At 44.2% G+C, this 483926-nt stretch overlaps 2 protein-coding genes and 1 long non-coding RNA gene across 4 annotated transcripts; 1 reads left to right on the top strand and 2 right to left on the bottom strand.

The window, feature by feature from the left end:
• Positions 1 to 49266: 49266 nt before the first annotated feature.
• Positions 49267 to 473154, bottom strand: LOC146864082 (UDP-glycosyltransferase 3A1-like). Its single transcript, XM_085631023.1, has 7 exons — positions 473028 to 473154; positions 392766 to 392867; positions 266900 to 267026; positions 234854 to 235388; positions 165243 to 165474; positions 127052 to 127271; positions 49267 to 51607 (listed from the first exon to the last, which is right to left on the bottom strand). The coding sequence occupies exons 1-7, from the start codon at positions 473119 to 473121 to the stop codon at positions 51331 to 51333; spliced, it is 1587 nt and encodes a 528-aa protein (XP_085487149.1). The 5' UTR covers positions 473122 to 473154; the 3' UTR covers positions 49267 to 51330.
• LOC146864084 (uncharacterized) lies at positions 258542 to 277043 on the top strand. Its single transcript, XR_014970047.1, has 3 exons — positions 258542 to 258677; positions 270095 to 270150; positions 274377 to 277043. It is a non-coding gene; the product is annotated as an uncharacterized LOC146864084 (long non-coding RNA).
• LOC146864083 (uncharacterized) lies at positions 302318 to 304489 on the bottom strand. 2 transcript variants are annotated; one of them, XM_085631024.1, is made up of 2 exons: positions 303727 to 304489; positions 302318 to 303610 (listed from the first exon to the last, which is right to left on the bottom strand). In XM_085631024.1, exons 1-2 carry the CDS (start codon positions 304375 to 304377, stop codon positions 302960 to 302962), a joined length of 1302 nt encoding a protein of 433 aa, XP_085487150.1. In that variant the 5' UTR covers positions 304378 to 304489; the 3' UTR covers positions 302318 to 302959. The 2 variants fall into 2 exon arrangements, with proteins under 2 accessions (XP_085487150.1, XP_085487155.1); XM_085631029.1 differs by having other exon boundaries at positions 302318 to 302899.
• Positions 473155 to 483926: the final 10772 nt, after the last annotated feature.

Genomic DNA, 483926 nt, shown 5'->3' with positions numbered 1-483926 from the left:
CAGCAGAGAGATCTGTTCCCTCTCAAAGTCAGGCTGAAGTTCACTTAACTAAATATGAAACCCAAATTAAAAGTACAACCAACAGAACATCCATATCAGATTTCCACCACTGAGAGCCAATCAGGTAAACACATTAGAGGGAAGTCGAAATACTCCCTAAGTTCTCATCTGCACACAGTTAGGTGAACATCTGTTGGCGTTGACTGTTGCATCGTTCTAGTACACCGTGAGAAGGAGGCTTTCCCCTCACCATCATCCCGGTCCAAGACGTCAGCCACAGCTGTCTTGATGTCTGTCACATGCCAAATGTGGGAAGGACCTAGTCAATGTTGCATCAGCCACACCATGGAAACCTCCACCTTACTGTGTGTTTCAATATGGTTTCCCACTAGTTGTCCTGCCATACTCCAAAGAAACTGCACCAGGAGGAGACATTGCAAACACACAAATTGGAAAAGAGGTTTAATAACCAATCACCCCTAGGCTCTCTTTTTTAACATGTGCATTTTTTTTCAAAGAGATGCCTAGCCTTGATCCTTATCACCACCATATAGGTACAGGAAGATAAAGCACTGTTAAAAAATTGGCCCAACGACCTCTTCAGTAATAGCAATAGTCAAAACTGAAGAACAGCAAGTCACCAATAACATGACTGTCAATGAAGTATAAGTTAGATAATGTAGCTGAAAATTCAACTAGAGGGGGGAATGTGACTATTGATAAAATCGATGCCAATGTTTATAATGATACACTCATGTGTAAGAACAAAATCGCATCTTTATTATCAATTTCACCTGCCATGAACTCTCCATCAACCCCGACTCACAAATACATAGTCAGGCAGGCAGGCACTGAGATCTAGGCTTGAGGTTACTGATTGACAGGTCACAGGTGGGCTGGCACGTAGCAGGCAAACAAACACGTGAATAGGAAACTCAGGTCAATCCCTCAGATAAGCGCAGCGACACCACAATAGTCCAGGGAGATTGGCCACAAAAAAACACAGTTGGCCGGAAGGATGCGTGCATTCTCAAAAACAGCATAAAGTCAGATGATACTTGAAGCTAGGAACACACAGCCAATCAGGACACAGCACACACAGTGATCATGTACCCCTCATGCCGGACATCTGGACATGTTACCCATTGGCCCCCATTGTGTCCACGCATGGTCAAGGCCCACTTGCATGTGTTATCAGAGGCCTTATTTATGACTCCAAAAACAAGACCCACATTCCTTTACCAAAAAAGCATTGACAGAAGCACTTTACAATACCCCCAAAAATATATAAAAACGTATTCATATTGATTGAACTTTGAGAACGTCCTCAGACCCGCTTCTGTGCTCTCCAAAGTGTTTGATTAAACCAACTGTTCCAGTTTTGCCAAACGCCTCTTGTCTTTTGTTTTTCCAAGGTAATTCATATTCGAGCAACAGAGTACCCCCATGAGAAAGTTCCAGCCAGGGAAATCAAAGGCTTTCTCAATGGTAATCAATGTTGTTACGCTAGCACCTCCTGCACCTTCAGGATGCAGTGCTGCATACTGCGGTTGGGAATGAATCCACATTGCTCAGGATGGACAAGTGTAGTGAAGACCGTGAGGGGTCTATTTGCTAGTATTTTGGCATACAGTTCAATTTGAAATTGATCAGGGAGATGGAGTGATAGGAGAATCATTTTTCAGATGGGGCCCTTCCCTTATGAAGGGTTCCAAATGTGGTCAAGTCAAGGTAAAGCTTCCTTTATGGACTGCTCCTCAGACACTAAAAGCAGGGGCCCGGGATATGTTTATGAAGTTTCTGACAATACTCCATGGGGAAACCATCGAGGCCCAGAGACTTGCCTGGATTTATAGCCTTAAAAGCCTTCTGCAGCTCATCAAGCTCTATGGGGCGGTCAAGGCTGCGTTTGTCAGACCTGGAGAGAGTCGGCAGTGGTATATCTGCCATAAGGGGTTGATCAGCAAATTCCCTCTCAAGAGTGGGGGATTTTGGTGTACAGGGTCCTATCATATTCTACGAAAAAGTAGGCAATGGATGAAACCTGCATGGTGAGCTTGCCATCCGCCATGACCAGAGCTTCATTAGTCGCCAGCACATAAAGCAACTTGCCAGATTTATCGCCCCATTTGTAGACTCATTCATTCGAGGCCCCCCAGTATCTTTTAGCTTCATCCATGCAGAGGCGTCAAAGAGATGCTCTGTGAGTGGCCAGCTGATGGCCATCAGGATCTAAGCTTCCTACTCTTTTGAGGGGGAGGATCTAGTCCTTCAGTTCAATAATCACTTTTGTCTTCTCATATTCTCACCTCTGAGAAAGGATCTTGCATCCCCTCTCATGTAGGCCTTCCTGCTGTCCGTAGTATGCACCGATTCAAGGCATGATTATATATCCTGTGCCAGAAACCTTAAGCACTCCATGTCATCTAGATGCCAGGTGTTCGGTCACCAATCTGGGAGGTTCCCTTCCATTGGGGTTCCTAGGCTATACATTACTGGGGAGTAGTTAGAAATGCCCCTCAGAAGAATATGTGCCCCTGTGGTGAGGAGCAGAATGGTGGCAGGTAAAAAATAAAAAATAACAGGTCGATACATGATAGCCATCCACTGGAACCACATGTGTAGCCTGCATGAAACACACTGTTGTAGTCAAAGCGGGCCAGGCATAGACATTTTTTGTCCAACAGGTGCGTTTTCTGCAGCTGCAGAACAGCAGGTGTGTGTCTTAGTGAACCCAAGTACTGCCCTTCTTTTAATGCAGTAGTTCATCCCATGTCAGTACCTTAAAGTCGTGCATGATGCAGCCGGTGTCTGTCCGGGGGAGTGGACCTCGGATGCAGATCCTAGTCTCCCTCTTGTATGGTATAGACGTGTGTGGATTAACTGGACTGTGTTCGAAAGGAGATGCTTACATAGGGAAAACAAATTAGGCCAAAAGGACCAGAATCAATTCCCCTCGATCCGTCCCAACTCCCTCACCACACCAAACTTCCAGCATAGAAGCATCTGTCGCTCCAAGAAAAGAAGAAAACAAAGGGGAAATAGAGCAATGGAAAAAAGACCCTCTCTCTTTAACAGTCCCAAGAGTGAGAAGGCAGTACCAAAGGAAGGCCTGCTGCATCACGGCACCCAGAAAATGTCATGCACTTAAAGGATATTGTGTTGGTGGCTAACATAGACTTAAAGCTGGTGGCTCCTGGTGACAGAAAACTAGAGAAGGCAGCTCGGCCACCATGAGCTGCAGCCATCCAGGCCACGTACGTTTCAAATTTGTCCCGTAATAGGGTGCTTGGGATGTGACGCAATGTCTGACTGCACATGTTGTCCTTCCTCCGGTGGTGCGAGGGTCCTCCGGCATCTACGTCTGACCTTGAGAAATCTGATATTCTTCTGGTCAGGCCCCATTGCTTTTGAGATCTCTTGCACTTATTCCGCCTCAGGTTGTGCCTGTGTCGTATCAGTTTCTCGTCGCCTGTCCCTCCTCGTGATGGAACTGATTTCTCCTGAGAAGTCATTGCACCATGAGCAAATCCAAGGTGTTTTGAAAAAGAAGGATTTCAAGTCATGCAGAACCATGAGGTTGGCAGTCGTGGCCGCATGACTCGTGAGTGAGTGGGCGGGAGGTCGCGTGGAGAGGGTGGGTTAATTAAAAAAAAAAAAAAAACTTACCTTCGCCTCCAGTCCTGCGTCGCGTCTCCTCACTCTGCTCCTCACAGGAAGCAGCAGCCTCCCTCTTCTCCCCTAAGCCAATCACAACGCTGCAATGGGAGCGTTGTGATTGGCTGGGGTGCCGACCACACAGGCGTCTATGGGGAGGCCGTTTTCTCCATGCAGGTTGCATGCAGCCTACAGGGAGAAAACAGGAGAGTGCATATGACTGGTTTGGTTGGCCCTGGGGCCAAACAAACAGTCAGCGCACACAACATTGGGCAAGCCACGCCTGGAGCAGGACGTACCAGCTCAATCATGGGGTGGGGAGGGTCAACCAATGGCATAAGGCGCCACTAGCAACCTGTGGGTACCCTCATAATAAAACTGATGGACAATCCTGACAGCGCCACCCATGTAGTGAGCCACTGCTCCAGAAATCTCTCACGTTTTGTCCTCTCAACGCCCTCAGAGAAGCTTACAAATCGTAGATTGCTCCGTCAAGAGCAGATTTGGGTGTCCTCCAGCTGTTCCTACAGGACCCAGGATGTAGGCAGCAGAATTTTCACCTTAGTCTCAAGCCTGTGTACAGATTTTTCCAGATCTGAGATGCGTTCCTCCGCTACAGAGACTTGGTCCACCACATTGTAGAGGTCCTGATGGAGGAGGGTAACATCGAACCCCCCACTTCATTAATGTTAGTCCCTAATGCCACAAAGCCTTGATTGCCTGGCGTGAGAGACGGGGGCTTTGTCTCACACAATCTGTGTGGGCACGTGGTGTGTGTTCTCAAAGGCTCCTAAACAAGCAACCAGAGGCACTCCCCTGGTCTAGATATGGCCTTGTGGAGTTGCCTGTTTGAAGGCCATTGGGTCGGGCCCCTCTCTCATCAAGCCACTGCACCCCCTGAGTCAGCATGCCAGGTGCAATGATCTCTCCTTAGAACAGGCCTGCATTCGAGTTGTGCTCTGGGCCTCCACGTCTCGCGCTGCACTGTCCTGCAAGGCTGCACAGTCCACTCACCGGTCCACTACACATTGATCCCAAGCTTCGTTCCTGGATGCCGCTGCAGCAGCCCAGACAGTAATGCTTGGCTTTCACAGGCCCACGGCTTCTCTCCATGGTCCCATCACTGGTGTGTGCCCAGCCAGGTCCAGTCTTAGGTCTCAGTAGGTGTTGCCCTTGGGCCTCTGTCGGCACAGCCACCATCCAGGGTATGGCCTCTTGATCTACCAGTCACTGACACTGTGCAGGTCCAGTGCAGTCAAGGGAATCCACCACAGCCAGGCAGCTGTGCACAGTTCTGGTAGCCCAGGTCCAGCTGCAAGGGCCTTGCTATTTACCTTTCTTCTGCAGGCTCGCGCAGGTAGGTCTGGGCCTAAGGGTGATCACCCTCAAGGCGTCTGTTGGGCTGCCAGCACCTGTGACCAGCTTTTCCCTTGGCGGCAGTAGGTTCTAGGTCTGCTTTAGAGTCCCTCCAATCCACATACGTGGTTCTGGCCTCAGACAGGCCTCGCTCTGCCATAGGGCTCCGCCATGGCTACTTTCTCAGCCCCTACAGCAATCCCCAGTGCCAGCAGAACTTGCTGCCAGGTCCCAGGCATTAGCGCTTCCTCTGCGAGCCTGTCAGTGATGAACACAGGCCCACACGAGTGGAAGTCTAGGCCTCACCCTAGCCAACGCCATTTTGTGATCCAGCAGTCTTCTCAGTGGTAAAGGATGTCTCGGGCGGTTCTAATGGTTCGTTTGCCTCACCAGAAATGACTTCACAGGGTGTGCCGCCCTTTCAGCAGCCCTTCTTGGTGATTGTGGTACACAAAAGGAAGTCACAGTGGAAATAGTTTACAGTATGTCAAAGAGCACAAGAGTTAAAAGAATAATATGAAATTATGACAACACCTAATTGCAGATACAATGAATGACTGTGATTTAATCAATTAAACAGTTTTTGGTCAAAGGATCAACAATTCAATAGACATAACACATGTCAGTGTCAGCAATCTAGTTAACACAGGTGCAAATGAGGTGACAAGTGCAAACAAATTGGGAGTGATGTGAAAGGGTAGGGTAGTGCATATAGATACATCCAAATTACATTTTCGGGACCTATCCTGCCAGTTTACTGGCAAATCCAACAAATGAAATAACATAAACACAGAAAGCAGGTACAGAATCACTGTCAATCAGGTTTGTTAATGAAGGAAACACAAGAAAGTCGACGTTTCGACCCCTATTAAAACCAGCATAGTGAGTGTCTTGGTAGCGGGGTCTTCTTCAGGACCAAGGGTTAGACGGGGGTGAAGGGTTGTGCACCTAAGGACAATAATGAGGTGTGTCTGATCTTAGAGCGAATCTAGAAGGCAAGGAATCAAACAATAAATTACCAGCATCAGCAGGCGATTTCGAAGCTGGAGGATGAGATGTGTGTGCCAGTGAGGGTCCTGGGGAAGAGCAGACGGAAAAAAGAAGGGAACCAGCGTCAAAAATTCAAACTGGAGACTGAGGAGGACAAAAGTGACAAAACCCAAGGTGAAAACGTACTCACCAATGGGAATTGAGTCGTACACCATAGGAGGTAAGTAGCTATGGGCGTCTGATCAATCAATGTGGAAGGCAAAGGTTCAAATGTAACCTATGTTAGAAAAACAGTGAACGAGCAATGTATTTAAAAAGTTAAACAGAGAGCGGCCGTGACTGATAACTGCCACTAACTACGTGGTAATGGTTCAATATGCAATATATGGGGAGACCAGCGCGCACGTAGGGTGAGCTACACTAAAAATGAATAAGCCCACGGGGATGAGACGAGAAAGGGGGTCCTATTCGCTAATCTGCATTACAATGGAATGTCCGCGGTTTAACAACGTCAGACCAACAATGCATGGCAAAGTGCCGTTGAAGGAAAAATGCAAGGCCCGAATAAATGCGGAAGCGAGGGCTGGGGTGGGTTGAGTTTAGAAGGCCGGAGTTACTGAGGCATATTGCGAGGCCTTCGTTTACGCTGAAAAAGACAGCGACATCCTCGTGAAGTAAGCCAACTCATGCATTGAATTATGGAACGCCTGACCGGGCAAAATGCCATTAAGCGAAGATCAAGGCATGGTAACTGAAGATATAGATTAAAAGCGGGGGGGGGTTTGTTTTGGTTGAATATTAGCAATTCAAGGATTAACAGAAACGCTTGTAGGGGCATGTCTAACACGAGTTAACAAAATGAAAGTAAACAGGCAGAACGCGCGGCAGACGTGACATACCTCTGGGGAAGCGCCGATTCATCTGACAGCTAACCCTGGAGGGTGTCACGTGACCTGGTTAAATAGCTGGTGTGAGTCATGTACGCTGGAATGCAATCGAGCGTGACTCACCGATGCTCAGTGAGGACTTGTTTATCGATCCCCGAGTGGGGGCGGAGCCGCCAAACATTGACTTAGAGTGGTTGTTCGTGTAAATGAATATTGAATAGAGCACCTTAGAACTAATTTAGAAGCAATGATGATCACTTTGTTGTTAAAGGTGAAACCATGTAATATACTTAGAAACAATTATACAGTGTAATATTACCACAATAATAAACACTTATCACATGAATAATTACGTATATTACGAAACAACATAAATATATATGCAACAGTTACACTAACTGAAGGTTTGGACATGTATTGGGAAACTTCTGACTGCCCAGCAGCGTACATTCTAGTTGTGGGTAGTATGACATGTATGGTAATGTATTATGTGGGTCAAATGCACATCGGTAGAGGGAAAGTTGTGAGTGGAATTTATAAAAAGACATGCAAAAATGGTGTGCCTAGTTATGGAGTAGTGTGCAGATTAACAATGGGCAGTGGGTCATTCGGGCAATGTGTGGCAGCATATCAAAGGGGGCAGTTGCACACTGGATGAATATAACTGTGTCAAAACATGGGACCTAGGTGTTGTTCAATAAGGATAGTTGGGCATAGGTCACATCAAGTTCATTGAGGCCATTTTGTACAGACCTGAAACGGTCCATCCATTTGCATTCTCTGGTATTGAGAATGAACCTCAAGTCGCCACCCCTGATTCCCAGTGTGATGGCTTCAATATCCAGCCACTTGACAGATTCAGAGGGATGGTTCAGTGATTGAAAATGATCCATCATGGGGTCCCCCATGGTACCACATCTTATCCTGCTGCAATGTTGTAGTATCCGGCATTTAACCTTCTGTGTGGTCTGACCTATATAAATTTTGTTACTTGGGCAGACAATGGCGTAAATGACATTCTTAGTATTGCAGTTGGTAAGTGTTTTGAGGTCCACTGTGCAGTTACTGTGTTGGAATATCTTAGTTTCGATGGTGAGGCTGCAAGCTTTACAGTTGCCACACTTGACGTGGCCCCTTGGGGCCGGGAGTTGCCACATTGATTCAATGGTGGATTTGAGAGGTATCTCCGGAAAGGATTTGACCACATGGTCACGCACATTTTTCCCTTTCTTGAATGAGTGCATGGGAGGTTCTGGAAGCTGCAATTCTCCCATCACCAGATGCCAATGTTTATTGACAATGTGTCGAACTTCATTGCTGCGTGTATTGAATGTGGTAACACAAATCAATCTGTCCAAACACTCAGGGCGGTCATTAGGGGTGAGAAGAGTCTCCCTGTGATTATGCCATGCTCTCTTTCTGGCCCGCTTGACCAACCGTTTGGGGTAACCACGTTCAATCAATCTGCAAATGAGGTCATCTGATTCATTGAAGAAGTCCTCTTTCTGGGTACAGTTCCTCCTTATCCTGATGAACTTCCCGAAAGGGAGATTATCACGTAGGCCCCGGGGGTGATGGCTTCCATACCTGAGCAAGGTGTTCCTTTCCGTGGGTTTACGGTATAGGGTGGTGTACAGGCCATCACCCGTAGCCTTGATGGATATATCCAGAAAGTCAATGGTGGACTTATTATGGTGGATAGTGAATTGAATATCCAAAGATCTCTCATTGAGCCACTTAAAGAAATCATTGAGTTCAACGTCACTACCAGTCCAGATCATAAGGACGTCATCGATGTATCGTTTCCAATAGGTGACCTGCTCTTTGAAAGGGTTCAAGGTGTTATTGATGTAGGTCTGCTCAAAGTCCTCCATATACAGAATAGCCAGGTCTGGCGCGAAGCTGGCCCCCATCGCAACGCCCTTGGTCTGTAAGAAGTAGTCACTCTGGAAATAGAAGACATTTTGAGTCATTGCTATTTCCAGTAATTGGATGATAAATTCTGTTGGAACCTGTACAGATTGTATCCTTGTATTCAGATGTTTCAGTATCACCTGCAGTGCATGTTGTTGAGGGATGCTGGTATGCAGCGAGACGATGTCCATCGTGACGAGGATTTGGGTGGCTGGATTAAAGGGCATCCCATCAACCAGGTTAATGACTTGCATAGTATCACGTAGGTAGGATCCCGTTTTTTCAGCCGGCGGTTTAAGGAAAAAATCAACATATTTGCACAAGGGTCCTAGGATAGACCCACACCCTGAGGCGATCGGGTGACCAGGTGGTCGTTCCATGTTTTTGTGTACTTTGGGTAGAGTATAGATGGTAGGAAGGTGAGGCTGCTTTTGATTCAGGTAGCGAAATTCCAAATCCGATAGGAAACCCTGTTCAATGCCATTCTCCGTTATCCGTGAGATCATGGTACTGATCTTTTTAGTAGGGTTATGATTCAGTCTAGTATAGCTCACCCCATCATTCAGTTGGGAATAGAGTTCCTTCTTACCGTACATGTCATACTACCCACAACTAGAATGTACGCTGCTGGGCAGTCAGAAGTTTCCTAATACATGTCCAAACCTTCAGTTCGTGTAACTGTTGCATATATATTTATGTTGTTTCGAAATATACATAATTATTCATGTGATAAGTGTTTATTATTGTGGTAATATTGCACTGTATAATTGTTTCTAAGTATATTACATGGTTTCACCTTTAACAACAAAGTGATCATCATTGCTTATAAATTAGTTTTAAGGTGCTCCATTCAATATTCGTTTACACGAAGAACCACTCTAAGTCAATGTTTGGCGGCTCCGCCCCCACTTGGAGATCGATAAACCAGTCCTCACTGAGCATCGGTGAGTCACGCTCGATTGCATTCCAGAGTACATGACTCACACCAGCTATTTAACCAGGTCACGTGACACCCTCCAGGGTTAGCTGTCAGATGAATCGGCGCTTCCCCAGAGGTATGTCACGTCTGCCGCGCGTTCTGCCTGTATACTTTCATTTTGTTAACTCGTGACATGCCCCTACAAGCGTTTCTGATAATCCTTGAATTGCTAATATTCAACCAAAACAAACCCCCCCGCTTTTAATCTATATCTTCAGTTACTATGCCTTGATCTTCGCTTAATGGCATTTTGCCCGGTCAGGCGTTCCATAATTCGATGCATGAGTTGGCTTACTTCACGAGGATGTCGCTGTCTTTTTCAGCGTAACCCGAAGGACTCGCAATATGCCTCAGTAACTCCGGCCTTCTAAACTCAACCCACCCCCGCCCTCGCTTCCGCGTTTATTCGTGCCTTGCATTTTTCCTTCAACTGCACTTTGCCATGCATTGTTGGTCTGTCGTTGTTAAACCACGGACATTCCATTGTAATGCAGATTAGCGAATAGGACCCCCTTTCTCGTCTCATCCCCGTGGGCTTATTCATTTTTAGTGTAGCTCACCCTACGTGCGCGCTGCTCTCCCCATATGTTGCATATTGAACCATTACCACGTAGTTAGCGGCAGTTATCAGTCACGGCCGCTCTCTGTTTAACTTTTTAAATACATTGCGCGTTCACTGTTTTTCTAAACGTGCGCTTTTAATTATATGTTTTCAATCTCTCTGCCCTCCACTTGCTGACATAGGTTACATTTGAACCTTTGCCTTCCACATTGATTGATCAGACGCCAAGAGCTAGTTACCTCCTATGGTGTACAACTCAATTCCCATTGGTGAGTACGTTTTCACCTTGGGTTTTGTCACTTTTGTCCTCCTCAGTCTCCATTTTGAATTTTTGACGCTGGTTCCCCTCTTTTTTCCGTCTTCTCTTCCCCAGGAGCCTCACTGGCCCACACATCTAATCCTCCAGCTTCGAAATCGCCTGCTGATGCTGGTAATTTATTGTTTGATTCCTTGCCTACTAGATTCGCTCTAAGATCAGACACACCTCATTAATCCTCATTATTGTCCTTAGGTGCACAACCCTTCACCCCCGTCTATCCCTTGGTCCTGAAGAAGACCCCGCTACCAAGACACTCACTATGCTGGTTTTAATAGGGGTCAAAACGTCGACTTTCTTGTGTTTCCTTCATTAACAAACCTGATTGACAGTGATTCTGTAACTGCTTTCTGTGTTTATGTTATTTCATGTTTTGGGTTTGCCAGTAAACTGGAAGGATAGGTCCCGAAAATGTAATTTGGATGTATCTATATGCACTACCTTACCCTTGCACATCACTCCCAATTTTTTTGCACTTGTCACCTCATTTGCACCTGTGTTAACTAGATTGCTGACACTGACATGTGTTATGTCTATTGAATTGTTGATCCTTTGACCAAAAACTGTTTAATTGATTAAATCACAGTCATTCATCGTGTCTACAATTAGGTGTTGTCATAATTTCATATTATTCTTTCAACTCTTGTGCTCTTTGACATACTGTAAACTATTTCCACTGTGACTTCCTTTTGTGTACCACTATATACCCGAGTCCAGTGGTCTATCTGGTTACCCCATTGATACATAACTCTTCTCAGTGATTGTGGCTGTAAAGTATATGGGGCCAGCAACATACTGTTCAGGTGCCAAGCGCCCTGCCCTCAGACAGGGACATCCGCCATCTTGATCATGCAGGCCACCTCCTCGTTTTGGTCTTCTTTTCTTTGATAAGCTTTACTTTATTTTTCTAACTTGGTTTGAGATTTTTCTGGTGTTGTGTTTTCACTTTATTACTATTTGTGGGCTGCATACACATGACATAGAACCACCAAATTAAGCCTGATTGCTTTTGTGTCAAGCACAGGCTAATTTAATGACTTTTGTGGTCCACCCTTTCTCTATGCATCCCCTGCTGAACAGTTAAAACGGGACCTGCTCTGGACCCTGTTGCTTGCACTTTTATAGTTTCAGGTTGTACTCCTCCTGAAAACCTGGAATTTTAGCAACATTCTGTAAACATTTTACCTAGAGATCCATTGGGTAACCAGGACCAACCTGTCCAGCCAGTCCGATTGATCCTGGTCTCCAGTGGTTGTGGGCCTGAGTTCACTGTACCTTCTACCCTAAAAGCTGGAATCTGTTGATGGAAATTACTTGCTGACTTTGACCCACAACGGCATTGGTGCTGCAGTTGAAAGGGTTTGATTGACCCTGAAGACACCCCAGGAGTGAAAACGTGAACTTTTCCTGCTGGAGCTTTTCCCACCTAAGACCAATAGTTTCGTCTACCTCCATTCTGATGCCAAAATATGTTGTTTCAGCACCTGCCTTCTCAACGCCAGCCCACTGCCTGCTCCCTGAAGGCTGTCAAGGCCAGAAGATAACGCTTACAACGGTATGCACCTGGTCTTCGTATCCAGCCCGGTCGACCTGTAAACGTACCCTTGTTTTAGTCAAGTACAACCAGGCCACGGTGGTTGGTCCTTAGTGCCTTTTGAACCTTTTGTTTATTAAAAATCATAAAAATTCATAACCTACAGTTCTGCATATTGAAGTTTTGTCATTTTGTGTCATTCTATTTATTAAAAAGTACTCTATTTTCTAAATTGTTTGGGATTCTTGTGCTGTGCTTTGACTTTAATACTGTTTGAGCACTGCATAAGCACTTTACACATTGCCTCTAAGTTAAGACTATCTTCTCTGTGCCATAACTACCAGGGTGTTGAGCTCAGGTTGATTAAGTGACTAGCTGGTCACCCTGACAGACATTATGGTTATTATTTGAGGTGGGTACTCAACACATACCCCAATTCCTTACAAAACCAACATACTGATGATTTGAGATTTACTATATCTGGGAAACTTCATTGGCAGTGAAAAGTAGCCATAGAGTAGTACAAAGTAGAGCTTGCGCTAATCTGCATTGCTTTGTGTCAGGGGCATAACATGGTTGGTACATAGGCTTTCCATTCAACATTCATCATTTCTGAAGTAAAGTCCTGTCTACGAACATTTGTATGTTCAACACAATAAATTTCTTGGGTCTAATGCATTTTTTCTAAAAAAATGGCAGTCCAGGAAAAGAAAAGATGCAAGAAGGAAGATGAAGAGCAAAAGAAGTGTCTCTTCGATAAAGGTCTAATAGGGGAAGGAATCCCTTTTAGGACGAATGCCCTCACTCACCAAAGGTGACATGCTTCATCATTTGGGCTTTCTCCTCCCAGCGGGAAATCCTAGTCCCACTGAGGGCTACAACCTCCTCTCTAAGAGGAAGGAGCTCTGGGATGTTTTGATTTATAAGCCTCACAAAGGATGCTAAAATCCCAAATGTAAAGAATGGTGATGTGGGGGTGCAGCGCGAAAAATCAAAAGTGGAGAAAAAGTGAATCTAAAACTGCCTAGTGCAGATGAAAAGAAAACTTTATTGGCTCATCTGTCCTGACAGGTCTAAAACGCAGTGTTTCAGCAGTATAGAATTAAACTGCTAGAATGGAAGGGTCGACATGTTTCAGCCATTGAACCTCTGATAAGTAGGTATTGGCTTTCTTCAGGACCAATAACAACGCTGCTGCAATGAGTGAGAAATAATATAAAGCGTATACTTAGTAAAGAACAGTGATCAGCATCGGTATCACTGGAACTTGTCCGTGTAGTTGGACAAGTGAGCCCACCTCAACCTGGTCACAAACTCAGGAAGGGGAGCCCCGCTCTCTCCGTCGGTACTCCGTTGCGGAATGGATTTGTGACCGGAGGACACAAATCCATTCCGCAACGGAGTACCGACGGAGAGAGCGGGGCTCCCCTTCCTGAGTTTGTGACCAGGTTGAGGTGGGCTCACTTGTCCAACTACACGGGCAAGTTCCAGTGATACCGATGCTGATCACTGTTCTTTACTAAGTATACGCTTTATATTATTTCTCACTCATTGCAGCAGCGTTGTTATTGGTCCTGAAGAAAGCCAATACCTACTTATCAGAGGTTCAATGGCTGAAACATGTCGACCCTTCCATTCTAGCAGTTTAATTCTATACTGCTGAAACACTGCGTTTTAGACCTGTCAGGACAGATGAGCCAATAAAGTTTTCTTTTCATCTGCACTAGGCAGTTTTAGATTCACTTTTTCTCCACTTTTGATTTTTCGCGCTGCACCCCCACATCACCATTCTTTACATTTGGGATTTTAGCATCCTTTGTGAGGCTTATAAATCAAAACATCCCAGAGCTCCTTCCTCTTAGAGAGGAGGTTGTAGCCCTCAGTGGGACTAGGATTTCCCGCTGGGAGGAGAAAGCCCAAATGATGAAGCATGTCACCTTTGGTGAGTGAGGGCATTCGTCCTAAAAGGGATTCCTTCCCCTATTAGACCTTTATCGAAGAGACACTTCTTTTGCTCTTCATCTTCCTTCTTGCATCTTTTCTTTTCCTGGACTGCCATTTTTTTAGAAAAAATGCATTAGACCCAAGAAATTTATTGTGTTGAACATATACTGTGTTAGGGGTATTATTTCTTGCAGGTCTTTAAACATATGTACCCTTGGACCTTCTTTCAAAAAATTTGGTGTGTTTTAAATACGAACATTTGTAGACAGGGCCTTTTGCCAAAAAGTATTTTCTCTTTGATGTTGGTGTTAACTTAGAGAAATGTTTTTATGTCTCCAAGCATTTGCATCTTTGCAAGTGTGCTGCACTGTGCAGCACGCATACAAAGTGGGGAAAGTGCTAAACTATGTCTATGCATAGTATTTTGTACTGGAAGGGTGCTCTTCCAGTAAAAAACCTATGCTTGACATCTGGACGCACCCTCACACTATGGTCCGAGGGTGTAAATGTTGGAGCAAGAGAGCCTAAACAGTGCAGTGAAATGAGAGAGAGAAAAACGGTGCCATATCTGAATAGCCTCTTAGCTCCCCTCCTGTTCTCTTTATATCTCAGCGATCTTCCGGAATGTTTTACACAGGTCATCAATTTCCCCCAAAAAATATCACTATGCAAAATCCATATCATGATGTATGCCAATGACGTGGTTATCATAGATCTTACCCCATTCGGTCTACAAAGGAATTTACAAGTACTTACCAAATATACAGAAGAAAACTTTCTAGTGCCAAATATAACAAAACTGAAAATAGTTCAGTTCAGAGGAAGAAAACGATGCACAAAATACAACTGGACTCTAGGGGGAAAACAGCTAGAAGTGGCGAAGGAATACACCTACTTGGGCGTATATTTACACAAACTTTACAAAACTCGCCTCATCTGCAGTATTTGGCTCGTAAAGCAGATGTACACCTTGAGGCCCTCCAACGATTATATTTTTCCACTGGGCACAGGCATTTTTCTTCTCTTTTACAGGTTTTTAGTTCCAAGATTCCACCTATTCTATCGTACATTCTCGAATATATCCCAATAAGACAATGGCAACAAATACAACTTAACCCCTTCGGCGCTCATGACGGAACGGTTCCGTCATGAGCGTCGGTTGAGCTGTGCTCATGACGGAACCGTTCCGTCATGACCACGCCCGCGCAAGCAGCGCTCAGCACAGCGGGGGAATCCGCCCCGCATGGAAGGGGTTAAAGAAGGGAAAATACTTCGGAAACTGATTTAAGTGCACAAAGCAGTTCCTGCACAAGCTCTGTGCCCCACGCTTTCTTCAGTCAGCTCATATGCCAGAGGGATTACCAACATCATAAGATGGGCCTACAACCTTGTACACGCAGAACAAGCCACCTTAACATTTTTACTACAAACAGAGACTTTCGACCCAGGATCACCGAAGTACGTCTTTAATCAAAACTTAATTATTGCACTCAAATTATCGAACTGTACAACTGAACTGCTGAAATCTTGGACTCCTCCGCACTTAAGGCTCTTCCTAAAACATTTAACGCCGAGGATAAGTTATGGCCTTCATATTCAACATTGCTCAAATTGCACCATTATGAACCTTATGCAGAGACAATAGAATATAAACAATTACAACAGCATAGTTGTTTTACTTTAAGGCATGGAGTACGGAGACACATTATATTACTTCGGCTTGGGATTCTCTACTTCTTAGTGGATTCTTAACGAAAATGCCAGTTGTATATTTGACCTCTGTAATGGAGGTGTGCAAGACTTGAAGCATGTTTTGTTTGTTTGCCCTAATTCGATAGTGGTAGATGCCAGAAAGCGATATTTAAAATTAATTCAAACAAGATGTAATAGTACAACTGTACAGAGCTTGATTTTGCTTCTTAAGTCACCTCCTAATGAATTTGTGTGTTAAAATTTCTTTATGTTTTTAAAAACTTTTTAAAAATTGTACTAGAATAATCATTAATCAATTTTTAAAAACAAATACATTTTTATATTCTTTTTTAAAGAAATTTGTTGTTCTCAGTAGAGAACTCAATCAAATGTATAAACTTGAAACTTGAACTTGACATGGCCCAGTTCTACTCTGTTCCTTTTTTGTAATACAGCACAACAACCAAAATTGCATGAAAAATCTGCCCCTAAGTGCTAAAAAACTTCTTTGAGGACAAACTATGTAAAAGACCTTATACATCTGTACTAAGGGAGCGCCTACAGTCTTTGTTTCAAAACGAGAAGAATTCGGACCATGTACTGACTAGCAAGTAAGGAATCAGATCACGAAATGGAAAAAAACATTGATAACCTTGATTTCAGTCCTAGATCAACTAATGGGCGATTTTTTACTACGCTAGAATTGCTTAGTGGCTACAATTTGGTTCATATTAATCAGGGTGAACAATGGAAAACTGCCTTAAACACCCAATTCAGCCATTTAGAGGACTTGGTAATGCCCTGTGGCATTCCAATATTCCATTAGTGATATTTCCAGTGACCTCAGCACCTTTCTAGTCATCTACCTTGATGACATGCTGATATTCCCTACCACTTTTTATTTATTTATTTATATAGAAACTTATACAGCGCGCAGCTACCCCCAATGGGGGTGTCCCAGTGCTGCAAACAGCAAGCATTTGTAAATGTCTCAATGCAACTAAGGGTTGGTAAACAGCCAGGCTTTTAAATTGCGTCGTAATAAGCATTTCGATTCTGCCAAATGGAGGGACAGTGGCAGGTTGTTCCAGGCTTGAGCCGTGATAACTGTGAATGCTCTGCCCCCCATTCTGGAGCGGCGAAAACGGGGCATACGTAGGTGGAAAAGATTATTTGATCTGAGAGAGCGGGAGGACTGGGCATGCTTCAGTCTGGCTCTAAGGTAGGCCGGGCCCTGACCCTGCATTGCTCTATATGCCAGGACCAGGGACTTAAACTGAATGCCGCTAGACACAGGCAGCCAGTGTAATTTTTTTAAGTGAGGAGAAATTGAGTGGCGATATGGGATGTTACAGATCATTCTTGCTGCAGCATTCTGCACGATCTGCAGACGTGTTACCAGATATGCCGGAGCTCCGGTATCCAGGCTGTTTGCGTAATCCAGATGAGATGTTATAAGCGCGTGGATAATGGTTCGGCAAGCAACCACAGGAAGAAAAGGAAGAATTTTCTGGATCATGCGGAGTTTACCAGAACACGCAGATGTGACCTTATTTATTTGAGCCTTACAGGATAGCTCATTATCAAATAAGAATCCCAGATTCCTGGCAGAAGCCACCGGAGCAGGGGGGGAATTCAATTCAGGAGGCCACCAAAGTACGGGTGGGGTTGGGATTTTTTTTATTAAAAAACAACACCTCCGTTTTATCTGAGTTAAGCTTGAGAGTGTTGAGTGACATCCAGGTCGAGAAGTTGCTGAGACAGCGTCTGAAGTTCAGAAAACAGGCGTCAGAGTGATCTCTAAAGGAAAACACTAATTGTGTGTCATCAGCGTAAGAGATCACTCTGACCCCACAGGATTCTGCCACTGAAGCCAGTGGTGAGACATAGACATTGAAGAACAGTGGGCTCAGGGTAGAGCCCTGAGGGACACCACAGCTAAGAGGTTTCTTCTCCAAGGCAAAAGGTTGGAGGTAGACCTGTTGGGTACGATCACTTAAAAAAGATCTAATCCAAGCCAGAGGAGTGCCCTGAATCCCAAGACTATACAGTCACTCAATCAGTATAGCATGAGAGACCGTATCGAATGCCGCAGACAGGTTGAGGAGCACTAACATTGCTGCCTCGCCTGCGTCCACGCATTCGCAGATAGTCTCGGATACCTCCAGAAGTGCAGTCTCGGTACTATAGCCGGATCTAAAACTGGACAGTGAATCGTGGAGAAGTTGACCGGACTCAATGTAATTAGAGAGTTGTTCTTGCACAACTTTCTCCAGGATTTTGGCTGGTTTAGGTAAAATGGAAATGGGCCTGTAATTGCTAAACACCGATGGGTCGGAATCAGGTTTTTTAGGATGGGAATAAGCCAGGCCTGTTTCCAAGATACGGGGAAATAACGAGTCTGTAGGGAGGTATTCCAGAGCAGGTTAAGTGAAGAAGTGATAAGAGGTGCAAGAGTGCTGTATAGTTGTGCCGGACAGGGGTCTAGAGGGGAACCAGATTTGCATGTCAACATTTTTTGAGAAAAGGTATCAGTGGAGACAGCCTTAAAGGAAGTGAGAGCCTCCTCCTTGGTTACTCTTAAGTCAAGAAATGGGGAGTCCAAGGACCAATTGAACGTAGAAAAAATATCCAAGATTTTATCATGAAAAAAGTTGGATAAACTATCACAGATTACTTGGCTAGGGGAGATCGAACTAGATAGTGCAGCTGGTTTAGAAAACTCTTTCACTATTTTAAACAGCGTTTTAGAGGAGTTCTTCGCGGAGCAGACATTTTCAATATAATACTCTTTCATTGTGGCCCGTTTCAGTTTATGGAATTTCTTAATGGCAGCTCTGTAAGTAGCTTTTGCCTCAGAATCATAGGATTGCCTCCAGAGCCTCTCAAGTTTTTTGCAGTGGCTCTTCTCAGCACGCAAGGCAAAGGAGAAACAAGGAGCAGAGGGTTTTGATCTGGAAGAATTTATCTGTTGTAAAGGGGCGATCGCGTTTATAGCTGAGGAAAGCCAGCCATTACATTTTGAGACATCAGTGTCTAAATCCCCTTCTGACTGCCACAGTCCGTGAGAAAGCGCAGGGGCCAGCGATGCACAGGTCATTTTGCACCACTTCCTGCCAGAAGCCCTGGCCTTAACTGGAACTTTTGAAGAACATTACTAAGTAAGAGAGGTTTTTTTAAGACTCAAAGAACACTTGCATGCTAAAGCAGAGAAAAGCCTATATGCGGTACCAGATGTTACTTTACTATGAGTCCAGATTACTATTTAGGGCGTCCAATCAATCAATCAATCAATCAATCAGAAGTTTATAAAGCGCGCTACTCACCTGTGAGGGTCTCAAGGCGCTGGGGTGAGGGGGAGGGTGTAGCTCTGGATCCGTCAAAAAGCCAGGTCTTGAGGTTCTTCCTGAAGGTGTGCAGAGTGTGGGAGCATCTGATGTTGACTAGGAGCTCATTCCAGGTCCTTGCTGCGACATAGGAGAAGGCTCTTCCACCTGCTCTGGTTCTGCGGATGCGTGGGGTCTCTGCCAGGGCAAGGTCGGCGGAGAGGAGGTTCCCTTTTGGGTACGTGGAAGGAGACTCTTTCGTTGAGGTATTTGGGTCCGATGTTGTTGATGGATTTGTAGGCGTGGATGAGTAGCTTGAATGTCACTCTCTTCTCGATGGGGAGCCAGTGGAGGTCTTGTAGGTGCGGGGTCATGTGCTTGTGTCGTGGAGTCTGGCTGTGATGTTCTGGATGGTTTGGAGCTTGAGTAGCAGGGTTTTGTTGATTCAGGCGTAGAGGGCGTTACCGTAGTCCATTCTGCTGGTTACGAGAGCGTGGGTGACGGTCTTTCTGCATTCGTGGGGGATCCACTTGAAGGTCTTGTGGAGGATGCGGAGGGAGTTGAAGCAGGTCGAGGCGACAGTGTTGATCTGGAGCGTCATGGTCAGGGAGGAGTCTAGGATGATGCCGAGGTTCTGGGCGTGGTCCATCAGGGTGGGTGGGTTTCCGAGGGCAGGGGGCCACCAGGAGCTGTCCCACGCTGTAGGGGTGGGACCGAGGATGAGGACCTCGGTCTTCTCCGAATTCAGTTTTAGGCAGCTGTTGCTCATCCAGGCTGCAACATCTTTCATTCCTTCTTGAAAGCTGGATCTGGTGTCTTCGGGGTTCTGTATGAGAGAGAGGATGAGCTGGGTGTCGTCGGCGTAAGATACTATGCTGAGCCCGTGCTGTCTGCCGATGGCGGCGAGGGGGGCCATGTAAATGTTGAAGAGTGTGTTGTTGAGCGAGGATCCTTGGGGTACTCCGCAGTTGATCTCTTTGGGTTCGGAGAGGAAGGGTGGGAGTCTAATCCTTTGGGTTCTGCTGGTGAGGAAGGGTCGGATCCAGTCGAGGGCGGTTCCCCGTATGCTGGCGTCGTGGAGTCTGGCGGTGAGAGTGCGGTGGGAGACGGTGTCTAAGGCTGCGGAGAGGTCTAGTAGGATGAGGGCTGCAGTGTGGCCCTGGTCGAGTAGCATGCGGATGTCATCGGTGGCAGCGAGGAGGGTGGTCTCGGTGCTGTGATTGCTGCGGAATCCAGACTGGGAGGGGTCGAAGATGGTGTTCTCTTTGATGAAGGAAGTCAGTTGGGTGTTGATGAATCTCTCTGTGATTTTGGCTGCGAAGGGAAGGAGGGAGATGGGCCGGTAGTCTTTCAGGTACGTTGGGTCTACCAAGGGTCTCTTGAGGAGGGGCTTGACTTGTGACCGCTTCCAGTCATGGGGGAAGATACTGGATTCGAGGGAGGCATTGATGGTCCGGCCTAGTTTGGGAGCTATGGCGGTGGCGGCTCAGTGGTAGATGTGGGGTGCGCAGGGCTCCGTGGGGGCTCCTGAGTGGGTGCTCTTCATGGTCTTGGTGGTGTCTTCAGTAGTAGCAGGTTTCCAGGTGTTGATGGTCGGCCGGTTGTCGGTGGTGGGGAAGGGGGTGGTGTCCGGAGTCTGTTCGCTGAAGTTGTGGTAGAGGGCCTTGATTTTCAGGTGGAAGTGGGATTTGAGCTTGCTGCAGAGGTCCTGGGATGGGGGGTTTGGTGAACTGCTGTATGATGTTAAAGAGTTCTTTTGCGTTACTTGCGTTAGAGTGGATTTTGTTCTTGATAAAGGTCCTCTTGGTGGCTCTTGTGCACTGGTGGTATTCGTTCATGGCGTTCATGTAGTTGTTCAGGTCTTAGGTGGTTTTCTTGTTCCGCCAGAGTTTCTCGAGGTGCCTGCAGGAGGGTCTGGCTTCTTGGAGGTCGTAGTGAACCAGGCAGCCTTCAGGGGGCGTTGATTGACGGGGTGGCGGAGGGGTTTGAGCTTGTCAGTGCAGCTGGAGATCAATCGGTGTAGTTCTTTGGCTGCGGAGTTGGCGTCGGTCGTGGCGGAGGGGGGGGTCATGGAGGAGGGTGGTGTTGAAGTGATCCTCTGTGATCTTGCCCCAGTTCTTTCGGGGTGGGCGCGGGGCTGGTTTGAGTGCGATGGTTGTGTTGAAGGTGAAGTGTACGTAGTGGTGGTCTGCCCAGTGGGGCTGCGTGGTGTGGCTGAAGTGGATGTTTGTCTCTCCTGCGAAGATGGGGTCGAGGGTGTGTCTGGCTCTGTGGGTGGGGGTGGTGACGAGCTGCATCAGTCCGAGGTTGGCGACTAAAGTAACCGCAGCTAGGAAATGGACTACTCCCCACATTGTGAAAGAAATACAATAATTCTTGAGATTTGCTGTTACAGACATTTTATTACATCCTTCTCTGTGACAGCTATTCCAGAAGTAAGGGGTTCCCTTCTCATCAGGACTTCTCCAAGAACAAGCCTTCTTGGCCTTTAAAGATGCCTTAACATCTCCTGTTTGGCAACATCAGAATCGTAGCTGACATTGCCACTTCCTTTTTTGCTGTTGAAGCCATTCTATCACTGGGCTATGCAGGCTATTTTCCATCTTGTTGTATAGCACTCACACACCATGAACTCAGCAGAAAAGAATTAGGCAGTGTATGACTGGGAAGTGCTGACTAAAAGGAAGGCTTTTTCATGTGGCAACATAACTTCGATGGACCTGAGCATAAAATGACTGGAACGATCAGAAAAACTTTGGGTACCTAAATCCATGAAATATAGAATCCAAGGCACACTTGTTAGTCTCAATTAATTTCTTGTTTCCACTACCATATCACTTATTATCCTGTAACTTAGAAAAGTAAGGACTTTGCACTGTTGAGTGAAACAGTCACTTCTCCTCCAAAGCTCGCACAGATCTTAGGTATGTGCCATTATTCCGCGAATGAGCCAACCACTTTCTTGGACAAAGACAACTTCAAGGCCCAAAAAGTCACATATAATGGCATACAATGAATCCTTAATGATCACAAAATAATTCACAAATGTATAGGTTTGTTATGCCATGCTGGCAAGCTATACATTCCAGTAGGAGCTCTACAAAGACAACTTCTATTCTAGTGAGGTCATGCAGAAATATGGAAAACTTGTGATTTTTTTAAGGCAATAATCACTAAATGTATCATTTGTGCTCAAGCAATGGCCATAAATAGTACACTAATAGGATTGCTGCAAACACTATCCAGGCCAAAGATACCCTGGATCCACCTCTCTATGGTCTTTATTGTATTTTATCAAGTCTGATGAACACTTCCCCATTCTGGTGATGAACTGCCTAGCAAAGGCTGCACATTTTATTTCTCACACAAAACTCCTGACTCGTCCTGAACTGGTCCTAAACTTCTTTAAAAAAAAATTCTGGTTGCATGATCTTTCTGATGTTATCATAACAGACAGAGACGCACAGTCTCACTTCTGGAAGGAGCTTTTATGAAATATTGGTACCATCCACTTCAATCAGTTCTCATCAACATACTAATGGCCAAACAAGAAAGGGCAATCATTCCCTTAAAAAATACCTCAGATGGATTATCCAGAGAAACGGCTATGAATAGCAAAATGAATGTATATCAATTCCCTACACTGTGCTATGGCGTTCTCGTCTTTCTTTTGTATGTATGACCATCATCCTTGCATCAGGCCAGAAGAATTACCTCTGTCCACTGCACCAGCAGTACACACTGCTCTGCAGACACCACATCAGAGACAAAGAGATCCTCTCCAAAACCTGATGAAAGCTAAAGCTTACTACAAGAAGTATGCAGACAGACACAAACTGCTTAGTCCCCTGTATAAGGCAATGATAAGTTTGGTTTTCATCAAAAATCTGTCCATCTCTGGACCATGTACTAAGTTCACATGGTTTATGGGTCATTTTAACATGAATGAAGTCATGGAGTTTGCCATGTTCTTCAAGGCACTTCGCAAAAACACCAAGTGGCACATAATCCACGTTTAGGGTCTGTCAAACCTGAAAGGTTGGGCGGGATCTTTGGGGATATAGGGTGGGGTAATGTCAGGGTTAGCAAAGCTGACACACATTACAGTCCTACACACTTACCTGTCAGAATAGGTACACCACATACTAGGGAATCATCATAAGATAAATTAAGTACATGACAGCATCATTAATAGTTCTGGTATACACGGTTTTGGGGGTTGGGTCAACGAGTCAGTGCAGGACTAAGCCACAGTAAGAAGAAGAATTGCTGGGTACTAACCAATGAGAAGCAAGCATGAAATAGCCTTTGTGAAACTATAGGCAGCAGCATAAAACAGTACCTCTCTCAGTAGATTGTGCTCGGGATCAGTGGTTGGAGGGCTACTCTTAAACTCAGGAGTTTCCACTGTTTGCATCCCTCGTGGTTATTAATTTCAGCTTAGGGGCTTTCTGTACTGCCTTTGCCTTCTTGCAGCTCTTCAGTAATTCTCCTCTATGACCTCTTAGACAAACTATTTCACACTTGTTAACAGGTAACTGGGAGCCAATTCCTGGTAGCAGGGTGACTCGATACAGTACTCCCTCTACGAACACTCAGGGTTTGAAGGTTGAGAGATTTCTATTGCTAATCATTCATATGGTTATGATACCTTATACTGTTCACTTTGCAGTCTTTCAGAAATGTCATTCATCTTGACAAGCTGTGGATAGTATATAAATGAAAGACACAAATCCAAGCCTATGCACCACACCAAACTGTGATTTTTTTTTAATGCCTTCCACTTATTCCAAAGATTGCCACACACAGGCTTTTTTACTCATTAAGCTTAAAGGTGGTCTTGACAATGAAGGAGAGGGGTTGATATCAGAGTCCTGTGGCATACTCAACAAACTGTTCAGCCGACACTGTCCTCCTCTGGGGGCGTGGCTTCGGAGCCAACGATGGCGGACGTGTGAGATGAGAGCTCCGCGCCAGCCGTACAGTTTATCCTGCCTACTGTGGTATCTGCCTGTGCCCGGGGGCGCGGGGCGTGCTGCCGAGTGCCCGACCCGCTGGAGGCGAGCGGGACCCTGGTCTCGCCTTTTGAAGAAACGGGGGCGAGAAGCGAACGTCCTCCGTGGCAACGTGTATAGCGGCCGGGACTTAGGCAAAATGGCGGCCTGAGACCCTCCCGCAGCAACAAAGGAGGTGGAGAGCTGCGGCCAGAGTTGGGGGGGAAGACGACTGGTAGCCCGGGAGTTCTGGAGCAAGGAGCGACGCTGATGCCTTGTGCCCACGCTGAGGGCCGGCGCTGACAGGCTGGGAGAGTGCGCTGCCGCCCCGACCGTGTACCCTGGGTAATGTGCTGCAGCACGCACACTGAAAGTGAGGAGATGCTCTGAATGTGCTGGGGGTAAGGAGTTGCCGCCCCACACCCGGGGAGCGGAGAAGTGTGATGAGGACACCTGGGGAGACTGCGAGGCCAACAAGGGAAGCTGTGGCTGAGACCTCCCCCCCCGCAGGGCGGGAGAGCAGTGCAGGACACAGTGGTCAGCTGCTGCGTCCCTCGACCACACAGAACAAAGGCGGGCCCGGCTGGAGCGAGGAGGTCGACGCTCCCTCCCAGAAGCGGACTGCGACTTGTGGGATGGCATTGGCAGCCTGGGGCCCGGATTGTGACTGAGGTGTGGGGCGGACCTGTACCAGCTGGCCTGCTGCGGAATGTACAACGCCCGTGGACTGGGGTAGAGACAGTCTGGCTGCAGTGGGGGGGCTCCCCGCGCCGGTTGGTATCCCCGGCTGATGGAGAGCGGTGGTGCCGCTAGAGTGACCCCGGCGGAGTGAGTGTGGCAGAGGGGCCTAGCGCTTTGGAGAGACACACCAGAAGGGGGCTGAGGCACTGGAGTGCCCAATTGGTGTTAACTACACTGCATAGTGCAGCGGTGGCAACCTGACCCATACGTGGGGGCCTGGTGGGGCTGAGTAGATTGCTGGTGGCCCAGGAGGCCGGGAAGACCACAGTTCGGAGTTGGGCCTGTGCGCGCACCACTGGAAGTGGTGTGGAGTGCGCTCCGCCTGGAGAAGGCCTGGGGCTGAGCCGAGTAGCATGGTATAGCCTTGCCCTACCTGGGGGCACTTTGCATACAACTGTGCCTGCGCTCTGGAGCCAGGAGGGTGCAGCCGGACCCGTACCTGAAGCTGGAGTGTGTCCCCCTGCTGGGGGGAAACGGTGGAGGGCCCAGTGGTGTCATAGCTATTCAGGAAGCCCTTGAGCGGACCGGGGCCCCGGGCGGACTGCCCGGCAGCGGAAGACCCTCACCCTGGTTAGTGGATGGTTGGCCGCTTGAGTAGACGCACGGTGCTGAAGGTGGCTGAAAAGTGGCTCCGGGGGCCAAAGGAGTTGAAAGGCACCAGAGACCGGCCTGGGCCATGACTCGCTGATGGTGACAACTTGAGGTTGAGTGGGGTCACTGGCTGGTACTACGGGACACAGCCCTGGTGCAGGGACACACTGAGATGTGGTAGAGATGGTTGGCCCCCACTGAACCTGCCAATGGACTTAGACTAGGTAGGCGGATCTGGTTGTAGGGTCTAGGCTCAGGCACCGTGAGGATAGGACGGGGGAGTAATACACAAGCACAGTGGGCCAGAAGGACCTGGATTCCTGATGGTGAGGGGTGTGTCTGTTAGGTGAAGGGTGCAGTGAAAAATCACCCACAACGTAGAGACTTTGTGACACTGCACTGGAGTGGTGGGTAGCTGGCCCCCTGGTGGCTGCTCCCCGACCACTTAGGTAGATCCTCTGTTGGATATTCTACTCCACTGGCGATAGGAAAACCCAGATGGAAACAGATTGGGCCTCCCCCAAATCAAGAGGACTCAGCACCTGAACAGGTGCACAAGGAACAAGAGGGCGAGTCCTCGGACGTCCCTGTCCAGCAACATTCGGCTAAAATACTAGCAGCCATAGCTGACACCAAGGCGACATTACACCAGGAAATAAGCACGGTGGCAGTGGGCCATGGCCTGTTGAGGACGGAGCATGCAAAGCTGGCGGACAGGGTCAAGCAGACTGAATCCTCCCTGGCAGTTATTACACCCGCGCAACAATCCCTGAACAGTCAGATGGGGGAATTGTCCAATAGAGTCGCTGTTCTGGAGCACAGAGCTGAGGACGGTGAGGGGCAGAACAGTAGGAACAATATGAGAGTCCTGGGACTGCCGGAAGGAGTGGAAGGTAACGATATGATCCAGTACTTGGAGGGATGGCTCCGCGAGGTGGTGCAACCAGAGGGCTTGTCCCAATTTTACACTATAGAGAGAGCACACCAGGTTCCGGCCAGGCCACCGGCCCCAGGAGGCCCCCGCGCCCGGTGGTGGCCAGAATGCTCCATTTCAAAGACAGAGATGTGCTTTTACAGAAAGCGCACACGGAGGGACCATATGTGGTTGACAACAGCAAAGTGTTGCTGTTCCCTGATTATACACTGGAGGTTCAGAGGCGCCGTACCTCCTTCCTTGAGGTCAAGAGGGCTCTGCGTGAAGAAGGGATTCAATACTCGTTGATGTTCCCGGCCCGCCTGCGAATAGTGCTGGATGGGAAGACGCATTTTTGTGAAGATCCCAAGGCAGCCTGGGAGTGGTTGGAAGTCTATGAAATGGAAGGCCGGCCCGGGACACTATCGAAGGTGGCTCAGCCTGGTGTTTGGGAGTCCGGGAAGAGATTGCGGAGGCGTCAGCGTCGTGGGAGCTCGAAGAAGCTGAGTCCGTCACAGACTGAAAAAGAAATAGCGGAGGTGCTCCAGGCAGTGGCAGTCATGATACAGGGCCGGCGATCATCGTCGGACGGAGGTACGGAGTCGAAGAAAGGGACTGACGAATCTGGCTCAGATGCGTCCCGTAGTGGCAGTGTTAAACTACTGGATGTGACCCCAAACACGGCCAATGAACTTATCTTCCTGTGAGACGTTTTTTCAAGTTATCACTTGTTTTTCCTGCACCTTCTTCCTTCCTTGTGCTGGCGTCCCCCCTCCCGTCTGTCTTTTCTTATTGTGCCTCTCCTTTTGATTGGGGTCCTGAGGAAGGTGGGGGGTGATCGGGTGCGCTTCCGGGTGTGGGCTGGACTGACTATTCAAGGCTGACGCGTTCTGGGCGGATACTGGTGCTTCTGTTGGGTGCCTGAGGTGTGTGCCACGCTCCCCCCTAGGTCCTAGCTCTGCAGCTCTGGGCCTGCACTTGTTGATGATGTTTTGTCTTTGGTTTGGGCGGATAGCCATTGCTAGACCATCCTGGGGTCAGGGAGTTATCCTATTGGGGATGTTTGTTCTTGTTTATTGTTCTTTGCATGCGGAGGGGGCTGGGGGTGTGAGAACTGGAGTATTGACAATTGGGGGTACGGTGGGTGTGGGTGGGGGGGTTGTGCAACCATTTTAATCAATGCATAATCCACTTAAGTTCCTTACCTGGAACGTACGGGGAATGGGGTCTATGGCCAAACGCTATAAGATATATACGTATTTGAAGAGAAGGGATGTGCATGTAGCTCTCTTGCAAGAAACTCATCTGACTTGTGGAGAAGTGGATAAACTATGTAGGAGGTGGAGGGGTCGGATTTATGCCACCATTTACTCTGCTTTTGCTAGAGGAGTATTGATATGGGTGCAGCCAGGCGTTCCCTTTGAACACACCCGTACTGGAATGGATAGTGAAGGCAGGTATGTTTTGGTAACAGGGAGGCTGGCGGGGAGGGAGGTAGTGTTTGGGAGTGTGTACGCACCAAATGTAGACCAGCTGGCATTCCTCACCTCCCTCTCGGCCCAGTTGGTTGACTATGTGGGGGGACACACTGTCCTTGGTAGTGATTTCAACTGTGTTGCGGATACTGAGGCAGACAGGTCGCATCCGCCTCTGCTGGGGTCGCAGAAGCACCGAGTCGCAGCGGTGTATTTAAGCTGGATAAATCACTGGGCCTAGAGGATATATGGAGACTACAGCATGTGGCAGATAGGGAATACTCTTATTTATCCTCTGTGCACCAGGTTCATACCAGGTTGGATACATTTTTGTGCACACCAGGCTTTGGCACGACCGTTACACACACTGAGAATCTGGGTAGGACCCTTTCAGATCATAGTCTCCTATTGCTGACACACCGGCCACCTGGGAGATGGCCCCCGATCCTGCTGTGGAGATTGAACCCGCTTGCGTTGGAAGATGTGCCTTTCCGGGATTCCGTGAGGGTTCTTGTTGAGTCGTATTTCTTAGTCAATGCCGACTCAGCGTTCTCCGTATTGGTGGAATTGGAGGCATTTAAGGTGGTGGTGTGGGGTCATTGCCTAGGGCAATCAATCGGTGCACAGCGGGAAATAAAGCAAGAGTTATTAGACATGGAATCTCGGATCCGGCAACTGGACAATGTTCAGGGGCTGGAAGCTGACTCTCCAGAGCGTCTACAAGAGGCCCGCGCTAGCTACAGCGATGCATTGGAAAGGCTGAGGTGCCACAGTTACGTGGAATACCTGCACAGGGTGCAGAGGGAGGAGGGGAAGGCCGGTCGTATATTGGCATGTTTGATTAGGCTTGAGAGCAGGAGAACACCGATTACACAGGTTCAGACAGCCACCGGGGAGTTGATTCATGACCCCGATGTCATTAAAACTCTGTTTAGAACCTTCTACAAAAAGTTATATCCTAGCTCTCATTCGGACATCGGGGAATTCCTGGAAGAATTGCCGTTGCGGACTTTAGATGAGCAGGTGCAGGATGACCTGGGGGGTCCATTGACCCTGCATGAGGTCAGGGCCGCTATCGCGGCCATGGCAAAGGGGTAGACACCAGGTCCAGATGGACTTCCGGCAGAGATTTAAATGGCATACGTGGATCGATTGGCCGCCAGAAGGGTGACCTAATATGCAGAGTCTTTGCACCAGGGGGCCCTCCCTGAATTGACCAGGAGTGTGTTGGTAGTGCCCCTCCCCAAGTCTAAGGGGGCCAATGCTCCAGTAACAGAGTACCAACCACTTTCAATGCTCAACCTTGATTTCAAGGTTCTTAGTAAAATACTGGCGGTCAGATTGCTCCCACATATGCACACCATCATTCATGCAGATCAGAACGGCTCTATCCCCTCCCGCAACACTTCATATAATCTGCGCAGGCTGTATTATGATTTGCTCCATGAACAGGCGAGATCCATGCCCTTGGCGGCTGTCCTATCAGTCGATCTGGAGAAGGCATTTGAAACGGTTGACTGGGAGTACCTATTTGAGACCATGCTGCGACTGGGCATTGGGGAGGGGTGGGTGAAGTGGGTCCAACTGTTGTATGCCTCGCCAACCGCACGAGTTCGGACCGGGAAATCAGTATCCTCTCAGTATCACATCCAACGGTTTCAAGTTTCTTTATTTTCTGCATAGTTACTTAAAGCCATTGCAATATTACTGCTTAAAATAAAAATAAAATTTCCAGCAAAGTTTGGAAATGTTATTTTTATTTTAAGCAGTAATATTGCAATGGTTTTAAGTAACTATGCAGAAAATAAAGAAACTTGAAACATCCAACGGGGAACCCGGCAGGGATGCCCCCTTTCACCCTTATTGTTTGCACTGGCGATCGAACCCCTTGCGGAGTTGATGCGGCAAGGTGGAACGGGATTGGGTCTCAGATTGGATGGGCGAACACATATAATTTCATTGTATGCTGATGATCTGTTAGTATAACTGGAGACAGCAGTGTCTGGTACCTCAACTGCGCTTACACTTCTGGAGCGATTTCAGGCGTTGTCAGGCTTGAAGGTTAACAAGAAAAAGACCTACTTGGATTATGATCCGAAGTTATATGGGGATAAATCGATATTTGTGCGTCTTTCAGGAGCGTTTTAGATATAAAAAAATAATCTATTCTAGTGAGCTTTTGATGGGGGCATGAGTAATGCGTATATCCTGGTTCAGGATGTTTTAGCCTAGGCCACACGTCAACTAGACCATGTTCATGGAGAAGCTGTTGTAGAGCTTTATAGACTCTAGGTTTTTTACCAATATATTTATCACCTTCGGATCCTTTAATAATATTTTCCAATTGAATGTTAAAATCGCCAGTCAGAATCACTGGAGTTGCCCAATTAGCTAATTCCATATTAAGATATTGAATTACTTGCTCATCATTATGATTAGAGCCGTAGACAGAACATATTGTATAATTTGTGTTAGCCACAATGCATTCCATCATGGCCCATCGCCCATATTTATCTGCAACACTTTTAGTTATTTTTAAAAGACCCTTTTTAGAGAGTATAGCGACCCCGCGAGTGGTAGTCCCTGGGTGTAGTGCACACCTGCATCTCCAGACCAAGCTCTCTCAAAACTTTATGTTTGTTCCCAGGAATATGTGTCTCTTGGATATAAACTATATCAGGCGACATGCTCTTTATTTCGTACGCCACTCTTTGCCGCTTCCCCCTATCATTAAGACCCCGCACATTAAATGTGCACACTGTTAACCCTGCCATCGACCTGATTTGGATCAATATATAACCTTTCCTGCCCTTCTTGGTTGCCTCTCTCTCTTTCTATCTTTCCCTCATAAATCTTAAGACGGTTACTGACTTTTATTACCATTTTTACCCACACACACCCCCCCTCTGGCAGCCTCCCCCCTCCCCAACCCTGGAAGACCACCACCCTTCCCTTTCCTGCCTCCCCTGCCAGCGGAAAGCAATCCCCCCCCTTCCCCAACAGGTAGGCTAATAGACCCCATGGTCTACTATGATGGATAGCCTCGCTGCCTCCCCTACCCCCATGTCCCCCCGATGCATTCTACCTCTGTCTCCCCCGTAGGTAGCACAATTAGAAAAAAGATACCTTTTTTTGTTTTTTTTTAAACCCCATTACATGGACATACAAAAAAAAAAAGAGAAGGGGGAAAAGGCCCTTATTTACAATCGATTATCTTGAAGAGGTGGCGCAAACAATTTGTAGATTATTGTTTCTGAGTATATTCTTTCCCTATTGCTTAATCTCTTGCAAATACTCCTTCACCTTCAACTCAGAAGAAAATAATCTCGTTTTATCTTTATAGATAATTTTTAGCTTGGCAGAGGCTAGCAGAAATGCTTTGCCCCCTTCTCTTGAAAGGGGGCAATTAGTTGTCTAAATTTCCATCGTTTTTCCACTGTAGTGGGGCAAAAATCTGGGCGAACAAAAAATTGAACACCTACTGCTTTCCTCTGTCTATCTGGCCTAGCTAGGTCAAATACTGCCTGTCTGGCCAAATAGCTAGAAAGGCATATCAATATAGCTCTGGGTCTAGTATTGGCCTGATTGTGTTTTACTTGAAATGGGAATCTATGGGCCCGTTGTATCTCAGTTTCCCAGGACCATTGGGTTAACTCAGGAAATGCCTCGGTGAAAAGTTTGCCAACAAATTTACGGGGGTCTGCCCCCTCAACCCCTTCGGGTATGCCAAAAATTCTTAAATTATTCCGCCGCAGGCGGTTTTCCATGTCCTCAATCTTCCACCGTAAGTCATCCCTATGAGTTGTTAGTGCCTCAGTGGTCGTCCTCTGTGCCACCATTTCATCCTCTAAAGTGGAGATACGAGTCTCTGATTCTGTTATTCTTTCCCCGACAGAGCATGTTTTAGTCATCCGTCGGACAGAGTTCTGTAGCTTTCTGCAAGTACCTTGTGTTTTTAAACTTTCTGCCCGACTTTCTTCCCTGTGGGCCATCATCGTCTCATAAATAAGGGTTAGGGAGATCCCTCCCGATTGCTCAGCGGCCCCTCCTACAGATTGCTGGCTTGAATCTGCTTGATCTACTTGATTGCTAGCTAATATCTGTGGAGTTGTTCTCTTGCGTATAGTCCCGGTAATTTATATATTATCACTACCTCTCAGAATTTCCTCTTCCAGGCATATGCTGCTAGTATCGCTCCAGCATCTGTTTGATAGATTAAGGAGATCCTCGGATACCTGTAGGGATTCATCCCCAGAAGAGCTCGAGTGATCTGACAATGAAAAAAAGGGAACCTCTATATCTGGCTCTTGGATATTGATTGTCTCAGTCTCTAGCCTCCCATTAAAGTTTTCTTTCTGTTCCTGGGATGGTTCCTGGGATAGTACATGCTCACCGGCTGCCACCTCCACTCCAATTTTCGGCGGGCCCAATTTATTCGGATTTGCCAAGCCCTCATTTGTCTGTCTATTTATTAAACCATCAGAGAGACCCTCAGATCTTAGCACTGTGGCCCCATTCAGCATTGCGCTCACCTCCGTCTCCACGGATCTCTCCAAAGCCTCCCTGTCTTCAGCGTTGTTAATGTTCTGGTTTTGCTTCCCTCTTCGCTTTGGCGCCAAGAAAATTGCAGGAGTAGTCTTTTTTGCAGCCTCAGAGCTAGTTGTTTGAGCGTCTTTTGCAGTCGATCCACCTCGTTGTTTATTTGGATCGTTTTGGTTGGTTTGGTCATTTCCCATAGCTTGGAGGGTAGCGGTGTATTCCCCCCAGCAGCTCGGGTCTTCCCCGCTATAGCACTCTTCGGTGGCATCCCGTCCCGTGCCAGACCTAAGGTGTATACACGCAGCGCCAGGAACCGCAGTAGAGCACTCCGAGGATCACAAGGCCAGGACCGGGAATGCAGCAGTCGTGGTATGCCGGTTAGCGAGGAACGCCGCAAGGTAAGAAACACCCACAGCATACCAAATGGCGAAGTTGAAATATTTTCTTCCTCCTCGTCGAGCTCCTACCGATGTTCCACTAAGTAACCATATGTTCGTAAGCCCTTGTAACCCTTAATTACCGCATCAGGGGGAAAGACACGGAGAGTAGGCAGCCAGCGCTTACTCAGCCGAGTGACTGGCTGCCATCTTGCCTCCGGATCATAATCCAATTATACTGAAACTTACAATATCTGGTTTAATGCGACCTAGAAGCACATTCTCTTTTGGTAAAAAGCTACTGTTAAATGAAGAGTTTGTTGCTCACATTCGTAAATGGGTGATAGAATTTTTAGCTATAAATCAAGGTTCTACTAAATTAGGGATGGTCTGGGATGCGAGGAAAGTCGGACTCAGGGGAGAGATAATCGGTTTTGGTCTACGTATTCAGAAACAACTTAGACAACATCAGATGCAATTATATGAGAAGTTACGCTGTTTAGAACGCAGACTAATCGAAGCAGTGCGGGATAAGGTGGACATCGCACAGGCACAAACAGAGGTGGCCTGGGGTAAATCTAAGATTAATGAGGAATGGGCTAAAGATATTGCCCAAAAATACCATCTTTTCAGGAAAGATTGTTATGAGTTTGGGGAAACAACTGGCAGATGCCTAGCGAAAAAGATCAGATGCAAGGAGGTTAAAAATATTATAGAGACAATTGAGGATTCATCAGGGAACATAATAGAAACACCAGAGGGCATTCTAGAAGTATTTAGAACATTTTATGAGAAGTTGTATTCTGAGGAAGATCATAGTATAGATGATCAGGAGGAGCTATATAAGGACCCAAACAGGATAATCCTGGATGAAGAAGATAGGAGGGCACTAGAGGAGCCAATATCAATACAGGAGTTGGTAGATGCTGTGGGCTCATTGGCTATGGGAAAAGCTGCCGGCCCAGATAGACTCCCATTAGAAATATATAAGTTATTACTATCTGAAATAAAGGTAGATATGCTTGAGGTGTGTCGGGAGGCACAAAAAAGCACTGCTCCACTATCCTGGGATGAGGCAAGCATTATTGTATTTTAAAAAAAGGAAAAACCTCCTACACTCCCAGGATCATTTAGACCAATATCTTTAATAAATTGCGATTGTAAAATTTCCGCAAAAATTTTAGCAACACGTTTATCGCATGTTATTAAGACTCTGGTTTCAGTTCACCAGCACGGGTTCGTACCAGGTAGAGACACGGTCAATCATATAAGCAGAGTAACAACATTGCTAGACATTGCCAACACACGTAAGTTGCCATGCGGGGTGATATTATTGGACGCAGAAAAAGCTTTGACCGTGTCTCATAGGATATTTCTATGGGCCACACTTAGGCTGCATGGTGTAGGGGCAGTGTTTATTCAGGCCATTAAGACCATGTACAGATCCCCAAAGGCACGAATATGTACACTAGGGTTAGAATCAAAACCATTAATTATATCAAGAGGAACTCGCCAAGGATGCCCGTGCTCCCCTCTGTTATTTGCGATATATATCAACCCGTTCTTAAACCTATTAGACCATAGATTAAATGAACAGCTGTCAGGCCCTAGGTTGGAGCGGGTTGATATACTTGCTTAATGCAGATGATATTGCAATAATTACACCGGATCCTGCAATCACATTGGAGCAGACGGAACAATTGGCAGCAATATTTTGGAGAAGTGCAGGTTATAAATTGAACTTAACTAAGACACAGGTAATCTGTACTGAACAAACACAATTTAGGGATCAGAGAGTTCTAGAGGAGGCCATATATTTGGGAATACGCCTGAATGCTTGCCTAGATACGATGGTTAAACTCAATTGGGAACCTCTTCTTGATAAGATCAAAAGAGATTTGGATAGGATGGAAAATGTACACTTATCATTACTGGGAAGATGCAATGTCCTTAAAATGAATGTGCTTCCAAAGGTATTATACTTCTTTAGGGCAGTACCACTGGAAATTACAAGAACACAAATGCAGAGACTACAATCTATCTGCAATAGCTTTCTATGGGCACAGGGCAAACCCCGATGGGCACTAAAATTTATGACCCTACCACGGGATAGAGGGGGGTGGGCAGTACCCAATTTTCAATTTTATTACTGGGCTTGTTAATTACAGCACATTGGAATCCTATTGGTGGGAACTAGTGGTGAAACTCTAGGGGATGTACCTCATATATATCAGCTACTATTAGGTGCAAGGACAGAGAGAACATTCTTTAAGATTATAGAGCCAAGTTACTACAAGAAGACTCGTTTCAAAGTCCTCCAGGCAGCCTATAAGGCCTGGCGTCAAATAGGCAGCTAAATATGGGTAAAATAAACTATTATACACCCACGGATGTAGCGACACTACTTTCATCTATTTCCTTAGATGGCATTATGAATAAATGGAGAAGTAAAGGTATTACAACTTTGGGCCAGCTGGTAGACAGTAGTGGTGTTAAAACTTACGCTACATTGATGACTAACTATGATCTTCCTAAAGCGGATTTCTTTAAATATTTGCAGATCCGGGACTTCCTGTGCAGAAGGAGGGATATCTCATGTTTAGCTGAGAAAAATAATCTTTTTGAAATTGTGATGGCCCGGGGTAAAATTGGGGATATATATCAGGGACTTATCGACACACAAAAGGACGATTTTCAGGCACAGAACGATAAATGGAAATTGAGAGTGGTCGCAGAAGGGAATATTTTGCAAGAATCCATTTATCTAGCTGAAAAGCTTCTAATATCCTCAAATCTGAAAACCCAACAATACAAAACCATGTTTAATCTATATTATACACCGGCTAAAATGGCACGTTGGGGTGGAGTAAATGAGGACAAATGTACTCCATGTGGGGTGGAACAGGCGGACATAGTTCATATGTTTGCTACATGTTCAGAGTTGAAATTATTGATAAATAGGATACAGATATTTTTAACTGAAGTCACAGGAGAACATATTGAGATAACTCCATTAGTTATGATGCTGGGGGTCATGGAAAATAAAACATGTATATATAAAGATATTTTATACATATTGTAGTTGCAGTAGCAAGGTTATGTATAGCTTCACTGTGGCGTGAGAAAGAACCCCCTACATTTGAGATGTGGAGAGGCAGATTATTTGCTATCTGCAAACTTGAGACTAGTTTATATGCCATCAAAAGCCCACGTAAACGTAAACTTGGTGAGGAGATTTGGGGGGCTCTAACGGAATATCTCTCACCGACAACATAAGATTTCAGTTAAGCCCCGTTGGGTTGGTAGAGATTTTACCCTCTCTTTCTAATTCAAAAATACTTACCCTTTATAGTTTTATGGGAGACCTATTGGATAATCAGTATGTATAGATGTAGATGAAATTTACAAGTAAACAGTGTATAGGAGTTTGGGCCCCCCAGAGAGGATGTCAAACAGATAGATATATATTTGGGCTCTTGCATTAGCACTATATTTAGCAGTATTTTACTTTATGATGTGATATATGTACATTCCTTTTGTACTATTTGTTCCTTTTTGTTTTCTGTTGATTTTATATGATTTTACAATGCTCGTTTTTCTCCTCTGTCGATCTAATATGACTGTACAATGTCTCTATTTCCTGTCATGTTGAACAAGCCGTGTGCTTTCTTAGGATTTGCCTTATTTTCCTGTGTCGGTTTACTGACTTAATAAAAGAATAAAAAATTTAAAAAAAGAAAAAGACCTACTTGTTTCCTTTGGTAGGCCCGTTGCCGTGGCCAGCATGTCTCACAGCTGACATCAACTGGGTCCCCCATACATTAAAAAATCTTGGGATACATGTCTTTCACTCCCTGGAGGGTCTGAGGAGTGGGAACTTGGATAGGGCACTGCGGTCTCTCCAGACATGTGTGGACTTTTGGCGTACTTTGCAGCTACCTATCATGTCTTTTTGCTAAAGATGGTTATGCTGCCGAGATTGCTGTACTTTTTTGTAAATCTGCCAACCCTGATGCCCGAGGATGGTTCGGTCCTTTGAATGCTCTGGTGAGAAACTTGATCTGGGGGGATGACAGACGCCGGGTTTCCCTGCAGACGTTACAACGCCCGATGGAGCTAGGAGGCCTGGGGGTGCCAGACTTTGAACTGTATATGTTGGCTGCCCAGTTGCAGTGGCTGGAGCAGTGGATGGAAGGTGTGAATGCTGAGGGCACCTGGCTAATGGAACCCGACGGTGACCCGGCTTTACTGCTGGCTAAGTTATTGCAACCGACAATCAGTGCTCCATATAAATCAGTGCTGCAGCTTACAGCCATATGCACCTGGAAACGCTGCGTGCGGAGGCTGTGTGGAGCCCCATTGTATTCCCCTATGCTACCTTTGGTTGGGTTTCCGAATGGTGACCCGCTGGCGGTGTTCGCGGCGGAACAGCTGGTGGTGTGGACAGAGTCAGGCTTAGACTCAGTGGGTGATTGTTATCAAGGTGGCTCTCTAGTCCCGTTTACGGATTTGATGGATTTCTATGGCCTTGCTCCCAGCCAATTTTTGCAGTTTGAAGCCTTGGTTCACACCTTTGGTCAGTTATGGGGGGAGGAGGGGATGGGCCTGCGACCCATCCGGTACTACATGCGCTGAATACGTTGGGTATAGCAGGACACCAAGTGAAATGGCATCATGAAGCACTGGTTGCCGCAGCTACCGTCCCTATGATGGATCTCCGGGATAGATGGGAAAGAGCGATAGGTAGGGAATTTACGGATAGCGAATGGGGTAGGGTACTGAGATCTTACAAGGGGATTTCGAGGAACACAAGGCTTAAATATACACAATTCAACTATATACATATGATGTACATGACACCCCATAGATTAAATGTTATGTATGGAGGTGAGTTGCGGAAGTGCCCAAGGTGTGCTTGTGTGGATGTCGGTTTCATACACATGACGTGGAGTTGCGGCGTGGTACAAGTGTACTGGGAAGGAATTCTGGCTAGGATAAACGATGCATTGGGGAGGGATCTGGCGCTGTCTGTTGAGGTCTGTCTGTTGGGGCTCTTCCCACGTCCCCCTAAAGGGAAAGAGGGGAATCGATTTATAGACCTGGCTTTAGGCTTAGCGAAGAGGAGGATTGCACTGGAGTGGAAGTCCGCTATGGGACCTCAGGTGACTTGTTGGAACAGTTAGGTTATTAGTTGGGGGGGAGCAGAGGCCAGAGCCTTGAGTCGGGAGGAGGCTAGAGGCATCTGGAGACGGCCAATAGCAGATTTATGGAAAGAGGTATTGGTAAACTGGGAAAATCCGGAACGCACACAAAATACTAGTGAGGGGGCGGTGAGTGGCAGCGAGTGATTCATACTTGGCAACACAGGTAGGCCTGACAGACAGGGTCTCGGCAATACCCCGCCTCACCCCTCTGGGAGAGTAGATGGCCGACAATAAGGTTGGGATGCCCTGGGCGGTGGGTGTGGGACCAGGGCCCGTGGAATGGGGGCTCCTCTCCTCCTCTCTCTTTCCCCTTCCCTCCTCCCCCCCCCCCCAGGTACCACATACATGTTGCGGCATACATTGCATAACTATTGAGAACCTCAACGGCACCCTCAGAAGCAGATGCACCCATGTCCCCCCCTTGGCATGCAGTGTGTTCCTTTCCTGTTTTTTCTCCTTTGTTTTCCTTTTTTTTTCTTTAGGTTTATTTCTTTTGTTATTGGATTGTATGTTGAAGTTCAATGGATCAAGTGTATTATCGTTGAGGACATTGCCCAAACCCGGGTAGGGGGCCGGAGTTGCACACCGAGACCAGGCGAGGAAATAGCGTTAGACAGGGGTCATAGTATTCCCTTGTTGGGGAGGCGAGTTAGTGTGCGCGCCAGGATGAGCAATTACTGAGATCGAACATAAGATGGATGACAATACGTCCTACCCCGTGATTGTACTTGGAACGCATGTTAAACCTGTCTAGTATGATAAATGAGAACTACGTTGAAATTTTGTTGCTGCAAATACTGTGTAATGCAACTGTGAAAAACCATAAATGTTAATAAAAATATGTTTAAAAAAAAGACACTGTCCTCATCTTCTCCAACTACTGGTCCTCTTCTGCCACTTAGTCCTTCTCCTCCTCTTATGTTTGCTAATGGTTCTGTGCTGCGTCATGGCCTTGTCCTAGTCCTCCTTGTTGTGGTCTTGGTCCTCCATGCTCTAGTTATATTGCCAGTTCACACCTGGACCCTGCTCATTCTGATCTGAGCTCCCAGGTCCTCCTTCTTCTCTTGACCATCTCCTTACTCCTAGACCTTCTCTAGGGGTAGGTCCAGGTTCTCCTTGTCATTCTCCAGGTCAGCTTTCTGGTTCTCCCTCTGGTCCTCTTACTGCTCTTTCTCAAGGTACTCTTCCTCCAGGTCCTGGACTTACTACACAGCTTGCTGGTCCTCCTTCTCCTCCTGAACTAGTCCTTCAGGTCATATTCCTCCCGCCCCTTCTATATGTAATCCTCTGGGGTGTGGTCTTTCTTGTGCTCATGATATTCTCAGTCTTTGTCATTTTCCTGGCTCTTCTGTTCCTTTGTCTGCCGGGTCGTGGCCCCCCTTGTTTTGTTCCCTATTTTTCTGGGGGTTTTTTTCTGGTCCTCCTGGCCCTAGTCCTCTAAGTCATGGCCTTCTGGCCTTGGCCCGGGTCCATCCTGGTTCTAGTGAGCCTTCAGGTTCCCCTTGTCTTGGTCCTCCTCAAAGACCTATTCCATTTTAGGTTCTCCTGACCCTGCTCATATTCAGAGCCCTCCTTAGGTCTTCTTAGGATTGGTCCGGCTTCGCTTGATGCTCCTGGTTCTCTTAGTCCTAATCCTCCTGATGCCAGTCCTCCTTGTACCGGTCCCCATGGTTCTGATCCCCATGCTCCTGGCCTTCCTAGTCCCGTTCCTGTTCTCTCTAGACCTGTTTCAGCTGGTCTACTTTGTCCTGGTCCTTCTGGCCCTGGTCTTTATAATCCTGTGGGCCCTGGTCCTCCCCATTCTCTTACTCCTGGTTCTCCTGGTCTATTTGGTTCTCATTCTCATGCTTCTCTTTGATTGATTCTCCAGTTTCTCCAGTTTCTCCTAATCCTTATATTTATGGTCCTGGTCTTAAAAATCCTCTTTGTCCCAGCCCCACTGGTTCTCCCAGTCCTGGTCTTCTTGGTCCTATAGACCCTGGCTCTGCTGGTCATGATTTTCATGGTCACACTCATCCTGGAGCTATTGGTCCTCCTGGTCATGATCCAGTCGATGTGTTTGGCCTTCTTGGCCATGACCATGTTCCTGACCCTCATGATGTCCCTCACAGAGGTTGTTTTTCTGCCCTCCTTGCTTTTCTGGATCCTCTAGTTCTCCTAGTGCTACAACCCTTGGTCCAGCTTCTCCAGGCCATGTTCTTTTTCTTGTCCCTCCTTGTGCTGGTTCACTTGGTCCTCATTGCCCTGGTCCTCCTGGTCCCACTGGTCTGGAACTTCATGGTTGTGGTCTTCCTCCAGGTCTTTGTACTATTCTCTGGCCTTTTGATTCTACTCCCTCTTAGGCCTGATCCAATTCCTGTTCCTTTTGCTCATTTTGGCTGTCTTAGTTCAAATTCTCATGTTGTCAGTCCTTGGTGTTGGCTGTGTTAGTCCTGGTTCCATTGCTTCTCTTGGCCCTGTTCCCCCTAGCCTTGGAGTAGGAGGCTAGCTTAGTATATGGTGCACACTTATTTAAGTGAAGTACCCTGCACTAATCCAGAAAACCCTTATGGTGATTTTAGTTGTCTTAGACTACCTTAGAAATCTCTCTAAGTGGTAGCTGTGGAGAGCAGCCTTCAGGCTTAGTCCTGAAGGAGTGTTAAGCAGCTTTATTCACCAGTACTAATCATATAGTGTAGGTTAAACAAAAAAGAACCACACAGTGTGGTTATAAAAATAGTAATATTTATTATACACGCTAACACATTGGTATATCTCCTACCTGGAGATATATACACAATACACACAATACTTCAAAAGGAGAAAAGGTAAGTAGAAAAAATACACAGTGGTCATCAGGGGGAGAGCTAACCATATACTAATAAAGTGGAATGCGAATTAGGACCAAAGTCGAGACTGGACCCAGAAGACTTAGAAGAGCTGGTGACCCAAGGAACCATCCAAGGTAAGTACCCAGGAACCCACACAGAGGCCTTGTGCAGAGTGGAAACACAGCCACATACTCAAAGGGAGTTAAAAGGAGAACTGCAGTTGCAGTTTTGAAGAAGGACCCTTCCCAGAGGACCCTGAAGAAACCCCGTGGAAGATGGAAGGTTGGAGAGTCACTCCACCCGTGGATACCCCAGGAACCAAGATACCTACACCAGAAATGCCGGGTGCATAGGTGCGAAGTGAATTTGGAAACTGCTGTAGACCACAATAGAGGACTTTAGAGAAGATGCCGCTGGTGAAGAAGGTGAAAGAGTCCGGTGGAATCCAAGGGTGGATTCATGAACAGGAGTATCTGCAAGCAGAGAGGACAGAGTGTATGCCACTCGGAAGTGGCCAGGAGGTATGGAAGACCAATGACCACTGATGACGGAAGATGCAGGAGAGTTGACAGTGACCTTGTTGCTGCAGCTGTGAGGACCAGACGACACTGTGGAAGACCAGGAGGCATTCACGAGCTGCGCAATGTCAGAAGTCGAGAATCAGGGGGTCGGTGTCTGGCAGGATCGCCAAGGCTTCTTGGTGATCCTGCCAGACACCGACCCCCTGATTCTCGACTTCTGACATTGCGCAGCTCGTGAATGCCTCCTGGTCTTCCACAGTGTCGTCTGGTCCTCACAGCTGCAGCAACAAGGTCACTGTCAACTCTCCTGCATCTTCCGTCATCAGTGGTCATTGGTCTTCCATACCTCCTGGCCACTTCCGAGTGGCATACCTGGAAAACAAAGAAGGTGCAGTGTCAATACAGCAAGTTCCAAGGGACTCACCAAGTACAGGAGAGTCAGAGCTGGCCCTGAGCAAGCAGGGGGGCCACTGCAGCCAAAGAAGACCCTCAAAAGGACCACAGGCCGAACATACAGGAGTCGCAAGAGGACCTCGAACAGCTCACCAATGATGCAGGCCCACGGTGCAGAGGATGCAATGAGAACGAAGATCTTGGTAGCAGAGAGTCAAGAAGCCTTGGCAAAGGCAAGTCGACGCCGTGCACAAGGGTGCTGGTCCAGCGGTTCCGACGAGGGATACTGGCCTCAAACTCAATGAGAAGACAGTGAAGGCCTCGACGGAGTTGCAGAACCACCACCTGTGTTGCTGGGCCTTATGAAGTCTGGAGGACGTCAGGTGCAGCAGACCCTTCAGCTTAGCTGCAGTCCCTGCAGATGCAGGGGAGTGACTATTTCACTCCAAGGGAGATTCTTTCGGGTGTCTTTGATACCCACAGGCCTGGAGAAGAACCTGGACAGAGCACAGGCACAAACAACGCAGATGGCTGGCAGGACAACGAGACCAGGAGCAGCAGGAATCTTCCCAAAGCAAAGTTCAAAGTGCCCAGATGGTAGAAGTAGAAGTGGTTGCGGATCTGAATCTTGTCCCACGATGAATCTGAAGAGCCATCCACAGGTAAGCCCTTAAGTACCCAAAGAAAAGGGTAGGGACGATTTGGGGGTCCCTCCCAGAGGAGGGGCTGGACAATGGGGAGGATACTCCCATATCCTTTGTCCACTTACGCACCATTGCATTGGGCAACGGCTCCCCGAATTGGTTCCAGCTGGAGTATACAAGGAGGGCACCAAATGTGCCCTTAAAAGCAATCTGTTGGCACTTGGATGTGCCCCACCCCAGCTCAATACACCAAGGGCCAGATGTACCAATAATCCGTTTTGTGATTTTGTAACTGCGAATCCTTGCAATTCGCAATTAGGAAATCGAATCAGCCATTTGTGAAGACAAAAAATGCTTGATGCATCTGGCCCTAGGCCCTGTATGGGAGGTGGTCACACCTCCTTGTGACAGGAAACCTATTGTTCTACCTTCCCCTGCTCGAGCCTGGCTCAGCAGCAGGTGGACAGAATTGTGTATGTGGTTGGCAGCAGCACTAGCTTGCTGTTAGACCCTGACAGGCTGGTACCAGGAATACAGGGGGTGCTCCCTAGGGGAGCCCCCTAGTACATGGGATCCTAAATCCAACACTGGAATCGGTGTTGGGGAAGGATTCCAACATATTTGATAGCAAACATGACCGGTTTCATTTTGGTGCCGCCATTATATAGTTAGATATCTCATAATTGACTTGATGTCCACTATATGTATAAAATGGCTGACCACACTTACAAAGCCTGATGAATCGACTCTTGTGTTTGTAGGAGGTGTCCTGCTCATGCAGGGCACCCTCACACTTAGAACCAAGCACCCTGCCTTCAGGATCGAAAGGCCTACCTTAGGGGTGACATTGGTTTTAAGTGCAGTCACTTCAGATATAAGGAACTTATATCTGTGGTGAGGGGTGCTAGCACCAGCTCACACAGGCTGCAATGGCGGGCATCTAGTCACAGTTTGAGTGGTCTCCTATGGGTGGCATAATGCATGCTGCAGCCCATGGGAGAACCCTGGTGTACCTATGTCCTGGGTATCTTAGTACCATATACTAGGGACTTAGAAGGGTAAACCAGTAGCCAATTAGACAGGTACCAAAGTATTTACCATTGTCCAATTTAGGGAGAGAGCATGGTGGCTGGGGTCCTGATTAGCAGGATCCCAGTCAGACTAGTCAGAAAACAGAGTGACACCAGCAGAAAGTGGGAGTAACCATGAAAGCAGATACTACTTTCCTACACTTGGTCCACCAGATCCTCCTTGTCTTAGCCCTCTTTCTCCTAGTCTTGGCCCTGGTCTTTGTCATCCTGGTCAACCTTGTCCTTTTGGTAGTTCTATTCCTACTGGTGAGCCAGTGTATCTCCTGGTCCTCTACTCCCCCCCTTCCCGGACCACGCAAGTACTGGCCACTCAGGGGTTTGTTTTCCTATTTTTTCATTGGTTTACAAATTGTATTTGCTTGGGCTAGACAGAGGACAGAACAAGAGAGCAACGCAATGACCCTTTTGTTTCTTTGCCAGTGCTAAGGAGTGACAGGACCTGGAGTCAGAAAACTCAGGTGTTAAGACGCCTATTTCAGCGATGCATGTGTATTCTGCAAATTTCAGGATATAATAGTGGAAAGATGACTCTGGTAGTTAATGAACTTGCTGGGTATTTATCTTGCCTTCTCTGTTTAAAGCACTATAAAATAACACAGTGCTAATATACCTGTTTCAGAGCACAGTGTGCAACGTGTTGGCTACAGATTTCGTTTTTAGGTAATATAGTTGAGTGGATTAATGGTCTTGTGCAGAGATTCCTGTATCACTATGAGAACGTGCCTCACATACCTTATATGTTCTGTTCACTGACTGACTGCTTCTGGTGTATTCAGTTAAGCCTCTTTCCTGTGAAATATGTATGGAGTGACAGTGTGATCTTTGTGCTATGCTTGAGCAGCTAATGTTTGATAGTGTCTGTTATTTTGCACCTATTTTGAAGCATCCTTTAGCAGGCTGCTTTACTATGCATAGATGGTGTTGCTTACTGAGAACTGTCATTGTTCTGTTTATGGTCTCTGGTATTATGTATGAGGCACCTATTTAAAGGTGGGCCAAAGGATGATTGAGGTATGCATTGGTCAACTGGGTTGTTAGAATGCCAGTGTCTTTGTGCACCTGCTAACAGTGTTTGAAGGTATGTCAAGGGTTTTTGAGGATCTGGTGAGGTGTAATGACTTGATGGGGGTGTCTGACTGTGGATTGAGGGTTGGCTGAGGTATCTAATTTCCAAATGGGGGCATTTGAATGTTGGATAAGCTTTATGATCTTTGAGGTTTTAACGAAGACCTCTAAGACCTGTACCATAGACCGAATGCATAGGGATAGGCCAGAGGTGATTAAGAATTAGATAGGCATGTCTAGTGGCAGACAAAGGGGTTTCGAAGGCTTTCTGGTAGTACATGTTAATGGCCTGTAAGCCTAAGTACCATAAATAAAAGTTTACCTACTAGCTAGGCATTTTTAAAGTTACCTTTCCACATTAAATAACCCTCCCCTCACTCCTATAATCATCATTCCACACCATATTAATACACCTATAAGTGCTCCCACGTAATTTGTAGGTTGTAGCTCACCTCGTTCCACAGCAGAACGGGATGGACCCAATGATGAAGCATGTTACCAAAGGGCAACTCTGGTGGGTGAGGGTTATATAAGAAAACAAGTGTGTTTTATTCACATTGTGGAGGGTTATTTTGCAGCATACTGAGCATACTGAGTTGCTCCCTATATTTTGGTAACTAGTTGGTAGGAGGATCAGCCTCTGTTGTCCCTCTATCCCCCCCTCATTTTTGATAGTACAGTAATTAAACAGAACATGGTAATGAAATTTAACAAAGGTACATTTTAGCCCTCCTCTGTCATTCCAATGTGAGGCATGTGGTATATTGTAATAAAATGCTTAAGTAGCGCTCAACTTCCCATGTGAAAAGGTTGTTTAGACTATTACCTTAATGTGATTAATAATTCACAACCCTCTGTCAAATAGCGAAAAACAATATACAAAAGGGAGTGCTTTGGAAGTCCAATTTTTTACTGAAAGTTCACCTAATCACATATTAATCCAGATTATTCAAACATATGCAGTTTTCTCATAGAATCAATATAATGCAGGAGCCATGATATGATATTCCAAAAAAGATTTTCATTTATGGTATGTAAGGTCTTGCATGGATGAGACGCTGCGGCTTTCTGCTTAACCTGGCAGGTCCCACTGGGGATACAGATATTCAGCCTTCCCCCTTCTCTGGTTTACACTTATCCAGGAAGAATCAATAAGGAATTTTTAATCCCTGATGAAGTCCCTTGTCAGGTCGAAATGTGTTGGCTGGGCTGGAGAGTATGATGTCGAAAAGAATAAAGAAATTCATGTTTGGAATGTCATATTATGGCTCCAGCGTTATATTGGATCTATAAGAAGAATTCATATGTTTGAATAATCTGGATTAATATTTGATTAAGTGAACTTTCAGTAAAAACAATTGGACTTCCTAAGCACTCCCTTTTGTATATTGTTTTGCACTTTTGTTTGTGGTTTCGGAGCCGTAGGACCATTAGAAGGCTGGGTGCTATTGCATACATATTAACACTACAGAACGCCTGTGCGGTCAGTTAGAGCCAACACTGCTCTTTTGTTGAATTGCCTCTGTAAAGTAGGCATTATATTATACAATGTTTTGAACAATGTTACTGCTTACATAAATGTAGTTTACCAAGTTGTTTGAACTAGCTCATCCTGGGTATGATCACCAAGCTCCTGACCCACTCATGTGCACAACAGTACAAGGACATTATATAAAACGTGCCCTTCCACACCACACTTTGGCAATACTGGTTAAACCCCTACTATATGTATCCCCTTTGGCATAAATGATTAGGTATTCTAGTTCTTTTGCCCTGCCATATACCAGGGGCACAACCCGAGCCAAATTTCAGAGGGGCTAATACTTCCAGCAATAAGAGTAAAAAGTTGAGGAGGCTAATACTTCGAGCAATGTAGAGTCAAATTTCGAGGGGGCTAATAAGGCCAGCAATATGTCCTTGTATAATGTAACTGGTGCTCATGCAAAGAGCCTCAATACCTTCAGGTGGAGTTCGAGCAACTGCAAGAAAACAAAGCCTAAGGTTGCCTTTCAGGCAATGCAGTCTCACACTGTGGCAGCAAAAGTAATTTGCAACTTTAAGGAGTAGGCAGAGTGGACAGCAGGGGCTCTAGAACGCGTGAAAAACCCATAAAGCCTCGTTATCAAGTCCTTGGCCTTTTAAAGATTTGTGAAGTACTCAGGTGCGGCTGTGATGAGACGCCAGATCAGACAGCCGCAGCAGCTCACGAACTGTCTCTATGAGTGTCTGGGAAGCTGTCTCAGCCCGTGCTGACACACATAACGGGGCGGGTGGGGTGAGGGGGGAGAGGGGGCCGTGAAGCCCTTTGAACCCTATGGACGTTGCACGCCTGCCATATACCAATGGTGCTCAGCTATTCATCCTCCTAGATCAGGGTTTTCATAGCACCCTATCTAAGCTCAGTAACTTTTTATCCGCAACTTAGCAATGGATGCGTGGAATTTGTATACACCTCCTGTATGTACAAAGTAGGACAAACTAAATTGTCTCGCACTTTCCATACAAGAATGCTCAAATGATCTTGTGTGTGAATGATTTCTTTTTCCGTTCTTAAGAAAAGGCACCATTTAAAATTGGCTATTTCATTACGAAAAATAGGGCAGCCAACCACAGGGAGGCAGCATCGGTCTGCATACAAGAGCCGCTGGGCATCCGGTTTCGACACTTTGAAAAGCAGCTTGGTGCACTCGTTGAGTGTAGGTGAAAAAGTGCCTAATTAGAGCGGGTGCTTTGGGTGCTCAGCACCCACTTAATTGGTTTCCGGTGCTCGGCACCACAACTCATTGTCAACACCATACTTCGAACAGTCTACCACATGGTGGCGTTGCTCATCTAATTTAGGGATGAGCAGAACAATGGTAGTTTAGAAATACAATATACATTAAAATCGCTAATTCCTGCCTCCCAGACATTCCTGTAGATTTGGGGACCTGGAATAATCTGAGCGGTCACATTTACATGCGAGAGAGATGGTTAGTAGTTGTTTTGACAGCAATGACAAGGGCAATGGGTGGTGCAATCGTTAGAAAGAAAGAGTATGCAGTTCCTCAGAATAGAGGGAGAGTGAGAGTGTAGGGAAGAGACCGTGTAAAAGAGGAAAGGGAGTTCCTCTAGTCGGAACTAGGGTCCTCACACACCAAGCAAGCTAGGTGTCATGCTTCATCATATGGACCTGCTCCTCGTCGGGTCGGCGCTGCAATACCCGACGGGCACCCTTAAAGGGGCTCTTTAGCCGAGATCTTCTGTTCCTGGCCGTATGGTGTAGTGTGTGTGAGGGGTCTAGTGGTGTAGATGTGAATGCGTGTAGGTGATTAAAACAAGTTGGATAATCCAAAAATAGGACTTTATTAGGAGTGGCTATCCACTTGATTAAAAAGCAAAACAGAGTGGCAGCTAGCTGACGTGAGGGTTCAGCTTAGCTATGCTCTTCTGTGATGGTCAACATGTTTCATGCCTAGTGGTCCTAATGATCCATGGCAATTCTTCAGGACCTAATGAGCTGTCAACTATCTACACACTGTGGAAAGTATAATAGTTACCTGCCACATGTATTATGGAGAACGATCTCGCCATATGTCAGTGGGGACCTAATAGGGTGTATTTCCCTGCTTCTGTCCGTATTCGTTGCGCCACCGGGACACCAAGATTCTGGTGTCGTTTAGGATGCTGCCGGGATGGGCCGTTAATCTACCCAGGCGCCACTCGAACCGGGTTCCCCTCTGACATATGGCGAGATCGTTCTCCATAATACACACACTACACCATACGGCCAGGAACAGAAGGTCTCCGCTAAAGAGCCCCTTTAAGGGTGCCCGTCGGGTATTGCAGCGCCGACCCGACGAGGAGCAGGTCCATATGATGAAGCATGACACCTAGCTTGCTTGGTGTGTGAGGACCCTAGTTCCGACTAGAGGAACTCCCTTTCCTCTTTTACACGGTCTCTTCCCTACACTCTCACTCTCCCTCTATTCTGAGGAACTGCATACTCTTTCTTTCTAACGATTAACCGGGCCCGTATGCTGGACCTCCTCTTAAAAGCCCACTAGTCCCTCCTTTTGATAACATAATGGGTGGTGCAAGCCAGGCGTGCAACTAGAGCCAAATATGGGGGGGGGGGGGGGGGGGGGGGGGGGGAGGAGTGAAAAAGATTTTTTGGGTGGGGTAATTCTTCCAGCCATAGGCAGAGAGGCTCTAAGAAGGGGTGAAAACACAACAAAAGCATCATTAACAAGTAAATGGTCATTTAAAGTCCTGTGAAGTACTCGGGTGCGGCTGCATAGAGGGTCAGCAGCCCGCAAAGCTGTCTCAGCCGGGCTGACACACAAGAGGGGGGGCTGAAGCCCGGTGAGCCCAATGGGTGTTGCGCGCCTGGTGCAAGCTGCAGTTGCCTCCTGGTCAGAGCCCTGGCACGTAATATTTTACAAATTAAGCCACACCGTAATGATAGAGGTGTCTATTTTGTACTAAATACACCACTGCTAATTCGTATAAAACAGAGCTGGTTCCACAGCACAAACAGTAGCTTTTGATTGATGGACACATTTCCTATGAAATTTGAATTAGGACATTGCATTCGCAGGACACTGAAAATCCTGTTTTGAGCGAGCTGGTTGTTGTATGTTCCAAACAAAACAGGAAACGGGAAAGGATTTCTGTTGTCATTTCCTCGCGACTGCATGATCCCATTGTAGTTCGTGCCTCGTGGTTAACTTTACGCTGATAAGACTTGGTGAAAAAACACATGGAGGCCATTTTACAGTGGCAAACTTTAATAACCATTCGGAAACAAGAAAAAGACCGTTCATAAATTCCTCTCTCTTGCGAACATTTCAAAGGCAGGGCAATAAATGACCGTCTCGTGCAATGACATTACAATTGAGAGCGTCCTAAAACATGAATAGCTATTAAACAACCGGGTGAGGCGGGAATTCAGTGTTCTGTCTTAAATGCCTTGATTTGACAGGACGTGGTGTTACTGGTGTGTGACGGGAAGGCTATTCATGAGCCCGGACAACTGCGCTTTTCTGTATACAAAATACATACATTATGCTCGTGTTACAAGACGGCCAGTCATTGGGAATTACCGAAGACAATCAAGGGTGCTTCCAATTAAGGCCCTTCAGAAGAACGCGGGGTCTCCTGGTTCATTGAGCAGGGACGCAGGTCACTGGATTCACTGGAATGTATGTCTAAAAACTCCCACTAGACGCCAAGTGAGGGCTTTCCTACCCTACAGAGCAAGGCGTTGGGAGTTCTAATGACAGCAAATTATTTCTCTGTTATCAAATCGAACCTCAAACCGAACGAAAAGCTCCAAATTTGACCATCAACAATGCAGCGTAGTGAGTACAATCAGGGTATCAAACTCCTCAAGTTATCTAAAAAGAGGAAGCTATTGTGATTCTTGAAACACAGATCAATTCTTCCTTGCTGGCCTAGTTTCTGCATCTGGCACGCTTTCCCACCACTGCCAAGCAAAATGCATGCAGCTCCGGCTCAAAATAAGGGGCATATTTATCAATATGTCACACAGTGCAGCGCAGCAAGCCACCATGCTGCGCTGCGATACAGCGAAAGGGCAGGAATGCACCAGACCTAAAATATTACGGTGCATTCCTGCCTTTTCCCAGCACTGGTGCACAATGTGCTGCTTAGCACCAGCACAGGCACTCTTGCACCATGGACACCTTCCTACACAAAACAATCCCCTGGTGTTGTTTCCTCTTTCCATGTGTGCTGCATTTGCAGCACACATAGAAAGAGGAAAAAACTAGGAGAAATAAACTTGTTTTACCTCCCCTGGGAAGGAGTAGCATTTTGGTGCATTTGCAGGTCTACCAGGAAGACAAATCTGGGAATGCGTCAAAATCCATGGCTGTTGCGTGGGAACACCCACACATCACCCATGGAACACCTCCCTGGGTAAAATAATGGAGCCCAGTGATTTTTCGCTGCAGTATGTTACTTCAAAGTAATTAAGCCTCCCAGGGCCACACAAGGTGGCCTTGCGTGGCTTAATATATTGCACTTAAGAGTTGCTTTGCGTTTGCACCCCGTTGCGTGGTGCAAAAGCGACACAACCCTTTGATACATATGGCCCTAAATATATCAAAACTAAAGGACCGATTAAAAGAAAGATGAAGTAGGAGAATGCTTGGAAATCTACACAAACCACAGATGTCTTGGCGTCCTATCACTTCACGATGCATGTTCAGCAGACTGTATAATACACTAGTTCATATAGAGTCAAACATTTTATTGCATTTTTTTCTCCTTCGGCAATGCATTTTCCCCATGGAGTAAGCCTTTACTCTACACTTCCAGAAGTCTGAGGGTGTACCCTTTCCTTATCTACTCTGAACAGAGCAACTTAACTCCATCCATGGCCATTAGTAAATGTGTGAAGTATAGAGACAGGAGTCTATGTGGAAACTGTTTCAGAATACCCACAAATCTACGAGCACCTACATTTTGTGAGGCTGTCCCCTTCCATTCTCCTTTGAGTGACCATTATCTCACCCCTGTCTCTGGCAGAGGCTGTACAGGTGGACTGTCTGCACTTGTCTGATCTGGGAACGGAAATGCGTCATAACGTAGTGAACCATAATCAAGGACTTTTGCCCAGAGAATTGATTTTTGTGCAAGTACCACATGCGCAAAAATCTTTACAATTCCAGTCTGAAGAAGTCAAATTAACTGTTCAATTATCCTCTGTATATTTGTGTCTATTCCATACTATTCACATTTTACATTGATCTACTGTAAACTGAGAGCATAATTAAAAAAATAGGCTCACATTTAAAAACAGCAACATATCAGGGCTTTTTTAGTTTATCTTGTCGAAGCAACTTTGAAAGAACAGTTCTCAGCAGCTTAACACAAATGTAGATAACCACAGCAGCAGATGTAAATATGAAGGCCATAACATCCAACAAATACTGCTGGTACCACGGTTGTTGGGAGCTGTATGGGCGTAGGTGGGCGCCTCCCTTTGACGCAATGATATGTTCCATCCATCGAACTAACTTCTGGCCAGGTGGAAAGGGCTCAGATCGGTGGATTTTACTCTGGGCTGTTGCGGCTGACTTGTAACTGAAAGAAAAAATAAACAGTTAACACTCCACTATTTGAAATACTTGCTTTCAGTACATCTAAAAAAGTTACCCTATACTTATTTATTGTACCATCTAAAAATGGCAACTCATGTTTTCAGATTGCCACAGACAACAAAAAAATGAGCCTTGTAGAACTCTAAGAAAATTCGTCTAGAAAGCTCTTGTAGTCATTAGTAATGTCCCCACATGCTCAAAGCTAAATCTTAATCTATGTTCCTTGATATGTTTATAAAAACTGTGCTGTGGGGCATACTAGCATATAGTATAAGGCTGTAAGATAACTACTTCAAATATTATTTTTTATTGTAATTTAAGGAATAATAAATAGGTTTTGCGCACATCATTTCATCACAGATTTTTGAGATTTCACAGCATTTATGGAGCAGACTAGACTCATGGTCCAAACACTGAGAACCTCGCTTGCCACGTGGGTTCAACTTGAGAAGTCGTCTCCATTTCTGTCTGGTGTCTTTCCGAAAAGGACTCCTGCTTGCTGCAATAAAGCTCAAGATACTTATTTACTTACTTATGCCTACTACCCCTCCTGGTGTATAGGCCATTAACCAGGACTTTCCAGCCATTCCTGTCCTGGGCTTTTCTGATTCTGACTCCAGGGGTAACCCATCATCTTGCAATCAGCCTCAAGGCTTCGACAATAGGTGTTTCTTGGCCTTTCTCTTTTGCTTTTCCCTTGAGGGTTCCAGGTCAGGGCTTGGGGAGGGTGTGACCTAGCCATCAGTAGGTCGTTGTTGCTGATGGTGTTTGGCCAGCGAATTGTGAGGATTTTCCTCAGACAGGTGTTAATGAAGGTCAAGACTTTTTTGGTGGTGGTCACTGTTGTCCCCCAAGTTTCTGCATCATACAGAAGGATTAATTTTACGTTGGTGAAAAAAAAAGCCTGATCTTGGTTTGCAGTATTATGTCCTTGGACATCCAGATCTTCTTTAGCTGAATGAAGGCAGCCCTTGCTTTTCCTATTCTTGCCGTTATGTCGGCATCTGTGATGCTCTGCTTGTCCATGACACTGTCTAGGTAGGTGAAGGCCTCAACCACTTCCAGTGCACCTCATGCAAGAGTGACTGCAGTTGTACTGGCGGTGCTAGCCAGGATCTTGGGTTTTCCCCTGTGGATGTTGAGGGAAAGCTGTGCTGACGTGGCTGCCTTATTGTGGGTCTTCTCTTGCATCTGCATCTGCAGATGGGTATAGGAGAGTAGGGCCAGGTCATCTGCAAAGTTCAGGTTGTCGAGCTGTATCCAAGGTGCTGTTACCATTCAGTTACTGCTGTAGGCACTGACAATACAAAGGGATGGAGGCAGCACTCGGACCACTCTATGATTGGACCAGCAGTGCCTTTGGAAATCTATATGTCTGACAAACAAGGGTAAATGCACTATAGTTAGGGTATCCGGAAAAGGACATAAAAAGTCAGTAAATTTACATTTACTATAGGTTTTTACTATTTTACAGAGGTCTAGCTTCTTAATTAATAGTATGGATCAAACATACATAATGGAGTAAAGAGTTGCCAACTTGCCATGCATATTTAATGATCTCTCAGGTATTTCTTCCATTGTAATGTGTGAATCACATTGTGTCAGATGGACCTGTATTTACTACCTAATACTAATAATTAAGCATGCTTGAACCATTACGAACACCTTACTTTAGTTTGTGCAGCCTGGGATTCTATGGCCGTTCTGCTAAGTTGTACAGTTCAATATTTAACATTTTGGCTCATAGCGATGAAGTGTTAAGTTCAAGAACTTGTTTCTACATATAGATTCCTTGATTCTGCAGTGTTTCTTGCCAAGAGAGCCATTGTTAAGACATGATAAATGCCAGTGGACAATTCCATGAGAAGCTGGTGTAAAACAGTTGAGAAGTGGGTTAGGAGTGAGAGAATGGTGATGCACAGGGAAGAGAAACAAGGATCTCGTACATGAGCTAAAGTGGTGTCATTTGTTGGGAAGAAGAGTACTGCCTACGAGACTCGATGACCAGGTATTGGACCTCACCCTTTCTGTAAGGTTATCCCCAAACCTTTTGTCTTCCTCTGCCTATTTTTCTGACCATTTTGTTGTTGGTTTTAGAACTCTGGTAAGTAGTGCTAAAATTCATGTGATCTCCCCCTAAACAAGGTATGACTGGTTTACACCTGTTTGGCATATCTAATTTACTTATAAGTACCTTGTACAGTGGTATACCATATACCCGGGCCTGCAAATTAAATGTTACTAATGGACCTGTAGCACTGATTGTGCCACCCACAGAAGTAGCCTTTCAAACCAATCTCAGTCCTGCCACTGCAGAGCTTGTGTGCGCAGTTTACTACCATGTTGACTTGGCATTTAAAACTACTTTCCAAGCCTTAAAAACCAATTTTATTACACAGAGGTCACACCTAAGATAGTCCCTAGGTAGCCTTTTGGACAAGATGCGGTGTAAGTAAAAGGTAGGACATTTGCCTTATGTTTGGAATGTCCTGGTAGTGACAAACAGCCTATTTTGTGCTCACTATGCCACTGGAACCAAGCTATCCTGTCTGAAGAGGGGTGACACCCCGAAACCGGTCCTAGGATGCTTGTTTCCAGTCCAGGGAGGACCTGGCTTGGCAGTTCGGTCTGAACTGTTCCCATGAGGCACAGGGTCAAGACTGATTTGCATATGGCTGGGTTCAAACTGGAACGGCATGGTGAGCAACAAAAAGATGGATTTAGGCCCAGATCTCTGTACTGGGGTGAATGTATGACATTGTTCTGCATTCTGTTCATCAACTGTTGTTTTTGCATTTGTCACCCGAGTGGGAAGGGTATGCCCAGACGTGGGTCCCGTGCTCACCATGCCACTGGAATCAAGCTATCCTGGCTGAAGAGGGGTGAAGCCCCGAAACCGGTCCTAGAATGCTTGTTTCCAGTCCAGGGAGGACCTGGCTTTGCAGTTCGGTCTGGACTGTTCCCATGAGGCACAGGGTCAAGACTGATTTGCATATGGCTGGGTTCAAACTGGAACGGCATGGTGAGCAAAAAACGATGGATTTAGGCCCAGATCTCTGTACTGGGGTGAATGTATGACATTGTTCTGCATTCTGTCCATCAACTGTTGTTTTTGCAATGGACCTGTAGCACTGATTGTGCCACCCACAGAAGTATCCTTTCAAACCAATCTCAGTCCTGCCACTGCAGAGCCTGTGTGCGCAGTTTACTACCATGTTGACTTGGCATTTAAAACTATGCCAAGCATTAAAAAACCCATTTTATTACACAGAGGTCACACCTAAGATAGTCCCTAGGTAGCCTTATGGACAAGATGCGGTAGACATTTGCCTTATGTTTGGCATGTCCTGGTTGTGACAAACAGCCTATTTTGTTTTTTTCACTGCTGTGAGGCCTACATCTCTTATAGGCTAGCATTGGGAAGTTCATTATATATTTTAAGGGGTAATTCCTGATCAGAAAAGAGTGGTGTTGCCATGTTAGGTATGTTGGTGATAAATCATACTTACTGGAGTAGTTGGGTTTTATATTAGTCTTTTAGAAATGCCACTTTTAGAAAGTGGGCATTTCTCTGTGCTTATGACTGGTTGTGCTTTGCAGCCTGACTCTAATACACTCAACCAATGAGAGGGGTTCTTAAAACCAAAAGAGGTAGAGCACCAAAATAGACGGAAGTCAAAAAGAAAGTATCCCCTTTTGGCCGCAATCACGGCATACACTTACAACCATACAATTAACGCAGCCCACATCATCAGAACATAAATGTATCGAATCTCAAAATATATAACAAGGATTTATTTCATATAATAAAAAACATCAAATTTAAAACGTAATCATATTAAAAAACCTTTAAAAAAATCTTTGCATATTTTATAAATACACATATCACAAAAAAGACAAAATTAATCTACAATTTCAAAACAATGTACACACAAACAGGAGAAAACAGTAGTCAGGAGTAATTCATATCATTGTATAGAATCACCAGTAACTTCAGGATTATCTGTTACAGTTGAAACATTTCATAGACTTTTTCATGAACTGGCAGTTATCCAAGTAATCTAGTGTCTACACACAAAGAGCATTGACGCGTTTTGGCGGGTAACACACTGTTAAAACCACCTAGTTCAGGATTTGTTGATATCTCCAGGTTATCAATGATATAATCTATAATACACATACCCAAAAAGACAAAGGGATACAAGAAACAAAAATAAGACATAAAAAGTTTTTTTAACATAAAATAAGAATAGTTTTTTTCTTTATAAACCACATTTATATCCTGATGATACAGAACACCACAGACATACTTGTATGCAGCTGCATGTTTCGCAAAGACTTATTAGTCCAAGTAATATCATTATACCCACAGGCACACCAAATACTAATACCACATGCACACTCTTGCTTATCTCATGCTCAAAGACGATAACTCATAGAGTCAAATACCTTTCAGATATTCATACTGAAGCAGAAATTAGGAGTCCTCAATATTCTCTAAGGCTATTCAGGATTCGATTCTGGTCCAAAAATCCCAATACGCTGTATGGAATCTATGTACGCATCACTAGATATTCCCATCACTATCTTGATTGGAAAAAACAAGGCATAATTACCTGTATTAAAAAACGACACACTTTACCAATAATGATCGGAGCGATTGGAGGAATAAATATCTGTAGACAATGGAAACAGTAATCAACCACTCCACTTCCAATGACAGTATCCCCTTCCTGTATTCCCACTCTCTAATTATTGAGATCTGATACGTACCTATCTAGGGCACATTCTCAGTCTGTCAACTATAATTCCACAGCTGTTAGACAGATGATCACGATCCTCTCAGGTCGGTCCCTGATTCTTTATAATATTAAAATCACCCGGACGCCTATGGTCCTGTATAAAAATAACTACATATCAATTTCGTGGAAAGCCATCTCAGTTAGCTACAACCTATCAACTATGCCTCCAAAACGACGTGGTAGAGAGTCCTTCCCATCACGTTCTATAAAACCCGAAAGACTACCCTGAAGCTAGACAATCCATTTTGTAAATAACAGGTCTCTGTCTATCAAGGGCCATCCCAGGAATATTCACCCCTGAATAGAGTTTCTCCTACTTTATGTATGCAATTTTTAAAAGACCACAAATGCGAGAGAACTAGTACTCTAATTATCTCTAGCAGCACTCACATTAAATATACATGTTTAACTATATAAAATAAAATATATCAGGGTCCAACCCAAGCGCAGGATGGCAGCCACTCTCCCTAATACACAAGAGTGATCGAAATGCTCCCTCGTTTTACCGGCTACTAGCTATTACAGCATGTCAATCTGTCGCTCGTGTTTGAACACTCTGAGACAGTCCCCAAAACTAGGTTCAGAGCTCAACATTCAGCACTCGATCTTCGCAAGGGATCTTACCTTCCTTCTTTTCACCAAAATGCACGGGGACCGCACCTCCAGTTTTGAAAAACGTGTAGTTAGGAGCGCATTTAAATGCATCCACCTCCATCCCACGTGACCACCCGAAAACCAATCTCATGCTTTTTAATCTCTATCAAAGCATATGAGGAACAAATGCACATAATGAAAACGCCATGCATCCACCTCCGTCCCACGTGACCACCCAAAAACCAATCACATGCTTTTTAATCTCTATCAAAGCATACGAGGAACGAATGCACATAATGATACCGCCATCTTAGAATGGTTGCGAATAGTGGACTAACAATGATCATAGCCTATACAGCTATATTTCCTACCGAGAATATTTAGATTAAAAAATAAAATACTTGATTACACTCCATTTTATGAAGCCGGATAGAATCTTTAAGTCTGCTCTATTTCGTGACCTAAGACCCTATCTCCACATATAAAATTCATTTTAGGGTCTCAGCACTTTGTGCAAATAACCATATTGGGAAACTAACAAGAAATTCCAATATCTAGCCAACTACCGGTTCAGATTTCAGGGGCTCGATGTAGAAAGTATAATAATTTTTTTGTAAGTCCCCTATTTATGAGCCCTCGACCCATAAATAGCTGCATGCAAGTATGTCTGTGGTGTTCTGTATCATCAGGATATAAATGTGGTTTTGAAAGAAAAAAACTATTCTCGTTTTATGTTAAAAAAACTTTTTATGTCTTATTTTTGTTTCTTGTATCCCTTTGTCTTTTTGTGTATGTCTATTATAGATTATATCATTGATAACCAGGCGATATCAACAAATCCTGAAGAAGATGGTTTTAACAGTGTGTTACCCTTCAAACGTGTCGAAGCTCCTTGAGTGTAGACACTAGATTACTTGGATAACTGCCAGTTCATGAAAAAGTTTATGAAATGTTTCAACTGTGACAGAAAATCCTGAAGTTACTGGTGATTCTATACCATGATATGAATTATTCCTGTCTACTGTTTTCTCTCGTTTGTGTGTACATTGTTTTGAAATTGTAGATTAATTTTGTCTTTTTTGTGATATGTGTATTTATAAAATATGCAAAGATTTTTGTAAAAGTTTTTTAATATGATTAAGTTTTAAATTTGATGTTTTTTATTATATGAAATAAATTCTTGTTTTATATTTTGAGATTTTATATATTTATTTTCTGATGATGTGGGCTGCATTAATTGTATGGTTGTAAGTGTATGGCGTGATTGTGCCAAGAGGGGATACTTTCTTTTTGACTTATGACTCTAATACACGTCTGAGCTAGGTGACAGCTACGCTTGGTGCATACTTTCCAGACAACCACCACACAGGAAGTACTGTGTGTGACAGGGGATACATCTGCATTCATCTGCATACTGACAGTCTTCATGGGCTGGGAGAGGGAGAGGTGGTTCACACATTACATATCTATAGGTTATGTCCTGACCTCACACAAAGGGCTGATTTATCCCCCCACCCCCTATCATCTGGAGCCTAGGCTGGGCTGAAAGGGATTGTTGTGCACTCCTAAGGGTTCTTTTAAGTCACCTCCTACATCAAAGACAGTTTTGAGTATAAGTACTGGGCAACCGACCCCATGTTGTTGAAGCACGTTTGAATCTGGAACTGAACCTCTACCAGAAGCACTGCTAGCGCTGCTTAAGGAAGTCATCAGGACTGCTTTTTGCCTGTTGCCCTGCTGCCTGGTAACTGCTTTACTGCTTAAAGGACTCAGCTGGACAGCTTTGCTGCTTGATGCCCTACTGCCTGCTGCTCCCTGACCCTGGTTTAACCAGACACTGTGTGGGACTAGTAACAAGATGCTGCTGGCTCTACAACTGCACTTTGCCAGAGGACTGCTCTGCTGCCAGGAGGGACCGCCATTTGACTGACTGCTTTGCTGTGTTGGCCTGCTGTCTGCTGATGGCTGGGCCGCAGGAGGGACTACCACTTTGCACGCTGCCTTTATGTGCTGGCCTGCTGCTTGCCGCCATCTGCTGTGCCATACTATTGCTCTCCAAGGGCTTGTTGGCTTGCCCCCTGTTTCCCCAGATTCCTCAGGGCCAGAAACGACAGTGCCTTATCATCTCCCTGCCTGGATTATGGTGTGTGGCACTCGTGTTTGGCCTCAGCGCGTGTTGAGTGTTTAGAACAGTGGCACATGTCTAGTGCTTCGCTCTGTCCCTGAACTGTGCCCCTTTGGAGTAGGACCAGAGTGTCCATCTAGCAAGTCACATCTCACAGGGAGTGCAGAAAGGATCCCTAGCCTTTATCTTGGAATCAACGTGGCCCTCTTTGACCTACACCCTGCAACACGCCTTCCAAACCCTGGGCTGCTCAACGACTGTGCACCCGTGCTCTCTGTAAACCATTGCCAGCTGACCTCGAAAGTAATCCCCTTGTCAGTGCAGTGGCTTCCTCACCTCGCCCTCATGTTGCTGGAGCAACCAGAGAGGCGTCAGAAGCCAGCGCAGTGAGTAAAGGATCCAGTTGCCAGGTAATGCTGGTCCCACCTACTCCGTGGAAGGGGAAAGGCCGCCTCAGCGTACGGCAAGGATTGTGCCCACATCAAAGATTCCCCACAGTGTCCCGCAATCCTGATAGAGGGACCAAGTGGAGAAAGAAATGGTACGGATCGGCTACAGCTGCGCCGAGCACAGGGTGCTGCAATATGAATGTTCCTCACGGAGGGGACGAAGTCAGGTCTCCCTGCTATCGTCTATAGTGTGTGTCCCACCGTTGGGCCGTACCTTGGGGGCACTGGTCAGCTGTAGTCTGCAGGGGTGAGGCCTCAATGGAGGCACCTGCTTAGCTGATTTAGGGACTACACAGTGAATTACCGTATTACCAGAACTAGGCTGGCAGGTGCTTCAGTGCCTTGTGTGGGGATGCTTAATCAACATATAAAGTTTAACAGGAGTGTAGGTGCGCTGCACCCTATGTGTTTCTGGGGAGATTTTGATTATCAAAGTTTTTATGGCGATATTTGATAATTCAAGTGCGTTTCCCTAACTTGAACTGCATTACATGCTTTGGTGTTATGATGTATGTCGTTTTGATTCTTACATTGTCCAGGATAACGAATACTATCTTAGTATCTGCATAATTTGCACAGTATTTACGATTCATGTCATTTTGGTCTGCTTTGATGTACAATATACTATATATTTTTAATATAATCCGGTTTGTAGTCTCTTTACGTGGTGTATTCATTGTGTTTCTATGAGTGTGTTGGGCAAACACTTTACATATTGCTGCTGATGATAAACCCACCTGATCTGCGCCAAGCTACCAGAGGGTAAGTACAGGTTATCTTTGGTGTGTAACTTACTTGCCCTGACTGAAGTGGTGGGCTTCCTCTGGCTTAGGTGCACACACTAGTCAACCTAATAGACCATTTCTAACACCAGGCACAAGGGAATGAGATCAATATGACATAGCTCATGTTGCTGCCACGTTGGAACTCACAAACCCACAAGTACAAACATACCAACTCAGAACAGTGGAATTAACCCCTTTCCCCTAAGTGGTCACCTGTCCTACATCTGTCAGAGCTTACCCCGAGAATCATTTCCACCATCTGACAACCAACTAATCCACAATGGTTTCAGTGTTGGGTTATTTTATCCTGCAAGCAACCAGCTGCTTAGATTATCATTGATTTGTCGAACTACACAACAACATATAGTAGAAGCAATATATGCCATGGTTCTGTAGTTACAAAATCTGAGAAGATTATGCAAATTTATCAATGTTTAAATGCAATAAAAAATGTTTTTTTTACGTGGCACAGTGGAGGGCTTTCATGGCTGTGGCACCTAACAACCAGTAAAATTACTGTACTGCCTAGGGTCCTATATGTAGTCCAGTCATTCCCACTACTCCATCCTGGTGGTACTTCAGCTAAAATACAAAAAAGTCTCAATATCTTTGTCTGGGCAAGCAAGAAGCCATGGATAGCAAAGAAGTAGATGTACAAACCAGTGGAGGTAGAGGTACTTGGTCTACCAAATATCCTGAAATACAACCAAGAAGCTCAAATATGTTACATAGTAGAGTGGCACTGCAAAGAGAGCAATAACTCTGATGCTTCCTGGATCGGGCTGTCACTGGGGTGCAATTGTGGAGGACACCCAGGTTGGCCAGGAAGAATACAACATGTGAACTACATTTGGTGATAGTGGTGACCCTAGAAGCATGGCATGCAGCGATAATAAAGTCATGCCTTTCTATATGCACATTCTCATTTACTCCCTCTGTGGGCATTCTGGACTTTTTTCTCGATGTGGCAAAAACAGACCTGCCAGCTAATAGGAGATTTGTTCGATGTGGAGGCCCTCAACACGTTAGATCAAAGTAGACTAAAGAATACCAGAACAAGAGAGGCTTAGGTATCTTCAAACCTGGCATCAGGTGTCTCATGGAGTCCTTAAAAAAAGCACGCCTGCGAGAAAATGTTGCAAAATAAAAACAGGGACAAACACTATCAGAAATATACTAATACTTGTGAGGGAGAGATGGAGGGGGAGGGAGAGATGGTCTCTGCCTTGCCAGACTAGATTGCAGAGAGAACTAGGCCACACTCCTACACCACAGGAATGGTCCTCCATCTATCAGAGAGTGAGTGTTAGACCTGGCATCCTTAGGGTGGTCTTCCCTCAACGTTTTGCCTGCTTACCTCCACTTTTTTGCTGTATCTTTGTGTTGGCCTTAGGAGTCTGAACGCTTTACCACTGCTGGCCAGTGCAAAAGTGTATGTGTTTTTCCCCTAAACATTGGTGTATACCTGTTTGGCATTTTTAGTTTACCTGTAAGTCCCTTGATAAGCGGTATACCACATACCCAGGGCCTGGAATCTAAATGCTACAAGTGAACCTGCAGCACTGGTTGTGCCACTCACACAAGTAGCATTCAAACGTGTCTCAGGCCTGCAATTGCAGGGCCTGTGTGTGCAGTTTACTGCCACTTCAACTTGCCATTTAGAACCATGTGCCAAGCCTTAAACTCCCCTTTTATTACACACAGGTCACCTCTAAGGTAGGCCATAGGTAGCCCTATGGGCAGGGTGCTGTGTAACTTAAGGCAGGACCTGTACTTGTAAGTTTTACATGTTGTGGTAGTGACTACCAGCTAATTTCATTTTTTACTACTGTGAGACCTACTCCTATCATATGGCTTGCATTAGGGATTCCTTAAAACACTTTTAAAGCACTAATTCCTGAAAGGAGTAGCTTCATCATGTTTCATATCTTTAGAATGGTGGCGATACATCCTCTTTAATGGAAAAGCTGGATTTGACATTACCATTTTCGAAATGCCACTTTTAGAAAGTGGACATTTCTCTGCTCTTAACTTTGTTCTGTGTGCCTGCAGCCTGTCTCTAATACACGTCTGGGCTGGGTGACAGCTACAGTTTGTCCATCTCCTCTAGACAGCCCCAAATACTGGAAGGGCTGGGTGTGACAGAGGACTCACCTGCATTCATCTGCATTCTGAAAGCCTTCCTGGGTAGGAAGGGGGAGAGATGGTTCACACCTACATCTGAATAGGTTGTGTACTGTTCTCACAGAAAGGGCTGATTACCCCCCACAGATGACAGAGAAGGACTAGGTTGAAAGGGATCCTTGTACACTTTAGAGAGCTCCTTTGAAGTCGCCCCTACATCAAATGCACAAATGAGTACACTGCTAGACCTAGAAAGAACTCTGCTGGAGTAAATACAGCTATGCTGAAAGTATTGCCACTTTGCAGTGACTGACTGTTCTGAGGAACTGCTTGTCTGCTTTGCTGAGCTGCCCCACGGCCTACTGATCTGTGCCCTGCTGAGGACAAGGACTGGACTCTCCCACTTGGACCCAGAGTGACTCTAAGGGTTTGCTGGCTTGCTTCCTGTTTTCTGAAGTCCCAGGGACACCAAAAACTTCATGCAATCCTGCTGGTGCTGCTGGCCATCTGTGAGTCCTACCCATGCCTGAGGTGCCCCCTCCAGTCCTGGGCCTCAGAAGTTGGTTTCTGCAGCGGTTTTTTCTACATCGACGTTGATGCAGCGGTGACTTTGCGCCAACCGGAACAAACGCATCACCTTAATTGCCAAAGAAGAGGCTGCTTAACGACAGAGATTCTATAGCAGGCGCTGCTCGACACCTACAGGCAGCGCAGCTTGACATTGATGCAGCGCCTGCACCGCAAAAGGGTTTGACACTGAAGCTTCCATCAATAGCGTGGATAAGCACCAACGTTTGTCTCCATCCACAGACTGACGACAGCGCAGCGCCTTCCACGACTCCTTTAGTCTTCGACATCGACACTTTGCTCCGTCCTAGGTACTTTGTTAGTGGGACCTGTGTGAGTCCTGTCGCCGGCCTGCCCTCAATCGCGGTGAGCCTAAACTTTTGATTTACCCCTGTCTAACACGACCTAAACTAACCTTTCAGCGCTATTGACTTCTAAGCACTGCTTTCACTTTTAATCTTTAAAAATTCACATCTCGACTTCTAGTGGTTGGATTCATTTTAGTCTTGTTTTAACCAGTTAAAAATTCTCTATTGTTCTAAACAGATAAGCCTACCTATGCTACCAGAGGGCAAGCACAAGTTACCTTTAAGTGTGAATCTAGCTTACCCTGATTAGGATTGTGGTCACTACTTGGACAGGGTGCAAACTTCTGCCAACTAGAGACCCAATTTCTAACAGCGAGGATCTTCTTGATGAGTGCCTCCATCAAAGAAACATTTATCAAAATAGCACTCTATTGTTTCTACAACCCAGAGAGGCTTAATTCATGGGATAACATCAGATCAAAGGAATGCTGGCGGTGCTGCAATGGTACAGACACGCTCCTTAACTTTCTATGACACTGCCCGAAACTTACTGGGCAGAGGTTCTGGATGATATCAACTCCATTTCAGAAAGTAAGCTGTTGAAATTCCCCACGTGGATAGTCCCAGGGATACCAAATCGCCTCACCTACCCACCTAAGTCACATAGGAGGAAGATCATTTCAGTTTCCTTGACTGCGGCAAGGCAGAACATAGTGTCTACCTGTGGGAAGGCTCGAGTGACTGACCATAAATCTAGGATCTGGGATTCTCTGCTGATGGAAAAAATCACAAATATCCTGTTGGGCATTGCAGACGGTCCTTAGTGGAACTTTGCGTTGGCAGTCAGCATGGTCTGGTGTTGATGTAGTGCAAAATGAAGATCTTGCATTACCAGTGGTCGCTGGAGGTCGCTGTAGCATGAAGAGTTGGGTTCAATAGAGCTTTGAGTTGGCGATGACTGACCTGAAGACTAGGTATGAGGTTCCTATTGTTAGACCTGGTGCCAACTTTGAAGTGGAAGAAACTTCTAGAATGTTTTTGGAATTTCTTTCCTCCCTTCCCAGGCTCTAATATGTGCAGGGTGAAAAAAGACTCTTCTTTGTTAGTGTGCTGAGACAGCTCCTTTGAAATTTAAATGGTGCAGGAAACAGCTCCGCCCCTCACATATTGAAAGGGAGTAATCCCTGACAAAAATTATTGTCAGTGAATATACTTTCCGAGTGGGAGATACCCAGCCCTTTTGGAAACACAAGTAGTGGTCCAGTCATTATACCTCCTTCTGGGGAAAATAACCTGTCATGGTGTGTGATATTTTCTAGTCACACACTGGTTGTGTTTCTTAGAGGGTAGGAGGAATATCTTTGCTTCTGCGGGGACCTGTGAACAGGTTAGTGACACATATACTTCTTTCTGAGTTCGACAGTAAGCCAAGCCCACGAATTTACACATCCCCCTGAGCGAAGATGGACAGAAGAGATACACATGTGCCCATGGCAGCCAATAGCAATTTGTCTCCAGTCACGCAGACACACCCTATAGACGACCTAGCATCTGCTCTGTTAGAGCTGCAAATCGAAGTACGGTCACTCCGGACAGAAAATCAGCAACTAAAAAGCAACCTAACACACATAGCTTCACATAAAGGGGTTGATTCCAGAGTAACAGGAACTATACCCAAGACTGAAAAAGGACTATTTACAGCCACCGCATTTTACCTTACCGGTAACAGGTTCCCCTGCTTTCGCCTCAGGTGGGGACAGAGCACCACCTGTCAATCTTAGGGTATTGACTCCTAGTCCTGTTCCTTTAGTGGTTCCTGAAAGGTTTAATGCAGACAGCGCAAAATTTAGTGTCTTTATGAATCAATGCCATCTCTAATTCCTCTGCAAACCTGCCTCCTTTCCAGATGATGCTGGTAAAGTGGCCTTCATAATCTCCTACTTAATAGGCAATGCAGCCACCTGGGCAGTTACACTAGAAGAAAATGATGATCTCATTTTATACGATTTTGGTGCATTTAAAGAAAAGGTGCGTTGTTTATTTACCAGGCATACCTTCATGCAAGCCAGCGATAACGAGTTGTTAGGTCTGAAACAAGGGTCCAAAGATTTACTTACATACATTGCTGGCTGCAACAGATTAGTGGCCGAAACACAGTGGCCCGCGAGCAAGAGAACCTCTTTGTTTTATCGAGGCCTTAGAGACGATCTCAAAGACATACTATCTCAAATCATACGGCCCGATTCACAGAACTAACTTAAGACAACATCCTAAACTTACTACCAGTTTGGTATTCACAGAAGGCACTTACTCATTTCGGTATTCACAGAAGTTAGGAGTCCTAACTTTAGGACTCTTAAATGCCTTCTGTGAATACCGAAAGTCTTAAAATTAGGATTGTTCTCAGTTTAGGAGTAGTAAAGTTAGGTTTACATGCTTGTTTGGATTATAGAGCGCTAAACAAAGTCACATTCAAGAATAAATACCCTATGCATCTCATATCTGTTCTGCTAGACCAAGTGAAGCAGGCTAAAGTATTCACCAAACTAGACCTTAGAGGCCCTTCCCATCTGATCGGGGTTAGAAAAGGAGACAAATGGAAGAACGCCTTCCGATCCAAGTTTAGACTCTTTGAGTACTGTGTGATGCCTTTTGGACTCTGCAATGCCCCTTTTTTGTGAACTAAATACAGCGTAAACATTTAGACATCTTTGTTATCGTCTACATTGACGGCATCTTGATTTATTCTCAAAACTAAGAAGATCACGTTAATCATGTCAAAAAGTTCTTACAATATCTCAGAGACAATCATCTTTTTGCTAAATTGGAAAAGTGCATGTTTCCTACCGCTCAGGTAGATTTTTGGTTTTTTTTTCTTGTCTCCTGAGGGTATATACATGGATCCTAAGAAGATAGAAGCCAATGTGAATTGGCCCAGTCCTTGTTCAGTTCAAGATGCGCAATCCTTCATAGGATTTGCGAACTTCTATAGAAGATTCATTGATCACTTTTCTGACATTATGTCTCCCATCACTAAGTTGTTGCAAAAGGGTAAAACCTTTGATTAGTCTCCCCATGCCGAACAAGCTTTTGTAAAATTAAAAGACTGTTTCACATCAGCCGCCGTGATCAAGCATGCCGATAACATTCAACCATACTTTCTCAAAGCTGGCAATTCACAATATGCAGTAGGGGTAGTGTTATCACAAAGGGATGAAAAAACAGGGAGGTTACATCCCATAGCCTACTTCTCCAAAACACTTTTGCCAGCAGAGCAAAACGATACCATTGGTGAACGAGAACTATTGGCCATTAAATTAGCCTTCCAGGAATGGAGACATTATCTCCTAGGGTCACCTCATACCATCACGATTTATTCAGACCATAGAAGCCTTCAATTCTTTAAGACCGCTAAAGCTTTGACACCACATCAGATGAGGTGGGTCCTTTTCTTAAGTGAGTACGACTTTGTTATCACATATCGCCTTGGCTCTCGTCAAGGGAAGGCAGATGCTTTGTCAAGATTAGGAAAAGACCAGAAGGCCCACTTGGAACATCTGCTACACATCATACCCACACAATGAATTATAGGCCTTTGGGCTAAAGAAGGAGATGCATCCACTGTCTTTCTGCAAGAGTTATCAGAAGCCTGCTGTGTCTCAGGAACAAAAGAATGGTTATCTCATCTGAGTAACTGTAGGAGATCTGCTTTATCCTGAAAACAAACTATACACCCCCACACCAGAACTACGGCTTCAAGTGTTAAAGTGGTGTCATACTACACAGCCTTGACAGGACACCCGGGGCAACAAAAAACCTTACAATACTGCCAATGATGGTTTTGGTGGGAGAACATGTCTGAAGACATTCAAAAGTATGTTCAAACATGTACCACATGTGCTAGACAAAAGCCATCACATAGCGTTCCTGTGGGGTTATTGCAACCCCTCTCCATCCCACAAAGACCTTAGCATTCCATAAGCATGGACTTTATAACTGATCTCCCTGTTGCCCAAACCTGCACGACCATTTTAGTAGTGGTGGACATCCTCACTATAATGGCCCATTTTGTCCCTTTAAAAAAGATATCTACGGCAAAGGGGATAGTGGACATTTTCATAGAACAGGTGGTACGCCTACATGGTATCCCCTTCACTATATTATCAGATCGGGAACCTCAGTTCCTATCAAGATTTTGGCGAGGTGTATGCTCAGCATTGCATATTGATCATTGTTTGTCGTCAGCATACCATCCTCAAACAGATGGACAAACGGAAAGGGCCAACCAGACATTAGAGCAGTACTTACACTGTTTATTGAGCACTACTACTAGTGATTGGGTCCAAGCTCTCCTGTGGGAATCAACAGAGATCACTGTTAGCATGAGCTTAAGCCATTTTGATTGTGGCAGCCATTTTAGTTAGCCACGTGCTAACCATGTGCTTCTTCTCTCTTTACTGTTGCCTGCTTTTCTATTCTGCTTGAGTCATCAACTATAGTTAACTCCTTCAGCACTGAGCCAGAGCAATGTATGCTCAGAAAGGCCTGCAGCTGCTAGAATGCACCTGTCTTAGAGTGTAACTGACAGGCTATTTTAACTGGTGTAAGCAGTTTGGTTTCTCCTCCCACTCTGCTGGCTAAGTGATTCCTATCTGCCCATGTTAGTCAATAACTATTCTTGTATATGCCTGTACCTCCCCTTTGAATCTCAATGCTTACAGTGCAGAAAACGTTGTATATAAGGCCTGTGTTCTGTGACTTCAATGTACTACCTCATACAGTTCCTGAGGGCTCAATATTTATGTAGACCCACTCATGAGTGATGAATAAACTTGTTCTTTGATATTTAAGCTTCAGTGCCATGTTCTTCTTTGGTGGTTTAGGGACCCGTGGGCAGATTAGGGTGAACCCCTGCACCGTTGGGCCCCTAAAAAGGCTAATTTCCACAAATTGGCGCCCAACTTGCGGGGCTCATCGGAGACGCGGGCATCCGAGGGTGTGGTCTTGACGGAGGACAGGAATCTACTGAGGAGGTACCCGGCACGAGGAGACCCTTTGTCTTTGCAGACCAACGTGTTTTCCGGTTTTCCCGATCTGACCCTCCAGGTGATGGCCTGTCCCGACTGAGATCTCCCTTGTTGTAAATGATTTTTCAGTGACCATTAGGTCGACCCAGAGCTTGGCAGGTGGAGGTTGGAGACTTTGGTTTGGTAAGGTCACTACAGCGACACTCTTATTTTGGATTTACTTGGCCAAGATTCTGGTTTTGATTGTTTGATTTACTTGTTGCAATAAGTAAAGGCAGGTAATGAGGAGAATTTTCTCTTTTTGCAATATTTGTGATAGGTACTATATTTGGGATAAGTACTACTTTAACTATAATATTATATTTATTATAATATTTTTGGCATGCCTGCTTTTAGCACACTTCGAAGGATGTGTTGCTGTCTTGGAGTTCCCAATATGGATCTGGAAAGTAGTCAGCCGGCTCCCCTAGAGGGGACACCTGATAGGTTTGTTTATATTAAATATGGTATTTCTTCCATAATGTATAGTACACTGTGGAACAAATACACAAAAAAGGATCCAGATCTACGATGGCCAGTAAATGGGTCATTTGATGTTAAGAAGATTCAGTATGTTGAGCAGTGTTTGTTTAAGAGAAAGAGTCGGCAAGATATGCTTGATTGTGTACGAATGTGGGAGAAAGAGGTGAATGAGAGAGTGAGGAGTGAAGAAGCTATAGGAGAAAAAGAACAGCGCAAGACTATTTATGCAAAAGTGGAAATGAAAGAGAAAGAAGATAGGGAGCGTCATTTAGAGGTAACTGGCCAGTACCCTGTTAGGCGCCCCATTTATCCCATCCTTAATAGCCCTCAAGATGATTCTATTTTGTTAGATAAACCCCGCCCCCATATAAATTCCCTAGCGCCCCTGAGAAAGAAGGTTCTGATGAAGAGCATTTTTCCTCAGATGAATAAGATGATGATAAGCAAACTGGGCGAATGACTCGCTCTACTTTAACCACTGAGAATAAGGCCACTCTTAGATCCGCTGCCCGTAAGGCAGCATATGGGAATGCCTCCGCTCCAGAAGTTCTAGCAATAGTTCAGCAATGGTCAGATCTAGAGCAGGTATATTTTCTAGAAACGTTCACTTGTGAAGTAATAACCAGTTTTAGAAAACATTCTGATGATCTAGAGCCTGCTGATATAAATTCTGATTATAAACAGTTAAGTGATGGCACCTTCCCTCTTTACAAATTTCCGATCTAATTAGGCGAGTGGCTAAATTAAGAATTGCTGCCTTCCGTCTGCAAGAAGAGAAAAGGGCAGCTGCTAAAGCTACAGCTGAGCAAACAGTTCAGCTCCCAGTGCAACAATAAGGAGCTACAGGGACAGATACAGACATAAGTAATCTTGTAGTTACTGTAAAACCAATGCGTGAAGCTGCGCCTTTATATGTTCCCCCAAAGGGAACTGGGACAAGTGACAATAAAACTTCAATTAATGCGAAAGGTTATTTTATTTATAATTGGGTTTATACCCCTTGGAGTAGAGCAGGTGTTATGGCTCTTAAAGCTGCTTTGCCTGATTCGCGCAAAAACCCAGCTGCTTTTTATGAAGAAGTAGAAGGTGCTATTAGTTCTTGCACTATGACATTACCTGATATTGACAAGTTCTTTGGACTTATTTTACCCCCTGATTTGTGGAGATCAATTCAGAAGGTAGATGATAATGTAGCTTATGGTGATACTTGGGTGCATTTAGAGGAAACAGATGCCGCGAGAGAGCCTGCGCAGAAACCGCAACAGGTGATTTTAGATCTTCCTAAAGCTATTGTAACTAAGTTGAAAACTCTTATACCCCCTAAGAAAATAGATTGGACTACATTAGAGTCTTGTAAGCAGAAAGCAGATGAGTCCGTTTCTGATTTCTTTACACGATTCGAGGAGACATTCCATGACTTTAGTGGCCAGTCATTGACAGATGACACGGGTAAGCATCTTTTCGTCGACAAATTTGTCGCAAACATGTTGCCAGAAATAGCTAATCGCCTATAAGCCAGCAAGAGTTCATGGACTACGTCTTCACCCATCTCCCTTTTGACTATGGCTCAGTATTACGAGCGTCAGGAAGTAGAAGCAAAAGGCAAAGAGGATAAAAAGGTTAAAGACAAAAGTTATGTTGGCTCAGGTCTATGGTCCCTCATTTAGAGGTGGTGGTAGAGGCGGACGTGCGATATATCACCCTGGTGCACCCCCTTTCCCTCGAGCACCTTTGTCTTCTGATCAGTGTGCTTATTGTAAGGAGACTGGACATTGGCGTTTTGCGTGCCCTCTTTTGCACGGTCAGCAGTATCAGCGGGGTAGAGAAAACATGAGAGGCTGCCCCTGGAACTCAGGAAATAGGGGAGGCATGGATAATGGTACTAGATTTGAGGCAGTTGAGCACAATCAAAATTATTTTAATACTTTTGATAAGCGCAATCAATATCAAATGTCTGATTATCTGACTGATGGTCCTAAGGATTCTGATTATGCATAGGAATGCCTAGGATGGGGTATGGAACTGGTTGAGGTCCCAGTAGATCAGAGGGGTCCCTGTATCGATGCAAACATCTTGGGTTCTACTGATCAGTTTCTGGTAGATACTCGTAGTGCTCTGTCTAAACAATTGGTTCCTAGGGCTCCCCTGTCTGGCACAACGATAACATCGATAGGATTCGATGAGACACCTTCCCTTAGCCCACTGTCAGAACCACTTGCATTCAGTCTTGATAAATTCACTGCACCATGTCCATTTTTGCTTTCCTCTAACACACCGGACAACATTGTGGGTATCGATATGCTTAAACATTTTCGTGCTACAATGCGTTGTTTTCCAGAAGTTGTATGTGTTATTTTAAATGACAACTATCCACTGGTTGAGTGGTCTTGCCTTATTAAAGAAGATATTGCTCTGGCATCGCTACCTAGTACCTTGTGGGCTACATCAGATACTGATGTGGGACAAATGGTTATCCCGCCAGTCCATATTCAAGTGAAGGAAGGTGCCTCATTGTCTCGATTGCCCCAATATAAAATATCTTGGGAAGGTGAAGAAGCATTGATACACATTGTTCAGGATTTGATCAGAGTAGGGGTTGTGGAAGAAGTCCCCTACAATCCCTGTAAATAGCCCTATTCTTCCTATTTTGAAAAAGGACACTGATTCTAAAGTCTATAGATTTATCATTGACCTACGAGAGGTCAATAAGATAATAGTGCCCCAATACCCGGTAGTCTCTGACATCACGACACTTCTTACTATGATTCCTCCTACTGCGGCCACATTTAGCGTCATTGACATTTTTCTCGATACCTATTCATCCTGACAGCTGTTATTTGTTCGGCTTCACTTTGAATAATCGATCCTTCAGATTTTGTAGCGCTCCACAAGGGTATACAGAGAGTCCTAGCATCTATAGCCAGGCATTGAAGAGACAGCTTGATGCTTTTCCTGTACCAAAAGGGGTGGCTCTTATTCAATATGTCGATGACATCTTGTTGGCTGCTGATACCCCTGAACAGTGCGAAGAAGGAACACTGTTATTGCTCTCATTTCTTGCATCTCATCATCACAAGGTCTCTCTGAAGAAATTGCAATATTGTAGACAGCAGGTTACCTATTTAGGTCACCTCCTGTCTAAGAAGGGACGTGCACTCACACTAGACCGCATTCAAGCTATTTTAGACACGCCTGTGCCCTGTACTCAGAAGGATGTTCGTGCACTGATTGGCCTTACTTCTTTCTCTAGGCAGTGGATCCCTAACTTTTCCTACATTGTCAAGCCCTTGTTAGCCCTTTCGACTAAAGACACTCCGATGCCACTCCCATGGACTACTGAACGTCAGAATGCCTTCCAACAGTTACATCAAGCTCTTTGCTCTGCACCAGTATTAGGAACTCCAGACTACAGTAAGCCCTTTACACTCTATGTACATGAGAGGGATGATTGTGCCCTCTCAGTTTTAGGACAGACACATGGTGAGAAGCAGCGTCCTTGTTTATATTTCTCAGCTGTCCTTGATCCATTCACCCGTGCGTTGCCTGGGTGTTTTGGAGTGGTAGCGGCGACAGCTGTGTCCATACATCAGAGTGAGGGAATAGTCTTGTCACATAGATTGCTTGTGTTAGTTGACGCCCTGTTAAACCAGACGAAAACACAGCATTTGACTAGTGCTCGCTTGACAGGCTATGAATTGACACTTTTGGCCCCTCATATTACATTGAAAAGATGTTTGACTTTAAACCCCACTACACTATTGCCATTCCCAGCTACTCAGTCCCAGTCACAACAAGAGTTGCATGACTGTATATCCCTTACTGGGGAACAAACAAAGGGCTGTGTTGACTTACAAGATATTCCCCTTTCTAGTGTTGATGGGGATTTGTGGGTTGATGGGTCCTGCTTGAAATTGCCCGATGGCACAACATCAGCTGTGTACGCTATTACAACACTTCAGACAGTAGTTGAGACAGCCCGCATCTCACAGAAGTCAGCTCAGGCAGCTGAGTTGATAGCACTGACAAAGAGCATGTTAGCTTAGTACTGATTTGCTTGTTAACATCTACACCGCTAGCCGATATGCTTTTGGAGTGGCTCATGATTTTGGGCGACTTTGGAAGGAAAGAGGCTTCCTTACGTCACATGGGACACAAATAGTGCATGGGGAATTAGTACATAATCTCCTTACTGCCTTGACATATTCTAAGACAGTAGCGATTGTTAAGTGCAGCGCACACAAGAAAGTGACTGATAAAATAGGACAATGCCTTTGCAGATCACACAGCTCATGAGACTGCAATGCAGCGAAGTACTACACCTATGTATGTGGTTAAGTCACAGGCTGAACGTTGGCATGATGCCAGGCAAGAAGTGCTGGACATGTGGCGATCTGCCTCTGCTGATGAATTAGACCAATAGTCTAAGGAGGGAACATTGGATGATGAGGGCTGTTCGAGGAATAAAGAAATGATGAAGTGGAGATTGCCCACAGCCTATTCATACCCCATGATTCACATGGGCCGGCACATGTTGGAGCATCTTCAATAGCAAAGTTACTTACGCAAGTTTGTGATCATCCAGATATTGCCGGCACAGCTAAAAAGATAGTCCAGTCTTGTCTGATTTGTCTTCAGTATAATCCTGGAAAGGGAAGGAACACAAACTGCCACAGGAGGATTTGCAATACCAACTGCACCTTTTGAGGTACTGAAAATGGATTATATCCAGCTTTAACGCTGTAATAACCTGAAATATGTCCTAGTAGTGGTATGTGCCTTTAGTAAATGGATAGAGGCATATGCTACGAAAGATAATACAGCTCGTACTACAGCAAAGGTGCTCCTAAAGGAGTTTTTCCCCAGATTCGGCATCTGCCGAGTTTTGTGGAGTGACAACGGACCCCATTTCATTAGGAAAGTTGTTGAGTATGTCTTGAAAGGATTGGGAACCAAGCAGCAGTTCCATGCTGCTTTTCACCCACAATCAGCAGGGCTAGTTGAACGATACAATTGTACCCTTATGCTTAAATTGGCCAAAATACAGGCTTCCACATCTCTGAAATGGCCTGATGCACTGCCATTGGCATTACTATCCATTAGATCGGTACCACATTCACGATCGGGCCTCACACCGTATGAGGTGGTATTCGGGAGGCCAATGAACATTTGGGAGATTCCTAAGCCACGCCCTATACATGATGTACCTTATGTGTTGATGAGTGACTACTTGTCTCAGTTGACTGACAGCTTGCTTTCTATTCATCAACAGTTTCGAGAAGCTCTTCCTGACAGGTCGCAAGGTGATGGACATGATCTGCGGCCCGGTGACCAGGTGATGGTGAAAGTGATCCAGAGGTCGAGCAGACTGGAACCAAGGTGGTGGGGACCTGAGCAAGTTTCCTGGCCACCAGAACTGCAGTCCGAGTGATTAATTGGAAGAACTGGGTCCACTCCACTCACTGCAAGAGGGTGCCGTCTGCCTTGGTGGAACCTGCTGCACTGAAAGATCATTGTGACATCCTGGACACAGAGAGAGCCAAGCTGCATCACCTGCAGAACCTGAGGAAGTCTTCCCGGACCATACGATCCCTGGTGCATCTCGATATCAGCTGCGACCCCGGAAAAGAGAAACTTCATTGCTGAAAAAGACTGGTTGAGTCACCGTCCTGAGTTAGTTAAAGGCTGAGCTACAAAGGGGGGGATCCTTGTAGTGATACCCGTCTCAACCCTCAGTGAAGAAACCAACGGCTGCCCAGGACCTTAGGACTCCTTCTGTTTTGTCTTTCAACATCCAGAAGAATATGTCTGCAGAGAAGAGGTCAATTGCTATGAGAGTCTGTGACAGAAAGATCATGTTTATTGTTGGACTTACTTCCATTGTTATCATCATTGCTACGATAGCATGGGTTATAGAGGGAGTAACTCCTGCTCAAAATCTACTGACTGCTACTACTCCTATCCCCATTGAGCACCACTACTTCACCCTCCCTTACCATGAGCAGAAACATAGACAGTCTTATCTCAACAATACGTTCATTCAAATGTTACATCACACCCATAATGCTACGAACATTACCAACTGTTGGGTGTGGGGAATGATGCCAGCTCATCAGAAAAAGGGAGGAACGCCTTTTATTCCTCTGCCTTTTTTACATAACAGCTCCTGCAGAGCCTGGTTTGCGCTGATATGGGATACTCTTGTTGCTAAAATCACTGACTTTGGCATACGAAGACTGAACTTTTAGCTAAATAGAGCCTGTTACCCTGACGAGGAAGGAGATCCACAAGCAAAATGAACTGTGTGGGAAATGGAAGAGTATCGCAGAGAAAATTCCTCCACACATTATGTTTTCCCAAACACTCGAACTGCCAAGGGTAATGGACCTTTTGTTATAGCTGTTACTAGCGCTCGAGCAGACCTGTGTGTAAACAGTGTTGGTAGTATTCCTGTGGGGAAAAGTGATTGGACTTTAAATATTACTGGAGTAAATAACAGCAGTTTTACGTCATCACATAACACCTATTTTATGTGCGGAAATAAGGGATACTATAATTTAACCATTGACTGGTCCGGAACTTGTTTTGTGTCCTTTTTGCTACCACCTGCGTTTTCGGCACATGAATCCTATCATAAAGACTATAAACTGCTTAATGACATTTCTAAAAATAGATTTAAGAGGACAATAAATCATGATGAGGTGGATCAAACTGACACTGCATTGCAACAGTATGCTGACTTCAATTTGGGACAGTTCTTCTTTGTTGGTTCCGCCTTAAACAGCAGAAAGATCAGGCGCTTGACATGTGTTGTAGAGGCTGCAACCAATCAGACAGCTATGGCACTTGGGAACATCACAGAAGAACTCCAAATTGCGAAAATTGTGGCACTCCAGAACTGGATGGTGTTTGATGTTGTCCTCGCGGATCGTGGTGGAGCATACCGCATCATTGGGAGCAGTTGTTGTGTCTATATCCCTGACCATGCCCCTTCAGTTTTTGAAGCAATTTCTAAGCTGCATAAAATAGCCACTGAAATCCATCAGGAATCAGGAACTTGGACTTGGACTAGCTGGATTTGGACAATGATTACTACCTGGGGCTGGAAATAGTTAACAGTTCAATGTATATTTATTGCGATCCTCTTTATATGCTGTTTATTTATACAATGTGGCCCGATACTTTGTTCCCTTTGTGTTTCTACCTGTACTTCATGCACACCTGTCATGAGAAATGCCAAAAATTTAAATGCCCAATTAGTAATAGATCAGGAGATCAATAACCTGATGCGTAAAGATGTGCAAGATATCTTCCATGTCCCTTCTAAATTATAGGGATGTCTTCAGCTAATGCTAAAAAGGTCGTATGTGGGAATCGACAGAGATCGCTGTTAGCATGAGCTGAAGCCATTTTGATTGTGGCAGCCATTTTAGTTAGCCACGTGCTAACCATGTGCTTCTTCTCTCTTTACTAATGCCTGCTTTTCTATTCTGCTTGAGTCATCAACTATAGTTAACTCCTTCAGCACTGAGCCAGAGCAATGTATGCTCAGAAAGGCCTGTAGCTGCTAGAATGCACCTGTCTTAGAGTGTAACGGTCAGGCTATTTTAACTGATGTAAGCAGTTTGGTTTCTCCTCCCACTCTGCTGGGTAAGTGATTCCTGTCTGCCCATGTTAGTCAATAACTATTCTTGTATATGCCTGTACCTCCCCTTTGAGTCTCAATGCTTACAGTGCAGAAAAAGCTGTATAAAAGGCCTGTGTTCTGTGACTTCAATGTACTACCTCATACAGTTCCTGAAGGCTCTGTATTGATGTATTCCCATTCATGAGTGATGAATAAACATGTTCTTTGATATTTCAGCTTCAGTGCCAAGTTCTTCTTTGGTGGTTTAAGGACCCGTGGACAGATAAGGGTGAACCCCTGCACCAGTGGGCCCCTAAAAAGGCTCATTTCCACACTCCCTCTGGCAGAATTTGCGTATAATAACGCTACTTATTCTGCTACTAATGTATCCGTCTTCTTCTCTTTTGGGTATCATCCACAATGCATCCCTTTGAAGTTACCAAGAAGGTTGACTGAGATCCCCGCGGTAAAAGCACATCATGACAAACTGTTGAGGGTCTGGGATAGTGCAAAAAAAGAACTACAACACGCAAATGACAACATGAAGAAACAAGCTGATAAACACAGACCTCCAGCTCCTACATATGCTGTTGGAGACCAAGGGCATTATTAGGATGGCGGGCGGACATCCTGACGGAAAACGGGACCGCCCGCCATAAGTGCGGAGGTCCAGTGGGGGAGATTAGGATTCGCCCGCCAATTTTAAAATTGTGGTGGGCGGTGATTTCAGCAGCACCCGCCGCAATGGTAAAAATGCATGTTGTGCATTTGCATGCACAAAGTGGCAGGCACCGCACGGTGCCTGCCGCATTGTGCATACAAATGCAGGGGGGTACCATAGGTACCCCCCATGTGCACCCCCACAACCCCAACTTCCTGGGGGCCCGCAGCGGGCCCCCAAATGTGAATCTCAGATGCCTTTCCGCGCCACGGAAAGACTGCTCTCTGCCTGCATACAAATATTATTGGCGGTGTCTAGCAGACACCGCCACCATATTAATCCCTTTTCCGCCCAGTCGACTCGTCGACCGGGCGGAAAAGCGGCGGACGGTCTTCCCGTCTGCTGCGATACCCCCACCATACTAATATGGCAGGAGGAAATGGGTGGCGGGTGGGGAAGGATGTAGGGCAGATCGCCACCGCCATGCGGGCGGTGGCGATCCGCCCTACATCCTAATGGACCCCCAAGTCTGGTTAGCTACAAAGAATCTCAGATTACCAGGTACACGTAAATTGCAACCCCAATATGTGGGGCCTTACCGAATAACAAAGGTCATCAACCCTGTTGCAATAAAGTTACAGCTACCAGATGATATGCAAATCCATCCGTTTTTTCACTCCTCCTTGTTAAAAGTTTATAACCCTTTGCCCATCCCTGAATCCCCTCCTCCACCTGGGAACATATGAGGAGAGTTGGAATAGGAAGTCTAGCGTGTCCTGGACACCAGGAGATGCTACGGAAAGCTGCAATATCTAATTGACTGGTTGGGATACAGACCTGAGGAAAGATCATGGGACCCGCTGATCAAGTACATGCCCCCAGTCTGGTACGACGTTTCCATGGCCTGCACCCTACCAAGCCCCGTCTAGTGAATAGACCTTTGGGTGAAAGAACTGTTACACCTCGGGCTTCATGCCCATGTACTAAGGGTTAATGTTCAGGAATATAGTCTTTCTTTGCTGAGGTCTCCCGTCTGCGATGCGTAGACTTTGTCGACATACTGCCACAAGCAGTTGCAAATACGAATGAGTCGTTCTACTAACAGCCCATCAAGGTTCTGAACTGAATATTGAACCTAGCTGTCAAAGCTGCAATTTGTAGATTTGGAATTATTAGAACAAACTCAGATAAATAGGAGACTAACTGGCAAAATCAGGAACTGTGAAGGATATGTTTGTTCCTGATACGACCTTTATGAAGATGACTAGAATGCACACCTGAGACAACCTGTGGGTTTTATCTCAGACACCCCCCGTCATTTTAAGGGTTCTCTAATCCCTCTATTTGTGGTCCTGAGAAAGGTGGTTCTCCACCGAAACGCGCGTAGGCCAAGACCTTAATACTATCACCATAGAGGAGTGGTCCCAGGAGATACAGTATCATCAGAAACAACCATCATTGTGTTTGTTTTTTCTCCATTTGATTTTGTTGGACCTTACATAGCATTTGTATTTTTTGTTATTTTTTAAAAGTATGAGGATGACTGATGTATGTTTGGAGAAGTGAGTGTGATGAGAATATATTTGGGTTAATAGCGGTGGGTTTATGTATACTTATGAACATAATTTTGTTATTGTGGATTATCTGCAGAAATTGTCTACTATGTATAAAGCATTTGATGCCATTATTATAGATGATTTTTTTTAAAAAAATGAAAAAATAAAATGAGTTTAAAAATTATTTTGTAGCCAATGTATCTCTAATCAATAGACTTGTTGTTGGCAGGATATGAACCTGAATAGGTCTCTCCACAAATAATATAGGTTCTGATAGAGATTTCTATTGTTTCTCTTTTATAGTCAATCGACATTCAGCAGTGATTTGTTTGTTTTGTTACTCATTGTTGTTTGTGTTCTGTGTGAAAGCCTCCCTCACCAATATAAGCTCCCACACAGCTGCAGTCAGAGAGCATTTCTCGGTACCACTTGGGAAGTGGTATTTAAGCCTCTCTGCAATCCGGACTCCAGGCTTGGCTTTGTGAATTCCTGTCGACGTTCTGAACCATGCCTCGGATTTCCCTTCCTTGGATATTTCCGCATTTGAACATTGGCTATTCCCATGCGGTCTAGTTGTTTGCTACTGCTGCAGTTTTTCTGGTTTGCTGTTTTTCAGTCAAAGTTTGGAGACGGCTGGAGAAAATGTGGTTTTGCACCTTTACGCATTTCCCCTCGAGATTCTCCCCCTTTCTTGTTTTCCAAGGGTGGAAGAAACTAACCTGGAGTCGCACGGACTACCTACGCGGATTCTGAGTGCCTAAAGGTCAGTGCACTGACGAAGATTGTTGTGGTGGTTATTTTTGTTGTTTTGTTCATTAAAGGCAAGGAGAAGACACATTAATAATGTATAAAGCTCTCTTTTCAAAAGTACCTTCTTGAGACTGCTGAGTGACATTTAACGCATACAGTTCTGTGGATCGCGATTATTGCTTATTTTTGGTGAGTTACCTCTTGGATGCTTACGCAAAAGCAAGGGGGGAGGAGGCCTCCATCTTAGAGCAGTCTACTAATAAGTTCCTTTTTTTTTTTTGTTGTTTCTCTTTCTGTATTTTAGAGTTATCCCTGACAAGAATAATTGGCAGTGAATATACTTTCCGAGTGAGAGATACCCAGCCCTTTTGGAATCACAAAAAGTGGTCCAGTCATTATACTTCCTTCTGCCTGCTGGGGAATATAACGTGTCATGTACGTGATATTTTCTAGTCACACACAGGTTGTGTTTCTTAGATGGTAGGAGGAATATCTTCACTCCTGTGGGTACCTGTATGCAGGTTAGTGACACGTATACTTCTGGGTGCGACAGATGGCTCATCCTTCCAATACCTAGTCTCCCTTTGTCTCACTGTCTGGGAGGAATACAATAAGGCCAATTTCCATTCTAATCACTGTAGTGACCCAGAACACAGGCTGCAGGAACCAACTGGTTAGGACAATCAAATGCTAACTTTCTAAAAGTAGCATTTTCAGAATTGTGATTTGAAATCTGGCTATGCCATTAACGAGTATTTTAAATTACAATTCTTTAGAGACCAAACATGACATTTCTAGCTATTCGCAAACAAAAGTTAACACTTATTGAATGTAATGAGGTAATCCCAAGTTATCCTATTGGAGAGGTAGTCCTTGCAGTAGTAAAAAAAGAGTTTTTCACTACTAGGACATGTAAAATCTAAAAGCACATATCTAAATGTTTAAATACACTGCACCTGTGCTTTCTAGGACTTATTTACCAGGTGACTTATCTGTATTAAGCCTACCTTCCAGGTAACATATAGATTAAAAAGGCCTGCCTAAGGGATTATTTCACCAAGTTTAATTGGCAATTTAAAACTGAACACAGGTTAAAACAGCAGACCTGAGACATGTTTTGAAGGGCTACCTATAGGTAGTGCAATAAGTGCTGCAAGCCCAGTAGTAACACTTAATTTACAGGCCCTGGGTTCATGTAGCAACACTGTACTAGAGACTTATAAGTAAATTAAATGTGCCAATTGGGTGAAAGTCAATGTTACAATGTTTTAAGTAGTGAGCACAAGCACATCAGCACTGGTTAGCAGTGGTAAAGTACACAGAGTCTTAAAGCCAACAAAAATTTCAGCAAACAAGAGGTGATGAGGCAAAGGGTTTGGGGGAAGACAGCCCCTAAGGCAGACAGGTCTAACAATGAAACAGTGACCCATAAGTTAAAGGAAAAATAACTGTTGATGGACAGAATGCAGAACTATGTCATACATTCACCCCAGTACAGAGATCTGGGTAAATCCATCGTTTTTTTGCTCACCATGCCATTCCAGTTTGGACCCAGCCATATGCAAATCAGCCTTGACCCTGTGCCCCATGGGAACAGTCCAGCCCGAACTGCCAGGCCAGGTCCTCCCTGGACTAGAAACAAGCATCCTAGGACCGGTTTCGGGGTTTCACCCCTCTTCAGCCAGGATAGCTTGATTCCAGTGGCATGGAGAGCATGGGACTCACGTCTGAGCATACCCACCCCACTCGGGGTGACAAATGCAAAAAGAACTGTTGATGGACAGAATGCAGAACAATGTTATACATTCATCCCAGTACAGAGATCTGGGCCTAAATCCATCGTTTTTTTGCTCACCATGCCATTCCAGTTTGGACCCAGCCATATGCAAATCAGCCTTGACCCTGTGCCCCATGGGAACAGTCCAGCCCGAACTGCCAGGCCAGGTCCTCCCTGGACTAGAAACAAGCATCCTAGGACCGGTTTCGGGGTTTCACCCCTCTTCAGCCAGGATAGCTTGATTCCAGTGGCATGGAGAGCATGGGACTCACGTCTGAGCATATCCACCCACTCGGGGTGACAAATACAAAAAGAACTGTTGATGGACAGAATGCAGAACAACGTCATACATTCACCCCAGTACAGAGATCTGGGCCTAAATCCATCGTTTTTTTGCTCACCATGCCATTCCAGTTTGAACCCAGCCATATGCAAATCAGCCTTGACCCTGTGCCCCATGGGAACAGTCCAGCCCGAACTGCCAGGCCATGTCCTCCCTGGACTAGAAACAAGCATCCTAGGACCGGTTTCGGGGTTTCACCCCTCTTCAGCCAGGATAGCTTGATTCCAGTGGCATGGAGAGCACGGGACTCACGTCTGAGCATACCCGCCCCACTCGGGGTGACAAATGCAAAAAGAACTGTTGATGGACAGAATGCAGAACAATGTCATACATAAGTTAAAGGAGACAGAAGTATAAAATAAGATGCGGTCTTGCCACGGACAGCCTAGATCTCAGCTCCATTCTATTGAAGGCAGTGCTCTGGACCAACCCTCTAATCATTTGTCCTCCGATTAATCTTTTCTTTCCCACCTGAGAAGTGACTGGAGTTAGCATTAAATCAATCATTTTCAATGAACAGAGTAACCCATTTGACTACACAATAAGGACTAGCTATCAGTGACCATAGTTAAGAAGGTTTATTACAAGTTGGCAGTCAAGTTAAAGTACACAAAATGTTGCACCATGCTATAAAGGTACAGATTACAACTGTGAAACCCAACCTCCTAAAGACGTTTAGGCATATCAGTATGAGGGAAACAAGTAATTCACTCACAGCAATACAAAAGATCAATAACAAAATTTGGTGCTCAGACAAAAGTTTCTGGTTCTCTCTTCTGTATATGAGTAAAATCTAATATCCTCTAAGTTAAGGTCCAAATGAAGATGATGGTTCAATAGTCTAAAGATTCTCAAAATTCAAGGAAATGCAGAAAACCAGAAAAATATGTGAACATCTGATTTGAGACATTAAGAGAATGTGTCAACATCTAAGAAGTTCAGTCAAGACCCAGTCTCTACCCCTCCCCCAGGGGGCCGCACTCCCCTTGTTTGCCTTGAGCCCCTGAACTAGAAATGCCTCCCGACAAGACCACTGGTAAACCCTACCACTAGCTGCTCTTTTCGGACACTGTAACCCAATGTACCATGGCTTACCATGAGGAGCGCTGGCCGCAGGTCCAGCCGTGGCCCCCCTGCAGCCCATGGAGTGCATTCCGCAGGAGGTCAGGGCAGTAGGCCATAGTCTGGAAGGAGTGGACTCTAAAATCTCCGCCTTTGCTGCCGAAACCAAATGAATCCGCACACACATAGCAGGCTTCCAGGACAAGGTAGATGGGATGGAGCAGCAGCTTGTGGCTGTAGCGGATCGCCTTAACACCATTCCAGAAAGGGACCAGGAGCTCTTATACCTCAGGAACAAGATCATTGATCTGGAGGACAGAAAACCCAAAGACAACGTCTATTTCTTTGATTTTACTGAGTGGGCCAAGGGTGTGGATGTCAGGGGCTTCCTCAGGAACCTCCTCCCCATCCTCACCACCCTGACCTTCACCCCAACACTGAAGCTCCAATGGGCGCATCGCATGGGCCACCTGCGCCAGGACCAAATGGGTTGGCCTCCCCAATCATAGCCTGCTTGCTCCAGCACAAACAGCTGTGATAGCTTCTAACTGAGGCCCACTTGCAATCCACGAGGGGCAAGAAATCTTTATAGCTGCAGACTTCTCAAGGGAGCTCAACGACCGACGAAAGACGTTTCTTGCCCTCCTGACCCCATCTCTGTCAAATGGACATCAAGTATGGACTTTTAGAACCAGCCCAAATGTGATCACGAAAGACAGCAGATTCAAAGATTTTTTGGACCCGGAAGCTCTGCGCCTTTTCCTGGAAGGGTTGACCACTCATGCTATGGACACTGCCCCCTTGGATGCCCAGCCCAGCCCCCTGCCATGGTGCCTCCTGCTGCCTCCGGTGGCTGCTGGTGCAACAGCGGGAAACGAGACAGGGGTAGAGACCCAGAGAGGTCGGCCTCATCCAAGGATGACAGGGATCTGGCCCTCTAAGCAGTGGCTGCCATCATGCAGGATCAGGGCCTGAACACATCCTGGTCACCGCTGAAGCCCTCCCACCCCGATGGATCAGACGTTCTGCGGTCTTCATGGTTCGTTGCTCTCCTGCCTTGGACGATGAAGACAGAGGGCCATGACCTTCCAGCAGAAGATGGATGAGTCTGCTGTTGCATACCTGTACTTCTTCGTAGTACCGTTTACATTGCTCTGCTATCGGATGATTGTTCCTGAGCGGCTGAGCTATGTTCTGTTTTCTGTTGCTTTTCTTTGCTTGTTGTGCACCTGCATGCTCCTGTACCACTCGATGCCATGTTTATTTAAATGTATTTTGCTGTTTTCTGTTGTTTGGCCTATTAGCCTGCTGATGGCTGCTGCTTCCCTGGTGGAGGGGAGATCTCGAGCTGCCGCCTTGCAACTACATGTATCATCTACCCCAACCCTCCCTTAGGCACCTCTTGCCTTTAATTGCGATCTCAGCTCACATGCTTACATCCCCCCTACTAGCCCTCCTACTGACAGCAGCTCCAGATCCCCATGTTTTACTGATCCCGGGATGTGCCCTTGACCATTGATGGGACATTAGGGGATCCCCCGGCCTGCCACAAACCGTCTTCCCTCTGCGGCCCTGCTCCTGTCCTGGTTTTCTTCAACCTACTTTCTGACCTGCCTCTCGCTGTCGGGCCTCCACTGGCGCGCTGGCACTGCAAGCCTAGACCCGCGGTCTATAGTCCATGGGCTTTTTGAGGCCTGATCTCGGATACGTGCTGGTTCGTCTATTCTACCTTGCCTCCCATCCTCCTACCACCCCCTCCTCTTTTAGCACCACACCCTGTGACGTGTCCGAGGGTGTCTGCATACTACTGCTACTGCTTTATCTTTCTTCAAACTTCACCTCCTCTTTCCCTTTTTTCTCTTGCTTCTTCTACTCTCCCTCCCTCTTCCTGCCACCTCCCTCTCTGCCTGGTCCTTGCCTGCCCAGGCCATCCTTTGCCTCCCTGCCCTTTCTGTTAGGGTCATCATTGTCCTTGTCACTGCCAGTCCCACAAACTGTCCCAATGGCCTCAACAGCGTTCACAACCTCCCACTCCTCGCGCGCCATCTCGCGGAATGTCAATGGGCTAGCACTCTACATATTTAATGTAGAAGGTGCTGTCCTACTTGCAGTCAAAGCGGGTGGGCATGGCCCTTTTACAAGAGACACACATATCCAGACTAGAATCTGAAAAACTGTGCCGGAACTGGGTGGGAAGAGTGATCCAGAGCAGTTAACCAGTACCAGCAGAGACAGGCTCTGTCCTTTTCAGGAAATGTGGCACTGTGGTTCTCCTCCATAGGTTGCTCCTAGTCACTGTCATCAAGCCATGGTCTGACCGGGTGGCCGGTATGTTTTTGCCAAGCTGAAGCTCGATGAGCGAACGTTCTGCGTAGGCTCAGTGTACGCCCCTCCTGGCACTAAGCGTCTTTTTTTCCTCCATCGAAACCACTTCCTCAGACAGGGCCCTCCTGGGGTGACGTTCTTTCTGACTATGGCTCTGTGGACCACTGGCATCTCTCCTACCCAGCAGACAGGGAGTATGCCTTCTTAGCGCCTGTATATAGCACCAAATCTAGACTGGACTACTTTCTGGTCTCCCGCAGGGTGGTGACAATCACTCGGGAAACCTGGATCATTGAAGCTGCACTCTTCCACCATGCACCGGTCTTGCTTTACCTGCACCTAGGCCTCGCATCCCCTGTTTGCAAGCCATGCAGTCTGATCATCACACGCTATCGTACCCCCTAGGGCAAATCCCATCTGTGATCACATGTCTCCTGGAAGACAACCTGGGATTGGTCTGTTCCCACAGGGTCTTGTGGGCAGCCACAAAGGTGACTATTCAAGGCCACCTCATGTAGGACTCAGCTCTGGACAATGCACAGAGAATGGCTGTTCAGATGGAACTGGAGGGTGAGATTACAACCCCTTATGCTCCACGACACAACAAAGCCCTTATCTCTAATGCACCGTCGACTGGAAAAGGCCTGTATGGACATTAATGTACCATTTACATCCAAGGCTGAACATACATTGCAGAGGCTTAAAGGTTGCCACTATGAACAGGGCAAAAAAGTGGGCCGCATCTTGGCTTCTCAACTGCGCCAACAGAAGGCTGCACTGACCATCCACATAATCCACTCCGCAGGTGACAATGTTTTCACCCGCCCACAAGACATAGTCAATGAATTTGTGATTTTCTACGGAACACTATACACATCAGAGGTGATGGCTAGTGCCGACCGGCTGGAGGCCTTCTTTGAGGGTGTGCATCTACTTAGTCTTACTGAGGAGGACTGGACCTTACTCGATAGGGAAATTAATAAGCCCGAGATAGCACGGAGTTCTACAAATGGGCTAGTGGGGACGTTGTAGACTCCCTTTGTGCTGCCTTCCACGAGGCTGACCAGACAGGCTTCCTGGGCTCAATCTCTAACAGGGAGGTGATAGCGGTCACCCCCAAGCCAGAAAGGACCCCCTCCTGTGTGGCAGCTACAGGCCCATCTCCTTACATAATGGGGTCATAAAAATCTTAAATAACTAAAGTGTGATAGAGGGTCCAAGGGATATTTACAGACCAGCCACGGATTACTTCCCCAATAAATACTATCAAAACAGGACACCTAATCCGGGGGTCTAATAAAACAAAAACCTAACTGGGGAGAAGTCTCTGAACATGTATAACACCAAGAGTACTACAGAAAAAGAGCTTACAGAATAGAGAGACACGTTTTCTGAGAGGGATCGGTTGTGTAACTACTGTCCTTACACCGAGCAGGTAGCTAAGGTTGTGCCAACAACGCAATCCTCCTTCCCTATCAAGCCCCGTCATTACGACAGGTCTGAACTACAATCCTCGCAGGCGCGGTGCGTCCATTGGGGCGTGGGGGTGTAGCCCCCCCGCCCCCGCACATGCCCGCGCCCGCAGCTCCCTCCTCGTGAATGTGAGTCAGCATGACGTCGGACCGTGGGTGGTCTGGCGTCATGTTGACTGACATGCATTGTCAGACGCCAGGGAAAGGCAGCACAAGTGCGCATGAGTGGGCATGGAGCTTAATTTTTTAGCCCGTGCCCAGTCATGCGTACTTGTGTTTTTACTGCCTTGCGCATGCCCATTAGGAGCCCCTCGGTTTCCTAATGGGCAGGCGGCGGGCGAGGAGTAGGCTGTGCCCTCAGCCAATCCTGGCGCTGCAGCAGCGCCAGGATTGGCTGAGGGCCGGGTTGCCAGTCACTTGCGTCACGTGGTGTTCCAGACCGGTTTGAAGGGGCAAAGAGGCGCCAACGCGAACCAGGAGAAGAGGCGGTCAGGTAAGTGTCTTTTAATTTTAGTTTTAGGGTGGTTTGGCTGGGTTGGGGTTGGGAAGGTTTGGCTGGATTTGACTTTGATTTGTTTGGGTTGGTGTTGGGAAGGTTTTCCAGTGGTTTGGCAAAATTCGATCGAGATTTGGCTGATTTTGGGGTGTTTTTGTGGGTTTGCGGGGGGCGCGTGTTTCATCAAAGTCGTACCCCTTCCACTGGATGGATTTGTGTAATTCTTGGTGAGATTCTTCGTAATCGCTGGAACTACTGTCCCAGTGAGTTTCAAGAGGATCGAAGTAGGGGGAAGTGCGAAAAAAACGCTTTTGTTTTGAAGGCTCGAAATGCAATGTTATCCAATGGGCGTTTTTGAGGTGGTGGAGAAGTGGTTTTTAGGGTGTTCCAGTTGCTCGAGAGGAACGGGGCTGCTGTGAGTGGTAGGCAGGGGGAATTCATGGGTGTGCAGGAAGTTTGGGAGGAATCCATCAATGGGAAGGGTGTTTTTCGTCAAAGTCGAGGAAGGAAGGAGCTGCCATAGGAGCCCATGTTAAATGTGAGTGTTTACATGTTTTTGGGGTTGGATTGTAGGGTGAGCTCCACATCCGTGTACCTTGAAAATATATGTATCGTCAAGTAACGCAGATGTGGAGACAGAGGAGTTAAGAATAGCAAATCTGTCTGTATACCTTCACGATATTGTAATAGGTGTGGATATTTTGTTGTAGGACCATACTTAAAATGCGATATTCTGATAGCTTAACCTATTGTTCCTAGTGCAGGACTTATCTGTGCATTTGTTCTCACAACCATGGGTTGCACTGGGGCTGGGCCACCTGTTACGTCACTCTGTCCAGTTAATCCCAAAGAACAGTCTTACGTCACGTTTGAATTTATTTGTGCTGCTGTAAAGTGGCATTAGAATAGCAAAGGTAATTCTCTCACATTGTTTTGTGATGTGAATCGGAGCTAACTTGTACTATCCGTTCTGTGGCAGTTCGTGTTAACTATAAAGGGTAGTCTTCAGTTTGTGATCCCATCACCACTCGTTCGAGATCGGAGAGCGCTTTGCTGGAAAAAGTGACACCATTTTCACACTAGGAAATCAGATTGGATGAGTCTAGTAATGTACCCTGGAATCAGTGGTTGCTTGCGATCCATAGAGGCCATGTACCTCGGAAACACTGGTTGCTTGCGATCCGTAGAGGCCATGATTAATTCCTTGGTTAATCTGACCAATGGCCAACTATCCATTTAATTTCTTAAGAGCTCTAAGGTTTTCCGATGAAGCATACAGACGGTATGCACAGTGCCGATGTCAGCACTACATAATGTACGTGGGAGCTTACCAATCGGTGTTTAACCAAATGCTTGTGTTTTGTTTGCCTGCCAATAATTGTATATGTGAAGGATCCGTTATGAATGCCTGCCTAATTTATCTATTCCTCATGTTACTTCAGTGTTGTACGACGCATGTGGGTTCTATCTGCAGCCATAATGAACTCCTCGTGTAGTTTATGTGTAAATGTATTTTTGTGTCACCAGAGCGCATAAACATTCACTCTTGCCAAATGTTATTTGCGAAATGTTACACACAATTTACTATGGACAGTAACTACCATTTGGCTTGGGCTACATTATCGACCCATGCAGGCGAAATCGAGAGCCATAATGAACCCACCATTAGGTTTATGTGTAAATGCATTTTCCTTGTCAGCCGGAACGCAAAAATATTCATTCTTGTGGAATGTTGTTTGGAAATCTCACATGCGGGCGAAATCTACAGACAGAATGAACCCATCATGAGGCTTTTGTGTAAATGTATTTTTTTGTCACAGGAACGCAAAAGTATTCATTCTTACGTAATGTCATTTGGGAAGGTTACATGCAGTTTAATTTGCGTACTTCACAAGCACTCTGCTTAACCCTGGAATTTGTGTACTCCCTGTGGTGGCGCTTTAAAATTAAAATGCCAATTCTTGGGTTCTGCTTTACTGTGCCCGGTGGTTGTGAATGCCCTGCTGAAACTCCTTGTGATTTGGTGAGATTTTACAGAGCCCATCGTGTGCTGCAAGGTAGCTGAATGGGCTCCGCGCCTACTGCAGACACCTGTTTACTTTGCAACAGATATTTGCTACGGGCGCAGGGCACACATTTGCGAAGAGCTGGGCTGCTTTAATTTTCACAGATAGTAACTTAAATGGATACTGAATAAGTAGCTACCTGCGTCATTATACGAAATCTCTCTATTGTTGCCATAACCGCACTTTCACAATAGCTTTATTAGCCTTCTTGGTATCTCAAATATCCTCGACAATGCACCATATGCACACTATTTTTACCCCCAAAAATTGGGGAGGTTCTACCTCATGATGGTCGGGCTTGCTCGCTGAGCGAGCACACCAACAGCCACTCATCTCAAACCTTTACGCCCCACTAATTTCAAATGTCACCAGCCGCCCCTGAATCCTCGTCTGTTTGTACTGTTGAGATGCACTGTGATTCACGAAAGGATGGGTGTTTGCATTGGATACCTGATTTGTGATATATCTTTGAACACTTGCAGCGCATGGAACCTGAATTTCTTGAGCTTGGGACACCTTAAAATTCTGGACTCTCTGTCTCTATACTTGCTGTGTCTAAGCAATATTAGAACATTGGAATGTGGAGGGCTCCATTGAAGACAATGGAGTGCTCTGGGCTTCTAATGGCTGGTACAAGCCAGGAGCATCAACATTCCAATATTTGTTCACAGCTATTGCTGTGATCACAGGCCTCACGGAGCCCGAGGGAATTTCAACCCCCTCGGGCTCCATGAAGCTTTTGTTTTATAAATTAAAGCATTCTGCCCTCTAGGGGCGGAATGTTCTAGTAGCCTTAGAATCCTCAGTAGCGTGCTCTACTGGCCATTAGAGGCCCGCTCCCTTGTTATAAGCCCTCTCCTTTGGCTCGGGCCTTTAAAGCTGGAGCTGACCTTTTACTGCGGCAGGCTCGAAGGCTATATTATTTCCTTGAGATTGCAGAAATCCACCATTCTGACCCTGATTCCCATTTGCCATGTTACTAGAATTGAAACAACATTTCCGCTTCCAATGACAGACGTGGTAAGGATTCTACTTTGTATAAGTCGCCACATCAATCTCTCTACTCGGATCAATTGGAGCACCCCAACCTCTACCTTGCTGTTGAAACCTATTCCCCCTTGCCTCACCGGAGCTCCCTGTCGATACACTCCCTGCATTCCTACCAAACTGTTAATTCAGACCTTGCTGTACAGCTTTTCATCTGTGCCATCATCAACTTTTCATTAAATTTCATGTTTCATTTCCAATTCGCAGCTGTAATATTTAGTATATCTCAATATCTCATCAATGGACTTACTCTGCTCACAATCAAATTTTGCTGAATCATTGAACTAATCTCAGGTTTCAAACCATGCACAGACCCGTACACACAAAATGTCCCATGTCTTTAGTCTCAATCTAGTCTGTCCCACTATACTGCTTAAATGGCTGCAATAGTCTCGCATTATAAGTATGTGTTGTTTCTCTGGACTCTTGGGTCTGGAGTCCAATTGTCCACGGACTCGATAATTCTCGCTTCAGTGCCCACTCTAAGCACGAGTTCACACTATGCAGCTCTGGGCAACAAGCTTGCTTAATCTCCACAACAGCCCCCCCCGCGGCGGGATGCCTGGCTTTCACCTTGGGGATGCCCAGTACGGGTTATCTCTCAGGGAAAAACCAGGACGGGTTCCCAATACAAGCGCCGAGATGCCCAAGGGTAAGTCGAGCGCTATATAAGAACTCACATACATACATATAAGAACTCACATACATACAAACTGATCAACCGGTCTGTACCATTTTACAAGGTTCTCTCTCAATTCCGAAAAATAATTTGTGAATGATGCAAGGTCAGTCCTGCTCCAGGGTATGTGGATATTACCTCCGCCAGGCACTTCTCTCATTGGAAGCATATGTATATCCTCATCCATTTCCTCTGTTCCAGACAGAGGTAGTTCTAACTTTCTTTAGTTCCTTTTTCTTTGCCTATCTACCTTCCAACCTATCCAGCTCATTCCATTTTGAACATAAGCAATTAATTCTTTGATCTATAACTTCATTCATGACGGTCTCATGTTAGTGAAATCCCTGTAATTAAAGCTTAAATGGTAACTTCTCTGTAAGTTTTAGACTTCTGCAAATCAATTTAATAAATGTGAGCTGATTTAGACAACTTTCATGAGCTTGTCCAGCACGTCTAATAATGTCTTTACACTAACAATATCACAATTTAATTGGGACCTGTCAAGAGATCCCAGTATAATTTCTTCGAATTCTATTTTCAGTTTAGCCACATCTATTGTTCTTTCCATCTCGGAGACCTGAGTATTCCTTCCACTTGTTCTGGGATTTCTACTACTAGTCAATAGGTCTATACCTTTGAACCAACCATCAACCTCTCGGGCAGTAAAATCTGGTCATTCTACAGAAGTAATAATAATTATCTCTCCACGAAAGGAACCACAATTTGCATCCGGTGGTGAGGTTCAAAAGGGACATATTAGAACTTGGTGAACCTTTACACATTTCTGTCCTGGGGGTATTGTTACTAACTCTTCAAAACACATGTGTGATAGGCATAAAAAAGGGTGGCGAGCTTTGGGAAAACCTTCCAGTCGGGTCAAACCATGTCCGATTTAATGTAGGGTCTGCACTCACAGCACATGTGTAGGAACCAAAGGAGTTTGAGGAATTAGTCTCATTGTTGAGCCCACCGGATTGCTACCTGAGGTACTCATTCTAGTAGGGACAGCCAAAGTATGTGTAGTATTTCCTACCACTCCAGGTTCATACAAAGGAACTACAGGCCAATTGTAACAGAAACAGTTAGTGCATCTGAGGAATTTAGAGCAAATTAATTTGAAGGGGCTGCCATTCCTGGACTCTCTCCCATTGGATTAGAATTGACATTTACTGGTGCCGTAGGCATATCAAGCATTTCACCAGAATGTACATTACTCGCTGCTCCAGTTTGAGTCACATTGTATGGGGATGGATGGTATAAGAATAGTTTGGTTATAAAATCCTCCTCTGAATCACTATCACTGTTCTCAGCTGCATTCTTTGTATCATCTGGGGAGTTACAGTGTCCTTGTCTTCTGCACCTGGGCATATCGGGACTACAAGGCACATCACTGTCAGGGCCCCTGGAGGCGATCCCTTCAACGTGTCTCACCTGGCTGCACTGGAGCGCTATAAATCGCATTACAGAGTCCTGCGGTGAGGGGTTGCAGCGCCCCTGTGTTCTGCACCTGGGAATATCGGGGACTACAATGCCCATCACTCTCAGGGTCCCTGGAGGCGGTCCCTGCAACGTGTCTCACCTGGCCACACTGCAGTGCTATATAGCGCATCACAGAGGCCCGCAGTGCGGACGTGCCCAGGCAAAGCCCGGCTCAAGCATGGGCCCATCCACTCCTGTCAGCGATCGGAGGAGGCTGGGCTGGGCCATCCCCCTTCATTTTGCCTTGCGGTTGCTGTGATGGGAAAGAGAAAGTCAACTAGCTCCCAGGACATTAACTCAGACCTCTCAAAAAACCCTTGTAAGTGTTCATCTATTATTTCTTATCTTACCTCAGCAGTGGGGGCATTGACTGAGGAAATTCAACATGCTGAAAAGAGATTAGGTTGTGGTGCAAACAACTCTAGTCCGTTTGATTCATGTTCTGGTGTAAGGGTTGAGGAAGAGGGCCTTAAATCACCCCAGTGGGAGGATTGCAGTCATCTTGGGAAGCTTGACACCAAGGGAACCTGACAGATTCTTGCACAGTCATCATTAGATGCTCAAGTGAGTGGTGGCATCCATACAGCTGGTCGTACCGCTGGGGCCCAAAAGAAGGGAAAGAAGGCCTCGAAATCAAGGAGTGCCCTGGCTTCTACATCTATGCTGTCTAATAGGGACACAGGTTCAGCCGTTGGTGTAGTACCTGCAGTCCCTAGTTCTACTTTAGCTGACTTGAATGCCCCTGAACAGCAGTTAAAAACTCAACTTGAGTCTGTGCTCAAAGTCCTTTGTGATATTATCTTCAAATTCTTATCAGGTTCCATGGAGGGCTTGCATGCAAGATTGGGGGTCACTGAATCATCTGTGTCTAACTTGAAAACCCTGGTAGCAGGAGGTGGCAGTGTTCAATCTTCCTCAAGTGCGCAGTATGGATTGGGGGCTTGTAAGGATCCTTGCAGTTATTCAATGCTCCCTGCCCACTCTGGCTCTGGACCTGCTGATATTTGTCCCACGGAGAAGGGGAAAGCTGGAGGAGGGCTGGGAAAAGCACTCAGTGAGAATTGTAAATTACAAACCCAAATGGTGAAATAGGCAAGTGTTTAAGGGCCTGCACCTCATAACTCCCAGTGAATAGGGGAGGCGACCTCCCAAGCCCACAGGGATCATTAGCAACCTAGAAGTCAACTTCCTGTTAATAAGAAAGCTCTTGTTTGCAATTCGACCAAACTGCAGATTCCTCCTGATTCAACCCTATTATTTGTTATTCAGGGGGTTAGAACCTACTCCTGAATTGATGTGTAAGGCAAGGCATTGGTGTGACATCTTTATGGGGCTGGGGCAACAAGCATCTGTACATCTAATAATGGCTAGAAGAGTGTGTTGGGTGGGGGTAAGGGAAAAATACTTTGAGAGGGACTGTGTTTTAAATTTTAGGCACCAAGGGCTCATAAGGTGTTTATTACAACATACATCAAGTGGTAATAGGCCTGTCACTGGCCTCAGAGTTCTCCCCTTGGGATACTTTTACCACCCCAGGAGATCCCTCCCTATGGATAGGAGGTTTAGCTCAAATAGTGGTGTGGATGGGGTGAAAAGGGATCAGCCCATGCCGATTTGCCTCACCAATAGGTTTCAACCTCTGAGTGGTCTAGATGGTATCACATGACTGAATTCCAGCTGTGATGGGCTGACCCAGGTAGGGGAAAGTAGGGAGGATGTGGAGGTTTATAGCCAGTCGGAGAGTGAAAACAATCTTGGTGCTTTGGTTAAGGTTGCCAGTTGGAATATAGCGGGACTTAATAACAAAAGAGACGATGGGGCGGTGGTTAAATTCTTTTGGTGTTAATCACATCATAGCCCTGCAGGAAACCTGGGACATGAATAATTCATTTTGTACAGATGGATTTACATACTTTTTTGTTGTGGCTACACCTTCGATTCATGGGCGAGCTGTGGGGGCATTGCTCACCCTGGTCTCTTTGTATTTTCCATGTTCCTGTTGTTTTATAGGTTCCAGCTCTGATAATTTGTCAAACTAGACTTTAAGAAAGCTCCAAGTTTAGTAGTCATTAAGTTTTATAAATCATTTGTGCGGGCACATGCTTCTTGACTTATTTGCTGAAGGGTAGTACTCCCCATATTGGGTGGGTATTTTAGGCAATTTTAATGTGCGTAAATACCAGTGGGGATGTGTAACTAATGATGACCTACTTACTGAGTACTTCAAAACCACTCATTTTGAACACACGCCACAAGGGGAGCTATTAGAGGCCATCCTCTCTGAAGTTAATCTGCAGTTTCTCATTAATGAGCAGGCAGAGGATTCTATCCTATCCTTCACTATTGATTATATTTTAATTTCTGCTCACATGACCCATAGGGCCAAACAGTGAGCATAATACCCTTGAGCTCGAACTAGACTGGGACGTAGGGGAAGCTGTTAGGCCAAAGGTGGGTGGTGGGAATAGGGAGATATCAGTTATCTTCATAGTATATGCAAATCTGTCAAGGAATGGCTCAGCATGATGATGAGGTTCTGACCACCTTCCATAGGATTTAAAAGCATGTTGCAAAGGTCTTCAGTATGTCTGCGCACAAGAGGGTCATAGAAGGGGAGAGATGGTTTAACCAAACATGCTCAAAAGCCCACGAGGATCTCATGAGGGCTTTGAGCCATACCCCTAGGGAGAGAGATGAGATAGCAAAGAGGAGGAAAACATATAAACAAGCTCTGATTGCTAGAAAAAAAGATATAAAAAGAGAGCTTGGGATGACCTTTTGCAAATTTTGGGAGGTGGTCAATAGGCCTTTCTTTACGATGAATTAGACGATGGATTGTATCATCAACCCGGACATCTGGGTCTCGTACTTTCAGGGAATTTATGATAATGTTATGGCTGAGTCACAGATTTGGGATCATGTTGAATGGAGTGGGGATTACACTCTGGATGTAACTGAGAAGGAGATAGCTGTTGCCATTGTTTCAATGCCAAATGTAAAAGCTCCGGGCCCCGATGGGGTGCTCGCAGATTTATTTAAATCTGAACCACAAATATGTGCAAGAATTTTAACTCATGTCGGTAAACCTGTCTGCGGGAAAGGTATTTCACAGTCCTGGTCCAAGACTATAATTGTCCCTGTGTTCAAAAAGGGGCTCATATCAGAGCTGCAGCTGCAAACTTTGACTTCACTAAAAGGTTGGGGCTTAACCGGTGCAGGCACTCATTAAAGTATATCAAGGTACATCTATTCCAAATACCATCTATTGTGGTTATGTTTGGGGCTGCTTAGACATCAGTGATCTCCAGATAGTGGAAAATTATTTTTTAAGGAAATTGTGGGATGCCCCACAGTTAGTATCCGCATATTTAATACACACAGATTGGGGCTAGTGTACATAGGCGATCAATTGGCACTTTCAACTTTGCTTCGAGGTATCAAGGTGTGGTGTAACCCGGTGTTAGCCTTTACCCGTACACATCCTAAGGATCAAATACATCAAGGATGTTATGCGCAAATTGAGTTGCCCTGATTTATTTGAAACCCCACTTGGTATTACAAAGAGGGGTTTCATCTGGGCAAAGATGAAATTTATTTGCATGATGGACTCTAAAAGGGAGGCACAGGAATTCATTAAACCTACAGTGTGGTCTTTCATCATGTTAAAAACCTGTTCCCTGGTGGAGCCATACTTAATCACAGTCACGCTATCCCAATACCGATACCTGTTGACCAAATTTAGACTTAATCTGCTACATTGGTCTCTGGCGGTTCCACTAGGTAGACATAAGGTGGAAGAGAAAGGTTCTTGCTCATGTGATGATTTCTCTCCGCAAGACACTGTGCACGTTATCTTTTTCTGTGAGCATTACAGACCCTTGCAGCATCATTACATACTGCCTTTATTTAAGGATCAACCTCTTGATTAAGTGAGACCAGCTTTGGTGTACTATGAAATGCCGACCAGCCCGTTTATATGTTTTAATGTAGTAAGTTTCTTCATACGGGCTCTTCGGACCAAGAAGTGGTTGCCTGTCTGATATGATGATTTTTGGGCTTACACATGTCATGAATTTGATTCAGTTTTTAATGCAATTTTATCTGTTTTTAACGTGTGTGATATTGTATTTTTATGATCCTGTATTTATCATATGTTTGCTTTTATGACTTTTATTAGCCGAATAAACCTTATTGACTTAAGGCCGCACACAGAGAATCTGGCTACATCCCTACACCTCTGGCTCACGCCCTCTGATATGTGGAGTACCTCAGGGTTCGGCACTCAGCCCAACCCTTTTTAATGTCTATCTTGCCCCCCTCGCCACTTTGGTAAAGAAACACGGAGTTGATGTTATTTCATATGCTGATGACACGCAGCTCGTGTTTTCCTTCAAAGCTTGTTCAGAGGCCGTCTTCTCAAACTTTAGGCAGTGTCTCTTGGACATCGCAACTTGGATGTCAGCTAACTGCCTAAAGCTGAATACAGACAAAACAGAGGTGTTATTTTTCAACCAGCCCTCACCCCCACTATCTCATCTCTGGTGGCCTATAGAACTCAACCCTCCACCCCTTCCAGTCTCATCTGCAAGGAATCTAGGGTTCAAACTAGATACCTCCTTGTCATGTAAGACCCAAATAAGCCAAGTCTCCTCATCCTGCTTTTGGAAAATAAAGGTCCTCCGGAGATTCCTCTACTTTCTACCAATGGATTGTAGAAAAACAATAGTCCGTGCAGTAATCACATCACAACTTGATTATGCAAACAGCATGCACTTGGGGCTACCAGCATACCTACTCAGAAAACTGCAAATGGTGCAGAATGCGGCAGCCAAGCTCATTAGAAACATCTCACTAAGACATCGGATATCCCCCGACTTGCGCAGTCTCCATTGGCTGCCTGTCAAGAGAAGAACTGAATTTAAGGCACTAACTCTCGCTTACAGAGCAATCAATGATATTGGCCCACAATACTTAAAGAAGAGAGTTCGTAAATACCATCAGTCTAGGACCCTAAGATCTAATAATCATGAGTGCCTTATTATCCCCCGTTTCTCTAAATCTAGAACTGGAGGACGATCTTTTTCCGTCAAAACTGCAATCGTATGGAACTCCATGCCTGATCATATTAGAAAAACCAAATCTGAACTAATTTTCCGTAAGGCATTAAAGACTTGGCTTTTCAGTCTCCCGTAATAAACTAGGGACTGACAACTCTTACAAACTCTGACAAATGATAACTCAAAATCACCTTTCACCGTGTCCGCAAGCGCTGGGACACCCCCGTTGCGGGTAGCTGCGCGCTATATAAGATTAGAAATAATAATAAATAATAACTTGACGTGACTCTCTATCTTCTGCCTCTTTCTTCTTTTTCTTATCCTTTCGCTTACCTTTCCCTTCTTCATCACTAGCTAATGCAGGATATAATCTAGCTCCCTCGATCACACCAGTTCTCCAAGTTTTCTGCTCTGCATTCCATCTAGCAACCGCACAAGTGTGTATGACTTTCTTGATCCTTCTTTGAAATCTCTTTCTCTGCCTAAGATGAGCTGTATGATCCAAGGCATTTGGTCTAGAAGGTGGTTTCATGTCATACAGCGTCCTCCTTAAATGTTCAATGATTCTCAAATTAAATATGCCACAATGAGGAAATGTCAAAGGACCATTGTTTCTCAGTGAACTTATGCCACTGTTTGAGCCAAAAGAACGTATGAAGACCCACAGCTATTGCCTTAATATGACTGGGCGTAACCTCGGGTGGTGCCTCGTCCCCTTGCTAACATGTACAGTACCATCTCCCTTCATTAGACAATGCTTTAAAGAATTAGATTTTTGATTAAAATATTGCAAAATTCATGAATTACTTTTCGTTTAAACTAGGAAATGTTTTTTCAACCTCAAATCTTAGTTTGGCGATCACAACCAATACCAGCATGGCTCTATATGATGTATCCGACCAATACCAGTGCAGCTTTACAACAACTGACCAATACCTGTGCAGCACACTATGATGTCAACCTCACAACTTGCAGCAGCACACCCTCTTTTACAATTCTCCACATACGCTTCTCTCAACAATTTACACACAAAACAAATTCAAGCACTTTCAGCAACTAACTTTTTCTGATCCTCTAGTGAAATTAAAGATATTCCTACACACAAGAACCAGTTCGGAGCAACACTTTCTGACCTACTCTGACATTCACTTCACATAAAACCTCGACCAGTGGGATCTCACTTGGATTGATACAATTCCTCCCTGTGCACTGAGATTCACTATACCAACGATACCTCACAATCACAAAAAGATAAAATCCCTATCTCAATAATGCTGTCAACGATGCCTCCAGCACCACAACACAGCAGATGTCATAAGCCACCTATCTAGATCCCAGATGATTGCAGTAGGGCAGCGACGCCAGTTCACAAATCCTCCCAAGACTTGCCCTCGGTTTACAGGAGGAGACAGTATGGTTATTGGCCGACCAATGGTTAACCAATGGTGCATTCTGGACATTTTTGCGTATTCTAGATTTGTGTTGCTGAATTCTAGACCTGATCTCTTGATTTGTCTTGCCAATATAAAGCTTGTTACATGGGCACAATATCCCATACGCTACATACTTGGATTTGCAATTTGTAAATGTAGCGTGTTTCCAATGGATTCCTTTGTATGTGAAGAGCTCCCCTTCAATGGTAGACTCACAGCACACACAAGTCCCGCATTTATGATGTCCTTGTATAGGTGGTAGGTTAAGAAAACTTCTGATTGTCGCATTTTTGGGTTTTGGTAGGGCTGCTCGAACAATCTGATTGGCAATGCTTTTATCTTTTTTGAAAGCAAATAGAGGGACTTCTTTGAGTGTTGGGTCCAAGTTTTTCACCAAATGCCAATTTTGATTTATTGTTTTTTTGAGCCAGTTGGATGTAGGGCCAAAAGTTGACACACAGACAATTCTGTCTGTTTTGGTTTTGACCTTTCTCTCAAGTAATGAATCGCGTGGAGTCCACCATGCTCTCTTGATTGCCCTTTTGAGAAGCTTTTTGGGGTATCCTCGATCTAAGAGATTATTTTTAAGCAGCTCTGCATGGGAAAAATATTCATCCTTGAATGTGCAGTTACGTCTTATTCGCAAGAATTGCCCGTAGGGCAAATTCTCTTTAAGACTCCTTGGATGATTGCTGGAGAAGTGTAAAGCTTTGTTCCTGTCTGTCTTCTTTTTGAAAAGTGTTGTCGCTAGTGCCCCTTCTGTGACATAGACTTCAACGTCCAAGAATGACATTTTAGATCTCCGCGACTACCCTTCTGCTCGACAGAGATTTGAGAATACGCCCGAGCACGGGTCCACAAGCTTTCACGGACATACAAGTAAGACGATTTGACTGGCATTTTAATTGATTAGCCTGAGATTAGGGATGTGGATAGTTCTAAATAACGCCATTTGCAAGACTGTATTCCAATTTGTACGTTTTAGGTTTGTTCCGGATGTTTTTCCATTCCCGATTGGCACTGCATTGAGGTGCAGGTAAGCGTTTCAAATTATTGGTAGAACGCTGAGGCAAATAAGTGGGTAGGTCATTTGGTAAAACGTTTTTTTTGTTCTTTCAGTTAATACTGGTCCTGATGAGGATCCCACCAAGAAAAGGGATCTGAAACGCGTAGACCTCTGTTCAAGGCCAATCTATCAGCCACGAGTATAAACTGAGTCCATACTATCGCTAAAAAAACTACTAATAACATTGATGTTGATGGTCTTTATATCTGTATGTCAACTATCTATGTGAGTTTAAAATGTGTCTAAATATCATGAGTTGGGTGAATGGGTATGAGTGAATGATTGATTGTTTGTTCTGTATTTGGTCATTGTTTTCGAAATGTTTCAAATACACAAAAATAAATATGTGTTGTAAAAATATTTTGAACATCACTATGAGATGTGGTTTTAGGTTTGTGGTACAATTTGTGTAAAATGTTGATATGATTTCAAGTTATTTATGATTAAATCTGACAGAAAAAGTAGTCACCAGTGTTAGTGTTTCAGTCATTACACTTTGTGAGAAGCTGTTCGGATTAAAGTGCAGAATTGGCGGACTTTTTGTTTTTTGATACTATTAGGCTAGGCCTTGCTGCCAATCTAGCCAAGACCCGAGATTGTTGTTTACTATTGAACAAAGGCTGGCTGAACTGAAAGTGACAATGTGGAAATCTGAAATAATTTCTGTTAGCATGAGCTGAAGCCATCTTGGTTATGGCATCCATTTTGTTGGCTTTGTAATTCTCCCATCTTTTGCTGCTTGTCTTTTTCCCTGCCGGTGCTGTCTATTTTAGTTGACTTCCTGACTCAGCTGAAAGCAATATGCATACTAAAGAGTTTGTAGCTGCCAGAACACCTGGTCTCAGACTCAAATGTCAATCTCTTAGTGCTCAGTCAAAAAAAGAGGGGGGGACCAGGAGCTCGTTATGGTCCAATGTCCGTGCTCCACTCGTAACAGTTAAATCAATAAGGACATTGTTCCCTGTTGGCGGCGAAACTGAGAATATCGTTCACCTGCTCAACACAGGAGAAAAAGGTGGGAAGAGTGTGAAGATAGGGAGAGGGAACAAAAAGGGGGGGGGGGGGGGAAAAGGAAAGAAGAGGGGAGGGGGATAGGGGTAAGTTGAAAAGAGGCAAAGAGAATTTCCCCAGTCTCAAGGATCCACTCCTGAAGGGGAGGACTCTATGAAGCCTCTCGTGAGCCCTCACACACCCCGAAGGATGTCTTGCTTCATCATTGGGCTAGTTGTTGCTCCTCGTCGGGCCGGCGCTGCAATGCCCGACGGTCCCCCGAAGGGTCTCTCTATCGGAGGTCTTTTACGATATTCTCAGTTTCGCCGCCAACAGGGAACAATGTCCTTATTGATTTAACTAATCTCTTAGTGCTGCCATAAGCACTCCTGCTCCCCCTCCCACTTTGCTGACTAAGTGATTTCCCATCTGCCTATGTTTGTCGGTAACTATTCCTGTGTAGGCCTGTACCGTCTATTTGTAACTACATGCTTACTCTGCAGCAAACTCTGTATATAAGGCCTTTGTTCTGTGTGATTTCAATGTACTACCTCAGGCAGCACTTGAGATTGCTGTGTGGACGTAGTCCTACTCATGAGTGATCAATAAACTTGTTATTTAAATTCCAGCTTCAGTGCCAATCTCTATTTTGTTAGTCTAAGGACCCGTGGACAGAGAAGGGGGACCCCTGCACCGGTGTGCTCACTGAAAAGCACATTTCCACAGTTGGCGCCCGACACGAGGGTCCTCATCGGAGACGTGGCCGTCCAAAGGAGTGGTCTTGATGGAATAGTGGAATATTGCTGAGGAGACGTCCTGCATGAGGAGACCCTTGTCTTTGCAGCCAAAGTGTTTTTTTCAGTTTTCTTGATTTGACCCTCCAGGTGTTGACCGGTCCCTTGCAGTGACCATTAGGTCGACCAAGAGCTTGGCAGTTGGAGGGTCAAGCCTAGAGCAGCGCATGCGCTGCCTCCTCGACTTTTAGTAAGGGGGTTTTCAAAGTGCTACCAGAGGCTTTTGCTGACCTCAAGCTTGCGTGCATGTGCGCGTGAACGCACGCAGCCGCCATCTGTCTTTTCTCCGTCACGGGTAATTAAGTGCATCGCGATCGTGATCACTTTAACTTTCGGCACCCGTGCGGCCAATGCTTTTCGCACGCGCTTGCTTTATTAGGCCACCTACACCATAAAATTAAGTTCATATGACATTTATGTTTCTATTATTTATGAGCCACGAGGCAATTCATTGTATGACCTCCTGCCTTTCGTCTTATTTCCTCCTACTGTCTCACTTGTATAGAAGTAGAAAGAAATGCCTCTTATTTTTTGTATTTTAGAACTTTAGACACTTTTACTAGACAAGATAATCGGCTGAGCTAAATGTAGATGCCACTGTCCACTCTGAAATTTTAATGCAGTCGAGCGCGTCCTGGCACGTGTGACCATTTACAAATGGAAACATAAATAAGAAATACAAATCATAACTAATTGCCTCTGTACCCCGGGCTGCAAATGCTACAATGAGTGATGCTGCCTGGGAAGATTGTTCAAATGGGAGGCTTCATAATTGCTTGTGTCAGTTGGTTTTGCAGTAACTACTTAATATATGTCAATAAATTCATTAAATAATGGCTAGCTATGGACAACCTGTCCGAAGAATTTTGCAATTTGTTAATTTACATCTTTATTGAACCTGAAGATTCCCTATAGACAATGGGATGAAAGTGGCTAGCTTTGCTGAGTCAGGCTTTAGAAGACTCAATCACTAAACTGCGCGTGTTTGTGCTTTGTTCTTGCCGGTGCAGTTGCTGCGTAGGTGCAATGCAGCATTAAAAGTTCAACAAACCATTCTCACTAACAAGCAATGATCAGCCTAGTTTTGTGTTACTGCAACAACATCACATGTTTAATACTAAACGAAAGGAAACATCCCAGTGTTTCAACAGCTATCACAATATAGGCAAAACGTGTATTTACTGACAAACATGTCGCTGCCCAGGACAGTTCAGCAATAATAAAAGATGTCACACCCATACACTGACCCACAATGTATTTTCAGTGTTCACTAAAAGGGAGCCACCACATTGCTGCCTTGTCATTGTTTCCAGAATACATTAAAAGATACACGAGTGACAGTTTAAACAGGTCCAACCCCTGATTTTGTGGGGCCCAGGTCAAACAGTTGATGTATGTCCCACCTCTTGTTTTGATACAATGAGAACCTCGTTCTATGACAAAACGAGTTTTCTGCGGAAAGCGCTACACTTTACCAGATATTTCCTGTATTTGGTGGTACCTAAGGGTGCAGCTACCCTGCTGCTTTGTAATGACTGAACAGTCTAAGAGTGCTTGTTTCTACTAAAATATTTTATTGCAGGATGGTACTCTGATTAGCACGGAATCTGGGTTAAACACGCCTTGGCATAGCCAATAGGTCTCGCCTTTGGGACCTTATAAGTTTTGAGTTATGCAGCACAATATCCCTGGTGCAACAACAACAAGTGTTGCATGACTAAACACTTATACGGTCCCAAAGGTGAGACCTATTGGCTATGCCTATGCTTGTTATGAAAAAGTGGAAAGAACTATTAGCTCCGGTACTATGACTCTGCCAGATATTGACATATTTTTGGACTTATTTTGCCCCCTGATATGTGGAGAACAATTCAGAAAATAGATGATAATGTAGCCTATGGTGATACTTGGGTGCATTTAGAAGAAATAGATGCGGCTAGAGAGCCTGTGCAGAAACCACAACAGGAGATATTAGATCTTCCCAAAGCTATAGTAACTAAGTTGAAAACTCTTATACCCCCTAAGAAAATAGATTGGACTACGTTAGTGTCTTGTAAACAGAAAGCGGGTGAGTCAGTTTCTGATTTCTTTACACGATTTGAAGAGACATTCCATGACTTTCGTGGACAGTCATTGACAGATGACACGGGTAAGCACCTGTTCATTGACAAATTTGTCGCTAACATGTTGCCAGAAATAGCTAGTCGCCTAAAGGCCAGTGAGAGTTCATGGACTACTTCTTCCCCAGTCTCCCTTTTAACTATGGCCCAGTATTATGAGCGTAAGGAATTAGAAGCAAAAGGCAAAGAGGATAAGAAGGTAGAGGAGTTAAAAACAAAAGTTATATTGGCTCAAGTATATGGTCCACCATTCAGAGGTGGTGGTAGAGGTGGACGTGCAGTATATACCTCTGGTGTACCCCCTTTCTCTCGATCAACTTTGTCTTCTGATCAGTGTGCTTATTGTAAAGAGATTGGACATTGGCATTCTGAGTGCCCCCTTCTGCGAGGTCAGCAGTATCAACGGAGTAGAGGAAGCATGAGAGGACGCTCAAGGAATCCAGGAAATAGGGGAGGAATAGGAACTCGTCCCAGGTTTGAGGCAGTTGAACATGGGCCAAATTATTCTAATACTTTTGATAGACAAAATCAATATCAAATGTCAGATTATTTGGCTGATGGTCTTAGGGATTCTGAGTATGCATAAGAATGCCTTTGATGGGTAAGGCAACCAGTTGAGGTCCCAGTAGATCAGAAAGGTCCTTATGTTGATACAAATGTTTTGGGCTCTACTAATCGGTTTCTGGTTGATACAGGAGCTACTCGTAGTGCTCAGCCTAAAAAATTGGTTCCTAGGGCTCCCCTGTCTGTCGCAATGATAACATCGATAGGATTCGATGGAACACCTACATCTAGCCCACTGTAACAGCCACATGCATTTAGTTTTGATAAATTCACTGCAGCATGTCCATTTTTGCTTTCCCCTACCACGCTGGATAACATAGTGGGTTTTGATATGCCCAAATATTTTCATGCTACAATACGTTGTTCACCAGAAGGTATGCGTGTTATCTTAAATGATAACTATCCAATGGTTGAGAGGTCTTGTCTCATTAAAGAAGATATTGCTCTGGCATCTTTACCTAGTACTTTATGGGCTACATCAGATACCGAAGTGGGACAAATGGTTATTCCACCAGTGCATATTCAAGTGAAGGAAGGTGCTTCATTGCCTTGAAATAAAATATCTCAGGAAGGCGACGAAGCATTGAAGCACATTGCTCAGGATTTGATTATGGTGGGGCTTGTGGAAGAAGTCCCTTATAACATTTGTAATAGCCCTATCCTTCCTATTTTGAAAAGTGACACTGACACTAAAATTTACAGATTAATTATTGATTTACGAGAGGTTAATAAAATTGTGGTTATTTGTTCAGCTTCACTTTGAATAATAGATCATACAGATTCTGTAGAGCTCCACAAGGGTATACAGAGAGTCCTAGCATTTATAGTCAGGCAATTGAAAAGGCAGCTTGATTCTTTTCCTGTACCGAAAGGGGTGGCTCTTATTCAATATGTCAATGACATCTTGTTGGCTGCCGATACCCTTGAACAGTGTAAAGAAGGAACACTGTCACTATTATCATTCTTTGCCTCTCATCATCACAAAGTCTCTCGGAAGAAATTGCAATTTTGTAGACAGCAAGTTACCTATTTAGTAACCCTGGGCGTAGTTTGCGAAGTAGCGCCACGCGTAGCTACGCGAAGTGCACTTCGCACTACGCAAGCTACGCGTAGCTTCGCAAACTGCGTAGTGCACTGTGCAAGATGCTGTTCGCACTGATTGCACAGTGCCGGATGCTTGTCCGCACAGTGCAAGCATCACAAAATGCATCTTGCACAATGCAAGTGGTCGTTTTCTGCCGCTCGAGTAGGTTTCTACTTGAGCGGCAGCTTTCTCAACGCGGACTGGCAGTTTCTCATAGTGAGCGGTCGCGAGCATACGCGACCACTCGCAATGAGAAACCTGACCTCCCCACGTTGACAAGCTCGCCGGGAGGTTTATTTTCCATGCTCGCGATCGGCAACTTGATGTTGCTGATCGCGAACGAGGAAAAAGTCTCGCCGGGATGTCATTTTGCTTGCTCGCGGTCGCCAACTTGACGTTTAGGACCGCGAGCAAACAAAAAATGACTGCTGCACTACGCTACGCGTGTTTGCACTGTACTACGTGCAATTCGAGTGGTGCGAAGTAGCGCAAACTTCGCAAACTACGCGAGTGTAGCATAGTGCTTTGCTCAGGCTTACTATTAAGGTCACCTCCTGTCCAAGGAGGGAGGTGCACTCACACCAGATCGCATTCAGACCATTTTAGACACACCTGTGCCCTGTACTCAGAAGGATGTCTGTGCAATGATTGGCCTTACTTCTTTCTGTAGGCAGTGGATCCCTAGCTTTTCATACATTATTAAACCCTTGTTGGCCCTTTTGACTAAAGACACTCCGATGCCTCTCCCATGGACTACTTAATGCCAGAATGCCTTCAAACAGCTACGTCAAGATCTTTGTTCTGCACCAGTAGTAGGAACTCCAGACTACAGTAAGACTTTCACACTCTATGTACACGAGAGGGAAGGTTGTGCCCTCTTTGTTTTAACACAGACACACGGTGATAAACAACGTCCTTGTGCATATTTCTCAGCTGTTCTTGATCCAGTTGCTCGCGCGCTGCCTGGTTGTTTCCAAGCGGTAGCAGCAACGGCTGTGTCCATACGTCAGAGTGAGGGAATAGTCTTGTCACAGATTGTTTGTGTTAGTACCTCATTCAGTCGATGCCTTGCTAAATCAAACAAAGACAGCATCTGACTAGTGCTCGCTTGACAGGATATGAATTGACACTTTTGGCCCCTCACATCATGTTGAAAAGATCTTTGACTCTGAATCCTACTACATTATTGCCACATCCAGCTACCCAGTCTCAGCCACAAGAGCTACATGACTGTATATCCCTTACTGAAGAACACACAAAGGGTCATGTTGACAGCCTTCTAATGTTGATGGGGAATTGTGGGTTGATGGATCCTGCCTGAAATTGCCTGATGGCACTACATCTGCTACTTATGCAATTACAACACTTCAGAGAGTAGTTGAGACAGCTCGTATCCCACAGAAGTCAGCTCAAGCAGCTGAGTTGATAGCACTGACAAGAACATGTGAGCTTAGTACACAGTTGCTTGTTAACATTTACACTAATAGCCAATAAACCTTTGGCGTGGCTCATAACTTTGGGCAACTCTGGAAAGAAAGAGACTTTCTCACTTCACATGGGACACAAATAGTGCATGGGGAATTAGTACATAATCTCCTTACTGCCTTGATCAATCCTAAGAAAGTAGCAATTGTTAAATGTAGCACACACAAGAAAGTGACCGATAAAATAGGGGCAGGCAATGCCTTTGCGGATCACACAGCTCGAGAGACCGCACTGCAGCGAAGTACCACATCTATGTATGCAGTCAAATCACAGACTGAACGTTGACATGATGCCAGGCAAGAAGTGCTGGACTTGCAACAATGTGCATCTGTTGAAGAATTAGACCAATGGTCTAAGGAGGGAGCATTGGATGATGAGGGCTGTTGGAGGAATAACAAAATGACAAAATGGAAGTTACCCACAGCCTATTTACACCCTATGATTCACATGGCACATGGGCCGGCACATGTTGGAGCATCCTCAATAGCAAAGCAACTTATGCAAGTTTGGGATCATCCAGAGATTGTCGGTATGGCTAAGAAAATAGTCCAGTCCCGTCTGATCTGTCTCCAGCATAATTCTGGAAAAGGAGCACAAAAACCAACAGGAGGGTTTTCAATACCTACTGCACCTTTTGAGGTCCTGCAAATGGATTACATCCAGCTTGAGCGCTGTAAGAACCTGAAGTATGTCTTGGTAGTGGTTTGTGCCTTTAGTAAATGAGTGGAGGCATACGCTACGAAAGATAATACAGCTCTTACTACAGCAAAGGTACTCCTAAAGGAGTTCTTTCCCCGATTCGGTATTTGCCGAGTTTTGGGGAGTGACAACGGACCCCATTTTATTGGGCAAGTTGTTGATTACCTCATGAAAGGGTTGGGAATTAAGCAGAAGTTTCATGCTGCTTTTCATCCACGATCAGCAGGGCTAGTGGGATGTTACAACTCTACCCTAAAATAAAAATTGGCAAGATACAGGCTTCGACATCTTTGAAATGGCCTGATGCACTGCCTTTAGCATTGCTATCCATTAGATCAATGCCACATACACGATCTGGCCTCACACCATATGAGGTGGTTTTCGGAAGGCCAATGAATATTTGGGGGATTCCTAAGCCACGCTCTATACATGATGTACCCAATGCATTGATGAATTACTATTTGTCTCAGTTGACTGACAGTTTGTCTTCTATTTATCAACAGATTCGGGAGACTCTTACAGACAGGTCGCAAGGTGAGGGCCACTGCTTGCGCTCTGGTGACTTTGTGGTTGTAAAGTCATTCTAGAGGACCAGCTCCCTAGCACCGAGGTGGCGAGGACCGGGGTAGGTGCTGCTGGCTACCAGGACTGCAGTTCGAGTGACGAATCGGAAGAATTGGGTCCACGCGACACACTGTCGAAAAGTGCTGCAAGACCTGGTGAGCCCAGCTGCGTTGGCAGATCACCGCGATATCCTGGATACCGAGAAAGGACTAGCTACGACACCTGAAGGACCTGAGGAAGTCTTCCCAGACCACACGATCCCTGGTACATCTCGATATCAGCTGTGACCCAGGAAGAAAGACACTTTGTTGCTGAAAAAGACTGTTTGAGCCACTGTCCTGGGTAGTGAAAGCCTGAGTTACAAAGGGGGGTAACCTTTTAGTGACTACTCGTCTCAATCTCAGTGAAGAAACCAATGTCTGCCCAGGACCTTAGGGCACCATCTGTTTTGTCATCTGACAAGAGATGAACATGCCTAAGGAAAAGAGACAAACTGCTGCAAGAATCTGTGATTGACAGAGCATGATAATTACTGGAATCACTTTGACTGTTGTTATTGTTGCTATAATAACATGGATTGTAGAGGAAGTAGCTCCTGTCCGAAATCTACTGACTGCTACTACTCCTGTCCCCATTGAACACCACTACTTCACTCTTCCTTATCATGAGCAGAAACATAGAATGTCCTACCTCAATAACACTTTCATTCAGATGTTGCACCATACCCACAATGCTACGAACATTACCAACTGCTGGGTGTGTGGAATGATGCCAGCTCATCAGAAAAAGGGAGGAACGCCTTTTATTCCGTTGTCGTTTTCACTAGGGGTGGGCGGCAAATTCCGTTCCGCTCGTGGAACTTGCGAAATTTCGGCATTTTCACGTTCCGCGCGGAACGCGAAAATGTCAAAACATCCGCGATCCGCGGCGGAACGAAATTGTATTGCACATGCAGTCAAATATCCATTTTGCTTGAGGCGGACTGTTTTCATGGATGAGAAAACATACAGAGTTTTATGGTGCAAAACGTTCTGCAAGTCAGAGCAGTGCATCCATTGGTGCTGGGGAGAGAACTGAGGCCGCTAACCAGCATGTTTCACAAGAGAGTGATTGCTTGCAGACGTGAATAGTTCTGACGTCTGGTGTGGTAGGGGCCACCTGCCAGAGATCCCAGTGTTGTTGGACACCGTTCAAGAACCCTTGGCTAACGCAAGGATTACAGGCGCTTCCCGGGTGGGCAACATTTGTTTGTCTGAGATAAGTCTGCCCCTGACCTTGTCATTTCTGTCACAACATCTGTCAATAAGTAACAGCCACGGTTTACAAAGCTGAAAGCTATCCAGGGCCAAGGTGAAAAAGTTCATTTAGTGAAATGCAGAGCAATGAGTCACTGTTACTGGCATTCTCAAGTCATACGGGCCATGAAAAGTTTATTCCTGTTAGCTTGACAGGTATGAGAAAGAAGATTTCAGAACTCAGATCTAAGCACTGTTGGGCAGGTTATGCCAAGCTACCGTCACGCATTTCAACCATTGTAGCCGCCATTTCATGGTGACTGTATGAGTAAGGCAGAGAGCTGGGGTGAATGGTTCAAAGAGCCCGTGCACGAGCCGAGCCATTCGGGAACCATGTAGGTCAGGTGTCACGTGCCTCCTACATTTGACCTCGGTTGTTTTTATAAATGTTGTACCATTTTAGTCTATTAAACCCTGTACAAGAAAATATTTTGTTGAGTTCACACCCTGAAATGAATTATTTCAGGTAACTAGCTAGTGACTTGTTTTAGTGCCAAGATGCCCCACTACGGGCAACAGGTGAAGTTTACAAAAAAATAAACAAACATAAACAGGATCACACAATTCGATCAAGCAAAGAAGCCGTGATTGGTCACACTGCTCCTGGCCCTGAATTGTGCAATTCATAATTAAACCACTAGATGGGTATCTATTTACCATTTTAGTTAAAAGGTTAGCGCTTTGAATTTAATTCCTTGAGGAGCCAAACCAGTACACTCTAAAAATAATTTACCTTTATTATATATTAAATCACGTTGGCAAAAGTGGTCTTCCTGGATCAAAATACAAAGTTACGGGAAGGGCGGTTACGTCTAATGTCTAATGACATCACCAGCTTCTTCTGACATAACAAGAGCCGACTTTAGTAGCAGCTCAACATTTCATCACAGGCAATAATTACACGTTTAGCAAAACAAACGACGTGGGAGACAAAACACCATGACACCTCTCCTCATGGATACACGTGTAGGGTGGTGGCAGAGCTCCCACTGGGAAAGCTTTTTGCATTTGATTTACCCCCTACGGGCGGGGGCTGGGTGCACATGAACTCTACTGCTATTCACTCTCCCCTCTTTGCAGCAGATGAGGGGAAAGCAGCCTCCTGGTCACAGGACCTACACGGGGATTGCTGCAAGAGGCATGTGAACTCGCAAAGAAGCCCCGTCCCCGAATTCTCCACGAGTACGCGAAATTCCGTGTGGCAATTTCGCAAATTCCGCCCACCCTTAGTTTTCACATAATGGCTTCTGCAGAGCCTGGTTTGCACTATTGTGGGCTTCTCATATCATATTACTAACTTTGATGTAGGAAGACTTAATGCTCAGTTGAATAAAATCTGTTACCCTGATGAGGAAGGAGATCCACAAGCTAAAGGAACTGAATGGGAAATGGAGGAGTATCATCGAGGTAATTCCTCCACGCACTATGTCTTCCCCAACACTCGAATCATCAAGGCAAATGGGCCTCCTGTTATTGCTGTTACTAGAGCTCGAGCAGATCTTTGTGTAAGCAGTATTGGCAATATTCCTGTGGGAAAAAGTGACTGTACTTTAGTGTTAAATATTACTGGAATGAACAACAGCAGTTTTTTGTCCTCACACACAAATTGTGGAGGCTGTAACCAATTAGACAGCAATGGCGCTTGGAAATATCACAGAAGAAAAACAAATTACAAGAATTGTGGTGCTCCAATATAGGATGGTGCTCAATGTGATCCTAGCTCACCGTGGTGGAACATGTCGCATCATTGGGAGCAGTTGTTGTGTGTAGATCCCTGACCACGCCCCTTCAGTTTTTGAAGCAATCTCCAAGATGCACAAATTAGCTACTGAAATCCACCAGGATTCAGGGACTTGGACTTTGACTGGATGGCTATGGAACATGTTTACTGTATGGGGTTGGAAACTATTGTCAGCCCTATGTATAATTTGTGCTATTCTTTTTACCTGTTGCCTATGTATCCAATGTGGCCCGATGCTCTGTTCCCTTTGTATTTCTACCTGTACCTCATGTATGCCAGCTAAACAAAATGTCAAGAATGTAAATGCCCGCCTAGCAATAGACCAGTAAATTAATGAACTCATTAGAATAGATGTACATGATATCTTCCATGCTCCTTCCAAATCATAGAGATGTTTTCAGCCAATGCTAAAAGGGTCGTCTGTGGAAACCTGAAATAATTTCTGTTAGCATGAGCTGAAGCCATCTTGGTTATGGCATCCATTTTGTTGGCTTTGTAATTCTCCCATCTTCTGCTGCTCGTCTTTTTCCCTGCCGGTGCTGTCTATTTTAGTTGACTTCCTGACTCAGCTAAAAGCAATATGCATACTAAAGAGTTTGTAGCTGCCAGAACACCTGGTCTCCGACTCAATTTTCAATCTCTTAGTGCTGCCATAAGCACTCATGCTCCCCCTCCCACTTTGCTGACTAAGTGATTTCCCATCTGCCCATGTTTGTTGGTAACTATTCCTGTGTAGGCCTGTACCTTCTATTTGTAACTACATGCTTACTCTGCAAAAAACTCTGTATATAAGGCCTGTGTTCTGTGACTTCAATGTACCACCTCAGGCAGCACTTGAGAGTGCTGTGTGGACGTAGTCCCAATCATGAGTGATTAATAAACTTTTTATTTGAATTTCAGCTTCAGTGGCAATCTCTATTTTGTTGGTCTAAGGACACGTGGACAGAGAAGGGTGACCCCTGCACCGGTGTGCTCATTGAAAAGCATATTTCCACAACAACATCTGAAACGGCTATACTGGTACAGGCTCTAGTGGACCACGTGCACCTGCTGGAATATAGGGCGGGGGACATGGAGGGATGCTCCAGAATAAACAACATCCGTATAGTGGGCCTTCTGGAAGGTGTGGAGGGCTCGAACACGGTGGCACATACTGAGTCCTGGATCTGCGCTCTGCTCTTGGATGCGACACTCTCCGCTTTCTTTGTAGTTGAGTGAGCCCACTGAGTGCCGGCCGATCGCCCACCACTTGGAGCCTACCCCAGGCCTCTGTTACTCCAAATGCTCAACTACAGACACCACAATACTATTGTGCGCGAGGCATGTAAACAGCCAGAGATAAAATTTGAAAAAGCTGCCGTCATGCTTTTTCCCGTTTATACCGTTGCAGTTCAGCAGCAGAGGAACTCCTTTCTTTCTGCCAAGATGCGTCTCCATGCACTAGACATAGACAATACTTCCTCCTCTTCCCCGAGGACTTCGAGCAATAGCAGAGGGGACTACACATTTTTTCAACTCAGCTGAAGATGCCTGGGACTGGATGGAGTCTGCTGGTCCCACTGCGGAATGTCCTGCACCTGCTGATCCGGTGGGGCGGGGATGCCGCCGCCGAGGACAGGAGCATCATCCCCAGGGACTGGCTCTATGCCATAGTTAGAACAGGTGATCAAAGAGAGGTGTCAGGCCATACAGATGGGGTCCACCATGAGTGGCCACACCCAATGCTCAGACCCTGATGCCACCTCCCTGAAGTCCATTAGTGACCATGGCTCCTATGCCACATGGCCTCAGATGCAGAGTTAGTGGCACCACCAGAGGTGACTCCCCAAACAGCTGACGTCTTGATAAGATACACTACTTGTTGTCATGCATGTGCCTTGAACTGTTCCTCCTTCCTTCATTCCAGAAGTATTGTTTGTGCATGTACTAACCTCTTTAGCCCCCAGCTGTCATGGACCTGATCCCCCGGGCCCAATACTTGCCTTGCGGTGCTGGGGTCCATGCAGGGCTAAGCTTTGCTCATCCATGTGTATTTACCTTCATAACTGGCATATACGTACTTTGACACACGGGGCACCGGACCCCCTATCTCACCATCCCCCCTTACAACCTTGGTGGGCAGTCACTGCAGCCGATGGAGGCCACTAACCAGTTGATAGTTTGGGTGGACACCTGTTGGCCCTTTGCTCTAATAATATTTCCGGTTCGTATTTCCCCTTTTTCCCCATTTTACATGAACTGCCCAGGGAATACATTCCCCCTTGCCTCCCTTTCGTACCACCACTACTATATATCATACGGGCCTCCGTATAGCGAAACACAGTCACGGGCAGAACGCCAATTGAATAATCTCATGTCACGTACTAACATTATTACCTGGAATGTGAGGGGAATGCACACACCCTTGCATTGCTCAGTTGTATACTCCTACCTTAAATGCAGGTCCATTTATATGGCGCTATTACAGGAGAAACATTTGACATTGGTTGAATCCCGCAAGCTTCACCAATGCTGGAGGGGCAAGTATGTGCCACTGACCACTTTTCCTATGACAGATGGGTGCTGATTTGGGTGCACCCAGGGATTCTATTTGCAGCAGATGAGACAGAGACAGATGTAGAAGGTCAATATGCATTAATCTACAGCCGACTAGATGGCTGCTGCCATCTGCTGGGAATGATACATGTTCCCAACACTGACCAGGCTCTGTGCTTACACACACTGTCTAGCAAGTTTTCAAGGTGGAGTGGGAAGTCATGGCTCCTAGGGGGAGACTTTAACTCCGTACTGGACATGGCCTTGGACCGGTCTTTCCCTCCTCTATCCCATATGACACGAACCTCTAACGCCTAAGCACTAATCAACTGGTTGCTTCACTGGCAGGTGTAGATATCTGACACATCAGCAAACCCCAACACACACATATACTCCTTCTGTTCCTCACCACACACCCTAAATGTCTGTCTAGATCAAATAGTGGGATTGTTGTGCTACCTGGGGCGTGCGCACTCAGATGATAACCCCCAAATGTTACCACTGGCATGGGGCATTACCATGCCTACCATACCCACCTGGCATCTGCAGCCTGTAGCACTGGAAGACCCGCCCTTCTGTACCTCTCTGGGCACTGCCATAACAGACTACTTTGATCTCCACGCCAACACTGCTACAGACAAAGGGAATGAATGGGACGCTTAAGTAAATATTAGGGGGCACTGCCTTGGGCTCACATGGAACATGCGCAAACTGCTAGATGGGAACATCATTCATATTGAGAATAAACTCCTACATTTGGAGGTACGTTCAGTGACTGACCCAACATAAGCCTGTCGACTTGCAGAGGCATGGCAAGAACACACTGCTCTGCTGGAACGACTTAGATGCCTTAATTATACTGCAAGCTCCTCCTGCACGCACGCAGCCACGGACTGATCTAACCAGCTATTGGCATGGCTGGTATGCCAGGAACAACAACAGCACACTATTATTTCACTACAATCCTCTGCAGAAAACCTTCTGCATATCCAACACAAAATACATTCGGAACTGACGAAACACTACGCCTCCCTCTATAACTCAACTGCAGTCACTGTTCCGGACCGCTTTGAAGCCTTTTTTTACACACTCAGGATCCCCACCATTACCCCTGATCAGCTTATAGAGCCTGATGACCTATCAGACTCTATGAAATACGCAAAGCTATCAGGTCCCTAGCCACCGGCAAATCCCCGGGTCCGGACTGTTTGCCGGCTGAATACTATAAAGCCTACGCTCCTGTATTGGCTCCTCAACTACTTGCCCTGTATGAAGCCTCATTTTTGGCCTCGTCCCTCCACTATTCCCTGCAAGAAGTCCTAATCAATTCCTTACCAAAACCTGACACAAACCCGACTGCCCTTGGATCCTATAGACTGTTGTTTTTACTTAACACAAACTATAAAATATTGGCCAAAATTCTGGCAGCTCGCTTGGCGCGCCTAGTTCCCGCTCTGGTCCAACATGACCAGAACGGATTTTTACCAGCTCATAACACCTCGTCAATCTGCACCGGTTTATCCTCATCTGCACATATGCAGTGCAGCATTGGCCCCACTCAGGATGTCTGGTACTAGACCTCGAGAAGGCCTTTGATTCGCTCGAGTGGGGTTTCTCGTTTGACATTCTACCGCGATATGGCATTAGGGCAAGAATCATCCGGCTCATCTAGCTACTATATACCACCCCATCTGCTAGAGTCAAGACCGGCTCCTATATCTCTGACCCAATTCCAATAAATAGGGGCACCAGACAAGGCTGCCCGCTTTCCCCACTGCTCTTCTCCCTAGCAATTGAGCCACTTGCAATGGCCATTCGAGCGGTTGGACCAGATTGGGGTATTCCGATGGGGGACAGGATGCACATGATCTCCTTATATGCCGATGATCTTCTAGTGTTTCTCCGAGACATTAGGGTGGCACCTTGCATGCTAGCTAAAACCCTTGCTGACTTCGCCATGCTTTCAGGTCTACGGGTTAACTGGGCCAAGTCCTGCCTCTTCCTGTTTACCCTCTCACACCCTGATCCTACCTTTGTCCTCAATGACATCCATGTGGTGTGGTAGCCAGACACTTTTCGATATTTAGGGGTCAGATTATCTCATCAGCCAACAGATCCAACTGGATGGCAATCTGGTGAAAGCAATCACTGCCCTCAGATCCAAATGACGTTCTGGCACACACTCCCATTGTCTCTCATTAGCTGCATTGCCTTGCTCAAAATTGTGGCTTTGCCCCGCCTACTCTACTTCTTCACCTACCTGCCACTATAAATCCTCACCCCTCCTCTTTCGCTCATTCGAGAGAACAATGCGAGAATTTATTTAGAGTAAGTCTCCCTGTAGGGTGGCACTCGCTAAGATGTGCATGCCTACAGACAGACGGGGACTTGCTGTACCAAATATGGAGCAATCCTACCTCGCCTTGCAACTTCAACACTCTCACCGCTGTGGTCCCTGTCTGCGGTGCTCTGACCTTTTCATCCCTGTGCTCGTGGATGACCATCAGAACCTCTGCTGCTGGCGGTCGCCTATAAATGCTTTTGGCGCAGCCTATTTATTACACGTGCCACTATCCAATACGCTCCCGCATTCCCATTGCTAGGAACGATCAGGTGTGGCATCATCACCTCATCCACTGAACTTTCCACCTGGCTTGAGGCTGGCCTACAAACGCTGGGAGACCTCTATCAAAACAGTACATTGACTCCTTATTACACACTAGTAGAGAAGGACAGAATACCACCAGGCCAGTTTCTCCTACACACCTCACTGATCACAGCACTCGGGCCACATATGGAGATATGTCATGAGAACAACTGACACATCTAACTATTCAATACCTGCACGTTCTTGGGACGGAGAGGCATCTCACTAAATGGTTTGCAGACCTGTGGCTCCTCTTTTGGAAGTTTTTAGGCACAAGTGTTAACCGATCCTTACTTACGGGGCTTGTACTTGGGGCTTTCTAACAGCCTTGCTCTGCAGACAGAAGTAAATAGGGTATTGTGATGTATCTTAGGTTTACCTCCTGCTTACGCTATATATGTTGTTCATCAGGAGTTGGTGGTTGAATATGTTGAGAATTGTGTTAAACTGGCACCCTTGTTGTTATGGTGTAACATATGGGCTAATTCCCACACAGGTTGTAATAGGAAGGTGATCTCTGAATGTCAAGCTTGCGAGAGAGGTCTGGCTATACCTTGGTTGTACTATGTTAAGCAGGAATTGATCATCTTGGGGAGACCAGAACTCTTTCCTTCCCTCTCCGCTATAACCAAGGCTGATACCACCTGGGTAAAGAAAGCCTTTCTTTCCAGGAAAATGTGGGTTAAAGAGGCTGAGGAATTAGCCAAAAGATCAGTTAGGGAGTATGGGACTCTACTGACTACCCCCAAAATAGAGCCATACCGGTCTTGGGTGGATTCCACCTGGGGCAGAGTTCTATTAACTAGATTTAGACTTGGAATTATAAGGTGGCATTTGAGTTTTCCTTTGGGCCAGTTTGAACCCAATAAAGTGTAAATTTGTCCCTGAGACAAGTTCTCACCCCTGAGTTTGCTTCATCTTATTTTCGTTTGTAAATACTATTTGGTAGTCTCGAAGAAATTTTTAATACCCCTAATTCGAGCATGTAGTATCAGAAGATGTGCTGAGGCTTTACTTTATCTGCAAGGGCTAAATTCCCCTACATTGTGTGGCCCTATTTTTTCCTTCTTAAAGGGTGATATTGCCAGGAGAAAAAAGATGTTGTTTTAAGTGCTTAATCCTGCTTGTTTATTCAATGATTATGGGGCACAGTGTCCTTTGGCAGGTTTTCCTTTTAACCTGTTTGGTGGGGGGGGGGGGGGTTTGATTGTGTTGTTACTGGTTATATTTATTTTATAAGTTTTTATGAGAATTATTTTATTAAGGTGATCATGAGATGTGTTTTTAATAATTAATTTTATCTTTGTAATGTGCTTTTATGGCTGTGTTTCACTGCTGAAATAAAGTTTACCTAAGCTAAGCTAAAGGTTTGCAGATCATTGGGCCAGCACACGCCAATCTCACTCACATCCCTGCGACAACACTCAATTCAATTTTCAATTTCAAAAAAGTCTTTATTTCGATTATTCATCTTAAAAGACAGATATAAAAGAATAAAAAGGCACATCCAAATTTACAAAGAGAGAAGTAAAATAACTTTTAAAAACAGTACTAAATATTTCAATCGAAAACACTTTACATGTGTACATACGGCTGCTTAACTCATTACAATTCATCCCTAAAAATTACCTTAACTAATGATCATAACCCACCAACTTTTTCACGAATAGCCCAGGACCAGCTCAGAAACTTAGCAACCCCTGTTATTATAATGGCATTGCCCCCGCTTTTCAGTAGTCTTTTGGCGGTCATTGCCGAGTTCATGCCCAGATTTCTGCATAGGGGTTTAAGCCACACGCTTCTAGGTAAACGGTAAGCAGGGCAAACGTATAGTAGGTGGTCAATGGTTTCAACGGATTCAGGGCAAAATGGACACCTATCACCCTTACCGGTTGACCAGTTGCGAGTGAACTTCCTTAACGGGAGGGTTTCTACTCGAAACTGGTGGAACAACCTACGGTCTCTGGGTTTGGTGATAAGGTCCCAGTAACCTTCCAGCTGGGGGTTGTCTTTAAAATCCAGAAAAGCTCTTGACAATGAAGAGCCTCCTGTGCTAGCATGCCTCCTGCAATTAATTAAATCCCAGTAGGCTGCTCTGAATAAAACTTTTGATGGAAAAACAGCCGACTCTGGAGACACCCATAAATCCCTCATCCCCATCTCCGTAAGTAAGGCTTTGATTCTGGATAGCCATGAGATCTTATTTGAGCGATCCAGACCCCTTATTTCAGCTAAAGCTTTGGCAAAAGGGATTAATTCTGGTACTGTCCAGAGCCTTCTCCAGAAGGCCAGCATTCTAAACTGGGGGATATCCCCGATTGTATTACAGCCTAAATCAAGAAGGAGGGGGGTGCGGGGGGTCGAACTGGGGAGGCCCACCATACAGGAACTTGTTTTGGGCCTTTGTTAGGTCTATTAGATTACTGCAACCCCAGATCTCGGCGCCGTAGAGTATAGCCGGGATGATTTTCAAGGTGTATAATTTAACAACTGGGGCTATTGGCTTGGTCTGAGAGAGCCTGTGTTCTTTTATCAAGGCCCCTGCTAGCTGGGAATGTTTCAATGCAAGTAGCTTCACATGGGGTAACCAGCTCAGCCTTGCACCTAGGGTGATACCCAGGTAAGCAAATACGTTGGCCTGTTCCAAGAGCTTCCCGCTCATGAAAACTCTTCCAGAAACAGGCCTTGCCCCGTGGAGTACCATAAATTTAGTTTTTCCCACATTGACAACCAGCTCATGATCGCCACAAAACTACTCAAAACGGGACAGTGCCAACTGAAGGCCCTGCCTTGTTTTTGAGAGAATCAGGGTGTCATCGGCGAACATAAGCAAAGGTATCCTTTGGCCTGCCAACATGGGCGCGTCTGTTGGAAAATTATCAAAATACTGCACCACCCCATTGATGAAGAGAGAAAAGAGGGTTGGGGCCAGAACACACCCCTGGCGAACACCCTTCCCAACACTGAACTTCTCGGTGACTTCACCTGGTTTCCCCCACCGAACCTGGGCATAGTTGGAATTGTGGAGTTTAACCACAAAATCCACCAATTCCTTGGGTAACTCTAGTCCCAACAGGACGTACCCCAATTTGGCTCTAGGAACAAGGTCAAACGCAGATTTCAGATCTACGAATGCTGCGAATATCAGGCCCTTACCTAAAAGGACCTCCTTCCAGTAGAGCATAACAAATCTGAAAACTTGGTCTAGTGTCCCCAAATGAGCCCGGAAGCCTACTTGCAAGGAAGATAAGATGTTCTCTTTAGTCATCCAGCTTTGGATCCTGCCCAGAAGGACCCGAGCAGTAATTTTTTGGAGTGCGTCGATAAGGCTAATGGGCCTATAGTTGGCCGGAGCGGAATGATCCCCCTTCTTGTAGATCGGGATGATTTCCGCCCCGGACCAAGAAGTTGGAAATGGTGTGCCCCGCGCCAGTGAATTGATCAGTGTTGTGATGTAGGGAACCCACAAGTCACTATTCTGTTTAAAAAGATCTGGGGGGATACAATCAGGCCCTGGAGCCTTACCACTTGGAATGTTACTTAGGACCACCTCAACCTCATTGGCACTAACCGTCAGTGGAGAGTCGACACTTATAACCGGAGCAGTCGTTTCACACTCCGTACCCTGGTGATATTGGGCTTCGAAAAAGGCAACCCAATGAAGTTGGTCCACATTGTTGATAGGGGTAAGCAGCCTTTGCCCATTCCCCCATTTTATTAAGTCCCAGAACCGAGTCATATTCCTTCCTTTGCAAGCGGACAACAGATCCTTCCATCGTTCTTCGTCCCAGTCCCTTTTTGCATCTCTTTGGGTGGATTTGTAATGTGCCCTAGACTGTTGGATAGTAGAATGGTTCCTGGATTTGATAGCTTTCACAAGGGCTTTGTGGGAGGACCTACAGCTGTCGTTATACCATGAAATGGGTTCTGACTTACATTTCGCTCTTATCGGCTTAGAATTTAAAAAGAACCCTTTCAGACTACAAAAAAGCTCTTTGTGGATTATAGGCAATTTGACTTTGAGAATCTCCTGTGAACCACAGTCATTTATTTCCTCTAGAGAGCCTGAGACTAGTGCCCGGATTTCTAGCATGTTCTTATCATCAAGTGCCACCTTGTCCCAGCGGACCCTTCTCAAGTCGTTACCCAATATTACGTGGTTAGGGCAACTGACCAAATCTGTAGTTACTATAGGGCCAAAACTCAGACCATTTAGTGTGAGCACCAGGGGGTTATGGTCACTTTCGGTACGGGGATATACTTTCCTACTTTTATGGCGCCTGTTGTCGAAGGTTGCCTCCCCCATTGCGTCAGACTTCGTCCTGCCATTGACAGCCCTGAGACCCCATTCCAGACACAGCCCTTTAACCTGGAGAGCTGCCTCAGTCCATTTTTTAATGGGTTGGAGATCCAATTGTGGCACACCCCAGAGAACATCCACCTCCTTACTAAGCCTGCCATCGTCAAAGTCCAGCGGCTCAAAGCATGTGTTGAAATCATCGGATATAATCAAGTTGGTATTATGGACGCCCTCGACTAAAAGGGACTCAAGGGGTGCTATAACCGGAGAACACCTGCCCCCCTGTTGCCCTCTGACGTAAATGTTATACAGGAGTAGATCGAGTCCTCCTGAAGATCTTACTCTTATGGCTAAGATGTCGGGATTGACGAGAGGTATCTTATCCACAGTTATCCCCTCCTTTTGCCTGACCCAACATTATAGACCTCCTGCCGGCCTCCCCCTTAAGCCCTTATATGCCGGTTTCGAGAAATTTAAGTAACCGACATGGAATACGTTATCCACAGACCAGGTTTCTTGAAATGCCCAGATGTCTACACCGTTGATAAAGGATGCCCAATCAGCTGACCCAACTTTGGATTCCAGGCCCGCTATATTCCACGAGGAAATGAGCATGGATACATCCTGTGAGGAAGGCAGGGGCTCAGTGGCAGCTACTAGGATCGTAGAGCAGCAGTCCAGGATCGATGCGGCTGTGTTGGCAATGGTGGTAACAGAGGTCTGGACCAAAGGATCTGCTGGGCTAGGGTGGCTGGTGTTAGATAAAACCCCTCCAATCCCAAATACGTCTGTCAATGCTCTCCCCTTGGTTCCCACCCACTGTCAATCTATTTCTTCAAGTGGTGAAAGAACATTGAAGCGATTATTAAGCTGGATAGAAAAATCGGGCCTAAGATGGTTACGTCTTGCTATGTGGGCATCCCAGTGGCCCTGGGACGGATGCTGTTGATAAAAGAAACAAAGGGGGAGTATGGCAATAGAGGCCCCATTTACAGGTTTAAAACTAGCTGCCTCTAAAATATGCCGAACGAGGCCTGGGGACCTAAAGCTTAGGACTACACAATCTCCTTTTAAAAATTTGGCAGATTGCCCAACCCATTCGATCTGTCTGGCCATTTTAAATTCCTCAAATAGGTCATCCCCAAGATTTGTTATTTTATTCAAGTAATGTAGGGCCTTATTTTTGAGGGAAGACCAATGTTCTTGAATGCCCTGGGGGAGAGTGGGAACGTTCGCCAAGATGACTGTGTAAGGGGATGCTTCAGGGGGCAGATGAAGGAAGGGATGCCTCACTTGGCAACCAGGGTTGATGTTATTGTTCGACCTCAGGGGGCTCTTAAACGCTGATGACCTTTGGTTGGAGGTTGTTTCGACATTGCTGGGCCCACTTAGCTGGACGGTTCTTATGCTTCCAACAGAGTCAGCCCCAGCCTTGTGTATTTTTGCTTGAACCATGTTACCGCGCTGGTCCTTATGAATGTCCCCCACCAGAGCTAGAGTGCTACTGGTAGAGACAACCTTGGGGGAGAGAGCCTGGTCCTCATGCGATAGGCTTGCCAAAACGTCCTCAATCCTTGCTAGCCTGGTGTCGACAGAGTCCAATCTTTTGGTGAGCGGCTCAAAAAAGACAGCTAGTTGCTCCTTTAGGACAGAAGAAAAGTCGCTTCTACTCAAAAAGTGGTTAAAGTCGGTAGATACTTTGGAGGAGTTATCAATGGGTGGAGGGGGTACTGCGCTTGAGCTACCAAACACGAATACCCCTTTCGTAGCGGTAGATGGCATAAGGGGTTTTGGTTTTGTAGTGCTGCGCCCCTTCCTTACTTTTTTCTGTGGCATTTTGTTAATTTTCCCTACCACTTTCATCCCTCTGGTGGTAACGCCGGCGGGGGTGCACGAAGTACTTGGAGGGGGGAGCGGGTGGTGCTCAGGACTAAATGTGACTGAGCTAGGTGTCCTGGGCCGCAGGCAATCATTGGAAGCAGCCAGTTCAGAAGTTGACCGGGAGACATTTAAGAGTGTGCAAGGCTGTGACCCCCCCCCCCCCTAAAACCCTGGGGTCTAAAGAAAGTCTTCGTTCGGTGGCCTCTATCTCATGGATTAAAACAGATTCCGCTCTTTTTAGGAAAGTGTCCAGAGTACCGACCACCCTCCTGGCCGTTTTCCATTTGTTCATTGTGAGACTGCTTTAACAGAAGCACAGCCCTACGGCAAGGATGAGGACAGATATAAAAACTGAATTGGAATTACACAGACCTGCTCCAAGGGCGATAAATTGCACGAGAAAATAGGGTGGCCCAGCCCGGCCTCCTCCGGCCTCGGACGGCCGCGCCCTTGTCCCGGGCTTCTCCCAGCACGTCCCGCGCTCGACCTCACGGGGCGAGGGACCAGGAGTACCTTTAGGCACCTCCTGGCGGGCGTGGCGCTGACGTCGTGCCCCAGGGGACCCTGGATGGTGTGGTCCTCGGGCCGGTCCGTCGAAGTTGAGCGGGGGGGGGGGGTGGCGTAGCCAAGCCCGGCCGCAGGAACAGCAGAGCTACAGCGATCAGGTGGTGAGAGACTTGCAGGGCGAGTGCCCAGGGTAAAAGCCTATGCACTTTGTGCACTCTAGAGCAGGGCCCCTGCTGTACCTCTAAGCGTCCTGTTTGCTGCTTTTTACGAGAGGGTTGGAGTTTAACTTCACCGAGTCACCCAGACACTGCCTCGTGGTGGGCCTTTACTGGATTTTCCAGCTGCTCGCCTTAGGCGGACTACATTGAGTCCCTTAGTTCGGCCTCACCACCAGCCCAGCATAACTTGATATTGCCAGGCCCACTGCAGTCGGGTCTCAATTTAGGGCGTTTCTGGACACGTCGCTCCAAGTTCCAGGGTCGCAGCCCCTGATATTGTCACCTCTCCATGGGCTTGTACAATGTGCTTCAGTACCGACCCCAGTGCTCACTTCTGTGTTATCGCGTGCCTCACAGGGGGGGGGGGGGGCGTTCAAACTCTCCCCAGCACACCCAACAGCCGCAACTATCCTGACCGGGGGTGGGGAAGGGCCACAGCAGCGATCTCCCAGCAGTGGAAGCAGCCTCTAGCCCAAGCCCCAACACTCAGAAACTGACTTAAATCACCCATATATGGACAAGGAATAGGCAGCCAGAGTGGAAAGTTCAGTTCATGTCCCTAGGAATGCCCGTTTCCACCTTATCCAATACTACATTACTCAGAGGGCCTCCATAACCCCAGCCAAGATAAATACATACTCCAATCGTGCGGACAACCACTGCCCCAGATGTCACCTTCTGGATGGTGACCTCCTTCATATGCTATGGGCTTGCCCAACTCTCAGAACATATTGGCGGCGTGTCCAAACACAACTATCCACATGTACAGGACGCACAATCTGATACATATGGGAGGTATGTATCCTGGGCCTATTCAGGGACAGAGTAACACCCCAGTTTTTGTCCTCCCCACAACCCCCTCCCCCCCAATTTTCCATTATTCCCCACTCCCTTGGGTTCCCACTGTTGTCAATAGTACACCACCACTGTTATGCACACCAACTACGAATGCACAGGGCTCATATTGGATGCTGTCCGATGTGCAGGTCTCAATGTGTACGCCTTACGACCTGCATCCTCAGGGCACATGTGCATATTTCCTTACCTGCTTGTTATGATCCACGACACCCCTGGACTTAATATAACGAAACCATTTTGACATCCTAATATGTATGGATATTGGTATTACAAGCATTGTTTTCCTCTGCACATATGTGAACTGATATGTAAACTCTTCACAGTATATAAGTACCTGTCTGTTCTTCATTAAAAAGCAATAAACAGTCAAACATAAGAAAAAGAAAGCAACCTTTTAGCACAGCTTAGATAGCTATAATATCCTCTTGAGAAACATTAAAATAAAATGGGGAGAAGCAAATAATTGAAAGGTTAACCTTAAAGGAGAAAATCAAAAACTAAAGGACTGGCCAACCAGCACAGCTACTGAAGCACGCCTTATTTTCAGGTGGATGTGCACACACGATAAGAAAATGCAATCATTCACAGAGCAAAAGAGACAATGACTGATGCAGACTGAACCACTACCCTATGCAGTTCACTATCACGGATGGAAGTAAGAATGTAAATGAAACTCAGACAGACTAGTGGCAGAACAGAGTGGATGCAAAGGCCCTCTAAATATCGCTATGTATATATATATGGATGTATTTAGCATTAAATGATTTTTGCATTATGAGATCCTGGCAGACAACTAAGAAGAGATTCCAGCAAGAATAATTACAGTGCAAATCTTCTCCTACAGTTTGTCAGAGGCAGTAACCAACACCAAAATCATTCCCTACAAAGTTAATCTGATGTTTTGAATAACAGAATGCCTGTCTATAGGCTTTAATACAGAGAAGTAACAATCCACCCAATCCAAACAATAGCAAATGCTAGCTGCCTTTAACATATGCTTTTCACAATCAATATGTCAAGCCTAATGTGTTTATCATACCTTTTATAATAAACAGATCAGACATATAGTAACATAAATATTTTCCTAGTGAACCAATTAGACCTGCAGCTGCATCAATTGCTTATCACCATAACCAAATGAGGTCTTCTGTACTGAGCATAAGTTTTCCAACAAGGGAACCATTAAGCATATCATAAAATTAATAGTATGCAAAATTAGATATGGCAAAGCAAAATACTATCTGTCCTAAAAGTCAACAACAAAGATTCTGACAGTACAAATCTTCTATACCCATGCTTTGCCAGTATCAAAATGTGAGATTCCATGTAACAAAATATCTATCTGTAAGCTTTGGTACAGAGTAATCACAATCTACTCTTAAATGCCTATTTCCTTTATCACAACCTTTAATTCTAAACAATAAAGACTATAAACTCTATTATTGGCTTGTCTCCATAAGCAACTTGGACCTACTATGTTGGATCATAAACCAAGGCAACCATCGGTATACCCTAATAAAGATACAAATATGTACAAAGTACAGTTATCATAACAATGCAACATCCCTACTGTTAGAGTCTTAGAAGGATTATCATCGTGCACATCATCTGTCTCTGTGGTTTATTTTGGTGGGTCACCAGCACCAAAACCCTTGCTTACTACAGGAATCTGCAAGGTTCCATGAAACAAAATGCCTGCCTACTGGTTTTAGCACAGTCTAATAACAAACTATCCTTAAAAGCAGTTTGTCTCAACACATACTTTTCCCAGTAAGTGAGTAACACCTACTTGCTTTGTAATAACTTTTCATTATACATAGATGTCACCTAAGGATCTTGCTGGCTTGCTTTTTAACACTTGCATCTTCCGTCATCTCAATTCAAGAATCACTGAGATTGCCAAGGAAGATCTTTTACCCTTACGTTTTTTCTCTCCTAAATAGAACCCTTTTAAAGAGTCACTTGGCACCTTTTATGTGTATATATTAAAAGCAGGGTGGCACCTTGTTCCCTGGGAAGTGCCAACCACCTCTGGGCAATAAATATTGAAACTTGAGAGATCTTCAAAGCACCTAGTCATAGACACATCTAGGGAGCTTGTTATTTGCACACCAAGGTTTCAGACAGGAAACGCACAGGATGCCCATAAACAAAGTGTGTCCTTGTAGGCAATTAACTGCATTGTGTCATGTTTCAGATATGCAACAAATATGATGGACCCATCACGTTGACAGACCTTTCAGTGCAAATGATTATGAGCCAGGACTCAGCAGGAAGGGAGTTAAGAGATCTCAATATGTTGTATGCTTGTATGTAATTTACTCTGTGTTGATTTACAATCATCACAATGCTTTCACTATCTGTGTAATTTGTTTTCTATACTCTCCACTTGAATGATTTCTAATAAAACCACATAAAATGCTACTTCGCATTTGTTTGTGTGCTCTCACAAGAGAAAGGGTGAATTGAACTCATTTGAACACCTGTCTCTGTCAGTTAATGTTGTAAACCTTATATGAAATCCCTCTGTGTAAGTTCACAGGAGTTTTGTGATACACACCATGCCTGTTTTCTCCATTGTGAATGGTAAGTTGGTATATCTGTGTTTGTTCAGGGCCCAGGAAGATGAAAAAGGTGTGGTCAGGATAGACAATCCCCAAAAAGTAATTTCCAAGCTCACACCCACATTTATGCTCATCTACAAATTCATCTCAGCTAGGTAATATTCCTAGTAATCTGTGTCAAAATGATTGAAATAAAGGCAATATCTCCTGCATCCGTTCTAAATGAGCTATATATCGCTGGCTTGAGTAAAGATATGAATTTATTACTGATAAATTATATTATCTACTATTATTTGTTTTGGGTGGACAAACTGTTGAATGCATACTGAATTATCAAATAGCAATGTAAGTCTGAGCACTACAATTTGTAACACATTTGACATACCTTGGATCTTCTATGACCTGCTTCATTGACATCGCAAATCTCTTCATGGTAAGCTGCTCAGCAGGAATTGCAATGGCAATTTTTTTTTCCATGGCTCGAACCATATTGTCAAACTGATCTCCAAAGAGGGGAATCCCCAAGACAGGAACGCCGTGGTAAATGGATTCCATCAAACTGTTCATTCCACCATGGGTAACCATAAGCCGAACCTTAGGGTGCCCTATACGATCAATTCAAAGATGCCACATTTACTATTTTTATTTTTAATTATCCTGTGCAAGACAGCAGAAATAAATTCAAGTTCATTGTAGGATCAATCAGGGGTATAGTTGTTGTCATGATTTGTTTCACAAAGATAATATCAGATGGGACACTGCTAATCAGGAAACTGTTCAATGTTATCTTTCTGGTGCCAAAGTGAAATACCATGTTCCTCACAAGAGCTCTACTCGGGCTCCAGGGGTTTCACATTTTTATAAGGAAATACACTTGTGGACTTTGCAAGCGTAGAAAAATATGGAAAACATAATACCAGTTGATTGACTTTGGGCCGCATTTATTGAGAATCCTCCAGCAAGACATCTCTCCTGCTGGGGAGGTAATGGCTCTTTCAATAGGCACCCAACTCTAAGACAGTCCCTTTGTATAATAGACTATATGGTAAAGTGTTTAGAGGTAGGAACACCATGAAAATGGGATGGGAGAAACAAAAATGAGAATTAAAAATGCATTGGGAGTAGTTCTGCTCCACTCAATTACACGTGGAATGGTGTTTCCAAACACAATTGTCACGAGTACATCGGTGGCCAGGAATGAAGCTGGGTTGCAAAGCGCTACCTAACCCCTACATACCCAAATCTACCTCTTACAACTTGAGGAGTAATGAAAATGGGGCCCGATACCAATTAGTCTGGTTTCCATCTTCAGTAACATGTCTGTATTTTTCTGTGAAGTCGACGGGAAGACCCCATTTGAGCTCTGATGGGGTGAAACTCTGAATCGTAAGCTGGAGCTTTGAAAGTGGCTGACACTCACCACAGCAGCAGCAGCACTACATGGTGCTTACCTTGTGCGAGAAAGGGGGATACTGTCAGGTCTCTCAGGAGGAAAACATTTAACTCTATGCTTAGCACAGCGGAAAGACCTTGTAGCCCAGTTCTTGACAGTGTTGGTCTGCAAGAGGTAAGCACAACCCCTTCCAGTAGCCATGATGCAGCTGACACTTAAAGCGCCTACGCAGATAGTGCCTTCCAAAAGTAGCCCCAAGGGAGGAAAAAGTCTGAAGGCAAAAAACCTCCAACGATGTTAACATGGCTCCAGGATGACAAGGTGGCATAAAGAGAAATGCAGGAGACTTGAGAAGGCAGCTAAGAACATTACTGAAACCCCTGGACAAGGAAGACAGGGATCTAGGAGTAGGCAGGAGCACAGAGACACACAAACAGAAGAGAAGAAATGCTGTGATGCAAGGAGGAAGAGGAATCTTACCCCTTGATACCCCTAAAACAGGAAATTACCCCAATAAGAGGTGTGGCCATAACAGATTGAGAATATCCTAAAGAAAAACAATAGCAAAGTAGTCATCTTGGTTTGGGCTTCTCTTAATCCTAGGAATCCTTCCTAGAGGAATCTTGGAAGTTTGGGGAGAAGAAAGAAGATGCCAATAACATCCTCAATTCAGGCCCTAGGGAGAGGACCGCAGGCGACTGTACCTGCAAGCAAATATAGCATGTTACATCGCATGCTATTACATCGCGTTCCTTTACAACGCGATGTTAGAACAGGATACCTTTACAACGCAAGTCATTAGATCGACTGCCTCTAGGGGGCACGCTGGATTTAGGAAAATTATAATTTACTATCGACTTCCTCTAGGGGGCACGCTGGATTTAGGAATAGTATAATTTACTATTCCAACTCCAGCCTGCGCAACAGTAGGGAAGATGTTGGAATAGTAAATCATACTATTCCTTATGTTAGAGTGCCCCCTACAGCAAGTCGATCTAATGATTTGTGTTGTAAAGGCATCGCATTCTAACAACACGGTCGTTGTAACAGCCGCGTTGTAAAGGAATTGCAATGTAATGACTGTGTTGTAAACGCTGTCTCCCCCTGCAAGCCGGCCGCCTCAAGGTAGGGCTATTGGGAGTGCACAGTGGCCGGCTGGGGTCTGCACTGTCCTGCTGGCTGCCTTGCTACGTGTCCTGCTTTCCTGAGCAGGACGTGGAAGAAACTCTTGGGCGGTACAACAGATAAGGAAGCAAACCAGGAACAAGTCCATGCAGCAGAGCTGTGGGGTGGAGGACCCCCATCCACAGCAGCATGCCCTGCAACTCTCAGGGCATCAAGGAAAGATCATGGACAGCCCGACAGAGCAGGAAGGAGAGGGTGGAGTTAGCTTTTGAGAATGTGGTGGTGAATTTCTTCTCCCCTACTTTATTCTCTCAGTGTGCTTATGCGGGGAGCAGTATGCATTTTATTGTGCTTTTCTTTGTATGTGGATACATTGTTATTGCCAGGCACTCCATCCATTGAAACTGCAACTAAGCAGCATGAAACAAAGTACCAAAGGACATGGAAGAAGGAGGTGAGCTGCGACAAAGCGCTTGCAAGTCAATAAAATCACTTTTTAAACACTTTACAATGGTAAAGGACAATAGAACTGAAGGAAGAGTATATTAATTAACTATCTTATTAAAGAATTACACAGGCATGTTCTGAGACTGGTGGCACTGAGGAGGAGATACAACTAAATCTGATTTACTAAGTAACTGATTAAGCAGAATCTCCTTACCTAGCATTGGCAATGCAGGCTTATTTAGACATATACTATTAGAAATTTGGAAGTACAAGTGGGTAAAACTAGCTCAAACTCTGGTTGAAGTAAGAGACATAACTAAAAATATCAACAGTCGTTTGAGCATGTTGCTCCTGCTCCAGCTTTTGTGTTTCTACTTATGTCTTGTTTCTCAAATTTATATTGTGTATGCAAAATCAAAAAAAGAGATGATCTGTAAATTACTAGCTAAAGGCCTTAGGGCATATCATGTAGCTCTGAATGGAGCCAGAGTGGGAGGAGGACGTCAGGGGCCAACTGGAACACATTATTAATCTACCAGGAGGACACATTAAAAACATCCATTCAGTCTCCCCAAATAGCATGGATTTGACCTAGGAAGCCTTTGACATAAGAGACTGTACAGGAAGGCACATTATCTTGTTGAATACTGAGAAGAAAGGAATGAGTAACAGGTAAAAAAATCCTTTTCTGAGTAGACAAGATGCAGATATCTTGCAGAAATCTTTCAGAGTTTTCGTACATCATTCTTAATCAATGCAACTCACTACATAGGTTGCGGTAGCACCAGAGATTACTGCAAATTAGGGAGGGGAATTAAATAAAAAAGCAATTGCAAGTACAAGAGCAAAGGAGGGAAGATACCCTAAAGCTTATCTAGAAAGGCTGGTGTCTAAAGGGACATCACCTCTCAGATCCCCTTTAAGACAAGAAGATAATTCCCTTAGGCAATCAACAGCATACCTATAAAAAGAATTCACAGGGCCGACTATCCCTGATCAGTTTCAACATATGCTATGTATTCTGAAGGCTTAAGAGTAAATTGTGTTCAAGATATACCAGTTCTTTGTTCTAATAGATATATCAGACTTAATCCATCTCTCAATTATAAAGCGCAAGCCTTGGTTGGGTAAGTATACTCTACAAAGTCCAGGCCACTGTGAAGGCAGATTATTCCAACTGCCAACAGCAGTACTGTCTACACTAAGTCCAAGTTTAAAAGTCTCCTGATAGAAATTAAAGTCAGTAAAAAGATGAAAGTAGAACAATGTCCCAAAATGGAAGCACTGGCATAAATAGTGGATGCCTTAGATGTACAGCTGGGGGCATTCATGGAAAACCACAAGGCGTTCGTTATTAGAGTGTCCTGATTAGAAAAGCAAACAAAAGCAACAGCAGCCAGCTCTGACTTTCAGATCGATATCTTAACTTGCAAATGTGAGGACCTCAAGAATAGATCAGATGTTCCAACATAAGGATAATCTAGTTGCCGGAAGGTACTGAGGCTGGAGTGGTAGATACGACAACCGGTATTGCCGAACTATTGATGGAAAATATGGGTGAACAACTGGGTGGAGTAAAATTAGATAGACAAAGCAATTGCAAGAGCACAAGGAGTTCCTACAGATTAGCCTGAAATAGGCAGCAACCCCAATACCATGTTCGCCTACTTTCAGATCTGTGCAGTTAAACAACTGGTCCTCAGTATTGACGGAAAGAAAAGATGGTCCATATCCAAGCAAGGATTTTCTTATACAGTATTTCTCGATCCCGCTTGAGAGATAACAGACATCTCTCTCTAAGAATGAAAGGATAAAATCTTAAAAGTAATTGGCAAAGATTATATGTGTAAACCTGCTATGTGCTGTGTCAAGGGGGTGGGTGAGGAGGGAGAAACTTTGGGGCATATTTATGAGCCCCTTGCGTCGCCGGAGCGTCACTTTTTGTGACGCTTCAGCACAGCAAACTAAAAAATTATATCCATGGGGTCACGCAAAGCCACTTTGCGTGGCTTTGAATGGCACAAATAGCTGCTTAGCCTTACTCTGCGCTCAGGTGGCATTCCATGGACGTTGCGGTGGGTGTTTCTACACAACACCCATGGATTTTGGTGCTTCCTTAAATTTACAAGACCATGTAAAACTTGGGAAGTTCCTGAGGTGACGTTATACACAAATAGGGCCGCTCCCATCAGAATGACCTAAATGGTGCTCAGGAGTGTTATGTGTATGTGAGTGCAGACATCTCACAAAAAGTTTAGGACTGGCCTCACACACCACCTGGTGTCATGCTTCATCATCGGCCGTCCTCGCCCTCTTAAAAACTTGGTTTGATAGAGGACGGGCATACACCTGACGACAGGGATGCACTTCTAAGTGGGGGCCCAAATTGAGTGAGTGAAATTAAAAGCCATTACAGTTACCTCAATTAATTTTAATGAACTATGTGACTGTATGGTGTTTAAAAACAGGTGAGCGGTGAAATGGGGAAGGTTATTAACCCCTCGCCGTGTAGAGTTGGGTCAACATGTTTCTGCCTAGTGTCAACAGTGGTACATGGCATTCATCAGGACCTTAATGTATTTTATACAGGGCTCCACTCTTACCAACAATATGTTTAGAGAGCCAACGGTGGGGTGACCTTTGTCCCTCTCCACTAACTGGGGGTCTTTAGTACCCCCAGTCTTCACCCTATGTGCTTCATGGGAGGGGGAGTAAGGGGAAAGCCCCTGTAGTCAAACCTTCGTTTAGGTGCGCTTTCCCTGTCGTCAGGTGTAAAACATGTTTTTAGAGGGCGAGGACGGCCGATGATGAAGCATGACACCAGGTGGTGTGTGAGGCCAGTCCTAAACTTTTTATGAGATGTCTGCACTCACATACACATAACACTCCTGAGCACCATTTAGGTCATTCTGATGGGAGCGGCCCTATTTGTGTATAACAGTTTATGTTGGAGGCTGGCCGGCTCCTATCGCCCTATTTTGCCTCTAGTTCCCTTCATCAGCAGAATCTGGGGCTAGTGTGGTCACAAGCTCCTGAGGTGAGCCATAACGAGGATAAATTATTTTATTTATCATCGTTTATTCCTCATTCCATGTGTGCTACATTCTGCAGCACACACATAAAGAGGAAAACGCATCTAAGGATTGTTTTTGTGCTGGAAGGTGTACCTTCCTGCAAAAAAAAAAAACCCTACGACAACACAGGCATGGGGGCCTGTGCTGGTGCCAGCACTGGTACAAAGGACAGGAATGTACCTTATTAGATAAACAGGGTGCATTAATGCCCTTTCACTTCAAAGTAGGGCAGCGTCAAATCCCCATAAATGAGACCCTTTGTTTTCTGTATGGAGTTCTATGGATTCAATAGGATGGAGAGAGAAATGCCTTTCCACTGGCTAGACCAAGGGACAAGGGGAATAATGTAAGAGATAGCAATCAGCTTCCAGGTGGAGAAGGGAAAGCAAATTTATAATTTATAGGCAGGGGATCACACAGCCAAGATTCAAGACTTGTATATCCTGAAATTATTCAAATCAGGATAATTACCTTAAATATTAAGGGGAACAATTTTAGAGTGCAACAAAAGAGAATTAAACAAGAATAGGGTAACTTGAAGACCAACATCTCTTGCTCCCTGGAAGCAAGAATAGCAAAGATCAAACTTCTTTATAGGAGGCCAGGAGTGAGAGAATTCTGAGGTAGTGTCAGATCAGTGGGAAAACACCTCACAAAAGAGTTAAAGAGTTAGGAAACTTTGCACATGGAGAAAGTGGAGACTACACTCACCGAGGACAGAAACATCCTGGGTTAGGTCTAAAACACACTGCCCCTGACAGTACAGGGCTGGTATTTGAATTCCAGGTCAGATGAGGAAGTTCCCTATAAAGTTTCATGTGACCCATAGAGTACCGTCTGGCAGTATTGTTTGTTTCCACCCTCCCCCCCCCACTTTTCGTACCAGATCGCATCTGTATACGATCCTCCACCTTTGCTATTTTTGTGTCCTTGTCAGTTTTCTCCATTTACCTCTGCTTTCCCTTCCTTGATTGTTCTCATGTGTCCCTTTCAGATGACCTTTTGTTTTGAACTCACTTCTGTTTATTTAAGCACAACTTTGCTTCCCTGTGCTATAAATTGCCTCCCTCTTCAGTTCTCAGACAGTATCCCACGTTAACCTGGTGGCTAGTTTACAATCACATACTTACAGTTTTTTGTCTTTCTAATTTGACACATAAGTTGTGCTCTGTATCTCGCATCTCTGAGGCTATGTCATTCCTTAACTCAGAGACTATAGAGCACGTTGCTGGAACAAGTCTCTCTCTCTCTCTCATGTTTTTTGCTTACGCTTTTCTGGCGTTACATACAGGAAATATTTAGCCTGAAAATGGTATACAGTATCACATATATGTGCTCCCTATATAATCCTAATGAGGAGGAATCAATCATTAACAATGAGATTCAGAAGGTCCTCCTGTTACTACCTGGGTATTAATTATTCACAGGTGAGTCTAATTATATTCAGTGCCTAGTCAAGGACACTACCAATACCATGGGGTGCACATGCATGAATAAAGTTAGAAAGGCTATCTCATCATTAAGCTATAGCTTAAATCTGGTTGAACCATTGTGATAGTGTAATCTGGAAGCAAATAGTATATAAATTTTTCCATAGTACATCCTCCATATTCTTGACCAGATTACTTCCTGGTTAGTAATATGTTGTTTAAAGACATGACAGTTATGGACTTATTACGAGTTTGGCGGTCTTCCAATAGGATTGCCAATGTGGCGGTCCCAGGAAGACGCCAAGCTCATGTTGATCCCACCCACCGGATTACGAGTAGAATCCAGGGCAGTCGGGTGGTGCTGCGACGGTGTCACTGTAGCGGTTTGTTAGGCTCATAGGAGAACCTAAACAGCATACAGCTGCGTGACTGCACAGAATGCACAGTGTGGCATGTACCATGTTGTGCATGCCCCACAGTGCACACATGACCATGCACTTGTGGGGGGGGCACATCATGTGCCTCTTGCACCCAGCCCCATGGGCAGATTTGCCTGGGGGTCTTGTTGTGGACTCCCGCTTTGCCTTTCCACCGTATTTTTCACAGCAGGAATATTGATGGCTGTGCCAGGATCGGCACAGCCTCCATTTCTCCCCACTTTGCACACCGCTAGCGCCACAGGATTCAGGATCTTGGCAGTGCCAGTGGTGTTGTAGCGGGCTGGTTGCGGTCCGACCACCGCTCTCAACATATGCCGATTGGCCTGCCACTGTGTAAGCCCCTTAATGTTTACCCCAAAAAGGGTTTTGGGTTAGGATCCTTTATCACTAACATAAGAATAGCTTGCAAATAACGTGCTACACAATTATATCCAAATTCGTCCCAAAATCATGGTGCAGGAAAATGCCAATTTGCAGCAACAAAAGTTACATGTTTTGGAATTTATAACTATTTATTAACGAACCACCCATAGCAACATAGTTTGGGATACAATGATTGCAGCTATTTAGTGGTTCACCCAACAATATGTAGTTCATAGACAGTGTTTAAACAAAATATTTAGTTTAAAATATTGTGATACAGAAATACTGTCAAAGAATATTGTTGCTATAGAAATATGAAACAGAATATTGCTGCCAAAAATATAAATTTTTATCCGGTAAGACATATCGTTTTCATATATCGTTGTTTAAGCGGGTTTGTTAATATAGCTGTAAGAAATATAGTTTTTCAATTAAATTAATGTGTTTTAGTTAATAAATAAGTTTGAGGTGGTAATATTGTTAGTATAGTTGTTAATTATTTAAAAAAAAATATTGGGGCATATTCTCAAGGACTTATCGCCCCATTCCCAAGCTGGTTCAAACTGCCGATATCGCCATTTTTCGAAATTAGCTTCACCAAAAACCATCGCCACAGATGAGAGTGACAACTAACGCTAATGATATACAGAGTAGGCATTCCCGTGCAAAAATACACAAACACAACACTTTGCGATATTCTCAACGGCCAGCCAGATCTGCAATGCGATCCAAAAACAGGTGATAAGGCGAGTCAGCAGGACGACTAGCTGCAGTATGAAAGGGAGCCCAGCCCAGAGCCACATCTGAAGACCAACACATGTAATGGAGACACTGATCATGCAGCTCGGAGACCCAAGAGGGCCACAACACCCACTGCCACCAACCCCAGGACCACCCCCACCCCCAGGACCCCCTGACTACCACCGAGGCAGCACAGAACAAGACAGCAGAGCGTCTGAAAACGCACCAGCCTCAGAGACTTAACACCAGAGAATGCCATTGTCCACTACAGGCTCAAAAGGACAACCATCCTCCACATCCTGACCCACATTGCCCACAGGCTGACGGCACCAACAAAGCGGACAACCAACATCCCTCCACAGACAAAGCTGCTGGCTGTGCTGCACTTGTTAGCCTCTGATACCTTCCAACCAACAACTGCCAGAGTTGGAGGAGTCTCACAGCCAGCCCTATCAAACTTCCTCACACGTGTCTTGGATGCATGTCCACAAAAGCAATGGCAGGCCCCTGTATCCGCACCACACGCTAGTCCCAATTGGTAGTGTTCCTGCACAACCAACCCCAACACTAGCCATTGCCTGGCGCCTCTGTTCTCCAGATCCAAGACTGTAGTTTCTGAAATGGGTGTGCGCCAGGTCATGAAGTCCAGTAGTCAACAGTAGTGGAAAAACTGTTATTTATTACAAAAACATAAATTAACAACACAAAAACATCAGCCAACGCGTTCCATTCCCAAAGGGGAACTTCATCAGGGCAACATATGTATCCAATTAACTGCATATGGTCCGGGAACTCCCCAATGCAATTCCATATTCAGAAAGTCCGTATTCAGAAACCTCTTGGATAAATGGTGACAATGGTCAAGCGTCTGTATAGTCACAAACGTAATCTTGTACAGTGTATTGCACTTGGACAAACAGGAATGCTTACAGGTATGATCAATCCTGCACATAAAGACCGTAAACCAGGAGTTTGTGTGGTCGTAAACTCCGTAGGAAAGAAAAGGAAGGTTAGGACCACACGAACTTCTATTACGGTCTCAATAGGCAGGATTTATCATACCTGTAAGCATCACGGTTTGTATCAGCTTGATACCCCTGCACCTTCACTTCCCCCACACTGCGCATGAACTGCTGGAGACCAAGCAAGGGAACTACGCCATAGCAGGCTTATCGAACGTGTTGGGGACAATTGACTGCACACATGTACTACTTGTGCCCCCAGCGACACTGCACATAATCACCGCAACAGAAACCACACGCAGGCAAAAGTGGACCACTGGGGCATGTTCACCAATATTGTCGCAAACTTCCCAGGCAGTGTGCACGATTCCTGTGTCTTCCGCAAGCACCCCAGCCCTGGTCTCCAGACCGGTCTGCCGCCCAGCGATGACTGCCCGACCCTGCGCACCCAGGCCTCCATGCTCACCTGCCACCTCCGGCGTGTCTCCAAGAGGGCCCACCAAGTGCCGGTGCAACCTCCTCAGCCGATCGCTGGATTCCGCGCCACAGGCCCCGAGCGCACCCTGCTGCACCACGGAGTGATGTCTGTGCAGCCTGCTGACTTCGGCGTACACGCGGTCCAGCTGAGCTCACAATTCAAATCGGGTCATTATTGGCAGGACGTCTTATCGAGGCCTACGCATCATCGCAGGCTGCACACCCACTCAGCTCTGGTGCTACTAACTCTGTGCACCGCAAGTCACTGTCTCGTGGCGGTAGGCCCGTGCCGGCCAAAGTGACTCGGCTGCCACCAACTCTGTGCACCGCAAGTCATGGGCCCTTTATCATTGAGTCGCGTGGTGCGGACACCATCATGTCACCTCCGGCAGTGGGGAATGTGATGTGGTAGGGCCCTAGGCCTTCATGCATAAATAATGACCACACGGACACTCTCCGATAGATAGTGGAAATGGCCTTGAGCACGTGCGCCCGGCCCGTTTTATTGGCAGGGTCACATTACCTGTGACACTTGTGCTGGATGGGTGTGGTGGGTGTAAACCAGCCCTCAGGGAGTGGCTGTGGCATGCTGAGAACTAGACCTGTGATCACCAGATCACTACAGGGAAGACCTGGGACATGTAGCATTGTTGTCCCCCCGTAAGCGTAAGCAGAGTGGGCTGGCCTGGCGTATGCCAGTCCAGCGTAGGGGTGTGAACAATGACCCGGAGCTCTGGGCGTGGTTCCATTCTGGCCTGACAAGGAAGTAACAAATGCGTGTGTCTCTGTTGTAGTGTCGACGCCAGCCGGACCGCAATTGGTAATGTTGCACCCTGTGACTCAAGTCCCACAACATGAGCAACATGGACGTAAGGGGGAATCACTGACCCTACATTCATCCATACTTTCACAATTGAATGATCATAGACATGACACATCTGTGTGAATTTCAATGTTTAATGCACATTCAGGGGAGTGTTGTTGCTGGAGCAGTACAGAGCCATGTAAACCCCACTTTACATTGTTGGCCCGTGGCGGGCCAGCCAGAGTCCTTCAAGGAATGACAAGTATATCGGAAGAGGAAGAGTTCAGTCCGCAGTCTGATAGCTGTGTCATTGGTGACCAAACAGAATATGGCAGTCCATGTCGAGGTCCAAGGTGAGTGTCGCAGAATGCATCGGGGGACAGTGGGAGGTGATGATGCAGAGGGCAGAACCAATCAGAATCAGGCCACATGGCGGAGATGAATGCTACTGCTTCCTTCTTACCAGTACGGCAGGATCATCTGCATCTTCTTCCTCTGATGTTTCATTTGCCTCACATGTGGGTGGTGGTGTTCTGTCTCCAGCACTGTGTGGGACTGACACATCAGGGGGCGGAGATGTGGATATCGAAGCGGCAGCAGCATTCATCTGCGCCAGGCCTTGTGGCAGCAATGCCATGATGAGGGTCTGCGGGGCATGGTAGATCCCAGCTACATCACGCTGGTGTGCAGCCGTGGCAGCCATTCTTTCCTCCTGCACCCGCTCCATGTTCTCCATGGTCCTCCGCATGTGTCCTAACTCCCGGATGATACCGCTGGAGCCACTTTGACTAGACAGTTGTCCTTGTCTCTGAGTCAGGACTACAGCGTTGTTATCCATGGATCATTGGAGAGCATGGAGCGGACTGTGGGTGTCCGTTAGGGACTGTAAGTGGTTCCTGATGGGACTTAGACACCCACATATGGCATCTAGTTTGGCTGCCATGCGGTCAAACCCCACCTGATCAGCCATCTTCTCCTGGCACCCTAACACACATTGTTGGAAGGCCATGTGTTGTTCATGTGGGTCCTGGGAGACAGCCATGGTGGTTGGTGCTTCCTGCTGTGTGGTCTGTGCAGGGGGTGAGGTCTCTTCGATGCAGCTGGGCTGCCCTGCTCCTGGGGGTGGGGTGCTCAGGGTGTCCATGAGCTGTTGGAGGGCATCGGTGTCGAAGGTGAGGAGGTCCTCTTCGTCATCAGTGAAGAGTTGTTGGGTCTGCTCTGCAGGAGGTGTTGATTCTCCCTCTGCAATGTGAGGGGGAGATGCAGTTTAACATTGTGTTCACATGTATGTGGACGCATTGTACAAGTTTACATACAGACTGCATGACAATGTACATTGTGACTGTTTGGGAGGAGCTGCCTTTTTGATGCGGGACAGTGGACATTTCAACTACATCACGGATGTGCGTTTGTACTTGTACATCATCATCTCACATTTCCCTGCTATGCCAGATGTGATTGGCCAGTTTCTACACACAAGCGGCAGCAGTTGTGTCCTCTGTTCTGTTGTGAACGTGTTGCAGTTTGTACCACATTGTTGTCAATGTTGATGTGCGCTGCTTCTTATGTGTGTGTGCTGCATTGTGGTAGAGTTGCCCCTGCAGCTCTGATTCTGCTGGCCCATATCCCTTTCAGGCGGTGTGCCTTTCAATTCTGTGCTTATACAGTGCTGAGATGTTGCAGACTTGGGTAAACTGGGCTCTTGGTGGCAGTTGGGACTCGTGGGCGTGGTTTGTCCGCAGATGTGTTGTTCACGTCAGGGATTGATTGTGCACGTGGATGTGTCAGAGTGTGACCTGCTCCTTTACGGATGTGGTCCACACTCAGCCACCTCAGTGTTGTGGCGTGCTCCATGTCATGATAATGGGACTGCAGCCATGCTAATCGTCATGCAGTGTCACTTGCATTGTCAGTGTGGGTCAAGGACCCACAGCTTTGCTGGGTTCAGCACATGTGAATGGGTTTGTTGTGAGATGTGGGGAGGGCCCCCTCTGGGCACATAGTCGACGGGGGCCTACTTGCAGTTTCTCGGTGTGCTGCAGTGTGCCAAGGGGATCAGGGACATGCTCCAAAATCATTGTGGGTGTGCACTGTGCTATGCTTAATTGTGCATGTGTGTCATTGTGCCCATCTACCCCCGTCCCCCCAGTCCCTGGTCGAAAGTCGCCCTGTTGCTGTTGTGTCGGCTCCCCCAACTCCTGCCACCATCTCCACACTGATGACTGTGGACACCATTTCCTCCAGCTCATCCAGCTGGAGGCGCTGGACTCCCACCTCCAGTCTGCATTGCTGCCTTCTGGTTGTTGCTGGGTTTCTGCTTGGTTTTGCGCTTCACATCATTCCAGCGCCTCTTGACATCTTCCATTGTCCTCCTCAGCACTCCGATTGCATTCACCTTGTCCACAATGGACTGCCATATTCAATTTTTTGTCGCCAATGACACATTGGAGGTGACAAACAGTTGTTGATAGTATTTTATCACCTCCATTATCAGGAGCCTGTTTTCCTGCAGACTGAACCATGTCTTCCTCTTCTTCTTGTCCTTGCCCTTCCCTGACCCCGAGGTCCTGGCCTGGGCCTCCGGGGGGCTTGTGAGGTTCTGGTCGTCCTCTGTTCCTGCTCCGGCTACCTCCATTGTGCTTCGCAGTTGTGTTTTTGTTTGTGTTTTTTTTTCTGCTTTTATGGTGATTTTTCCCGCCTAATGCGTGTGAATTGCAAGCCTGGCACAGCTTATCGCTGTTTTGTCATCCCGGTTTTTTCACGTTCGGGTTTGGATATGTATCGCCGTCCCGTTAATGGTATTGCAGACATTTGACGCGGTAAGGGGACACTATCGCATGTTACTGCAGTGTTGAGACTGTGACGTTAACACAGAGTTATTTTCCCGTGATAGACGGCGATATAAAAGATTGCGTTAACAGATTTTTGTGATGATTATCGCACGTTCTTGAGAATATCCCCCATAGTCTGTCATTTTAAGTGTTTTCTTAACATATTTTTTGTGTAATTAGCAATTTAAGCTTGGGTTTGTAGGTGAATGGGTTGGGATGTTAATTAAATTATAATTACTTTAAATGTATTGGCAATTAATTGTTGTAATATATTATTTAATTGATTAATAATATGTTAATTGTGTGAATGTTAGTTCACTGTTATTATTTCATGTTATTAACTTTAATGTATATTTTAATTCTATTATTTCTAATAGTAATTTATATTTTAGTAGCAGGTTGTTGGCCTTGGAGAGGAGTAAGGTAGTAAAATAATTACATTATAATTAATTCACATTTAATAATGAGTATTGTTCTATTTTAAATTAATCATTTAATTGCTTACTAATTACTGTTTAATCATAGTTTACATGTTTTTTCTATTATTTCAATTTAATTGTAAATTTTAATATTAATATGGAGAGCACAGTGTTATATTTTAGTACCCGGTTGTTGGGTTTGTAGTGTTATACTTTCTATTATTTCAATTTAATTGTAAATTGTAATATTAATATGGAGAGCATAGTGTTATATTTTAGTACCCGGTTGTTGGGTTTGTAGTGTTATAGAGTGGGACGTTAATTAAATTAATATTATTTTACTTTAAATGGAAGTTATTTATGTACTGCACATTAATTATTACATTGATTAATTATGTTATTATTTAATTGTTAAATTATTTTTTAAATGTATTTTGTTAATTTAAATGTATACTTTAGTTTTTATTTTAGTATTTTTGTCTTAGATTTTTGTTATTTAATAAGTGTTAATATTTTCTATGTAGTTTAATTTATTATGTCTTATTCTGCATTAAAACATTTTTTAATAAATATTTGAACTATTATTGTTATATATAATTCTTTAAATGTTTTACACTTTCCTTACTGTTGGTTACACTGGAGTGGGAATAGTAAATCTAAACCCTCCACAGATCAACACCTTCCCTACAGTTGCTTACAGTAGAGTAGGAGTAGTAAATCTAACTGCTCTGAAGTCCAACGCTTTCCCTATTGTTGCTTAGACTGCGCTGCGAATAATCGATCTAACCCCTCCAAAGTCCAATACCTTCCCTATTGTTTCCTACACTGGAGGGGGAATAGTAAATCGAAACCCTCTAAACCTAGTCCAACACCTTTGCTACTGTTACTTAGACTACAGTGGGAATAGTAAATTTAACCTCTCCAAAGCCCAAATTGTTCCTTACTCTTGCTTAGACTGAAGTGGGAAAAGTAAATCTAACATCTCCAAAGTCCAACACTTTCCCTACTGTTGCTTTAACTGGAGAGGGAATAGTATATCGAATGCCTCCAAAATCCAATGTTTGTTATTTTTAGAGAAATTATTTTACTATATTTTTTAGTTAAATAAATAATATATATGTTTTTCTTTATTTGATTAATAATATTTATACAGAATGCGTAATTCGTAAAATATTATTAATGTATCTTAAATACATTGTTTTTTGTTTTTATATTTTGTGTACACTATAAGAAAATATTTTTTACCTATTTTTTTTGTTTATATATTTTTAATTTATTTTACTGTTAATTGTGAAAAATCAAATATGCTCACAAATGTTGCTTGAGTAAAATACTAATGAAAGGAATAAGATCAGTAACGAAGCTGAGATAGTGAATACATTTTGTAAATACTAAAAACAACTATATGCCTTTTCTATCATGATTAACATAAGTATTATGCTAAGTATTATAGCAGCATTATAGCAGCATTATTGATATGGTTTTACAACAGAGAAACGTACCAACGCTTTTGCCCCAACAGCAGAAGGAAACTACTGCACATATTCCACTAAAAGAACTTATAGATACAATCAAGAGCACCCATCAGCAAATGCCACTGTCACAGATGTTATAAAAGGCAAAATCTATATAGCAATAATTCTGGAGCTCACTCCATTTTTTCTTCAAATAATTGAAGAAATCCTTGGAGACCATTCTCCTTTTCATCTACATTAATTGAATTATTCAGACCTTTGTGATGCAGCAGATTATCAAATTTAAATCAGTATCTAAGCATTGCGGATTAAATAACTAACTTGATCACTCACTTGCAACATGGCTTCATCCCTGGATACTAATTGATTGGGCAGATTCCACACAACACCCCTTGTTCCTAATTGCCTTGAATGCCAAGAATGCATTTGACTGCTGAATGACTATTTCTGTGAGGGGGCTATGGATCAATCAATCAAACAGCATTTGTATAGTGCAGCACTGTCACCCCAAGGGGTATCTGGGCGGCGTGAGTGTCAGTGGAGGTTCCTGAGGTGAGGGTTGATGTGGGTCTGTTTAGAGGGGTCCTGGATGAGTCTAGCTGCAGCATTCTGTATGACCTGGAGTCTTCTGAGGAGCTTGGTTTAGATGCCGGCATAGAGAGGGTTGCCATAGTTGAGGAGGCTGGTGATGAGGGCCTGGGTGACGGTCTTTCGGGGGGTTGACTGGGATTCGCCTGAAGATTCTGCGGAGCAGGCAAAGGGTGTGGAAGTGGGAGGATGCGACGGCATTGACTTGTCGTTTCATCGTCAGTTCGCTAGCGAGAATGATGCCTAAGTTGCGCATGTGGTTTGTTGGTGTGGGTGTTGGATAGAATTCTGCTGGGCACCAGCTGTGGTCCCATATGGAGGCGTTCTTCCCAAAGATCAGCACTTTTGTCTTGTTAGAGTTGAGTTTGAGGCAGTTGTCTCTCATCTAGTTGGCTATGTTGGTCATAGCGTCGCAGAAGTTAGTTTTGGGGCTAGATGGGTCTTTGGTGATTGAGGGGATAAGTTTAGTGACATCTGCATACGAAATTATGTTTTGGCTGTGGGATCTGACGATATCAGTGAGGGGGTCATGTAGGTATTGAACAAAGTGGGGCTGAGAGATGATTCTTGTGGTACTCCGCATATAATGTCCTTGTGTTTGGATGTGAAGGGAGGCAGCCAGATGCTCTGTGTGCATCCTGTCAGGAAGGAGGTGCTCCACTAGAAGGCGTTCTTTTGTATGCCGATGTTGTAGAGTCTGTTAATAAGGGTGTGGTGGGATACAGTGTCGAATTCAGTAAAGAGGTTGAGGAGGATCAGGACCTAGGTTTCTCCTTGGTCGAGGAGGGTTCGGATGTCGTCTGCAGCGGTGAGAAGCTTGGTCTCAGTGCTGTGGTTGGCATGGAATCCTGATTGGGAGGCTTCCCGAAAGTGGATTTGTTCCAGGTATTTGGTGAGCTATTCATTGATGGCTTTCTCAAGTACTTTGGCAGGGTACGGGTGCAGGGAGATTGGTCATTACATTTTGAGTTCGCTAGGATCGGCGCAGGGTTTTATTAGGAGGAGTTTGGCCTCTGCTTATTTCTATCGGTCAGGAAGGCTGCTGTGGTGATGGAGGTGTTAATGATGCTGGTGAGGCTCATGCTGAGAGGGTTGGTTCTGAGGTTGAAAAGACGGTGGGGGCATGGTTTGATGGGTGCCCCGGAGTGGATGGACACCATGATGGCCAATGTGGTCTGTGTGATAAGCCAAGTGGTGATTGTTTGGCTGGTGCGCGCTGGTTGGTCGAGGCTGCTGAGGTAAAGAGCAGTGGGTTGGGGGTCGAAGTTGTTGTAGCAACTAGGCAATGAATACATTTTTATGTACCCCCGAAGCCCCCCTACCCCCCACCCCCTTGGCAAACTTCATTGCCTCCCAGTGTTTGGGAGATAACCAAGACACAGGAGAGTGAGTCAAATAGTCTAGAAAATGAAAGCGAAGCCGGGATTCGGATTCACATGCTCCGATCCCGATCGCGTTGGTTAGTCTGTAAACACTACTTTTATTAATGAGTTTCGCATCAGTAAAGCACCACGGTGTGCATGTGTGCCGACACTTCACCCATGAGGTACGTGCCAAGCAATTGTTGACACAATCCACACTTTGCGTCTTTTTCAATATATTTATTACGAAGTGCAGGACCTTTCCAAGGGATTTTGCACACTACATACATTCACTCCAAAAATAAAACATGTAGGTAAAAAACATTGCCATTTACAATATCAATAGCTCTAACTCACAAATACGAGACCTATTTGCATTGCAAATGCTTGTATATACTGGGAGTAGGTGTCAAAAGGGAAGGGGCTTCAAATATTCCTTAAACCTCCCCCTACCACCACTACTGATAATCACACTGTAGATGCTTTTACACTTTATTAGGGCCTGGCAGACCAGAATAGTATGTTTGACAATCGTGTACTTGATTGTATTTATGAAAAAGGGTTACAGAACTTAACTGCAATATTTAAATACGTTAGAGACATTTAAACATTGCAAATGTATTAGAGTAATTGAAACTGGCTCTTTGTTGCCATAGAGGGGAAAAGGGAGAGGACTCCTAAGACCAGAATCCCCAGCACTACCGTCACTGTGCTGCCGCACCCGGAGGCGCATAAATCAAAAGCCCGGGCCAAAGGCAGGCCCGTCCTGCACCCGTCAGCGACAGGAAGAGGCAGGGCAGGGCCACCACCCTTGACTCTTCGGCCCTAACACCAACCGTAAGTACTGCACTCTGTGCACCTCTGGAACAAATGGTGGTAGTGCTTTGCACCTTCAACCAAACAGATATTTTACCCCATAAACCATGGGAAAGAGGAAGGCATCAGACAAAAGCATGGGTCCTGGTAGCTTAAGGAAAATTCCATGTCATTAGCAGAAAATTGCACTTTAAATTAAATCAACAAGCTTATAGAGGAGATTGAGGGCCTGCTACCTATTAAGACAAAATCTAATGGGTAAAATCGTCAAGGAAAGGAAAAAGGTGCAACGGGGAACAGCTCCAAACCATCGAAAAGCATAGCCTCCTATTTTGAGAATCCATCTGGGCCCACCCTAGCCACAATTAATTCCCAATAGCCAGAGTCCATGTAACAGCAACCAGCAGACTCTGCAAGTAACAATGAAGAGCGCTTAATTATTAACGTAGATTCTTCCAACCAAGACACAGTATTGGGAAATTTGGAGAACACAGAAAATGACCCCTTTCAATTAATCAGGTGGAAGGATACAATAATGATACATGCACCTCTGAAGGCAGTGGGTCTGGATGATCAATTGAAAGCCCTAAGGGACGAAATTAAATCTCTAAAGGATAATGTGGAAAGGATGGCAACGCTGCTAGTTGATAAACTGGACACTTTAACTGCTCTGGCTAAAGGACCAACTAAACCATTGGGAGGCAGCGACACTATGCAAACTGCAGTCAATGTGCCTAATATTGGATAATCCACTTGTAGAGCAATGTAAAGATGTGACTATCTACCCCTGAAGCCACAATAGAGGTCAAACCTTTTTCGCTGTTAATACACCTAGGTGTGATTGTGCCTCTCTGCTTGAATCAATGCAAGTAAAACTTGTAAAAGTAGATCTGAGTCCTAAACCATACAGTACCTTTACTAACAAAAAACATATAGGTGAAAAGAATAAGGCAATTCCTGTTGATAGCAACGGTAAACCTTTTGATCTTTACATGATCAATGTCTCTAAAATACAGAGGGCCTACACTGAAAAACGTGAGGGATTGGTAAACAAGGTGATCCACTGGATGCGCTATAAAACACAATGCAGATCCACAATAAGGGAGGACATACTCAATGTCAAAAGGTTTACAGTTGGAATTCAACATAGGGACCACATAGGAGTGGCTTTTAGGGATGCACCCTTAGCAGATGGCCTAATTGCACTTGAACTACATTTAAAAAAAGATAATGACATTCAAATAAGTCTAAAACTAAAACCCGCTTGTCCCAAATTGGATTTCCATGTTAAAAAGCGTCAAAAACCGTCCTTATGAATAGGCAGTCCAACTCAAGGGAACTTTGCAGTACCTCCAACACCTCAGATATTGACTGACTCAATGATGGCAGCCTTGAACCCAAAGGTCACCAATCTCCCGTAGTTGAAGGGATCCAGGCCAACATATCCGCTGTCATATGTTGCACTGTAAGGTCTGAAGGAGCTGACACTGGTAATGATATAGGAGAACATATGACATTACAGGGTGAACATATTCAGCCCACTATGAGTATCCAAGGTTCGTCAGAGAGTGATTGCTTAGAAATGGTATCATGGAACGTTGCTGGAATAAAGTCTAAACTCTTAGACCCAGAATGGGGTATGTTTGTTCCAAGTGGTAAGAATGATCCCTACCAGTTCTAGAGATCTACTTGCCCTACAAATTAAAGTCAGAACTCAAACCGGTCCCAGATATATAGCCCTGGTAAATATATATATTAGATCAGTTCCCCCAAACGCCCAATCCATTACTGTAAGCAAGATAGATGGTCTTTTGGGACAGTTTTATCAGAATGCCTGGAAAATTGTAGTGGGAGACATCAATACCAACATTCTGCCAACCGTTAGGTGTAGCCATCTGTGAATGTCCTCCCCACGAGAATAAAAGAAAACAAAAGTAAAAAAAGGGGCACCCAAATTATAGAACTCGTTATTAATCATGGCCTGAGAATTGCAAGCGGTAACAACAAATCTGACTGTCCGCCTTGTCTTACTTTTAACAGAGGTCTCAGCACATCAAGAATTGATTATAAACTAGTGGATACCGACCTATGGCCAGATTTACAAGATATGCAAGTCATCCCTAGATAGGATAGCGACCATCAGGCCCTAAGTGCACCCTGTTCTATGAACTCTTTTAGAGATGTAAAATTGGGAATGGCTGTTACTACACCCTCAATTGCCACTATAAATAATGTAAGAAATATTAAATGGGCAGATCTGCTGATGGATGTAAAAGAAAATGACACTCATATACAATCTCTTTGTGTACAACCTATCCCCGATAGATCTCATAAATGCTCACAATAATAATTTTGTTACCGTACATTGTGAACTTATGGATGCATTAAGGCTGTGTTTTAGGAGGGAACAGAGGAGAGGTGCTTTTAAAAGGAAAATCCCATCCTGGTATAATAAAGCTTGTCGACTAGGACTAGGACTTATTGAGATCTATTAAAAAGGGTCCACGGCTAGAAATCATTAAGTCCAGATGCAATTATAAAACCCTCCTACTTAAAGCCTTAAGAGAATTGGACGAGGAAAACTTTTTATTAATTATTGAAACTTTAGAGAAGGGCGACCACAAAAGCTTTTGGAAATTATCAGTTAACCCCTCTAATGTTAACCACCTAGACCTAGTAATAAAACCTGAAACTTGGGTCACTCACTTTAGTGGTCTTTATAAAGGTGCACAGCGACAAAACAACCTAGTGAGCCTGCCCCTAGATGGGACTCATGGCCATGGGGTTATTCAATCACCAAATGAGAATAGTGAATCTTCCTCAGCTGTTGTCCACCTTACCTTTACCAATACTTTTTAGCCTATATATTAATGGCGCAGTGAGGAAACTGAAGGAATGCAGACATGATGCCCCTAAATTAGCGGGAGACCCTACTCCAAGTTTGATGTTTGCGGACTACACCCTGCTAATCTTCAGAACACCTATGAGCCTGCAATATGAAGTGAACGCCTTTGTTACTGTTTGTGAGGATAAAGACTAGAATTAAATCCATCTAAATTCAAAGTCATGACGATAAATCCTCATAAAAAAATACAAAAGTAATGTGACTATTGAGGGGCTTCCTCGTGAAAAAGTCTCACACTTTGATCTTCTTGAGGTGAGGCTAAGGGATAATCAATCATGGGGTCCCCAGCTGGAAAAAAGCAAAACCACCCTTCAACAGAAAGCCTCTGCAATAGGGAGGAAATATAGGGCTGCATCGGGAGGATCTCTGTCCCTGCCTATTACCATATACAGAGCCTCAGCGGTAACATAAGCGATATATGGAGCAGAGATATGGGGCTATGTCACTGCAGAGATTTTAACTAACATTGAAAATAAGTTCATTAAGGCTCTTTTTAAACTTCTCCTGTGCTCACCTGCAACACCACTGAGATTAGACCTAGCCATTAACCCTAATTATTTAACTGTTTTATTAAAACCTCTGCTATATTGGGTTAGACTACGGTCCACTCCTGAACTGGTAAAATAAAAGACCTGCTAGGCCTTGATAGGGACCTGAGTACCCCATGGCTCACAAACATTAAAGAAACATCACATAGAATAGGCATGGACGAATTATGGACTTTCCCCTAATTCGATTGTCAAAGGAGATGCACAAAGAGTTAAACAGCTATATTGGGAGGCAGTCCTGTTGCAAACGTGGGAAGTCTATCAGGACAGTAGCTTAACAGGCCAGTTTTTGAACCATAATTGTGCACCAAGGTTTGAACCATATATGGACAGAATGTATCCATTCTAGTCCAAATGCCTATATGTGCAATTTAGATCTGGGCAACTCCCTTTGAGAGCTCACACTTTGAAATGGGTTAACGTACCTTCCCGTTCCAAATTTTCTCCAACTTGTCCCAATACTGAGGAATCGGAGGCCTATTTTATGTTTTTATGTCCTTCATATAGGAATGCGCGCAAGAAATGGTTGCTAACTGTATGCAAACTTATGGGAGTGAGACACCATTGGGAAGCATAAAATACTTTTTAGGAGTGATACAAGGGAACATTTAGCCTTTGCGGTCTCTCGGTATCTGTATAGTGCCTGGAACCAAAGGAAGAAGGCCTTAGTCGACTGCGAAACATGATAGCTAAATTGATAGAGAAAGCTCCAGTAGGATATCTAGCATTCCACTTTGTTCTATCTTTTTATCTTTTTAAGTCATTGATTAAAACAAATGATTATGAATTGTTTCTATACATATTTATATGATTTTTTTAGAATGCTATTTGGACATGTCTCCTTATGTAACCACATGAATTTTTCTCAGATTGTTATTTGCACTAGAGGACAGGCACTCATTACAGGGACGAATCGCAATTGCTCGATCACGTTAGGGCTTAACAGCTACTAGCAAGCAGCTTGGTCAATAGGGGAAGCAACTGGAATCTTACTTTAGCACTTTATAGAAATTACTAAATTGCACCTAAACTGACTATCATGTTTGGCCGAAAGTTCTATGCACACACACACTTCAACGTCTCAAGATACACTTTTTGGCATGTTTTATAGAGTGCTAACCGAAATTAAGATGCATTGTACTTTGCATAATTTACAAAAGTATTTTTGAGTTTTTCTGTTATTTTATTGCTTGATGTGTTTTATGGGCTGTGCCCGAAAAAAACATTTATATATATAATTGTTAGAAATTCTGCGGGGTATGATGATTTTTCTTTTATGGAGTGACCCGGCTTTAAAAAGTTTGAAGGCCACTGTAGTAGATGGTGGCAACCTTGCTGTGGAAGTAGTATGAGAGGGTTTTGCAGAGTTCTTGGGAGGGGTGGATTGTGTTCTGTTTGGCTACCGGGTTGTAGAATCCCTTGACTATTTTGAAAAGTTCTTTGATGTGGCTGGTCACTGTCTTGATGCAGGCTGTGATGGCTCCGCTCTTGGCTTTCTAGATGCGCAAGTGGGCTGTACAAGCTGCTTTGTTTTGCAGTTTTGTTGGTTTTTACTGGTTTTGTCGGGGCGACTCTGTCGGCACATTTGGTGAGCCAACCAGATAGGCTTTTAACAGCCTCGTCGAGGTCTGATGAATCTTCGGGTTGGGTGGTGCTGGGGAACTGTGTCCACTGTGTTCCCGTTACCTTGCCCCAGCTGCAGTGGGAGGAGCTGTGATGCTTGGTGATTGTGTGCTGAGCATCGGAGATGGTGAAGTGAATAATGGTGTGGTCAGTCCAGGTGAGTTCTGTGGAGTGGCTGAATTTGATTCTGTCACTAGAAGTGACAATGCAGTTGAGTGTGTGTCCGGCTTTGTGCATGGGTTCGGTGACCACTTGGGTGAGGCTGATGCTGTTCAGGTTCTCCAGAAGGGTGGAGGAGTTGGATCAGTTTGGGTTTCCCTAAGCAACAATTCAATGGATACTAAGCATTTATAAAAATCCAGTTGGCATTTTACTGATTACTGGTGTCACCTCCAATACACTCCCAATTTTTAGAAGGACTGGATAGGGATCCTGACTGTTGTCTGGCTTATATGCATCAAACATGGAACCTTTCCTAAAAATGTTAACAGAAGATCTTGATAGGGTATTGGCTTAAGCTGATGATGCCTTAATAGTCACGCCCAACCCTAATCGAACACTCTCTGAAACAGAAAAGGCAGTATTACAATTCAGAACAGTTACAGGATATAAGCTAAGCCAGGATAAAACCAAGATTTTAAATATAAGAGTCAGCCATATGTATAAACATATGCAGTAAATAGCTAAAACTATTTGGGAGTTAGGATTACACAGACATACAATGCATTAAGAGGCAAACCAAGAGAGTATTATTGCAGTTTATTTGAGTTCTACATTGCGGAGGTCAAGATAGCCGAATGGAGTCCATATAAAGTAACCTACCGCACAGGTGTAGATCTCAAGAGGAAGATTGGGTTCTTATGTTTGCTGAATACCCTGTAATATGGTCCTACTGGGATGCAATTTTTCCTATTCAATTTTATTATCCACCAGGGTTTTCACTGCGTTATGATTCTATATTGATTTGTTGGGTATTACTATGGAAATTGAGGACAATTCAATTGTTCTGCCTATTTTGATATACGCAGTTACCTATGGCACTGCTCCACCTGATATATTTTTATAGACTTGGAAAGTATTGGACATTTATAATTTTGATTTTGAGAAACAAATGAATTTGGATAGACCTATGAAAATATATAAATATTTATTGGGCATGTCCTGGTTTGGTGATCTGTGACTAAGTAGTAATGAAAGAATGTATAGCCCCCTGGACATCTACCATATATAGGACTAAATGTAATGAAAAATTATAGTACGAAATCAATTAACATGTATTTGAGGATCTATTCTGCCTAATAAGAAAAAAATCACATGTGTGGGAATGGCAGTCATGAGTTCACTGGCCGGAAAATCCGTCCAGTGAAGTTGCCTTGAGAATGGGCTTCAGTGCAGCCTGACCCTAGCCCCAAAGGCATAGATGAATAACCTTATCCCTTCCCCCATACCACCCACCTCACCCTGGCCCCACACTAGCCCGCCCACACAGGGTTACCAATGTATATGGGAATCAACTGCTGTTGAAAACAAATGGGATCACACAGTTATTGCCCATTCTGTCAGGCTTAACATATAATATGAACCAGTCAATAACTCACATTGCTGGCACTGTATTCCTGCGCTAGTTACCTTGCTCCATGTATTCAAAAGAAGCACGTCACACTGGCTGTGTTTTCCCAGTAAGCGAACCTTGGGCTCAATCCCCACGATAAGGCACCGACATCCACATGACTTTTGCCTGTAGCACAATGACGTGTCAGCAATACAACAAGATGGGTACAAGATTGAGCCAGAGCCGCTTAGCTTAATTTAGCCGGTGCCCAGCATAATAAAAATGTGAGCTGCATCACTGAGTCTACACTAGAATTAAATGTGACACAGTTATTGGTTTGCTTAGATCAGTCATCAACGAATAAACACTCGGCATACTATACAGCATTGGGCAGAAAAAGGTATGGGACCTGAACCAGCCCTATAGAGTTCGTTCTTAGCAAAAATAAAAGATCATAAAATACTCTAAGTTTAATAAGAAATCAAGATGGGACAACCATGTGTTACTGGTGGGCAACAATCCTCAGCAGGAAAAGTTTTCTCTTTGAGGTTCAGATATGGGGTCATCCTCAAGACTTCAATACTTCTAAGAATACCTCAGTAATTTCCCAGCCACGGGAGGTAGAAGCACATAATGAGGGGACACATGTCCCACCTGATTCCCTGGGTGTTTTGGGAGGAAATATACCCACAGATATCATGGGTGTATCAGAAGCCGGTATAAATCCTGGAAGGGAAATAGTGAGGATAATAATATAAACAGACCATAAGGACAAGGCAAGGACAATAGCGCTCAACCCCAGAAGCCATCCATGAATACTAGCGATGATATAAAAACTTATTTTAAGCCCATGCAGTTTCCTTTTTGATCGATAGAGCCAGTGAAGATGTACTTTTCTTCAAATTCCACCCAATGAAGACAAACTCATAACCCACATACTCTTAACTGATTGTAATTTATTATTGTGCCCAGTAGCGACCAGAGACACAGTCCTATTGTTGAATCTACCCCTGATAATAGCTCAGGTATCACTACGGAACTTAGGGTGACCCAGCTAGGGCTCTGTTCACTATGCAACCATCAGCGCCCTACTAAAAGGAGAAAGAACCCCACTGCAAAACGAATTTAGACTTATGTTTTATTCAGAGCATTATACAAGCACATACACTGTACCAGGGGAACCAGTGAGAGCATCCTGTTAACCAGGTCTCTCGCTTTCTGCTCTTGCCATAACCATTCTAATAAATTCATCTCTCAGGTTAAATCGGTTTGTTGCTTCTGCTATGACAAAACACTTCACCCTGTCAAATACATTTCCTGCATTTTATTGCCGTTTTTTTCTCATGAGTTTTTCGAAAGGATGAGTTACTCTCCTGATGTTGTCAAATGTCTGGCAGTGTTTAATGTATCCTGTCTGTTTTTCATGAATTAATTTGTCAGTTTGGTTGTGAGGATGTTCATGTATATTTTGTAATCCATATTGAGGAGGGCTTTGGGTCTTTATGCCATGTACTGGTGGTAATCTCTGCCCAGCTTGGGTAGCACTACCACATCTGCCACGATCATAGATGGCATTATTCCACCTGATTCCACCACAGATCGGGGCATCTTTGTGAAGGTAAATGTCAAGAAGTTACCACGTGTCTTCTAGAATTCTCCTGTGAAGTCATCAGGCCTAGGGGCCTTAAATTACTTCATTGATTCGGTACCTGCTAGGGCATCTGATACAGTTATGAAGGATTCTAGCTCCTCCCTTCGAAGCACTGTTAAGTGCTTAAGATCAGTTTCTGCTTGTCTAGTGACTCAAGAGCGTTTCTGTAATATTCCCTGAATAAGGGCGCATTGACCTTTCCACATTTTGAAAAGTGTCTTGGCCAACGTTTATCCCAAAAGTTGTACATTGGTTCTTTTTCCCTTTGGCATGTGTGTTTTGCTGCTTGTCTGATAAACCCAAAATTTGATGGCCAGCAGGACTCTCTGACTTGTTTATTAACATCATCCTTTATTGCATTAAGTACGTAGGTCTTTTCTAGCCCCTCTATGTTTGTGTTTCCTCTACCTTTTTCATTTCTTGCTCAAGATTGCTTTGGATCAGTTCTATATTATTTTTGGCTAGCATTGATATGGCAAAATAAATTCCAGCTCACAAATGCTTTAAGTGCATTGCAGAGCATCTCAATGAAAGTATCCTGAGTCTCAGTGAGGTGTCGGTGGTCTATGACTGAGTCCTTGATTTTGGCCCTGTTGGTCACATCTTGTAGGATATGCCTCTCCACGTTCCATCTCCAGTCTTTTGGGGCATTGGGCTACACATGTCAAGTGTGACTGGCACGAGCTTCAATGTCGAGGTGGAATCTATACTGACATTATCCTTCAGTCAGAGTGCCTTGAGAAGAATTTATTGTGTCTAACCTGGAGTAGGATTGGTGCACATGTGAATTTTAGGGTGCGGTATTGCTCATTATGATGGAGGGTCTTACTTAGTAAAGAGTGGACTAAACTCCTTAGCCTCAAGAAAAAAAGATGGAATCTCATGCCATATTCATGCTAGAATATCTAAGAGCAGGCATTATCCCAATATACATCAGAATGAGAAACAAACCGGGGCGACTGGTAGAGAAGAGAAAATTATTCGAGAAGTGGTCTCTTATCACCAATTGATATTTCAGAGAATGAATTATAGAAATAGTAGAAACAGCAAAGGAACTAGTAATCATCCTCAATAAAGAAAAAGAAGAACAAGAGGAAAAATAAAGAACTCAAGTGGATGAAAGTAATACTGGGATAGAAAAATGTGATGCCTATTTGATAAAAACAAATTGATGAATTACTTAAAGATAGCTATTATTTTTCTCAGGAGAAGGTATATCTGTATTGTTCAGCAGGTTACTGACAGACGTATGAAACAAAAGGCACACATTTTAAGTACATAGACCAATATCCAAGAAAAGTAGTCACTTTCTCTGAAACTTTTTCGTACGATTCAGAAGAATATGGGACATCTAATCATGGAGGGCAAAGAGGGTCAAGAAGTGTAGTGATGACTCTTCACACATATAACATTTTAGTTATAGGTTTAATGTCAAACAGGTGCTGCGCAGCAGTCCGCTTCGTCAGCTCTCCACACACCGTTACAAGGCATTCAAATATCAACAATCCAAGCAGAACCCTGGGGCCAGAACACTGTGGTCAGAACCACAAGACCCCAAGAGTTCCATGATTCCACTACATTATCCTCTTCCTTTACAAAAACAAAACAAAAAAAGAAAGAACAATAAAATAATTTTTTTTAACAAAAAACAATAGAAATATAAACCACTACAGTAAAGGGAAAACAAACACCACACAAAACATAAAACATCTTAACGGTACTTAGCAGGAACAAAACGTTGTCGAGTACTCCTACGTACACCTTGTGTATCAGGAGCCTCAGAAGAAAAAAACATTTGTTTGCTCACTGGATTCTGATCAGGACCATTGTTAATTTTAACCACCCTTGAAGCATTCCACCAATTTTTTGAATTAACCCTCACAGCATTCTTGTACACTTTGTCAACCGTGAAAGGTTCAGAGTATTTTGAGCTCCCTTTCTTAATGTGAACAGGACCCTTAATACGTACAACATCACCAACCGACAAGGGATTAGAAAGAGATCTTTTTCTTGAATCAAAATACAATTTCTGACGACACTGAGCTTGAATTACATTTTCCCTCACCACTTCATCCACATTTCTCAAAGAATCCATTTTAACCCACTTTGACATCCACCCTGGACAAACCTCCGAACAAGACTTCCTTCCTCTTAGAAGTTCATAGGGAGAAACACCAGTAGAGGAATGCGGGGTCGTACGATAGAACCATAACATGGATCTCACAGCATTTTGAACATTACACCTCCCCGCTAGAGCCTATTGAATACAACTATTGAGCACTCTATTCATCCGCTCAACCAATCCATTAGTTTGGGGATGATAAAGCGCGCTCCTGGCATGTTTGATCCCTCCTTGATGTAAAAATACCTCAAATTCACGACTAGTAAACTGTACTCCATTGTCACTCACAACAGTGGAAGGAAAACCTTCACGTAAAAAAATATCTTTCAGAAAATCAATGACATTTTCCGAATTAGGTTCATTAATGAAACGAATTTCCGGCCATTTAGAATAGTAGTCAATTACAAAAACAGCAAATCTGGAATTAGCTGGAAGCATATTAAATGGACCAACTAAATCTATACCTATTTTTTCCCAAGGTCTATTAGGTAACTCAATGGGTTGAAGAGGAGGAGTACGAACTTTTAGACCTTTATCTGAATTTGCACAAATGACACAATCTCCCACAAACAAGTCAACATCTTTGTCCATCTGTGGCCACCAAAAATGTTCACGAATCCTTCTCTTTGTGAGCGTCTTACCCAAGTGACCTTCATGAGCCCCTAGCAACAACCTAGCTCTCAAAATATCAGGAGGAATCAACCTCTCCCCACGTACAAGCAACCCATCTTCCACAGAGAGTTCTGAAGAAACCTTGACAAACGTTTGAAGAGAAAAAAATCCACATTCTTCTCCCTAGGCCACTCTTCTGTTACATATTTAATGACATTTTTTAATAAAACATCCTTAGAGAGAGAAACTCTCCACTCGTCTTCACTTATGGCACACATTTCATCCAACCCTAAGGATGCTACAAAACATTCTTCATCCTCATCATCATCCACCGTTTCACATACCGATTCCACAGGATGCCTCAAAAAATAATCTGCTCTTACATTCTTGCACCCAGAGATGTGACTAACTTCGAAGTCATACTGTAACAATTTAGTAGACAACCGTGCAATTCTGGGAGTGTGTTCTTTGATTTTGTCCCCAGAAAGAATAGAAACAAGAGGACTATGATCAGTTTTAAGCTTAAAATGTCTGCCCCAAATATATGGACTGAATTTTCTAATGGCCCACCAGCATGGCAGTAACTCTCTCTCAATAACAGAAAAGTTCAATTCAGACCCTCGCAACACTCTTGAAGCATAACCAATGGTATGCTCGTTGCCCTTAACATTTTGTGTAAGTACAGCTCCTAAGCCCAAACCGCTCGCATCTACTGTAACTGTACACACAACACTAGGATCAAAAGGTTTGAGTATTTTGGAACTAATCAACTCGCCTTTGATCCATTCGAAAATTCCTTCACACTGCTTATCCCACACAAAAGGAACACTTCTCTTAAGCATATTTGTCAAAGGTTGAAGTTTAGTAGCATACCCCTGTATAAAACGTGAATAAAACTCACACAGACCGATAAAAGACTTAAGCTCCACTTTATCTTTCGGAGGCGGAGACTCAAAAATCGCCTGCACAAGTCCTGGTCTGGGTTCCACGCCATGTTCAGAAAGAACATGACCCAAATACTCAACTTTCTGCACCCTGAAGACACATTTTTTTTCTTTAAAACAACACCCCCATTGAGCAAAGCCTCCATAACACAAAACAAATTTTCATCATGAGATTTGCAAGTTTCACCATGAACCAAAACGTCATCCTGAAAAACAATAACACCTTTAATGTCCTTCAGAATATTCGACATAATCCTCTGAAAAACTGCCGCTGCAGAAGCCAGACCGAAAGGCATCCTGCAGTATTGGAAACTACCAATAGGAGAAACAAACGCAGTCAAATGCCTAGAAGAAGGATCAAGAACAACTTGGTGATAAGCTGAAGCTACATCCAGCTTACTAAACCACTTCGAATCATTAATGAGGGACAACATCTCGGGGATTTTCGGGAGAGGATGTGAATCTATCCAAATGTTTTTATTTAGACTGCGCAAGTCAACACAAACGCGAATCTCTCCATTCCTTTTTTTCGCAACGACCAGAGGAGAAAGCCAAAGAGAGGACTCAATCGGCTCAATAATACCTTTCTTGCACAGATCCATAAGTTCACTTTCTAATTGACTTCTCACACTAAACGGTACATTCCTGAGACGATGTTTTACAGGTACAGCATTATCCTTGACCTTTATAGTATGAGTGAACCCCTCGACTCGACCCAGTCCTTCACCAAAAACACTAGGGTAGCGCTCAGATAACAAATCAATGAAATCGTCAGATCGAAGAATAGAAACTTGGTCCTTAGTGCCAGGCCTCAACACCATTTTGAACAACCCCAGATGAAACCAACCAAGAATGTTTAATCCTTTAATAGCCACATACACTTTTCCAAAAATCCTTCTGCCTCTAAAAACTAAAAAGTCTTCAAAATACCCCGCCAACTCAATAGTTCTTCCTTCGTAAGAAACAGGAGATCTGTCAGGTGGAAATAAAGGACGGGAACCCCACACCTCCTTAAACTTTTCTTGAGTTACCATCGTTATCCTTGCTCCAGAATCAACTAACAAACAAACTCTCTTTTCGCCAATATCTATATCCACATACGGATCCACACATTCAGATTGTAAGTCGGTATCTTTACATACATCTCCCACCACAACCACCATGTCTCTCAAATCGTCTTGTATTTTCTTGAAGTCTTCTGATTTACATTCAGACAACGAAACATTAGCAACAGAGGATGTAGAAGGAGAAGGAAACACACGGGTCGCTTTACCATCTTGAAAAGACACAGATCAACTCTTTACATTTTGGCATACTTTTGCAAAATGACCCATCCTACCACATGCCCTGCACATGACATTACTAGCAGGACACATCCGCCCAGTTTTAAAGTGTGGAAAGTTTCCACACTTAAAACATATGTTAGTTTGTTTAAAAAACTTGTTGTCATTTCTAGCACTATTTTTAATGTCTCTAGATCTCACTGCATTAATCGACTCTTCTTCTTTTGTGTTAGAGTGCACAGATTTTTCTTCCAGTTCCTTGACAGAGACTTTTGAAAGTTCAATACTTTTCGCAATCCGAATAGTTTCTTCCAACGTAGGGTTCCCTAAAGATAACAGCTTTTGTTGAATACTTTTGTCAGTACACTTACAAATATATTGGTCTCTTATCAATAGGTCTCTAAAACCCTCAAATTGACACTCTGCACTGAGAACACGCAAAGCAGAAATGAAGTCTTCCACTTTTTCACCTAACCGTTGTTCTCTTTTAAAAAACTTGTGCCTCTCCACAACCAGACTGAATTGCACACCAAAACGCAGCTCTAATTTCTTTACACATTCTTGGAACTCATCCATGTCATCTTCATTATCTGATCTAACTAGGGGAGGAAGATGCTTAAAGATGTCTCTCCCCTCAAACCCTAACACATTTAAAAGCAGACATTTTTTTCTCTCTGCTCTGTAATATGAACCACCTATAGCTCCAATGTAAGTTATAAAAGCATCATACCATTTTTTCCATGAAATTGGTGGTTCACCTGGTGTTTCCAGAAAAGGTGGTGGTGGTGAAACAGATTGCATTTTAAATAAATCTTACTTTGTTTAAAAATTTTAAAAAAATAACAATGGTTTAGCGATCCACAATCCACAAAAAATGTGTGTTTTTTTTATTTTAAGCATAAGATATTTCTAATCTTACACCTCACGAGCAACCATAGTATCAACAACTATATGCTTGTATTTGAATTCCACTTGAAATTCAATAGAATGTACCAAAGCTACACAAAAGGAAAAAAAAATATTTTTAAATATGCGCTTGCATGTTTTCACACTGCTAACTCTCTTGACTAAGATGTGCGTATCACCTTTGTGCAATACGCCAATACAATTACACACATTTTCAAGGTGTGCGTATCACCGTTCTGTGATACGCCAAAATGATACACAAATTCTTAAGGTGTGCGCATCACTGCTCCGTGACACGCAAATAAAATGTCACACGTATCAAAGACTTTTTCGCAACCTTAAATGAGCCACAGTTCTGATTCTCATTACCGATTATGAACACGACTCATGCTTCCATGTCTGTGGGACTCTTATTTTGAAGTGTCTTCTTTTTTTACAGCCAACCACAAGATGGCGCTGACGGGCTACGTCACGCACCTCCTCATAAAAAAAAACTACGAGATTGACGGCAAACTCTCTCATCTTTCCTGCACTGACGCTTGCTTCCCGCAACCTCCTTCGTCTCTCCCCTACCGCTACCGCTACTCGGATCTATGTCAAGAAGACGCCGCTGTCCACACTCGTGAACTGTCTTCTACTTCAAATCCGCTCCGTAGCGTAACGCGGTAAGTAAATTCCAGCTGACACACGATCCTTCTCACACTGCTGCCGATACTTCTTTTAAACACAGTACCTTGTTAATGCGCCAAATCTTCTACCTCGTTTCTTTCCTTCCTTCTGCTTCAATACTCCAATTCCTTTCGTTTTTTTTCCTTTCCTCCGCACGGGTTCTGCAGCACCTGAGCCAAATCGTCGCCAAATATTCTGTAGTGATGACTCTTCACACATATAACATTTTAGTTATAGGTTTAATGTCAAACAGGTGCTGCGCAGCAGTCCGCTTCGTCAGCTCTCCACACACCGTTACAAGGCATTCAAATATCAACAATCCAAGCAGAAGCCTGAGGCCAGAACACTGTGGTCAGAACCACAAGACCCCAAGAGTTCCATGATTCCACTACAAGGAGCCAAAATGAAAAGTTGAACGTATAAGCTGATACAAGTTATCTGCCAGGGGTATCTCTTTTGCCTCTTCAACAGAAAACCCCGCAGAAGAGCACGAGGTGAGAGTCGCTTTATCCAAGAATAAGGGCAGTTTATGAGCCAAGATGTACAACCATAAAATCAATATTAGAGATCATATTAGAAGGTAAAGAGCCTACTACTGTCAATGATGTCCAAATACTAAAATAAGTAGAACATAGGCAAAGTATCACCAATTTCAATTCATCCTCTAAACCAATAGACCAAGGGGCATATTTATAAACCCCTTGCGCCACATTTGGATCACTCTTTGTGATGCAACGGCAGCGCATATGACCAACTCATATTTATGAGGCCTGAAAAGCCACTTTGAATTTCCTCATAGATATTGTTATAAAGTGGATTATTAGTAGTAGTGGTAGTAACCTACCTCTAGTAATAAGCCCTTAATAATAATTATAATAATATTAAGCCCACAAAAACACTAAAAGGGTCAGTCAAGGTCTCAATATATTATTCCGATGCTCAAAACTTGGTAGCGGGTAATGAGCAGGCAGGCGTAACTTAGGAGACAGGTGTGTAAAGCTTTTAAAAACACCAAAACAGTCAATATGTAAGACACAACACACGATAAAAATCCAACTCCAATTTATGACAATAGGTTATATTTGTATGAACAAATAGACACCAAACGACAAAAATCCAATGTAGAGAACTGGAGATGTGAATTTTTAAAGAATAAACACGTCCTACTGCTTAAAAACCTGTAATGCCAAATGTAACATCTGGTCACATTTAATTGGGACAAAGTCAAAGTTTGAAACTGACGGTGATGGAGCCCTAGACGGATACACTAAGTGGGAGCCCGGGTCAAAATTTTACATGTGCACTTAATCATTTTTCTGGACTTTTTTCTCTCGACGTCAAGCAAGTCTCCTCTTCAGGCCCGATTCGCATCAACATCGTTGGCTTGATTTTTGTGAGGCCCCTTCCAAATCCGAGAAGTCTGGGGCTCTGGAGCTTCAGCAGAACAAACCTGAAATCCAGGCTGGGTCGAGGTTGAAGGTAGCCGGCTTGATTCTCGACATCAAGTCAGTCACCTTATGAGTATTTTTTACTAAAAAGTTTCTAAACTTCACCAAACTTCTGGATCATCTTCCAGAAGGTCTCCTTGAGGGTTCAAAGTGTCCACAACACCAATCCAGATATTCCTTGGGATGTTGGGATTACAGTTCCCGCAATGCACCTGGCCAAATCCTTAGAAGTCCACTGAACACAAACCCGGATGGGGATTTCTTAGTGGAGAGGACGTAGGTGGGCTCAGTTAACCTGTAGCTTGCAGGGAGTCCACTCCTTAATCTTTCTTGGAGCAAGGCTAATTTCCTTAGGGCTGTAGTCCCAGAATGTGCCGCAAGTGCCGTCTTTCAGAGTGCAGACCGTTGGGGTGCAGGTCAGGTTTCCAGCAGTGCAGTCTTTCTTCTCCATGTAGTTTCGGCAGCAGATGTGTTCCTGGGTGTCAAGCAGGGGGATCCACTAACCAATACGATGCAGGTTGCCACCCAGGTGTATGACCACTTCCTCCTAAATTTGACATAGTCTTGGCCCAGAAAGCACTAATCTCTCAAAATCCAAAATGAAGAAATTATCTTCTTGGAGGTTAGATCAGGCTAAGCCAACCCATTGGCGTGGCTAAATTTACCTATAATTCCCCTTCCAGCCCCTTCCCTAATCTAATTTCAGGGGCTCCTGTGTTGCTGGGGTTGCAGGATGCAGAGGTGAACCTGTGCTGTCCCAAAGTGTCATTCTCTGGGTCACATTTCAAATTTTTGTATTTCCGTTGGTAGATTGGGTGTGCCAGTAGAGGTATCCCTCTATACCCAAGGGAGGCTCAAAGAGTTGCAGCCACCACCTTTCCTAACCAGGGCACGCCCTCTGCAATAGTTCTAAGCAACTACACAAATAAAGATAATCTTAATCTAGTATGGTTTCAGAAAATCATACCCAAAATATTGTCTGTCTCTTAGATATCATTAACAAAAAAAATTGCCCCACTAGAATTAATAGTCGAAAATGTACTCCCAAAGAGGCAACATTTTGTAAGCTATATTTAGGTCATGCTATTCCTATCAAACGAAATGTTTGCCAACAATATTCCTGCAATATATATTTTTCTAATGATATACAACTTGTTTTTTGTTTCTCTGACTTAACTAATTGCGTGGAGGATGCCATAACACGAAGGGCTGCCGGTCATCACAATGCTACTAGCAAGTCGGAAGAAGCACGTTTTTACGAATTCCCTATTAAAGTGCTGGGGAATTCTTAAAAAGGCAGTTAGCTTCTATGGGGCAGAAAATGACTAACCAAGAGATTGTCCTAAAATCTTACTCATTCCTATTTGCTTAGATAATCTTCAGAATGCCAATTAGCCCCAAATCATATCAGAAATATTTTTGTATCAACTGAATAGTTACAATCTTTTTGTGAATTCTGTGCACAGACTTAAATAGTTTCTTCTACATGCTGAACTTTGTAATGTTGACCACTCCACATTGCTATGTATGATCACACTCTGTTTTTGTTGTACGTGCAGCCTTGAGAAAGCACAACATAGTGCAAAAACGTCAGCCGCTTGTATTGACTTGTCTATAAAGGACTGATGGCCTACTAATTACCTTCAAGCATGTGTGAGCTACCTTCCCGTGGTTAAAATGTATGGTCTCATCTCTCTGTGGCATAAGAACGCACAGGTAAAGACTTTTTAAAGTAAAAAATGCATGCAGGGTCAGTCACAGAAACAGCTGTGACCACTTCTGTAAACCCATTGAGCCCAGGTCCATAGAGGCAGGTGTAAACACCCCTTGACCTCCTCGCGCCCCTAGTGAAGCCTCCCCTTATTCTGATCTTCTGCACATCCATAGTACACATTATTTCATAGAAGACCCAGGAGAATTTACTGAGGCAAAGGGATTTTGCTTACCCGGGTACAGGAAGGTTCCATCAAAGAGTGGGGAGACCTCTATTAGTTTTTGAAGGAGTTGAAACCTTTTTATTCGAGTTAAACATGATACAGCCTTCATGGCTTGCGAAAAGTTCTTACTCACAGAATTAAAGTTGGAACTTACACAGCCATTAGTAGAGAAGTATGAGTGCTTTCAAGTTTTAAGTAAGAAGCTAGTAGGTACTCTAAAGACTGTAGAAAGATGTACTTCTTGGGCAATAGTAGGGTGGTTCATTCACAAAGGATTTCTAAAGTGACCTCTCCATTGGAAAAATAACAAATATGAAAATGGTCTGGAGTTGTATTATATGGCATTGCAATCAAATGTATATTGCGCTTAATAGCCCAGAGGGGCACCAAGTCAGTTCCAGTGCCTGTGCAGGACGCGACTCCATACGTTTTGAAGCAAGAGTGAGAGCTCAATGAAATGAGCATGGACTTTGATTCTCTGCCCCAATAGCCAAAAGTTGTGTCTGGAGTGGGGGGCGAGTGCAGGGGTTGCTATGCAACATGACCAGTGCCCAATGGGTCTCTTGGCAGGAGGCAACGTATACCATAACAAAACCAAAGGAAGTCACTGAAAACTGTTTCTTAATGACACTATGCATCTTTTCCTCACGTCACAAAATAACGTGGGCTGGATAGAAATTATGGTTCGGATCCAAAACCTGAAAGCCACTAACATTCACCAGCTATGGTGAGCTACCAAGTTTAACTCCCCCAGATTATACACATGATGTCACCAATTACATGACAAATGAAATCCTCAATGACATCACGAGTGACATCATATTTCAGAGTACCACTGACCGTCTCACTGACGTTACTAATGAAGTAACACATTGAAGGACAACCATATGTAGAAAGGGGGCTGCAACCTTCTAGCAGCAACCAATACTATGAGGATAAGTGTTTCTAGTTATGACTACACCAGCCTTTCCTCTCTCTATCATCTTTACTAAAGAATGTCCAGTTGCTGACAGTTGTACCCCATCCATTGAACATTTAAAGGCAGAAAACCATGCAAGCTCTGGGAGAAGGGGTGCTGAGCAGAAGGCACCCCAAAGGTTAGGCACCCTGCGCACAGTGCTCAGGGATAAGGACTGTTCCGAGCAGCTCTTGCAGCATGTTTGCTGGGCACAGCACCTAACCGAAGACCAAGCCTGGCACCAGAGATTTCTGGGTGCAGCCAAAGGCCATGCCCAGTGGTGCTTCAATGCAGGAGAGCCGGGTATAAGGTCTGTCCTAAGGGCGGTGCTGTGTAGCATCACTGATGTCATCGATGATGCAAGGGTGATGTCTTGTGTAATGTCAACAGTGATATCATCAATTGCATCGTTCATCATCTATATTGTTATGTGTCAGGCCGTGAGATTTTTATTAGGACGAGTCACATTTACCTAGCTCACAATAACTTGTGAATGTGAATAGGTATTAGGTTTTGGAACGTAACTATAACATTTCTGATGATTTTTAGGGGAATTGTACAACATGGTTATTTTTATGGATATTTTTTCTAAACAGAGCCTATGAAAGTAATGTAACAAAATGTGGTTGTGGGCACTATTAATTATGCTCGTTAAGTCAGGCTTGTCTTACCTAACAGGTCATTCTGGGGCAGCCAGTCAAATATTCTGGCATTCTGTGCCAATTTAAGCTCGGTAGGCCATTTGGACTGCTGGTACCTCCAGATCACTTTTTGGGGCATAAGAGCAAATCCTGCGTTCATCTCTTCCAGCAGTTCAGATCTTCTGATTGATGACACCATTGATCCCAGTGTAACCACGATGAAACCAGCGTCTCCTGAAGTTGCAATGAATTCTTCCAGCTCCTGGATAACACAGGAAATGAAAGATTGTGAAATGGTGGTGTTATTGCCACCTAAAATCATCTCTCGGAATAAAAATATTTGCATCAGTGTATGACACTCTATTTCGATTACAATCAACTCTTTCATTAGCAAATGAGGACAAAACATCATTAAAAAAGTGTAAAAAGTGCACCGTTTCTTCGTTGATCACAATAAAGATGTTTATGCTATCCAAGTGTTTTCTCCCAATGCGTTAGTGCTAAAATGCGAGCAAAGGTCATTGTTGCCTGTTTAGCATTAACCTTCATTATCCTGCTAACTCCTGGGCATGGACAACTATCACATAGAGCTAATTACTCATAAATGTGCATGATATCCCACATTGATTTGCACAGTCCAGTGCAAATGATGTTTGAGCTTTGATATAGTTGGATGCACTTTTTACAGCCATGTTTAGTCGAATGAGGGCCCTACACTAAGAGACAGGAGCATGATTCAAGAAAGCATATGATAAAGCCTTGATATTCAGCTGTCTAACAGATTGCACATAATAGGTGCACTCAGAGCATCACAACTGCATCCGAGTCTCTCTAACAAATCTGTACAAAGGAAGCTTGGAAGTAATTTCTCCCCTCCCGCTCGTTACATTTTAGAATACCTTTGATATATGATGCACTGCCCACGTTTTATCTTACAGTAAATCTCCCAAGTTGAAACCCATGCCTTATAGCACCACCTTATTACATAAAGGAAAGCATTAAAAGCCCCATGAAGCACTCCTTTTCTTCCCCTTTCTACAGTCTTGAACTAATAGAGTCAATAGAAAACATGTGCAAAGCCCCTGTGCCCAACAGAAGTTGTTCTGTATGATGCAGGTGCTGCACCTTTATCACTGCTTGTAGGACATCCCAGATGGTATGGGTGTAGCCATGCGGATTTGACGCCTCCTATGCACTCTGTGGGGTTAGTTTCAGAGGATATCTTTCTAGCCTCCTATGCAACTATACTCTGTATTTTTAATGGTGCATGTGTAGGGTTATAAGGTTACTTCATGCCACGGTGATAGTAATGTTCCACAAACTTTCGTCTTAAAGATAATTGTAGTCAGAAATGCGAGCCAAATTGATTCAATTACATTGAAACAGAATGGCAAATCCCAGCAGGCAGTGATTTGTTAAATACAATCACAGCACTGGTGTTGGATTTGGCCCTCTCTGCAGGGTCACCTACAAACTTTTTGCCATCTCCCCTCCTGTTTTACTGAATTCGTTTTTGTTGGATTTAACACTCTGTGCACTTTACCACTGCTAACTTCAGCTAAAGCGCTTGTGTCACACATTGTAACATCGGTTAACACCTGATTGGCACATTCAATTCACTCATAAGACCCTAGTAAAGTGGTATACCATAGACCCAGGGCTGGTAAATTAAAATGCTAGTAATGGACCCACAGCACCCCATTAAGTAGCACCTTAACACGTCTCAGGTCTGCCATTGCATCCTGTGTGCAGTTTTAAAGTGCCAATTTGACTTGGCACAAAAAAACCTTGCCATACCCAAGACTCCCGTTTTAATACATATGAGTCACCCCTAAGGTAGGCCCATAGGGCAGGGTGCAGTGTACTTTAAAAGTGGGACGTAGTTTTAAGTTTCACATGTCCTAGAAGTGCAAAACTCTCAAATTCTTTTTTAACTACAATGTGGTCTACCTATGCCATAGGCAAGGCCAGACTAGCCGTACCGGGCTTTGGGCGTTTCCCCGGGAGGGTTTGTCGGGTGGGGTGCCGATTATGTTACTAGTGGACGTTTTTGTAGCAGTGTAGCAATTTTGAAAGCACCTGCTGCAGAGTTCCTTGTATATTCAGTAGTTTTCAGGCAACAATAAAACTATTAAGATAACTTAAGGGAGAGGATGTGCCCTAATGGCTATAGCGGTCGATCTCGAAGTTGGGGAACCGGGCTCGAATCGCGGCAGGGACGCTCAACATCCTGCAATTTCGGCCAAATCACTTAATCTCCCAGTGCCTACCAAAAATGAAAGTGTCCGTCTGTAGAATAACTGGTGCTCATGTAGAGTGCTCTGATACCTTCGGATCGAGTTTGTGCTATATAAAACTCCCCCCCCCCAAAAAAATTAAAACTGGCAATTAATGTACCTTCTGGAGAGAGTTCAGAGTTTTATCTAGTGGCAGTTTCGACTCATCTAAGGTAGCCCAGAGGGTTAATATGCCTACTGAAAAGGACGTGTAACATGCAGATCACATAACAGTATTTTATGTGCATAGCTTAGTGGGTTACTGCTTTTGTCACAGAGACTCTTTTGTTACTGTGCAGTTCTTAAGTGACAATTATAATCTAGCACAATGAGCTATGAAGTGTCAAGAGCTACATGCAAACTTCATGGTATAGGTCGGTGTGTTATATTTTTTCCCAGTCTTTCATTATCCTAATGTTGCTAAAAAGGGTTTGTTTGTGTAGAAATACATTTTTATTATTAAAGCCAACCCTAACCACTGTGTTATGTTCTGAATCCTGGGTTTGTGCTTCTCCACAACAAGCACTCTTAAAAAATGTCTACCAGTATGGATGACTTGTGAATCCTACACCTTGTATTTATTTATTTAGAAAGTTTTCTATAACGCGAACATGACCACTGAGGGTATCAGAGTGGTTTACAGTTTATACATCAAGAGGGATACAAGCAGTCAAAAAAGAACAAAGCGAAAAATTCAGTCTTGTAAAGCTAGGCATTCTCGGGAGCACTGGCATCTGGGCCACAAATCTGCGACTGTGACCTCAATATCCAACGGAATAGCCAATCTGAGGCAGAAATGTCTTCATTAAGAACACTTTGACTTCCTTTTTGAAGAGGACAGTGGAAGGATTCACCCTGACTTCGGGGGGTAGGGAGTTCCAAATCCTCGGTGCAATACCAGAGAAGGCTCGATTGTAGGTTTTTCTTTTCTTGGATTTTTGTGGTTTGAGCAATAGTGTGCTGGCACTTCTGGAGGCTCTCGAACCACATGAGAGCTCCAGTTTTTTAGCGAGGTACAGCGGGGTATTGAAGTGAATGGATTTGTGTGCCATGCATGCTATTTTTAACTGTATCCGAGCTTCATATGGAAGCCAGTTCAGGGATAACAGGTCTGGAGATATATGGTTGTTTTTTTTAGCGCCTGTTAAGAGCCTAGCAGCAGAGTTGAGGGCAACCCTAAGAGGAGCCACATTCGCTCTAGGAAGGCTTCAAAGCGTTGCGCTTCCATAGTCCAGCTTTGAGATCACCAAGGCTTGCACCGCAACCTTTAGGTCATGAGCAGGGAGAGAAGGTTTAAATTTCCTTAAGATGCTTAGTTGAAAGTTCGCTCCTTTGGTGCTTCTGCATGTTAGACTTTTGTCTAGCATTATTCCCAGAGAGGTTGCGGAATCAACGAGCGTATGATTAAGAGCAGTAAGCTGATTCAACTATTGTTCCATGACCGGAGATTGCTTGTGTGGTGCGGTTAGGAGGAATTCTGTTTTGAGAGCATTTAACTTCAAGTGGTTACGTGTCAGACAGTTTTGTGTTTTCAGTAGGACTGAGTTGAGGGACCAGATTTCCTCAGGGGAGGCGATCTTCAGGTATCATTGGGTATCATCCGTGTACATGTGATAGTTAATGCTAGATGATTTCAGAATTTCTGTCAGAGGCTCCATGAACGGGTTGAAGAGTGTGGGTGAGAACGCTGAACCCTGTGGAACCCCCACCGTGACCTGAGAAGGATGAGAAAGGGACTGGTTCACCTTGAAGCTTTGGGATCTGTGAAATGAAGACAGACACCGTCACGAGGTAAACAAGTTTATTCTGTCTTCGTCGTATTCCATAGCCTCAGTGACAGTTCAGAGGCGCTTGCCATAGAACGTTGCCAACATTCCACGGGTGATAACAAAAGCAGGAAGAACAGGGGGGGGGGGAAACAGGTGATACCAAATTTGATAGAAGGCAATTACAACACATCTTCCTTCCATACAGAGAAAATAATGAGTTCTTACTATACATCTACATCAGGTTATAATCTCTGTGCCATATTGGTCTTTTACAGTGAGTTCTTAAATATCTACCATCATGTTTTGAATTATCAGTTCCAGAGACTTTTGATGGAGGTGTAGCACCTGGATTTAAAATGCCAATGCTGTTATCCCTGGCAATTCTGTCCTGACTCCACATTTGACCATCATCAAGACAAACCACATTTTTAAAGACTTTGCGAATTCTCTTCCTTTCTGAAAACTTTGAAGACCCAGAAGGTGTATAGGTAGGTAACTTTCACCTTCTTTACAGATAGTTTCCCTCTCTGATACCTTGGCATTGTACCTGTCAACATAACGCTCTTGATGACCTTTTATTCTTTCCATAATCTCCCTACGATTGACTTCCTCCACATGATTACCTACCAACCATAACGGACTCAATTTTGTGCCAGGTTCCCTTCCTTTGAGAGCTCGGAACGGTGTTACTTTGGTAACAGAATGAGGTGTTATTAAATAGGACCAAATCATGTTGTCTAATTCTTTCTTTATATCAGTACCTTTCAAATTATTCAATTGAATACAATCCTTGATCCTTCTGTTCACCCGTTCTACCAGACCATTGGCTCTGGGACAGTATAGAGCAGAATATTGATGTTTTACATCCTGTAGAAATGCGATAACAGTGCTGGTAACTACACTGTCAACTGACTTGATTACAACCCATTTAGAGTGATAATCCACTAATGTTAGGATAAACTTACCACTCAAACCTTTGACGTCAATTGGACCAATGATATCAAGTGCCAATTTATTGCAAGGAGAATTGGGTACTTCCACAGCTGATATCTTCCCTTTCTGTACATGTTTACTCTTGTCACTTTGTGCGCAACTTATGCATTGTCTAAGGTTCCTTTCTATCATTGAGTCCATACCTGGCCACCAATAATGTAACCTGATCTTATTTTTTGTTAAACTGCGGCCTAAATGTCCTTCATGTGCTAATAGCACTATTTTTTCCCGTAGATTCTCTGGGGGCACAAGTTTATTTCCTCTATATACCTTTTCATCTTGTAAGGAAAGTTCATTTCTCACATCCCAGTAATCTCTAGTGTTACACTCCAACTTAGAGCACTCATTAGGCCACCCCTTAGTTATAAGTTCTTTTACATTCTTGAACGCAGCATCATTCTCTACACTTACTTTCCACTCATCTTCTTGTATACCTTCCGTAATGGTTGCCACCACGAATTCATCTGGTTCACAAATGTCTTCTCCCTTAGCTTTTAAAGGTAATCTTGCTAAAAAATCTGCTGCATGGTTGCTGGGTCCAGGAATGTACACAATTCTAAAGTTGTACCCTTCTAATCCCAGGAACCACTTTGAAATTCTGGGAGTGGTTCTTTCAATATTTTTTACTGAAAAGACGTTCACCAGAGGTTTGTGTGATCAGTTTTTATGACAAAAGGAATTCCCCATAAAAACACCCTAAAATGCCTTACCGCCCAAAAACATGCCAACGCTTCCCTTTCAACCACAGAGTATCTTGCTTCTGCATCTGTCAAGGACCGGGACGCAAAAGCCACGATCCTCTCTTCTCCGTTCACCACTTGGCTTAGTGTGGCCCCCAACCCTTTAATACTTGCATCAGTAGTGAGTATAGTGGATTTACATGTGTCAAAGTTTCCTAAAAAAGGTGCATTGATTATGCATTCTTTAAGGTCATTAAAAGCCGTTTCAGAATCTTTATCCCATGTAAATCTTACATTCTTCCTTAACAATGCTCGTAAAGGGTGAGTTATTTCCGCAAAATTCTTTACAAATTTGGAATAATATTCCAACAATCCTAAAAAGGACTTAATCTCCTCTTTAGTGGTAGGTTCCGGTGCAGATTTGATCGCATTGATCAAATTGATTTTTGGTTTGATACCCTCCTTCGAAATTACATGACCTAAGTATGTAACCGATTTCACTCCAATTTGTCATTTTTCTTTTTTTAATGTCAATCCTGCCATTTTCGATCTTTATAACACTTCTTTAAAATTCTTATTATGTTCTTCTTCATTTTTCCCAAAAATAAGTAAGTCATCCTGGAAACATAATACACATTTTATTCCATTGAGAATTCTCTGAATAGCTCTCTGGAATACTGCAGCTGCAGATGCCAACCCAAATGGCATCCTGCTGAATCTGAATGCCCCAAAAGTTGTAATGAACGATGTTAAATGTTTACTGGTGGGGTGTAATTCTATCTGGTGATATGCTGATGACAAATCAATAACCGAAAAAAATTCTGCATCACCAATTTGACTCAGCATTTCATTAATATTGGGTAAGGGATGTCTGTCAATCCATATACTGTTATTTAACTCCCTCAAGTCAATGCATAACCTGATAGCTTTCTTATCAGGTTTAGAGGTGATGACAATGGGTGCCACCCAATCTGCACTTTCAATAGGTTCTATTATATTTTGATTCACTAGTTTCTCCAATTCTAGTTTTAAAGGTTCTTTTAGCAGTATTGGCACATTTCTACACTTATGCGCCACTGGTTTAGCATTTTCCTTCAAAATTATCTTGTGTTGGAAATCCTTCCGACACCCTATTTTTTCAGTAAATACTTCTGGGAATTCCTTAACCAATTCAGTTCCACACACCGATCTATCCACCAACAGAACAGGACATTCAGCACTGGGGTCAAGCTTGATGCCTAAATCTTTTTGATGAGCCCAACCCAGTAGATTTGAACCACATTTAGCTACATATACCTTACCCACCGTGCTTCTTCCCTTGAACATTATCTTCATGACTGCCATTCCCACTAATGGTATTGGGTCTTTGTTATACCCCACAGGCACTACATCGGGTTCCACCAGTGATACAACATTTTCCTCAAACTTAGATTGAAATGTTTCATTATTTATAAAGGTAAACGGGGAACAAGAATCTGCATAGACTTCTACTCTTTGTCCCTCAAGTTCTATTTCACATTTAGGTAAGTCAATCACATGCACACCATTTTCCCCCACCACATCAACCTGTAAAACAAATTTACTGTTGCTCTCTTCATAAATGCCTATAGAATTTACATTTTTCTCTGCCATATCCTTGCACATACGTGCAAAATGCCCCTTACGGTTACATTTTCTGCACAAAGCAGTTCTAGCCCAGCATCCCATGTTATTCGCTAAGTGTCCTGTGCTTCCACATCTGAAACATCTCATCCTGTTCTCCTGAGGCATTGTCTTCCTCTGTTGCTCATTGAGGCTTTCATACTTCTTTTTACTATTGATGGCACACACCTTATTAAATTCCTCGCCTACTTCTTTTACCTCCTTATCACTCTGAACAGACATTTCTTTTATGCATACTGCTGTATGCTCTATACTTTTTGCAATCTCTATTGCTCTTTTTAAGTCAGGGTTTCCAACTAGTAACTTCTCCTGTATCTTTTTATTATTTGTACACCTAACCAGCTGATCCCTGATTAAAGAATTAGCCAGGCCTCTCAAAATAGCAATGTAGTTACTTACACTCTCATTTTTCCCTTGTATTCTACCATAAAATGTATGTCTTTCTAAGACCACATTTATTTCATCTGCAAATTGTAATTCTAGCTTCCTAAGAATAACAGTATACACATCTCTTTCTTCTAATTCTTCATCTCCGTCCTCAACCTCAGGTAAACCGTCAAACACTTTTCTCCCTTCCGCCCCCAAATTATGTAATAAAATATGCTGTTTACGTAGTGCAGAAAAACCATTTGCACCTATAGCAATCAAATAAGTCTCAAATCCTTTTCTCCAATTCTTCCAGGTCATTCTCGGTTCACCTGCTTCTGAAAGAAACAGAGGCGGTTGACTCATACTTGCCGCTGCCATTTTGCGAGCTGTCTGATAGGAAAATCAATTTTAACTGCTTTACCTTGCACTGGATTCTCCAATGAATTATGTTATACGAAAATCCCACTGTACAGCTTTTGCCAGAATACTATTCTTTCCCTGAAGAAAAAATTCCTTAGATCTCAAGGATTCTATGAATTACTGAGAGAAACTCCAAGACTTAATAATCAGTTCTGTGCCTCAATTCCTATTTTGTCTGGAAGAAATCACCAGGGCAGTTTACTGACTAATCGTCGATCTTTACCGTATAATATGTTCCCTTTATCTGCCCAACCACGAACCTCACTGCAAGCAGACAAAACTGTTAATGTGCACAACCCCTGTGCCTCACAGAGTCTAGAGCGATAACCCTCACAGCTAAACCCCTGAGACCACACAGAGTCTAGCGCGATAGCCCTCACAGCTCTTCTTTCCGCACCACGCACGAAGACTCACCGGAGCCACCACAGAGCTTATCAGCCACTCGATCCCCTAGCAACTTGCAAAGACGCTCCTCATCCCGGGACACTGCCTCCCTTACGGATGATCCGCCTCCTGCCTCACGTGGTGTACGGCACTCCGACTTATTCTTTTCCTCAATCCGGATGCGGAACACTTCTCTCCCCCACTGGGCTCATGCGCGATACACTGTTAACCCGCACAGACGCTCCTCCTCCCGGGACACTGCCTCCCGTACAGATGATCCGCTTTCTGCCTCACGTGGTTTACGACACTCCTCCTTCTTCTTTCTCCACAGCCCGGATGCTGAACACTACTCCTCACTCCTCAACAACGTTGCGCGATGACACTCCTCCTGCAGCTGTGCCGACAATCCTATTTCGTCCCTGCATCAACTTCCTCCTTTTCCAAATTCCTTTTACTTCGTTAATGTTCTACATACGCTGACTGCAGGCCACACTTGAAGGGTAAAACGACGCGTTGCCCTTCCCGTAACAGCTCGTCGCCAGTGAAATGAAGACAGACACCGTCACGAGGTAAACAAGTTTATTCTGTCTTCGTCGAATTCCATAGCCTCAGTGACAGTTCAGAGGCGCTTGCCATAGAACGTTGCCAACATTCCACGGGTGATAACAAAAGCAGGAAAAACAGGGGGGGGGGGGAACAGGAGATACCAAATTTGATAGAAGGCAATTACAACAATCTGTTATGAAGAAAAAAGGAGAACCAGTTTAGTACAGGCCCAGACAATCCCATCCTGTGTTTCACGAGGTCAATGTTATCATGTTTGACAGTATCAGATGCTGACGAAAGGTCGAGAAGGATCAATAGGCAAGATTAATTTTGATCCAACTTTCTTAGTCTACAATGTGAGTTAGCGCAGATTCTGTACTATGGCCCGGGCGAAAACCAGATTGACATTGGCCCATGAGTTGGAAATGATCAATGTGGTTAGAGAGTTGGGCGAGCACACATTACTCCAGGAGCTTTGCCAACGTGGGGATGTTAGTTATTGGGCGGAAGTTATGAAGGTCTGTGGGATCAGCAGATGGTTTCTTTAGAATTGGGGTAACTTGACCCGATTTTAGGCATTCCGGAATAGCACCTTGCTGAAGTGATGCATTGACGATCTTAGTCCAAAGTGGGAGTAAGGACGTTCTTACTTCAGAGAAAAGGTTCGATGGCAGGGGGTTGTTGTAGTGATTAGAAGGTTTCAGAGTAGCCAGCGTTTTGTGTATAGTGCTTTCATCAAAGGTTTGGAAAAAGGCTCCAGGATGTGTTGTTTTTGGGGGGCCAAACCTGCGGAGGGACGGTGACATCCAACCAAGGAGGAAGGAAGGTGTTCGGTGGTCTAATCGACAGGTAATCAAGGGCAGAGCGTATTTCAGCTTCGATCTTAGTAGTTTTATCCGTGAAGAATCAGCGAATTCTTCACAGTTAGACAGTGTCCCTCGACCCAGTGCAGAGAGATTAGGATGATTGTTAGTTTGAGAATTGATGAGTTCAAAAACAGTTTTTTAAAAACGTTTTTTGCTTGCTCTACTTGATTTCTGAAGAAGGTGGCTTTCGAGCATCATGATGCGTTTATTGTAGATGCTTCTTAGGGATCTCAAATGATAGAGATGTTCAAGGGAGGAATAGGATTGCCACAATGTTTCCGCAACTCTTAAATTCCTTCTTTCGATATTAAGACTATCATTGAACCAAGTTTTGGAGACTTTGGAGGACAGTCTTTTCAGCTGTAGTGGTGCAACAAAGTTTAATACATTAGTCATTGAGCGGTTATAATGGGCCGTAAGGTCATGGACATCCAACATGTTCTTAGGAGGGGGCAGGATGTTGTCGCAGAGAGCAGTCAGATCGTGAGAGCTGATGTTCCATTGACATCTTTTCAAGTGTTTGGGGTTCTTAGGCTAGACTCTACAAGCTCTTACTGACTCCAAGATAAGGAAGGTGATGCAATAGTGGTCTGTCCGTTCACACGAGAAAATCGAATCCAGATGGATGGGGTTGGGCTTACCAATGACAAGATCTAAGGTAGCTTCTTTAATATGAGTAGGGCTGTCACAGATTTGGGTTAGGTTAAGGTCTAGCAGGAAGGATTTAACGCTATTCACCACCACATCATTCACATCGTTCCAATGAAGGTTGAAATCTTCCAGGAAGATCTGAGTGCAATGGAAATCTGCGTTAGCTGAGATAATGTCCATGATCTGTTCTGTGAAGGGAAGGTTGTCGCGTGGCGGGTGGTAGAACGTGTGCAGTTTGCATGGGTGATTGTTGCTACCAGCCACCTAAATGCATAGGTATTCACAAGAAGGCAAGAGGTCAGATTGTAGTACTTTCACTGTTAGATTGCTACAATGTATACAGGCGATGCCTCGACCTCGTCCGCTTGCTCTGTCCAACCTAATGATATCGTAGTTGGGAGGCACTAAAAAGCCCAGAATGGGAGCAGCGGAGCCATTTAGTCAGGTTTCAGTCAGCGTTATAAGGTCAAGGCCCTGTGCAAGGATGAGGACAGCAATGTCAGCAGCATGTTTAACTGCCGATCTACAGTTTAAAAGTACGCATTTGAGTTTTGTGTTGGTGTCCATTTGTGCAGATAGTGTGGTGGCGACTCTCGTGAGGTTGTTCTCATTTAATGCTCTGGTGTTTAGCCTAGGTTCCCTGAAGGGATCAGTGGGGATGGTTTCAATTTGGTGCAAGTTTGATATGATGGAAGAATGTGTCGGATCATATGAAAGTAGTAGAGGATGAATATCCCTATCAAATACGGAGGCTCTACATCTAGAGGGCCGTGAAGGGTCATTAGGACGAGGAGCGGATGCTCAACTATGGGGTGTGTGGGTGATGTAGGACAATGACCGACGATTTGAGGAGGAGACTGGGAGCCAGGTACACCCATCAGATGGGAGCGAGTGGATATGGTGATTGGTCATAGTGGAGCAACTTAGTCTGGAGTTAGCTGACAGTTCCACGGTGATATGTAATAGGCTACGTACCTCTGCCTTAAGTTGTTGAAGGCAAAGTGAGATCTCATTAAGTCTGCTTTCCAATGAAGTGTGGGAATGGGATTGGGAGGCTAGGTTCAGGGAACCCTGCAGTGGTAGAGAGCAAGCGGAAGCGGGGGACAGTAGGGCCGGACGCAAATGTATGTGCCCAGTGGGGAGGGATTCCAGGACTTGGTGCTGGGGGCTCAGAGGGTTGGGTAGGATAGGGGAAGAAGGGTAAGACAGATATTGACACCTCAAAGCCGGCGGGAGCAGGCTGGGATTGCGGGTATGGCTCACGGAGAGAATTGGGGCAATGCTGTGATCAGTGGAGCTAGGGGAGTTAGAGCTCGCTATCCTTGAGGCGGGGAGAGCAAGTAGACTAGTATGATGACTGTGCTGACGTGGCTCCTTCTCATCGGGCATTGAAGGGGAATTGTTCTTATGAGTACAGGTAGCTAAAAGGGGGCCCTTCAGAGCTAAGGGAGGGTCAGAAGATGGGTCTAGAGTGGTATGGGATAGACTTCGAGGAGACTGGGGGACCACATGGGGGTCAGCCCCTCCGGAGGGGGCGTATTTGATGTTAGCCACTGTATTCATGATGGGGAAAAAATTGTCAAATACCACTAGGTTACGATCTGAAGCTTGTACAAGGATGGTTCCATTGTATTTTCATTAATAACATTTTCTATACACTGGTTTATACAAGTAAGCCTATATGTGTGTGTGAGGTGACACCCAACACTGGTATGAGAGGTGCTATAAATCAAATAAAATACTTGTGAGAGAGCGGCTATGGAGAGATGAGAGCCTGATGTTGGGTGGTAGTGAGGGAATCACTGAAGACCCCAACAAAGATTGTTGAATCGTGGTACACTCTAAGGTCATCATTTACTATGCTATACAAGCTAGTACATTTAAATATATAATGAACAATGCGCTGTAGAATGAGCCATTTTTACAAGAATTGTTTTGGGGGAGAACCCCCCTAAACCCTCCTTGTAGTGGTCAGGCTCACTTGCTGCAGTCACTATGCACCTTACGGGGGCTGGTCTAAAAAAATTGCCAGGGCTGCTTTGGGTTCCCAGTCCAGCCGTGCCCATAGGATACCATTGAGCTACCTTATTACATTTAACAAAAGATATGTTTTGTTTGGGAATAGGTGGAAATGTCATGTTTGGTGTCTAAGGACTTGTAATTCAAAAGCCTTGTCAATGGTAAAGTTCGATTTTAAGTCACAATTCTACAATACCCACTTTTAGAAAGTTGGCATTATCTTGTCCTAGCCATTTGCTTCCTGCATCCTGTTCCTGGGTCACATGACTAGATGAAGTTGGCCTTTGTGTATTCCTCCCCTATAGCCACACAATAGAGGGACTGGATGTTGGCAGAATGGCCCATCCAAGCAGGATGGGGGTGGAGTTGTACACAGCACCACTTGCACTTTAGAACCACTACCTCAACACACACATAAAGAAATTTACACTAGCCTATTGTGCCCACAGACATTCTGGGATGAGGGCAGGGAGGCAAGAAATTCTGGAATCATCTGTGGGGGGGGGGGGCTCCACAAGTTTCTTCTATTTCAAAGCTGGCATCAGGTATACAATTAGGACCCTCAGAAGCACTCTTCAGTTCACTCCTGGACCTACGGAAGGACCCTCGGAGGACTTTCCTACTGCCTGTGGCCTGCGGTATACTTCAGAGGACTACTCTACTATACCAAGGGGACTGCCCTACTGCCTGAAGCCTGCTTTCTGCCCTCCGAGGACTGCCCTGCTGCTTGATTCCTGCTTCTCTGCTTCAATTCAAATCTTCCAGAATGACAGTAAGGGCTAGTTGGCTGTCCTCCTGATCAGAGTCTCAGGAACAGAAAAGGCTCCAACCATCTTGAACAAGTACCTGGACAAAGCTAGAGTGAGTCCTGGACACTTGGAAGTGGTGCTACATGTGGCCGGATAAGGTACGTCCAAAAGTTGGGACTCTGAGAATGAGAGGAGATGGGGACCTACCTGCTCACCGATCCACCCAAAGTGCATCGCCAGTGAGCCTGATTTTGCATTAACTCCTGCTATTTTATTTTTTCCACAGCAGCAAATCCTGTTCATAGGCTGTTTGCAGAAGGGGTATCTAGGCTTGTGGAGCACTCGTCTACAGCCTGCAGCTACATCCCCGCTGGAGATTTTTGATTTCCATAAAAGATACTAAGTCCGAACGAAAATCTTCACTGCAACTTTGTCTAGCTGCTCCCCAACAACACCTCTTCCTTGAACGCCGCTGGCTTCCATGCCCTTCTGAACTTTACTCTCTTGGAAAACTTTTTCCACTTAGACCGGAACCAATCCATGTACATTAGGGGTGCTATTTAAATCCTGGCATGTCCTGAGATGTCTCTTATCACCTCTTCCTTTGTGCCTCAGTGAGGTCTACATGTGAACGGAGACAAATCTTGTATATTTTCTATTAGGCAACATGTATCCCCTGAAAAGGCATCCAGCTGTCCGCAGTCCTAAAGTGGAACCAGTGATGATGAGAGACCTAGACATCTACATCAACCTTAGAGACTCTGGTATCCTATCAGAAACTATGAGATCAACCATATCAGTGCTGAGGCACATTGTCTTATATCAGAAACTCCATCTGTTGGCAGTGTAGCCCTACCAAACATTGTGATGCTGCTATGATTGCTTTATAAACTTACAGATGATTGTACAGGACAGGAAGCAATCAAGTGCAATGAGCACTCCCTGGTTGTCAACCAAAGAGTGAAGGCTAAAGGCGATAGACTCTATTCTCTGGATGCCCCACTCCAGTGGATATCCAGATGAACCGTAAAGCATGATATTGCAGACATGGAATCCACAAAGCACCCACTAGCCACAAAAACATTATAGAATTCAATTTGGTGATAAAAAGAATAGCAGCGATTACCGTCATTCAAATATACTGTTACTATTGGGACATCTGCAAACCAAAGATTGCCAACTTCAGTGGTGTATGCCCCTGAACTACCTATGTGGTGCATTCCAAAGCTAAAAATGATAGTAAAACTCAGGGATCATCTGTGGATACGAAGGTAGGAATAATGAAACTGTGAGACCTGTATGAGAACCGAAGATTTAATAACATCTGATCTGAGTTTGGTATATGTGCAAGGTAAATCCAATTGTATGGTTCTTTTGCAAGAGTGGTACTAATGACATGGAACTGTAAATGGATAGGGCCACCAAGACGCAAGGTACTTGTGACTAGAGATGAGAGAATATTGATAACATTGTTGTTATACAGAGCAATAGAGAATGTCTCAAAGGTGGTTTTGTTATAAGAGACATGGACTAGAGCCTTGATAACAGAATTCTCAGACACGGAGTCGAATTAATTGACAGGCTACCTGAAGACTTTTTGCAAGAATGTGAGATTATCTAGCACCCCTGCACAAAATATTATGATGCTGGTTTTATGCAAACTCTTTGGTATTGAGTCTTCATCAAAAAATTCAGGACTGAGATTACAATCATTGTTTTTGAACTGACTGAGAATGCAGGGCTACAGAAACCAGAAATCTACACACAAGGATTGATCAAATGTCACAAAAAATGAAATTCATAGGTAAATTGACAGATTAATCCAAATTGCCGGCTAAACCTCTAATTGCAATGCACTGGAAATGTACTGAGGCCCCTGGAATTATTTAGTGGCTCATTGAATTAGAAAAAGAAAAAAAAAACTGCATGCACAACCTGAAGAGATAAAGAGGGAGTAATGCCATGAGAGACACACTGACATTGGACAAACTAAGGCTAAATTGGCAACAAGATAACAGACCACCGTAGGAAGGCCAGGCCAATTATATACATTGATAGCTCAGGTCCACATAGGTACCAGGGCATAAGGCTTGGTATATCTATACCAGTATACTTAAACAGCGGCCACGCCAAGATGATTTAAGACTCAGTAACCATACAGATGCTCATAAATGAGACACAAAACCATCTGTATTATATATGAAAGTAATACTGCAACCAAGAACATGTGAGTTGGAATCATCATCAGACACACATTTGATGGACGGAATGCAGAACAAATCAAAACATTCTCCCCCAATCAAGAGATCTGGGTTAAATCCATCATTCTTTTGCTCACCATGTCACCCCAGTTTAGACCTGGCCATATGCAAATCAGTCTTGACCCTGTGCCTCATGGGAACAGTCCAGCCCGAACTGCCAAGCCAGGTCCTCCCTTGACCGAAATCAAGCATCCTAGGACCGGTTTCGGGGTTTCACCCCTCTTCAGCCAGGATAGCTTGATTCCAGTGGCACAGTGAGCCCGGGACCTACGTATAGGCATACCCGGCACACTTAGGGTGAAAAAGCAAAAGACACACAATTGATGGACGGAATGCAGAACAAATCAAAACATTCTAACCCAGTCAAGAGATCTGGAATAAATCCATCATTCTTTTGCTCACCATGCCACCCCAGTTTAGACCTGGCCATATGCAAATCAGTCTTGACCCTGTGCCTCATGGGAACAGTCCATCCCGAACTGCCAAGCCAGGTCCTCCCTGGACCGGAATCAAGCATCCTAGGACCGGTTTCGGGGTTTCACCCCACTTCATCCAGGATAGCTTGATTCCAGTGGCACAGTGAGCCCGGGACCTATGTCTAGGCATACCTGGCGCACTTAGGGCGAGAAAGCAAAAGACACACAATTGATGGACGGAATGCAGAACAAATCAAAACATTCTCCCCCAGTCAAGAGATCTGGGTTAAATCCATCATTCTTTTGCTCACCATGCCACCCCAGTTTAGACCTGGCCATATGCAAATCAGTCTTGACCCTGTGCCTCATGGGAACAGTCCAGCCCGAACTGCCAACCAGGTCATCCCTGGACCGGAATCAATCAACCTAGGACCGGTTTCGGGGTTTCACCCCTCTTCAAACTGGAACGGCATGGTGAGCAAAAAAAACTATGGATTTAGGCCCAGGTCTCTGTACTGGTGTGAATGTATGACATTGTTCTGCATTCTGTCCATCAACTGTTGTTTTTGCATTTGTCACCCCGAGTAGGAAGGGTATGCCCAGACATGGGTCCCGTGCTCTCCATGCCACTGGAATCAAGCTATCCTGGCTGAAGAGGGGTGAAGCCCCGAAACCGGTCCGAGGATGCTTGTTTCCAGTCCAGGGAGGACCTGGCTTGGCAGTTCGGGCTGGACTGAACCCATGAGGCACAGGGTCAAGACTGATTTGCATATGGCTAGGTTCAAACTGGAACGGAATGGTGAGCAAACAAAAAGATGGATTTAGGCCCAGATCTCTGTACTGGGGTGAATGAATGACATTGTTCTGCATTCTGTCCATCAACTGTTGTTTTTGCATTTGTCACCCTGAGTGGGAAGGGTATGCCCAGACGTGGGTCCCGTGCTCTCCATGCGACTGGAATCAAGCTATCCCGGCTGAAGAGGGGTGAAACCCCGAAACCGGTCCTAGGATGCTTGTTTCCAATCCAGGGAGGACCTGGCTTGGCAGTTCGGGCTGGACTGTACCCATGAGGCAAAGAGTCAAGACTGATTTGCATATGGCTGGGTTCAAACTGGAACGGCATGGTGAGCAAAAAAACCGATGGATTTAGGCTCAGATCTCTGTACTGGGGTGAATGTATGACATTGTTCTGCATTCTGTCCATCAACTGTTGTTTTTGCATTTCTCATCCCGAGTGGGTCCCGTGGTCTCCATGCCACTGGAATCAAGCTTTCCTGGCTGAAGAGGGGTGAAACCCCGAAACCGGTCCTAGGATGCTTGTCTCCAGTCCAGGGAGGACCTGGCTTGGCAGTTTGGGCTGGACTGTACCCATGAGGCACAGGGTCAAGACTGATTTGCATATGGCTGGGTTCAAACTGGAACGGCATCGTGAGCAAAAAAAAACGATGGATTTAGGCCCAGATCTCTGTACTGGGGTGAATGTATGACATTGTTCTGCATTCTGTCCATCAACTGTTGTTTTTGCATTTGGAAACATCAACTACAGGCACACAACATTTAAAGTTTCATTAACTGATTAGGATTTTGGCAAATGCTGTATTGAGTTAATTAGAGGTCACCCTTTTGATCAATGTTCCACACCTACACTCTCAATAATGGATGGCAGAACTGACTGTTAAACACGCTCTAGTTTTTCCTGTGTGAAACCTCAATAAAAATAATTTTAAAAAGTAAAATGGGTATTTTGGAGAGTGTTCATTAGAGATGGAGATTGAGGGCAATACAGAAGTTCTCCAATAGAAGAAGGTGCAGGGAGGGCGGAGTTCCCATAGCTTACACAACGTTGCTGCTTCCTTTTTCGCCTCTCTACTTCCTTCTTTTCTTCTTCACATGCTGATTAGGCAGGCAGGGGAGTTTCTTGCAATAAATATGTGCAGTGTGCAATTAGAAATAAATGCATCTCCAGGGCAGGCTTTTGGGGGTGAGGTTGGTGGTGTGTTTATGCTTGTTAGCTGAAGACAACTTTATTGACTAATGAGCAGATTAAAATTGTCAATTTAAAAGTCTTTGCTTCAAGGAAAAAGGCCCTTCACCAGAGGTTGCTGTGTCCATGATGGAGCAGGTAAAGCAAAAATGTGTATACCTTCTCTATTTTGCATGAAAATATTAATTACGTAATCATTCTAAATTTTAATTTGTACCAATCGTGTGGAGTGTTATAATTAACCAACTCTTGCACCTTAATAAACACAAGATACACGTGGGACTAAAATGCTAAATGCATGGCTAATAATTCAATGATTAACTATGGTATGCAAACTAACTGTAGGATGTGTTGAAATAGAAAAATGCATTATTTATGTTGCTTTTGCGATGGTTTGTGCTTCCAGTATTGCAGAATGGTGAGTATTATTGCTTTAGATGTTGCTACAGGCTAGGAAAATACTAATATATATTGGGATTAGTGTGGGTTTAACATTAGAATCTTCATTTCCATATATTAATTACTGTTATGTTTGTTTTTGCTTAAGTTGGCATTCGGGCCTACTAGGCCGCAGTACGTACAATGGAGTACGGATGTGGCCACCGTCATGTGAGCGCGATGTCTACTGCGCAGACTCGGATGGCTCTGAAGATCTCCAGGTGACCTCCGAAGAAAGACGAGATGTTCCTTGTCAAGGATAGGAACGTGGAGCACTGCCAAAATCCAAACTAGTGTGAATGACTGAGAGGACAATAGCGACCTATACAGGAAGGTTTACATGTTGTTACTTCAGAACTTTCGCCTGTGAAATTGCAGAAAAGAATACAATTAGGGATATGTCATGCCTGGTCTCATGGGGAAACAGGCAAACATGGGAATATTGAAAAGTATTACAAAATTCGGAGGATTTAGCCAATCAGAACACTTCTACTCCTAAATTGTTGCACATTGTCCTAAAGGTTAAGGAGAAAAGAGTATAAAAAGGGGGGGATTCAGAAGAGGGTACCATCTTCCTTCCTTATTGCTGTTAGGCTGTTTGTGTGAAGGGTCGATTTGCTGGATTGTTGGTTCGTTGGTACGATCGCCTGGTCCTTGGCTAAATGGTGGGGACTGCGTCGTGCAGAGGGAGATTTCCTGGACTTACCTGGGTTTCTCTTTGAATATAAGGACGATTCCATCTGAAGGGATTTTGATTTATGCTGTGGGTTGACGGGTTCTTCTGGAAATGGTCGCCAATATTAAAATTTAGGTAAATATAATTGTTATTTCAATCTATGTTCAAAATCAAAGGTTGGAAATCATTTAAATAGAAACCTGATTTGACTGTAGTCATGACTATGCTAACAAAGTGAATTAGTTAGATAAACTAAACATTGATTCATAAGAAATGATTTTGAGATTCTTTAATAAGGTATTGAAAGTTAACCGAAAGGTTCCGAAGCTTTAAATGTGTTTTAGCTGGTTCTAAATCACCATCAACCAGTCTAACTAATTGGTCCATCGACCAAATGGTGGAGTGCCTTGATGTTAAAGTTAGGATTCTATAAGTACTGATGTATATAATGTATATAATGTAAAGAATTTTCCCCCGATAGCTAATAAGGTACCCCCACATGTCCAGCGCTTCTTTCCTCCTGTGTGCAGATTCGTGTGAGACGTATGAGTGTTGGTGTTATGGGCCCCACCAATGAATGCGTGTATAAATGAGTAAGTGTGATGACGGGTCTGTGATGCAACGAGAATATGGAAATTTGGCATTTTCCGCTGGAGCAGTTTTCTGGTAGCAGATTGATGGTTTTGTTGCATTGGTTTGGTGATTATTGATTATTGATTTATGTTCTAACACATTATGTTGAGTCGTATTACGTAGGAAATTGGTTGTCCTGTAGGTACAAGGGGAAAATATGTGGCAAGTGAAGTCGCACATTGTATTGTCTGGTTGCCCTGTAGGTACACGGGGAAATGTGTGGCAAGTGAAGTTGCACAACGCATTGTCTGGGTTCGAGTTGATGACATCGTCGTTTGTTATCTTGAGGGACATTTTCTGTGTGAACGTGTGTGAGTGAAATAGCAACAGGTTCTCTCGTGGAACTCTGGCCTTAATGCTCAGGAGCAGTGTAGTCTCCACATGTGTTTGATCCCCAGAGAAACTGTTAGCCTATTTGCTTGTTAGAAGGGTAAGGTAGAGGGAAGTGCTACTTTATCGGCGAGACAGAATCATTCTGTGGAAGGGTAGAGGTAAGCGCTGCCTACTGGAAATACAAAATTCTTGTGTAAATGAACAAATCTATTCTTTGGTTTAGCGCAACAGGCAATGGTGGTGTTTTTATGTTGTTACTAACAGATTTGATGAAAGAAAATGTAAGAAAAGTTTGCCGATAAAATTTTGTAAAGGAGAGGTCAGCAGAAGCAGGAGTAGCGAGAAACGCTGACATCAGAATGACCGCGCTGGGATTGGCCAGCTGTAGAGAGACAAAGCTTTTACGGATTGGTGCGTTAGTGTGAGATGCGTTAGGAGTGGAGAATTGCCAGTGTGACGTAGACGCACAGGATTGGTGCGTTAATGTGAGTCGCGCAGGGATTGGAGAGCATACGAAATAGTCGCAAGAGAAGTGATTTGAAAAGTCTAGTGATTCAGAACAAAGGATAAATAAAAATGATGTATTATGATCCACCTGAGAAAGAGAAAGAGAAAAAGTCATGGTTTGGGAAAATTAAAAAGAGATAAGCCGATTGTGACTAGGGAAGGACAGATACTTCCTCCACCGAAATCGCCTGCATCTTTTATGGTAGCAAAATATGGGTACCATACAGGTATTTGGCTAGAGAATTGGGCAAGGTATACAAAAGAAGATGGAGCCCTAGCGTTTCCAGAAAGTGGTTCATTTAGTTTAGCGGTATTAACCCCTTCCATGCGGCGCGAATTCCGCCGCGGTGCTGACCGTTTCTTGCGCGGGCGGGCTCATGACGGAACGGTTCCGTCATGAGCACAGCTCAACCGACGCTCATGACGGAACCGTTCCGTCATGAGCATGGAAGGGGTTAAGAAACTTAAGAGAAAGAATGATGAGATTAGAATCGGGACCTAGACCTACTCAGTTCGAGGCTTTGACGGAATGGGAAGAAGAGATGTATGAAAGGGAACTACATAGGAGTGGAAGAATGTATAATTACATGTTTGGTAGACATTGTGGCCAGGAAAGTCATGATGACAAAATGAGAAGATGGCGGAATGCAAACATGACTGATGGTATGTTTCCATTGAGAAATGCTGAAGAGACAAGTGGTAGAAAGTGTACAGAAAAGAGAAGCAATATAGGGTCAGAAGGTTATAAGTCTGGTGTGAATGAGTCTGAGGATGAAAGGCTAGAAGACATGTTTTATTTAAGTCCTCCCCCGTATCAACCAAATTCTACGTTGCTGACGCCGAGTGCGCCGGTAAAAGAAACCCTGCTAAATAAAGATTTTGAGCAAACGCCACCTGATTTAGGGAAAAATAATACATTTAGAGACTCTGAAATGGCACAACCGGTTAGGACTGGAAATGAAAATTCGGCGGAACTAGCTAGGACTACTCTGGAATTAACTGAGCGAATTAGAGAATTAACTAAAAAAATGGAAGCAGTAACGTCACCTGTAACTATAGGGCCAGTGATGCCTGTCTTTGATAAACAGAAAGATAGTGAGCATGATTTAACAGTTCCCTACAATAGTAATGAACAAATCGAGACAGAAAGAAGTGGATCTGGAGGAAATGCATGGGGAAAAATGGTAGGAACATCAGGTTTAAGTACTGCTAAAAATCGGACTATAAATCAAAGTCCAGCAAGTAAGACGCTGATGACAACAGAATCAGCACCAGAAACGCCCAAAGGAAATACGGAGCGAATAAGAAGTGAAAAAATCCCTGCAGGTCCCACTTCTGAAGAATTAAGCGATTGGTTAAGGATTTTACAGAGAAAGAATACAGAACCTCAACCTCTAGATGTGGCAAAATTAAAAATAACATTGGAAGAATTAATAGTAGGGACTATTCCAACTGAAAAATTAAAAGCATATCAGGACGAGGAGCTAATGTTTCTCTGCAAAAGTATAACGTGGAGAGCGAGGAGTTTGCATGAGAAACTTGAAGAAACAGCGAGTGAAATGGACATTGACTTTGAGAAAATAAGATCATTACAGAAGCCATATAGAGTAGATTTTTCTGCGAGAGATATTGAAAATCTGAATACTGCAGGGAGATTGACTCAAATTAACGAATTTATTGCCTTGTTAAGGAAATGGAGTGATTTAGACAGATGGAAAAGTAGGTGGTTTCGAAAGAGAGAGGATGTGACAGACAAAACATTATCGGCTTTTCCGGTAAGAGAAAAGGAGACAGTAGTAACTGAATGTCCCATGAGGGAGATCCCAGGAAGGGGTTATGTACATGTTCCTTGGACTAGACAGGACATTTTGTCATTTACCAATGATTTTCCAAGAGAAAAACCCGTCGAGTGGAATCGACAGGTGGAAAGGTTTGTTAAATTATCAAAAGCGTTGTGGATAGATTTGAATGGTCTTTTCGATATAATTGTACCTGCAGACTTATGGGCTGAATGTAAAATTACAGTAGGTTGGCCAACTCAAGAGTACCCTAGGGATCCTAAGACGGGAGCCCCTGATCCAGCGGTAATGAGAAAATATGAACAGGTAATTACTTTAAAAAAAAATAAAGTGCCACCAAAAGAAACCGATTGGGTAAAAATTGATAGAACTCACCAAGAGGTTAAGGAATCTGTCCACGCCTATTATGAAAGGTTACTTTTAGCTTTTAAGCAATACAGTGGTGATGAGAAATTGAGTGAGAAGGATTTAAGTCATTTTGTATATCGATTTGTTTATGGGTTAAGACCTGAAGTAAGCGAAATGATCAAACACCTTACAGTGGATTGACAAAATAAAAAGATACATGAAGTTTTACGACATGCAAAATATTTTAGTGATGAAATCGAAGTAAAACAGCGCAAACTGAAAGAGACGGCAATGTGGGCACAAGTTAAGGTAGCGGAAAGACAAGAAGCCCAGTTGATTGAGCAGGCTAATAGCATGGGCCAAGTGAGACAAAAGCCTAATATTGGAAAAGGAAAGCGACAGATTAGCTAAGAGGAAGCAAAAAAGAAATGCGCATGTCATAATTGCGGAAAATTCGGGCATTGGAAATCCGATTGTAAGTTGCCCCGAGTGCTAATGGTGATAATGCATCATTGAATCCACAGGTGCAGAATGAGGTGAGTTCTCAACCGCCACAACAGCAGCAGGTTGTTGCCCAACAGTGTCAGGTGCCAAAGCCACCTTTTCCACAGAGCGTAAATCCTCAGAGATACAGTAATGAGACAGGATTCTACACCGAGGAACAGGTAACTAAGCTACCGCGCGCTAGTGCTGTTTCGCAGTATTGGCTGCAGCGTGATGAGAGTGAGTCAGAAGAGAGTTATTGACGGTGCCTAGGGGAGGAGGAGGAGTGCGTACTTGGCGTAACTCTAGAGGTAGACCAGACAGGACCCTTTATGGATGGAAAGGTAAATGATGAAAACATTACTTTCCTAGTAGATACTGGTGCTACTCGTTCAACTGTCAGATCAGCTGATGTTAAAAATCTTCCTCTCTCAGGTGACACAATCCAAGTAGTCGGAGTCTCAAATAGACAGATAAAAACGTATCTTACTGATCCTGTTAAAGTTAAAATAGGGAAATTCACCGACATGCATAGATTTGTCATGTGTGATACTAGCCCTGTGAATTTGTTAGGGAGATATTTGTTGTGCAAATTGAACTGTACAATCTTCTGTACCCCTGATGGCATAGCTTTGAAACTCCTGATGAGGATGTACTGTATAGACTGACAATGGAAAATTCGGAACCTGAAACTACCAAGGCATTTGTTGTATTTGATCCGGAGGGATTGCCTCAAGAATTGAAGAAAACAGTGAAACCCGAGGTATGGGATTTCACAGGAGAAGATATGGGGTTGATGAAAAGAGTAGACCCTGTGAAAATAACCGTAAAAGAAGGAGTAAGCTACCCGAACATTCCCCAGTATAAATTGACACCGGAAATAATTGCAGGAGTGACGCCTGTAATAGACAAGATGATTGAACAGGGAATTTTGAGAGAAATAATGAGTAGTCCGTGTAATTCACCGATCATGGGTTTGAAGAAGCCTAATGGAACTTTTAGGATGGTACAAGATTTGAGAAAAGTGAATAAAATTGTTGTACCCTGCTGTCCCATAGTACCGAAACCTTTGGTAATCCTATATCAGATTCCCCCCGATGCGGAATGGTACACAGTCATCGACCTGTGTCATGCTTTCTATTCTATCCCATTGCACCCCGATAGCCAACACATTTTTGCGTTCCGGTTCGGCGAACGTACTTTGGCAGGGTGCCGTATCCCACAGGGAAATACAGAAAGTCCATCGATATTTAATGAAATTCTCAAGAAGTCCTTAGAAGATCTGAAAATGCCCGAAAGTTCAGTACTCGTGCAATACATCGATGACCTATTGGTGGCATTGAGGACGCGAGAGGCATGTGTGGTGGACACAGTTGCGTTGTTGAATCATTTGGCGGATGGAGGACATAAGGTATCCCCATCCAAATTACAATTTTGTAAGAAGGAAGTACAATATTTAGGTCATAAGATTGAGAAAGGCCTGAGAAAAGTGACTGCAGACAGGATCAGAATAATAAAAGGAATGAGAGCACCAATGAATCAGAGAGAAGTGAGAATGTTTCTTGGAATGGTGGGATATTGTCGCCACTGGATCAGCAACTTTTTGCTGATTGCAAAACCTTTGGTACGATTGACAAAAAGTGATGTGAAAGACCCCCTTGAACTGAATAAAGAGGAGATGAAGGCCTTTAGGCAACTGAGAGACAGTTTGTGTGAAGCACCAGCTCTTGGAATTCCTGATTACGAAAAGGAATTTGAGCTCTATTACAGTGAGAAAGATGGATGTGCACTCTCTGTGTTAGTACAGAGGCATGGAAAATTAAGACGACCGGTTGCCTACTTTTCAGCTGTACTAGAACCTGTAGCTGTAGTTTTACCTGTAAGAGTTTGGTGCAGAGTGAAGGAATTGTGATGGGATATCCTGTGAAAGAGTTTGTACCCCATGATGTTGCAATTCTTTTGACAAGAAGCCGAACACAATTCATGACGCATAGTCGGCTGACGAAATATGAAAAAGTCATTCTGGGTGCTACACATGTGAGCCTTGTGAGGTGTCTTAATGTAAACCCCTCAACATTGCTACATGATGCTGTGAATGTGGAAGTGAAGGATGACGTGGATCATAATTGTTTGGACATAAAAGATGTGCCTCTGAAAGAAAGTGACTATGTTATGTTTGTGGATGGGTCATGTCTGAGAACTGAAGAAGGAATTCTGAGTGCTGCGTATGCGTTAGCGGCTGTGTTGGAAGCGTCTTGCTTGAAAGGAGTAAGATCAGCTCAGGTTGCTGAATTGTTTGCATTGACCAGAGCGTGTTATTTGGGAAAGAATCTGCGAGTCACTGTGGTTACCGATAGTCAGTTTGGATTCGGAGTGGTGCATGACTTTGGGCAGATTTTGTCTCAAAGAGGGTTCTTGACGTCAAGTGGAACTCCGATCAGAAATGCTGAAGTAGTTGGGAAATTGCTTGAGGCGATACAGCTGTTATGTGTCAGCGGGCAACAAATTTGCGAATGACATAGCGCAGTATTGTGCGCGAAACCAAAACTCTGTGAATCGGAATCGGGAAAAGGGAATGAACTCATGTCCCTTACTTTTTACTAACACTGTGAGTTCTTGGGAGGAGGTGATGCAGTTACAAGAAGAGGCAGGAGAAGAGGAAAAGAAACAGTGGATAAAATTAGGATGTGCACCACGCGAGGTAGACAAGGTTTGGGTTTATCGTGATGGGAGACCAGTAATGACTGATAGCATGATCTCTACCATGGCACCGCTGTACCATGGACAGGCACATGTAGGCAGGGATGCCATGATTAGACTTTTTAAACAGACCTGGTATAATGCCAAGTTCTGGCTTGTAGCTGAGAGCCTTTGTCACAGATGCCTTATATGTCAGCAATACAATCCAGGAAGGAAAACAGAGGTGAGTTTGGGAACAATAGGACGAGAGGGAGGTCCTTTCACTAGATTGCAGATTGATTTCATTGAAATGCCCCCATGTAATCTGCTAAGATATGTTCTAGTAGTTGTTTGTCTGTTTTCACGTTGGGTGGAAGCATACCCGACTAGAAGGAGTGATGGAGTTACTGTAGCGACACTGCTATTGAGAGTATTAATTCCTAGATTTGGTTTTCCAGTAACGATTTAATCAGATAGAGGAAAGCATTTTCAAAATGAAATTATAAAATTGATTTGTGAAGCATTGAATGTACAACAAAAGCTACATTGTGCCTATCGTCCAGAGGCTTCTGGAGTGGTGGAACAGATGAATGGCACCATTAACCTGTGCTTGGCCACAGGTTTAAAATGGCCAGATGTCTTGCCTCTAGTGCTCATGACTATTAGGTTGATTCCTGATAGGAACACTGGCCTGAGCCCCCATGAATTTGTTATGGATAGAGCAATGAGACATGTTTTCATTCCTGTCAACAAACTACTGCCTATATCTGATGATTTTGTTTTGGATTATTGCAAGGGGTTGACTAATTCCGTTCATTCTGTGTTTCATCAGGTTGGACCGGATGCAACCACCCTTGAAAAGAAGCCAGCTCATGATTTGAGTCCTGGAGACTGGGTGCGGATCAAAGTGCATAGAAGGAGAAATTGTCTGGTCCCACGTTGGGGGAAACCACGTCAAGTCATTCTGACCACAACGACTGCTGTGAAGTGTGCCAGGGTAAAGCATTGGATTCATGCTAATCATACTCTTCGAATCCCTAGTCCCAGAAATAGACCTGAGGAAGAGTATTTGGAAGAGTCCGATACCAGTTCTGAGTCGGAATCAGAAGAACCAAGAACAAGACAGAACTCAAGAGTGGGAGAATAGGAGTTGAGCCAAGTTGCGGAGCCAGATAACATACCACTGAGGAGACGACTGGAAATCTCCGACACTAGCTCGGAATCAGAGACTGAACAGGTGGGAATACAAGAAAGGATAAAAGAAAACAGTGGAGAAACTGAACAAGAAATTCTTGATAAAAAAGCACCAAGTACAAGCACAAGAGAAATTCCTCCTGAAATCATAGAATTGGAAGGTGAAGAATTAGATACAGAGAGTGAGGGTAAGATTGTTACGGAAGACCCCCGAGGAGGTGTAGGGACAACACACATCCAGGTAGAAGAAGGGATAGTTAGTCAGCATGAAGATTGCGTGGAAGAAACACAAGGAGGGAAAACAGTAGATAGGGAGGTCTTGAGAGTAAAGTCCAAAGAAGGTAAAAGTCAAACCGATACAGAGTCTGAAGAAAGTGAAGGAGAAGGCCAAGGAGGACGAATCTTGAGGAAAAGAGCTTGGAAAACCGAGCGAGGTGAGAAGGGGAGCAGGTTGAAAAGACCGTCGAAAGAGGAAATTTGGCCAAATAAAATTAAGAAATTGAGATACCGACTGACGAGAGTAAGATCTTCTCACGCTGAACAAGTGAATGAAGTGTCTAGTCAAGAGAAATCAAAAGACACTGATCAGGCACACTTGAAGAAAGAAAAGAGAATCAAGAAACCCAACCAGAAGTACAAGTCACCGGAATGGACTTATGTGGCACTTCCTGATATACAAGAGGAAGCAGACAGCCAAGGAAGTCTAGGAGTGATGGTACCGGAAGTGATTGAAGAAGAAGACGATTCGGAAATCCTGAGAGTTATCTTATCTGATGTCAGAGAAGGGACGGATGATCAGGAAGTTCTGAACCGAGATTGTGAAAACCAAGACAACGACGATCAAATGCCGGATTGAAGTGACAAAGAAAGATGCAGATAATTTAAAATACTGGACGAGACTCATAACCGAAAGAACCAAGTAAGCACTTGAAGCCTTGGGTTTAGACAAAATTAAGCAGTGAATAAAAGAGGCTAAGTCAAAAGACACTGATCATTTCTGAAATGGCAAACACAGAAGCTAGAAAACCTACATGTGGGTTTCTCCGAAGATAGTGCAAGGTGTGTTGTTGTTGTACAGGATTACTAATGCTTCTATGGATCATATTAGCAATAGCAATTTTGTTTAAAGTGACATTCGAAAGAGTAGAGAACCACACTGAGAATAAGACTAATAGAGAAGAGGTTTACAATACTCATGCAACTAGACAGGTAGTTAGAACAGATTTTCATAAGGATAGATCTATAACTGACTTGTCTAATAATGTTTTTTCAAAGTTACTGTATGAATATGTGAAAACTATGGACGTTAGGAATTGCTATGTTTGTATGCAGTTACCTGCATCGGTGTCAGAGGGTGTCACCTATCATCACCTTCCTTTGACATATTGAATAACATGTAGTGTATTAGCCAGCTTGTTCTATAAAACAGGGAAATTAGAATATTATTATACTAATGTAGATAATGTTTTCTTGCAAGTACCTGTAGTTCCTGAACTAAATAAGGTGATTCCTGGTAAAACTTTGGGTGAATTTTTCTTAGCAACTAGAGAATTAACTTTAGAAGAAGTGTTTAAGAATAATCTTACTTGTAGTCTGAGAAAAGAAGGAAAGACTTTCTTGGACATGGTAGAAAAGAGAAGAATTAAGACGCAAAGTAAGGTGTCTGAGGAGAAGATGGAAACAACATTCTGGGATGCTGAGAAGGAAAACCATTTAAAGGGAGAAACAAATCCTGCAATTGCTTAGGATTGGCCTCAGAGAGGGAAATTGTGCATCAGTAGAGATAACACTGTTTATGATAATTATTTTGTAGGTGCAAGTGAATGCCATGATGTATATAAGATCATGGGAGGATGGCGATTTAAAGGAGGAAATGATCCGGTATTCCCTGGAATATATTACATCTGTGGGAACAGGGCTTATTACAGGTTACCGGACCATTGGTATGGTACATGCTACCTAGGCCTGGTCTTCCCATAAATATTTCATATGGAAAGAGGCGAGGATGGTTTGCATGAGATAGTTAGACAACTAACACGTAGAAGGAGGGAAAGTTGGTCAGAAATTGTAGGGGCTATCTTTGGAGCACAGATACCAGCCGTTGGAATACCTCTGAATGCACATAAAATTAGAAAATTGTCTACAGTTGAGGTTTGCTTATCGGCAAGCACAGCTGGAGGGTTCTTAATGGTAAATACCGAAATGGTTGCCATGAGAGCCATGATTATGCAAAATCGACTTGCCCTTGATATTATTTTAGCGAAAGAGGGAGGAGTCTTTGAAATGCTGAATGTACAACATTGCTGTACTTACATTCCTGACGAGAGCCAAAATTTAAAGAAATATATTAAGAATATAACTGATTTGCATGAGGAAATTGCTCCGTTGGAGGTTAAAAGTGTTTGGGAGAAGCTCGATAAAGGGTTCATTGACAAAATTAGGTAGCTCATTCGTAGGTAAAATACTAATGCCAGTGACTTGTGTGATAACACTAATACTGATCTTGAGATTAGGATGTGTATGTATAAAAAGAAGAAAATTACAAAATAGAATAAAAAGAGAAGTTGTGAAAAGAAAGGAGAAGCAAATAAGAGAAAGAGAAGTAGGAGATATAGAACTAGAAGAATGGAAAGAAAATATGTACAAGAAAACAAGAGAGGATGAGATGGGAGATACTATGATGTAACCTAATCAAGTGTAAGGGAACTGAGTAATCATTTCCACAAAATTTATGACATTTAGTGGGATTTGTGGTGATGTTAAAAATCACCAAAGGGGGGATTGATGGAACAGGTAAAGCAAAAATGTGTATACCTTCTCTATTTTGCATGAAAATATTAATTACGTAATCATTCTAAATATTAATTTGTACTAATCGTGTGCAGTGTTATAATTAACCAACTCTTGCACCTTAATAAACAAAAGATACACGTGGGACTAAAATGCTAAATGCATGGCTAATAATTTAATGATTAACTATGGTATGCAAACTAACTGTAGGATGTGTTGAAATAGAAAATTGCATGATTTATGTTGCTTTTGCGATGGTTTGTGCTTCCAGTGTTGCAGAATGGTGAGTATTATTGCTTTAAATGTTGCTACAGGCTAGGAAAATACTAATATATATTGGGATTAGTGTGGGTTTAACATTAGAATCTTCATTTCTATATATTAATTACTGTTATGTTTGTTTTTGCTTAAGTTGGCATTCGGGCCTACTAGGCCGCAGTACGTAAAATGGAGTTCGGATGTGGCCACCGTCATGTGAGCACGATGTCTACTGCGCAGACTCGGATGGCTCTGAAGATCTCCAGGCGACCTCCGAAGAAAGACGAGATGTTCCTTGTCAAGGATAGGAACGTGGAGGACTGCCAAAATTCAAACTAGTGTGAATGACTGAGAGGACAATAGCGACCTATACAAGAAGGTTTACATGTTGTTACTTCGGAACTTTCGCCTGTGAAATTGCAGAAAAGAATACAATTAGGGATATGTCATGCCCGGTCTCATGGGAAACAGTAAAACATGGGAATATTAAAAAGTATTACAAAATTCGGAGGATTTAGCCAATCAGAACACTTCTACTCCTAAATTGTTGCACATTGTCCTAAAGGTTAAGGAGAAAAGAGTATAAAAAGGGGGGGGATTTGGGAGAGGGTACCATCTTCCTTCCTTATTGCCGTTAGGCTGTTTGTGTGAAGGGTTGATTTGCTGGATTGTTGGTTCGTTGGTGCGATCGCCTGGTCCTTGGCTAAATGGGGGGGACTGCGTCGTGCAGAGGGAGATTTCCTGGACTTACCTGGGTTTCTCTTTGAATATAAGGACGATTCCATCTGAAGGGATTTGGATTTATGCTGTGGGTTGACGGGTTCTTCTGGATATGGTCACCAATTTTCAAATTTAGGTAAATATAATTGTTATGTCAATCTATGTTCAAAATCAAAGGTTGGAAATCATTTAAATAGAAATCTGATTTGACTGTAATCATGACTATGCTAACAAAGTGAATTAATTAAAGAAAACTAAACATTGATTCATAAGAAATGAGTTTGTGATTCTATAATAAGGTATTGAAAGTTAACCGAAAGGTTCCGAAGCTTTAAATGTGTTTTAGCTGGTTCTAAATCACCATCAACCAGTCCAACTAATTGGTCCATCGACCAAATGGTGGAGTGCCTTGATGTTAAAGTTAGGATTCTATAAGTACTGATGTATATAATGTATATAATGTAAATAATTTTTCCCCGATAGGTAACAAGGTACCCCCACATGTCCAGCGCTTCTTTCCTCCTGTGTGCAGATTTGTGTGAGACGTATGAGTGTTGGTGTTATGGGCCCCACCAATGAATGCGTGTACAAATGAGTAAGTGTGATGACGGGTCTGTGACGCAAGGAGGATATGGAAATTTGCCCTTTTCCACTGGAGCATCCAAAATAAAATAAATATGTGCTATGTATTCATCGGGCATGGGTGCAGGTGGGGTTAGGGCTGAGGCATTCACTGGTCTCGAAGCACATGATGAATCCTGAGTGCAGCAGTTTATTCAGACGGGGGCAGATGTAGGGCATGTCCAAAAGCAGCCCTCAATTGGTTCTGGCGGCTTTTGGGAACGGTGCAAAGCATGCCTGGAGGTAACATACTGGGGCCAGAGCTAGCTCTGTACTTCTGATGAAAATGCACAGGGTGTTTTTTGTTTGGCCTTGAGCCAAACTGTACACTTAATAAACTCCAAAAGTTTACACAAAACGTTATGAAAGGAAAGTTATGGTTCTTTACTTTGAAGATAAAACATGATTAAAAAGATAACACAACCATAATTCCTCTCCATAGTACTGCTCATGACCTCAGCCATAATAAAACACCTGTTTGCACAGGTATCGCAATTACAAGTGGTGCAATGGCTACGGAGTACCATTGAGTTGGGTAAAAATAAACATCTTATTCAGTGCCAAGATACCCTTCTAGGTGAATGTGCGCTATACAAATACACATATGATGTTATTTTACTGCACTTGGTAATAGCAGATGCGATAAAGATCACACAACATTTGTTAATTTTTGCGAGGTCAAACCTACTGGAATTTAACAAGGGGAATAGTTCTATATTTTCCAAGACATTGAGAGTTTGGTGCAATAAGCACCAAAACCTGGAAGTTATTCCCCAAAAGCTCAGGATATACAATAATTATCGCATATGATCAATTTTGAAAAACTCAGCGTCCGATTTTTCATGCATGTGATATTTTTCTTATCTAATAAATGTAAGAAATGTGGTTATTATTTGAGAGGGATGGATGTCCTACTCAAATTTTAAACACAGCCCCTGTCAGGGTGAACCATAAAAGTCACTAAATAAACTTTTTTAACCTTCTGGTAGCTTGGCACAAAAACAGCACTTAAACAGTAATAAAGTGAAAACACAACACCAGCAAAATCCTAAACCCATTTAGAAAAAATAAAAAATATTTTAATAAATAAAATGACACCAAAAACAACATGAATCCAATCAGTGGAACCGGAGATGTGAGTTTTTAAAGTTTTAGGTGAAAATAGCACTCAAAAGCACAGAGTTGCACTCGTGGGTATGTGGTCTAGCCTGACATGGGATAAGTCACACGTTCAGGCCGACTGCGATGGAGCATGGGTGGGATACAGGAAGCAGGTTAGTTCCACTAAAAAGTAACCTTCTCAAGTCCTTTGAGTGCTATTCAAGTTGGTGGGGGCCTGAGGAGGATTTTGTCTGCATGAGAATCATGAGAAGCAGGTCAAGCATTGCAGACGTTCACTGTAAAGAGCCAGTCATCGCTGAAGATTTGTGCTAGCAGTTGGCACAGGCAATCACTGTCAGCGCGAAGAGCAGGTCTCACTGGAGCTTTGTGTTGCTGACTGTTGCAGATAGTCCCTGTCGGCACGAAGAGTAGATCCCACTAGAGCTTTGCATTGGTGGCCTCGCAGCGGCCATTTCTACCCGTGAAAAGGTCACTACGCAGTCATGAGGAGCATAACAATTCTGCATCTTCAGCTTTTCTTCAGAATGAGTTCACACTGATGCCAGCTAAGGGTCCAGGCCATGGGGGTATCTCTTGGGAATCAGACCCGACTTCAGCAGATGCCAGAAGCAGGGTCTAGGCATGTCCAGTTGGAACTGGTCAGCTGGGCTGCTGCAGGGTGGCCTATGGAAGATTGTTGTGTCAGTGTAGCACAAACAAGAGGTCAGCCAACTGACCCTTAGAGTCACTCTGGAGAGCATGGTTTCAAGGCAAACAGGGGTAGTCTTCCACAGGTTTAGGAGTGTTCTGATGAGAGGTTCTGAAGGACACATTTTGCGTGGGAGGATTCCCTATAACGTCCCCCACAACTGGATCTCATCGGTTCTTTCCCTTCCCCTGGTACTGGCTCCAAACCAGTGCCTCCATCCCCACTTCTGTTTGCATTGATAGTGAAACCCTTAGTGTGCATGATTAGACAGCAGCAAGGGGTATGGGGCTTTAGGTCTACTCCTGACAACTACGAGGAGGAGAAGATATCCCTGTACGCGGACGGCATTATCCTCTTTGGAACGGAACCCGACACAACGATTCCAGCCCTCATCCAAATAATTGACAACTATAGAAGGTATTCAGGCTATAATATCAACTGGCACAAATCAGAGTGTGTAGCCCTAGACTGATAGTGGAGTGGCCTCCCCTACCAGGAAATCTACAAGTAGCTACAGAAAGCTTTAAATACCTTCGTATATTTCTTACACCCCATATTGAGGTCTGCCACAGATACAACATCCAGCTAGACTAAATTTAAAGATGATGCAGACAGATGGAGAGACTTGCCTCTCACCCTAATGGGCCGGTTGGCCTTGTTTAAAATGATTACTCAGGCTCAGTTTCTTTACGCCATTGAGAATACTTACTACTCTCTCCCCAGAAATATATTTTGGGGAATTCTCCGAATTACGATCACTGTTATGGCTAGGGAGGTACCCAAGGATCACCCTAAGGACATTACAGCGCAATCCATACAATGGTGGTTGGCATTGCCGAATATTGGGGCCTATTATTGGTCAGCGCATCTGACCTCCATCAACGACTGGATACACATAGCAGCATGGGATTACCGCACATACAAACTAGAAAGGCAGACACTGACACCCCGCACATTCTTTCATTATTTATACAGTGGAAAAGGAACACATGGGCTGCTCTCCACGACACAAGTTGCCCTAGAAGTGTGGGAAAGAGCATCTAGAACACTGGGGTGGGTCCATAAGATTACCAGGGCAACACAACTGTGGAAAGGGAACTGGCTCAAGGAACTGGGTAAGCTACGGGGGCTTTGGGACTTGTGATACGTTGGAGATCTCTAATGTTGGGGACGCCATTGACAAGGGTGAATCCAAATCTGTCTCTACCTTCTGCACCAAATTCAAGCTTCAATTCTTCAAATATGCCCAGTAGCGCCACGCATGGCCAGCGGAAGGATTGGTGGGGGCGGACCTACCAGAAAATGGGTGACTACTACAAGAAGAGATCATGACCAAAGCAGTGTCACTCACTTACAAAACATTGAACAACAACATGCCTGATAAGCTTGGCAAACTCAGTGAGACATGGGAGGGTGAGTTGGGTACTATGGAGGATGTGGATTGGGAAGCGACCATGATGCACCCTAAAGAGGTGGCAATCAAAGATTGACTGCGCCTCATTCAGTATAAAATCCTTCACAGAGTATACTTTGATAGAGCCAGGCTACACAAAATGGGTCGTGCTGAAACCCCGAGCTTCCAGACCACAGTGGGAGATTTTTTTCACATGCTATGGGGCTGCCCTAATATACAGTCTTACTGATATGTGATTATTAGAGAACTAAAGTAGTACTGAAGATATCTATCTCAGCAGACCCAAAGATCATCCTTCTGAGCATACCATGTGATGTTGATGCAGCCAGACCTGAATTGCTCTGTAGCGCCCTGGGCCTAGTGGTAGCGAAGTGGGACGTGGCAAGACATGGGGGTACACAAGAAACTCAGACACTCCATGAATGGAAAAGGAGGATGGACCTATACATGGCGGCTGAAAGATTCATATATAAGAGAAGAGGGTGCCCATGAAAATTCCATAAGGTATGGGGTAGCTGGCTGAACCATTACGGTTTGGCTCAAAAGGACGACGCTTCACAGATCCCATATTCCAGATGACGGGGAACAGAACTAGCTGCGGTCCCCTGCAACCCATGGGGAACTGCCGTGAGGGTGCCACGTGGGAACTGTGTTACTGTTTGTAAACCAGGGGGGGAGGAGAATCTATTACTGTAATATTCGATGTTCACTTACGATGTGTTTAATCATTGAGCCTGTGATGACTAGTTTTCTCATGATTGACCTATGTGCGACCTTTTGTTATTGTTTTGTAGGTTTTATGTTTCTTATGAAACTTGAAGCAAAATAAAAATAGTTAATAAAAAAAGAAATCTTTTTAAATCCTCCACAAGAAGACTACACCGGAGCTTACCTTCAATCAATTTCCTTTTTGAAACGTTCTCTCACCATTGTCTCTCCTAGATAAATCACCTTTATCCTTACTCCTAAAACACTATAGCCACCTGGGAGTAAATGTTGTACCTGGCGATCTACCTCTTATCATTTCTAGTTCCCTAATGAACTAGCAGCAGTGGTGTGATGAGCTCACAATATATCATTCAATGATACTTCTTTATTGGGGCCTTAATTTAATACTAATTCTATGCTTCCTTTTATCACCAAATTCACTCTCTCCACCTGTATATTCCTGTGGGGGCTGTATAGAGTGGTGCAAATGTGTTTTATTTCACAGCTTCTAAGGGATCTCTTTGTTTTGTATCATGTAAGTTGTGTACCATTGTCAGTAAGCAGAAAGCTTCCAAAATCTATTTCAACATTTTCATGGTCGACAGAGTGGTAACATTTCTCATGAAGGCTATCTCCATTCACACTGAATAAACAACAACAAAAACAGTGAGATATCCTTGACATTCAGAGAGAAAATCAAATATCCCAATCAAAACAAGACAAATCATATCCTTTTTTTTTTTTTAAATCTCTTTATTATTTTCCCATTTAGCACATATAATACATTTTATCATCATACATTTCGTCAACTTCATAAAGTTCTAAAGCAACAACTATATAATACAATACATAATCCTTACAGTTATAACAAATGAGAATGAATGTTTACAAATTGTCAATAAATTAAATACCCACAATGCTATATTTAAGCGTGTGATATGAACAATTTAGCTACTAATGTTGAGTATAGCCTGCCTTCCACCTAGCAACAGGTTCCCATATTTTAATCCCAAGCTGTCTCTTTCTCTTTCCCTTCCTTTCATATATAGGCTTTTCTAAATTGTATACTGCCAAAAGATTAGCCAGCCATGTATGCCATCCTGGGGGATTCTTATCCAGCCAGGCCCTAGCTATCATAAGTCTATAGACTGCCATGGCAATAAACATAAATTCCCTCTGCGGTATGTCAGAATCCGGGCTGATCCCCAAGAGAATCCACAGTGGCGTAAGTGTAGTTTGTATGCCTAAAGATCTAGTTATAAACGCCTCAATGTCTCTGAATAAGGTGTACAGTTGGGGGCAGGAGGCAAAAACATGTACAATGTCCGCTCCTACCAAGTTGCAGCGAGAACACTGAATCCCTGTACTGCCCCCCCATTTGAGAATTCTGGCAGGCGTAAAATATAAAGAGTATAAAGTCTTATAGTGTTGTGATTGCAAGGGGGCCGAGCAGAGAACTGTATAACCCAGATCCAGTGAGTCCTGAAACCAGTGCTCTTCACCACTGAGAGTAACAGCCCACTTCTTACTAAATTTCTCAATGTCGTCTGTTTTCCTCTTAATAAGACTTTTATAGAAACTACTAATTGTACAGTCCCCCAGCAGCCTAATTTTGTCTAAGATTTCGTCCGATGTAAACCCTGCTGGTCCCCCTTTTTTATTCTTCAAAAAGCTTCTTACTTGAAGATATTTAAAAAAGCCTTGCCTCTCAATACCAAATTTATTTATTAGATCTGTGAACTGCAACACGCCGTTGGAGTCGATAATATCTCCAATCTGAGTTACTCCCTTGTTAACCCAGCCCGCCATTGTCCTATCAGCAAATATTGCAGGAGGGAAGGACCTGTTCATATAGAGCTTAGTATATCTGTTAAATCTTCCCAACCCAGCATTCTTTAGGAAGGCTTTCCATACTTTAATTGCCGCGCTAAGAGTCTTGAACCTCGTTCTTTTATAATACACATAGTCAATACAGTTCAAGAAACAGTTTTCCGCCTCATCCCCTAGTACAATAGCATAAATTTTGGTGGAATCTAGAATAGATCTTATGTCAGTTCCACCCCCTCCTAACAACCCCTGAATATATTGTAGTGTTGTAGCCCAATAATATAATCTAAAATCCGGTGCACCCCACCCACCCCTTTCTCTAGGAAGAGAAATAAACCTATAGGCCCTCCGTGTCTTCCCTTGGGCCCAAATGAATCTGTTTAGTATTGCCTCCAGCGAATTAAACAACTTAGTTTAAAAAAATAAGGGGATAGTCCTAAAAAAATACAAGAATCTAGGTAGAATTAGCATTTTAATAACGTTAGTGCAGCCAACCAGGGACAAATGCAAATTATTCAACCTCTCCAAATCTACTTTTACCTTACTTAGAAGTGGGGTCATATTTCCCTCTACCAACTTCTCTAAGTCTTCTGTGATTATTACCCCAAGATATACTGCTGAATTAACCACCCTAGGGTCCTGACAGTTAGAGTACCTATTCTCCACTATTTGGGTCTTCGATCTATTCAGTTTATATCCTGATAATTGACCAAACATTTGTGTCACTGCCTCCACCTCTGTTATAGCCAACGCAGGGTTAGATGTCAGAATGGCCACGTCGTCAGCGTACGCCAGGGTTTTAACCTCGACAGAATTAAACTTCAAAGGAGCGATATTATGGTTAGCTTCTATCCTTCTTAGTAGGGGGTCTATATATAAAGCAAAAAGAAGGGGGGACAGAGGGCACCCCTGCCTAGTCCCCCTAGTGATCTTAACTGGGTGCGAGGATCCCCTATTGACTCTTACTTTTGCTGTCGGATCTTTATATAAAGTTTGAATAGCCACCATATATCCCGTTCCTATACCAAACCACTTCAAGACCAGCCACAAGTAGCCCCAGGAGACCCGATCGAACGCCTTCTCTGCGTCTAAAAAAAAGGCTGCCATCGGGTCTCCTAGGGTACCCGCTGCGTCAAACGCTGTAATAACCTGTCTGACATGTAGCGTAGTTCCCTTCCCTGGGACAAAGCCGTGCTGTACCGGGCTTACCAGGGTTTCAACGATAGCGGCCAGTCTAGTTGCCAGCATTTTGGAGTACACTTTAACGTCAGAATTCATTAGTGTGATTGGCCTGTATGAGCCTGGAAGTGTTGGGGGCTTCCCTTTTTTTAAGATCACTATAATATCTGCTCCTCCCCATGACTCGGGGATAGCCTCTCCTTTCTGAGCTTGCACCATTATATCAAGCATGTCTTTTTCAAGCACCCTTTGAAAGGTTTTATAAAATTCCACCGGTATCTGATCCGGTCCGGCTGCCTTTCCTGAAGGTAACATAGAGAGGGCTGTCATAACTTCTTCCCCTTGAAATGGGGCCTCTAACATCTCTTTGTCTTCCACTGCTAGCTAGGGGGAAGGAGTGTCTTCCAGATATCTCTCTATATCCTTTGTCCAGTCTCCAGGATCAGAAGTATACAAATCTGCATAGAATTGCCTGAATACATCCTTCACTTCCTCTAATTCCGTAACGGTATTACCTTGACTGTTAGTAATCTCCTTTACATCTGCAAATGCTAACCTCTGCCTAGTTCGAACAGCTAAAATATGACCTACCCTCTCGCTCAATTCATATGCATTTTCTTTCCTATTAAGAAAATTTTCCGCAGCCTTCCTGGAAATAGATTCTGAGACTTCAGCTCTAAGTACAGCAATTTTTAACAAATGCTGTTCTACTAAGCGGTGGTACTGTATAGCAAGGGCTAGCATTTCTTCCTCCTTCAATAGATTATTTAAGGCTTCTTCAGCCCTGAGTCTCTCCTTTTTATTCCTTGCTAAGACGAAACTCAAAGTCTCGCCCCTAACCCCGGCCTTAAAAGAATCCCAAACCACCCCTGGAAGCGCTGATCCCCTGTTAATATCCCAGTAATCTCTAATCCAAGCTTCCATAAACCCCCGGTAAACTTCATCTTTTAATAATTTTCTTTCAAATGTCCATTGGGAAACACTATTCTGTTGTTTCCCTATTGTGACTGTTAAGACCAGTGGGTTATGGTCAGAAACAGCACAGGGATATCTATCTACCTGCGATCCCTGCATCGAAGACCTTGAAATTAAAAAATAATCCAGCCTGACTAAGACCATGTGAGGGGCTGAATAAAATGTACTGCCATCAATATGTGGGTGTAATGCAATCCACGGGTTATCCAGGGAGTTGTGTTGAGCCATATCTGAGAGAGCCCTATATGTCCTTTTCTTCCTCCCATTGTATTGTCCGCCTGGCTTCAAGAATGAACTGTTATAATCATGAATATTGAAGTCGCCACAGCAGATAATTGGCTCTGGCCACAATGCCAACTCCACATCTAAGTATTGGAAGACGTCAGGGTCATCCTCTGTTGAGCCGTAAATGCTAACTATCGTAAACCGTGCTCCCTTGATGGTTATCTCCATTATAACCCATCGCCCCCACTGGTCTTCCTGTTTCCTTCCCACAGTCCCAACCCCAGTTCTCCCTAATATTGCCACCCCTCTCGTTTTTATCCCTTGCTTGGATTGAGCCAAGAGTGAAAAACCAAGCTGGTTGAGTATGTACCCTCTTGAACCTTCTATGTGAGTCTCCTAGAGGCACACCAGATCTAAACGGAGTGCTTTTAGTAGAGCAGCAACTCTAAGTCTTTTATTAGGGTCATTAAGTCCGCATACATTCATTGTAGCGATTCTACAGGCCATATTTAAGAAGAGGTGTCTTGACTTTAAATACTTCGAGTTTGTAGCTCAAAAAAAATTATGATCATACGGTCGCAAACATGCTGCCGGTTGAACATGAAGTTAGTATTACTGTACATTTTATTGTGCTGGACTAGTTTAAATGTACTCGCTGCTTGACCATTACCACCCCCCCCACACTCCCCCTAACCCACCTCCCGCTTCCCCAGCCACCCGTGCCACCCAAGCTCCCCACCCTACCCTCCCCCCCCCTTGTACAGGCAAATAGGTCAGCAATGACCTATGTGTGGCTGCCTGTGAGCTGTAGTTGTCGCCTTCCTCAGTGCTAGAGATCCAAATAGCTACCTATACTAGTATTCCTTATTGGTCCCCCTTCCTCACCCTTGCGGGTCAATCGTCTCTTGCCCAGCTAACCTCCCTTTTGATCTTTTAATTCTTCTAAGAATTGATTTGCCTTGATTTCTGAAAAAAACATTCTTACGTGGCCTTTTGTAATTACTTTCAGCCTAGCCGGGAAGAGTAGGTATGCTTCTGAGCCCATCTTTTGAAAAGGAGAGATTAACTGTCTTAGCTTCCATCTCCTTTCTACCGTCACGTGGCAGAAGTCGGGTCTCGCAAAGAATGTAGAGCCATTGAAGGATTTTTTCGAGTCTGGTCTGGCCTTGTCAATTATCTCCTGTCTCAGTAGATAATTCCCTATGTACACTAGCATAGCCCTGGGCAGAGTCCCTTGTCCAGTGGGCCCTTTTTTTTCCAAGATGGCCGCGGATGGGCTGTAGAGAGCAGTCGCCGTCGAATCCCTCACTCATTCGGTTGAACTCACATTAGGAACAATGATCCAAGATTGAAGCGCTGGTCCCCCATGAAGCTGGAAAATTGGTTCGTGTATGTTAAGGAGGCTCAGAGATGGTTATGGTCATTGTCTGAGTATCGGTTTAGCCTTAAACACTTTTTAAGCTCTGGCCCGAAAACCCTCTGCTACTATTCTGCTGGGCTTTCGCTATCGCTATCGGCACCTCTATCTTTCAAGATGCCCGTTCGTCCGAAGCGGCAGGCGGAAGCTAGCAGCACTGTAAAGGACTTTAATCGCGGGGTAAAGGGGAGCAGCAAGGCACTCCCCCCTGGAGGCGCTTCTAAACCTCCCAACAAAGATCCAAACACAACGTCAGCCCGGAGGAAAAAACCGATAGAGAGGAAGCTTGAATTGCAAAGCAACCCAGACCCCGTTACTCCGGAGGATGGAGTGCCACGACTAAGCGGAATGCGGATACTAGGTGAGGCAAAAGATGGAGCAGAAGGCCTTACCGGAAAGATCCAGTTCTTCGTCAGTCTACCCTGGCTGAGCTGTTCGCCTGCGGCTCGACAGCAAGTACATCCTCGGAGAAAACAGAGCGAAGCGGGGAAGCGGACGCTTCCCAACACCGCGAGGACGCCAGCAACGCTGACAGCGTGGTTGCTAAGCAACATACAACTCCGCTTGTCAGCTCGACGGTGAAAGCACTCACGCAGCCGAGCACGGATGAAGCAGTGAGGCATGGGGTAAGCGGCTCTACGAGCCAGGCGAGGCCTAGGGCTGTGGCAAAACAACATGGGGGGGAGTGGAGGCTGAGGAACCAACAGGGGGTTCAGAGAACGTAGGAAGCAGCGGAAATACCGAGATGATGGACGCCTTGCTGCAGGTCGAAGCGGGGATCACTAATTCTTTACTGACATCTCCTTACAAAGAGGGGGGGGAGAAATCACCCAGAAGTCATTCTGCAGACGCTCGCCCTAAAAATATTGATAAAAGGGGGACAGGCTCCCCGGAGGGAGATCGTTTTTTCTCGGTAAATGAAGACTCTGAGACAAATGTCTCCAGCGACGCTAGCTCACACGGGGACTCTGATATCGAATCCTCCTCAGACGAGCAAAGTACTCGGAAAAAAAAAAAATGTCTAAATTAGGACTACAGACCTCCCCGGTGAATACAAGTAAGAAATTACTATGGGACTACTCAGCTACCTCAAGCTTGTACCAGGAAGATGTCCAGGGGGAGGACGGAGGGCCATCACAGCAAACGCCAGTGGATTTGATACTCACTACCCTGAAACAGATGCAAGGGGAGGCAAGGGCAGTCAGCCGGAGGGCCAGACAAGATAACAAAAAGATACAATCTTCACTTATAATTATTAATAAGATGTACGAGGAGGTCGCGGACAGAGTGGCACAGGTTGAAGAAAGGACTGGGAAGCTAGAAGATGACATGGCTGTTTGGCGGTCTTCCAAATCCACTCATGAGAAAGCAGTAGAGGATATGCAGTGGAAGCTGGAAGACTTTGAAAACCGTCAACGTCGCAACAATGTTAGACTTTTGGGTTTAGCTGAAGGGGTGGAGGGGCAGGACCCAAGAGGGTTTGTAGTTAATTTGCTTAAAGGGGCTTTTCCAGAGGCCCACTGACAAATCATATCCTAGGGTAAATCATTATCCAAGATCTGTTGTTCTTCATCTAGCAATCCTAACCTTAGTTTTTGCTGTTTCTCTGCCTATGCTCACAGTCTACAAAATCCATTTTGGTGCCTGGTTATCAATGCCAGGCCACCTATGTTTCTCTCCTCCAATTTGTTCCAAGTTAGTGACTGCTCCAATGTCCTTCATTAGCTAGTGTTAAAGGCGTTTACCTCAGTCCTACAGGAGGGACAAATTTCTCCCTCTCATAATAACTATGTAATTATATGAGAGGGCGGAGCTTGCCTCGCCTTAAGATGGCCGCTATATAATATCGCTCCTGACGACGCTGAGGGGTGTAATCAAGGGCACTCGGCATGGGCATCATGACGATATCTGTCGGTCGCAGATCGGCGCTCACATGATGCCTTAGGCGGACTGTTGATCTGCTGCGGAGGGGAGGCCTACACGTAACCAGCTCCGGCTTGTGAGTCCAGAGGTGCCCGCAACCAGCGACAAGGCAGAGACAGTGCAGAGCCAGCGACGGAATCCTGGTGAGGTGCCTTCCCCATGCATCGCTGAACTCGATGGTGCGGCCGACTCTGCTGATGGCTGTATAGGCCATGGAGATTGGGTGACCCGGCCGCCCACCGGGTCTGCGGTGAGTAGGGTGGGGCCCTCGGCCAGACAGTGCCTGGGCCTTTGCGTTTTTGAAGAGTGACTTTGCCGGCATTTCCCAGTCACTGGCTTACGATCCGCTTTGACTCCCAGTGAACCTGTCGGAGGAGGGTACCCCAGAGACTACTCCATTCACACTGTATGGGCGTAGTGTGGCACCCTGCGGTGCAGCCTGGCTGTGGATTGCCAGACCTGGACTATATTTGGAACGCTCCACTGCAAGCTCTTGGCGGTTTGAGCCTGCGAGTCCTGCTGGAGCATAGACCTTGCTGACATTGGCATTTTCCAAGACGTTGAGAGTTGAGAGGGTGTGTGGTGCATGATACGTGTGGTGCGGGGGGTTCTTGCTGCTTCTGAATGGGGAGCCAGCTGAGCTGCTGTGGAGGTACTGTGGCCCCGTCCCGCTGGACTACTGGTCCGAGTATTGCACAGCCGTCATCAGTGTTATATCGTCGGTGCCGATGTCAGCGGCCACGCCACTTTCGTAGGTATTGGGCTGCATAGGAGCACTAAGGACATCGAAAGATATCTAAGCTACAGGTAACCCGCAGGTGGCGTAGTGGGGGTCTCTTCTCCTGTAGTCTGCGCAACACAGTACGGCGATGGGGAAGCCTGACAAATTGCAGTCTAAGTTACAATTTGAGCAGCGGAAATGCATTTCTTTTTTTTCATCTGGGAACATACTCTGCTATGTAGTTAAACAATTGGATTTTGTAGACCATCTGTCCAGTCTAGCTGAACAATTACAAGCACCACCAGTTTTTAACATCTTGAGTAAAGGTTTATGATCAATTTGTAATGTTATTTGGTGTCTTAAATATACACTCAAAATAACTGGCAGCCCAGGCAGCAGCCAACACATTCCATTCAATCGCAGCAATGATGGCCACAGATGACAACCTAAAAGGCATCCAGCTAAATTGTTAAACCCACCCATTAGTAATAAAAATTGTCAATGCTTTTAATTCTGAATGTAATCTTATCTGGTGGGAAGCACTTCTCACGACTAACTTGGAGAAGTACTTACCAACCATTTATGTTGAGCAATAAGAACCAATCTGGGAGCATGTTCTGATGAAGGCTGCGAAGGTCCATAAAAAATCTCAAAATTCCATCTGCTTTTTTGTGATCAGTGCTGGTGACAACCATTCCAATGCTTCAATGATTTCTGTAATCGCTCCTGCTCCCATATGCTTCAACATGTCTTTGGTATCTCATGGATGGCCAAAGGTACTTTCCTGAGAGCATGCTTCAATGTCACTGCTCCTTTTTCTAACACTATCTTATGGATATACTGTTGAGCCACCCCTAGTCTGTCTCAAAAAGCTTCTTTAAACGGCAACAAAACATTATCAAGTCCTTCATACTCAACCACCATCAACTGATGTGGTGTTCTCAGAATGATAATTATTTCCAAGTCATATTGGTGTATTCACCCCAATATTGGTGGTCCATCCTTGGCAACATAAACTTTTCCTGAAGTGTACTGATCTAGAAATTGTATTTGTGCCCACATATCTCCTGCCATATAAATTGTGGATCCCGGGTAGCCTTTGGACTAATGTATTTTGGGTTTAATTCAACATTAGGTCATGTGGATTTAAAAAGACTCATTGGAATTATTGTGTAAAGTGAACCACAGTCCATGATCAGCTTCACATTTTTATCCTCTGATCTTGAATTGAGCCGATTGCCAATGTTTTAACCCCTTCGGTGCTCATGACGGAATGGTTCCGTCATGACCCACGGTTGAGCTGTGCTCATGACGGAACCATTCCGTCATGACCACGCCCGCGCAAGATTCCGTCAGCACAGCGGCGGAATCTGCGCAGCATCGAAGGGGTTAAATACATCATCTGCTGTTTCAAGGACACACAATACAATATTGTGAGGAAATGCCTTTTTGCATGTTCACTCCCACCTTTTGAATGATGCTGATGGTTTTTCGATTATGAAAGTGCCCTGGGCTCTGCTAACCAGACCTAGTGCTCTGGACCCCTAAAACTGTACAGAATGGGCATGACTAAACGTCCGTGTAAATCCCTAGTATATGGCATTGTGTGTACCAAGGGCCTGTAGGTTAAGTGTGACCGGCGGACTGCAGCACTTATTGTGCCACTACGATGCTGACCAAGGCAAGCCTGACACAGACTGCCATTGCAGCCTGAAGGAAAGTTTTTAACTGCCAACTTAACTTTGCCATTTAAACCAATGGCACAGCCCAAGCCTTCCCTTACACTACCTAGACGTCACCCCACAGGGAGGCCTGTGATGCTCAGAAACTAGACTCCACACTCATAAAGATACTTCTCATAAATCACTTTGTGAATAGCAAAAAATTGTAAACTTAATTGAAAGTGTAAGTTTACCTTTGTGAATCAGGCTCCGAGTCTCTAACCGCATAAGCGCCTCTTTGTACATATCCTGCACAACATTTCCTTGATCATATAATTCTGGGGAGGAGGAGGTGCTGTCCCTCCCTCCTTCCTCAGTGCAGTTAAAAAAAGTAGTGCTTTTTTGTGGATGATGGAAAGTCTGTGGCATCAAGTGCTTCTAGGTAATTACTTAATGTGAGAAATTAGGTTGTTGGTTGAGTGGGGTGTTCAAGCAACAGCCACAATTCCTATCAAGGTGAACCACTAAAGTCACTAATCTAACCTGTGCTCAAACCTCTGATGAGGGTTGCTACCCCGAAACGGGTCCCACGATGCTTGTTTCCAGGCCAGGGAGGACCTGGCCTGGCAGTTCGGGCTGGACTGTTTCCATGGGGAGCAGGGTCAAGATGATTTGCATATGGCTGGAATGGCAAACTGGAATGTCATGGTGAAAAAACTATTGATGGATTTAGGCCCAGATCTCTGCACTGGGGGTGAATGTTTGACACTGATCAGTATTTCGTCCATCAAGGGGCTATGAACGGAGTTGCTGGCCCAGAGAATGCTGTGTGAGGGGGCACTGAGGCAATAAATGCGGAATACGGGGCTCCAGCTGGTCGCGTTGCGGATGATGTGGGTTTGGATCTTCCCCCTCAGTTGGGGATGGGAGGTGGGTGGGGGGCCTTAGGGTTATCAAGCAACTTTTGACAATTTGGTTTAATTGGTACAGTCAATTGCAGGTCAGAACTTGTTTTTTAGATGCAGACATGATGTGTTTTCAAAAACTGGTAAATGGCTAACAGGGTACAACCGGAAGCTAACATAGTTTTAATTACATGGAATGTTAGGGGCCTTAATAATGCCCGTAAATGTAAATTAGTAACCAATTATATGCAGCGTCACCAGGTGGACATTGCTTTCATACAAGAAACACACTTGGTGCAATCTGTGAAAACATCGTTGGCAGACACTTGGGGGATGCATAGGTATTTTGCTGGATACAGTTCGTATGCGAGGGGTGTGGCGATATAGATCCACAAACGAGTGCCATTCAGGGAAGTAGAGGTGTATCAGGACCCAGGGGGGCGCTATTTGTTACTAAATGGATGTCTACTGGAACATACTGTATTGTTGGTCAACATTTATGCACCAAATGTTGACAATCCCGACTTTTTCAACTCCATTCATACACATATTTAGCATATGGGGGCAAACCAAATTTGCCTGGGTGGGGACTTTAATTTGCTGCTTGATCAGGCACGCGACAGTACAGCGTCAACTGCTGTCACTAAGCCAAGGGCCAGGAGGGAACTACTGGATATGCTTGACAGTCATGGACTGCTGGACGCTTGGAGGCATCATGAACCTGGCCAGGGCGGATACACACACTATTTAGCACCTCACAATACATGAACCCGGCTGGATTACTGGTGTCCCTCGGCAGGAATAGCGCTATGGATTAGCGATGTGACATATTTCCCACACACACTGTTGGACCATTCACCAGTAGTGCTACAACTGAGGGTTCCACGCACAGGCGGGGTAGAACGTCCATGGCGATTTCCTGACATGGCTCTGAGAGACACGCTATTTGCGTCTGAATTAAGCTCAGCGATCAGTGAATATATTTTACCTTTAATGTGGCCACAGTGTCGTCCAAGGCCACGCTCTGGGAGGCATTTAAGGCATACACCAGGGAAATTTACATATCAAGAAGCTTCGGGATCTGAGGCGTACTACCGCGTGCGTAGAGGCACAGCTGGCAGACCTTGATCATTTGGATGCGCAACCCCTGAGCCTCCCTAGTTTGCAGTGCCGCGCTACCCTCCTAGAGGAGTTTCGGGAAGCAGCTGAGCACGAGGCACACTATCTCGGTAAATACGCAACTGATAGGCGCTATGGGGAGGGTGAACGGCTGGGAAGGACCCTCGCTAGACTAATAAAGCAAACCTTTAGACCGACATATATATCTGAGCTGACGGGATGCGAAGAGTGACGTATAACTGGTAATGTGGGGATTCTTAGAGAGGTGCTTACCTACTACATGGAACTGTATACCTCCAGCCCCGGGACACCCGCTGACAACCAGTGACTACTTAGATGAGGTCTCCATGGTTTGGATGGAAAAAGCACACCAAGAATTCCTGGCGGAGCCATTTTTGGTTGATGAAGTTATGAATAGTAGAGAAGCTGATCTCGCCCGCCCAATCAGGGTTAATCCTCCATAAATCCCCAGCGCTCAATCTCCGTACGTTGTTTGCCACCCTACATAGAAAATCACCGTCAGTTCCAGGAGCAGCTGTGTAAAGCTTGCAGCGTTCTGAAATCTTCAAACTGCCACCAGTCAGCTGTAATCGCTTTAAAACTTCTATGGCACCTCTCCTTTTGGTGAGAAATCTTCACTCTTCATGTGTGTGTCTTAATCCCATCCTCGTCGCCAATGTAAAGAGTCTTCCAGACACAATCCAAGATGTTTAGTAATATCTTTAATGGAGCTTGTAAATCAGCTTCCACATCTATCCCAGTACATCCATTGAATGCCCCTTGAGCATTCCTTCAGTCTTAACATTCTTTTGAAACTGATGACATCATAGTGTCATTTACACATTACTACATTCTGTACTACCCGACGCCGAAAAAGAATTTGATTCTCTTCAGTGGCCTTTTCTCTACACTGTGCTGGGTCGCCTGGGAGTGCCGGATCGGTTCTTGGCAGTCATTAAATTATTGTATACACAACCCACGGCACGCATACGCCTAAACGGCACATTGACCTCTGAATTCCAACTGACGCGGGGAACGCGGCAGGGATGTCCGCTCTTCCCTTTGCTGTTTGTGTTAGCACTGGACCGGCTGGTGCATCATCTGCAGGAGAGGCACAGTCACCGGGGCCTACAGTTTAACACTGGGCCCCTGCTCCTTACATTATATGCGGATGGTATTACATTATACGTAACATTATACGTAAGGCACCCTGATGTTAACATGGCACCGCTTCTGCGGGAGGTAATAAAATACGGCACCCTCTCCCGCTTATGTATCAACTGGGATAAGTCGGAGGTGTTCCAGTTGACGGAAGCGCCATGAGCTAAACACGCAGAGTTTCCATTGAAGTGGTGGGAGGAATCCGTCAAGTATTTTGGGATTCATATACACAGGGAGAAGGATCGCATCCTCCAGTTAAACTATGGTCCGGTAATGGAAAAGCTGGGACGTAACATAGAGCGGTGGCTGACATTGCCCCAGTCCATGTCGGGATGAATAGCCATCGTTAAAATTGTTGTGCTCCCCCAATTTTTATATCTATTTCATAACATTCCTATTCAGCTGTATAACAGCTTTTTCACAGCCCTTGGAACATTGTTGATACGACTGGTTTGGGGTGGTTAACATCCTCACGTCAGCTGGGACACACTAGTCCTGCCATATGAGAGAGGGGGGTTGGGGCCACCGAACTTTCGTGTTTACTATCTGGTGGCACAGGCGACCTTCGCTAGGCACTGGTACCATGTGGACAGGAGTATTCTTTACTTCAGACCGGAGTCTGATTTGGCACTCCTGGCACCCCTCAATACCCTGCTCCCATTAGGGTTCCCGCAGGATGTACAGGATAGCCAAACACTCTCTACAACTAGTTGGGCATGGCACAAACTGTCAAAGATAACTGTGGTGCCTATATTGTACTCATCAGAAATCCCGCTTGCGGGTAATAGCTGGATTCCCATTCTGCAAGAGGCACTTGTCAAGCGCACACTAGCTAAGTTCCATTTGGTGACATTCGGAGATCTATTTCCTAAGGGGCACGTCTTCTCTCGCACAGAGGACCCCCGCTTTCATGGGGCAACGGTCATATACCACTTCGTCCTGCAAAGACTGCAAAGAGCTCTGCAAGCTCATGTTTTCAGCTATCCTTTATAACCTTCTGAGTTTCTGCTGTTGACGGGCATTGTTAAAGCAGGGGACGGCATGCACCTTGTGGCTCGAATGTATAGGGCTGCGGTGGCCTTTCTGCCATCTCGGGACACTGGGGTGCGTGCGGCCTTGGAGCGGGACCTTGGGAATCCTATTACAGATGTGCAATGGGGCAGTTGCTGTACACAAGTACGCCGGGTCTTTCCTAACCATCGTCATAAGCTGCTACACTTAAATTTCTCTGGCGGGTCTATAAGACACCCAGTGCATAAGATAGACCCATCCTGATCACATTTTTGCCTGAGGTGCTGATGCTGGGCAGCAATACTTGGGGAACTTTCCTGAATGATTGAAATTGTGCTTACACCCACACCTTTTATGGCGTTGCTCGGTTACACTCACGACCTCCCCAAATCTAAACAGCGGTTTGTCACCATTGCACTGCTTCTTGCCAAATGAGAAGTGCCCATTAATTGTGGTAGTACACACACTCCCACAGGTCATTCCTGGCTGCGCAGTATGACAAATTGCAATAGTAATAGTGACACTTATGCACAGTTACAGCCACCCACTTCTAGGCCCCTTGACATATGGCAACTATTTCATGCCTACCTGCGGGAAACACGGGACAATGATAACATTTCCACCACGGCCTGATACACTCTTAAATGTGATGGGGCGAGGAGGGTAGCTTGTGACAGCTGTGATTCAGCAGGCATTGTAACCTTAATATGTATGTTTATCGCTCCCTGTAGCATGGATGCTATGTATCAAATGTTCACCCTGTAACAACTGTCTTCTATATGTCTTGTAGTTACCGATTTATGGGTCATTCCTTAAATTGCACTGTATCCATACTTGCAATATGTGTGTAAATCAATAAAAATATATTTTTTTAAAGTGCCAGAAGGGGCACCTATAAGAATATTCTTTTTGCATGAGAGGAACACTAGGTGAAGGTAGAAAGTATCAGGGGATAATTATGCCTTGTGAAGAATCCATGTTCTGGGGTTATATCTTTAATATACAATGTGGCTTGTATAAAATGCTATTCTAAAATTTTATTTTATTTGTTCAATTACTAACTGGCACAGCGACGACGTGAAAGTATTTGGAATAGACAGCAGGAAGAGTGTCACTTGACGGGCAAAATTTGAACCCATTACGATCCCGGGAAGTGAGTATTTTTGTTGGAACTTTCACCCACCTCCACTTTCTCAGTCCTCCTTATATATATCGTCCACCAGGCCATGCTACCCAAACCACAAAGGCCTTCCTTAAAACTACTGCAGCTCTTAGCCTTAAATTAGCAAATGTGTCTATCCTGGGTGACCTAAATTTACATTTAGAGAATGAGAATAATGATACAGTAAAATTTTTTATTTCATATCTAGAAGCCATTCAGCTCACTGTTTGGCTGGAAAAACTGACTCATATTTATGGCCACATATTAGACCCGATATTTTCCGATTCCCAAGAATTAACAGTAGGAAGTCCGATTGAAATGTTATGGTCAGATCACAAGCTAATACCTTTTCAACTCACTAAACCTACTGCAGAAACTGCACAACTGGGCCAAGCTCAATCCGAGAGATTTAGAAACCTTGCTAGAAAATACTCACTCTGAATTAACAGGAGACCTAGAAAACAGATAATGCCCTCAATGTGGTGCTGCCTGCTCAATCATGAAAGGCACCTCATATAGGAGGTAAATGTCCCTGGTTCACTCCCAAACTCTTGGAATTAAAAAAAGAAAACTAAGTGACTAGAAGGAGACTGGAGAAAAAACTATGATGGGTCCATGAAACTGACTTAAAAAGGCCCAGTAAGGAAATATCATTACGCCATTATGACTGCGAGAATTAGCTATATTACAACAAAAATCGAGACTGCTTCAAATTCCTCCAAAGAGTTATATCAAATAGTAAATAATCTTATGACAGTCCCCAAGAATGCAAATAAACCTATACCCTCAGAAGATCGTTGTAATGGTTTAGCAAACGGTTTCAGGGAAAAGGTACAGAAAATCAGACACACTCTTGGTGGAATCATAGAAACCCTTTCCTCAGATAACTTAATTAATGGAAAATTGAATACTTTTTCAGAGATGACGATTGAGAAAACTACTGAGATTCTCTCCTCCCTTAGGTCAGGATCTGATTCTGATCCAGCCCCCCCAGATATTCTATTAAAAGGAGGTGATATACTCCTACGTACCCTAATCAACAGTTTTAATCTTTCTCTTGACTCAGGTACAGTACCAGCAGCATGAAAATATGATATAGTGAAGCCACTATTGAAAAAGGCCTATGCCAACCCTTTGATAAATGACAACTACTGCCCAATTTCTTTGTTGCCATGACCCAGTAAATTCCTGGAAAAATATGTAAATTCCATCCTGACCTCCTACCTTGAGGAATATAATATTTTTCACCCATCCAAACTGGTTGCAGAACCGGTATTAGTATTGAGACTGCCCTCATTGCCTCCACAGATGAGCTCAAAGCCACGCCAGACAATGGAGGAACAGCAGCCCTTATCCTCCTCAACATAAGCGCCCCTTTTGACACGGTCTCTCACCCAATCCTTATCAACAGATAAGAACAAATAGGGATATCTGGAGCTGTGCTGAAGTGGCCTTTCTTAAAAATAGAACACTTTTTATTATATATGTAAGTCCGTTAGCTGAGATTATGAAAGAACGTGGCCTTACAGTTATTTCTTATGCAGATGATACTCAAATCATCATAGGCCTTACAAATTTCAAAACAGAATTCACCTCCGCACTTCTAGACAAATGCTGAAATCAGGTTGAGAGTTGGATGGCAGTGAGTAGCCTTCAGCTAAACTTAAACAAAACCAAAGTACAGGGAAAACTCATCGATTTGGGGAGAATTGAATTGGCCAGTATCTATGGGAACCAAACCCTTCCCCAACGAAGAAGTAAATTGTCATGGTGTATGCCTCGACCAAGAACTTATCATGGCCTCTAAAACCAAGGAATTGGCAGCCATCTGCTTTGGCCTTCTTCACACACTAAGGAGAGTACTGAGATTCCTGCTTAAGTCCACTCACAGAACCATAGTTCAGGTTCAGGGCCTGATTTTGTTTTGCCTTGGCTATGGTAATTCTCCATATTTAGGCAGCCCCAAATTTATCATAAATAGGTTTCAGGGGATACAATGTGCAGCATTCCCTACAGTGCAGAACATCCTGAAGTTTCAATCAGTCACGGCAGCAAGATCCTCTTTATACTGGCTTCTGGTGCAAAAGTGGATACAATTTAAAGTGCTCTGTCTGGCCTACAAAGCAAAACACAAGAAAGGCTCTACACTTATACAAAACCTATTAACAATTCCTCAGCCTGCAAGACATCTGAGATCAGCCTCCAGGTTACGTCTGATTATCCCCAGATTCAAAAGAGCGGGAGCCGTAAGACGGACCTTCGCCATCCTATACTTAGACTATGAAATACTATCCCTCTCCAAAGAAGGAAAGCAGAATCCGAGCTTTCCTTTAGGAAAAAGTTAAAGACCTTTCTTTTTTAATAAGTAGTTTTCTTTTCCCCTTCCTAGTGCTGGGAAGTCCTATGTGGTTAGCAATGTGCTTTACAAATCACAGAGAATAGAATAGAATGACCATCAGTGTTTCCAACCTTCCAGGAAAAATGATGATGCTATAAATAAAGATCAGTACTTTTCTATATAAATTTGCTTGAACTTGTCACTAATTTCCATTGAGTGGAAGTACTGAGCACGAACACTGTCTTGGCAGCAAAGAGCTTGCACCTAGAGAGGCACACATGGAAGCTAACACAGTGTTTGATCCTGAGTTCATGGGAGGCAGGAGCACGCGTTTGCTAGTGCAGCCTCTTATGTTCTTGGTAGAAACAATGAAGATAGGGAGTGGTGGGTAGTGGACATAAACCAGAGTCTAAATTGGTGATAATTACTCAATAGGAGGTATCTGAATGACAATCAGGCAATACACATGTGGGACCATTGTTTTTCTCTGCCTACGGTGTCCTTGATATAGTGCGGGCACCTCGTCAACAAATTGTTAGGGTGACAATATCAGCAGCAGCCCATAGATAATTGAAAATTGTTCTTTAATCTTAAGCAAGGAGTTGTGGCCGCCGCAATGCCAAGAAAAAGCAAGTAAGTGCCAAACAATACAAAGTAAACACTCTTAGATGTAACACAATACCAACCAAGTTTCTAATTCTACATACTGGCCTGGGTATTGGAGGATTCCAACCCAGACTAGAAATAGATATAACTGTGACATCAGTCTCTAGCACACTGGATTTAGTTTGGAAGTCATCAGAAGACCAATTACATTAGGAGTGGAGCTCTGGATATGCATCAGAAGGTGACGAAACAAAGGGACTGATGTCAGCACGCAGGGGTGGTGCCTATATGCGCCACGCAAGGGATTGCTAGAGAAACTTTTTGTATCTAAGAAATCTGTGGCTAGAAATATCCGTCAGAAGATAATATTTGTTGTGAAAATGTCTGAATTTTATCAGCATCTGAGGCTGGTTTCTTGTTACGGACATTAGACAAAGTCAGGAAAGTCAGAAAAAGTACATCCGTCCCATGGGCAAGATGGATTTTAACTGACAGGATGGAAAGTATTATCTCCTGGCTGACTGGCATATGTTTTTACCCCCGGTGAATTAGGAATTCTGCCTTGTCCTGGCCAAGCCTAAGGGTGATTCTGAAGGCTTTTCTTTACTTTTGATCTCTTTCTGGCCTGCACATGGTGGAAGGGCAGTGAGTCAGTGAAATCAAGATAAAAAGGAGGTCTAATGGAATTTCAGGTCAGTGAGGGGGTGGAGTGGGTCATAGGAAGGTTCTTAGAAAAAGTTGGTGAAGGGCTTGCTCTGATGGTAGCTACTCTTCAGGTTTAAGGTGATCACAGCAAGGATTATGTAGAAAATGCAGAGTAGCAAAGAATCTATGGTACCATAGAGGTCTCAAACGGTTGACATGATGGCTACAAGAAGATCAGGAAAATATGTATTTTAAATGGTTTGAGAACACTGACTGAAAGGTTTGTAGGGGGGGGAGCTGAAAGAGGTAGCAAGAGACAAGGGCAGGAAGAGTTGGTGAGAAAGGATAAAGGTGTGGACTGCTGATGGTTTATATGTGTATTGGGTTGATCTAGGAAGGGTTATAGTTGTGAAGTGGAGAGGGTATGTGAGTCAAAGCAGTTTGTATTAACTAAGGCATAGTTTCAATTCAATGTGGTGTTCCATAAACAGAGCAGAATAATTCTGCTGATAGGCTGCAAGCGGGTATGAATGTTCAGTACGGAAGGAAGATTACACTGATCAAGGTAGATCTGTGTAACTGCTGGTGGAGATAAGTTGAGTGAGGTTGAGAGGAGTGTAAAGAAAGACATTTTCAGGTGTGGGCATACTGCCAGACAGATAATCAATACTTTGCAGACAAGTAATGATACAGAGTTTGCCAGGTCCTCCAGGAACCGGAACATAAGCAACCTAGGACTGCTTTCCCCCTACTTAGGGCTTTTCAACCAGGTGTAGCGTGGTTCCAGTGGCACGGTGACCCCGGGACCTATGTCTGGGCATATCAGGCCACCTTTAAATTAAAGCTATATGCAAATTTGACTTTGGAAATAAAGGTACTTCCGAAGTCTCAAACCACCTTATTTTTACATATAAGTCACCCTACAGTGCCCCAGGGGTAGAGTGCCTTGTACTATAAACAGGGATATTATAAAATATGTTTTGCATAACCTGCTGAGGGAAAAACTGCCAATTTCCTTTTTCCCCATTGTAGCACGATTGCTGCATAGGGCAAGATGATAATACTTTAAAGTATAACTATTGAAAGTAAGGAGCTAAAATATACTTCAAAATATTAAAATTATAGAATACATCCAACTTGCCACTGTTAGATTTATTATAACTATCCCAGAAAATAAGTTATGGAACTTTTTTTTCTGCAAGTCAAAATTCAGCCTTTCAGAAGCACTTTCCTGACTGGCCAGTCTTTACCAGGCTGAGCCAAGCTGTCTTAAGGAGGTGTGTGCCTGACTAGAGACAAAGGATTTCCTGTGGGAGGAGAACTGCAAGCTGCAGAGCAAAAGGTAGGTTGAGGTGGAGTAGCCAAACTGTTCTTCAAAGGGAGATTGACAGTTTAGAGAAGCATAGGCTCACCTACCCCCCATGCACCCACAGCCAGGCAGGAGCGCCAGTAATTAGATTAGTGAAGGGGCTGGAAAGGGAGTGTGCAGGAAACTTAGCCACACCAGTGGTTTAGCTTAGCCAGATTTACCCTCCAGGACTGAGAATTTCTCCATTTTTTATTTTTGAAGAGTAGTACTTTCTGGGGCAAGAATACGCCACACTTTAGAGGAAGTGGTCATACACTTACCTGGGTGGCACCCTGCATCCCATTGATCAGGGGGATCTCCCTGCTTGACGCCCAGGAACACTGAATAAATATGGGAGAGCTGCATGATAACTCAGATCACCTGCCTGAAACAACCAGGAGGGGGACTGCCCTGCTGGAACACTGATCTACACCCAAGGGATTGCACTCTGAAGGACTGCACCTGCTGCAGAATCTGGAACTACATCCCAAAGGACTTTGCCTAGCTTTACAAGGATTAAGAAGTGGACTCCCTGACAGAAACAGTTAAACAGAGCTCACCTGCAATATCTCCACCAAGAAGTCACAAGCCTGAAGTGCCACCTGTGGACTTTTAAGGATTTTTCCAAGTGCATTGTGGGAATTGTGGTCCCAGCATCCCAAGGACCATCTCAGAGATTCTAGACACCTGGATTGGTATTGTGGACACTTTAAACCCTCAAGGAAACCTTCTGGAAGAAGATCCAGATGTTTCGAGCAACTTTTGTGCAAAGCTCCATAGGGTGACCAACCCGTCGTCGGAAACCGGCTTGAAATCGAGATTTGCCCCACTGAAAGAGCCCTTCGTCGTCGATGAAACTTACAGGAGTTTGACTGGGGCATCGCGTGAGGTCAAGCCAATATTCTCGACTACCCGCCTGGCCTCCTGGCACGACCCGCTCCATTTCGAAAGAAAAAGCTTCCAAAACGTTTTTAAGTGCTAATGTAAAATATGGACTGAGGCCTCCCACTTAGTGTATCCGACCACGCTCCATCGCAGTTGGCCTCAAACTTCGACTTTGATCTAGTCAAGTGCGACCCCAGTTAGTGCTTTTGGTTATTAAGCACTAAAAAGTGTTTATTCTTTAAAAATTAATATCTCTGGTCCCCAACATTAGATTTTTGTCGTTTGGTTTCTATTTGTGGAAAAAAAAACTATAACCTATTTTAATAAATTGGTGTTGAATTTTTCTTGTGTGGTTTGTCTTATATATTTAATGTATTGGTGTTTTTGAATGCTTTACACACCTGTCTCATAAGTTAAGCCTACCTGCTCGCAGCCAATCCCCAAGGATTGAGCAAGGGAATAATTTATTGAGACCTTAACTGAAACTTTTATTGTGTTTGTGATCTTATTACTAGTAATAGGTCCCTACTTTTCACTACTAATGAACCACTTTCCAACAGTATACTTTACTGTGTCGCCCTAAGCAAGACAGGTATGCCAAGATGTGGGTCCAGTGCGCACTGTGTCACTGGAACCAAACAATTACCCGTCTGATGAGCCCATAACTAGGGCATAACTGGTCCTGGGTTGCTTGGGTTCTGGTTCAGAAAGGCCTGCCTTGGCAGATCCGGCTGGGCTGTTTCGATTTTAGCAGGGTCAAGACCGATTTGCATATTTCTGGGTCCAAACTGAGGTGACATGATGTGCAAAACAACAACTGGGATGCGGCCTGAGTAATTAGACTGGCTGAGATTCATTCAAGCATTCTATCTACCACTTTTTGTATAATTAGTGAAGTAAGAGGCATGTAAGGAGTCCAATGTACTCTATATGTGGGCTACATTTATATTATAAATGGAGCAAAAGTTTAGTCTATTAAATCAAACAAAATAGTTTTTTGTACAGCAGACTCATATTTGGAAGTGCTGTGATAATGAATAAAAAGGTGAGTGTGAAATAAAATATTTTTGTAGGATCATACAAAGTGAGAAATGTTAATGGGTCAAGTACATTACAGGTAGGTTGAGTAGACTATTCAAGTCACTTGACTTGCAGGTCTGATAAAAGATTTCAGATTTTTCGAGGACTGATATACATATGCTCTTAAACTGCTGCTAAAACCTACATACATAAAACCTATATAAAGTAATAATTGAAAGAAAAACATTGAGATGGGCAAAGGTTTCGACAAGGCAATACATAAAACTTAATTATGATGACTTCATAATTTTCTTTATGTTTTAAAAACTGTGAAAGGAGTTACTAGTAAATAGGAAATAATGAGAGTACAAAGCAAGAATCAGAGGCTGGAGTCCACATTCGTGAGTCTAGGGCCTGGGTGCGACTGCTTTGCATAAGGCAGGGTCCATACTAAGGAGAAATGGTGGGCAAAAGAAAGATGGGTTGGGATGCTACCCCGAGTGATTGCCATTGGTTAAACAAATTGAAAACATTACTCCCATCACCATGTGTGGGTTTCATCTAAGGTTTATGTCAGTGGCTGAGACGGAGTCTGCATGTTCAGATTTACTAATAGTAAACTTACTTTTACACTCTTGAGTAACTTCACTACTTTGGGCTATTCACAAAGTGCAAAGTCACTCAAAAGAGTGCATCGGAAAGGCCTGCAGGGGACTAGAAGTCCCAGGGACCCACTTATGAGGACCGCTGGGAGAAGGTGGGGCGGAACCTGACTTCACACTTGAAAGCAACTGCAACCAGCCTGCTGCGCGGGATGCCAGAAAGGCCTGCGAGGGAATACGAGTCCTAGGGACCCTTCAGTGAGACCTGTGAGGACTGCTGGGAGCAGGCTTGGGAGACCCTCACTTTGCACTTCAAAGTACCTGTAACCAGTCTGCTGTGTGGGATACCAGAAAGGCCTGCGGGGAACTAAGAGTTCTAGGGGCCCACCTGTGAGGACCGCTGGGAGAAGGTGGGGTGGAACCTGACTTCGCATTTCAAAGCACCTGCAACCAGCCCACTTCATGGGATATGTATATGGTAGTGGAGAAGGTCACATTCTCTAATAGGGGCTGCCCACGCAAATTCCAGAAAGTCTGGGCCAAGTGGATATCGTATTATTCTTTGGAAAAGGGACTGAAAGAAAAAAATCTTGGACTGAGTGGGGGAAGAATGGCAAAAATTGGGCGTACGTCTGTTAGTATTATTGCCTGCTGTGCGATATGTTCGTTTATCACTATGCTACTGCTGGGCCTTGTCAGATGTTGGGGAAAAGGAAGAGGGTGGCTTGGGTTGGGAGTTGTGCATTGTCTTTTTTTTAGACTCACCATTGACTGGACATTCCTGCACCTCTGTAGCCTAATATTTGTCCATGTAATATATTTAAAAATAAATAGATAATAAGGTAAAGAAGGCTAAACTAGTTGAGAAAAATCGTTTTCATGGGAGCACAAAATTGTTATTCCAGAACCAGCAGATGATATCGTTGTGGGGCACCAAGGCATATAGGGTCAAGTACAACATGTCATTTTGCCAAGGTGTATAGGTCAAGGACTTGTGTAACCAAGGTTAGAGATGTCGATGATATCTGTGAAAATGTACAGGAACTGGTGCTTGTTGTGGATGACGTATGTAAGAGAAAGCAAATAGCGTCACAGGCCGGGGGGAGTAAATAGAGAAAGTACAGAGAAATTGGAGAAGCCTCATTGCAATTCGTATTTTGAAAACTATGAAGTGAGGATGTTAGCAGATTCAGGGAGACTATATACTCTACTATCTCAAGATACCTTTCACAAGCATTGGAAGGAAAATGATACATTGAATGCATCCGACATAAAGGCTGTGGGCTACAGAGGAAAGACTATTGACATCATGGGAATGAGATGGATGATGATAAATTTTGAAGGAGAACTGGTGCATGGCCGAATGCATATAACAAAACGAGGTTTGGATCTGTTAAGGTGGCACCATCAAGAGACCTGAATATAATCCTCAATCCTAATGCTGAAAAGCCAGTTAAAATGACTGGGGTGCACTGTGTGGAAAAGGCAAGAAATGTCAGGAGGTTTATGGCAAAAAAAGGGATGGAGTGATACCCAGAGGTATCCACGGATAAGCTGGGGAAACTCAAGGGGTTTTCATATAAGATTGTGCTAAAGAAAAATGCTGTCCTGTTAGTGCATAGAGTGAGAAATGTTTCTCATCTAATGAAACAACCACTGCAGAAATATCTGGACAAGTTGCTGGAGCAGGGGATAATAGATTTAATAGAATCCTCCGAATGGCTAGCACCAACAGTAGTAGAGCCCAAGGAGGGAGGGAAAATGTTCTATACACAGACCTGCGAGACCTAAAAAAAAACATATGAGTGAACAAGCAGCCCCTCCCAAACATCTCGGAGATGTTGACAGTGATGGGGGGAGGAAAGGTTTTCAGTGTAATTGATATATCTGCTCCCCACCACCAGATAGACCATCATAGGGACTCTAAACATCTTACATCCTTTTTGACACTGCTGGGAGCATAACAGTATCGCAGGATGCCGTTTGGGCTTGAGTCGGCCTCAGCGGTATTCCAAAGGATCATGCACCGGTATCTGGGAAGCCTTAGATAAATCTTATGTTTCTGGATGACATCTTGACCGTGGAAAAAAATTAGGAGGAGCATGATCATTTGATGGAAGAAGTGTTATTGCGACATAAGGAATGTGGGTTGACTATAAAGAAAGAAAAATGACAATTGAGGAGAACCAATGTTACGTACCTAGGGCATGACATATCTGGAAATGGCATTAAACCGAAGAAGAACATTGTCAGAGCAGTGAAAAAAGCTGCCAAACGAATGACCAAAGATCAGCTAAAGTCTTTCGTATGACTGGCAAAAAATTGCTCCAAGTTTGTGCCAAATTTCACTGAGATTATGGAATCTTTGAAGGTGATAATGAAAAAAGGCGCTGTCGTCGAGTGGGACGAAGAATGTGACAAGGTGTTTAGTAGTGTAAAAGACGGTATATTATGTGCACCAATCTTGGGTCATTTCGATGCCACTGCCAGAACGTACATAATGATTGATGCCAGTAATGTAGGAATTGGTGCCGTCCTAATGCAAGGGAAAGAAGGTCGATAGAATAATAGGGTTTGCTTCTAGATGCCTCCAGAAGATCGAATTCAATTATTCGGTCATTGAAAGAGGGGCCCTAACATGCTGTTGAGGAATCAAACATTTTAGATACTTTATGTGGGGATTACTGTTTAAAGTGAAGACAGATCACAAGCCCTTGACTCACCTTTTAAAGAGGGTTAAGGGGCTTGGAGGAACGTCACCCCGAGTATATCTAGGTGAATGTTATCTGTCTTAGATTACAATTTTATGGTAGAGTGCGTCAAGGGTTTAAAAATGTGCTAGCTGACTGCCTATCTAGATTGCCTATGGAAAGTCTGAACACGGAATATAAGGATGATGATGTGGGTATACTAATGGAAGGGAGTGAGGAGTTAACAATCAATAGAGAAGAATGGGAAATGGCAATGAATGACGACGTTACTCGACAGGAATTACAACAAGCATTTGCAATGCAATAGGTCTCGCATTTGTGAGAGGTAGAGCTATTGGCGTTGTAAATGACAATGTCTTTTACCCATGCATTTTGGTTCGGTGGTTGCTTGAAGCGACACAGACGGGAGATGACAAAGGAGATGTGAAGGGAAGAAGGAAAACGGACAGGGGGTGGGAATGGAAGAAGCCACAGGGACCTGATGCAGTTAAAAGTTAAAATGTGTGCATATCAAATTAACATTAGCCACAAGAGCCACAAAGAACATTAAATACTATCCTCACTCCTGTTTTCCAGTGCACACGAGAATGAGAGGCAGCAAAACAGTAACAAGAGTAATATGCTGCCTGACAAAAAATTAGCACACATTGTATGCTTTGCAAATAAATACTCCTGTAGGGGAACTGCTTTCAGCCATGCATACAGAGACTTTGCAGGGGTACACAAAAATACTTAAAGCAATTCCCTAAAACACTCCCACTGGTGGAGCCTGAAAGGTACATTAATACTTAGCGCTTGGTAGACACACACCTTGAATTACTTTTGCTGTGAAATACACAAACTTAGATGCAAGCACACCAGCTACATTTCCTGAAAACACACACATAATAGCACATCAATCAACGTGTGTTGTCAATGAAGCACTTACACTGTGTGAACGTCCTTTGTATCAGGAGCACACACAATGGATAGTGTTGCTCAGAAATGTATGCCAACTGTGTTAAAAGAGAATGCATCCCTGGTCCACCATGTGATGCACGCAGAAGAGCATTCATTTTGAAATGCAAGTCCTACTTTTGTTCTCTGGTAGTGACAAGAAACACCTTGATGCGCTCTGGCAAGAAATAATAGCACTATCTGTTTGAAAAGTGATGGAAAAAAGTCCACACAAATTTCCAGAACTGTAAATGAGCCACCATGGTTAAGTATGGAAGTAATGTACTATGCATTACGGCAAAGCAATGGTATGTGAGGTATTCTGCTAAGTTCAGGTGGCCCTCTTCTGGAAATACTACTTTTAAACGTTTCTCCCAAGGAGTTGAAAAAGCACCCCATAAAAATATAAAAAGGCATTTATTACACAATCACAACAGGAAAACCGAGCTAAAGCATGCTTCCACACAGTCTTATTCCGTGGAAAATAATTACACTCACAAAAATCAGTTGAAAATAATATAACAGAGAAGGAATCCACACACGTCTTCAGTCTTACCTGCACACTCTAGTTCCATGTACTAAAAGGTTGTACTAACAAAGGCTGGGTAAGAACATACAACAACTCTCAGAGCATGAAATCTAAATCCCCAGGCTTAAAGTTCCTGAACATATCCCATCCACCGAGAAGACCTGGTTCTTGTACCCTCAAAAACATCAGTGCTAAAATGAGTAATTATAACCTACTGGAATCCGGTTTAAAGTAAACAAATACATTAATAAATGCCTATAGAGCGCATGGTTCCCTGGCACTATGAAGTTACTGATAAGCAGGAGAAATATTGAAAAAAATCCAGGAGTCGCTGACAAGATTTTACAAACACACGCAGCGCCCGACAGTGACATTTGTACGTTAAATTATACTGTAATTTGGTTAAGCAGGCTACAGGATGTTGGTGTGATCGGGCTGCAGTATATTCTGACTCCCCTGTTCGTGCACTTAGTTAAAAGTAGGCAAAACCGTTGAACAAAAGCTGAAAATACTGTGAGCTGATGCAAACTTAATGAAATGGGCAGCTTGCAACTGCATCACCTCGCTAAACCATGCATCTGCATTCCTGACCGCACAGGACAGGCAGTCACACTAGGAACGAGTGTTTGAGGGCTGCTGGAACCATCATTTGCATTGCCATATTTTATATATGAACATGAAATAAACCGAGGGACACTCAGATCGATAATGGCAAAATGATAAATAATTTAATTCACTTAATAATATAAGAACGTGGAATAAATCTGTATGTTCCAGCCACACTCGTCCCATGGAGCAGAAGTGCAGTCAAAGATACATACTAAATAGCAGTATTGCTCAAAAAAGAGAAATAAATGACTCTGATTGCTTGTACAAACAGCCGGAAGACATCCATTACCCCAGTGGATTGGAAAGGTTTGCTTCCTGGTGTGTTCTTCTGTTATCTCGCACATTGTAAAAGCTGATCGCAATCATACAGAAAAATATCAATGTTAATTTTCTGCATTTACTTTCATTTATTGGAACATTTGTTACTGTATTTTCATGTAAATTGCGAATTCACTGCATGTATATCAAATATGCAAATCAGGACGTTCTTACCAAGCAGCACATTATTCTGTAGACCTCACTGCATCTGCATTGTGCAGCAGAGAAGACTATGCACATGGTTTATGCTTAGATTGAGCAGCATGAGCAAAATATCCAGCGGGTCCTTCCTGCAAAAAAACAGCATTCTAGGCTTTGAGCAAGTTACAAACGTAGACAACAACTCACACACAAGGAGCACACTATACGCTATGGTGGGAGATGCTCCACAAATGGGAGGCAGGGGGCGGCTGCTCCTGTTATATGATCTCTTTAGGGGGAGTGGAGAGGGAGCTGAGTGATATCCTTGGAGAAGAGGGGAGTACTTGTGTTGTTAGCCGCGTTTGTGTTTGGAGTGGATGACAGGGCCCCTTGTTTGACGAAAGCATGTGCGCTCTTTCTGATTTCCACGTAGACGGACAGAAACTCGAGTTGCTACTTCTATGGAGCCCTAGGTTAGGAGAAAAGGAGACATAAAGCAAAAAAAAGCCCAGCACTTCGAAGAGAGAATGTGGCATAACAACTAGACTTGCTGACTTTGTCCTTGGGGAACCGAGCTCGAGTCTCTGCATCGCCTCTTCTCGTGCCTAGAAATCGCAAGATTTTTGTTTTGCACGGCGTATTTTACCCCAAATGAACGGAATAATAACATTAGGATGAAGTGGCCACCGCAGTAATAATGAGAAACGTGAATGAAGACCTTTGATTTGCTGTTCAAAATAGCAAGCAAACTTGGACGGCTTGAATGATTATAATACTACTACTGTTGTGTGACCAAGGGAGGAAGTAGGGATGAAAAAGAACCTGAAAGTGCGAGTTCGAGGGGCAGTGAGTGCCTGTTGATGAAAGAAAGAGGCACCATGTGAAACTAGAACTAGGCAGCCTTGGAAATTCCGACCCCCTTCCCTCCCATGTTCATAGCACCGGCCGCAGACTTTTTAGCCAACCTTTGGGTCCCGGCACTTAGTGCTTTACAAATTAGGCACTGCTTGTATCCATAAGGAAGCAGTCAAGAAGTTAAAAATTAAAGGTTTATTATAGTAAATATTAAAAAATCATTCACTCTGCGTTGCTGTTTAGAAAGTGAGGGAGGAGTCTAAACGCCATAATTAAAGTGTAGTGGGGATCATGCACTCTGCATATGTTTTACCTTTGTTAAATTTCATATGCTTTCTTTTGTCCGGATTGGATCTTTAAATAGTCCTCTTTCTTACACATCTGATGCTTTCTCTGTAGAGTCCGCAGAGACAAAAAAGCAAAAAAAGCCCAATGTTTCGGAGAGGGATTGTGGCATAACAAATAGAACTGCGGACTTTGTCCCTGGAGAACGGAGCTAGAATCTTTGCATCACCTTTCCTCGTGACTACAAAACTCAAGATTTTATTTTTTGTACTGCATATTTTAAATGACCTCTTATACACTACACAAAATCCTAAATAAGTACATCAAGATATCCTGATTGAGATTTAGATTCTGTACGTTTAATGGGACGCCATTAAAAAGGTTAATTTAAAAACTGGAACCGCGTGGGACCATTTAGAATCTTCTCAAACAGCATGTATCCATTAAAGACTGGTAAATCAGACTGACTCTGCTCCAGCCCTATAGGGCACAACGTTGCTTATGCCAACTCGGTTCAAAAGGAAAAAAGAAAGGCAACTTTAAGCCTCAAAGTGGTGTTCTGACTAAAAACAGGGGGGGGGCCTGGCTTTATGATTAGGTCGCTAGATTTCTCTAATGATAGACAAATGAAAAAAATAATACACGTGGAGGGAGAGAGATACATTTTTTTTTAAAAAACACGGTTGAGACGGGCAAATATAACACGTAAATGTAGCATCTGTAACCAAGTGAAACCAACGGTGCGGGGAGGTCGCTCAACTTATAACGTTGCCGACTTTGGAGCAGGAAAACAGGGTTCAAGCCTGCGCATGGGCTGCATCATTTAAGCGTGATTTAATTGTGAATAAATTAAACATAAATAAATAAACAGCATCTGGTAAGAGCAGGATGCTGCCAGATGTGCAAATGCACAGCAGCAAATAAAGAGATAACTGCCAGCAGAATAAGTTAACTGTAGTTGGTCAATGCTGCTTCCTCCAGAAATGGAAGAAAAAGGAAGTGATGTATCAGACCACCAGCCAACAATGAGCAAGATAAGAACAGCAATGCTAGATTCCACCTATGGCAAGGGACAAAACAAAAATAAATGCAATGGGTGGAGTTTCAGTAGTAATAGTGATTACTTGATGCCTCATAGAGGCAGCACATGCGCTGCCTATGCGAGACCTAAAAATGTGTGACTGAAGATTGGAACTCTGAAGGGATGTCCAATGCCCAGTTAAGATTTATTACCATCGTGAGGGATGAATTGTGTGCAAGTGATGAAAACCTGATGAGGAAGATCTAGATTTTTCCACTCAAAATTCTCAGAAGAAAAGTAATTCATATTGCACATGAGGGGCACCTGGGCCGGAACATGATAAAAAGACAGGTCCGCCAGTCTTTTTGGTGGCCCCAGATAGATAGTGCCATTGAGAATGCAGGTAAAGAGTGTTATGCTTGTGCCAATAGTGACAAGTCCAAAATTCTCAGACAAGCTCCCTTTAACTGAGTGGAACTACCCAATAGACCATGGGAGAAGGTGGCTATCGACTTCTTGGGACTTATAGCCAGGTTAGGTGAGAGAAATAGATACATAATTGCTATGATTGATTACCACACCAAATGGTTCGTCCCTGAAACTACAGGGTCCATAAACACTGAAAGTGTAATTGGATTCCTTGAGAGGGTGTTCATGGATGAGGGAATGCCCAGAGTCTTATTAACTGATAACAGGGTGCTGTTTACAATTAATTGTATGAGGGGGATTCATGAGCATAATGGGAATTAAACACGAAAGGGTGGCTTGGTTGAATGGATCAATTGCTTGATTATGGAAAACATTCAGTTGTCCTCAGTGAATGGTTTCCTTTGGAGGAAGGAGCTGAATAGGTTAATTTGGGCATACAGGGCCACTCCTCTCTCAGTGACTAGCGTTGCACCTTTCATTTCCCTAAAGGGCAGGGAGCCGGGAATGAAAGAGATTCCGGGATGATTAAAGAACAGGGAATGTGTGTGACTGGGTAGAGATGCAGTATGGAGAATTGTGGTTGAGAAACAAATCAAAGCCAAGAGTTACTATGATGTTAAAAAACATGTAAAGGAAATGGATATAAAGGAAGGAGACTGGGTGGGGGTAAAGAACATTGGTATTGTTAGAAAGGGGAAAAGTATGTTTTCCAAACCAGTTAAAGTGAGGGAATCAAAAAAGAGTGTCGTAGTTTTGCAGGATGGATCTGAGTGGAGTCAAGGGAGTATAAGTAAATGCTCACATGGATTTATAATGGAGGGTGAGGTTGAATAACCACCATTGGAGATATAAGTCTTGCAGATATTTTCTTCAGTACAATTATAGACAGTTTGTTCTTTAAAGTTTAATCTATACCTATTATTGTGTTAATGCTATATATTATAATTTTTTTATGTGCATATATTCCTAAGAAGTGGGAGTTGGATCTAGAGAGAGAAGCTGGAGGTGTCTGCGTGTATCAATAAATGTCTGGATACGCTCGGAACCATTGCTGAATTATCCTTACAATCACCCCATCACAGTGCAGCTTCCTGTCTGGCAGCCAATACCTGCACTGCACCTTGATGATGCAACACTTCATACTGTTTCTAAGTTACTTTTCAATCTTATCACTGTTTGCCTGCTTCAAATACACAAATGTTTCTATAACAATAAGAATGCTACCTAGATCCGTACGATAGTGAACCCTTGACCTGAGAAAGTCACTTCTCAGCACTTCCATTTCCTGTGCACTGGGAGCGAACTGTCACTGAACTTGGTTAGTACATTCATACAAGAAAAAAATACGCTTCTACTTTAGTGGGACTAACAGGTCCTGACAGTACACCTTTACTAGCAGGCAATTTCACCAGTTCAATATTCACCTTGAGGTACCTCTCTTCAAAAGTTTAAGAATTTCATCAGAACCACACAATTATTGTTCCAACAAATCTGACAATCAGATCCACATAATCTTTGTTCTCATTTATCATCCTTTGTATCTGTCACCCTATGCCTACTACAACTCCCACCATGCACTGCTATGCGCCTAATTCATTTCTTTATTTCGCACGCAATCCCTATTGATTCTCATGTAGTTGTTTTTCTTCAGCCACTTCATCTCTCTGGAACCCGGATCGGACTGGGACTGGATCAATTTATCCCTTGGGGTAAACCATCTAGATCATAAAGGTATAGGGTCCGGTTCTGCAGCCAATTATTTTATCAGTTTATAAGTCAGCTCCAATCAGGACTATCCTCTGCTTCTAGATTTGTTGGCGCACAAATTTACATCAATTTTATACTCATGGGGGTACACCAACAGCTAATACCGGCAGTGGTGTAGTTCCGATACAGAATTTGGTGCTCCCCGTAGGGAACCACTACTATTTCTAATTAAGTAAATTCATATGAATATGCTGAAACATTTTTTTAAGATTGACAGACAAGGATTGTCGTTTCAAAGCTTTATATAAAGAATTAATAGGCAGATTACAATAACATGCCATCAGCGAGTTTAGCAGCAAAGCCTAGAGATCATAAGTACAAAGAACTCAGTACAGTTCTAAGTGAAATCCAGCACAGATTCGACTTCTAAAGGTGGGGACAAGGGGTTCTCTCAGTTACAGATATCCACATAGTTTTATAGGACTTTTGACAAAGCCTGTCATATATTCTGTGGGAATACATGGTTCTCAGGTTAAGCACCAATAGGGAGCAAGCTAGAAGAAACTTTATACTAGAGACTACATTTGAGGATCCTCTTATGATAGTAATACATTGAGATTCAGTCATTCTCACAGCTTTAGTTGAGCAGATACATTGCTTTAGCAAGAGCCTGGGGCGGTTGAAAACGTCCTTGATTCGGTACAGTGAAAATATCTCTCAGAGAACACTCCCTGCTTAGTCATGTGGACACTAGTGAAGCTTTATTTAGAACCGAAAACAGCAATAGTCATCATGTGGTATTTTGTGATGTTGAGGCAAGATGTAGGACAATGTATACACAATCTAATGTTAGTATAAGCTCTGTTCGTAAGGCTTTTTACTGACAGAAAATCAACTCCCACAGCATCTTGAGTGATTCAGAAACTTCAGGACTCAAATATTTAGTAAAACAACCACCAGAAGCGCTACGACATGCCAGCCATATCAATCCACTCTGTTACCTTTTAGTCTCTGATCACAAGGTGTTAGTTCTTCCTGGCTCACTAGACTCTGGATGAATGACAATCCTTTTGTGCAAAGTAGATGGGCTGACTTTCATCACACCTGATTTCCTGACTTTCATCATTCTCACTATGCAAAGCTCCTCACCTATGTGCCACTGCAGTGTTTAAACTGAAAAGGGTGCAACAACAGCTCAGGTCTACCACAGCACTTTGAGCTACCGATTTCCCAGCCCACCTCTTCAACTCCGCTGTAATACTTCTTTTTCTGTCAACCTCATGGAACTATCCTGTGAGATCAAGCACCATGGTGTCTCTGAATAGGAGTGGTTACCACACTGTATTCTAATTGTTGTGTTTGAGTTTTTTTGTACAAACGAAGGTGAATCTGCCTATAAATCAGTACTACAGTACTTATATGTAGGTCATTATACTACATTTATATTTATGCCTGAAGGTTGTTAGTGAGGCTGTTTTGTGTTATGAGAACTGATCTGTTTTCACCTGAGGATCCCTTTAAATTTGGGAGCAAATTAAAAGACTATCTGTCTTAATAATATCACCAAAAGATTTGGTCTTCATAGAATTACAGATACCCATAAATTAACTTTGAAAATGCGGTATAAAAATGTAATAAATAAAGAAATAAGGATATATTGATTGTACTGCAGGCCTCTGAGCAATTTGCTAATAATAAAACTTTAATGGTTCGAGATAAAAGAGTCATTAATTGTTTTTCAAACAGTTACCCTCATAGAAATGACCATATATAAAATAAGAAAGAAATAGAATGGCATCATAATACATACTATCTGTAATCAGACAATGCAATTGTTGACTAATAGGTTTTAGTGTATCTGCTGAATTTTATAAGGAAAAGTACACAGTAAAAGAAATATGCAAGTGCACTCACCTGAGACACTGGTTTTGCAGGTTTTGCCAGTATCCCTCCAATATAAATGGTGTTTGGAAGAAGAGGGCGTGCAAATTCAATGGAAAAATCAGTGTTATAGATCCAGAGTTCTGTTTTTTGGTAGAGCTCAGAAAGAACTGGTCTAGCTCCTTCAGGGAAATGGTCTTCTATTGCTTTGTCAAACTTTCTGTGTACTTGATGATCAACTATTTTTGAGGTAACATACATGAAGACGTTCTTGATACGCTCCCAGAAATCCATGCGATCTGTCAAACGCGACTGGTAAACAGGAACATAGGATGGGGGACTTGGGATGCCCATTTTCGGGGCATCCGCAAATATTGAAGGAAAGAAAGTAACAAAAGGTAATCCTAGTTTTTCTACAAACAGGAAACAGCAAGGGTTAAAGCTGTCAACTACTGCAATGTCATATTTCTCAGTCTGGAGAGAGTGGAAGACTTCTGAGTGGTTGAGCAGGATGTTGCACTCACTTGCATATTGCTTCATAAGCTCCAGAAAATCACTCAGATCTGATCTAGGGGGAATAAAAATTAAGAAATATATGACACGCATACTTCAGATACTCACTTTGGGTCAAGATACTCAATTTTCTTATAAGCGTTAAGCTGGCATGCAAATACACTATACACATTTCGATAAAAGCAATTAAACACACTTTTTAATTTTATTTAGGTATTTTGATAGTGTTGACTTAAACCAGGTATTCACTGGAAAGCTTTACCATGCAAGTGATTCACATAACGGCCAGCGTGCATACATACTGTTATGACCCAATAGGAGTAATCTGGCTTTTGTTAAAGCTTGGATGGGCAACAGAAGGCATTTGAAAATGCGTGAATAAAGTATTCAGTTCTATCCAGCTGTCTCCGGATTGATTCTATATACATACAAAGATTTGGATAACTTGAATGATACATTGACTGGTTTACTATGGATTACTTGGTTTATATTGAAGATATGGTTTCATTGGAGCACTTTCTCTCATTGTAGCAGTGCAGCAGCTGGGGGCGCTAATTGCAGCACCCATTTTTTCAGTATCTTTAATATGCTGTGATGGGAAGACTCACATGGCTGCTTGCACGCATTTACCTGGCAGTTTCAGCTAAAATAAAAAATGACTATGGGAAGGAGTGCATTTGCCACTTACACACTTACTTAGCTTTCTAAAAGTGGAATTTTCAAAATTGTAATGAGAAATCCGACTTTCCAATTGGAAATTACATTTTTTTTTAATGTAATGAGGAATCCTCAATGCTATCCTATGGGAGGGGAGTAGGCATCAAAGTAGTGAAAAGCTAACTTAGGATTTTCCTCTACCACGACATGCAAAACTTAAAATTACATTTCCAACCTTTAAATTACACAGCACCTTGCCCTATGGGCTACCTAGGGGCTGCCTTAGGGGTGACTTATGTGTAATAAAAGAGGAGTTTAAGGTTTGGTAAAGGAGGTTTAAATGCCAAGTCAGGCTGCATTGGCAGGCCTGAGACATGTTTTATGGTGCTACTTAAGTGGGTGGCACAATAAGTGCTGCAGCACCACTGGTTGCATTTAATTTACATGCCCTGGGTATATGATATACCAGTTTACAGGGGAATTAAATATGCAAGTTGGGTATGTGATAATCAAACCATGTTTAGAGGAATGCCACGAATGGTTAGGAGTGGTAAAGTACATAGAGTCCTAACATCAACAAAAACTAATTTCAGCCAAAAAATGAGAGGCATGTTGGCAAAACGTTTGAGGGAAGACTGACAGCTCTGAAAAGCAAGATGCTTTTAGTTAATATGCTTCAAAAGTCCTTAACAATGGCAAAAGATGATTAACATAAACATCAGTAAAGCAGTAGCATACCACAAGATAGTGCATAAACTGTTTCTTTCTGGTATCAAAAATGTAAATTATAATTCTTTACCCATTCTTGGGTGACATGACTTATTAGGTCATAGCTGAAACTGTGCCATTACCAAACTACCACGGACCCTTCAACTGTCACCACTGCAGGCACACCTGCAGCACCGCCAAGAACACGGATCCAGCACAACCCGCCCACAATAACACAACCGCACCGAAGACCCTGCAATGCATCCTCTTCAACGTCCGATCACTCGACAAACACGCCACCGAAATCTGGGACCTCTTCGACAGCACCACCCCGGACGTAGCATTCTTCACCAAAACCTGGACCAACACCACATCAGGACTGGACAACGCTACCAAATTACCACAGACCCTTCAGCTGTCACCGCTCCAGACCCACCTGCAGCACCGCCAAGAACACGGATCCAGCACAACCTGCCCACTAGAACACAACCAAACCGAAGACCCTGGAATGCATCCTCCTCAACGTCCTATCACTCCATAAACACGCCGCCGAAATCTGGGACCTCATCTACAGCACTACCCCGGATGTAGCCATCCCCCAAGGATAAAAAATCTCCAGGAAGGACTGCCCCACCCTCCCGTGAGGAGGACTCACCATTGTCCACAAATCCACCCTCCGCCTGAGCACACTCCCCGATGAGCATACAGACCTGCTGGAACACCTCCACTTCAAGATACTTGCCAGCCCACCGCCACTCTCCGAGGACCCCTCATCTACCGACCCCCTGTACCCTGCGGACTCTTTGCCAACTCCATCACGGACATCATCTCCCAGCAGGCCATCACATCCACCAACTACGCCCTGCTGGGAGACCTCAACTTCCACCTCGACAAACAACTGGACCCCAACACCGCATCCCTCCTGGACAACCTCCACAACATTGGACTCTGCCAGATCGTAACCGAGCCCACACACTCAGCAAGATTCACCCTCGACCCCCTCTTCACTACAGGAAACTCCATCACCTTCAGCCACACCACAGAACTCCCGTGGACCGACCATCGTTGTGTCCGCTTCACCTTCAGAACACCCACCATCCACAGACACCAGCACCTGCTCCCACGAAGAAACTGGACCACAATCACCAACGACAAGCTCACCTCCTCACTCAACAACTCCACCCCAACCATTGCGGAAAACGACAACCCCTACACCGCAGCCCAAACCCTGCATAGATGGATCTCAGATAGCACCAACACCATAGTCCCCCTCAAGAAAAACAACAATACCTGCGACAAGAAAGCCAGTTGGTTTACTACCGAACTTCGAGAGTCCAGACGCACTTGCCGCTGCCTCGAAAAGGCCTGGGGGAACACCAAATCCACAGAAGCCCACAACAACTACAGAGCCGCCACCAACGCCCACCACCAACTCATCAGAGAAACAAAGAAAAAAGCGATCAAAGACAGAATCTCCACCCACGCGCACAACAGCAAGGTACTCTTCAACATCTTCAAGGAGTTCGTTCAACCCACCAGTGAGTCTACTGACATCCCTACCTCACAAGACCTCTGCGACAAACTCAGCACCTTTTTCCACCACAAAATCAAGAGCATCTACGACAACTTCAACGAAGACAACCAACACACTAAACCCTCACCAACCACCCTCGACACCCAGAAACCAGCGATTGACAACTGGACAGCCCTCACCACCGAAGACACACTGAAGACAATGAAGTCAATCCACTCAGGAGCCCCCACGGACCCCTCGCCTCACCACATCTTCAACAGAGCCGCCGACACCATCGCACCCATCATCCGCCACACCATCAACAGCTCCCTGGCGATTGCCTCGTTTCCCGATGACTGGAAACACGCCGAGGTCAACCCCCTTCTGAAGAAATCCTCGGTGGACCCCACCAACCTCAAAAACTACAGACCCATCTCCCTGCTCCCGTTCGCAGTGAAAGTCATCGAGAAAGCAATCAACAGCCAACTTGCCACATTCATCGAAGAGCAGAACATTCTCGGCTCCTCCCAATCCAGCTGCAGAAATACCCACAGTACGGAAACCGCTCTCCTCGCCGCAACAGACAACATCCGCACCCTACTGGACAAAGGAGGAACAGTAGCCCTCATCCTCCTCGACCTCTCAGTGGCATTCAACCCAGTCTCTCACCGCACCCTAATACTCAGACTCCACAACACAGGAATCCAAGACAAGGCCCTCGATTGGATCCGCTCCTTCCTGTCTGGCAGAACGCAGTGGATCAGACTCCCCCCTTTCCTCTAGGACCCTACACATACCACCTGCGGAGTCCCCCAAGGCTCCTCCCTCAGCCCGACGCTCTGTACCAACTACTTGGCTCCGCTCTCCCCATCGTCAGAACCTACGGGCTCAACATTGTATCATACGCAAACGACACCCAATTCATCCTCTCCCTATCCAGCGAACCCAACACCACCAGACACATCTTTCAAGAAGACATGGAAGCCGTCGCCAAATGGATGAAAAACAGCTGCCTACAACTAAACACCAACAAAACAGTAGTACTCATCATGGGCCCAAACCCCGTCGCCTGGAGCGACACGTTGGCCCCCTGCCCTCGGAAACCCGCCAACCTCCACGGACCACGCACGCAACCTGGGAATCATCCTGGACCTCGAACTCAAAATGGACGCCAGATTAACTCCGTCTTGTCTTCCTGCTTCCACAACCTCCTCCTCCTTTATAAGACCTTCAAATGGATCCCGCTCGAACACAGAAAGACCGTCACTCACGCCCTGGTCACCAGCAGACTCGACTACCGCAACGCACTCTACGCCAGAATAAACAAAAACCTCAGCCACAAGCTACAGAACATCCAGAACGCCGCCGCAAGACTGATCCTTAACCTGCCAAAACACTGCAACATCTCCCAGCACCTGCGCACACTCCACTGGCTCCCCGTCGAGGCGAGAATCACCTTCAAGATACTCACCTACGCACACAAGGCTCTCCACGGCACCAGACCAGAATACCTGAACAGCCGACTCAAATTCTATGCACTCCAAAGGACCCTACAATCAGCCCAGCTATCCTACGCCGTGGTCCCCCGCACCAGAAAGACCAGATCGGGAGGCCGCTCCTTCTCCTTCCTCGCAGCCAAAGCCTAGAACGCCCTTCTGCTTCACCTCAGACAGAAAACATCACTCCCCATCTTCGAAAGATTCCTCAAAACCTGGCTCTTCGACTGATCCCCTCCTTGATGGATTGTATCCTGCACCCCACCCCCCCAGCGCCTTGAGATCCTCACGGGTGAGTAGTCGCGCTTAACAAATCCCTGATTGATTAATGGATTGATTGAAAGTGATTTTCCACAAATAGGATCAGGCAAGTCTTAGGTAAGAAAACAGCACAAGCATGGATATTAAGCAGCCTCATTGTAAAGTACCTATATTCCCACTCTTATATCTCCCTTCACTTTTGCGAGGCTCTCATATCAACGATTTGATACAATTTGTAATAACTGGTAATATACTATAAAGGCCCATGGACACATTTTGATCAGGCCAACATACTTCAAATACCACTATAATAGTATTATAATGTGTCTTTTTTTAGGTCGAGCCTGCGATAGCATGTGTTAGTGCATATGTCTCGCTTACAAGACACTCTTGTATACAGAAAACTACTGGGAGCCTGCCTGTTGCTTACCATTTGTTGGCTTGCGCAGCAATCTTCTTTAGAGCCTCGTGATTCATCAAGCCAGGCTTACCATCATTTGCGTTCCTCTCTGTGGAGCAGGGACTAAGCACTGATTGATTCAACTTAATAAGTGCCTGACCGCTGCTTGCGATATGATTGAGGTACTATTTTGTTCTCTTTCACTTTTAGTGCCCTGCAAACGGAAGGAATGCAAATGGCAAAAACATGGCCAGCAGGACAAACAAAAATGCAAAGATTTATTTCCTATAAGTAACTTTCTTTTAATTTGGCAAGTCTTCTTTTCTCATTTTACACTCATTTTTTCTTTTGTATCTGATCGTGGGCACTGTTCTCAAAAAATGAGGATAATGTTATTGCAAAGCAACATTGTTTCTTTCTGATGCTTAATTTCTGAAATAATGCTTTAACCCATAATCTTGAAGCAATCACGAATCCACCCCAATCCAATCTGCGGCACTCCAGTTCACACCAATCCACCGCCCTTGTCACCCCACACCAATCAGTCCAACTCAATCTAATCCACCCCAGACCAATCTAAACCACTCACTCCAACCAAATCCACTCCAAACCATCACACTCACCCCACTCAATCTGCCCCCCTACAATTTGCCCCACTCTAATCCAAAACAATCTGCCCTACCTCATTTCAAAACAATCCGCTTTGCTGTAATGCAAAACAATCTCCTCCACTCCAATCCAAAACAATCTGCCCCACTTCAAACCAAAAAAATCTACCCCACTCCAATCCAAAACAATCTCACCTAGTTCAATCCAAAACAACCATCTCCACTCAAATCCATCCCACTCCAATCCACCCCACTCCAATCCACCCCACTCCAATCCAAAACAATCTACCCCACTGTAATCAACCCCATTCCAATACAAAACAATCTCCCCCACTCCAATTCAAAACAATCTGCTTCACTCCAATCTGACCCCTCCAAACCAAACAAATGTGCCCCACTCCAGTCCAAAACAATCTGCCCCATTCCAATCTGCCCCACTGCAATCCAAAACAATCTGCCCTACACCAAGACCAAAAATACGCCCCACTGCAATCCAATGTATTCCACTCCAATCTACCCCACGCCAATCCAGTCAACTCCACTCTATTCCACCCCAATCCAATCCACCCACCATTTTTCAATCTACCCCACTCAACTCCACTGCAGTCCATCCAACTCCAATCCACCCTAGTCTTCCCTAATCCCATCCACCCCAATCCAGTTCAGTCCACCCCACTCATTTAAATACATCCAGCCCACCACACTCCAATCCACCTCACTCCAGTCCAATCTACCCCACTCCAATCCAATCCACCCCACTTCAATGCAATCTACCCCCCACTCCACTCTAATTCTCCCCACTCCAAACCATTCTACTCCAATCTAATCCAATCCACACCACCCCAAACCAATCTAATCCACTCCACTCCAATCTAATTTACCCCATTTCAATCCACCCAACTCCAATCCAATCCATCCCATCCAATCCACTCACTCCAATCTACCCTACCCAATCCAACCCACGCTACCCAAATCCACCCCACTACCCCAATCTACTTCAACCCCCTCACCTTATTGCACCTCACTCTATGCTACTCTACACTACGAGACTGCACTCTATGATACCACTCACCGACACTTTCTGCCACTGAACCACTAAACTCTATTCCCCTCTATGACACTCTACTCCAACAAATTCAGTCTACGGCACACTACTCACCCCACTCCACTCTAGGACACTCCACGCCTAGAGTGGAGCCACACTAGTATACAATATGGCAAAACCACATTGCCAAAGCCAATAGCTCTTGTATAGGCGAGACCTATTGGCTTTGCCAATGTTTGTTACCTTGCTACTGGTGCTCAAGGTTTCCTGCTCTGGTGTTTTAATACATGTTCCTTGTTTTGCTTGTCGCGTGTGTGTGTGCCCTGTCTTATACTGCAGCCTTTGTCCGTCCTTGTGGGTCTTGTCTCAATTGTTTAGTTATAGTGACACGCTGGTGGCAGGCATTGGCAACTGCTGAGGGCTCGTATTAAAGTTATTATTCTTTAGCCTGTCTCCAGAACATGTTTTCAAGATTTAGCTCTTGCTCACTGAACTTAGAACTATACCTGCCTAAAACAGAAAACAGCAGAATAAACGAGCCTCCCCTTCTGAATTTCAATCCACTGCTCTGTTTTCTCGAGTGTGGATGGCAGCTCCCCTTACAGCAAAGTCATTCACCTCAAAAACACCCAGACAATAATCCTCACTGAAATATAACACCAATCAACAACATGCGTTAAAAACCTCACATCCTTCATATACACATCCTCTCAAATCACAACTGATTCATTCACTTGCAATGCAAATTCTTTTTGGATGAAGGCCCTTTCATATTAAACAGAAACTAATTATTGCAGAATTCCCATAAATTTCTCGGACGCTTTCTAAAGAGGATTTGGCCTTTAACCTCTTTTCCATCACCCTGAATTACCACCATTTCCACCACTCTACAGGACTACCGTCATTCTGTAATTTTTTTTTACCACTGTTCAACATGTTCTTTTCCCAAGATTGGCATAGTTACCGATCAGCTGTCTGCAGAAACCTCACTTGAGGACGGCATGTGTAAATTGCAAAACAGTTATCTTTTTTCAGCTGAGTAATTCTTTCCACTGCTCACCTCAGATAGCACAATCCAACTCTGCCTACAGGAATTTGTCCAATAACCCGTTTACCTGTATCAATATCTCCAATGGGTTCATTACAGAAACATAAAAATAAACACATTTCTCGCGCTCTATTGACGGGTCGGACATAATAGATGATCGATAAGAACAAAGTTAAAACTCATCACACAAATGAAATCGTGCATAATTTGGAATAGGAATGCAAAATAATCATTCAAATAAAATGTATAACATCCATAAACACATCTCACATAACAGCACTTACATTAAGCATCATTCAAGTTAATTACTATTTTGCACCGTAGACACAAAATAATGAGGTAACCCAAAATTAACCTTAAGGACCAGGGTAACTTATGATACAGACAAACAATAGTCCGATCGGAAAAAGGAACAAGAGGCATAGGAGAATTGAATATATCAAAAGATTTCCTACCACTATATGGAAAGAAGGATAAAAGTCTTGTAGATTCAATCCACAGAACGAGGTTAGAGCAGCAGACAAGATTTCAAAAACATTTGGCTTTCTGAAAGTTTATTTACATGTAAGTCAGTCTCAAGCAACATTCTTATTTACACATTATATTGAAAACTCTTAGCTCCACAAATGATTTATCCATTTGTGGAGCTAAGAGTTTTCGATATAATGTTTCAAATGTATTGTCTTTTCTAATCCAAGCCAGCTGGTTCTGTCCTCCATGACTTCCTACATAGAGGTTTTTAGCTACCACACACATTCGTATCTCTTTTTACCAGATACAGGTCACGACCCTTCTAGTTGTCACTTGAATTCTACTCCAGGTCTGTTCACCCAAAACATAGTTTTTATGTCGAGCTAGACAGTGCATGTGCTGTCTCTTCGAGACCTGCTGTAATCATTTTGTGTTGTGCATCGAAGTCCTTTAAAAACCCTTACTTGCTACTCGTCAGTCCTGCCTCCTCCCAGAGAGCAGAGGGTTAGTACTTTCCTCATTCCTCTATGGTTCTTTATGTGTTCTTTGGGGACTATTTCTTCCTTGGTGTTCTTCTCTGTTACTTTTTGTCTGTATTTAGCTTCAGCGCACTAGCTGCTTACATTCAAATATAACATTCTTCCTTTCACCTCCTCTTAATGCCACAATTGTGCTACTGTTGCCTTTTTTTACTGCTGCCTCCCCCGCTGTGAATCCTTCTCCGATGTTTGTAATTTTTTTATTAAGCTTTTTGATCTCCACTGTCAGTTGGACTTTTTCTAGTAGAATCTTTGCTTGGTTTCAGCTTTCTTTTAAGGCTAGTTTTTAGTTAGGGCCTGAAAAGGGTTTCCATTCCGCCCCCTCTCTTTCCTTGCTCGTGCTCCGATCCATCCCCAGTGTTGCCAGATTGGGCTATTTCCCGCACGAATGGGTGACATTTTTCCCATTTGTGTGGGGAAAACCCAAACCCCGCGGGTGGCTATTTTTTGGGTTGATATTTGCCCATTGTGCGCGAATTTGTAGCTGGGGCGACGCGGACGACACTCGCACCTATCAGTCAGTGGAGCACAGGCAAGGGTCAGCAGGGATTGGCGGGCGAATGAGAGCAAAGAACGCTGGATGGCATAGGCAGTACGTTTGACAGGGCCGTCAATCATTGGTAGTGTGACAGCCCTGCTGGCCTGCCCCAAGAGTGACTTCTGGACCAATGTGGTCATGAGGGACAGGCCAGGTAGTCATTTTTTATTGATGTGATTGGCCTGGCCGTGGTCTGGGCAGGGCAGCCAGGCACCTTCACTTCTTGCCACTCGTGGGAAGTTGGATGGGCAGACTAGGAGTGCTGTGGAGTTTGAGAGAGGAGAAGTCAGGACTGCCAAGGCAAGAAGGGCTGGTTGACCAGCCCTGCAGCCTACTTCTGTTGCACAAGAGAGTCCCTAGATGCCCTGCAGGTTCATTAAGAAGGTAAGATTAGTGGTTAGATGTATCCACTTCTCCTGCTCTGCCGCTGACAGCAGAACCCCCTCTCTTTTTTCCATATCTTCCCCCTCTTTCATTCTCTCTCCTCCTCACCTGCTGAAAAGCGTGACTTCAATAAACATCTCTTACCCTCCAATTCCTCTACTTCCCTTCATTCGTTCCCCTTTTAAATGGATTAAAATAGAAAGAAATACTTTTGCTGGAAATTTCATGTTTTTATGACATTTTTCTGTTCTAAAGTGCAGCCAGGACGAAAAGAAAAAAAAGTTTAAAAATACGAAAAATAAATAACTAAATAAAGCGTGACAGAGCGGGCGCAAAGTGGCTTGATTGATTTTATTCACACCCAAACACATTAGCGCCACTTTACAGAGTTTGCCAGTGAACTTTTCTTTTTTTAAGACAGCATGTTAATCTTTTCTAGTGCATAATGTGAATTGAGTCACATCCAGATGTTCATAGCAGTGCACAATTGGGTTGTAGCTGAAGTCAGTGGGCGTGTCTCTCAGTGGGACAGTATGGTGTTCAGTGGAGAGAGGATGTGGCACTATGGGCAGAGCTGCGAATTTGGAAATGGGGAATCAGGTTATGCCTTCTTGACCAGTCCAGCAGACTACTCTCCTGAGGGAGCACATCCCCATACTAGACCTTAGAAGCCCTGCTATACCTTAGAAGTCCTGGCGCCCTAGCACCAGAAGGTGGTTCTTAGCGGTGGAAATGTGGGTTAACCTTGAATGCCTGCCCACCACATTCCATACTGAAGTTCACCTTCAGTCTTGCGGGCAGGCCTACGAAGCAGGACACCCTAGAGCAACAGTGACTCTGTCACTGAGGTCACAGAACCATGAGGTCAGTCCGCCTCACAAGTTGGTACGTCTATTGGCCTTGTTTAAGCAGGAGTAGGGCAACTCACCAGGGAATGGCAATGCAGGATTTGCACGCACACCAAACTAAGGGGCATATTTACAAGGGGATGGCGAATCGTGGCGTTAAGCAAACATTGCTAATGCCACACTCTGCCATTCTAAAAACGCAGGGATGCACTGTATTTACAATGGTATGGCACATCCCTGCATTTTCCCTAAAGCTGGCACTAAATTTAGCTGCCTAGCACCGATAAATGCACCCTTGCACCATAGTGCAATGCTGCCTGCGTTGAGAGAATGACTGTTTATGTGCAGGAAGGGACAATCCAGAATGGCGAATTGTAATTTCTCTGTGTGCTGCATTGTGCAGCACACATAGAAGTTGTAAACTGTCATTTTTTAAATGATTGTTTATCTGCCGGAAGGGACACCTTCCTGCACATGAACAACCAATCACGGCGATTTGCTGTTTCTATGTGTGCTGCACAATGCAGAACACATTGAAACATCACAAACGATGAGAAATTAAGCATTTCTCCTTGTTTCACTATGTTAAGATCAGGTTTTCTATGGTCTTAATTTTGGCGCTACCTCCTATTTACAGCACTGTTGTAAATAGGAGGCAGCACCAAGCTCAGTGGGTGTTGTGGTGGAACAAAGGCCAGCCTGACAGGCACTCTTCTTGTTCAGGTTAGGCAGACAGTATCTGGACATGAGCTAAATGCGTAGACTCCCGGCTGCCTGAGCTGAACTTTAACAGGCTGAGGATTTCACAGCCTTGTGGGCGTGACCTCCTCAGTCTGGCAAAAGTGCCTCAAGCACCTCCCCCTTGTGATGAAGGGGAGCGCCACTGACTGCCTCGGATTTGGCCGCTTTAGTTTTAAGCCCTGGAGTGACCAGGGCAGAGTGTCAGTCAGTGGCAACTGGTCAGAGTGGGATGGGGTCAGCAGTCTCACTGACCCCATCCAACTCTGTGACGAGGTAGGGACTGCGGCTTTCCAATCAGCATGAGGGAAGGCAGCAGCCCCTGCCCTCTTGGGACCTCTGGAGCTTCCCTCTAAGAGAGATGCAGTTAAGGTAAGTTTTAGGGGTTTTTTATGTTTCATGTGTGTATGTATTAATGTATGTGTACCTAGCTAGTGCTATATAAAACTCTCAAATAAAATAATACATTTGTTGGTGTTGTGAATGGGTGTGTGTGTGTCTGCGTGTGTGAGTGCACGGGTGTAAGTGAGGTGTATGTGTGAATGTGCAGCCACCATCCCCTCCCTGGTAAAATTACCGGCCGCCACTGCTTTTAATAAAGAGATCATTTTGTTATTTGCAGCTAATATGTCACAATCCTTCTAATATAGCACAGTGAGGTATGACCCAAAATCAAGGAACTGCATGCAAACTGAAAATCATTACTTTAGAACCTAGCTTTTATCCTCAATCTTTTGTAATTCCAAGGTTGTTAAAAAGGGATACTTTGGATAATAAAAACTTAATAGCACACTCAACTGCATAGCATTTAAATCCTGAATGTGTTTCTGCAGGCCAAATGCTCCTAATGTATAATGCCTACCAGTGTGCATGATATGACTCCTACACATTGTAGCCCTCATTGTGAACATACATAGTAGTGCTTTAATTTACATGTGGCATTTATATAACCATCACTCTATGCACTCTCTTAAGAGGATAAGAACTGGATGTGCATTTAGTCTGAACACCATAATGACCCAGTGGCAGACATTGTGAGAAAGCAGTACTGCCTTCAGCCTCGGGACTCTTAATCGTGCCCATCATAAATGTTTACTTGCAATCTGAACTCACCCAGACCTGAAGGCAACTCATTTTACAATTTGTAATATAAAAGAAGGTTTTGTGAAAATAAAACTAGAGAAACACATCATCCGGATATAAGAAATAATCTTAGAGAAGACTGGATAAAGTAAAACACATGAAATGCAAGCGTCGACTGCTTTAACTGGCATGGATTACCTTAGGGTGTTTACAGTAATTTCTGAGAGCTTAAAGTTAAGAGCATAAGTAATGACAGCCCTATCTGGGTGATAGGAGTAAAGGAGCCTCATAAAAGGGCCCAGGCCAATGGTGGTATGGGAGTGGGATAGTGCTAATGATGAAGGGGAATGGAGTGGAATGGAACACAAACAGTATGACAGTATCTGTAGAGTTGAGGAAGTGTCAGTGTTGATGGTGTCGCCAAAGGTTCTGGGAAATTAGGTAATTTTCCTTTCTACTCCAACAGCGTTGCATTCATCTGTACCCCAAACAAACCAATCTGCCGCTTGCCAAGATTAGGTGCTTTAGTCGAGCGCTTGCTGCAACACTATGGAAACAACAATGTCCTCTATACCTTTTAGTGCCAGAGTAAGTGGGCATGGTGAAGGACTTTGGAACGGAGGGCAGGGAATCGGTCAGAGTGGGTGACTGTCTTTTTTCTGGTTTCTTCTTACATTTTAACTGAAAAGATTTGGAACTCTTGTCTTACTGCAGCAACCCTCCATTTCCACACTGTTGCTTCATATTTACGTACACTTGTTTTGCATGAAAACTGCATTTCAGATTTGCCTGCTGTAATGTTTATTTTTGCTATTGTCCCATATTGCCATTGTAAAGGAGGTTTTTTTATTGAATATCTTCCGGCAAGTACATAGAATGTAAGCCGTGCCAAACAAGTTGTGTTGCAATTACTTTAGTACAAGGGGATGTTTCTGAATATGTAGATTATCTTGTGGTGTTAATTCTGCATAACCTTTTGAGTATTCTTTTTTGGAGCCACATTGTAGAAATAGCATTGATTTTCCTATTCATAGACACAAATTGGTTTATAATCTGATGTTGTAGAGGTAATACATGAATGCCAGGTTCAGATTTGGTTCTGTGGTGATAGAACTACAAGATGAAAAGTCAAAGTGGGAACTGGTCTTGAAAATGAGTAGTTATTAACACGGGTGCCCAGTAAGCCCCCTCCCACTATCTGTATATTGAACAGAATTTAGATTCCTCCTTAAAATGTTTGAGAATTTCAACTTTGGACTGGTTTTTGGGCGGACACTGGTCTGCGTTGGGCTAATCTGGGCTTATACTTGAGCGTCTTTAGGCTTGGGACGGGTTTCAAAATCTGTCAGCACTGACTATCCCTCAGCCCCCCTGCCATGCTAGGTGAGCTGCAGCCTTGTGGGAGCCACCTGCCAGGCTCCATTGCTTCAAGCTTTCATCCAAGGTCAGAGATCATGCTGACAGTAAACACAACCAAGCTTTCGACCTTTCAGTGATTTGTTATTACTATTTAATGTTGTTTAGGAGGAAAGCTGCTGCTGGGTTACCTTGGTAGTAATTAGCCAGTCAGTGCCTCCTTCCCTGGGAGTGCTATTAACACTTTCACTCACGTGTCAGTGAGACCCCCTTCGAGAAATCTTTCCTCTGTAATAAATAGGTTTCCGTTGGGGTATTTACTGCTGTGGCTGAAGGGGAGGGGATGTGGGGGGGGGGGGGGGGGAGGGGGTGAGGAACTAGCCTGCTTAGTGAGGGCTCCACCTCCTCCAGCATCAGCCACTGCTTGCTTACTTCTCCAAGCTGAAGGGTTGGCTGCAGAAAGAGACGCCGGCATTCTGACTTTCGGTTTCTATCGAGATTCACTGAAGAGCAAGCACCTTGTCTGTTATGCTCAGAAACAGCTCTTCCTCTTTCTCCAGCTCAGAAGTCCCTAGTGGGTAATTTTATTAGTCGACTGGCAGATCTGTACCGCAGAGGGAAGGCGCTGCCTGGTGATATGGAGAAGGGGGGAGCACTTGATAACAAACATTTGCAATGCAATAGGTCTCGCATTTTCGAAACTTTGACCTATTAGTTTTGTAAATGACAATGTCTTCTATTATTGCAGGTTTTTTAATCACATAAATAAAAGGCATTGTCATTTAAAATGGCAATAACTCAAAATCTCGCAATTGCGACACCTATTGAATTGTAAATGCTTGTTTGTATTGTTGCTGCAGTCCCGTGCTTTCAATGAAAAACCATGAACACAGCTCTCTAGGTCATTCTGCTTTTGTTCTCAGAGGTGCTGAGCACTCAAATTAATGACTGAAAAATAGGGTGAAACTATTTTTTACCAAGTTTACTTCAGTCACCAAGTTCGGCAGAAAGCAAACGTCAAACCAAAGGTGCAGCTCCTCTGCTTTTTTCAGTACTTCATGGGAAATCCGAGCACAGATGAAAACAGGTTCCGCAGAGATATGCTGTTTTCCATTTATAGTACATCTCGAAGTTCTTCCCCATCACTTTCAAATTTCACCAGCCGCCCCTGAGTTTGGATGGAAATATCCTGTAATAATGCCAATATGACAGAGTGTTTAAATATAGTGAATAGTGAAGAGTTAACAGCAGACAGCATAATATTGAAGTCAGTTTGCTTTAGAGGGTTTGTGCTTCCAGAGTGTTCACTATTTTCCCCGCTTGATCACACCTTGTTGCAACTTTGTTAGTTTCTGTTGACTATTTCTGCCTTTGGTGATGCATTTCTTTTTTGGCACGAGGCCCGGCAGCCCTACTTGGGTGCTTACTTAAGATTGCGTTCCTTTGTCATCTAGATAGGAAACGGCAGCTGTGCCCTCACATAGATAGCATTGTAGCCGCCACTTTGGAGCAAGTAGAAGCAGTGGCTTGAAATACAGCTGTGTGATTGCATGTTTAAATCCCATCAGAGGTTTCTGCCAATTTCTATCATGTAAAGGGTGTTTTCATTTTGTGATGATTGGTTCCTCTTTCTTCATGTTTGGAAGCGCATTGTGCAACAATTGTGAAATAACAACGACAATGTGTATTATTTTTGTAAGAGGCCCGGCAGCTCCCAACATGCTGCTACAGGCTGCTGGCTTCAGTTCTTTTGCACTCTCTTCTTTGTTCCCTAAATAGCAGGAAGCATCTTCTCTTTATGTAGATTGTGTTGTTCCAACCTCCTTATAGCAAGCAAGAGGTAGCTATAGTGCAGCAGATAATCTTTTGCCTTGCAAAATTTCTGGGTGGTGGGGCTCCCGCAGCAGGGGAAGGGATTTCAAATCATAGCAGGAGAGTTTCAGATAAGTGACCTATTGTTTCTTTTATTGACTTAAAAAAAAAAAATTCTGAAATAATTTTGTTACTTGGGAAGATTGTGCTGTGCTTTGAAAAGCACCTTGGAAACAAAAGTCCCCAAACTAGAGAAAACTCCTAGACCCTCATCTCCTCCATGTTTTGTTGATGAACACTGATCCACTGGTTTCCCCTCCAGTGGTCCTGGATCTGTGGGTGCTGCAGAATCACACAGCTGCCCTTTAACCAGGGGCTACAGGAGGCCAATCTGCATGTGCGACTAACTCTAAAATATAATGGCTGGTACCTGACTGCATCAGAGTCTGATGTATATCGTTCATATATTTATAGACGTGCAGACCAAACCTGACAGACATGACCCTATCATGAACGTTTGTCCTCACGCGGCGCATGGCTGTGCTTCTACTTTCATGCAATTGCCCGTACCAAAGTGCAGACATTTATCTGAATTAGCACAGAAACAGTAACCAGTGATTTCTATTATATAATGTCTGCACCACTACCTCGAATAAATTCGAATTAAATACATGCTCTTTAGAAAGTGCAGTCACTTAAATGCAGCTGTGGCCAATGTGAGCACAGGTTTAAGATGTGCTGTCTGTGACACCAGCCTTAGCAAAGCCAGTAGATCTGGCGTTGGCTTATGTGGGTAACAGGGACCCCCTGAACATGAGGAAATGGAATATAATTCCTAGGACAGGGTATAACACAGTGCAATAATAACTTCCTAGGCAATTAACATTTTTTGTATATTGCTATGTAAAGCGTGTCCAAATAGTATAGCCAAAAACAGTATTTAAAAATATCGCATTAATGTTTATTGTTAATATGATTCTCACAGAATCACGGGCAAAATCAATAAAAAAAGCAATTCAACAATGCATTTGTACATAGTATAAACATTCAATGTATTAATATTCATTAAACAACAGTTAAAAGTAGAAACAAATCTGTGGCCATATGATCATCTTCTACGCGCGTTTCGGCGAAAAGTACGCCTTCGTCAGGAAATGCCACAATTCCTGTTGGTTGGAAAAAATATATTTAAAAAAATGATATTACATGAATGATTTTATGTTTTTATATCTTTTACATAAAATTGGCTATAAACTAAAAAAGGACACTTCACATACAGCGAGAATCTGTTATTCTCATCCGAGGATAGAGAGAAGGATGACATTAACATTTAAGATGATTATACGTGGAAATGATAAATATCTATCTAATGGATGCAGATGTGGACAATGGAACGTCTAACAATGGGTGAAAGCAGGAAGGGGGGGGAAGAAAAAAGGGGGGGAGGGTTGTTTGAAAGGGGGGGAAAAGAAAAAGGGGGGTTATGTTTTAAAAAACAGAAAATAAAGAAAGGAGGGAGAAATAAAAAAAGAAAAAAGAAAAAAGAATTAGAACGGGAGAAAGGACAAGAAGAAAGAAAGCTGGGAGGAGAAAAGAAAGAAAAAAAGAACAAAAGGGAAGAAAAAAAGAGAAAAGAAAAGAAAGAGAAGAGAAGAAAGACAAAAAATGAGGAAGAATACAATGAGTAAAGGAGAAAGACAACGAAAGAAGAGAAGAGAAAGGACAGGAAATGGGATGTGAAAATGGTTAAGCAAGTAGGAGTGTGATGACAAATACCGAGGCAGTTAGTTATTTGTGAACATCATTTAACGAGAAAGGTAGCTATAATGCTAGACCCTGGAAGGATAAAGAGCAGTGCTTACTTCAAGATGTGGTCTAGCGAATGGATAACGGGTAAAGGATTTATCTGGAGGTAGTGTGAACAGTCTGAAATGACCAAGAGACAGGATGTAAGGAACTCAGTAATGATGTCCGCAAAAGGCTGTAACACTAGGAGGAATCCTCCAGTACCTGATAGTTGATGTAATGCCTTTAACCATGTGGTTTCACAGTGAATAAAAAGGACGTTGCCGGGTATTACTGGTGGTGGTCATAAAGCCTGTAAGGATAATAACATGCAGTTGTGTGGGTGTAGATGGAACTTTATTAGCAACACCATAAAGAAGGTTTTCTTTTTAAAAATATATGGATTTACTTTGTATCGAATACAATAGAAATACCTGTTCTATCTGCTTAAATGGATTTTCACATGTGGCGATCAAATAGCTTGAATGAACGGAGTGTTCATTCATAAGTTCAAGATATGTTCTTTATGCAGCAAGATTCTGGAGCGGGAAATCCAAAATATATAATTAGGATAAATGCGTGCCTATGAGGATCGGGCATTTTCAAGGTTATAGCTGTTTCATTATTTACCTTTTGTTGTGTAAACCCGATGAAGAATTCACAGATGATATTTAAAATGATGCCGTATGGATGACGGCCGTCTGGTTTTAGGGACAGATATCCTAAAACAAAATAATCAAGAAAGGCGGGGGGGGGGCGTTAATGTGAAATAAATATCTTCACGGTGGTGTGTGTATGACGGTTGTTAAACCAATAAAGTGGGTGAGTTTGGTTTAGCTCAGGTTAATGTTGTTAATTGCGGTTTCATAATAATCATTTTGAGGCAAGGAATGATTACATGCCAACTGCAAATAAGGGAAGTGGGGTTAAATAGAGGCTGGGGGATGGATGTGAAGGGCGAATCTGTCACATCAGCGAGTGCAAGTTACACATAAATAGTTCAACAGTTTTTCAATTAAGGGATATAGGGTTTGCAGGTTCAACTCTGAAGCGCTGGAAATAATCTTTACCTGATCTGCGGCGTGGTGGAGTGCCGATTGCTTCTTTGTGGACGTTTACTCAGCTGTGGATCGGGCGGATAAGCGATGATGGCGGGATTCGCGTTCGTTTAAATATTTAGGTTAAGTCAGTCTGATTGGATGTAGCTGACTGTGCGTGCTACGTGGGTAATGTGTGGGTGGAGTAATGGCTTTTATCGTGGTGGATAGTAACGTTAGAACTAAGTTGTGGTTTAGTTAAGGGCACATGTGCGAGAAATTGACAGGGCCACCGTAGCAGACCGGACCCGACTTGTGAACAGCGGTCCCCGTGTGCATCCATAAGTACAGATGGATAAATATCGTTTATTGAAATCTCTTATTAATATGGATCTGTACATAGGTGCAATCTCATATGCACTGTGCACGATGATTATATATATTGGGATGGAAAGTTACATGAAAGGTGTTTAATCTAATGTGTGATAGTGAGTGATGTCTGCAGACTGTGTGAGTATATTAATTAGAGACAGATGAAAAAAAAAAAATTTCAATTATATATGTAACCGTAGTATCGGGGAATGGGAGCAGGTGTGGGGTTGGTTACAGGAGGGGTTTGTTGAGAAGTCGGTAAGGAGAAACTCACATTAATGTGGGAAGAGAAAAGCAAGTATCAATTGTAAGTATTGCATCTTTATAGCTTATGTATCTGATTAGATAATTGCATTTTCCCACGGCAAGTCACTATTCAGACCATTACGAAAGGTGTCTAAGGAAAAAATCCAAAACACCACGTTTTTTTCGGACTGCAGTTCCACCTTGAGTATCAGATGTTTTGATTTTTTCCAAAATGCACCAACGCAGATCATCTGGGTGGTGTTTTGCTTGGAGGAAATGTTTCACTAAGGGGGCTTGGAGTTTCTTAGTTTTAATGGCAGAACGATGTTCTGATATTCTGATGTGTATAGCTCTCCCAGTTTCGCCTACATATCCTAGTTGGCAAGGGCAGAGGATCAAGTAGATGACGTTTAAGGTCTTGCAGTTCCATAAGTTGGTTGCTTGGATTTTAAATCCATTGTGGGTTTAAGTGTCTCCAGGAATGATGGAGTCACAGGATTTGCAGTTTGAACATCTTATCGTTCCTTTGATGGGGGCTTTACTGTTAATAGTTTTTTGGATGAATGGTGGTTGGGAGTTGGGGCTAGTAAATTTTGAGTGGACCAGGATGTCTTTAAGGTTCTTGTTTTTACGATAGGCATAAATAGGTTTTTCTAATTTATTCTGACTATCCGTGGTACAATTAAGGATATGCCAGTTGGTGTTAATGATGTGTTTTATTTTAGTGTTCAAGGTTGAGTGTTTAGTGACACATACAAGTTGGTGATTTGTGTCTTGTTTCTTGCGTCTTAATAGGTGATCCCTATCGTAATATCTGGCCTGTTTATATGATTCTCGAACGAGTCTGTGGGGATATCCTCTCTCTAAGAATTTCTTTTTCATTTCCACTGCTTGTCTGTCAAAGTCAGTGAGGTTGGTGCAGTTGCGGCGGACTCTTAGGAATTGGGAGAAAGGGATGCTGTCTTTTTGACTTCTAGGGTGAAAGCTTTTGAAATGCAGAAGTGTGTTTCTCGCTGTTGGCTTAACATGTAAGTCTACTTCCAGGTGGCCGCAGTTGGTTTTGATTAGAATGTCAAGAAATTCTACCATGGTGGTGTGGCTATGTGCAGTGAATCGTAAATTGGGATCTGTGAGATTGAGCCATTGCAGATATTCAGACAGTGTATCTTCTCCCCTGGTCCAGATAAAGAAGATGTCATCAATATATCTGGACCAGTGGGAGACAGACTCAAAAAACGGGGCAATTTCATTGTGGATAAATTTATCCTCCCAATGTGCCATGTAGATGTTCGCTATAGAAGGCGCCACCGAAGCGCCCATACTGACACCTTTAGTTTGATGAAAGATATGGTCCCCAAAACTGAAATTTTTTTCGGTTAGGATAATGTGCAGACATTCTAGAATGAATGGTTTTGAGAATGGAATTTCAAATTTGTCGATAAACCACGACGTGGCTTCAATGGCTTCATTTTGGGGAATATTGCTGTATAAAGATTCAATGTCCAAGGTTACAAGAACATCATGGATGGGATTGAATGGTATGTTTTCTATTTTATTAATCATGTCTCTAGTGCCTTGCGTTGGCTGCCAGTCTTTTGGCTTTGTCAATGCTTGTTTTCTTTTGTCATGGTTTTTTGCAAAACATTATTGGTGGGGAAGCTGCTGGGAACTCATCAATCTAAAAAACAGACAACTTAAAAGCAAAACTAGTTTTGGTCTCAACAAGTACATTATGCCGTAGCAGTCCCTGAGATTGAAGCAAAGTACTTTGTGTGCGGACGTGCAACTTGTGAAAGGGCAGAATGCTGTCACTCACAGTAAAGTTAGCCAGTGGCTGAAGTGGGCTGAGCCATTATCCTATGGTGTCATATAGTCTGTACTGGCTGGAAGGAAAATATTAATGACACAATAACAGGCCATGCAAGCAAATATATTATACATAGAATTTTAGTGAAATCAAAAGACCAACACCAGACCTGACCACAAACAACTACGACTACACACAATTCAGTTGGCATGTTCTGGAACAGAAGACACCTAGAATAAATTAATTGATATAAAGCAAGGCAGACAATTAACTTGCAACATATCAAGTGCCCATATTCTCTAGAATTGTCCTCTTCTATATTGTTTCAAACAGCTGATGTAAATAGTTCATGTGATAGTAATCAGAAGCATTGTGGCAAATCATCATTATCTATGGATCATCATTGTCTATGGATCATCATTGTCTATGGTGAAGACGACAGATACATTGGTGTTGCTCAAATATTACTAAAAGTAAAACAATCCCAATACCGCACACGTTTAGATGTCATTTTGTCATTAATGATGTATTATTAGTACTTAATTGCAAATTTCAAGCTGGTAAATTCAAAGAGAAGGTTCATACCTTATTGTTGCCAAATACAAAGCAACAGTAATGAAAGTGCAATGAGAAATTTTCTGGTATTGTGCACTAAAAATCTATATATAAATTAACATGTTTTATTTCCCGTAAAAACTAAGGTGATGATGAAATCTGTATAATTTAATGTATGGTGGACAAGTTAACGAGAAATATCGTTATAGCATATCAATGTCATTAAAACATTTTTAATACTAACTTTAGGTCAATATGAATACGATTTTGGTTTCTGTAAATACGGAGGTGATGAGAAAGTGGGACATTGATTCAGACAATTTATATTTCACGCTTTGCTGATGGCCTTTTCCTAACAGTGCTTCTTGCATACCATCATTATCATGATAACATTTATGTAGGATTTACGAGATGGGCATGCATTTGAGCCCTGTGGAGCCGATACATTTTTGGGTTTGGCCCAGAGACATCTTTAGGTGTCTCAACAGCCTTCAGCAATAAAAGGAATTCTAAACAAGCATTTGCAATGCAGTAGGTCTCGCATTACTGAAAGTTGAGCTATTGGCGTTGCAAAGAATAATGCAATGCCAATAGCTCAAACTTTCAGTCAAGCAAGACCTAGTACATTGCAAATGCTTGTTTACATTGATTCTGCAGAGAGGCAAACATACTGGTGTCCTTAGCGTGGGGGCAAAGGACGTTAGATAAGCTTCTCTCTGCTGTAAATGATTCTCTACTGGCATACCAGCAGCTAGGATCTGCTGATGTGCCTGCATCCTCTGCACTTTGGGACAGTCCTATTGAAAGTACACCTACAATTCAATTATTCATTACTAAATACTTGAGCGCTCCCTGCCCGCTAGACATACGGTATTCTGGGAGTAATGCCTTAAAATCAATAACTTCATAAAGGAAGTATTCATGTACATAATGTGTATTTATGACACATTATATCACATAAATATGAGGTTCTTTTTACACCTTCCAGGTAGTTGGACAGTGAAGCAGGATCCCACTCTGTTTCCTATTAATACCCACTAGGATTGGAAGCACTCACAGTGGGAACCCACCCTATGCTGCCAACTTACTGCTGAACAGGATTCAGCACATCCGGATTCCTATGACTTCTACCCATCCTCTAGCCTCAGGGGGATGGACTGCGACATGGATAGTCCTGGTTTATTGCCAGACTCTTTAGCTCATATATCTCTGTGGATCCGGTCCATTTTCCAGAATTGGCCCCACTCTCTATCAGTGGTCATCCAAGAGGAAGATCTTCGGTTCCTACTGCTGCACATGCTGGACTTGGCGCGGATAATGCTCCACAGGGCTGCTCAGCAGGAGTGTGCCTGCGAGCTCCTCACTCTTGTGTATAGAAAAACTAAATGTGATACAGGAGAAGCTGCCCTAACTGAGTTTTGTGGAAAAGATGCCTTAATTCTGAACAATATCAAATTTAGAGCTTCACACACCATTATAATACAACGAGTTCCAACTTTCCCTTCGGTTTAATTAACATGAATCCTTCAATGAAAGTCCAGTTTTAGTCACTGACTTAATTCCAATAGGTAGTTGGCCTTTATAATTGCATCACAGTTTTCAAGTAGAAGTCTTGCAACTTTTGTGGCCCAATTTATATCTTGGACCATGGAACATTGACGTTCCAGCCATCCTCTGCGTTCCAGCCATTCTCTGTTGGAACTGTTGTCCCGCATGATTTATAGATTGGGGCTTTGACGGACAAAACTCGGTCAACCCCCTGCCATTACCATCGCATGCAGAGCCCTCTGTCAACGGAGTAATAGCCGAAAAGAGCCACAGCTCCACGTGCCCAATCACAACGTTGCTTACTGTCAGCGTAACCATGGTGATTAAGCCTCAACACCCGACCTGGCGGATACAAACATATAAAAGGACTAAAGTCCCTTTAGCTACCTTTCCAACAAGACTTTTTGCTGTGAACCTTATTTTGCAAGGTAGCGTCTGCCTGCTGTTCAATACTGATGAAGTCCCATTACGTTTCCGTCGTAAAAGGAGGTTTGTGTACTCAAAATGGTCTTATTTTTTCTTTGTTTGCATTTAACTTACCCATTACGATTTATCGCGTAGTCTGTTGATTTTTCTTAAGCTTGGATTTTTAAAAATTCTCATCACTTACCAAATCTAATGTGTGCTACATATGTAATTGTGTCCTGTACCCTTTTAACATTTAAATAATGTATTTATACATGTCTTAACAACCTCCAGTTCAGCCTTATCAAGGTACCAACAGTAATTTCAGATTTATTTCCACTTCAAGATGAAAAAACCTTTCTTCTAGAAACTTTCAGAAACAAACTGCTTCAGCACTAATAACTGCGTCTTGAAACCCCCCCCCCCCAGGGTTAGATTAAGTATGACAATGTCACCCGCATCAAGCAACAGGGCAGATGCCGGACCCCAATTGTCGGTGAATCGCTTTTGTAACCACTCAAGTGGGAAGTTAATTCAGAAGTGTATAGAGAGAATAGCATAGAGGCAAGCATGCAGCGCTGTTTCAATCTATTTTTTGTGGGAAAAATGGATGCTAGTTTTCGCTCTTCCCCCCCCCTCCCCCCCCCATGAAAACCTGACAACAGGTTGTGGAATGCAATGTAATCAGTAGACGTAACAGAGCGTCTGGAATACCTAATCTCTGTAGTTTATTTACATACGGATGGTGGATCAACTCTATTGTAAGCTGTTGAAACATCTGCATAGACTGGGAGGCCTCAAATATGGACATATCTTTCTGCAAATAGTGCGAGAGCAGCTATGCTATCCAGTGTGCAGTGTTTTTTCTTAAAACCCACAATTGTTTACGGGAATAATCATTCCCTTATTTACACAAGAGTGGTGACGTTTCAGTATGCTTTGCACAAAGGTTTTTCCCACTGAGTCCAGGATGTCAATTTGCAGATAATTATTAGGAAATTGAAAGGTCCTTTTTTAGGTCTCGACTGAGCCAGCGCATGCGCTGCTCTGGCGAGACATTTAGTAAGTGCGCTTTTGCTGGCCTTAAGCTTGCGGTTACACGCACGTGCACGCACACAGCCACCATCTGGCTTTCGTCACGGCACCCTTAAAGCGCGCCTCGCTCCACCCCTCCCCCACCACATAGCGCGTCCCCGCAATCCCTTTTGCTTTCATGGCGGCGTGGCCGCGTTACTTTTACGGCCGCGCGGCCAATACTTGTTTGTTTTTTTACTTCTGTCAACGCACTCCCTACAAGTGCATGTATTTCTACTTTGTCTCCTCTTGATTGCACTCTCTCGCTGCAGGTAGTGTAAGTGGACTTGTCTGTCATGTTCCACAATGTTCTCCTGGTTGGAGTTGGTGCTTCTGTTTTGTAAAGGTTTTGGGGCTCTCCTGGGCTCTAATGCACCGTCACTACGTCACTGCTTCTTCAGAGCAGAACGATTTTGGTTTCTTTAGGTCTGTTTTATAGCAGTATTTCCACAGCCAGGTTTTCTTTTTGTTGAGTTCCTTTGACACCCAGAGTTCAGTGGTTTCTGAGATAGGTGAAGGCGGCGAATGGGGGAGGGGCTTTAAGTGATGCATCTGTTTCCCGGAAGCTGCTGTCATCAGCGGCTGGTTTAAGGGGTCTAAGGGCAGGAGATGTGTAGCCTGGCCTGCCTGTCTGAGCTCTTCTCAGCCCATCAATGGCACGGTGCTTAATTTGTAAAAACTATGGCAGCTCGCAAGCCCAAACTGTCCCTTGGAAGCCCGTGCTACTGAAGGCCTTGGGTGCCCAGTCCGGATTCCGCCTTGTGCCTCGTTTTCTGCCACTTCACACTTCCTGCCTCCTTAGCTAACTCTTCTAGGGTTTGTTTCACCCAAGCTCCTATTCTTAGTCACTGTTTTCCTACTTTTATTCTCCCTTCTATCTGCCTTTCCCCCTCTCTTGCCCCGAGTCCGTTTAATAAAAGTAAGTTCTGTTCCCCAGAAAACGAGCGCCAGAACCCACCGGCTGCACCCACCCATCAAGCACTTCTGCTCTCATCTATTTTCTTCTGAACTCTTCTTTCCACCTTTATTCTTCTCTCCCTCCCACCCTACCCCCATTCTCCAGCGCCTCTTTTCTTCTGCCCCTCTTTCCCCCCACCTGACCCACCAGGCCGGAGCCCTGCTTCCACAGGGGTTGTTATGGTGACACACGAGGCCTGTTGTAGACTCAATACCGCCTCTGCCCCATCTCCCATGTGCCACACTCGGGCTCTAACCTAATTTCCCCCTGCCCCTCATCTTTCTTCTGATCTTCAGTCTCTCTCTCACGTCTCCTCTTTTGCTGGCCATCTCCCTCCTCTTGAAACCTCTCCCACTGTCCTTGCTCTCTTCCCTCTCACTCTAGCGTCCGTTTCTCCCGCCCATCCAACTCGAGCACCGCTGGAGCATAATCCCCACCCCATGGTTGCTATGGTAACAGACGGAAGCCTGTCGCAGGCATTTGGTCCCCATCCCCTGTGGTATAAACTCGATTTAGAATGAAATACTGTAAGAGTTTATCAAACAAGAGAGAGAGACATGTTATTGGTTACTTTGTGCAAGTTGTAAGGCAGAGTGTCTTTCTGTTGTTTGCTAAACTATTACAGTCTTTGTATTCTACGTCACGTTTATACCTAATGAAAAAGTATCGGTTTGTTTCTTTAAACCTTCACATTTATAGGTGCGTTTGTGTGCATTGAAAGGCTCCGTGTCTCTATTCTAATTGTTTTTGGGGGAATGTGCTTTACAGGGCATCTGACAAGCAGCCTGTCTTTTCGTCCTTATTTACATTTTTAAATTGCAAACCTTACGTATGTAGGTATACTGTTTACAAAAATATGTTTAGTTACATACACAAGGTTTGCAATTTAAAAATGTAATTAGGAACCGAAAAGTCATGCAGCTTTTCAGATGCCCCTAAAACACATTCCTAAAAAACAATTAGAAGAGAGACACTCAGCCTTTCAACTGGCACCATTCATTTAGCCATTGAGCAACCTGGTTGTCGCTATAGAAACAAGCATTAGCATAGCCAATAGGTCTCGAGACGCCTTTGGGATCTTATAAGTGTTTAGCCATGCAACAGTTGATGTTGTTGCACCAAGGTTATTGTGCTGCAGAACTAAATACTTATAAGGTCCCAAAAGCGAGACCTATTGGCTATGCCAATGCTTGTTATATAATGGATCTATAGCATTCCAGGTCCAGGAGAGGGAGATTGCACCAAGACGAAAGCAGAACTTGCCAAACACTGGAGCTAGAGCCCTTTTTAGGTCTCGCGCCTAGCGTTGCAGTGCATAGCACTGCTCGCGCAGCGAGAGACCTCTTGTAGGGGGTTTGAAAACTGACCTAGAAAACGCACACGCTCGTGCGTGTGCTTTTCCTTTTGGGCCACGCTATTGGCATCTGCGTGTGTCTTTTTATCAAAGACAGCACGCAATTGGCGAAAGGCGGGCGCATTGCTCCGCCCATGGCCTATTGGTGTCGGTTACCCGCACCGCCGCCATGTGGTTTCAATTATCGTGCCCAGACATCGGCGCGATAATTGAAACCACATGTCTCGCTGTGGCGCGGGCGCGCGCACCACTCGCGGGCTTGTTTGCTTGCAATCGCTTTCACTTTCGCGATCAGTTTCAATGCCGCTTTTTTTTATTGCTTTGTTTACTGCATTTACGTAAGCCTCTTTCACACAGCAAGCAGTGAAGCCCAGGAAAGGAGGAAGAAACCTGGGTGCTGACTAAACTTTTGTGCCGCAAACAATGGCCTCTCTGAATCATTCTGAGATCCGGTTTACACAGCTTGTAGGAATTACATGGCAACATCTTGGCGGCATCCCAGACGGCCCCAGGTTGGCTTAATATTTTCAAATCAGTTTGCAACTGTATCCACTTATGATGAGTAACAAACCCTAACAGACTCCTAACTTTACTACTCCTAAACTGAGAAAAATCCTAACTTTAAGACTTTCGGTATTCACAGAAGGCATTTAGGAGTCCTAAAGTTAGCACTCCTAACTTTACTACTCCTAAATTGAGAAAAATCTTAACTTTAAGACTTTCGGTATTCACAGAAGGCATTTAGGAGTCCTAAAGTTAGGACTCCTAACTTCTGTGAATACCGAAATGAGTAAGTGCCTTCTGTGAATACCAAAATGAGTAAGTGCCTTCTGTGAATACCAAAATGGTAGTAAGTTTAGGATTTTGTCTTAAGTTAGTTCTGTGAATCGGGCCCACGGTTTGCAGTTTTTAACGAGTATTATATACAAATACAAACAGAAAGCAAGCTCTTCCCCATCGACATTTGTTTTTAAAAACAGAAAAAATGAGAAATGAGGTCTTCCTTTGAGAGTCTCTCCATACGTGTTCACAATGACGGTATAGAGTGTAATAAAATATGATTTCCTAATGAAGTTTTATAGCTACAGATACACCTGCAGTGCTAATATTTTCAAGTGGTTGTGGTGTTTTATTGATGATTCACAGTGCACTACAGTCGCACAGACATCAAAGTGTGAGTGTACATCAATACAGCAAAGGAAATTTGCCTGATGCAACTTCATTTGTTCTCCCCCACACCATAAATATCGATAAATACCAAAAAGGTGAGAAAATTACAAATATAATTGAACACAAAGAGGAGTTAACTCTTGTTTTTCTGACACAGAGCTCGAAAACACAGGGAAGAGCTTCTTTGTAAGAAAAGCATGCATTAACTGGGAGATATTTTGCGTTAGTGTATGCGCTGAAGACGCCTTCTGCGCGTGCGCGTGCGCAGTGCAGAAACCAGCATCGCGATCCGCCTGTGGTCTTTCATGAGCCGAGCATGTATATTTAAGCGGTAAGGGCTGATTTCATGCTGTGCTGCTTGCTTTTAAATGTTTTTTCTCCAATTATGGTCGCAGTGAAAACTGCTGGTCGTGTACGGTAACTGTTTTTTTTTTATTATTGTAAACAGCATTCATTCATCTGCAGCCACAATCTAGCACCTTCTCTTAACTTTATGCTGTGCGCCACGATGGGAGCTACCACTGAACAACGGGGGGGAGGGTGCGAAAACAAGCACATCTGGTTACTCACAGTTCAAGTTTGTGTGAACGATATTAAAATATGCAGGTCCAGACCCCTGCAGTGCGGGTGCCGACCCCCTCCCCCTTATCGCAGGACAAGCCGCGTCATAAATGGGGGCGTGAGTGTCGCGACACAAGACAGGATTATTCTGCGCATGAATTCCAGCCCCGTTCGTGTATAACAGATGGTCCCATTAAAACCTCTTCACACCATGTGATGCGTTGTTTCTTGTTCGGTGAATCCATTCAGTGCACTCCCAGGTTTCCGCCCTTTATGCAAATGAGACAAAGGTAGAAAACATCTGCTGCTCAGGATCACACAGAGTACTGAAGTGGGACTCTGAGAACTTGCATTGAGATGTCTGCACGCGGCCACTACATCACCGCAGCTGACTCAGGGCCGCGCCATCTTGAATTGTCACCATAGTGGTGAAATCACACTGGACACGCAGGGTTTGGGATTATGTGTTCTATTTTATTGTCTCGTTTACCACCTTCTTCTTAAAGGCAGACACCCTGGGACTGCTCACTTTTCAGGACTCATTTTGAGTTAGTAGCACCTGCACTCGTGTGATTTCTCGTGATCATTAAAGACCCGCAGCATTTTGCTGAAAGTTAGTGTATTGTATTACAGCAATTATATAGCGCTTACTACATGTTTGTGGGGCACAGAAGCACATGGCTACTTTGTCAGCAAGCCACACTGTGTAAGGTGTGTGGTTGTTTTGTACTATGAGGGAGCGGTGGTGCTGGAACAATATTGAGAGGGGGGGTAAGGGGAACTGCAATCAATTTTCCTTCCCTAAAGTCATATGGATTGTGAAAAATCTAAGCACGGCACAAAGAACGAACATTACAGTTCGCAATCACATACATCGTCCACTACAATACATGCAACTATTTATATTTACATAAATTCACTTCACTGCAAACACAACCATAGAGCTGACAATATATTTACAATGCCAATAACTCAAACTCTAACAAATGTGAGACCTATTGGATTACAAATGCTTGTTATTACAGAGATAGAAACTTCACCTGGACCCAGAGCTCCTGACAGTCTCATTGCCCCGATAAAGTCCTCAATCTACGGCACTGAAGGGGGGATCATATGACATAAATACTTGTGGTTTCAGGTGTCAGCTGTACAGAGCTCCTCGTCATGATTAGCAGCATACAGCTCAGAGATGGAACTAATCCATTGCTCTTCCCTGAGTGGAATGGGGAGTGAGCTCACTCTAGACCCGCTAATCTCCCAAAATGTCCTAATGTCATCATGTGAACTCCTCCCTCGCCTTGGGTATTGTCCCCAGGGACTGGAAATTTGCCATTGTCAAACCGTTAAAAAAAAAACAGAATGTAGAGTTCTCAATTTTATCCAATTATAGGCCTATCTCTCTCCTCCCTATCTTGGGCAAGATCACTGAGAAAATAGTATGTCAGCAACTTGCCAGCTTCACTAAATCTGCAACTATCCTTCATCCTCGACAGTCGGGTTTTCGTCCCAAACACTCGACAGAATCAGCCTTACTCAAGATATCTGACACCCTAAAATTCATCTTGGACAGTGGCAGGAAGGCAGTCTTGATTCTTTTGGATTTGTCTGCCGCGTTTGATACCATTTCCCATGATATCCTGGTAGCCAGATTAAGATCATGCGGCATCACAAACCGGGCATTGGACTGGATATCATCATTCCTGTCTAACAGGAAACAGGTCGTCTCCTTGGGATCTTGTGTGTCATCTGAACGCACTGTCTCTACGGGTGTCCCTCAGGGGGCCTCTATCAGTCCCCTGTTGTTCAACATATATATGGCTCCACTGATCTCATTGATCTCTTCCTTTGGAATTGAGACCACATCCTACGCCGATGATACCCAACTCATTCTGTCTCTGGAGGATGGATCAACATCAGCAGAAGAGAATTTTAAAGCTTGCTTCTCAGCGATCATTAAATGGATGTCTAACAACCATCTCTGTTGTAACACCGATAAAACAGAGATTCTTCCCATTGGTAAAAACAATACGTTTCAACCCAAAGACTGGTGGCCAGAGGATATCGCAGCCCCCCCATCAACTGTTGAGGTTGCTAGAAATCTGGGAGTTCTGTTTGACTCCTCTCTTTCATTCAAGCCACATGTCTTAAAATTAACGGGGATCTGTTTCAGTTATATTCGTACACTGAAAAAGTTCTTCAATCTCATTCCATCAGCAGCAAGGAAAACGGTAACAGTAGCTCTCATACTGTCACGGTTGGACTACTGCAACAGCCTTCTCGTTGGGACTAATAAATCTTCCCTGAGACGGCTTCAGGTGGTCCAACATGCAGCTGCTAGATTGGCTTTGGGACTCCCCCGTAAATCATCGGCCTCAGCTGCTCTGAAGATCCTGCATTGGCTCTCAATTCCTAAAAGAATCCTTTTCAAACTTCTTCTGATAACCTTTAGAGCTGTACGAGGAGTCGGCTCTGCCTATCTCTCCGCCAGATTTAAACCTTACATCACGACTAGAACACTACGATCAAGCTCGGCTAATCTTTTAGCAATAGGTAGGTTTAAACTGTCATCAAAAGGAGGGAAGTCAGGCACGATACTGGGAGCAAAAGCTTGGAATCATCTGCCAAAGGAACTGAGGGCAATCCAACCGGAAGATCTGTTTAGATGAGCCCTTAAGACCTGGATTTTTGGTCTTTCAGATACCGCCTCTCTTGCCTTTATTTAGATTGCACAGTAACAGTCAGTCTGGTTATCTGCAGCGCCAGGAGGCTCCGTCAGGAGTGACAGTTTCGCTACATAAACCTTCCTTTTCATTTCATTTCATTTCATTTCATATGAAGCCCCTCTAAGGTCGATTCATTTGAAACCACACTATTCTTTTTTAAGTTTATATTTAATCTCGCCTTTTCCACCTTAGGAGGCTAATACGCTTCCCTCTTTTGACTGTAAAATGTGTAAACTTTCATCTAAACATTTCCCATCACCAGAATTCACCACACTACATTCCTTCTTCCAAAAACAAATCCCTTGATGCACGTTTGTTAATGCTGTAAAATCATTTATAAAATCCAATAGTAGCTATTTTCAACAGGTACACACCAGCAGATCGACAATATAGGTAAATAAGCATACATTGGTTTATATAATATTATAAATATTATATCAATTGCATTTTTGACAGCTTTCTGTACCTTCCTTCTATAAATTTGTTTTGGTGCTCTGCAAATAATGTTTTGAATGCTGCTTCCGATTCCTCTCCAGCCGACCAAGTAATAATTTTGTAGCTGTCGACCAATTTGTGATCATGTTCATTTACACCTAAAATACAGAAAATAATCAGAATTTGTAAGAAATAATCCTCAAATGAGAATAAAATAACAGAAATATAATTTGCAATCCTATAAGTTGGTGTTTTGCATCATAAATAATATATCCCAAATCAAAATAACCAGGCTTTAAGTGGACACTTCTGCTACAGTCAAGCATGTTATACTAAGTGCAACTCGAAGCAAAAATGAACCACCAAAGAAGAACAGCATGTGCCCCATGGGGTAAGAAACATCAAAGTAAAGGGGAGAAATGTGCAGCCATGCACCATAGTATATATCCATAGCAGTATTCAATAGCGGAAAACAGTATTAATTTTGCCCATTAATCAACAACAGGAAAATAAAGACAGAATGGTATTGAACTGGTACCGTGAACAATCAATATAATATTCTTCAGCTATACACAAGAACTAGATGAGTTGAACATGGGTTCCCCCATGACCCAGCTCCTTGCCCAACTGTTCCACAAGGTTTGTGTTTAGATGGCCACCATAGATCTTCCTTGCCTGCTACTATAAGACTTGCCTGCACCCATTGCCTAGTGATACTCTGCTGTGGTCGGTGCAGCTGTATCGTGTAGGGCTTTGGGTCTGTTCACCTCGTTCCAACCTAAATCCATGACTGGCAGGGCACGGTCAGAGTGGTCCGTGGCTATTAGGTTGCCTCCTATTCCACGCCTCAGACGGGCATTCCCTGTTCAGTCTGCATTTTGGTATATTCTTTTCTTAATATGGGAATTTAATAAGACCCATGCAAGATAAGCAATGAGAGATTATTCTGTAGAAGCTTCCTAAGCCTAAATGAACTCCTGATATTCCTGCTACACCTCTTCTTCTTCCTGATGGAGGCCTTCCTGGACATTCATTATAAAAGGAGCTAATAATCTGTCAGCAATGATACTCAAAACAGCCAGGAAGTAGTTTTACCTCTGGTTCGTAGACCCTATATATAAATAGACACTATATGTTTAGCTTTTCTATTGTGAATTTTTTTTCAGTATTCTTCTTCTTCTGAAGACTATTCTTTAGATTATTACAGGTTCTTTTCGGCTGACTTTCTGTTCTCTACCTTGTCTACTTCTACTCATCTTACAAGCTCCTATTCTTGCTATAAAATAGATTTTTTCCATTTGACTTTTTTACAACATTGATGAAAATATTATAATTCTAAGAGTACATCTGCACCATGCCTGTCCTAGATCTACTTTTGAGACTTCACAAAAGTCGAGAAAAGCTTCTCAGACTGTTTTTCCACCATTGGTCAATTCTCCAAGTTTACGGTTAGTACAATGTACTACATGCAATAGCATGGTGAATCCCAATCATTTTTAAACAACCTTGTTTAATGTTTTACATATTGGGTGAAGCTGAAATAAGCATTGTGGTTATAACAATTAGTGATATACATAAAGATCGGGATATAAGGCCAGATGTGCTAACGTTTTTTGCGGGCGGAAATGGGTTTTAGACCTGTTTGCGACCGCAAAAAATGTGTGGCCCATGTACTAATCCTATTTTGCGAGTCGCAAATCAATTTGCAACTCGCAAAACAGGATTAGCGACTTGCTATTATGAAGGGGTGTTCCAAGGGCATCCCTTCCTAATAGCGACTCCTGAAGCTATGTATGACTGTTTTGCGGTCGCAAAACAGTCGCAGTTTACCACCCTTCACAGATGAGTGGTAAACCACTCGCAAAACTGAATATATGGACGAAATTAACATACAGCTACAAGATATGGACTGTTATGAAAATCTGAATGGTAATTTTATCGCGGATATTCAACAATATAGCAATGCCAGACTTACAGATTGGCATGCTTACGGAATGATCATGAACACAAAAATCTATGAGTTCACTATTCAAGGTTTCCATGTATATATGTACTACGTAAAATCCACAATCCTGGAATCCCCAAACCTGGAATATTCCCCCAAGTAAGGCCCATCATTTCCAACAAGTTACTGAGTATTTGATATAGCGCACAACTCGACCCCGAAGGGCATCTTGGCGCTGAGGTAACAGAAATTATAGAAGCAGCCATATAAGAAAGTCAGGTTTTAAGTTATTGTTTGAAGCATGCAAAATCAGTACAAGCCCTGAAGGCATAAGGGAGTTTGTTCCAGTGGTGCAAGCCAGCTAGGTAAAGGCCCGTCCACCGTATTTAGATGTTTGGATGCGCCAAGGGTGAAGAAGGAGCTGATTCCTTGATCTGAGGTTGCTATCCAGATGATAAGGTGGCAATTTCTCCTATAGGTATTTGGGCCCCTTACCTGCCAAATCTTTATGTGCCAGGCAGAGGAGTTTGAAGATCGCTCTCTTCTTTGTGGGGAGCCACTGTAAGGCTCTGAGCAGAGGGACAGAGGGGGTGCCCTGTGCCTGTTTATTAGCCAGCTGGGTTGCCGTGTTTTGAACTAACTGCATCCTTGCATTAAGAGATGCATTTGATGCTACCACAAGCGAGTTTCCGTAGTCCAAACGGCTGATAATCAGGGTCTAGACAAGAGTCTTGTGAGAGTCCAGTGGCAACCACTGGAATATCCTCTTAAGAAGGCACATTGTCCCAAAACAAATGTCACATGGTCCTTCATCTATAACTTATTGTCACAGAGGATACCCAGGTTCCTCACCGTACTTGTAGGAGAGGGGGCTGGGGCCAGCTCTATATGCCACCAGTCCTCAGTCCAGTGAAGATGAGTTTTGCCAAGGAGAAGAATCTCATTCTTTTCCCCATTCAATCAGGTTGCTCCGAAGTACAGGAGCGCGAACTACCTACAATTATTAGCGAAACCTGTACATCAATAGGTAGAGATCATTTGGGAGCCAGGCCTAATAAATAACAAATTATGGGTAGTTCTGAAAAGGATAATTTGAAGCAGGCACGCACATCTTCAAAAAGGAAGTGGGATAATAAGAAAAATAAAGAAAAGACTAAAGCACGGGGTGGATCTCCTAAACAGGAACCTACAGAAAAACACTATAATTTGCGTAACCATGATTCAATTAAACATCCTGATAGGTGTCAGGATACTGATACATGTCCTTCTTGTTCCTTTCAGAAGTCATCTGAAAAACGCTTGGAGAGAGGAGGATGGTCAGAGCACAGATCAGAGGAGTATGTGAAACAGAAGAGGGACTTGCAATGCACTTCTGATTACATATTTAAAAAGGAAAACAAACCTCCACAGTCAAAGCCTCATTTTAAAAAGAAGAAACTAACAGGGATTAAAGTCAAACATGCCACAGATATTGAGGACAAAGCTTCTGAACAGGGAGTAGCCTCTGACCATGATGGACAGTGTGGCAGAAGTCACAATTGTTTTCCGGAATCTTATGGGGAGTCTGGCGGCAGTAGCAATGAGTGAGATCATCTAGTTGGAAACACCGGACAAGAGAATGAGTGTCCCTAGTCAATTATATTAATTGCAACTCCAGATGGAGGGGGATATACAATCTACTATCAATGTTTTTGTTTTGGGAGAACTTGTTATTTGGCTACAGCATTCTCTTGGCTGAAAAGGACTGGCCACCAGAGTATGTTAGGGATTGCCCACATGGAGAAACAGTAAGTTTACCAGCTTTACAAACCTTGCAACCTTGTTTCAGAATCTGTCAAACACATACGCAAAGGGCTGGGCCTTAGTGCAGGTTTCGGCTTTACACTGCAACCACGTGGGTTGGGAGAATCGATCTCCTTAGCACATTGTACCTGTGAGGTCCACCCCACAACCACAAAGCCAATAGCCCATTAAACATGAGGCTAAAAAACAAGTTAGAGAGATCCTCACACAACTTGAATTCAAGGGTGTAATAGAAAGTTGTTCCTCACCAATGAATAATCCCTTGTTTCCAATATTGAAACCAGACCTTCATATAGTTTAGTCTTAGATTACAGACACTTGAACACTTCTACACACACATTTGTGGTACAAATATGCGCACAGCGCAGCACTAATGACCAATATAGTGCGCAAAAAATACAAAACCACATTAGACATTTCAAATGTGTTTTTCTGCCAAAACATAGCGCCCGAAAGCAGGTACTTAACCGCATTCGTGCCGTTGGTTCTTAAAAACAGTTCTGCCAATTGCCTCAAGGGTATAACAATATCCTTAGGCTGTTTTCAGTTGAGGTCAATGAACTATTACAAAATGTTGATGACCAAAGCATTGTACTATATGAATGACTTATATTTAACGGATGATGACTTAACAAGACTCTTGACCAGAGTAGATCACATAATTTGGGTATTTGCTCACATGGGTTAAAAATGTAATTAACAAAAAATCAAAGATTGCCCATCTCAATGTCCTGTTCTTGGCATACGAGCTATCAAGTGAAGGCAAAAGAAGGACAACACATTTCTTAGATAAGTGTGCGCTTTAAAAACCTCCAAGTACATTGAAAAAACTCCAATCAATTTTGGGTTTTCTAAACTTTGGCAGAATATACATACAAGTTTTACAACTTAATTCATTCAGACATTTCAAGCACACATTAGACATCTGAACACACAGATTTTACGTTCAGTACAAGCTGACATGTTAGCTTCAAAACACTTACACACACGTGTAAGCACCAGAAATGGTGGCCCAACAGTACCCCACAAAACAGCACCCTCTGAAGGAAGCGCTGGAGCATCATTCTTGCCTGATCGAGCAACTACGTTGCCTGGATTTCTGGGTCAATCAGGCTAAGATGAACGCCAAGGGTAATGAGTCAGGCACACTGTTGGCGTGACTCCTATGTGGCGCAGCACCTGTAGTCCCCATCAGTATGATTAGAGAGTCTCAGACTAGCATACTTATCACTCAGAGTGGCATACACTCAGCATTTATAACGCACAACAAAACACTATATGATCCCCCTTCCCAGGCTGACTGGCAAGTACATATAGCTAGATTCCTACGAGGACTAAAACTGCCTGCCATGGAACAGCTGGGTAGGGAGGCCTTAAATGCTTCCCCTCATGGTGTCATATATCCCGCTCAGGCCTATTGTCGTTTTCCCTATGTTATCATGAGCATGTTGCAGACTGTCCTCTGCTTTGCACACATTACTTTACAGATATATTTTGCTTTGTGCCACAATGTACTTACACACAAAACACACTGTTCTTTTTGTGCTCTGTTCTTTCCTGGGATTTAGTCTGAACATGTAGACATGGTCAAACAACAATGCCCCTTGTTATTCTTTCCTGGTCAGACCCTAGCACCTAGACAAAACATGCAAATGCAGCTGTTGTTTGGAACACATACTTTAGGTCATATAGGTATGCACAGATAGGTAACACACAATTGGAGAGGGACCTTTCCAGGGAAAAGAGCGTGACAGCACCTGAGATGTAGAGCTTCCATTTGTCTATACTGAGGTACGGGGTCTGCTGCTAACACCAAGAGACCTTCTGATATATAATCTTTTTGCCTCTGTAGAATGGGAGGGAGGTTAGGTAATACTGTTGTATATAATGACGGCTCCATTTATGATTTAGGAACTACTTACTATGCTAACCGTATTTGTGTTAAGCATTTTCCTACTTGTTGTGGCACGTATACTGCATACTAAAGCACGATAGTTAAAATAAACATTTTGAACTTTTCTTGTGTCTCTGTCAGAACTTATTGTGGACTAGTACAAGTGTGGGAACTAAAGGGTTTGTCCTGCAACAGTGATACTTGAGAGGGTTGTGAGTGTTGTGTTATGAGGTGTCTAATTGCTTGTAGCTCTATGAGTGAGTAGGAGGGCAAGTGCAGCAATCTAGCTAGTAGGTCCTGGGCCCATGGGTACTCAGGTGGTAGGATGACTAAGTCCCTGCCTACTAGGGTTCTATAATCCCAAGCATAGTTCTGTGACTCAGCAGAATCCCTGCAACAAGGCGTCACCAATGTTTGGTCTGGTACTTATTCACAGGACCCCTGAGTAGTGCTTGTGCTTGTCCACAATACTCTCACACCATTTTCCAGAGACATCCGTGGTGGGAGGGCTTTGCCTCCTCAGCTTTCAGGATACACCTTTTGCTGTAGGTTTTTCAAGCTTGAAGTTTAAATGGTTTTCGACCCATTTTGTGCTACCATTTTCCATTGGCTTTTAGTGATGGCTCAACCGATTGCGATAACGGCTCATTGCTGGGCTGCCCTGACTCAAACTTTGTTGTAGCATGGGGTTCCCAATGCGGAGTCTCCAATTGCCTTCGTAGTCGAAGCAGATCCTGCATACTGTGTCAATGTGTTTTAGTCCTGGGTTACGTTTCCTGCTGTGGATGCGAATCATAATTCTTTACATGCTTATACTCCTGTCGCTGTTCCGGAAGCTTATCATCCTTATACGGTTGTTGAAGTTCCTCTTATGGCCTGGGAGCACCAGATTTGGTTTAATGACGCCCTACCTTTCTCTTTTTTTTGTTCGTATGGGCCCCTTGAGTATTGATGGGGCCGCTTGGCCAATTTTGGCAGGTTTTACTCAGCATCCTAATTATCTTAATGCGAATACGGCAGAGGTTCGTTTGTTGTATTGTCAGGTTGTTCTTCTTTATGGATGCCTCATCCAATTTATTGCCTGTGTTTTTCAAGTGGCTCCATCTTGGGCTGCCCCTTAGGTTCAGGCTGCACACAGCAAAGGTCTTGTGATTAGCCCCCTTATGATTAATTCAGTGATGGGAAAATGTCCTCAGAATCATGAGTACTTTCTGTTTTGGATTGCTCAGTAAAAATTGAACAGCTTGATGCGGTCTTCCCTCCTACGGGTCCTGTTGAGAAGCATAGGATCCTTACTATGTGCTTGCCTAGTGATCTAATTCCTCCTTTGGCCGGCTGCAACACCTGGGGGACAGTGTTTGATTCAGTGTATACACTTTGTTATGGCACCCCCTCCTTGAGCGTTCTTAAACAGTTACAGGATTAACACAGAGGAGGTCCTGCCCTAGATCCTGGGATGAAATTGTTGGGTATTTTCCCTGTAGTCTTCAATATGATTCTTTCTAATGTTAAAGGTGAAGCAGCGGCTTTGATGGTTCATCAACGCCTTTAAGCGATGCCTGATCTTGATCGGGAACGTGAGTTGCCGATTATTATTGCTGATGTTTATAAGTTCTTGGGATGCAATAATTTGGGGTTAGATCTTCTCCACAGTCTCAGGGCAAGCCCCCTCCTGCAAAGGAGAGATGTCCAGTTTTACCTAAAAAGAATGGGGACAAAAATAAGCAGCAACAGAATCCTAGGTCTTGTGGTAGTTTGCCACCCCTAGACACTTCTGAACGTAGATATGATTTATGCGATCGCTGTAAGACTAAAAATCCTGAGAGGTTTCAAGTTCCTGATCCTCGTTTTTCTTGTTCCTTTCAGGAATTGTCTGATCAACAGTTCAACAGGGCAGGACGGCATGATTGCAGACAAGGTGAGTCTGTGCAACCCCAGCGGTACCCGCAGTGCTCTTTTGACGTGAAGGTCAAGATGGAGGAACCACCTTCGTATTGAGTCCTGTTCCAGAAGAAAAAATGTGTGGCTTTGACAGCAAAATATGCCCCAGACGGCGAGAACCATCCATTCTGGACGGCAGTTGGGCGGTGACTTTACTCGACAGCGTGGCAGAAATTACTGTGGTGCTTCAGACCCTCCACCCATTTCTGGAAGCAAAAGCAACTGATACCTTTGTCACTGTTAAAGCTTTGGACACCCACGTAGCAGCCCCGACCGACTTTATCAAAATGACATTCAGAATGAAGGTGACATTAAGTGCACCATAAATACTATTTTTTGGGACAACTTGACATCTTCATATTACATTTTATTGGTGGAGGTTGATTGGCCTCCCCCCCTTTATTCTTCCTTGTCCTCGAGGTGAGGATGTGATAATTCCTTCCTTTTTGAAATACGTCCCTGATGAGACTAAGCATGCCTACGCTTCGGAGTGAGCTCTTGCCTTAGCTCCTGCCTTATATAAGGATTATCCTTCACATGTTATGCCAGCTCGCTCTGTTCTCATCAGCCAGGCTAGTTTGAATCCACTGGCGCAGTGAGCATGGGACCCACGTCTGGGCATACCCTTCCCACTTAGGGCGACAAATGCAAAAAGGAACAAATGATGGACAGAATGCTGAACAATGCAAACATTCACCCCCAGTAACAAAGATCTGGGTTTAATCCATCGTTCTTTTGCTCATCATGCCACCCCGGTTTGGACCCGGCTATATGCAATCAGTCTTGACCCTGTTCCTCATGGTAGAGGCCAGCACAAACTGCCAAGCCACGTCCTCTCTGGACCAAAAACAAGCATCCTAGGACCGTTTTGGGGGTTTCACCTCTCATCAGCCAGGCTAGCTTGAATATGGCTGGGTCTAAACTGGGGTGACATAGTGAGAAAAAGAACAATGGATTTAACCCAGATCTCTTGACTGGGGGTGAATGTATGATTTATTCAGCATTCCGTCCATTATTTATTTACATACCACAAATTAATAAAGTTAGCACATGAGGGGACATCTAGGACAGACACTCACCATCAGGAGGGTGAAAGTAAGATTCTGGTGGCCACTCATGGATAAGTAAGTAACAGACTGGTTGGAGAAATGTCAAAGCTGCAACAATTCAGAAAAGAAGTTATGTTTAGGGGGGGGGGTAAACTCCATGAAAGTCAACAAGTGGGAGAGGCAGAGAATGTTTGGAAGAAAGTTTGCATAGACTTTATAGGACCATTTATTTCTTTGCAGGAACATGAAAGGTAAGCGGCCGTCTTGGTGAATGAAAAGTCCTGATGGGGTGGAGGTGGCATTCATGAGATCTATTACCACGGAGGCCACCATCCATGTGTTGAGTGAAGTGTTTCGATGTGAGGGTAACCTACTGTGACCTTAGTGACAATGGCACACAATTAACCTCCTTAGCGATGGAAAATTTCTTAGAAAAACTGGGAATAAGGCATGCGTGTACTTCTTTGTACAATCCACAAAATAATGGATTATTTGAGAGAATAAACAAGATAACCAAAAGTACCATGCAACTTGCATGCATGACTGGTGTCCTGGTGCAGAAAGCTGTGAAAGAAATGTTGTGGCTGCATCGTACCCCTGTCCATTGTGAAAATGGCAAGAATCCATTTGAAATGATGAGAGGTAGACGTCTGGGCACCAAGAAGATACCATCATGGATGCTGGAGAAAGTCAGAGAAAAGAGAGGGGGAGCAAGTATGGTAAGAGTACAGGCAGGACACTGGGTCAAGGTCAAACTGGGATGATTTCACAAAGATATGCCCATATTCAGAGGACCGTACTAAGTAAATAAAGTTGGTGGCAACTGGGTCAAACTCGAAAATGGTCAGACCAGGAATTTACGAAGAGTGGATTTGTATCAAAAGCTAAATAATGAGAAGCATGTGTCTAAAAATAATGAGATTTCAGGGTTGCCAGATGCATTGTTGGATAATGAAGTTCGTTATGAGATAAATCACAACAAGGAATATGTGCAGGAGATAAAAGAGGTTGGGCGGGGAATAAGGACAAGAACATTTCCTGCTTATTCAGTGGAGTATGTTTGTCATTGAAGCAATCAAAACTGTAAATCTAATGGGAAAATAGAAGAAAGAATAGATGTGTATATTTTTATTTGAGCTTAACTGTATATACTATGTATGTGTTTCCCACTTGCTTATTAGTATATTTCCCTCACATAGTATTCAAAGTATTAGAAGTGCATTTGTGTCTTTCTTTGGGGAAACCTTTTCCAGAAGCTCCATCCTGTTTACCCTCCCACTTATCATTTTGCCTTTTGTTTCATTTGTGTTTATACTCCACCTTGAAGTATATTAGATGTTATAGTTATCTGCTATTAGGAAAGGATATGTGTCATGTTGTGTGTAACTGAACCCCAGCCAGGCCGAGACCACTGTGACTGCAGAACATTCTGATGATGACATGTCAGTGTTCTGAAGTGGTCGGGGGTTGTTTGGCTGTTGAGCATTGTTGGCTGCGCCTGGCTGGAGCAGCTGGGCTTTCCTGTATCTCTGACAAATAAACTACAAAGATTACATACCTTCCAATGGTACCTTGAAATGTAACAGAATAATACTTGATAGTCATATTCAGCTTTGCAACTCTTTTTCTGTATTGCTTGAGGTAACGTTTTTGCTAGTAACCAGTTCTAGAAATGGTTGAGGAGACTATTTTTGTCCCTTTTGCATCTGGCCTGCAAGCTTTCCATCTGCCAGCGTAACACAACACACATAAATATGTCTGCTGCTTTCAGCCCTTGGCTTGTTTGGGTGAGCCCACTCCAGGCACTGGTTCGTTGGGTTGTTCGTCAAGTTTTTGGAACAGCCCTTGGCATTTAAACGATGTTTATATTTAAAAAATATGCACATTTGCCCTATTTACTAGGCTAAATGCACTCCCTAAATTGCTTCTTATGCTTGAGTTCATGTCAAATCATACACCCAACGGACTCCCTTTGCCAATGCCAGGCTTGTACTAGCACTATTGGAAGCATCTTTGCTGTTTCAGAGCACCCACTGGATTGTGTAGTGCTCTACCAGTATGCTCAATTACTTAACATGGAGAGTGATCAAAGTCTTCCCTGCTACTGCCACAGGGTGCTACTGTTTAAGGCATGTCAGAACATGCAGTCACTATTAATCTGCGTGGTGCAGATTTTGGGTTTTGATTGAGCTGGTTGCCACTGCATGAAGTGGTGCAAGCTAGGAAGGAAAGAGCAGCAGCCAAAAGTTGCAAAACACAGTCCCAGCAGCATGTCCCACATTACGTTGCCCATTCACAAAGGAACATTTACATGCATAAATTGACCTGTGTAAATGTACTCTTGTACCTATCAGTAAATCCACACTTTTGTGCTATTCACCATTTCGGAATGCAGATTTACACCTAGACATAGACTTACACGTCTGGAAACATCTAAGACAATTCACGATTGAAAAGGTATTACCAGTAACTTTTCATGCCACCACCAAGGTGGAGATCTGTCTGTAGGAAAATATAGTGAAAGTTTAAAAAAAGTATTCATATTTAAAAAAAAAAAATACAAATATTTTATTTTAAAATATAATAGCAAGGCATTTTGGAATGAAGTTATGAATAGCAATGATCTTTCTCTTTTATGAATGGGCGTATGTAGCAGCCAGTCCCTCCCTAAACTCCTCCTTAAAGTTTCTTAAAACCCTACCATTTAGGAGTAAATATTCCCCATTTTTCAGCGTTCCACCTTGTCAACCCCACATTTACAACTAAAACATTGACTTACATGTACAGAGATTCCATTGCCTTATTGGTGGTCTACACATTGAAAATATATGGGGTGGACATCTGTGTCCGTAGGCTTTTGAATAACACTTTGTAATGCATGACTAGTTCTATTATAGTAATACTTCACATACTACATATTGTAGTTTGTGAATAGATTTCTAAGATTCCACCCAGACTTGAATGGCAGGTACTGGAAGGGTGAGGCAGTATCCTTATGAGGGATTAAGCAGCAGCCCTGTGTGAAGGACCCACTGCCTTTAGGAGCACCCATAAGGACTTTGCAATCCACCTCAGGGTCCCAGGAATACACAATGGTTTCACTTGTCTCCTCTTGTGACAGTCATCAATAGACCTAACCTATCGTGGAATAACACTCACCAGTTCACCAAGATAGTACATGCTATATATACACAGTGTTCCAGTACCAGAACTGACCACAAGTGATCAAGCCCCCTCTATTTTTTCCTGTGCCCAGCTTGTGGAGTACGCATTGATGTGATGGGTGCATATAGATGGTGCATCCTTCCCAAGTTATGTTATAACTGTGACCAACAGGGTCAATGAAAGAAATAAAATCACAGAGAAACTTCACTATATACAGTTCAATCCCTGAGATAGCCGTGGATGAGGGTTAAGGTTATATTGTTGGCTTTCTCTGGAAACCGTAAATCCCTCACTTCTTGCTGTGAGAAATCGTCAGGGCATTTTCTGGGTGCCACTATCTAAAAACCATTCAAAGGTGTCAGGGTTGTAAATTGTTTGGGTACCCATTCCCACAAAGCACATTCGTCCACAGGTTCCAACTGTTTCTCACTCGAAGATCGTCTCTCCACTTATGCAGCTACTTCTTTGCCTTGAAAGAGTGATACACTGTGAGTAATTATTGGTTCAGTGTGACGATTGTACCCTAGGGTGTTGTGACCGTCGACTAACCACTCTTGATGGGTGTTCTGACCTTCCATCCTTGGTGTTTGATTACACAACACATAGATTTCTGAAGCAACTTGTCCCTTGGACAAGCAGATACTTTCTATAAAACTCTACACCTCCGGTAGCAGCATCCAGGTTGAGGCAGGTGGAGTCTCTGTTAGACGTGTTGTGAGAAAACATGAACTACTCGGCAGCATTCAAAGAGGCACCCTGTGCTCTAGAACACACATCAATATGACTTACATCAGAACAACATAAAAGAGTACCTTCTCGAACAACACATTTACTCCCTTAAATAGGTGGTTGAGATCAATGGCAACTCTCTCATAGCAGCATTGACAAGACATGCTACCAGTGTCCTGCCTCGCTCCCATCTCCTGATGTGCTTACAGCAACCAGTTCATATAATTAGAGAGAAGGCAAAAATGCCACACCATTAACATACCTGCCATCAGATCCGATTCTGAGGGGATTCATCATTTTTAAAACCAAAAATCAATCAATCAGGTGTTTTTTAAGCGCAACTACTCACCCATGAGGGTCTCAAGGCGCTGGTGGGGAGGGGGGTGGGGGGGTTCGCAGGTTCCAGTCCATCAAGGAGGGGGTTTGTCGAAGAGCCAGGTTTTGAGGTTTCTTGTGAAGATGGGGAGAGATGTTGTCTGTCTGAGGTGCAGAGGGCTCTGGCCGCAAGGAAGGAGAAGGAGCGGCTGCCTGATATGGTCTTTCTGGTGCGGGGGACCACAGAGTAGGAGAGCTGGGCTGATCGTAGGGTCCTTTGGGGTGCGTGGAATTTGAGACAGCTGTTCAGGTATGCTGGTCCGGTGTCGTGGAGGGCCTTGTCAGCGTGGGTGAGCATCTTGAAGATGACTCTAGCTTCGATGGGGAGCCAGTGGAGTGTGCGCAGGGGCTGGGAGATGTGGCAGTGTCTTGGCAGGTTGAGGACCAGTCTTGTGGCGGCGTTTTGGATGTTCCGTAGCTTGCGGGTGAGGTTTTTGTTTATTCCGGTATAGAGTGCGTTGCCGTAGTCAAGCCTGCTGGTGACTAGGGCGTTTGTGACAGTCTTTCTGTGTTCGAGGGGGATCCATTTGAAGGTCTTACGTAGGAGGCTGAGGGTGTGGAAGCAGGAGGACGAGACGGAGTTGATCTGGTGGTCCATTTTGAGCTCTGAGTCCAGGATGATTCCCAGGTTGCGTGTGTGGTCCGTGGGGGTGGGTGGGCTTACGAGGGCGGGGGGCCACCAGGCGTCGGGGTTTGGGCCCATGATGAGTACTTCCGTTTTGTTGGCGTTTAGTTGTAGGCAGTTGTTTTTCTTCCATTTGGTGACGGCTTCCATGCCTTCTCGAAAGTTGTGTCTGGCGGTGTTGGGTTCGTTGGATAGGGAGAGGATGAGTTGGGTGTCGTCTGCGTATGACACAATGTTTAGTCCGTAGGTTCTGACAAAGGGGGTGAGCGGAGCCATGTAGACATTGAAGAGCGTAGGGCTGAGGGAGGACCCCTGGGGGACTCCGCAGGTGGTAAGTGTAGGGTTCGAGAGGAAAGGGGGGAGTCTGACCCGCTATGTTCTGCCGGAGAGGAAGGAGCATATCCAGTCGAGTGCCTTTTCTCGGATCCCTGAGTCGTGGAGTCTGCGTATTAGGGTGCGGTGACAGACTGTGTCGAACGCCTCTGAGAGGTCGAGGAGGATGAGGGCTGCTGTTTCTCCTTTGTACAGTAAGGTGCGGATGTCGTCTGTTGCGGTGAGGAGGGCGGTTTCCGTACTATAGCTTTTTCTGAAGCCGGATTGGGAGGAGTCGAGGATGTTGTGCTCGATGAATGTAGCGTGTTGGCTGTTGATGGTTTTCTTGATGACTTTAGCTGGGAACGGGAGCAGGGAGATGGGTCTGTAGTTTTTGAGGTCGGTGGGGTCCGCCAAAGGTTTCTTCAGGAGAAAACTGGGGTGGCGTAGTGGGCAAAAGAACGATGGATTTAACCCAGATCTCTTGACTGGGGAAGAATGTCTGCATTGTCAGCATTCCGTCCATCATTTGTTTGTTGTAACGCTTTTCGCCCTAAGTGGGATGGTTATTCCCAGACGTGGGACCCGTGCTCACTATGCCACTGGAGTCAAGCTATCCTGGCTGATGACGGCTGATAGCCAGAAACCGGTCCTAGGATGCTTGATTCCGGTCCAGGGAAGACATGGCTTGGCAGTTCGGGCTGGACTGTTCCCATGAGGCACAGGGTCAAGACTGATTTGCATATGGCCATGTCTAAACTGGGGTGGTGTAGTGGGCAAAAGAACGATGGATTTAACCCAGATCTCTTGACTGGGGGAGAATGTCTGCATTGTCAGCATTCCGTCCATCGTTTTGTTTGTTGTAACGCTTTTCGCCCTAAGTGGGATGGGTATTCCCAGACGTGGGACCCGTGCTCACTACGCCACTGGAGTCAAGCTATCCTGGCTGATGACGGCTGATAGCCAGAAACCGGTCCTAGGATGCTTGATTCCGGTCCAGGGAAGACATGGCTTGGCAGTTCGGGCTGGACTGTTCCCATGAGGCACAGGGTCAAGACTGATTTGCATATGGCCATGTCTAAACTGGGGTGGTGTAGTGGGCAAAAGAACGATGGATTTAACCCAGATCTCTTGACTGGGGGAGAATGTCTGCATTGTCAGCATTCCGTCCATCATTTGTTTGTTGTAACGCTTTTTGCCCTAAGTGGGATGGGTATTCCCAGACGTGGGACCCGTGCGCACTACGCCACTGGAGTCAAGCTATCCTGGCTGATGACGGCTGATAGCCAGAAACCGGTCCTAGGATGCTTGATTCCGGTCCAGGGAAGACATGGCTTGGCAGTTCGGGCTGGACTGTTCCCATGAGGCACAGGGTCAAGACTGATTTGCATATGGCCATGTCTAAACTGGGGTGGTGTAGTGGGCAAAAGAACGATGGATTTAACCCAGATCTCTTGACTGGGGGAGAATGTCTGCATTGTCAGCATTCCGTCCATCATTTGTTTGTTGTAACGCTTATTGAAACATCTAGTCATGCTAGACCAGGACAAAGTGAAAGTTTCAGGCTGACTATGGTGGAGCCCTGCACATCTACCCCTTGCAGTAGGTGTAGGCCAAAGTTTTTACCTTCGGACTTAGAAACTTTTCTGGGGCTTTTCTTCCCAAGGTTCCTCGAAGCTCCCAGCCAGTCTGGATTCAGTGAGGGTTTGCTGGCTTGCCTTGAGATGAGCTCCTGGTCAAACTTGTGGAAGTCAGAGCTCCAGAGGTTTCCAGCGGGAAACCAGGCCGGCTCGCGGTTGGGCGGGTGGCAGCTTGACTCTCGCAGTTTGTCCCAGTCACCTCTCCTACGTTCGGACTTAAAAACTTTTACAGAGATTTTTCTTCACTGATCCTCACCAGGCTGGCTTTGGTGATGGTTCACTACTTAGGTTTCAGCTTACTCACGGTTAAACTCTGGAAGCGGACCTCCGGAGCTTTTCAGTGGAAATCCTGGATGGCAGGCCGGCTCATGGTTGGGGGTCGCCAGCTTGGCTGGCCAGGTTGAGTTGGTCTACTTATGGAGCTTTTATTCAAAGTTGCTCCAAACTTCTGGAACTTCTTCCTGAAGTTCCTCAAGGGTGCCAATGTACTCCAACCATCAGGAAACTCCAAGATGGTCCTTACAAGTTTGGGGCTTCAGTTCCCACAATCCACTTGTACAAAGCCATTACAAATCCACTGGTAGTACTCCAGGCTGAGGACTCTTGGTGGTGATGTTCCAGGTGAGCTATGTAGCTGGCAGGGAGTCCACTCTTTAGTCCTTTTGAAGCAAGGTAGTCCACAGAGCTGTAGTTCCAGATTGTGTGGCAGGCGCAGTGTTCAGAGTGCAGGGCCTGGTTGGTTCAAATCAAACTTCTCAGCATGGACCATTCTTCTTTCTTGAGTTTCAAGCAGCAGATCAGAGAGGCTCTCAGATACTTATTCCACGATTTCCGGGTCAAGCAGAGGGCCCTCTTGTCCAATGAGGTACAGGGCAACACTCCAGGGTATGACCACATCCTCCAATGTGTGGCACTATTTTCTCCATGAGAGCACCATTTCTCGAAATTCATCATGGCTGATTTTCCATTAGGGAGACAAGAGCTAACTAAACCAGCCTACAGGATGGCCCATCTACATATGCTTAGTCCTTCTTGCATCCGGAAATTCCTACATTAAGCCAGCCATCTGGCTGGGTTCAGAGGGTAGGGCTGTAACTGGACCTGACTTACACTGTCTGTCACCTCCTCTCTTTGAAGAAGATGTTTCACAACCCCTCCCCCTGCCATAGCATTGCTACGGAGCAGAACTCAGTATGGCTCCCTGACCCCCTGGGCTACTTGTCAACTTATCAAAGGAGCCTGGCTAATCCACTTAACTGGCCAATCAGGATAGACCACTGGAAGGTTGCATTTTGGCATACAAACAAGAACGTCTTATAACTTCTTGTCTGTACATTTTAGGATAAATTCAGCAATATAATTTTGTTGCATTTATCAATACCATTCGAGGAAGTCCTTGAATGATATTTTTATCACTTCCTTGATGTTAGTTATTATTCAATAACTTCTTGCCATATTAACCTATGTGGCTGGGGATGTGCAATGGGAAGAATTACTTGGGCCATGTTTCTAACACCAGGGCTTATAACATATATTTTATAAGGACCCTGCATATATCTATAAGACCTCCACACCCCTGGAATATATAGGTAAAAATAGGCGTTTTGAATATGTAAACATGTAGCAGATCCTCACTTCAACGTCCTTCTAGCACAAAAGTCGACTTTGGGAAGCACTTTACCACAATGTTGGGAGTGAAATCTGCTAGGGCACAAATAAACTCATTTTATAAGGGCCCTCCGTATAAATACCTGTTCCCCCAATCCCTGGGACACCTAGGGGATCCCTGGGGCGTACCTACTATGCCCAAACATTGTCGTTTATATGTTTAAATGCTTCAAACACCAAAGTCGAGTTTGGGCACAATTTTCATTTTAAAAGCAGTCCAACACAGGGCTGCTTTTAAACTGACCCCAGCAGTGCATATGCAAGTACCGAAAGAGCTGCTGGGCTTTAAACTGCCATGCCCTATTATCTACTACTACGCCCTAGGGACTAGTTTCAATCCCCCTGCCAAATTATATACTAGGACCTTATAGGGGAGGTCATGCCAATCATAAGGGTATCCTAACCAATAGTGTACCCTAGTGTATGGGCCGGGTTAGGAAGAGCCCAAGGTCAGTCAGAGTCAGTTACCACCAGTACCAGTCAGCAAAAAATCTGAGGTTGTCCAGGGTACAGGATGACTTTGCAACATGAATACATGAAGTTAACTACAACTCCAATTGTCCATTGCGAACAGCGTAATCATTTGTGAGGGGGCGCTACTGTAAATGGAGCACTTGCACGTAGTGCGTAATTCCATTCACTTGTGAAGTCAGTTATTTTCTTGAGTTGAGCTGATGAAGTGAGGATTTCTGGCTGCTAGTTTTGGCAGCATTTCTATGTTTCCAGTAAAAGGAACTGTGGATTTTGGTGGCTAAAGGAGGTCTTCCCTTGTTCTGTCCTTCTGAAGTTTCCTGTTAAAGTATCAGGGGAAGATTTCTCTGGCTGTTCTTCGATACACACCAGGAGAAAGCTTGATTTATTTCCTTTTTGTGGAAGGATAATTACCTTTTGCACTCTATAAGCCTGTTTGCTAGGAACAGCTGTTTAGCTGTAATAATTATCCTCTCGGCAAAGCCTGCTGGGCTTCTGACATTATACAGATAAGTTTCTATTTAATGTTGTACTTTTTCTGTAAGGATGTTGTACTGCAGAATCAGAGTGTTTTTTTATTTCTTACCTTTTCCCTGACTACTAAATACAAAACTGGTTCATTTATTTTTGTAAGGGGAGTTCTTTCCTTATGACATCTAAACTTGGTAGATAAATGAACACTTTGCGACTAACATTTTCAGAACTATCGTTTACCTAAAGGATTTTTGCTGATTTGGGTCCATTGGCTGCATATTCCCATTACCGGAAAAGAAAGGATTTTCTGAATCTATTGTTTGGTGACATTATTTTGTTAGTTGATGAGAATATTCATCATTGACAAACATACATGGGACTTTACAGTCTGTGCATGGTATGTATGAATTTCTATATAGCACATGGTCTGCCTTACATTAGTACTCTTGAATCCAAGTACTTCACCTTGGCCTTTGCGCTCTGTTGCCTGAAGCTGCTTGCTTAATAGTCATTTGTCATCTTTCCATTTCAAAGCGCACCATAAAAAACGCATAAACTGTTTTTTTATAGTGATAATTTCTTCATGTGTTCGTTTATTTCATTTATATCTCATTTATGAATTCAAACATTCTTCTTTTGTATGATCCACTTATAAACCAACCAAAACTATTTTTTCATCACATCCATTAGTTTATTCAACATAAATCTTTCTTTCGTTTATTTGTGCCCAATGCATTTCGGGCCCCTCTGGCCCTTCTTCGGGGGCTGAATTTCTGAAAATTATACAGATAAGACATTATTTAAACTTGAATTTCATCGTGTGCACAAGGAAACACTGTAAACATTATATTTTACACTTCAACAGATATTAAGCTCTACCCTCTTTCCTTAAATTAAATCCAACAAGAATCTTTCAAAACATGTTCAAAAACATCCGAGATTGTTGTTCTGTGACCCCTTACTATATCCAGCTCTGACTCAATTTTCGTGAAAGACAATAATATAGCAAACAAAGTAGCAATGAAATGCTAAAACACACACACCTATATTGTAGTGGCTTGTTTGTTCACGCTGAATTAACCGAGACCATAAATCAACTGAAGCCGTGGCTGCTGAGTCTGTAAAATCAACCAAAGAAACCAACAATGTAAACCCTAACCGCTTACTGCTGCGCTCTCATTTAATATGCTTCGCTTTACTGTATCGCTGAAATTCGAGTTACCTTCCTGTTGTTTCAAAATATCCCAGTTCGTCTCCCTTTCTGCAAACTAGAAGGCTGCTTGCCTACCACAGCGCCTACTTGTTCCTCTCCACCCGCTTCTAGTTCCTTTAATGTCACTTCCGTTGCATCTGCTGTACTCGGTGCTACTAGACAACAATAACGGACTACTCTTTGAGACTTCATACATTGTGCTAACTGTGTTTACCCAATCTATCATGGAGTGTCTGTGGCATATATTGAAAAAACTTTATCCGTGCACAATGGTACCCATTGTTGCCTGTGATGTCTCCTCGACTAATTCTGGATTTCCGATGAACCATCGCCATTACAAACAGTTTGTGATGCGTAATGAAACATTAGTACCACAAAGGTCTGAATGAGGATTTTTGAGTTTACTTTTGATCTCATTTTTGTGCATATCAGCAAGGAAGGGTAAATGAACTAAATTTGGTGCATGCGAAAAAGTTATTAGTTCCATAAGGCAGCATCCCATATGATACGTATTTTTATAGCAAAACTATATATATCAGTTGTCTTCAAATAGCAGTGAGCATGGATAACTTAATTGTCTTTTTTTACAGGTCTGCTTCCTTGAGGTTCCTTTCCCTCTCCCTCTACCCTTTACCTCACTCAATGACTCCAAGCTTATGTGCCATCATGGTATGCCGCATTGGGGGTATTTAGGGGTGGACACAATCTGAGCATCGTATTGATCCCTATGAGCTCAATTACTTGACTTAACTTGATATAGACAATTCAGTGCAAAAGAGGGTACATATTACTTGGCCACTCACAACTAGATTACTGGCTCATAACACATGATGTAAGCACATAAGTAAAAGACACACAGCACTAAGGCAGCATGCTTTCCATCCACTCCCCAGTGCTTCTTAATATAACATAGCTGGAAACAGTAATGACAGAGAGATTGTGGAGACTATCATAAAGAATGCTCCTGATTTTTCGTAAAGACATTCACACATTCACATGGAACTGCATCACTACTTTAAAGAAAATAAGGGTTTGGTCAGGGAGATTGTCACCATATGTGATCAGAGGACACTGCAGTAGTATAGGTTGTATACTACTCGTCACCATGTATTTTTTGACAGGTGGCCACGCCCCTTTGACCACGCCCCTTTGGTCCGTGTGTCTATATTGGACGCGTTCCAAGTCTGATTTTAATCGGGGTTTTAATCGGTCCTTATAACGTATTGATAAGATTATAGCATTTTATTGTTTTATAGGTCGTTATTTTGTGAATCATGGCTTATAAAATGATACGGCGATGAAATCAAAAAGCGTATAAAACGATAAGTTAGGATTTGTGAATCAAGGCTTATAAAATGATACGGCGATGAAATCATAAAGCGTGTAAAACAACCAGGCATGCCCGGGCATGTCTTGCTTTAGGCATGTTTATGGGGGACTCAGTACGTATAAATCGACCAGGCATGCCCGGGCATGTCTTGCTTTAGGCGTGTTTATGGGGGCTCAGTAATCGGATATATGGGGTGCAGCTACGAATTAAAATGATATTTTATACATTTCCCATCATCACATTATTGAAAAGAATAATAACGCGTTTTAGAACAAATTGCTTTTATTAAATGTAAAATGAAAGCTCGGAGAAGTTTTATTTTGGGTCAATATTTACAATTTAATTGAAACCATTTTTTACATAACAGAAAATCACATTTTATGTAATTACAGTTTCATTATATGGAATTACATATACTGACAGCATTTAGTGACAATAGAAAAAAAAAAAGAAAATCAAGCTTATAGTTGAATAATGAGGTAGAGGTAGTTATCAAATATAATATGCACCATTGCATATAAATCACAGTATCAACAGCACACATAAAATCTGCGGAAGTTACATTAAAAAAAGGAATCACAGCATATTTTTGGTACCCGGTAATAATCACAGATAGCTATAAAACATTTGTAAAGTATAGAAAACACATAGTCAAGCTTATAGTTGAATAGTGAGGTAGCGGTAGTTCTCAAATACATTATAAACCAAGACATATGAATCACAGTATCAACAGCAGACATCAAATATGCGGAAGTTACATAAATTTTTTAAAAGAGGAATCACAGCTTATCGTTGTTAACTTATAATAATCACGGATAGCGATAATACATATATAAATATAGAATTCACATATTTAAGCTTATAGTTGAATAATGAGGTAGCCGTAGTTAGCAAATACATTATGCACCTTGGCATATAAATCACAGTATCAACACTGAAAACAAAATGATGTACATAAAAATCAAGAAACCATAGCGTATTAACATCAACCAGTAATACGCAGTATGGCCACCGGGCATAAAATTATACAAAAACTATATGTTGTGATACAGATGAGGTATTTACATAAAAAAATATTTAGTTACCCAGTAAAAAGCATAGGTCTCTATTATAAGTCACGGGTGCTAAACAGACAACCATGGCAATCTCGCGAAGTGTTTTCTTTTTTTTGGCGGGAGTGCTTGGCCGTGTGTTGTTACGGGTTCGTGAGCATTGTCAGCGGTATCACGGAGGGCAAGCGTCGGTGCTCTTCGAGGGGTCAGTGAAAATGGTGATGCGGGGGGAGAAGGGATAACAAATGGTGCAACGGCGTTGTTCTTTAAATCTTCTAAGTGGATACGATGACCACCATTTCCTAGCACCGATGTCGGAATGTTCAGTTCTGCTAGGCTCTGCATGAAGGCATCCCAACCGACAGGCGCTTTATTATTTGCAAAAGAGTGTGTTTGGGTGGCGCCTCTGATCAAATCATGCAGGTTTGAACCACGTATAACATTACCTTTATAAAGAAGTTCCCCCTTATCATTCCAGAAAGCGATGTCTTTATTTTGATGAATTTTATTAAGAAGTAATTCTGCTTTCTTTTTGTGCCGGGGGTTAACGTTGTCAAGGATTTCATTAACTAGATTAAAGGCGTGTGATTCTGGCTCTCTGACCGGTGAAACGGGTGGCTCTTGACTTTCAGGCATGAATAAAGTCAGGCCCTCTTTTTCCATTTTACCATGATGGACAAAGTTCAGATACTTTTGAAGGATAGCGGTATAAAGCTTAGCTTTCTCGTGCACCGGTAAATCACTACGATGAAGAATTTCGCGCATCTCAGCGTCCAACAGATCCGTGGCTGATTTTCTAATGTCGGTATCAGCGCTTGGGGGACTCCGCATTCTGTCTAGCTGATGTTTAGGAACGAGATACATTTTTTCAATGTGAGCCATCACCGGCGGCGCAGCAGGCCCGAGAGAAGCGGGATAGCAATGCCTAGCAGCGATCCTATGAAGCCCCCAGACTGCTTGACAAGACTTTTTTTTGTTTTAATAGAGATCCTCTTATTGCTCAGTTTTTTAACAAGATTACTTTTCTTTTTAAGCACTCGGATCTGTTGAGGACTCAAAGGGACATTGCCCTTCAAGGTATTTAGGGCTATCTCCGATATCGCTGCTACTAAATCGTCAGACGCGGAGCATAGAAGAGCTTTCCTTTGTTGTGGGGATGATGAAACCAACAGTCTTAAAAGAGCTAGATTGCGCGCTATCCGGCTGGACATGGTCATGAGTGTGTTGGAGCTCTAAACTGGAGCGCTGCTTTTTATTTATCTTCTTTTTATAGCCGGGTAGGACTTTTTTAGAGTATAAGCAACAGGAAGATCCGGTGGGAAAAGCCCGGTCCTTAATCTGTAATCCTCCGGCGTGCCGGCGTTTAAATCTACAAAAAGATACCCATAGGGGCTCTGAGTGGCGTCCTCAAAGGCTTCTAGAAAGAAACTAGAGCGACCCGGGTACATCTGTCTGGCTAGAGTCGTTATTTGAAGCTTGTCTCGGGGGTTTTTGAAAAGCACCATGTACTTGGTGTTCAGAGCGATGGTTCGTGAGCTCTTACCTTGGCAGAAGACGTTTTGCACAATGTATAAAATGCTAAGATTACGATGGTGAACATACTGAGTAAAAGCTTTTTCAATTTCACCGCTGTCACAAGCAGAGGCCATTAGATCATCTACAATTAACATATTAACACTAGAGGGTGGAAATAAAATGTCATCATTTAAGGCGGCGGGGAGCCCCTCGACAAATTTGAGGTGTGGAAGCTTTAGCGCGAGTTCTTGATAGAGCCGCTGCCAACAGGAATAGGCCCACACTACGTTGGTGGGTGGCTGGGTCAGCATTTGATGCGCATTTTCCAAAAGTTTTTTTACAAAGTAACTTTTACCAGAATTGGAAGGACCTGCGAGGATGCATGAGAACGGATGTTGCAATCTAATATCCATACTTTAAACAACCTCTAATAAACTATACACACCAAAAGCGGAAAGTCCTTTTTCTCGCTAGCCCCGTGTTTACACAGAGGCTGCATAACTCTTAAAAGCCGTAGGGCAGGGTTTTATAGTCCTCTTTAAGAACGCGCTTATCATATACAACCCTCAACGTTTTGCGAAGCGGGCGTGTCTCAATATCCCAACGTTTTTTAATTCTCACAATGCAGGGGTGCTGCACTACTAAGCTTTCATCTTCTGGAACACATTCACCTCTTTCGGCGTGCTTGGCATATTGAGTGACCAGCTCTTTTAAGTTTTGAAAATTTACTTTTTCGCGGTTCTGAACATTGAGGGTGATCCCCTTCACCTTCAAGCAGATTTTACCGCCTGATAAGCGGTAACCGTAGGTTTTGGGGCCGGCTGAAACAAACTCTGTGATGTGTTCATCGGGAGGTGTTTCGCTAGTGAGTTCCCCCAGATAGTCACCCACCGGAGGGTTAACATCGCCCTTTTTGCTCACAAAAATCACAGAGTCTGTGTCGTGGTAAAGACAGCGGTCTTGAAGCAACTCCAGGAGCTTGTACAACTCCAATCTAGCATAAGCGGTGGTGAAACTGGCAATAAATATGTTAGCGTTGCATGAAGGCGGGTAATGTTCTTTGGTATACCGCCAACACACACAAGCGGTATCATCATCTATGAACTCGCAAGATGACACCTCGCAGTAGGAAGTAAAAAAGTACTGATCAAATTCATCCGGCTCTGTCACTAGAGTAGTTTCTGAGCGGTCTTCTCTCTGCCCCAGTTTTCCCCATAGAGAGTTGAGAAACAGTTTAGCAATCTGTCTTTTAGTGGGGTTCACATGGATTTTATTAGAGCGCAATCGAATACCCTCTTTCTGAAAATATTCCCTCCGGTACTTCTGTTTCTCGGCATTATCACTACACCACTGGGGGTAACCCGAAGCTTCTTGCTTGTCTCTAAGGTGCAAGTTGATGTAGTCGGTAAACAGATCACTAGAAACATTTTCAAAATGCCATATCTCATAAATGCGATCTATCACATAGCCTTTTTTCAGAGCTACATTCACTTCTACAGTGCACCAGGTGCCGGTCAGAGCACGTTCGTCATCAGAGTGATCACACCGGAAGGTCTGTCTGGCTTCTGTGCAGGAGCGGCACAGGGTAAATAATAGTTTTCCCTCGAATCTGTAAGGAAGCACCGGGAAAAAAAGTCCTCTAGGCGGACGAATTCTACATCTGATTAGACCGAAATACATTTGAGGGGCTCCAAAATCTTTATAAAGGATCTTAGGATGTCCCACAGGGTAGACTTTTGTCTTGTTAACAAAGGGGTATAAGCTGGTAAAATCATAGTAAAAAATCTTTTCATCACCAGAGGCCTTTCGATAAAGAGTAACGGCGTTGGTTCGTCCTCCGTAGAGAGAATCACGCGGTTTCAAGGGCTCGGGTAAGTCACGATCCTTGCTAAAAGTCTGCAGATCTAGATTACATGTTAACTGCTCACGCCACGCGTGTTCCCAAATACTTCTGACGTTGAAGCCGCGTCTTTTTAAAAACTCCTGTTTAATAGTTGTGCGGTTAAGCAACTGACCATATGTACAACCGGTCATCTTATTAAAATCGTTTCCGGCGTAACAAATTGGACAGCCGTGAAAAAAGCAACCATTAAATTCAAAGGCAGTAGGGACCCCGTCAATATTGGCATAACCATCTAAAAAATAGGACCCAATTTTAAGCTCCCCGCCCCTCAAAGCGTGACGGATGGTGATTTTTTCACTGTATTCCAAATACATCAACCATTGAATAGCGGGTGTTGAGAATCTCTTTTGCTGTCTGTGATAATTATCACGAGGTAGCAACGCTAATGTGTAAGGTTTTAAAAAACAAAATCTGAACATCGCCAAGCAGACTGAAGCTAAAGTGATGTACTGAAAGGGGTCGATGAAGTCAACATAGGCATACTCATTGGCCTGACCCGGGTTCACCAAGATTTGCTTGCTAGACATGGCAATGACGCCTTCTCTAAAGCGGATACACGCCTCTCTTAAAATGTTCACATCTTGTTGGCAGTAATGAGACAGCTCCTTCTGGAAATCAAACTCCCGATCTTTGTTCGATTCATACCAGGACACAAATTCTGTTTTCTCAGAGGGTGACATATAGTTTACACCGTCAAATTCTGCTGAGGGCATAGCACCAACGTATTTTTGGTTCTGCAAAGTGTTAAAGTAATGCGGGAAATACCCTTTAGACTCTTGGAAACCCATTGCCTGTGGAAGTTTACTGAGTTTCATGGGCAAAAAGTTTATAGAGTCTATAAACCTGATATTGAGTACTTTGGTTGTAACGCACATGAGCTTTCCTCCCTGAGTGATCAGTGACATTGCCACCTTTTCAAGCACTAGAGCTTTCACTACAAAATAACAGTCATATCCTTTAGAGAAATGTGCGAGAAAACTATAGTTTTGAAATCGGGGTGTAATGAATGTGTTGATAAAATCATTGACGCATGTAGGACCTGAAAACTCCCAAGTAGGCTCACCATTAATATGTCTGGCAAAAATATAATTTGGCTCGTGAATGATATTTTCCTGACGGCACTCCATATCGTAGAATATATAATCATTTGTTTTGGTCGGCGGTTTGAGTCTGCTCATAAAGCAGAGATGTGAATCAAATGAAAACACCCGGGCTTTACAGACACCGCATTCAAGGCCTTCGCATTCATGACTTTCGGGGCCGTAGAGACCGCACGAATCACACAACTTTTTGCTGAGACAGCTCACCTCCCCCGCCACGGCTAAAGCACGATGACGCTCTAAACACTCCGAAGAACGACAAAACAGTCGACACCGCGGACACCTTTGGAGATCGTTGGCAATGTCATGGCAATCGTTCGTAACGCACGCTTTGCAGAAGTCTGCGCACGAGTGATTGTATTTGTGGGTATAGGCCGAATGGCAATATTCGCAGTAATACCTAGCGCCGAGGAATTTTTTTATATCTTTCACACCGTAAAAATGGCTTTCATGTAAAAGAACAAACAGAATTTTAGATTTGTTGGCGGTACCGCTGGTGAAATAACGCCAGCCGCCTTCGTGATATAATACTTTAATCGTCACACCCAAGTAATTTTCAAATGCTTCTATGTCTTGCAAAGAGACATCCGTATCTGGGGGGATGTTTAGGGCATCGTGCATTAACTGTGCCTGCTCTGTCAACGTTCTATCCGTAGATTGACCGTGAGCCAATAACCCTGCCAAACACCCCGCCAGGCACAAATTTCCAGCTGTGTTGTTCAAATCAATCAACCATCGACGTTTCTTTTGAATGATCTTAGTAAACAATACAGAATTTAGAGCCCGTCTGGCACCGCCGCCCCTACTTTTTATCACAGTCACAACAAGTGTTAAACTTTGTGACCCCAGAATCTCTGCATTGCTATTCATCATGTCAACAATTTTGTTTAAGAAATCTGAGGCATCTAGGTCGTGATGCGGTAGCCTGCGAGTGTAAAAAGAGTTAGCCAGACCACCGCCGCTCAGGCGAATTTGTACATAATCGTTGGGGCCTATGTCTGGGGCCATTTGGTCCAGCAGCAGTTGGATAGAGTTAATAACCGCTTCTAGGGCCAGTCTAATAGAATCTATGAGATGAAGATTGACAAAACGAAATTCTTCATAAAATTCTATAGCTCTAAATTTTTTGATAACTCTTTGATATTGTCGCACGCTTTCTAAAAACACCGGCGCAGGGTTGTTACTGATGCTAGAATTATCGCAAGCGACAGCTGTTCTCTGAGGTGTTTGCTCTAACTGCGTGGGGCTCGGTGGTAAATACCCATTGTTGCTTTGAATATTACGGCGTATATTTCTCAAATGGTTTTTGGCTCTTTTTAGGTTTTTGGCTAACCGATTTCTGACTACTTTAGCGGCTAACCATTTCTCTTTACGTTTGGCGACTGTAGTTTCAGACCTTCTCGGCGACCTATGCTCTTTGGGGGTCATTATCAGTTTCCCGAGTCGAGACTCAAGGAATCAAGGTTGGCTTGGGCATCTGCTAAAATAGATGCGAGCGAAGTCTGAGTATTTTGGATCACGTCCTCTACTGCTAGTTTGACATCTGTTATGCCGCCGATATGTCCGGAAGCTTCCTGTACACGTAGAACATTAAAAACGGATGAACTGACGGGTGCAGAGTTCAAGCCTAATCCTTCTAGGGTATTTATTAGGGGGAAAATTGCGTAAATTGCCTGAAGTACAGCCGCGTCGCTGGGAAGTGAAGCTTTAACAGCAGCAGCAGCAGCCCCACTGCGGGGGTCAAGTGGTGTCTTTATCTCAACGTTAAGTGATTTTTTGACACTTAGGACATCATCTATGGCGCGCGAGGAGACAGAGGACTCGAGCTGATTTTGAGCAGTTACTAAAGCAGCTGAAAGTGATTTCTCTAAATTTTGCTGTATACGTACGATGCCAGCTTTGATGCGTTCAATGGCTTGTATCTGAGCTACTGTATCACGATTACTTAAAGCAAAAATAATAGCTTCGCAGATAGATGCTGTGTTAAGAGTGCTTCCCCTAAGGTTTGTTATTAAAGGTAAAATATCGTGGCATGCTGATGTTACTGCGGTAATGTTTAGGGGTGGTGTGGGGTTATGTCTAGGAGCTTGTAGCGCCGCTGCGGACGCCCCGTTTGCTGCAGCACTGTGGGCAATTTCAGTCTTTAAATTATGGTGAATAGCACCTGGTGCGAACCTTACTGGGGGACTGGTGATGGCGGGTCCTCCTCCTATTGTAACATCTGTGTGACACCCCCCTTGTGAGCGTGGGTTCTTGGAGCATTCGCTGTGTACAGCTGGCCCTGCTTTTGATCTGTTTTGTTGAACGGGTACATTCGCGTTTTCCCCCCAACAGTCATCATCGTCAAGCAGCGAAATTATTTCTTGTTCATCGGGGGGAATAATGGCGTTTGCTGGTTGCGCATGCAAGTTCTTTGATGGTTGAGAGTGAGACTTGGGGGTAGGAGTAGGTGGGGGGTGCACTAATACCGGAGTATCGCTGCAAGGGTGCGTTGTGACACCTAGAATCTGTTCTGAATTTCGGCTGGGGAGAACGCAACCAGGGGTAGGCGTGTTTGAATTCGAAACCTGGAAGGTCTGTAGAGTAGCAGAATTGTTATCATTAGCATTCGCTTTCCTATTGCGCTTTTGATCACCCTTTTCTTTACAGCCAGAGTGTCTCTTTCTCAAACCGCCACCATTTACAGACACCGGTGGAAACTCATGCAATGCAGGCCCCCCAACAGTACTCCCCCCAAAACCACCCTGCAATGTTTGTGGTGGCCCTCGCCGCCTCGCTTCTTTACGCTTCTGACCTTTGCTTTTCAGATCGTCAGGCGGCAACCTTGAACTCCTTTGTACAACCGGTTGTTGTGTATTTGATTGCTGCACGTGTTGGATGGAGATTGCATCATCAGTTTTATCTAAGTAAGAGCAAAAAACACAATTTTAATTCAAGCAATGAACAGTCGGAAGAGTCCTCAATAGTCATCAGTGCTACAACTAGACTGAGAGTGGCAGCGCAAGCACGCACACACACACACACACACACACACACACACACACACACACACACAAGCACACACAAGCACACACACACACACACACACACACGCACAAGCACGCGCACATCAGCATGGTCTATGGTAGAACATACTACCAGTAGAAAAGAGAATTAATTCTTACCAGCATGCGCGCTGAAGCCGCAAATTTGACTGGCTGCGATAGGATTAGGGCCTTCAAGCGCAGTGTCGAATAAAAGTGCGTCTGCCGCCTCGGCCACTTCCTGCGAAGACAAAAATGCAAACAGCTGTAACACATTTCCTATATTGGTTTAAATTAAATTACTTGAAAGCACCGCTATACGTATTTACAAGCTCATGCAAACAAAAGTACACACACACACACACACACACACACACACGACCGCAGAAATAGACCCAGACCTTAGTTGTCAAATTAGCTGCTTTTCAAGCCGCAGCTCAACCCCGGCTCGCTGGCCCCAGGCTATATAGTGACATTATTTAAGACCTCGAGCGTTATTAAATCATGATCTGTAAAGCAAGGAGGCGGACTAGTCCTTGACTTAAAAACACGGATCAATGAGCAGATAGTCTTTGAGGTAAGAGCATGTGCAAAATCTAAACACACCGAGAGTCATGTCATATTTCCTATTGCTTAAAATGCCAGCTGCTGTAACAGTACTAAAAGTCTTTTGACGACGACGTGAAAAACTGAATTAGAACCACATGCTAGAGCATTTCAGACGGGGTCCGGCAAAACAAAAAAAAAAACAAAACGCAAACACACACACACACACACACACACTTTTTTTTTTTATGCATCTTTCACGGTTCCTGACTAGCAGTTACAGTTAATTCAAAACACCCCGAGTTTCACCTAATTTTATCTATTGCTTAAAACCTTTTGACAGAGGAGCGAAAGACTTAATTAGAACCACATGTTAGAACATTGCCCGGGACTTCGGTCTAATTCGTCTTAGTGTGACAGTCTGAGCCGGAAAAAAAGCTTACATCCCTGATAAAAAAGCATTTAACCTTTGAGAGATGACGCTAATAGAAGCGCAACTTCAAAAAGAGCTAGAGGATTATATAAAAAACATAAAACAATCTTCTTACCAACAATTCTTGGTCCTCAGACATGTTCATAAATGGAAACGGTGCTCAGTCATCAGGTGGTGAAATCTTTCAGGGGCTTCAGCTTTTCAAGCGCCCGATGTGGTGGGAGAATGAAGGTGTCACCAGCGCCGTTGGTTGGAGCGTCGTAGCTTTCCTGAGAGCTCCAGCCTGAATGTTCTTGCAGACCTCACGTTTTTATACCCAAAACCCGACAGTTTCCCGCCACAACTCACAATACCACGTATGTCTTCGTGTGTCGAGAATTAAACGGTATAATCCACTAAGCATTTCAGGTTGAATATAAACAGCTGTGCATTAACGTGGCAGCAAGGTGCTGAAAAAAGTCAGACCGCCACGTAAAGTTAGGCCCCCCTTTTTTTATCCATATTTTTTGCAAACCTAGACAGCACACTAGGCACCATATGCGGACAATAGCCTGTCTAAGCATTTCAGGATGAATATAAACAGCGGTGCATTAACGTGGCAGCTAGGTGCTGAAAAAAGTCAGACCGACACGTAAAGTTAGGCCCCCCTTTTTTTATTCAGATTTTTTGCAAACCTCGACAGCACACCAGGCACCATATGCGGACAATAGCCTGTCTAAGCATTTCAGGATGAATATAAACCACGGTGCATTAACGTGGCATCTAGGTGCTGAAAAAAGTCAGACCGACACGTAAAGTTAAGGGCTTTTTTCATGCAATTTATTTAGATACATTTTATATCACAGAGTAAAAATGTTCGGTACAAATATGATTTTAAAAGTCCAATGAGAGCGTAAAATAGACCTTGTGGATGTCTGCTAGTTATCATAAACACTGTAAACATGTATATTATCAGTGAATGAAATACAATTTTGCATCGGTCTGTTATTTACACGGCCTCTTTTCAATCTGCGTAATTGCCTCAACACAAACCTTGTTACTAGAGCATCATTTGCCTTCAAATCAGCTGAATACATTTTTAAAATGCTTTCAAAGTCTACACCACGGCATCTATGAAATAAATAAAACAAACAATGTGCCCCGCAGGTAAATGATACATCATCCTGAATCTGGTTTTCATGAAATGTTATTAGGCCTGAAGTGTTTCTTTTTAAAAATTGCCATATGGTATTGGGGTACAGATAACTGTTTGGTGGCACGCCATAGGAGTCAAAAAACTCAGAGTCCTTTTCTGTTAGAAATATTGCTAACCAGTGTCGACCCCTTTGATCTTTACCGTCTGTATTGACTATTAAATGAAGCGGTCGCTGGCGATTACCCAGATACATTGGTAGAGTGTCAGCTGCGAATACACCTAAAAATGAATGTTTTGCCGTCTCGTCTTTGGCGAGAAAACGTTCCAGTTGCCACGTATTCATCACATATAGTCGATTAGCACCTCTCGCCTATGGTTAATCTGTATAACATTCTGAAAGACAGCGTAAATCAGAAGGTTTATAGTAGACGGTAGAGCGGCGCTAAAACGGAGCTCCAGACGTACATTGCCTGATTTTTGTATCGAAAAATGGCCGCCACCCACGTCGTTGTCAGGGCATAGATCGAAAGCCAGCATAGAATAGCCTTTCGAATACTCTACACGATCCACAAAGAAGGGTCGGTCTGATGCGTACTTCCCAGCAACTTGCAGCACACCCAAATATTCTCTAGCCACACCCCCAGTTCCAAATGACGGCGTGTATGGTTTTGCCGGTATAGCTTGGCCGTCTACGGAGAGGCTGCTGTGAGATATATTATAATGCTTGAAATTAAAGGGGTTTCTGCCATATTCACCGCTAAATGCTGCGTTATCGACCAGCGCTACTATTACAGTTCTTGGCAAAAATCCGAAAAAAATATTCTCAGTATTCGATAGTAGCGCACCGGCTGGGATGCTGAACACTTTGAGCTCCACTCTTTCGATGGGGTACTTGGCATTACTGGTTAACAGAGTCTCGGCGTGAGCTAAACGCACCACCGGGCTCACTTTGACACGTTTCACAAATAGTGACGCCGCTAAGATATGCACTTTGTAATTTTCTGCGTCGCCGCTCATTAAGCAAAAAGTGTCTTTATTTCGAATCAGTTTAATCTTCACATCTAGACCGTTAAGCATTAATTTGTCTTGGAAAAATAAATCGCAGTGTAATTGCCCAATCAGTTCCACTTTACGACTTCGGGCTGTAAAGCTAGCTCTGCTCTTAAATCCCGCGTTAGCACCGTTTAAAGTCGTGTCCTCGTGCTCTCCAGCGGTGTCTCTGTAGAAGAGACCTGCAGAAAGTTGGCGTTTTAAAGTGGGGTCCCCATAATTAAGTACCGTTTCGAGATAAGCCCTGTATGGATACGTGTTGTTTGACTGGCTGATGAGCCGGTCGCCGAGGCTCACATCCAGTTGGTTAAAAAGTGAGGCTATGGGGTATGGAGAAAACGCCACTCGGGCTGCGGCGTCCAAATCGGATCCGTCTGCGTTAGTAATTTTGCACGACAGATAAATCAGGGTAGCTGAAAGGTCCAGGTAGTCATCCGACCGAGCTATGAAGAACTCTAAGGGGGCTGTGTCTGACAGGGCTGAAAGTGGCGGTACTTCGACATATAGAGAACTTTCAATGCTGGTTTGCGTTGGTGGTACTTGGAATAGGTCCAACTCTGACTTTGTGCATTCCTGGGAACCGCAAGGGACGGAGGCCATGGTCCGATTTAAAATATGTTGCCCTTAGAGACTCGTTTTTTTCCGTGTCTTCTCCGGGTCTTAAGCGAACTCTTTTGAGCCGGTCGCCGGCGCTTCACAACGCTTTGAAGGAACGCGGGCGGCCCCCTTAGTGATACACCCCTTTTTCTCTTCCTTCCTCTTTCGAGATAGATTAAACCTGAGCCTTCTTGACCCGTTTTGGTAAACTTTTTCATCACCGCCCCCGAAACGTGCCCTGCGACGTCTCGGGCAATATTTGCTGCAGCGGTTTTCACGTGCGGTTTTACCAACTGGAACCCTCTTCTTAAAAGCGGTACTGCTTTTCTGAAAAGGCTTCTGAATATACCGCCAACACCCGCCCCGTACATAATAGGTGCCCCGTGGAACCCCGGGAGGCCTGAGCCGGCTTGTGCTCTATAGTAATCCCTATAGAGCGACGCGTCGCCGTAATTTTCAGGTAAAATCATTATTCTAGTACACTTCACCACGTCGCGGCCTGAAATGAAGCTTCGCTATGACTTTACCCACTTTAAATCTTATATTAGTGTTCAAATCGTCCTTCAGTTCCAAAGTTATTGTGTGAAAATGTTTTTTGCTGATCGGTACATAATCTCTTTTGGTGTAAATGATGTTTATCATGCTATTATTCTTGCCTGTGATTTCCACGCACCGGAGGAGAGGCACGTAGCTATCCCCCACTCTCTGATGCTCTATCACGTCGCAGTATACAAACATCATATAAAATCCGCCGTGTACATCCGTGTAGGCTTTCCCCGCTGATGAAGAGTGGTGAACGTTAGGCGTCAGCCCCAACACTCTCCCCAGTTTTTCACGCACCAAAATACCATAGTCTTGAGCATTCCTCAACTGCACTTTTCGAAGTCGTGGTTCATACGTTAATCTAAGGTCAACAAGTTCCGATATGTTACCAATGGATTTATTCATTACTTCTACAATGTCTCGTATGTTGTCATAGTGCCCCGGCGGGAAAGAAAGTTCGTGGGCGCTTTCCTTCTTGCGTACCACCGTAAATCTAACATCCTCTGTTTCAAAAGTGTCCCACGTGTGCGGGTACTGAATTTCTGTTAGGGCCACCTCCCAATCTCCTTGTAGATGAATAGGTTTTGCTAGTTTCACCGTAAAATTTGAAATTTTGTTATTAGGGAAAGTGTCCAAAGACGCGTTACTCGGGAGCGTCAGATAAAAAGGTCCGACCTCCATGGCGCTTCCGCGGTACCTAAATGCCTATATCCGCTGTTGTAGACTTTGTATATCCTTTAATTCACTCTCAGAGACCCAACTATTAAATTTATCAGGCCATCCCCGCCATTTAACTAGGCACTGTCTTTGTGCCCCGTGCCCCTTCTTTGCCAAAACGTTCTCAATACGGTACACACGATCTTGATCCTGTTTTATTTTTTGCAGCTCTTCTTTGTAAAAACACCCTTCGACCTCCTCCCCAGCATAGTCTTTTAAGTTAAAAACTGTAACGCCTGAATGCTTGGAAATCTTGTCTATCACAAAGATCTCATCTGTAAAAGTCTGCTCATACCCCTTTTGAAATACCCCCTTGCATCTAGATACCCTAACATGATCACCTTTTTTGAGCGTGTTTTTTGAAACAGGGTTGTTGGTGAACACGGACCCGTACACAGTTCTCCAAATTTTCAACTCATTTTGCGGGGATACTTCTACAGGGGACGTCTTAATGGTTCTATGATAGCTATGATTGTAACTTTCAATAAAATCTTGTAAACGATCTATATAACGAAATGTGTTGTACGCTGTAAAATACCGCCAAATTCGTGCCTTGAGAGTTCTGTTGAATCTTTCTACAATCGCCGCCTTCACTTCGTTGTTTGTAACAAAATGTTTTACACCATACTTGTTCAGCAGAGCTTTTAGCGTCTTGTTTTCAAACTCTTTTCCTCTATCTGTTTGTAACTTTTTAGGAATTCTCCCGCTGCTGAAAATGTAATCAAAGGCTTTTGTGACCGAGCTCCCCGATTTTTCCTTCAGGCCAACGGCGAATGCATACTTTGACAGTACGTCTATCACCGTTAATATAAATTTTACACCATCATTAACCGCGGCATGTTCACGGACGTCTAGAAGGTCCGCCTGCCATTGATGATTTAAGCCGCTGACTATCACACGCCGTCTTTGAAAGCGCTTTCTCGACCCCTTATGTAGCGTGTAGGCATCTTCGCCCGATAACCAGTCGCGTACCTGTGTTCTTTTAACACCGTCGTTGTGGATTTTGCTCTCCTTGTACAAGGCTTCTACACCGCCAAAACTACCAACTTTCGAGGGGTTGTAATAAACTCTTTTGAAAAGCTTCTGCATCGTAGCGCTTCTTGAACTAAAATACCGCAACCCCTACTCCCGCCCCCCTATTCTATTAATTCACTTTTGTTTTATTATTTTTCTTTATCAAATAATCAGAACTAGAAGCCGGTTTATTTTACAATAGTAGATTATTTAATAACACACGAATTAAACAGTGTATGATTTAAACTGGTAATATAGGAATGTACAGCGCTATAAACGATAATAACGATAAAAACATAGATATTTAACACAATGCTCTCAAAAACTCGTGACGTAGAATCAATATTTGGATTTTGCTAGCTATGAACGGTACCAGTCTTCTTACATCCTCCCCACGCCCCTTCAAGAAGGCTCGACAAAACAAATCAGATATTGTATTCATGAAATTGAAAAACTGTTTCTTATTCAGAGTAGTTCCTAGGGTGCAAAATGTCCGCCTGATATAATTGTCGATGCAATCTTCGAGCACGTCGTCAGCGCCCAAGAAGATTTTGCTCTTTTCAACGTCGTAAAAGCCTCTAGGTTTCTGACCCAGTTCTTTTTCAAGCTCTTCGATGATTTCACATCGCTTGTTACGACATAGCGCGGTCGGGCGAAACACTGGTTTGGGGTACGCCATCTTTGCTCTGATCAGAAAATAAAAAGCGTCTTCCAGGCATCTAACGCTCGGTCGCACGCCGATCTCAACCATGTGTCGAAACACACTTTCCTGCAACGGAAAAACACACATACATAATAGTAGCAATCGCGAAGATCATCATGTTTTCATTTACTCTACATTAAGAAATGTCATGTTCCTCGGTTTTAAACTCCTGTAAAGATACTTGATCTTAAAATATCTACGGTAATTCTTCCTTCTCAAATGCTGTTTCATTATCAAGCGTATGTCTTCATCACCCGCTTCATACATACTTTTCACATGCTCTGATGGGGACTGTACTCTCTTAATATACTTTAAAACATTCGCAATCATCTTACTACAATCTTCGGGTACTGACATTTCTTTCAAGCCATAGACCGCCCCCAACGTCGCCATAATCTTATAGGGGTCCAGCTTGTAACATAGTTTCCGTATCAAACTGTCTTCATATTCATCACCCGTCGTGAGACAGTCGTGATGCAACTGACTCGGGTCGTCAATTTTACAACCTTCGCATTCGTCGTACCACCCCGCCTTTAAGCACAATTTTATGATCGCGGCTATCGCTGTCAAAAGTCCGCGATATCGATCCGTGCTCCAACTTTCACCACGACAAAATTGTACAATTGCGTCTAAGCGCTTACAGCTGCAGTTTTTATGCGTTACGGCAAGTTTTTTCTGTCTTGAGCAGCAGAGACATGAAAAACGTAGCGATGGCTGTGTGACTTCCATAGTCGTGCTAGCGGTTTTGTCGCCTGGGGCTCCTCCTCCTCTCTTTTGCTGATAAAAAGAAAAAAGGGGTTTTTCGACCTCAGCCTTCCTCACAACTACACGCCTCATCATCACACTCTTAAACACCCCAGAGGATTTGCCGAAAAATTGCGGTTCGTACTTACTTTTCGTTTTCCAACTTCGCACTTTTCTGTTTCGTTTACAGATTCTTCTCCGGAATCCATCTCTGTACAGTCGCTGGAGTCCTCGGGTTCAGGCTCTTGCAGGTCAATACCCTCGTCATCTTCACTTGGTTCCGCTCTTCCACCGCCGTCTGTAGCATCGGAGGTATTGCTCGCCATTTTAGCAACGCCACCAACCGCCACTTCGCAGGCTCCGGTCTCGGGCTTTATATTCGGCATAGCCGATGCCTCGACGTCTGTCTCGGGCTTTTTATTCAGCATCGCCGACGACATCTCCGACGTAGTACCCGCAGGCGTTGTTGGCGCGCAATTTTCCTTATCACTATCGTCGAGTTCTGCAGCGTCGTCTGCAGCATTTGCCGCTTCCTTCAGCATCGCTGTTATAGTTTCTCCAAGGGGTCCCGCTTCCACGCTAGAGCAAGACATTCTCAAAGTTGTCTTAAAGCTCGAGCTTTTCTTTGTCGGCAAAAAGCGGGGGTTTCTTAACACACGGTCCTCGGAATGCTGGCTTATATCCTCTGTGAACATACTAGACACGCCCCGCGGTATGTTTGTAGACTCGTATTTCACACTACCCCCACTTCTTAGCAACCCTCCTGCATGCGTGGTCGATTCATACGTTTTTGATTTCATCGCAGTATCATTTTATAAGCCTTGATTCACAATTCCTAACTTATCGTTTTATACGCTTTATGATTTCATCGCCGTATCATTTTATAAGCCTTGATTCACAAATCCTAACTTATCGTTTTATACGCTTTTTTTTTTTATTTTTTTTTTTTATTTCATCGCCGTATCATTTTATAAGCCATGATTCACAAAATAACGACCTATAAAACAATAAAATGCTATAATCTTATCAATACGTTATAAGGACCGATTAAAACCCCGATTAAAATCAGACTTGGAACGCGTCCAATATAGACACACGGACCAAAGGGGCGTGGTCAAAGGGGCGTGGCCACCTGTCAAAAAATACATGGTGACGAGTAGTATACAACCTATACTACTCACTGCATTGCCAAGCATCACAGAGTACTCAAAATAATACAGTAACATTTGACGACACTAGAGAGAGACATTTAACAGCTTGAAACACGCATAGCTGCACAGGATGGCAACAAGATTAGAGAAGATTAGAGGAGAAATCACAAAATATGTTGATATAGTGAAGAGGTAAGCTAACTACCTAGGCAAATATGGTAAGGCTGGGGTACATGGGAAGAGAGAGACAGCCAGAAAACCCTTGCATCACTGATAAAACTTTCGGCTGCCATTAACATAATTCAAATAGTGGATGACAATGATAAACCCTAATGTAAACCGAAATAAATAAAATAAATATTCCTTAAGTACTATACAGAACTATACATACATAAACAGATCTGAGTGTACCCACGAACACCTTACAGATATAGCCATTGGCTGGCTGAGTAATGATAATTTCTGCTTCATCCGCTCATGATTGGGGAGGTCAAGTATCCAATATAGCCTGCTCAACAGCAAGGCTTCTGGGTCAGAAGGACTCTGCTGAAATGTGTAAGACATACCTGGACTTGTCAGAGCCATATCTGCTGAAGGTGTTTGGTGAGGCAATTGAGACTGGCAGTCTACCACCCTCCAAGTGGGCAGCCATCATTAAAACGCTCCTAATACAGACTAAACCCCCAATAGTATGGAGTCCTATTGGCCAATGGTGTTTGATTCTTTAGAGTGAAGTTATCTTATGGCAGTGCTAAAGTCATTGGGGCATGCCCCAACCTTTCTTGTCTCTGATTGGACTATTATATATAAGTTGCCAATGGGAAGGATCTATATGAATGGCGGATTTTTAGCCCACATAACCATTGCAAAGGCACCAGGCAGGCCAGCCTCCCGTCTCCTGTGCTATTGACACTTACCTTAGAACCACTGTTGACAGAATTAAGACAACACTATGCTCAACATGCTCTACAGTTCAAAGACAAGTCACTGTTGGTATCTCTCTACACAGACAACATTACCTTTTATATTAGAGATCCACAGATTAGTCTTGGCACAATTGTCAGACGAATTTAACAGATGTGACGTCCTGTCTGGACTGGTAATCAATTGAAGCAAATTCACTGTGTCTCCACTCACAGGCAATACGCATAGCTATGAATTAGACTACCCATTAGATTGGTGAAAATTCTTGATTAAGTGTTAGTGCATTTTGATTAGCCTTAGGGTAGAGGAAATTAGGAACCTTAACTACAGAAAAGCAATTAACAACTTGGAAGATTCCATAACAAGATAGCTAAAATAGTCCCTCACACTGGCTCGAAGGACTGGACTAATAAAAATGGTAATCCTCTCACAATTCCTATATTACTTTGTGAGCATCCCCATTCAGTTGAATAAAAGGATCTACCAACACTTAAACTCTGCTTATTAAGCTTAGACAGGAAGGGAAAATGCTAGAATTTTCTGGAAAACTATGATGCTGCCATATCACAAACGGGGATTTGCAATCCCTAATATGTAATTATATTACTTCTATAATTACACTGTGCTGAAAAATTGTTCTACCCTGAAATATTCCACACATTTTTAAGCTGAGAAAGATGTTGCAGACCCTGTTCCTCTTAGGAAGGTTCTTTGGTCAAATACTACTCCTACAAATATGGAAATAAATACTTTAAAGCTCGCAATTGCAGTGTGGGATACGATGAGACATAAAGCAAAATTCAATCTACTATATGCGCCAAACATTCCCTTACTGGCACATCCATTATTTCCTATGGCTTCTGAACAAAAGCACAATGTAAGCTACAAAACTGAAACTTCACTTGTTGAGAAGACATCTATGGCAAGGCAAAATGTATTACAATAAGCAATATTCAAACACAAGTAGCAACCACTACTTTAGACATATTCTGCCTTATGGATTGAAATTAGTTTGGAAAACAAATAAATGCGGGTTTCTCCTAGAACTGGAACGATTCAACCCGCTTTAGAGGGTGATTAACAGCCAAAACCTTTAACAATACTGCATCAGGAGTGAGTTGCCCACTTGGCATGGAATAGCCAGGATGGGACACATATATAGATGTTCCTCTCACAGACACAATGTGGGAGTGCTGCTGTACTTGAACATTTAAGCTTCTACCCAGTAGCAAAATCCAGCTAATATACTACAGCTACATTCATAGAGTATACTATACTCTAGAATCTCTGCATTGATAGGGCCTGATAGCTGATAGATCACTCTAGATGTGAGTGATGTAAAGTGAAAGCTGCAGGTCTAATGCACTTGGCATGGGGACGTTCCAAGATAGTAGAATATTGGGAAATGGTAATACACACTATACAACAAATAATCAATACTATTGTACAGACATCACCACAAATCGCACTGCTAGGATGGGTATAGAATATCCCTTACACTAAATGGAAATTTACCGCTTTTGCTTTGCTCTTGGCAACGCAAGGGTCAATGTGTCACACTGTGAGCCAAGTCCCACAACATGGCCAACATGGAAGGTATGGACCCTACATTCATCCATAGTTCCACACAAGAAAGATGGTGGACATGACACATCTGTGTGGATATGAATGTTTATTGCACATTCAGTGGAGTATTGCAGCTGTAGCAATACAGGGCCATGCAGGGCAGCCAATTAGAGACAAGCTCGTTGTCTGAGTTAGGCTGCGCCAACTTATGTACTTATACAATCACTCCAACAATCCCCACGCACTTATAAATTCACTATACATTCTCCTTGCAGTACTCTAATCATCCAGTCTCTACGTACATACTTGTACAATGACCGAGACAAAGTTACATAACCAAAGTTTTCTCCCACTGTCAAAGGTAAGTTGGTTGCATACGCTGTCCAGAGCACAATGTAATGTGGTAGGGCCCAGGGGCAGCATGTTGCATACATAATGGACACACGACACAGCTAGATAGTGGAACTGGATACGGGCATGTGCGCTCGACTCCTTTTTATTATCAGGGTCACATGTCCAGTGACGTTTGCGCTGGATGCGTGTGGGGTGAGTGTAAGCCAGCCCTCCGGTAATGGTTGGTGCTGGCAACAAGTAAAACAGTAATCATTGGATCAGACACAGAGATCCAATCATAAAGGGTCAATGATTTGTGCTGCACTAAGGTAGGGGCACCAGATGTGAAATAATACACAAAAGATTCTATCGTAAAGGGTCCATGACTTGTGGTACACTGAGGTAGGGGCACCAGATGTGAAATAATACACAAAATATTGTATCATAAAGGGTCCATGAGTTGTGCTGCATTGAGATAGGGGCATTAGAAGCATTCGGCGTGTGCGCAGCCAGTGATGATGCGTGGTCCGGGCAGGCCGAACTGGGAGCAAAGTCTCTTGCCTACTGGACTGCGTCATCTGCAATTGCGACTCGATCTGAATTGTGAGCCCTGCAGTCCGCAATATAGATGGAAGGCAGTAGCCAGCACAGACATCGAGGAATGCTTTTTGTCACTTCCTCTTGACAAAATCCGAGGACATAGAGTACAATTCTGTCTGCAATTAATAAATCATGTCTCATTGTAAATTGTGAGCTCGGCTGACCGCAGTGTAGGTAACAAAAGATGAAATATGTATGGAATACATTGTCGAAATGTATAGGTTTCGGGGACGTTATAGTTAGCTGCCTACTGGACTCTGAAATTAATTAATCAAGACTGAATTCGACCTGTGAGCTCTGCTGGCCGCAGTGTAGACTGCCATTCAGTGTTCCTTTGGAATTGCAAGATGAATTTGGTGATTGTACTAAAGCTATAATTGACATCAAAAAAGTTCTTGAAGCAAGGATACTAAAAGGACATTGTGTAGGTTTCAGGGACGTTGTAGTTAGTTGCCTACTGGACTCTGTAATTAATGAATCAAGAATCAATTTTAATTGTGAGCCGTGCTGACCGCAGTGTAGGCCAGAGGCAGTGGTCAGCAAAGGCCCACAGCCACGTGGCATTGAGTTGAGCTGCACAGTTAGTGGCATCAGAAGCATTCAGCGTGTGCGGAGCATGCGATGATGCGTGGTCCGGGCAGGCCGCACTGGTAGCAATGTCTTTTGTCTAATGAATTCTGCCTTAATAAGGCTACGCGGCGATGACTTGTGGTGCAGTGAGTTAGTGGCACCTCAAGCAACCAGTGTGTGCGCACCCTGCGATGATGCGTGGTCCGGGCGGGCCGCACTGGTACCAATGTCTTTTGTCTAATGAATTCTGCCTCAGTAAGGCCACGTGGCGGTTACTTGTGGTGCACTGAGTTAGTGGCACCTGAAGCACTCAGCATGTGTACACCCTGCGATGATGCGTGGTCCGGGCGGGCCACACTGGTAGCAATGTCTTGTGTCTAATGATATCTGCCTTAATAAGGCCACGTGGCATTGACTTGTGGTGCACTGAGTTAGTGGTACCTCTGGTGCTCAGTGTGTACGCAGCCTGCGATGATGCGTGGTACGGGCGGGCCGCACTGGGAGCAATGTGTCTTGCCTACTGGACTGCGTCATCTGCAATCGCAACTCCATCTGAATTGAGAGCCCTGCTGTCCGCAGTGTAGATCGAAGGCAGTAGTGTGTACAGATGTAACTCTGCGGTGCTGTGCTGGTGTGTTCGCAGGAGTCCTGTGTCGAGGAGGCCCGGGGTCATGTCGGCAGCCACGTGGCAGGGTAAGGGCTGCCGCTCTGGCATACGCGTTGGCCTTCACACAAGTGAACCACGCCCAGAGCCCCGGCCTAATTATTCACAATTCTACGCTGGAGTGGCATACGTTGGACGAGCCCACTGCGCTTCCGCTTACAGGGGGGAACGACACAGGTACATGACCGAGATCTTCCCCACTGCCTGAGGTAACATGGTTGCGTCCACTGTCCACAACACTACAAGAACCAGCAGTATATGTACACATGGAGAGGTTTGTGCTCTGCACAGTGAGGTCTGTCCAGCACATCACCGCTACACTTGGTATTGTGTGCATTATTATTGGTGGGTGACTTGCGTCCTTCACACATGTTTGATTGCCACATCTCGCAACATTCAGCTATTGTGTGGCTGAGGGGCCATGCCGTTTTTGTAAGGTTCGCTGTCCTGTTTTGTGCTGCCTCGGTGGTAGTAGGGGGGGTGGTCGGGTGGGAGGTCCTGATGGTTTTGTGGCCTTCTTGGGTGTGGGAGGTGCATGATCAGTAGCTCTATGACATGAGTTGGTCTTCAGATGTGATTCTGGGCTGGGCTCCCTTTCACACTGTAGGTAGTCGTCCTACTTTACACCAGTAAAAGGCAGATGTTACATTCCAACTGCTAACGCAGCTTATCGCCTGTTTTATTATTATTATTAGCGTTAGTTGTTGCTCTCATTTGTGTTTTTTTTTTTGCAGAAGCTATTGCTGGAAAACTGGCGATATCGGCTATTTTCACCAGGTTGGGAATGGAATGATAATTTAAAATCACTGAAAAAACCATAGGTTTAATGAACATTATAATTAGAAATTAGCATTTAAAAAACCTTTGAAATTCACGAAAAAACCATAGGTTTCAGGGACGTTATAGTTGCAAATTATCATTTTAAAAACCTTTGAAATTCTCTGAAAAAAACATAGGTTTCAGGGACGTTATAGTTACAAATTAGCATTTAAAAAACCTTTGAAATTGACTGAAAAAAACATAGGTTTCAGGGACGTTATAGTTAGTTGCACATTTCACTGTGGTACAAAACCATAGAAATTTGGCCGTTATAGTTAGTTGAGCTAACAATAACTCATGCCCCTGCAATGCACTGCTGATGACATCACATATTACATCATTCATGACATGGTCAGTGACATCACTGATGACATCTCAAATGACATCATTGATGACATCACTGATGTCAGAGCAGCGCGCTAACATCACAGATGGGCAGGAGGGGGGGCCGGGGGGAGACACGGAAAGCCTTCCGTGTCTCCCCCAGGGGAAATAAAAAAAAACAATCTCTGGTGCTTTGCAGCGGAGGTTTAAAGGGGGCCCTCCCTGGTGACTGCCAATGGACGTGCGCCACACCAGGGAGCAAGTGCTTGCGTCAGCCAGTGGTTGACGCAAGCACTAAAAGGGTTAATAAAGAATATAATGTACTTAACTATTCTTTAGTTAAATTTATCAAAGCCAAGGACATGGTGCGCATCCCCTTGATTAGGCAGGCTTATAAAATGCCCATCACTAATGCCAAAAGGGAATGAGACAAACAGAGGTAGAAGGCCCTTCTGCATCCATGTTCAGCTAGCGATCTTTCCATATTTTGCCTATTGGTTGCAGGAGGTGGCTGTTCTGCTGCATTGGAACCTTCAAACAATGTTGCTGCTTCTGATGAATTTACTATTTCCATAATCTTTATTCTGATGAGTCTTTTGTCCCAACCCGGCAACCACTGCCATTGCCCCCCCGCCCCCTATTGGCGCCATGCCAATGTTTGATATTGCTGACATTGACCAGTCTCTTAATGCTTTCACAAGCAGATGAGCGGCCAGCCCTGATGGTGTTCCAGCAGATATATTTATATCTGATTTGGAGGCTTGGCCACGTTATTTCTTCACTATAGTCAATGCCATCATTGCAGGGGCCCCTATTCCCGACTCATGGAGGGGTGCAACAGTATTACCCATACACAAAAAAGGTGATTGTTTCCTACCATGTAACTACAGACATGACAAATAGTTTATAGACTGTGTCCCAAAAATCTTTTACTGCTGCGTTCTAGCCAAAATTCCAGACTGGATTTTGGAGAACGACGTTCTTAGTCCATTCCAAGCTGGTTTTCACCAGAAGGTCTCAACTACTGACCAGCCTACCGATTCATGTTGATTTACTGGAGGACTGTTCTGATCGGGAAGGGCAACCTTTACGTTGCCTTTGCCGATCTGAAATCTGGCTTTGATTTGAGATCTCGGCCTGGCCTTTGGAAACTTCTTTCTGATCTGGCATAGCCCCCTCATATTTTTTCGCTTTTAATTTGTTTACATGAGAACAATTATGCGTGTACCAGGAGGGGGGAGCAGAGTCAACTGACTGATAGGGTAGCTGTTCACAAAGGTGCTTGCTAGGGTTGTGTCCCGGCACCTACTTTGTTCTTACTGTTCATCAATGACATTGTCCACTTCTTGTCTAGGTCAACACGGATGCCCCATCTTTAGCAAAAACAAAAATTCCGCTTGGGGGCTTGAGCCATTCTGGGATCTGGTGTCACTTGTACTGGACAGTAAGTGATACTTCCAGTTTCGAATAGGCACCTTACCCCTGACAGGGTCAGATTTACAAGCCCTTTGCGCCACATTTGCGTCACTTTTCCCATGTTAAAAATTATGCAAAAGTGGTGCAAGGGGCTTGTAAATCTGCCCCAGAGTGTTTACCTCAGGTTGGGTTGGAAGGGGAGGCACTGCTACCAACTTGTAACTCTTCAGAAGAGAGCATCATACATGTTTTTGTGTGTGCCCAGGTTATGCCTCCCCTGTTGCACTTGGTTAGCCCATATAGCAGGCTACTTTGTGTACAAAGCCATTTGGTTGCCCTTAACATCCTCAGGGTGAATTGCCATTCAAGAATAGCCAGTTTTTATTGCGAAACTCCTGGGTGCTATGTGGGTGCTCCGAAGGAATGCTCTTTCTCCCTCTGTTATTTGACTTAGATTTCCTACCAGACAATACCTTGATGTAATGTTTTGTAGATGCCCAGTAGGAAGGTTTTTCTTTTCACTTCTGGCAGCCATATGTATTGCCTTGACAGCTAATGGGTGTTAGCATGATGTATTATTTTTGCACATATGCTCATGTAGTCCTTGTTTTATATATTATTTTCATTTATTTTTATTTTAGTCTTCAGGAAAAAATGCATGTTCTTATCAATTTTATTCTCTTTTATATTGTCTGTACCTCTATTGCCCTGCTGGCCGACATAAATTGATTTAAACTGAATGTACCCCCACATGCACCGCAAACACATCACTCACAACCCAAACAACAGAAAAGAAAATCAGTTTCAATACAGGTCTGTTAATTTACATTGATAAGTTGTAAAATGAACTCTAATACATTACACATACAAAAAAATTTGCATGTAATGGTAATGTAGAAATACACAAGGCTAAATGAAATGTTAACTTACGATTCATAGTAAAACAGGTGTAAAAAACATACCTTTGAACCCGGCTACAACAGAGTTGATTAGCTTTATGGTCAAGTTGTAGCAGCAAAGGACGGGCATGGACAATGGGGTTAAAGATAGAAAGGGAAGTTGTAAACAGAAAAAACATAAGTTGGTACCTTATTTCCTTTGAATCCGTCAATTCAAGTATGGAGGTATCCCCACCCTAGTTGTTCCGACTGAAAGGCACATCGTGATTAGGTCATTGTTAATCCGGTAGGACTCTCTCTGACAGCTGCATTTGCCTATGGTGCCATCGATGCGGGAGGAAATCCTGGCAGTGATGGTGGCACTCTGACGGTCTTTAATCCATAGACCCGCTAACATCTAAATCGAGTGGGTCTACCACCAAGTAAGTCAGCGGTAAAACCATTGAAAAAGTGACAGCGGAACCAGATTTGCCAAAATCTAAATCAGGCCCTAGGTTATCTGCAGTGGCAGCTGTTGACCTTTGAAAGAGGTGAAGCGTAATCTTTGGTTCGAATTCCAGTGAGCGAGCCTCACTTCTTAGTAGGTCCGGGGGAGGGGCTCATTCTGTTAAACACACTGACTCACTCTCTCTCACTTGGTCTCATTCTCACTCTGACTCACTCACTTATTCTCAGTTGATCTCACTCAGTCTAACTCAACCCCACTCATTCTCACTCAGGACGTCTCACTCTGACTCACCTATCACTCAGTCTCACTATGGCTCCCCTAGTCTCCCTCATTTCCACGTAGACTCGCTTATTCTCACTCACTCTGTCTCACTTATTCTCTGAATCACTCAGACTGTGACTCACTCAGCCTCACTCATTCTCATTTAGTCTCACTCAGTCCCACTCATTTCATTCATTCTCAGTCAATCAATCTTACTCTGATTCATTGAATCTCATTGACTCACCTAGTCACAATTATTCTCACTCACTCATGCTTAGTCCCACTCATTCAGACTCACTCTGTTAACACCAGTCTCATTGGTTCTTACTTGGTCTCCCTCATAGTAACTCACTCAGATTCTACCTCACTCAGTTTTACAAACAGTAACACTCACTGTTATTCTTCTACACAGTTACACTCACTGTCATTCTCCCTCACACTTACATTCACTGTCATTATCCTGCACAGTTACTCACAATCCTCACAGTTACACGCACAGTCATTCTCTCTCACAGTTACACTCAGCCATTCTTCCTCACAGTAACACTCACTTTCATTCTCCCTCACAGTCACACACTTTGTCCTGTTACCTCTTAGTTACACTCACATTCATTCTCCCTCAAAGTTACACTCACTCTTCTCACAGTTACACTCACAATCATTCTCCCTCACAGTTACACATAGTCATGCTCCCTCATAGTAACATTCACTGGTATTCTCACTCACATTAACACTCATTGCCATTCTCCCTCACTGAAACATTCACTGTCATTTTCCCTTACTCATAACTACTATTCCTATTACTCATTGTCACTCACTGACTCTCTCCCCTGATTCTCTTACTTACACACACACACACACAAACTCTCAACCTGCATGCACGTGTTGTCTCTCACATTCAAACTTTTACTCACAAACACACACACTTACCCATACCCATTTGCACAGCACACAACATTTAAATGATTTAAAGCTTTTTTTTTACTTATCTTCCCAATAGGTCCAGTTTGGGCTCTTGTTTCTTACAGCTTTCAGCACTGGGGTATGAAACTGATGCCTCAAACCTGTGTAGTTGTGGATTTGAGGTTTTAGTCCATGCGTTTTCACCCTACCATTTCCTAACTCTGTGATGATTTAGGAAAGGTTGGGAATACAGGGTGATCTAGCCAAGGGCACTGTAAAGCTTAAGCCTGCAGCGCCCATGTCTACCTTTAGCTGTGACGGTTAGCACATCACAGATGGGGAAGGCACCGAGGCCTGCCAGGGCCCAAAGGCTAGCGAAGGAAATCTTCCAGCCCTAGTGCTCGCTCGCTCACTCTGAAAGCTGGTGGAGGCGCCTTTGTGCACCTGCGCCTGCACCAGCCTTCAGACAGAGACCAGACCCGAAGGAGGTCAGCATTTATATTATACCAACAGACTATTATACACCAGCTATAATAAAAATAAAAAAAACAGGTCAGAAAATAAGCAAGCGTAGGGCCTAAACCTATTACGAAGAGCCGCCACTGCGTACCTGGGAAAAGTAGCGGGGTATTATGATGTGGAATATTGACTAAAGGTCTGAGAACAACATATGTAGATGATGAAATGCATAAACATGGAAGGTAACAGCTATAAGAAATGCGTGTAAATTGCTGTGTTTTTGTTGTAAAACCTCAGCAGTGAATGTCATGTGAATTCATCATAGGAACATCTGATTTACACAACTGGACACTCACATAGCATTATCCTTCATGTAAGAGGGACCATCATACTCTTGATTTTCAAAATTGAGGACTCTGGGATACCATTTTCATTGGGGTGAGGCACATGCGCACCAATAGCTGTTTTATGCATCTTAGGTGACGCATCAGACATGACTAGTTTAAAAATGGTGCTTTGCACCTTCCAAAGGAAGCCCCCCTCCAGTAATTCATGCTTTGGAGGAGCATGACAATTTTTAATTTTTGTCGAAGATGAAGATATTATAGCTGGGACAGCCAACTGCTAGTGAGTTAGTCACCTCAGGGTTTGCCTTGCATCTGTAGCATTTTGTTGGTATCACACAACTCGCTTGTCGCAACTTGGGGACAACGATCCCCTACATCAATCACAGAATAAGAGATCAGGTATACAGATCAGCATGGTATTAATCATGAGCAGCAGCACCACCTAAAGTTTATATATTCTCAACAGAGGGATCTGTGCCAAGGACATCCTTCTATTTTGCAGTCAATTTGCTGCACCATCGATGGTGCCTGAGTCCTTTAACTGGTGACGTCAAGGTTTTTAGTGTTAAGATGTAATATGAACATATTATGACATAGGGTGAGATGGTGGCACTCCACTCAACAAAGACTCAATATAATTAATGATTGAAGAATACAGGTTTCTTTAGAAACAGGGGCAACGGAACACATACATGTTTATAGTTCCACAATCCAAGTAGCCTCCTTTAAAGGGAATGACTGTAATTATATGTTACTGATTGGGGGTCCCAATCACAAAAAGCAGCTACTTTAGACACATTAACACCACCTGTCTTGTCGGAAATGGGCACTGCCTCGCACATGGCATGAAGACCATTGATTGAAATATACTGTGGAATTAAGATTATATTGCCTTAGTGTAACTATTATAGGTGAAACTGTGCATAATGTCTGCCTGCAAAAACTATTTTGAGAAGAAAATGCCTCACTAAGAGACATTTTTTTATTGAACTACACATTTTCTCCTCAAAGGAGTTTCCTGCTGGTACCTCACTTGACCTTTTGGTGCAAGGCAAAGCTTCATGGAGAAAAGTTCATGGAGATACCAGTGAAATTTACTTCATTTTATAGATATAATTTCCTGGGAGGACTCCAGAGCACGCTCTATAGTTGACAAGACTCCTAACGGGACCCCCCTTCCTCTCTGGGCACTCTTCTACACACCATATTCAAAATAGTTTAAACTGTATACTACCCACAGACTATTTTGAAGACAGTAGGTATCGAAAAGCAATACCTCCTAAAGAAAAAAGATGAGCTGGGTTCAACATCTATTTTTGTTTGTAGCAAGTATTCTGTTAAGTGTTTGATACAAAATGCCTATTACATTTCAGTTGATTATTTGTGGTAATTGTTCAGATAGCATTGCTATCCTGTTGTTTCAATAACATGCGTTTCATTCTAAATCACTGTTTGATTTGTGAGGGACTCTGACCATTGACAGAGCGGAAAACAAATATGTACTGAGAGGTGGTTCATTTGCTCTGTCGCTTCATGCACATGCCAGCAGGAGTTAAACCTCTTAAATGAGTGGTGGTATCCAAAGAACAGGGTTACTGCTGTATTTTTGTTTAATCAGAGTGATGGGAAATGGTTAGCAGGTGGAAGGGAAGATTCTAGGAATACCAGCTGGAGCTAGAGGTTACGCTGGAGTGGTTGAACTTTTGTCTGCTCCAGAATTTAATTGGAATAACATTGACTTACTTTGAAGTACGGCATCCTGCAATTATTTCATGGTGGAGACGAGCAAGGGCACATGGACCCATGTGGTAAAAGAAGCTTTTCTGAGGAGACATTTTCGTAGAGAAGTTCTATGTTGCTAGTATAACCCTCCTGGTTGGTGTCTCATTGTTTGGTATCTGGTGCAATACTGTTGGGACACGGCTGAGTTGTCCATGTTTTTGGGTTATCTACACAGAAGTAAGCTGCTGCGCCAGCCTGTACTGACATTTCAGGAGGAGATCTCGTGCATGAGGAAGTTACAGGGAAACTGGTGTGTGAACGCAAACCAATGCACGCGCAAGGAACCTACAGGAAGCTGGTTCCCCAAACAGATGCATGAGGAGAGCTTGTGTATGGTACAATATAGAAGGCGTGTTTGCGAGGGCAGGAAGTGTATCTACTGTTCGTTTTGATGGGTTTACTTGCTGCCCATATTTCAACGGTGAGGAAATAAAAATAAATTACACACCCTTTAGATACATTTTATTTGGTGGCGATATGGTGCAGAAATAACAGTGATTCACACACCCTTTTGAACACTATTGTGTACTTGGTAAACAAAACTTTGTAAACGTCTGATGCAGGCGGTGATCTGCACACCTTATGGTCATCATTGGTATATTTATTTGAGTGGTTTGGCTATTTGGACATAATCAGTAGATACACCTTACTGGAGGAAAATCCATTTGTTTAATCATCTGTGTTATAATTTAGTTGAAATATGGCTAGTATTGCACCACCACCTTTATTTCTGCAATCTAAAAGTGAGCCACCTATGGACTGGGAGCTTTGGTATCCTGTATTTTTGGCATACGTTGATGTTTTGGAAGGAGATGATTATTCACCTCAAAGGAAATTTGCTCTTTTGAAACATACTTTTGGAGGAGCAGGTCTCAAAGAATTCAAGTCTTAACCTCCTTTTGAAAATGCTGGCAATGTTATGTTTTGGAGTATGCTGTAAAACAACTTAGTATTAGATTTGGGAAAAAAACTCAATGAAGTTATGGAAAGATTTAAATTTTACTCCAGAGTACAAAGAGAGGATGAAAGTATTGAAGAGTATGTGTCGGCTCTAAGAGCATTGATAGTATCATGTGAATTTGAAACAATTACTAATGATATTCTTGAGATATCAGGTCATGATTACTAAACTAAAAGCATAAAGGTGCAAGAGAGACACTCTGGGTAGGAAGGGAAATGACAGTTATTGATGCTGTATACATTGCCAGAGGAATTGAGCAATTGGAGAGATTTGTGCAAGAGATCACAGGTGCTAGCAGGAATGGTAGTGGGGATTGGATATATACTGAACCTACCACTGAAATTAATATAGTAAAAAATGACAAAGGAAAAAAATAATCATAACAGAAACAATCCTTTCTTTTTTTTATATATGTGGAAGTAGTTATCATTTTTAAGGGTTGTCCTGCAGTTGATAAAACTCATAACCATTGCAGGAAGAAGGGACATTGTGGAAGACTTTGCAAAAGCAAGCCTGAAACAAATGTTAACTGTGTTTAGATGATGATGATAATTGTCTCAATCCTAATGCCATACTCTGTATCAGTAGTGGAGGTGTTAACAGTGTTCACAAAGCTTATTCAACCTGTTGAGTCGTTGCCATAGGTTTCACCTGTTGTAATTTCCTTGAAGCATTCAAGTGAGCTCAGATTATGTGCATATGTTAAAAGCCTCAACAATGAAATATCATCCTTTGTCAAATGTGCATTAATTAGTTTCTATATTAGCTGGATCTACAGATTTTTCCACCTTAGATCTTGCCAATTCCTATCATTAAGCTTAATTGGACGAGGAGTCTAGGCATTTAACTGCTATTGTACTTCCTAAAGGCATGCTTCAATTTTGTAGAATTCCTTTCAGGTTAGCCAGTGTAGCATCGGTTATTCAATGGTTGATAAAAGAGACTCTCGAATGAATTAATAGTGCCATTGCATTTCAGGATGATAGTTTGGCATTTGGTAACAGTGAGAAAGATCATTTATTCAACTGACCGAGTGTACTTCATCAATTGGAATAGAATGGCTTAACCCTCAAAGAGTCAAGGTGTAAATTAAAATGCAAAGAGGTGGAGTATTTGAAGCAGAAACCATTTAGAGGCAGTGGTGGGCACCTGTGCCACAAACCAGGGAACAGTTACTACTGTTTCTGGGTTTAAAAGAACTTTATTAGAAGTTCATTGATAACTATCCTACCAAAGTAGAACCTTTGCGATGTTTTTTATGGAAAAAAATACATTTTAATGGGGTGTTGAACAACGTAATTCCTTTATTGATCTCACAACTGAATTGGTAAGTGCCCTGCTTCTTAGATCTTTAAAATTGGGCAAATAATGTATTGTTGCAGTGGATGTGAGTGGATGTGCTCTAGGGGCAGTTTATTTTATAGAGAGATGAGTCCAAAGAATTGGTGGCATCATATGCTTTGAGGACATTAGGAGAGTCTGAGAAAACCTATTCCATAACAGAAAAATAACTGTTAGCATGTACTGTCGCACCTGATCATTTTAATACATTTTTATAAGGGACACAGTTTGTTTTGATAACAGACCATAAACCGCTTGTGCATGTTCTATCCCCTGTAGTGGGAAGGTGCTACATTAGCTTGTCTGGTACCAAAACTTCACATTTATAGGTTTAGGATTAGATAAGTGCCAGGAAAATGAATGTGCATGCTAATTGTTAGTCACGTTTGCCGGTGGCGCTGAAGTTGGATGAGGACGATGCGCTGGAGGAATGTAAAGTGGGGTATACTGTGGATGACATCAATGGTTGGAATAACATAGATAACAAATCAGATGTGATTTCTAAGTATATGTGGGTGAGTCAAATGGATGAAGATGTTGATATGAAGTTGGCTTGTGATTATCTTTCCAGGGGATGGTAAGAAGAACAAAAGTTCAGTGGGAAGATAGCTGTGTTTTTTTCAAGTGAAGGATGAATTGATGTATGATGGATTCTGTCATTTTCATGGTGACAAAGTTGTGCCACCTGTCAGAGTGAGAAGGAGAGTTTTTGCTATTTGTCACAAAAGTCATACTGGGATGTCAGCTACTAAGATGGGACTAAATGAATATTACTGGTAGCCTAGTATTGAGAGGGCAGTTGATAAGTTGGTGAGAAATTGTCATAATTCTAATAATAATGTTCTAATAGTGACAAAACTGCTAAACCTTGTCTAACTGAATGTTTGCCAAATTAGTTAGCTTTGAGTCCATGGAGGAAATTGGGGATAGATATTTTAGGTGCATTTTATACTGTGCCCAAGAAGGAAGCTTTTGCAATTGTGCTAGCCGATTACTTCACTAAGTGGCCTGAAGTTAGAATGACAGAGAAAGTGAGTTCTGAAATTCTGGATCTTTTGAAGCTGTATTCTGCAGAGAAGGTTTGCCTGAGGATATGGTATCTGATAATGGGCCTCAGTTTATGAGTAAGAGGTTTGTGGGGTACATGTTAAGATGTGATATCAGACACAACAAAACTGCTAATTATTATCCCCAATCTAATGGCCAAGTTGAGAGGCTTAACAGTGTGGTCAGATAATTTATTCAGGAATGCATTAAGTATTGTTTGTATTCTATTTATAGCAGGTTGAGTTTCCTTATTTAATTCTTTGGTAATTTTATAGGTAATATTGTTATTATTTATATAGTAAATTCTATTTTTATATTTTTTGTTTTTGCAACACAAGGATGTGTGTTGTATTTTAGTTTAACTAGAGCGAGGGGAAATGATTGCTAGAATGTTGGTAGGCGGTTGGGAAGATTCTAGGAATGCCAGTTTAAGCTAGAGGCTGCTTCAGGGTGGAATGGCTGAACTTTTGCCTGCTCTTAAATTTAATTGGAAATAAATTTACTTCGATGCACGAAGTCCTGCAATTATTTCAGTTATGTCCTTCAAACATTGACTACAAACAATAAAGTGCAGCACACATGGTTCACAACCAGTCACAGAGACCAGAACCTAGTACTATGTATCTTGGATTCTTCCCAGTGGTAGGAGGAGAACATAATGATGAAGCATGCCACATTAGGTGGGTGAGGGTTCATCATCCAGGTGAGTACCTTCTCAACCTAACTTAACTATGTAGTGCCTCAACGTTGATAACTTGGTGAAGTGTACTTTTCTGCATATAAACATAAAATGATTGCCACTAAGTTGAGTATAATTTTTAATGCGCAAGAGGCTACATGAAATGTCATCAAATTGCTGTATAAAAACAAGTCATTTATCAACAATCAAAACCAAATGCTATAATTTGGGAGAGACGAATGGTGCACGCCCCTTGTATTCTCTACACCACCTCAGTGATAGGCATGATCCTCTTTTGACAGCATTTCTCAGTTTTCAATGATACTTTCAAGCATTTACTAGAGGAAGATGCTGGGGTTTCTGACTGATGTGCTGCCTCTCAACACTAACATTTTCTGAAGGTTTGTGATATCACCAAGACACTAGTGGATAATGGAAGGCTCTTCATAGGCCCAAACCAAATAAGCCTGGCAGTGAGAGACTTCCTTTGGCTAACTGCTCTCTTTACCTTGCTGGGGACAGCAGTACGCCCTCCACATTGGGAAGGGCAGCACCATGAAATGAGATCCACAGTGTCACTTATCCTAGCCTTCTATGTGCCCGCATTTCCCACACCAACCCTAGCCTGTTATATTATAAGTCACCTCTCCTATATTACTGTAGTGCTAGAGGCACTCCTATGTTTCAAAAACACGTGATGATCTTTGACTACCATTATTTAAATTGAATTTTGGTGTTTAAATTCACCCTAGCCTGAAAGTACGAGATTGTTTCCTGCATCTGCCTTGTTTCCTTGAAGATTTCATTTGTGTAATCTTGTAGGTTTAAAGTGGGAGCTGTCACAGAGTAGACAAGCCTTGCCAGGAACAGAACTTCTGGGATGTGCATTTGAAAGCATGTGAGAGAGAAAGAGAGAGATGTGGTATGTACTTTTGGGTCTCGAAGTGCAGTGTTATAAGCAGTGGTGCATGAAAGTGCATTGTGTTGTACATTGGGAGATGAAGTGTGTGATGCTATAGGCAGTGGTGCACAAATGAGCATTGTGTTGTACATTTGGAAGTATTATGAAGTTCTTACTTTTGGGTTTGACAGGCCTTCATGTCATCTTGAATTTTGATTCTGTCTAGCTTGAGCTTTTTGTATGTACAGGCAGGCCCTCAGATTAGTCAAGTTGTTTAGGTTAATCAGTCTCAAGGTAGCTTTGTTTTTGGAGATTGTTGAATGTACTGCCAGACACTTTTGTAAGCTTCATTAAGATAAAGGCTGGCACACATGAGAATGCAGAAGGAAAGTGAGAACTCCTTTGCCTTTGGAATGCTTGCATGGAAAGTGGCAAATTCCTGTAAGTTTCCTTGGCGCAAGGGATAGCTTCTCGGAACCTTCTAGTGTGTTTGGAGACTATAAAGTTGAGCTTTGTTGGCTTCGAAACTGAGATTGGAGCCTGAACGGTGGACCCGTCTACAGTGCAGCCGTTCCCGGTTCTGCTGAGTCTCTTGACAACCGGCTTTGAATCCCCCAGTCTGGAGTGGGCCAAGATGAAGTTTGCAGCCGGTGATGTAGCTTGTTTTTGATTGTTGCCATTGTGATGTGTGGGTGTCTGTGTGGACATTCAAGTTCCACTGGCTATAATAGTCATTGTGATGTGTGAATGTCTGGGCACACATTCAAGTTCCAGTGGCTATAATCATTTGATGCCTTTAGTGTATATATCTTTCTGATTTCTTGCAGGACATTCAGCATCATCTGCTTGTGTTTTATTCCACATTATTATCTGCTTGTTTTTCATTTCATATTAATATCCATGCATGTAACAGTTGCATTTAACAAGTTTGTTATTACTGCTTGCATATATATATATATGTATGTATATAGATATATATATATACATACATATATATATATAAATATATATATATATCTATATATATATTCACTGGAAAAAACGTAGGTTTCAGGGATGTTATAGTTAGAAATTAGCATTTAAAAAACCTTAGAAATTCACTGAAAAAACATAGGTTTCAGGGACGTTATAGTTAGTTGGACATTCCACTCGTACAAAACCAGAGAAATTCGGCCGTTATAGTTAGTTCAGCTAACTATAACTCGCACCCCCGCAAGAATAGTGCATAGTGATTTTTTAAGTGCATGAGTAGTGGCTGGATGATTGGAGGAGTGCATGGCTATTGGCTGGGTAATTGAAAGAGTGAATGAGTAGTGTCTGGGTGATTGGAGGAGTGCAAGGATAGTGCATGGTGATTTTATAAGTGCATGGGTAGTGACTAGGTGATTAGAGTAGTGCATGACTACTGGCTGGGTAATCAAAGGAGTGAATGAGTAGTGTCTGGGTGATTAGAGGAGTGCATGGGTAGTGCATGGGTGATTGGAGCAGTGCATGAGTAGTCCCTGGGTTATTGCATGACAGGATGAGTAGTGCCTGGGTGATTGCAGGAGTACATGGGTGGTGCCTGGATGATTTTGTAAGTGCATGGGTATAGTTTGGGCGATTTTGTAAGTGCGTGGGTAATGCCTGGGTAGTTACATGAGTTTATAGGTAATGCCTGGATGATTGCATGAGCGAATGGTCAATTCCTGGGTGATTACATGAGTGCATGGGTACTGCTTGGGTGACTGGAGGAGTGCAAGAATAGTGCATAGTCATTTTATAAAAGTATGGATAGTGGGGGGGCGTGGCCAACCGGGCAACATGGCGGACGCGAGCGACTGAGGCTCCGACCGTTACCTCCCGGACATCCTGCCGATTATCCTGAGGAGGGGCAGATCGTGGTCGCTGGATGTGGGCCCGATGTGGGGCAGTGCGGAGCAGCTGGTGTGGCCCCGCGAGCGGTGACTGAGGGGCGCTGTGGCTCGGCGTAGCTTGTGCGGTGAGGAGGCGCGCGGCGGCCTGTGAGGCGGAGCCTGCTGCGAGACCCTGCGGGGACGCCGAGAGACGGAGCGGGAGACGGCGCCGACAGCGAGGTTGTTCCCCTGGGGGCTGCGGTGCCTCGGCGGCTGGGAGCTGCTATCTCTGGCGATCGCAGACCGGTGGGAGCCCTGACGGGTGCTGCGGAGCTGCGGAGGCGTGGAGTGGAGCGTGGCGTCCAGGCCCTGCAGGTCGAGAGATCGCCACACAACGCGGAGGGCGGTGGAGGACAGAGGAGCGGCGACCCCCCGGCAAGACTGGAGACCGGGGGAGCCAGCGGACCCGAGTGGCGAGGAGTGACGGGCTGTGCCCGGGGCCTGCAGCGGTGAGTCCGGAGTGCATGGGAGTGAGCTGCGAGTGGCGGAGGACCCCGAGCTGGAGCGGCCTGTGTGGCGGAGCCTGTACTGGGGCGGCCGGGAGTGGACAGTTGCCGCACGGGAGAGCCCGGAGGCAGTGGAGCGGGCACTGGGGCCTGGGGCTGACGCCCTTACCTGCGAGGCGCCACACTGCGAGTGGCCGAGGTGGAGGACGGCGCGCTAGCCACTGAGGGGGCCGCCTGAAGCAGCGAATTGAAGAGGCGAAACGCCCTCGCCCGGGGCACTGGACGCTGAGCCGCCTAGACTGACCGCCGGCTAACTGGAGCATTGGTGAGGGGGCGCGGTGGTGCGGAGCCCTGAAGGGAACTGGAGGACTGCTGCTGGGGCCGGTTGCCGTTGCGGGCTGTGGGGTGCCCCCGATCCTCCCCCCCTACAGACTTTGGCCCGGCGGCTGGGCCTCGGGGTCCGAGTGGGGGCTGGGTGACAGAGTGGAGCGGGGAGCTGGCGTGGATTGGAGGGCCCGCGACGGGTCGAGTACACGGAGCCTGGCAACGACCTGTGAATGCCGACCGCCCAACAGTACGTGATGGGCCGACTACGCGACAAGATGCAGCAGGGTCAGCCGCGGGCTGGGACTGCGGACCCCGCGCAGAGCCGGCCAGGGGGGGATGCGGAGTCGCAAGCGGCGGCCCTCTCGACCAAAATGGATACCATGCTAGCGGCAGTGAAGAGGCTCGGCGCCACCCTGGATCAGACGCGGGCGTCACTGGAAACAAGGATGGACAAGGTCACGTCTGATTTCACCCTCCTCCATGCTGACCACCGCAACCTGGCCGAGAGAGTGGAGTCGCACGGTCAGACGCTCCAAGAACTACAACCTACTGTGCGGAGCCATGGCGCGGCGCTGCAGGATGTCCTGGACCGGGTCCATGCGCTCGAAGACAGGGTTGATGATGCGGAAGGACGCTCGAGGCGCAATAACATCCGCGCAGTGGGTCTCCCGGAGGGAGTGGAGGGCAGGCACCCAGAGCAATACGTGGAGAGCTGGCTGAGGGGCCTCCTGCCCCAGGGGGTGTTATCTCAACACTTCGTGGTGGAAAGGGCGCACAGGGTGCCGGCGCAGAGACCCCAGCCGGGGGCCCGGCCCCGACCGTTCCTATTCAAGCTCCTCAACTACCGGGACAAAGACGCGATCCTCAGCGAAACGCGCAGAACTGGTGACCTGACCGTGGGCAGTAGCCGAGTTATGCTCTTTCCCGACTACACCGCAGCCGTCCAGCGGCGCCGAAGCAACTACATGGCAGTGAAGCGCCAGCTGCGGGAGTTGGCTCTGCCCTACTCCCTGCTGTTCCCGGCCCGCCTGCGAGTGGTGGCAAAAGAAGGGACCCGCTTCTTCGACTCCCTGGAGGACGTGTGGAACTGGCTGGAAGAGTCGGGACAGTGGACAGGGGCGAGGCCAGCTGGTTCGGAGGTCGACGGCCGCCCGGGGAGGAGATCCAGAAGACGAGGGCACCGAGGGGCGCGGCGGCCGGCGCGGCTGGGACCGGTGGCACCTAGCCCGGAGAGGATCCGGATGGAGCGGCGGGGGGCGTTGGAGGTGGTGGTGACGCTTGGGACGCCGCCCGCCAGTGACCGCATGGAGGCCTGCACGCCCAGCGGGGCGGGAGCGAGTGGGGCGTCGTCCCCGTCCACAGTGGTCTCGGAGGACTTGCTCCTGCCAGTGGTGACCCCGCAGACGGCGGACCTGATTGTGTGACCAGATGTTGGGACGCCGAAGGTTGGACAACAGCTGCAGGCACTGAACTGGGGTCGCGCGACTGCCTTGGCGCTGTACTGGATGGATCCGGGACCCTGGGCCCGCTCGGGGGGCAGAGGGCCCAGAACTGTGAAAGACTCCCGCTGGGGGCTCACATTGGACCTGCATGGCAGTTCAGCTCCGGACCTGATGCTGCTCCTTACTCTTCCAGTTGGGATAGGGGAGGAGTACTGGGTCCGAAGGTTGCTATGATTGCACGAACCCCATTTGTTATCACACTGCACTAGCCTAATATTATTTGGCGTTACTGAGGTTTGGACGGATGCCCTGTTGGGAATACGCCCTGTTTGTTACACTGTTCATAATGGTTCTACTGTTTACATGACAGTGCGTTAACATGCTCCCCTCCTGACTGTGGCCCCCCCCCTTTCCCTGGCGAGGGCGCCCTGGCCCCAGCCTGGCTTGCTCACCTGGACTTGCAATGGCGCACACTAACATTGTGACCTGGAACATACGGGGCATGCACACACCGTCCAAGCGCTACGCCATCTTCTCCTATCTGCAGCGTCACTCAGTTGGGATTGCCCTCCTACAGGAGACGCACATGTCCTCGACGGAACTGGGTAGGCTCTCTAGGCGCTGGAGGGGACGCACGTACGGCACTGTTTACTCGGCACACGCGCGGGGTACGCTCATCTGGGTGCGAGCAGGTGTTCCTTTCGACTGCACGGAGGTGGTAGTGGACCGGGAGGGGAGGTACACCTTAGTGCGGGGGAAGCTGAACGGCCAAGAGCTGTTGCTGGGCTCGCTGTATGCGCCCAACGTGGACCAGGCCTCTTTTTTGACGCGATTGACGCAGCTCCTACATCCTTATGCTGGGCTCCCCTGGCTGCTGGGAGGGGATTTTAACATGGTACTGGATGTCCAGTTGGACAGATCCTTCCCACCCCTCCGTGCCACGGTGTTGGAATCTAACGCCCGGGCGCTGGGAGATTGGCTCACGCACTGGTCGCTGCAGGACTTGTGGCGTACACTTCACCCGACGGACCGGCTATATTCTTACTACTCGGCGGTCCATGATCTCCATGTACGGCTGGACAGGATAGTGGGGACCCAATCGTTGCTCCCGCTTATCGAACGGTCGGAATATCTGGGGCGGACGCATTCCGACCACAACCCCTTATGGCTTCGGATTTGCTGGGTGGCGGACCGCTCGCCGGTGCCCACCTGGCGACTTCAGCCGAGCGCTCTGGAGGACCCGGAGTTCCGTTCCTCCCTTGGTACGGCCGTCCTGGCCTATTTTGACGCCAACGAGGGGACGGCGAGCAGTGCCTTGGTGGAGTGGGACGCCCACAAGGTGGCCATTCGAGGGCACTGCCTGGGGGCCCAGTGGAACATACGAAAGGCCCTCTCGGACTCCCTGGCGCGCCTTGAAAACGACCTCTTACAATATGAGAGGGAAGGAGAAGGAGGGGGCAGGCACTCACGCAGCCTGGAGGATCTCCGCGGGCAACACGCGGAGCTCGTGGATCGGCTCCGCTGCCACAACTATGTGGCGCACACCGCCAGAACGCACGCCAGGGCGGATAGGGCGGGCCGCCTGCTGGCCTGGCTAATCCGGCAGGAGGATCGCAGGACCCCGATCGGAGCAATCTGTGGGGAGGACGGAGTGATGGTTCACACACAGCGTGAAATACATAGGGCCTTCGTAGGCCACTACAAACGCTTGTACGCGGCTCAGGGGACGGGCTCCCGGCACCTTCTTGGGGAGTTCCTCGCTTCCATTCACCTACCTGCGGCTACCAGGGAGCATAACGCGGCACTCAGCGGCCCCCTCTCCCTAGAGGAAATTGGGGAGGCGATCCAATCATTGGCGTCGGGCAAAACTCCGGGGCCGGACGGATTGCCCGCGGAGTACTATAAGGCGTACCGCGAGACCCTGGTGCCGCTGCTACGCGAGCTTTACAGCAAATCGCTGGAAGAGGGGTCGCTCCCACCCTCCATGCGGGAGGTGTTCCTGGTCTCCCTACCTAAGCCGGACCGCGACCCCACGGCCCTGGGCTCATACCGCCCTTTGGCGATGCTCAACGTCGACTACAAAATACTGGCGAAGGCTCTGGCGGATCGGTTAGCGCCGGTGGTCCCGCACCTGGTGCACTCTGACCGGGTAAATCTTGTCAGTACGCTTTCAGCGAGGAGACTGCGGATCCGGGTTACAGCCTGAATGGCACGCCGGTACAGTGGAGGGGCGGCACCTTTCGATACCTGGGGATACACATCTACCGATGCCCAACTGACTTGTTTGATGGCAACTTGGGGAGGGCGGTCACGGCGCTTGGGTCGCAGGTGGCCTTTTGGAACACGCTCCCGCTAACAACCACGGGCAGGGTGGCGCTCGCCAAAATGGTCATGCTACCTCGTCTACTGTACTACTTTGTCAACCTGCCACTGTACGTCCCACCCGCCTTTTTTGGCAGGCTCAACCGGATGCTGCGGGATTTTGTCTGGGGCAGCGCCAGGCACAGGTTAGCGCTAGCAAAGCTTTTCCTCCCGACGGACAGGGGTGGTCTGGTGGCGCCCTGCTTTGAGCATTACTACCTGTCGGCACAGCTGCAATGGATCGCCCGCTGGTTGGCCGACAGGGGCAGGGATGACACAGCCACGGAGGCTGCCCCTTACTCACTGGAGCGTGTGACCGGGCTTTTCCACCCCTTGGCTGCGGTGGCGGGACCGCTGCCGCTCCTCCTGGCTGTGGCGCACAGGTGCTTCAGGAGGGCCTTATACCTCATGCGCGCAGTAGTGCCATATGCGCCGGCGATACCCCTGGAGGGTTCTCCTGGAGGCGGGGGGGTGCTCGCGGCCCCCGTGCTGACGGGCTGGTGGGCGGCGGATGTGCACACGCTGGGGGACCTATACAGGGATGGTGAGCTGATACCGTATGAGACCTTGGTGTCGGAGGACGGGCTCCCACCCGGAGGATTCCTCTTGCACCGCTCACTGCTGGCAAGCTTGACCGCCAAATGGGGGAGCATGGCCACAGAGCCTGCCCAACATCTAACCGTGCAATATCTGCATGTCATGGGAAGGGGCGGGCACTTGGTCCGCCGCCTCGTTGCGAGAGCACACGGCGGTCGATCTGGGCCCACTTCGCGGCAAGTGGGAGCTGGACCTGGGGAGGCCGCTGACAGACAGGGAGTGGGAGAGGGTACTCAAGAGCCCAGTGCGTATCCCCCGCAATATGCGGTTCCGTCAAATCCAGCTGTTAATAGTCCATAAGGCCTACCTCACACCTGAGCTGATTAATAGGTACTTCCACCGCGCTGATGCGCTCTGCCCTCGGTGCCGTGAGCTAGGGGCGGGGCTGCTACACATGCTGTGGGGCTGTCCTGTGCTGCATGCCTATTGGAGGGCGGTTAATGGGCAGCTGCAGAGGAGTGTGGGGCGCAGCGTTCCCTTTGACTGGCCCGAACACATCTTGCATCAATTTACCAGATCGCCCAAAGACAAGGTAGTGTCCAGATTCCTAGACCTGGGGCTCGTGGTGGCGAAGCGTCTCATTACCAGGAGATGGAAGGCACCCGACCCTCCACACGCGAGGGCCTGGAGTTCATCGTTTCAGGCATGGGCCAGAGCGGAGGGGACGGCCATCCGCAGGGAGGATACACTGGGGCTGCGGAGGGAGCCCATGGCGGACCGCTGGGAACAGTTGCTTGCTGAGTTTCGGCACTCGGTGGGGGAGGGTACCACAGGCTGCACGGGTGAGGCCAGGCAGGATGGCAATGGCGCAAGCGGCAGCGCAATGTAGGCAGCCTCGCTGGCGAGATAGCATAGCCCCCATTATGACTGGCCCATTGATGAGGCATCTGGGAACGCTTGGGGATGTTTGCGCCCATTGGGGCTTGAAGGGGTGCTCCTGGAGTTCGGGGGGGGGGTCGGGGCGGGCAGGGGGTAGGAGCACACCATGCGCATCACTGTAAACGCTGCCTTTGTTATGGGTTCTCCCCTTTTGTATTGCATGTAACCTTTTTGACTTTATTGATGCCTCAGTTGTGTAGGCGAGCTTAGTTTCCTTGTACGGCTCAATGGCTGATGGGTGGTGGTGTTGGCCCCTCCTCAAGAGATGGCATCGGAACTGCTAAGGGTGAAGGGACTGGATCTCAGTAGGGTGGCGGTGGGCGCGCTAACAGGCACCAGGTTGTCCCCCCCCTCTTGACAGTTGGCATGATTTACCAGCCTGTGTACGTTTCTGACTTAATGTATGTGAAACATGATGCCGTACGATATACTCCTGTACTACAATTTAAACTTAATAAAAACAGATTTGCAAAAAAAAAATAAAAGTATGGATAGTGGCTGAGTGATTAGAAGAGTGCATGGCTACTGGCTACATAATTGAAGGAGTGAATGAGTAGCATCTGGGTGATTAGAAGAGTGCATGGGTAGTGCACGGGTGATTGGATGAGTGCATGGGTAGTGCCTGTGTTATTGCTTGAGTGGATGAGTAGTGCCTTGGTCATTGGAGGAGTGCATGGGTAGTACCTGGGTTATTACATGAGTGGATGGGGAGGAGTGTAATGGAAATGCCTGGAGGAGCGTAATGGAAATGCCTGAGTGATTTTGTAAGTGCATAGGTATTGAATGGGTGATTTTGTATACATAATGCCAGGGTAATTGCATGAGTGCAGAGGTAATGTATGGGTGATTGGGAGAGTGTATGGGTAATGCGTGAATGATTGCATGACTTTATGGGTAATGCCTGTATAATTCCATGAGTGCATGGGTTGTGCCTGGGTGATTGCAGGAGTGAAACAGTAGTGCATGGTGATTTTATAAGTGCATGGATAGTGGCTGCATGATATGAGGAGTGCATGTCTACTGGATGGATAATTGAAGGAGTTAATGAATAGTGTTTTGGTGATTAGAGGAGTGTATGGGTAGTGCATTGGTAATTGGAAGAGTGCATGGGTATTGCTTGGGTTATTACATGAGTGGATAAAGTAGTGCCTAGGTGATTGGATGAGTGAATCAGAAATGCCTGGGTGATTTTGTAACTGCATAGGTATTGTTTGGATGATTTTGTAACTGCATAGGTAATGTCTACGTGATTGCATGAATGCATGGTTACTGCTTGGGTGATTCCATAAGTGGAGGAGTAATGTTTGGATGATTCAAGGAGCGCATAGGTAATAGGCCTGGTCCAAAATTCCGTTCCGTTCGCGGAAATTGCGATAATTTGGCATTTTCGCATTCCGCGGAAAGCGCGAAAATGTCAAAATTTCCGCATTACGCAGCTTAGCGATAATTTGTTTATTTCTCGCGCTGTAAAAAAATACATTCTTGCGTGCGCGCGATCGCCTTACCTGAATCCCCGCGTCCGCTGACAAGTTTTCCCGACCCGGTCGCGTTCTCCACGAGATATTGGATTGTTGGTAGCCATTTTGCGCTGTCTCGCAACAGTTTGCGCTCGCATTGTCGCGCGATCACCTCATTTGTTGCGCGATCACGTCATTCTTCTCGTGATCATGCACCGCGCGAGTATGAGAAGATTGAGATCTCGAACACGTCATTCTACACCGCGAGCGAGAGGGTGAGGACGCGGGCACGTCTAATCGAACGTGAACAGGAGAAAGAGACCCCGAACACGTCATATCCAACGCGACAGGGAGCAAGAGAACACGATCATGTCATTTTCGACACGCCATCGACATCCGGCGGAAGTAATGTGAAGCTCGAGAACTCGAACATGTAAAATTTTCAATTTGGAGAGGAATATCAGCTCTAGCAGCATGAAACCTTCTGCAAATACTGATTTTGGATGAAAACAACTCCTCACATTGACATCTGGCTGTCCTTTTTTGTGCAAGGAGTCCTTTTTTAAAAAGGTGGGGAGAGGGAGGAAGTGACACAGAATCTCCAACTTCCTGTTCCTGTCCAGAAGGCTCCTCCCAGTGCTTTGTCCATCTCCTGCTCATTCTGCTTTTGGATTTGGAGCTGGAAAGATCACTCTTTTTGTCTGCTGCATCATTGCAATTGGATTTGAGGATTTTTGGAATAGGATATTTTACAAGTAAGTGGTTGTTTTGTCTGTTTGATTGTGGGCATTGCAGTTGTTGTAACTACAATTTATTTTTGATAACTATCATCATTCCTTTTAAAAAAAAATGTTGTGGGTAGTAGTAGTAGGCCCGAGCTAGCCATGGGCATGGCCTCATGGGTGTGTGCATGATGAAGCAACTGTTCCTTTTGGTGTTTTTTGAATGTATTTCATTTTCAAGCATCATTTAGGGCATGGATGGCATTGGATTGAGTTGGGGAAGTGTGTTTTTTTGGGGTGGCCTTTCTAATGTTGTTGTGCCTGGCCATGTGGCTGGTGGCCATTTTGAAGCCTAGGCCTGCAAGCTTGCCTGGCCTTGTCTGCCAACAGGCCTGCTTTCATCCACTAGGATCAGAGCAGGTAGCCACAGCTTTATTAATCAAGTGTTTTCTGTGTGGTCTGTTGAATTTAGACTTCATTTAGGGCATGGATGACATTGGATTGAGTTGGGGAAGTGTGCTTTTTGGGGGTGGCCTTTCTGATGTTGTTGGGCCTGGCCATGTGGCTGGTGGCCATTTTGAAGCCTAGGCCTGCAAGCTTGCCTGGCCTTGTCTGCCAACAGGCCTGCTTTCATCCACTAGGATCAGAGAAGGTAGCCACAGCTTTATTAATCAAGTGTTTTCTGTGTGGTCTGTTGAATTTAGACTTCATTTAGGGCATGGATGGCATTGAATTGAGTTGGGGGAAGTGTGCTTTTTGGGGGTGGCCTTTCTGATGTTGTTGGGCCTGGCCATGTGGCTGGTGGCCATTTTGAAGGTTGAAGCCTAGTCCTGCAAGCTTGCCTGGCCTTGTCTGCCAACAGGCCTGCTTTCATCCACTAGGATCAGAGCAGGTAGCCACAGCTTTATTAATCAAGTGTTTTCTGTGTGGTCTGTTGAATTTAGACTTCATTTAGGGCATGGATGGCATTGGCTTGAGTTGGGCAAGTGTGCTTTTTAGTGTTGGCCTTCCTGATGTTGTTGGGCCTGGCCATGTGGCTGGTGGCCATTTTGAAGCCTAGGCCTGCAAGCTTGCCTGGCCCTGTCTGCCAACAGGCCTGCTTTCATCCACTAGGATCAGAGCAGGTAGCCACAGCTTTATTAATCAAGTGTTTTCTGTGTGGTCTGTTGAATTTAGACTTCATTTAGGGCATGGATGGCATTGGATTGAGTTGGGGAAGTGTGCTTTTTGGGGGTGGCCTTTCTGATGTTGTTGGGCCTGGCCATGAGGCTGGTGGCCATTTTGAAGCCTAGGCCTGCAAGCTTGCCTGGCCTTGTCAGCCAACAGGCCTGCTTTCATCCACTAGGATCAGAGCAGGTAGCCACAGCTTTATTAATCAAGTGTTTTCTGTGTGGTCTGTTGAATTTAGACTTCATTTAGGGCATGGATGGCATTGGATTGAGTTGGGGAAGTGTGCTTTTTGGGGGTGGCCTTTCTGATGTTGTTGGGCCTGGCCATGTGGATGGTGGCCATTTTGAAGCCTAGGCCTGCAAGCTTGCCTGGCCTTGTCTGCCAACAGGCCTGCTTTCATCCACTAGGATCAGAGCAGGTAGCCACAGCTTTATTAATCAAGTGTTTTCTGTGGGGTCTGTTGAATTTAGACTTCATTTAGGGCATGGATGGCATTGGATTGAGTTGGGGAAGTGTGCTTTTTGGGGGTGGCCTTTCTGATGTTGTTGGGCCTGGCCATGTGGCTGGTGGCCATTTTGAAGCCTAGGCCTGCAAGCTTGCCTGGCCTTGTCTGCCAACAGGCCTGCTTTCATCCACTAGGATCAGAGCAGGTAGCCACAGCTTTATTAATCAAGTGTTTTCTGTGTGGTCTGTTGAATTTAGACTTCATTTAGGGCATGGATGGCAATGGATTGAGTTGGGGAAGTGTGCTTTTTGGGGGTGGCCTTTCTGATGTTGTTGGGCCTGGCCATGTGGCTGGTGGCCATTTTGAAGCCTAGGCCTGCAAGCTGGCCTGGCCTTGTCTGCCAACAGGCCTGCTTTCATCCACTAGGACCAGAGCAGGTAGCCACATCTTTATTAATCAAGTGTTTTCTGTGTGGTCTGTTGAATTTAGACTTCATTTAAGGCATGGATGGCATTGGATTGAGTTGGGGAAGTGTGCTTTTTGGGGGTGGCCTTTCTGATGTTGTTGGGCCTGGCCATGTGGCTGGTGGCCATTTTGAAGCCTAGGCCTGCAAGCTTGCCTGGCCTTGTCTGCCAACATGCCTGCTTTCATCCACTAGGATCAGAGCAGGTAGCCACAGCTTTATTAATCAAGTGTTTTCTGTGTGGTCTGTTGAATTTAGAGTTCATTTAGGGCATGGATGGCATTGGATTGAGTTGGGGAAGTGTGCTTTTTGGGGGTGGCCTTTCTGATGTTGTTGGGCCTGGCCATGTGGCTGGTGGCCATTTTGAAGCCTATGCCTGCAAACTTGCCTGGCCTTGTCTGCCAACAGGCCTGCTTTCATCCACTAGGATCAGAGCAGGTAGCCACAGCTTTATTAATCAAGTGTTTTCTGTATGGTCTTTTGAATTTAGACTTCATTTAGGGCATGGATGACATTGGATTGAGTTGGGGAAGAGTGCTTTTTGGGGGTGGCCTTTCTGATGTTGTTGGGCCTGGCCATGTGGCTGGTGGCCATTTTGAAGCCTAGGCCTGCAAGCTTGCCTGGCCTTGTCTGCCAACAGGCCTGCTTTCATCCACTAGGATCAGAGCAGGTAGCCACAGCTTTATTAATCAAGTGGTTTCTGTGTGGTCTGTTGAATTTAGACTTCATTTAGGGCATGGATGGCATTGGATTGGGGAAGTGTGCTTTTTGTGGGTGGCCTCTCTGGGTTTGGTTGTCTTAAAGACATGCTTTTGTTGTATGTGTCTGGTCACTGGTGTGTTGGTGTGCAATGCATGCACCCTGTAGACATTTATGGGGCCTGTGAATGTTCGTATTTCCATTTTGTTGCATTAAAAAGGCAGAGAAGTGTGCTTTAGCTGCATCCTATACCTGTCTTTTATAGGCCTTTTGTCAGCTCATGGTGTTTCCCAGGCCCCCGGCTTGTTTGTGACTTGTGAGTGTCCATGTGGGTGGTGGCCTTTTTTTGTGTTTGGACTGGGAGTTATTAGTGTCCTTCTTTTGCCATAGGCCTGCATAGTTTTCCTATGGGCTATTTGGTTTACTGCTTCCATCCATCCACCCCCTTTGCCAGCAGCAGCTCCATGGATGCTGAGATGCTCAAATAATTTATTGGCAAATAGGGTCCACCCCACTTCCATTACATTTTTATTTTGGTGGTTATTATTAACTTTCCTATCCTTCCTGAGAGTGTAGTGTGATGCTGTACACAGTAGTATAACATAGCCCTAGTTAAAAAAAAGTCATAAATGGCTAGACTATCTTTTGTTTGCACTAGTACAGTACTAAGTAACTGAACCACAACAACAAATGCAACATTTCACTGATGTTCTTCTCCTGGCTTATTTGCTTTTAGGTGCACAAAAGACAGAGTAGGAGGTGTCATCAGCATCACCCGGCTACCCGTTGTACTGCCAGCCAGACAGAAGTCCTGCTGTGCATCACGTCCACGTGTGACCAGAACTTGTTGTGCATCTGCATCCTGCCTGACATCTGAAGAAGATGGCCCCAAAGAAAGGTACCAGGTCCAGTACCAAGAAAGCTGCCAGTGAGAAGAAGGAACAGAAAAAGGAAGTGCCATTAACCACGACTGGTGGTGTGCCGGCCAATGTTTTTTTTGGCACCAAAAAAGTTACGCCTGCAGCAGCGTTGTCCGGGAACCAAGCTGGGAGCAGCACAGCGGTCCAACCCCACCAACCTAGGCCCAAGGGCTTTAGTGTCGCAGAAGTAGCCAGTCTACTAACGAGCAGCGATGTTGAAGAAAGTCATTACCGCAAAGTAGTACACAATCAAGTTCAACGCAGGCGCAAACTCAGCAGATCAGTGTGCAGCCGCAACAAGAACAGCAGCAGCCGCCGCAACAAGAACAGCAGCAGCCGCCGCAACAAGAACAGCAGCAGCCGCCGCAGCAAGAACAGCAGCAGCCGCCGCAGCAAAAACAGCAGCAGCCGCCGCAACAAGAACAGCAGCGGCCGCAACAGCCCACCATAGTAGTTGTTGCTCCTGACGTAGGGGCATTTCAGGAAATCGAGCTTCCTGCAGACAAAGTGGAGCAAAGTGAAACCACTGTTTCAGAAGATATATTGTCTTCCAGACCACCAGCAAGGAAAAGGAGGCTTAGTCCATCATCTTCTTCTTCAAGCCCCGCTTCTGATGATCGTGATGCCACTTGGCTCCCACCAGCTCAGTCTGAGAGTGATATACACCACAAGACAATGCTTCTGAAAAGGAAGGTCCCAGAAAAACTTAGAGTTATGGAGGTAGATGTAGAAGAGGGGGGTGATGATGTTGATGAAGACGAGCCAGTCATCACGCACATTACTCCCGCCCCAAAGGGATTGGAGACCAACATTCTTACCCTATCCAGAAAGGTTGCTACTGAGCGGGATGTAGCACGGATATCACCAACACAGGTTACACCACCACTACCTCCAGCTGCCATATTTTCCAAGGCCCGGCAGGGACCTACATCCAGCTCAACCATCTCAGTAGGTAGTGGTAGTAAAAGTCACAGTCTAGGTGCACAGGGTCACATTTCAAGCACCCCCTCCAGTTCATCTGGTGTTGAAAGTGGCACATCCAGCAGTGCCAGAAAGTTCTCCTCCCCAGTTTGGGACTTCTTTTCTGTTAGCGCCAAGGAGGAGAACGTTGCTATATGCTCAATTTGTCGGCAAGGTATTCGGCGTGGTAAGCTTGGTACAAACTATGGTACCGGAGGACAAGCAAGTCATCTAAGAATACACCACACTATCGTGTGGGAGGATCACCTACTTAAGTTAAAAGAAAGTAGAAAAACTCAACCCATTGAAGTTGGTCAGGGTGAATCAGAGAGCGATATTATTGCGGTGGAAGGTGAAGAAGAGGGAGGCATTTCTAGCCCTGTCCCCAGTAGTGCAGTGGTAACGCCCACATCCTCCTCAGTAACATCAGAGTGGCACCGCAGTAAGAGCCATATTCAGAGTTAGGGTGAGACACCAAGGCGACCGAGTACCTCAATGAGATAATCTGTGTCGTTGAGCCTTAGTGGGTTAATGAAAACAGCACCACAAAGGAAAGTAATCCAGCCTAGCATTGAGAGCATGTTTAGGTTGGAGGGGCAGTTCCAACGCAACCACCCAACGGCACGATTGTACAATGCAAAGCTGGCTAAAATGTTAGCGCAGGACCTTCTTCCTTTTTCATTTGTGGAAGGGGTGGGTTTCCTTGAATTTGTGTCTGCCATCTGCCCTAAATGGAAGGTTCCCAGCCGGTCCTATTTCGCAAGAATTGCTGTTCCGGCACTACATCATGATGTGCTGGAATTGGTTGGATAAGCTTTGCAGCAGAGTGCTGTGCACAATATCCACCTGACAACAGACATGTGGACCAGTTGCCAAGCCACAGATTACATATGCATCACTGCACACTGGATCTCTTTTATGGGGGTTAGAGATAAGCTATCTGCACGAGGTGTTGTTGACACAGCTGCGATTTTTGAAGGTACTCGGAAAAACGGGCAACTGTAGCCATGTTCGCCATGGAGAAATCTCATACGGCTGAAAACATTTTACACAAGTTTCGCAGCAAGGTTTTGGAAAGGCTGCGGCCCAGAGGGCTTGGTATTGGTTTTGTTGCCACAGACAATGGCAGTAATGTACTTAAGGCCATGGAACTTGGTTCCTATTTCAGGGTTCCGTGTTTGGCGCACTGCATAAACATTATAGTTCAAGACTTTCTGAAAAAAGAACCCATAGTCAGCAATTTACTGGCCATCTGCCGAAGAATATGCACTCATTTCAGTCATTCTTTTAAAGCTCGGAAGCAGCTGAGGATCATACAATGGGAACAAAGGATGCCAGTCAAGGCACTCATCCAGAAGGTGGCAACACGTTGGAACTCAACGTATTACATGCTTGATCGTCTGTACGAACAGTACAGGTCACTCCGTGAATATGTCTGGAACAGAAGCGGGAATGCTAGTGTTAAAGGCATGAACCTTGAGAGGGATCAATGGACCCTAATTAAATGCCTGACTGAGATGCTGTGTCCTTTTGAGGTCTTCACACGTGAAGTCAGCAAGGAGGACTGTAAAATGGGCCAAGCTATCCCATTATTGCAAATGCTAGAGCTGAATAATGTGTCAATCATACAAAGGTGTAGAGGACAGAAGGCAAGCCCATGACTTGGTGGAGAGCTTATCCCGGCGCTTAGCTGAAAATGTAAGGATACAAAATACAATTTTGTCACAAGAACATTACATTTGTGCCACAATTCTGGATCCACGTGCAAAATTAGGACTACTGAAGACATTCTTTGCTTTTTCCGACATTGATGTTTCCCGCTGCAAAAGTTGTATAGCTGAAGCAGCCAGTAAGTTGGAAAACGAACGGCTGCTAATTAAAAGCCCGCAAGATCAACCCAGGAGAAGTACTGAAGCAGGCCATGCAGGATCAAGTGCAACTTCGTCGGCTGATGGCAGTGCGTTTGGATCACAATCACAACACTCACCATCACTATCGACTACAGAACCAATGACTGGATCATTAGGCCGAGTACAATCATTATCATTACAGGATTGGTATGTAAAGGTAGGCCTTAATAAGAACAGTGCTGATGCACAGAAAAAACAGCACAAAAGCTTACCAGCAGCAACCCTGAACAATGAGCGGATGGTCCAGGCCTATCTGGACGACCCAACAGAGGTGTACGTTGATCAAAACCCATTGCAGTATTGGTATAGGAAAAGGTCTGAATGGCCACAGCTCAGCAGGCTGGCGATAAGCTATCTGGCTTGCCCTGTCGCAAGTGTCTTATCTTATCTTATCTTAAGCAACATTTATAAAGCGCACTGACACCATAAGTTTCCTGGCGCTAGCAGAGTACAGACTTTGTAGCGAGATAGGCTAACCAGAGGTGGTGAAGAGCAGGGTTTTTAGGGATTTTCTAAAGTTAAGTAGGGAGCCGCAGGTCTTGATCGACAGTGGAAGGGGGTTCCATAGCTTGGGGGCCAGGTAGGCAAATTTGTGTCTCTTCCGAACGTGTTTTCAGTGCTGCTGGTTCCATTGTAACATTGAGAAGGACCAGTCTATCGCCAAAAAACGTGGAGAGGTTAACAATGATCAAAATGAATTAGCACTTCATACCACCGAATTACACAATACATGAAGCAATGGAGGAAGATGAGGACAGCGGCTCAGGAGATGGAAGTATTGTGTCAGATGATTACCTACTACTGGCTGAACCCCCAGAGTTTGAGGACAAGCTATACTTCCCTGACAATTAGGCTCGCACTTACTGTCTTCCTCCCTTTTTCCCCCTTTGTTTGTGTGTCTGTCGTTCCGGTTACAAACTTGTGAATCACAACAAATCCATTACCACCGTCTTCTACTCTTCTAATTTAATATACAAGTTTCAGGTGTCTGCAATTTGACAGTACAGTCCTCCGAATCCAGCTCCTCCGCTCCATAATACTGAATCTCCCACCCAAATCCATTGCCCTCATGAATGATGATTGGATGAAATAGAAGAACAAATTCAAACTTTCCTAGTCCCGCCAAAAGAAGTGGAGCATGAATCAGATGACTACTATAGCTATCCTCCTTTCAGAGCCGAGAGAGACTGCCATTAACTGAAAATAAGATGGAACAGGTAATGATTGATGCCATGCATTGGACGCAGACTGAATGATTTAGATTTTGTTGTGTTTGTTGTGCATGAATTTATGTAATTGTGCACTGCCAGTAATCAACTTTCTACAGAACACACTAAACTTAACTCAAGGTAAATTCAATTTTCCCCTTATTGCAAATAATAAATTTGTACTTCTCCTACAGCTAGGTGATACATTGCTTTTAATTCAATACAGGAAGGGGACTCACTCAATCTGCGCAATGAGTATGATTGACACAACAGCACCGTCCATCATGATGATGGCGAAATAGACGGCCCGTTAACTTAAGATGAGAAGGAACAGGTAATGACAATTAATGGAATGCATTGGACACCTGACTCTGAGCGATTGGTCTTTGTGTTTTCGTTGTTTGTTTGTTGTGCACAAAGTGAAGTCAAAGTGTACTAGTAATCTATCTTTCTGTACACACTATAGAATGACTCAAGTCAGTAATATTTATATTTCTACTCTTGTTGTGTCATAACAATTTTACTTATACTGCAGGCCGATCTTCACAGTCAGTCAGTAAAAGTATCGGAGATGATGATGAAGTCAGGAGGACGTTTCATGAGTGGCATAAAACGGAAAAACCTAAAGGTAAACACGTCAACAACAACCACAGCAGACCCAAATGTCTGTGTAGAAGTTGAATAGAGTGTAGCGGTGGGATGACTGCAGTGCATTGATTTTACTAACCTAAACTGTAAAATGCTATGTTTGGAATGGATAATGTGCTTTGCGTTTGTCCAACTCTTTGAGAGAAAAAAAAAGGACTCTAAAGTGTTACCGTAGGATGTGCTACTGCTAAGCACTGTGGGCCTGCTCTCTCCTGTTACTGTTGAAGGTCAATGCTGGAAACAGACTAGAGTAGAGATGATGCATACATGCCACCTCGGAAAGTGTTCTTGTTGCACTACACCATAACTTGTGCATTTGTTTCAACTTTGTTTCTCAATATCCCCTTTGGTTTTCCCATCTACAATTACAGGCCGGGCCTTGCTCTATACTTTGGAAAACATTACAATGCATACTTACCTTACCAATAAATCAACATTTTTTTTCCGCGGCGCTGGGGGGGTTCGGGGTGAGCGCGGCGCCACCATGCTCTTGGCGGAACCACTTCGTCATGAGCCACGGGCGCGCTGTGCTGATGACGGAGTGGTTCCGTCACGACTCCGCCCACTTGCTTTGTTCGCCCGCACAGGCGAGGAATCAGTGCCGCGTGGGCGGAGTGGCCGCAACGGCGGCAGCATGACGGAACCACTCCGTCATGAGCACACGGCACCCGTGGCTCATGACGGAGTGGTTCCGTCATGAGCAGGCAAGGGGTTAAATAATTTGATTAATATTTTGTATACAATCTTTACAACAGTGTGTTCTTGGAGTTGTTATTATCATCATTAGGTTTGCTCTGTGTTTACGATTCTTCCCTACCAATATTTAAAATTTCTATTTGCTACCTGTAAAAGTATTAAGGCCGGAACAACAGAACAAGAACTAGAAGTGTATGTAATCCGTGTCTCTCATCATCATGCATGCATTGCCTTTTTCTCCCTTAACATATGGATATGGTAGTCTTCAATGATTGTCGTTTGTTTGTCTATGTATGCATACTGTTTTTCTATGTCAAACCTTTCCCAAAAACCCCCTTCCCATCCATTCAACAAACCCTAACCCTCTTCCCCCGGGCTGTGTGACTTATTGTCGAGGTGTAACTAAATGAAATGTACACCAATACTTAATCACACACTTGCTGGGGCGGATGTGGTGAAAGCAACACTACTTCAATTTCAAGGCAGAGCGATGATCTTCTTCTGCTTGGCCACCCATGAGTAGGATATTTCAGAGGTTATTTTATTTAACAAAGGAACATATACCTCAGCATGAATTGCCGGCATTGATTGGATTTGTTTGTTGTCATTCCTCATATACAGCACTAACTGTTAGGCTGTAGGCCTAGTCAAGTGACTCGACACAACTATAGTTTGTAACTCTGTCTAGTAGGCTATCCCAACCACCATTATGTTTTTATGTCAAATATTTGAGCATATTATTGGTGCTCGGTAAGTTCTGTACTGTACTTCATTCTACTACTCCTCTAACAGTCTCTCAAAGGCGATTGACTGTCTCCTTTTCTTTTTTTGCAAATGCTGCCGCCCTGCCAGTGTCTACTACTACTACTATGCTACCACCACCACCACCCCAATCATGGCAGGTATGAAAATGGAAACCATCTTCACCATGCAGCCAGTGCTGTGCCACAGTTGGACATAAACATCAAGCACCGGTAAGAGAGAAGTTTGGGGGAGGCAGAATTAATAATGGACATGTTGTCAATGATTTCATTTTCACACACCAGTTCAAAGAATGCATAGACTAGAGGACAGAATGAAAGTACTAGAAGGACAAGTCAATGAGTGAGGTGTGTCGCATCTATCTGTTTGTGTCTTATACAGTCAGCCAATTATTTAAATCAAACACAGGCTATGGGCGGCCATGCACCAGCAAGGAAACAGTGTGATGTAAAACAGTTACCCCACCTACAAAACATTAACAACATTGCATGTAACATAGAAAAATATATTTAATTTACCCTAACAAAAATAAACTAAACCCACAAAAGCTGAGCCACCCCCCTCCCTAACCCCAACCAATGTCCATAGGAGAAAAAAGTCTGTAACGCCCAAACAAGTTCCCACCCACCCACCCAAACAAGAATTAAAAAAGGGGCAGAACAGGATGACAGGGACTAAGTGGTGGGGCGGGACTCAAGGAGGACACGCATCTGGCCCTCTAAACGGGCGACGCGGCGCCTAAGGGCGCGGCAGTTGCAGCCACAGTGGGGGGGCACCGGAGATGGCACTACGGTGGCGGCGGGCAGCCGCCAGATGGTGGCGCCGTACCGCTGGAGGGCGGTGGCTGGGGCCCGGGGCACTAGAGGAGGCTTGAACAATTGCTGCCGCAGTCTCCTTCTCCTCCTCGGCTAGGACCACCAGCCGCCGGTATTCCCGCTGGATTGCCTCCAGCTTCCGGCGCCGTGCCTTGGCGGCCAACTCCTTGCGATTTTGTTTCGTAGTAGCTGTGTATCAAAAAGAAAAAACAAGACAATTGTAAAATATACTCTTAGAAAAACAGTAAGACAAGTTAATTATTTATACACATAGTGGCATGGTAGAGTAGCACTATAAAGCACAGTAGTACATAACATTTTAAATCTCGCCCGTCCTGCTTCTTTCCACCCGTCTTTCACTTTTTAGTTGAACAGTGCACCAGGTGCTCTTCTCCATAAAACTTTCAAAGCGGAGTTGAAATCAGATAGATGAGGCCATTGGTTACTCAATACTCCCGCTCCTATGCCAATTAAAGGGAATTCTAGTCTTCTAGTTCACTCTTCAAACGTCCCCAACAACTCATACTTACTTACAACATCGGATAGCGGGTGGACTTTGTCCGCCCGCCATCCTCACGCTAAAAAGGGTGGGGGTCCCGTGGGGACAATTAATTAGGATGATGCGCCCGGCACAGTGGCGGGCGCATCCTGTTTTTTTTACATTCTGGTTGGCGTTGCCGAAAGCAATGCTAAAAATACATGTTGTGATGCTTTTCTAAGCACAACCTGACGAGCCCCGCACGGAGCTGTCACGTTTTTCTTTCAAAGGCGGGGGGGGTACCATAGCATAGGTAGGTACCCTCCATGGGGGCCCCCAAGCATACTCTGCAATGTCTGCATGCCTTTCCGTGGCGGACGGCAATGCCGCCACGCAAAGGCATTCCAAAATGCAGATTATATGGCTGGCGGTGTGTTCAGAGAGACACCACTGCCATATTGAACCCTTTTCTGCCTGGTCGACATGTGGGGGGTCTGAATATTTTCTAAAGGGATGGCTGGAGGTTTGCCCCTGCGGTGTCGGCAGTGAATTCCAGCAAGCCCGGCGAGGCAATACGCCCACCATCCTAATGGGGCCCTAAGTCACAACTGTACAGTATACATATACATACAGTACACCCTTGCAGTGAGTGTACTGTCAAGTTCAACAATAGTTAAGGATTATGAATCTAACTTACCACCGCCTGCCACTGGTGCTGCCACTCCCCCTACCGCTCCGTTGCTATCTGCAGCAACTGCCGCATCCTCGCCCTCCGCGTCGCCTTCGCTGGCCCCGGCAATGGTGGTCGGTAGTGCGCCTAGAAAACATTACACATTTATTAGGCGTCATATACACCTCCCCCCTATTGATCAGTAGCAAGGTTGAAAAATGAGTTAATACTAACATACATCACTAGTACAAATCAGGTAGTAGTAGAGTAGACACTAATAGTTATATATGATCATTGTAGCCTTTGCTTAATTAGCCCTAGCCATGCTACCATTTTTCCTTTGTGTCGTTACCTCGCAGCTTCTTGTATAAGACACCTTTGAGCCCACATGACCTGCCTCACACTGCTACTGTCTAGTCTACGCGCTGCGTACAAGCGGTCAACAAAAACATTAACAAGCCAATTTTTTAGGAAGTACTGGTGTACTACTGTTACTGTTAGTCCATATTGCTTATCCATAAATGCTACACCTTTTGGCACGGCAGAGAAATGCTTGCAAGTTTCAATATACTAACGCACACCATTTCATTTTTCGCATTACAGACGGAAGATTCCCTTCTACGAACCAGAGCTTCTGAATGATGCAACAACTACCAGTACTAGGTTCTTCTAAGGTGAGGGGTCCCTTCAATCACATCTTCATTTATAAATTTATATAAACTAAATTCCTAGTGGATGGTGGTGCTGCCTTCCACCACTGTTCAGTTATCATGATTTAATTCCCAACTGTATAAGTGTAACAATGTATATTGTTTTAATGTTATTGATTTTCCGGTTGGTGCTGCATTTTATAATAAAACAGTGTACAGAGCTTCTCAAATTGAAATAAACATTTTGAACTTACATAGACTTGGTGGTATTTGGTGTGGACTAACTTACACGAGTGAGCAAATTAAAGTAAGGGTGTGCATGTGCATTGCTTCCACGACTGAGAGGTTGGGTGTGTTATGTTCTGGGTTGTCTACTTGTTGGGTATCTTGGGGGGAGGGTTCCGAGACCTAATAGTTATGACAAGGCAGTACTATAGTCAAGCAGTGGAATTGTAATGGGTGCGGAATTTCTGATTGAGGTGTGCGAGGAAGGTCCAACCTACCATCACCAACATCCTATTTTCTGGTGCAAATGTCTGTGTATGTGCAAGATCCCTACAACAGTAGTAGTATGTCCTATAGGCTATCATATCAAAATAGTAATAAATCTGGTAGGGCTGTTGTTGCTGTGAATTTCAAAGCCTCAAGATTAACAAAGACTCAAGATCAATAAGAGTAAAAGTAGTACAAGACGACGACCCTGGTGAATATGAGTTTTATATTACAACCTTTCACATAAAGAGTGGCACTGGCCAACTGGGCAAGACTAGCTACTACAGTACAGACAGACTGATAGTATGTAGTAGTAGTAGTACTGAGAGTCATCATAGCGGAGGCAGGGATAAGATTTTTGAAACCGTACAGATCGAAGGATAATTGGTGGTAAGAAAATAGCATTTGGAAACAAACAATAGTTCGTGAAAAATATGGGGCAGTAAAAGTTATGGAATAAGAAGTATTATTAAAAACAAGAAGACTTACTGGGGCCAGCAGAGGAGCCCTCAGCGGTGTCCTCCTGGTGGTGTTCTGACTGTCCCGCCGACTGCCCACTCCCTGTCTGTCTGCCCCTTGGTGCTGATAAACAGGAAAGATATAAGAAAGAGACAAACATTGATGAATGGTGTCAAACAAATACAATATTTTTCAACAACGGTCAAAAAACACTTATGTAAACAACAATTGCAATAAATAAATTGACCGATCTCCTCTGGTCAACAAGTAATATCGGGGGATTCGCAGTTCGACTACTTAAGTTACTATTTATCAACAGTAATCCAGTCTTCCATTCTGATTCCAGAATACTAAGTTACAACTAAGCCTAAGTACAACGTACCACCCAACCTAGCCCACCTATTCCAGGCATGCCAATTGTACATTAAGTATGCATTTCCACTGTATTCCTCAACAATGCATATGGTCAAATCATGACTACATTTTTTGTATACACCAAATTTTTGGTTTGATTGATTGATGCTGATCTGCTAGTGCTAACTGCTAAGCCTACCACCACTCATTGAACAAACTAGAAAAGGTTCTAATAAAGACTGCCGTACTAGCAGCACGTCACGTAACTGAGTGAGGGGGCATCACGCATACCACTAACAAATTAGAAGCTCATACAAAGTACCTAAGTATCAGTCCGCCCCTATCTATTAGTGACAGGACAAAGTAAGGAGTGGACTAGAGTCACTGTAGCATTCCGTAACTTAATTTCTCTAAAATAAACTCGTAAAGAATCACGCTAAGCAAGCGCAAACGCAAAGCTGCAAACAAGTAAGATTAGTAGTAGCGCAGAAGAGCACCTGTGTCATAATCACAGAAGACTTTTAAACGTTATTAACCTGGAATGTATTGTAAGCAGCAACATTCTAGCTGGTTGGAAGGAAAAAAAGATATTCGCAATATATAACACAGAGCAGAAGAACAGACACAAAGTTGTAATAATTAAATAGGTACTCACCAAGCCCCGGGACCTCCACTCCTAGCAGGTCCAGCAGGTCCTGCTCACGGTCTAGGATGTCGGACCACCGGTGCTTCAGCTGCGCCTGGGTGCGCCGGACCCCAGAGAAGCGCGACACTGCCCGGCGCACCTTCCCCCACCGCTGCCGACGCTCCCGGAGGCTGTACCCGGACCCAGGTCTGCCACCTGCTGCCAGGGTTGAGAGGAGGTGGCGCTGCACAAAGAAAATTAGTGCAGCCAACTCCACCTCCCCAAATAAGGCCCGTGCCTGCACCCCTTGTGGGCGCCGCCTTCCGCAAGGAAGGTGGTCGCGGCTCTGGCTGCGACGGCGAACAGCCCTACCCTTAGACATGGTTCTGGGGACGGGGCGGGAAAGAAAAGGTAAAAAAAATAAAGGAGTAAAGGAAATAAATAGTAGGCAATAGAAAGAGAGTAAAAGAGAAAAAGTAGCTAAAAAACAAAAAAAAAGTAGACAAAAACCAAAAATATAGAAGCAGGAAAAAAGTTAGAGAAATAATAAGTAAGAAAGATCCAAAAAAAGTGGCTATAAACAAAGGATTGAAAAGATTTTGGGAGGATTCAAAATCAGGCCCCAGAAGCATGCAATAGAGTGAAAAACAAGATGGCCGCGCCCATTGCGACCACGTGCGCAAGTTCGCGCGATATTTTCTCCCCGAGCAAGCAAAAAGCAACGCGATCAAGTAAAAGCGGTCGCGAACAGGAAATAACTACCGCAAATGGGCGCGAACATGCATTGCGCGACCCGGAACAGGAAGTAAGCATCGCGAGAGGGCGGGACAAGTGAAAACAAGATGGCCGCGCCCGTGAGCAACCGCATGGGTAAGTTGGCGACCCGCGATCACGCAAAAAATACCGCGAACAGGCGGGAAAAAATCTTCTGCGTCTTCGCGATATTTCCGGCGTGTTTGCAGAGATTTTCAGCATTTTCACGATAAATTGCGATAGTTAATATCGCAAATTCCGCGCACCCCTAATAGGTAAATCTTGGGTGATTGCAAGACTGTACAAGTAATGTCTGGGGGGTTGCAGGAGTGTATGCGTACTGCCAGAGTGATTAAAAGTGTAGATTTGTCCTGCCTGGGTGATTTTATAAGTACATAGGTTAAGCTTCAGTGATTGAAGGAGTGCATAGGTTCTGTTGAGGTGATTTGAGGAGTGAGATGATTGAGTTTGAAAAAATGAATGACTGCAATAAAAGTGATTTTAAACATTAATTCATATTATTATGCTTATTACATTATTTCATCTTACCTTCTGTATTGAAGTAGATATCAAACTGATTGAAACTATTTTACAGTTGTTTCATTGTAAACTAAATTTAAAATATTTTCAAAGTTTAGTTTTTCTTTCTGTAAAAGAGAAGAAAAAATACTGTTATTGTAAATATTATTATAGTTTTAAGAACACTACATAATTTTAGATTTACATACCATATTCAGGTTCTCTTTTTTGCTGTTTTCAGATTTTATTGAATTTCACCATACACAGTGATTTCAATATTGATCATCATATAACAGAGGGGAAAATAATACAATCAATAAGATTGTAAAAAACAAACAAATCTGCGTTGAAAATATTTGCAACAAATTCAACTATATGTTTACCTATCTACAGTTTCTAAATTACATTATTCAAGTACATGAAATCATTTATTACACTAAAGAACAATTTTTAAAATACACACTCTCATATACATCGCATATAATATAAAGATCAAATATATGAACTAGTTCCTTCAAACACAATTTTGCAAATGGAATAATAAATAGTAGAAACAATAATCCAAATAGTAATTGTTCACATCTTCCCAATAGGCCGAATTATGTTTCCAAAACCAATTGTATTGAAAATATCTTAAATAAACTTGTGTATTTGTGTTCACATCTTCCCAATAGGCCGAATGATTCAAAACTTTGGCTTAAAAAATATCAGATAACAATCTCGTAATTAAAAAGGCAACCTACATTTGAATTCCAAATGTGCCTCATTGCAATGTGTCCATCCTTCATTTGCAATTTAAGTACACAGTATAGTGTCCAGATGTAGTAGTAGGTCCATCATGGAAAATAATCGACACTGCTCTAAAAGTTCTTCCTGAAATTGATAGTTGACTTGCCACAAAAACATTATTTTGGTTTCCAATTTTCTTCCATTTGCTCTACAACGTTATAGCATTAAAATGACATATTATCCAAATCTTTCTATATTTAATGTTGACTACATTTCTGATTTGCAATGAGAACATTTCATATCTTGATTAGCTGTTTTTACTAATTTGTTAAAAGACACTGTTTTGCAATCTGGTATTGTCAAATATATGAATCGTTCAGTGTCTATTTCAGTGCTAGAAGAAAATGAACACTTCACATTTATGATCCCATCTGTAATGTGGTCCAACCAGATTTTAAGTTTCTATTCCTTCCTCTTCCAATACTGCAAGCATAAAAATAAGAAATTCTTAAGCATCTTGTTGTACATTAAGTGTAAATTGTGAAGCACCAGTACATACATCCAACAGATGTCGTATGCCAGAAGCAGTATGGATTTTACTTTTATCAGTTTCAAACTTTTCAAAAATATAATGTAAGAAAGAACAGAATCTTTTTTCTCGACTTTCCATAATTTGATGATGAAGATCTTCTAGAAAAAACACGACGTTCACAATTACATTAGCATAGCAGTTGATACTTGAACTATTTTCCAACTGGAATCCTACAATATTATTAACAGTGTCCATTTTCATTTTCTTTTCCGCTTCCTCATTCTCTTGAATTTTTTTCTTTTTTCCATCCTCACTAGAATGTTTCTCATATTTTCGATTTGGACATATTAAACGTTTTTCATATATGGGATATTCACCTAAGTTAGGAGCATTCAGTCTTCTTAACCGATTATACTCAATTTGCATCAGCACTAATCTTTTTCTCATCGAAATCAATCAAATATAAACCAGATAATGTTCTTACTCGAGACAATGCAACATATGCCATGCCTTCTTTAAACACTGTAGTTCCAATATTTACCAAAGTACTGTCTACACTTATACCTTGAGATTTATGAATGGTTACTGCATACACTAAAGAAAGAGGAAACTGTTTTCTACGAACATACAAGTCCTTTACAAGCAAAAAACGAACAGTACAGCGTCCAATCTGTTTCACCTCTTCAATCTGATCAAATGTAATCTTTAAAAATTCAATTTCATCTCTGTTCTGAAAATTTACATAATCAACAACTTTTCCCGTTGCTAAATTCAAAAAAACTTTTTCAACATCTAAATTACGCTGTAAATACAAACTTTTCCAAAGAATTCAATTTTGACTGTAATATCTCTATGAGAAGAATAGTAACGCCTTTGTGTTCTATTTTATCAATGGCTTCCATTTTCAGTATTGGTTGTTTTTCCAGTTTCAAAAGTTCTTGATTAAATGTAGAACACTCTAGCACTGTTGGCATTAGCCAAACTATAGAGTTATTTGCTCCAATTTGTTTGTACACTATTTCAGGTGCAATATTTTCATTTCGAAACAAGTTCGTTAGTAGCCGACTTTGTAAAGCTTCTTTGCCATGTTTTGTCAAAACACCAATTCTTATATCTTGAAGAATGTTTCCATAATGTTCATCACTTGCTTGTCGCATATTCTTAATACGTTCTTTATATGCAAAAAGAGACCAAATGTTCACATTTCCAATACTTCCCAAATATTTCTAAGTGTCTTAATGGACAAGTGTTTTAAAAACTGGTTGTCATTTCACAGGAGTAAGTTGTAGTTAATCGCTGAATACAATTACATGTTTTCCTCCAAATAAAACATCATAATCTGTTTTTAAAATTTGTTGCATTCTTAACTGTATAAAGGCAAGCATTAAATTTGAGACCATGCTCACCTCATCAATGATCAGAAGTTTCATTTTCTTTAGTACTCTTGAAACTTCATAACAAGCTTCTCCAGATAGCTTGTGATATTCCAACTTATTTTCGTGTTCAACTGGTAGCATGAGTAATCGATGTAATATAATCCCTTTAATGTTAAGTGCTGCTAACCCATTTGGATTAGTTGCAACACAAGATAAACGTGATTCAGTGGTTTTGTGTAGATAACTGGCCAAAACTTTACTTAAGAAACTTTTTCCTGTTCCAGCTTGCCCACTGATATACATTCAAATAGGTTTAAACAATGTGCATTGGCATTCTATTTTTCATGCAGTAAACCATGTTGTATCTGTTGTGTAACTTGCTGATATATTTCTTTTTGTTCAATATTTAGTCGTTCTTCCAAGTCTCCCAACTCAATAATATCCTGTTGTGCTTGTTGCTTTGCCGTTTCTACTTCATTCATAGCTATTGCAGCTTTAATTTCAAGAATTGGTTGTCCTAGTGGATCTTGACTTAGAGGAGCAGAACTTTGACTATCTTGAGAACTGTCTCTAGCGATTTCAGCTGCAATACTAGTTTCTTGTTCAATCTCTTGTTTCAAAATTTGTAGATAATTTGGAAAAATTGTGCATTCAATGTTATCTTTACATGCATTAAAAGAATCTTCATAGCAGTCAAACTTTCCAAGTATTTCCACTTCACTATGCGAAGGCATGAAAGGTTGCAAAAGTGCTTAATAGAAAAATTCCCTTTTATCTGGAGGTTCGCAGCTGAGTTTCCTGTGGTTAATAAGATTTCCTTTGGCATGTTTTACCAAACATCCTTCACATCCAATTACCACATATTTTTCTTCATTTATATTTTCTGTAACATTTCTCTTAAAGCTGTAATGTTGCAGTACTTCATAGAGACATATGTTTTCCGGATGTGGACTTCTTTTAGGATAGTACATATCCAACATATTTGTTTTAACAATATCTGTACTTTCTGGTTCATTCACTGCTAAGTATTCCGTTTCTTCTATAGATTTCAATACTCGATTTCGTGTTGCAGCAAGACCTAGACTTACCCAAATGATTCCTCTAGACTTTGAATATAAACTTGCAGAAGTCAACCGATCCCAACATTTGTGCGGTCCAATCTCTCGATGGGAGAGCATTTTCAAACTAAAGCTGTAGAATTTGTTACTAAGACTCTTCTCATGTGAAGTCTCTTCCCACATTTCTTTCAACTCTGTCTTTTCAGATTTGGTTATTTATGACATAACATAGCGAGCAACAGCAATCGAATTATCTGCAACATACTGGATATCCATATTTGCATTCCACATCGTCAAAATCACTGGATTGTAGTCATTAATATACTTTGATTCTTCAGTTCTCTTTATGTTGTAAGTATTCTTCAGAGATTTTCGAGTTATAGTATGCCTTACTGCTGACATGAAACTGTTGAGTCTTCCTTTTGAAATTACTGGATGTGGGAATCCAAAATGACATTTTGTGTAAAATGTTCCCTTTGACTTGTATTTCCGTCGACAATATTTTCCACAGTATGACTCTGAATCTGTAAAACTTGTTGTCTTAAGTTGTTTTCTCCTCCTTCCTTTGGTATGGTACAGGTAACATATTCTTCAATAAAAGACAAAACACTTTCATCAGTATCAGTTCCAAACTTTGGAGCATTGATCCATAACAGCATAGGAATATGAGGTGCACCTCTGGCTTGGTACTCCTTTCTCCAAACAAAATCAATAACTTCTCCAAAAGGTGGATTATTTTATTGCAGATAAAAGACATCATAGCTTGAAACCTATGATTAAAATATCTGCACACATTTAAAGGATCCAAGGAACACAATTCTCCAGGTGAATGTTTTTTACATTTGAATTTGTTTCTCGTAGAAATTCAAGTAAATCATCCCATGCGTATTATGCACAGCTAAGCGTAACAAACCAAGTAGGGGTTCCTAAGTTCCTTATCATACATTTAAGTTCTCAGTGACAACGCTACCAATACTCATTAGTACCACGTTGACACGCCATCAAATTAATTAACTGATCATCTCTTTATTGTACTTTGCCCACGACTTCATTTGCAGAACATGTGTAAGACGACTCCTGTTTTTAATAAGTGGTTCACTGCATATGAAAGTCCAGACAAGTCACTTTCAAACAGAAGATGAAATATATATGGAATACATTGTTGAAATCTTGGATCTTCTGAGTACAATCTTGTTGTACGGTATTCTGAAGCTGGAATCTGCACGGGTCGTTCTTCATATCGTCCACCTTTTCCAGTGGGGAAGAGCTGTGAAAAACAACGGGCTTCTAAACTTCTTTGCCAAACACTCATAGGATTTTCCATCGCTTTCTTCATTTGGAATAATTCAATGGTATTTCCAATCACTTCTTTTGAATGTAAAGGATGAATACTATAATGTTAATAACTGTATTTACTCCTGAATTGCCCACTTTTTTGATTTGGCCAGTTGAAACTTCTCTATCATCTCCTAAAGATATTTCTGGTTCCTCAAGATATACATTTTTATAATAAATATTGTTTTCTATGAGATATAATGTAGCCTTTTTAACTTTGATGACATCTACTAACTCTTGCCATATTTTCCGACTCTTTGTAGGTACACCATTAACTAAAATAACTACAGGTTCACTTTCCTCTCTCTATACCAACAGTTTCAATATTGTTCTTAGAATCTAAAGGTAAATACACTACTCTTCCTTTTAAACCTCTTTGTAAATCTGTTGGAGGCAGCTGACCAGTTTTAAGCTACTTACGAACTATAACCTGAAACGGGTGCACAGATTGAATAAGAATATACTCATATGAATTTAAATCTACCAGTTATGAAGGAATAGCTACCAGCTCTAGGTTATTATGTACAGCTCTAGCTGGCATTTTATCCTCTTCAATTTTGGTGTAACAATATTTACAAATATGTTGATCACTACCCAACTCAAAACGACCTTCCACCAACAAATAAGCACCAAATTCGTTCCACTTATCATTGTTTTCCTTTTCACTTTTTAAATACACATCAACATTCCTAGTTTGATTTCTATAGTGAGTACGTCGACAACAAATACAAACATAGTTACCTTAAACTACCTTAAACTGTTTGTAATTTCTTTTACAAACTTCTCAGTAGTAGTATCTTCCACCTCATCGTCAACACCTATACTTATCGAACTCTCACTTTCTCTACATTCCTCTTTAGGACTAAAGAAACAAAACTGTATGTCATCACAAAGTTTTTTAACATCCAACACTGAACCATGCAAAAGAGCAGTGTTTATTTCACTTAAAGAAAATGCAGGAAGTTTTACATAATACAATCTTCTTACTAACTTACGCATTTCTGAGTGATGTACTGCTAACATTCTCAAATGATGAAAACTACTTTGACACACTTTTCTAGAAAGACAAGCCAAAGAATGAACCTGTAAGCCAGTATTTTTTCTCACTTTACAAGGATCTAGTCCTTGCAACATGTTAATTTTCTGTTTAATACTTTTTTTTACTATATTCTCGTAAGAAATTTCGTAAACTATCAATAGATTCTTGTTGTATACTACAAATACTACTAAAATCGCACCTATACACTAGAGCTTGTGAACGTCTCCCTTGAACTTCTTTGGCTATTACTTCTTCCACATTTCTAGGAACCATCTTTTCTTTTCCCACTGCGCAACTCTTCGTAACCTAATAAGCACAACCACTGGTATCAACTGCGTGAACTAATGTATTGTTTTGAAAAAAGCTCTCTTCATTAAAAAAAGGTTCTGAACTAGAAGTGTGCTTAAATTCACTAATTTCCTTTTGACAAAAGTTAGTTCTATTAATCAGTCTTTTCCTTTTAATTTTCTCCTTCATAGAATGCATTGGCTTATAGAATGTTTGCATTCTCTTCAAAACTAATATAAACAATCTTTTTTTTCAATTCAAAATCCTTTTCGACTATACTTTCAATCTGTTGTTTCTTCTTGTAAAATGCATATCTTCTTTTATATTTCTTGCAATCTTTTATACATTCATTTCCTAATGTCCTTATATTGTTTCATCCTTCTTTCAACATAGATTGTTTTCTCATAACCTGATTTTCCATTAATTTGTCCTTTTTTCAATTTATTCTTCTTAGTTCTACAACTATTCTTTCTATTTTCTGCATTTTCAAAATTCTTTCCAGTCCTTAAAAGTCTTTTAACAAATTATTTTGTTCTCTTACCAGAGACTTTTTCGTCAATGTCACATGTTGTACTTCATCTAATTTCTGCTTTTCTCTCTCCTTTAAATAGTACTGTTTTTTTGTTCTCTTTTCTTTTGCGCTTTTCTTGTCATACTGAATCTGTCTTAATGATAATGGAGAATATCTAAAAACATCTATTTTTTAATTAATTTAATATTATTAAAATAATTATATACAAATATACTTATCTATTACAAAAGAAACACCTTCTACTTAAAAGCTACAAATGCATATATAGTTTCAAAATATGGTGAGAGTTACACCTGAGACATATTATAGGCTTTTATTTATATTTGTGTAGGTCTAACACTATCAGCATTACTAGAATAGTAAAGCAGAAGGGCAAAAGTGACGTTTAAGTCTTTAGAAAATGGACTGCAACAGAGGTGCAGAAAGAAGCAAGAACACTACAATAAGAAACAACAGAGGTACAGAAGAAGGGAAGACGTGTAGAAAAAGGCAAGAGCACTACAGAAAGAACCAATACACATGCAGGAAAACGGAAAAAGGATAGAGAAAGAGACACGAGGGGTACAGTACGAAGAAAAAGAAATGCATAAAGAAGCAAAAGAAGTGCAAAAGAGGCAAAAGGGGTGCAGAAAAAGGGAAGAGAACTGCAGAAAGAACTAAGAGTTGTGTAGAAAGAAACAAACAAATGAGCTGAATGAGGCATGAGATGTGCACAAAAAGTGAAAAAGTACAGAAAAAGGCAAGTGAAGTGCTGAAAGACGAAAGATGGTTGCAGAAAGAGGCAAACGAGGTACAGAAAGAAGCAAGTGTGGTGCACAAAGAAGCAGCAGAGGTGAAGAAAGATGCAAGACTATTGCACAAACAGCCCAAAAAAGTGCACAAAGAGGCAACCGAATTGCTGAAAGAAGCACCAGACCTGTAGAAAGAAGCAAAACAAGTGGAAAAAAGGTAAGTGAGGTGTAGAAAGAGGCAAGAGAGGTGCAAAAAGTGACAAGAGTACTGCAGAAAGAGGCAAGACGGATGCAAAAAAGGAAAGAAGAGTGCAAAAAAACCCAAAAGAAGTGCAAAACCAAGGAACACAGCAGCAAACTAGGGAAAGAGGGGTGCAGAAACACAGAAGAGGAGTACAGAAAGAAGGAAAAGATGTACACAAAGAAAAAAAGAAGTACACAAAAAAGGAACAGAGGTGCAGAAAGAGGCAATAGCGGTGCAGAAAGAGGTAAGAGAGGTGCAGAAATTTGGAACAGAGAAGCAGGAAGAAGCCAGAGCAGTGCAGAAAGAACCAACAGAGGTCCACAAAGAGGGGGTGGGCAGACTGAGGCAACAGAGGTGCAGAAAGAGGGAAGAGGGCTGCAGAAATAAGGTAAGAGGGATGCAGACAATTGGAACAGAAGAGCAGGAAGAAGTCAGAGCAGTGCAGAAAGAACCAACAGAGGTGCACAAACAGTCAAGAGGGGTACAAAAAGAGGAAAGTGAAATATAAGACAAACCAAAAGAGGTGCAGAAAGAAACAAAAACAACTGCAGAAAGAAGGAACAGAGGTGCAGAGAGAGGCAACAGGGATGCAGAAAGAGGGATTACATAAGTATAAGAAAAGTGCATGCGTGATTAAAATAGTGCAAGGATAGTAATAGTGTCTGGGTGATTGAAGCACTGTATAGCTAATGCATTGGTGATTGCATGAGTGCAGGGGTAACGTCTAGGGGATTAAAGGAGTACATAGGTAACACCCGGGTGATTGCAAGACTACAGGGGTAACATCTTGGAATTTACATGTGTCCTTCTTGGGTTATTGCAGTTCTACTGAGGTACAGCCTGAGAAAATAAAGGAGTGCAAAAGTAGTGCCTGGGTGATTTCATAACAGCATGACTACTGGCTAAGTGATTACATGAGTACAAGGATAGTGCCTCCGTGACTGAAGGAGTACAGCGGTAGTGCCCGGGTGATTATATAAGTACATGAGTAATACCTTGGTGATTGCATGAGTGCATAATAGCCCCGATCCATCCATGTGGTAACAGGAAAAAAATTGGCAACGCAGATAGGAGGGTAGACATCACGCCAATCTCTTATTCCCCAAACAAGTTTCAAGTAATAATCTTAGGGACTGCAATGACGCCAGACTCTGCAGTCCATTCAAAGACTCTAGCACAGGGGGATCCTATAGTCAGTAGTAGTGCAGCGAATGATCTTAAGATTATATCCTGGAACGTGGCAGGTATCAAAAACAAGCTTGACTGCCCTGACTGGGGGGCGTTTGTAGATATGTGTGATATCTGCCTGTTCCAGGAAACCTGGTCTGTGGAGAATTCTACCTGTAAGGGTTTTGCCTCATTCCATGTACCGGCTGTAACCAAGGGACGGGGCAGACTATCGGGTGGGCACTGTACGTGGGTAGGGAGTTATCTTGGATGTAGGACTACCCTAGTGCCGCACATCTCCCCAGACATAATGTGCCTTGTACTGACGTTCAAATCTGAGCTAACAATCGCCTTAATTAACATATATTCAAGGCCAGTTAAGATTGGACAGGAGACAGCAACTCTAGAACATCTCGACAATCTGTTAGCTAGCCTCCCAAATAATGCTTCAATAGTGCTGGGTGGCGATATAAACTGCCAATTTGAACCACTGAAAGATCTAATGGGTCCATCTGTAACAGAGGAGGATGAGTTGTGGGCTATCCCCGAGACCAAAATTCTCCCTATCAGGGCCTGGACACCTCTGGCACTCCAAATCAAGGCGCTCACTTTTAAGTATTCTTTGCGAGCCTGTAATCGTTGCTTTGGTTCAGACTCTCCTGGGAACCACACTTTTAATAGAGCCGGCTACTCCTCTATCTTAGATTATATCTTCCTAGAAACCAGGCTATGGCCTCAGGCCAGAGATTTTATTGTCTGTCCACGGCATGACAGCGACCATAATGCCTTATTACTTACACTTAATATGCCACTTATTGGGAATAAACCTGCTAAACTATCCGATGCTGACCATAGATTGACCCTTTCAAACAATAGGCGGAAAGTTAGGTGGTCCTGGGTGGAAAAATCACACAGAAAAATGGCTCTCTTATTCGACACCATTATTCCCAACATTGAGGCCTTATCAGAGTTAGTGAAGTCTGCAGACCTTGCCACGTCTCTGGATGAGGTTAAAATGATCAATGAATCTACAACCACAAAGCTGGAGGAGACGTTTTAGACAACGTGAACTAGGGGCCGTGGGAGGTATCCAAGGCAATCTTGGTTTAATGAGGATTGGCGGGTGGCCAAAAAGTCATTAATAGAGACCATAAAAACAAAGTGCAGCACCACAATAAAAGCAGCCAGATATCACTATAAATCCACCACTGCAGCTGCTAAATCCTCATGGGAAACAGATCAGTGGGACAGTCTGAAATCGGTTCTGGAATCTAAAGACATGTAATCATTCTGGAGCATTGTAACCACTGGTAGTAACAAAGGCCAAGCGGCCCTCGAGCCAAATATTGCGGCTGACTGCTGGAGAGAGCACTTTTTAGCCCTCTATGCCTCACAAGATGACGCAGAGAGAAGTCAGACCCTAGCCATCCCAACTCCCTTGGGGCCTGAGACAGCCACTCCTGAGATATCCCTGACAGAAGTCCGTAAAACCCTAAATAAAATAGTACCTGGCAAGGCTGCCGACTTGGATAAGATTCCTGGGGATCTCTATCGGGCTGAACCTAAGATCTAGGATCATTTAATAAGACACAGATGGTTGGTCCAGTTATGTAAAAACCTAGGCACAACCCACTGCATAGAAGCATTTAGAATTTTAAAATATAACACAGATTCCCATATAGTCTTTGAAGTTTCACATTTTTGAAATCCATGTGGCGGGTCAGGAGAAACTTTCTCAAGATGCAAGACCAAGGACCTGATTGTGACTGACTTTCTTTCCATCTTTTTAACCTGAAAAGTTCTACCTCAGATGAATTGTTTTATCTCTTTTCTAACTTTTTAATTATTTTTAACCTGTCTGTATATATCTGTGTTTGTACGTTTATGGTGAATAACCCAAATAAAGAAATATTGGACTGAACTGGCATGAGTGCATAGATAGTGCCCAGATGATTGCATCAGTGCAGCAGTAATGCCTGAGTAATTACAGCACAGCATCATTGGAAGACTACATGGCGAGTACTTGGGTGTTTTTATAACTGCATGAGAGTTGGGCCGAGCCAAATATAAAGCAGCACACTATTACATGACTCGACTATAAGTCCCTCCATATTGTTACAAGCACACATACCAATGTCTCTACGTTTTCAAATCATCATGATATCTGAAACAAATATGTATACAATATTTCTGGAATATTGTGAAACCTAGAAACTGAGAAATGTAATAGATCTACTTGAGTGATTGCATAACTCCATGGGTAGTGCTTGGGTGATTGTATGAGTGCAAAGGTAGTCACTGGATAATTGCACTAGAAGATGAAAAGTGACTGGCTAATTGCATGAGTGCACACATATACATTGAGTGCATGGATAAGTGTATAAATACCACCGAATGCATAGATGAGTCATTAAGTAATGCCTAGGTGAATAGATTAGTGCACCAGTAGGGCCTACATGATTCTATGAGTAGTGTGTGGGGTATTACATGAGTGCATAGATACACCCTGCATGATTGCATAACTGCAGGGGTAGAGAATAACTAGTGCCTGGGTGATGGCATGACTACAGGGGTAATATCTGGTGGATTACTGGAGTACATACCAAGTGAGTGGGTAATTTTATAAGTTCAAGAGTACCGCCGGACCATTTACAGATCTACTAAGATACTGCCTGAGTGATTACATGAGTAAAAGGGTAGTGCCTCCGTGATTGAATGAGTGCAGCAGTAGTGCCTGGATGATTATATAAGTACATGAGTAATACCTTGGTGATTGCATGAGTGCAAGAGTAATGCCTGAGTGATTACAGTAGTGCATATGTAGTGACTGGATCATTTGAAGACTGCATGTGAATTACTTGGGTATTTTTAAAACTGCATGAGTGTTGGTCCTAGCCAAATATAAAGCAGCACACTATACATTACTCAACTATAAGTCTCCCATATTGTTAAAGGCGTGCATACATATGTCTCTGCCTTTTCAAATCATCATGATATCTAAAAGAAATATGTATACCATATTTCTGAGACATGTAATAGATCTGCCTGAGTGATTCCAAAACTCCATGGGTGATTGTATGAGTGCAAGTTGCAGTCACTGGATAATTGCAGGAAAAGATGGACAGTGACTGGCTAATTGCATGAGTGTAAACATACACATTGAGTGCATGGATAAGTGTATAAATACCACCTGAAGTCATAGATGAGTCATTGAGTACTGCCTAGGTGAATAGATGAATGCAACAGATGGGCATGTGTGATCCTATGACTGCAAGGGTAGTGTGTAGGTTATTACATGACGCATAGGTACAGCCTGCATGATTGCATGACTGTAGGGGTAGTACATAAGTAGAGCCTGGGTGTTTGCATGCCTGAAAGGGTAATATCTGGGGGATTACTGAAGTACATAGCAAGTGAGTGGGTGATTTTAAAAGTGCATGAGTACTGCCTGGGTTATTACAAAAGTACTAAGGTACTGTCTGACTGATTACAGGAGTGCAAAGGTAGTGCCAGACACATATCTCAGTCACAACACCATGCACAGCTCAAACCTTCATAGAGTACACTTCAATTTTCAAACAGACACTGAAAATATGCGGTATATATGAAATATAAATGTTGTCACATCATACAAATTACTCTAATAAATAACATCCCAACAAACATCTCAAACCACACTTTCAGGCTACTGCTTAACCATTGTACAACTACTTATAATAATACACCTACTCAAATACAAAGTAGGAACCCTTCACATATTTTTAGTAAAAGTCTCACCATATTACTAAAACCATACATGAATATGTCTCTACCATAACACAATCCAAACCTTAAAAATTCACCAAACAAACTTCCAATTTCAAGCAAACATCAAAAATTATGCGGCATACTTCAACTGTACCTCTCTAGAAACTTGAAAAAAAGAAGCCTAATTAATAACACCTTATGTCAGTATCTTTTTCACCACACATTTGTGCTCCATCTTCACAATTCTACTAGTACTCACCGTCTTAAGCCTACCACATGAAAAGCAACAACACCTCTTTGTTATACATCATGCACCTTCAAATGTATAAGACATATGAAAATACATATACAAGTAGAACCATACTATTTTTTTTTTAATACTTTATTTTCCGATCATTTAAACATCGTGTACATATCATCACAAACAAGCAATATATCCATTCTAAGTCTCACACCTACTAGTTCAATGGCAGTCATAGACATAGCAGTATTAATAACACAGTCTCCTACTACACTAATCCCATAAAATTGAACTTGCTTTTAGCCCAACTCTACACTCTAGCTGCGTAGTTTCCATCGCCTCGTCTCCCCCACCCTACACCCCCAATTCCCACATAAACACTTCATACCGAACACCAAATCCCTCCGGCTGTATTATATAGCATCCATCCATTCATCCCACTCCCTCCGGTACAATGCCATTTTCCATCTGCGTGTCTGAGGCTTGTTTATGAGCCGCTACATAGTCCCTGAACGGGCTCCATATGTCTCTGGGGCAGGAAGTCATTGGCATCAAGCTGGCATAGCATTCAGCATTAATATTGCAATATGTGAGACTTTGTAACCAGTCCTGAAATTTAGGAGCAGTTTTCCGGCCCCAATGTATGGCAACCTGCCTTTTGGCCAAAAGTAGTCCTAAGGAGGCCAATTCCTGACTTTATTGGGGATCTGTACCGTGTATCCTAACAGCGCAATCTCAGGGACAGGATTCAGAGGGATGCTGATTATTTTCCCCAGGGTCGTGTGTACGCCCATCCAGTAAGCCTGCTAGCGGGGGCAAGTCCAATCTAAGTGTATGAAATTGGCATGTGGTGCGGCGCATTTCAAACCTGGTAGCATCTATCTTGTGTGCCATAGTAGGAGTAAAGTAGGCTTGACGAAGAAACTTAAAGTGAAGCAGTTTGTGTCTACTATTGAGGGAGATTTCTTTGGTGGCCCGCACCACTTTGCCCATTGGTCATCCGTTATTGGCCCTCCAATATCTGCCTCCCAGGCTTGACGTAGTTTGGTGTCACATATTGGTATCATCGCAATACTAGCTTTGTACATTTTGGAAATTAGTCGGGCCCACCAGGGTTCTCTATCACTAATGTAAGTGGGGGAAATGAGCCCGGCTTGATAGGGAATGTAGGTAATACAGCCTGCAGTGCCGACCTTACACGAGCCATGATGAAGCACGTCATGAAACCACAACCTGCCAACCTAGCGTCCTCATCTAGGGAGAAAACATGCCCCTCAGGGAATAGATCACCCATTTTGTTAATGCCTAGTGTAGTTATCAGTGTGCCCTGCACTAGGCCCTCTTCTGTGAGTGTGAACCATCGGGCGTTTGGCCGGGGAAGAGAGAAGAATATAGATGTGCAGCGCCAGTGAATTTCCTCAATTTTCCCCAAGCCCCCGAGGTGGTGGAAACTGTCTGTATGTCACATCTGTTTCGAGGGAATCCTCCAGGGAGTACCGCGGATAGTTTGTCCAGGAGTACAAGGTCCGCTTCTGGTCGGAGAAACGGTATACGTGCATTTGGGTGGTACCAGGCATGAGCATACCGATATTGTGCCACTAAATATTACAATTGTAAGTCTAGGACACTAAACCCCCCTCTGTCATACGGTAGTGTTAGGATTGACCAGCGAATGTGTGGTTGTCTCCCTGCCCATACCAACCAGACCAGATGCGAACGCAGTGTGTGAAAAAAGACGTCCATGAGAGGAATAGGAATGTTAGTAAAAAGATATGAAAATTTAGGAAGGACTACCATTTTCAGAATTGCCACCGACCCGCTAACAACAATGGTAACCTCAGCCATTTACCAATCTGTTCCTCTAGTTTGTGAACGGCCTGTCCGTAATTTCAACGAATCATGTGAGTGGTCTCGCGGTGGATGTGTATCCCAAGGTATTTTACCGAGGCATGGCACCATTCAAGGAGGAATTCACATTCCCATTGTGTCGTGCCCGTAGTTAATGGAAATATAATGGACTTATGCCAGTTTAACCCAGCCCTGAGAAACTACCGAAGCGGATGATTTCCCTAATGAGGGGTGCAAGATTGATCTGCGGAACTCGGACATATAGGATAGTGTCATCAGCATAGAGGGAAACCAGGAGGGGACCAGTGTTGAGCTGCAACCCGCGGTGCGTGTGAGGTTCCTGAAAATGCCTGATCAGTGGGTCCATTGCTAAGATAATCAGGAGTGGGGACAAGGGACAGCCTTGACGGGTCCCAAGTGATAGCTTAAAGGGCCTGGAAAGGGTGCCATTCAAACAGAGTCGCGCCACTGGGCTGTTGTACAATAGAGCTACCATGGCGAAGAAGCCAAATGACAAGCCCATGCGTCTCATCACTTCAAGGAGAAAACTCCACTCCAAGGAATCAAACGCTTTTTCTGTGTCTAACAATATAGCGGTCGCAAGGGTGTCTGGCTGAATTCTGTGCAGCACCGCGAACAGTATGCGTAGGTTCAGGGAAGTGGACCGATGCGGGCCAAAGCCCGACTGTACCGGGGAGATAATATACTCCATTAATTGAGACAGTCTGTTAGCCAAGGTTTTCGTCAAAATTTTGCAGTCTAAATTGAGTAAAGATAACGGGCGATAAGTAGAAACACACTTCAGACAGAAGACCATGCACACCTTAAAACTTGACACACTCCACCTCCAAATTTAATGCAACAGCTAAAATTATGCGGTATACTATAAATGTACATATCCACACACTAAAACAAACTACCATAATCAGTAATCCATATTCCAATAGACACATACTACTATATAGAATCTATTTCAAACAACATTTAACTGCAATAAAACAAACTACAATAAACATCTCAACATTTAATAATATATTTCAAACATCAAAGTTCTGATTAATTTTTTAACTTTAAAAATAAACCTAATATATAATACACAATTCTAAGCAACAATCGTCCCTAGACAAAAAAAGAGTAGCATTAGTGATAAATAAGGACCCAATCAGTACTTATATTTTGGGAGACTTGTCCAGCCGGACAGAGGTCATCAGTTTTACTAATATAGTAAAAATAACGAAAGGATTTCAAAGATTCATAAAGTGGGACACAAGCCTGTGTCCAGTACATACATTAGGCCAAGGAAGCAAAAAAGTTTCAGGCATGGAACATAGTTTGTTATGGGTAGCATAAATAATGGAGAAACAAACAGTACAAACAAACAACACCCTTATGTGTCACAATCAAGGTTTTTACAACATATCGGGTATTTGTGAGTGTCGACGGCGTTTCGATCCTACTAAGTACATGCAAGGATCATCATCTGGAGAAAAGACAACCATAATAATAATCCGGCAATGCGGATGCCGGATTATTGTTCCCGTATCGCCGGATTCTCTAACTATCGTACTAACCTCGTAACCTCCATGAGGTTCCGCTGTCCCTTGTCCAATTCAAGACGAGGCACACAATTTCCTTGCCCATCGGCCACGACCCCCGTTTCATACCAACAATATCGTCTCTGATACAACCGCTGCTGCGGTTATTCAGATTGTACCTTACAGGCATTATTGTCTTTTGTCATCAGTGATGTCACTGACCATGTCATGAATGATGTAATATGTGACATCATCAGCAGTGGATTGCGGGCGTGCGAGATGTAGTTAGTACAACTAACTATATCGGAGGAATTTCAATGGTTTTGTTCGAGTGAAATGTCCAGCTAACTATAACACCCCTAAAACCTATTGTTTTTGCAGTGAATTTCAAAGGTTTTTCAAATGCTAATTCCTAACTATATCAGGCCTAAAACCTATGGTTTTTTCAGTGAATTACAAAGGTTTTTTAAATGCTAATTCCTAACTATATCAGGATTGAAACGTATGGTTTTTTCAGTGAATTTCAAAGGTTTTGTAAATGACAATTTTTAATGTATTAATTGTTATACTGATTTTTTAGATACTGATTTACTACATTTTTTTAACTGTTTATTTTTAGATATTTTATTTTTTTAATTACATTATACATTATAATACAAAATATACTTTCTCAGAATGAATTACTTTAGTTTAAATACTTTGCAAATAGGCACTAGACTTTTAAGTACAGTAGTTACAGTTGTTGCAATGGGCAACACAATTTCAAACACAAAGCAACATTGAGCTCAATGTGAATTTCTAGTCAAATGCAATTAGTTACTTTATGGATTACTTTTCGAACCACAGGACTGGATCCTAGATTCAGTCCTTGGACACCTCCTGTAAACAGTTGAGTAAAAGCGTTTTGGTTACAGTAGTGATTTTTAAGGATTATTATTGTATTTTAAAAGTTGACACTTCGAAAAAATGTCACATAGAATCACCAATGTTATCCTATGGCAGAAAATTCACTTAGCAGGTAAGTAGTGTTATCGTTACTTTTTCTTACTCAGTGGTGGATCCTGGATCCAGCACTGGCCAATCTCCTGTAAACAGTTGAAAGAATGTGTTAAAGTCATACAGACGATTTTTTAACATGCTGCTCCCCATGTGGAAAAGCAATCAGCTTTGCTTCATTGAAGTGAGAGCAGGTTTCCCTGCTCTCGCTTCAATGAAGCAAAGCAGTTTGCAATGACAGGGTGGGGGCCGCGAGGCTCCCTCCCTGTCATTGCAAACTTCAGTGTCCTGGGGTGGGCACCCCGGGACACTGCAGGAGCCGGCCCTGGGGGGTGGCGGTCCCCAGGGCCTATACCAGGCTCCAGTAGGGGGGCCGTGTGGCCCCCCTCCCACATTCGCAAGTTGCCCCAGGGGGTGGCGGTCCCCGGGGCTGAGGGGGGCCTGAGAGCCCCCCTACCCCAAATTATTTCAAGCCTCGGGGGGTGGCAGTCCCCAGGGCTGGGGGGGCTTAGAGCCCCTCACCCATGTTGAAGAAGCCCCAGGGGGTGGGGTGGCAGTCCCCGGGGCTGCAGGGGGCTGTGAGCCCCCCGCATATACAATGTTCGAGCCCCGGGGGGTGGTGGTCCCCGGGGCAGTGTGGGGGGGAATGGCACCCCCCCACTTTTTTTTTATTCTGCCCCCGGGATTTGGCCCACCCGGGGGCAAATTAGCAATATTCAGCACAGGAGCACGCACTGATTTTTTTTTTTTTTTTTCGGTCGAAAATCGCGCTGGGTGCGCAAATCTCACCGATTTTTTTGGGACCCCCTCAGCAGGCCTAGGGGGGTCAGGGTGTTTCTACCCTGCCCCCTTTTTGGATCCCAAAACACGTTTTCCACATGCATTTTCCCATAGGACCTGTTGACGCAGCTACAGCCCAAAGTGCTGAACGGAATTACACCAAATTTGGCAAAGAGGTAGTCCTCAGTTCAGACTCGTGCCTTTTGCTTAAATGGTGTAAATCCGTTGAGTAGTTCCTGAGAAAATCAAAAGTAAAATCACATATATATCTGGACGGAGCCTAACCACACATCTCATCGTGAGATCTGAGTGGCTGTCAGCACTTCATCCAAGAAGTGTTGGCAGCCATCTTGGGACCAATATACATGATACACCTCATTAAAAAGCATTGCAGTTAATAGAAGGTTTTAAGACTTTAGTTACATTATAAATCATTTGTTGACGGTACCATACTCATTTTAGGAATTGTGGTGTGTTCTAAGGTGATTTTACCATGTGAAAAAGCCTTCTGCTGTGATATCATGAATCATGTTTGAGAGAAAACTATTTTCTCATGCTTTTCCCACAGAGGTTTGGAAGGTGATCTATAAGCTAAACTGAGAGCATATTTTCTGTAAATTCCTTTGGGTTCTACTGCAGCTTCCCAGAGTGTTCTAAAGAACAACTAGAGCGCTAACAGTCCTAATTATGACAAAAGTATGGCACACCTGAAGCCATCTTGGTTGGAATAAAGTGGTAACACTTAAAACATTTAATTTACAAAGGAACAAAATGAGAGGGTTCATTTTGCCATAGAAATTATGATTAGTGCTGCAGAAAGAAAAATTAGGGCACATTTCGACTTCTCAAATCCTCTTCTATTTCATAAAAAAATTCTGACATGCAGACTGAAACATGCACTTTGAATACCAGCAGCAGACTTCCCTGGTGAGCAGTAGCTTCACTACAGTGATCTAATGAGCAACTAGAGTGCTAACATTCAGAATTTATGGCAAATGTGTGACACATCTGAATGCCTTCTTGATGGAACCATAGTAAAAAACTGAAAGTATTTCCTACTGAGGAGACTGCCGTAAATGAGGAAATTAGGAAACTTCATAACAAATAAATCTCCCTAGATGGCCACCAGAGACAAAAGAGCCCAAATGTAGCCCAAATATCACCCAGATGTAGCCCAAGTATAGCCCAATGACAGAATGTCCCAGAGTGTTCTAACGAACAACTAGAGCGCTAACAGTCTTACTTATGACAAAAGTATGCACACCTGAAGCCATCTTGATTGGAATAAAGTGGTAACACTTAAAACATTTAATTTACAAAGGAACAAAATGTGGGTAGTTATGCTACAGTGATCTAATGAGCAACTACAGTGCTAACATTCAGAATTTATGGCAAATGTGTGACACATCTGAATGCCTTCTTGATGGAACCAAAATAAAAAACTGAAAGTATTCCCACTGAGGAGACTGCAGTAAATGAGGAAACTTCAGAACAAATAAATCTCGCAAGATGGCCACCAGAGACAAAAGAGCCCAAATGTAGCCCAAATACCACCCAGATGTAGCCCACATGTAGCCCAATGACAGAAGTGTGCAAAACACTTATTTTTTTTGTGTATTTGCAGTTTTATATAGTGCAGACTTGTCAGGTATTGGAGTGCTTTACATGAGCACTGGTTACATCACACAAGATCAAATTAATTTTGGTTGTAGACATGGGGAGATTAAGTGATTTGACCAGAATCACAGAATGTTGAGCTGAAGCAGAAACTCCAACCTGGTTCCCCAGTTGCAAAGTCTGCAGCTCTGGAAGTAACACCACATCCTCTCCCCTAGGTGCAACATTTAATCAAGTGGTCAACTGGATAAAAAAACAAAGATTACAAATAATTTAAAAGTTCTTTGTCGCTATTTGAAAACTCAGAAAATATGTCCTCATTTTAGTTTTTTAGAGCACTAACCATAATTTTGATGCAAATAAGACCCTCTCATATATGTAATTTCTAAAGGAAATACTCTAGGTATTACAGTTTTGATTACATCAAGATGACGCCAGGCGTTCCACACTTTTGTAATAAATATAGAATGTTAGCAATCTAGTTGTTCATTAGGATACTGTTGAGAGGCAGAGGCCAGGGGCACGGACTCTGAAAATTGAAGGCAGGTAGGAGAGTGCAGATGCAACAATTTGACCACACTGGGCAGGCAGGAAGGGCAGTGGCAGCACAACAGACTATGGAGGGCAGTGGAAAGGGGGGCAGGGGCAACAAACCAACAATACAGGACTGGCAAGAGAGGCTGTGGCAATATAATAGACCATTGTGGGCAGAAGGAAGAGGCAGTGGTAGTACAACCATACATGCAAACAGACCCGTTTCAGCCAGGAAAGGTCCGATGTTTTTTGTTTGTTTTTTTGATTTTTTTTTATTGTGCATAGAAAGGGTTACAAACACGGGCCTACAACCACCAGGGCCGGCCGCTAGTAGTTGAAGTGTTCCAGCAGATCAGAAAACAATGACTGGCCCACAGGGGCTCCGCTATATCACAGTAGATCAGACTGCACATAAGGGAAATCATAATACACACTTTTAATGTAAATAACAACAAAAATAAAAAAATACAAAAAGCAAGGCGAAACGACTTGAAATGGGCGGCGAACCACAGCCGGGGGAGTCCACACCCAACCACCCGAGTGCGGTCAATAAAAGAAGGCCTGAGAGGGAGGGGGGGGCCACGGGAGAACCAAATCTGTACTCCAACGTACGAGATACACAAGGAACCCTCAAGGATCAGGGGGACGAGGCAACCCCAGACGTATCAGGTCCGATGTTTTTAAGCTCAAATGGGCTTTATTTGATCTGTCTCCTATCTACAATCTCCTGTTTTTCAATGTAACTCAAAGGAGAGAATCAATACCCAATTTTTTTTTCAAAATCTCCCTCTTACCAAGTTCAAAATGTTCGCAAGTATGGTACATTGGATCATGGTAGGCAGGAGGAATTAGGGTAGGGACATGGACTCGGATAACAGAGGACAGGAGGGACATGGAGAGGTGCACCAAACTGACCCTACAGGGCAGGCATCAGGGTTTGCAGCAGCACAATACACCACACAGCGCATGCGGGACGGGAGTGTAGCACAACAATCCATAGAAAGCAATAGGGAGGGGACAGGACCATGCACATGGACAACAGAGAACAGAGGGGAAAGATTCAATGGTAGCTACCTGACCATAATGGACAGACAGGAGAGAAAGCTGCAGCATAACAGACCATAAAGGGCAGGAGGGATGGATCAGGGGCATTACAATGGAACAGACAAGCCAGGAGGGAGGGAATAGGGGTCTGCACATGGAAACAGAGGGCTGGGGGCAAGGGGGCAGGGCAGGAGCAGCAAGATGACCATGGAGGTCAGGCAGGATGGGAACTAGAACAAGACACACCATGGAGAGCAACAATGAGACTATGATGGCATACATACAGACCATGGAGGGAAGGTGGGAGGGGGTCAGGGGCAGCTAGCTGACAACACAGGGAAGGTGGGAGGGGCCATGGCAGCACAGAAGACCATGCATGGCAAGCGGGAGGGTTAGTGGCAGCACAATGGCTATGATGGGCAAGAAGGAGGGTGCAGGGGCATGCACAAAGGACCATGGAGGATAGAAGGGAGGGTCAGGACCTGGGCACAGACAAGAGAGTTCAGGGGAAGGGGCCTGACAACAGACCGCGTGAGGCAGGCAGGAGGAGCAGTTGAAGCACAACAGACCAGGGAGGGCAGAAGGGTGTGGCAGTAAAATGGACCATGGAGGACAGGAGGAAGGGGATAGGGGCATGGCATGTGGACAGGCAGGGTGGAGGTGGCAGGGACCGGTTACAGTCATCTGACAATGCTAGGCAGGTGGGAGGGGAGTGGTAGCTCAACAGAACACTCAGAGTAGATAGGAGTGGCAGGTCCATGGAACATGGTGGGCAAAAAGGATGCAGCAGGGGCATACACAAAGACATCGGAGGGCAGGGGAAAGGAGAATAGGGGCAGCAAGCTAAGCACAGAGGCTAAGCAGGAGGTCAATGATGGGCCATAGAATTGGGCAATGGAGGGCAGGATGAGTGGACTGGTACATCATGCTAAATGGAGGGCAGTCACAGCACATCAGACCATGCATGGCAGGAGGGAGGAGGCTAGTCCATGGATTCAGACAACAGAGGAAAGGGAGGAGGTGGATGGGGCAGCAAGCTAACTGTTTAGAGAAGGTGGGTATTAGGAACTTTATTGTTTTTAAAATGTGTGTCTGTGAGAACTACTTAAAATATGAACAAGTATGCAGCATAATCTCACTTTTATTCAGGAAGAAGAGGACGTTTGTGACTGTGACTCCGGGCTCACTTGGCAGAAACACCCCCTGACCCTCCACCCCCCATCGCAAAATGTAATGCCCGTGAAAAGGGTAGGTGGACGCAGTGTTATATAGAACATAGTCCTGAGAGCACGATTGAAAATGAAAACTATATATAGTATATGGTATAAACTATGCACCAAAAAGTGTGATATAAGATGAACCGGGGCGTGAAATATAATATGCAATACATTGTGCACAATGACAGATTCATTGGAGAGCGCGAGATAGCACAGGCACTAGCGCGTGCTATGCGATATGGGCCTTGGAGTGTAATATGCACAGGGCAGTGTTGTGTAACCTAACTAGTCTCTAAAGTTCACACTGTGAAGGAGTTGGATGGGGATAAAGGAAGATGGCACTCAAGCGTGTGCACTGTGAGTTTTCACTGGAGAAAATTAAATGTAGTGCTGCCAAGTCAGGGGTACCAACCCAAGAAAAACCCCTGCAATCAAGTGGGAGAAACCCACTTAAGGAAACAAAAGACAAAGGTCCTGCGCACACGTTCAGGATAATACTATCAATAGTACCTGGTGGAGGAATGAAATAACCTCAGAGTCTGTAGGATTATGAAAAAATGAAGATTGACATCAGGAAAATTAAAGAAAAGTATTCTTTATGTAAGTCAACATCTGACCAATACATAGCATATAAATCATCAGCCGACACGTGTTTCGTCACACCGTGTAAAGATATGACTCTTCAGGGCTAAGAAGGACATAAACAAAAGATGAGTGAGTAAGAATATAAATGCTAGGTCACAAGAAACAATCAGCATGAACGTGCTGTGTAAAAAGCTCATAATAAAGAACAGACGTGCATCAGAAAATAAAGACATGGAAGACAGAAATCGTGAAAACCAGGAAAAACGCCCTGTTGTAGCTGGAATAGCTAGCGACTAATCAAAATGGAGACAGAAGTAAGAAATGTGTGTGAGCAGTTATTTAGAGCCAAGGGACAAGTAGATGTCAGAGATGTCATCAGAGATGTCATGAGTGATGTCACTGACCATATCATGAGTGATGTAATATGTGACGTCATCAGCAGTGCATTGCGGGCGCGCGAGTTATAGTTAGCTGAACTAACTATAACGGGGGAATTTCAATGGTTTTGTACGAGTGAAAAGTCCAGCTAACTATAACGCCCCTGAAACCTATGGTTTTTTCAGTGAATTTCTAAGGTTTTTAAATGCTAATTCCTAACTATAACGTGCCTGAAACCTATGGTTTTTTCAGTGAATATATATATATATATATATATATATATATATACATATATATGTATATATTATCTACTGGCGGTCGCCAGTAGATAGTTATAGTTAGGACATATTTTCCATAGGAAATTCGCAACATTCCATCCCCAATAACTTTGACGCTGATTGACGAATCTTTGCGAAATTTTCGAAACTCGTGGGGCGCTCCGGTCCGCTCCTATCTTGAAAGTTTCGGGGTGATTCGTCAAGCGGGGGGCGAGAAAAAAGTGGGGTCCCAAAACGTGTTTTCCATATGCAATTTTCCATAGGAAACTTTAGACACGGCTACAGCCCGAACTGTTGAACGGAGTTACACCAAATTTGGCAAAGAGTTAGTTCTTGGTTCAGAAAGAACCCTTTTTGTTAAATGGTGTAAAAACGTTCAGTAGTTGCTGAGAAAATCAAAAGTAAAAACACATATACATCCAGGGCCGCGGATCCTCCCGAGCACGATCTTTATGCTAATTGGCTGTCAACACTCCAAACCAGGAAGTGTTGGCAGCCATCTTGTGCCTGGGAAGAACGAGGCACAAGAAAACAGAAAAAGTAATGCGCAAAACGCAAAAAGGGGGCAAGGTAGAAACACCCTGACCCCCTAGGCCTGCTCAGGGGGTCCCACAAGGAACCCCAGGGTCCAAAAAAGCATTTTTTTTAAAAAACAAAAATGGTGAGATTCGCGCACCCAGCGCGAATTTCGGCCGAATTTTTTTTTAAAACGAATTGCGGTCTCCCGCGCTTCGTTAATATTTAGCCCCCGGGCGGGCCAAATCCCAGGGGTAATATTTGTATTGGGATGGGGGTCCAGGGCTTTTCAAACATAATTGGGGCGGCTCACTGTCCCCCGCAGCCCTGGGGGGTGCCAGCCCCCGGGGCTCTACTTAATTGTTATTGTGGGGGGGGGCACACTGCCCCCGCAGCCCCAGGGACCGCCACCCCCTGGCGCTTAAAAAAAAAAAAAAAAACGGTGTGGGGGGGTGGCTCAAGCCCCTCCACACGCCCCGGGGACCGCCAAATCCCCAGGGCTCTAAATATTAGAACTGGGGCATCTGTGACAGACCACCCAGCCCCGGGGACCACCACCCCCCGGGGCTAGTTGGCACCCAGGGACCCTCAGGATTGAGGAGGAATTAATTCTCCAACTTAAAACGTGCCACAAGGCGTGTTTACAGACATGTCACCTCAGGCCACGCCCCCTTCCTTCACCTTTGTGCAAACGCGCCCCACTGGCGAGTTGTAAGTTGGGGAATTAATTCCCCTTCAATACTGAGGGTCCCTGACGGCCAACTAGCCCAACAGGTATCTCCAGTATGCGCCAGGGAGCTGCGTTGCAGGCAGGTGTTTTGAGGCCATGCCCCTTTTTACACCTCTCTGCAACGCAGCTCTGTGGTGCTTACTGGAGGTGCCTAGTGGGCTAGTTTGACCCTAGGGACCCTTAGGATTCAAGGGGACTTAATCTCTCAACTTAGAATGGCCACAGGGCGCGTTTACACAGTGGTGAAGGGAGGGGACGGGGCCTGAGGTGACGTGTGCAGGCACGCCCTGTGGCGCGTTTTAAGTTAGGGGAAATAATTCCCCTTCAATCCTGAGGGAACCTGGGGGCCAACTAGCCCACCAGGTGCGTCCAGTAAGGGCCACTGCGCTGCGTTGCACAGAGGTGGTGCAGGCCGTGCCCCTTTTTACACCTCTCTGCAATGGCGCTTACCGGACGTACCTAGTGGGTTAATTTGCCCCTAGGGACCCTCAGGATTCAAGGGGACTTAATCTCGAAACTTAAAACGGCCACAGGGTGTGTTTACACAGTGGGGAAGGGAGGGGACGGGACCTGAGGCGACGTGTGCAAACACGCCCTATGGCACGTTTTAAGTTGGGGAAATAATTCCCCTTCAATACTGATGGCACCTGGGGGCTAACTAGCCCACCAGGTGCTTCCAGTAAGCACCACTGCACTGCGTTGCAGAGAGGTGGTCTAGGCCGTGCCCCTTTTTACATCTCTCTGCAACGCAGCTCTGTGGCACTTACTGGAGGTAGCTGGTGGGCTAGTTGCACCCCAGGGACCCTAAGGATTCAAGGGGAGTTAATCCCCCAACTTAAAATGCGCCACAGGGCGCGTTTGCACAGTGGTGAAGGAAGGGGGCAAGGCCTGAGGTGACATGTGTGCAAACACGCCTTGTGGCGCGTTTTAAGTTGAGGAATTAATTCCTCTTCAATCCCGAGGGTCCCTGGGGGCCAACTAGCCCACCAGGTACCTCCATTAAGCGCCACGGAGCTGCGTTGCAGAGTGTTGTAAAAAGGGGTGTGGCCTCTGAACACCTCTCTGCAACGCAGCTCTCTGGTGCATACTGGAGGTACCTGGTGGGCAAGTTGGACCCCAGGGACCCTCAGGATTGAGGAGGAATTAATTCTCCAACTTAAAACGTCCACAAGGCGTGTTTGCAGACATGTCACCTCAGGCCACGCCCCCTTCCTTCACCATTGTGCAAACGCACCCCCTGGCGTGTTGTAAGTTGGGGAATTAATTCCCCTTCAATACTGAGGGTCCCTGACGGCCAACTAGCCCAACAGGTATCTCCAGTATGCGCCAGGGAGCTGCGTTGCAGACAGGTGTTTTGAGGCCATGCCCCTTTTTACACCTCTCTGCAACGCAGCTCTGTGGCGCTTACTGGAGGTGCCTAGTGGGCTAGTTTGACCCTAGGGACCCTTAGGATTCAAGGGAACTTAATCTCTTAACTTAGAACGCCCACAGGGCGCATTTACACAGTGGTGAAGGGAGGGGACGGGGCCTGAGGTGACGTGTGCAAACACACCCTGTGTCGCGTTTTAAGTTAGGGGAAATAATTCCCCTGCAATCCTGAGGGACCATGGGGGCCAACTAGCCCACCAGGTGCGTCCAGTAAGGGCCACTGCGCTGCGTTGCAGAGAGGTGGTGCAGGCCGTGCCCCTTTTTACACCTCTCTGCAATGGTGCTTACCGGACGTACCTAGTGGGCTAATTTGCCCCTAGGGACCCTCAGGATTCAAGGGGACTTAATCTCGCAACTTAGAACAGCCACAGGGCGCATTTACACAGTGGGGAAGGGAGGGGACGGGGCCTGAGGCGACGTGTGCAAACACGCCCTATGGCGCGTTTTAAGTTGGGGAAATAATTCCCCTTCAATCCTGATGGCACCTGGGGGCTAACTAGCCCACCAGGTGCTTCCATTAAGCGCCACTGCACTGCGTTGCAGAGAGGTGGTCTAGGCCGTGCCCCTTTTTACATCTCTCTGCAACGCAGCTCTGTGGCACTTACTGGAGGTACCTAGTGGGCTAGTTGGACCCTAGGGACCCTCAGGATTCAAGAGGACTTAATCTCCCAACTTAAAACGGCCACAGGGTGTGTTTACACAGTGGGAAAGGGAGGGGACGGGCCTGAGGTGACGTGTGCAAATACGCCCTGTGGGGCGTTTTAAGTTGGGGAAATAATTCCCCTTCAATTCTGAGGGTCCCTGGGGGCCTACTAGCCCACCAGGTGCTTCCAGTAAGCGCCACTGCGCTGCGTTACAGAGAGGTGGACTAGGCCGTGCCCCTTTTTACACCTCTCTGCAACGCAGCTCTGTGGCGCTTACTGGAAGTACCTAGTGGGCTAGTTGGACCCTAGGGACCCTCAGGATTCAAGGGGACTTAATCTCCCAACTTAAAACGGCCACAGAGCATGTTTGCACAGTGGTGAAGGGAGGGGACGGGGCCTGAGGTGACGTGTGCTAACACGCCCTGTGGCGCATTTTAAGAGGTAGTTTTAATACCCCTGCCCTATTATATACTACGGGCTTACAGAGGAGGTCATGCTAATCACAGGGGGACCCCAATGCATAGTGTTACCTAGTGTATGTAGGTGTTTTCACCGTATTCTAAGTGTCTTTTAACATAGCACTGGCTCTAGGACTGGTTAGTCAGACTCAGTTACCACCAGTATCAGTCGGAAAAAGTTGAGGGTACAGGATGATTTTGCAACAAGGCTTCTTTCTGCTCTTCTGTTTGTTCTTTCTGCACGTTTTCCTTCTTCCTGCATGTTTCTTTGTCTTTGAGGACTTCTGTTGCTTCTTTCTGCATTTTTTTATTTTTTTTTTCGTGCATTTTATCTCTGTAGGCATAGTTAGAAATTAGCATTTAAAAAACCTTTGAAATTCACTGAAAAAAACATAGATTTCAGGCACATTATAGTTAGGAATTAGCATTTAAAAAACCTTAGAAATTCACTGGAAAAAACTTAGATTTCAGGGGCGTTATAGTTAGCTGGACAGTTCACTCGTACAAAACCATTGAAATTACCCCGTTATAGTTAGTTCAGCTAACTATAACTCGCGCGCCCGCAATGCACTGCTGATGACTTCACATATTACATCACTCATTACATGGTCAGTGACATCACTCATGACATCACTGATGACATCTCAAATGACATCACTGATGACATTGCTTTCTGATACAACACGTTTAAATGCTCAAAGCCACCTTTCTGAGAAAGCAATTATCCCCTCAAATTTAAACACATACATCATGGAAAAAACTGTGGAAAAGCTAATGGGTCTTGCTTATTTTTGAAAATACAGGCAAGACTTATTAGCTCTGTCAATGCTTGTTTATGTTACCGCCTTCCCTAAGGTTCCTAGGGGTTTTTAGCATTGCAGATAGGTTAACTTATAAATCAGTGTGTTGATTAATAAAAGAATATTATATTTCAAATAATCTTTGTAGGAAAATATTCATCACTGCATGTTGACATTAATAATATTGAGTTGGGGGCATGGCCAAGTGACTGATGATGACAGCTGTGTTTTCAGCAGATATGCATGAGCCATACAATAATCCTTTCTAAACCTGCTCCCCGATACCTGCTACCAGCAGCCGACTGTGGTATTGGGGCCAGGGCTGTGCAGACGAGTTACCGGCCATCCGGAAATAACAGAAAATCATCAGAACTGCTGGAGGGATGATTCCGGATAGCAGAATAAAGCAAAGTTTCAGTCTCTGGCCGCTGGGCTCAGAGAAGAGCCTGAGATCCAGGCCTCCAACTCGTCTTGAGCAGGGCCCAAAGAAGGAGATGGCCAGGAATAATTGGCCATAATGGCAGCTTGGAGCAAGGTTTCAGGCACAGCTGAAGCACAGTGGGCAACCAAGGTCGGAAAAGAGAGACTGGATGTCGGCCAACAGAAGCGGTCCGGTGAGTGAGAAACAGGATTGGCCGGACGGGAGGAGGCCCGTCGATGCCATGCGGGTGTAGTTGCAGCAGAGCCCAGGGTAGAAAGATAGAGAGGACAGTGAGGCCTGCAGATTTCAGTGATTGCCAGGATAGTTGGCTAATGGTGACCAGGATGCCACAGGACCTAGTCCTGTGGCAGGGTCCATCAGAGGAACTTTGAGGAGGACACCGGGATGGGGGAGATTGTCTCCCAAGAATGAATTAATGCCTGTGCTCCCCTTGAGAGCAATGTTACCTGGAGCCTGCAGCGGAAAGCCAGGTCACAGGGAAGGGAACCCAGGGTGACAAGCCCATTGGCTGATGAGCAGTAGGGGCTGCAGCAGGGAGGGCAGGACTGAAACAACTAGTCGTTATCGGAGGTTGACCCGGGTGGTTTCTGGGCCCTAGCCTCAGGGCAATAACTTTGTGCCTTGCCTGTGGGTTACATATCTTGGGCATCGTATCTGGATAGGGTGGCAGTGGAAAGTCCATGACACAGAGTCCAGTAATGAGTTGGGCCATTGTATGGAACACACAATATGATGAAAGGCAAGGTTGCTACGTCCACAGGCCACGAGAAAAAAAGCAAACTTCGAAAAATCCAACTTTCTGTTGAAGGGGACCTGCAGGGGGACCACTGCAGGCCTGGCTTTGGGACGGAAGACACGGTTTCATCAGTTATGGTCCTCCAAGCCACTAAAAAGTGACACAAAGACCTCAACCAAAAATAGGAGGAGTGGGGTTGAGGTTTTCCTGCTACGCCAGGAGAAACCAACCTTATCAGACTGCACGAATGAGGCTGATCTGGAGGACGATGTCTCAACTTCTGTAAATGAATTGAAGCAACTCGGAGAATTAATGGCCCTCCTGGACAGAAGAGCAGAAGATACGGAAGGCAGGCCCTGACGAAATATTCTGGTGGGGCTGCCCGAGGGCAAGAAGGGTGCTCACTCTGAAAAGTGTCTTGAAGACTTCTTCAAACTGTGGATACTGGTCTACTTACTGTCGCAATGCTTCACCCTGGAAAGAGCACACAGGGCATGGGTGCCGACGAAGTGCTTCACCTAGGCCCATCATTGCAAGAGTCCTTAACTATGCCAACAGGAACGCATTACTCTGGAGGGCATTCCGAGGTATCCTACAATGCCACAAAGATCCTAATTTTCTCTGATTATACCAATAGAAATCCTTCTGCTGCTTTACCCAGAAAAACTTAAAAGTCCCATTCCAAGGGTAAGCTTTCTTCTTGGAAACCCCTAGGCAGCAGGGGAATGGGTACAAGAAAGTAGGATAATACCCACAGTAAAGAAGTGCATGTAATTCTGGTTCCCCATATCATGGATTTGGTTCATTCAGATCAGGCAGGCTTTATGCCCGGCCGCGCTACACGGCACAATATCAGACACGCGCACAACGCTATAGCTGCTATCGACAGACTTGGGGGCTCAGATGCGCTCCTCCTTGGTGACATGAATAAGGCTTTTGATTCTCTTAGCTGGACCTATCTTTTCGCCTTACTCGGCCGCTTAAATATTGGACCTCATTTGCTGAATCTTATCCACCTGCTATATGCAGATGTAACAGCATCGGTCCGGAAGGCTGATTTGGCTTCCAGAAGCTTCCCCATTGGGCGAGGAACACGCCAAGGATGTCCACTCTTCCCATATCTCTTCGCGCTGGCTGTGGACCTGCTTGCGGCATGGATAAGAATAGACGTGCATGTGCGTTGCACCGGGAGTCTCCGACCGCAAAGCACTGTATGCGGATGATGTGTTATTCTTTCTCACAGACCCTAATCGGACTGTCCCGCGCCACCTCCGCATTATGCAGACTTTTGTTGAAAACTCCGGCTTATATATGAATAGGGGAAAATCCTTCTTGTGGCCACTGTGGGGCAGGGATCGATTGGGTGACTGTTCGCCGGAGGTAATGGAGGTCCCAGAGGGCTTTAAATATTTAGGCGTGTTCCTTCCGACAACCCAGGATATGGCATGTGACAGAAATCTTGCCCCCCTGTGGATACAGGTAAATGATCAGACGCGTGGATGTTCACACATGCCTCTATCTCTATTTGGCAGATCCACCATTTTTAAAATGATCTCCCTAAACCAACTCCAAAATCATCCGTATCCAATACAGCCAACGTGGTTTCACCAATTAAATGCCATCTTGGCCCGGTTTCTTTGGGGAGCAGTGCGTCACGAGTGGCTCTGCGGTCCACATATTCCGGAGGAGTAGCCACCCCAGATGTTCAGGCGTATTATGTGGCCGCACACCTTCTCGTCCTCAATGATTGGTGGTATGGCGACCGGAGGGACCCAGCATATACTGTGGAGCGCTGGCTGTTGGGGAACAATGCCCTCCATGTGGTCCTTTACTCTGCAGCACTGCTTGGGGGGCTACCGCCCGCGACCTCTACGGTCTTCAAGATCTGGAAGTCCGCGCTTCGTATGATGGGATGGTGGGGGAAACTCACAAGAGAAACTACTCTGTGGTGCAATGAGCAGCTACCACAACTGGCGCGATTCTCTGTCTTCCGGGGCTGGGAAGCTATCGGAATAGATAAGGTGGGTGCTGTTGTATGTGGCTGCACTTTAAAGTCCTTCCTGGAAATTCAAATGGAATACGCTATGCCCCGCACACAATTTTACCGATATCTTCAGTTTAGGCACGCCTTCACCCTCTATCTATCACAACAAACAGAGATACCTACATTTAATCCCGTTGAGGCAAAGGTCTTTATGGTTGAGCTGGGAGACCATAAAATAACTAAAATGTATAGAACACTTATTAACAACAAACCGACAACACTACATAAAACGAGAGGCATGGCAACAAGATCTAGGCTCCCTAGAGGAAGATCATTGGGTGGAGGCTCTAGAATCCCCGCGTAGCGCAGTAATAGAAGCCCGTTTGCACCTTATACAGTTTAAATATCTACATAGAGCCTACTACACTAGACACAGACTATGGCGTACTGGCTTGATTGCATCCCCGCATTGCTTGCGGTGTGTGTCTATAGAGAGTCCATTTCTACATACGGTGTGGTCCTGCCCAATGCTGTTGAGGTTCCGAAGGGGAGTGATTGAATGTCTATCCGAGGTTCTGGGGTGGGATGTTCCATTTTCTCCGAGTCTGGCTATGCTGCATATTACAGAGGTTCTGGGTGGTAACAGGTACAAGTGGCACCTATTGTTCATTGGCCTGACGTTGGCTAAAAGAGACATTGCCCGGGTCTGGAAAGATGAATTCCTGCCGCTGATTGGGGTTTGGAAGAAGGGCTTGGACATTAGTATGGGTCTAGAAATCCCGGTCTTAGAACCGAGAGGATGCCTTCAGAAGCATTTTAAAATGTGAAAAAGGTGGGCTGAGAGGGATATATCTGGAACCTCCTTCTCCCCCTTCTACCATTGAAGAACAACTGATATGAGTATACTGGACTGGAACTTACACAACATGTATACTGGATATGGTTATGGGTGGCTAGAGCTCTCCCTCTCTACGAGACGTTTCTACTTTACAGACAGATATGGAGTGGCACAGTTATTTGGTTTTTTTAGAGTATTATTTCGCAACGTATTAATTGTATGAACGACATTATAGTATCATTGAAAATGCTGATATCAGTGTATGTCACTCCTTATACATATTGCTGATGCCCGTTAAGGCATTAACTTTTTTGGGCTGTCAACAATAAAAGAAGTGCAAGTAATGATGGTTGACCGGTATAAGGCAGGGGAAGGCCTCCCACACAGAGACCACCCCTACAGGTGCAGGAAAAGACAGAGTTCGTGAAACGCAATGCCATAGCAGACAGAGATTCCTGCAAAATGGGATTAAGTAACAGAGGTGTCCACCAGCAGGAGCACTGACACTGGGAGGCCTGCCCGGGGCCGAGACAGTGACCATGGGGAAACTGATATGCTATCATACGATGCCCCGGGCATATGCCTCCACAGACTACATCCTCCTTGCCTACCTCAACTTTCACCTGGCCAACTCCAATGACAAAAACACCTTATTTCTGCTGGAGAATCTCACCACCACCGGACTCAAACAACTAGTCACCTTCCCAACCCACTCAGCAGGACACACGCTTGAACCCATCTTCTCCACCTGCGACATCACCTTCAGCCACACCACCGAGCTCTAGTATAAGGCAGGGGAAGGCCTCCCACACAGAGACCACCCCTACAGGTGCAGGAAAAGACAGAGTTCGTGAAACGCAATGCCATAGCAGACAGAGATTCCTGCACAATGGGATTAAGTAACAGAGGTGTCCACCAGCAGGAGCACTGACACTGGGAGGCCTGCCCGGGGCCGAGACAGTGACCATGGGGAAACTGATATGCTATCATACGATGCCCCGGGCATATGCCTCCACAGACTACATCCTCCTTGCCTACCTCAACTTTCACCTGGCCAAATCCAATGACAAAAACACCTTATTTCTGCTGGAGAATCTCACCACCACCGGACTCAAACAACTAGTCACCTTCCCAACCCACTCAGCAGGACACACGCTTGAACCCATCTTCTCCACCTGCGACATCACCTTCAGCCACACCACCGAGCTCCAGTAGACCGACCACCGATGCATCCATTCCGCCTTCACCAAACCCACTGTACACCACCATGCCCATCGCTACCCTCATAGAAGCTGGAACAAGGTCACCGAAGAATAGCTCACCACTGCCCTCAGCCAAACCCCTCCACTGACATCCACAGGCGCCAACACCGCAGCATGCAAACTCCACCAATGGATCTCCGACTGCGCCAACAATTTGGCTCCTCGGAGGAAAGCCCTAAGCAAGCGACACTCCAAGAAAGCTAGCTGGTTCTCTTCCGCCATTTATGAGTCCAGATGCACTTGTAGACGGCTCAAGAAGATATGGGTGAGCAGCAAGACCCTGGAAGCTCACTCAGCCTTCAAGGCCACTGTCACCTTACACCAGCACCTCATTAGAACATCGAATAAAGCAGCCTTACAAGAAAGGATCAATGCTAACCCGCTCAATGGCTTGGAACTTTTCACTGTGGTCAAATAATTTGCCAGACCCAACACAGAGAGAGCATACATCCCCCTCCCAAGACCTCTGCAACAACCTTGGCACATACTTCCACTGCAAGATTAGAGAGATTTATGACAGCTTTGACAGTCTTGATACCCAAGACCCTGGCACCCTACATGCAACCACCACACCCCATAACACCGGACCCCAACAGACCCTACTCAGCTGGACCCCCCTCACAGAGGACAACACCCTGAAGATCATGAGGAGCATCCACTCCTGAGCACCCTCAGACCCCTGACCGTATCACATGTTCAACAGAGCAGACATCACCATTGCCCCCCGAACCCTGCTGCACCATCGACTGCTCCATCAACTCTGCCACCTTCTCAGAAGACTGGAAACATGCAGATATTAACCCCTTGCTGAAGAAACCTTCTGCCGACCTGAAGGACCTCAAAAACTTCAGACCCATCTCGCTTCTCCCCTTCCCAACCATTGCGTATCATGCCAATTCACGTCCACCACAAAAGAAGTGGACGTAGGTACTGAGCGACCATGGATTCAGAAGAACTTCTCTAACTGCAACACAGAGAATGTAGTGTATCCACTCAAATGTCCTTGTCAACTCATGTATGTTGGCATGACTACTAGCTGTGTAAAGACCAGAATTAGTGAGCACCGGAGTACTATCAGAAGGAAGAAAGATAACACCAAATTAACAAAACACTTCCTTGAGAAAGAACACTTTGATAAAGATCTAAGATGGACAGTACTAGAAGTAGTACAGAAACACAATGACTGCCTCTCATATGTCCTACATGTTAGAGAACAGCGCTGGGTGTTTTGCCTTGGGACATGGAAAAACGGATTGAACAATGACATCCCATGGCTACAAATGAAGTAACTTATTTCGCGCTCACCAAAACATACAATCTAACATTCTCAAAAAAATGACAAAAGAAACACAAACAATAGATACAGTAATACACGTGAACAGAGCCAGGCGGAGCTTCCCTTACTCCCTAAAACCATCTTGATCCGCAATCATCCGGTAGCTGTAAAAAACCGACTTGTACATTATCTGTGGGTTTAACCACACCCTCACCCTGACTGTATATAATCTGGGTTTGCCTTCTTTCTTTTGTGCAAATGCTTAATAAACAGCTCTTGACATTAAATAACAGTCATGAGCAGGGCTCATGTTTCCCACATTTCTGTTAAAGCGCGTCTACATTTTTAATCGCTCCCTTGTTTCTCCATAGACTATGGTAGGCGGACTGATTAGCCACACAAAGCAAACGTTTTCATTGGACCAAAGCCGGTCCTTCCCTATGATCCGCCCTACCCCAGGCAATAATCTAAAGTAAAGACGGGACACAGGAAGCGGAGTGTCATAGAGCAGCGCCAGGTGTTGACACAGCCCCACGAGGGTCAGGCAACAAACAGGCAATTGGCAGTCCTTTCTGCATGCTCCTTTTAGGACACAGGAAACGCGGCATCATCACTGTGCGCCACGCTCACCTGTAACCCATATTGCATGCAACTATTCCCACACCCGAATAGTATAAAAGCTTGCTGCGAACAGCACTTACTGTCACCGGGGAGGAGGCTGGACGCATGAAGCGCTAGGTTTTCTAGCGGGGAGTACACCTTGAACTGTAAGTCTGTGTTTTGATGTCTTCTTCCAACAGGTTGACACTATAGTTGATCAAGCACGCCCTGGCGGTTTTTTCTGCTAATTAACTAAGTATCCTTGATATACCATTCTTAACCTGTCTGGTTTTTAACCCTTTTGTCTTCATCTTTTACCGTCTCCCACCAGAATGTGGCTACAGGGACTTCCCCCCTACCCCTCCCATGGGGCAAATAGGTTTTTCCAATAGGGTAAGACTTCCATTTTATTCACACGAATGTCAGAGTGAACACAGATGCCTGACACTCATATCCATTTTTTCACCTTTTTCACTTTAGGAGAGAGCAGTAAGTATGGAGCGTGACTGTGACATATCAAGTTCTACCGAATGACAACCATTTTGAGTATTATATGATTGTCTCACCCCCTCTCTCTCTTACAGGTTTCTCTAAACAGGTGGCAGCTGGCTATAGGCCTACGCCCCCAGTGGTAAGATTGGAGCCCAATATCTAAGGTCCTGACGAATGCCACGTACCCAAGTGGACAATACAGGCAGAAACATGTTGACCCCCTCTTAACAATCACTAATTCACAGTGGCGACGGGATGATAAGGTCCCCACTCACCGCACTTATATATTTTAATCCCACATAGTAACCCCATAGAATAAAAAATCGTTCAGGTATACTATGATGGTTTTTAAATTCACTCACTCCTTTTTTTGTTTGGGCCCCCACTTAGTTTAGAAGTCTCCAGGTGCATGCCCGCCCTCTATCAAACGTGGTTTTTAGAGGGCGAGGACTGGCAGATGATGAAGCATGACACCTGGTGGTGTGTGATGCCAGTCCGTCAATTTTTGTGATTTGCCCCCACTAGTTTGGGCATCTCTTATATACAACTAGGAACGGTCCTTTCTGTGGTTCATAGCTTTGGTTGGAGGCTGACCGATTTGTAGTGCCCTAACGCCTCTAGTTCCCTCCCCGGGCCAGACCCTGGGTGTAACTGTGGTTCTTTAAGAATGGAAAGAAACCAGTGCAGCAGTGCCATTAAGGGGTAATTTACTGGATTGCTTGTGACCTGATAGAAGAAGAACTTGCTCCGGCTGGTGCTTTTCTTCACACTAGAAAGAGTTCAGAAAAACTGTGGCAATCTTAGGAGAATGCAGAGAGACGACATTAGTGTCAAGTTGTAAAGTAGTCTCTTATCATTTCAGATATAAAGTGTAAGCACACTATATATACACATTTGCTGAAAACAGAGAGGTGGTCTGTTCAGTTCATATTGCTTTGGCCATCGGCTATATATCATTTGTAACATTGGTATAACTTGCCATAGAAATATAATTCATTGGAATTTGACACTCAGAGATGTTAAATGTATAATGAAGCAGTGGTGAGACCAAGCAATTTCTTTTTTATTAGACGATGCAGACTGATGCTAGTGCAAAGGTTACACAAGGGGGTTAGTTAGTGGTATTCCATATGAATATACGCTTGTACTAGAATTTGTGTTTCTGTATTATATTTACTTGCCTTATGTAATTCCTCTCCTGCCTCTAGGTGACTGGATAAGTTGATGATATGTGAGAATGTGTGTAATGAAGCACTCTTGAGAGTAGTGTAGTTGATGATTAAGGCAGTGAAAGCTTCTCACAGTTCCAAATGGTGTCCATGAAGGTGTTAAGACAACATGCACATCCAATAATTAGCTTCTCTATAGAATGCATAGAACAAATGATAAGCCCTTCAGTGATACAGTCCCTGTCTAAATTGAATATTTTCCTTCATTTTGAATTCCTTATCAGCATATGTTTTTTTCATATGCTGTGTTCCTGCAGTTTTCTTTTCATGCAAAATGTGACCCCTATACAGTGCATACTGAGTCGTCTTTTAGGGGATGATTGAGTAAAAGTAACGCACAGTAGTGCAAAACACTGATTTGTGTTACTTAGAGTCAAGGAAGCGTAACAGGGGCCTTCCCATGCAATCACCCTTCCTTTTTTGGCAAAAAACCCTAACAAAAATGTGTCTAAATATAACACCTTTTGAAACCATGTGTTATCCAACTTTGCATGTATGATGCGCAGCACACATACAAAGTATGTAAAGTTTTAGAAGTTGTCTAGGCATAATATTTTGAACTGGGAAGGAACCCTTCCAGTACAAACCCTATGCCAGACTTGCGCATACACTCTTGCACTATGGCACAAAGGTGTGTGTGTGGTGAACAACAGAATTCTGCGGTGGAGCTGGTGAGAGGGGAGAAGAGTGCCATTTCTCTGTGGATATGACGCTCTGCCACTCCCTCTCTGTCACGCAATGCAGCACAGCATTTTTGACTGCTGCACCATGTTGGGTGACAATTAGTAAATTTGACCCTAGGTGTCTTGTAAGTTAAAATTGTGGGTGGACACTCAGTTTAAGACATGATTGAAAGCTCTGGAGTCGAGTCTAAAGTCAGCAAGAGTTTCTCACAGTGTCTGTCTGTTGGTGGGTCATAATGTTGTTTCGACTACATGCTTATTCATACAAATTGTCACACATGTATCAACTGTAGTTACCATTTTATGTGAAACTGTGTCAAAGAAGTATAGAGCTACTGACAACAACAGTGTGATGATTAGAAAATACTATATTCACAGGTGGGGCAAGTGTGTGTTTATGTGTGGCCATGCGACACAAGGAAGTATGTGCAGAAAGACACAGTGAAATGACAGTGGTGAAGAAGACAGAGAGATGATGTGTGAGGTACCTAGATGGAAGATCTCAGAAAGATAGGGCTAACAGATTGAGAGAGGCAGAAGAAAGTGGTGGGAATGAGAGGACATGAGTGGCTGAGACACTTTTATGATGAATACCCGTTCCACAGACCTCAGTAATGCTTAAATCTAAGTCCCTATTTTCAGAAATGAAACATTTTCAGTTCAAATTTTTACCATTAAACCATTATTACTCGTTTACCTAATACTGATAACAAGCATTGGCAATGGCAACAGTTTTGGGTTGTTTTCACTGTTTGTCCGTCGCTGTGTGATATGTCTAAATACAGTAACAGAAAATGTACATACTGGTCATTGCTTTCATTTACTTGTTAAAAGTGTCACACACTGAACAGTGGAATTTCACTAATAAACACTAAAAACATATATTGCACATAAGCAATCTGAAAATTTGGAAGCAATAGTGTATTCATTGTCTCACTTTGGCAACACTGAGGTGGGTGTCAGAGCCCACCACTCTCTATAACTTGACTTTAAAAATGTCTATGATTCAGTTGGATGGCCAATCATCCATGCCTTGTTGGAGAGAATAAAGTTTGGTCCCTACTTCCAGTAGCGATTCCTCCATATGAGCGGAGGAGCGCAGCCACACACTGCTGCACAGAAAGCAGGGACAATAAAAAAAAGATTTTATCACCATTTTATTTTTTCAGCTTTCTGCTGAACGGAGAGGACATGGCAGGGCCAGTGCATGATTGCTGCTGACTAGCAATGGCAAGTGTCCCTTTCAATATGAATTGTGCATGTCGTTTTGGCTGGCTACCTTGCTACAGCCAAACCAACATGTGCAATTCAAACTCTCCAAGGCAGCTGTCTTATACAGCTGGGTTGGAAAGCAGGCATAGGCCTCCAGTGCTCTTCGGAGCACTGAGGCAACCCGCTCCAGGCAATCCAGATGCTTCACTCATTCTGCTTAAGAGTATGAGAGCAGCGTCTGGATTGGATAATGACCTCTGGGAGCTGTGGCATCTTGCGTTCGGAGGAGTCTGGAGCTGTCTTTTTTAATTTCAAAATGTTTGTTTATTTGTTTGTATTCTGTTTATGTCGCCCTACCACAACTGCCCACATCTGGAACTGTGTGTGCTTGTTATATCAATCCTCTGGACGAGAGTGAGGGTCAATGGAGCAACATCAGGCCTTTCCTTTATAATGCTTGGCACCCGTCAGCCCTGCCCCCTTTCCCACCTTCTTTCGAATGTAGTTATAGAACCCTTTGCTGAATGGATTAGTCAGGAAACCAGGAGTGGGGATTGAACTGGGGGAATGGGGTGAAAGATCATATTTATCTATACGCTGACAATGTCCATTTGTAGGTCCAGAAACCCGACCTCTCCATCACTAGATTGATATGCATTTTGGAGGTCTATGGAAAAGCCCCCAGCCTCAAAGTGAACTGGAACAAATCAGCCATTATCCCATTGGTGGTGACTACCCAGTGCAGTATCCAGGGTCCTCCATGCTCCAATGCCAAAAAGGACCCTTTGAGTATTTTGGTATGAGGATATCTCCAGATCCCAATTGGCAAATATCGTCCCCAAGATCACATGCAGAGATGGAGTAAGGTACCTCTAAATAAGCTGGACAAGAGTGCACTGTTAAAAATTGTAGCACTCCCCCAGATATGATGTGTATTACAGAAATACCTATTCAGGTTCCAGTAAAAATGTTTTTCAAGACTGCAATACAAAATACAAAATTTCCTGTGGAAGGTGGCCCCACCACTAGTGGTGCCCAAGAAATGTATCTAATCCCCAGATGATGGAGGAATTAGTTATGTTATGTTATGTTATTTAGGAAATTATGTAAGTGCACATTCACCAACAGGTCTCTTGGCGCGAGTGGGTTTAAGCAGGAAAAAGAATGAAAGCATAAGGAGGAACAACTAATTATAAGCTAGGGAGAACAGCCAGGTTTTTAAAGCTTTCCTGAACCGCATGTAGTGAGCCTCCAGTCTGATAGGATTAGGCAGTGAGTTCCAAAGCTTCAGACCCAGATGAGAGAACCGGGTCCCACCTATTTGTTTCCGTTTGATTCTAGGCATCTCCAAGAGATTCAAGTGCTTCGATCTCAAATTGCGCTCAGGCTGGTGCTTTCTAATGCATGAAATAATAAAACTGGGGCCGGTTTCTTGAGTGGCTTTAAAAAGTATGCAGCCAGTTTTGAACAGCACCCGCTGCTCGACTAGAAGCCAGTGGAGATCTTTAAGTAGCGAGGTGATGTGACATCTCCTATCCTTGAGTTGGATGATTCTAGCTGCCTGGTTTTGAATCATCTGAAGCCTGTGTCTCAGATATAGTGGTATGCCAAGATAAAGGGCATTTCCATAATCTAATTTAGAAAGGATAAGGGCAATCACAATTTGAATGCTAGCCTCTCTGCTAAAGAAACGTCTGATCTTGCGCAGCTTACGAAGTTGAACGAAGCAGGCAGAAGTTACTGCGTTGATTTGGGCGCTCATAGAGAGGTCGGAGTCTTTATAGAGACCCAAACACTTAACTGATGGTTTAGGAATTGGGGCCGCACCTAGTTCGGGCGGCCAATATGATGGTGTCCAATGAGTGATTTTATTGCTCGGGATGATTATTTCAGTTTTTCCCAATTCAATTTTAGTTGGTTCTTATCCATCCACGTTTTTACATACATCATAGAATTCCTGATAAAATCTTTGCATTCGGAAGAGTTCTCCAGAGTAAAAATCAAATGCATGTCGTCCGCATAGTTGAAGATTTTTAACACCCCTCTGCCGAAGACTCAGGATAAGAGGACGTATGTAAATCTTAAAAAGGATCGGCGACAGGGAGGAGCCCTGTGGAACGCCACAACTCATTTCAACAGTATTGGATTTGTGGGGCGACAGCCACCCCGATTGTTTGCGGCTTTCTAGAGAGGACCCAAACCAGCCCAGTGCCGACCCAGTGCAGTAGATATTACACTATACTACTGGGCAGTACAAATGCTCAGAATGTTGCGCTCGTGTACCACCCGGCAGCAACCCTCGCTCTGGTCCTGGACTGGAGGGGCGTGCAGCATGAAGAAACAGGGAGATGTTGACGATCCGTTGCATTTGCTCACAAAAACACTTACAGCGAACTGGACGCTGGTATCATCTCTCATTCCTGGATTCCTCTCCCTGGGGGAGTCAGCTGGTAGTATGCTGTCAGTGTCCATGTTCTTCCTGGTCCTTCGTCCTAGAATTCTCTGGGAAGGAATTCTGGGTATTAGGGAAACCCAATCCAAGATGACGTGTCCTCATTAATTTAGCTCTTTTTCCCACTTCATTATGAAGACTTCCAACTTCCTGGGAGGAACTTCCTACTCTAGTAGTATGTAAGGCCAATTTTTCTTTTGCGCCTTGCATCGCAGCTCTTCTTCATTCCTGTGGGTGTGTTTCCTCTCTCCTGTTTTGCCCTGTGTTCCTGCAAGGTAGATTATCTCCTTTTTTCTGCGTATCCAGTTCGTCCCTGCCTGGTTGTGTTCTACATTGGTTTTATACTATCAGTGATTGCTGCCATAAGGAGGTGTTTTGACTCATACCTTTTTCCACCTCTGGGATTCCTTCTGGAAGGCACCAAATGCTTAGTATCTTCCAAGTATTGGCAGCTACTGGCAGGGGTCGTGCATACCAAAAACAGACAAAAACTGTGAAGACCAAAACTAGGCGAGTTCCCCATGAACCTTGGGCTTCATGGGCAACTCGCAGTCGAAGGTTGCTTTCTGAACTCCAAATGCCTGCCAGTCTTGACACAGAATCAACAAGTGGGTTTACAGAGACAGAAATCATCCAGAAGTAATACTCAAAGGAATCAAATAGGATGGCACAACACTATGGTTATGGCTGTATGAAGGTCTGATCTTGGGTGCCACTCTCCAAATAATATAAATTCAAATAGAATGTAGGCACATGGCACTAAAGTGGATTGGTGGTATCTTGAATTAACAAGGGAAGCCTTGTTATCCTTCGAAAATTAACAACTGAAAATCAATTACATAAATATCAGTTCTTTATCTACAACTAAAACACAAATTGGATGCCTCTAAGGGACAGTTGAGGAGTATCCCACAAATCAACTTGTTGGAGTCCAAGATCACCATGGAACGGCTAGGGGGAAGCAGGGCATATCATGCCTGTACAAAACCTTGGTACTTAAAAGTCCCTGACCCCACGTCGAAACTGAAGGGAAAATGGGAGTTGGATATGGGGGAATTATAAAACAAAGACTGGATCGAAAGTAAGATGGTAGCAAGAACTCTGGTGATACCAGCTTGTCTGAGGCTTATCCAGTTTAAATACTTTCACAGGATATATTGGAACCCCAACAGATTATGGAGGATGGGGAGAGGGTTAGTCCCAATTGCCTCAGATGTAAAACAGCCAGCGAATCATTTATCCAAGTGACCTGGGAATGCCATGTCATACAGGCTAATTGGCCTAAAATCCTAAACATGCTGGAAGATGAGGTGGGCTTACCTTTTGAATGTAGCCTACTGATGGGCAAATTGGGGGTGTTCCTGGAGTGAGACAACATGCAGAGACAGAAACTTCTCATCAGAATAGGGTGTATGATTGGCAAGAGAAATATTGCCAGACACTGGGGAACCCGTTCAGTTCCCGACCACAAGGACTGACTGCGAGGAAAGGGCTACAGCTTAATAGCAGAATTATAGGAGTATAAAGCAATGGGATACCCACGGAAACATTACAAAGTGTGGGGCAGCTGGTGGGATCAATTTGGTATTGGCAGGCCCTGACAACTAACTGGTAGCCAATGTGGGGTGGATTGAGCAGTGAGAGAAGATGAGAAGAGGTGTGCAGTGGACAAACTACAATGGGTAGGTAGGCTGTAATGCGATTGAAAGTTGGCTGTAACGACTATGTACTGTGGACGTGCTGATGGGCGTTAATGCTGTGCAGGTTACCTTCAAAACGGAAATGTTCTGTATGTAAAGATATAATAAACGGATGTCTTAAAAAATAATAAATAATACTGAGTTAGATTGCAATATTGTATACATTTGCTGGAAATTAGGGAGGCGGAAACGCTGCTTTGTGGAGATGTTGGACAGAATAAAATCTGACTTTTTGACAGGGTCGGTCTGGATGCAGGGACTGTTCTGTTCCACAATACATCAGGCTTTCCTTAAGTCACATACCAATGCTGTAGGTGGTTCTCGACGCCTTTGGCAGTGGCTAAAACAGGGATCTTAAGGTTATGGAAAACACTGAATGCTCCTACATATGATCTCTGCCTTAACAAAATGTTCTAAATGGCAACATAAGAGTAAGTGATATAGGAATTGAATAATCAGATCGGTAAATTTGAAGACATTTGGAGCAGTTTCCTCAAGACCTCATATGTGGTACAGACAGCTGACGGCTTGTTTTGGATGCTCGGGTGGGGTTACAGGAATTCCTGTGTCATTTCACATACATCTTGTGGGGTGGGGCAGGAGGGACTTCCTGGGTTTTATCATTAATGTCTTTATTTTCTGTATTAGTCCGTGCATCTTGCCTTTCGACTGAGATAATGATTATGTTTCTCTCCTTATTCTGGAATTACAAAATGCGGTATTTATCATGCTGCCAGACAAGTGTGATCATTTCATTGCAGCATAGTGAACAATTGTAATAGAATAATCTTGGGTTAAAGATTTCAGTTAAACAGTCACAGTGTATCACAACCTGGTCCACTTTACCTAGATCAACTTGGGTTGATATAGGAATGCCAATTTGTCTTACAGATAGGGATCCTGGGATATGAGATGTCTGGTCAAATGTTTTAACTCTTCTGACAATCCTTTCTGTGCCACTAGCCTAGTCACCCCACTTGTGGCAAGATTCTTTGTGAGACTTTGATATTCATCACAAGTAACACAGCAACATGGGCTAGGCATATGGCAATAGCTGTGCAGCTCAGCAAGAATGAACCCATACTTGACTGACACAAGGTAACAGCAACACACAAAATGCATCTACCAACAAGCATTTAAGCAAAGCCAATCGTATCACCTCTAAAAATAATGTGTATGACATTCTGTGTTGGACATAGCACATGACCATATATTAATCATGCTTAACAGTATTGTAAACTCACTCAACCTAGGCCAGCCAGGAACAACCAACCAAATGCAATCCCAGACAAAGGCATATATGACATATATGTAGTTTACAAGAACCAGTTAAAATAGTGTATTATGGTATTCAAAGAATTTAGCCACCACAAGCTTTAAGAGACAGACCTACCACAGGATATGTGTGAGATTTTCATAAGCTGTCACAAAGATACAAAGTTACTGTGATTTCATAACACACACCCTAGCTGATAGCAGGTACTTCATACGAAATTCATACAGAAAATGAGAATTCTCCCTTTGTTAAATCTTTTTCTGCATGGAAGGGAAAGAATAAGAGGAGGGCTGTAAATTGCTGGAAGGTGCTACAGTTGTCACAGAAATACTATGCATCTTGACACACTATCAGTACAATGCAATGTCCAAACTTCATATACCTGAGATCATGATATTTCCGGACTTCAGCAACATTGTGACTTCATGACCGCTCTCATGAAGAACATGCGAAATCTCACTCATCAGAAGGTGATGGCTTCCTCCTAAATGATGCAGATTAAATATCACATTGGGAAATATCAGCAATATATAATATAAACTGACTGCAGATAAAAGTTTCTTTCATTATGTGTAAACATGGCTTCCCATTGACTTTGTCATGAATTCAGACATGCACTGGACATGCTTTCAATTGCTCTGCATCTATATAAATGTTTTCATTTATTTCTAATCATGCAATTATTGAAGAATCCATACTGTTGTGAGAACCATAAAACTATTGTGTGTTCCCTATCGCACACTCGGAGCATTGAGGCTCTGGTGTACTGAAGTATATTGGATGCTGGTTCAATAATTTGTCCTGATGATGGCCCACCATATTTACTTCTAAAAGGATTGAAAACATCTGCATTCTTTCTTGGTTTCAATATCTGTATACCTCTCTGTTTCCAACAGTATGATTACTATAATACTATTATAAAGTGCATGTTCACGGTCAATTGAGCACACACTACTATGCAATAAATAACTTTTGTTATTCTGAATCAGTGTTTTAAGCCATAAGCACTTACCAGTTTTGGCCAATAGAATGAGTATGCTTTATGACAAATCTTCTTAACTGAATGCAAGTGACTTACCCTGGAGAATCAACTTGGTGTTCCCAGAAACGTTTGTTATTCATCTATGACACATTACTTTAATGTTGAATAAGATGTGGATACTAATACAAATGTAAAAATTATCAGAGGTGCCAACGTCTCAGTTTCACACGACTTTGCCGCATTTCCATGTCTATAACTGAAACATATTGAAGAAAAATTCCCTAGGCAACTATCGGTCTATCGGATATATAAGACCTTATACTAAACACACATAATATTTATGGACTCATAAGCGGAACAGCCAAGGGAATATATATATATATATATATATCAACCACCAACTCCAATCTTCCACAATCTTCCACAAAAGAAAGGACACCGACACCAACGACTTTTGCTGGATTCACAGATTTAATGTTATCACTCCATTGCTACGCGTTTCGGCATCACCTGCCTTAATATATATATATATTACCTACTGGCAGTCGCCAGTAGGTAGTTATAGTTAGGACCTATTTTCCATAGGAAATCCGCAACATTCTATTTGGAACAACGTTGGCGTCGATTCATGAATCTTCGCAAAATTTTCCAAACTTTTGTCCAGCTCCGGTCCGCTCCTATCCTGAAAATTTCATGGTGATTCGCCAAGCGGGGGCCGAGAAAAATGGGGGGTCCCAAAACGCGTTTTCCCTATGCATTTTCCCATAGGACCTCTTGACGCAGCTACAGCCCGAAGTGCTGAACGGAATTACACCAAATTTGGCAAAGAGGTAGTGCTCAGTTCAGACTCGTGCCTTTTGCTTAAATGGTGTAAATCCGTTCAGTAGTTCCTGAGAAAATCAAAAGTAAAATCACATATATATCTGGGCGAAGCCTAACCACACATCTCATCATGAGATCTGATTGGCTGTCAGCACTTCATCCAAGAAGTGTTGGCAGCCATCTTGGGACCAATATACATGATATCACCTCATTAAAAAGCATTGCAGTTAATAGAAGGTTTTAAGACTTTAGTTACATTATAAATCATTTGTTGATGGTACCATACTCATTTTAGGAATTGTGGTGTGTTCTAAGGTGATTTTACCACGTGAAAAAGACTTCTGCTGTGATATCATGAATCATGTTTGAGAGAAAACAATTTTCTCATGCTTTTCGCACAGAGGTTTGGAAGGTGATCTATAAGCTAAACCGAGAGCATATTTTCTGTAAATTCACATTATCTTTCTCAGTCATGTGAGAATGAAGTCTGACATTCTCAGTAAAACATGTACCTCCAACAAGGGCAGAGAGACTTGCAGATGATTCCTTTGTGTTATACTGCAGCTTCCCAGAGTGTTCTAAAGAACAACTAGAGCGCTAACAGTCCTACTTATGACAAACGTATGGCACACCTGAAGCCATCTTGGTTGGAATAAAGTGGTAACTCTTAAAACATTTAATTTAAAAAGGAACACAATGAGGGGGTTCATTTTACCATAGAAAGTATGATTAGTGCTGCAGGAAGAAAAAGTAGGGCACATTTTGAGTGACTTCTCAAATCCTCTTCTATTTCATTAAAAAATTCTGACATGCAGACTGAAACATGCACTTTCAATACCAGCAGCAGACTTCCCTGGTGAGCAGTAGCTTTACTACAGTGATCTAATAAGCAACTAGAGTGCTAAAATTCTGAATTTATGGCAAATGTGTGACACATCTGAATGCCTTCTTGATGGAATCAAAGTAAAAAACTGAAAGTATTTCCTACTGAGGAGACTGTAGTAAATGAGGAAATTAGGAAACATCATAACAAATAAGTCTCCCAAAATGGCCACCAGAGACAAAAGAGCCCAAATGTAGCCCAAATATCACCCAGATGTAGCCCAAGTATAGCCCAATGACAGAATGTCCCAGAGTGTTCTAACGAACAACTCGAGCGCTAACAGTCTTACTTATGAGAAAAGTATGGTACACCTGATGCCATCTTGAATGGAATAAAGTGGTAACACTTAAAACATTTAATTTACAAAGGAACAACATGAGGGGGTTAATTTTGCCATAGAAAGCATGATTAGTGCTGCAGAAAGAAAAATTAGGGCACATTTTGACTTCTCAAATCCTCTTCTATTTCATAAAAAAATTCTGACATGCAGACTGAAACATGCACTTTGAATACCAGCAGCAGACTTCCCTGGTGAGCAGTAGATTTACTACAGTGATCTAATGCGCAACTAGTGTGCTAACATTCAGAATTTATGGCAAATGTGTGACACATCTGAATGCCTTCTTGATGGAACCAAAATAAAAAACTGAAAGTATTCCCACTGAGGAGACTGCAGTAAATGAGCAAATTAGGAAACTTCATAACAAATAAATCTCCCAAGATGGCCACCAGAGACAAAAGAGCCCAAATATAGCCCAAATATCACCCAGATGTAGCCCAAGTATAGACCAATGACAGAATGTCCCAGAGTGTTCTTAAGAACAACTAGAGCGCTTACTGTCTTACTTATGACAAAAGTAAGGCACACCTGAAGCCATCTTGATTGGAATAAACTGGTAACACTTAAAACATTTAATTTAAAAAGGAACACAATGAGGGGATTCATTTTGCCATAGAAATTATGATTAGTGCTGAAGAAAGAAAAATTAGGACACATTTTGAGTGACTTCTCAAATCCTCTTCTATTTCATTAAAAAATTCTGATATGCAGACTGAAACATGCACTTTTATTACCAGCAGCAGACTTCTGTGGTGAGCAGTAGCTTTACTACAGTGATCTAATGAGCAACTAGAGTGCTAACATTCAGAATTTATGGCAAATGTGTGACATATCCGAATACCTTCTTGATGGAATCAAAGTAAAAAACTGAAAGCATTTCCTACTGAGGAGACTGCAGTAAATGAGGAAATTAGGAAACTTCATAACAAATAAATCTCCCAAGATGGCCACCAGAGACAAAAGAGGCCAAATGCAGCACAAATATCACCCAGATGTAGCCCACATGTCACCCAATGACAGAAGTGTGCAAAACACTTATTTTTTGTGTATTTGCAGTTTTATATAGTGCAGACTTGTCAGGTATTGGGGTGCTTTACATGAGCATTGGTTACATCACACAAGATCAAATTCATTTTGGTTGTAGACATGGGGAGATTAAGTGATTTGACCAGAATCACAGAATATTGAGCTGAAGCAGAAACTCCAACCTGGTTCCCCAGTTGCAAAGTCTGCAGCTCTGGAAGTAACACCACATCCTCTCCCCTAGGTGCAACATTTAATCAAGTGGTCAACTGGATAAAAAAACATAAAGATTACAAATAATTTAAAAGTTCTTTGTCGCTATTTGAAAACTCAGAAAATATGTCCTCATTTTAGTTTTTTAGAGCACTAACCATAATTTTGATGCAAATAAGACCCTCTCATATATGTAATTTCTAAAGGAAATACTCTAGGTATTACAGTGTTGATTACATCAAGATGACGTCAGGCGTTCCACACTTTTGTAATAAATATAGAATGTTAGCAATCTAGTTGTTCATTGGGATACTGTTGAGAGGCAGAAGCCAGGGGCACAGACTCTGAAAATTGAAGGCAGGTAGGAGAGTGCAGAGGCAACAATTTGACCACACTGGGCAAGCAGGAAGGGCAGTGGCAGCACAACAGACTATGGAGGGCAGTGGAAAGGGGGGCAGGGGCAACAAACAAACAATACAGGACTGGCAAGAGAGATTGTGGCAATATAATAGACCATTGTGGGCAGAAGGAAGAGGCAGTGGTAGTACAACCATACATGCCAACAGACCCGTTTCAGCCAGGAAACATCCAATGTTTTTAAGCTCAAATGGGCTTTATTTGATCTGTCTCCTGTCTACAATCTCCTCTTTTTCAATGTAACTCAAAGGGGAAAATCAATACCCCAGTTTTTTTCAAAATCTCCCTCTTACCAAGTTCAAAATGTTCGCATGTATGGTACATTGGATCATGGTAGACAGGAGGAATTGGGGTAGGGACATGGACTCGGATAACAGAGGACAGGAGGGACATGCAGAGGTGCACCAAACTGACCCTACAGGGCAGGCATCAGGGTTTGCAGCAGCACAATACACCACACAGCGCATGCGGGACGGGAGTGCAGCACAACAATCCATAGAAAGCAATAGGGAGGGGACAGGACCATGCACATGGACAACAGATAACAGAGGGGAAAGAGGCAATGGTAGCTAGCTGACCATAATGGGCAGACAGGAGAGAAAGCTGCAGCATAACAGACCATAAAGGGCAGGAGGGACGGATCAGGGGCATTACAATGGAACAGACAAGCCAGGAGGGAGGGAATAGGGGTCTGCACATGGAAACAGAGGGCTGGGGGCAAGGGGGCAGGGCAGGAGCAGCAAGATGACCATGGAGGTCAGGCAGGATGGGCACTAGAAACAAGACACACCATGGAGAGCAACAATGAGACTATGATGGCATACACACAGACTATGGAGGGAAGGTGGGAGGGGGTCAGGGTCAGCTAGCTGACCACACAGGGAAGGTGGGAGGGGCCATGGCAGCACAGAAGTCCATGCATGGCAAGCGGGAGGGTTAGTGGCAGCACAATGGCTATGATGGGCAAGAAGGAGGGTGCAGGGGCATGCACGAAGGACCATGGAGGATAGAAGGGAGGGTCAGGACCTGGGACAAGAGAGTTCAGGGGAAGGGGCCCCACAACAGACCGCGCGGGGCAGGCAGGAGGAGCAGTTGCAGCACAACAGACCAGGGAGGGCAAAAGGGTGTGGCAGTAAAATGGACCATGGAGGACAGGAGGAAGGGGATAGGGGCATGGCATGTGGACAGGCAGGGTGGAGGTGGCAGGGACAGGTTACAGTCATCTGACAATGCTAGGCAGGTGGGAGGGGAGTGGCAGCTCAACAGAACACTCAGAGTAGATAAGAGTGGCAGGTCCATGGAACATGGTGGGCAAAAAGGATGGAGCAGGGGCATGCACAAAGACATCGGAGGGCAGGGGGAAGGAGAATAGGGGCAGCAAGCTATGCACAGAGGCTAAGCAGGAGGTCAATGATGGGCCATAGAATTGGGCAATGGAGGGCAGGAGGAGTGGACTGGTACATCATGCTAAATGGATGGCAGTGGCAGCACATCAGACCATGCATGGCAGGAGGGAGGAGGCTAGTCCATGGATTCAGACAATAGAGGATAGGGAGGAGGTGCATGGGGCAGCAAGCTAACTCTTCAGAGAAGGTGGGTATTAGGAACTTTATTGTTTTTAAAATGTGTGTCTGTGCGAACTACTTAAAATATGAACAAGTATGCAGCATAATCTCACTTTTATTCAGGAAGAAGAGGACGTTTGTGACTGTGACTCCGGGCTCACTTGGCAGAAACACCCCCTGACCCTCCACCCCCATCGCAAAATGTAATGCCCGTGAAAAGGGTAGGTGGACGCAGTGTTATATAGAACATAGTCCTGAGAGCACGATTGAAAATGAAAACTAGATATAGTATATGGTATAAACTATGCACCAAAAAGTGTGATATAAGATGAACCGGGCGTGAAATATAATATGCAATACATTGTGCGCAATAACAGATTCATTGGAGAGCGCGAGATAGCACAGGCACTAGCGCGTGCTATGCAATATGCGCCTTGGAGTGTAATATGCACAGGGCAGTGTTGTGTAACCTAACTAGCCTCTAAAGTTGTAATATAAAATATGTGCTGGGGAGTGTAACATTGCATATGCACTGTGACAAAGATATGGATCCCAGATTGTAATATGTATGGCATAGCGCTGTGCGTTATAACATAGGCATCGAGGAAGGCACGTTAGATGGGGCAATATAACACGTGCGAAGGCAAGTGTGGCATGACATATTCACGGGGTGGTGTTACAGTGCACATGGGCTAGAGAGTGTCATAGCATACGCACTAGCTGGTGGAATACAACACAGAGGTGTGAGGCACTCGGCGGGCACTGGTGGGTGTAACACAGCATTGGGCTCAGCCAGGAGCACGCTGTGACTCTCAAGTGAGGTTTGTCTCCTTTCCACACAGTAAATTAAAAAGTCCAGCGGTGGATGTGTGTTTTATTAACCGTGAGGGGGGTTTCTTGCATAGTTTGGTCGAATTTTTGTTGAATCCCCTTTGAATGGCTTGGTGTGCGTGTATATTAAATGTGCCCGTCAATAGCTACCCATGTTTGTATAAATAAACGACAAGGGTGTCTACTTGGAGAGTACCCACCGGCGGGGGCGCCGGGATTAGGCACGGTAGGGCGCCAGACACGTCAGAGCTTCACTAGCGGTGTAAATACATTCCATGTGGATTTATTCTATGCATAGTCGCCTTTTAATGAATAGCACGCAAATCGTCATGGTGATAGGTACATACGGTTTGTCCAGCATGTCCTAGGTGTTTCCATAAATATATATATTTTTTAAAATAATAAAAAACAAAGGCCGGCCCCAGGGGATGGGGTCCCCGGGGCCATAAGTGGCCTTAGGAAGGGGGCAACGCAGTCCCCTCCTAAAGAATAAAAAAAAAAAAAAAGGCCATGACCCGGGGGTTGGGGTCCCCGGTGCCGATTAAGGCATTGGGAGGGCCAAATTTATTTTTTTCAACAAAAAAAATGAGGGTGCAGGCACTGGGGCATGGGGTCCCCAGGGCCAGTAAATACGAAAAAGAAGGGGGGCCACACAGCCCTCCTTCTTAAAAAAATAAAATAAATAAAAGACCGGCATCGTGCTGGAGGCCACGCCCCCTCCTTGCAGCACTCTGCAAACGCACCCCCTGGCCAATTGTAAGTTGGGGAATAAATTCCCCTTCAATACTGAGGGTCCCTGAGGGCCAACTAGCCCAACAGGTATCTCCAATATGCGCCAGGGAGCTGCGTTGTAGACAGGTGTTCTGAGGCCACGCCCCTCTTTACACCTCTATGCAACGCAGCTCTGTGGCGCTTACTGGAGGTACCTAGTGGGCTAGTTTGACCCTAGGGACCCTTAGGATTCAAGGGGACTTAATCTCTCAACTTATAACGGCCACAGGGCACGTTTACACAGTGGTGAAGGGAGGGGACGGGGCCTGAGGTGACGTGTGCAAACACGCCCTGTGGCACGTTTTAAATTGGGGAAATAATTCCCTTTCAATCCTGAGGGACCCTGGGGGCCAACTAGCCCACCAGGTGCTCACAGTAAGCGCCACTGCTCTGCGTTGCAGAGAGGTGGTGCAGGCCGTGCCCCTTTTTACACCTCTCTGCAATGGCGCTTACTGGACATAACTAGTGGGCTATTTTACCCCTAGGGATCCTCAGGATTCAAGGGGACTTAATCTCCCAACTTAAAAAACGGCCACAGGGCGTGTTTACACAGTGGGGAAGGGAGGGGACGGGGCCTGAGGTGACGTGTGCAAACACGCCCTATGGCGCGTTTTAAGTTGAGGAAATAATTCCCCTTCAATCCTGAGGGCCCCTGGGGGCTAACTAGCCCATGTCATGAGTGATGTAATATGTGACGTCATCAGCAGTGCATTGCGGGCGCGCGAGTTATAGTTAGCTGAACTAACTATACCGGGGGAATTTCACTGGTTTTGTACGAGTGAAAAGTCCAGCTAACTATAACGCCCCCGAAACCTATGGTTTTTCCAGTGAATTTCTAAGGTTTTTTAAATGCTAATTCCTAACTATAACGTGCCTGAAACCTGTGTTTTTTTCAGTGAATATATATATATATATATATATATATATATATATATATATATATATATATATATATTAAAGCTCCAAAGTTCATCACACAGAACCAAGCCTATGATTAAGATATTATTTCGAAACGCGTCAGGCTGTATCCCGTGTTTGGCAGAGTCAATTGGGGATTTGCTGCTGCCAGAGTGCATCTTCGCCAGTGGGCAACTTTGGAGCTTTAATTTACATGTGGCAGGCCCTGCCGTAGAAGATGCACCACCGCGAAGATTGAAAGCGGGTCGGAGAGCTGGAAATCATGTCCGGTTCCTAACGAGGGGAGCAGCGCTGTGATTAAAGACTGTGCTCTTCACGGGGCCCATTGGAGGGTTATGAATCAGGGACCCAAGGTGACACAGCACCCATCTGGGTGAAATCCGCCACACTACGAATCCAACAATCCTGTGGGGGACTGCTACAAATGTGCTCATTAGAGTAAGCCTATCAGGAGGCAGCATATTTAAATAAAAGCTGTGGTGTAAAACGCTGTGCATCACACAGAACCAAGCCTATGATTAAGATATTATTTCAAAACGCGTCAGGCTGTATCCCGTGTTTGGCAGAGTCTATTGGGGATTTGCTGCTGCCAGAGTGCATCTTCGCCAGTGGGCAACTTTGGAGCTTTAATTTACATGCGGCAGGCCCTGCCGTAGAAGATGCACCACCGCAAAGATTGAAAGCGGGTCGGAGAGCTGGAAATCATGTCCGGTTCCTAACGAGGGGAGCAACGCTGTGATTAAAGACTGTGCTCTTCACGGGGCCCATTGGACGGTTATGAATCAGGGACCCAAGGTGACACAGCACCCATCTGGGTGAAATCCGCCACACTACGATTCCCACAATCCTGTGGGGGACTGCTACAAATGTGCTCATTAGAGTAAGCCTATCAGGAGGCAGCATATTTAAATGAAAGCTGTGGTGTAAAATGCTGTGCAGCACACAGAACCAAGCCTATGATTAAGATATTATTTCGAAACGCGTCAGGCTGTATCCCGTGTTTGGCAGAGTCTATTGGGGATTTGCTGCTGCCAGAGTGCATCTTCGCCAGTGGGCAACTTTGGAGCTTTAATTTACATGCGGCAGGCCCTGCCGTAGAAGATGCACCACCGCGAAGATTGAAAGCGGGTCGGAGAGCTGGAAATCATGTCTGGTTCCTAACGAGGGGAGCAGCGCTGTGATTAAAGACTGTGCTCTTCACGGGGCCCATTGGAGGTTTATGAATCAGGGACCCAAGGTGACACAGCACCCATCTGGGTGAAATCCGCCACACTACGAATCCCACAATCCTGTGGGGGACTGCTACATATGTGCTCATTAGAGTAAGCCTATCAGGAGGCAGCATATTTAAATAAAAGCTGTGGTGTAAAACGCTGTGCATCACACAGAACCAAGCCTATGATTAAGATATTATTTCGAAACGCGTCAGGCTGTATCCCGTGTTTGGCAGAGTCTATTGGGGATTTGCTGCTGCCAGAGTGCATCTTCGCCAGTGGGCAACTTTGGAGCTTTAATTTACATGCGGCAGGCCCTGCCGTAGAAGATGCACCACCGCGAAGATTGAAAGCGGGTCGGAGAGCTGGAAATCATGTCCGGTTCCTAACGAGGGGAGCAGCGCTGTGATTAAAGACTGTGCTCTTCACGGGGCCCATTGGAGGGTTATGAATCAGGGACCCAAGGTGACACAGCACCCATCTGGGTGAAATCTGCCACACTACGAATCCCACAATCCGGTGGGGGACTGGTACAAATGTGCTCATTAGAGTAAGCCTATCAGTAGGCAGCATATTTAAATAAAAGCTGTGGTGTAAAACGCTGTGCATCACACAGAACCAAGCCTATGATTAAGATATTATTTCGAAACGCGTCAGGCTGTATCCCGTGCTTGGCAGAGTCTATTGGGGATTTGCTGCTGCCAGAGTGCATCTTCGCAAGTGGGCAACTTTGGAGCTTTAATATATATATATATATATATATATATATTATCTACTGGCGGTCGCCAGTAGATAGTTATAGTTAGGACCGTGTTTCCATAGGAAATCTGAAAATTCTATTTTGAATAACTTTGGCGCCGGTTGACGAAGCCTCGCGAAATTTTCAAAACTAATGGGGCGCTCCGCTCAGCTCCTACCCTGAAAGTCTCGGGGTGATTCGTCAAGCGGGGGCTGAGAAAAAAGGGGGGTCCCAAAACGCGTTTTCCCCATGCATTTTCGCATGGGACCTTTAGTCGAAGGTACAGCCCGAACGGCTGAACAGAATTACTTGAAATTTGGCAAAGAGGTAGTCCTCAGGTCAGGCATGTGCCTTTTGCATATATGGTGTCAATCTGTTCAGTAGTTCCTGAGAAAATTGCAGTTAAAAGCACATAAATATCTATAAGCGCGCACCACCTTAACGTGCGCGAGCGTAATTCTGATTGGTCGATTCATGTCAGTCAACATTCGAATCAGTCGAAATCAGGAAGTGCCGGCCGCCATTTTGTGTGTTTTGTGTGGGACAGTGAAAAAGAAAGGTGGAGAACGTGAAAAGGGGGCAGGGTAAAGAGTTTCTGACCCCCTAGCCTTTGTCAGGGGGTCCCTGAAGGACCCCGAAGGGTGAAAAAAACATTTTTTTTTTCAAAAAATCGCGGGGTGCTCGCACCGTGCGCGCACAGTGAAAAACCTTTCAAAAAATATATATATAAAAAATATAATAAAACATACATAACTTAGCATTTAAAAAAACATGCAAATTCACTTAAAAAACCATAGGTTTCACACATGTTATAGTTAGCTGGACATTTCACTCGTAAAAAACCATTGAAATTCCCCCGTTAATTCGCGCGACCGCCACTCTATCACAAGGATGATGTCATCAGTGATGTCATGAGTGATGCCACTGACCATGTCATGAGTGATGTAATATGTGATGTCATCAGCAGTGGATTGCGGGCGCGCGAGTTATAGTTATCTGAACTAACTATAACGGGGGAATTTCAATGGTTTTTTACGAGTGAAATGTCCAGCTAACTATAACATGTGTGAAAATATATATATATATATATATATATATATATATATATAATTCAGTCTGGCCCAAGTTCGGAGGCTCCCGGGTGCTCTGAGGCGGTGCACGCGAGGCGCAGCAGGACCCGCTGCGAGTACAAAAATTCAGCTTTTCCCATAGGGAAGTTTTTTCCTCATGCACTCCCGTGTGACGGAGTCAAAAACCACACCGGGTTTTAGATCAAATTACAGTTTCTTTATTTCAGCATACAGCAAAACCTAACGCGTTTCGGTCTCTACGGAGACCTTGCTCACAGGTAGTGTGTTTGACAAAATTTGTGCTTTTAAATAAAGGGGAAGGGGGAGAAACCAATTGGGTTACATCACTTCCTGTAAGTTGTACAGGCATTCTGGGACATGTAGTTTGTTGATTCAAAAAATAGCGCAAAACGTTGATTTTTATCTTTTTCACAAAAAGCATACTTCCAAAATTAAAATTTCTTATAGTTTTTGCATTTAACTCATGCATTTGTTGTCATACTAGGTAACATAAAGAGTTAAATTGACAAACCTCCACGAAATTATATCAAGGCCCTCCAGTGGGCAAAACCTATTTCACACTAAATTCTTTTCGTCAATTTAGATGCTAGTGCAAGAGTCCACCAATTTTTTAAAATTATAATCATACATTTCAATTGATGTGTTATTTGAACAACTTAGATAAGTATAATAAAGCCCTCTAGTGGGCGAACCATTCCACACCATAATTCGTAATTCAACGTTTCACTGTGCAAAATAAATATTGTTCAAACATGTCCAGAATGAAGCAAAATGTGTGAGAAAAAATGTGTGAATTTGCAAAGAGTGAGCAACAGTCATTATCTGATAAGTATGTAAGTACATCTTTACAGGTGGCAGTGTAGTTCTTCATCTTGATTATGCCCGAACGGGCTCAAGGTCCGGAAATTCATAATATGTTTGGACTCTTTTTGTCTCATCACCAGTTCACGATCTCCGCCTCTTCTATTTGGTCCAACACTTTCGATTCCATAGAAATTTAAGGATTTCCAATCACCTTTATGTTCCTTCTCCATGTGTCTAGCCATGGCATTACTGCGATCAGAGTTAATTGTCGCACGGACATGCTCCAAAATCCGTAGTTTGAGTTCTTTTTTGGTGCTTCCAATATATTTCTTTAAGCATGGGCACTCAAGGGCGTACACAACAAACTGAGTTTTGCAATTAATTAATTGTTCGATTTTCCATGTTTTTTTGTTTGCCATCTGTAACTCCTTAGTTGTCTTCGCAATGCAACAAACTTTGCATCCTGAACATTTATAGAATCCTTTCGGTCTACGCCATACTTCGGGTTTTTTTGGTTCCTGAAAATGACTATGAATCAATTTGTCCTTCAGGTTTTTTGCCCTTCGATAGGTCACATTTGGGTGATCTCCTACAATTTGAGACACTGTAGGGTCCATGTGGAGAATGTGCCAGTTTTTTTTAAGAATCCTTATGATCGCTTGGTTGGCCGTTGAGTGAGTGGTGATGAAGCGTATTTTATCTGATTCGTCCTTTGTTGATTTATATTTATCCATCAATAAATCAGTTCTATTAATCATTGTAGAGCGATTAGAGGCAATTTGAATCCAAGCTGGGTTATATTTTCGTTTTAAAAACCTATTTTTGGCTAGGTCTTTTTGTTGTTGCCAGTCGTTTTCGTTTGAACAAATTCTTTTGATTCGGAGAAATTCTCCATACGGGATATTTTGTAGAAGACTAGGTTGATGAAAACTCTGAGCATGTAGGACCGCATTTGTCGCGGTGCTTTTACGGTGTAATGTAGTATGCAATACATTGTCTTTAACGAAAATCTCTGTATCCAGAAACACAACCCTAGAGTCACTGATTGTATAGGTAAAATTTAAACCAAAATTGGAGTTGTTCAAAATTTCGAAGTACCTTTCAAATTCCTCATTTGTTCCTTCCCAAATTAGCAATAAATCGTCTATATACCTGAGCCAAGCTATGGTTTTTTGGACCGCTTGATCGTTTTCCGATCTCCATGCCCATGTCTTTTCCCATTGCCCCATTGTCAGGCAGGCATACGACGGGCTAAAAGAAAAGCCCATTGCGGTGCCTTTTGCTTGCCGGTAGATTTCATTTCCAAATAAGAAGATATTTTGCTCCAGGCACATCGAAATCATCTCCAACAGCATGTTATTATGATCAGTCAGTTGTATACTTCTGTCCTTAAGGAAAGATTTAACTGCTTCAATGCCAATTTTATTTTCAATATTGGAGTATAAGGATATTACATCCATTGTGATCAATTTGTACGTTGGTTGCCATGGAGTGTCCTGTAATCTTCTTAGCATGTCACCCGTGTCTTTTATGTAAGATGTTAAGCCCTTTACATAGGGTAATAGAAACACATCAATGTAGTTGGCAATAGGTTCTAATAATGCCCCTTTGGCGGAGATTATTGGTCTTCCTGGCGGTCTAGTGGCGTGTTTATGGATCTTAGGCAAAAAGTAGATTGTTGCCATTTTGGGGTGTTTTGTTAGAAGATATTTGAATTCATCAATATCCAATAGTTTTTGTGAGAACCACAAATCCAATTTTGTATCCAAATCTTCTTTTAGTTTAGGTAAAGGGTTGGTTTTTAGTTTTTCATAATATTCCTTGTTTTCTAATTGTGAATGAGCTTCCCGCATATATGCCTCCTTGTCTAGAACAACGACATTGCCACCCTTATCAGCAATTTTAATTTCGATGGTATCATCTTTTTGCAGTGAGTTGAGAGCCTGGCGTTCTTGTTTGGATAAGTTATCTTTAGTGAATGGTATGTTTAGTTGGTAAAGATCTTTTACAACACATTCTTGAAAGAAATCAATTTTGTTCCCAGGAGGGAGTTGTGGATAAAATCTGGACTTTGGTTTTATGTTGGAAATTCCAGCTCCTAACTGTACACAATATGTTTGTACTTGTCCACCTCCTTCTTGGGGCGTTTGGCTTAGTTCCATCAAATTTACAAAGTGTTCCGCGTCCTCTATGGGAGTTTGGAGGGTCGGTTGAATGATTTTTTTTCTGTAATTAGCCATGTCCGGTTTGTCAATAAATAGTTTGGCAAGTTTAATCTTTCTTATAAACTTGTAAAGGTCAATTCTAGTTTCAGCTAGATTTATGCCACTGGTGGGGCAGAAATTCATGCCCCGTTTGAGAACCTGTAGTTCCAATTCACTTAGTTGTTTCGAAGATAAATTGATAACTTGTAATTCTTGATCATTAGATGTGTCATGTTGATTTGTATCGGTGTTTGCCATGTTTTGATTTCTTTCTAGAGTTTCATCATCTGGGCTTATGCATTCCATTTTTTCCTCATGTTGCGTGTCATGGTACCTACGCGGTCTGGGCCAGAAGCTTGTGCCGTATTTTCGCTTGCCTCTCCTTGTTTGTTTTGGGGTGTGTTTCCCCGTCCTCTTCCCTTCCCTCTTCCTCTTGGATTTGTATACCTGGGGGGACCCATCGTTTTTTCCCAAGTCTTTTGGTTGAAAGCCAGTTTCAGATCGCCTAAAAAAGAATTCCTTGCTCTAGCTTCTGTTTGCTCTTCTTCCCCCCCACTAAGGCTTGGTTCTGTTGAAACCATGGAGGATACTGAGGACATACTTCCAAATTCATTATTTCTGAACCTTTCGTATTTTTTGGCATACGTGAAAATGCGTCCGTCCTCATAGTCTTCTTTATCTCTTTGGAACTTTGTTTGTTTCCGGATTCTGACACTTTCCTCATGTTTTTCAATGAATTTATCCAGGTCCTCTTTGAATTTTTTCATTTCAGGATTTAAGTCAATTGTGGCTAGTTCTTTTTCCATTTCTTTTAACTGTTGAGTAATTTTTTACAAGGCTATTTCAACATGTTTCACAAGAATCTCCATTAGTCCTAGTGAGGATTTCAAAATAAATTCACCCCACTCCGTTAATAATTCATTACTTGTGTCCTGGTGGCTGGGCATGAGGTTGATGCGTAATCCTCGCGGTATGCGTTTCACATCCAAGTATTTTTTGAGGGCTGCAACCTCCCACCACTTGTTAATTTCTTTTTTTGACAATTTTTCCCATGCGCGTAATATATTTCTTACATCAGATTTACGTGCGCCGGCTCCATTGCTGATTGTAGCTAAGTCATCCTCAAAGCAAGTTTGTATCAGAGTGGTTCGTGATGCCTCTCTTTTCTCCATGGTTTGCTGGTGTAACAAAATTCAAGCTGATTTAAACAGTAATTTATAAGTTTGCACACGGCTCCTTCAGTCACTATGAAACTAAAGCAAGTTTCATTTGCACTGTGGTTTTGTAAGGATCTGGTTCCCCGAGTATTTTCTCACTCGTATGGTTTATAAACAGTGAATTTGACTGAATCGGAGACCAACCGACAATTCTGTATCAATACAATGTAGCGTTGAAAGGCAATACAGGCGGAACACGCCCAGGTCGCTTACCGGCTGCAGGGTACTTCGAAAAGACTCGCTCCCCTCCGGAACCGCCGTCTCCCGTTTCCAGCCTGCGCCAGCAGGTTTCCTCTCGTGTTTCCTCGCCACACTTGTCTCTCCGTTATTCAGTGTCGGCGTTCACCCGAGCCTTCTTGTAAACACAATTCAGTCTGGCCCAAGTTCGGAGGCTTCCGGGTGCTCTGAGGCGGTGCACGCGAGGCGCAGCAGGACCCGCTGCGAGTACAAAAATTCAGCTTTTCCCATAGGGAAGTTTTTTCCTCATGCACTCCCGTGTGACGGAGTCAAAAACCACACCGGGTTTTAGATCAAATTACAGTTTCTTTATTTCAGCATACAGCAAAACCTAACGCGTTTCGGTCTCTACGGAGACCTTGCTCACAGGTAGTGTGTTTGACAAAATTTGTGCTTTTAAATAAAGGGGAAGGGGGAGAAACCAATTGGGTTACATCACTTCCTGTAAGTTGTACAGGCATTCTGGGACATGTAGTTTGTTGATTCAAAAAATAGCGCAAAACGTTGATTTTTATCTTTTTCACAAAAAGCATACTTCCAAAATTAAAATTTCTTATAGTTTTTGCATTTAACTCATGCATTTGTTGTCATACTAGGTAACATAAAGAGTTAAATTGACAAACCTCCACGAAATCATATCAAGGCCCTCCAGTGGGCAAAACCTATTTCACACTAAATTCTTTTCGTCAATTTAGATGCTAGTGCAAGAGTCCACCAATTTTTTAAAATTATAATCATACATTTCAATTGATGTGTTATTTGAACAACTTAGATAAGTATAATAAAGCCCTCTAGTGGGCGAACCATTCCACACCATAATTCGTAATTCAACGTTTCACTGTGCAAAATAAATGATTGTTCAAACATGTCCAGAATGAAGCAAAATGTGTGAGAAAAAATGTGTGAATTTGCAAAGAGTGAGCAACAGTCATTATCTGATAAGTATGTAAGTACATCTTTACAGGTGGCAGTGTAGTTCTTCATCTTGATTATGCCCGAACGGGCTCAAGGTCCGGAAATTCATAATATGTTTGGACTCTTTTTGTCTCATCACCAGTTCACGATCTCCGCCTCTTCTATTTGGTCCAACACTTTCGATTCCATAGAAATTTAAGGATTTCCAATCACCTTTATGTTCCTTCTCCATGTGTCTAGCCATGGCATTACTGCGATCAGAGTTAATTGTCGCACGGACATGCTCCAAAATCCGTAGTTTGAGTTCTTTTTTGGTGCTTCCAATATATTTCTTTAAGCATGGGCACTCAAGGGCGTACACAACAAACTGAGTTTTGCAATTAATTAATTGTTCGATTTTCCATGTTTTTTTGTTTGCCATCTGTAACTCCTTAGTTGTCTTCGCAATGCAACAAACTTTGCATCCTGAACATTTATAGAATCCTTTCGGTCTACGCCATACTTCGGGTTTTTTTGGTTCCTGAAAATGACTATGAATCAATTTGTCCTTCAGGTTTTTTGCCCTTCGATAGGTCACATTTGGGTGATCTCCTACAATTTGAGACACTGTAGGGTCCATGTGGAGAATGTGCCAGTTTTTTTTAAGAATCCTTATGATCGCTTGGTTGGCCGTTGAGTGAGTGGTGATGAAGCGTATTTTATCTGATTCGTCCTTTGTTGATTTATATTTATCCATCAATAAATCAGTTCTATTAATCATTGTAGAGCGATTAGAGGCAATTTGAATCCAAGCTGGGTTATATTTTCGAAAATGAAAATATAACCCAGCTTGGATTCAAATTGCCTCTAATCGCTCTACAATGATTAATAGAACTGATTTATTGATGGATAAATATAAATCAACAAAGGACGAATCAGATAAAATACGCTTCATCACCACTCACTCAACGGCCAACCAAGCGATCATAAGGATTCTTAAAAAAAACTGGCACATTCTCCACATGGACCCTACAGTGTCTCAAATTGTAGGAGATCACCCAAATGTGACCTATCGAAGGGCAAAAAACCTGAAGGACAAATTGATTCATAGTCATTTTCAGGAACCAAAAAAACCCGAAGTATGGCGTAGACCGAAAGGATTCTATAAATGTTCAGGATGCAAAGTTTGTTGCATTGCGAAGACAACTAAGGAGTTACAGATGGCAAACAAAAAAACATGGAAAATCGAACAATTAATTAATTGCAAAACTCAGTTTGTTGTGTACGCCCTTGAGTGCCCATGCTTAAAGAAATATATTGGAAGCACCAAAAAAGAACTCAAACTACGGATTTTGGAGCATGTCCGTGCGACAATTAACTCTGATCGCAGTAATGCCATGGCTAGACACATGGAGAAGGAACATAAAGGTGATTGGAAATCCTTAAATTTCTATGGAATCGAAAGTGTTGGACCAAATAGAAGAGGCGGAGATCGTGAACTGGTGATGAGACAAAAAGAGTCCAAACATATTATGAATTTCCGGACCTTGAGCCCGTTCGGGCATAATCAAGATGAAGAACTACACTGCCACCTGTAAAGATGTACTTACATACTTATCAGATAATGACTGTTGCTCACTCTTTGCAAATTCACACATTTTTTCTCACACATTTTGCTTCATTCTGGACATGTTTGAACAATCATTTATTTTGCACAGTGAAACGTTGAATTACGAATTATGGTGTGGAATGGTTCGCCCACTAGAGGGCTTTATTATACTTATCTAAGTTGTTCAAATAACACATCAATTGAAATGTATGATTATAATTTTAAAAAATTGGTGGACTCTTGCACTAGCATCTAAATTGACGAAAAGAATTTAGTGTGAAATAGGTTTTGCCCACTGGAGGGCCTTGATATGATTTCGTGGAGGTTTGTCAATTTAACTCTTTATGTTACCTAGTATGACAACAAATGCATGAGTTAAATGCAAAAACTATAAGAAATTTTAATTTTGGAAGTATGCTTTTTGTGAAAAAGATAAAAATCAACGTTTTGCGCTATTTTTTGAATCAACAAACTACATGTCCCAGAATGCCTGTACAACTTACAGGAAGTGATGTAACCCAATTGGTTTCTCCCCCTTCCCCTTTATTTAAAAGCACAAATTTTGTCAAACACACTACCTGTGAGCAAGGTCTCCGTAGAGACCGAAACGCGTTAGGTTTTGCTGTATGCTGAAATAAAGAAACTGTAATTTGATCTAAAACCCGGTGTGGTTTTTGACTCCGTCACACGGGAGTGCATGAGGAAAAAACTTCCCTATGGGAAAAGCTGAAAATTTATATATATATATATATATATATATATATATATATATGTATATATATATATATATATATATATATATATATATATATATATATATTTCATTTGCCGGTCCCCCTCCACCCAGAGCATGTGCCTGGTTTGAATTTTCACTTGACGCTGCTTGTCATTATAGACATGGTAACTTTTTTCGCCTTAGAGACAATAGCCGATTGATTATGAACGTTTGGTTTTGCTTCATGGCCCTGGTTATTTGTATTTACAAACAGTGACTCTCTCTCGGACATTGTGCCTAAGCTTTGTTGTTTTCTGCCATGATGAATTATGGGAACAGTAGTCCCGTTTGTAACATAGGCATGCACTGGGTGGTTGACATTCATGTCTTACAAATCAATAACTATTTTAGTTAGGTTCCGGGGTTCAAGTGCGAGCATTTTGACCTCGGTGTACCCTGGTGCAATTCTTCATCGACAGCAAGCTGGCACAAACAATTAAATGTTAGATGAGGGCAAACGGTCTTTTTGCCAGAAGGCATACTACGAGTGCGGCAAACCTATTTGAGCTGTAAATTGTTCCTTGTTTTATACAGCAGGGTCGTTGGTTTTTATTGCAGTTTTGTACATATTTTGTGTCGGATTCATAGGCGATATATGCGAGTGAGGGGCGCCACATGTTGTAAGTACAGGATGTTCCCACCTAGGTTTCACTGGAAGTCAGGTTTAACTGTTAAAGGCACTTTTTATCACCCATGCTTTTAAAATGTGCGGTAAAACATTGGAATATATATAAGCATTAGGCAATGCTTATAAATGTAATAGGCTTTACCTGCTACAGAATTTGAGCATACTGCATAGGGTACTTACGGATGTAATGTGCTTGTAAGTATTTCTTAAATGTTTATCTTAACCTAAGTGGGACGGACACTACACTATATATATCCACTCTGTAATGGCGCCTTTCAGATTGACAAAGAGTCCTGAGGAGTCGAAACGCGTCTCTCGTTATTCTGGGTTGAGGGTGACCTGAATCATTAAAAAGAAGCCTTAATCTTACACTCGTGAGTCCGTGCCTTCTTCGTTGGATTTTTATCTGAGGAAGCTGGAGTGTTGTGTTCATAAATATATATATACATATATATCTCAATTGTGGTAAATAAAATATTACGCTGTCAGACTTTTAAAATATAAATAAGATCATGCATAAAGCAAGAGGCTGAGTCTGTGGTATCAGGTTCATAAAGGGCTTTATTCCAATAACTCGAGTCAAAGGGAGAATATTTCCATCACCAAAATTGGATCTGGAAAGGGGCTCAAAAGTATTCTCAATATTCTCAAAACATTATTCACAGAGTACAGTATATATACATTTCTCAATTGTACGTAAGCAAAAGAGCAAGAGAGAATGAGATAAGAGCATGTGGGCGTGTAAGTAGGCGTGAAGGTGGGCGTCCATGTGGGCGTCCACTTGATGATAATGGGTAATTTGTCATGTGTGGGTGGATACCTGGAGAATCCTGCAATGTCAGCAGAAATATTTGGCAGAGATGCGTGCGCAGTCGCATGACGTGTGATAGACGTGCAACTAGAGGGAGAAAGGGACTTGACATTTAGCTCTACATGTGGAGACAAAAGTCTGGGGTTATGTCAACCTAATCCCAAATCATATCTAATATCCTATGTTTAAAGAACTGTGTTATCCAAAAGAAAGGTCTCTTAGGATAGAATCTTATTCTATACTGACTATAATGACTAGTGCGTGTACAAGCGTCTAAGTGTCTACACTAAATGCGAGGGGGTAGGAATATTCCATGGTAACAGGGCTATGAATTACTTGCATAAAGACAGAGAAGCCGGGCCTTTTGCTCGGTAGCTGGAAGAATGTTTACTTAAACTACTAGACAGGAATGCATTGGATAGGGACGGAGCAGATAATTTCGAAGGTGAAATACAGTTCTTGGCAGGCAGCAAGCTGATGTCGGGCATCGTGAGCCGCGCAGAGGATGAGACAAAGTTCATGGTCACAGATGCAGGCTCGGACTGGAGCTTCAGAGACAGAAAGCAAGAAAAGCTTGATGACAGAATCAGGGCCTACTTGCCTGGACTGTAAAATGGCATAAGTGAACCATATAAAGCCGGTGGCCTTTCATACTTAGGAATGGAATATCCGGCCTATTCATGGCGGATCTGACAGAGGACATGTTGACGGTGGACGCACATGTGTTTGCGTCTTCATAACTGGAACTGGAGGGAACATACATGTACTTGTGATTCATACATGAAACCGTTGGGGTCCAAGATAGGGGACATAACTGATCAGAAAAATCCATATTTCCACATTCCCTCCTTGTCCCCTACTTGCCCGTTAAGAGATATCAATCTTCATCAATCCATTGATCTGTTCATATAACATCATTTGTTCTTCTTTCTTCTTCCGTGACGAATGAAATCTTGGTGGTGGAATACACGATGTGGTACACAGACCACAGATCGCTGGTCCACATTGTAGACATAGACAGCAACTGAATAGTATGAGAAGGCCAATACCTAGGAAAGATAGGACCTTCCATCCAAAGGTAGATAATACACTCCAAAACCAACCGGACCAAGTCCAGGTGCCTGGATTCTGGTGTATCTGGCTTACAATCTTATGAAGGCGAGTTATGGCTTTATATACAGATGGCGAATTTTCTGGTATGAAAAATGCAACAGCTTGATTTGATGACCCTACAAGCTCCGCCCCTATCGGCCAGGATAACGTCAAGGACAAGACTATTTTGAAGCACAACAATCCGCATAGCAGACTGCTCTTCTGTTAAATTGCCTAAGGCGGAAATAGTTTCGTTCACTACTGCTTCAAGGGTTCTGGTTAATCTACGTATCAGCTTACTATTGGTAACTGTACCTATATAGGGAAAGAAACCTTTATTGAAATCTGTGTATTTTTCCCATGCTGTTTCAGTGTAATCGACAATTGGGAGATCTCTCTGCTGTCTATTGTGTACTAAATGAGTATTTCTATGAGAATCAGGAGGAGCTAGGAAAACAGGTGGTAGGAGGAATGCTATGTAACAGGTACCATCCCAATCTAGAGGTAGGCGTATATATGCGGTCTGGCCACATATAAAGTAGGAATGACGAGAAGCTCTAAATGTAGACTTGCCTTGATCACTGAATTTTATTACAGTGGTGCATTTACTATGGCCCATGTGTATGGAGCCATTCTTTCTTATACATAATTCCCCTTTTACTGGGAATACGGACATGGCGGGCAAGATTGGTGTAGCTTCAGATTCAACGTTCAGGATCATGAGGTTAAGTGTAAAATTACCTAATCCATATACTTCATTTCTTAGATCAGTTCCTGTTCTTTTGGGAAGTCCCTCCTTGTTAGGGTAGCAGACTTTAAGCAAAAACTAAATTCAGGTTTCCTCATACCCAGTTGTCTTGATAAACTGCGGAATTCGAATCTAGGGAATTAATCAAACTAAACCATGCTCCACAGGAGCCATTGTGTGTGAACGGATAGAGAAAGAGGGGCAAAACTCCCTTATAGTTCTGATAGGGGGGGAGTCGGCCACAGACCCAGCAGTCTGTAGCATTGCAGTCTGATGTGAATGGTGCAGCATCTGAATAAAGGTATTGTTGCGTAAGGCAAGTCGATATGATAGCTCATAGGATGGCAGATCACTAAATGTGTGCTTTATGGTATCATTAGTGGAGGAGTATAAGAGTGAGGCAATAGGAGGAAAAATAGCATGTAGTATTAAGCTGATACATATTATCGTGATGCACATCTTGCTCTTTGTTTTTAATATTATAGTCCAAGATCTTATGCAAGCCAGAATACATGTTCAACCGCTTCACCACCTAGTGGACTTAATTGATCAAACGGGTTCTGACCTTTTTTAGATCTAAGTTTAGCTTTGTGGAAACTGCTGGGGAGTCTCCTCTAGAAAATGGTGTTCAAAATCCAAAATTCAAGTTCAAAGTCTTTTTCCTTTGTAAAAGAGTGGTGAAGGTGCACTTTGACTTTAACGGCCGTCCCCGTGGTCCAGAGCACTGACTTTGGCGCCATCCATCCAGGAGCGATGGAGTATTCTTTGACCTGGGTGTTGTCAGGGAAGGTGGCAGCAACCTGCGAACAACAAGAGAGTAGTGCAGACATCAAGGAAGCCAGGTAATCTGTCAGCATGTTATTATCTTTTAGGCATTGGAGTGCCCCACATATTTGGTGGTCTACCAAAGACCACTTCATAGGGAGATAAGCCTGTTCTAGAATGAACTACCATTTGCATGTAAAAGAGGGCAACCGGCAGGGCTACCATCCCATCTACACCTTTGTCTGCGCAAATTTTTAATGTCTGTTTATGTCTTTCTACAAGGCCTGCTGCTTCAGGATGTCGCACACAATGGAATTTCCATGTATACCCTAACAGAAGGGACACCTGCTTCATTAGTACCAGGACATATTTGTAACCTCTACATCTGTTTATTTGGATATAATCCATTTGGAGCACTTCAAAAGGGTGGTCAGGTGGATGGAATCCACCTTGTTCCATCGGAATGCCTTTACCTGCATTGAATTGGCAACAGATCATACATGTTCTGACCTTTTGTTTCGCTGCTGCACGCAGGTGCTTGTTGAACCATATATTCTGTAAGCTATCTATCATTGCTTTCTCTCCTAAGTGTGTGGGACTATGTGCGGTATTTATAATCACTTGTACCATGGTATCAGGAAGAAACCATGTGGATTTGCCCTTATTCATCCAACCCTGATCAGTCAGTACCCCTCCTTGTTCCGACCATTTCTTTAATTCGTCCATAGTAGCATGTGTCTGTATGTCTTGTACATCCTTGGAAGGATCCCTAACTGTCATGGCTTTGGACACTTATTGAACCTGTAACTTTGTCATGTCTAGTGGGGTCTGAGCTGTCCGTTTAGCTGTTCGGTCTGCCAGATCATTGCCTTGGGAAATGGTATCTGTGGCTCTAGTATGTGCTTTACATTTTAGGATAGCTATGGCTGTTGGTAAATGTATTGCTTCCAGTAGGGCTTGAATATGGGGGCCATGCTGTATCTTGGCCCCATGAGAGGTCAAGAAACCTCTTTCTCGCCAGAGAATCGGTGTAAATGTTTACTCTCAGGTGCTTAGCTCTTATGCACGCTTGTGTCAGGGCGATGAGCTCTGCTGCTTGTGCTGACAATATGTCTATTCTTTTAGTCTCTATTATTACAGTATCAGTAGTCACTGCATATGCTGCCACTAATTCTCCCGCCCCTGTCCTCATGCATGAGCCGTCAACTTATAGTGTTAGGTCGGGGTCTGGGAGTGCAACGTCTGTCAAGTCTTGTCTTGGTTTAGTCACGGTATGTATTACTTCAACACAGTCGTGTGGTGAAACGCTTTCTGTACTGGAGGGCAAAAGGGTAGCAGGATTCAGTATGTTGCATCGTCTGATCTCTATGTGTGGTTGAAATAACGTTGGCTCATAGCCTGTCAGTCTAGCTACAGTCAGGTGTTGTGTTTGTGTCCGGTTCAAGAGAACCTCTACTGCGTGTGGTACTTGTACTGTCAGAGGGTGGCCCAGCACTATCAAGTCACTTTGTCTTATGGCTAAGGCCGTTACTGCAACTGATTTTAGGCACGCAGGCAAAGCCTGTGCTACTGGGTCTAATGTACTAGAAAAATAAGCACAGGGCTCGTGTTTTCCTGCATGATCTTGTGTTAGGACAGATAGTGCTGTTCCATCCCGCTCTGTCACAAAAACATAAACGATTTGTTGTAATCAGGGTTTGCTAAAACTGGTGCTTGACATAAAGCTCTCTTTAATTCTTCAAATGCCACAGTGTGTTCTTGTGTCCAAGGGAGGACTTTAGTAGAAGCTGTATTAGGGGCTTGGACTAATTCCCCTGAAAGATCACAATAAAACATGAGAAAAAGGGGAAAACACCATACCTATTTCCTTGGCTTAATTTCTAAGGGGGCTAATTTCTAAGGGGCTTAATTTCTTAAGGGGCTAGCGGGAAGCGAACCTCCTCAGGGGCCAGCAGAAAGCCAATATTCTCCTCCTTCCCCCCCTTTTTGACAGGAGGAAATCTGAAACAGATTTCACTGCTGTCAAACACTATCAAACCCTGTGTCTTGTCAACACTATTAATCCCTGTGTGTAGCTACTGGGCGTAAGCAAAATTATAGAAGATACACAGCGTATTTGAAACGGCGAGAAATCCTTCAAATTAATGTACAAACCTCATTGTGTTAGCTCATAAGCTGGCCAAATGACATCTCATATGCAAATGTCCCTATTACATGAACCTACACCAACCTGAAGTCAATATTAATGCTAGTAGGCCCTAATAGGAATGCTAAATTACCTAAATATTCGGAAAACCAAGTTTAAGAACAGTTGTTAATGTTGATAATTAATAATTTATCTGCTAAAGAAATCAGTCATTTTGCAATAATTTCCACCTATACAATAAATAGCCTAATTTAAAAACAAGTCAACTTTTGGGGCCACCACTTACAAGAATGAGCTTACTAAAGCAAACTTTAAAAAGGAAATCCTGTCAGATATTTTCTCATTACCCTAAATACCGAGCCTCATTTGTCACTCTGTGGTGGCAGTCCTTATTTAAAACAGGCCTTTCAAGAGTTAAGATGCGAGTGCACAGATCATAATTGTTCCTTAATGTCCAATCTGGAAACATATGACCGAGGCTGCCTGTCTATAAGAGAAAGGCAGTCATGTGAAAAATATTTTAGTCTTGCATAATTTTTCCTTTTATTTCATTCATCTCCAACACCAATTAGACATACACTGATAACGTGTTGTCTGCTATTTTGACAGCATGATAAAGGTAATATCACGTCTGTGAAATTTAGTAATTGTGAACAAGTTCCAGCCAAGCGCTGTGCAAAGATCGCCGTCGTCACGACTATCTCTGTACTTGCACAGGAGAACTTGGTATTAAACGCTAAACAGACTGGTCAATACAACACAAAAACAAAACATATATAAAATACATATGCCAAGCCATCAGTATACCAAGCACAGAAAGCATAGACAATTGCACTAACATATATAAATGAGCAGCGATGCGCAATTACAGTACCTACAGCTCAGAGGCGAACATTCTGGCCTGCTTAATTTGTCAGGCTTATAATCAATAATTCATTTACCTGCCCTATACACCCCCATTTAAAATCACCGTGTCAAGTCTGACACACAGAATCAGCAATAATAATCAAAAACGAAGAACACACGAACCTGTTTGTTTTCTTTTATAAAAACAGAATCAGCAATAATAATCAAAAACGAAGAACACACGAACCTGTTTGTTTTCTTTTATAAAAATGAGCTATGCATCTTCGTCAACACAATGTACCCTAATGTCCCAGACGAAGACGCACCTCTCATCTCTCCTCACAGACTGTTAACCACTGGATCATTTATCCAATGCAACTGGTGGCAGCTTGTGGCCACAATTCAAAAATGTCTGAATTTGAAAATCGTTTTTATATAGGCACATAGCCCTTAAAATTCCAAGCAAGAGCAACATTTTACTTTCTGGCCAGAAGCAATATAGCATTTGCTAAAAAATAAAACAAATCTTCTCCATAGACATTTCCTTGGGGCACTTGTTTTGCACAGAATAGAACAAGGGAATCTTTCTCGACTTACATTTCTCAGCTGCCCTGTCTTATCAGAGAAGCTAAAAATAGCCCCTCAGCGCGGCCTGAGCCTGGGCTGCCAGCCATCTTTTTTTGTTTTTCTTACTCCTTGCCCCCAAGGCTCTCCGCCTGCAGGCATTACACAGATGCGATGTCAGAGAAGCTTTCTAAGCAGTGCCTCTGTTCTGCTCCTCTCACCGGCCCCCACCTACACTGGCTACAAGGTCAGAATCTGTCTCCGATTTCTGTATCACATTCTGCTCTACACAGCCCCCACCTTCTCCTCACTCTGAAGCTGTCAAAGACAAAAAGACTACTCAATTCCATAAAAACTGCAATAATTCGCCCAATTGAAAAATTATTTTTACATACAATTTGCACTCAGGGGGTCATAATCTCACCGACTTGACCCAGCACATTGGCTCACTGGACCACCAAGAACACAAACCTGTATTCTTGAACAATTTGCAAATTCGAAATACCCACAATTCTTTTTTTTTTTTTTTTTTTTTTTTTCAAGCTAAACTTTTCAAAAATTACTCTTTCATAAGAGTGTTTCGTTGTCCATCTACTTGTTCTGCTTTTACTCGGATACCTTCCTCAACTAACATATTTTCTCGAACTTTATTTGAATTCTCCTTACTCTTCTCTTCCTGTCTACGTGCTTTTTCCGTACGTCTATACGATTCTTTTCGCCATAAATCAATGGCGTCTTTCTGTTACTGTCTGGCTATCTTTTTCCATAATTCTTCTTCTACTCTCATGATGCAATCTGCATCCCATGTCCCAACTGCGGGCCACCTCTGACTTTCTGGTAAATCCTTGGTGTAGTTCACCCATAAATCAAGAAATAATACGGCATCTAGGCCATGCTTATGATACATAAAGTACCCTGGAGTGTCCCTAGGTTGAATGGGAACAGCTTCTTCGAGTACCCCTTTTTGAGAATTGATTTGATACCTGATTATTGAACACACTTAATACAATAAAACACGATAATGAACAGTCATTCATACCACAATATGTAGGACGTATTAACACATTAAACATTTAACATTTAAATGAACAACAATGATGATCGTCTGCAAAACTAAATCACCAAGCATAATTCTCGACAATAACTAGATACTTCGGAATACTTGATATACTGCTAAACAGTACATATACACTGCTGAAACAGTGCAGACCGGATTTGTGTACCCAAATCCGTCTTGACCGGCACAACCTATGTGCACGTCAGAACGCCTCCCCGGCAATGGTACTCACCGGGTAGCTCGGAACGGAAGGCCTCGGAAACTGAACTGAACTTGAACCGGACTGGACTCGACTCGAAAACTTCGGACACTCTGGACACTTGGTGGGCCTCTGTATACCTCGGACACAGCTCTCTCGCAGGTGGGCTCTGGGTAGGACAATCTGCGTTCCTCACCGCCTCGTATGGATGCCTGGTCGCAGTCTGTCCCCTTCGTTGGCCTGAGGGAGTTGGCGGGAAGACCCGCGACGTGCGCGCTTGAAGTCCATCACGGCTATGGAAGGGGGCAAAACTGGACCTTCATCTCCGGCGTGTGGGGAAAGAGATTAAACTGTTCGGGCGCCATTATGTGGTAAATAAAATATTACGCTGTCAGACTTTTAAAATATAAATAAGATCATGCATAAAGCAAGAGGCTGAGTCTGTGGTATCAGGTTCATAAAGGGCTTTATTCCAATAACTCGAGTCAAAGGGAGAATATTTCCATCACCAAAATTGGATCTGGAAAGGGGCTCAAAAGTATTCTCAATATTCTCAAAACATTATTCACAGAGTACAGTATATATACATTTCTCAATTGTACGTAAGCAAAAGAGCAAGAGAGAATGAGATAAGAGCATGTGGGCGTGTAAGTAGGCGTGAAGGTGGGCGTCCATGTGGGCGTCCACTTGATGATAATGGGTAATTTGTCATGTGTGGGTGGATACCTGGAGAATCCTGCAATGTCAGCAGAAATATTTGGCAGAGATGCGTGCGCAGTCGCATGACGTGTGATAGACGTGCAACTAGAGGGAGAAAGGGACTTGACATTTAGCTCTACATGTGGAGACAAAAGTCTGGGGTTATGTCAACCTAATCCCAAATCATATCTAATATCCTATGTTTAAAGAACTGTGTTATCCAAAAGAAAGGTCTCTTAGGATAGAATCTTATTCTATACTGACTATACTGACTAGTGCGTGTACAAGCGTCTAAGTGTCTACACTAAATGCGAGGGGGTAGGAATATTCCATGGTAACAGGGCTATGAATTACTTGCATAAAGACAGAGAAGCCGGGCCTTTTGCTCGGTAGCTGGAAGAATGTTTACTTAAACTACTAGACAGGAATGCATTGGATAGGGACGGAGCAGATAATTTCGAAGGTGAAATACAGTTCTTGGCAGGCAGCAAGCTGATGTCGGGCATCGTGAGCCGCGCAGAGGATGAGACAAAGTTCATGGTCACAGATGCAGGCTCGGACTGGAGCTTCAGAGACAGAAAGCAAGAAAAGCTTGATGACAGAATCAGGGCCTACTTGCCTGGACTGTAAAATGGCATAAGTGAACCATATAAAGCCGGTGGCCTTTCATACTTAGGAATGGAATATCCGGCCTATTCATGGCGGATCTGACAGAGGACATGTTGACGGTGGACGCACATGTGTTTGCGTCTTCATAACTGGAACTGGAGGGAACATACATGTACTTGTGATTCATACATGAAACCGTTGGGGTCCAAGATAGGGGACATAACTGATCAGAAAAATCCATATTTCCACACAATGACACAGGTTCGTCCCGAAACTCCCTGGACAAACTCCAACACTCCACAGGGCGATGAATAATTCCTTTATTTTTGACGTGGCTGCACACATATGTATATATACACACAGCAGCCACTCTCTAGTTATAGTTGGGATGACCGGAGATAGGGATTTTTTTATTTTGTCCCTTAATGACATTGCCCCTGATGGAGCAGGTAAAGCAAAATGTTGTATACCTCCTCTATTTTGCATGAAAATACTAATCTTTTAATCGATTTATATTATAATTTGAATTAACTGTTTGCTGTGTGATACTAATCAACCTTTGCAAATTTTGGTAAACATATATTACACGTGGACTCATTGCTATTTGCATGGCAGAATAACTGATAACTAATTGTGGTAGGCCTATTAATAGTAGTACGTGTTGTAATAGAATATTGCATGATTTATGTTGCTTTTGTGATGTTTGCGTTCCTGTTTGGACCGAATGGTGAGTTTTTAGTGCTTTACATGTCCCTATAAGCTAGGTAAATACTAATACATAAAGGGATTAGCGTGGGTTTAACATTAGCATCTTCATTTCGGTATATTAATTGTTCTTTGTGTTTGTTTTGCTTAAGTTGGCACTTGGGCCTACCAAACCATGACATCCAAAATGGAGTTCAGATGTGGCCACCGTCTCGTGAGCGTGAGCGCGATGCCTACTGCGCAGACTCGGATGGCTCCGTAGACCTCCAGGCAACCTCAAGTCAGAGCACAGTGTTCCTGGTCAAGGATAGGAACATGGAGGACTGCCAAACTTCAGTTAGTGAAAACCAATACAAGAACAATGAATATCCACAACCAGGAGAAATACATTGTTTCACGGAGATGTCCTGGACCGAGGAAGTGACTTAACACTTCTTTGGGAACCAAAAGCATGAGCAAGAAGGACGATGTTAAAATTTTCTTCAAATGGACCAATCGGATTATAGCATGGTCAAAGAAATGTTTCATGTTATCCCAAATTTTATTATAAAAAGGGTAGCAGAATAGGGAGGAGCTACAGACCCACCTACGATTCCCATTTCCGCACACCTCTATCGACCCCACAGGTGATGACAGATGAGCTAGATGCTTGCATGATTCCTGGTCCTTTGGAGATCTTTGGGACTGTGACGTGCTGAGAAAAGAACTTTTCCAGACTTTGAGTCTTGGCCTGCTTATTGGGACAATTGCGTTAAAGCAAAGGGTAAACCCAAAAATCGCTGGGACCTGGGTATTTAGACAGTATAAGGGAAAGATGGTCCCAGAATATATAAACTTTTTCAGAGCTAACACAGAATCGATATCAAAGGATACAAAAAGATGATGTCAAAGTGTTATTTAATCACACGTTGGCAAGATACACATTTTTATAAATAGAGTATGACATTGCCAGTACTCTCAACAGTGTAACTTACACTGTGTTCTTCTGTTTTGTACATGGTTTTTGTAAACAATCTATATTCAAACTAATGAACTTCGTCTGGATTTTGTGGCTTAAAAATTGTTTTGCCTTACAATTAAGTTGTGACAGTTTGATATAATTTATATGTCACTTCCCCCTTTTACCTCACCTGAATTCACTACCCCCTTCCTTCCCATGGCACCCCGCACTATTTGACATATGCCTAATCTATTTATAAAAATGTGTATCTTGCCAACGTGTGATTAAATAACACTTTGACATCATCTTTTTGTATCCTTTGATATCGATTCTGTGTTAGCTCTGAAAAAGTTTATATATTCTGGGACCATCTTTCCCTTATATTGGGACAATTGAGCAGAAAATTTGGTTTATGCAGAGCCAATTGAATTAGAAAAGCCCCGATAGCATGAATAGGTAAATATGAAATGTCATGCGATTGTGTTGTTTGACTAAATTTCAACTTTGATTGACTGAAATGCTAATTGCAAACAAGATTTAAATAAACAAAATTTGATTAACAGAAATTATGAGTTTGTGATTTTTCCAATAAGAGATTAGAGGATTCTGAAGCTTAAATGTGTTTTAGCTGGATCTAAATCACCATCAACCAGTCCGTCGACCAAGTGGTGGAGTGCCTTGATGTTTAAGGTTAGGATCCTATAGGTGGTGATGCGAATGTATATTCTGTAATATAACTTTTTCTTCCCTATAGGTAATAAGGTACCCCCCACATGTCCAGCGCATCTTCATTCCTCCTGTGTGCAGACTCGTGAGAGAAACGTATGAGTGTTGGTGTTATGGGCCCCACTAATGAATGCGTGTGTGAATGAGTCAGCGTGACGACGGGTCTGCGACGCAGAGAGGATTTGTAAATTTGCCCCTTTTTCTGCGCTGGATCAGTTTTTCTGGTAGCAGAATGATGGTTATTTTTGGATAGTTTGGTGATTATTGCTTATGGATTTTTGATTTCTGATTATTGACTGTGGATGTTTTGATGAGCACTGATTTATGTACTAACATTCTATGTTGAGTCACGTCGCGTTCTATGTTGTTTTTGAAGACTTCTGGGATGTAGGAAGTCGGATGCCCAGTGGCAAGTGAAGTCACATGGTGTATTGTTTGTTGCCCTGTAGGTACATGGGGAAAACGTGTGACGAGTGAAGTTGCACAACGCATTGTCTAGGTTCGAATTGGTAACATCGCCGTGTGTTATCGTTAGGGACATTTCTGTGTGAAAGTGGTGTATGGATAGCGAAGGCCACCTGTGAAATTTTAGTGTTATGTAACAGGAGTCCATTGTGAGCTCTGATTACGCTTATCACTGGAAAGGTAATAGGTGTTCCCTAAGCTTGATAGAAGGGTAAAGTAGAGGGAAGTGCTACTTATCAACAAATTAAATAATTCTGTAGTAGGGCAGAGGTAAGCGCTGCTCTCGGGAAAGACAGGATTCTGTATAAATGGACTACATTTTCCGTATGAATGTGTGTAAATGAAATAGCATTCGGCTTAATTGTGAAACTCTGGTCTTAATTCTCAGGAGCAGTGTAGTCTCCAACAGGTGTTTTATCTCCAGAGAAACGGTTAGCTAATGCTTGCTAGAAGGGTAAGGTAGAGGGAAGTGCTACTTTATCAACGAATGTAATGACTCCGTAGTAGGTCAGAGGTAAGCGCTGTTCTCGGGGAATACGGAATTCTTGTAAGAAAGGTCAAAACTATCTCTTTTGTTAGCGAAACAGACAATGGTGGTGTTTTTATGTCGTTACTAACAGATTTTGAGTAAAGAGATCGTAAGCAAAGTTCGCCGATAAATTTTGTTAAGGAGGGGCTAGCAGAAGCAGGAGAAGTGAGAAAAGCTGATGTCAGGAAAGTCGCGCTGGGATTCGCCAGTTAATAAGAGACGAAGACGCTCCGGATTGGTGAGTTAGTGTAAGTCGCGCTGGGATTGTAAAATTGCAAAAGTGACATAGACGCTTCGGATTGGTGCGTTAGTATAAGTCGCGCTACGATTGGATAAGACAACAGAATAGTCGTAGGAGAAATCTAGCGATACTAAGAAAAGAAAATGATGTATTACGATCCACCAGAAAAAGAGAAAAGGTCCTGGTCCGGAAAGATCAAAAATTTACTTAAAAAGGATAAACCGATTGTGACTAGAGAGGGACAGTTGCTTCCTCCACCAAAATCCCCCGCATCCTTCATGGTTTCGAAATATGGGTATCATACATGTATTTGGCTAGACAATTGGGCAAAGTATACAAAAGATGATGGAGTATTAGCGTTTCCAGAACATGGTTCATTTAATTTGGCGGTATTAAGGAATTTAAGAGAAAGAATGATGAGATTAGAACCGAGACCTAGACCTACTCAATTTGAAGCATTGACAGAATGGGAAGATGAGATGTATGAAAGAGAACGACAGCGGAGTGGCGGAAGGTATAAATACATCTTTGGTAGATCGTGTGGACAAGAGAATCATGATGACAGAATGAAGAGGTGGCGAAGTGCAAATATGGCTGATGGTATGTTCCCTATGAGAAATGCTGACGAGACTAGTAGTAGAAAATGTACAGAGAAAAGAAACAATACAGGATCAGAAGGTTATAAGTATGGTGTGCATGAGTCGGAGGATGATGTACTTGAGGACATGTTTTATAAAAATCCTCCCCCGTATCAACCAAAGTTCACGTTATTGACACCAAGTGCCCCAGTAAAAGAGACACCACAAAATATAAAGTTTGAGTCAATGCCACCTGAGGTAGGGAGAAATAATCCTTTTAGAGAAACAGAAAATCCACAACGTGGTAAAATGGCAAATGAAAATTCAGTTGAATTAGCCCGAACTACTTTAGAGTTAACTGAAAAGATTAGGGAATTGACAAAAAATATGGAAGCTGTAACTGTTCCTGTAACAATAGGACCAGTGATGCCTATTTTTGATAAGCAAAAGGACAGTGAACATTGTCTAACGATTCCTTATAACAGTAATAAACAAACCTAAATGGAAAGAAGAGATTCAAGAGAAAATCCATGGGGGAAGGTGGTAGTACTCCTAAAAATTTAACAGTAAATCAGAGTCTAGCGAATAGAGCAATAATGACGACAGAATCAGTACCAGGGTCACCAAAAAGTTTAGAACAAACGGGAAATGAACCAAATCCTGTAGGTCCTACTTCGGAAGAGCTAAGTGAATGGTTAAGGAGCTTACAGCAAAAAGATGCTGAACCTCGACCTCTAGATGTGGCAAAATTAAAAATAGTTTTAGAAGAATTAATAGTAGGAACTATTCCCACAGAAAAATTAAAAGCATATCAGGATGAAGAACTAATGTTTTTATGTAAAAGTATAACATGGAGAGCGAGAAATTTACATGAAAAATTGGAAGAAGTAATAAGTGAAATGGGTATCGATTTTGAAAAAATAAAGTCATTACAAAAACCATACAGAGTAGACTTTGCTGGAAAAGACATTGAGAATCTGAATACAGCAGGAAGAATAACTCAAATTAAAGAGCTAATTGTTGAATTGAGTGGTACAGGCAGGTAAAATTACAATAGGTTGGCCTACACAAGAATACCCTAGGGATCCAAAAAACAGGTGCTCCTGATCCAGAAGTAATGAGAAAATTCGAACAGGTAGTTACCTTCCTGAAAAATAAAGTACCTCCAAAAGAAACTGATTGGGTAAAGATTGATAGAACTCCCCAAGAAATAAAAGAATCTGTACACGCCTATTATGAAAGATTATTATTGTCTTTTAAACAATATAGCGGTAATGAAAATTTTTGTGAGAAAGATTTGAGTCATTTTGTATATCTATTTGTGTATGGGTTGCATCCTGAAGTAAGTGAAATGATTAAACAGCATACAGTGGATTGGCAAAATAAAAAGATAGATGAAGTATTGAGGCATGCAAAATATTTTAGCGATGAGATTGAAGCCAAACAACGTAAGTTAAAAGAAAAAGCCATGTGGGCTCAAGTAAAAGTGGCAGAGAGACTATGGGCCCGATTCACAGAACAAACTTAAGACAAAATCCTAAACTTAGTACCATTTTGGTATTCACAGAATGCACTTACTACTTCTGGTATTCATAGAATGAACTTACTACTTTTGCGATTCACAGAATAAACTTACTACTTTTGCTATTCACAGAATGGATTTATGACTACTAACTTTACGGCCGCACTCGGGCCGGAAATTCTGGCCCGGAGGCGGAGCTTCCGGCCCAGAGGCGGGGCTTCCGGGCCGGAGGCGGAGCTTCCGGGCCGGAGGCGGAGCTTCCAGCCCAGAGGTGGCGATTTTGGCCATGGCTAAATCTCTGCCACTGGCCGGAATCCCCACCTCCGGGCCGGAATCCCCGCCTCCGGGCTGGAAGCTCCGCCTCCGGCCCGGAAGCCCCGCCTCCGGGCCGGAAGCTCCACCTCCGGGCCGGAAAGTAGTAAGTTTATTCTGTGAATCGCAAAAGTAGTAAGTTCATTCTGTGAATACCAGAAGTAGTAAGTGCATTCTGTGAATACCAAAATGGTACTAAGTTTAGGATTTTGTCTTAAGTTTGTTCTGTGAATCGGGCCCAGGAAGCCCAACTGATTGAACAGGCAAATGGTATGAGCATGAAACAAAAACCCATTATTGGGAAAGGGAAAGGACAGATTAGTATAGAAGAAGCCAAAAAGAAGGGCATTGGAGAACCAAGTGTAAATTACCCCCAAGTGCTAATGGCGATAATGCATCATTGAATCCACAGGTGCAGAATGAGCTGAGTTGTCAACCACAGCGACAGCAGCAGGTTGTTGCCCAACAGTGTCAGGTGCCAAAACCGCCTTTTCCACAGAGCGTAAATCCTTAGAAATACAGTAATGAGACAGGATTCTACAACGAAGAACAGGTAACTAAGCTGCCGCGCGCTAGTGTTGTTTTGCAGTATTGGCTACAACGCGATGACAGTGAGTCAGAAGAGGGCTATTGACGGTGCCGAGGAGAGGAAGAAGAGTGCGTACTTGGCGCAACTCTGGAAGTAGACCAGACAGGCCCTTTTGTGGATGGAAAGATAAATGACGAAAACATTACTTTCCTTGTAGATACTGGTGCTACTCGTTCAACTGTTAGATCAGCTGATGTTAAAAATGTTCCTCTCTCGGATGAAACAATCCAAGTAGTTGGAGTATCGAACAGACAGATAAAAACATATCTCACTGAACCAGTTAAGGTCCAAATAGGGAAATTTTCCGAAATGCACCGTTTTGTCGTGTGTGATACCAGCCGTGTAAATTTGTTAGGAAGGGACTTGCTGTGCAAGATGAACTGCACAATTTTCTGTACTCCTGATGGCATAGCTTTTGAGACTCCTGATGAGGATGTACTGTACAAAATGACTATAGCTAATATGGAACCTGAAATTACTGAGGCATTTGCTGTATTTGACCCTGATGAATTGCCTCAAGAAGTGAAGAAAACAGTAAAAATGGAGGTATGGGGTTTCACAGGAGAAGATGTGGGATTCATGAAAAATGTAGATCCCGTAAAAATTTCTGTAAAGGAAGGAGTAAGTTACCCAAATATTCCACAGTACAAATTGACACCCGAGATAATTGCAGGAGTTACTCCTATAATAGACAGAATGCTTGAGCAAGGTATTTTGGGAGAAATAATGAGCAGTCCGTGTAATTCGCCAATTATGGGTCTGAAAAAGCCTAATGGAACTTTCAGATAGTACAAGACCTGAGAAAAGTGAATAAACTTGTTGTATCATGTTGTCCCATTCTACCAAATCCTTCTGTGATTCTATATCAGATTCCTCATGATGCAGAATGGTACACAGTGATCGACTTGTGTCATGCTTTCTTTTCCATTCCATTGCACCCTGACAGCCAACAGATTTTTGCATTTCGATTAGGCGAACGAACTTTGGCATGGTGATGAATCCCACAGGGATATACAGAAAGCCCATCGATATTCAATCAGATCCTGAAAAAGTCTCTAGAAGATTTAAAGATGCCCGAAAATTCAGTACTGGTCCAATATATCGATGACCTACTTGTGGCATCGAGAACTGGAGAAGCTTGTGTAGTGGATACAGTTGCATTGCTAAATCATTTAGCAGATGGAGGACTTAAAGTATCCTCATCAAAACTACAATTCTGGCAAAAGGAAGTAGAGTATTTAGGCCATAAAATTGAAAAAGGGCTAAGAAAAGTAACAACAGATAGGATCAAGATAATCAAAGGAATGAGAGCCCCAATGACTCAAAGAGAGGTGAGAATGTTTCTTGGAATGGTTGGATATTGCCGTCAGTGGATTAGTAATTTTTCATTAATTGCAAAACCTCTGGTACGCTTAACAAAGAGTGATGTAAAAGACCCCATTGAATTAAATAAAGAAGAGTTGAAGGCTTTTACACAACTGAGAGATGGTTTGTGTGAAGCCCCAGCTCTTGGCATGCTTGAATATGAGAAAGAATTTGAACTCTATTGCAGTGAAAAGAATTGATGTGCACTTTCCGTACTAGTATAGAAACATGGAAAATTGAGAAGACCAATTGCATATTTTTCAGCTATGCTAGATCCTGTAGCTGTGGCATTGCCTGGTTGTTTGAAAGCTGTAGCAGCTACGTGTAAGAGTCTGGAACAGAGTAAAGGAACTGTGATGGGATATCCTGTGAGAGTGTTTGTGCCTCATGACGTGGCGATCCTTTTAACTAGGAGCCGCACTCAGTTTATGACACATAGTAGTCTAACTAAATATGAGAAAGTCATATTAGGTGCAACAAATGTGAGCCTTGTGAGGTGTCTGAATGTGAACCTGTTACAATAAAGATGAAGACTCCAGTACAGGGTAATAGAAAAAAGGAGGGAAATGAACACACAGTAAAAGAACGTAATTATAACAGAACCCTTCAACACTGTTACCTGATGCTGAGAATGTGGAAGTCAGAGATGATGTGGATCATGACTGTTTGGAAGTGCTTGAGTTTTGTACCAAGCCACGAACTGACATAAAAGATGTACCTTTGACAGAAAGTGACTATGTGATGTTTGTGGATGGATCATGCTTGAGAACAGATGAGGGAAATCTGAGTGCAGCATACGCAGTATGTACTGTAGCAGCTGTACTAGAAGCATCTTGTCTGAAAGGTGTGAAATCGGCCCAGGTTGCTGAACTATTTGCATTAACAAGAGCATGCAAGTTGGGAAAGAATCTGAGAGTGACTGTGATCACCGATAGTCAGTATGGCTCTGGTGTGGTGCATGATTTTGGGCAAATTTGGTCCCAAACAGGATTTTTGACGTCAAGTGGACTATAAGGAATGCTTTAGTGGTTGGAAAATTGCTTGAGGCGATACAGCTGCCTAAGCAATTGGCAGTAGTAAAATGTGCTGCACACTCGAGGTCCGCTGATTATATATCAGCGAGGAACGAGTTTGCGAATGACATGGCACAATATTGTGCACGAAATCAGAACTCGGTGAATCGTGGTAGGGAAAAAGAAATGAATTCATGTCCCTTGCTGTTTACTAACACTGTGAATACATGGGAAGAAGTGAGGCAATTACAGGAAGAAGCAGGAGATGAGGAAAGAAGACAATGGGTAAAAGCAGGATATGCACCACGAGAAACAGATCACGTGTGAGTTTATCGGGATGGAAGACCAGTCATGCCTGATAGCATGGTGTCTACCATGGCACTGGTGTATCATGGACAAGCACATGTAGGAAGAGATGCTATGCTATGATCAGACTTTTTAAACAAACATGGTATAATGCAAAATTTTGACTTGTAGCTGAAAGCTTATGTCAAAGATGCCTTATATGTCAACAATACAATCCTGGAAGAAAACAGTGGTAAGTCTAGGAACGATAGGACAAGAAGGAGGGCCTTTCACAAGAATGCAGATTGACTTCATTGAGATGCCCCCCTGCAATAGGTTGAGGTATGTTCTAGTGGTAGTTTGTTTGTTTTCTCGATGGGTGGAAGCATACCCATCTAGAAGAAGTGATGGAATTACTGTAGCAAATCTACTATTGAGAGAGTTCATTCCCAGATTTGGTTTTTCAGTTACAATTAAATCAGATAGAGGAAAGCATTTTCATAATCACTGATTTGTGAAGCGTTAAATGTACAATAGAAACTGCATTGTGCTTATGGCCCAGAGGCTTCTGGTGTGGTGGAACAAGTAAATGGCACCATTAAAAACAGATTGGGAAAAATGTGTTTAGCCACAGGTTTGAAATGGCCTGATGTCTTGCCTCTAGTACTCATGACTATTAGATCTATTCCTGATAGTAATACTGGATTGAGTCCCCACGAGATAGTGATGGGGAGGGCAATGAGACATGTTTTCATTCCTGTCAACAAACTATTGCCTATATCTGATGATTTGGTGTTGGATTATTGCAAGGGACTGGCTGATTCCGTTCATTCTGTGTTTGATCAGGTTGGATCGGATGCAACCACTCTTGAAAAGAAGCCAGCTCATGATCTAAGCCCAGGTGATTGGGTATGAATAAAATTGCATAGAAGAAGAAATTGTCTGGTCCCAAGGTGGGACAAACCACGTCAGGTGATCCTGACGACAACGACAGCTGTGAAATGTGCAGGAGTGAAGGATTGGATTCATGCTAGTCATAACAGAGAAGAAGAATACTCTGAAGAATCCGAAACCAGTTCTGAGTCAGATACAGAAGAAACAAGAGCAAGACTACCATTAAGAAGGAGATTGCAAGTTTCTGACACTAGCTCAGAGTCAGATACTGAACCGGTACAAGTACATGAGAAAGTAAACGAAAACAGTGAAGAAGTCAAAGAACTTCTTGATAAAGAAGCTCTGCATGGAAAAACAAGTGAAATTCCACCAGAAATCACAGAAGTAGATGGTGTGGTACCAGATACAGAGAGAGAGGGAAAGATTGTTGCGGAAGACCCCAGAGGAGGTGTAGGAAAACCATCCATCCAGGTAGAAGAAGGGATAGTTAGTTAGCAGGAAGATTGTGTGGAAGAAACACGAGGGGGGACAGAAGTAGATAAGAAAAAGGATGTGGTGGAAAGAAAGACTACTGAAAGTAAGAGTCAAGGTGGAACTGAATCTGAGGACAGTGACGACGAAGTACCGGAAGGTAGAGTTCTGAGAAAAAGAGCATGGAGAACTGAGAGAAGTGAAAAAGGAAATAAGTTGAAAAGGCCAAATAAGATAAAGAGATTGAGATACCGATTGACACAAGTAAATTCATCGAGAGCTGAACAAGTGAATGAGGTGTCTAGCCAAGAGAAATCAAAAGAAGTTGAACAGACACCATCAGAGGAAAGAAAACGGACTAGAAAGCCTAACCAGAAGTACAAGTAACCAGAATGGTCATATGTGGCACTTCCTGAAGTACAAGAGGAAGCAGATAGCCAAGGGGATCTAGGTGTGACTATACCAGAAGTGGTTGAGGAAGACGAAGAATCGGAAATCCTGAGAGTTATCTTGTCCGACATCGGAGAAGAGACAGATGTTCAGGAAATTCTGAATCAAGGTTAGGAGAGCAAAGTGACAGACGATCAAATGCCAAATTGAGGAAACAAGGTGTTCCAGAAGAAGAATTTTTGAAAATACCGAACAAGAGACATATCCGAAAACAACCAAGTAGGCGCCTAGAGCCTAGGGTGTAGATGAAAACTAGTTGTGTGTAGACGAGGCTAAGTCAAAAGACACTGATAAATCTCTGAAATGGCAAACACAGAAAGTAAAAAATCTACATGTGTGTTCCTTTGAAGATGGTGCAAGGTGTGTTGCTGTTGTACATGATTACTAATGCTTCTGTGGAGCATGTTAGCTTTAATAGTTTAATTTAAAATAACATTTGAGACGATAGAAGGTCATGGAGAAAGTAAGACTGATGTAGAGAAGATTCATGATATTAATCCAACTAGAGGAATAGATAGAACTTATTTACATAAAGATAGGTCCATAACTTATTTTTCTAACAATGTTTTTTCAAAATTATTGTATGAATATGTAAAAACCATGGATGTGAGAGACTGCTATGTAAGCATGCAGTTGTCTGCATCAGTGTCTGAGGGTGTTACTTACCATCACCTTCCAGTAACATATGGAATAACATGTAGTGTATTAGCAAGTTTGTTTTATAAAACAGGTAAACTAGAATATTCTATTTTTCTGATGTAGATAACATTTTTTCACAAGTACCTGTAGTTCCTGAACTAAATAGAGTAAAACCTGGTGAATTTTTCCTAGAAACGAGAAAAATTAACTTTAGAATCAGTATTTAGAAATAATCTTACTTGTAGTTTGAAGAAGGAAGAAAAGACTTTTCTAGATATGGTAGAAGAGAGGAGAATAAGAATGAAAAAGAAGATACCTGAGAAAAAAGAAGAAAAGACTGTCTGGGATGTTGAAAAAGAAAAACATTGGAAAGGGGAAACTAGTCCAGCTATGGCTTTAGATTGGCCTCAGTAAGGGAAATTGTGTATTAGAAGAAATCAAACTGTTTATGATAATTACTTCATAGGTGCGAGTGATTGCCATGATACTTATAGAATCATGGGTGGATGGGGATTTAAAGGAGGAAATGATCCGGTATTCCCTGGATTATATTTTATCTGCGGCAGCAAAGCTTATTATCGATTACCGGCACATGTTACCTAGGCCTGGTTTTCCCAAAGATATTTCATGTGGGAAGCGGAAAAGATGGTGCACATGAGATAGGTAGACAACTAACACGTAGAAGGAGAGAAAGTTGGGCAGAGGTTGTAGGGGGTATTTTTGGAGCACTGATACCAGCAGTTGGAATATCTCTGAATGCACACAAAATTAGAAAATTGTCGACAGTAGTAGATCGCTTATCAACAAGCACTGCTGGAGGATTTTTACTGGTAAATACAGAGATGGTTGCCATGCGAGCCATGGTGATGCAAAATCGACTTGCCCTTGATATTATTTTGGCCAAAGAGGGTGGAGTCTGTGGAATGCTGAAAGTTCAACATTGTTGTACTCATATTCCTGAATTCCAAGATTTGAAGACATACATAAAGAATATAACTGATTTGTACGAGGAGATTGTTCCACTGGAGGTTGAAGGTGTTTGGGAAAAGATTGAAAAAGGATTTTCTACTATTAAAGACTTTTTACTTAAATTAGGTAGTACATTTATTGGTAAGATTTTATTTCCACTAACATGTGTGATATTTTTAGTATTAATTCTTAGATTAGGGTGCTTATGTAGTAAAAGGCGAAAATTACAAAAACATATACAAAGAGAAGCTACTAAGAAAAGAGAGAAAGAAAGGAAAGAAAGAGAAATGGAGGATATAGAATTAGAAGAATGGAAAGAGAATGTGTATAAAAAGACAAGAGAGGAAGAAACAGGGGAAACCATCATGTGATCTAACAAAACTTAAGAGAACTGAATTCACTTCAATTACAACATTTTATCAAAATTTGAAGGGATTTGTGGTGATATTAAAAAATCACCAAAGGGGGGATTGATGGAGCAGGTAAAGCAAAATGTTGTATACCTCCTCTATTTTGCATGAAAATAATAATCTTTTAATCGACATATATTATAATTTGAATTAACTGTTTGCTGAGTTATACTAATCAATCTTTGCAAATTTTGGTAAACATAAATTACACGTGGGATTCATTGCTATTTGCATGGCAGAATAACTGATAACTAATTGTGGTACGCCTATTAATAGTAGTACGTGTTGTAATAGAATATTGCATGATTTATGTTGCTTTTGTGATGTTTGTGTTCCCGTTTGGACCGAACGGGGAGTTTTTACTGCTTTGAATGTCGCTATAAGCTAGGTAAATACTAATACATAAAGGGATTAGTGTGGGTTTAACACTAGAATCTTCATTTCGGTGTATTAATTGTTCTTTGTGTTTGTTTTGCTTAAGTGGGCATTTGGGTCTACCAAACCATGACATCCAAAATGGAGTTCAGATGTGGCTACCGGCTCGTGAGCGCTATGCCTATTGCGCAGACTCGGATGGCTCCGTAGACCTCCAGGCAACCTCAAGTCAGAGCACAGTGTTCCTGGTCAAGGATAGGAACATGGAGGACTGCCAAACTTCAGTTAGTAAAAACCAATACAAGAACAATGAATATCCACAACCAGGAGAAATACATTGTTTCACTGAGATGTCCTGGACCGAGGAAGTGACACTTCTTTGGGAACCAAAAGCATGAGAAAGAAGGACGATGTTAAAATTTTCTTCAAATGGACCAATCGGATTATAGCATGGTCAAAGAAATGTTTCATGTTATCCCAAATTTTATTATAAAAAGGGTAGTAGAATAGGGAGGAGTTACAGACCCACCTACGATTCCCATTTCCACACACCCCTATCGACCCCACAGGCGATGACAGATGAGCTAGATGCTTGCACGATTCCTGGTCCTTTGGAGATCTTTGGGACTGTGACGTGCTGAGCAAAGAACTTTTCCGGACTTTGAGTCTTGGCCTGCTTATTGGGACAATTGAGCAGAAAATTCGGTTTATCCAGAGCCAATTGAATTAGAAAAGCCCAGATACCAAGAATAGGTAAATGCAAATGTGTTGTTTGACTAAATTTCAACTTTGATTGACTAAAATGCTAATTGCAACCAAGATTTAGATAAACAAAATTTGATTAACAGAAATTATGAGTTTGTGATTTTTCCAATAAGAGATTAGAGGATTCTGAAGCTTAAATGTGTTTTAGCTGGATCTAAATCACCATCAACCAGTCCGTCGACCAAGTGGTGGTGTGCCTTGATGTTTAAGGATAGGATCCTATAGGTGGTGATGCAAATGTATATTCTGTAATATAACTGTTTCTTTCCTATAGGTAATAAGGTACCCCCCCACATGTCCAGAGCATCTTCATTCCTCCTGTGTGCAGACCCGTGAGAGAAACGTATGAGTGTTGGTGTTATGGGCCCCACCAATGAATGCGTGTGTGAATAAGTCAGCGTGAAAACCCTCTCTGCGACGCAGAGAGGTTTTACAAATTTGCCCCTTTTTCCACGCTGGATCACCCTCATTTGACAAATGTCTGTAAAGCTTTGGAAATCTGCTGGCCCATTTCATTCTTTGAGTCCTGAAAGTTTTACAGCATTTTATCAAGGGTATGTAAAAAAAGGGGTGTCCCAAAATGGACGTAAAATTCAAAGCATTTTACATAGACTTTTGTTATTTGTGTAGTGCGAAAACAGTCAGTAGTAATTTTACAAAATCTGGAAGGATTTTATATTAGGCTGTGCAGATGATTCTTTGGGGTACAGCAGGTAAGTAGGGTAAGTATTTTATACGTTTTTAATTGTTTTTAGTTTAGCTATATCTGGTGCCGCTGTAGTACTGTGGTACCTTTGAGGTATACAGTGATAACAAGTCATTAGCTGGTTGGCTAATAAGTTAAAGGCAGCCTTGTTGTTTTCAGTTCGAGTTTCTGTGTGTTCTGTGTTACGCCTTTCAATGTAGGTAAGTATAGGTTTGGCATTTTCCCCCTACCTAATACCACTTTAGTACAGTAGTAATAGGCAGGGAAGAATAGAACTGTAAACGCATATGAGCTAGATGTAAGTTTCCTAGGGTTTGCGATTACCAAATAGCGAATTTCAGCGATTTGCTATTTTATAATAGCAAACAAGGATGTACTCAGGGCCAGCTTTAAGACAGTGCAAATGGTGCGGCCGCATTGGGCACTGACTTGGGGAGGGGGCGCTGACCTCAGTGGGGGGGCACCTGTTTTTAGTAATAACTTATGATTTAAAAACATCTTCAGCAGATTTCTTTGTGTGTCCAGTTTTCTGGCAGTATTTATAGGTCAAGATAACTCTTATGATTAAAGTTCCTGCTAGAGAGAGCAGCCAGAGTTTTGCCTAGAGGCAGTTTTGACTCACCATGAAGTAGTGCAGAGAGTTAATATATCTGCTACAAAAAATGCCTACCATGCAGATCACAGATCTGCATTTTATCTGGATAGCTGAGTGGATTACAGCTTTTTTCACAGACATCCTTTTGTTAAAGCAGTTCATAAGATACAACCCTAATATAGAACTGTTGGAAAAAGAGGCAGTAAATGTGAGGTCTGCACAAATAACATGTCTACATTTGTCCTTCACTGGAAGCCAAACACCCCATTGTAGCGCTTGACTCTCAGAGGGTAGCGTTGCAGAGCAGTCTAAGGCTTACTCAAGGGAGGTGGTGTGGGTTAGTAATCACCATTTACAAATATGCAGAAATAACACTCAATAATAGATTGTCCAGTTTAGACTCATCTTTATAAAAAGGAAGAGTATATTTATTACACACACACACACTACTCAATACTATGCATCAATTTACATATGTACATAAGCTGTTGGAATTACTTTGTGATGTTGTATAACATTCCAACCTCTCCCGCAGGGGGTGTGGGGTATAGTACCACCACTCCTATGTATGCACATCATCTTGCCCCCTAATGCAGTAGGTTGACCATAACCTGGAGTGAGGGCCCTGCCCACTGGCACCCTCCCAGAGGCGACCCACCCCATTACCTCAACAGGCATTTATAACAGGAACACCTGCCCTAGTGACACATAACTCTGACTGAGCATCTCAATCTGACCCAGGGCTCGAAAAATCAGAAAAATGGTACTAGTCCTGCAGGTCTAGTACCTTGAAAAATCTCCTTGACCTAACTTCACACTACTTGACCTCCGTCTCTGAAAGCGGAGCAAATGTGACAAGTTAACAAGATTTAAAGGCATCTTTATTGCTCATTAGCTTTGTGAGCAATAAAAATGCCTTTAAATCTTGTTAACTTGTCACATTTGCTCCGTTTTTAAAGACACAGGATAAAAGTTAGTTTGTTTTCCTACTCGCCAGAAAGGGCGAGTAGAACCCAAAAATAGCTCGTCCTCATTAATTCTACCTCACAAATGCGAGCGGGCGAGTGGATTTGTCGAGCCCTGTGACCATACAGTATACACCCCTGAATCACAGTGGCTAACAATCTGGGTTGTTCATCACTTAATGCAGTAGCAAGAATACATGTCTAAGCATGCCTTTAGAATGGCAGGTACTTATAATTTCTCATAACATTTGTAATGCAATGCAATTACAGCCCCTAAAAGGCATCACAGTTATAATCATAGAATTAAGCATTTACAGCCAGGCACCCTAGTGGGAATGCTTAGCAACATAAGCCTACTTCGCTTATGATTTCAAAAAGCACATGTGACTTCCAAGGTCTGCAATTTCACCTTTCCCCCTCTAGGGGGTGTCATTTCAATGACCATCCAGGTTTAACCTTGCACCCTTCAGTGCAGTCCCAAGCTTCAGCTCCCAGCTGCGGAACAAAAGTTCCAGCTATGGATTTAGCTTTAAATCCCTGGATTACCCTTGAGGGGTACTTTTTAAGTTCCCCAGAGACTGAGGGTGAGGACTTTCGACTTTCATGCTGTGGGAGTCTGCGTTCCTGCTGCAGCTCCCCCTGCACCTTTTCCAGCCAATGGTGGTGACCCCCCCTTATCTGGGGGGTCACCTCGTGCCAAAAAATATGCAGCAATCCTCATGCCCTACAAGGCATTATGGGGTGCTTTGAGTGCAGAGAACGCATATTAAAACATCGGCTCTCACGCTGCTCCGGGGAGAGCTGCGCTGCCAATGCCGGAGGCCTCTCACCGCATCTGCCCACCGTTGGTGGCCCGGTCTCACCCGGACCTCTTTCCTCATAGGTGAGTGTCACTGCATCTCAGGGAGCCCACTCCCAGCTGTTCCTGCCAGCTCCCCGTCTTGCCAGCACCCTTGTGTGCGGCCACGGGAGCCGGCGCTTCTTTCTGGTCTGCCCGCTCCTGTGGGGAGACAACAAGAATGCCGCTGGCCCAGCAGGGTCTTGGGGGAATGCAACGGCACTCCCCCCTCCTTCCTACTGCTGCAGGGAGTGCAGCTGCACTCCCCCCTCTTCTAGCTTCACACAGGGGCCCAGAGTTGGGGATCCTGGGCGTCCGGGGGCAATCTTCCGGGGAGCGCGACGGCTCTCCCCGACTTCCGCTTTCTCTTCGTGGCCTGGAGTGGTGGTCCCAGGCCCCAGGGCATTCTTCACACAGCGCTCCCTGGATTGTCTTCTCCCGCCAGGGGGGACGCGCGATGGCATGCCCCCCTCCCCTCACCGCAGTCACCCGGGCTCGGAGTTGGGGATCCCAGGCCCCCGAGATCTTCACAGGGAGCGCGACTCCACTCCCCGGACTTCATCTTCAGCAGGGCCCAGAGTTGAGGGTCCCAAATTCCAGAGATCTCTTTGAGGGGGGCGCATTGGCTCTCCCCTACCTCCGATGTCGTCGGGGGCCAGGGTGGGCTCCTGGCACTGCCTTTGGGCCAATGTCACGCTCCCCGACTTTACTTCCTTCTGTGGCAGCCTCTGGGACCTGACCCGACCCGGGGGCACATCGAAGACCGGCAGAGGAGCCCCACGCACTTCGTCGTTGGTCAGGGTAGAGGCCAATGGTTGCCTACCTTCTGGGGGGCATACTTCAGCCCCCAACGGACCAATTTGCATCATTATGGCCTCTTTTTCTCCTGGTGGCCAGCTCCAGCCCCCTGGAGCACTTTTCACCACCCTCCTAGCTTCCAAGGGGGCAAACTCAACAGGGAGCGGTCTTCACTGGCTCCCTGCACCAGCCTTTCACCTGGTTCACCTTCTGATCCTCTCTTCTCCTTGCGCCTGAGCTCAGGCTTCTCCTCACTAGCCCTGGACTCCCTCCAAGGTGCAGTCCAGAGTCCTGGGACAGTCAGGGATTTCTCCTTCCAACTGCCCATGGCGCCAGGCTCCAGCACCAGTGTTCCTCAGCAAGACCACACCCCAGAGACATCTGCTTCCTGTGCAAGACCTTTTCAAAGAATTTTGAGGGGGCTGGCAGGAAGGCACTTCTGCCCTATCCTCCAGCTACACATCACCTCTCTGCCCCTGCTCCCTCCTTCCTGCACAGGCCTCTGGGATAGTTCAAAATGGCATCATCCAGAGGTCTCATACCACATGGTCTCTGAAAAGCCTCCTTCCCCCCTTGCTGCCTTCATGGCCCGGGCCCGTAGCAGGCCTGGTGCCTGCCACTGGGTGACAGCTTGCGGAGGAAGGTAATTAATTCAGCCTAGCAGGGTCACACCCAGCCAGGCTCTGGTTATGAGCCAAAGGAATATGGCATTTCTGGATGACCCATAAGCAGTACAGATATGGATTTGGACTCAGCAAAATACTTCTTTCCACACAACGTACAGTGTACTTTGGTGCGTGTCTGGAGTTTGTAGGCCCTAGGGAAGTGAAACTACTCCATGTAGTCTCTGTCTCCATAGGAGAGTAATGAAGTGTTCCTACATTAAAACAGTAAAGCACACTGACTTTCCCTTCCATGTGTCTCCCCACATTATAAGGCCTATTTCTTGTCACCACCCAACTCTGCATAATTACGGCCACACCATTCTATCTGTACCTGCTCCTGGGCTGCGCACGACAGGAATCTCCCCCGTGCAGCCCTTACAAGTGTGCACACGCCTGTGCACACTTGTCTACAAGTAACCAGTCCGGTGACCCTTACTCCGGCTGCAGCGCAGTGACCTTCTCTCACAAGGGGGAGACCGATGCAATCCACATGCAGTCTCTTTTATTATGAGTTCACTGTGGGTGGGTCCCAGCTTATGAAGCTCTCCCACAGTAAAAGCTAAAAAATTAGGTGTTCAAAAAGTGAACTTGGATGGTCGGCTTGGATGGTCAGAATCACCCTATAACAAGAACAGTGACTGTTACGAACTGTCATCAAAGAACTGCATGCGAACTTCATAAACTAGGTTAGGATGTTCTGTTTTTCCCCCAGTCTTTCATTATCTTTTCCTAATGTTGCTGACCAGCGTTTGTTTGGGTAGATATACATCTTATTAGTAAAGTCAGCCTTTACTAGTGCTTTAAAACAAATTAAATATTTGTGAGAGAGGGACTATGGAGAGATGAGGGGCACTTTTACCTGGTGGTCATAAGGGAATCCAAGGAGGTGGTCATGGGGGCGCCAACATTGATTGTCCCACGAGGCGGCACTAGCTTTAAAGCCGGCCCTGGAAGTACTAATGTGTGTTTAATACATTAAGTGATTTTCAGTGGGTTGTAAATAGACCTACCTCATTACTATTCATGGATTAGGTCTCTGTTTGCGACCTGCTGGGGTCAGCAGACCACCATGTCTGTGATTGCTTTGAAATAAAGCACATTTTTTGGGAAATGCAGCTTTTTTCATTAAAAGGTAAATGGGATGCGTTTCAAAATGTTAAATGAAAAGTTTTCTTAAAGTTTTTTAAGAGTAGGCAGGGGTCCGTTAAAAAAAGTTTTCCCCAACATTTACAGAGGGGAAGGGGTTAAAATCGGAGTTGGCGGTAAAATGCAAATGTTTTGCGACCGCATTTTGGTCCCAAAATTTTCACACATCTCACTGCAAGTGGCTCTTAGGAAGGGACGCCCTAAACACACCCTTCCTAATACCGAAACGCAAACCCAATATGTGATTCCGTAATAGGTTACCAAATTCCTAATTGATCATTTGTACATAAAAAAATACTTTTTTTAGGTTGCTAATGGACCAATTCTGAGAATCGGGCTGTTAGCGACCTCAAAGAAGTGCTGTACATCTGGTCCTATATTTTACAAATATAGGTGCCGATTACGATCCTGTAAAAACCGGGTACGAACTGTCGGACGCAGCATATTCTCCGTCCGATGCGTACCCGGTCGTAACAATATACAAACATGGAAGTACGATTCGCACGGAAATACCATTTCCGTACGAATCGTACAAAACCCCGACCGACAAAAATAAACATACAAATGTGATCCGGGAAAGCGCCGATGTGACGTCGGGATGTACGCAGCCTGCCATTCACGAACCAGGAAGTACGATTCGCACCGACGTCATCCCGCACGGACAATATTTTCCGGCAGCCAAAAACTGCCGGGAAATCAGGACGACGCGAACAAGGAGTACCTGTACGCGACGGACAGACATGGACCCGAACCTACGTGTCATCCCGGCCCTCATAGCAGTCGACCTCCTCTACAGGTTACGACGCAGACGCCGCAGAAGGTCAGAACAACAAAGGGAAGGGGGAAAGGGGGGGGGCAGGAGCAGGGGCAGGCCACAAAACCCCCACCAAAGTCACACAGCACACATGCCCTGGACATACCTGACCCCCAGGCCCTGGTCACTACGAGGGGGTGGGGGCGTGTCCAGCAAAGCCAGCGTCCGCCACAACGGAAGTGCTTGACGACGCGAACCGGCAACACAACAATACAGGTACGTCCCGTGACCACGCCTTAAGAGCGTGGGTACGAGTCGTACCACGCCCACACCTACGTCACCCCAACAATGGCGGGACGGCTGTACCCACGTGGCAAAGGCCTGGGTACGGCCTGCACAAGCATTCCATAGCGTGGGTACGGATATGTACGGACCGTACCCCCACCCGCGTATGCATGGAGCGTACCCCCCACCCCAACCGTGTATGTACGACCCGTAACCTCACCCGCGTATGCATGGAGCGTACCCCCACCCCAACCGTGTATGTACGACCCGTACCCTCCCCCGCGTATGCATGGAGCGTACCCCACCCCAACCGTGTATGTACGACCCGTACCCTCACCCGCGTACGTATGGAGCGTACCCCCCACCCCAACAGTGTAAGTACGACCCGTACCCTCACCCGCGTACATATGGAGCGTACCCCCCACCCCAACAGTGTAAGTACGACCCGTACCCTCACCCACGTACATATACGTCCCACCTCAACAGTGTAAGTACGACCCGTACCCTCACCCGCATACGTATGGAGCATACCCCCCACCCCAACAGTGTAAGTACGACCCGTACCCTCACCCGCATACGTATACGTCCTACCCCAACAGTGTAAGTACGACCCGTACCCTCACCCGCGTACGTATGGAGCGTACCCCCCACCCCAACAGTGTAAGTACGACCCGTACCCTCACCCGCGTATGCATGGAGCGTACCCCCCATGCCAACCGTGTACGTACGACCCGTACCCCCACCTCGTATGCATGGAGCGAACCCACGCCCGTGTATGTCCTAAGCGCACATATCCTGAAATAGGAGGGGTGGGTGCCTAACACTCACAGCAGTGCCCCTGCAAAGAATAGGGTGGAGTACCCACAGATCCAATGCCCACAAATGTCAGTCAGGTGCACAAAGATCCTGCAGTACATGTACCACATGTGTGCGAGGCTGGGAGTATACACATGCATAGCGCCAAAAAGAAACCATGTACACATGAAGTCATGGCAACAGCCTACATACACAAGTACAGTGACCACCAAGGACGCCACGAATGATGCAGGTGGAGACATCGCTCAGCATGCATGGCCCAAGTCTAACGAGTCCGTCACACACCCAGCCAATGTAGACACAGCTCAGCACCACATATTGGAAAGACCCTGCAGGGAAGATGTCAGGTTACACAGAGGAAGGAACACACCTTGGGACGATGACACCATGCAGTAACTGCTTACATGAACAAAGTTATGTAGCCAACAGCTTGTGATGGCACCCAGATACCAGGATCCACCGTATGACCAGCACAAGACTACAATTCCCACACACCCAACACATTATCACCACCCAAAATAATGGGGCAGGTCCACCAACAGCAACACCAGACAGACAGTAGTGTACTAAGGAAAAAGAAATTGCTTTATTCAGCATCAAAAAAATGTGTTTGTCCCTTGAAAGTTCAAAATGTACAATGCCCGTAGGGCAATCCAAAGTTCACATCCAGGTGGGGGACACAGTGGGACGCGTGTCCCCTAGCTTGCCTGCACAGTCAGTCTTCCAGGGAAGGACCAGGCACCGCAGGGACATGAGGGCGAAGGGTAGGCGTCATGGGTACAGGGATGGAGGACTCCACCACAGGGGGTGGGCCAGGGCCAAAGGCGGAGGCCAGGATGGTGCTGCACACCTTAGCAAGGTCCTCCAGCGACTCCCCTGCACCCAAAGGAACCACAGGCCCCAAGGAGGGGGGGGCGGAGGGATGGGTCGCAGCGCCACTGGGGGAGGGTGTGGACAGGGGGGGGGACTCAACCACCCTGACCGGGGACTCCCTTGACCCCTTGCGGGGTGGTGTCACTGTGGGGCTCAGGGACACAGCGGCCATGAAGGAGTCTTTGCCGGATATGTGGCCAGGAGAGCTGAGGGGAGGGGATTTGGAGGGAGTGGATTGGGTGGAATGCAGACTCCCACTCTGGCTGCGTGTCTTACGTTTGCCCCCCGACCCAGTGGGTGTGCCTACTTCACCCTGTGTGTGCGTGCCAGGAGGTGTGCGTTTGACCTTCCCTGCTGGTGTGGTGCCTGTGTCTGTTGTGGTGGGTGCATGCTGACGTCTGGGTGTACGTGGGACAGGCATGGGAGTGGGAAGTGTGGATGGGTCAGGGGTAGGGGGTTGGACGTAGCGCTGCAGGAGACCCACTGCTGCAGTCAGTGTCGAGTCAATGGACCTCAGCAAGTTGCGTTGGTCAGCCTGCGATGAGAAAATGCCCTCCAAGTATGCCTCCATGTTGTGCAGCACTTGGATGTGGCCATGGAGGACATTAAGCATCGCAGCCTGACCAACCTGCAACTGCCGCTGGATGTCCACAGACTCGGCATTGGCGGCAGCAGTGGAGACAGGGGCAGGGGGTGCGGTGCCTGGCAGGAAGGAGACATGTGGTGACTGGGCACGCTGGGAAGGGACACGAGCAAGTGGGAGGTGGCTGATGGCTGATGGCAATGGAGGGGGCGGGGAGAGATGTTGTGCTGCTGTCAGCTGCTGGTGCAGCCTCCGCCCACTCGGAGAGATCATCCTCGGACCCGTCAGCTTCATATTCTGTCGTGCCAGTGGACAGGTCCTCGGCCTCACTCTCCTCCGCCTCAGTTCCACTCGATGTTCCAGGCACGATGTCACCGCTGGCACTGGTGCTCGGTTCCTCCGCTCCGTCTGTGCTCATGTCTCCCTCCGTGTCCCCCGACGATGCTGTGGGCAAGGTGAAGAGACAGCAATTAATCATACACCTGTATACATATGTCACATGAGTCCAATCTACATAGGTTACAGTGCATAGCCTGAAAAGAAAGATCAGTAACATCTACAAAACAAGGTACAGATGTAGGGCATGCAACACACAGTTGGTTGACCCACCATGCCACTGAAAAACTATGGATAGCATGACACAATAGCAAATGACATGAAATGGAGTTTGACAGAGGAGCCAGGCCCTGGGGACAATCCAGCACTGCATCTGCACCACACAGCGTTGCCGAAAATAGGGATGAGCAGGGACCATATCCATGAACTTGAGGCACATGCTGCATAGGTAATACTGAAAACATGCCCACCATGACTGGCTCACTGCACTTTGAGTGCATGTGCAGACAAACATCACACACTGGCCAGACCTAGCAAGGAGATATCAGGTTTTGACATGTAGGCTTTGCCCGCACCAACCACCCCCTACATGAGACAATTTGTTGAGACACAGGAAGCACTTACATCTCTTAGTCTGGGTGAAATACACATGGGCTGGATGAATGCAAGATTGGACACCAAATACCCAAGGTGCGCCTGTCCAAATAATCATGTACAAATGGTCATCATCAGATGATTGTAACAAGACACACAGGCACTGGCCACCGTGAGTATGAACAAGGAAAATCAGATCAGGCTGTACAGTGGACACTTGTACTACATTTTACGTCAATATACATGGTGCCAGGGGACAATGGCACAGAGCACAACCTATGCTGTAGACACTGAGAGTGTCCACATTTTGTGATGACACACATGACACCAAGGAAAAAATGCCCCAGGGGACAGTAGTGGCCACACAACTCCATGGTCCTGAATGGAAATGACTGCAACACACGCCACCATCCCTGCACTATGCGTATCGCACACTCATGCACATCATGTCACAGGCCACAACATAGGACATGCGTGCTGTAAGGCATGACACTTGAGAGACTAACTCCCATGTTTGGACTCAGCATCAGTGCCAACTGACATGGAACCCACAAGTACTGAACTGGACAGGGCACAGGCAAGTACACACCACCCCCACACATGATGCTACAGGCATAGTTCACGTGGAGAAAGTGCCAGCCTACATAACCTTGTGAAGGAGTGACTACACACAGACCTGGGAACACATTGCAAGGAGGGGAAGGGAGGCAGGAGAACACCGCTATACTATGGGTAACTGGATCTGCACAGCACCTTTAAACCCTGGCAGTGTATCCATGCAACTGTGCACTTACAAATGCTGGTGACACACAACAAACACACATGTACCTACCCCCTTCCTGCTGCTGCTTCTCCTTTAAGCGCCTGTCCAAGTCTGGAAATACCACCGCCAGCACACGCTTGTGGATGTGGGTCAGACGGCAGCGCCCGCGGTTCTTATGGGTCTCAGGTGAGTCCCCCAGCAGGACCCGTGCGATCCTCCGCGTCCAGCACCGGATATCCTGCCAGCGTTTCCTCACCTGGGCCAGGCGCCGCTTGCGACCGTCCGTCCTCCTCACGGCACTGACTGCGTTCATCCATATCTGCTTCTTGGCAGAGGCGCCTACCTGTGAGGATGAACAAGTGACACTACATCAATACACCTGGCACATGTCACAGAGACACATATTAGAACAAATTTGCTGTGTACAACAAGGCATAGTATGCATCCAACGCATTGCACCTTTGTCATAGGGACATGATCCTCTGGGGAAGGGCAAAAGCAGTACGTGCCATTGAAAGTACACAGGTGGAATGAGGGCAACGACACAATCAATGATCCCCCCTACAGTACATAGCATGTGTGTCACACCTGGACACAATGCCAGAAGTCACAGTCACAAACAAGGGACACAGTCTGTGCTAGTAGACTCTGCACTCACCTGATACCCTGGTCGCCCATACAGCAGGGGGTACTGTGGGAGGATCACATCCAGCAAAGCCAGGTTCTCCTCCAGGGTGAAAGGCTGTGCCCTCTCCACAGACCTTGACATGGTTCCAGGGAATCAGTAGCAGCAGCTGGCTCGTAGAATCCAAAGATGTGCAGGCAAGTGCTCCCTCATGGGACCTGGCTGCCTTATATCTGCCTTGCTGGCCTGTTTCATGCACAGGAGTACAGAGTGATTGGTCACTCACATTTGCATCCTATGTTTCCTCCAATCCCTTCAAACCTAGCACAGTCAGTGGGTTCTTATTGTGTTTTTTTCTTGAGCATGATGTCAACTCCAGAACCACATTGCAACAAAGTAGATTCATTCAAACTGACTACTGCTGTGCACCTGCTGAAAAAAATTCAAACTTTAAACTTGGTCTCCATGACAACCAGCATGGATGTAGGCCTTTATACTTGTCCCTCATGTGTCCCCTATGTAATTTGGATTTTCACACACAGGTACGGTGCGTACCGGGGCCCTAGGGCACCCCAAATGCATAGCAACGGCCGGTACAGGCGTGTGTACGGTCCGTATCACTATGGGTGTTCTCGCGTATGCGTACCCATAGTGATAGTGAGCGTACGCACGCGTGTACGGTCCGTATCACTATGGGTACGCATACGCGAGAACACCCATAGTGATAGTGAGCGTACAGGCGTGTGTACGGTCCGTATCACTATGGGTACACATACGTGAGAACACCCATAGTGATAGTGAGTGTACGCACGCGTGTACGGTCCGTACCACTATGGGTACGCATACGCGAGAACACCCATAGTGATAGTGAGCATACGCACGCGTGTACGGTCCGTACCACTATGGGTACGCATATGCAAGAACACCCATAGTGATAGTGAGCGTACGCACGCGTGTACGGTCCGTACCACTATGGGTACGCATACGCGAGAACACCCATAGTGATACGGACCGTACACACGCCTGTACACTCACTATCACTATGGGTGTTCTCGTGTATGCGTACCCATAGTGATACGGACCGTACACACGCCTGTACGCTCACTATCACAATGGGTGTTCTCGCGTATGCATACCCATAGTGATACGGACCGTACACACGCCTGTACGTTCACTATCACTATGGGTGTTCTCGCGAATGCGTACCCATAGTGATACGGACCGTACACACGCCTGTACGCTCACTATCACTATGGGTGTTCTCACGTATGCGTACCCATAGTGATACGGACCGTACACACGTCTGTACACTCACTATCAATATGGGTGCACATACGGCAGCACTCCTATAGTGATAGGGAACGTACACAGGCCCTCTGAGCGAATGTACGGTGCCTTTCACACATCACAGTGGTGACAGGCAGCACACAGGAAGGAATAGGGCTGACATACTTGTCCATGGATGGACATCAAGGCATTGTCTGGGCAGTACTACATGTGTGGGGAACAGGTGTGAAAGGCTGTGATGTGGCACATTACTCCTGAGTCGAGAAGGCACCAGATGTATGATGAGATGTGTACAGATGTTATGTGTGATGGTGCAATGTGTGCCAGGCATGCCCTTAACTCCTTTGACATGTGTGCATGTCAGAATGCACACTTGGGATGAGCGTCACTGGCATGGCACAGTCAACAACACACGCAAGTGTCCCCTGATGCCCGCTACCGGGGTTACCACACCAGACATGTGACTACTCACAGTGCACGATGTGTGTATGTCATGTATGTGTGGGGTGTTCCTATTAGCTTGATGTTGGTGCTCCCTCAAATGCATCAGCTGTTGCAGCAACCAACATGTGTCTGTGTGTAGATGGACATGGCACACTGTTATGCACACCAGGCCACATGTGGTATCGGATGTGAGGTGCGTATGTATGCATGGGACACGGAGTAGCGTAACAAGGACATGTCTGCATCCTCTCAATGAATGTGTGGTGAGTCATTACATGTACACCTTATTGGCAAGGTGTGTGGGCTGTCCTAGTGTGATGTCGTGTGACCTGTGGCTCTAGTGTTCCGCTACCAGTCTCTGAAATCGACATCCTACTTCTGCTGATGTGTTGATGTATGTCACTCCTGTGTTGCGTCTGGCTGTTCACTTACACTGGGACACAGCTAATCCTATGCCATGGCATGTGGAGGTTCACAATCTCCGTGTGTAGATGGGTCTTGGTAGGAGTGTCACCTGGCAGCCATACGTGTCCAGGGCATGTGGCACATACCTGGCTCCGTATGTCGCATATGTGTATTGACAGATTAACATGTGCTCAGTACAAAAAAATTGTTGTTGTAGTGCACTCACTCTTCCTTGTCACTTCCAAATTACTGCAGAGCGCCGCCTCTTCGCCGACCAATTCCGGACTTGGCTGACATGCGGGAGAATGACTGTATCCGGTGCTACCGCTTCCCCCAACCGTTGATTGAGGAGTTGACGGCGAGGCTGGCACCACACCTGCAACTGCTGCACAGGTATCCTACGGCACTGACACCCAAGCTGAAGGTAATGGCAGCCCTACATTTTCTTGCCACGGGTACCTTTCAATATACCATAGCTCATGTTGGTGGCATGTCCCAGAGCATGTTCAGCTGTGTGCTGCATGATTTCTTAGAGGCCATGTTGCTTCACCTGGATGAGTTCATCCGTTTCCCTACTCCTGAACTGTTGACTGGGGTCAAGTGTGGATTCTATGCCCTGGGAGGGATGCCCCATGTCATTGGGTCCATAGATGGGACACATGTGGCTTTGGTACCACCACAAGCACAGGAGGTAGCGTACAGGAATCGCAAGCACTACCACTCCATCAATGCCCTTGTGGTGTGTCTGTCCAACATGGTGATTTCACATGTCTGTGCTCGTTTTCCAGGATCGGCACACGATGCCTACATCATGAGGCGTAGCAGAGTGCCTGAAATGATGACGCAGCTGCGCAACGAACGAGCATGTGTTGTTGGTGGGTACACTCTGTCTGTCCTGTATTTTGCGTAGACTTCCAGCACGACCGCTTCTCCTGTCCTACTTATGTCCATGTGGTTTCCATGTAGGCGACGCTGGCTCTCCCAACATGCCATGGCTGATCACACCTCTCCGCAACCCCATCACGCCGGCCCAGCTCCGAGTTGCCTCTGCATTCCCGAATACATGAATAATAAAGGTGTCCCTATGCCTCCAAGGTGCCTCTTCTCAGTCAATGCTGGTGTGTTGCCACGGTGCATCCGGCATGTCTGGCATGGTTTTCCGTGATAGTGGCAATGTGTCTATGTGTAGAGTAGCAAGATGCTAGCTGTTTGTCTGGGATTAGACTGTGTATTGTGCATGATGTCCATGACTGTGTGGGTATTGTGTCATGTGCCATCCCCATGCATCCAACGTTGGCCAGGCCACCATTCTCTGCATCCACCTGACTCAAGCTTGCAGGACATGGTTCTGCAACCTGTCCACACATACCTGGGTGCCCCACAGGACACTCCACATCATCCCTGACCTCTGCGCATGGCTGTCGCTGTACTCAATATGTCTGTCGGCACGGTTGTGCGGCCACCCCCTCAGCTGGTTGGGCCCATCACGGGTGTGTATGGTGCTCCATGTCTGTCTTGCCTAATACAATGTGACCCATGTGTGTCCTGTGCCAGACTCAGGCCCCAGGGTGTGGATGGTTGAAGTCAAATGAGAACTCAGGCATGGTTAGACTTTACAAGACACATGTAAGGTAATAATGCAAAATGTAGGCATCTTCACTTTATGGTGTAACTTTTTATTTTTGTTGGGGTACGTGGGGGGGTATGACATGAGGGGCTTTCCGGGTGTGTGGAATCCAAAGTTCACTAGGGGAGTTGGTGTCCTTGCCATTGGGAATACTCAGAGTCCATGCCACAGTCTTTGTCAACATTGGTCAGACAGTGACCAGCAAGTCCATGTGGCAGAGAATGTCTTTTGCTGCTGTGCTGCTGTTGGTCCAGTGGGCCAGGTGCCAGGCCAGGTGTCCTGGGAGATGGTGCTGTTGCGCTGACCCTCACGGTCTTTTCCGTGGACGACTCGCCCTCCTGCGGGGACCCTCAGAAGCAGGCCGTGACGATGTTTGGGATGCTCCGTCGGATGTCTCCTCCTCCTCCTCATCCCTCCCTGTGGGTGGTGATGTTCTACGCCTGGTGGCCCAGGGAGGGTTGCCCATGTTGTCGGCTATCCGACGGAGTGTACGGTGAATTCCCGTGAACACCGTCACGAGCTCAGCCTGTCTGTCCTCCATCCGCCCTTGGTGTCGCAGTAGACAGGCATGTTGCTCTGCATGTTGCTGGGCCTGCTGGGTCTTGATCTCCTCGAGGATGGACACAACCTGGGCCATGACCGTGGTGTCCTGCCGGTATGTGTCCAGGATGTTTCTGACATGGGAATATACCGGTTCCGCAGCCAACCGGTCAGGCTCGCGCCTCCGCCATCCTCCACTCCCACCACCCCTGCCCACTTGCACCTGGCCTGCCCTTGTGGGCACATCGGGTCTCCGGGACCCCTGAGGGGTGGCATTGGCGTTGTCGTCTCCCTCCTCCTGGGTGCCCGGTACACCGTGTCCCTCCTGGCCAGCCTGGCTGCATTGTGGTGGTGGGGCAGGGATCCTGGGTGTCTCCTGGGATGTGGCAGGAGTGGGGGTGGTGGTTGGCCCAGTTGTACCTGACGCAGGTGCTGCAGGTGGTTGGACACCAGAGGGGCCAGGTTGGTCGGGGTCGGGTTCGTCCACAGAGTGGTGAGAGTTGTCGCTGCCGGTGGGTCCGTCATCCCGCAGAGCCGGGTCCTGTGAGTCTTCCCCCCCAGTGTTGGGGGGGTGATCCACGACGTTGACCTGTGTGTGAGAGAGACAATGTTAATTATGTTCCATGCAACATCCATGTTTCATTCGTTTCTAAGTTGGCACATTTTCTCTGGGAATTTGGATATGTCTTGCATTCCACTCACAGTGCACTTGTGCATGGGTATGTCCCTCGGCCACAGCTTTTGCGACTTTACCTATGTGTGGCACAGTCTTACTTGCTGCGTCAATTGTGACTGCAGTCAGCAGTGAAGTGAGCAGGTGTGGCGAGCCATGCATTGGCGCCTTCCATGTTGCACTGTACGTGGGCACATGGAGTGGTTCCACACACTTAGATAATGCAGGTAGCTGGCGTTGTGCTCGTGCACAGGTTGAGACATGGCCCTGTGTTTTGCCATGGAGAAGAGGGGGGGTTCAGGCACTGGCCACCCTTGTCTACATGCACGCAGTCCACCTGCTGACGAGCAGACATTCCCACACCCCCCAAGGCTGAATTGGGCTCCCTGTGTGTCCCTTTCTCACTCCCTCTCTGTCCCCCTCTCCCTCCCTCTGTGTGTCAGCCTCCTCCCTCTGTCCATCTCCCTGTGTCTCCCTCCCTCTCTGTCCCCCTCTCCCTCCCTCTGTATATCACCCTCAGTCACCTCAGCCCAGCTTCCTAGGCACACACTTTTTGCAGATCTTTGAATGGCCCTTGGCTTGTTGATGTGAGTTTGTTTCTGATCTCCAGGCACCCATTGGGTGTAGTGTCTGTGTCTGCGCTGCTGCTGTGGTGGTGTGTGCTGCCACTCTTTCACAGTGTTGGCTGTTCATTAGCTGCTGTCATGTGCAAAAACGTGCCGTCACCCCCATGTGTTAATGCAAGGCGTCCACCATTTGCTGGCAAGTCTTTCCTGTGTGGGGACACACTGTTTGTATGGCTGTGACCTAGGCCATATGGGCAGGGAGCATTGTTGTCTGCTTCTGAGTTGCACTATGTGATTTTTGGGGCCCACACTCCCGCCATCCGGCTTACCGTGTCTTGTGTTGGTGTTTTCTGTGGCCTGTGACTTGGCATTGTCCAGCTGGGTGCATGGGGCATGGTGGCGCCAGTGGCATGTGTGTGTTCATGGAGTGTGGTTGAGTCATGCGATAGCTTGGGGTGGTTGTGTGCCTGTTTGTGAGTTTGGTTGTGGATGACGTTCCCCCCATGTGAGGTGAGTTGTTTGTGTACTCACCCGGGTCTCGGAGTCCTTCTAATCCGTCCACTGACACCACAGGCAGTATGGCCATCACCCTCTCCTCCCAGGGATGGTAGTGTACGGGTCTGCGGGGCGGCCGTCCTCCAGTGACGTTGGCCTGGTTGTGGTCGTCGGTCATTTTGGCTCGGACCCTCCTCCGCAGATCGTACCACCTGGCTTGGCATTCATGCCTGGTCCTTCTGGTGGCCGCAACAGCATTGACAGCATCGACAATCCTCTGCCACATGGCTGTTTTTTCGGACATGAAGGTCTGTCTGACCAATGTTCCAAAGAGGTGTGGCTCGACTCTGAGGATTTCGTCGACAAGGACCTCCAACTCTCGGCTAGTGAACTTTGGATTCTTGTTAGTGAGCATGGTGAGGGGTGTGGGTGTGGATGGTTGGGGGGGGGGTGTGGATGGTTGTGGGTGTGTGGGTGTGGTTGTGCAGGTGTGTGTGTGAATGTGATGAGGGGGTGTTTGTGAAGGTGTGTGTGTGAAGGTGTGCAAGTGTAAGGTGTAGTAAAGGTTCAAGTATGGTGCTGTAGGTTGTCTGTGGGGTCTGGCACCAGTGAGTCTGTTGCAAAGGCTCATGGTTTGTGTCTGTGGGCCCTTTTTATTGGTCCATTGGTGGGTGTGGCTGTGTTTGAAGTTTGGGTGGGTGTGTTATAAGGAGTGGTTGTGTTTTGGGCCTCTGTTTGGGATTTTGGCAGTTGCAGGTCAGTGAATGTGTTGTTTTTGTGCTTGTTGGACATGTTTTGTGGCTTTGTGCCATTCGAATGGTGTATTCTTGTGTTGTTTTGCTTTGTCCTGGTTGTGTACGTGCGTTTTTAGCGTGTGTACGGTGTGTACTTCGGGAATTTTGTTGTACAGTGCTGTCCTTGTGTCTGGCTTGGTACGACTCGTACATGCGCGATGTTGTGTGAAGGTGCTGGTGTTGGGGCCTGGGGTGCGCTTCGTACTTAGAATGTTGGAGTGGGGGTACGCTCCATACGTACGCGGGTGAGGGTACGGGTCGTACATACACGATTGGGGTGGGGGTACGGTCCGTACATACACAGTTGGGGTGGGGGTACGGTCCGTACATACACGGTTGGGGTGGGGGTGCGCTCCATACGTACGCGGGTGAGGGTACGGGTCGTACATACACGGTTGGGGTGGGGGTACGCTCCATACGTACGCGGGTGAGGGTACGGATCGTACATACACGGTTGGGGTGGGGGTACGGTCCGTACATACACGGTTGGGGTGGGGGTACGCTCCATGCATACACAGGTGTGGGTACGTGTCGTACATACACGGTTGGGGTGGGGGTACGGTCCGTACATACACGGTTGGGGTGGAGGTGCGCTCCATACGTACGCGGGTGAGGGTACGGGTCGTACATACACGGTTGGGGTGGGGGTACGGTACGTACATACACGGTTGGGGTGGGGGTACGCTCCATGCATACGCGGGTGAGTGTACGGGTCGTACATACACTGTTGGGGTGGGGGTACGCTCCATACATACGCAGGTGAGGGTACGAGTCGTACATACACGGTTGGGATGGGGGTACGCTCCATACATTCACGGGTGGGGGTGCGTCTCGTACATACACGGGTGTACATACACGGGTGGGGATTCGACTCGTACATAAGAGGGCTGGGGGGAGTGTTGGGCGCGTATGCGGGCACATGTCTCCATGGTTGCTATGGGAGTTCGGTGCGGACGGTGTTTTTTCCATACGGTTGTAACATCGGACGCACGGGATGGATCGTACTTCCGCGGTCGGACTTCACTTTTCACATTTGTACGGTAAATCGTCCGAGGACGTGTCGGACACATTTTCCGACCCGAGGATGTGTGGGGAATAATTCCCAATGCGATTCGTATGGACTTTTTCCCATGCGAATCGTAGTTGGCAGTTTGTACGGCACTTGTACGATTCGTACGGTAAAAAGACCGGATACGAGTCGTACGGGGAATTTTTTTACAGGCTCGTAATCGACACCATAGTGTGCATTTTCAATTTTAGGCATATTTAAATATGTGCAAAAAAGTGTACAGAGCAGCGAGCTAATTACTAACAATTACTGAGCTACTTTAAAATAAAAACAAAGTTCAGAGTATACTGCTATAAAATGTATAGAAATTGAAGAAGAAAACTGTTAACCTTACAAAACATTTTGCGGTACCCTGCTATTACTGCGCTCTTCGCATTTGTTTTAAAAAAAATATAGAAACTTATAAATATTTTGATCTACCTAAACCACTTAACTTAAGTGGCAAAAATACCACACCTTATAATTACCAACATCGTAAATCGGAAGGCGCAACTCAGATGATGGACAAAGTGTACCTAAAAACAACATAGCTATGTTTAATACGCAAAATACCCCTGTATTTCACAGAATTAATGCAAGCACAGACATCATTAACTTTAAAAACTTCAAAACTTATAAATTAGCTACACTAATTTCCTGAATTACAGGAAATAGTCATATGGCACTATAATATGTAATCCGGCAACATTGTAACAAAATGTGTAGGACGTTTTTCACAGAAAGGGAAAAAGATTTGGGGACTCCCCTTTTTTCTTTGGACCCCCTTGATTAAACCCCACAAACTTTTTACTCCTTCCACAATGAAAAGGTTGTAACAAGTACGATGAATTTTGGGGACATTCGGCAAATGGGTCCAAAATTATTAAGGGAGACAATATTTAAAAGTCCTTAGGTCGAAAATATTTACACATTTATAAACAAAAAAAGGTAACCTATTATCACCGAAATTAAGTTTTAATAGGTTGTAATTAAAACGTAATAATTATCTATAACAATCTAAGTCATAAGTCAGCAAAATGCTGACCGCACAATAAAGTAAATTTGTGATAAAAACAACATGTTTGTTTTTTACCTTTGGTAAACACAGCGATGAACCAATCACATACCCAGTTGTGAGCCCCATGTACAATGGTATACCATGAATTTAGCACAATACACCATAGCACAATATATAATTAAGTTTTATATAACGTACAAGTTTAACATTACTTACACTATTTACATATACAAGCAGAAAATTTACATTTACATATTATAATATATATTTTGCAGATATAAAATTTACATCTTTTCACACACTTTAAGCCGAAGTTTCCTTTAATTTACACACTCCACTTCACGCCACTCTACTGTATAACAATTCACTAAACAGCATTCTAGTGTACGCTATTTACTTTACAATACTCCAATATATGCCACTATATTGTATGCTAATCAACTGTACATTTGTTCACTTTACTCCACCGAAGATCACTGTACACCACTCCAGTCTACAACACTATAAGCTATTATACTGTTCACCGCTGCAGTCTATTACATATTTGTGTATGACAGTTTCTGGACAACCCTACACTGTCCTGCTCACAATTTTTTTTTTTTTTGTAAACAAATTTTATTCAATAGCATCCAAACATTCAGGAGCAATACAATGGGATTCTAGAGCCTACATCGTACTTTTGACAATAATTATCGACAGCCATATCCGATGATCCCACAGCACCAGTTTCAGATACTCGCCATGTGTGATCTTTGTGCAAAATGTCAACAGTAGGTTTAGGTTAGATCAGAGTCCTCAGGCGAGGCAGGCTCGATATCCCTGCGGTGGATGATCGACATCTCAACAGTCTGTTCCATTACGAACTCACAGAAGTCACAACAAATAATAAAATAACAGAAATCTCCCTCCCACTCAACCCCTACCCACACCCACCCCCCCAGGCATGTCGCTCAATCATCCATGTCTCTGTAGAGAATAACATCCAGTCATGCAAGGCATCAGGTACAATAATTCCAGTAGGAAGGGATCTAAAAAGGGTAAGCCCCTATGCAATACATGCTTTCAATCAGCCAGGTTATGTGCACAGATAGGGCAGCTTTTCAACCCCCACATACGGTTCTACTCATTCAAGGGGTGGTTCATTATCATCACTCGGTTGCTTAAGCAACTCTATTAACGCCGCCCACGCTCTCGCTGCGTCCAGTGTTTTCACTGCCAGTTCTTTGGGCCATTTGCAGTCTAAAAATCCCTTCACAATCTGCCCATTTTAACTGTCCTGCTCACAAATGTATACATTTCATTGCACGCAACTCTAGTTTACTATATACCACTATATGCTATTCGACCATGCCCCATTTCATTGCACAGTACTGGAGTGTACACTATTCCAGTGCATGCTACTCCAAGCTACGACACTCCATTGTACTGACATGCAGTATAAGCCACTGTACTGTACTACAATCCACTGTATTACACTTTACAAGTCTACATTCTGTGGCCCTGCACTAAACAACACTTCACTGTATTACTGGACTCTACACTTCCTATTCCATTATACAACACTACTGTACGGTTCTCTAGTAAATGCCACTCCAATATACATTTGATTTCACACCACTAAATTGAACATTATTACACTAAAGACTACTCAATTATATGCTACTCCAGTGTATAGCACTACACTTTATGCTACTCCTGTTTATGCCATAGCACTGTACACTATTGCACAGTACCCAACTGTAGTGTATGCAATTCTGCTCTGCATCACTACACTGTACAGCACTCCAATATACACCACTCCCATTTACTGAATTTTAATTTACAACACTACACTGTACCACACTCAACTTTAAGTAAGCCCACTGTACACCACTTAACTGTTCGCCACTCCGCTGAAGGATACCCCACTGCACTTCACTTCAGTGTATGCTATTTCACTGTACGCCACTCAACTGTAACAGATTCCACTGTACGCCATTACAGTATACGATATTCCAATATATGCTCCTACACTGTACAACATTCCAACCTATAGCACTCCACTGTACGCCAGTGCAGTGGATGCGAACATACTCAACAATATTTACAAAAGTAACTCCACTTTAACACACTCCACTCTATGTTATCCCACAGAATACCAATGTAGTGCACACCACTACACTGTATACCACTCCAATATACGCCACTTTACCGTTTTCTAATTCACTATACCGCACTCCACTGTATGCCATTCCACTGAATGCCACTCCAGTATACTGGATTCCACCTTACTCCAGTCCACTATACCACAATATACTGTACCGTAGTAGACATTACAACATTGTCCTCCAGTATATTGTACCACATTCCACATATTAAAACTCCACTTCACAAAACTAAACTGGACTAAATTGAACAATTATTCCGAATTTGTTACTAACATTAGAAAAACCACTGAAATTTATTAAAAAACTAAAGGTTAAAATTCATATAACTCAAGCACCTCCATACAGTCTTCTCACCTCACTCGCTACACTATATTAACTATAACTCACCACTTTACCATGCACTATGTTCTCCCACATTATGTAATTTCAGATGTCATATGTGTTGTTAATAAATGCAAAAATTTCACATGCTCGAACTTCTGTAATATGCAAGGGCATATGTGGTGTATGGAGTTACAGATAAAGCAGTGTGGCGAGTGAGGTGAGAAGACTATGTACGGAGGTGCACAAGTTATATGAATTTTAAGGTGGTGCCTAAATATAAATGTGAGTTATAAGTGTGACTTCTTAATTTGAAAATGGTGCATAAATGCTAAATTAAAAATATATATTTGGTTTAATTTATCTGTTTAATAAATAAAAGGTCCCGGGGAACCCACCCCCGAGGACTGAAGCAATTCTAAGGCCAGGCGGTATGCCCCCTGTGCCCATATGTGAGGGGTGGGGCATGCTGGCCTCTTGTCTACCTGTTGGTGCTCCTCGTTGGCAGGGGAAATGCACTGCTCATGCCGGATGGGAGCAAAACCTGATAAGTGCTGACTACTGCGTGCTGCACAGGAATTGTGTGCCCATGCAGGTAGCCAGCTCAGGCCCACGGGAGCCCTGGTGCTCCCCTTGTGCAGCCCCCACAGAAAAAAGAAGGATATGGGTACCCTGGTGGGATTGTGACACCCCTAAACGATTGAAAAGAATACAGGGCAAGGTCACACTTCCAAATCAAAATGTGGTGGAAAGGCTCTTTATTACAAACAAGGGGCAGGGGCACCATCTATTTTAGAGGATGTCGGCAGCTGCAGGGTGTGCAGCAGCCCCCCAGAATGTTTCTTTTTAAAATGACCCTAAGTCTCCCAGGGGGATGCATGGATTACCCCAGAGGATGCATTCCATATTTGTAAAGCTCTGTTCGAGCCAGGGCTTCTGCACATGGGCTTGGAAGGGTAGAGATCTCCAGTGACTGGTCCGAAAGCCGCAGTGGCAACATACTAAAAGTTGAAAAAAGACTTGAGGGCACATGTTTTTACTTTCAATGCTTTATTGGCAATGTGGATCACTGACAATGCAAAGTTTTACAGAATAATGAAAGTTATTAACTGTTGGAACTACCCTCATTGACTTAAATGGCAGGTTATAACATGTATTGTAAACTGATACTGTTCTCCTTGATTTCATTGGTGTGACAACACTGAAATATGACATTTTGCTGCTTTTTCAGATGTAGTGACACCCTGACAAAGTCAGTAGACCTGCGTTATTGATAATTACACTTCCTTATAATGTAAGGTTGCATCTAGTATAAGTGGGGGTATTGTGATTGTAGGACCCATTAGTGGTGTAACATGATACACGAGTGCCACCAAAGGTATTTCTATCTACCTGAAACTATATATTTGCAATTTAATGTTCAGTATTTAGTAGTGTGTGTAATAAAAGCACTTTACCTTTTTAAAAGAAAAAGCACTGACTGAACAATTATTTATTGGTGGTGTTGTTGTATACCAGCGAGCTAGAGTTACTGCAAGGCTTGAGACTGTTTTTCTTTGCTACCCAAAGAGAGTCAAGTCCTACTTGGTTCCCAGTAAAAAAGACAATTCCGGAAATATTACTCGATCAGGATATAATGCGCTTCTAACAAAGTTAGACATCCTTCACAATTACCAACCCAGTTTCTTGAAGAAGAGTACTCAATTATGTACACATAAAAGAGAGAAAGAGACTGGGTTGTTATTGTGTCTAGTTTCATATACATAGATCATATCACTGAGGTAGGGGCCATGTCTCATGTTTTGTTTTTTTAAACAAATGTTATTGGGTTTTCCAGAAAACAAGACGCGCTCAGAACATTGTGACCAGTACATTCTTGATACAGGAGGAGATGACAAGATACTTAGTTGCATAGTACACATGTGCACAAAAATTGCAGTATCATGCATAGCGGTGTTTGGAGATCTAGCAGTATCCTACTTAGTTAGTAACTACATCAATAACCCCCCTCCCTCCCTGCCCAACAGAAGGGGGCTTCTATTGTTGTGAAAACAACAAAAAAAGAGAGAAAAGGGGTGAGCTGTCCAGTCTGCACTTATTGCTAGTTTAGAGTGTAAGTGCAGACACAAAGAGCTTCGGGGGGGGGGGGGGGAATAGGGCAACAAAGTTCAGTTATGTTGAATCCATTCAAACTCAGGTGTGTGATGTTGCCTGTGCTTCAGTCCAGTGCAGGGCTAGGACCTGCACATGGGCCAAAACGTGTCCCCTTGTGTCTTGGTTGCGTCTTGCCATGTCTCATGTTGAGCAGCCTCTCACAAGTCTAATAAAAGGCCATTGAGAACATGGGGGCATTCAGCAAGGAGCATTTTCACTAACCTCTGTTAGATCCACATTTCTCTTAAGACCTATTTTATGGGCATAAGGGATATAAATAAGGGGGCATCAGTTTAAGGGATTGTTCCACAGGAATGTTCCTATGCCCTGAGTGGTCGGTTATGTGTATCTGGTATTCTGACTTTTGATTATGGGCCAGGCGTCAAACAAATCTAGCCCATGCACAAAGGCCTAAGACTCTCCCTCACTATTAGAGGTCCTGTGTCCTGGAGGGGGACATCAAGTATGGCCTTGTTTGAGAGAGAGGACTACCATCCCTGCCTTCGAGCTTAGTACATAGAGTAATGGATTCAGCATACTATCTTAAAAAGTGTAAAGAACTTGTGGGCATATTATCAAGAAACGGCGTTAAAATTATCGCCGCTTTAGCGGCAGAAAACTGCCACTAAAGCGGCGATAATGGGCTTGATAATATGCCCTTGAGAATTCCCATAGAAGCCCATGTTCTGGTGTCAACATGGGCTTCTATTGGAATTCTCTGTGGCATATTATCATGCCCATTATCGCCGCTTTAGCAGCAGTTTTCTGCCGCTAAAGCGGCGATAATTTTAACGCCGTTCTTGATAATATGCCCCTGAGTTTCCTCTCCATCCTATTTTCAGAAGAGCGAACCTACTGATCTAATATTAAATCACTAAGAGGGATATAATTGGCTTCATCCAACTCCACTTGTACTTAACAAAATCTCTATTGGCACCCAGCTATCTGTTAAAGCCATGTGACAGAAAAATACACATTTTAAGCTGATGCTGCTTCTCAATATCATTCCATTACTTATCTGGCACTGATTTCCATTCTGGTGTTCTGCCATAGTGTTGCTCCACATCAAAAGGGCAATGCCTTCCTAACCAGGCTACCAGATTACACAGACGCCCCATTTAAGACTATTCTAGTCTTTGGCCAAGTGACATTACAGTAAACCTCCCTCACCAGGAGGGGTGGCTCTGGATACCCCTTGCCAAATTGAATGCAACAGTCAACTTGGTTCACTTTTCACAAACATTTTATTCTAAAAAAAGACTGCTTTGATGTTGACCAATCCAGAATATCTGGTGGCCTTTTGCACAGTTCAATCGTCTGAACCCAGCCAGATTGGAAACAATTAAGCAAATAACAAGGAGCCAAACATTTCTATTCTATACCTCAAGACTATAGCATATCTTTCAATCAACTTGAGACTCTTCTTTTCTCTTAAAAATATTAAGGAGGCCAAAAATTGGTCCTACAATTTCTACTAAACAACCTAGAATGCCTCTTACCTACTGAATTCCAACGCAGGGCTCAATGTACCTCTACTCCAAATTTTTCACTATGACTATGCCATACAACTTGACATCATATATATGTCCTTAATGTGAAATAAGAACTATGATGGCAAACCCCTAAACATAAATATATAAGCCAGAGAGAGAGAGAGAAAGAGAGAGAGAGAGAGAGAGAGAGAGAGAGAGAGAGAGAGAGAGGGAGAGAGAGAGAGAGAGTGTGTGTATGTGTGTGAGACAAATGGATAAAGCGCACAGTGCTGACTAAAATAGCTCTATTGGCATTGTAACCTGGCATAATTCTTTGTATGACACTAAATAAAATGCAATTTAACATCTTCATAAATCATGCTCTGTTAGAAATTAGGGGGCAGATCTACAAGAAAGTGCCAAAGTGTGGTACTGCAAGCCCTTTGGCTGCGCCACGCTGCGGCACTTCCGAAGCACAGGGATGCAACATATTTACAAGATTAGGTCCCATCTCTGTGCTTCCCCCTGCGCTGGCGCACAAACTGCAGCCATGCACTGGCACAAGCACCCTTGCACCATGGTGCAAGGATACCTGCGTCGCGGGGAGATTGTTTTTGTGCAAGAAGAGGCACCTTCCTGCACAAAAACAATCACTATAGGCATTTTCCTCTTTCAATGCGTGCTGTAGAAAGCAGCACCCATTGAAAAAGGAAAAAACGAGGAGAAATGAAAACACCTCTAGGGTGGCGTAGAATTCAGACGCATCTCCAGATTTACAATTTCTCGTAAATCTGGAGATGTGTCTAGTTCCATGGGTGTTACGTGGGAACACCCACAGCAACACCCATGGAACACCCCTTCAACGCAAAGTGCTGCGTGTGAAGGGGCCGTATTTACAAGGCAAGGAAAAGTCACGCAGAGTGGCTTTTCCTGTCCTTGTAAATATGGAGGAGCCCCCTGCGCCACCAGTACGTCACGAAAAGTGAATTACGGGTGGCGTAGGGGGCTTGTAAATCTGCCCCTAGGTGTTTGATTGAGGGAGGTGGAAACCCTTTTCAAGTAACAAACACAATCCTTGTCAGGGTGAAACACAAAAGTCACTAAATTAAGTTGTGCTTCACCATCGGGAAGCTTGGCACAAAAGCAGTCAGGCTTAACTTAAAGGCAATGTGCAAATTATTTATGAAGCACTTAAACAGTAATAAAGTGAGTACACAACACAAAAAATATCCCACACCAATTTAGAAAAATAGAGTAAAATGTAATAAATGATTTGATACCAAAGTGACAACAATCCAATCAGCATAACAGGAGTAAATAATTTAAAGATTTTTAGGTAAAAACTACCACTTAAAAGATCAAAGCAACAACCACAGGCATCTAGTCGCTTAAGACTGGGACAAAGTGGAAAGTTATGGAAGACCGTGATGGAGAGCGGTTCGGATACTAGGAGCAGATTGGGTCTGTTCTTGACTTACCTTCGGACATAGAAGAATTTTGAGGAAAACTTTCTGAGAAAGTAACATTTTTCAGGGCAAGGCAGTCGGTGCTTTTTGAGGAGGAGGCGTCCTCATCAGGGAGCTGCTGGATGAAGTTCACAGTAAAAAATTCAATGTTCGGACTTAGTCCCTTGTATTGGGAAGTAACGATGCACCTTAGGCGGATCCGCAAGCAGGTAGGTCCCAGTCTTCTGCCGGTACTCAGGCCTGTTTGGGCACTTTTAGAACCACTTTCAAGAGCCCAGGACTGTGTGGGCACCACTTGGATGGTAGGACTCACTTCAGGCAGAGTCCAGGTGTAGGGTTAAATGTTGTTGGAGCTTTTTGTGTCCCTGTAGCTCAAAACAGAAGGCCATCCAACTTGCCCTTAGAGACACTCTGGTAGTCCAGGGTCAAGCAGCAAGGCAGTCCTTCAGCAGCAGAGCAGTCCTCTGAGGGTTCAAGGCAACCTTCAGGCAACACAACAGTCTTCTGAAGTGCACAGCAGGCCTTCTGAGTGTCCTCTGCAGGTCCAGAAGTGAACTAAAGGAGTGGGTCTGAGGGTTCTATTTAATATCTGGTGCCAACCTTGGAGTGGAAAACACTTCTGGAGTTTCCCTCTCACAGATGGTTTCCTTCCTCTCTGTCAAGGCTCCAAGGTGTCTAGGGTGACAAAAGGCTTGTGTGAAGTTCTTTGTGAGTGTGCTGAGGCAGCTCCTTTGAAATGTAAGTGGGGTAGGGAAAAGCTCTGACCCTCCCATCCTGACAGGAGGGCCTTTTCTTGCCATCACTTTGTCCCCCTTTGTCTCACTGTCTGAGAGATATACTCAAAGGGCAACTGCCACTCTACTCACAGTTGTGGGACCCAGGACACAGGCTACAGGCCCCAAATGGTTAGACTTTCCATAAGTGACTTTTTCAGAATTGTGACTTAAAATACGACTTTATCATTAAAGACAATTTGAAATTACAATTCTTTAGAGACCAAGCATGTGATTTCTACCTGTTCTGAAGCAAAAACTATCACATAATAAATGTAACAAGGTAACCCAGTGTTATTGAATAAGAGAGGTAGGCCTAACATTAGGCACTCTTTCACTACCGAAACATGTAATTCTTAAAAGTACATGTCCAACTTTTGAAACACATTGCAACCTGCACAATGAGCTGTCTTGGGCCTGCTTTAGGGGTGACTTTTATGCATTAAAAAGGGAGGTTTAGGTCTGGCAAACTGGCAGTGTAAAGCTGCACACAGGTTGCAGTGGCAGGCTTGAGACATGTTTTAAAGGGCTACTTAAGTGGGTGGAACCAATATGTGTTGACGGCCCACCTGTAGCATTTAATTTACAGTCCCTGCATACATTATGTACCACTTTACTAGGTACTTATAGGTACATTAAATCTGGCAATCATTTTAAGGAGTCAGTACAAGCACTTTTGCACCCGTTAGCAGTGGTAAATTGCAATGAATCCTAAAGCCAACAAAAAGGCATTTCATTAAAAGCAGGAGGGGAGTAGGCATATGTTTGGAGGAAGACCACCCTATCATTGACAGGTCTAACAGCACGTTGTCAAGTAATTGCCAAATAACAGAGCTAACTATATGTCACTGGTTGTATTTAACATTTTGTGTATAGAAATGTTGAATCTGAAAAAACTAATATTTCTCACATGGTAGTCCTTCCTTGTTGTTTTCACTAATACCACTGTTAACCTGGAAGCTAGCAACTACTGCCCTACTCATTATAAAAGGGGGTGGTGATGGACGGAGCATTAGAACCAATCAAACACTCACACCCAGTCAACAGATCTGGGTTTGATCCATCACCGTTCTTTAGCCCACTCTGCCACCCCAGTTCAGACATGGCCATATGCAAATCAGTCTGACCCTGTGCCTCATGGGAACAGTCCAGCCCGAACTGCCAAACCATGCCTTCCCTGGACCAGAAACAAGCTTCCTAGGACCGGTTTCTGGCATTTCAGCCGTCTTCAGCCAGGCTTGCTTGAATCCAGTGGCAAAGTGAGCAAGGGACTCACGTCTGAGCATATCCTGCCAACTTATGGCGAACAAAGCGGTACAAAAGGGGGTGGTGATGGACGGAGCATTAGAACCAATCAAACACTCACACCCAGTCAACAGATCTGGGTTTGATCCATCACCGTTCTTTAGCCCACTCTGCCACCCCAGTTCAGACATGGCCATATGCAAATCAGTCTGACCCTGTGCCTCATGGGAACAGTCCAGCCCGAACTGCCAAACCATGCCTTCCCTGGACCAGAAACAAGCTTCCTAGGACCGGTTTCTGGCATTTCAGCCGTCTTCAGCCAGGCTTGCTTGAATCCAGTGGCAAAGTGAGCAAGGGACTCACGTCTGAGCATACCCTGCCAACTTATGGCGAACAAAGCGGTACAAAAGGGGGTGGTGATGGACGGAGCATTAGAACCAATCAAACACTCACACCCAGTCAACAGATCTGGGTTTGATCCATCACCGTTCTTTAGCCCACTCTGCCACCCCAGTTCAGACATGGCCATATGCAAATCAGTCTGACCCTGTGCCTCATGGGAACAGTCCAGCCCGAACTGCCAAACCATGCCTTCCCTGGACCAGAAACAAGCTTCCTAGGACCGGTTTCTGGCATTTCAGCCGTCTTCAGCCAGGCTTGCTTGAATCCAGTGGCAAAGTGAGCAAGGGACTCACGTCTGAGCATACCCTGCCAACTTATGGCGAACAAAGCGGTACAAAAGGGGGTGGTGATGGACGGAGCATTAGAACCAATCAAACACTCACACCCAGTCAACAGATCTGGGTTTGATCCATCACCGTTCTTTAGCCCACTCTGCCACCCCAGTTCAGACATGGCCATATGCAAATCAGTCTGACCCTGTGCCTCATGGGAACAGTCCAGCCCGAACTGCCAAACCATGCCTTCCCTGGACCAGAAACAAGCTTCCTAGGACCGGTTTCTGGCATTTCAGCCGTCTTCAGCCAGGCTTGCTTGAATCCAGTGGCAAAGTGAGCAAGGGACTCACGTCTGAGCATACCCTGCCAACTTATGGCGAACAAAGCGGTACAAAAGGGGGTGGTGATGGACGGAGCATTAGAACCAATCAAACACTCACACCCAGTCAACAGATCTGGGTTTGATCCATCACCGTTCTTTAGCCCACTCTGCCACCCCAGTTCAGACATGGCCATATGCAAATCAGTCTGACCCTGTGCCTCATGGGAACAGTCCAGCCCGAACTGCCAAACCATGCCTTCCCTGGACCAGAAACAAGCTTCCTAGGACCGGTTTCTGGCATTTCAGCCGTCTTCAGCCAGGCTTGCTTGAATCCAGTGGCAAAGTGAGCAAGGGACTCACGTCTGAGCATACCCTGCCAACTTATGGCGAACAAAGCGGTACAAAAGGGGGTGGTGATGGACGGAGCATTAGAACCAATCAAACACTCACACCCAGTCAACAGATCTGGGTTTGATCCATCACCGTTCTTTAGCCCACTCTGCCACCCCAGTTCAGACATGGCCATATGCAAATCAGTCTGACCCTGTGCCTCATGGGAACAGTCCAGCCCGAACTGCCAAACCATGCCTTCCCTGGACCAGAAACAAGCTTCCTAGGACCGGTTTCTGGCATTTCAGCCGTCTTCAGCCAGGCTTGCTTGAATCCAGTGGCAAAGTGAGCAAGGGACTCACGTCTGAGCATACCCTGCCAACTTATGGCGAACAAAGCGGTACAAAAGGGGGTGGTGATGGACGGAGCATTAGAACCAATCAAACACTCACACCCAGTCAACAGATCTGGGTTTGATCCATCACCGTTCTTTAGCCCACTCTGCCACCCCAGTTCAGACATGGCCATATGCAAATCAGTCTGACCCTGTGCCTCATGGGAACAGTCCAGCCCGAACTGCCAAACCATGCCTTCCCTGGACCAGAAACAAGCTTCCTAGGACCGGTTTCTGGCATTTCAGCCGTCTTCAGCCAGGCTTGCTTGAATCCAGTGGCAAAGTGAGCAAGGGACTCACGTCTGAGCATACCCTGCCAACTTATGGCGAACAAAGCGGTACAAAAGGGGGTGGTGATGGACGGAGCATTAGAACCAATCAAACACTCACACCCAGTCAACAGATCTGGGTTTGATCCATCACCGTTCTTTAGCCCACTCTGCCACCCCAGTTCAGACATGGCCATATGCAAATCAGTCTGACCCTGTGCCTCATGGGAACAGTCCAGCCCGAACTGCCAAACCATGCCTTCCCTGGACCAGAAACAAGCTTCCTAGGACCGGTTTCTGGCATTTCAGCCGTCTTCAGCCAGGCTTGCTTGAATCCAGTGGCAAAGTGAGCAAGGGACTCACGTCTGAGCATACCCTGCCAACTTATGGCGAACAAAGCGGTACAAAAGGGGGTGGTGATGGACGGAGCATTAGAACCAATCAAACACTCACACCCAGTCAACAGATCTGGGTTTGATCCATCACCGTTCTTTAGCCCACTCTGCCACCCCAGTTCAGACATGGCCATATGCAAATCAGTCTGACCCTGTGCCTCATGGGAACAGTCCAGCCCGAACTGCCAAACCATGCCTTCCCTGGACCAGAAACAAGCTTCCTAGGACCGGTTTCTGGCATTTCAGCCGTCTTCAGCCAGGCTTGCTTGAATCCAGTGGCAAAGTGAGCAAGGGACTCACGTCTGAGCATACCCTGCCAACTTATGGCGAACAAAGCGGTACAAAAGGGGGTGGTGATGGACGGAGCATTAGAACCAATCAAACACTCACACCCAGTCAACAGATCTGGGTTTGATCCATCACCGTTCTTTAGCCCACTCTGCCACCCCAGTTCAGACATGGCCATATGCAAATCAGTCTGACCCTGTGCCTCATGGGAACAGTCCAGCCCGAACTGCCAAACCATGCCTTCCCTGGACCAGAAACAAGCTTCCTAGGACCGGTTTCTGGCATTTCAGCCGTCTTCAGCCAGGCTTGCTTGAATCCAGTGGCAAAGTGAGCAAGGGACTCACGTCTGAGCATACCCTGCCAACTTATGGCGAACAAAGCGGTACAAAAGGGGGTGGTGATGGACGGAGCATTAGAACCAATCAAACACTCACACCCAGTCAACAGATCTGGGTTTGATCCATCACCGTTCTTTAGCCCACTCTGCCACCCCAGTTCAGACATGGCCATATGCAAATCAGTCTGACCCTGTGCCTCATGGGAACAGTCCAGCCCGAACTGCCAAACCATGCCTTCCCTGGACCAGAAACAAGCTTCCTAGGACCGGTTTCTGGCATTTCAGCCGTCTTCAGCCAGGCTTGCTTGAATCCAGTGGCAAAGTGAGCAAGGGACTCACGTCTGAGCATACCCTGCCAACTTATGGCGAACAAAGCGGTACAAAAGGGGGTGGTGATGGACGGAGCATTAGAACCAATCAAACACTCACACCCAGTCAACAGATCTGGGTTTGATCCATCACCGTTCTTTAGCCCACTCTGCCACCCCAGTTCAGACATGGCCATATGCAAATCAGTCTGACCCTGTGCCTCATGGGAACAGTCCAGCCCGAACTGCCAAACCATGCCTTCCCTGGACCAGAAACAAGCTTCCTAGGACCGGTTTCTGGCATTTCAGCCGTCTTCAGCCAGGCTTGCTTGAATCCAGTGGCAAAGTGAGCAAGGGACTCACGTCTGAGCATACCCTGCCAACTTATGGCGAACAAAGCGGTACAAAAGGGGGTGGTGATGGACGGAGCATTAGAACCAATCAAACACTCACACCCAGTCAACAGATCTGGGTTTGATCCATCACCGTTCTTTAGCCCACTCTGCCACCCCAGTTCAGACATGGCCATATGCAAATCAGTCTGACCCTGTGCCTCATGGGAACAGTCCAGCCCGACTGTGTGCTAAAAAACTATTTTGCACATTTTTCCTTGTTGTCATACTATGAGTCATGTCACTAGTCATACTATGAGTCATGTCACTAGAGAAAATTCAAACGTTGGTACTGGCTCCTTTAAAGGTTCTCAGACATTTTTACACATAATGGAGGAAGACAGGGTTATGTCATTTAGTACGATGGATGTACAAAAGTTGGAACTTTACTCACAATGTTAAACTTATGTTTTCAGAAAGTTTCTGAATTTTTAAACATTTTCAAAGAATTCCAGAAGTACTCTAGTATGTTGCAGCAGTTGCAGACTCCCAGGAATACCTACCTACATAAATAATTTTGCATACAGAAATTTACATGTGGACATTTGTACATGAGAGAATTTCAGGTTAATGTGCACTTCCATTGTGAGGATCTGGGTGTATTATATGATATGGCTGGGGGGCCTTATTGTGGAACACACTCGGAAAACCTTGATTGGGTCCAGTCAGGATCATTGGAACAATCCTTAGCTCAACCCTTGGTAATTATGACTTTCGAGCAGCAAGGCTTAAATAAAGGAACCTAGTGTAAAGTATTTGACAGTACCAAACAATGAAATAAGAACATCACTAATCCAGAAAGAAACACATCAATTTATAAAAATAGAGTGTACTTTTATGACTTTTTGGAGTGCAAGATGAGCAAAATCGACAGAAGGGTTCCAGAAGATATGATTTTTCAAAGGTTTTATCACTTTTAATTTCAACTGCAACAAGCATTGGCCAACAAATAGTTTGCAAACTTTTCAAAACCAAATCCAACAGCATGGAGGTCTAGGGGGGGGGGGGGCAGTGAAGTAGAGGGAGGTCAACTTAGGTGATTACGTTTGTTGAGTACATTTTTATATTAATTCATTCCTTCATGCATTTATTCAGCCAGCAAGATGGCTCTGTGAATTAAAAGCTTGCCACTGAAAATGAGGCGATTCATGATAGTCGTCCTAATCTCAAGTTTGAGTTCATGGATTCCTTTCTCGAGGATATATCTTCCAATGGCCTGCACAGAGAACCTGCATTTTTGTTTCCTTCAATGTAATGTTACAATTCATAGTATCCTATGTGCCGCATTTAGCACCAAGATAGCTTGGTGATAGAGCGCTCTCTAAATATTTTATATTATAACATGTGGTTATGTCATTACTGCGTGTAATGCCACATTTTTTCCCACGTCTTGGATAACACTTAGGTAGTCACAACATTACCACAAGCAAGCAGTACCTAGTGGTATTTTACAGGTATCTAAATGAGGCAAATTGTGCATTAGTGCACCTTACAAATGCACTTTGTAGGAATAGTTGAAAGAGCAAAAGGAATACTGTAGGCACATGTAACCAGGCCTTTCATAGGAATCCTGCAGGCACATGTACCCAGGCCTTTCATAGGAATCCTGCAGGCACATGTACCCAGGCCTTTCATAGGAATCCTGCAGGCACATGTACCCAGGCTTTTCACAGGAATCCTGCAGGCACATGTACCCGGGCCTTTCATAGGAATCCTGCAGGCACATATACCGAGGCCTTTCATAGGAATCCTGCAGGCACATGTACCCAGGCCTTTCATAGGAATCATGCAGGCACATGTACCCAGGCTTTTCACAGGAATCCTGCAGGCACATGTACCCAGGCTTTTCATAGGAATCCTGCAGTCACATGTACCCAGGCTTCTCACAGGAATCCTACAGGCACATGTACCCAGGCCTTTCATAGGAATCCTGCAGGCGCATGTACCCAGGCTTTTCACAGGAATCCTGCAGGCACATGTACCCGGGCCTTTCATAGGAATCCTGCAGGCACATGTACCCAGGCCTTTCATAGGAATCCTGCAGGCGCATGTACCCAGGCCTTTCATAGGAATCCTGCAGGCGCATGTACCCAGGCCTTTCATATCTTCATTCTGGGCAAAGGAGAAGGCTGCCTGCGACTGGGAATTGTAGAAAACTAATAGTTTGCATTATTTAATTTTCATAGCGCCTCGTACCCATGTAGAGAGTAGAAAGCATGTGTAGTGCTGGAGGAGCAGAAGGGTAGTAAGTATACTGTGCTGTTTGGCGTGTTGAGGGTTCATAGAGTGGCGCATGTAGGAAGAGTCTGCCTGGCAGTGGGCACGAGGCTTGGCGGTGCTGCGAAGGTGTCACCTCGACTCCTAGTTGCGCTGAGGCCCACAGTGAAGCGCTGGGTGTGTGAGAGAACAAATACTGCATACAGTTGCCACCTTCAAAGCAACACCATTTGTTGTGCGTGATTGGTGGTGTGTGGCTTGGCGCGTGGTCTAGGTGAGAAGAGTTTTGGCGCTCTCTGGTGGTTGGACAGGAGGGGGCTCCAAACGTAATATGCGCACTGTATGGCGGCGCTTAAGGATGGAGAAAAGCAGAGGCACGCGCCAGAGTTCCTTAACAGAAGAGGTGATTGGAAGAGACCTCTCACGCGCCACATGTTCAAAATCACAACAAAACACGAAACTCCACACTTTCTGGTCAAAGTTCAAAGCAGGCATTTACTTGGAATAAAGGCTCATATTTCCAGAGTTGAAGCAATTTTTCCTATTCTCTATTTCATAAGTCATATGTGTAATTCAACAAAGTTTCTATTCTCTTAGTGTGCTTCACGGAACAAATATTCAGTTATGGCTCACAATTACATGTTATCATCTTAACACATTAACATTTACAAACATCTTTGTTCAGCAACCTCACTAGGCGCTATCAAACAACAGAGAGGCGCAGAGAAATCCAAGGGAGTCGTTTTAGCCAAAACACACGTGCATCCACATATTCATGCATTCAAAACTAAGCTGTCAGTTTCAATTCGATCAGCAATAATGTATAAATATATATTTAACAATGCTGTTACGCTGTAAGATAATAAGTAGCTTTTTATACCAACGTGCAAATTGCTACGTGCCCATGTTGCACTTATAGTAACTGCTATAATCTTTGCTTACCTACGATGGATAACGTTAGGATCTTGGAACTCTCGGAATGTAGGGGGTTGAGCAGGAAGAGGGAACAGAAAAACACACTTCCTATTCCAGCCATTTTCCTCACATATATGAACGAAGCGGAGGGGCTTGGCCTCTCACAGCAAATAACTGCAGTTTTTTCACCTTTCGCTCTGTTTTTCTCCTAACTCCAACAACCAATGAGAAGCCACAACTTTCCAATTCCTCGCCGGGAACATCACTCGCACTGTTGTGTAGGGGCGCCATCTTGTGGAGTACTTGCAAAGCAGCACAACCCTTACACGTTTCCTTTGTTTTACGTGTCTTCCGTTTTTGAGTTTAAACATATTTATTTGAAAATATAGAACTGTAGACATTAATGAACGGAACAGCGAGATATAATAGTGAAATAGTCCAAAGAGATATAAGGGAGAAATAAATATAAAATATAATACATTGAATTCAGCTCAATAAAGTAAAACATATCTCAAAATGGATACACAGGAATGAAATCCGCAATATATAAGTGTTGTGTCAAGACCTAGGCCCACATGACTAAAAGGACGGAGGCACACACCGGGTAGTATGGTACTATATCTGGCCACGAGCACGTGCACCTGGGCCCTTTTATTAACAGGCTCACATCACTCGTTACGCCTGTGATGGATAAGTGTGGAGTGCATGTGTGCCCACTCCTCCGAGGGAGTGGTTAGCAAACTCTGCTTCTGCTGAGACACTAGAACGTGTCCAGCAGGACACAACATTCCTCCCAAATTTTAATGACAACAAAACAATCAATAGTCCAACATGTAGGGGTAAACAACAATTAAATATACACCACAGGGTCCATCAGCTTCTCGTGTCAGGCAGCAGGAAGACAGCAGACTGCTGACTCTGACTGCAGCAGGAAGATCTCGGCGGGCACTCATAATTTAACCTGAGTGCGTCAGGACATCAACGCTGGCTTGGAGACGTCAGCTGCAGTCTCATACCATGCCGGTGGAAACATGTCTTTTGGTATGAGGTGACTCCCCTTCGCTGATGTTGAGGATGGTATGTGGTGGGTAATAACAGTTCATTAAACTGGGTGCATCAAAAGCATGGTTGGAGTCCATGGTGAAAGTTCATGAAAGTGTTGCAGGATCGACTGACGCCCCTGTTAGACTATCTTGCTGTATTCCGTAACCTGTTGGCGGGGCAATGTCTCATCCAACTCTCCCGCCTGGGGAGGCTCTTTGTCGGGTTGGCCATGGGACTGCTTGTGAGCTCCGCTGGGGCTGAGTGTGTGCCAACTGGGGGCAGCTGCAAGACCACCGACGAGCCAGTACCCAGTCACTAGCACAAACCTCAGGGGTGGATCATTCTTGGTCAAGACATGCTCTCGCTGCCGCAGTTCAGGTGTAAGCCAGGTTAGCAGGTAGTCGCTGGGTCTTCTTGCCAGCTAGTTTGGCAACGGTGTAGGACTCCAGTCCATTGGTACTCAATATAGTAGTGTTTGACACATTTGATGAGGACTGGCGTGATGGCATTGCCAGCCGTGTGTTGAATCTGGACAACGGTTGATGATGACTTGCCTTGATGGTTGCAGGCCGTCAGTCGAGAGTCGATCACCTGGAGCGGGGGTGGCCAGGTACCTCCATTTCCTTTGGGGAGGCAGTTACATCCGTTCACTTGGACTTCTTGGGCAACTAGAGCATTGGTGACAGTGGCGTGATGGACACACTGAGAAACGTGAGGCATGAGACTCTGTTCGCGCAGGCTTTGCGGCTTACTGTCAGTCTCCCGCTGGGCGGTCGCCAGTTCATTCTCTGGTTGTCACCCCGTTTGTGAGAAGTTGGCCTGGTATATGCTGTCCACTAGTTAAAGTGGGCACCTTGCACCAGTCCAAACAACCCCTTATTGATGATAGGTTAAAGACAACCTTTATTGAAAGCTATCCTAGTGGTAGCTACGGAGAGCAGCCTTCAGGCTAAGTCTTGAAACTTGAGAAAAGGAGGTGCGTTAAAAGATATGAAGGAAAAAGCAAGAAGTTAAGATATAATAAGGCTTCATGAATGTTTAAGAACCTATGCAGTTTTAGTGGCAATTATGTTCTGATGAGATAAATAGGAAGTCAAAGCAGACCACAACAGAGCCTTTTTGATGGAACTGCGCAGTGTGTGTGAATGGGCATTGTCCAATCTATGATTATGACCAATAAAGGTCCATCAGGTAAGAAAAGAAATGTAGTTAGAGTTTTTCCAATTAGAAGTAATAACTTGAAGGGCCAGCACCAGGAGAAGATCAACCAACATACCCTAAACCTTATCACCCAACCAAATATCCAAACAACCTCCGAAAAATATATGAATAATGGTATAAACAGCAGAAATAGAAAACAATTGAGATAATTTGTGCCAAACCTGTTTCCAAGAGGAAAGATCCTTTGGACATAGGAAGAACATAAGAAGAAGGTCTGCATGAGGGGCATGGCAAGTCCAGGAATTATTGTTAGGGAGTAATTTCATTTTAAAAAGAGAACAAGGAGATAAAAATGACCAATTATAAAAAAAAAAAAGTACATGGTCTCAGTGGTACTAGAAGAAGGAGAAGTATGAAGAATTATGTACCATATTTTGTTCCATACTCGTATGGAGAAGGAAAACTGCAAATATTGTTCCCAAGATTCCTCAATTTTAGATTTAGTCCCGTCTAAGTCTGAAAACGAAAACTGCTTATATATGAAAGGAGCTTTAACCTTGACAGTAAAATCATACGGAGATGTGGGAGAGTTGGAAGATTGTGAAGAAATTGAAGAAGGGTCTATGACACCTTGTCGAAAAATATACAAGAGAGTGCCAGATTTAGTCCAAAAAGAAAAGGGAATGTGAAAATGGGAGTGTAATTTATCGAAAGAGAGGAATCGATTGTCATGAATGATCTGGGATAGTGAGATAAGACCATTAGGCAAAAAAGGAGACAATTTAAGAACCTTATGAGCTACAGTAATATAGGGATTATACAAACAGGAGTGTACTACAACAATTGAGAAGAGGTATAAATTCGAGAATTACATTTTTTAACAACATTACTAGAGTGTTTCTGTAAAGATAAGACATAGATCTGGGTTCATGAGCCATGACAGAGAATTGGAGAAAATAAAAAGGAGAAATTTGCAAAAGTTCAAGAGATCGCCAAAGCGGATAGGAAATTCAAGGTGAACTATCCAATGAAGACCAAATCTGTCTATGGGTGAAAACAGAATGGTATTGAGTGAAAATAGGGAAATCAACACAACCATATAAGTTGGAATTTTTATGTTTGAATAGAGAGATTTAAGTCTATCACTTATTTCATAAGAATTTGGATAGAAGACCATCAATGGACCTGAAAAACATGATAGATAACGAAGAGGAAGTATTTGCAAGGAAAGATTAATATTAGGCAAGAACATCTTTTTAAATGTATCCAATCTAACCCAACTGGAAAGGTATAAGATAAGAATCTTGTGTTTTAGAATGAACACATTAGCTTGTAAATTGTCTTTGATGAAGGGAAAGTAAAAATGTCCCAAACTTTTAATTTTAGAAGAGTTCCAAAGAAAACCGGTTTTGTCTCAAAGATATGTTGAACAATATGTATTAAGCAGCATTACTTCTGATTTAGCAATATTAAGATGATAGCCAGAGACTGCAGAGTAGCGGGATAGAAGGTGAAGAAATTCGTGAACGGACGCATGAGGATTGGAAATAAAAAGTGAAATTTCGTCAGCATATGCAGTGAATTTAATAAGAAGTTGATTTAGAGTATAACCAGTGAAAGTCTGGGATCTTCTAATAGATTCTAAATATGGTTCCAAAGCAAGAATAAAAAGTAATGGGGATAATGGGCACCCCCGTATTGTTCCTCAAGAAAGGGTAAAATACAGTGACTGCAAGCCACTAGTAAAGACCGAAGTAGATTTAGGTCTGAACCCATGCTATTTAGGGGCTCAAAACATAAATACCCAGTTAACATGATTGAACGCCTTTTCAGCGTCCAAGGTAACCGCTGCTAAAGGAGTTTTGCACCGGAAAGCCCTGTGTACAATATTTATAAAAGTGCAGGAGTTTCCCCAAATGTTACGACCTTTAACAAAGCCAGACTGCTCAATACCGACAAGAAAGAGGGATAAGATCATTGGCACAAAGTGCCAGAACCTTAGAAAAGATTTTACAATTAGTGTTAATTAAGGATAGTGGCTTCAAATCTTTACAATCGGCCGTATCCTTTTTTGGAATTAAACAGATTATAGCTTCAGAAAAAGAGCCAATCAGGATATCAGAAATAAAAAAAATGCTGAATAAGGGTAAGAAGGTGAGGGAGTAGAAGATGAGAACATTTGGAATAAAATTCAATGGTAAAACAATCAGGACTTGGAGCCTTGTCCTTTGAAAGTTTGGAAATAGCAGAATGAAGTTCAGCCAAAGAGATATCTGTCTCATGAAAGGAAAAATAAATACGTTCTCTTCACGCTCAAAAAAGTCTAAATACATTTGCCCCTTTCAAACACACTCATACAACTATTGCATACTCTGAGTCACACAAGTTTGCAAACTTACGCACTTTTTGCTTTTACTTTCCATCTCTCACAAGTTGTCTCACACATGTACTGTTGGACAGTAGCTGCTGTCAAATATTTTACCAGGTACAACAGCAAATCTGAAGATGCATTTTGTGCGATGTGCATATTCACAATTGAAACGTTTTCAGAGGCTGCCAATGGTGTGTCTCATTGGAGCAGAGTTACTTAGGAGGTGATCTGGCTGCTCCAAATCACCTTAGAGTTTTACATTTCTATAAGAATTATTTATCAATAAATGGTGAATAAATAAATTGCACTTTTTAAAATAATTATTAATGCTTTGATTTAAGTCTAGATTCTTCATATTATTTCCACTTCAACTATGGAGGATGCATACTCTGCCAGGATGGATTGTATGCCCAGACGTGGGTCCCGTGCTCACTACGCCACTGGAGTCAAGCTATCCTGGCTGAAGAGGGGTGAAACCCTGAAACCGGTCCTAGGATGCTTGATTCCGGTCCAGGGAAGACATGGCTTGGCAGTTCGGGCTGGACTGTTCCCATGAGGCACAGGGTCAAGACTGATTTGCATATGGCCATGTCTGAACTGGGGTGGCGTGGTGAGCAAAATAACGATGGATTAAACCCAGATCTGTGACTGGGGGTGAATGTTTTGCCAATGTGCAACATTCCGTCCATCATCTTGTGTGTTTTGCTCCCCTATTTGAACAGATGGCAGAAAGAAGGATTTATCGACAGCTCAAATGAATGCACAGAGCCTGCACCAGAAGCAGTGTCATGAAGGAGTCAATATTCACCATAAAAAAGCCAAGAATAGTCATTGTTGATGTGTGTTTGTACGCATGATGTGTGTGGACTGCCATAAAATATGTGAGCAGGGGCACCATACTATGTAAAATTTTCAATCTATTCCTGTTTTTTGCAATATATGCTTTGTATGCTGGGATTTTTTAAATCCCTTGTGTAGAATGAGAAAAGGGCCTATAAACTCCAGAATGCAAAGTTTGCCAGCTAAAATCCAAAACTGTATGAAAGTGTCACGTCTTCATGGAACCTCCTGTCACAATTGGTTTAGGTTTCGCTTTCCATCTGACGCAAGAGGTTGTCACTTATAAAAAACATTTATTTTGCCTCTTATGTCGTATTTCATTTAGGTTAATTGAGGAAATTGCCGGAGAGGGCAGGGATTTTCTTTCACACAAAAGCCTTTAATTTATATTGTAGATGGGTGAAGATTTGCTCGGATTCAATATAATGGGCATGCAAACAAGCTGCACTGCCCCGAGCAATGCATTTCACAGCCCTGCCCATTAGGTTTTACAGTCACCTTTCTACTCCCACTTTGTAAGAAAAGGTAACAACTTTCAGCCACACCCTCCTCTTATAACTACCACAGCAGCACACATAGATCACTGTGTCCAGGAGGCAAGAGCTGCACTTGTACCAGCTCAGGTCAGGCTTCCACCATTTGAAAGAGGTGTTTAAACCGATGCCGGACGCGCAGAAGCTGCTGCCGAGGCAGGACCTCACGAGCAACGGCACTTGTGTCGAAGCCAGACCCCCTATGAGGACCGGTACTTTCCTTCTCCTAGGAAAAGTTCTGGTACTCCAGGGGAGAAAATAAAACGTGCCCATGTAAAGCACTGCGAATGGCAAAGAGCCAAAAGGTAACAGCAAAGAAATTAAAACTATGCAATAACTGTAACACTAAAGTACTCAGAAAAAGTCCAGCAGTTTCTACCTTATTGTACAGAGTTTCATCTTAAAATCTAGAGTTCTGTGTAGGATTTTCTCCATCATGAAAGCTTCTGGGCTGATATTAGCTACTTGAGGAATGCAGACTTTTTTTATTTAGAGCAAGATTTAAAATGAGTATTCAAACTTGGTCTAGTGTACTCAGCATATGAAACAAAGCCCTGAAATGTGTCTGTCCCTATGACTGGCAGAGAGAGTGAGAGACAAAACTGTATATGACAAACAGGAGGCAGGGTGTGAAAAAGTTACAGACCTGTGGAAAAGGTTAACGGGGTAAAAGGAAAGGACAGAGGAGTAGAGAGAGAGAAGGGGAAGGGCCGTAGGTAGGGGTACTAAAGGGGTCAGGTCCTTCCATATTTTTGTCCACCCCCACCTGGGTCTAAACAAACAGTCATCACTGTACCCAGTGCCAGTTTTCGGGAGGTGTCATTTACGTGACGGGCTGAGGCAAGCCGAGGGGAGTCAGCGGAGATATTTGTGCTCAGCATTTTAGGGGATAAAATCATAAAAAGAATGATAAGATCATTCTGGAGGTTGAACCATTTTAATGGAGAGATCTTTGATTTCTCTATGCACAGGTTTGACCCATCTTAAAGCAGCACAGAGGGATAATGGTCCTGTTGCGAAGCACAACATACAACATGCACATCACAGATTTGTATTTTATGTCGACAGCTTAGTGGGTTACTTCTTTTGTCCCAGAGATCCTGTTGTATTTTTATAAGTCACAATCCTTCTAATATAGCCCAATGAGCTAGACGCCGGCATCAAAGAGCTGCATGCAAACTGCAAGGCATAGGTTTGGAACCTTATGGTGTTCCTCAAATTTTCAGTGCACTAAGGTTGCTACCTTTGGGTAGTAATACATTCTCATAAGTGTAGACATCCACAACCATTATGTTAAATCCTGGTTTTATGGGGCAGATGTACTTACACTTTGCAATGCCTGGCTTGAAGTGTTGTTTTGGGAATTTACTTTCTAATGCAAACCCTGATTTGCATTGAAAAATACCACTAAAGTATTGCAAAGTTGTGCTATGCACTACTTTGCGCTACATTGCCTCTAGGGAGCATACCAAACATTGATTTTGGTGCTAATCTATATTGACTAACATTGGTAGAAAGGGATTTGCATAAAAAACTATACCCCTTAAGGCAAGAGTAACTTTGGAGAAAAGTTTTATATTCTTCAAGCGTTTCCAATTTTGGATGTTACACTTTGCAGCACACACACAAACTGGAAAAAGTGTAAATGTTGTTAAAGCATTGTATTTTTTGCTGGAGGGGCACTAATAATGCTAAAGCCGGGAGTTTTATTTTATAGGAAATTTACTTTTAGAAAGCTACCTTTAATCTGCATGAAGATGCTCAAAGGTAATTTGCAGACTCTGAAACAACTGCCCAGCCTGTCGGTGGCCAGAATTAGGTGTGAAAGAGGTGTGAAAACATCTTCCATAGTAGAGACAAGGTCCTGGGAGTGAAGAGATGCGTTCTTCTCCTGGTAGGGTGACCAGTTGGGGTGGGCCCAGGAACTTCATTAACTTCAAAAGGGCCTGCCTTGCCACCAGCAACTTTTCCTAGCTTTTGTCCCAATTGTCAGGCTAGCACCAACACCAGTGGGATGAAAGCTACACCCAGAAATGGTTTTGAGTGACCCCAGAGGACATTTCTAGCTAGTGCAAGGTATAAATATGGTACCTCAAAGCACCTCCTCAGAACACTTACTGGACCTGTGGAAGATCAGAAGAGGTCTGCACCTGCTGTCTGTTCATTAGAGGAACGTTGAAAGATTGGATCTGCTCCCTCTTGTACCTATGATATGGAAATGCACTCTAGTGGTCACCTGGCTGACCTCCTGAGTGGCTACAGATTCACAACAAGCTGCAAGAGTCCTTTTCCTGAAAATGCCCAGTTACCCAGTGTCACTTGGGCGATGCTTGAAAGGATCTCTGAGACTGCTTTTGAATATGGGTGGTTTGGTCTTCACAGACTTAACTTGACAATGAAGAACGTAAGTCGTATGCTGGATAGAAGTAGAAGCCAGATTTCAGAAAGGATCAGCAGGGAGAGAGTAGAGACACTGATAGCCCAGGAGGAAGGCTGAAGAAGAGCAGAGAAACAAGGCAGAAAAATAGCTGGTATAATCACAGGAGAAAAACATCAGGACTGAGCTATGAGTGACACACATGATGAATACACTACCTGAAATGTTGTGACACAAATAGTAGTAAAATGTCTTCTCTTTTATAGGCCAGTGGCAGGAAGCTGTTATTGACCAATTGATTCCTTCATAAAGGCTTGGAAAAAGCACATAGAAACAAATAATGGTTGCTATTTTGAATTGGGAACCTCTATAGCCTTTTCAGAATTCCTCATAGAAGTGTTCTGAGAAGGGGAAGAGCAGGAATGCCGTTGCCTTCCCCATGGAGGAAAGCATCAAAGAGGATCGCACTGATGGGCCAACCTCCAAGAGGCAAGTTTGATGAGGTAACCTGGGATACCTGTTACATAAACTACAAAGGGAGAAGTGTGTCCCACCTGCCACAGGCCAAATCCCCATAGAGAATGATGGGCGGGATGGCAGCTGCCTCAGTGGTGCAATATTATGCTCAGGGTTTGTTTGGGAATTAATCAAAAAGCATTGTATCAGAACTGGAGTGTGACCTGAGGAGGCAGCTACCCGGAACCTTTTCCAGGAATGCCATTGGTGGATATTCATTCCAATGAATCAGAAAGCGGTTTCTAAAAAAAATCTTGAAACGCTCGAAAATTAGACAGGCCAAAGTGGCCCTCTTATTCCTCAAACTCTCCGCTGATCCATTTGTATTATTTAGCACTGTGCACTTTCTGCGATTGGCAGTTAGACTAAGAAATACTAGAGGTGAGAACTAACTTGTAGGATTGCTCCCTTGTTTATATGATCTTAAAAGCTTCCGCCAGACTTAGCCATTATTAACTGTTACGAGAAGATTATAGATAATGAATTATAGCCTCTGATTGTCCTGTTTTTTTTTTTTAAATGACCTCGCATTTTGGGGTTTTCTTTTATAGGTACTGTTGATTTTTAGGGTTATTCTGTATATTTGTTTGTGATTTTTAAACAAAACAATGTCGATTTTAAGATGTGTATCTTTTATGGTTATTTTCAAATACCCGAATAAAGATATTTGACTTGACTTGACTTGAATCAGAAACTGTAACCTACTAAAGATTCAAGAATCACAAATTTGCACTTCAAATTCGGGTTTATTGTCCATGATAATAGGTAGACACAGAGTAAAACATATGTTGAAAAGAATCCCCACAGTAGGGTTTTGCTAGAGAAGAGTTGAACATCACATGAATCTTTCAATTCAGGGTCAAATGTATTTGGAAGAGTAATGGGTTATTGATATGGATAATCTTGAAGAGCAATAGAATCAGGGTTTGAATGAGTTCAGGGAGATAAGGTGTCAGAAATTAAGAGGGCAACCAAGCCTTATCCCTGATCATATAAGAGGGAGAAAGGTCATGATGGACATCAGCACAGTGCTTCATCCTTTTCTTAGAAATTAGACATAATATCATGTTTAATGGTTTGTAACTGTCTAACAAAACAGGCAAAGTGGGTAGCATAACTAAACTTGTAAAACAAAGGAAAGGTTCTACGATGAAGACTACGAAGACAGACACTTGGCAAAGAATGAGTAACACTGTGAAGAGAATTATTACAGGAAAACTGAGCTAGGAATGAAGTCCAGTCACATGGAGCGAAGCAGCAAAAATATCAAAGATATTGTTCAAGATCCTTATTATGCTGCTTTGTCTGACCATTGTTCTCATTGATGAAAGCCATAAAACAAGGGCACATCAATTTGAAGAGACTTTCAAAAAGACTTCCAGAAATGTAGTAAGGTCTAAAACCAGAAATAATGACCAGGGCTAAACCATTGAAATGACTGATCTTGAAAAAGTAATTAATAATGATTATGATGACCTGATTTCCCGTCGATGAATGCAAGAAATCAGTAGAGATAGAATTCAAAGTCTCTAGCGGTATGGGCATAAGTTGAAGGAGGGTCGAGATTGAGAAGATTTTCCCCTTGGCGCAGACAGGACCGGAACTAACATAAAATTCTGTGTCTTCCTGAACAGATGGCCATCAAAATGAAGGAAGTATGAGTTCCAAGGTAGATTTGACATCCCTGTGGCTGCACACCAGAGAATTGTGGCATATCTTAAATACCTCAATTCAAAGTTTCTTGGAGGAAATGACTGAGGGCCTGATTACGAGTTTGTGTGGAGGTGCAGTGGTGGTTGGGGACCATCGCACCAGTGGTCTGACCGCTGTATAATGAGTATGGCGGTCGGACCTCAAGGGGACCACTGCAACTGCCAAGGATCCGAGATCCCTGGTGGTCTTGCAGTGTTTTGAGGAAGCAATATGCTTTGATGGTCCACTGCGGCCCCGCTAAGTATATTACGAGTTTTGCCACCCCCAGCTTTTTCATGACGTTGAGCTCACCATGAAAAGGCTGGCGGGGGGAAACAAACTGTTGCCCTTGTGCACAGGGGGCACATTTTGTACTCCCCTGTCTGTTTGCA

The sequence above is a fragment of the Triturus cristatus genome, chromosome 2_1 (assembly GCF_964204655.1).
Source record: "Triturus cristatus chromosome 2_1, aTriCri1.1, whole genome shotgun sequence".
Taxonomy (NCBI): Eukaryota; Metazoa; Chordata; class Amphibia; order Caudata; family Salamandridae; genus Triturus; species Triturus cristatus.
Note: the sequence above shows the minus strand (reverse complement) of the source record. Positions and strands in the feature narration are given on the sequence as shown.

Coding starts and splice junctions, on each gene's coding strand:
- LOC146864083 (XM_085631024.1), bottom strand. CDS start 304,377: ATGAAATCAAAAACGTATGAATCGACCACGCATGCAGGAGGGTTGCTA. Junction 303,611..303,726: donor GCGAAGTTGGAAAACGAAAA/GTAAGTACGAAC, acceptor TCTTTTTATCAG/CAAAAGAGAGGAGGAGGAGC.
- LOC146864082 (XM_085631023.1), bottom strand. CDS start 473,121: ATGGCTGGAATAGGAAGTGTGTTTTTCTGTTCCCTCTTCCTGCTCAAC. Junction 392,868..473,027: donor CCTAACGTTATCCATCGTAG/GTAAGCAAAGAT, acceptor TGCATCATTTAG/GAGGAAGCCATCACCTTCTG. Junction 127,272..165,242: donor GCCCCAGAATGACCTGTTAG/GTAAGACAAGCC, acceptor TTGATCGTATAG/GGCACCCTAAGGTTCGGCTT.